The sequence below is a fragment of the Mastigoproctus giganteus genome, chromosome 6 (assembly GCF_048544385.1).
Source record: "Mastigoproctus giganteus isolate SK-2022 chromosome 6, ASM4854438v1, whole genome shotgun sequence".
Taxonomy (NCBI): domain Eukaryota; kingdom Metazoa; phylum Arthropoda; class Arachnida; order Uropygi; family Thelyphonidae; genus Mastigoproctus; species Mastigoproctus giganteus.
Window position 1 is genome coordinate 163,987,068 of NC_143580.1, and position 576,716 is coordinate 164,563,783.

At 38.7% G+C, this 576,716-nt stretch overlaps 1 protein-coding gene and 1 pseudogene across 3 annotated transcripts; one reads left to right on the plus strand and one right to left on the minus strand.

Annotated features, from left to right (window-relative positions):
* Positions 1-16,527: 16,527 nt before the first annotated feature.
* Positions 16,528-412,473, plus strand: dysf (neuronal PAS domain protein dysfusion). 3 transcript variants are annotated; one of them, XM_090375456.1, is made up of 11 exons: positions 16,528-16,563; positions 17,693-17,744; positions 244,167-244,348; positions 318,655-318,713; positions 326,068-326,157; positions 346,503-346,688; positions 350,806-350,990; positions 356,476-356,582; positions 378,370-378,523; positions 390,056-391,429; positions 412,009-412,473. In XM_090375456.1, coding segments are annotated over exons 3-11 (2,205 nt in total). In that variant the 5' UTR covers positions 16,528-16,563; positions 17,693-17,744; positions 244,167-244,299; the 3' UTR covers positions 412,010-412,473. The 3 variants fall into 3 exon arrangements, with proteins under 3 accessions (XP_090231582.1, XP_090231581.1, XP_090231583.1); XM_090375455.1 differs by lacking the exons at positions 16,528-16,563; positions 17,693-17,744 and adding an exon at positions 82,618-82,716; XM_090375457.1 differs by lacking the exons at positions 16,528-16,563; positions 17,693-17,744 and adding an exon at positions 168,444-168,530.
* LOC150084717 (fructose-bisphosphate aldolase pseudogene) lies at positions 157,483-159,608 on the minus strand (annotated as a pseudogene).
* Positions 412,474-576,716: the final 164,243 nt, after the last annotated feature.

The following is a 576,716-nucleotide window of genomic DNA, read 5'->3' on the forward strand; positions in this document are numbered from 1 at the left end:
GTCAGTTAAACACTCACCCCGCCCGGTTCTCGAAAACACGGTGGATTTCAAGCAGAGAATGACGTTGGCCTTCTGGGGTTCGGAAGTTAAATATGGGAACGTTGGATAGATATACAGCTTGCAGAACGTCAGCGATTTGTGATGAAAAGGGATTATGTGAAATAATGAATCGTAATTTGTTATTTAGTGTCAGTGATATGCACATCTAATATAATTTCCAACGCTCCATTATTGGTATATATGTGATTCCAGCAGATACCTTGTTTCTATGGTGTGTTGAGAGAGGGAGAGAAATATTTTGCCATTCACCTTTATTATTCTTTTTATTTACCGCTTGATGGCGCCAGTGGCTTATAAGTTATGCGGCTCTACAAACTTTTACAGCAGCCCCCAAATCGTGACCGCAGTTTCTGCATTATCTGCACATTCCAGAAATTGCAGATGAAGTTATGAGCAGGGTTATTGTGATCTGTTGGTGCTTGCTGCCGTGATAAGACGCGAGGAGAACGTGACAAGCTGGCGACCTTGACAACCCGGATGTCGCGGAACATGAGTGGACGACTACAATTCGCGTTCATACACAAGCCGAGATCCGGTCTGCTCCGCTCGCGTTAACGGTATACGGTGGATTTAACAAATAAAAGTAAATACTGCCAAAATGGTGCTTAAAACTAAAAGAAACAAGTTTACTTTGATTCTTCTGCCGTCAACTTTCTTGGCAGTGAGGAAGGTTTTCTGTTTTTTCAGTAGCAGCGAATCAACATTTGACTCAATTTCGTTAAGATGCCAACATTTGGTTATTTATGCTAGCACTAACTTATTTAATGTGTTTACAGACATATATCAACGTTCCTCCATGTTCTTATGGCTTATCCATCTTTCTTTCTTTCAAGGATGATCATTTTAAAATATACGGTGAGAAACACCAACGAAAAAGATCAACCTTATCAATAACGTTTAACAATAAATAAAGTCAAAATCACAGCGTTGCATAATGACTTTTATTTATAAAATTGTTCTAAGAATATTCCCACTTAACACAAATGTTCATACTGTGGATACTATTAATTATGTAAAAGGTGCTGACCATTGGTGTTTTGAAAGCAGCGAAGTCAGATCATATTGGCTGCTGAAGGAGCATGCTTGTTTCAAGTACAGTAATGGATGGTTGTATTACACATTTTTCCAAAAGGAAAGTTTTGCTTTACCTGGATAACTATTAGGACTAATAGAGGCTCGTGCTACGGAAGTATAATATAACGACTTTTACCTAGAAAATTATATGAATTATATTATTTAAAGACATTTTAAAAAATAAATAATTTTTATTGCATTATTTTGAATTGCAAGTTGCAATCCAGTGCATGACTGTTAACAGCCGAGTCAGGGCGTTTAATCGACATAAAGAAGAAGAAAATCCACAATTTACACTTACCTGATATTGGGTTCTCAAGCCATTTCCCTTGGAGCTTACCCACAATATTACTCCCGAGTTTAGCGTCCAAAAAGGCATGTCACACATTCGAATGGTCTTGTCAAGGATTCGAGCTTATAATATTCAGAATTGAATGTAGCAATTTTTATTTATGAAGTTACATAATGAGTTTCGTGCGTTGCCGTCTTTTTTGAGTATACGTGTTCAAAACCAATTGTGTGTGTTGGGTGTGTTTCGTTTCTTTTCTTTTTTTTCTGTGGTTCACAATCGACAGTTGTGTTTGGCAAACCTTGACGTAGCTGAGTGGTCAAATCCAGCTGAGTAGCACAGGTGTTGGAATCAACCATGGTTCGAGCCACGTGACACTAAATATGGTAATGTGTGTTCTTGTATTCTCTACCATATAAGCTCTTTTGACTCACTCTATGTGGCCCAGAGTAAAAACAGAAAATTCATATATTTATTTAACAGAAAATGAGCTTCGTTGGACATTACCATATTGGAAATCTGGTCTATCAACTGAAAAACTCCAATAAACTCCTTGCAGACAGTAGCCGAGTAGCGATGTCATTTGGACAGATTTCTTTGACGAGTTATACGTTATAGGAACAGAAGTATAAATCTTTCTTCATAATTCCCCTCAGAGACGTTTCAGTTATTCCATGTTCTGACGAATGTTTTCTGACCGATTTTTGCAGACTGATCTGTTTAAATCACTTTGGCGCAAAACTCAGTATTGCTTTCCTTTCTTGCAAATCTTTTGCTGTTCTTTGCCTACCATTCCACTTTCTCGAAATCTAGCTACATACAGACGGATAACATGTTCACAGAGGGTGGAACGCCCTCTGTGAACATGTTATAGTTTTCTACTTTCAAAATACGTTTCCACAATTTGAGAACGCTATTTGATTTTCCATTTCTGCTTGATAGAACTTTCTACCTTTTAATTTGAAAGAAAAAAAGAGAAATCATTTCATTAAGAAATATGGAAATTTAAAGTTGCTACACTAATTTTGGCCTGTAGTAACATTATTATTTATTTATTTTGCGTTATAATCTCAGAAAATTATGCGAATGTGATTAAATCTTCGTTGACGGTTCATTCTTATTACACCAAAATTTCCGTCAACTTTTTCACTTTGTTCATATTGTAAGAGTGTGGTTTTATTAGTGTATTGTTTACTGTTGTGTATTGTTAGGCTGTTGCTATTGAGTTTTTGGGTGCATCAGCGACTTAGGGCATATTGCGTCATTGTGTATTATGTCTATACAAATTTGTGTTCACGAGCCGATTTGCAATATTGTTAAAGATAATGAGGGAAAGAATGGAGAAAGGGACAATGTTGTAAATGAAGTGATTAAGACGCGACTGTTGCTGTTTGAAAACTTTTACCAATGTGAGAGTAACAATATAGGTTCCAGAAAGGGAGAGGAACGGGGATGAGAATAAGAACAATGAGAATGTTGATGGAAAGAAATATAGAGATCAGTAAGAATCTTTGTTTCTTTCTTTTACGGATTTGGAAAAAAATATTTCATAGAGTAAATTGGGTAAACTGGAAAAATTTGATGGAGCTACTGAGGGACATGGGAATTGTTTGGCGAGCTAGAAGATTAATAGAGGAACTATATCGGGCGAAAGGATTATGCCGAGAAGAGTAGTGCGTAATAAGACAAAATAAACAGGTAGGACAAGACTTATGTCTACTCTCTACCACTTTCTATTTCCTAAGACAGTAGTCTTGTCTCTCGCCAACATTTTTCAGTATTATGCATATCTCGATTAAATGTTAGGTGTGTATTAAGCGCAAAAGCAACTAAGGCTGTGGAGGCGTCAGTAAATTGTCTGTGACTGTGTGTTTCTTCGGTCGGTTTGCTCTTTTCCGGAAGGAAACGATGCAACCCTCTCTTTTGTTTGTTATTTGGTTTTTAGGAGCATTAGCAACTAAGGCCATATTGCTCTGGGATATGCGGTGGTCATTCCCTTACCTTTGCGCATCCTCCGTATTTGGTGGTGACGGGCTCGAACCCCGGTCTAATCAAGAAGCGTGTGCTACGCACTGCCGCTCCTTCCCACCTGGCTACGGAGAGGCCAACCCTCTCGTGAGACCAACTAACTCAGCGCACGTTGTGAAAAAAGCCCATAAAAATTTCTCGCGTCATTGATGATATTCGAACTCAGACCCTTTACATTCGGCGTAGGAGAATATTGATTATAATCACTGTGCTATCCGCGAAGGCATAAATAAGATATAATCAAAACATCCGGGAACCAACTTTGTATATTTAAATTGTGGAGTCGTTGCATGTTGCGATTTTTCGCAACTTTCATAATAATTAATGAATCACCCTATCTACAGTCAATCTGAATTAGCGCGTTCATATATGTATCGATTCGTACTCATTATTAATGTGTGTGGCGGTCCTTCTTTGAATCTCCTCCAGAAGTTCTGTATCTTTTTTTTTTTTTAGGTATGGTCTCCATTGCTGAATACAGCGTTCCAAATGCGGCATGACTATCGAGACGATAGTCATTTTATCCTTTTATACGGGACTTATAAAAGGATAAAATGACGTCCTTCTCCATACTAGTAAAGGTCTTATAAATCATGTACAGAATACTGTGCACATTCCTAGCCCCCCCCCCCCCCCCGTTTAGTTATAATAATAGTATTCCCCATATAGGGCAAGGAAGCCACAGGCTTTTGCTGCACTGGCAAAAAAAAAAAAAAAAAACCCAACCAAGTAGATAAGAAAACAAATTATATGCTTCCCTCCTCACACAGGTAAGTATCCTGTTGAGCTTTGAATTTATTAAAACTATCAGCCTCAATTACACTGCGAGGGCAACTTGTTCCAGTTATCGACAACTCGCTGGCTAAAAGAAAACTTCCTACAATTTAATCTAAACCTCAAGCCTTCTAATTTAAATTTATGATCCCTAGTTCTGGAATTCCTTAGAATAGTGAGAATTCCACTTTCATTCATTTTACTAATGCCTCTCAGAGCCTTATAAACCTCAGTCAGGTCACCTCTGAGGTGCCTGGTTTACACCACAAGGGAAATTTCATGTCAGGTTAAACCGTAACACCTAAGTGGTTTTCTTCTTTAACCACTTTTAGTGCATCTCCTTTCCCTGCCCATAGTTTATACACGACTCCAGAATTTCTGTTCCCCAGATGCATAACCAACCTTACATTAATAAACATTAAACTTCGGTTGCCATTTTTCGGACCGTTTGCATAATATGCAAACGGCCCCAATTGAAAACAAATTGAATCGTTTGCATATTATGCAGCCGATCCAAGTTGTTTTCAAGCAACATGGCCTGACTATATATTAACTTGTTTGTTTTTTGTTTGTTATTTGGTTTTTAGGAGCATTAGCAACTAAGGCCATATTGCTCCGGGAATATGCGGTGGTCATTCCCTTGACCTTTCCGCATCCTCCGTATTTGGTGGTGACGGGCTCGAACCCCGGTCTAATCAAGAAGCGTGTGCTACGCACTGCTGCCCCTTCCCACCTGGCTACGGAGGCGCCCAAATTAACTTGTATTCCCATCTTCAGATCATCAGCAAACGTTTATAGCTTCCTTTGGAAATCCTTGTCAATATCATTTATGAACATTAGAAATTGGAGTGATCCACTTGTTACTCTGGTCCATCCTGCATTTATATCAACCCTTTATCTCCTGTCTTTTAGCCAGCTTACGATTTAGTGTAGATCCATACCAGTAATCACAGTTTGTTCCAGTTTATATAGGAGTTTTTCATGCGGGATGGTATCAAAAGCTTTACTAAAGTCTAGATATCTTTTTATACATTAAAATAATTTTCCTCCTAGTGATATTTATTCAGCCAATGGGAGAAGAGAGATTACTTGGTAATACGTAACAAATACTAAAATACGTAACAGAAGTTTGTTTTACTGTTGTAAAACAAGCTTCTGTTTAAACGTGGTCACCACAATGTTTATCTAACATGACCACGCGGTACCATGCTTGATTTCCATATGTAACGTATTTATAGCAGAGGAAGAGGCACACACAGTGTTGAAAGCTACTGTAAGTATTTTATTTACTTTATCAAAAGAAGCGAGCGCAGCCCCCTAGTTGTTGTTATTTGGTTTTTAGGAGCATTAGCAACTAAGGCCATATTGCTCCGGGGATGCGGTGGTCATTCCTTGACTTTCCGCATCGTTCGTATTTGGTGGTCACGGGCTCGAACCTCGGTCTAATCAAGAAGCGTGTGCTACGCACTGCTGCTCCTGTCCACCTGGCTGCGGAGGCGCCCAGTCTCCATTGTTAAAATTATTACCTGCATCTAATTATATAATAATTATATCATTAATAATTATATGATTTACCATATTGGTCAGGCATGACCTACCCTTAATGAACCCATGGCGGGATCTATTCAAGATACTGTTCTTGTCGAAATGGTTATGAATTGCATCCTTAACGATAGGCCCCATGATCATTTCCTACCACAGCAGCCAAATTCATTAGCGTATGATTACTGAACTCCTCTTTAGCACCACCAGTTATGGAGCGGAGAGAAATTAACTTATCCAGTCCAGGAAGATCTTCCCAGAGTCTAATGAAGCTTTGCTTAGTATTCTCAATGATTTGATACACTCACAGCCAGCCAGCCTTTTAAATTAAAACTGAATATACTCCATTCTCCCCTGGTACTTTTCTATCCTCCAACCACAGTAGCATTTTCTAACTAATGCTTCTCTTAGATCATTATATGTTATTTTACAAGAATTTGACTCCTTAACATTCTCCAAAGATTCGAGCTTGATTTCGATTGTAGATATTGTGAGAAGTATCTGTTCAGCTCATCTGCCATTTCTACTGCGCATTCTTGTACTCTCTTACAACGAATTAAAGGATTAATTTACTCCCTTCTTTTTTGTATTGCATGTGAGAATTCCGGGTATATGAGGGACAAGCCTCGGTTCCATTGTTTGAAATTTTGCTCAGAATTCTGCATCAAATTTTGATTTTCTCTATTCTTCTCTCTTTTTATTTTCTCTATTTTTCGTCACGGATATGTGAGCACGAATAATAGTTATTCAGTGTATTTGCTCATTATTCCTAGAAGCATACAACAGATACGAGGTCTGGCTCACCATACCTATCTATGCATTAGTAATTCGTATACGTTGAATCTAAAAATTACATCCAGTTTTCTTTACGTTTAGATTTTTCAAAACGTTCTACTTTTTTATGTTTTTGAATAAAATATGCAAAAATGATATTGCAGTTTTTTTTTTTTTTTTTTTTGTATTATGTGGTTGGCGACCACTAATTACTGATTTTTCTAGTATAATCGCATACAAAGAAACTTTCAGAAGTGTTGAGAATGCATACCAAGATGTTATACAAGTGGAGAGCAGATCGTTTGGAAGCGTCGTTCCCTCTCTTGTTTTAGTTGGTACGGAACTATACAAATAAAATCTGTCTATTTCTGCGTTTTTTAGTTTTGTAGTGCAGTGTAGTAAAAAGGGATGCATTAATAAATCTGACACAAAACGGCATGATGATGCAAGAAAAAACTTAACTTATTCTGCATCTGCCAAAAAAACCTCATGTTATTCTCATCATCATAAAGTACTTATCCAGCAGTTCTTTCTTGAATTTTTCTAAACTTTCCATCTCGGCTACCCTTGCAGACAGCTTATTTCAACCTTCCACAACACGTTTTCCGAAGATAAACTTCATAAGGTCTAGTCCACTGTTCTTCTCTAAGACTTTATAGTTGTGCCCTCTCGCTCACAACTATAAAATGTTTTTGTGACAAGTGTTCTTGTCTCACTCACCATAGGAATATTCCTTCCTCGTTCATTTTAGTGATCTCCTCAGGGATCCCGCCTATTGTGTCTAGCTGTTAATCTTTGTAGTCCGCACTTCTAAGTTTCTCCTCATAGGGATAATGCTTAACGCTTTCACCAGTCTGGTCGCTCTTCTCTGCACCTTCTCTATAAACTTATTTACTGAAAATAATAACAATAAAAATTAAAAAGGGGCGCAATGGCCCAGTGATTACGACACCGGACTATCAGCTTAATGGAACGGATTCGAGTGTCACCTTGGCGGAAGCAAACCCATCTCGATCACGCTGGGTGACCGACATAATAATGATAGCAATAAATTAGAACAATAATAATAAATACATCGCGAAAGTCGCTTCAACGGACCTACCTCCTCAAGGTCGAAGTGACAGCTGAGGAAGATAGTAGCGCCACTTGGTGTTGCTCCCAAGAATTAACGCTGCCACTGGACGTAAGCTGATGCTAAATAGGTCCACCTCCATAGATGGAAGATGATATCGAATAGAAGTAATAATTATACTGCATCGAGTGTGGCGCAGGATTAAATCACTCGCGTTCAGGACTTGGGCAGAGGGATAGGTTCGAAAAGTGAGGGACACTCTGCCGAGGAAGACAGTGGCGCTGGTCCCCGTATGGCTACCAGAAGGGAAGGGCAACACCATCCAGCCTAACCAACTGGAAGTGTTTCCTGCCAAACTGCGCTAGTGACCAGCCAGGATAGAAGAAAACGCCAACATATGAAGTGAAGCATCAAAATGAGTACGTTCATCATGCGAACATACTACAAAATAACCAAGCTAGAGACCGATATGACAGGCTAAGACAATGTTACAGGCTTGGAACGATTTCTGGTCACAAAACAGGGAATAGCGGGTCAGAAAAGGAACATCGTCACGAAGATACTGATAGCTCCTGCAATCTTGAAAAAAATCAAGCAGGACGTGAGTGACCAACTACAAAAAAGAACAAAGCATATGGACAACATGGAACCAGAGAAGAAAGAACAAGAAGAAATGCAAGCCAGAGCAGCTAAAGTGGAAAGAGATGAGTGGAAGGCCCTAACAGAATTCGAGGGAATGGACCCCCACAAAGACCCATGTGATACCGAAGCAGAGACCTAATAGAATCGTGTAGAGATTCACAGACCACCTCAATCGGCAAATAATACATCACCCCGGCAACAATGGTGTAAAACCGGAGGCCATCCACACAGCCGTATACTTTGCTGCCACAGCAGCCACTAGAATTAATGGAAGAGAAACGAGAAACAAGCAGTAGAACAACCGAAAAAACGATGAACTGCCAGCTTGGGAAAGAAGACTTCAGCAGAAGATAGAAGAGTTAAGAGTCAAGATGGGCCAGTTGACCCCGTACCAACGGGGTAATAGGAGTAAGAAATTGATTGGAAAAGTGAAGAGCATCCTCAAGAGAGACAATGTCAACAGCAAATACACGAGACCAAAAATCAGAGAATAAGAGAACACTTAGACACACTGAAGCAGAACCTGCTTCAGTGTGTCTAAGTGTTCTACGCCGATACAAAGAGAGCTCGCAGAGGAAAATAAACAACTGAATCTTCGAGCCTTCTAGAGGAGTATCGTACAAGACGGGAAAGACGAAAACAGACCACCTGAGCAGAAGACGATCGAGGAGTTCTGAGGCAACATATAGAGCAATGAAATAAGATATAACAGCCAAGCCCTGGATAGAACTAGAACCGAAGAAAACGAAGGACGTACAAGAGATGAGACAATGGGAGATTCGTGAGGAAGAAGTATAACAGTCGATCAGGAAGTCCCATAACTGGAAAACCCTAGGAATAGATAACGCCCACAGCTGCTGGTACAAGAAGCTCATTTTTTTTTTTTTTTAATTTAAAATTCCCTTTCGTAAGTAAAAGGTTAAACCATAAAATGTAGAATAACATAATACTGCATAGAAGGAAATCATCAGATTTCGCGCTAGGTCATTCGGTGATGAACTCCCCAGCAGCTTACAGTACCTTGCAGTGCCCGCAATGCTAGTATTTTAAGGTCAGAAACAGTCAATCCAATACAAAGGAGCAAAGATGCAGAAGATTTACAGCAGACCCCTCTGTATGAGATTGTCACCGACGATACCATAGGATAATGATTATATTCCATTTCTATTAGTCTTTTAAGGCTGACATTGGAATTATAATAATCGGATTTGATACGATCAACATGCTCAAGGTCAAAGCTAGTACCAACGACTTGAACATCAAGAAGACAGACGAAGCGATCTCAAGCACACAGAAGGTCAGGTTTCCTTACCCCATCAGTTAGAAACCTAGGTTCCTTTTTTGACCTCCTATTCCTTCTGGCGCAATCGATTCTCAACCAGATTTACAATCGCATCATGTCTCTTCACTCTTACACCGTGTGTTCTATGACAACGTATTCCAGCCCTGCATTTCCTATCGATACTATGTCCTCTTGATGCCCTGGAGAGGGTAGGAAGGGCGTTGATCCAATTTTTAACTAGGTCAACAAAAGCGTGGCCGGATAGCAATTTGGTTCCGTCACCCACCTACCGGTGTTGTGAGCGAACCTGATTTGGAATTCATAAAACAGCAGCCGTCATAGGAGTCGTGCAAGAGATTCCTCCATCTCTTCCTAATGGATGTGCTGGTGTCAAAAATATTATTTCCTTCTTTCAATAAGTTCTTGGCCGAGCTTATGGATGGTCTATCAATTAAATAACGTATCGGGTCAGAGGCAGAGTCCAGTTGCTTCTGCAAATGTTGTTTTTTCAATAATGGGATGAACCATCGTAAAGATGGGATCCCTAATCCACCAGCAACGATATCCGCATAAAAATATGCATTTAATACATCTTTTGGAGGCAAAGCCATTTCTTTATAGCAAGTCTCCTGAGTGTCCCAGGCATTCAGCCTGGAAGCTGTTATCCTCCCTAACACTAAACAATGATGAAATCTAGGTAAAAGAGCGGAGGATAAACAGCCTCTGCTGGAGTTTTAAAGGGTTTTTTTTGAAGCCGCTCCAGCAGAACACCCAGGGAGACAGTAGGATACGACTTCCCAGAAACATCGAATGCGATTCCTAAGTATTTCCACGACCACGAAATGTCACCCAGAGGCAACTTGGTCTTTCCAATTAGGAAGTTCTTTGACTCAACCTTCATGTTCTTTTGTTTTCCTGAGGCCACCCAAGATAATGTCCAGCTTTTCTCTATATTTATTTGGAGACCTCGAGCATTAAAGAAGGTGCTTGCCCGATCTAGAAGTCACTGCAAAACTGATTATCTGGAAGCCGCTAGGATGAAGTCATCAGCGAATGCCAAAGTGGCGTTTACATGAAATTGTAAACGCCGTTTAAAAATCAAGGGTGACAAAGGGTCCCTCTGTCTTACCCCATTAGCGGACACAATTGGAGGCATTTACCTCTAAACCTCATCGAGGTTACACAGGAGTGGTGCGTCTTAAAGATATATTGTATAAAAGTCACAGGCAGTCTCTTTCTTCGGAGGGCCTCTGTGATGGCATGAAAAGAAACAGTGTCGAATGCTTTACACAGGTCTATAGAAGCAATATGAAGAGTCTTGAATTCTCTTCTTGCAGTATCAATTAACGATTGAAGAATTATTGTATTTTCAGCTGCTCCATCGATGGGCGCATTATGGCCATGTCCTTGCACCCTAAAGTCCCCAAACAAGCAACAACAACAGCTCCATCGATGGGAAGAAAAGCTTTCTGCCTATTATCCAAATGGACCATAGATGCTAATCTGTTCGCCAGGATTTTATGGAAAGTCCTCAAGATGACAGAGGAAACTAATAGGTCTAAACTCAGATGGTTGCGTAGATTCAACCTTTTTGGGTAAAAAGATAGTGTACGCATCATATGAAACATTGTGGAATATAATCGACCCATAAAAATATGTGCATCAGGTCGATCAGCAGTTTTTCCGGGATAGATCTTAATTGCCCGGAGTAGCACCATCCGAACCCGGACTAGACGATAATGCCGGGAATTGAGCTCTTAAAAATCAAGAGATTTTTAAGAGCTTAATTCCGAACTAGATATGGGTTTATAAAGATTTTTTCTGATAACATGAACCTCATCATTCCATCTGGAATATGCAGGTCCTCTTCCAAACTATCCTTGCAGAAGATATCTTTCCAGAATTCAAGAATGTATTTCTTGAATTGATTCAACCACCTCGTCAGAAGTCTTGACCGGATCCAAAATATTGTGAGGGCCATCTTTTACGATTCTTATGATAGAGACTTTGAGTGTTAGCATACTCTTTCTTCCTCAAACGACGTTTTTTTAAGTTCACAGGAGCAGAAAATGAAGACTTAATCACTTATCGAGATTGGAAGGCAGGCGATACACTAAGAATACTTGATTTTATTTGTACATATTAAACTCATCCGCGTCCAATCGTTTATCCAGAGCTTCGGCCATAAAACGTTTTAATTTCTGATAGTCTTACATTAAAACAGGGATCTCAGCAGAGGACAACATTTTATCATGTAGCAACTACTTGTTAATCACAGACGGGGGTGCTTTCCTACATCGATTATCGCTTTCCCCAGTATCCTCTTCACTATGAATCGCACTAGGACTATCACACGAATCGATGACTCTTCAGTAGGACTAGCACATGAATCGATGACTTATCAGAAAGACCATGAAATACTCCACCGGTGAAGCTGGGCCAGGCACCAACAAGGGATATCCTTGGGAAGTCAAAGTAATTAAGATTTTGGAGTAAGAAAAGAGTGGACGCTTACCTTTTATAGCTTCTAACATCCTTGACGAAAAAAGATGCTGCAAACGTTGGTTCTTGTTCTTAACACCCTCCGCTCATAGTTGTAATTGGAATGGGTGAGCATCTGAACATCTTCGTCGGACCATCTAGCTTTAATCTTTGATGTTATAATTTCAACACATTGGCTTCATTATGGTGGGCTCTCTTAATATGGAGGCCACATTTAGATTTGGTGGAGAAACAGCGATGACAAACAGAGCATTCGAAGGCACTGACGATCGTAGAAGATACTGGGGACTCATCAACCCTCCCAGAGGCAGCATCAGCATCCTGCAATGGCAGTCTCTGCTCCAGAGTTTGCGACGCCGGAACTTCATTTTGTTTTCTAGGCTCGAGAGATTCAGAACTCGGGCGGGGTTGGGAGTCCCTTCGGAGAGAAATAGCATGCACCACTTTAGCTAGGACTCGCCTGCCCAGCCCACAACACGAGGAGGTAGGGTGCTCCGCACTTGTGGTTGATGTTCGTCGCCACTTCGTGGGCCTTGAACACACAAGCACCTAGCAGAGCAGTTCACCCAAGGTAAGGCACTCAGAGACAATCCAGAAGTTTCTCACTCAAGGAATCACATATCTGAAACCTAAAGACCAAGATACAAGAAACCCGGCGAAATACAGACCATTTATCTATGTCTCAAGGATGTACAAGATCCTGACCACCTGCATCACCAAGAAGATATCAGACCACTTGGAGAGCCAGAATGTAAAGAGCGAACAGCAGAAAGAACGCAAGGAGAAATTAACCATTGATGCCACAGTTATGGAGTAAGCCTACAAGACGCGCCGCAACCTGTATACAGCTTACATCGACTATCGCAAGGCCCTCGTCTTCGTGCCTCATAGCTGGCTAATGAAGAAGCTGAAGATCTACAAAGTCAATCAGCCAGTGACAAACTTTGTAGAAACAACCATGGCGAAATGGAGTACCACCATCAAGGTCGAGAATATCGCAACCAGACCGATTCCCAGCAGGAGAGGAATCTTTCAGGAGATACCTTGAGCCTACAGTGGTTCTGTCTAACACTCAACCCGCTATCCATCATGCTCAACAACAGCAAGTATGAATATAACCTCAAAGAAGGAAGGAAAACCTGTACACTCTCTCACACCTAATATACATGGATGACATGAAGCTCTGAGAAGCAACTCCAGCAACTACTCTGGATCACGAAAGAATTCAGCAATGATATCAGGATGGAATTTGGGCTACACAAATGCAAGACCCAAGGATTGCGTCAAGAGAAATTTTTCGGCCGAAACCACCGGCTACAGAAGGGATGCTGCAGGCTCAGTAGTTAAAGCCCAAGGAGATCCAGGCTTGCCTGACCGAAAACTACCATAAGAGATTCAGAAGTCTGCTCAAAGCAAAGTTGAACGCAGGGAACACAGTTAAAGCCATAAAGACATATGCAATCTGAGTTCTAACCTATACTTTCGGCATCGCAGATTGGACAAACACCAAGCTGGAGGATATCATGAGAAAGACAAGGACAATGATGATCAAGAGCAGCCAACACACCACCCGAAGTCAGCCGTGGAGAGACTGATAATAGCTAGGAAAAGAGGAGGAAAGCGCCTGGTAGACCTTATCGAGGAACAGAAGCGATAGCTAACCTGAAGGATTACTTGCAGAAAAACAAAGCAGCACCCTACCAGGCCATTAGGAATATAGACAAGCGGCATACACCATTCCACCTAAGCGAGGAGTTCCCTTCTGCCCAGATGGAACAAATGAAGCTAGAAAGATGAGCAAAGAAGACACTCCATGGTAGACACTACAATGACCTTCATCAAGATTACATAGATAAAATGGCTTCCAACGCATGACTCACGAGCGGGACGCTCTTCCCCGAGACCGAAGGAGTCATGCCCGCCATCCAAGACAAGGTAATCAATATGAGGACCTATAGAAAATATATTACCAAGGAACCCGGAGTGTCAGATGACACATGTCGACGATGTTACCTGGCCTCAGAAACGATACAACACATCACCGCAGGATGCAACATGATCAACCAGACGGAGTACACTCGTACAAACTACCAGGTTGCCAGGATAATACATCAGAAGCTATCGAGGAAATACCAGTTGATCAAAGAAAATGTACCATATTACAAGTGTCTGCCCCAGGATGTAATAGGGACCCCAACCTAGAAGCTGTACTGGGCTGCACCATAACGGACAAGACAATCTTGCACAACAGACCGAGCATAACCCGTGTCAAAAAGCAGAAAAAGGCTACTTATCTGATTGACATAGAGGTGACCAACACTAGCAACCTGCAGAAAACCTACGAGGAAAAGATTAGGAAGTACACAGACAGGAAATCAAAGTAATGTGGCCTGTGCAACAAGTTACGACCATACCGATCATCGCGTTAACCACCGGTATGGTGCCAGTAATTTTACATAACAGCGTAGCAGCAACAGATAGTCAGAGAGTTCCTCGATCAACGGTAACGCCAGACATAACAACCACTCTGTGCACTTGGTACCAGTACCCGTCACGGGGTTGATCCCCATCAGGAAGAAATAATATGACAACAACAACAATAATAAGAATAATGTATCTCCTTTAAGTCGACCTGCAGACTAAGATATAATATTCTAAGGATGGTCGCACCCTTAGAATATAATCTAAAGGATGGTATAAAGAGGATAATCTAAAGGATGGTATAAAGAAGGATAATCACCTCCTTCTCCACTTGCAAAATTCAGAAAAAATATAGAACACCATCTGCCCTTCTTTCCGCCTTCTTACACTGCGGCATGCTGAAGTTATTTTTTTTCTCTATCGTAATCCCCCAGGTCTTTCTCATCCTGAACATCCTTTAATTTCTCTCTGCCTAATCCGTAAACCAATTCTGGGTTTCTCTTTCTCAAATGCAATACTTTGCATTTGTTTTAAATCTAGTTGCCATTTTTTTAGATTACACTGGCAGTTGGTCCAAATCCTTTTGAAGCAGCGTAGCCTGATTCTGGTGGTTAACCATCCTCCCAACCTTTAAGTCGTTGTCGGTGGTTCAGGGGACAGCTTTCCCCGTATTTCTTCATCAATATCATTTAAGAAAATAAGAAACTAAAGATGTTCGGACATTAATCTCTGAGAGATTCTACATGCCACTCTAACAAGGCATATTGTCGCTAGTAGGAGAGAAAAGAACTGGGGGTCGCAAATATAAAATCTTAGAAAGTAATAGAAGGATTTTATGAAATTTACCGTTGGCCAGTGTGTTATAGAGAGTGGAATAAATTACCTGCCAAGTGGCTGAGGTGGAGAGTTGGGTTAAATACAAAAAACGGAATGGATCGGATGCGTGATTGCATTTTTTTTTTTTTTTTTTTTTTGGCAAAAGATTCGGAAAAAGTTCGCTTTCTTTCATCATTTAGCTATTCGAATATTAAAAGTAATACAGAATTTCTGAGTAGTTATTCCTATAAAAGTAGTGGGTTTCTGTCTGAGTCGGTGAGTATAATCAAGAAGCGGAAGAATGTCATCTTGAAAAGCATGATGGTAAATTTTGTATCACGGTACATGTTTCTTTTTATGGATTTTTGAGAAACAGGAAAACTAGTCATAAAATGCGCGCGGTTTATAGACACGATATGCTCACCTCCTGCCCCGAGCTCTTATTCCAGCATCGCAGCTCAACCTAATATGAAATATATATATACTGCATATTCTCCAAATTTGTAATGCTCCATAACTGCTTGGGCATTTTTCTCTTAAACGGATTTTATTTATGCTCTGAGTCCCGCCCTTTTTCTCGTTCCCATTAATGTCTGGCACATTATTAATTTTTGTAGTTTCGTTAAGTTCCAGTTTTACCAGTTGGTTTATTTTATTTAAGGTTACCAGAATGTTATATTTGATTTCGTGCTATGGCACTTTGAAGAAAAAAATTGTTCACATATAGTAAAAATGGATTGGGTTTATAAAACCACATGTAGCGCTGCTCTGAAGACAAACATTTCTTGTAACGTGGAGATAAATGAAGTGACAAAGCATTTATTTACAATATTGGATGGAAATAACCAGTAATATAGCAACAGTTTCATCCACCTGTTAGTACACCTGAGACACTGGATGTCGCTCTCCTCCTTCGACGCAACTGACAGGTATGGAGGACTTGCAAGGGCATGTAGGGTTAGGCCGAGATGTGGGAATTTCCCGCGTTGTTTCTTGCACATAGAGCACGGCGAACGCTGCCGAGAATACAAATAACGGTTGGAGATGATATAACGCGTCTATCAAGTTTTCTTGCTGACGGTAACTTTGGCGATAGCATTTTCCGCTGTGGAGTCTGCTGTCACTTAACCAGCGGCCGAAGAACACCTATGATGCAAGAGTGTCAGGCCGTTGGGGTAAAACGTCACTCAGGACTACGTAAGGCACTAGGAAACTTGTGTTGCGTGTTTCTCTCATGCCGTGTGGCCGGATAAGCCGGGTTTTCTTCTATCAGTTAGTAATGCAGAGGTAAGTATCTCAATTGTTAAGCTATATGCGTGCTTGTGTGGATATATGTCTCTCTCTCTCTGTATGTATGTGCGTGCGTGAAGATTGCGTGTTGTCTTCAGGTCAAGCGACGACCAAGGAAAAGCAAGTGACATGTTGTGCAGTAGACTATAATGAATCCATGCATACTACTTACAGATATGGTTGCTGGAACATAACACCGCTTGTTATTAAGAGAATTAGAGTTACAGTGTTGTACCTATCTACTACCTGAGTTAGATGAAGAAACACCCCAGGAAAAGAGATGGATAAATGGCTGCAAGTGCCCAACTTGAAATGACGCAGCATTTTGAGTTTCAATTGTCGTCATTGACCACAGTTGTGACTCGTATTCACGAATCGGACAGATTACTATCTTTCCTGTATCTTATTTTAAAGCAATATTGCGGAGAGATAAAGGAGTAAGCGAGGAGGTTTGAAAACTTAATTATAAGAAAAAGTTTTAGCTGTTTTCTCTCACATCATAAACTTCCGTATAGGCTACTTCATGTGTGCCGAATAAGTTGCATTGTTGGTACCAGATTAACCTAAATCCATTCCTGTTTTTTAAAGTGATACTACTACTAAATCCATTCCTGTTTTTTAAAGTGATACTGCTACTTGTTTTCCTTATGGTTTGAGGACTCTGCAGGATGTAGTTATGGATTCAAATCACTATCTCTTTCAGTCTATAATGTATATTTTCTCGGAAATATAAATTGAATATTATGCCCTTGGGTACTAATAAGTTGATGTATTATCTAGTTGGAACAAGGGCGTTACATGGTTTAACCTCTTAAAGATTAAAATTAATATAAATAAAGACCCTTATTCAGTGGATAAGCGTATGGACCAGACTGTCTGGCCCAGTTTTCAGCGGATCACATGAAAAGGAAATTCTCCACTTTCACGAGGCATGATGGCGCGAAATAGCACTATCTTTAAACGTAGCCTAGTGATTAAGAGTATGTATTGAGGTTTCTCAACAAAGATTTTTAATCCTATTTTTCATAAGTGTTCATTAATATTAATTTTAATCTTTATGTTGATATATTATCATTTTAAGAAGAATATCTGATTCTTATTGCACTTTGTTATTCTTTCTATAAAGAACTCTCTATCTTATTGAATTGACTGAAATATCTCAAAAAGTTGCTGAATTGGTAAGCTCATTGCACTTATACCATAAGTTTTAAAAATTTTTCTGAAAAATTAACCAATTTGAATCTCCCTTACGATTGTGGTTGTGGAATGTAACATACCAAATAATATTTTTGAGAGAAGACCAAAAATATCCCAGTGCTAATTTCTGAAATTTTTTGTATGGAAAAGGTTATCAGCTTTTCCATACAAAAAAAAAAAAAATAAATAAAAAAAAAAAAATAAATAAATATTCTGGATCAGGAATTTAAAAACTTGTTTTTTTAACTGACTAATTATCTGATACAAATATTATCGGATTACAATTATTATGTGATAATTGCTATTATATCTAAGAATCATTACTGTATATTGTGGGCTTTTATGATGTTCTTTTTCGAAGATACTGAAATTATATAGCAATGGTCATTAAACACAATTGTTTAACAGATAATTTTGTAACGAAAATTGCATTTTGAGACCACCTTAATTGAGGAAAAAGATAACATTTAAGTCGACCAGATCGACGGAAGCAGTTTTTCATTCATTAATTTTGTTTTCTTCGGTGTTTGTATTTGTTTAAGAAGTATTCTACTAAGAAATGTTACAAATAATAAATTAAATTCTAATTGCATAATTAAGAAAACTGCAGCTATTGTAACGCTCAGAATTATAACAACAAAACAGGCATTAATCTCACTGATTTCTCGCTCACTGGAATGAGATGAAAGATTTATTTGTTGAAATAACTATACAGTAACGTTTCTTAAAGTAATTGTTTGTAAACACTCAAAAGATCCTCATGTAAGATGTAGATTTTCAAACTTCATAAATGAGCAATGGAGTTAAGAGGAGCGTGTGGTTCTCCTATGGTGAAATAGATACAGCTTGCTTTCTTTAAATTACTCTGTGTGCTACTGACTATAAGAATGACATAAATTCACTCTGTATTTCCTAATATTATTATTATTCATATAAATTGTAATAATATTAGGGATAATACGGGATGACATTATGTATTAAAAAGTGAAATTATATAATATAGAATATTATCCCTTACTTTTTGAGAGAAAATATTACTGTTTTCTCATTCCCCGTCTTTTTGAGTAATTTACAAACTCACACTTACTTGGTCCGTACACTATATGAGATAATGTCACATGCATTGGAACATATCTTGAATGTTCAGTGTAATTGAAACATTTCCCGAACTTTTATTGCCTAATCTCCTTTAAAATAGAGATGGCGTATTATACTCCCCTGTACTGTGAACTAGTATTTCTAAGCTTTTTTTTTTTCTTTTTTTTTTATAAATTTGTATTATTTATGACTGCAAATATTCTAATTTTTTATGTATATATCGACCGTGATTATGTCTTTGATATGAAATATATCATGAAAATAAAAATATAAAGAACCTGCAGTGGACGGATCTATGTTTCAAATGATGATGTTTAAGAAAAAAAATTTTCCTTATTTTATACGTATATTTCATTTGAAACTTTGACAACAAGGTAAACTCGTTTATTAAAAAACTCGAAATGTGGAGAAAGAGATTAGGGAAGTGTTGTGTTTAGACACTTTCAAGAGCTTATTCAATTATTTAAGTATCCATATAGTAGAGAGAAAGTGTAATTTATAATACAGAATTACTCTATATAAAAAGATTAAAAAACTTCAGTCAAAATTGGCAGGCAAACATTAGAAAATATAAAATCAATATTCAAATTAGACCAAATATTATAAATTACACTTGAAATATTTATACACTAAAACAATCATTTATATAGAAACTAGTCATTTATCTAGCAATCATTTATATAGCAGAAACCTAGTAAACTTTTATATTTTATAATATGTGATGTAAGATAATTTAAACAAAGTTTATTAAAATGCTTCCAATTTTAAGTAATCCCTTGGAACAGTCACGTATTTTAAATAAATATTTGGCATTTCGATGTTATTATTGAACTGTTATCAGAACTACATATCCCAACTAGCAACTATTCTTTCTTTCCCTATTAAACAAGGTTCTCATCCTTATCGTTACTCTTTTATGCTAACTAAGAAGCGTTATAAAAAATATCATTGATAAAAATGTCAATTAAATGTAATCAACTAATGGCGTAATATATATAGATATACTTTCCTACATACATACATACATACAGTGTATTTCATGACATGTGACCTGTACTTTCAGAACCGAATCAGACATGAAAGCAATGAAAAAAAAAGTTCATATAAACATGTAATCGATTTGGAATAGTGGCGGAGCTATAGCTGTTTGAATTTAAAGAAGAATGGCTATAGAATTTTCAATAATAAAAAATAATAAATAAACCTAAGCAGAAACCTAGTAAACGTTTATCCATACCAGGTACATGTTTGCTTATTCCTGTTTGTTATTATTTTTTATCATTGAAAACTCTATAACCATTCCTTAAGTTTAAACAGCCATAGCTCCTTAACCGTTCAGAATCGGAACACGTTTATAAATAAACTTTTTTCATTGTTTTGAAGTCCTGAACCTATCCTGAAAGTATAACCCACTTATGAAACATGCTGTACGTAATTGAAGATGTGTTATTCTATAAGAATAATACAACCTACGCCGACCGGGCTAGCCGGGTAGGTAAAGTGCCTGTCTGGCAACCCAAAGGTCGCGGGTTCGATTCCCGCCTCGGGCTGGATATCACGATGGTGCCGAACCAACCGGTTGGTTGGATATCCCGGCCACGATACACGAAGGAAGCAAGAAAAAACTGGTTCCTTCGTGTATTGATCGCATCATACGAAATAAATAAAATAAATACAACCTACCTTCTGTACTGATAACAGTGGTAAGACCTACTGAAACCTTGAAAACACTTCTGGAAGGCGCCTTTTCTAACCTGAAATGTATATTTATAATTTTCCGTCCGTCTACCTGTTCAGAATACGGCTCTTTGAGGATTTTAGTCCTCCCCTTATACACTGTTTCGCAGTAAGTAAGATTAACTTTGTAGTGCAACAAATGATAGGAGAATTAGGCACCGTTAATATTTGGGATTTCGTTGGGGTTCGACTAACCCGTTTGCGGAACCAAAGTTCACTTCGATCCTGAATAGATTGGTGAAATTTGATCACTGTGCTCCTTTCTCTGCAGCATAACTAATGAATAACCGTGATCTCTGTAACCCAACGGTCCCAAAACAAGGAACAGAGACGGATTCATTTAAAAAAAATTAAAAAGTAGCATTTTTCTTAAGTGAAAAGATCATTTGATAAAAATGCTATTGTGCTTTATGTAAACATAATAATTAACCATTTAAACCTTTAAGATTTGTTACCCTTTCCTGTTGTAAAGTTCTACTGTCTCTGTTCTGTAGTTGTTGTGGTGGTGTTTTCTGTCGCAAGGGCAACTTAGGCCGTATTGCGCCTCCCAAATCAATTAAATTTACACATAAGAACTGCTTGTACAGTAGTTAAAAACGGCCATACATTTGAATTTGTTTTAAATAGAAAAAGAATTCAGAGAGATTTGCTTCTTTACCTATGATGCTATCGAGAGACAGAGGTTGTTGTAGATATGAAATGGAACTAAAGGCCGTTCGTCGGGCGTTGTTAAACAAGCTGCATTCAAGGAGTATTTGCTTTACTGTAAGTGGTTGCGAGCATTGCGCATACTGAGGAGGATCATTCCCTGTAAGCAGATATAGATGTGTGAGGTGAGTGTGACCTATTCGGATTCTGGCTAAGATTATTTCTTCTTTTCTATTTTTACGAAAGCTAGAAGTCCATAATTGTGGTTCGGATTTTATTTGAAATAGCTTGTTAACTGTTCTGCAGTATCTTGTTTGATATTATGTACTCAACTTGGGATTAATCTTCTTTTTTCTCCTTATGGGTTTTTTTTTTTTTTTTTTTTTTTTTCAATCCTTGCGACTAGTACTGGTACCAGTTCCATGGAGTTGTTATGTCCAGCTGTTATTATTACTGGTTGAGAAACTGACTATCCTACAAATATTCAGCATTGCGGCTTTCTGGAGTTCCTTGTAGGTGTTCTCTGGGAGGCCTATTGCTGTTAGGTTCTTAGGTAGGCTCTTTGGCACGATGCTGGTGGTTTGTTGACACGGTGATCCGGATGGTCGTTACTCCATATGTCACACCTCTTTGACTTCCTGTATAAGGTCTGTGTACTTCCTAATCTTTTCCTCTCAGGTTTCCTGGAAGTTGCTGGTGCTGGGACCGCTATGTCGATCAGACAAGTAATCTTGTCCTTCTTGTCAGTGAGGATTATGGCTGCTCTGTTGTGCGGGATCGTCTTGTCCGTTTTTATGGCGCTGTCCCCGCACAGTTTTTGGGTAGGGATCTCTAGTATGGTCTGGAGTTCGTACTTGTAATACGGTATACTTTCTTTGATCAACTGATGTTTCGTCGCTAACCTCTAATGCAACGGATGATCACCCTGCATCCCATGGTTATATATGCTGAATTATATCCGGAGCCAGGTAGCATCGTCAACATCTTTAATCAGTCAATACGGGGTCCATACGGATGTATTTTCTGTAGTTCCTGGTGTTGATTACTTGGTCTTGGATAGCGAGCATGAATGCTTCCATCTCGGGGAAGAGCGTCCCGCTGGGGAGCCATGCGTTGGAAGACTTCTTGTCTATGTAGTCTTGAAGGAAGGCATTATAGTGTCTGCCATTGGAGTGCCTTCTTCGCTCATCTTCCTATCTTCTCTTTTCTGTCTCGTTAGGTGGGGGTCACCTCTTTGAGTTTGAGGAGGATGCACCAGCTCAGCATCAACGTCAATTGTTATTATTATTATTGTGCAGTATATGTGTCCATCAACTTCGTATATTTATTCTCACAATTCCACAAATCAAAGTCCAAACAAACTGTTGATTAATTTAATATCTGTTCGTGAAAAATCATTGTGAAATCTCTTTTTTTCTTGAAAATAGTAGGCACAATTTTGGCTTAACCCTTAGGCTTTTCATCGAGATTACCCAAAATAGAATCTGATATGATAGAAGAAATGTTAATTGTAGATTTTAACGCTGATAATACCCACACATCTCAAATATTCGTATTTTCAAGTTATCAGTTAAAACATTCTGTATTCGGGGTACTGAACTCCTCCCTTTAGATTTGCCCACTTTAACTCCCACTATTCAGCTCCGAAAACTGTTTATTCCTTCTGAATGAGTGGCCGAAACGTTAGCCGCATAAAGCCCTGCTAATCTGACAGAATTTAAAAAATATTTCCTCAAGACATCATTTCCCCTTTCTGATTTTAATGAGGTTAACATTTAAAAGCCAAACGGCCATCAGGATGGAATTTCGAGCTGTCAATTTTTAAAAGCTTTTGGTTTTTTTTTTTTTTTTGTTTTTTAGGAGCATTAGCAACTAAGGCCATATTGCTCCGGGATATGCGGTGGTCATTCCCTGACCTTTCCGCATCCTCCGTATTTGGTGGTGACGGGCTCGAACCCCGGTCTAATCAAGAAGCGTGTGCTACGCACTGCTGCTCCTTCCCACCTGGCTACTGAGGTGTCTTTTTTTAAAAGCTAAACAGTCTTCAAGTTGAAGTCCTAGCTTGAATGGACTGTTGTTTAAAGGAGAGTCTTTGATCCAACATTACTTCATGAATTTCATCGAAGAAACAGCTTTCAACTGAATTTGATTGGCATTAATTTCAAGCACTAGAAGCCAATTTGCAAAACTGAAGTTTATATACGATGATTTCCTTATGTTAATTTGCAGCCCAAAATCAATGAGGTAGTTATATGAATCATTAATATTTTGTTGAAAGCATGCCTGCATTAGTGAAACTTCTGGTTTCTTTGGCTAAATATAAATCATTGGCATAAGTACCAAACTTAATATTAATAACAAAGAATGGCTCAAGATTTCAGAAAAGAGAATGGCAGATAAGGATTCACCCTGAGGAACACCAACTCGAAAAAAAAAAAAAAAAGGACATGAGTACATTACAAATTTTCCGAGGATTAACTTGCTATAATGTTAACAAAGTTAAATACTCTCATACCTGGTATAGTAATTTCTGCGGACAACAACAAATAATGATAGAGGTGCTAATCTTATATACAAGTATGAAAGATCCAAATTAAACTGTGTAATGAAATAAAATGAATACCAAATCAGACATGCAAAAGCGTGTATTCATATAGGGAAGAGCACAACGGTACGGAATCTTGCAATATATTGGCGGCACTGCTGCCTTTTTAATTTTCTGGCTCAAAAGAAGACTGGTAATCTCATACCGTGCAGTGTTCCTACCTGTTACAACTTATGGAGCTGGTGCGTGGTTCATACGCTCGACCATAGTAAGAAACAGGAATAAACTAGAATCAATACAAAGGACAATACTTCTCACTATTACCAGAGCATCCTTCACTGTGAGCACACCAGCACTACCCTACTTCCAAAGGAATTACAGACTTAAAAAGGGCATACCCACAGAATTTCTGGGGATAGCCATTGACACAGCCAACACCCTCAAGCAGTGGCGCGTTATACCTTCATGGGGCCCAAGGCAAAATGGATTGTGGGGGCCCCATCTAAAGAAAAAATTAATAAAAAACATTTTCAATTTCATTTTATTGTGACAACAAAAACAAATTATATGACATAAGAACTAAATATAAAATTTCATCAAAATCAGTAAAACCATTTTTGAAAAAAACGTAATTTTCAAATTAATCTTCAAGTAAAGTTCATTGACCTTGGCAGGTAGAAACTTCAGTTCCCTATAAAAAAAAAAAAAATCACTTAAAAATATTAGTAAAAAACAGCAATGAGTTTTTGAAATGGTGATTTCGGGGCTCCTCTCTGATCGGGCCCTAGGCAGATATCTTTTTTGCCTATAGGATAACGCGCCACTGCCATCAAGGCTGAAAAGAAAGAAAATAGCCACGAAGCTTCATGAGCAATGGCAAACAAATTGGGAGCAGGAAACTAGAGGTTTGGTTACCAAACGGTTTCTGCCACATATGGCAATGGTTAGCCCAAAGCCACTAAAGTGGTATGCCCGTGGGCTCTTCATAACATTTATATTGACAGGTCACGGCTCCCTAAAGGCTAAATTGACTTCCTTGGGGGCTGACTGATGACCTGTACCTCTGGCGAAAGTGAAGACTGGGCACACATTCCTCTATGAATGTGTAATCATAAATTATACATTTATGATATACAAAGAACCCAATTAATGGCAGAAATTGACTCCTACCCAGGGGACAAGAATATTAATTTATAATAGAAGAAAATAACTACAAAACTTTCACAAGCTTTACACAAAAAGTATTTGAAATCCGTAGAAACATCCAGAGACGGGCTTTAAACCCCCACAGCAAAACAACATCCATAGCCAAAGTGCTCATGTCTCTCACCACGCCCAGATGATTACATTTTAAACTGACAGGGTAGTTGCATCAGCTCCCTGATTACATTTTAATGATGATTACATTTTAAACTGACAGGGTAGTTGCATCAGCTCCCTGATACCCAAATTTGGCTAAACCAGATTGACTAGCTCCCTCCCCCAGGTTTACTTTTCCCTAGTGCGGGACCTGGGGTCCCACACCAAATAAGTAAACACGTAGAGGAGAGAAATGTTGCGGCAGCTAGGGAAGCAGCTTAGCTGAAAAATATTAGTAAGCAAGTAACAAGGGGATGCAATGCAGAATGAAAGAATGTGCGAGACTGAGTGAATGCGGTAGGCACTGAATGATAGGGCGAAATAGAAGTTGGGATAGGAGGGAATAAACGTTAATTTTGGTGAGTGAGAGCGACCCAGTAAGGGAACAAGAGAGAGTGAATAGGTGCTATGGTAAATGGGAGCGATTGAAGGTATGAATGTAATGGAAAGTATGTAAACACTTTAATGTGTAAAATTAGAATATATATATACAGTATTAACAAATACGTCCTAGCTACTAACAACACCAACGTATCCACTGCTACCTCCCTGATATGCAAACTTGCAGCCAGACTGCACCTCAACTGAATAGTAATAGTAAGTTGAGGGGCCCGGGGTAGCAGTGAAGAGAGAATGCAGATGAATAAGTGAGCCGAATACCTGTAAGAATGAATGGAAGCATGGGTGTGAAAGAACGAAGTTAATTCCTGTTATTGCTGTAAATACTCTCACTTAGTTGTGCCTAGACTTTAATTATTTTATTCTGTAAACTGGCATATTTATAATAACACTATACACCATTGCATTGCTCCCTGGTGCGAGAAAGAAGATGAATACATTGAAAAAATATATATAACTTAAGAAAATGTAAGAAAAAGTATAAAAATAGTAGAAAATGTAAGAAAAAAATTAGAAAACAGAATGGAAGCAGTGCGAATGAGTATTAAGTGAATTAAATTGTGTCTCTCCCACTTCCCCCTCCCTGGATAGGACGATGGGCGGACTGCTATATAGCCATCCCATGCCCATCCAATCAGAAACCATGCCGTAGCTATTTAGCCGGTAAGTATGGGACGCAGGCACTGGTCAGCAAGACACCCCTGACCGGTGTGGGAATGAACAGCAAACAGGCGCTCCAACATAGGGATTCCTATCCCTATGTACTTTCACTCCTACTACCTGGGTTAGTTGTTCTCTCGTTCCCCAACCTGGATTGCACCCCTCCCCTTCGCCTGGTGGGTAACCCTACTGCCACCTGTAAACTGCCACCCCGGGGAAGGATGGGCATTCTATCCCGGGATCTCTTCTGTCCTCCATCTCAACTAGGAGGGCTCTATTACTACTGCTCCCGTCTTTCCCTCTAACACTTTAACCCCCCTCCCACTTTTTTTTTTCTTACCATTATCACCTTCAATCTTTCATATTTTTTTTTTTTTTTTTTTAGCTTGACTCTCCCTGCTTGGCTACCTCAGAGTTCGCCCCTCCAGTGCTTTGCACTCACTCTCTACTGCCCGTCCCGTCTCCTCGTGGCACTAGACGGTAAACTAGAGGTGTTTGTGTGAAAACTCAGGCCCCCTAAGCTAAGAGGCCGGATTAACAACACAACCCACACTAGTACTGCACGAACACTCACTAACCTACATAAATCTGGTCTTTACAGAGTTTTGTAGCCGACCGGGCTGGCTGGGTGGGTAAAGTGCCTGCCTGGCAACCCAAAGGTCGCGGGTTCGAATCCCGTCTCGGGCTTGGATCAAAGTACTGCAAAAACCTTGGGAGGTGCATTATGGCCACAGAAGCCGATGTGCCAACAACCAACTAAAAAAAAAAAAAAGAAGAAGTTTTGTATTCATCACATTGCCTGATGTGGAGTTGGGGGGAAACCCCGGAGCCGAATTACAATTAGCACTATACATTGTATACTATACCACAGAGGAGAGCGGCAGCTTGCCCCCTGAAGGTAATCAAGAACATTTTGGATGATCCTGGTAGCTATGTGTTGTCTTGATCTGATCGAGTGTACAAGGAAAGAATATGAAAAGAGCCGAAGGCAGAAATTAACTCCCACTGATGATGACCTACCCGAACCTGTCGCAACACATTTCTAGGATCTTACGAGTTCATGGGATAAAGTGTTTACAACTTCCAGGGAGAAAGTTGCGGTCCCTCGTGTCGAGAGTTAAAACACCAGTTCGCCCCCCCCAGAGTAGATTGGGGAAACCGGCAGAAGATTCAGTAATTGGGTCTCTGAGCATGAGAAAGCCATCCGTTCGGCGGAACGTGGATCATTCAGCGATTTCTGAGCACTTCTGTTCTACCCAGCACAACATCGATCCACGCCACGACGTCGAGAATATTGACAGATCCCGCAACTACAGTCGCCGTGTCTTGTTGGAATCGCTCCACATCTCTTATTGTAACGGTTCTTTTAACCGGAAGAGAGGATGTCGCATCAACCTCACAAATGAGGCAACCATCGTCCTAGCTAACAAACGTTGGCGCTTAGAGCATTCCCGAGTATTGCAACTACAACTACACGTCTCCACTTCAACCAGCTAATTTTTGCAAGCACCTGAAGCACGCGATTTTCGCCATGCATGACCACCATGGCACGCACATGATATTCTGTATTTTTTACAATAACGGTAACTGTCACAACTGAAGAAGCGTGCCTTCCGTCCAAAAGCATTGCGTCTATTAGTTTTGTTTTTTGTTCTAATCAGTTATTAAACGTGCGTTTATTACCTTTTGTTTTTATTCTAATCAGTTATTAAACGAGTTTTAACCCCAACCGTTAATATTTTATTTTATTTTTCTGGTTTCCCAGGGACGCAATATTATTGCTCTAGCAATTAACTGGATACAAGCACTGAGAGGTGTGTAAAATTCGGCTATTTTGGTCACAGAGATTTCCTTATTTCTAGCTGCAATAGCAGCATATGATGTGTCTGTTGAGCATTGGACTATCGTGAAGGAGTTGGGCAACCAACGACATTGCCCTTATATGTATGGTTCCTGTAGCAGAACTATGTCGATATTTTCTTCCTGCACCTTCAGCTTGATTTGATCAGCCACAGATCTGGCTCGCTGTGCATTTATTTTAAGAAATTTCAACTCTTGAGTATTAACTGGAAAAGGGTATCTACCATATCACCAGAAAGTTTTTCCCACATGTGGCAAAAGAAGGTAAGGGGATACCGACTTGGTTTAATCCACCTGGTCCCAACCTTTTTTGACTCGCGAACCCCTTTCAACGTAATATTTTTTTATCGCGAACCCCTTTCAACATAATATTTTTATTGCGAACCGCTAAGCGCATATTCTTTGAAATCGTATAATAGTTCTGAATTTTTATTATAAAATATTTCCAGTACTACGTTTTTATAAGCGATATTCCGTAATAATAAAAATTATTATTAAGTACGAGTAACTATACATAACAATGGTTTTTTAGAACGAAAACAAATTCAGTATGGAAAACATATTTATTTAACACGATGTACTGTAAGATAGTAAACTAATTACGGTATAAGGAATTGTGGGAGATGTGATTTCTTTCGTTGGCAATTCTTTATTTTATATTTAATTTAATTTTATTGTTTATTATTAGTTATATTTTGTAGTTTATAAAAATATACCTATGTAAATCTAAGCAGACGCCATTACAGAATTTTTAGTGCGAACCACCGGAACACTTTCGCGGACGCCCAGGGGTTCTAGAACCACTGGTTGGGAACTGCTGGGTTACTTTAGTTCAACCTTGCAGACTACATTTTTCATAACAGGCGGCGCCTCCGTATCCAGGTCGGAAAGTGCAGCAGTGCATAGCACACGCTTCTTGATTAGACCGGGGTCCGAGCCCGTCACCACCAAATATGGAGGATGCGGAAAGGTCAAGGGAACGACCACCGCATATTCCCGGAGCAATATGGCCTTAGTTGCTAATGCTCCTAAAAACCAAATAACAAACAAACAATCATAACAGGCCTTATGAATCTGTGAACATATGCTCTGCGTTTGTGGGAGTACGGAAACTTGGGAACATACACTGGTGTTCAAAGAAAGTGCATCACCCTTTAAAATTGTAATTGTCGTCCGAATAACGTAAGTATATGGCAATATGTCTTACAGATTGCATCAGATAAGATTAACACACGTAGGAGATGACGTAATATTGAATCAGCTGTTACTTTCAGCTAATAAGCACACTCTGCAAGAGTTGCAGTCATTCCTTGCTTGTGTCAGAATGGCGAGTTATGTGCAGTTGACGCCACGAAGAAAGAGTGCTATTGTTGTTTTACGTGAGGAAGGATGTTCTTTCCGTCATGCGCCTCCGTAGCCAGGTGGGCAGGAGCAGCAGTGCGTAGCACACGCTTCTTGATTAGACCGGGGTTCGAGCCCGTGAGCCACCAAATATGGAGGATGCGGAAAGGTCAGGGAATGACCACCGCATTTCCCGGAGCAATATGGCCTTAGTTGCTAATGCTCCTAAAAACCAAATAACAACAACAACAACAACATCTTTCCGTCATATTGCTCATAGAGTGGCTTGTAATCAGTCGACAGCGAGTAGATTTCTTTCCAAACTCAAGAATACCGGTTATGCTGATAGGGATAAAGGAACCGGACGCAAACGAGTCTCTACGCCAAAACAAGATCGCGTTTTGAAGCGCTAAAACCGTAAAGCCGCGTTTTGAAGCCTTAAAAACCGTAAAGCTTCTTCGTCTGATCTGAAAAGAGAATGGGAAGAACATACAGAAGTGGTAGCAAGTACAGTAACAGAGAGAAGACGCCTCTTCACAAATGGACTTATAGCCCGTCATCGTAAGAAGAAGCCCGTCCTCACACAAAAAATGAAAAAGGCCCGATTAATTTGGTGTAAGGAGCATGTCAAATGTAGACATGTAAGGCTGCTCCCAAACGTTGCGCCTCCGTAGCCAGGTGGGAAGGAGCAGCAGTGCGTATCACATGCTTCTTGATTAGACCGGGGTTCGAGCCCGTCACCACCAAATACGGAAGATGCGGAAAGGTCAGGGAATGACCACCTCATATCCCGGAGCAATATGGCCTTAGTTGCTAATGCTCCTAAAAAAAAAACCCAGCTCCCAAACGTTAGTTCAACTCCGCCGTGGTACACTGTGATGTTACATAAACTCTGCAGAAAGGCCAGAAATGTGTGTAATACCATGTTTGTGCCGTGTATGTGTTTGTTATGTTGTTTAGTTGTTTCTGGCTGCTTTGCTATCAGGAAGCAACAAGCACCAGGGTGGTGCATTCTGATACCCGTCTACGCCGCCAGGAGGCAGGCCACAACTGAGCGCGAACCGCAGCAAACCTCGAGTGTCACGTACTCAATGTCCAAATCATTCAAAATATGAACAAATAAAATTAAATTTAAACTGTAAATTAATATAAATTATAAAAATAAAAGTAATTAAAGTTAAAGGAATAAAAAATTTAAAGTAAAAATAAATTTTTGAAAAAAAAATAAATAACAATAATCAGAAAAATTAAAGATAAAAAGTAAATAAAATAAAATAAAAATATAATTCAGACAAAGTAAAATAAAAATAAAATAAAGATAAAAATAAGTTAATAAAATGGGGGGAGGAATCCCGCACCAGCGTAAGGTGATGCCAGCAGATGATCCTACCTCAAGACCAGCCTGAGGCCAGCAGGAGATAGAAGTCCAGAAGACACAGTGATATCATTCGGCGTCGTACAAGTTTGATAACCATTGTCCAAGTCGAAGGTGGTGGTGAAGATGGTACTTGATCTAAAAAATGGTGGTAGTGACGATGTTGATGATATCACGAGATGGCGACGATAGAGATGCTGGTCTGGACTGGAGGTAGAGCTGGAATAGGAGTAGTTCCTGAAATTGGGGCACTACTGATGAGTTGTCCATGTCTGACAAAGGCTTTATGTGCAAAATCTTGCAGAAGATAATTTTTCTTTGGAGTCCAAGAGAGACGACTCATTGCCTGGGAAGAATGGTTGACATAGAGCAGACAGAGGCTGACGAAGATCGAAGTAATATGGTCAGGTGAAAAGAACATGCTGCCAGTCTTCTGGGCTGCCATAGTTACAGAGGGGAAAATTAGACAGATTAAACATAGCAAGTTTAGCACGAAGGGAACCATGGCCAGTTAGAAGAAAATGAGTGTGGAGACTCGGACTGAACCATTTTAGAATAGACTTTTGTAAGGCAAAGGACACAGATGGAATAAACTTTCTTGTGACCATATGTTTAGAAGAAGAAGACCAACGAAGAAGAAGACCAACGAACAGCTGCGCCCCAGCTGTCAAGAGAGTGCGACAGGTACGACTCATCATTAAGAGCATACGTCTTTCGATAGAGGAGAGTTTCTCTTGGATAGCAATCTTCTTAGTATACAAAAACCAGGCGCCAGCGCCATAGGTACAAATCGGAACAAACACCACTTTGTACAAAAGACGAAGGGTACGATGGTTACTACCCCAGGATTGATGCGAAAGACGGACAAGCATAGATGTATATTTGGCTATTTTATCATGAAGTTGTAAGATATGTTTCTGGAAGTTTAACTTACGATCTAGAATAATACCCAAAAATTTATGTGAGTTAACCATGGAGAGAGAACGAGCAAAAAGTTTCACAGTCGGAGATCTGAAAATGTTAAGGTTGCCCTTAAGATAAAGAAGCTTAGTCTTGTTAGGAGAAATGGTAAGTTTATTAATAACTGGCCAAGAGCACAGATCATTCATAATGCTACTGGCAGTACTTTCCAAAGAAGCACGAGAATTACCAAGGACAAGAAGGGATAGATCATCGGCATATGCTATTTTAGAAGCATTGGGAGTTGAACGGAGAAGCCACTCATCTAGAACCAAATCCCAGACGAGTGGACCAAGCACTGAACCTTGTGGGCATCCTCAAAAGACAGAATGGCTAAGTTGCTGAGTTCCAGAAATGACTTTACAGAACGGTGGAGAAAGTAGTTGCCAATTAAGTTGTAGAGTTGTGAGGAGCATTCAGCAGCCCTGAGGCGAGCAAAGAAGTTGTCTCACCAAAGGGAGTCGAAGGCTCCAGAGAAATCTAAGAAAATAGCCATAGCATATTTAAAAATGCAGTTGTTTACTCTGGAGAGAAGTTCAACCAAGACCTCCTCAGTTCCACGGCCTGGATGAAAACCAAACTGGTCAGAGGATTTTAAGGAGCGTTCAGTAAATAGACAATCTAGACAGGCAGCAATAAGGCGCTCAAGAATTTTACCGAACTTGGACAATAACGCAATAGGACGATAGGCTTTACCAGAAATAGGAGAACGAGGTTTGGGAATTAATTATTTTAACAATTCCGTCTTCCAAAAGACAGGAAAAGTTCCCTCGTTCAAACACTTATTATACAGTGTGACAATGACAGATGGATAGAGTTTGTGTAGCCGCCTGATAAAAAATGCCCTCGTGGTTATGAAGTCCAGGACAGTTATTATTATTGATTTTGGAGATTGCCAAATCAACTTCCGCCTGGCTGAAGCAAGGAGTGGATTCAAAAGTATGATAGGTACTGTTGAGAGAGATCTAATTTGTTGGTGAATAGGAAGATCACATCAGGGTGGGGGGGTCATCTGAGGGAAGAAGTGCATCACGTATGGCATTGACAGTGCTAGTCCAAGTCAGAGTTTCAGCATTGTGAGGGTCAACAGACTGGTAAATTTCTGGAGGGTTAACCTTGTTTCTAGAGAGACCATGAACTAGACTCCAAAGGTCAGAATTACCTAAGATTAAAACAAATGTTCTCCAAATGGATCTTTTAGAAGAAGAAGAAGAACTCTTTATTGCATACAAAACGCAGATGCCGTACACAATACCCTTCACGGCTAAAAGCCAGGGGTTTACAGTAAAGGCTAATACAAGGTTACAAAGTCTAATATAAGGTTACAGAGGCTAATACAATATTACAGTAAAGGCTAATACACTGTGATAAACAAGGATGAGATAAGAGAAAAATATAATATTGCTAATTATACAAGTGTAGAAAACCGAATGAAAAATTGACGTATGAACATATATACACAACAGATGTTAAATTTACATATGAGCATATATACACAACAGCATGTCATCATGTTCAATTATTCTCCAGGGAGCAGTCCTTTTACAGTGCTGGATTCATCTGAGCAGGCGCAGAAAGTTGGAACATTTAGTGAGGGATCCACGGGAGTGATGGACAGGTCCTAGTGCCCTGTGACGTGGTCCTGAGAAAGAAGTGGATGGAGTAAGTTCTGCCTGTATTTTTTATCCAATGCGAACTTGTAGAGGTCGCCATTCAAGAAGTATATGTACTGCAGCATTTGCACGGGTAAGAAGCGATCGGATAACTTTAACCGGTTTGGGGTGGCCTGGAGGACTGGATTGGCCCGAAGGCTTGGGACTGGGATCCTCCAACCGCAGTTAGCCCAGAAGTCTGGTTCCGAAATAATGCCAACCATCATTTTTACAGAAAAGACGAGTCTTCTCTCATGGATAATGGCAGGAAGACGTCTGATGTTTAGAGCTGCTGCCATCTGGGTGGTCCTTTGTGCAGGGGGAATTTCCATGTGGCCCACTTCAACAGCCAAAATTCGCCTGCAAAAATCCGTCTTAGATGCGTTGCGGCAGTTGAGGTCCAGACTTCTGCTCCATAAAGAATGACCGGAAAGACACATGTCTTGATATATCTGCACCCAACGGCCTGGTCATGGACATGCATAAGTTGTTGCTTAAGAATCCACCGGAGTCGACAGAATTTTTTTTGCAGGTGGTCTGTGTGTGGCAGAAAGGAGAGCTTCTGGTCAAAAATAACGCCCAGGTCTGTGTGTTGCTGAACAGCAGAAATCGCGGATCCTCTTATATTGGGTTGCACCATCGTTGGGTTACGTTTGAGCGAGAAAGTCAACTGTTTCGACTTCCCAGGATTGATGTGAAGGCCGAAACCGGAGAGGAAGGCCTCGAGGTTCTGGATTTTATGCTCGATTAAGACATTTGTGTAGTCAGCAGTGTCTTCGGGGTTGATAGGTGTGAAGAGCTTTATATCATCAGCGAAGGTGATAATATCAGTTCGGCCCGTCACGAAAGGCAGAAGAACAGCTGTTTTACTGTTCTTTATGGCTTTGGCATATTGCCTTTTGATATTGCGATATTCATTTTTAAACTGCTCAACGTCTGCGGTTGGCCAGCTTGTACGATGTCGTTGGAAGGACCGGCGGGAAGCATGTCAAATTTTTATTATTATTTTTAAGGTCACCCGAATAATTAAATTCATTTGCCGTGCATTGTGTATTATGTCTGTAAACTGAGTGTTTTCTGGTCTATTTTCCTGTTTTGCTGGATGGAAAACCCGAGTTGCAAGGGGGGGAAAACCTTTCTATCTATGCCTGAGACGGACTAACTCAGCCACGGAGCCCATTAAAGTTCTTCATGTCATCGACGGGATTCGAACCCGGGCCTTTTCCACCCGGTATGGGGAGGACGGTGACGATACCATTGTGCTACGACCCCCGAGCAGTGCAAGTCAGTTATTTTCTTGGATGGGAAGAAATTTAACCTGTAAGGCTCTGATGGGAAACAAACGATTCGCCGTAGACATGGTGAAGAACACCATCCAGACTGTATGGTGTCTACAGTGAAATTCCCTACGAGCCAAATGATATGGGGGGTACATTTCGTATTCCGGAGTAGGTCACCTGCAGTTTATAAAAGGTTCCGTAATTGCCAATGGATACCTGGCTATATTGGAAGGCAAATTGCTGCCAACCAATAGAGACCATTTCAACCTGCTAAGTAGCTCCATCTTTCAGGACAACTCTGCTCCTTGTCATCGGGCGAAAAGTGTAAGTAGGCACTTCTGTAGTTACTTTAGGTTCATTTCTGCATTAGATGTTCGACAGTAATGTGTTTACATTTGTTACAGGTGAAAAAATGGTTGGAAGAACAGTCCACTACAACTGTTAGCTGGCCAGGAAACAGCCCGGACCTGAATCCTATAGAGAACTGTTGGCATCGTGTGGAATCTGAATTTGCCAGAAAGAAACCAAAGACCCTTCGTGAACTCCAGCAAGCCATAATTCGTGTTTGGAACCAAGAACTATCAGTTGATTATCTTCAGGAACTGATCTTGTCAATGACTCGACTCAACAGCATGCTGCTGGCTGTCATCAGGCCAGAGGCGGTTCAACTAAATATTAGTTTGCACCTGGTAAACTTTTCATTTTGTTTTCCATTTAAATGATAAACTGAAGCAGATCGAGGGCTTCTGATAACATTTCCATTTTACCAAAACTGTTGTATAAAGGTTGGAAATGCTCATTTTGGAATATTTTGAGAGCACCTGTCAAATATTACTTAGTTTTGCCTTAACTATTAATAAATATCTTTTGTTTATATTTCTATTTGTGATGCTAGTCATTAATGTTATACACCTTTTTATTTTAACCATCGCGAAAAACGGTTAGAATTGTGAAATTCCTAGGTGATGCACTTTCTTTGAACACCTGTGTATACTATACGTGTGTGAAGAATATGAGGACTTCAGGAAGGACTTTGTGGGGACCGTTTCAACTTTTCCAGCTTTAGAACCTGGATGTGAGGAACAGCTTATAGCCACTAAGGACACTTTCTAGGCTTTTTATGCGTTTTCTGTCCGGGTTTTTAATAGGCGGCGTGCGCTATTACATTTGGAGCAGCACTTACCGGAAAAAAATTTACCGGATTTACCGGAAAAAAATTATGACGAGTAGGACTAATCAGCAATGATTGATGTATACCTTGCATCTGTTCCTGTCTGATTGAGCTGGTGCTCTTATCTCGATGTTAAGCCAGCTCAATCAGATTTAACTCTCGTAAGGAGTTCTCTCCGTTGTATTATGATATGTTTTCTTTGTAAAATTATCTTTTTGTAAATAATTGTTCAATTTTCCCGGAAGTTTGGGAAACTGTAAGCCCCTGGCTTTATGGCCGTGAAGGGTAATAAAGATTATCTCTCTCTCTCTCTCACTTGTGAGAGTAGTATTATGGCACATTCACATAACAACTGTAATACTATGGAAATGGTGATTAGTGACTCTCAAGCAAAGCATCTAGTTGTATTGCAGTCTTTGCTCTTCTGGGATGTGGGCTAAATATCCGACTCCATGTCTTCATCTCTTGTAGACATGGAGTCGGATATTTACATCGACCAATTGTTTTACTTATATATAGGAGCTCTTTGCCTGACTGACATAAGTTAAAGCTAATGAGAGTAGAATGGCCATCATGGCTTCATCTCCTAGTGGTGCATATGACCTGAATTTTCCTACATGATCCACGGTTGCTGCCGCTGCGTCTCATTATGGCGCAATGGGATGCATTCCCTACTGGTGTATTACTTCTGTACTACTCAATGGTCATCCTTGTGGCGCATGTCACTCTTACTCCCGTGTCTCCTTGTGGCGCATTGGGCTTCTTTCTTCTCAATACTACTGGGACATTACATTATTATTATCAATTTATTTCTCTGTTATTTCCCAATGGCTGTCCCAGACACCCCTGGGACAGCCATTGGCTAGAAGGGTGTGGGTTACATTCTAAGGTATGAAGCGGACCCCGTGAGCAAAAAGTTACTAAGTCCATGGGGCGTTTCACCCTGAAAGATGGAATACAAAATTTTGAAATACAGTATATGTGTAATTATTATTTTATATTACAATATTTCAAATTTTGACATCTTAGGTTGACATTTAGAATAATGAGAAGATATAGTTAAAAGGGATCAAAATTAAATGCAGGTTTGAGCCGAGTGGCTGTGCACTAAAGTTGCACGAGACAATAGGAGTAGGCAAAGACCTGCAACCTGTAGGCGTTTTCGTTACAGAGATTTTCCGTTCAAATTTTGATTAATTGAAGAGTTCTATAGTGTTTTCTGGAAAAGAGCGACTTAGGCTTTTTAAGTTGCTTTGAAGAGGGTGTCTTGTTTCAGCATTCCTGGGAACTTCTCGATGAGAGCAAAATAAACCATCAATGCTGGGAGCGTCTAATCTTCCTTTTAGCAGTTGAGCTAATGTGAAAATGTTTCTTGTGTTGGAATACTGAGATTGGAAAGTAGAATGGGCGATTCGAGATCCTGTTCAGCCATCTCAAGAGCCAGTATTCAATACTGAGATAAACTTTTAGATTGCTCGGTGTGGCGAAGGCCCAAAATATGTGAAGCATACAGCGGGATGGGAAGTATACATTTCAAGATATACTTTTTAATATGATCTGGGTTTCTAATGCCGATTAACTCCTGTTTGGCAGCCTAGAGCGCTGCATATGATTTTGCTTTGATGTAATCAAAGTGTTCGGAGAATGTTAGTTAGAACTGATCCCATTTTAGGCTAACGTTTACGTGCGATTTAACCTTTCGAACATCGCATCCGCTTACCAGCATATATATATTGTTCCTGCTCTTTTTCTTTGTAATTGTCATCTGTGGAGATCTGCTTAGGTTTAATTCTAGTCCAATACAGTCGAGGTAATACTCCAGTTCATTTATTGTGTTATTGGATTGTTGATTTGTTTACTTAATTTGTCGTAGATCTTTAGAAATGGTGAAGAATTTAAGGTCATCAGCATATGTAATTAAGTTGTCTTTATGGAACGCAAAAAATGGTTCCAGAGTTGCAGCAAATAAAAGTGAGGAGAAAACGCCTCCTGTGGCACTCCCTGCAAAATTGAGTAATGGGTAATAAAATTGCCATGAGAAATTATAAGGCGTCTTTTCTTCAGAATGTTACGTAAAATCTTCAGGAGATTGCGTTGTATTTCCAAGTAGTAAGATAGAATTTGTTCCAAGAGCCATTATCGAAATATTGTCAAAAGCTGCGGATATATCAAGGAAGATAATATCGAGCTGTCCCTTACTGTTGAGGACTTTCTGCGTCCGGATAAGGGTCTCAAGGAGATTTGTGACAGCTGATTTTCCAGATAAAACGGAGTGCAGGTGCACGGGACGATGCCCGAAGCAGTGTTGGATGAGGGCTGAGAGAAGGGTCTTCTCAAAATTCTTCGAGTGTGCATCTCATGGCTATTGATCTGTAGTCTTTGGCGTTTTTTTTTTTTTTTTTTTTTGTTTCTTTATTTTGGGAATGGGCCTGACTATGTAGCTGTTCCATATACTGGGGAGAGTACCTTTTTGAATGATTTCATTGAAGGTGTGATGCAACACCTCAATAATGTAAGGGCTGCTGATTTTTGCCATGAAAAGAGGGAAGTTATCAGGACGAACAATTGCTTTATTAGGAAGTTCATTTATGGCTTTCATGACGTTTCTTTGGTAATTGTGATGCTTGTTAGAGGTGTCCTTAGTAAGTTTGAGATGGGTTCTTCATTTTTTGCGATTCGGTGAAGGAGGTCAGTTATTCTCTTTATGTTTGCTTCGGTTGCTAATTGGTTGGGCGCGGGAGGTTGTCCAAATGTCTTCTTAGACCATTCACTAAAGATCTCGGTGGTCATGAGACCCTTTGATTCGGATCATGAGAGAAGACAGATGTCTTCTCTCATGATCAGAATACTCTAAAGGATGAATTAGCGTTTTCTTAGTGTTTCTTTTGCATCTCCTTGTGGTGCATTGGACTGTCAATCTTTGATTTACACGTGAACATCAGCTGGATAGACAGGTTGTGTGAGTATTCTGTGATTCAGAAATGTATTCCGCGACTATGTGGGTGTAGAGTGTGACTCGGTCTTAGGCACGCAGATATGTCTGAAACTGTACAGTATTGAAAACAGGTGGCGAGGATGCTGGAAAAGCTGACTGGGACCGCCTGGTTTAATAAATAAAAAAATAAAATATCCATAGTTGATACGAGGCTGGTATGTACTCTTGGCTCTTTTGTATACGGCACAATCTCTAATTGAACGTTAGTGTGGCATTTCAGTAGCTTTATAGATAGCGTACGAGATGACTGCTCCTTTATATTCATGGCCACGCTGAGCACAGTGACCACAGGTTGATTCTCGCTGGTTACAGGTGTCCAGGGAACCGTGACACCTGTAACATTTGGGAACCGGGACATGTTCGCTAAAACGATGGCTTTCACCAGCTGATAAAGACTCTCTTCTGTTGGCTGATGACCTGTCAAACTCTATAGGATAACTCCACAACCCGATTTCTTTTTTTTTTTTTTTTTTTCTCTTTGCTGTTTCCGACTTGATCTTGGTACAGGTGGTGCCTCGCAATTCGACAGTCGGATTTCGCGGGCCAGCGAAAACGCTACATGATATTGCACGATAGAATTATTTGCTGGACTACGTAACTGCGTTTAACGTTACTAAATAGTACTAAATAGTGAAGGTTGCTTCATACATTTTAACCAATGGTATTAAAGAGCGAGAGTAACATTTAACCAATGATAGATAAAGCGGGAATAGATCCCTCAATCGTTCAGCTACGTTAGCCGCCCTCAAAGATAGCTACAGGTATGCCCTCAGTTCTTCCTCAGTTATGAGACAACATTATCTCGTTAATAATCGTAGTCTGAGTTCACGTTTGCTCTAGTTGTTTGTGCTAATTTATAATTCTGCATTTCTCATAAAGTAAAAAATTTTGTGCTTTGGCAGTTATTTATTTTTTGAGTGAAATTTGATAATGGATCAAAAGAGAAGTGAACAGCGGAATAATTCAGGAAAGAAACACACTTGGTTGAGCATAGAAAAGAAGAAAGAAATTATAGAAAAAGTGCAGAAAGGTAGAACAATTACAGATGTAGCTCAAGAGTGTGGCGTCCCTAGGTCAACCGTGGCAACTTTTTGGCAACAAAGAGACAAGATTATAGGTGCTAGGTTGTTCGCTGGAGCAATGAAAATTTCTGACAGAAACAGATCTTTAATCAATGAAGAAATGGAAAAGCTGCTTCTTACCTGGATTAGAGAAAGACAGATAAAAGGAGATCCAGTAACTCAGGCAATGATCTGTGAGAAGGCTAGGTTAATTTTTGAAGAATTGCAGAAGAAAATTCCAGGACGTATCTCAGATCAAACTGATGAATTCAAGGCAAGTCGTGGGTGGTTTCACAGATTCAAAGGTAGAACAGGTATCCATAGTGTTCTCAGACATGGGGAAGCAGCTAGTGTAGATAAAAAGGCTGCAGAAGAGTTTGTGAAAAAAATTGAAGATTTAATCATGAAGGAAGGCTACTTGCCGCAGCAAATTTTTAACGGGGATGAAACTGGGTTATTTTGGAAGCGCTTACCAAATCGAACATACATCACGCAAGAAGAAGTGACGCTCCCAGGACATAAGCCTTACCTTGTAAGATAGGCTTACCTTGTTATTGGCAGCAAATGCAAGCGGAGACTTTAAAGTAAAGCCACTTCTCGTTTACCACTCTAAAAATCCTCGCTGCTTTGGGAAGAAAATCATCAAGTCCAAACTGCCAGTGATGTGGAGATCCAGTGCAAAAGCCTGGGTAGACCAGAAAGTCTTCAAATATTGGATTTTTGAGGAGTTTGCCCCGAGCGTAAAAAAATTCCTCATTGACAACAATTTACCTTTGAAAGCACTGCTGATTCTTGACAATGCTAGTGCCCACCCCCCAAGACTTGGCAAACATTCTTGAAATTGACTTTGATTTCATCAAAGTCCAGTTTTTGCCTCCAAACACTACATCACTGATCCAACCGATGGATCAAGAAGTAATTGCCTGTTTTAAAAAACTTTACACCAAGGATTTGTTTTCACAGCTTTTTGACGTGACTCATTCTTCTGATAAGACACTGAAGGAGTTCTGGAAGACTGAGTTCAAATTCTTCACGCCATTTCCTTTATTAAAACTGCCTGGGAGGGAGTGACACAGAGGACCCTTCGTGCATCATGGAAGAAACTCGTTCCTTCCTTTTTTCGGGTTGACAACAATGCAGTCCAAGCCGCTAGAGAATCAGAAGCAACTGCGACCATGCGAGAAATCATTTCGACGGCAGAGAACCTCGACATAGGAGAAGTTGATGAGGCTGATGTGGAAGAGCTTGTGGAGGATCACGATGACGAACCAACCGTGGAAGAACTCAAAACACTCAGCGAACAGGAAGCAAAAGAGAGAGAAAAGGAAATTTCACTTGAAGAAGAAGAAGAAGACAGGGAAAAAGGGCCGATGCCAACAGCTGCCATTAAAGAAATTTTATTCCATTGGGAGAAGGTGCAGTCTGCTTGTTTAAAATGGCACCCCAACACTGCTGTTGTAACTAGAATGACAGACTTGTTTAACAACACTATTATGCATCACTTCAAGGCTATCTTGAAAAAGAGGGAGAGACAGTCCACCCTTGATCAATTCCTCATCCCCATTCAAGCCAAGAGGAGAAGAGAAAGGGTAGAACAAGATAAATAAAACATCCTTCCAACATCTAAGGCTCAATGAAACGTATGTACTCATTATGTATTTTGTAATTTCGTTTGTTATATGGTAGAATATAGTAAAGTCAATAATACTGTGTATTTCTCTCCGACAACGAATTAATCAATTTTCCATAAACTTATATGGAAAATATTGACCCGCAATTCGACAAATTCGCAATTCGGCGACGGATTATAGTCGAATTGCGAGGCACCACTGGTATTGTATTTGGGAAAGATCTGTATTAATGTTTTCCTCTGCGAGATGTAAGCTGAGATTTTTATGATATAGTACCTCTTTAAGTTCTGAGGGTGTGGTATTCTTCTTATCCAAGTCAAACATTAGAATACTGGAGCTGTGCGTCGGGCATCTCTGACCTCAATCCAGTGGAGGGGTTGTTAGGATTTTGCAGAATTGTAAGAGCTTCCTCCCTGGTGTCCGTCTCATTAACTAGGCTAGGTGTTCTTACCTTCTTGACACTTGATTTTTGACTTCTTTATTTGGTCCTTCAAGTTGGCGATGAGGACCTCCTTGACAGCATCACTGGTTTATAATTTCGCATCCTCAGTAGACTTGACAAGGATAACGTGTGTAAGTAGATTCCACAAAGCCTCAGCAAAAGAACGGGGTCGTTGTAATTTGTTTTCCCATTTTTGTAGGAATATATCCATCTTGGCTGTTAACCTTTCGTTGTCCTTATGGAGGTGTAGTACAGTGCCCTCCATTTTGTACCCAAACTTAGTATACTGTATAGTGTTTGGTGTTGGTCTGTGTTGTATAGTGTCTAACGGCCCAGGGATTTCCCCCATTTCTGCGTTGTGTGCTCTGTTTGTGTAACACAGAACTCTGTGAAGGTCAGAGATTTTAAAAAAAGGGTAAGTGTGTAGTTGTGTAGTGTAACGTCATGTTGTGTTGTTCCTCTGACCTTTTAACCGTCGGGTCCCTAGTGGGACCCGACGGCTAAAAGGTCTCAGAGGCACAGAGGGATTGCAGTAGACGAATACTCTGGCATACCCTGCTACCTAGTTTCCGAAGATTTCAGTGGCTAGGGCGTATTAAAAAAAAACAACCAGCCAAACAAGGTTAGGACGTTAGAATTTTGACTAAATTTTAAGTTTGGTTATGATAAAGGTTGAGTTAGACGTTAAGTTAAAGTTAAGTCGAAATTAGGTTAGATACGCGTGGCAGGTTGGGTATGAGTAGGGGCTGAGACTGAAGGCTGGGGGAAGGTATAAATATGGGACCAATAGGGAAAACGATCCCCAAGAAGGTCAGTGGGGACAACCCACCAGGAGAAAAGGAGGATGGGGAGGAGACAGAAAACCCGGCTCCTCCCCCCGCCAAGGAGAATGGGATCTGCATAGTGTAAAGTGTGCTTAGGGTCTAACGGCACAAGGGGTTCCCCCCATCCCCGCGTAGTATACATTGTCGTGTCTTACGGTACGCTGTAAAGGCCAGAGATTTAAAAATCTATGGATATTTTAAGTGTGTCATGTACCGCTATTCTTCTGACCTTTTAGCCGTTGGGCCCCTAATGGGAACCACCGTTGCCCACACTAAACCCCGTGGAGGCAAGTCAGGTACTACTCCAGTATTTTTATATAGTACTCTGGCAGGTCCTGCCATCTAATTTTCTGAGATTTCAGTGCCTAGGGCCTAAAAAAAAAATTGAAGAGACGCTGGAAATTGGAAAAGCTAAAACGTTAATGAGCGCAGTTCAGTTTTACTTAGTTAATTTTAGACGTGTGGGGCGTGCGCTGGTGTATAAGTAGAGAGAGGAGACTGAAGACTGGGGGAAAAGACAGAAATATGGGGTCGATAGAGAAGACAACCCCAAGTGATCAGTGGGGGCATGCCCATGGCCCACCAGGCAAAGAAAGAGGGAAGTGGCTGGGAGATAGGTCGTCCCCTCCCCCCCACCGGGGATAGGGGGATAGGATCACACAAGGGAGTGTGGTTTGAAGCCAATGGCCACCGCATAACTGTGCACGTCAAAGTCGTGATGTTCCTGCTGGAACGTCCATAATGGGGGAGAAGCACAAGGGGGGGGTCCCGTACAGTAGATAACGCTGTCATGAGAAGTCAGCTTCGTGTTGTCATACGTGGGACATTTGTTCTGTCAGGTCTTTTTTTCTGGTTGACTGAGTCGGGTTGTCAGTTTAGGTTGTCCTGCCCGGTAGATGACACTGTCGTGGGAATCCACACTCATACAGTTCGTACATGGGGCAGTTGTCCTGTCAGGTCTCTTCTCTGGTTGTCTTGGTTGGGTTTCCAGTTTAGTTTGTTTAGTCACTGATGAGATCAGAGTCTCTTTTGGTGGATGTTGTTAATCCTTCAGATTTCCAGTCGGGTCAGTGCAGTCATTTACGTTTGTCCCGTCAGGTCTCTTTCTGGTTGTCCGAGTCGGTTGTCAGTTTAGGTTGATCTAATCACTCGAGAGAACATGGGCATGTCCGGTCTTCAGAAGAGTGTCGTACTACTTCGGATTTCCAGGTACTGGCTGTTAAGGTCCCCGTCCTAGTTGCGGGTGTCTATTTGTGAGTATTAGTATTAGTATTAGTATTAGTATTAGTAACGGCCGCATGGTGCAAGAAAGCCTATGGCTTATGCTGCACCAGCCAAAAAAAAAAAAAAAAAATAAATAAATAAATAAATAAATAAAATAAAATAAAAAAAAAAATAAATAAAAAAAAAAATATACATCCGAACAAAACAATGATAAAAACAAAAAAAAAAAAAAAAATAAATAAATAAATAAAAAATAACTAAATAATAATAATTAATAAAATAAAAAATAAATAAAAAGGAAATTAAACCTATCATCCTATGTGCTTCCCTTACCCGAAAGTACTATCCAGATGACCTTTGAATTTCCCCAAACTGTCGGCCTCTACCACCCATGAAGGCAACTTATTCCAGTAATTTATAACTCGCTGGCTAAAATAGAACTTCCTGCAATCCAATCTAAACATTTCCCCCCGTAACTTGAATTTATGTCCCCTAGTTCTAGCATCATTTGTAATCTTGAAAATTTTGTCCTCATTCATTTTACTGATGCCTCTCAGAGCCTTAAACACCTCAATCAAATCTCCTCTAAGGTGTCTAGTTTCCAAACTCTGCAACCCACATATTCGAAGTCTTTCTTCATAAGGACGCCCTTTTGCCGATCTCACCAGGCGAGTTACCCTTCTTTGCACCCTTTCAAGAAGCTCGATGTCTTTCTTCAGGTGCGGTCTCCATACTTGAACACAGTATTCCAAGTGTGGTCTAACATAAGCCTTATATAATGGGATTATCACGTCCCTATCTCTACTTGCAAAAGTTCGATAGATCATTGATAGGACACCATGGGCCTTCCTTGCAACCTGTTTACAATGCTCAGAGAATTTCATGTCTGACCGTATCGTAACACCCAAGTCCCTTTCCTCCAGTACTGGCTTTAGTTGAACTCCACCAAGTGAATAAGTTATTTTGGGATTACTGTTTCCCAGGTGTAATACCTTACACTTTGTTGGATTAAAGCACAGCTGCCATTTTTCTGACCATTCCTGAAGTCTATCTAGGTCTCTCTGAAGAAGCTCAGCTTGGCAGTGATCATTAACTACTCTACCAATTTTAACATCATCTGCAAATTTAGACATCACGCCCTCTATCCCTTCATCAATGTCGTTTATGAAAATTAAAAACAACAGTGGTCCTAATACTGATCCTTGGGGAACCCCACTTCTTACATCAACCCAATCTGAGGAATAGCCATTTATCACAACCCTCTGCCTCCTGCCCTGAAGCCATCCTTCTATCCATCTAAGGATTTTCCCAGTGATTCCAACCTGTTCCAGCTTATAAAGCAACCGCTCATGTGGGACTGAGTCAAAAGCTTTGCTGAAATCTAAATAAACAATGTCGAAATTATTCCCTAAATCCAGCTCGTGAGTGACCCTTTCGAAATAGCGAACCAGATTTGTTAAACATGATTTTCCCTTTACGAAACCATGCTGAGTATCCTTGAGAATTTCAATTCGATCCAAATGATCCTGAATTCCACCCTTGATCATTGCCTCCATGATTTTCCCTACTACTGAAGTCAGACTGACAGGTCGATAATTTCCAACTTCACTTTTAGAGCCACCCTTATGTATGGGAGATACATTTGCACTTTTCCAATCCAAGGGAATCTCCCCAGAGTCTAATGATGCTCGCATAATTAGCCTCAATGGTTCAATGCACTCGCTTGCCGCCTCTCTTAAGATTATAGGGTATATTCCATCAACTCCAGGAGCCTTACTGGTCTGTAGGCTCGAAAGTTTTTTCATTAAATAATCTTGCGAAATTTCAATATCATTAATTACATATTTTTTAACTTCGCTCCCACAATTTCCCTTTGCCACAAAAGGCTTTTCATTTGTAAATATCGATGCAAAATAACTGTTGAGTTCATCTGCAACGGCAGCTGGTGTATTTATTACTATCCCCTTTCCCTTACATAAAGGTCCGATCTGGTTTGTCCTGCTCTTCTTGGCATTTATATATGTGAAGAATTCTTTATCCCCCCTCTTTGCTCTGTTTGCTAGTGATTTCTCATAAACTGCCTTTGCCTGTCGAACCTTTTCTGTGGCTCTATTACACATCACCTTGTAGCTGTTATAGGCTTCAGTACTTTTTATTGCTCTGTAACTTTTCCATGCCACCTTTTTCTGCTCAAGTAATGTGGCAACTTCACTATTCATCCAACTTGGAACCCTTCTCGTGGAGTATTTTTTTAATGGTATATACGCATTCAAGGCATCTGTGATTAATGTTTTAAAAGCGTACCACAGTTCAATTGTATTCATTCTCTGCGCGATATCTACCCAGTTAATAGAGGCCATGTAGTACCTTAAGGCATCGTAATTTCCTTTTCTGAAATTAAAACCCATTCCTTTGCCTTTTACTTCTGCTTCCTCTCTCGTCATCATCCACCGTAGAACTCCGTGATCACTTCCTGCTACAGGTTCCTCTACTGTCAGCCCTGTTATGTCATCTGATTCATGTGTGATGATGAGGTCTAGGATATTCTTTTCTCTAGTACTTTCCCTGACATGTTGATACAAATAACAGTCATCTAGTTGATTTAAAAATTTTGTTCCCCATGTCGAGTTTCCTTCCCATTTACTCCAATCAATTAGAGGCAGATTGAAATCACCCATAATAAGGCATTGACGCTTACTTGCCCATTCCATTTGCATGTAGAGGCTTTTGTCATAATCTTCACAATCACCTGGTCTGTAGATTACTCCTACTCGCATTATACCTTTGTTTCCAACTATCTCACACCATACAGACTCTGTACTAGCATGTGAAACGTCTGAATCCAGGAAAGCTATCGTCGCACTCAGGCTGCTTCTGATAAGAAGCATTACCCCACCACCCCTTCTATCTAACCTATCCTTCCTAAATACATTATACAAGCCGTACTGAAACTCATCATCGCCAATTTCCGGGTGGCACCACGTCTCTGTAAGCCCTATTATGTCCGCGTTACTTGTTTTAACCAGCAGTTCGAATTCGCTCATTTTATTGACGACACTTCTAACGTTACTGTATAAACAATTAAGATTTACTGTTCTTGTATATTTAACAACCCTAACACAACCCTTGAAGTTTTTTAGGCTCTCTTCCCTGGCATTAGCTACCCGCCCACGTGAAACGTTTGTGCCCCCAGAACTCTTACGTACTCTTACGGTGGTTGCGTATATGTTCTTCGGGTAAAGAGATCCTGTGCATATTGGGTCAGGGCTTTAGCTGTCCTCATTCTCTAGTAGACGTTCTTGGTTTTGTGGCAAGAAGCGCAATCTAGTTATTAGAAGACATCGAAGTTCTTCATAAAGTTGGTGGGGACAGCCCACCAACTCTATGAAGTGGGAACACCACAGTGGTGCATGAGGTGTTCTCACGATTCTGGTTGTCCACAGTGGCATAAGGGTGTGTCGCTCAGTCACAGGGTGGAGAGTTTTACTCTGATTGCTCCATGCCCCGTTAGCAAGTATGAAGTTAGAATGCCGGGAGAGAACCCGTTTGGACTTTTGGGAAAAACTCTGTGGATATCCGGAATGAAAAGCCTGGTGACGGCTCTTTTGGTCGAGTTCGCCCAGCGGGTCTTCCAGGTCAGTTGAAGGTATGTGAGGATTCGTTTCTTCTCCAGGTTGTGGTCGTTCACTGGATTAGTGGTGAAGTCTAAGAAGGTGGAAGGCGGAAGTCCTGCCCTTGTAGAGTTGGTAAAGTAGTCCACAGCGGATAATTTCCAGGTCGAGGGGAAGGACTCCATCGAGGACCTGAAGCGCTTGGGTACTTTGGAGACCGTCAGGAGGATTGATCATTGGATGGTTTCCAGCTTCCTGTTGTTGACAGGAGTCTGAGCTTTACGGAACCAGGCGCCTGATGCATACGTTATCACTGGTAGGAAGGCAGCTTTATAAAAGAGGGTGAGAGTCCTCTTCTTCAATCTGCGTAGTGTAGCGTTAGGTTGTGTTGGTCTGTTGCTCCTCCGGCATTTAGCCGCAGGGGCTCTTGGTTGATGGGGCCCTTGGTAGACCCCACCTTGCTCGTCCACCGCCACGAGGAGGCAGCCAGGTATACAGTGAGTGATCACTGGATTATGACCACCTACCTAATACTTCATAGGTCCTCCTTTTTACCCTCAGTACAGCAGCTATCCGACATGGCATTGATTGAACAAGATGTCGGAAGCATTCGGGAGGTATGGCCAACCAAACTGTGTGTAAGCAGCTAGCAGTGCAGATACGGAGGTGATTGGTGTATATCCAGATGCCTGATATGCCTTTCCATAGTGTCCCACAAGTGCTCTATGGGATTGATATCGGGGAGGTCGGAGGCCAATCGATATGCTGGAAGTCAGAACTGTGTTCCTCACACCATTCCTGCACATCAATCGCCCAATGGTTCGGCGCATTGTCATCTTGGAAGACACCATCGCCATTCGGGAAAAAGTGTAACATAGCTGGGTGTACACGTCAGCAAGCAGTTGACGATAGCGGAAATCAGTGATACATTGTTCCACGTGCACCAGGGGTTCACGTTCCTGCCAGTGAAACATGCCCCACACCATACACAAATCACAGGAGGCTTCCTGCACAAAAGTGCAGACCGCCTCCCAACTTGCATGCTCTTTGCACGAGGCAGGTCTTTTACGCCAATGAACCTTGGTTAAGAGAGGATGCCGTACGGGTCGTCTGCTGGTATAGCCCATACGTGGGACTCATGGTCATGCCAGATATTGTTCCGGGTTGGCCAATGTTGTATTGGGTAGTCAACTCTTCAACAGTGCTGGACCTGTTCGCCTGTACAAGTCGTCGGACCCGGCTCTCATCTCTAACATCAATCTTTCGCTGACCTTTGCAGTTTTGCCGTGGGTCGTTGTTTGATCATTTTGTCGCTAGTCCTGGCACACTTTAACTACGGCGGCTCTCGAACATCCCACCAGTTCAGCCGTTTGGGAAATCGAGGCACCAGCTCGTCGAGCACCCACAATCTGCCCTTCATCAAATTCCAATAAATCCTTCCTTTTACCCATCACGCTCGGAACTGAACCACGGTCAATGGGTCGCATTCAGTTTTCATAGGGGTGGTCATAATTCAGTGTTCACTCAGTGTAGTAAGGAATAGATATCGTCTCTAGCTTGGGCGAACCCAGGACTGCGCCTGAGCTTGCCAGCGATGGCCGTATCTATATATATAAAACGCTGGAAATTTTTTTTATTGGAAAGGGAGCGCTGGGGTGACAGTTCAAGCGTTGGGAAAAAGGGGGGGGGTGAAGATAAAGGAGGCGGACAGGAAGACTAGCTGGAAATTAGAAGCTAAAGGATTAGAGGGACACTCCTGCGGAGGGCGTCCACCCTCCTTGGGGGGGGGGGACTATCAAGAACCGTAAAAGGTTTTTGGTAGTGTGGTTCACCAGGCCAAAAGGTTGTAATGGGAGGTGGGTAAGGGAAGTAGAGATTGTAGGGGAGAAAAGTCATAGGGCCATAGATAGATTAGATTTATATACATTTCCATCATCCAGGGCTTGTGTGCTTGTATGTGTGTGTGTGTTCGTGTATCATGGTGGCTTCAAGGCAGTAGCCCATCTCCACCTTTGTTCTCTGTGTTGGTGTAGAAAGACTAGGCCACTTCGCCACCAAGGAGCAGCAAACACCTGGGCAGCTGCCGCCTGGTGCCCATCCCCAGGCAAGATGAAACCGGCCTGGGTCTACTGACCTATATGTGCTTATGTGCACAAATTCCCGCACCCACCGGAGGTAATGCAATACCGATGGGTGCCAGAAATCCCGCTCCCAGGTTGCCGAGACCTGGAAGCCGGCAAAAAAAAACATAAAAATTAATAAAATAAAATAAATAAATAATATTAATAATAATAAAAAAATAAAAAATAAATAAAAAAAATTAAAAAAAGATAATAAAAATAAAGTAGCATAGTTACCCATAATAGTACCACTACCTATTTTTAGGTAACAGTGCCGAGTCCAAACAAGGCCTGGAGTAGCACCAAAACAAGTATGGCTTTTAACATTACATCATCTACAATATTTACAATATAAACATTTAGTTGTTGCCAAGGCCCAACTCGGGCAAACACAACGGCAACCAACACAGCATCTTACGTTTTAAGTTTTCTCCCAAACTGAAAGATTCTTTACAAGTCCTCACCTCAGAGCCATGTACTTACACAAAATCATAGTTGTAGTTTAATTTTAATTAGTACATGCTCGCTTCATTCTCCAAAGCGGATCAGATATGTCCAATAGATAATATCCAACACAGAAAAAGCAGAAAGTTCTTTTTTCTCTAGTTTTGTCAAAAACAGCAATGTTGATAGTATACAGAGCCGTCGAACTCTTTCGCCTGAAATCCACGTCCAAGAAGTCCCTGAAACTCTAAAGTAATAATGGAAATCGGCTTTGGGGCACAGTTGTTTTATATTGTGGTTCTAGGTTAGGTGACTTGTCACAATATGGCAACTACATCTATTACTTTAGATTTTCAAGATCTATTAAGTGAATTGCCTAGCAGTTTGAGCTCTCAGCTCAATTCTCTTCTTGAAAGCCAAGGTGGAGAAAAGCTGTAGTGCCTCGAAATTAGTTTTATTTTCTACAAATATGTTTACAAATTGCCTCCGTGAGATCTCGAACTGCGGTTTGTAGGTCTAATCTGACCTGTGAGTATAATAGGCAGTGGAAAAGTACATGATCCCACGTCTCCAATCCTCCGCAGGTGCAATAAGAATCAGGTTCCAATCCTCTTTCGAAGAGCATTGAACGGAGGGAACCATGACCTGTAAGTAAATAATATGTGATAGGGACAGGGCGCCCTGTGTTGTAAGGATCGCATTGTAGATAGTGCTTCTCTTCTGGTTTATGATTTCACACCGGCCAGACCAGCTGCAGCCGGTGTCAGCTAATCCCGAATCATCGCACACAATTGGGGACATGAAGTCGGCCAAACGGGAGGGTTTCCTGCTAGGTTATTCTCGCTGCAGTATAATTTGGGGGAGGGGGGGACTGTTAGAACAACTCTTACTTACTTACACAAATACACTTTTTTTTCCCTTTTTTTTTAATATTTAGTGGCATGGACTGGGAAAAACACATAACACAGCTCCTACTCACACATTCGTCATCTTACATTCATCATCATCAAGCGACAGGACGCAGGTGCCTAAATATAATAACCACCTAGGCAGTCACATTATACAGGGTGTCCCAAAAAGGTGTAACCAATTTTAAATGTTTGTAACAAATATAATTTTAATGATAGAAACACAAAACCTGCGCTAAATGTGAGAAAAACAGTTGAAGTTTTTACTGACATTCAACATGTGCACCACTTGTCACACGAACAATATCTAATCGGTAATAAAGCTCATCCCATGTTTTTTCAAGGATGTCACGCTTAATCATGTTAATTGCATTTGTAATCCTGCGCTTTAAGTCTGCGATGTCTGCAACAGGGGTCTTGTAGACTGTGTCTTTGATGAATCCCCATAAGAAGAAATCACAAGGGAATAAATCTGGTGAATGTGGTGGCCATGCAATGGGGCCATCAAGCCCAATTCAACGGCGAGGGAACTTGTCATCAAGAGACCTCCTCACACTCAAAGCCCAATGTGGCGGTACTCGATCCTGTTGGAAAATAACCCCATTTGGCAGTTCATCCAATTGAGGATACATGTAAAACTCAAGCATGTCCTAGTAATTATCCGCTCTCTCACAGTCGCTTCTTGAAAGAAAAAGGGTCCAATAACCCGATCAACCATGATGACATACCACACATTCACCTTTGGGCTATCTCGCTGATACTCCTGCGCACAGTGTGGGTTTTCAATCCCCCAAATTCTGACATTTTGCTTATTCACCTTTCCCGAAACATGAAATGTGCAATCGTCCGTGAAACAAATCCGTGTAATTACACGTTCATCTTGTTCCATTTTCTCCAACATGTTTGTATTGCTCATTTAAAATTGGTTACACCTTTTTGTTCGTGTGACAAGTGGGGTACATGTTGAATGTCAGTAAAAACTACAACTGTTTTTCTCACATTTAGCGCAGGTTTTGTGTTTATATCATTAAAATTATATTTGTTACAAACATTTAAAATTGGTTACACCTTTTTGGGACACCCTGTATATATATACACTGGTATTCAAAGAAAGTGCATCACCCCATAAAATTGTAATTGTCGTCCGAATAACGTAAGTATATGGCAATATTTCTTACAGATTGCATCAGATAAGATTGACACGCGTAGGTCGTCACGTAATATTGAATCATCTGTTACTTTCAGCTATACAGGATGTTTCAAAAGTGATGGTCAAATCAATAATTTAAAGGTGAACTGTACAGACTACAATATGCAGAAAAAGCCTAGTAAACATGGGTCCTTAAGTGAATCGTTTTCGAGATATTGCACATTTCTAGTTGGGATTCACTGCTAACCAGGTGAACTGTAGAGAGTTGGGATCCGCCACTGACTTGTTTGTTTATGTTAGGTTATACTTATTCTCTCCCTTTTCCCATTCCCAATGCTCTGAGATGTAGCAGGCATACCAGTACTTGTCAAAGGATAGTCGACATGGAAAGAGGTTACATCAACGAAGAGTATGTGGACATGCACTTCACGTATGGTAAAGCGTAAAGCCAACGGCAGTTCACTCGAGGCTGCACGTTTCTACTATGAAGCATTTCCCCGCCGAAGGCAGTCAAACAGACGCACATTCATCAGGGTACATCGATGCCTTAGAGAACATGGGCGCATGGAGTACGAGCAGGTAGGCCCAGAAGCATAGCACCTGATGTTGAGGGAAGGATGTTAGAAAGAATAGAACATAATCCAGGAATTTTGACAAGGAGGGTTGCTCTGCAAAAGCGTGTACTGAGTCATAGCAGTGTGTGGTGAATTTTACATAGCCAATTACTGTACCCCTACCATATCCAGCGTGCACAATATCTCAACAATACAGACTAATCTCCCAGAGTGCTCCATAGTCAGTGGCGGATCTTAACAGAAAATGTGCATTATCTCGAAAACGGTTCATTTGCGGCCCGATGTTCATTGGGACGTTTTTGCATATTTTAGTTTGTACTTTCCACCTTTAAATTATTGACCATCATTTTTGAAACACCCTGAATAAGCACGCTCTGCAAGAGTTGCAGTAATTTCTTGCTGGTGTCAGGGTGGCGAGTTACGTGCAGTTGACGCCATGAAGAAAGAGTGCTAATGTTGCTTTACGTGAGGAAGGATGTTCTTCCCGTCGTATTGCTTATAGAGTGTCCTGTAATCAGTCGATAGTGAGTATATTTCTTTCCAAACTCAAGAATACTGGTTCTGCTGATAGGAAAAAGGAACCGGACGCAAACGACGCCAAATTCGGACCGCGTTTTGAAGCGCTTATGCCTTAAAAATCGTAAAGCTTTTTCGTCTGAGCTGAAAAGAGAATGGGAAAAAAAAACAGGAGTGGTAGCAAATGCATTAACAGTCAGAAGACGCCTCATCAAAAATGGACTTGTAGCCCGTCGTCCTAAGAAGAAGCACGTCCTCACAAAAAATGAAAAAGGCCCGATTAATTTGGTGTAAGGAGCATGTCAAATGGACCCCCTCCCCTAGCAGTGGAAGTCAGTTATTTTCTCGGATGAGAAGAAATTCAACCTGCATGGCTCTGATGGGAGACGAACGTTTCCTTGTAGACGTGGTAAAGAATACCATCCAGACAGTATGGTGTCTACAGTGAAATTCCCTACCAGCCAAATGATATGGGGGTGCATTTCGTATCGCGGAGTAGGTCACAGTTTATAAAAGGTTCCGTCTGGCTGCCAATGGATACCTGGCTATATTGAAAGGAAAATTGCTGCCAACCATTAGAGACCATTTCAACCTGCCAAGTAACTGCATCTTTCAGGACAACTCTGCTCCTTGTCATCGGGCGAAAAGCGCAACTAGGCACTTCTGTAGTTACTTTAGCTTCATTTCTGCACTAGAGGTTCGACAGCAATGTGTTTACATTTGTTACAAGTGAAAAAAATGGTTGGAAGAACGGTCCATTACAACTGTTAGCTGGCCAGGAAACAGCCCGGACCTGAATCCTATAGAGAACTGTTGGCATCGTGTGGAAACTGCAGTTGCCAGAAATAAACCAAAGACCCTTCGTGAACTTCAGGAAGCAGCCTTAATTATCTTCAGAAATTGATCTTGTCAATGCTTTGACGGTGTGCTGCTGTCATCATGGCCAGAAGGGGTTCAACTAAATAATAGTTTGCACCTGGTGAATTTTTCATTTTGTTTCCCATTTAAAATGATAAACTGAAGCAAACTGGGGGCTTCTCATAACATTTCAGCCATAATTGTCGTGCTTACCAAAACTGTTGTATAAAGGTTGCACATGCTCATTTTGAAATATTTTGAGAGCACCTGTCAAATATTGCTTAGCTTTGCCTTAATTATTAATAAATATCTTTTGTTTATATTTCTATTTGTGATGCCAGTCATTAATGTAACATACCATCGCGAAAAAAGGTTAGAAATGTGAAATTCCTAGGTGATGCACTTTCTTTGAACACCAGTGTATGCTAATCAGAACCATTCATTCAGTCACCGCATACACGGGTGACCTAAACCTTCTGGGTGCAACGTTTAACACTTATAGTACATTCTTAGTCATTCAAAGTTTACACACGCTTGTCTAGCTCCACACACTCAATACATTACCCTGAATAGGACGGCACTCACGTTTTATTTTATTATTATTTTTTTGTAGATTAAGTGGACTCATTTTTCTCCTACACACACCCGTTCCTACATATACAGATACACAATCACGCGTTTATAAGCGCGCGCGCGCGCGCGCGCACACACACACACACACACACACACTCGTATACATACATACACAGCCACTCCCCGACTTACGTAAGGGTTGCGTACAGCGGAACTCTACGTAAGTCGGCATTTTACTTAAGTCGGAATTTCCCTAAATGCTTATGCAGCACTCGCAAATTTGATTGAAGCAAAAAAGAAGTGTTCGACGAACATGTAAATTGTATTATTTATTAAATTTTTTATCTCATGCGCAGGAAAAATTACAAAAGTGTACAAAATTTCAAAAATTTAACAATTTATAAAATTACAAAAAGAGAGAGGAGACAGACAGCAAGTTTTGCCTTTCAAGCATCGTTGCCAGAATTAACTCTCCAGCTGATAAGCACTCCGCTGCGGAAGTTGAGGGCTGTGAAGATTTAGAAGGAGTTTTTCCAACACATCATAAAATTTCTCTGCCGCTGCAGAATCGGCACTATATATAATGTTTTGGAAACCAGCACGATGCGTGAACCTATTGAACCACCCGTTGCTTGCCACGAACTTGGCTTGGGGTTCGCCGTACTTATCCTTAATATCTTCATAAATACTTCTTGCTTTTGCTTGAATGGCCATTGGCCTCAGGGGCACTTGCTTCTGACTCTGATTTTCCATCCATATTATTAATAGCTTTTCCATCTTCGATATTGTACCCGAACGCTGTTTTGTGGTCACTGTTGATCTTGAATGCGTTGGATCCTCTAACATGTTCTTTTATACCCGCACTGTCCCTTAAAGTAGTATTCACTGTTGAAGCAGCGAGACTTAATTCCGTGCAAAAGATAACAAACTTTGTCCTGCTTCTTACCTCTTAATTAATCATCTTCATTTCTAAATCAATTTTGTTTCGTTTCCTAACACTGCCAGCATTTGTACTTTCCGTTGGTCCCTTTTCCTTGACTAATGTAATAAGTAAATAAGAATGAAGAAAAGATTTTGAAAATTTATTTATGTTTTTTATATGATTGAAGATTTCAGTGAAGGAGAACTCATTTCACTATAATACCGTAACGTAAAAACCCACAGAATTCCAATTATCGGTATTATCGCAAATGCAATGAGATCGAGTTTACTACCCATTTATAATAGATTACGCTAAAAGAAAAGCCCAATTAAACCGAAAGTGCAAATTGTTTTTATGTGTTTTAGAAAAATATCACAAAGTCGTTCAAAATTGATTCTTATAACCGAACATATGATAACGATGAAAGGGTAGTGCAATTTCCATTATAAAATTAACTTTTAGAGAGATAAATAGCTTAGTTATGCACTGGTGTGCAAAACTTAAGGACAAACACTATTTCTAAAGGTTACAACCACAAAATCAAACGAAACAGCCTGTGGCGATTTGCATAACTGTGACCGATCATTAGAAAGCTGGTGCATATGCAAAAATATGAATCATGATGAGAGGGCTCACATAAACAGATAAAGGCAGCAGTTATGTGAAAATTACCGAATGATGAGCATGATTGTTGCAGACGTTCGATTAGTTTCATACATTGCTACAGAAAACGAAATGGCCAGTAGACACCGTTTACAGTGGTGCATCGAACACAAGGACTGGACAGCAGCGCAATGGGGTAAGGTACTCTTTACTGATGAGAGTATATTGAGTCTCAGCAGCGATTCTGGACGTCAGCTAATCTGACGAGAGGTTGGCACACGGTAAAACACAAGGCAAAAAAAGGCACCTGGGGTGGATGGGATCTATCCAGTTATATTAAAAGAGGTAGCAAAGGAAGTAAGCAAACCCTTAGCCATAATTATGAAAGCTTCCTTGGACTCAGGGGAGGTCAACATGAACTGAAGATGTGGAAATGTGTCTCCAATTCGCAAAGGGGGATCAAATGGCGACACGAGTAATTAGAGACCTGTTAGTTTAACTTCTGTTTCGGAGAAAATAATGTAGTCACTGGTTAAAGAAGCATTGCAGGATCATCTAGAAAAGATTGCAGTAAGAATTCAGACACAGCATGAGTTTGTTGAGGGGAAGTCTTGTTTGACCAATTTCATTGGTTACTATACTGGTGTGCAAAACTAAGGAACAACACTATTTCTAAAGGTTACAACCACAAAATCTTTATTTAAGGTACTCTTTTCTAATGAGAGTAGATTCAGTCTCAGCAGCGATTCTTGACGTCAGCTAATCTGTCGAGAGGTTGGCACACGGTATCACCCCGCAAACATCACTGAAAAGGATCGATATGGCGGTCGAGGTGTTCTCGTCTGGGGGAGGCGTTTATCTTGGATGGACGTACACAGCTCCAGATACTGGAAGACGGTACTGTAACCGGTGCACGCTATTCCGAGGTGCCATTGGCCCCGAGTTCGTGTTTATGGATGATAACGCCACACCCCATCGCACTGCAGCTATTGATATGCTTTTGGAAAGTGAGGACATTGTTCGTATGGATTAGCCTGCCCGTTCCTAGCGATCTAAATCCCATCGAACACATATGAGACGCTCTGGGGAGACGCCTAACGGCACGTCCACACACACCAGAAAATGTTCACCAGCTGAAGATGGCGCTGACAGAGAAATGGACGATGTTACCGCAAGAACTTATCAACAACATTGTTCTAAATATTGACAGGCGGTGCAAAGCCTGCATTGACATTAGGGGTGGCCATATCTCCTACTGAGGACCACCTCTTCCCTTTGATCCATCTTCGGCAGTGATGCATCTGTATTATGGCAGCCAGTGCTATGTTGCCATTTTTTAATAAAATCCCTCTGTACCGTTTTGTTTCCGTTGTTGTGTCGGTGTTGTTTCGTTCATCATTTCTGTACCTCACCAGGTTCCTTTGGTATGATTTTCCCATATGCAGGCCACTCCTGTGAGAAGATACAGGTGAAAACTTGACTGGTCCTTAAGTTTTGTACACCAGTGTATAGCCAAAATTTCAACTTCCAAGGTCTTGGAACGAATTACCAAAAAAAAAAAAAAAAAAAAGTGTTATTGGGTTCACATTACGATATTTTCAGGATACCTCCATTTATTCCTACAGGATGCAAAATATGTGTTTCCACGATTTTTTTAAGTTTGCACCGCCCTGCAAAAACTTACATAAAGTCGAGTTTTCGTAAGTCAAGTATTACGTTAGCCGGGGAGTGGCTGTATTTATGTATTTACTCTCAGACGTATGCTCATTCGTACACACACACACACACACATGAACCCTCATGTACACATTCATATACAGTACTTGTATACACATTCATGAACACACAGTTATACCCTCACGTATACATATTCATACACATTCACACTCATAATTAATAATAGACATGTAAAAATTGAAACATATATGAGACATAATTATTCAAAATAAAAGTACATTAATTACATATAACATAAATTTAAGAATTAAATAAACATAATTCTTATTTACATAATATAAAAATACAGAAAATAAATCAATTTAACATAGAATCTCACTGGATGGGAAACTTATTCTAGCAAACCTGTCACGTTTGGTTTGTGTCACATTCAGGTGAGTATAATTGTCTAGGTAGGGAGTGAGGGATGTCAGAGGTTGAGTAGTCGTAGCATGATTGCTTCACCTAGTCGCAAAAATGTTCTGAGCAAAATCAGGGAAGGCCATGTAATGCGTCTCGTCGGAGATTGGTAGTTGCTCATCTCCATGGTTTATAGGTCCAGTCTTGGTCATGAGTCCACATCTGTGGGGATGGTAATTGGGGCAGTCATAAATGACATGAGCCTAATCCTCATCAGCCCCACAGCTACATTTAGGATTCTGAAGTAAGATCCAGTTGACACAACCTTTCGTTCAGAGGACCATGCCCTGTTAGCAAAAATGTGGCATAGACTCCTGGGGCAAACCATGGAGGTGGTTTTGGGGGGGACTAGGGTTACGTGAGGCAGGAACCTCCTAGTGATCTCCCCTTTTGGTGTCTCTCTTCCCATCTGTTCTGGCATTGCTGGTAAAGAATAGAGAGAGAGAATTCTCTTCCTTTCCTACTTTACATATGTTGCAAGGGTGAGTGTTATTCCTAAGTTGTTGGTTGAGATTTGCCTCTATTTTTTAGCTGAGGCCTTTTTATTATTTCCAGGTCTAGGGCAGTGTGCAGGTGTACTGACCGTGCGACATGTCGTGTTGATGGTTAATAGAATGATCTTTTGGATAGCATCTAGTTTATTTTTATCTAAGTTGGCTCTATAAAATCATATGCCTGAGTCGTAGGTAATGACTGGGAGAAAGATTGCCTTATAAATAAGAGCAAGTCCTCTGAAAGTCCCAGTCAGTGCGGCTGATCATAGCTATTATTTCAGCATAGTTTCTGATATTTTCGCTAAGTGCACCAGATATGGGTAAGAAGTTCACTTCTTATCGAAAATTATGCCAAGATTTCAGTTACGAGGGTTATTGTTTTTTCTGCAATTTTAATTTGTGGGCTATTGATGTTTAAATTATCTTTTAATGGAATTGATGATTTTGTTTTAGTACTGGATATGGTTAATTTGTGAATGTTTGCCCAATGCTGGAGGGTATTCACAGCTAGGTTGGCATGCCTTTCGAGAACAGCCAGGATGTTGCTTTAACCGTTAGGATAAGGTCGTCAGCCAAGGCGACCTGTCAGTCGGGCCAATATCCATCTCCAGGAATTCATCTAGTACGGTTCCAAAAACAGGGAACTAGCAATGAACCCTGGGGCATCCTTTTGTCACATTTCTGGTGATGCACTGGTCTCTGGGTTTGACTGAGGCCTGTCTATCCCTGAGGTAATCTTGTATTATTTGATACAGGTTCTATGGCATTCCAGAACATCGCAGTCTGCAAAGAATGCTGGGCTACCACATTGCTTCGAATGCTTCTGCAACGCCTATAGATATTGCCAAAACACACGTTTTTCTTCTGCTGTGTTAGCTGAATTAACTAGGTTGTTCATTGAATCTTCTGTAGAGCAAACCTGTTTAAATCCATATTGCTCTTCTTCTTCTGACTGTAAGTTGGCATTGAGATAGTGATTCTGTAATCTGTGTAGTATTAGTCTCTCCATTACCTTGCTAAAAATTGGCAACAAGGCAATGGGGCTATATGATTTAGGGGCTGTTGGCTGTTTTTTAGGTTTATTTAATATTAATCTTATACAGTATTTTCCTGCTTCTAAGGGGCTGGGAAGATTCCCTTTTGTAGACAATTATTATACATTTGCAACATATGGTGCGGATATCTTTTTAGCTAATTCTTTTATCATTTCAATTTCTATTAAATCATTACCTGAACATTTGTTATTTTATTATTTTTTTCCAGTGCTATGGATAATTCCTCCAGCATGAAGGGGTATCAGTCTCCAGACTTTGATAGTTATTGTTCTCAGTGCATATAACTTCCTGTTATTCTGTAAGAGGATTGTCGTTTACTTAAGCAGTGCGTTAACTGTTTCTTCTTAGGTGTTTGTAGTCTTGCGAGCCTCAGTGTAAACAATACGGTAATACAAACTCGGGGATCGGCATTACCGCTGTACCAATAAGCATTTGCCAGGAAAAGTCTCTATTTGCCTTATAAAGCTTTTATATATTGGTTCCTTAAAATCCGGTATGTTTCACTTTTGGCATTAAACTCTGCTGGTGGCCAATTTGCTCTGGAAATGTGTTCTTGCTTGGTGAACCCTTCGTCGGAGAAAATCCAGCTCAGGGAACTGCTTATGGTCATGGTTGTTTTTTTTTCTCAAGACCCGTCACCACCAAATACGGACGATGCGGAAAGGTCATGAAATGACCACCGCATATTCTCGGAGCAATATGGCCTTAGTTGCTAATGCTCCTAAAAAAAAAACCAAATAACAAAAAAATTCCTCAAGACCCGATAATGTCTTCGATTACTTTCTGAACCTGTTCGTATGGATACTTTTGATTATTCCGTTCTGGGATATCTCTGAAAGGAGGGATCCAAGAGTTTCTTTATATTTCTGCCAGGCTGCTTTTTTAAAAGTTATATCTGATAATATATGTTGAGGGGAAGGGTCTGATCCAATTGGCGCACGAGCTGGAAGATGATAACACTGCAGTTGGACGTAGTCCAGGCCTCCTGTATATGCCAGTTTATGAACATGTGTACTTTGGCTTGTATTGCCATAGTAACGTCTATCACACTCTCATACAACATACTACTGTACGTTGGCAGAGTATGGCTGGTTTAAGACTTGTAATGAGATAGAGGCTATGAAGTCTTCCAGTTCTTGTCCACCGAAAATTTCTGATCTGTCTGGAGTATGGCTATGCCATTGTAGAAATCTGCAGTTGAATCCATTGATATTAAGATTTTGTTGTCGGAAGCTGGCTCAGAGCTGTTTCAACATATTGGATAGAAGGAGCTGTACTTTGATTAGGTTTGCAGCACATAGATATGATATGGAGGGATCCCAGGGAGAAGTAATCTGCGCACGGCCAGCCAGTGGGGCACATAGGCAATTGATATTAGTAACTGTGATTACTATAGCAGCCCACATTGTATACGCCGAGGCGTCAGTTATTCTGTAGTTTATGGGATAACACTGAACCCTGACACCATGTATGGGTTCCTGGATACAAGCTATGTCTATTTGGTTTTCTTCCATGTCTATTTTTAGCTGGTCTACCACTGAGCGTGCACCCTGAGCATTAAGCTGTAATAACTTCAAGGCCTGGTCATTACTGTGATTATGGAGAGTATCCATAATCTATTTTAAGTTTGTAGTGCTTCACTGCCGGCGCCTCCGTAGCCAGGTGGGAAGGAGCAGCAGTGCGTAGCACACGCTTCTTGATTAAACCGGGGTTCGAGCCCATCACCACCAAATACGGAGGATGCGGAAAGGTCAGGGAATGACCACCGCATGACCCGGAGCAATATGGCCTTAGTTGCTAATGCTCCTTAAAAAAAAAAAAAAAAAAAAAGCTTCACTGCTTTCATATAGATCGGATACAGTCTTTAATTTCATAACGTTATTGCTTTACGAAGTTTCAGCCATAATCAACAAATTAAATTCCATTTCTTTCTTTGCCGACAGACCGAACTGGTTGTTAACGGTTTGACATGACATCGCTGATTGAGAGGTAAGTTTATCTCTCATTGTTGATCATTTTAAAAAACTGTGCAAGTAGCTTTTTATAATGGCAGACAGTAATAGACGAAAGGTTGCTTTACGTAGAGAAGGCAAAAGTATTTTGCAAAGCTTGTGATCTCTTCAACGGCCGTCTGTGGGTGGGGGACTCCACATTAAAGATAAGTAGCAGCATACTTCTCTGAGAGAAAATGCCACGTATTTGTAGCTTAACATTGAGGCACTTCATAGCGATAGTCTCAAAATTTGAGAGATCAAACACCAAAAGATATTTGTCTTTTCTATGTAGTAAGGCAGTAGTCATTACTATTATTATTTTTAAATTTATTTATTATATTAGGCAGTCTTTGCCAAAATTTGGCAACACCTCTGTCTAATATACAGTTAATTTACATAACTGTAATATACTCCTTCCTCTGTTTTTTCCCAATTACAGGGTGAAAGAACCCTCAAAAATGACACATTAAAGCAACACAAAAATACTGTAGATACATAAAAATGTCAAAATGTGTTTGTTTCATGGCGGCTCCAGGGTTTCCCTATTAGCCGCTGCAGCAGCTGTATGAGGCATGTGCCAATGCCGGCAGTGTGGGTGCGTAGGGTGGTGTGTTTGTTCTGTTGAGTGTTGTTTGCCGGCTCCTGGCTTCTTTGCAGGCATGGGGAATAGAACGAGTTTGTTCACTGCCTCCCATCCCTATCCAAATAGAGGCGCGCAATGGTCCACATTGCATTGAGGGTACGCCCAGGAAGAGATTCCTCCAGAGAGGAGCCTCCCTTGTCGCCCCCCCCACAAAAAAGAAAGTGAAAGAAAGGTTGTATATCAGTGGAAGAAGTCAGGTTTCAGGGAGAGGAGGAGTAAAGTTTTAGGCAGTATGGCATGGAAGGGAGAGGCATCCCTTGAGAAAAGTATACATACAGAAAACAGTCCAAAAACAGATTAGTGTCCAAGTCCAGGTTTAAAGTCCATTTCAAAGTCCACAGCGTCATCAGTTAAGATAGCCACGGCAAACCATACCAAACCACAAATCAAAAGAAAACCACAGTAGAAAACAGAATATTCAACCCCCCCCCCCCCCTCATGTGGCCCAATCCACACCTTTTTATCTCAGCAGCGCGAGAAACTGCTTTCACAAGACCCTGAATAAGGAAATTGTAACGACGTCAAGGAATTCTTCAAGAATTTACATCCCAAAGTCAGTAGGCACCAGGTGCTCCGCTGAGAAAAGCCTGTGCCACAAGTAACTGCTTGGCAGTGCTGTCTTTGGCCGCTACCTATACCACAAATAGCTGCCAAAGAAAGAACTGGCAGCACGATGAGCTGGTGCTTTTTAGTATCACGAACTAGCACACAGAGTGCAGCCAAAAGTAAGGAAGTTGTGGGTTCGAGTCCGTGCACTGCCACGACGAAACGTTCCAGGCATGTCGTTAACTGTGGCAGCCAAAAATCTGGTTTCCCTTAATAATTAATTCAACATGTATGCATCCAGAACGAGTATGTAACCTCTTCTGGCCGAGGCTAGAACAGTTTACATATTCATTGTAAAGAGAGAATTGTTAATAAACGGAAATTCGTTCACTTAACTAAACTGAGGTGGAAAACGTGATGGACTGGTTCGACATGATGCTTATAGTGACATAAATTGGATGCGATCCCTTCACACAGCGTAGTAAGTAAGTTCAGTGTGTAGGGAAATAACTGTATTTCCTTAAATCTGTTGTAAATCTCTCGGGAAATACTTATTCCATTGATTTACAATTTCAGTCTCTGTTCATTCTCTATATCAGTGGTTCCCAAACTACTGAGATCTACCTACCCTTTTGCGGACCCCTATATATATATACATGTGTGTGTGTGTGTGTGTGTGTGTGTGTGTGTGTGTGTGTGTGTGTGTGTGTGTGTGTTTTCTAAAAAGAAAATTCAAAGTTTTATGTTTAAAACAACTCAACTTTATTCTTATTTTTACATAAATATATAATAACTTTATTTATCATCAATTTGCTATACATAGAACGAATAATTTGAAGAGTTCCAGAGGATCCGTTTCGCGGACCCCCCTGGAACTGGTCTACGTACCCCAGTTTGGGAAACACTGCTCTATATGATCTGAATAGTGTTTGAAATTCTCTCTCTCTCGAAAGGAAACAAATAGGCATAAGATAAAAATGGAAGAGGATATAGATGATTATACATTTTGTAACAAACAGATATATTTATTACTCTCGTCCGTCCCTTGCGGATCAAATGATATAATGTAATACATTATTATTTTTGGCATATACTGCTTGGCCCGTGTATTAGGATCATGGTGGTTTAGACTATATGGAACAATCTATGCAAAAAATATTTAAATCAAAAAAAAAAGGAAAGATATCCGGAACGAATCTTATATTTTTGCCACATGAACTGATGCAACTGTGACCGTAAAGGAAGGTGACAGAGTGAGGTGATGTCTGGAATTATCAATTGTAATTGTCGCCAAACGACAAAACTGTTAACCTCTGCATTTAACTGAAGCATTTCAAGGCGTTAGTACCCATCGATCTCGGATACCAGTCGAAAACAACGGCTATGTTAGTAGTACCCGTACACGATGGACACAGGGTTAGGAGGACTGGCAGTGGAAGAATGTACATATGGAGAAAACCGCATGAGGGGTGGGAACCATCTTGTTATCAATATATTACAGCAGACTGTGATATACTGATATTACATTCTGCTGACAGAGGTGTAATAGGGAACCAAGGGACATGCCCTTGGTTTCGTGATCCCACTGGAGCACACCGTTAATGCCAGAGTCAATGGCGTATCATCACGAGCTGGGCCCCTGATGCAGCATTATTTTTTATGCAACTTTCTCTTTTTTTCCCTTTTCCTTTTGGGCCCCTCATGAACTGCGGCCTTGGTGAAACTGCGCCATAGGATGAACACCACTGACCAGAGCGTATCTGAACATCGTTGCGGATCAGGTGCATCTAGCAATATTGCATGTTTACCTCTATTATCAGGGGTGCTTTCCAGATGACAATGAGAAACACGAGCAATAGTTTAAGGCATCTCTTCTGGTCTGACGAATCCTACTGAGCATCTGTAGGATGAACTGGAATAGCGTTCCTCACGACAGTCCTTGCCCATGTCATCACTATAGGAATTCAGGGCAGTTTTGTTACATGATTGGTTCAGTATATCTCGTCATTTTTTGACTCTATGCCGTGTCGTGTCACTGCTCAACGCGACATGGCATAGAATCAACAAGGTGTGTCGTGGAAGTGATTCGAGCCAACGGTGGTCCAACACACTCATGGTCCTAATAAGGTCGCTACACAGTGTAAATTATTATTCAGTTTCTATTGTTTTGGCTAATATCCAAACCTATATAAATAAACACCAGTGTGTATTTTCCGCCCGGGTAAAATAGATACCTGGATCTTTCTGGACATAACTGTAAAGGCTATACCCATTAATTAAAATAAGAAAGGTTTACAGCAGTAAAGAATATGTGAACAGTTACAAGAAGTTAATTAATACACTGGTGTATTTTATGTAAATAAATTAAATAAGATATTGAGAAATATTCTTAAATATTTTCTGAAACATTCTTGACAAAGTTCCAACCAAGTCACTCTCTTACTTAGGCGGTGCAATATGTGTTTCAGCATTTGGGGAAAAGTTGTGCATTGATAGGCTGCGTCACACTGGCGATACTCAAGCGATCCGCTAGTACTTACAATCCCCAAACCCAATAAACTTAACGATCTTTCATACCTCTTTGATTTTATTGGTTGGTGTGTGAGGGTGATTAAACAGTGGCGTATCTGTGTCAGCATCGCGTGTGCGCACAGTTGGAATGATTGCTAGTATGGATTTGTTTCATAACGCTAATGATGTGTACCTGTGACTTGTTTTTGTTTTACTCCATCGTGCTTAAAAACTCACTGTCACTTTCTCTCATAGTGTGTAGAAAAACACTTGGATTTGATATTCGATTCCACCCCAGAAAAATTACGTTCAGGATGGGAGGAACTTTATATGGGATAACGAGTAATGTATACACAGTGTACAGTGAACTCCCATTATAGCGCACCCACTTTCAGCACTCTTTTCTTCTGGTCTCATGGTCAAACCTGTGAAGTGCCATGCATTTTTTTAACGGCTATAGCACTCCAGTTTAAACGCTTTCCCCTATATCGCTTTTTTTTTTAGATCCAAAGAAGGCATAACCATCCTTTAACTTGATACTGTATTTGGCTTTGTGAAAATAATAATAGACTTTGGAGTTTCCAAGAATTTAGAGTTTTATGTAATAAAATTCCAAATTCTAGGAATATTTATCGTGCAGCTTGTTTACTTAGCAGAAATCGTTCACGTTGCAGGTTACGTTTATTTCATATTTTAATTGGAACTGTTACAGGTAGATTGGTTGCTCTTTACAACTCAGTTTTTACCTAATTCGTCTTTACTAATAATGTCAAACTTAAAAAAAAAAAAAAAAAGCGGAGGAGAGTGTGCAAAAAGCAGTCTTTGGCAACACTCTTTGTTCAATATAGCATCAATAAAACGACAGTATTATAATTATGTTAATACTACATTTATCACGTTTATACATTAATACGCACAAAAAAAGTTTAAAAGTGCCAAAAAGCAAGTATAGTATTATATAGGTAGGTGAGTTTAAGTGTACGTGTTTTCAACTTACATATAAACCGTCTCTTCGTAAACGCTACAAAAAAGCTAAAAAATCAAAGTTAACCCCCGAAAGCCGAGTAGTCAGGGCAATAAGTACACGTGCTTATGTCACGGGTTTGAACCGGCATTTCTTGTATTATATCTATCTTTTGAACTCCTGTGACCCTATGGTGTTCCCGAAATTTTATTTAATTTAAAGCCTCCAAAAAGGGCGTCCCGCTTAATATTTTCCTGCCAGTTCATTCGAAAGCGCTATATAGCGGAGTTTACTGTATAGTATTGTTAATTTTTTTTTTTTTATTTAGAAAAAACATAACCGAAGTGTTGTGAAATAGAATGTGTTGTTGCAATCCCATATTTGTCACTCGTCAGCGTTTATTTATTTATTTTTAACTCACAACGTAAATATTGCAGAATACTAGGTAGTTGGCATATCGTTAAGTAGTAGAGCACTTCGTCCATTCTTTAGTTATATATTTTGAATTGAAAATCAGGTCAAAATGTTTCTTGGACTGGAAACGGCTAATACTAATAAAGTTAGTGTTAGCCGTATGATGCAAGGAAGCCGCAGGCTTTTTTCCTCACGCAGATTCCGTTCAGCTCACCTTCGAATTTCCCTAAGCCAGTGTTTCCCAAACTTTTTTTAGTCACGGAACACTTACACGAAATACAAATTTAGTGGGAGCCAAAGAACTGTTTGGTAATACAGTATTTTATTACATATGACTCACTGTGCATCAGGAGCATCTTTATTTCCATTACATGTAAAGCCGAAATTCAAATAACTGTCATAAGCCGCCGTAATCTAGTGGTCAGGCGCGCTGGTGCATAAGTGCACGTGCCTTGAGTGCCCGGGGTTCACGCCCGTGACTGCTGAATACGGTGCTGTTTCTTGTATTGTCTATCTTGTGAACTCCTTTGATCGTCCCGGAGTATACTTTCGTTTTGGTCTTTTATTAGTTGGTTCCTGTTTTCCACTTCTGATTTTTGGGGAACAAAAGGCTGCGATTGTTCATCCTCACTTTGAAGTTTGACAATATTGTGTTCATTTTCATCGACCACAGTTGCACTACTAGAAGTACTTTGCTTCTCGTTGTAAAGTTCCTTTTTTTCAACGACAAATCTATGGTCACATATTTAAGTAATAATATTTCGATATACTAATAATTATCAAAAAAAAATTATACAAGCAAGTGAGTTTAGTTATGATATCGGTTGGCTTCCTCCTCTCCTTCAACCCTTGTACTCCAGGCTAAATCGCATACGAATGGCATATTAGATCACTACATTGCTACTTTTTCGTAGATGGCATTATCTCTACGCGTGCTTCTCCATGCAAATGCCCGCCAAAATAGTGTTCCGCGGTCTATTTGATTATTAATCTTGCCAGTATGTTAATAACCGAAACAAAAAGTTATGTTAAATATTATAATGATACAAAAGTGGTGTACGCTACAAATATGCAAAATTTATTTATTTTGTTATTATCAATTACACGATTTTTCACGGAACGCTTATTCACATCTCACGAAACACTAGCTTAGAATTTACAGCTCACTGGCTATAAGAACCTCCTATGATCCATTCTATACCTCTTCTTATAATTCTAGTATCATTTATTATGATTTTACCTTCAATTATTTTGCTATTCATGTGTTTTTCAAAGCTTAAATAACGTCGGAGTAAGGAAAGAACAACATCGACCTTCAGCAACAACAAAATAAAATAAAATAAAAAGTGTTGTTTTCGTATGTAATAAATTGGGAAAAGAATCTCTGGATTTGTGATCCGGCAGACGAAGCTTTCTGCAGTATCTTCATCGTATTCTCGATCTATGCTGTTGTAATTCTACCAGACACGTTCTGCAATATTTTTTATTTCCTTTTCAATACACATACATAATCGGACCAAGAATACCATATTAGTTTAGTATGATCGTGTTACGTTAGCTGTTATAATAGTGGTTGATTATCACTGGTCGGCAAAAACATAAATAAAAATAATAAATAAAAAAAACATTTTCTTCGCTCCCTGTTAAAATTCACGGTGATTCTTGTATATTTCACTTTGCTGAATTCAAATATGGCAGCCATGTTACTGTAACACCTACAAGTTTTAAGGGAGGATGGATTAAAAATCAAAAACAGTTTCTAGGGAAAAAAAAAAAGGTTGCATATATTCTAAGAAAATATTACGTACAGTACTAAAAATTGAACTATTAGCCATATTCTATTTACAGAAATGTTTATCTGATAACAAAACACTTATTTTGTCGTTTTTTGCCTTTTATAATCGCCAATTGGTGTCTCTCGTACGAGATTCCAACGGTAGTCTGCCAACATATTTGGACTCCATTTTTCCTAGTATCTTTTTTCCATTTGGGAAATATCTTGACGAAACCTTTGACCGTATTCATCGGAGACCGCTCTCAAGTTTTCGGTAAAAGAGTCTAAATGAAGCTATAACGACCTGTTGCATTCCAAGTCTCTGTTTGCTAAAATTAGCTCATCCACAATTTCACTGTAATTTTGTGATTTCTCATTGCCTAAAAAGTTCTGGCAGACTTTTCGAATGCCTTCCAGGTTCTTATTTCTGTAGCATTTAATTTTTTAGTGAAGTCCTCTTCCTGGAATAGCAGTGTGATTGGAGGCATCACAAAAATTCCCTCTTTTATCTTCGCCTCACTAATTCGAGGAAACTTTTGCTGTTGTTGTTGTTATTTGGTTTTTAGGAGCATTAGCAACTAAGGCCATATTGCTCCGGGATATGCGGTGGTCATTCCCTGACCTTTCCGCATCCTCCGTATTTGGTGGTGAGGGGCTCGAACCCCGGTCTAATCAAGAAGCGTGTGCTAGGCACTGCTGCTCCTTCCCACCTGGCTATGGAGGCGCCGGAAACTTTTGCCTCAAACAGGAAAATCCTTCTCCTTTTTTTGTCCATCGCTTTCACATATTTTTTTATCAAACCTAGCTTGATATGCAATGGACATAAATAGATTTTTGACTTATCCACCAAAGGAGGAGGTTATATATATATTTGGCTTGGTGTAGTTTCTGAACGGTCTCGTCATTTTTTTAACCTGTAGTGGCAATCCTTCGTTCGGCTGTCCCACTCGCATAGAAAGCAGCAGTATTTGGTGTATCCACCTTGTAAAGCTACCACTTTTAGGTCGGCACAAATATTCCATTTGTATTCTTGATAGCATATTTTTTGCAAAAGAACCTGTGGGTTCTCGTACGTTTTCTTCATGTGAGCTGCACAGGTCAATGGTATAGATGGGTACTTATTTCTGTTATGGAATAAAACTGTTTTCAAACTGACCTTGGATGAATCAATGAAAAGCCTCCACTGCTCTGGGATGCTCCAGCTGTGACTCTTTCATTAATTTCTGGACATTGTTGCAATAAACCAAAGAACCATCCATGGAGTAATAGACCGTTATGTTAAATTTCATTTCCTATAAAAAGACACCTTGACTTCCTTTTCAAGATTTCACTGATGAAGCCGTGCTCTTAGTAATCGAGCCTAGGTTTTGACGAGGTCCAAATCTCTACCAAATCGTTCAATTCTGCCCAAATGATTAGATGCGGCTTTGCAGTATCAAGAGTTAAAAAGTCTAGATCTGTACTCGCCCTGGAACCCTCAGATCGGCAGAATTCCCTCACAGTCTCTATTGGTTAATCCGAAGCTACTTTTCAGAGCGATCGATCATCGTAAAATCTAAATACCAACAGATCCAGGCCTATTTAGCGGGGGTGTCCACAGGGGACGGTTCTGGGGCCCCTGGTCTGGAATATGGTGCTTCAAAACTGCTAAACAAATAATTTGAACATACTAAAGTCATTGCATTTGCCGATGATTTGACTGTCATCATCTCAGGTCATTCAAGATCTGTCCTTGAACTAAGAGTGCAGAAAGTACTTGATAGCCTCACCTCGTGGGTGGCAACCGACAAACTTCGGATTAATCCCACCAAAACAAAGATGGTGATTTTTAAAACAAATTTAACGTAAGAAAGCCCCCCCCCCAAAAAAAATTAATGGTATCCACCTCCCCCTGGTTGTGCAGGCCAGGGTCTTGGGCGTGATCATAGACCACAGGCTATCATTCCTACCTCACCCACAACACCTTCGTGAAAAAATCAGGAAGTTTACAGCCTCCATCAGTAGAATTTCAAGAAATGAGTTGGGCCTGTCCAGGCGGACCCTGCTCCTCTGCTATAAATCGATATTCCTTCCCATAGGCTAATTCGTGGCCGGAGCTTGGTTCCACAGAGTGGTAAACGTCAAAATGAAGGAAAAACTCAACTCGATCCAGAGGGAAATGCTACTAGCAACACATCGCATCTGCCTAACGGTCTCCACTGCAGCAATCCAGGTTATTGCAGGAACTCTCCCGTTAGACCTATATGTAATATTTAGAGGATTATGCTTCAGGCTCAAAAAAGGAATACTTACCTCCATGATGGATATAGACCTATCGCCGAATGATGATAATAAAAGGGAAAAAGCTCGATGTTTTAACGAGCTGATAAATGTCTGGAAAACAAGGTGAACAATTCTACTGTTGGTACTGTAACCAGAAATTTCCTATCGGATGTCTCCTTTGTGAAGTCGAAGAACGTTAGCTCATAGTTTACGATTGGTCTGGAAACATCATATCTTATTACTGGGCATGGGTCCCTTAACGAAAAACTCCACCAGCTAGGCCTGTTAAATACTGACCACTGTTTCTGTGGAGCAAAAGAAAATTGGCAACATCTTCTTCAACGAATGTGCCTGCTATGAAGATATTAGGAATGAGCTGCGAAATGAAGTCCCATCCTTCAGCATAAATCAAGTTGACCAACTTTTTCTGACACATCACTTGTCTGCACTCCAGGCTTTTGCAGCTACTGTCTTTGCCAGAAGGAAAAATATGCTTACGACTAATGCGGTAGCAGCATAACCTCAAGCACCATTCAAATATCAACCAGGTCAACCTATTGAGCTTTTCAGGTATATTATTATTATTTTTTTTCCTTTCCTCGTCTCTTTTTATTTTTTTCCCTCTTTTTATTTTTCTGTTTTTTTCTTCCATTTTTTTCCCTCTCAAAACCTGCACCACTGGTGGGTGTTTTTGTTGTTGTTGTCCCTCTGGAATGGGCCCCCAGAGGATCCCGGCCCACCTGCTGGCAACACCAGGTAGTGTCAGAGTCTCCTTTGAGACGGGTGCGTGCTATACTGGGAGACTGGCCCACTTTCCCATGGTGTGGACGAGTACCCAGAATCATCTGTCCAGGTGACTGATGTTTCTGGATAGCCAAGAGGCCAGAACAGAACAACAGAACACATATATAATACACACAAACCTACACCAACACATTTTTGGCCCTTTACAGTTGATTCTGTTCTTCACAGAGACACGGGGCGGAACTGAACAGATGTTCCAGGTGCCGCCCTTTACATACACACCTATCCACACACATGTCTTTACTCGTTCTGGGTTCTGCATCTTCTGGAGATTCCTTTTTTGATCCTGAATCAAAGTTAAGTGCATAGGTTTCTGCTGTCTTTGGCACTGGCATTGTATCATCGTGAGGAACCTCCCTTAGAGCAGAAGGTATGTTTAGGATACTCTAAGGCCTCCGTAGCCGAGTCGTCAGGCGCGCGGGTGCATAAGCACACGTGCCTTGAGTGACCCGGGTTCAAGCCCGTGACTGCTGAATACGGTGCTGTTTCTTGTGTTCCCTCTACCTTGTGAACTCCTCTGACTGTGTGGTCGTCCCGGAGTATAAACAGAAAATTTATTTACTTTATGCTTGGATTTTCCAGAAATACTAGAAATATTGGTCATGCAAAAGTAGCAATCGTTATTGTGGGAACAGCAAAAGCATTGATTATGACTACCTCTAAGCCAGCCTGTTAATGTCTTTGAGCATTAGCTACAGGAAATCTTTGGAGCCCATACTTTTTCTTGATCTCGACCTTACATCCAAAATGGAGTTCATACGCTTTTCTCACAAGTTGCGACAGTGACTTCCGCTTCGATTTTAATACCATTTCTCAAATGTAGGAAAAGCTATCAGGCTTATTTCGGCAAGTTGTTGGTTTAGGGATTTATTAGGCGCATCGGCAACTATGGCCATAGTTCGCCATTTCGGCAAGAACGCAACCTATTTCATGTACAGTTGAGATACGCGCATAAAGAACACATTAAGAAATTGTAGATTTTTATTTCTAATTTAAACACAGTTCACGATTTACACTAATGCACACAACACTCGTGTATAAACACTAATTCACTAAAACACTTGTTCACTTGGTTCACCACTCGCTCTCTGACACATACACTTTGGTGTGGAACCCACTCGTATATACATCGGTAGAGAATTTTCTAGAGAACTCCATCGAAAGTTCTAGAACCTTCCAGAAACATCCTGACTTTTCTTCCGCACGTAACACTATTTCAGAACCTTCTGGAACATATTTGAATGTTGTAGAAAGCTCCCTAATCCCCCCAAATGTTCTAGAAAAAAGAAAAATACTATAGATCTTGGTTTTCAGTCATTAACCTACGATATTTGAAAACTGAGGGTGATGAATGAGAACTTTTTAAGCGCAAATCTGAGTTTTTGAACATATTTCCTAAGAGAATCTGTCTAAATTATTTCAGAGAGGAAATTGATGGTGACCAGTGTTATTAATGTTTTCACAGGCAAACATTACAAATATCTGTTTAAAAAAAAAACAACATAATAATTATATTACAATATTTTATGTATTTAAGAAATCTAAACGAATTTTTAATATTATTATTAAAATCAGCAAAGGGACCCAGCTCATTAATGTCAATAGTTTTTAACAGATCCCCATAAGAAATGCGTTTAATAGAACGTAAATTTTTTCCAAGTTCTTAAAAACGAATTAGCGATATTCGTCTTAAACGAATTAGAATTGTTTTATTAGGTACGTTCAGAATTGAATAATCTTGTGTATAGGAGTCGTTCAAATAAAAGACTTTTGGAACAAATAGTCGGGACCAGTGGCTGTTTCAGTTAGGACCAAAGGAACTATAGTTCCTCCCCACGCGCTTATTATAAAAATTTGATTTTTTCTTTTTTATTGTTACAGGATGATTAATGTTCAGTGATTCCTCGGAACACTGTTTTAGCCGCCCCCCCCTCTTAAAGATCATGGTACAGTACAGTCATTATGTACATAATGACTGTACTGTATCCAAAAAATAGACAACGACACGTTTGGGACCGATTTGTATGTACGACGGTGGTTGGTTTGACTTTTTTTTTTTTTTTTTTTTTGACTAAAAAACATACACATACTCGAATCTCCAAACTTTTTACTCTCTTACGTTTCCCCTCTACACCAAAACACATTTTTCTGTTTCATCTCCATAAAGAAATAAGCTGACTGCGAAGCCAGTTCAGAACACTGCACGTAATGCTCATCATCTGTCTTGCCTTTTCACGTGCTCCTTGTACTGGCCCAAACAAGTGATATTCACTGGATACTAAATCTAGACTGTAAGGACGGTGGTTCATGATTTTCCACCCCAAGGTTGTCAGAGCGTCGTATATGGGTGTGCATTTTCGCGCAGCAGAATGATTCCCTTTGACATTTTCCTAAGCCGTCCTTGCAAATTGCTGTATGCACATCATTAAGAAGAAGGTTGCTGTAATGCTGAGCTGAACATTAACTGTTGCACTAGGTAGTAGAAAATCGACAAGGATAAACCCTTCTGAATACAAAAAGACATTTGCCATGATCTTGCCAGATAATGCTGTGTTTTTTGGTTGGTGAAATAACGTGTGTGCGTATTAAGCGCCAAATAAACTAAAGCTATGAAGCGTCAGTAGATTGTGTCCTTCAATCATTCTGCTGGACGAAAAAATTGTGTAACTCTCACCTGAGACCGATTAACTCAGCCACATTGCGAAAAAAAAGCTCATAAAGATTCCTTATCATTGACGTGATTCGAATTGAGGCCTTTTTTTTTTTTTTTTTTTTTTTTTTTCACCCAGTGTGAAAAGCAGATGATTACAACCACTCTACTAGGGAAGTAAGCGATTACGACCACTGTGCAAGCTGAGAGGTCTTTTTGGTTGGTGCGTGTTGTTTTTGGCAGCATTCCTTATTAGAGTTCTTTGATGATTATGGAGCGAAGTAGCATATCCATATCTCTTCGCAAATCATTGTTCGCTGCAGAAATGTGTTTTTCTCTTGTGGCTCCGTTCCATACTGGACTTCTTTCTTGGAGAGAAGTACTGTAACCGTGTATCGTCACAAGTCACTGTTGCATAATTATGTTTATCCCAGGTTCATTCGGATCCACATGTCCTGCAGAAAGAGTTTGCGCCTCCGTCCAACGTCAGCATCTTTGTAATCTATCGTGCGCGCACTTCCTTGAATAATAAAGTGTCCATGAATAATTGCTTCTACACATTCTTCCAACACTTATATGCACTTTCGCTACAATATCGTTTTCTCTAATTGTCTGTTTTTAAACTAACTCCTCGACGCAACTAATGTTCACATCTGTGACAGCTATCCGCTACACTTCGTTATGCGGTGATTAGTAACTTCTTCACTGCCTTTTGAAAAATGTTGCACCGATGATGCACACTGCAAGTGATCGAATCTATTCCCCATATTGTGCATTTAACCTACGGAGAAGTTCAGCAGGTTTCCCGTTTAACAGAAATTTGATGATATAATTTTGTTATACTTTCGGAATGGCAGAGTTTGACTTCATCTTGTGGTACTTCCAGTGCGCATGCACAGAGGGAAAGACCGGGTGTCAGAAACTGAATGCAGTGTATCTGCCACGAAGAGTGGCGTATCATTTTTATGTTCACTTTATGTTTAAAAAAAAAATAATAAGTACAGGTCATCATCGAACCACCTTCGTATAATTTTTACTCAACATGAGGCGAGAAGCTTAGGTTTGCGCGTTGTAAACATGGATTCTTCCAAATGTTCTCAGCGTGTTGTGATGTAATTTTTGAATGTAGAGGGTTGAAAAATGAGCGAAATTTAACACTGTAAGGTAGTTATGCGTACGGCAAACTATTTAAAACGTGCCAAAGTCTTCCAGTAATATAAAAAGTTCGCATAAGAACAACGGTCTATTCAGGTGTCATGTCCGGGTTAACCACACAATGCCATTACTGAAATAACTGTTTTTATTATTATTTATTCAATGAACAAATTACATGTTTCCCTACACAGTATTCGTATTCTAGGAGGGTTTAGAGCAAATTACAAAAAAAGCATATATAACATAGCATTGCTGAAACATTTTTAAAAACATACTCTACTTAAGTAAACATATCATCAGTGTTATTAAATTTCACGTGCACTTAATAATTTCACAGAATTTACAAATCCAGATGATTTTAAATTCACAGAGAAAATGTTTCGAAACTGCAAAGTAGCATACGTTGCAGGACAATGTTCTAAGGCCATTGTCCTGCAGAATATCATTATCCATTAAGGCCGTTATCCTCTGAATGTTCATTAATTGATAATTCTGCGTTAGGTGGAAACATATCCAAAAACTTAGCTCAGGGGATCACCAGTTGTTTGACTGCGGATTTCCGAACTCTGAATGAACCTAAGTCAATAATTTGTGTACAATAATTATCTTAGTTTGCAGTTTTGTAAGCTCGCGTTATTTGACTTGTGACATTTCAAAAATCGATCATCTTTAAATTTATTTTATATATAATTAAATATATTAAATAATATTTTTTTAACTTCCATAACACCATATTGAATTTGCTCTTACAATCAGTTACTCTCTGGCTAAAGGCAAATTTAGGTATAAATTTATCCTGAAACCACCTTTTCCAATAACATTTATGTCCCCTTGTGTGTTTCTTCTGAGAATGAGTTAAGGAGCCATCAGAGTTTACTTTACTCAACCAATTAAAACCTTAAACACTCACTTCAGTCAATTCTCTTCTCAGTGCCTAATTTCCTGCCGCAATTTAAAGAAATCAAATCTTAGTATTAGTAAGATCAAATGATGCAAGGAAGCAATATTCTAGGTGAACCTGCGTTACTTCTCTTACTACTGACTCCATTGTTTTTCAGGTACAGAAATCAGGTTTACAGGTCTGTAATAATTACTTTACCTTTGATCCCTCCTCCTTATGAATAGAAGAGACCGCACATCTCCAGTCTGTAGGGTCGTTTCCCGATTCCAAGGATGCTCTCATAATTATTACTGAAGGTTTGCTTACCTCTTCTGCTGATTCTTTTAATACAGTTAGATTCTATCAGGTGTCTTATTTACTTCTATCTTTAACAGTTTCTCTTTCAGCTTCCTTTCCTTATTATAACGTCGTTTAATTCTCAGTTAGAATTTGGTATACTTCTAGTATTCCCATCTCTAAAAACTTTGTGTGTGAATGCAGATGCAAAATATTTACGCAGTTTCTCAGCAAACTGAATAAATATTAATTTATTCATGCTTGTACAAGGTTATCAATAGTTACATTCATATCCGGTGGACAAATATAGTTCATCCCAGTGTTGATAGATTAGGCGAAAAGTCACAAATTGACCTGCAAATGAGATCTCCAATGAGATTTAATCAATCGATTGAACCATATGCCACTTTTTTCAGTTAGTTTAATTCAGTTTTAAGCTACTGTGCGATTTTTCCGTTGAAATAAAAAAAAAAAACAATAATAAATAAATAAATAAAAATAAAAAAAACATCCATCACTGTATACAAAGATATAACGCATACGGCTTATATTAAAATCCTATGTAATAACTTGTATACACCAATATTTATAATAAGGGGTTAAGATTAGGACTCGGAATCGGCTATTCCGGTAGCATCACTTTTTCTCTTCAAACCACGGCATTTTTGAATATCAGTTGCTTTTTCTTACAAGATCAACGAAACATATAAAAATATTGTAACTGAGAAACATTCAGTCATTAACTGCAAGAAATACTGCTGTTTCTAGCTTGAATGGATCACACACCTCTGTAAATCTTGAATAATTCATGTTAAAATTTCAGGGCGGGAGCAGTTTCATATTACTGCTGAAAAGTAATGTAGAAATTAAGTAATGGATTTATAGTCGACATCTGTGAACATTCAATATAGTTCATTAATCAATACTACTGATGTGGACTAATATCTTTTCTGGTTGTATCCCTTCCCTTTCAACTTCATTGCAGTTTTTTTCCCATTCGAAAGTATTCGGAAATCCTCTCAAAGGCTGGAACGAATAGAATGCAAAGCAGGGACAGATTTAAAGTTGCAGACTTAGCAATGATACAAATTATTTCTTTAATTTATTTTTATAAGTGACTAAAACGTAATTTTTAATGTGGTAAGTCACTTTTGACCTTGAATACCTAGCCTGAATGTAAACAAATTTTTGGAAAGATCGTTGAACACTTGGGTTCCCTACGCAAGAAACCTTTTAACTCAACTTGTAAAGGCGGTGTCCATGGTCGATTACGCACAGAACCTGTCCAATTCATTGCACAGATGCTGGTTCTTTGAAATTTTTGGCGGATCGACTACTAAGACAAGGGTGCGCTGGTTCTTGGCATTCCAATTGATACCGTTTGTTTTCTGTTCAAGCGTGCGTTCATCAGCAGATTTTTATGTTATGAAAATTAACATTCCAGAATTACACACGGGATAAACTCTACTCCCTTGCCTTGAGATAGGCTATCTATAGCCCTAAGTGAAATTTTGCGCCTCCGTAGCCAGGTGGGCAGTGCGTAGCACACGCTTCTTGATTAGACCGGGGTTCGAACCCGTGACCACCAAATACGGGGGATGCGGAAAGGTCAGAGAATGACCACCGCATATCCCCGGAGCAATATGGCCTTAGTTGCTAATGCTTCTAATAACAAAAACCCTAAGTGAAAAAACCTTTTAAGAATTTCACCAGTTTTGACAGAATTCGGACATGTTCCTCTCAAAACCATGATAACTCTACAACGTCCCAATACTTTTGATAACAGGGTGTATACATGAAATTGGGCCAGTGGAATTTTTTTTATATTTCTCGTAATTTGCTGTTTTCCTCATGAAATGATGCGACTTCATATGTAAACGTAAAGTCGGCGATTTTTTCTGGCAATCCTGATTCTTCCTTTTCATGCTAACATAAACAAAAAATTCTTTGCGATCTTAGGGTTAGGTGTGTATGTGTGTGTGTGTGTGTGTGTGTGTTAAGCACCAAAGCAACTAAGGCCACGAGGCGTAAGTGTTTTGTTTATAATTTCATTTATTTTTCGATAGGTTTGTTAGACGAAAAATCAAAGTTTCCAGGAGGAAATCGTGCAATCCCCGATTGAGACCAACTAACTTTGCCACGTTGTGAAAATAGCCCATAAAATGTCCTACATCATTGAAGGGATTCAAATCGTTTCTACCTGGTGTGAAAGGGCGGTGATTATAAGTGCCGTGCTATACGAGAGAGCTTTGCGTTCTTAACAAAAGACTTATTTTAATCTGTTTTAGCATGCATAAACCCCTTAGTATCATAAGTGCAGATTGGTTTGTATTTGGTATAGGCCTCTGTGTCTTCTATTAATTTATAATCATCCGGTGCATTTTTTTTCTTTTCCCCATCCACACTGTCGAGGATGAGTATTGCTTTAGTTTTCTTAATTTTATAATTTCATTTTTAGGTGCGTTCGCATATATACGAGGCATGAAACGCCTGTTGGCTTCACCTTGCCTGTCTGTTTGTTATAATTCGACTCTAGTGGACAGATTTTCATTAAATATAACTCGCACTGCATTATATTTCGATATATTTAATTCGCTATTTTTTGCTACGTGTTGCTGTTTGTTCAGTTTATTACAGTGCGTTTATTAAAATCCAGGGGGAAATAAGTAGAGTACACTGAAAGGACAGAATTCATGGGATACTTGATTACTGGGCAACGCGATGCTGTCACCCCCTCTCGCTATTGGACGAACCCACGCTTGGGAGATATATACACTGCATTCACGTAGACGGTAATTCGATTTCAGTATGGATAAACGTCGTGAGTTAAACGACTTTGATAGTAAGTGCCCGACGCATGGGTCACTCTATCGCGGAGGTGGTGCAGAAATTGCACTGTCCCCGTTCAACAGTATCAAGAGTGTATCGGGAATTCGCCGTTTCCCGAATAACATCTCATCTTGGATATCGCTGTGGGCGGAGAAAGGTGGTGGATGAATGTGGCCATTGACGTCTGTCTCGCATTGTTTCAGCCAAAAGGAGAGTGACAGTGGCACAAATCACCGCCGACTTCAACGAGGGAGGTGCCAGAAACGTCTCCACCAAGACCATCAGGCGATCATTAGCAACAATAGGTGGGAGCTGCCGACCCACCAGAGTCTCATTGCTAACACCAGGACACAGGACTCTACCCCTCAACTGGGCGAAAGAACAGCGGCACTAGACCTTGGATAATTGGAGACGGGTTTCCTGGTCCGAAGAGTCCCGTTTCTAGTTATTTCGAGCGGACAGGAGGGTGCGTATCTGAAAGAAACCGCACGAAGCTATGTACCCGTCATGTCAACAAGGAACTGTTCAGGCAGGTGGATGGTCGGACGTGTTCAACTGACACACGTTGGGACCTCTGGTACGTCTAGACGCATCTCTGAACGGTCCAGGTTACGTGTCCATCTTTTCAGACAATTTGCATCCATGGTCATCGTGCACCCACAGGGCAATGGATTCTTCCAGCAGGACTATGCGCGCCTCCCCACAGAGCCGTGGTGACTAGAATATGGTTCGAACAGCATTCCGCAGATTTTACCACCATGGAATGGCCTCCCCGTTCACCTGACATTAACCCTGTGGAGCATTTTTGTAATGCTATGTAAAAGTCCGTTCGAGCACCCAGGAATGCGACGGAATTATGGAGAGCGGTGCAGCAAGCATGGTGGAAAACCTGTGGATCGCTTTAGTGAACTAGTGGACTCAGTGCCTCGCCATGTGACTACCCTTATCCGGGCGAAAGGTGGGCCTACCCATTACTAGGTAGATATCCCATGATTTCTGTCCACTCAGTGTATTACAAATTGGTTAGGTGAACTTTGTAGCTGCTTAATTTTAACCGTGGTTACAGATTCGGTTTTCACCGCTAGAAGTGACTGACAGACCATAGAAAATTTGTTTTGAAATAAAACGTATGTTTGTTAATTATGTAAATTTATTTTCGAATAAAACTACCCGTAAACAGTTTATTGTATAAACTGGTTATGGGTGGCCGCATGCTGGTATATTTTCTTAAGCGTGCCAAGGACACGCCTACCACGTAACCTCGTGGTAGGCGTGTCCTTGGTTCCTCGTTTCTGACCTACGGCATATCGCGTTACAACTTTTGAGCAACAGGCGAGAAACCATTAAGTGGCCCCTCAAGACCGTCCGTTGGCATCTCCGTAGCCAGGTGGGCAGGAGCAGCAGTGCGTAGCACACGCTTCTTGATCAGACCGGGGTTCGAGCCCGTGACCACCAAATACGGAGGATGCGGAAAGGTCAGGAAATGACCACCGCATATCCCCGGATCAATATGGCCTTAGTTGCTAATGGTCTAAAAACCAAATAACAACAACAACAACAAGACCGTCCGCAGCAGTTTTAAAATAGTTTGGAAAAAAAAAGTTTAGAAACCACTGACATTGATTATGAAACGTTACAAAATACATTAGAAAGAGAGAGAAGGGAGAGACTATTACCATCCTTTTGCCGATTCAGTCCTGTGCCCGGACATACATCGAATTGCCCTTGCAACGGTTCTACGTGCCTCATTTGTTCTATTCAAAGAAATCAGACAAATAAAACTGTACTTGGAAAGGTTGTTATATTGTTCAGAATTTGTGTCAAGGCGACTAGTGTCATGAGGCATTAGTATATCATGCCTGTAAATTGCATATATAACTCGGACGCGATATGAAACAAAAGTCCACAAAATGATCCTCTCATCCCCATTAGAAACATTTTTTGAACTTCAACCAGCGATGGAATCGAGCCTTTTTCACACTGTTATAGATCGGCGACTGGTACACGGCACTGTTCGTGTTGGTAGTGCTTTTTTTTTTTTTTCATCGGCTTCTGTGGCCATAATGCACCTCCCAAAGTTTTTGCATTTTATTCTGATCCAACCCCGAGGCGGGATTCGAACCAGCGACCTTTGGGTTCCAGGCACTTTACCCACCTGGCTAGCCCGGTCGGCTTGGCAGGGTAGTGTCATTTTATTTTCATTACAAATAAACAGCATTTTATATTAATCTTTCTCTTCCTTTACCAACAGACCACATTCCGTTAGGTATACGACTGTATACAAGAACCTGGGCAAAGATTTATTCCGGCGGGTTATTTTGAAAATGCCCTTACGAGCTCTCAGTCCGTTATAGCGATATCATTCCATATATTGGTGAGTGAATTTAAAACATTTTAATCGATTCTCAATTTTAATTCCACTCCAACCAGTTTCTCTCTACCTTTGCGTCCTGAAGTGTCATTGGCAGCGCAAATAACAGCTATTCAGTTGTTAGCGTATAGGGAGGGACCACTGATGACATGACTTACCAGAGTTCTGATAAAATAAAAAATAAATTAAAAAAAAAAAAAACCGCCAGTCCCAAAGGAATCTGATGTGGAGCGCGCTCTCTCCAGCCACGTGAATCTGTACATCTCCGTTACTTGCTGCCTTGCGAGATTTAACGTCGTTATCCGCAGCCTTCAGAACGTCACCCTGCTTGCCGTCAGGTATTCGTCCACCAATCAGGCGTCAAGGAAATAGACGACCTCTCTGCGGTAAGCAGCTGAGTCGGGCACGGCGGAGCCAGGTGCAGCGCGCGCGCACTTCTGCAGACTCTGGCGGAGAGGCGGGCTTGTGTCTGTGTTACAACAAGTTTACAGTCGGATGTTTAGTGTGAAGCGAGTTCCTTACAATTGTGTGTTTACCAGGCGTGGTGCTGTCCATGCTGCGTGAATAGGAAGTACTACACTATCCACTGGACCCATGCTGGCGAGTACATCCAACATCCTCCAGATGTGCAGGTAAGAACACTACCGTTTCCATGGAAGTGTAGGCTAAATATTGTCGCTGTAGTGGGGGAGGTATCCCTTGGATCCGGGAAGAAATTGATAGATGTTCACTTCTAATTATTTGTAAAGTCTAAAACAACATTATCACCTTGTGCTTCTTTTGCATTTATTATTATTATTTTTTCTTAAGGGTTTTTATGAAAATTACAGTACTCGCAAATAATGTCTGAAGTTTATTCTGACTGTCTTTTCTTGACAGCGTCATTGATCACACACACACACACACACACACACACACACACACACACACACACACACACACACACACACACACACACACACACACACACCGACTTACAGATTTTAAAGCGAAATCAAATTTTTCAGATTTAGGGCATTTTCAGATTGGGCTTTTTCCCCTCCTTTTATGAAAAATTGTTACTGATTTCTTAAGCTTAATCTCTCTGGGGTGGAAGGTGAAATTGAAAGTAGAAAAATCAAATACCATGTGATGACCTGGTCTAAATACTTTTAATCTAATAAATTTTGTTATTGAATATTGACTCTCACTATTAAGTGGAGAATTATCATGTCATGGTTCTCCAGTGTCAAATTTTGGGAATCAGGGTTAGGCGCCTACGGGATATTAAATTAGATGGCTATCTGAAGCAAAATATTCCATGAAAGCATATTTATTTAAGAGATACTGTATCAAAAAGTTCGGAAAATTCAAGTTTAGTTTGTATTAATCAAGGAGAGCATCTGCCAATTTTAACGTTCCTTCTCTATTTACCATATCAACAAATACCTGTAGTTTGACAATTTTGATACAATTTTGACTTGTGTAATCATAGCTTAGGCTTTCACGGAATTAGCTGAGTTTGAGCTACAACTCATAGAATGATGATGACTATCAATTATAATACAGAAACGTTTATTCGGCTGTACCCAACTACAAGTGATTGTGCTTATTTATTTCAATAGGAGCTGACTTGTCCTTGATCTATGTAGATCATTATAACCGTAAAGATCACTGACGCTCCAAGTCACCTCTCATCTTAATTTCATTTCATAATTTTTTATGCACCTGTTCAATTAGAACACAATTTACGTATTTCATAAATCAGCTTAACTGATTAATTAATATTAATATACTTGTAAGGTGATAAATACTTTTCGGCTCATCCTTTGTTTAAACTTATTTCAAATATTTTTTAGCTTCCCTCAGAAAAGATCCATATTCAATGCAGCGGAAACATCATGTCTGATTTTTCATTTAATTTATTTATCGAATCTTTGTTAGATGATCTCGAATTTGCGAAGTCAGAAATAAGCTGTTAAATATGATGCGAGTAGCGTCGATGAAAATATTGTCCTATGGGTTTTGGAATCATCGTCAAAAAAAGTGTCTTGACACTAATACCGTATTTTGTACCTATCTATCTGTACATAGAAAGCGATAACTTTCTGTTTGTCGTTAAGCTCGTTAACTCTTGCCTTCCTTTAAATATCAAGCATATCCGAATTATATTTATTGATTTCTCTAGATTCTACATTATTGGATTTCCGATTTAGAATACTGTTTATGCAAAAACCAGTGTAATTCTCATTCTGTTATAATCAATGGTGGGTATATAAGCTAAAGGATGAAAATAAAAGAAAATAAGTTGTACTGAGTTGAATTTAATATGGTTCAGTCCAGTAGCGGATTAAGGTCGGTTGAGGCCCCGGGCGCAGAAGAAAATATTGGGTCCCTTAAAAAAAAGAGAGAGACAGGGAAAATAAAAATACATGTTAACCATTTTTTTAAATAAATAAAAAATATTATGTACTATTAATGTTTTATTTTCAATAAAATTTGAATATAATATATGTATAATATAATTAATAATAGCATAATAATAATCACAAAGTTTTGAACTAATAGTTGAACATATTAGTTCAACTAATTTGTTGGGGTTTTGCGTATAAAGTTGGGGTTTTGCGTGGGCCCTTCAGAAGTCGGGGCCCAGAGCGCGCGCCGGGTGCGCCCGCCGTTAAATCCGCCTCTGGTTAAGTCATATCCTTTTCACATTAGCTGATATAATAAAGATTGATAATAGATATATGTGCAACTAATAGAGTTCTCCGATACAAAGTATCCTTGGAATAGAGAACCTCAGCTCATCCATGAATGAGTTCAAGGAAGACAGCAAAATGGTTTGCATACATGAAAAGAAACAGCTATTTACACACAGCGTTTCAATTAAAAAGCGTTTATCTTGCTAAACTTTAAGTTGAGTCTGTTTGTCGTCTGGAACTTTTTTGTCGTATTTGTGCTTAATTTCCTTAATTTAACATTAAAATTGAACAGTGTTAGTTTTTTTAGATTTTAATTATAATTAAATCTAAAATTTGCCTAATTCACTGCTAAGTGTTAATTTTTGATAAACATTTCGAGGAATACTTGGTCATTGCTTGCGGAACACCGGTTGAAAAACAGTGGTCTACGTTATGGGTCGCTTATTTTGTGGATTTTGTACTCTGGAGCAGACTTGAACACACGGGCGTATGAACAACCACTTGGCTATTGTTTAGTACGTCCCCCAACTATAGAGATCTTCACAGTTGCATTTCGTGTAAGTATCGCTCACGATATCCTGTCACGGATGAGTGTTTTTATCACAGCCCGATTAGTGAGAGTTAACAACGATGCTCCCAAGATTTGTTCCTTTTTCTTTACAGCGCTAGGGCGCCATTGGTGCATTCAACAATTTCAATTTGCCAAAAATTGATCTTAAATAATATTTGAAGGTGCTACAGATAATTTTCTTCGGAAAAGCTATTCACGTAAAATATCAGGTTTGAATTTCTTTTAACCTGGTTCATTCAACTTTATCTGAAAAGACTGAAATACTTATTTCATTTTTATTCTAATTAATACGGTTTTTTTTTTTAATTTTTCAGTGAAGTATTTTTAGATATTTTAGTTCTGGTTTTTTTACTCAATGCATTATGTCAGAATGCAAGCCGTGCCACACAAAAGTGTGACTTTCTGAACAAACATTTTAATCTAAACAACATAGTTGTTACTTTTTTATGTTTAACTTACGCGTTTTTAACTTGCTATTTAATTTTTTTTTGCACTCAAAATTTCATCGACTCGGTCAGATACGATTTTAGTACCCAATATACCATGGAAGAAGGAATAATTTTATTATATTTTACTTTTATTTGTTTTGAAAAACAGCGTGTCAAAAATCCCAGAATACGCACATGATTTTATAAAAAAAATCAGTATCATTAATAATATTTAAAACAGAATGCGATTCGTGAATAAGGGTTTTATTTATTTTTCCTTCCTTCCTTGGCGAACTGACCAGTTTGTCATAGTGATCAAAGTTGCCTTCATAGATGGTTGAGGCTGACAGTTTGAAGAAAATTCAAAGGCCTACCAGATATCGATAGGAAGAGAGAAACGCATATGGTAGTGTGTGTGTTTTGATTGATGCAACGAAAGTTTCTGTTTTTTTTTTTTTTTTTTGTTTTTTTTTGCTATAGGGCCAATACTAATACTAGCGCACCAATTTACATAGGGGTTTATCTGGTGTGTATATAGCTGTATAGGTGAGTGTATTCGCCTGTCAGTTTTCACGTTGTGTGGACTAAAAAACCAGGAATGACTCATGAGTTATTCCCTGTTAAGCGATCTCTGGATGAGTTATTCCTCATCAGGGGTTCGCTTGACTACAGTCCCGATGGATTTCATGCACATAGTCTAACGTAAGAATCCTTCCCGCCTCCGACAAGATTTGAATCCAGACCCTCTCAAACGAGATAGGGAGCGCACCCACTCTAGCGTCCATGGAGGACATGAAATGCGTGCAAGGAATTTTCTGTGCATTTTTGTCTAGTAATTGAATGTATATATTCTGATAGCATGATTATCGAATATTGTATCCAACAGAAAGAATTGGATCGGTTAATGACACGGCCCGAAAAATGGCAACTAAAGTTTTATGCATCTAAATATAAAGTTATGCATTTTGGGGAACAGAAATCCTGGACTCCCATAGTAGTTAGAAGGGAAAGAAGCTAATAATGGTTCTGGACAAAAAAGACTAGGAGTTATGATTCATTCAGATGCAAAATTTTCCATGCAGTGTAAACAGACGGCTGGGATGGAATATGGGGTCCTTTCCACAATTTACAAGGCTTTTTCTAGTTATTTGGTTTTTTTTTTTTTTAGGAGCATTAGCAACTAAGGCCATATTGCTCCGGGATATGCGGTGGTCATTCCCTGACCTTTCCGCATCCTCTGTATTTGGTGGTGACGGGCTCGAACCCCGGTCTAATCAAGAAGCGTGTGCTACTCACTGCTGCTCCTTCCCACCTGGCTACGGAGGCGCCTACTTTTTCTAGTAAGGAGAAGGACATCATCCCTCTATACAAGATGATCGTTATACCGCACTTGGAATATTGTATTCACATCTGGAGACCGCACCACCCAAAAATGTACGGAACTTCTATAGATGGGTCAAAGAATGACTTTTCATGCTGAAATTTAGCTGTTAATTTAAGAGAAGCTGGTAGGAATTAAGTTTTATTTAGAGTAATCTTGGGCGCAGCGTGAGTAACTCTTTACTTTGAATTGATTACTCCCGTGCGGTCGTAGCTGGGCTTTTAAAACCTAATTATTAGTTTATACCTGTTATGATGCATCGATTATCATAGCAGGTATTAAATGAAAGCTGTTCATAATAAGATTTGAAAAATAGATATGAAAAATATTGCAGGGTTAAGCGATGATTTCAGCATTCAAAGTAACTGTGTGTGTTTTCACAGCAGTAGTGTTTAACATTTGCTTAAACTGCTAAAAAAATGTTAAACTGCTACTGCTGCGAAAGCAGCAGTAGCAGTTTAACATTTGACAGTTAACATTTTATTAAAGACCATTCATCTCGCTTTCAAATATGTTTACTTTTGCTTAAAGTAAAAAGATGACCTTCACTTAGACTGAAAACTGTTAGCTGCGAAACCTTAATGATTGATGATTATTTTGGGAAAAAGACAATAAACGAGACAGCTTAGAAATACCCTGAGCTGTATTAGAATTAATAGTGTTCATCTGCGTTTTATCAGATGTCTGCAAACGTTTAAGAATTTTGGAGAACTTAGCGAATATATGTCAGAAGGCAGTGCCAGAACATGAGTAGGACCATATTTACAAACAAGCATCTGTCTAACAAAAGCATTCCTAAAAGAACAATAAACTGATTTGAAAATATTATAAATTAAATGGTTATTGTGGAACAAGAAATTAACTTCTCACTTTGGGATGTAGATACACTTCCATCTGAGTAAACCCATTTGCACGTATCACTCGGGGATGCCGTCTTAGTTATCGAATAGTAACTTTGTATTATGTGCAAAAATTATTGAAATATCATTGAATGAATAAGGTGCATATTAGTATTTATCTAAATATTACACTAGATCATTTCGCGTGGAATTTTTAGCTATGACTTAAATTATTATTATTATTATTATTGTTAGTAGTAGTGTTAAAATAATTTTATTCACACAAGCCAAAACACTACTGGAGACAACCTCAGGGGTGTGTGAGTTACATTAATCACGTTCTACATTAATTTTCTATAATTGACCCATATAAATGAACCTATTAGGCTAACACTATTATTACACTGGACTTGAGTTCACATGGTGAAAGAATTGCTGTCCTAGAGGGATCCCAAATAGCTACATCTGAATGGCTACATCTGAATTATGGAATAGGTTTGAGAGAGATCTGAGAACAATAGGGCCTTATCCTCACAGAATCAGTTGGCATCAATCCTTAGGATATTGTAGACACAAAACCCAAGGTTACGAGAAGTTTAAGTTTACTTAGGAGGATAAGTATTAGGAAAATTTGGGATCTGCAGTTATTTCGGTGGGAATTATCTATTGTATTGATATCCGAGATGTCATTCTGATCACTAATAAGTCTAGCCACCTTTTTTATATTCCTTGCCATGATTACACCGTTGGATTCAGCACACAAAATACATATATACATATAAGAAACAGTTAAATACAAATATAAACTTCTCCAGAAGATTTTAGAGATATTCCATCTCTCTAAAACCTTCTGGAGAAAGTTTAGAGCGATTCCATCTAGGATGAATTGCGAGTCTGTGCCGGTTAGATGGCTAGTTGAAGATATCCACCACGGGAGATCAGCTTTGCTACAGTTGAGGATATTGGTCGGTCCTTACTAGTAGAATTTACAGGGATTCATTCTGTGGAAGTGTAGAGAACATTTCTGATTGATTTTCCATAAGTGATCGTATTCTCATAAAAAAAAAAGCATTGGAAAGAATTCTCCAAAAAAAAAATAAATAAATAAAACTTGATTTAGCAGCAGAAGTGCGACGAGTGGAGAAGGTACCTTACCTTATAATTTCTAAACTTAGAACTGCATCCTCCTGTACAGTAGAGAAGAAGACGTTGTGCAGGGGAGTGAAAAGACTTTTAATCGCATGAACACAAACAAGAAATTGCCACCCTCCACCCAAAATATGGAAAGGTTTTCTGTGTTCATTTTGTCACCTCTGAGTGCAGAGACGCACAGATGTGCGCATTGTCATGGAGAAGCAAAACCAGATTGATCCGCCTCTCCTTGTATTTTTCACCCGAATTGTAGCTTTTAACTTTGGCATAAGGCTTGCATAACACTTTTTTGAGGCTAACACTTTTCCAGCTGATGCCCGAGTTCGAAACTTTTTCGTGGTTGGAGATCCCGCGTGCTTCCACTGCATTATTTTTATTTTGTATTCAGGATCATAAAAATATAGGCATTGTTCATCATCAAACAAGATAAAAATTCATCTGAATTATCAATGATTTAAATTTTCTTTTGATAACTCTTAATTTCTAATGTTTATCATGAATGGAAAAGTTTCAGGGAATCCATCTTGCACAAACTTTGGTCATAGCCAAATGCTTATTTATTATTTAAATTTTTTTTTTTTTTTTTCATGGAAATGTTGATTACTTTTTCAGGTTCAGGCTTACTTCACTTGTTTTGTTTTCCTAAATTTTTTTCTTCAACGATTGCAGTTGTTTCAGAATTTATTGCTTCAAATGGCTGATCAGACTTTGGATCATCGTCGACTGACTCATGTCCTCTTTTGAACTCTGCCGGCTATCTTACGGCAGTAGCCTTATTTGGTACACTACTGCCGTGATACTTTCCAAACACACTGGTTATTCTTTCTTTCATGGATTTTTTTTAGTAATCAAATGTTTAGTAATCAAATTTTTGGCCAGAAAGGGCGAAATATTTGATCACTGAACGATTTGCTGGATATTCATTCGTCTTTTGCGGTTTCTAAATTGAATTATCAAAGTAATCTATTCCACAATTTATTAATACATTTTATATACCTTTTTCTTAGAACTTTTTTGACCACACATTGTAGAATTTGCCTCTTGAACCCGACATATCTCGTTTTTAATTAATATTTTGGTTCTATTTTTACACTGACATTAATTATAGCCCGATGGCTGCTGGTTATTGTATCTTAGAAATCTAATATTAAAAATAACAGGAGCATCTTTTTAAATAACTCGCCTCACTACTTTAGGTTAAATGATCGTGAAAGATATAAATTAAAGAATTTCAAAATTTATGAGATGTAGGTTTGTTTTAAAAGCCGACCTTATTCATCCTGAAATGCATTCCACAAGAAGTGTTCTTATTTTTTTAACCTAAAAATTATTATAAACTGAACTTAATTTACTTAATGATGAAACCTGGGAGGAGTTACTTCTTTGAAGTAATTCCTTATAGTTTTCTTTCATTCTTTTTTTAATACTTTTTTTTTCATTATTTTTTCAAGAAGAAGTATCATCAAAGAAGATTTCAAAAGGTACTGAGTGTTATGTTTGTTGCCGTTCCCTGACTGGAGGAATGAATGGGCAATATGTCAGATTCTCGGAAACGAATTAGTCTCGGTTCATTCACACTTAAAAGTCGTTGCTTTTGATAGTTTTACTCTATATACAATATATTATATATGAAAATCATGAATTATTACTATTTGCTAACGCGTCTGAAATGTAACGCACTGCGTACATTAACCAATTTGTTAAGCAAGTTACGTCTGGTAAGTTTTAAATTGGTTTCGTTATACCTTTTATGATCATTTAGCCCAACAGACAGTGAGGTGAGTTACTTAAAAAAAAAAGAAGAATTTTGCTATTTTTAACATTCGGTTGTATTTTTAAGAAATTTTCAGGATTGCTTTTGTATAGCTTGACGAAATCTAATTAAACAAACATTTTTGTCGGTAGTATGTTTGCTCACTGGTTCACGCCTAGGCGTCCTCCCCTCATTATTTGAATCTCAGAAAATTGAATTTTTATTTTCTAAATTTTGTTAACCCATCATCACTATAATAAAAACAAAACAAAATGCAGAAATAAATAAATATAGTATAACATGTCATATTATTTGCCACAATTACCATGTCATTAAAACGTCAATACTTCACACTCTCTCGACGTGATCTCAGCAAAGGCCCTAATCAAATGTCAAAGTGACACTCTTTTGTAATTGTGTGACTTTTAAATGCGAAAAATTTTTAGTGGTAGGAACCCACAAATCTCACAGCGCCTTAGCGCAATAACTGAGGTTAACCATTAACATTATTAGAATTTAAATAACATACCTAAAACTTTATCGTTGCTTTCGTTTCTTCTTCTTCTTCTTCTTCGTTTTCGTCATCTGTTGCTTCTGTGTTTAGAGTTTTTGTGTATAATCCAAAAGGGAAAATGGGAGATGGATTTCCGGATGCCTGAAATTAATATTAGTATTATGCTCGCTAAATGAAGCAAGGAAGCGAACTTTTTATTCTGCGTCTGCTAAAAAAAAAAAACAAAAATCTCAATCACTGATACCTTCCCCGGTGCCAAAAAGTGGCTATCCAGTTCAGCTTTGAATTTTGTAAAACTGCCTCCATCATTGTGACGGATAATTTATTCCAGTGATCTATAGCACGTTGCCCGAAAGGAAACTTCCTGAGATCCAGCCTGCTGTTATTTTCCGCAATTTTGCATTTGTGCCTCCTGGTTCTCTCATTTACCAGTCAAAATATACCTGCTTTGTTCTTTCTATCGATTCTCTTCAAGGCTTTATGTACTTCTATCAGGTCCCACTTTTCCTAAGATGTCAAGCTGCAAAACTTTGCAGCCCTCGCCTTCCAAGCTGCTCTTTAAATTTGTATTGATTAGTACCCACTCACCAATTTGGTTTCCCTTTTTTTTTTTTTTTTGAGCCTGTTCTAGAAGCTCTATGTCTTTCTTCAAGTGGCCTCCTGAACAACACAATATTCTAAATGCAGTCATATCACATTTAATATAAATGAGACAGTCACTCCCTTTTCCCTACTTCCGAAGGGCCTATATATCATAAACGGGACACTACTTGTTTCTGTGAGTTATTCCGTGTTTTTCATCCCACACATCGTGTAAATTGGCGCGTGAACACAAATTTTTGTAGACAAAACACGCAGCACTTAATTACGGGACCGATTATGGGTTACAGTATCCTTGTCATTTATCCCACTATCAACATTGTTATTATTATTATTATTATTTAAAAACTTTTCTACTTTTATGATATTTTTTCCGTCCGTACGGGGACGGCTACCAAGTGCATGGGGTGACTGGTTGTGTCCGGTTACTATTATTATTATTATTATTATTATTATTAACTGTTGGTCGAAGAAACTCTTACTATCCTACAGGTATTTAGGACCGCGGCTTTCTGGAGTTCCATCTAAGGGTTGTTATTATTATTATTGTTTTTGTTCTTATATTATTTCTCACTGATGTGGGTTCCACCCTGTGACCGGTACTGGTACCAAGTGCATAGAGTGGTTGTTATGTCTGGTGTTACTGTTGATCGAGAAACTCTCTGCCTATACTGCAGGTGTACTGGATTACGACTTTCTGGAATTCCTGGTATGTGTTCTCTGGGAGACTTGTTACTGCTAGGCAGTTATATTAGGTCTTTGGCACGATACCGGTGGTTGACATGATGATCGGGATGGTCGTAACTTGTTGCATAGGCTACATTTCTTTGACTTCCTGTCTTAAGTCAGTGTACTTCCTGATCTTTTACTCCTAGATTTTCTGGAGGAGGTTGCTGGTGTTGAACATCGCTATGTCAATCAGATAAGTAGTTTTGTCCTTCTTGCCGACAAGGGTTTTGCCCGGTCTGTTGCGCGAGATTGTCTTGTTCGTTATTATGGCGCAGTCTCAGTACAGCTTGTGGGTCGGGATCTCTCTTACGGCCTAGGATTCGCACTTTTAATACGGTACACTTTCTTTCATGAACTGGTATGTGTCCGCTGGCTTCTGATGTATTATCCTGGCTACCTGGTCGTGTCTATGAGTATACTCCGTCAGGATGATCACCTTGCCTCCTGTGATGATGTGTTGAATAGTTTCTGAGGCCAGGTGGCATCGTCGACATGTGTTACATGACACTCCGGGCTCCTTGTCGAGGTATTTTCTGTAGTTCCTATTGTTGATTGCCTGGTCTTGGATGGCGAGCATGAATTTTTCAGTCTCGGGGAAGAGCGTCCCGCTCGTGAGCCATGCATTGGAAGTCATCTTATCTCTGTGGTCTTGATGGAGGTCATTGTAGTTCCACCATGGAGTGTCTTCTTTGCCCATCTTTCTAGCTTCGTTTGTTCCGTCTGAGCGGAAGGGGACTTCTCGCTTTGGTTTAGTGAGGTATACCGCTTGTCTAACTTTCTTATGGCCTGGTAGAGTGCTGCTTTATTTTTCTGTAAGTAATCCTTCAGATTATCTATCGCTGTTTTCTGTTGCTCGATGAATTCTGTTAGGCCCCTTCCTCCTTCATTTCGAACTGTTGCCAATCTCTCCACAGCTGACTTCGAGTGGTGTTAGCGGCTCTTGGTCATCATTGTCCTTGGCTTCTCATGATATCCTCCAGCTCGGTGTTACTACAATCTATCATCCCGAAGGACTACATAGGTGTTTATGGCTTTAACTGTGTTCCCTTCATTCAACTTTGCTTTGAGCACGCTTCTGAGTCTCTGATGGTATTTTTCCGTCAGGCAGGCCTTGATCTTCTTGTGGTCTAACTGCTGAGCCTGAATCATCCCCAGGTATTTGTAGGTTTATTAATATTATTATAAACATAGCATCTGCTATATTTTAACAACAAATTTATAAATGTGAGCGAATTTATTTCGGACTTCAGTAATTTCGCTTCCTTTTTACTTAAGCCGCTTCTTTCGCCCCGACAAACTGTTATTTAATGGCTTGTTATTGTTATTTGTTTTTTTTTAGGAGCATTAGCAACTAAGGCCATATTGCTCCGGGGATATGCGGTGGTCATTCCCTGACCTTTCCGCATCCTACATATTTGGTGGTCACGGGCTCGAACCCCGGTCTAATCAAGAAGCGTGCCCACCTGGCTACGGAGGCGCCTTATTTAATGGCCCTACAAAATCTAGTTGACTGTGGACGGTTATTTTTCCAAGTGGTTTTTCGAATTTCGGTATCGTATTTATTTCGGATTAACGAAAAAAAATACCAGAATTATTTTTTGTGCTGTATTCAAACTTTTGTTTGTATTGCCTGTAGAGGAAAAAAGGGGTTACATATAAAAAACTAAAATTTTTACTGTTGGAAACTTTCTGCTCAAACATTTAACTAGTCTTCTAGAAGTGAGATAACAAACCTTGAAGTTCTGTTTTCGCGATTAAAGTGGATTATTTGGCGAGATACTACTCAGATTTAGCTTTCTGCACTTGCAATTAACCGGAATATATATTATTCCCAGATTACCTATCATTTTATTGTATTAAGTTGATAACTTCAGACGTTTTTTGGAAGTCGATTTCTGTGGAAGTAGGACTACAACTTTCTTTAGAACTATTAGTCTTACTTTGAAAAAAATGTCAATGAAAATAAAAGTTGGATCGTGATGGGCAAGATACTTTTATGTTTTTTAGCTTAATAGTTCTGCTGGGATCCCTATAATTGGATTATTAACACTTTTTGAAACGTTTATTTTGTTCATTTTCTCGATAATATGTGCAATTTCACCATCCTTTTTAAAATTAGGTGTTTTCTTCAAAAATACTAATAATATATATACTTCACAAGTCATAGTATCTGCATTGAAATGATATGTGGATTACTATTCACATATCATTTCAATGCATTTAAAAAAAAATTGAGATAAAATGCCCAACTTTACACCTCGAAAAAAATTTATAATCCTATAAAAATGTGTTGCGTAATTTGTATAATTCAGATGTCTAACAGTCATTATCAACGTTGATGTTCTTTTTTTTTATAAATTCCTGTTTTTGTATTTTTTTGCTCTTCTCTGATTTTATGGCAAAAGTTCTACTGTGAGACGTCAAATGCGGCTGTTGCCATATTAACACGGCCATAACGTATCTGAAACAAAGGATTTAAGTTTGTTTTTCTAATCTTAAAATGAACCACGTCTAGGAGGAGGGCAGCCAGTCATTGGAGCCTAATTTGCATTGCGAAATGATGTGGTAGTCCATCAGAACCATGTTTCTACCCCCCCTCTCTCTCCCTCCCTCCCTCCCTCCCTGCTGGGAGATTAAAAAACAAACAAACCATCGAACATTAATTTGATTGGAAAAACATTGTTGCCTTTTAAAGTTAAAAAATAACTACTGCGTTAGTTTTCTTTAGAAGACACTAACGCAATATGTGCTTCTCTCCTAAGCTCCAGTTGTGGGTCATTGATTTTCACGCAATGGGCCACAACCACTTTTAGCCAAGCAGACATCCAATTACAGATATTGGATTTTAGACAACGTAGAATACATTATTACTGAATTCATCCTTTCTTCAGACTTACTGAATTGGTCCACGAGAACAGTATGCATAACTACGTTGTAAGCACGACTCAACTTGGAGTTCAACTTCACTAAATAAAATTTAATTGATGTAATTAATAAATTCCCTGTGAAGTCTGTGTCCTGTCCTGACAAGTTAAAAAATAATAATAATAAATAAATCAATAAATATACAGGGTGATTCAGGAGGAACAGTAAATATTTTGGGAGGTTATAGAATCGATTATTCTGAGTAAAAATGTTCATATAAACATGTGTCCAATTCTCAATGGATACGAAGATACAGCTGTTTGAAACTGGCGCGCACAAGCCATTATGAGAGGTATTAAAGAACGATAAATGACTTATTGTGTATTTATTGACTTTTTGAATGATACAAAACACAAATAATTGACAATTTTTTTACAGTTCACAATAGATTTTCGAAAATCCCACCGCCAACCTCAACGCACGTTGCAACTCTTGTGGTAACATGACATATTGTTCTTCCGAGGTCGTCTTGGCGTTCCTTTATGAGGGCAGCAGTATCAAAAATGCGAGCGAGCAATTCGTCTCTTGTATTCACGTTTTCTTTGTGTACTGCGTTTTTCATCCAGCCCCACAAACAAAAATCGAACGGAGTGAGGTCTGGAGACCTTTGTGGCCAATGAACGGGACCACCGCCGCCAATCATCGTTCAGGGAAAGTTCAATTTTGATGTTGTATCACCATACGGGTATAATGTGCAGGAGCTCCGTCATGCTGAAAGTACATACCAATCCTTGTAGCCAAGGGAATATCCTCCAATAGTAGTGGAAGTTCGTTTTGCAGAAATTCTAGGTAAATGGGTTCTGTAAGATGATTTTGTAACTCAACAGGCCCAGTCAACTGATTGTCGATGAAACCGCACCACACGTTTGCAGAGAAGCGATGTTGAAAATTTTTTTCTGCATTGGCATGTGGATTTTCATCTGACCGCCTACGAGAGTTACGGGTGTTGTTGATACCGTCACGAGTGAAAGTAGCTTCATCGCTGAACAGTATTAATGGAATTAACGGCGATTAGCATTTACCCACCGACAAAATTCCAATCGCTGCGCGTCGTTTTCTAGTTGAAAGTGTTGCACCCGCTGTATGTGAAATGGATACAAGCCGTGCTCACGTAATGTTCGCCATACTCTTGTCTGTGGAACACCGATACGCGTAGAAATTCTTCGTGTGGTAATGGTAGGACTACGTTCTGAAGAATGTGTTCTATTTCATCCACATTTCGTTCATTTGCACGTTCAGAAGAAATATGAGTGCTGGGAACTGTACCACTCTCACGCGGTTTGGTGTAAACACTAGTACACGCTCTTGAATCTGGTATTCTGCTGTTAGGAAACCGTCGACGGCATTCTCTACAAGCAGCAGTAGCACTTCCACCACAAAAACCGCACAAAAATACCATATCGGCATATTCAGCATGTGTGAAGATGTGCAGCATTCTTAACAACACTTCTAACACCAAACAGCGTCAGGTTATAACTGCTTCTTGGTCACATCTGATTCAGGGAGCTATGCGCGCTAGTTTCAAACAGCTGTATCTCCCTATCCATTGAGAATTGGACACATGTTTATACGAACTTTTTTACTCAGAATAATCGATACTATAACCTCCCAAAATATTTATTATTCCTCCTGAATCACCTATATATAATAAATGACGATGATAACATTTATAGGAAACAAAAGACGAAATACAAAACGAAGGACGAACTTTGTGCTTAAACTGTTGCAAGAATCATAACTCGCTTACTTGTAAATCATTGTAATTTCTTGTAAATTTCTCATTGTGCATCAAGTATTGCTTATGTATGTACATAAACAAGCGTATATCTACGTTTGTCATGTACATATTGCTCATGGTAATATTTAAGAGTATGTTATTCTAAAATAACGTAAATTCCTACTCTCTAGCAGTGGTTCCCAACCGGTGGTTCGCACTAAAAAATCTGTAATGGCGTCTACTTAGATTTACATAGGAATTTGGGTAACAAGCTTTTGAAATGAAAAGGGCAGAATGATTAGGACAAATTGTAGGATAAGAATATACTTTAGATAGTGGAAAATAAGTAACTCAATGAGTAATAGATATAATTTTAGTTCTATGTTTCCTAGAGAAAGGAGTGCCCTTAACCGGAATGAATCAAAAAGAATGGCAATTGAAAGCTTTGTGAAGTGTTTCCAGTGAGAAAGGTAGGAGAGGAAAGGAGTTACTTAGCTCGAGGAGCTGACAAATAAATTTGTATAATATAAAAAGTATATTATTATATTATATTATATTATAATAAATTTAATATAATATATTTCTTCCGCACCAAAACTTCATATATTATATGGAATAAATTATAATTATTATATATAAATTATTAATAAAAATGTTATATAAATTATAAATAAATGGAATATATTATATTCCACATATTATATGGAATTTTTGCGCGAAGGAGAAAGTGGTGTGTGAAGAAGAGGTGGGAGAAGTTGTTCGCGAGTCAAACAAGGTTGGGAACTGCCTTTAGCTGATAGCTGTATGGGCGTAGCAATTAATGCCAGTAAGACTGATTATCATTCATTCGCAGAGATTACAAAGCTATTGGAGCCCACCTTGCATTGGAAAGCTATTTGGAGCCCACCTTGCATTGGAAAGCTATTGGAGAGCCTACTTTGACTTTTTTTTTTTATATATATAGAGATTCTGATTCTTAACATCGCGCTTAATTTAAAATAATTAAATAAAAATTAGTCCCTGTTATCGTGTTTTGGCATAAGCACATTACAGATATTGCTTCCTCTGCATCTAAAAAACTGGATTTTCTCTTTCGCTCTCGGCGTTACTTTTCTTTCAAACAGCAGTTCACTCTACAAATCGCAAATCCGCTCTACCATGGAATACAGTTCCCACATCTGGGACGGTGCCCCCAAAACCTCTCTCAGGCTTATAGATTCCATTCAAATGAGGGCAGTTAGGTTAATTAATGACTCATCTCTAACTGAGTCTCTCCACTTTCTATCTCATAGACGTTCTGTTTCTGTCTCATGCCTTTTCTGTAGATACTTCTATGGGCACTGTTCTTCCGAATTGGCTTGTATAATTCCTGCTCTCTCTTCCAAAGCAGTACGACGAACGGGTTCCGCAACCAGTCAACATCCTTTTACTGTTAAGCTTCAACTTCATAGAGCCAACTTTTCTTCTTCCTAATTTATTCATTCAACTTCCGTTATCTGCAACAAACTTCCTACATATGTATTTCCTGAAAATTACAATCTACAGAAGTTCCCCAGGCTAATTCGAGTTTTTCAGTCCGCGCTATATGCAGATCGGTCTGTGAACACATGCAATCTGCGTACATTATATGATATACTGCATCAGTGTCTTATCATAGCGTTCAATTAGGACACCTAATGCTTCTCTCCTAAGTTCCAATGAAAACTTCCAGCTCTTTCAGGATTACTTCCGCCAAGTCTTCTCTCGCCGGTGACGTGTTCTTGCTTCTCCAGTGACTGCTACCTTGCCTTCCTAACAATGATGTCATTGCTTACACTGTAGGGCAGGGTGGAATTAATCTCTCCAAATCACTTCCTTAATCTCTCCAAACTCGACTCTTCGCCCAGTTACGTATTGACGACTCCACCGAACTGTGCTATTTTTCCACCTTTCCTTTTTACTCACTTACAACCTCCCCTATATATAAAAATAAAAAATAAAATATTTTTTATTTTATATATTTATTTTATTTTATTTTTAAAATTTTATTCTCTTATTTTATTTTATTATTATTGTTTATTTTTTTGTTGTTGTTTCCTTTTGTCCTTCTCTTGAGGCCGGATTTTGTGGTTTCTGGGAATGGGATCGCTGGCATACACTGGTTCTGCACTCTGCACTCCATCAGTGAACGCGGGATTATTATTATTTATTTATTATATTATTTGTTTGAGTGATCCCAAACTGGCTTTGGACATTCAGCACGAATTAGTAGAGGTCCGCAAAGGCGCATGCGTAGCATAGCTGTGGCCCACCTCCTTGCGGTGTAGACAGGCACTGGACAGACTTTCCAGGTAATCCCCTTCCTGGTGGCAAAGTGTCCAGAAACAACACAACTACAACCACACATTCCACAAACATAACATTACAAACGTTTCTGGTCTTTTACGGAGTTCTATATTCATCACAGTGTACCAAGGCGGAGTTGAACTGACGTTCAGGTGCTGCGCCATACAAGATTCTACATGTCTAAGACATCTAATGCCTATTTCCGGTCTCTCGACCCCATGTGTGACTTCCTGAATCCTGGATGAGATTACCACAATAACAATGACTCAGTGCAGCTCTGCTGTCATCCATCTTGGCTCTCCGAACCATTCTCCCTTGTGGTCCTATCTTCCCTTCCCCCGGCGGCGGGGGGAAACGGTCCCCCATCTTATATCTCTTTCGGCCTGACCCAATTTCTAGCGTTTATCCCCCTTTTTTATTTATTTATTTTTTATTTTTAGGTCCTAGCCACTGAAATCTCAAGAAATTGGGTGGCATGGCAGGCCTGCAAATATCTAAAATACTGGTGTACCTGGTCTGCCTCCATGGGGCGTAGTGTGGGCAAAGGTGGGCCCATTAGGGGCCCATCGGCTAAAAGGCCAGATGAAAAACGGTACAAAACATTATACACCACAATATCCATACACTTTTAAACCTCTGGCCTCTGCAGTGTTCTGTATCATACCACAATGTATACTACACGGAGATGGGGGGAACCCCTGGTGCCGTTAGACCCTAAACACAGTGTACCAAGGCGGAGTTGAACTGACGTTCAGGTGCTGCGCCATACAAGATTCTACATGTCTAAGACATCTAATGCCTATTTCCGGTCTCTCGACCCCATGTGTGACTTCCTGAATCCTGGATGAGATTACCACAATAACAATGACTCAGTGCAGCTCTGCTGTCATCCATCTTGGCTCTCCGAACCATTCTCCCTTGTGGTCCTATCTTCCCTTCCCCCGGCGGCGGGGGGAAACGGTCCCCCATCTTATATCTCTTTCGGCCTGACCCAATTTCTAGCGTTTATCCCCCTTTTTTATTTATTTATTTTTTATTTTTAGGTCCTAGCCACTGAAATCTCAAGAAATTGGGTGGCATGGCAGGCCTGCAAATATCTAAAATACTGGTGTACCTGGTCTGCCTCCATGGGGCGTAGTGTGGGCAAAGGTGGGCCCATTAGGGGCCCATCGGCTAAAAGGCCAGATGAAAAACGGTACAAAACATTATACACCACAATATCCATACACTTTTAAACCTCTGGCCTCTGCAGTGTTCTGTATCATACCACAATGTATACTACACGGAGATGGGGGGAACCCCTGGTGCCGTTAGACCCTAAACACACTATACACTATCGCGACAAAAACATTCCATACGTATTTATTTATGTATTGTGCAAAATATTGAGAGAGTAACATTTGCTCATACAAACAGAAATACTATACAAAATATACGCAGTATATTTAATATCATAATATAACGGATTTACTACTAGTATTAGTAATTACAAATTAAAATAAAATTTAGTGACAAATGGGCCTGGAGTACTGGGGTCCATAGTTTAACAGATATTTATTTAAATATCTGTTAAAATAAAATTTGTTAAATATTGAAAAAAAAAAAAAATTTTTAGTAATCGCTTATCCCTGCCTTGTAAAATCTCGAAATTAAAAACCCACATGACACAAATTTTAAAACATACCCTTCATATGTATTAATGAAAAACTCCTTTTCTGTCGTGAAGGGAATTTGTCACCGATCTACTGCTATGTTTATATTTATATTTGGTAGGACAAATAAAGATTTATTTATTTAAACTGACAAGCATGAAAACAAGTCAAAACCTTCAAAATCCGGCTGCATAAAACATTATTACAGTTTTCTTGTTATTGTGTCCTTTTCGATGTGACTGTACTGTTTTTAGGGAAAGACTATTTCTGTGAAGCAATTTTAATATATTGGAGCATATTACTGTTTCAGTTGGGGTCACAACCTAACGAGATACCAAATGGTTTTATGGATAAACCAAAGTTTTCAAGAATGAAAAGGAGGGAAAAAATCGGACACAAAATAAAAGCAATTGGGATTCTGACTGAAAAGCATTCCTAGTCTTCTTATATTCAGATTATTTATTTATTTATTTTTAATTTTTTTCTCTGTCAGATTATTTCAAGAAACATACAAATAGCTTTTGTATCGTGTGAATTGTTTCCTTGTTCTCTGTCTCGTAGGCTCCGTTCTGTGAGGGATTCTCCATCTAATGGAATCGTGCCTCCTTTACAGGATAGTGACGCTGCTATTCTAGTAGGGATAAGTTAGCCGATATCACGTAGAGAAGTAGGACTCGCTCTACATTTTTTCCTAGGATTTTAGGTCCACAAAACAGATAAATTTGCGTGCATTCTCAAGCCAGAAGAACTGGCTTTAGAATGCACGCATCTTCAGATATGATACGCTGGTACTTTATGTCCCAGTTGTGTTGTAGCTAATCCCTAAACACCACATATTTTGACTACCTTTGTGTCGATAAATTGCACATTATTTTCAAATATGGATGGAAGGGTAAGAAATTCGTTTCATAGTTACGGAGTTTATCTGCTGTACCACGCTATTGTTTCTAAATTTTATAAGCTTGAAAAGGACTTACTTTATTCAATATACTGTACATACAACTAATATTTAAAAGAAGAAAACGTTTACAATTTTTGCGCCTGGGTCCTGCTTCAATATCTGAGCAGTTCAAAAGCCAGTCAGTGCAATTTATTGGAAATTAAAATTGTATCTCTAGTACAGTCTATGCTCTTATTAGCTAAAAATTATCAGAACAATTATCATATCTGAAGAGCAGTTAACTGGCTTATTGAAATGCATTTTTCAGCGCCTATGTTTCTCTAAATTTAATAAGACTCATTTTGTTCTTTATTTTTCAGTTTGTGGTCTGACTGACTCTGTCTTCTGAGCCGTCCATATATGTGCTGTGTCAGGATTACGTTTCTTAATTCTGTAGGTTTATTTTAATAGTTGAGGACATTCTAGTATGATCGTTTCCACGAACACCAGTAAAAAGAAGAAGCACGTGTCAAGTTCATATAAAGCAAAAAGCGGTACTGTAATTTAAATTCCGGTCAGGAAACGAATTGCGTCTATTTGCGCTGAGTCTGAAAAGTTATGAACTCTACAGCGGTTTTAAGGCACATTGTAGAGCTCGCGTGGAATCGTTTACGTTAGACGTGAGGACGTTTGCTGTAGTTCGGGCTGGTATCGTCTTTCGTCGTTCCCTACCTCTACAGCCTGAAAAACCTGGTCGACATAAACTGCTCATTAGCCTTTCCGATATTGAAGTATTTGACGAAATGGCGAACCAGGAATGAATCCATGAAACATGAAGGCACTATGAAAATGTTTGTGGTGTTTCAGCAGTGAATGACTTTATTTATTAGGTTATTAATTGATTAACAATTGAGTCACAATACAAAACATCTCATTGATAATGCGAAACGTATGAAATCTCATATACGATGTATCCCATGTCTAACGCGGTGGGGGCACGATGGACTCAAGCTTTTGCCTTTTTATATAAAGAGCTACGGATGAAATGGGAGGCAACTGTGGCCATGAGGAAAACTAAAGACGCAGCTAAAGCCATGAGTTATTAGTCTATCTTGCCTGTAATTTGCATGTATTTCGTAATCGGGTTATCTATTCTGCGAAATGATGAATAATGCAGGTCTTTCCCTATACCGACTTGCGATTCATCAGACATGGATTAAACATTATCTAATCTCAACGATGTCCATTTCCACTTGCAGTCTGCCAAACCCCATGTACTTTTTCTGACAGAATCTCAGTTTTCGGTTGATTCAACTACTGCTCATCTCAGATGCCCAAATTATTCGCTGTATGATTCCTTTCGCCTCAAAGGTGGTACTTGTGCATATGTCCGTTCTGATATTCCCTGTCAGAGACTTGGCAATTTGGAATCTCCTCTCTTTGATCTTCTCTGGCTTAAAATCTCTCTACCTCATTGTGTCAAATTCATCTGTTATCTCTACCGTTCTCCCAACTCCACTAATCACTTGGAGCTCTTTGACTTCCTCTCTTTGCAACTTGACTTTCTCCAGTCCAGCTTTCCTAACAGTGAGGTAATTTTCCTTGGTGATTTTAATGTTCACAACTCCAGCTGGCTTCCGTTTTCTAGTCACACCGACCCAGCAGGTCGAGATGCTGAGGCTTTTGCAATTACTAATGACCTAGCACAGATTGTTCATTTACCTACAAGAATACCGGACAATCCTAATCATACAGCCAGTACGCTTGATCTTTTTCTCACAAACAACCCTTCTAAGTACACGGTCGAAGTGAGAGCTCCTTTAGGCACTTCAGATCACAACTTGGTGATTGTCTCTTCTCCAATGGAACCTTTATCTCATGGCTGTTCCCAACCTCGTGTTGTTTGGCATTACAAGAATACAAAATGGGATGACCTGCGAGACTTCTTTTCTTCTTTTCCTTGGTCGGATTACTGTTTCAAAACTTTTGATGTCAACGTTTGCTCAGATCGTGTCAGTGAAACTATTCTTGCAGGAATGGAATCCTTTATCCCACACCCCACTTTAAAATCTCGTCCTTTATCTAAACCTTGGTTTTCCAATAAATGTGCTAAGGCTATTCAAGAGAAGAATGTTGCATATCGTAATTGGCTTGTTTCTAATTCTTCAGTTTCATTTTCTGCCTGCACCAAAGCTCGCAACAATTATAAAGCAGTTATTAATCAGTTCAAACTAGAGTTTGAACAGGCTAAGAGTAGAAAACTTGCTTCTTGCCCTAATGGTAGCCGAGCATTCTGGTCTCTTGCCAAAGCTATTGGCCGCAACTTTTGCCCATCACTGCTCCCACCTCTGTCCAAACCAGATGGTTCTGTTGTCACTACAGCCAAGGATAAAGCTGACCTCCAACATCTCATTTTTCTTCCAGCTCATGTATTAATGATCTTGGTAAAACACCTCTCATCATTCCCGACACGCTCCATTCAATGCCTTCTGTGGTCTTCCGTCAAAAGGATATCAGAAGGATTTTGATGAATCTTGATGCTAAGAAAGCTTCAGGTCCTGATGGTACTTCTCCACTTGTTCTCAAAACCTGTGCTCCTGAACTTACTCCTATTCTTTGTCGCCTTTTTTCACTTTCTTATTCCAAAGGTGTTTTTCCTTCTTCTTGGAAATTTGCTGATATCCAGCCAGTTCCTTAAAAGGATGACAAATCCCTCTCATCCAATTATCGTCCCATTGCAATTACTTCTACTCTTTCTAAAGTAATGGAGAAATCAATTAACCGCCAACTCTTAAACTACCTAGAAACCTTCTGTCTGATCAACGATCGCCAGTATGGATTCCGTCAGTGTCGATCCACTGGTGATATTCTGGCTTATGTTACCCATCTATGGACTAATTCAATGGAAAAGTTCGGTGAAACACAAGTAGTTGCTCTTGACATCTCAAAGGCTTTTGATGGTGTTTGGCATAAAGGTCTTCTAAACAAGCTTCCATCTTATGGTTTGCCAACTGTTTTTAGTAATTGGTTATCCAGTTTTCTCTCTGATCGCTCACTGAAGGTGATGGTAGATGGCTCTCTGTCTTCTAACTTCTCCACTAATGCCGGTGTCCCCCAAGGTTCAGTTCTTTCCCCCACTCTTTTCCTCTTGTATATTAATGACCTTCTTCCATTGACTGGCAGTCCTATCCATAGTTTTGCCGATGATAGCACATTGCATTCCACCTTCCATTTTGAAAAACCTTGTCCTGCTCAATCAGCTTCAACTTCTCGAAAATCTGCTACCAATTCCTTAAATGCCGATCTTCAGGTAATTCTCCAGTGGGGCAAAGACAACTTAGTTGATTTCAACCCTTCTAAAACTCAGTCTTGTCTGATATCTCACAAAAAAGGATTCTTCTGCTCCTATGCTTATCTTTAGGGACACTCCGATTTCTAGGCAAAATGATATATCTCTTTTGGGGATTACCCTGACTTCTAATCTCTCTTGGCACAAACACATTTCAAATATTGCTTCCTCTGTATCTAAAAAACTTGGTTTTCTCTTTCGCTCTCGGCGTTACTTTTCTTCCAAACAGCTGCTCGCTCTGTATAAATCGCAAATCCGCCCTGCCATGGAATATTGTTCCCACATCTGGGGTGGTGCCTCCAAAACTCTCTGAGGCATTTTAATTCCATTCAGAAGAGGGCAGTTAGGTTAATTAATGATTCATCTCTAACAGAGTCTATCCACTCGATTTCTCATAGACGTACTGTTTCTGCTGCATGCCTCTTCTACAGATACTTCCATGGGCACTGTTCTTCTGAATTGGCTTCTATAATTCCCGCTCTCTCTTTCAAAACAGTCCGAACACGTGCGGCGAACATCCATTTACTGTCCAACTTCAAACCCACAGAACCAACTTTTCATCTTCCTCATTTATTCATTCAACTGCCGTTTTCCGGAACAACCTTCCTTTATACGTATTTCCTGAAAATTACAATCTACAGAAGTTCAAGTCCAATGTCAACAAATATATTCTTTCGTCTTCTCAACCTCCAACCCAAGTACGGTACTAAGTACTGTAGGTTCTAATACCTCTCGTGTTTGGGGTACACATAAAAAAAAAAAAAAAAAAAACAACAATTGAGATGTTAATGTATTTTTTTTTAAAATTAAAATGCAAATCTGAAGAACAGGGTGAACCTCTACGTAATATAGACATGTGTTACAAGTAAAGCTAAAGCATCCTTTCTGCATGCGCTAAAAATTGGCCATCTGATAATGCCATTCATTATAAATAAATAACAGTATACTTTCTTTTGTGAGGAATAGTATATTTATAGTTTAAAACTGAGTAAACTCGTGGAGTTTGTTTTACAGTATGCAGTGTTTGATGCTATTGTAGAAAACCTACTACATACTTAGTTTTTTTTTTTTTTTTTCTTACAGAAACAATTCTTTAGTGCTGTAGAAAATTAGACACAAAACAAAGAACATGGACAATAAATAGAATCGTATTAAACGAGAATAGGAATGTTATTTTAACTAATTGCTATATGGTTTTAATAATAGAAGTAACCAAAGAAACCTGTTTAGAGTATAATTCTGTATTAGGGAGGATATCGTTTAATAATTTCATAGAGGGAAGATAGAAGTTGTCTATATGAGTCTTATTAAATATTTTGGAATTTTTTTTAAAACCATTTTTCAAAAAAGTCCTCATAAAATTTAATTTAAATTATAAATTACTAGTATTCGAAACTTTGGCTTTTGGATGGTTTTGGCAGTCTTCGGTAGCTCTGAATGTTCGCTTCCGACCGCTTTTCTGAAATTTAGAAATTAGATTTCCAAATTTTTGCTTAAAACTATGTGCGATTTAAGGACACCAATTCATCGTAGGTTTTCAAAGGCTGTTCAGATTTTAAACTAACTGAGAAGACCAGTTCGAAAGTCTGCCCGTCAGGCTGCTGGTTTCAAAACGCTTTTGAGTTATTCCAATTTTGTTAACCTTGACGAACAAGTGCGCAGAGTGTACACCTCTCCAAAAAAAACCTTGTCGAAACAGAAATTAAACTTGTCAGTTTAATTTCTGTTTCGTGTTAATTTAATGTTGTGAATTCATTAAATGAAATCGAATTCCAGAGGTGAGTTTAAGGAGGAGGAGGAGGAAAAAAGCGTAATACAGAACTAATACCCTTGAAATTGAGATTACTCTTAGTAGTGGCAAAATGGTACATGGAAGTAAAGCGCCAGCAAGTCAGCCAAAAAAAAAAAAAAAAAAAAACACTAGCCATTTCATTTGCATCCATTCCAATAAGTTATGTAATCCTTCTTAAAATTTGTCCAAACTACCACTTCCACACATATTCACTCACAGTGTATTATGCAGTTCATAAAAAAACTTCGGTTATGTTTTTTGGAAGTTGGCGTATGAAGGTCGTAGTACGCGATTAATTTAGGCACCAGCTGTAGTTTTTTTTTTTTTTTTTTTTTGAGTAGCGAATATAACTTTACATGTATTCTTACACCGAATGGACCCCAAAAAGGGTTCGACTTAGCGCCTCGAAAATTCCAAATTGTCACTACCTGTAATGTGTTATGTAAATAAATAAGCAGGGAGAGAGAGGAGAGAAACTTTATTACAACCTGAAATTAAGATGGCCACAGTACACTTAATGTTGCAATCTACTCGTCACGGCACGTAGGCTAGGAGTTAAACATGCTAAGAAACAATGAGAGAAAATTACATACAAAGTAAAGGGTTTTACAAATAAAAATATTTATAGTTACTCGGTTTGATCCTTGAGTGGCATGTTGCGCAGGTATATTCTACCTTAAATTTAAGAAATTAGCACTTCATCCTGCTTTAGAATAAATCTGTATTTTATTTCCTGAGAACGGTATACAAAAACATACTTTTCATGATATGATCCTCTGCCACTTCTTCAGTGTCTGTAAAAAACGTTATAATAAAAATCTACAAGTTTATATAATTTTATTTTATTTTATCCATTTATCCTAATTTTAATTTTTATATATTAAGGATTAGTAGATATAAGACAGGACGGCCTCCGTAACCAAGTTGTCAGGAGCGGGAGTGCTGTAGCACACGCTCTTTAAGTAGATTGGGGTTCAAGCCCCTGACTGCTAATAACAGTCGATCTGCCAACCCGCACTGGATCAGCGTGGCAGATTATGGTCCATTTCCCTCAACATATGAATCGTTGAGGAGGTTTCCATCCTGCAATGGATTGATAATGGCTGCAGTTTACCTCTTTAGATATAAGGATATTAGACAGTGAAATTCTTCTTCTTGAACTTAGTGGATTTTAGGCTTATGAAGCCTGTACCATTAACTTTCTTCAAAGATCTGTTCGATCCAACTATTTCTGGGACGCCCTCTATTTCTTTTTCCAATAGTTTGTAATTCATTACTAATTTTGGTAGTCTTTTCCTACTCATCTTCCTACTCTACATGTTCTTTCCATTTTAACTGATAATTTTATATTTCTTCTATTTCGTTGGTATTTAGGATTTCTCTTATATCTCTGTTTCTTTGGTGATCTAATTAATCTCAAGTTAATCTCTCATCTTGTTAATCTCAGTATGTCTGAGAAATTTCATCTGGGCTGATTCCAGACGTTGTTCATCCCGCTTCCCAAGTGTCCATACTTCACTACCATATTTAAGTGCTGCCTTTGACGTTATGTTATCTATTCGTAATTTCGTTTGTATTGTCATTTGTTTGCCAGAATTTCTTTTTATTATTCCATTTATTCTATTGTAAGTTTGTAATTTGTATTCCATATCTTTTTTAAATTCTGAAATCCTGTTTCCTAAATATTTAAATTCAGTTACTTGTTCAATGATGTTTCCATCTATTACTATATTTACTCATCTGATATCATTACCGCACATTGCCATTGATTTTGTTTTTAAAGCTGATATGTTTAAATTATAGATCTTTGCTATCGTATTTAAACGGTGTTAATATCCGTAATTCCTCATCTGATTTGGCCAAAAGTACCTGATCATTAGCATATATAATTGTGTTAATTTTTCTGTTCGATAACTGAATTCCACCTGTTATAAGTTTTGTCCGTTCCTACAATATTTTTTTAATATAAATAATTCTTAAAAAATTAAATTATAGAAACTTATAGATTTTGTTATAACTTTTTTTGCAGACACCGAAGGAGTGGTAGAGCATCATACCACGAAACGCATGTTTTTGTTTACATTTCTTATGGAATAAATACTAAAAATAGGAAAGAGTGCTCAAGTGACTTTTTTTTTCTGAAATTTAAAATACTAATTTTATTGCCTGGAAAGTCTTGCAAACTTTCCAGGCAATAAAATTATGGTTGGGGGAGGGGGCAAAAAATGACAAAATTAATAATGGGAGGAGATGTTATAAAAAGAAGAATTAAGGTGTTTTTTTTTTTTTTTTTTTTTTGCATTAATGTTTTCACATGCCAGAAAGGTGAATACCAGAAGAATGTTTATGGAAAGAATTAGTCCATTACTGGTTATTTTCTACAAACTCTTGCCATAACTCCTGAACCATTCAGAATCGAACATATGTTTGTGTGAACTTTTTTTCATTGTGTTCCGCTCCCAAATCGATCCTGAAGGTTCGGCCCATACGTTATGAAACAAACTGTATAAACACAATATACTGTCTCTTGGTGATAACTCCAACAGTGAAACAATCCACCTTGATTGTTTCACTCATGCAGGGTCGGATTAAGGATGAAATAGGGCTGAATAGGATGAAACTAAGGATGAAATAAGAATGACATATATCACTGCTTTAAATATTTACACTGAAAATGATGCCCCTCTTCGGGTAAGTCCCCCGGCTTCACACGAAGAGGAGTAACACTACGGCCTTCGGCCGTAGCGTTAACGCGGCCCTGCACTCATGCGATTTTATAATGTTGAATGTTAGGAATTCACCTAAACTTTTTTTTCCTTGTTTAATTAAATTAATGTGTTCTGTTATTTCCTGAACACTTATGACTTGAAAACGTTGAATATCTATTACTCGTATTAACAATGTTTCAGTCTCAAATATTCTGGTGTACCTTTTCCGCCTACCTGTGTGTTCAGACACGTGTGAATTCATCCTATACGACTGTAAACAGGTTTTCTTTCATTTGTCATATATTCCTTTATCACCTTGAGGATCGCTAAGTTGTCCGGTCTCAATTTTGTTTTTATAGGGTTATTCAGTGTTCATTATCCACAGACTTGGCAAAAACTGGGAGAAAACGTTATTTGAAGCCGTGAATGTTTGTATCAAATTGAACTATTTTCCTTATCATCAGTTTTATGTTGGTGAGAAATGACATTATGCTTTTTCTTATGAAAACGATTTCGTCAACATGAATCATATATTAAGTGCGCAGGTTGAATGAGTTTTACGAGGAGCGGTAATTTTTATCTTGGCAATCACTATGTATGCGTGATGCTATAGTTCAACTTTAATTTTAAAATTCAGCGAGATTCCAATATTACTTTATTTATTTTGCAGTTTAGTACAGTCCTCCAGATACAACATAATCACTGGATTATACTTTATATTTATCAAAAACATAATTTATTATTTTATTTTTACGTTATAGTGTTACAAGAATTTCTCGTTAACATTCCATTTAACAGCTTAATTGCCTTCTTTCATTTCATTTCTAGATTTTAAATTGCATTAACATATCACGCTCTAAATTATTATTTTAAAGGTTCACATATTATACAGGTTTCCTGGTACGTACAGGTTAACATCAGTTCTAAAGTATCATTTTTTAAAGGTAACGTGTAAAGTTCATCTCTCAATACATCTTCAGTCTTAAAATGATTATTTTATACACTTAGGACAACTGTCATCACAATTCCATACAGTTTGGTTTTACTTGTTTATTACTGTTTCATAATTGTTTGCCTTTATACATCTGCTATATATCCTATCTTGTATGTTTCGTTTAAAATCGTTGTTTGTGTCCCCGCTGGTAGCACAGTGGTTATGATCCTCCTCCTCACACACTGAATGGAAATTCGAATGACGGAGGAATTTTTTTTTTTTTGCAACGTGAACGACTTAGTCAGTATCAGGCGAGGATTGCATAGTTTTGTCTCCCGGGAATTCGTGATTTTCGTCCAGTGTTTTTATTTACGAAGAATATACGCAATATATTGACGATACATATCTTTAGTGCTTTGGCGATTTACGTTTATATAACCTAACTGCCTTTTATTTACTTTGTGTTCTACAAGTTTCGGCACCGATTGCCAAGCGATTTAGTGACTAAACTATTTTTGCTGCGATTTGTAGCGAACTTCATATAAAATATAGTACTATAATTTTAAAGAGACGTTCAAATTAAATCTAGCTTTAATAAGACCTAAAGTCTAAGAGAAAGTAACAAAAGACTTAGCAAGAAAATCACCTTCTGTAGGTGGCACCGCTTCTACCTCCCCGTGGGGGGGGAGACGATAACCCGGGAAGAAAGCACACTCCCGGAGCGAAAAAAGGAGCAATCATGGTTTGTTTGTTATTTGGTTTTTAGGAGCATTAGCAACTAAGGCCATATTGCTCCGGGATATGGAGTGGTCATTTCTTGACCTTTCCGCATCCTCCGTATTTGGTGGTGACGGGCTCGAACCCCGGTCTAATCAAGAAGCATGTACTACGTACTGCTGCTCCTTCCCACCTGGCTACGGAGGCGCCTGAGCAATCATGGAACACTTAAACCCAGTTCAAGCTGGTTTCTCTGATTCGGACTCGACAGACAGAAAACAAGATAACAATTGCACTGGCAGTGCAAAAAGAGCAAAGAACTGATACGACTCCACATCCTACTTTCTTTATCTTGCATTCCCTGATTCTCGCTTTTTATTACAACGATGCTTGGAGACTGTAGCATGAACACCTAAAATGGTTCGCAGATTGAAGTCAAGAGATCTGCTAGTTGAAACCTCCCATTACAAGCACTCAGAACTGTTGCTCAGTGGCACAGTATTTGCGAGAATCGCAGTCAAAGTCACAATACATGCGACTTTGAACGTCTAGATACTATTAAACATCCATAGATAAGTCAAACCATTCCTGGTTAGCATGCCTAAATAGAAAGAAACTAACAGGGAAACTATGTTGGATACTTGTACATGCAGTATCTTAAATAATGAACGAGCAGATAGTGCGGAAAAAAATCCAGCATCAGGGTCAGCATCACAGCATTAGGTCCCATATCACGATTCTGTCACAATTTCTGTCATTCAAAAAGCCAATAATGAAAGATGGGCACATTTCTGGAAATGGAAAATGAGTAAAAAAAATTATTTAAAATAAAACAAGCACCTCAACTCTGGAAATCAAGCTTCCGGAAACAGACACGAAGTTATTCTTACAAGACTGCGTATTAGGCATGCACATTGCACACATGCATATTTATTTAGAAAAGGAGAGTTACCGGTACGTTCGCGGGTGAAGTTTGCCTCACTGTACTGCATCTAAACACTGTGCCACCGTGCATCTAAAGCCGGTGCCACTTGACAGTAAACATATGTACAACATCTATTAATAGATATTCTTGGGAATGATGCAAGTCTTGATGGCATACGGTACTTAAAACTAATAAAATTCTATGGCCAAGTATAATACACCATTAAAGCTTAAACATTTGAACTAGTAGCACATAGTACAAATGTAAAAGGCACAGTATAGCTCAAGAAGCTCCTGCGCCAAAAAAAAAAACAAAAAAACAACAACATCTACAAACTTCTTAATTTCGTACATTTTAGCAAACTGGATGGTATTTGCAGGGACATGTGCTCCAACATTTTTACTCCAGTAATTTTGCTGATCAATAAATGTCGCTAATAGCAGGGGGCGTCGATTTATTTTGTGATCATTTCAGCAATTCTGATTAGTTTTATTACTTGCACTCTGTTTCCGCAGTTTAAGTCTGTATGCAGGATTGTCCTGGAGATGGTATGCAGTTGGCAACTTTGTTCAGCCACCTTAACAGTCGTTCTCTGTGACACTGTAGTAAACCAAACGCAAAGGTTTGGTTCGGGTTCCATCATAGACTGGAGAAATTTTTAAAGGTATTTTCAATTGGGGCAGCAGTTCGCCGATCTCAGGCGGAGGAGCAAGGTTTTCTCGCATAGCATGCACGTCTACAAACATAATACATAATGGTTCAATATGATTTAAGCACTGATGCGTTTAAAAGCTTACAACAAATCGTTCAACCCTAACAGTCAGCACGTAACCCTTCACCCCCTTAATTTGGTTTGAGGCCTGAGACCAGATATTGGGAGAATACATGACTATCGAATATAAACATTTGTAAGGTTTATATTTGTAAGCTGATAATTCCATACCTTACCAGGTAATTATCAACTGTGTGATTAAATTACTATAATTTCTGTCTGTTTTTTGAATGTTAACTTACTCTTCCGAATTAGATTTATATCCTTAATTTTATTATCATTAACAGTTTTTAGCTCTCACAAGGAATTGAACCACAGTCAATGCAAACATGTAGAGTACTATGTATAATCTCACACTGACAAATCGGCTGCTCTTGTATTAAATATAAATTTAAGTATGCAATAAAAAAATTACTTTACAGATCGAGTCATTTCAAAATCACGATTGATTGATTTAATAAATATATGATTATTAACATGCGGGACAGATATATATAAGTGGTTAACCGGACCATAGAAGGAAATTCTTCCTATAATCTCTTTAATATGCGAGGAGGGAAACTGAACTCTAGTCCGAGATGCACCATAAAAACACAGGCGCATTGGAGCCTAAGAGTATCGTTGTTTATTACGTATGTAAAACGCATTTGTTTTGTGCTTGTATGTATTAGTGTAGTAGTTTCCAACCTTTATAAGCAAAACCGCATTTCATAAATGTTGGTGTTTCGCGACCCTCTCCCCTCATTCATTTGCTGAAAAAAGCGTCTTAAATTAGCTAAAGTTGGTTATAGTATAGTCGATTGTTATTTGTCTGTGCTTCAAGAGTCCTGGACGTTTTGGAACTGATGCATCAATACCCTTTTCTCATATACTGAACACCTTCACCTAGATTGTGATCACTTCTAGCTATGAACTTGACACTCAGGTCGCTTGAATTGTTTCATCCGTGTCTTTCTTGATGCGTGATTGTCTTTCCACCCTCTGGAGGGCCCTCTTCTTCCACTTCCGCTTAGGTGGGAGAATTTTTTTTTTTTTTTTTTTTGGTAGTTATTGACGCATCGGCTTCTGTGGCCATAGTGCACCTCCCAAGGTTTCTTGCAGTACTTTGATCCAAGCCCGAGGCGGGATTCGAACCCGCGACCTTAGGGTTGCCAGGCAGGCGCTTTACCCACCCGGCTAGCCCGGTCGGCGGTGGGAGAATTACCACCCAACCTGCGGCGGAGGATGCCTTCCTTTACATCCTCCGTCGCTCTGTCTATACTTCCTTTCCTTTACCCTCTCCGGTACATCCTTTACTCCCTGTACCCTATATATATATATATATATTTTTTTTTTTTTTTGGTCTCTTTCCAGGAAGCTCAGGCGACCTGGTGGAGACTAGCCAGAGAATTATGGGCAGCCTGGCTACCTTCTAGTGGTGTGTGCGGGCAATGTCGGGTCCCACCAGGGGCCCTGCGGCCAAAAGCCAGGACACCCAACAGAACCCAGCACAATACTTCATTTACAACAGAAAAAAATTTTCTGGCTTTCACAGTGATACTGTTTGTCTCCACAGAGTTCATATGGAGCAGATATGGGGAAACCACCGGAGGCGCCTTTCCCCCCAACACTATGCACACTATGTGCTTCAAGAGTAACTCCTAATTTCTGTTGTCATATTAAACTGTCCTCTTCTACTGGAGAGGAAAGTGTTTCCTCAGTCATGGATATCTGTCCATAGTTACCTCCTTAAAAAAGTGGATAAATCTTTACTTTCTAAAATCCAGCGAAATACCTTCTAACTAAATCAGCCCAGATGACAATAAGTGGATTAAGAATGATAGAACTGTTCAACGGATTTTCTTCGGTGCTCCAATACAACGGAACACCGAAGAAAATCAGCTCCCACACAGACCTAGGTCACCTGTGATTTGAAGGACTGACGTTTATACGTTGCTACAACGAAAGCAAAACCCCATCTGTTATGCGAACAATAAAACAGGTGTTCGTTGGATTACAGAATCTAGATCTGTTAATGTAATACAAATTTGTATATCCTGAAATGTGTAAAGCCTTTCTCCGTTGCGTGTTTCAACAGTAATGTCTTTTCATTCTTCCCCCCCCCCCCCTCGCACTGCCATAACCTTACTAGGCTTAGAATACCTCTTTCCAGATGAGTGAATAGGGTTACATCGTCCTTCACCACGTCGAGTAATTGTACGTAGTGATCCACAAGTAAGGATACTATTTTGAATAACTGCGATGTAAATATGAATAAAAAACAATTTATAATATATTTTTATTGTTTCAGAATAATTTGAACATATAAAAATTCTAAAGAGGCATGCAAAATATGAAAATGCTGCAGAAGTTGCACGCCATTTCGATCAAATTTTTGGACATCAGTCATCCACAGTAAAAATCGTAAAGCAAATTATGAAGAAATTTGAAGAACTGGGAACAGTGCATAATCTAGCAAAATCTGGTGGATTTTGTATCTCAAAAACATCTGCCAGTTTGGAACTTGTAAGAGAAGATATCGAAAAAAAGTCCGATAAACTCTCAAATAAAGAGAAAATAAAAATTTAAAATACCCAAGACAAGCTTAAACAGAATGATAAAGGAACTTATATAAAAGGTTTTGTTGCTACCAAGTTTGAACGAGGAAGACCCAAATAAAAGACTGGAATTTGCTGAATGGGTTTGGCCGTGAATGTTACAAATCTAGATACCGTTAACAATGTTTGTGGACTCATGAAGCACATTTTAACTAAATGGAACTGTTAATCGACCTAACTGTGTTTAGTCCTCTCTTAACAACCCCCATTTATTTTTTAACAAGAATGTAAATGCTCTTGGCTTGATAGTTTGGGCTGGAATTTGAACAGTAAGTGTTCTCGGACCTCTTTTCTTTGAGGGAACAGTGACAGGAAAAGGCTATCTGAGACTGATAAAAGACAAAATCATTTCATTACTGCAGTCCAAAATCAATCTAAGCTTTCTATGCAAAAACTGTCTACGAATTCTTAGGCGAAAAGTTCCCACGTCGATGGATCCGATTCGGGGTTCCATTGAATGATAACCTCGCTCTCCTAATTTTACACCCTTTAATTACTTTTCTACGGTACTTAAAGATTGTTGTAGGATTTTAGGCGCACCAGCAACTTAGGCCGTATCGAGCCGTATATAATATGACTATAAATTGCATGTGTTCTGTCTTGGTTGGATTAGTATTTTAAATTTGATCCGAATGTTTTTTTTTTTTTTTTCGATTGTGTCAGTGACATTTTTCTGCGGGGGGGGACTTATTTTGTGTCACCTTTTTACACTTTCTTAGTCCACGGGTATTTTCCTTTTTGAAAAATCCCTCCCATCCAATTATTGCTCCATTGTCGTTACCTCGAATCGTTCCAAAGTAATGGAGAAATTCATCAACTGCCAACTCTTAAATTATCTTGAAACTTTCCATCTGATCATTGATTACCAATATGGATCCTTCAGTGTTAATCCACCGGTAATACATTAACTTATGTTAATCATCTTTGAACTAATTCAGTGGAAGAGTTTGGCGAAACTCTAGCAACTGCTCTTGACATTTCTAAAGCTATTTTTGTTGCATAAAGGCTTTCTGAATAAGAGCCCATATTATGGCCTGCCGACTGTCTTTGCAATTGAGTATCCAGTTTTTTCTTTGAATGCTCACTGTGGATAATGGTAGCGGCACTCTGTCGTCTAACTTCTTCACTAATGCTAGTGTTTTCCAAGGTTCGTTTCTTTCTTCAGCTCTTTTCCTCTTGTATATTAATGACTTCCTTCCACTGATTGGAAATCCTATCCATAGTTTTGCTGATAACAGCACATTGCATTCCGCTTCCCAGTTTGAGAAATCTTGCCCCTGGCAAACAGCTTCGCCTTCTCGAGTATCCACCACCAATTCCTGAAACGTTAACCTCCGGACAATACTCCAATGGGGCAAAGAAAACTTAAAACTTGGTCCTTCTAAAATTCAGTCCTTCTAAAACTCAGTCCTGTCTTATTTTTCGCAAAAAGGAAGACAGGGTCTTCCTTTTTGCTACTTCTAGTGTTATCATCTGTAACACTCAGATTTCTAAACGAAATTTAGAAATCTGAGTGAAATTTTCTGAATAAATCACCTGTTTCTACTACGGATTACCTTGACTTCTAATCTGTCTTCGCATAAGCACATCATAAATAATGCTGCTTTTGAATAAAAAAAAAAAAAAAAAAAAACTGTGTTTTATATTTTTCGCTCTCGGCGTTACTTTTCTTCTAAACAACTATTCACTCTGTATAAATCTGAAATACTGTCTGCCATGGAATATTATTTCCACATCTGGGCTGATGCCCCGAAAACCACTCAAGTTTCTTGTTTCCATTCAAAAGAGGGCAGTCTGGTTAATTACCGACATATCTCTTAAAACTTCTCGCCGCTCTCAGTATCATAGACATCTTTCCACTCTATCTCGGTTTATTCTACATGTTCTTAGATACTTTCATCGACACGTCTTCTGGATTATCATGTACAATTTTGCCACTCTATCTTACAAACCAGTCTGAACATGTTCTGCAACTAGTCAACATCGATTCGCTATCCAATTCAAACTCAAAGAATCAACTTTTCCTTCTCTTCATTTATTCTTTCGACTTCTGCTTTCTGGAACAACTTTCTTTTACATGTAATTCCATAAAATTACAACCTTCAGAAATTCTAGTCACTGGTAATAAGTACCACAGGTTATAATTACCTTTTTTGGGGGGTTTTCCATAAAAATTCAGGAAGAGAATGTTTTACTACCTTGAAAATTGATTGAGAGGAAAGAAAGGCACACAATCAATCTTCTGAGCCATAGGTGACTGTGAGATGGGCTGAATTAAGTACCCAGCGCATTATGCCGTGAAGCCAAAGGTAAATGGGATGATTATTTTTGCCTTACCCGATGTCGTTTAAATCAAAAATAAAGAATAATGTAATATCTGATATCAGTAGAATATACACTGCTCGACAAAATTAAAAGAACACGTACAAAACGTGGTGTAACTCGTACAGCTTGCAATGAAATACAGAAATTCTAGTCACAAAATTTGGTATGGTGGTATACCATAGAATAATGATGATATGAGGAGACCGAGAAACATAAGATAGGTATAAGGGATATTTAAAGGGGTTGTATAAGAATTACCAAAAAAGGGTCACATTATAGAAGTCGATACAAGATGTTCGAAAATATTGTCACTTGACATCAGTATGGCGTATGATCTCTTCCAAAGGCTAAACAGGCCTGACAGCGGTGAACCCTGCTCGATATAAGGGTGTTTATAAGATTCGGTGGCAACGCATCCCATTCTTCCACCAGTGCAGACCTTAGCTCACCAAATAACTGAGAAATTGGCTGTCGGCTGCAATGCAACGCCCAAGGGCGTCCCACACATGTTCGATCGGATTTAAGTCTGCTGATCGAGCTGGCCACCGCAGTCGTTGAATATCTTCAGTTTCAAGATGTTCCTTCACTTGAGCTCTATATGTAGTGGCGTTGTCGTGCATGAAAAGAAAATCCGGGCCAACCGCACACCTAAAAAGTCGCACACAGGGTTCGAGAGGATCTGTTCTCAGTACCTCTGTGCAATTATGGTACTCCTATCAAAAACATGAAGAGGATGCGGCCGTTGATTATTTTTCCGCTCCACACGAGAACACCACCTCCACTGTAAGTATTCCTTTCTCTAATGTTGGGAACAATACCATCAACATTAGAGAAAGTGTTCCTTTCTCTAATGTTGGTAGTATCGCATTCATCATTGTCTCCAGATGAAATAAGTCTAGAATCTGTTTATAGGCTAAAACGGGACTAATCGGAGAACAGAATAGAAATGTATCCCATTTGTCAGGGCTCCAAGTCACATGTTTATGGCACCAGTTTCAACGAGCTCTGTGGTGGTTTGGGATTTAAAGGTATTTGTGTTTGTATGGCGGGCTCCAGGATTCCGCTATACGCCGGGGATTAATGGAATTTTTATTTATTTATTATTATTTTTTTTGTACTTTTTTGCGGCCTCCAAGGTTTCCCCTGGGGATTAATGGGATACAAACCACTGGCTTCCTTGCGTAGAGACCTCTTGAATTGAGCCCTCTTAACATAGTCCGGTTGGAAATGTTTTCACCTGTGGTCGCAGCAACCTGAAAAGACTGTTGATGACAGGAATCTAGGGTTCCGTTTTGCTGTTAGAGCCAGTTAGCTGTCTGTTCTGGTTGACGTAGCCGTCAGGAGACCTTGGCCAGCTCTTTTTGTATGGTTCCTCTCTCCCGAAACTGCTTCCATAGTGCCAAGACGACAATACGTAATACACCAAGTGAACTTGCCATCTCCGCTTGCGACTGCCCGTTTTCAAGTAGTCCAACAGCTCATCATCTCAAAGAATCATATAAATGATGATGATGACCTGCCATCCCAAGTACCAGATATGTGGCCATCCCACTGAGCAGACCAAAAAACAGGAATGATGTGGTCGCAACCCGTATTTTTATAAGCATGAATAATTTGCATAATGTGCGGCTCTGTAAGATAGTAGATCGATTTCTATTGGATACTCGGAATTTGCATGCCACGATGCCTATTTTATCAAATGTTCCACGTTGGCGACACTGTTCACAATAAAATATTCATGAAAATATTCTTCTGTTTGCAGAGCAGTGTACATATTTGCGTTGTGAATCAGCTGTGTATTGGACACATTTCCTAAAAGAAGCATTAAGATTACTCCATTACGAGCTTTAACAATAGGACTGACTGCAGTTTACAGACAACTTTAACTTGCTCTTTATGGAACACTGTAAAAAGTAATTCACTCCCCCCCCCCAATGATAGTAAATTTATTATGTGTGAATGGCTCTTAAATTGTGCTGGCGGTTTGATTAATTAGTTAAGTTTTAATTTTAAAAAATATTTACTAGACAACAATCTATAAGCTAATTATCTGGAGAATTAAATTTCATTGAGTGTTAAAAAAAAAAAAAAAAACACCATAGTCAAATATATATACTGGATGCACATACACCGATAAGCCAAAACATTATGACCACCTACCTAATATGATGTTGGTCCTATACGTGCAGCCAAAACAGCTCGTACCTGGCGAGGCATGGACGCTACAAGATTTCTAAATGTGTCTTGTGGTATCTGGTACCACCACGTAACCAGCAGATCCTTTAACTCCTGTAAGGTCCGTGGTTGAGACGCCGCAGATCGGAGTTGCTGTTCCAATACAAACCACAGATGCTCGATTGATGTCTGGGGAATTTGGAGGCCAGGGCAATACCTGGAAGTCTTCCTCATGTTCCGTGAACCAGTCTCAAACAATCCGAGGGTGTGGCATGGCGCATTATTTTGCTGAAAGACGGCACTGCCAGAGGGGAAGACCATTGCCATGAAAGGGTCTGCCTGGTCAGCAGTGATGTGTGTGTGTGTGTGTGTGTGTGTGTGTGTGTGTGTGTGTTGCCTGAGCGGAGCCCGGAGTTTCCCCCATTAGCCGCTTCATGTCTTCTTGTTTATAAGACTTTCTTCTTTCTAACCGGTAAGGTACAGAGTATTTTCGGGTCTAACGGTACCAGGGATTTACCCCATCTCCGCGTATGTTCTTTGTATCGAGGACAGTACGCTGTCAAGGCCAGAGATTTAAATGTGTGTGGGTCATGTGTTGTGTAATATGTTGTGCCCCCCCCCCCCCTTGTTCATCTGGCTTGTTAGCCGCCAGGCCCCTGATGAGACCTGACGTTTACGTACTCCGCCACGTAGAAGCCCTCCAGGTGTTCCCTTAAAGTTTGCTCTGGCAAGTCCTGCCACCTACTTTCCTGAGATTTCAGTGGTTAGGACCTAAAAAAAAAAAAAATTCTTCTTTTCTTTTGAGTACAGATGGTATATTATACGCTGTTTAGAGGGCTATAAGGGATATGCGCTGGAAGTGATAAGATTTCCTAATAGGTCGGGCATGAATTTTTGTGTTTTAAATTTGGACGTGTGGGGCAGGCGCTGTGTAAGGGGAAAGAGATGGGAAGGGAGGCAGAAGACTGGGGGATTGGAAATTGGAAGTAGGGGGACAATAGGGAAGATGACCCATGTTGAAATAGTGGGGCATGCCCCACCAGAGGAGAAAGAGGGATGGCAGGAGTGTGTAGAGTGTAGAGTGTATTTAGTGTCAAGCGGCACCAGGGATTTCCCCCATCTCCGCGTTGCTTTCATTGTAGGTGTGCCAGTTCACTGGAAAGGCCAGAGATTTAAAAGTGTATGGATATTGTATGAGTGTAGTGTCGTGTACCGTTGTTCTTCTGGCCATTTAGCTGCTGGACCCCTGCTGAGGCCCGTGGAGGCAGGCCAGGTATATCAGCATTATAATTAATTACTCTGGCAGGTCCTGCCACCTAATTTCCTGAGATTTCAGTGGCTAGGACCTATAAAAAAAAAAAAAAAAAAACATTTTTGATCTTTCGCGTGGCGGGGGGTAAGAGTGCTAGGATTTGAAAGGCCGAAACTATTGGCAAACAGTAATTTGGACATGATTAAATTTGGACGTGTAGGGCAATCGCTTGTGTACAGTTAGAGTAGGGGAGGGAGACTGAAGACTGGGGGGGAGAGACAGAAATATGGAGTCAATAGGGAAGGCGATCCCATTAGGTGTCAGTGGGGCATGCCCATGCCCCACTGACACCTAATGCCCATGCCCCACCAGAAGGAAAATTGGGGGTGGCGAGGAAGGGAGGAGACAAGAGGACAGGCACCTTTCCCCCCCTGCCAGGGAAGTGGAGTGGAAAGAAAACCAGGAAAGAGTGCCCAGCTCGGTCGCCAATTGGCGCACTGGCAGCAAATCTGCTGTTCAAGCAGGGATGGCAGGAGGGGGGGAGACAGCAGGCCGTCCCCTCCTTCCTGCCAGGGAAAGAGGAGTAAAAAGCAGGCTAGGCAAGAGTGACTAGCCGGGGCGCCATATGGCTGTATGGCATCATAAGATGCAATCTTCATCTTTGTGTTAGTCCAGTGGAGGTCCGAGTCCAAGTTGCAATCTTCATCTTTGCGTTAGTCGGTGGAGGTCCAAGTCCAGAAGTCAGGTCCAGTTCGTATGTTGTTCATATGTTGTATCTACTTCAGGTGGTCACTAGTTCAAAGTTTTGCAGTCATTTCAGGTAATCACGTCTGTGTTTTCATAGGTTAATGATGATGTGGCAGGGATCTTTGTCTTTCAAAGAGTTCGCGGACAAAGACGGTGAAAGCCCGGTAATTGTCATCTTCTTGCAATATTATTCCTTCTTAGTTCCTTAGCAAGGAGTTGATGCGTGTGTATAGCTGACATCTGAGGTCCTCATAGTTGTCACAGTCGTGGATAAGGTGTTCCCAAGTTTCCTCCTGCCCGCAGTTACAGCTCGGGTTGTCGGAGATTCCCAGCTCGTGGAGTTTCCTTCTGAAGGAGCCGTGTGCCGTAAGAAGGAAGGTGGTGTGTAAGCCAGGGGAAAACCAGGACGGGGAGATAGGATATATCCTGCTGACATCGAGTATAAATTTTTTGGTGAGTTGCCCTTTTGTGGTAAGATTCCATCTATTTTGCCGGATAGATTGCAGATGTTTCGTTAACCTCTTATTGTCTGTCGGCTGCATACCAGCACCCGTCAACGTCATGAGGATGCGGGCCACAACTATTCACGTACTATTCTACCAAAAATATAGGACGAAAGAGATCCCGCACTCATACAACAGGCCAAACCTATGAGTGCCCGCAGTTCCGTTCCCCCTTCGGCAGCCTCCGCCATAGGCATGAGCAATCCTGTACCAAAGAACCGGAAAATAATTAAATAAAAATGAGAAAAAATAATAAAATAAACTACAAATAAAAATATTAAAATTAAAAAGGTTGAAAAAAATTTAAAATTTAAAATAAAAAGTTAAAATTAAAAGTAATAAAATAATTATGAGAAATCTCACTTTTATTTTTATAATTATTTTATTATTTTTACTTTTACATTAAAGTTTAAATTCTTTTTAATCTTTTATTTTAAATTTTACTTTAGAATGGTCGCTAGAAAGAACCGTGACGATAGGAAGGTAGGCTTTCCCATCGAGCGGTCAATTAACGGTGATTAGAAGATCCAGGACATGCCACGAAAACATTCCCCAAACCATAACACCATCTCCTCCATCCTGCTGAACACCAATAGTGCATCTAGGTGCCATGGCCTCATGTTGCTTTCTCCAATTGCGGATAAACCCATCAGAGTTGAAAACTATATACATCAAACCAGGTGACAGATTTTCACATGTCTCTAGGCCGTTGTTGCTGATGATGTGTCTATTCAAGGCGCAATTTCTTGTGTTTTTCAGTGAGAGGGTACCCATGGTGACGATTATACTAGCTATTGTTCAGCCTGTAATCTATGTGGATATTGGTCTTGCTAAACTTAGATTGTGCTGGTTGTAGCTGGGCCATTTTGCTGCGATCAGTCCATTTTTAGATAAGAAATGGACTGGTCTGTGTATAGAAATAGACCAATCCATTTCTACACGCGCACGATCGCCGCTATAAAGAAGGCTTTCAAAGTAAAGAGGTGGTAAACTGTTAACCGAAGTTAGCCAAAGCAGGCAGGCGCAAAAAAGGCCCATTTACAAGAACCGGCAGCGAATTTAGGCATCATGGTTTCGAAGCACTAAGCAAAGGAAGCATTGAGAATAGCATGCCTATAGACTTTGTGTTGAAAACATTTGAGTCTGCAGAATCTTAGAGGAAGGGCACCTTTATTAGTTTTGGGTATCAAGAAGGATATGATCTCAGACGACTCTAGAGGATTCTCCACAAACATGTATCCTATATGTAAGACTCTGTGACTGTTCGTGTCCACTTGCTGGTGGAGGTAAAAGTTCCATACCACTCACTTTAAAAGGAATTATTCAGCGGTGAAGATTCATTTTACAATGGTGGAGAGGGCAGAAGCCCATATTTCTGAACCATATAGAACTGATGGGAAGATGTGCGAGACAAAATACCTACTGGTAAGAGAAGAACATGTTATATGGAGAAATTGATTTTTCGCTCTCCAGCGGAAACGAGCACATCTTGTGGGAAATTTTTCGTAATGTTCATGGAAGTCGAAAATGGCTCTAAGGTCGGAATGAGATAAAACGTTCTACCTCTAATGGCACCATTTATTGAAGAGGTGATATTAGATGGAGTGTGTTTCTAAGAAAATATTATTTGTCAATATTTTGTCGGATTTATGGATAGATTGAAGGAACGACGATATTCTTCAAGATCAGCCAACTTCTGGTTAATAAGCTTTTAGCGATGAGAGGATAATCACCAGGATCAATTCTGGCTATTAACTTCACATCGTTCGCATAAATATTTGATTATATCATATCTGTTAACGACGAATGGAACAAGCGGTATGAAAACAACTGGAGACAGAGCACCACCTGGAGAGCTACAACAGTTATTGATCTCGATTTCCTTTATGGTTCTCTCATGCAGGATAACTTATAGTAGCCATGGAACGTATGCTAGGGCATGTGTCCGAATGGCATCAAAAGCGGCCTGCAGATTGAGGCACATGACAAAACCTCTGCACCATCTTGAAAAGCGCGTAAGATCCGTTTTCACGGTCTTGAAGAGTGCATAAGATCTGTGAAGTTGCATATGATGGATTCGTGACAGTCAAGTGTTAATAGCGTATTGGATTTGAGGTGGCTGATTCTGAAGGATTTGATGACCATACGTACAAGGATGGTTTCCGTAGTAGTAACTTGAGGAGACAGGATGGGAAGGAAGTTAGCCTAAAGTCTAACTTATGAGGAAGAATGATTTTTTATTTATTTTATTTACTATGGCAGTTGAGGGGAAAGGAGTGGGGGAGACTGCCTCCAATAAACTGGGCATCAACCCTGATAAGTTCTATGAGGACAAGCTCTACAGAAAGGAATGCCCGAAGAACTGCTACCAACTCTTTAACCTGTGGCGATCACCTACACCTGGTCTTCTTGCCTGCTGCATATTTTTTTCTCCTGATGTTTATTGCTATAAACTTTGTTTTTATTTTAAGCGTATGCAAGTTCAATTCTGTAAATATCTCGAGTCGAGCACACATGTACTCTTGTACATTGTACATGTGTTTCCTCACGTGAATCTCAGTATGTAAATCTCACACCCTCCTGGCACACTGCCATTCCGGGGTGACCCACAGTTTCTTGTGGTTAATAAACGGATTATAATAATAATAATAATTTTTAGGGAAAATTAGTCAACAATAATTTTTAGGGAAAATTAGTCAACCGAAACTACCAGCTGCAGAGCACTAAAGAGATCGAAGCCATGGCAGAGGGAGACGCCTACAAATACTTGGGGAAGATGCAGGCTCAGCAGTTAGAGCACAAGGAAATTAAGGCCTGCCTGACCGAAAAATACTATCAGAGACTCAGAAGCCTGCTGAAAGCAAAGCTGAATGGAGAGAACACAGTTAAAGCCATAAACACCTATGCAGTCCCAGTGCTAACATACTCCTTCGGGGTTATAGATTGGACTAACACCGAGCTGGAGGATTCCATGAGAAAGACAAGGACTATAATGACCAAGAGCCGCCAACACCATCCGAGATCTGCCGTGGAGAGACTGACAATTGCCCGGGCAGAAGGAGGAAGGGGCCTGATAGACCTCATTGAGCAACAGAAGACAGCGATAGTTAACCTGAAGGATTACTTCCAGAAACACACAGCAGCAGCACTCCACCAGGCCATAAGGAAGATAGACAAGCGGTATACCCCACTCAACCTAAGCGAGGAGTCCCCCCAATCTGGATGTACAAAAGAAGCTAGAAAAATGGGCAGAGAAGACACTCCATGGCAGACACTACAATGTTCTCCATCAAGATCACATAGATAAAATTGCTTCCAATGCGTGGCTCACTAAAGTGTAAAGTGTGTTTAGGGTCAAACGGCACCAGGGGTTTCCCCCATCTCCGCGTTGCTTTCATTGTGAGTGAACCAGTTCGCTGGGAAATGCCAGAGATTTAAAAGTGTATGGATATTGTGTATGTGTAGTGTCATGTACCGTTGTTCATCTGGTCGTTTAGCCGCTGGACCCCTACTGATGCCCAACGTTGCCCCACTTTAGCCCCGTGGAGGCAGACCAGGAAACACCAGTAGACTAAGATTTACTCTGGCAGGTCCTGCCGCTTAATTTCCTGAGATTTCGGCGGCTAGGACCTAAAAAAAAAAAAAAAAAAAAAAAAAAAGAAAGAAATATATATATATTTTTGGTAAATTCGATGAGGAATAACGCTAAATTTCTGAAAGGCCGAGTGTATGGGCGAAAAACGTAATTTGGAGATGATTAAATCAATTCCGACGTGTAGGGCATTCGCTTGCATATGTGCAGGTTAGAGTGGGTGGGGAGACTGAAGTCTGGGGGGGAAAAGACAGAGGTATGGAGTCGAGAGAGGAGGCAACCCCAAGTCACAGTGGGGCATGTCCATTCCCCACCAGAAGGGAAAGTGGGAATGACGAGGAGGGGAGGAGACAGTAAGACCGTCTCCCCCCCACCGGGAATAGAGATATTAAAGATGAAGGAGGCTAGGGTCCCCTCTTCAAGTCGCCAAATGGCGTTTGGCAGCTGTGCTGCGTTAAGTCTCTTTTCTTCAATGTCGAGTCGATTTCAGTCCAGTCGCTCATGGGGTAAGCCCCGTCCTTGTGTTTTTCTCTTACTTGTCTCAAGGTTTTTCTCTGTGGTAACTCCATTGGATGGTATTTTATGGTCTTGTATAGTTTAACTTGTGGTGGTCTTTCGTCAGACACGATTTATGGTAATTAGCAGTTTTCTCCTCTCGAAGAGGTCCTGGGCATATTGAGAAAATGCTCTATATTCCTCTTCTGTGTCAATGAAGTGGGATTCCAGTCCTTTCGGAAGATAGTGTATCTTTGTGATCAGGATGCCTCTGAGATCTTCATATTCTGGGCAGTCGTAGACCAAGTGATTCCAGTTCTCGACCTCCCCACACGTGCAGTTGGGGTCCTCAACAAGCGGGACGCTCTTCCCCGAGACTGAAGGATTCATGTTCGCCACCCAAGACCAGGTAATCAACACCAGGAACTACAGAAAATACATCGCCAAGGAACCCGGAGTGTCCGATGACACATGTCGACGATGCCACCTGGCCTCAGAAACGATCCAACACATCACCGCGGGGTGCAAGGTGATCACCCAGACTGAGTACACTAATAGACACGACCAGGTAGCCAGGATAATACATCAGAAGCTAGCAAGGAAATACCAGTTGGTCGTAAAAAGTGTACCGTACTACAAGTACGAACCCCAGGCAGTACTAGAGACCCCAACCCACAAGCAGTACTGGGACCGCGCCATAATAACGGATAGGACAATCCCGCACAACAGACTGGACATAACCCTTGTGGACAAGGAGGAAAAGGCTACCTATCTGATTGACATAGCGGTACCCAACACTGGCAACCTGCAGAAAACCCACGGGGAAAAAATCAGGAAGTACACGAACCTAAGACAGGAGATCAAAGAGATGTGGCATATGTAACAAATAACGACCATCCCGATCATCGTGTCAACCACAGGTATGGTGCCAAAGACCCTACATAACAGCATTTCTGGAGTTCTTTGTAGGTGTTCACCGGGAGACCTACAATAGGTCTCCCAGTGAACACCTACAAAGAACTCCAGAAAGTCGCAATCCTGAACACCTGTAGGATAGTCAGAGAGTTCCTCGACCAACAGTAACACCAGACATAACAACAACCATCCTGTGTACTTGGTAGCAATACCCGTCACGAGGTGGAACTCCCAATCAGGGAGAAATAATATAAGAGCATCAATAATAATAATAATAATAATAATAATAATAATAATAATTTTTAGGTAGAGGTCCAGTAGTACAACATTTCTGAGTTGGAGGAAAGTAACATTCATCTGGAATCTGGTTGTAGATATTAAGGAGAGGTTCAGAATGAATGCTCTTAACCTTTTCAGGAGAACTTGGGGTATTCCGTTATCATCCGCGGTTGCAAGAAGGCGGAAGCACATTTGTGGTTGGTTTGGTGAGGTGTTGTTTAGAAATGCGAACAGTATGAGTAGAGTGAAGTATTGGAGTATATTCGGAAGACATCCATCTTTATTGTTCGAAGAGAATCTAGGTATATGATCAAGTCACGGATTAATGTCAAGATAATTAATTAATAAGGCCCACCGTCTTTGAATTATAAAAGGGCCTAACTTTCATATGTTCCTTTATGGTCCGAGATTTTAATCGATTGAAGGTCTTACTTTATAGTATTGTGGTGCATCATGGGTTAAATAGCTTTGGTAGGCTACTGGTTTCATAATTTCTATGTGAAAATTCCGAACAACTGACTGAAGAACATCTATAATACCAACCGCTCATGGGAACTTCATGTATTAATGGGGTTGGGGTTGAGAGAATGAAGCTTTGTTTTATAATGGCAGGGAGCACGCCTCACCTGCATAGCGAAGTTGGCTTTGTTAAACATGATAAATTTGTTATTGTATTTATACTTCAATAGCATTGCCATCTAATAGTAGCTAGCTTTTGTGGTCCGACAAAGTCATAACATATAGTAATCCTATGCAATATCATAGCACAATAACGCTAATATTACTCATCGATCGTCATAGGTCTTGATACTTTCCTAAAATTGTGCGAAAGACATACAACAAAAGGCACGTAAAATGTGATGTATTGTACTTTGAAAAAAAAAAATCATCGCACCGTAAGTTTAATTTCATACCATACCGCACTGCTACCCTTGGTGGCGCCTCCGTAGCCAGGTGGGAAGGAGCAGCAGTGCCTAGCACACGCTTCTTGATTAGACCGGGGTTCGAGCCCGTCACCACCAAATACGGAGGATGCAGAAAGGTCAGGGAATGACCACTGCATATCCCGGAGTAATATGGCCTTAGTTGCTAATGCTCCTAAAAACCAAATAACAAAACAGAAAAGCTACCTTGGCTCCCCCTCAACTGCTGTAGTAAATAAAATAAATAAATTTTCTGTTTATACTCCGGACGACCACGCAGTCAGAAGACAGAGGAATTCACAAGATAAGACCATACGAGAAACAGCACCGTATTTAACAGTCATGAGCTTGAACCCCGGTCACTTAAAGCACGTGTAGTTATGTACCCTTTAGCTTGACCACTCGGCTACGGCGGCCGTCTACCTTAAGCCTAATTAGCATTCCTTGCACGGGGCGGCTCCATATCTTTTATGAGCTGAAACCGTATCATCGAGTAGCCCAATTACTAAACTGCAAGGAGAAACTCCTGCTAATGATTATGATTGTTTTACTTTTAACGCTGAGCGGGAAGAATGGTTCAGTGTAATGTAGTTTGCTGCTTTGTTTTTGTGACAAAGCAACTAAGGCTATAAGGCATCAGCGTAATGTCTCTATAAGTTTACCTGCTTTACTATAAGAAAAACCAGGGTTTTTTTTTTCCCCCTTTCTTTCTTTTTTCTTTTTGGTGGGGCTGGGGGCGTGTAACCATGCAACCTTTGTCCCAAGTCCATCTAAATAGGCCACACTGTGATTAAAAAAAAAAAAAAAAACTACAAAAATTCCTCTCGTCTCCATGCTACTCGTGTAGGCCTTTTCCTTCCAGTGTGGATCGTCAGCGATCGTAACTACCGTACCATCCGCAAGAGTGGTTGAAAGTGTTGCTAAATACCCAGTATAAAATGAGTTGGAGTGGGACAGTACTCTATAAATAACGCTGACGTCAGATGTATGATAACAACTTTTGAGTAGTAAAATGCTTACCTTTTGGTTGCTCTTCTTGCGTATATAATATAATTCAAAGCCTCCTCCAACCATCGAGGGCAAAATCACACAAAAGCAGTGACAGATATAAGCTAGTTTCTTAAAATAGACGCTTTGTATCTGTCAGTTTACAACTTCTGTGTCGTGTACAATGTCTTGTGTGTGTTTTTTTTTTTTTTTTACACTGGGTTTACCAGAAACTTTTACTTTGAAAAATGATAAGAAAGTAATATTGTGGGTCATCAGCATATACAGATATCATTTCTTACTGAAGACATATTTTTTCTTCTATTTTCTTTTATAGACAAGAACAACTCTCCTTGTCTTAGAAGTGATAAAGCGTATAGAGGTATCATTTCTTACTGTAGAAATATATTTTTTCTTCTAAGGAACAACTCTCCTTGTCTTAGAAGTCATAAAACTGCAAGTGAGAATAGAGAGGAAATCGTGTGATAACAATCTCGATTTGTATTGATCAAAATTGGCAAGCTATTGTAGATTATTTCCGGGGAAACAAAAGTACGGTTCTATTACACATTATGTAGTTGCGGAAGAACGAGTATTTCATCACTATGATACGTGCGTCAGGAAAGGTTTAGAAGAGTGATATGAAGGTCGGGTTGTTGTAGCGTGCGCGTGCGTGTGAACTGGGCAGTTCTTAGAAACTATAGAGGGTTGGCATCTATGTTGTGGGACTAGGGGATTGGCTACAGAGATTAATTAATGAAAACACACACACAACTTATATATATATAACAATTTCAATCATGCGGTCACTTGAACACCCTCACACAATAGACGTAACTGCTCCGGTAAAGGTTCATCGACCCCTAATGCCGATATTGTGGCTACAAAAGGTCTTGAGTAAGGTGACTCAACTTTTGTTTAGCCTTTATAAAATATTACCATGGTACTAAGTAGACTAAAGAAACGTCACCATAACGGCTCTTAAAAGTAAGTGGACAATATGGAAGACTGAGGGAGAGAGGCGCAGTGGGCTATTATGAGACTGTAGAGAGATTGGAATCTTTAATGCTCTGGACGGAAGAAAAAAAAGTAGCAGCTGGAAAGCTTCGTGAGATCCCGTACTCAGTTACACAGAATAATGCACAATGTAATTTGAGACGGTATGAAGAATGTAATGGAAACAATAATGCAGTATGATTTGATTGCGAAACCCGCGATTAAGTGGCGTAGATTACTTGGTTCCATACGAAATTTTTACCAAAGAACAAGCTCCTCCTTGGGTCTTTAGATGTGTGAACTAGCATGCAAAGTAAATGCCCTGCATCCTAGTCATTTTAATAGACAGGAGAACTTGATTACATGAAGTAGAGGAGGAGGAAGCCATCATCAGTTATTCCAGTGTGTTCTCATTACGTCCATTGTTAGCATTTTGCATTCTTCCTTGTGTTATTAGCCATTGTACTAAGAAACAGCCATCTCTCCGATATGACATTAAAACTCTATAGCCTATCTCTATGCAGTCTAGCAATAAAACGAGTTTTGGGTGTACAATTTCCTTGGCGTATATCTACTGAGGTGGAGCCGGAAAATTGAGGTCGAATGCTGGCCGAGAGCAGCCAGGTAACCACGACGTTCCTGTGCGTTTGTATGTCTTTGTGCGTGCTTGTCTATGTGCAGGTATGTGTGCGATATTAATTTGAAATTCGAGGCACAAGTCGAAGGCATTGTGTGCGCTGCTTGCAGTAGCGTCTACGCCTGTCTTGGTTCCGGCCGTGCGCGTGCCACTTGGCCTCCCTCTGCGAACTAGGTGTGTCATCTATTATCTGTAAGGCGGTGACCATTTTAGTGAGACGGAGGCTCCCTTCAGGATTCACACGTCGAAGCGAGTATCGGGATGCGGTGTCCCTGCTCGGTACGTGCGCACGTAGTACAACTTCTGCTGCGACCTCCCCTGCCCAAATCCGGAACTGAAACTCTTCCATTCCATTGCCTCTCATATGTCGTTCGTAGTTTCCACCCATTAATAATCTGAGATGGAACGCCATTTCATTTGGAGCTCGGCGCGTGTCCTTCACGAAGGAACTATTGCTGATCTAAGTAATTACGGTACCCCCGCAAGAGGGAGACCGGTCGCGTACAGCGAGAGAAATTACTGCGTTCTTGAAGCTTATGAGCCTTAGTGAATAGAGTGTGCTCAGTCCATACCTGTAATTTGGTGGCTGCGCAAGAGAAGAGCAATATCCACCCACACAACGTAAATGACTCAGTCAAGAATAAATAAAAAAAAAAATAATAATAAATAAAAAAAAAAATAAAAAACTCGTCAAGGTATCCGGCACATACTGGTACTCTACTTACTTAGGGCCACTAGTAGGAAGGGAGATTTCTCGACGTGCGGTATAATTTTCTTGGGCGGATGAGACCTCTGTTTCTTCATCATTTCTACTGTTTTTCAGCGGCTTGCAGCGAGTCCTTCCAGCACCTGAAGGAACAACACGACAAATCGTTTCTTCGGACTGGATGAGCTTTTATTTCAGCAGCTGTAGTGCGCTACCGTTCTATCCGACTGTATTGACGTGAGTTTATTGACACATAATACCTTTTAATGAAATCTTTTATCTACGTAAACCGACTCTCGAGAATAAAATGTGCATGATGCATATTCCAAGAGAATAGTCTGCAGAAACATCCTGTTCAATTTTCTAAATACTCCGCTTACTACAACTCACGTTTAGTGATCAAAAGATAAACCCACTTTTTAAAAGAATTATTTTCTGAATTGGTTCTACTATTGCTGTGCTGCTACTCTAGTGCAGATAATAATAATATTTTCGTCTCTCACTACAACTTTATTTCTCTACCTATCATCTCTTTGTATATTTGTATGCATAAGTTTATTAACGTAATAATATTATAAATGAAATCTTAAATTGTATAAACAGCATTAGAAAAACAAAAGGAATTCGACACAGAAGAAGATTTGAAAAATCACAGTTGGACGTGAGACTTGAATGGGTTGAGCACGCTGAATTCTGATGGGATCCTTCCACTTGTTCAGACTACGAACTTAAAGGGGCACAAATTCAAATTAAGAAAAGACAAATGTAGATAGATGTGCGGAAATTTGCTTTTAGCCAGCGGGTGGTTAATTGCTGGAACAAACTTCCATCTGTCGTTGTGGAAGTTGACAGGTTAAATAAATTTAAGAAGGAACTGGACAGGAATTGGAGGGAATGGTGTGATTTTTTTTTTTTTTTTTTTTTTTTGGCTGATGCTGCATAAGCTCATACACTTGCTTTCTTGCATCACATGCCACTACTACTTACTGTAATTTATTTAAAACGCTTACAATTAATGTTTTTGATATGATTATTTTCTCTATGTTTAAGGTTGGTCCGTTGGCTATTTAGAATAAGCGTCGAGAAAGCTAAGGTCATGAGGCTTTAGTATATATGTCTGTAAACGTTGTCTGTTTACTTGCTTTGAGGAATGAAAAATTCCAGTTTAATGAGAATAAACCGGGTGACTCTCATCTGAGGTTACGGTGCAATCTCACGCAACGGTGCAAAAAAAAAAAAAAAACTCCGTAAAGTCCTGACGAAAACCAAATACCCAAGCGTACCACAAGGTGTCGACCAGCGGTGGTAACGCTATGTTAGTCGCAAGATCCCGTCTGGACTCATGATGAAGAGTTGCCAAGAGGAATAGCGATGGGGAAGGGACGCCTGCTCCCACCGCGCAGCTGTTACAAAATTATAAAGTTACAAAATTATTACTTTCTGCTTTAGCACCTGCGAGAAGACTTGATTGAAATGTATAAAACTTTAATGGATTGGATAAACTAAATTTTGATGTCATTTTACTCTTTCTCAGATGACATTCATAAGGAGACATAAAATTAGATTGGAAATGGATGGTTGCAGTCAGGGGCGTATTCAGGGGTGGGCAGAAGGGGAATATGCTCCTTCCCTAACCAAAAATTTGAAATTAAAGAAAAGGAAGGCAGGAGGCGTCCTAAAAAAAACTCAAAACCTTGGTCACCATGCGTCCCCTTACGATTATACCTGAACCTGGTCGCCATGCCCTCTCCCCCTTACGATGACAACTAGATACGCCACTGGTTGCAGTATAGATGGGCGAAAATTTTCTTTCAGCCAGAGATTACTCGATTGTTGGAACAAACTTCCATCTGGTGTTGTGGAAGTGGGCGGTTTTGATAAATTTAAGGCAGGATTAGACAAATGAAGTGGATAGTGTATTATTTTTTATTTTTGTTGATGTTGTATAAGTTTGCTTACTTGCATCATTTTGCTACTAATACTGATTTCTGCTGAAAAAAACAGAACGCACATCTCGATTTCTAAGGATTTCTGTTCTTCGTTATCATTATAGTAATCATCAATTAACACGAACGCCACGTCATTGAACTGAATATTTCATTCTGTATTTTTTATTTTTTTATTTTTTCTGTATAAACAGAACTAGTTTGAAGCTTATTTCTGCTTCTTCATCACATCTAATAACTTGGCAGTGCAGTTTAGGATTTTAAATATCGCGCAGGTAAATTTAGAACACTTAAATTGTAAGAACAAACTTAAATTGTAAGAACGTTATCATTATAGTAATTATCAATTAACACGAACGCCACGTCATTGAACTGAATATTTCATTCTGTATTTTTTATTTTTTCTGTATATACAGAACTAAGCATTATGTTTGAAGCTTATTTCTGCTTCTTCATCACATCTAATAACTTGGCAGTGCAGTTTAGGATTTTAAATATCGCGCAGGTAAATTTAGAACACTTAAATTGTAAGAACAAACTTAAATTGTAAGAACGTTATCATTATAGTAATTATCAATTAACACGAACGCCACGTCATTGAACTGAATATTTCATTCTGTATTTTTTATTTTTTCTGTATATACAGAACTAAGCATTATGTTTGAAGCTTATTTCTGCTTCTTCATCACATCTAATAACTTGGCAGTGCAGTTTAGGATTTTAAATATCGCGCAGGTAAATTTAGAACACTTAAATTGTAAGAAACAGTTTAAGTGTTCTAAATACGGTACTATGCTATGTTCGTAGATTTCGATTCTTCTTTACAATTCAGATGCAATAATTTAATATAAAAGAAGTTGTTTTCGTTTTAATTTCGTCAGGTCCTGTAGTGGACCTGACGAAATTATGGAGATTTTCCGCGACGTAAGCATAGTTGTGGAGCTGCCCGGTGCGATGCCACGGTATTTTTGACAGGAAAGGTAGCGGCGACATCCTATGAAAAAGTCATTGGAGTTTTTGTCTTTCCACTGAAAAAGACTTCATCAATTACAGAGGTTTTTTGTGACAGTTTAGAACCTTTCTAAAGTTCTTAAAATTGACCAGGTCAGCCAAATTTTTTATTTTATTTATTTATTTATTATTATAATTATTTTTTTTTTTTTTGCCAGTTCTGAGTCGTCTTTCTATGTAATGACAACTCTAGTGTCATCGTTAAACGATCGCTTAGTTGCGTAAAAGTTTTAGAAGCACCTTCCATGGCAATCATCTTAAGCTCATTCTAATGAGAAAGAACATCTTAGAATCTTCGAATAGCATTCTTTGAGTTTGTTTACCACAATTTCTGTCTTGGTGAACTAAGGAAGACAAATATTTGATTTTTTGTGTTGCGTTTTTGTGCTTTTCGGGAATTGAACAAAAATACAAAACAAAAAACTACTTCCAATTCCGCTTTGAAGTTTATCAAACTCTCCCTCCTTGGCCACATTCGCAAGTAGTTTATTTAAGCTTGCCTGAAATTAAACTACATGAGATACAGCTTTCTGTTACTGCCTAAGATTTTATAATTGTGATTACTGGTTCTTATCTCTCTCAGTGAGATTATATCTCCTTTCATTTTACTGATTCTCTTCAGGGTCTTAGTTGCTAGGAGGAATAACGATAGGGGAACTTAGAGGGAAGTCTACTTAGCCTTCTCCGTCCCGCTGCGCAGCTGTATGTGGGCCCAAAATTATCCTTTTCGCATGAAATTTCCGCTGGAAAATCAGAGCAGACTTCTCAGATTTGAAGGATTATCAGTTAATGGGAAAGCTACCATATAGAAATAAAACTATTTCATTCTGCTATTTAAAAGCTCATCATCATGTTATCCACCCCCATGTTTAGTTACAGTGCCATCCGCGTCTACTAAGCCTTCTTCATATGGACAGCGATGTGCCCCCCCCACTAATCTGGTTAAGGGCGCTAATCGCCTTCCTTCTTTGAATTCTCTCTACAAGCTCTATACCTTTCTTCAGGATTGGTCTTCAGCAGAGAAGCCCTAGTTCCGTCTCACCATTGCGTTATTTCACACAGATGGACAATGACCTCGTTCTTTTTTTTATTTTGCTCAATTAAACCTTTAACCTCTCTTGTCACCTATTTGAGCATCTCTCTTTTGTGGAACTTCTCTCCAGAATTTGATAAATTCGTTAAACTTCCGGTAGTGCACTCGTATCTAACAACTTAGTTGTCTCTCCCGTTAACAGAGCCCAGTTAATCCACTATAGTCACCGCCCTGGATTGAACGCGTCACCTTTTTCTTTCGGGCACAGAAATCTTTTTAGACACTAATCCACTTTTATAACATTGTGGGTTATAAAATGGATAATTTTCTCCATTGTCTCCAGCATTATCAAGTTTTTGAAGCATTTAAAATAAATAAATTTTCTTTTTATACTCTGGGACGACGGTCAAGAAACAGAATACAAGAAACAGCACCGTATTTAGCACTCACGGGCTTGAACCCCGGTCACTCAAGGCACGTGTACTCACGCACCCGCGCGCATGACTACTCGGCTACGAATACACAAATAAAATTTTGTATTTTAATGCATTTTACAATCATAATACATCCATTGTACTTGTTTAAAGCATATTTTCCCCATGTGGGCTGCTGATGGCTTTTAGGTCTATTTCACTGTCTTTTTGTGTGCGTAAGGTAATTATAGGTTGCACAGAAGTACCTGCAAGTATTAGTTGGCCTGTGCTACTAATCCCTACTCACCGCCAGAATTCGCGAATTATCGCGAAGTTTTTAAGGGTACCTAAATCATTTGGTATACTTAAAAACTATCTGGTTAGTCACGTCGTCAAATTTAGCACCTGGCAGACACACTTTAGTTCATTTTTAATCTGTCTTTATTACAGCGTATATTCTCGTTTTTCTTTACAACTGAATTGACAGTAGGTACAGTGATGCTGGGGGTGTATGATATGATAGAAATATAGACGTCAGCTGCATTTTTTCCCCTGGGGTTTGTTTATTTCTCAGCTATAAAAGAGTAAAATTATATGCATTAAAATGTAGCGACATTTAATCATAAAACAAATAGAGATTAAACACAAGTAGAACCAAGTATTCGTCATTTATGAAACAAAAAGTGCCTGTCTGACTGTTAACGAAGTCGCACCCTTCTGTTACAACAAACAAATCGGGCTACCAAAGAGGAAAAAAAAAAAAAAAAAAAAAAGAAACCTATTTATTCCATTTTTATCGTTCGCGCTATTGATTTCAAGTTGGCTGTCATTGTAAAAATGTCACAAACATTGAAAGGGGTTTTATGATTCTTTGAAGGTGAAGACCAGTAAGTAGAATAGAGATTAAGTAAAGCCGAAGTAGATTGCAGCTCTTCAGTGTTTTATAATGGTGCGGGTACATGAAGCGCAGAACTTCAACATCTTGTAATGGAGCGGGAATTAGTGCTGTCTGTAATTATCTGTACAGTATTGTGATTAGTGGCGGGATGCCAAGAAAGCTGGCTGGGACAGCCTAGTACAATAAGTAAATAAATTTTAAAAAAGCCGAAGTGGTCGGGTAGCTGAATATCACTCGTAGCGTTGTAAGCAGACTGTGGAACCAATTCCAGAACATGCAGACCGTTTTTCTTGAAGACCTGACCAAAGTCGTATTCATATTAGGGCTGGATAATAGTCAAAATGCCTGTTATCTAGCCCTAACTGTAAGGCGTCTTAAAAACTTCACAATATGACAACTTGCTTCAGAACTACAAAGATTTGTGTAGTTCTGAATACAAATAGAATCAAAAGGGCTTATATTCAGGCATATTGTCTACATAAGGCTTTATGAGAGATTGAGTGTCATTGAGAGAGGTAAATTGTGAATAAGGGTAAAGGCAGCACAAACTGGCTGACTGCATTCCCTTTTTATCCTTTTACACAAAAAAGCCCATTTGAATTGCTGCCGACAACATGTTTACTTGATCCAGGAGCAATGGACCATGGTGCTCTTCACCGATGAGTCGAGATACAGCCTTCAATCGGATTCTTTACACACTTTAAGCTGTAGAGAAGCAACTTCTACCGGAAGGTGATATATTGCGGAAGGTGATATATTCGGAGGTGGTGGTTTAATTATGTGGTCTGAAATCGCTGTCACTGGCCGTTCAGGTTGCTCAGGTTCACGAAAGGAATTGTTAAGTCTGTATGATATCGAGATGAGATCCATTAAAAATTATCGAATGTCCTGCGAGGCATTTTGTTTAAAGGACAATAATGAATGTACTCGCGCGATTCCCTTAGTGAACAAATAAATAAAACAGATAGAGATTAAATATAAATAGAACCAGATGCCTTCAGAAGGAGGATTTCCAGTCACAAGCACTTTCCAGAAACATCACTGATTTTGCTAGATTCTTGCGCAAGAATGGGAATTTATGCAGCACTAATTATCAGTCTTAATTTCAGCATGAGGTGTCGATCTCACTCGTCCCCCCCCCCACGGAGATCACATGTCCAATTAGAGTATGTATCCACAGATTACTAACGCGCCATTTCATAACGCGCTCGTGAATTCATTTGCATAATTCTGTTATTTTCATATCGAATTTTTGTTCAATCCATGTGCATTGAAATGTTTGATTCGCTTTTGTCAAATCTAAAAAAAAAAAAGGTTTTTCTATTTATTTACATTTTGCGTATGTTCCATAGCTTTTGATCAACAATATATTTCCAAATTTGAATCACTCATTACTCTTACTCTTGTATAATAATAATTGTACAAATTATAATTTGTCCTATTTATTATAAGAAGATACTGAAAACAAAATTTCTAGATCTAGCTGGAGCATTAAAGTTCGATTCACAACAAAATTAGAATTATTAATAGTTCCGCTTAACAAATAAATTGTGAGTATTAATAGTTTTGCTAAACAATTTTTAAATAGTAATGTTAGCTTTATTTTTTCTCTTCCTAAATGTCTTTAATCCATACGTTTCACCATTGAAGGTATGATTTTTCATTATATTTTAAACCATTCATAAAATGAATGTAGCGTATTGCTCTGTTTTGGATATTTTCTATTTCTAAATTTTGACAAGCTGCGTGAGGAAAGAAAACCTGCAAGGCATATTTTAGAATGAACTTTTCATAAATTTTTATAAAGAAACGTCTTCTATGATGAAAATGTCTACTTAGCTCTAAGAAAGCCTAACTTTTTAAATATATACCCAAAGTCTTAAAAGCATTACTTTTTTTAAAACTATATTATTGTTAATACAATAAGAGAAACCAAGCTTAATTTTAATGTCTTAATTTTAAAAATTTAATTTTTAAAATTAAAATTTAAATTTCAATTTTATCTAGGGTCTGCGTGCCCTATGGGTGAGAAGTTTGTAAATAAATAAATGTGAATTGATAAAACCCATTATCTGAGACGAGTTTTGTCAATTCTGATAAGTACAACGAACAATTGTACAGAGAAATAGAGCGGGCCAGTAAATCAGAATCTCTTTTAATGGGGGGATTTTAACTTCTTAGATATTGACTGGAACTTGTGGTTTTATCATTGGCACACTAGCAAGACCTTTGTGGATTTATTGGATGATTGTTTTCTACAGCAGCACGTTCGAGACGCAAACAGGGGGAGTAACACGCTTGATCTGATTATCAGCAGTGATTATTCTTGCATTAAGAATTTTCAAATGAAGGAATCACCATGTGGCAGTGAGCACAGTGTACTGATGCGGGATTTCCTTAAAGACGTAACTACCATCAGAGGTAAAGGGAACAGATTTTGCTTTCATAAAGATGACTACCGCGGTCTCAGACAGGTTTTAAATTCTATACAATGGTACCAACTGATGATGTTACCAGTATTAGATTCTAAATGGGAAGGATTCAAGGAGTTAATCTTGGAAGTTACTAGGCTTTTCATTCCAACTAAGAAATGCTATTCTAAGAAATACATATATATTATCAGGCGACACAGAAGCTTATGTAAATCAGAATAGATATAAGTAGATATAAGGTAGTCTGTAATCAAGTCACAAAGGAGGTTAGGCAAGCGAAGGCAGATTATGAGAAATCTTTGGAAAAGGATGCAAAGGAAAAACAGCAAAGACTTCTTTACTTATATGTTAGATGAAAGGGAATGAATCAGTTTGATCCACTTGATATCGATGGTTCGACTGTTGATGATCCTCCTCAGATACCTGACAAACTGAGCGATTATTTTGCATCTACATTCAAACATGAGTAATTTTGAAGGACAGAAGCTTATTAAACTCTAACAGGGAGTTTAATGATTTTGTAATAACTGGGAGCAAAGTGGAGGAGAAATAATTAAAGTTAAACATAAGAAAGGCATCTGGGGTGGATGGGATCTACCCAGTTATATTAAAGGAGGCAGCAAAGGAAGTAAGCAAACCCTTAGCCATAATTATGAAAGCTTCCTTGGACTCAGGGGAGGTCCACGTGAACTGAAGATGTGCAAATGTGTCCCCAATTCACAAAGGGGGATCAAAGGGCGACACGAGTAATTAGAGACCTGTTAGTTTAACTTCTGTTCCGGAGAAAATAATGTACTCACTAGTTAAAGAAGCATTGCAGGATCATCTAGACAAGATTGCAGTAATAATTCAAACACAGCATGGGTTTGTTGAGGGGAAGTCTTGTTTGACCAATTTGATTGGATACTATAATGGTGTGCTATAATAAATACTATAACTTAAGGACCAACACTATTTGTAAAGGTTACAACCACAAAATCTTTACTTAAGGTACTCTTTTCTGATGGGAGTAGATTCAGTCTCAGCAGCGATTCTGGATGTCGGCTAATCTGGCGAGAGGTTGACACACGATGTCACCCCGCAAACATCACTTAAAGGTATCGATATGGCGGTCGAGGTGTTCTCGTCTGTGGAGGCGTTATCTTGGATGGACGTACACAACTCCAGATACTGGAAGGCGGTACTATAACCGGTGCACGCTACTGTACTGAGGTAAACCTTTCCCATGTGCGCTGTTCCGAGGTACCATTGGCCCTGAGTTCGTGTTTATGGGTTTATACATGATAACGCCACACCCAATCGCACTGCGGCTGTTGATATGCTCTATGAAAGTGGGGACATTGTTCGTATGGATTGGCCTGCCCGTTCCCATCGATCTAAATCCCATCGAACAGGTATGGGGACACTCTGGGGAGACACCTAGCGGCACGTCCACACCCACCAGAAAATTTTCACCAGCTGAAGATGGCGCTGACAGAGGAATGGACGATGTTACCGCAAGAACTTATCAACAACATTGTTCTAAGTATGGACTGGCAGTGCAAAGCCTGCATCGACATTAGGGGTGGACATATCTCCTATTGAGGACCATCTCTTCCCTTTGTTCCATCTTTGTCAGTGATGCATCTGTATCATGGCAGCCAGTGCTATGTTGCCATTTTTGAATAAAGTCCCTCTGTACCGTTTTGTTTCCGTTGTTGTGTCGGTGTTGTTTCATTCATCATTTCTGTACCTCACCAGGTTCCTTTGGTATGCTTTTCCCATATGCAGGCCACTCCTATGAGAAGCTAAAGGTGAAAACCTGTCTGGTCCTTAAATTTTGCACACACACCAGAGTATGATGTGTTCACAAAGGAATTGGATGCAAAAAAATAATTTTGATATCATGTAGTTTGATTTCAGGAAAGCTTTTGATGGTGTTGCACATGGAAGACTATTATACAAATTGGAGTAGTATGGCATTAAGGGCAAGTTGCTACAATGGCTAAAAGGGTGGTCGAGTGGGAAAAGACAGAGTGGTACTCAATGGAAACTGCTGATCGTAGACTAATGTTATTAGTGGAGTCCCGCAGTGTTCGGTGTTGGGCCCATTGTTGTTTTGTATATTGTGAATGATATTGATGAAGGTATATCAGGCTTAATGTCCAAGTTTTCAGATTATACAAAGGTTGACAAGGTTGTTAATGACATTAATAACAGTATTATACTGCAACAGGATTTGAAAAAAGTTGAGTAGATGGGCTGAGACGTGGCAACTGAAGTTTAACATTGATACATGCCAAGTACTGCATATGAGTAGAAGTAACCCCAGAGAAACGTACCACCTGTGTAGTACTACACTCAGGGTGGTAAAGAATGAAAAAGACCTGGGGGGTAATTGTGCAGTCAGATAGGAGTTTTCTGAGCAGTGGAGACAGGCTTCCAAAGCAAGTCATGGGGTATTGTCAGTGATATACAGGAATTTTTCTAGTAGGGATAAGGAGATAATTATCCCTTTGTATACGGCAATGGGCAGGTCCTTGATTACTGCGTACAGGTCTGGAGGCCTCATTTTAGGAAGGATGTAGAGTTGCTAGAACGAGTTCAGAGAAGAGCAACAAGACTGGTGAGGGGAACAAATTGGTGCTCTTATGAAGAAAGGCTTAATTTCTGCAAATTGCAGAGTCTGGAGACTAGGCACCTGCGAGGTGATCTGATTGAGGTGTATACCAACAGCAAATTCAAAACGGGAAGCATTCAAAGAATTTATCTTGGAAGCTACTAGGCTTTACATACCAACTAAGAAATATTGTTCAAGGTTTAGGCCTAAATGGATATCAGATGAACTAATGAGACATGGCAGAGAAGAAAAATTCATGGGATAGATATAAATTAATGGGTGACATGGAAGCCTATGATAGATATAAGCTGGTCTATAACCAAGTCACAAAGGAGATTAGGCAGGAAAGGCAGATTATGAGAAATCCTTGGCAAAGGATGCAAAGATTGTTTGGTTTTTGTTTTTTTTTTTTAAGAAGCATTAGCAACTAAGGCCATATTGCTCCGGGATATGTGGTGGTCATTCCCTGACATCCGCATCCTCCGTATTTGGTGGTGACAGGCTTTAACCCCGGTCTAATCAAGAAGCGTGTGCTACGCACTGCTGCTCCTTCCCACCTGGCTACGGAGGCGCTAGTTGATGCAAAGGAAAAGAGTTCTTTACCTATGTAAACTCTAGAAGGAAAGGGATGAATCAGATTGGTCAACCGGATATTGATGGTTCAACTGTTGATGATCCTGCTCAGGAGGTGGCTAACAAACAGAACGAGTATTTTGCATCTACATTCACACATGAGGAGTTATTCAGGAAGGGGAATGCCAGAGGTGAAGAAAACTCTGGCAGTGAGCTAGATGATTCTGTAATAACTGAGATGAAAGTGGAGGTGAAATTGTTGAGGATAAACATAAAAAAGGCACCCGGGGTGGATGGGATATATCCAGTTATATTGAAAGAGGCAGCAAAGGAAGTAAGCAAACCCTTAGCCATAATTATGAGAGCTTCTTTGGACTCAGGGGAGGTACCCATAGACTGGAGATGTGCAAATGTGACATCAATTCACAAAGGAGGATCAAAAGCTGACACAAGTAATTATAGACCTGTGAGTTTAACTTCTGTTCCAGGAAAATTAATGGATGCACTGGTTAAAGAAGCACTGCAGGATCATCTAAACAAGACTTCCGTTATAGCATGGTTTTGTTAAGGGAAAGTCGTGCCTGACCAACTTGATTGGATACTATGATGCAGTCACAAAAGAACTGGATGCAGGGAATAACTTTGATATTTTGATATTATATACAGGGTGTTTCAGTTAAACGTTTCAGAACTTCTAAGAGGGGTAGGGTACATCCTGACAACTCGAAATCATATAGCAATGTGGGGTCGGAAATGCTTTCCTGAAGCGGTGTTGTAGTGGGCCAGCCGCACAGCGTTTGTACGCGGAACGATATCCGACGAGGCGTATTCCCAGTCATAATTTCTTTGCAAGACTGCACCAGAGGTTAGCTGAGAGAGGTTCATTTGAAAGAGCTGACAGGGACAGGGTAAGAACAGCACGGACTCCAGCCGTCGAACAGAATGTGCTGCAGCATGTACAGGGGAATCCAAGAACGAGTACACGAAGTCTTGCAAACGCAGTCGGGGTTTCCCATTGCAGCGTCTGGAGGATTCTCCGAGAACAAGACATGCATCCGTTTCGCGTGCAGCGTGTCCAGACACAGCAACCGGAGGATTATGCACCGCGTATTGCTTTCGCACAGTGGTACCTTGGAAAATGTGCTACAAATCCCCTTTTTCCTGCTGAAGTGTTGTGTTCCGATGAGGCATCCTTCACAAGGGAAGGAATTTTCAACACGCATAACGACCATATCTGGGCGGTCGAGAACCCGCATGCAATACGACGTCGTGCAGCACAGATTCGATTTTCGGTCAATGTATGGGCCGGTATTATGGGAGATCACCTCATCGGACCTTACCTGTTACCGTGTCGTCTAACCGGACCTATCTACTTGATCTTTCTGCAGCAAGTATTGCCACAACTTTTGAGAGATCAACAGATTTCTGCATCGACGCAACAGACAATGTGGTTCCAACACGATGGAGCCCCTGCCCATTATAGCGAAGATGTTCGTAACTACCTGGATGTCACATTTGGTCAACAGTGGATCGGACGTGGTGGTCCTGTGCGTTGGCCTGCTCGGTCACTCGACCTATCATGTCTTGATTTTTATTTCTGGGGTCATATGAAATCGCTAGTTTATGACACCCCTGTTGACAATGCTGAGGAGCTGGTTGCAAGAATCGCAGTAGCTGCCGAAGAAATTCGAAATTCGCCTGGAGTATTCCAGAATGTTCGGATGTCCATGCGTCGGAGATGTGAGGCGTGCATTGTAGCCCGTGGAAGAAACTTCGAACACTTAATTTAATCCATGTACCTTTTGCTTCTTTTCATGTATTATTAAAACGATTTCTCACTTACGGTCTCTTTTCTTTATGGTGCTTCTGTGTACAACACCGCTTCAGGAAAGCATTTCCGACCCCACATTGCTATATGATTTCGAGTTGTCAGGATGTACCCTACCCCTCTTAGAAGTTCTGAAACGTTTAACTGAAACACCCTGTATTTGGATCTTAGAAAGGCTTTTGATACTGTTGCACATGGAAGACTGCTGCACAAATTGGAGCAGTGTGGCAAATTGCTGCTATGGATAAAGGGATGGTTGAGGGGGAGAAGACAGAGAGCGGTAATCAATGGACACTGCTCATCGTGAACTAATGTTATTAGTGGAGTCCCTCAGGGTTCAGTATTGGGTCCATTGTTGTTTTCTGTATTTATAAATGATATTGATGATGGTATATCAAGCTTAATGTCCAAGTTTACAGACGATACAAAGGTTGGCAGGGTTGTTAAGGACACTACTGACAGTATGTTGCTGCAACAGGATCTGGAAAGGTTGAGCAGATGGGCTGAGTGGTGGCAAATGAAGATTAACATTGACAAATGTAAAGTCCTACATATGGGAAACAGTAACCCCAGAGCAACGCATCAACTCTGTGGTACTACACTGACAGTGGTAGAGAATGAAAAGGACCTGGGAGTAATTGTGCAGGCAGATATGAAGTTTTCTGAGTAGTGCAGACGGGCTGCAAGAGTAGCTCATGGTGTCTTGTCAATGATATACAGAAATTTTCTAGCAGGGATAAGGAGGTGATTATTCCCTTGTACAAGGAAATGGTCAGACCACACCTTGAGAACAGGTCTGGAGGCCTCATTTCAAGAAGGATGTAGAGCTGCCGGAACGAGTACAGAGAAGGGCAACAAGATTAGTGAATGGAACAAAGGGTTTCTCTTACGAAGAAAGGTTTTAAGTTTTGCAAATTACAGTGTCTGGAGACTAGGCACCGGCGATGTGCTTTGAATGGTTTGAGCATGCTCAATGCTGATGGCATTCTTCCTCTTGCTCAAAATAATCACCTGAGAGGGCGTAAATTGAAATTGAGGAAAGACAGATGTAGGATTGATGTGCGGAAAAATGCCTTTAGCCAGCGGGTAGTTGGTTGGTGGAACAGACTTCCATCCCTTGTTGTGGAAGTTGATAAACTAAATAAATTTAAGGCTCAGCTGGACAGGTATTTCGAACGAACGAAGGTGTGAAATGGGAGTGGTTTTTTTTTTTTTTGGCTGATGCTGCATAAGCTTGCTTTCTTGCATCATATGTTCTACTAATGCTAATGTTAATATGTAAATTGCGTGTATTCTATGATCGATTTGCCCGTTTTGTTGGATGAAAAACCCGAGTTTCTGTGGTAAAAAACCGTGCAACCCTCGCCTGAGACCGACTAACTCAGCCACATCGTGAAAAAGGCCAGCAAAAATTCCTCGCATCATTGACGGATTGTAACTTAGGTCTTTGCCACCCGTTGTGTGGAAAATGGTGATTAATACCAACATGCTGCACGTCAGAGCAAAGTAATAAGAAACTTTAATCTTTAAACAAGTATAGACATATCTCACTCTTGCAGTTAATATACAATCCAGTTAAAGCCCAGCTCCGAAGTCAGTATTAATCCATTTTTCCATTAATCTCTGATGAACCACTCTATCAAGGTTTTTTTAAATCACAGAAGGCAGGCGGTTATTAAAGACAAAGAAGATTATGGTTATTAACGAATTTTATTATTATTATTATTGAGTCTATCTGCCATAATGCCTACATTTTCATTTTGGTCTGTCTTCGATCTGCCCCACCCTCCCCAGTTTACTTATTTTAAACTGAAACAGTTTATTATAAACTGAAACAATTTCTTTCACAATGAATTCAAGTCGATTATTTATGGAAAATGTACTCATAGGAAGGGAATGATCTCTGTGAGTAGCAAGCGTGATATTCATTATGTAGTGCTGGAGAATCAGTTCCCGTTCTTGTACCCTCGCGTGAATGGGAATTGATATTCACATTGGTTATGATCACCCTCCTTTCGTACCGGGTTGAAAAGGCCTGGTTTTGAATCCCATCAGTGACGCAAGGAGTTTTTATGGGCTTTCTTAGTGGCCGAGTTCGGAAGAGATTTGCGTCCAGCAGAGAAATCAAGCGAACACTTGAAATTACAGACTATATACTGACGACTCATAGTCTTAGTTGTTTTGGGCCTACTTATTTCCCCACCCGTTCTCGGGCCGACGTAAGCTTAACGAGATATCAGTAGAACAAGTCTGGACCAGAGGTGGGTATAAAGATGGCCAATAGCTTTGGCAAGAGACCAGAATTCTTGACTATCATTTGGATAAGAAGCAGGTTTGCTACTCATAGCCTGTTAAAGTGTAGTTTGGACTGATTAATAACTGCTTTACAATTTTTCCGAGCTTTGGTGTTAGGCAGGAAATGAACCTGAAGATTTGGGTGCAAGCCAATTGCGACATGCAACATTCTTATCTTGAACAGCCTTAGCACAATTATTGGAAATCCAAGATCTTGAACAGCCTTAGCACAATTATTGGAAATCCAAGATCTTGAACAGCCTTAGCACAATTATTGGAAATCCAAGATCTTGAACAGCCTTAGCACAATTGGACATGTGTTGTGTCTTACGCAAGGCCGCCCCTAAATGTCAGTTCATCTCCGCCATGGTTATCTGTGATAATATACAAGACTCTATACAATGTTGTTGTTGTTGTTGTTTGGTTTTTAGGAGCATTAGCAACTAAGGCCATATTGCTCCGGGATATGCGGTGGTCATTCCCTGACCTTTCCGCATCCTCCGTATTTGGTGGTGACGGGCTCGAACTCCGGTCTAATCAAGAAGCGTGTGCTACACACTGCTGCTCCTTCCCACCTGGCTACGGAGGCACCTCTATACAATGTAGTATTATGTTTGAGTAGCGTGTGTTGTTTAGCTGTTTCTAGCCGCTTTTCTACCAGGAAGCAGCGATCACCAGGAAGGCTGCTTCCCAGTACTCGTCCACGCCACGAGGAGGCAGGCCCAACTATACAAGTACTAAACTAAATGTAATATTTCAAGCATCCATAGGAATAAGCGCAAGTCATATGGGTGCAGCAGTCTCCTATAATCACGTACGGTGGTGAATACCAAAAGAATCCCGCATCCACTGCAGAAAGTGTAATAGCAATGGATGCCAGCAGTTCCCGTACTCATGAAGCCCAAATCTGGGTACAAGCAGTTTAAAATCCCTGCTCTAATAAACTGGAGACCAGCGAATCCTGCCCCCCAAGGGGTTAGCAGAAAATAAATAAAATAAATAATTAATGGACAAAATATTATTACGTTTCAAAAAATAAGAAATAAAAATAAATAAAATAAATAAAAAAAATAATAAAAAATAATAAATAAATAAAAAAAATAATAAAAAATAATAAATAAATAAAAATAATAAGAAATTAATTAGATAAAATTTTAAAATAAAATTATTATTAAAAAAAATGTAGCTTTGTTGAGTATAGAAGTGAGCTCAGCAATCCACGTCGTCTGTTGAAAACCTGTGGGGCAAATTCCTGTAGAGCTGAGAAGGCATTTTGATTTTCTATAAGATATGATTCATTTCCAGGAGAGAAATTAAGCATTGTACTAGATAATGCTTGTCTTAAATCTTGGTAAACTGGGCAGAAGAATAAGACATGACTCCAGTCTTCAGAGGCGTCGCAGAAACAGGTATCTGTCGTGGATAGATTGAATTGAAGAAGACGAGCGTTCAAAGAACCGTGACCAGTTAGAATGTATGATGTAAGAAGGCTTGGGTAGAACCAAAACTGATTACTTTTTGAGGTAGTGAATTTAATATCAGGTATAAAACATCTGGTCACTGCTCCTTTGGTCGAGGAATTCCATCTCACTTGCCATCTTTTATGAAGTTCAGTCCAACATTTCGCTTTTTCATTCTTTGGATTGGCAGTGGGATCATAGGTCAAATCGGAAAAAGTTGGAGGATATCCTTTACGAATATAGTAAACAAAGCCTTTGTACGTAAGATTCAGATCCAGAGGTAACAAGCCTGCGATGGCTTGCAAAGATGCCGTTGAACTGTTCTACAAGTTCTCAGGAGAGCCAACAAAAAGGTCCGTTGGACACTGTCTAGTTTGGTTTGAACTGTAATTATTTTGGTTCTCTGAAACCATAGTACAATTATTGGAAATCCAAGATTTAGATAAAGGACAAGATTTTAAGTTAGTGTGTGGAATAAAGATTTTCATCCCTTCAAGAATAATTTCGCTGATACAATCTGAGCAAACAAACCAAATTATGATATAAGGGTCACCCGTAAATGATTGCGTCTACCCATATATTTATTTTGTCTGTAAATTGCGTGTGTTCTCTGATCGATTTGCTGAACGAAAAAAAACCCAGTTTCTGGGGGTGGGGGACCTTGCCGTCTACGCCTGAGACCGACTAACTCAACCACGGAGTGAGAAAAGCCCATTAAAGTTCCTCGCGTCGTCGACTGGATTCGAACCAGGGCCTTTTCCACCCGGTGTGGGGAGGACGGGGACGATACCATTGTGATACCCGCGCAGACGATCTGAGCAAACAGTGACATCAGAAAATTTCTGATGTCACTGTTTGACCAAAGAAAAGAAGAAGAATCTCGCAGGTCGTCCCATTTTGCGTTCTTTTAATGCCAAACAACACGAGGTTGAGAATGGTCACGAGAGAAAGGCTCCATTGGAGAAGATACCATCCACAAATTGTGAAGAAGGTACTATCACCAAGTGGTCTTCTAGGTGCCATCTGAGGTGTCTAGAGGAATCTCGACCGTGTACTTAGAAAGATTGTGAGAAAAAGATCAAGGGTGTCTGCTGTGTGGTTAGTATTGTCTGATATCGTGTAGATAAATGAACAATCTGTGCGAGGTCATTAGTTGCAAAAGCCTAAGCATCTCGACCAGTTGGGTCCGTGTTATTAGAAACCGGAAGCCAGATGGAGTTATGAAACATTAAAATCACCAATGAAAATTACCTCACTGTTAGGAAAGTTGGACTGGAGAAAGCAAATTTTTTTATTACTTGAATGTTACTTTAAAATAATACTCACCTACACATGACTGACAGAGTAGTTCAAATGAAAAGTAATTCAAATTGAAATAAATAGTTCAGAAACGGATTTTGTTAAAAGTGAGCATCCGTGGGGTTGAGACATTAATCAGTCGTTTCATTAGGCAAGATCCATCCTCTGTGTTGAACTCCACTGGTGAACCAGTGTGTGACTGTCTCCTTGATTCCAGTGAAAGCGACCATCCTATCTTCAGGAGGTTGAAGGCTGTGGTGTCTAGAGTGATCAGACTTCCCGGTTTTCAATGTTTTGTTCCGTTGTTCCAAAACTTTCTTTTTGGGACACATAAATGGTCCCAGTTTTCTAAAATTTTAAACGTAATGGTTTATCCAATATTTTTTATCATTTCCGTTTGCAGGAATTCATGGTGATATAGAGGGGAGACAATGCTCCACGTGAGGGGCGGGTGGACGCCACACCTCGAGTCCTGCTTACTTTGGTTCGCACGATCACCTTCAGTATACTAGGTACCGTATTTCAGGACTTGCACATGGGGGTTATACTCAGGGTTACTAACAGTCCCGCCATCGTGAGGTGCAAGAAGAGAATTTGGTTGTCACAGAATGGCCGGACTTCGGCGAAATTCCGTTCACTTTACTTAAGTGTCTGTCACCTGAATATCGGTTCCATCGGCGTTTTAGATTACCTGGTAGCAAGCACAGCTTGGCATACCTGAGAAAATGCCTGTGACAGCCTTAAGGACCAATTTGAAGCTCTATCGAACGGTAAAAAATTTGGAGTTTTTAAAACTGAGAAAGGCAACGTACATTGCCTAAAGTACTAATGATACTTAGTGTATTGTAATACATCAGACCTTGCGGTATCATCTTGCTACATGTGGAACAATTGATTTTCGTTCTCTCTGGCTTTCAAGAACGTTTCTGCAATTCATGTTCCGACCGGGCTAGCTGGGTGGGTAAAGTGCTTGCCTGGCGACCCCAAGGTCGCGGGTTCGATTCCCGCCTCGGGCTTGGATCAAAGTACTGCAAAAACCTTGGGAGGTGCATTATGGCCACAGAAGCCTATGCGCCAACAACTACCAAAAAAAAAAAAAAAACATGTGTTGATATGCTTAAGCATTTCGTCAGATTTTTAAGAATTTTTACGCATATCAACTAAAAATACTACATACTCACCACATCAGTAAATGCTAGGTGCTATGTTTGTTTGTTTGTTATTTGGTTTTTAAGAGCATTAGCAACTAAGGCCATATTGCTCCGGGATATGCGGTGCTGATTCCCTGACCTTCCCGCATCCTCCGTATTTCGTGGTGACGGGCTCGAACCCCGGTCTAATCAAGAAGCGTGTGGTACGCACTGCTGCTCCTTCCCACCTGGCTACGGAGGCGCCCATAGGTGCTATGTACAATATATATGGAGCATAACTAGTAAACTCCATACACAACAATCTGATCTTCACTGCAGCGTATGAAATTATTTTATTAATGGAAACCTGGCTCAACCACAAGAGATCATTTATTCCCCCCCCCCTTTGAACCACTCTGCTGAATCAATTGGGTGTGCCATTCAGCGTGGAAGACAGTTAGTAGCAATCATCTGTGAAAGTGATACTGATAACTTTGAATCCATTTCAGTAATCCTTAATCTAGATGAAGTTAGAATTCAAATAAGCACAGTCTACCTTCCTCTAGACTGTATTCAAAATTACAGAATAGAATTAGGGACTACCAACCTTCAATTCAACATCCCTACCATTCTTGTGGGAGAACCAACTCGAACCCCCCATTAGGAATCCTCCAAAATTCGGAATCTCCCTCGTTCAGAACTGACTGAGCCACCCTTGAGATAGGATCACTATTAGATTTCCCAATCAACTTAGTGTAAATACTTCTGAGATTTAGACCTTCATGCTGAAAGACGCAGAGTTTTTTTTTAAGCATTATTACAAAAAAAAAAAAAAAAAAAAACCCTCTGATTTTTCCAAACTCTCCGCCTTGGCTACTTTTTTCAGGCCATTTATTCCTAAGTTACACAATATGGATGGATACCAACACATTCAAAACTTCACAATCAGGTCGCATTAATGAGACCTTTCCCTTCAAATACTGTACCAATCATTTGTATAAATGTCACAAAATAAATCCCCATAAAGTCTGTTCTGATAGCAATATCAAATACGTAGTAGTAGTATTTTAGGAGCATCGGCGACTAAGGCCATATTGCTCCATGTATTTGTATGTAAATTGCGTGTGTTCTGAGGTCGATTTTTTGTTTTTCTGGACGAAAAATCGGAGTTTCCGGTAGAAAAAATTGTGATACCTTCGCCTGACTAACTCAGCCACTTTGTGAAAAAGGCCCATAAGAATTCCTCACATAATTGACGGGATTCGAACTCAGGTCATTTCTACTCGGTGTGGGGAGGACGGCGATTCTACCAACTGTGCTACCCGCGAGGGCCCCAATATCATAAGAAAAGACGTAAGAAAGTTATCTCTAAGCTCACATATGGAGGATTAATCATTTCCGACATCTAGAAATTATATCTAAGAAAAACCTTGTTATCTTCCAATTTACCTTTGTATAAATGTTTATATTTGACTTTGCACGAGTATTAATATATTTGTTTTTTATTTATCTTTGTATATACGCTCACTGGCCAAAAGAATTAGAAACTCTTTTGCAACTGGCGGCAGCAGGTAATTAAAAGGGTAATATGCAGATATAGGTTGCTACATGATATGATCACAAGTTTCTTGTTATCAGATAAATATACGCTTTTCTGGAAGTAGACAGACGATCACGAAGTAGACAGACGATCTTTCCGATTTTTAAAGAATGAGACCGGAGAAATTTAAAGCGAATTGTGCAGCAGAATAGAAGGTAGTGTGCAGAAAATTACTGAAAACTTCAATTCAGGTAAAGAAAGGCCCATTTCCAATCGAACTATGCGGCAGGTTGAAGAAGCCGGGATTTGGTAGTCGTGTGCCTCTACGAAAGCCACTTCTTTCTGTAAAAAAAAATCGAAAGATTCGACTGTGGTGGTGTTGCTAATACCGAGACGGGACTATACAACAGTGGAAAAAGATTGTAATCTGATGAGTCTCGATTTACAATTTTTTGCACCAATGGTAGGGTATGAAAGTGTGGCGTGAACCTCATGAAACCATGCATGTAGGTGTCTTGGATCCATCATTCAAACAATTGGAGGTGGTTCTGTCGCAGTGCTTGATTTTACCCGAATTGCGATGGATGCTTTCAAGACGACAGCGCAATTATCTACCATGCAAAAATTGTATCTGAATGGTTGGAGGAATATTCCCAAGATCTCCGACATCTACCCTGGCTGCCTTGTTCACCAAACCTGAAACCAGTTGAGAATGTCTGGGATATGTTGGAAAAGGCAATTCAGCTTCAGTACTCTACCACCACAATACAACAACTGGCAAATATGCCGATGGAGAATGGCCGAATCTGCAGATAGACCCTCTCAAATGCCTACTAGGATCCGTGCTACGACGTGTAAGAGCTATAATTCGGGCAAAGGTGACCCTACTAGATATTGATTAATGATTTTTAATTTTTTTTGGGACAGTGTTTTTTTTTTTTTATAGTATAACTGTATAAATATTATACAGTTCAAAGCTGTCCTAGGTGGAGAAATTTGTAGTAAATTGATTAAATAAAATTTTACAGATTCCTTTGTTGCCATCGGAACTGATCTCAAACCATCAGTCTGTCGGGATGTCATCAGTTGCAATGTTTCATTTTGTGTAAAATAATTTTGTATGCAACGCACGAAAAAGGCCCCAAATTTTCAGTCCAGCATTTATATATGAGATATTAATGCATTTATTCGTGTTGGATAACTCCTTATATTTTCAACCCAGCATTTGTAAAAGAGGAATGAATTCCAGAAAACGCTCCAATTATCTGAGAATTGTATTTCAGTTAATATAAGAAGAACTCTTTATTGCATACAAAAGGTACACGCCGTACACAATACCCTTCACGGCCACAACCCAGAGGTTTACAATAAAGGCTAATACAATGTAATAAACAAGGTTGAAATAGGAAAAAAAAAAAACAATATTATTACTAATTACATAAGTGTAGCATGTTACACTTATATTACTAATTATATAAGTGTAACATTCCGTTGTGTATATAAAATATACACAACGGCATGTTATCAAGTTAAATTATTCTCCAGGGAGCAGTACTTTTACAGTTCTGGAGTCATCTGAGCAGGCGCAGAAAGTTGAAACAGTGTAGTGGTGGATCCATGGCAGTGATGGACGGGTCCTCGGGAGCAGGTTCTAGTGTCCTGAGAAGGAAGTCAATGGAGTAAGTTCTGCCTATATTTTTTATCGACTGCGAACTTGTAGAGGTCGCCGTCCAAGCAGTGTATGAACTGCAGCATTTGCACGAGCAAGAACTGATCTGATAACTTTAACCTGTGTGGCCTGAAGGACTGGATTGGCCCGAAGGCTTGGTAAAGTGTAAAGTGTGTTTAGGGTCAAGCGGCACAAGGGGTTTCCCCCATCTCCGCTTAGTTTACATTGTGGGTGAACCAGTTGACTGGAAAAGCCAGAGATTTAAAAGTGTATGGACTTGGTATATGTGTGATGCCTTGTACCGTTGTTCATCTGGTCATTTAGCCGCCAGACCCCTACTGAGGCCCGACGTTGTCCCACTTTCGCCCCGTGGAGGCAGACCAGGTACTCACTAGTATATAGTTCACTCTGGCAGGTCCTGCCACCTAATTTCCTGAGATTTCAGTGGCTAGGACCTAAAAAAAAAAAAAAAAAAATTCGCGTACGCGTCGCGGGAAGCGCTAGGAGAAGTCCAAAATGTTGGGCAAAATTAATTTCGATTGGTGATTTTAGATTGTGTGGGGCGTGTTCACGTTGCTGTCAGATAGAGTGGGATGAAGGCTGAAGACTGGGGGGAGATAGACAGAAATATGGAGCCGAAAGGGGATTCTGGGATATCTCTGGGATTCTATATTATAATAATTATTACTTTGATACTGATGTAAATACTTGAAATATCTCAAATAGCTATGGCTATCAGAAAGTAGAACACCTTTGGGATCATATTCTTATCTGTTGGAACAAAAACATACGAAAAATAATGCAAGGTTGACAAATGATTCATTGCTTTTTTATGTTAGGCAAAAAGTGGTGGGTAACTATTTTACATATCCGTGTCCATTTCATGATCTACTTACTGTGGCTAGCTGCTCAGGAAGATGCAATGCATCATTCATACATTATGTGTCGGAACTTAAAAACAATGGAAAGTTCCACTTTAGTTGTCAGCAAGCTTGAATAGTGATTTATCGATACGCTAAAATCGTGATCAGTTCCCCCCCCCCCATCTTTCACACGTTCTGCTTTTCCTTTTCAACTTTTCTAAATGTCAAATTCTTATTTATCTGTTTAACACTATTAATTTGTGACCTAGAACGTTAAAGTAAGTGAAACGCTTGACTAGTAACAAAACAAATATTAATATCAGTGAAGTATTTGATGTGTGAGAAAGGTATTTCTGACGTTCTCTTTATTCTCGTGTTAGTGACTAAAGTTAATCACCTCACCTGCGTGTAATAATTGCTGAAATACGTAGTTTTAGCAATACTGTGTATATGTATAGTGTTCGGTGTAATTATGTCTAATATATGTAAAGTCCTCATAGTCATATTAGCTATATTAGGACACATATTATTACTATTATTCTGCGTAAGTATTAATTAGTTACAAGTATCTTGGGATGTGAATGTGACAGCTTAATAGCTTAATAATCGACATAAACTTGATTTTCTGTTAAAACAGATTAAATTGTGGGAAAATCGTGAAAAAGTTTACTTTAAATTGGTTTACATCTGCTTTCCGCCATATCGTTTGTATAATTTTATCCACTGTAATTCTTCTTTTTCTTGAGTCCTCCTTTTGAAATATACACTTTTAATTTATATTAAATGAACAGATGCATATTTTTGTTATATAAGAAGGTGTCATTAAGGTCAGGGCATAATTGGAATAAATTTCCTTTATGGGGGACTGCTGGTTTAGAAATCAGCTGTGCCCATAAAGGAGTATGTAAATCTTCATATGTATGCACGTATGTATTCCATATGTAAATCCTCAATTTCCCTGTTAGCAAACAAACCATTCAACACTTATGCTACTTTTTCAATTTGAAGAAATGCAGTTAATCTGAAATTTTTTGTGTAAAGAATGTTTACTAGTTTCCCTATTACACTATTCGATAGTAGTACATTTCCTGAGTAATGAGCCGAAAAAGAAAATCGACCACAGAATACACGTAATTACAGACAATATATACGGAACAACATAGCCTCAGTCGCTGATGCTCCTAAAGCCCAACAACAATTTTATTGCTGCAAAAAATATCTAGTAAATAAACTTAATTTCCTTTATTTCTTGATGCACAGCCAGGATGTAGGCAATGGCTTGCAGTCAGTCAGATGCTACCTGTTTTTTTTTTTGGGGGGGGGATAGGATTTTATTTATGGCAAGTCCTGCAGAAATCTGGAGGAAATGATCTCTTTCAGCTGTTGTAGCCTGAGCTGTGTAGTTTTCAGCACATCAGTAATCCAGTGGTTCCTGATTCCATGTTAGTTAGCATACAGCCGATGGGCGATATATCACGGCTTTCTCGTTCGGTATCCGTGGGCTTCTGAAGTCTGTCATTCGCAGGGTTGTTTACAGCGTGGCTATGTCCTTGTTTAGATTCTCATAGGACCCTACCACATTTCAATTCCTTTTTTCATCTCTTGGTAGACTGATCACAGAACACGCAAGTCATGGACATAATACAAATGGGTGAACGAGGGTGTTCTCGGGTAACCCTAATATAACAATACGACCTGCTGACTCGTTTGGCTGCATCCTGAACAGTGTGAGATGGTGGGAGATAGTGCAAATAGCTTCTGAGGGGGTGGAAATCCAGAGGAATCTCAATGTAAATCTACAAGCAGCAGGGGCAAATAGAAACAATAGAATTGAGATTGCAAAGGAATTTGCAATCTCAATCTAGTTTTCAAAATGAAGATTATTGAACACATTTCACAGTAGTCATTAATGTTTATAGTGATAATACTGTACTATGCTTTAAACACATATTCAAGTAAATTCAGCATGGAAGGTTCCTGAATACAGAGTAATTTACAGGAGTTGCACAGTTAAGTTGTCCAGCCATTAAGCAGAAGACAACAATTAAACTTTCTACATATAGGTGAAATCTCTGTGTTATATTTTCAGTACCATGGTCCTTGATAAAGAGAGTTTCTTCCGCTGCAGCCCCAGTAACCGGAATACTTCCCAAGGGAGGCTTCCCCATTCGCCTAAACAGAAAAACAGTAAGTAATAGATAAAAAATGCAACTAGAATAAAGAAAGCATATGTATGACAGAAAGCAGCAGCAGAAAGTAGAAAGCAGTACAAAGCAACATGCAACAATCTAGATATCTTTAAAGTATAATATAAACATTCAGTGAATGTTCTGTTATATATCGTGTGAATATAGGTAGAAAGGGGAGGAGAGGAATGCAGGTAAAACCTTGCAGCTAATGAGATAGAGCAGAATGTTAATAAGAATAATTTCTAATAAGAATGGACGGGAACAAAATTGGACTTTTCTGCTGCTAAACTTTTGATTGCATGTAAGTACATTTGCGGCCCATGCATGTAAGTACATTTGCCTTTGCTCGCTTCAATAACTCATCTTGGCCAGCTTTCACACATTCAACCTTAGCAGACTAAGCCTTTGGAGCACTGGCCTGAAGTGCACTCCCATAACTGAATGTAAGAGCCCACGGTTTCTTCCCTGAATATTTGTTAGTGGCATCCAAATTCAATGAAACCTCTTCTTCAGACTGCCCACCAGACAGAAAGGTAATGCCTGAAACAGTTCTTTGGAGAGCAACTACAATAACTTTGGCATTATCTTCAAAACTATACTTCTTAGGACACTTCTGGCCAGCAGTCACCATATTAGGTTTCAAAAGGGTGCCTTCCAGAAAAATATGATGGTCATTCAATGCCTTATACACTGAACCCAATATTTCTTAGCTACTTTTTGGGTTATAGATTGTCATCACCATCAGGAAGAATTTCTGGTTCCACGATGGGGACAGTTCTCTTCTGCTAGCAGACAGATGCATAACGAGCCAGGACATTGGCATTTTCAAGAATGGATAATGGTGATGGATTCCTTTCACGGATCTTCAATACACAGCGCCATTTTGCAAATCTGCATCCCTCCTTATAATATTCCTAGCATCTCTTGGCTAGATCATCTAAGCCTTCTGTAGTTGATTCTTCTTCAGTAACCATAAGAGGAACAACACCTTTGTCCACTGATACCTGGAATAATATTACGACTTTGAAGAAATTTTACGAAAGGAGCACCATCATATGTTTCCTGGTATAGGGTCTCATGAAATAAAATAATACCACTGATGTACGAATCCATTTCCGTATCAGCAGTAAACGGCAACTGTCGATAGAGGCGGCAATTTTTTCTTTGTTTTCAACACCAATTCCAGTTAGACGACTACCCATGGTAGCAGTGCTTTCATCTGCAGCCAGAATTCCTTTTCTTGGAGCGACAATAACATAATATCGACTGTAGCTAGTAGCTCAGCCTAAATATTTGCAGGCAAGTAGTTGAAGTGGGCGATATCTTTTCTGAAAATCCGAGTTCAAAAGATAATCTATGCAGTCACGAATCTTGACTAACAAAATGACATCTTCACAAATATGCTTTACAGGCAATGCAAGTAATTGTGTATTCTGCAACGATTGGACACAGGGAAGAGGTCAGGTCTCTGACAGACTGCTTCTGTTTCTTCCCCTTCTCTCTAGCTTTGTAGTTTAGTTTGCTATTTGTTTGTCACAAGTAAGGAACGGCAGCATGATTTTGCCAAGTAGCTCACTGCGTACGTTCAGACTTAACTGGGTCGATATGGATGCTTCAGGATAAGATTTAGCATTGGCGTGGTCTCTCCGTCCAGCTGCGATTTTGTGCGCTCAAGGAACCTTGAGCAAGAGTTTAAGAATGTGGCAAACACGATATGGCTTTGCTTTTTCAATATATAAATAATAAGATGTTTTTACCTGACTTTTTGAGAATAACTCTTCAGAACTTTCAGGATAGATTCAGCTTTACGTAGGTCATTCGTTCGTAATAGGCGCAATGCAGAGATATCAGAAATACTACTTAAAAGCACCATGTTTTTGAGATTTCCAGTTGTGCATCAACTGCTGAGATTTTCAGCTGTGCATCATGTTTAATTGTAATTTCCGTAAATCTACTCTAACGTAAAATTCTCCTTTAAACGAGAAAATTAAATTTTTTATCGATTACTCCATGGAGTACTGGCTAGTTAACGAACTTTTCTCCATATAAATCTGGAATTGTCTTTATTTGTATCATTTGCAACTATATCAGTAACGCTATACCATAGAGGGATGAAACGCAATCCGAAAAATAAAATTTAAATATATATATATACAGTATTAGTTTTAGCGTAAACTTTAAAAAGTACATGGAATTTTTATACAATAATATCGTCCTTGGAATGCCTTCTCAGGAAAATAAGAAAGACACGTCAGTTTTCATAAATAACCTTTATCATTTCTAGATTTAATGAAAAACACAAGATATTAGAAAATGCTTAAAAAGTCTGTTATGTATACGAAAGTATCACTGATTATTACGGCATTGTTCAATTTCATTTTAAAAAAATCCAGAAAAATCTCTAAAACAGAAGTAAAAAAAAATAATAAGCAAAAAGCAACGACTTTTATGCGCGAACTGAGAAGATTTCGTTTCTGTGCAGCCGTTAGCATTGCCCATTCATTCCTCCAACCAACGCATAGCAACAAACATAATATCCTGTGCTTCCGCTATAATGTAAGCTATATGAATAGCTTACATGATATGTATGAAAAAAAAAACCCAGAAATAATAATTGCCGGATTTCTATTCGTTCGAATTTAATGAAACTTTGGTGAGCTCGATAAATCGTTCTAAGAGAGCGAAATATAAAATTTCATGAAAATCCATCCATTAAGAGCCGAGTTCCTGCGGACGAAGAACATGGTGAAGATAATAAGCGCATTTTTCATATATGCTAACGCACCTAAAAGGATAACTTTCTGCATCTTTATTTTTCTTTTTTTGTTCATCGATTATATTGTCTGAAGTTAATCCAAACAAGTCCTAATAAATATAATGGATCTTTAATGACCTGTGTATATGGGAAGGGATTGTGCAAAAAGATTTTATATAGTTTTTAAATGCAATAAGTGAAGGAAATAAATTCGTATCGGTCCCTAGAGTGGCTTCCAGATAGTCCGAGGTGAACGAGGTTAGTCCTTGGTTAACCGAGTTTTGGGATAACAGAAAATAAAAAGCACGTCCACCAGCGTAATTTTTAAATTCTTTTTATTAAACAAAAGATTGTGCAGCAATATATGTAATGTACATTATATGTACTGTGCACTAAATACAAATTTCTAAAGGTACTCGTTCATGTTCGGTTGTGATAATTTTACTTAGTTAAATTAAGAGCAAAGCATTCCGATTACACTTATAGTCCAAAAGTTCCAGAATGTCAGGATAGCCATGGTTGCTGATTTTATAATTTCAAGCACATTTGTAATTTATCATGGCATCTGAATGTTAAAACTATTGAGAGAGCTGGTATATGGATGTTTTCTTGCGTTGAGTAAATTTTGACAAATGTGTGTATATAATATATTTATTTTAACCTTGTGATTACTGATTAGTCGACACACACACGAGTAAACAATTCTGATGTTGGTGCTATTAACTGGCAAGAAATTTTCTTACTTCCAATTTATACATTGTTTTTAACAATGTATAAGTCGGAAGTAAGAAACTAATATTCTGTAAATCGGATTAAACACCCCATAAAAGAAGCTAAACAAAGTATTGTTTAGTAGGCAGATAGGACAATGCAGAACGTATGATCTGCTAACGCTGTATGTTATTTTTCTTTCGATGTGTTTCATTCGCATTATCTTTTTCACTTTTCCAGTTTTATATGATTATAATATCACCACCTGAAATCCAAAAAATTCCAAGATTTGGTGAGCATCGTTCCAAGAATCATTCCAAGATTGCCGAATTTACAATAGGAGAAGACTATGTACGACCACCCACCTCCTCATAGACAAATTAACGCGTTCACCGAATTCGCCATTCTTTTGCGAAAGTGCACTGTTCATGTCATTCATGTTTATTTCTTTTTTATCTTCCTCTTCCTATCCCGAACACTGTGCGATATGCCTCAAAAACTTTAGCAAATATAGTGTTCGAAAAGCTTAAAAAGGTTGGTGAATATCGAGCCATAGCATTTTAAGTTTTTACTGTTAATATTAGTATTAAAATGCCATAATGATACAAGGAAGCGAATTTATTTTGAATCTGACAAAAAAAAAAAAAAAAAAAAAAAATTACTCATATAATTCCGATCGCTGAAAAGAGCCTATTAATTATTTGAATTTTTCCAACCTCTCCGCGTCGATCACGCTTTGCCAGAAACTTTATTCCAACATTCCATAACACGCTGCCCGAAGGTAAACTTCATGAGATCAAGTCTGTTGTTACTATCTAAGGTTTTATATTTGTGCCCTCTCGTTCTCGTTTCGCTCACCAATGACAATATTCCTCCTTAGCTCATTTTAGCAATTTCCCTCAGTACATACATATTAATGAAATCCTTATCTCCAAAGTGGTTTAGTCAATCTCTTGACTAGACCCTTTTACTATTCTGTGCTCTGCAGAATAGTGAAGTTATTCAAAGCCATTCTTCATAGGAATGCCTTTGAATAATTACCAAGACCAAATGTTCAAAGCTTTTCCTATGAAGAACGGCTTTGAATATGTGGTCTTGGTGCTCTTCACCAGTCTGGTCGCTCTTCTTTGTTTCTCTCCATCTATTCTTATTTCAGATGCGGTCCGCAGATGTGAATACAATATTCCAAATGTAGTTGCCGCACCATCGTCATAGAGAGGGATAATCATCTCTCTCTTTTTCTATTCCTATAGTCGGGTATGTTCCTTTCTTGTCGCCTGTTTGTTAAACTTCGTATATTCCTCTCCATCTAATCTATAAACTACTCCTGGATTTTTCTTCCCCCCAAGTATATTGCATTTGGTAGTATTAAACTTGGGGGGAAGAAAAATCCAGGAGTAGTTTATAATTTTTTATTTTATTTTATTTTATTTTATTAATAACACGATACACAACAGGTAACCATTAACAGTGTATCTGAGATCAGATCAATAAACATAATAACAATAATATGAAATCCAACAGGACGATAAACATTGATATAGATTCAAACAATAAAAGCATATGTACAAAAGAGGATTGTATTAAGTTAAGTTACCGGTAAAACAAGTAATAATTAATCCGTTAGAGAATAGAAAAATAATATAACAAATAAAAAGCTACAATAATTAGATGTGAGCTAGTCACTTTGCAGTTTAAGTGAAGAGGCAAACTTGTGGATGGAGTTCATCAGTGATTGGGAGTTGTCAAAGAAGTCAATGTGAGAGTCATTTGCTGATTCTGTTCAGTGGACTGAACTTCATTAAGTCCGTGTTGGCAGAGTCAAGGCGAAACGGTGTAAGGTTCCTGACTTGTCTACAAGGAGCACTGAAGTTTATTTTACTTAGGATATCAGATGCTTCGTAAATTCCAGTGATTACTTTGGCTAGAAGGGCGATGTCAGCAGTAACTCTTCTAGTGCACAGAGGCCTCAGATGAAAGTAATCACACAGCGATTCATAATACACTGAGTGATAGAATAGAGGATTGCGGTACGTAAGGTAACGGACAAAGTTTTTTTGGACTGCTTCAATTTTGTTAGTTAAAGTCTTTGTGTGAGGATTCCAGATGGGTGAACTGAATTCAAGGATTGGCAGAACAACAGTTTTATAGAGGATAACCGCATATCTGTAGCTTTTGAACTTGTATGTGTTCCGTTTGATGAATCCCAGTGTTTTGAATGCTTTGCTGGTGATTTTAAGGACATGGGCATCGAATTTAGCACTGCTGGAAAAGAGAATCCCTAAGTCGTTAACTTGGTCACACCTTTCGATGATCACAGAGTTAATACTATACTCCGTATTCATTAGTTGTGGAGATCTGCAAGATGAGAAAGAGATTACTTTGCACTTCGAGGGGTTAGCAGATAAGCCGTTCAGAGATAGCCACAGAGAGAATTTATTGAGAGCACATTGAAGCTGTTGAGAATCGGTAGTCTCCTTCACTGCTGAGTAGATCTTAAGATCATCTGCATAGAGAGCAACTTGAACATTGGAGGTGTACATGAAGGAAGATCATTTACGAAAACAATGAAGAGAAGAGGACCTAAGGGAGAGCCTTGTGGTACTCCGCTTAGTGGTATAAAACAGTCTGAGTTCACTTGATCTATGATAACGCTCAAGGAACGATGCATAATATAGCTGCGTAGCCATGAGAGCAAAGGGTCACGGATACCATATAGCTTAAGTTTTTCCAGAAGTTGTTCGTGCGGGACTTTATCAAATGCCTTGGATATGTCTGTGTAGACTGCATCAACTTGTAGGTGGTTATCAAGAGCTTCCGAGGTGTATTGCCAGAAAGGAAGTAAATTTGTGACTACTGACTTGCCACTGCAGAAACCATGTTGATTCTGATCGATAAAAGGCTTGAAGAATTCAAGCAGTACAACCTTTTGAAGCAGTACAACCTGGTTCTCACTTGGATGAATTTATTTGACGCCTTTTTCAATATAACTGGATGTGCAGTCATGGCCCTTGGAGTTTTACGCTTTCTTAGCCTCAATAGCTTTTCAGATAGCACTTTTTTGATATCATTATTTTTGATTTGTTACTTATTTTACAACGGTTTAACTCAACTTAACTCAACTTGGTATAATGTGATTTCAATAGTAAAGATAGTTGCAAAATACTTGTTTAACTCGGCTGCCATTTCAGATGGGTTATACTACCACTTTTATCTCGCAAGGGACTCATTAAATCTACTCTTTACATTTTTCCATTTATATATATCAGTAGAATTGTTTTTCTCCATTCTTATCTCTGTTCGATTTTTTCATGCTCAAATTTTTGCTTATAGTTATCGTATGAAGCAGTGTCACACAATAGCCTGTGGCTGTCCCATGATTTTTTTTATTTCGACCAATTAGGTCTTTCGGTCCTTCTGGCATCCATCCATTTTTGGCGTCTTTCTCTTGTGCTTTTTTCCTCATCTGGAACGAATCAGCTTGTGGCCACCAGAATAAATCCATTAAATGCATTAATATCATATAGCATGTAGTAATATTAACTGTAGTTAATAGAGCTCAAGGAATAGCTGAGTCCGTTGTACACTCACTGGCCAAAAAATGCTTACCTTTATTCGGTATCGAATCGGGTCGCTCTTGTCTCTAATAACAGCAAGTGTGCGGTGCAACACGGATTCCTTAAGGTGCTTTTAGTGCGTTTTTATCTAATAGTAACCGTTCTTTCAGCGAAATATCGGTTAATATTTTGGGTATCTGCGACAAAGTTAAAGGAAGAGGACTTCGCTGCCGAATAGCTCTCTCTCCAGCATATCCCATACATTCTTAATAGAATTGTGGTCAGGTGAATGTGGAGGCTAGAGAAGATGGTGAAATCCATGTCATGTTCTCTGAACCATTCTAGTACGATGCGCTGTTGCTTTGTCATTCATGAAGTGGCCATCAGCTTCGGGATAAAATTGTAATATTGCATGGTGCAGTAGATATTGTTGTTTTTTGGTTTTTAGGAGCATTAGCAACTAAGGCCATATTGCTCGGGGAATATGCGGTGCTCATTCCCTTGACCTTTCCGCATCCTCCGTATTTAGTGGTGACGGGCTCGAACCCCGGTCTAATCAAGAAGCGTATGCTACGCACTGCTGCTCCTTCCCACCTGGCTACGGAGGCGCCTTGGTGCAATAGAGCTGATACAAAATTAAGGTACTCCCTGGGTGATATTCGACCTTCCACCGGTATCAGTGGACTCAGTCCGTGCCAACAAAACATTCCCCATACCAAGATACCATCTCCAGATGCTTGGGTTGTCTTAACAAGGCATCAGGATCCATCACTTCTTGAGGTTCTCTCCACATTCTTTGCCTGCAATTAGTGCAAACAAAGTGTATTGTGATTCGTCTGACCACTTGACTTTCTTCCATTGTTCCACTGTCCAATCACGACGTTCTCGGCACCACAGCAAGCGGATTTTCTCTGAAACAAGTCTCTTCCGAATAGGAAGGCGACTGCCAATACTCAATTTCTTCAATTTTCTGGGCTTGGTTGAATTCATTGGTTTTATTTTCTGTACGCTGGATGTCCTAGTTTTCCGCCAAGTCCTCCTTAGATTACGACGGCTGCGCTCTTGAAGTATAGTTTTTCTGCCACATTTACCCATTTGAGATGTGGGAGAACTGCTTGCTTTCCAGTTATTAAAAACCTTTGAGATAGATGCTTATTGAGAACCCAGTTATGTCTTTCGTATCTTGAATTGTGGTTCCTGCTAAATGTGCACCCACGATAAAAACTTTTTCAGTCTGTGAGATTTACGCATTTTCCCCATTCTGGATTCAGATTACTGCAGTTGAACAACCTGTGCAGTCTTTATACTCAACTAGGCAACACTTCATCACCCACGTCAATTTTCTTTGCTTATATTCGCATTTATTTGCATGTCTTCTATCTGTGACTGTCTTAATGCTATGATCCGGTGTTTTTTTTATTTGCTAGTGTGTGCAGTATCCCCTTCCAGTAAATAAAAGTTATGACCTTTCCCTTGTGATTTATTTGAATACCATCCATTTTGACACTATGATCCTCCCTGCTATCGGTTCCTGAGCTCCTGTATTTTCGATACCGCTTGGATCCTTAATGAGAACCCGGTCAAGGATATTTGGCACCCGTTGGACTTCCTCTAACATGTTGAAATGAATCGAATCATCTAGTTGATTCAAGGACCTATTCCCACTATATACTGTATGTACAAGTTTTCCAATCTATGAGAGGGAAATTAAAAGTCGCCCATAATAATGCTCTTACTTGCTCACTCATGTTGCCTGATTTTTATCGTACTTTTCGGAATCACTTGGCTTGTAACACACTCCAGTATCACCTTTCCTTTACTTCTAATTATATTACACCATACGGAATCAACATCTACCTGGACTAGATCAACCTCTGGGAACTTTGAAAGCATTTGCTTTCAACCAACACAACCCTCCCCATGCCTCTTCGCTCATTCCTGTCTATTCTGAACATACTGTACTCACCTCACCGAAATGAAATTCATTATCTCCTATCACGATATTGCACCATGCTTTAGTTATTCCTACAACGTCAGAGAACTTGAGATTCTCGTTGATTTAACGAGAAGCTCAAGTTCGCTCATTTTATTTACAACTCCTAGCAGAACTGTATAGACAGGTTGAATTTTGTATTTTTTCACTCTTTACTATCCTAATACATCCCTTTATAGCATATATTGCATTTAAAATCAGCCAGTGCATGTTTGTAACGGATATAGACGTGTGACTTGGCCTAAATGTTCTACTTCGGCAAAATTATTGAGCTCGAGATAAGTGACTTTATAATAATCATTTTCTTCACTGAGAGGAATGTTTAAATTATCTCTTGTAATTTCCATCAGAAATTAATGGCAACGCTCATTGTCAGAATTAATCCGGCTGGTTGAACAATAATTCTGTTCGGTGAAAGTAAAAAGAAAATGAGGATAAAAAAATTGGGATTTAAAATTGTAATTTGTAATGAACTGCGTCTTCGACATATACTGACTTCGTGTAGCTTCTAGTACGATACCAAGTCTGCCAAAAGTGTTATCTCTGATGGATCTTCCTCCTCGGGCTACTGTCCATCACAAAGACTAAGGGGAATAACCAGAAAAGAGACTAGTTCTTATCGCCTGCAGAAACGACCATTACTATCTGTGACTATGTAGTAGACTTGAACTATATACAAATTTGAAGTCCAGTAAGGATACTATGGTTCTTTCTCATATCACGTTTGACTAGCAAGACAAAAAGTTACCAATGACTATTTACCTGTATTTCGACCTTTTCCTGCTTTGCTATTAATATTGGCAAAGCAGGTCGAAGCGGCATTACTCGAGGAAGTTGCTGAAGGTGATGACAGTATAGCTAGATTAAAGCAAGATCGTTTGACAGACAAGACAATGGCAAGTATCTGTGCTCTATTATTTGAGTGAGACCACCTCTAGGGAATTGCCAGGAAGAAAAAGAAAGCATCGTGTTCAGTAGTACCTATATTGATTGTGTAAGGAGTTACATAAGAGTCTGAGATAATCAAAAACATAAAAAAAAAAACTTTATGATCACTCGTCTAATATACAACCGCAGGCAAGATACGGTATTCTATTTGTGTCCTTTTAATGTTCAGAAGTTCCGAATATCCCTTTTGAAAGTGAGTTTCTTAAAAAAAATTAGATAAAATAGAAATTTTAAAGCTAAAGTAACACTGTCTCATTTAAGGACGATATTTTCGGATTTTATAGATTTTGGTAACTAGCTTTTTCAAATCTCGAAACAGAAACTTAATAGAAGTAGGGTGAATAGATTTTGAAGTATAAACGTTGGAAACGCTTGCTTGTGGAGAGAAATTTTGACTTAAAACTGTAGTTCTGGAAAATAAGTTTTGAAGAAAAATTTATGAAAAGCTCTTCTGCTGCACACCTTTGTAAACATTTGTATCACAACTTTGAGCATTTGAAATGTCTCGTTCTCGTTACTGCTTGGCAGTAAACCCCCGGTATACCGTTTTCCAAGGGACAAGCCCCAAAGACTTATAAGTCTCCCCCCCCCCACTTCACAGGATTGATCATGGGAGCGGAAGAAAAGACTCTAAAAGTAGGGTTTGAGGGTTTGCTGTATTACATTGCATTTTTCTTTCTTTTGTGCCTGTACTTATGTGTGTGAAAACTTAGTGGTGGCTCTTGATTGTGTTAGACGTTGATTAGTTGGTTCCTGGATTTTCATTGTAATATTGTGTTTTCAGGCCACCCACCTAGTTCTAAATATGTCCTAGAAGACAGTAAACTTTGGGTGAGTTGACTGATACCTTTGGTTTTGCTGACAGTTGAGAGGTTGACATTATATAATTGATTCAATTTGGCGTTTATTTCGAATTCTGAAACTGTTGTGGCTTAATGGCTGCCATAGAGAAGTTTATTTCTTAACTGTCAGCAGCTTATGAATATTTTATTCTTATGTTTGTTCTTCCCAAAACTTGGGTTGGACAACAGATTTGACACTTATTGTGGACAGCAGGGTGGCTGATTGTGGTGGTGGGTTACTTTTTATGGCATTTTTTCCACCAATAGCCAGCCAATTTTATTTTATAATAATCGTCGGCTCTAGTTACACAAAAGGTATTCTTGTTATTCTTATTCTGCCATCTTGTCTTCTCCCTTCTTTCTGACAACATACCGTCGTCACGTGTCTTTTGTGGAGGGTAACCTGTAAAAGGAGGTCGCTGTTTGGGAACGTCACCTTTTACAATCGTTGACAAAATATTGTGACTCTAATGTTATTCCTTTGGTCTTTGGAAGTTGCCCAATTGTTTGATACTGCTGTGCTCTGATTGGATGTCTCTCAGTGATTACGTAATTAACTTTGTTCACAAGATGGATGCCAGTATGTATACCATAGTGTGTGTATAGTGGTGTTAAAAATATTAGGGTAACATAAATTGAGGTTTCTCTCTAGGTGACCCTAACTTTTGGAACTTGGTGTATATGTTTGCGGTAGGCCCTGAGGACCCCCACTACCAAGTTTTATGCAAATTAGATCATTAGATCAAAACTTAACATTCTGTACAAAAATGCCATTCAATTTATTTTGGGCCCTTTTGGGCTGATATTAGATACATGTTTAGCCCGTAATATCTCAACTATTATGTTGTGGAAGATAATTATAAGCAGTCAAAGTTAAGGTTATTTTGCTGCTTAAATTATATAGTTTTTGTGTTGTAAACGTTGCCATCTCATTGTTTGAAGTGTAAATATCTTCTCCGTTGCGTTGGCAGTCAGGACCTTTGAATTAGAACTGATTTGCTGACTGGCAAAGGTGGTATAATAACTCCACACTTTTTATTTTGTACATGTGGTGTTACTACTACGGAAGCTTGTCCACTGAGTTTGTGGTGAGGAGAATATTGTCTAGGTCAGAGTTGGCCAACGAGTCGATCGCGGATTTAATTTCGGTCGATCACGACGAATTTTAAATACTGTATACAGTAATCCCTCGATTTGTGCACCTTGTGCAATGAAATTTGTGAGATAGTAGATCACGGCACATTTTGAAGGAAAAAAGTAGATCGCATCACAAATTAAGTTGGCCACTCCTGGTCTAGGTCATCGTTTATATTGTGTCCACTGTGTTGCCCTTCAGGGTACTGTGTTTTCTATCTTCTTAAAATTGCATTTTGTTACATTGACTGATGACAGTGCTTCTACGGTTGAGATGCCTAAGGATCTTACTCTGGCTCCTGAATTGGAGGTTGGTGAGCCCCTGGCGGACGTTGTTAAGATGGTGGAGGACTTTCCACATCTGTGTTCGGATCATTCTTTTGTTGATGATCTTATGGTGATCTTCAAATGTATTGTCTGACTTGTCTGACTTGGACCAGACTAATTGCACTGCTGTATTAGAATTGATGTATGCATTAAAAATAATCTGCTCGACACTTTTAAGGCGGATGCTCAGGTCACGCCCTCTATAATCATTGATTCTTGTAAGATCTGGAACAACCTTGAGAGACTTGTCTTGAACTTGACAATTGAAAATGAAAAACTTAAAACCAAGGTTTTAGAGTGTGTAAGTGCCAGGACACAGTTAGAGATTAATGCGGTCAGTTATGCTTCTATGGTCGCTTCCGGCACGGGCATAAAATCAGCTGGTAATTTAATTCCTCAGGGATTAAAGAGTAAACAGTTGTAGTTGTAAGAGCTTTTGACTCTTGTGATTATAAAACTAGTGAGGAAGTTAAACTTGCGGTCTCACAAAATTTTATTTTGTGAGAGAATTAAAGTGTGTCAAAATAAAATCAGTAAGGAAGATTAGAGAAAAAGGAATTATTATCGAAACTGCCACTAGTGGTGATCCTGACAAATTAAAGAAATATAAAAAATTCTATGAACATAATCTAAATGTAGATTCTCCTAAGATGCTTAACCCTACCTTGACAGCCTTGATGTTGGTACAGACGTTAAAGATAATGAGTTTTTTTAGAGGATCTTTATGAGAAAAACTTAAAAGGATTTTGATATAGACCATGAGCAATTTAGTAAATTAGTTAAAATAAGATTTAAAATCAAGTCTAAAATAAGCAAAACTCTCATTGGATTTTTGAGGTTCCTCCTAGATTTAGGCAATTCCTTTTGAGGTCTAGTAGTAGAATTTATTTGGGCTGGTCTGCCCACAACATAAGGGATTTCGTGATAGCCTCTAGATGTTATAAATGTCTGGGCTATGGACATTCCGCCAAGAATTGCTTTCAGACTGAGTTTTCTTGTGCACACTGGGCAGCAGGGCCATCAGCTTGACGCTTTTCCAAACATTGATTCTCCTGTAGTTTGTGTAAATTGTCATTTAAGGAAACAAGGCAGACCATTCTTTCTGTGACCGGCATTGCCCGGAATTTATCCGTGCTCAAGAAGCTACAAGATCTCGTTACCAGCTTTGTTCTATAGTGTTCCTGGTAATGGCGTAAGTGATTCTACTGTATTAAAGTTTCTCGGCTTTACTGCCAACGGTCTATTTCGGTTCTAAATGATTTAGCTAAATATATTTCTGAGAAAAAAATTCCATATTCTTGTTCTACAGGAACTTTACGCCTACAAGGATAAAGTAAAAGGTCTCTCCTTCTGTTGTAGGGTTGTTCCAACACTCATGTTTCTGGTGTTGGAGATCGTTCTGTGGCCAGGGGTTGGGTAGCCCCAGTTGTGGTGGATCCTCTAATTATCATAACTAGAGTTAATAAATTATTTTCGACTCATGCGGTCTGTGCGTGTGTAGAGGGTTGCTTTGGGCAAATTTTCTTTGTTTCTATTTATTTCCAATGTTCTCAGTCTCGTCAATTAATAGATCCTTATATAAATTATGTTGAGATGGTTCTCAACATAATTTATATAAGGATCATATAAACTCAATAAACTTGCTGGTAAGAGAATTGTTTTTATGACTGACGCTAATGCCTCCTCTACTCTCTGGCATTTTTCTGCTTCGAATCCTAAAGGAGATATCCTGGAGGAATTCATTCTGGCCAAAAATCTTACTGTGTGCAACTCCCGTGACAATCCTACATTTGATTCTGCCTCAGATCAATCAAGTATTGACATTACTTTTTCTAATTGTGATTTTGGACAAAATATTGTAAAGTGAAAGGTTTTTGATGGGTGGACTGGCAATGACCTCAATCTTATTTCTTTTGAACTTAGTTTTGTTAAGAATCCTCGAGATGTTTTGCTGAAATATGATTTTCCTCGCTTTAAGACCAAAATGAAAACTAGCACGATTTTAATAAGAAGTTGTTGGAATGTTTTCCACCTAATGTTATTTCTCACCTTGCTGATTTGGATTTGTCTGTTCAGTTAAATCACATTATGAGTTTGGTCTCTGTTGCATGTCGCTGGATTTTTGTTAGAAGTAATAGACGTCCTAATTCGGTGCCCTGGTGGTCGGCTAATTATCTGTTTTGAAACGTAATATGAACAGTGCGCGGCGCTCATTTCAAAGAGCTAGAAGGTCTCATAGACCGGTTATTGAGGCTGAACGTCTCTATGAACTTTATAAGGAAGCTAGACGTACTTATTTTAATTCAATCTATAAAGAGAAGCGTGCCTCTTGGGAGCGTCTTCTGGAGAAATCTCTAAACCTGGATCCCTGGGGCCTTGTCTACAAGTTGGTTGCGGAGAAGGTAGAAATTTTCTCTACTATTCTTAATTCTGAAGGTCAGGAATCCCTGGCTTGGCCTGATTCCATGAATGTAATACTTGACGAGTTAATCAGGCAGGATTCCTCTGTTCCTGAAAGTGATGCTCAGATTGCAACATTTTACTTATGTTGGTAATTGTTCAAGATTAATTCTCCCCTGCTGAAATTGATCCAGCTACCTTTCCTGTGCGAGATGGAAAGTGTCCTGGCCTGGATTTAATGGGAGTGTCAGTTTTAAACCATTTCTGGAAGTGTTGTCCTCAGGTTCTTCTTGACCTTTTTAATAAATGTCTTGCGGTTGGTCGGTTTCTTCGTTCGTGGAAGCAGGCTAACCTTAAAATTTTGATCAAGCATCCTGAAAAGCCTGCGAACTTTGCCTCCTCTTACAGACCCATTGCGCTTCTTTTGGTACTTAGTAATGTGCTGAAGAAGCTTGTTGTCTCTAGATTTTTGACTTGTTATCTTGGTAAAGATCTACGGTCTTCTCACCAGTTCGGTTTTTGTAAAGGCCGCTCTACGGTTGATGCTATCAGGCATATGTGTGCAGTCTCCGACTGTCGTTCTAAATATGTCATCGGCCTGCTTGTGTACTTCAAAGGGGCCTTTGTCACAGTTTGATGGCAAAGTGTCCTGGCTAGGTTCCGGGAGGCTGAGGTTTCTATCCCTCTTTACCGGTTGATCACGGATTATTTTTCTGATAGGTGCCTTGTTGTCTTCTCTGGTTCGTGTGCTGTTCGGAGACCAGTTACTCGTGACTGTCCTCAGGGATCCGTTCTTGGGCCCGTGTGCTGAAATGTGGTCCTCCTGATGAGTGGCTCAATATGCCAACGATATGGTTGTTCTGGTTTCTGGTGATTCCATGCTCCAGTTGGAGGAACGTGCCAATGACATTTCATCGGACCTTCATAGTTGGTGTTAGATTCATAAATTGGAGATCTCTATCTCCAAAACTAAACAAATGCTGTTCAAGGGTTCCCTTACGTCAACTGTCCTCCCAATATTAGGCTTTTGGACCAGCACATAAAACTTGTTAAATATTTGGGTGTCCTCATTGAGACCGTTTTCAATTCGTTCAACACGCTAAATTTATTCACAAAAAGTAAAAACTTTAACTGGAAAGATAATCAGAATTACAAGGGCTTCTGTGGGACTCAAACCTTCTGTTCTTAGAATTTATTATAAAAGCATTTTTCTTCCTATAGTTTGTTATGCTGCTGGTGCTTGGGGTCCTAGTGTGTCCAAATTCTTAGTTAATAAATATTTGACTCGGGCCCAACGTTTCTTTCTGCTGGCTACTTCTTGTGCTTGTAGGACTATTACTTCCTCTGCCCTCCAAGTCATTACTGCCTATTAAATTTGAAGTGATTTTTTGTTACCTTCAGTACTGTAAAAGACAAGGTATTCCTTCTGTGCTGGATCGATATTATTAAAATTTAGATCTTTCCATAAAATTGGATATTCAACGTATAAGAGATCAATTTCTTTCTGAATGACAGCTTGACTGGATTAATGGATCTACAGGTCGTACCACTTTTCTATTCTTCCCAAAGGTCATTGAAATTAATAAGAAAAATTTAGCTTGGTTTTCTCATGGTTTTTATGCTACTTTTTGTTTTCCGGTCATAGAAATTTGAATGAAAAATTGTTCTCCTTGGATCTTGCTCCTTCCCAAAATTGTTGCAGTGGTGCGGTAGAGTCTCCCACTTACCTAATTTTTGATTGTATTCAGTACGTTGACTTTAGGTATGAATTTCAACTGATCACTAGGATTTTTCATGTTGATAATCTTCCAAAATTGGTGGAGACTTGAGAAAACTATAATGCTTTTTCCACTTTTGCGGAAAAAATCTTCAAACGTCTTAAGAGATTGGCTTCTCTTGATTTATAGTTTTGTCTTTTCTTTGCTTAGGACTTAAAGCTACTATTTTTCTGCGCTGTTGCTTGTTTGATAAAATTTTGGTTGCTCTGGTTTGATTGTTTGGGGTGCTGTTTTTCTTTTTTCATGTTTTGGTTGTCCCCCCATCTTGCTTTTTTTTTTTTTTTTTTTTTTATGAGTGGTTCTGGTTATTTGGTTATTGTCAACAGCTCTAGATCGAGTTTTTCTGTATATAATGATTTGAGTTAAATCTTGTTATTATTGTTAATGGGTTCCTAAACTAAGCTTCCCTGTAATTAATGTAAAAATGTTTTTGTATCTGTTGTCTACTGCAGGTAGCAGTAAACTTTTATCTTGTTGAATTATTGTTTAATGCTAAATTATCTTGTGCAATTATTTAAATGTATTTTGATAATTACTTGATGTTTTGTGTGGTAATTCTAGCTTATTATTAGTAGTACCTATGTAAGCTTCTTTTGCATACTTCAATTAGTGTTGTGAATTTTCTTTTATGAGGGTTTAAAATTATTGTGTTGTTATTATGTAAATTGGATTTTGCTGTCTCTGCGCCTTACACGGCTCCAACTGTATACTGCGATAATGTCGTGAACTGTCTTCTAAGGGTTATAAAATTAGAAGAAGAATTCTCTATTGCATACACAAGGCACACTGCCGTACACAATACCCTTCACGACTACAAGCCAGGGGTTTACAGTAAAGGCTAACACAATGTAATAAACAAGGATGAGATAGGAGAAAAAAAAACCAATATATTGCTAATTATACAAGTGTAAGATTTGGAGAAAAGGATTACAAATTAGAGAAAAAAAAATTACAAATTTACATATGAAAATATATACACAACAGCATGTAATTAAGTAGATTATTCTCCAGGGAGCAGTCCTTTACAGTGCTGGAGTCATCCGAGCAGGCGCAGAAAGTTGGAACAATGTAGTGATGGATCCATGGCAGTGATGGACAAGTCCTCGGGAGCAGGTTCTAATTTCTTGTGACGTAGTCCTGAGAAGGAAATCGATGGAGTTGGTTTTACCTATATTTTTTATCGACTGCGAACTTGTAGAGGTCGTCGTCCAAGGAGCGTATGTGCTGCAGCATTTTCACGGGTAAGAACCGATCGGATAACTTTAACCGGTTTGGGGTGGCCTGAAGGACTGTATTGCCCTAACGCTTGGTATTGGGATTCTCCATCCACAGTTAGCCCAGAAGTCTGGTTCCGAAATAATACCAACCATCATTTTTACAGCAAAGACGAGCCTTCTCTCATGGATAATGGTAGGAAGACGTATGATGTTTAGAGCTGCCGCCATCTGGTAGTCCTTGGTGCAGGGGGAAGCCGAAATTTCCATATGGCCCACTTCAGTAGCCAAAATTCGCCCGCGTTGTCTTTTCTTTGAGATGGACCTCAACTGCCACAACACATCTGAGACGGATCTTCGCCCGCGAAAATCCGTTTCAGATGCGTTGTGGCAGTTGAGGTCCATCTGCGCCATAGATTATGACCGGATAGACACATGTCTTAATATATCTGCACCCAACAGTCTGGTCATGGACATGCATAAGTACAAAAAAATACTTTGATACTTTGCACCCAACAGTCTGGTCATGGACATGCATAAGTTGTTGCTTAAGCATCCACCGGAGTCGACAGAACTTTATTTGCAGGTGGTCTATGTGCGGTATAAAGGAGAGCTTCTGGTCAAAATTAACGCCCAGATCGGTGTGTTGCTGAACAGCAGAAATCGCGGATCCTCTTAGATTGGGTTGCACCATTGTTGGGTTCCGTTTGAGCGAGAAAGTCAACTGTTTCGACTTCTCAGGATTGATATGAAGGCCGAAACCGGAGAGGAAGGCCTTCCTCGAGGTTCTGGATTTTCTGTTAGGATTAAGGCATTTGTGTAGTCAGCAGTTTCTCCAGGGTTGATAGCAGTGAACAGCTTTATATCATCAGCGAAGGTGATAATATCTGTTCGGCCCGTCACGAAAGGCAGAAATACAGATGAGAACAAGATACCAGAGAGGACCCCCCACCTTGTGTGACTCCAGCTGTAATAGTTCTGGTGTAGCGCCGATTGCCATCGCGCACAATGATAGTCCTGTTCTCAAGCATTGTCTGAACAAACCAAAGCACGTCTCCGCCAATGAGGTAATACAGTAGCCTTGCCAACGCGTGGACAGATACGGAATCAAATGCCGCCTGGACGTCGATATACGTAACGGTGATTTCCGAACCGTGTTCAAATGCCTCGAAGATCTTGGTAGTGGCGGTGGCTAGATTTGTAGCGGTGGATCTTGACTGGGTGGCATAGTAAATCTGCGGTGGCTGATGTGGCATTATTTGGGTGGTTAACGTTTTCAGAAGAGATTTCTCAAAGAGCTTTAATAGGCTTGATGCAGAAGAAATCGGAGGGACGTGACAGGGCTGAGAAGCAGAGCGCATTTTTGGCAGCGGTCTTACTAGATAGAGATGCCATATATGTTAAATAACGACAGAATGGAATCAACAATAAATGTACGCAGGCATTTCAGCATAAACTGAGGAATTCCGTCGGCGCTGGATGCGGCCGTAGGTGCTAAACTTATTTATTGCCTCGATCATCTGATATTTGGTGAGTTGAACTGAATTTAATGGGTCTGTTGAAATCGGATTGATTGGGAATTCCATTGGTGTTGTGGATTCTGGCTGGGCAGCGAACCTAATTATATGGTCGAGCCAACTGCTCAGATTGAGTGAGTCGATGGCGTCCCCTGATTTGCTTCTATGGAAGGGCTTCCCCTTATTTATGGTATCCTCTAGGTGAAGTTTTATCGCCTCCCTCTTGTTCCTAATAAAAAGCGCCCTAGCTCGGGAGAAGGCAGTTCTGTCCGAGAGTGAGCCGGAGTTTTTCCACCTCTTGTGCATATTCTGTTTGACGAGGAAGCTTTCAGAGACTTTTGGACTCCACCAGGCTTTGAATGTTCTGTAATGGATAGCTTCTTCGTTACAGCATAGAGAGAGACGGTGGCTATCCATCTTGTCATTAGGTCAATCCCGAGTTCAGGGTCGTATTCCTAAAGGTCATCCCATGGGATTGCTTGGGCTGCATAAACACACCTTTCAGGATTGAGATATTTGGGCGCTGTAATTGTTTTGGCTGTGACTTTCCTCCTGCCAGAAGTGATGGGCATTTCTATTTGCACAGAGAGAATGCTGGGGTTATGATTAGACTGTATGTTGCTTGTAGGTCCAATGTGTTTTCACCCCTCGTAGGTGGTGTGCTTACCAATTTAAGACCTAATATGTCTAGATGCTGACTCAGTCTTCTCTTCGTGCCCCCCAAAGTATTTGAGAGATTGAAATCTCCACACACGACGTGCTTCAGTGATGAATAGAGATGGTTAAGCAGCTAATTGAGAAGTTCATCAACTACTTGTGCGTCTGGAACTGGTGGGATATACACCGCGACAATGTCGAGAGAAACGTTCTGGCTCTCGTTGTTTTTAGGTTTTCGAGGCAGTTCTAGTCGAACTGCCTCGAAAGAATCAGACTGGCTCGATACTGAGTGGAGGATAGAAAATATCTGCTCATTGAAAAAAAATTTCAACTCCTTCTCCCCTGCGGTTTTCTCTGGATGTGCACATCATCTGATATCTTGCAGGCCAAGTAGAAGAAAGTGTTTCTTCACTGGGGTCAAGCCATGTTTCTGCGAAGCGAACCACTTCCATTGAATTGGACAGCAAGAACTCCTCAACTTAATTCAGTTTATTCTTCATATATCGCACATTTTGAAATAGGAGTTGGAATGAAGCTGTTCTCTTGACTGTGACGAGGGATGTACGCGGTCTGATTTGTCTGTGATGCGTCGCTGGTTTTCGATATGTTGAAACAATGACAGGGGTCGTAAAATTCGAAGATAGAGACGACGGAGATTTTGAGTAGTTTTCAATCTTATTATTTCCATCCACTGTTGGGAGCCCCCTTTCCGTAGGTATGTTAAGGACGAAATATGGAATTACCTTGTTTTTGCTACTGCCATTCCCATGTAGATCAGTTGGATTACTATGTTGTTAATAATGTAAATATTATTTTGTTGTTTCTGCGAGTTGTGGAGGGCCATTGCGTTTAGTTGGCTAACTGTATTTTGTTAATTCACCTTGTTCTCTTGATGAACAAGGTGAATAAAAAATTTTGTAATCTAATTGTTCATGCTAATTATTTTTAGCTGGTGATTCGGGGTTTTAGTGGGTCTTTCACCCATAGCTTTGGTCATATGTCTTTGGTAGCAGGGGTTCTGTTGTCTTAATAACCTTAATAGTTGTTTAAGCCTGAACTTATTTAAAATGATTTTATGCGAGTTGTTGCATAAAGGGTTTTAGATTTTATGACCTGTTTTAACTACTATTTTATTGTTCGTGCTGATAGTTTCAGCTGAACTTATATATTATAGAAGTTGTCGTGGTTGTTTAGTAATTTGCTATCAGTACTGGTTGAGGATTCTCAACATTTAATGTTTTCTTATTGTTTTGTTTGGATGTCTCTGTCTTGGCAGCCTGTATTTATGTTTGCTTGCTTGACCCTGATCCCAGTTTTCTGGTGTCTGGGTTGGGTTCGGGTTCACACTATCACTTGTTAAAGTGTAAAAATTGCTTGATTATTGTTAAGTTAAAATTTAAGTTGCCTATTTGGACTTGCTCTCTGATTGTGTCTTGCGTTTTGGAAGTGGTATTAGATTAATTACCTTGTTATGTGTTGTTATCTTGCATTAAGCGTGTTGTTGTGGATTTTGCTGATTGATTGGTTATTTTATGTGTAAGTTTTTCAAGGTTTTGCAGTCTTTCGATTGCTTATTGGTATGATTCTTGCCTTGTTGTTTTTGAAGTTTTAAATTTGAATTTAAGTTATTATCTGTCTTAATGGTTGATATTATGACTGGGTTTATTGTGATTACTGGGTAAAATTGATTGTATGTATATATGCATAACTGTTGATAATTAGTTTTTAATTACATGTTCCTTGTAGTCTTCTTACTTTTCTCTTTTATATTATTCTGCTTATATTTCTAGAGGATATCTGTATTCCTCTTCTGTTCCTATCATCTCTCCCCTTTTCCCTTCTTCCTTTCTAAATTATTTTGAGGTTCTCCTTGTGACAACCTCACTACGTATCTCTTGATAGTAGAATCTGGCTGCCTCCTCGTGGCTTGGGATGGGAGTCGGGGGGGAGTCTTTGTCCTTCTGCCCCCTGACTGCTAAATGCCAGGTGCTGGCTTACAACATACAACAAAACACACATTAATATACACATAAAGATACTAACATTTCATTAGATCTTTTTTTTTTTTTTTTTTTCCTTCAATGCCATCCTTGGAACTTTTCCGTTAGATGACTCGGCGGCGTATAGGGAAACCCTGGTTACCGTCTTTACATACAAGAATACTTGGAATACTTTGTACTCATGTGTGACTTTCATGATTTGTATGTACGTTTTTCTCCTGTCTGTAGAGTAGCCGTAACGAACCAATCGTATACGTACTACTCGTGGCACGCATAGAAAAATATACTGGAATGCGGTCATTCATAAATAAATTTATTCTCAGATAAAAATACTTTTTATTTCTTATTATTTAAAGACAACTTTGTTTTATGATTTGTCAGCTATATCTGTCGATGAAAACTATTAAGTGGAATTGTGCACAAAGTTCTCGTTATATTAAAAATTTTGAAGTACTGTTACCTTTTTATAATATTAATAAAGACTGTTTACTAATTTCAGTAAGTTTTTTTTTTTTTTTTTTTTTCAATGCCATGCGAAAGTTGTTATATATTTACTTTTGGTTATTTTTTGGCACACATTCCGGAAAAGGTTCGGCATCACTGCTAAAGAGAATAGTAGTTCTATACGCTGTACATTCTATTCTGTATTCATGTTAACTTTTCTATATGATCAAGATGTCTTTTTTGACATAAAGTACGATTAACTGTCTACTTTCCACCACCACACACAAAAGAGTGCAATGTTCGAATTCAAATTCGAACGAAAATACAAATTCTTGTGTACGATATACACGGTGAATCTTATACTCAAGAATTATAAAAGTAAATATTTTGCTCCTGTTAATCTATACTACACTGTCCCTTACCTGTTGGTCCTTTTAGGTGTATTAGCATATATACATAAAATGCCTGTTGTCTTCGCCATGTTCGTCCATCTGTATGTAATAACTCGACTCCTTGTGGATGGATTTCATAATATTTTATATTTGGCTCTTTTAGAACCACATGTCGAGCCCTCTCAAATTTCATTGAAATGGGACCAATAGAAATCTGCCTATTGTTATTTCTTTGTCCTTCCGTCCGCATGTAATAACTCTGGTCCTTGAGGTTGTCACAAACATTCTCTCAGATATGCCAGTCAAGCTGTACTTACTACCTGGGAGTCTAAAACGCTGATGGAACTGATATTCGGGTGACACTCAAGTCAAGTGGACCCAATTTCGGCGATGTTCGGACGGTCTATGACAGCCAAATCCTCTGCTTGCACCTTCACGATGGTGGGACTGTTAAAAATCCTGGGTATAACCTCCATGCACAAGTACATGGTGGATTACCACCCCCGGTGTGAACCAATGTAAGCAGGGATCGAGGTGTGGCGCCCACACCACATGTAGGAAAGCCAACCCTCTATGTTACCAGGCAGTACTAGGTGGTAGATGACTCTCATCAACCGGTGAAATACCACCACTTTGCTTATTGGAGGCTTGAAGTGGTGGAACCCATGTTTAGTCTCTAGAGCTAAGTTCCGGTCAAACCTTCCCTATCTGTTCCATCATGCAGTATGATTGATAGCTTTTGAGGTTATGATGAACGTCGTGGCGAGGTCCAATGTTCCTTACATTTCGAGGGTACAGCTCTAAAACGGTGTTCGCAGGCCGGCCGCTAGTTAGTACACCGGACCGAACCTATTCGTAACTCTCTAGGAGGCTTCTGGCTCAGCTAGTGTATAATTTTGCTACCTCTACTCTGCCAGATAGTGACTGGAGGGAGTCCGAGTAGTGTGTATGCGGGGAGCATTGTCGGTGCCACGTTATGTCAAGGATCTGGGTATATTCTTACCATGTGTACGCCATATCCAAAAATTTCATTACTTCCTACAGCATGTCCCACCCACTTTTTCTTACTATTGAATACACCATGAATTGTCAAACTAATAGAGCAACCTTATCTGCGAAAAGATCTAAACCTCCCAAGCACTTCCTAATTCATTTCACAAATATACGTGGTCTGAATTCTAATCTCAATGATGTCCATTTCCACTTGCAGTCTGCCAAACCCCATGTACTTTTTCTGACAGAATCTCAGTTATCGGTTGATTCAGGTACTGCTCATATCAGGTGCCCAAATTATTCACTGTATGATTCCTTTCGCCTCAAAGGTGGTACTTGTGCATATGTCCGTTCTGATATTCCCTGTCAGAGACTTGGCAATTTGGAATCACCTCTCTTTGATCTTCTCTGGCTTAAAATCTCTCTACCTCATTGTGTCAAATTCATCTGTTGTCTCTACCGTTCTCCCAAATCCACTAATCACTTGGAGCTCTTTGACTTCCTCTCTTTGCAACTTGACTTTCTCCAGTCCAACTTTGCTAACAGTGAGGTAACTTTTCTTGGTGATTTTAATGTTCACAACTCCAGCTGGCTTCCGTTTTCTAGTCACACCGACCCAGCAGGTCGAGATTCTGAGTCTTTTGCAATTACTAATGATCTAGCACAGATTGTTCATTTACCTACAAGAATACTGGACAATCCTAATCATACAGCCAATACGCTTGATCTTTTTCTCACAAACAACCCTTCTAAGTATACGGTAGAAGTGAGAGGTCCTTTAGGCACTTCAGATCACAACTTGGTGATTGTCTCTTCTCCAATGGAGCCTTTATCTCATGGCTATTCCCAACCTCGTGTTGTTTGGCATTACAAGAATGCAAAATGGGATGACCAGCGAGACTTCTTTTCCTTGGTCGGATTACTGTTTCAAAACTTCTGATGTCAACGTTTGCTCAGATCATGTCAGTGAAATTATTCTTGCAGGAATGGAATCCTTTATCCCACACTCCACTTTAAAATCTCGTCCTTTATCTAAACCTTGGTTTTCCAATAAATGTGCTAAGGCTGTTCAAGAGAAGAATGTTGCATATCGTAATTGGCTTGTTTCTAATTCTTCAGTTTCATTTTCTGCCTACACCAAAGCTCGCAACAATTATAAAGCAGTTATTAATCAGTCCAAACTAAAGTTTGAACAGGCTAAGAGTAGAAAACTTGCTTCTTGCCCTAATGGTAGCCGAGCATTCTGGTCTCTTGCCAAAACTATTGGCCGCAACTTTTGCCCATCTCTGCTCCCACCCCTGTCCAAATCAGATGGTTCTGTTGTCACTTCAGCCAAGGATAAAGCTGACCTGCTAGTATCCCATTTTTCTTCCAGCTCATGTATTAATGATCTTGGTAAAACACCTCCCACCATTCCCAACACGCTCCATTCAATGCCTCCTGTGGTCTTCCGTCAAAAGGATATCAGAAGGATTTTGATGCTAAGAAAGCTCCAGGTCCTGATGGTATTTCTCCACTTGTTCTCAAAACCTGTGCTCCTGAACTTACTCCTATTCATTGCCGCCTTTTTTCACTTTCTTATTCCATAGGTGTTTTTCCTTCTGCTTGGAAATTTGCTGATATCCAGCCAGTTCCTAAAAAGGGTGACAAATCCCTCTCATCCAATTATCGTCCCATTGCAATTACTTCTACTCTTTCTAAAGTAATGGAGAAATCAATTAACCGCCAACTCTTAAACTACCTTGAAACCTTCCGTCTGATCAACGATCGCCAGTATGGATTCCGTCAGTGTCGATCCACTGGTGATATTCTGGCTTATGTTACCCATTTATGCACTAATTCAATGGAAAGGTTCGGTGAAACACAAGTAGTTGCTCTTGACATCTCAAAGGCTTTTGATGGTGTTTGATAAAGGTCTTCTAAACAAGCTTCCATCTTATGGGTTGCCAACTGTTTTTAGTAATTGGTTATCCAGTTTTCTCTCTGATCACTTACTGAGGGTGATGGTAGATGGCTCTCTATCTTCTAACTTCTCCAGCTAATGCCGGTTTCCCCCAAGGTTCAGTTCTTTCCCCCACTCTTTTCCTCTTGTATATTAATGACCTTCTTCCATTGACTGGAAATCCTATCCATAGTTTTGCGTATGATAGCACATTGAATTCCACTTTCCATTTTGAGAAATCTTGTCCTGCTCAATCAGCTTCAATTTTTCGAAAATTTGCTACCAACTCCTTAAATGCCGATCTTCAGGTAATTCTCCAGTGGGGCAAAGACAACTTAGTTGATTTCAACCCTTCTAAAACTCAGTCTTGTCTTATATCTCTCAAGAAGGATTCTTCTGCTCCTATGCTTATCTTTAGTAACACTGCGATTTCTAGACAAAATGATATATCTCTTTTGGGGATTACCTTGAGTTCTAATCTCTCTTGGCACAAGCACATTACAAATATTGCTTCCTCTGCACCTAAAAAACTTGGTTTTCTCTTTCGCTCTCGGCGTTACTTTTCTTCCAAACAGCTGCTCACTCTGTATAAATCACAAATCCGCCCTGCCATGGAATATTGTTCCCACATCTGGGGTGGTGCCTCCAAAACCTCTCTCAGGCTTCTTGATTCCATTCAGAAGAGGGCAGTTAGGTTAATTAATGATTCATCTCTAACAGAGTCTCTCCACTCGATTTCTCATAGACGTACTGTTTCTGCTGCATGCCTCTTCTACAGATACTTCCATGGGCACTGTTCTTCTGAACTGGCTTCTATAATTCGCACTCTCTCTTTCAAAACAGTCCGAACATGTGCCGCCACCAGCCAGCATCCATTTACTGTCCAACTTCAAACCCACAGAATCAACTTTTCATCTTCCTCATTTATTCATTCAACTGCCGTTTTCTGGAACAATCTTCCTTCATACATATTTCCTGAAAATTACAATCTACAGAAGTTGAAGTCCAATGTCAACAAATATCTTCTTTCGTCTTCCCAACCTCCAACCCAAGCACGGTACTAAGTACTATAGGTTCTAATACCTCTCGTGTTTGGGGTTCACATAAAAAAAAAAAAAAAAAACTCAACTCCCAGTGGAATGATTTTCAAGAAATTTTATATTAAGTTTTTTAGAACGATTTGTAGGGAGAGCTATAGACTTAAAAAGTGCATGGTACTTTATATTATTGACAACGAGATCAGCAGAAAAGAGCATTAAAAACGGGAGAGTGCTATAATCGGGAGTGTTATAAAGGGAGCGCTTACAATAATGAAACGTAAGTTTAATGCTTATAACAATTATCTGAAATATTCTTTATATTCATTAAAATTTACATCTGATCGTACAATACTGTAATATAAAATAGAACTAATACTAACGCTAGGTGATAGATTACTCTCACCAACTGATGCAATACCACTTTGCTTATTGGAGGCTTGAAGTGGTGAAACCCATGTTTAGTTACCAGAGCAAACTTTCCGACACCCCCCCTCCTTCAACCCATGCACGGTACTATTAGTACTAATACTAACTAGTACCACTAATAATACCAGCTAGTACCACTACTCATACGAATATAAAATAGCACTTATAATATAATATAATACGTACCAGTACTAACAGTAGATGGTAGATGACTCCCAACTGGTGCAATGACTCTTCAACTGGTGCAATAGATGGAGCGTTAAAAGCGAGAGGGTGCTATAATCAGGAGTGTTATAAAGGGAGTTTACTATAATGAAATGTAAGTTTAATGCTTACTAGGGGGCTTCGTCCCCTGCTCGCTTTTCTACGTAAAATGTAGAGGTATACGGAGTAAGTCAAATATTTTCTACATAAAAGACACACCTGTCGAAATGGACTGGTCGATATCTAATTAGAAAATGACCTATGTAATTTTTTACCTGTGCATTTTTAGTGCGCGGCATTCTCAAGGTTGAATAAATATCACGGTAAAATTCAGGACGGTGTACACCTTCCAACATGGCGGCAATCAAAACAGTGAGAAAGCAGTGATTGGTAGAAGTCACTCTTTCCCCGCCCACTGTCCTCCTAGGCTGATATGCCTAGGGTGTTTTTCTCCAGATTTTCCACTGTTTTTAAATTGGGAACTTGTTTTCCCCTTTTAAAAAAGTGCGATGGAGGGATAAACACCCTATCTAAGCAAAACTGCCACTCCTTGACGACACAAAGCAATCAGAAAAAGGAGGTGCCTTCACCTGTCAATTATCACCGTCTTCCTCGCTTTCATCGAAGTATATGCCGGTGTATACTATACTGGACTTCAGCCAATATCACTATGTAATTATTTAGCTGCCTTTACATAGGTCACTTAGGAAAAGGCCTTTTGCTTCGGTTTCCATAATACATGAGGAATATTGTTGCATCTGAAAGAGCAGAACTAAAATATTTAACTGAAATATTTACAAACTATACAAATATTTAAAATATTTACAAAATACTAACCTACAATATTTACAAATATACAATATTCATTAATATACAAAAAAATGTTAGACAGTGAATCACGTGCACGAGGTTGGTGAATGTTATGGAGGCAGTTGTCAATAATTAATTGCATTTGTAGTGACGTAATTGCCTCACCCGCTTCTCCCATTGGCTCGAATAAATATCACTATGATGAAAACTTTTAATGTATAACAATTATCTGAAATATTCTTTATACTCATTAAATTTTACATATGATCGTATAATACTGTAATATACAGTAGACTGTCGAAACAACGGCACCCTGAATAACGGAACATTCGAGCTAACGGCACACAGATCGGAAGTTTACATACAGCGCAGATGTATTCAGTGCCGAAAAAAGAAAACGGAAAGTCACATGATTAGTGTATTTGTTTACGTTCGCCGTTTTAAAAGTTGTTGTTGTTATTTGGTTTTTAGGAGCATTAGCAACTAAGGCCATATTGCTCCGGGGATATGCGGTGGTCATTCCCTGACCTTTCCGCATCCTCCGTATTTGGTGGTCACGGGATCGAACCCCGGTCTAATCAAGAACCATGTGCTACGCACTGCTGCTCCTGCCCACCTGGCTACGGAGGCGCCGCCGTTTTAAAAGTAAATTCTGTACTGATATCACTGATTATACTGCTGTTTTACATTTACTTTAAATTAAAAATCCCTCACTATGGCTCCTAAAGTTAATAAATCTCATACAGAGAAGAAAAGAAGAACAGCATTAAAAGCTTAGTGACAAACTTGATATAATCCAAACTATTACATTAGGGTCACCTGAAAAGTTAATTCATATACCCATGTGTATTGCGTCTTTAAATGGCGTGTGTTCTCTGGTGAATTTGCCTGTTTTGCTGGACGAAAAACCCAGTTTCTGGATAAAAAAAACCCTTGCTATCTACGCCTGAGACCGACTAACTCAACCACGGAGTGAAAAAAGTCAATAAAGATTTCCTACATCCTCCCACCTCTCCTTCAACTCATGCACGGTACTATAAGTATTAATACTAACTAGTACCACTACTAATATAAAATAGCACTAATAATACAATACTGTAATCTAATACGTACCAGTACTAACACTACGTGGTTTTTAACTCTCATAAACTTGTGCAATACCACCACTTTGCTTATTGGAAGCGAGGCTTGAAGTGATGAAATGTTTAGTCACTAGAGCAAAATTTTTGGCGTCACCTCCCTCCCCATCTCCTTCAATCCCTACACGGTACTAAGTACTATAGGTTTAGATACCTTTCGCGTTTGGGGGTTTCATAAAAAAAAAAAAAAAAAAATCATGCAGCGTGAGAAATCACCATGCGAAAAAAAAAGTACATTTTTTAGTATCATGTTTTGGTAAGCTGCGGAAGGTGACTGAGCCCCTGACAAATATGTGCTCCTACAGAAAGAATGCAGGGGAAAATTTTCAAAAATAATATTGCTCAAAAACACTATTCTGAGGCGATTCCTGCATTCAAAAATGGTCTAATGGCAGTATATATTGTGTCCTAAAGCCACTGCTTACACACGCCGAATTTTAAATGATAATATGATTAATGCAATCTCGGCAGGAGTATGGGAATATGGCAGTTGTTACGAGCCCTGTCATATTACCGATCTACAATTGATTAATTTATCTAGACATATTTCGGCTGTGGGAATGGGCAAAGCTGGCACTAACATGAATGGCGCTCCCCGCAAAAAAGTTCTTTAAGTGTTGGTAGGGTCCCTAAGAAGGTTCGTATGCAGAATATTTTTTATTAGGAATAATTCAATAATAATTATTTAGGAATTACTGCATTAAAAATTATTTTCGCAGCGAAATGCGAGATCACCTAGACAGTTATTTTACAATTGCTTCTTTATCGTGTTCTGTTTTAACGACGATGCTTTGTTCAAAAGTATTTATTAATTTTTTGCACATTTATTTGTTTCACGTTGAGGTTTCAATCTCCCAATGAACCGAAATGATCTTATAGTACTGATATGGTAAGTAGAATTAATGTCTTTTCTTGTGTTTGCTGATTCTGAAATCTCGGAGCACATTTATGACTGCATTTTTTTCTAATTTTGTCATTTCCTCTTCGTCAGCTTTACGACTTCTAATGGATACTTGTAAACTGTTTTTGCTTCCGTTCCGTTTTCATTTTTCTTAATCCCTCTCTCTCTCTCTCTCTCTCTCTCTCTCTCTCTCTCTCTCTCTCTGTGAATTAAAAGATAATTGTGTTCTCTAGTGTTTGCTGTTATTTGATATTGTGTTATATTTCCTTCATTTAAAGTACCATTTATATTTTCTTATTTTTCTCAAACGCTTTATACATAATCTCAGATTCTGAGCCTCAGTTTCACTGTCTTCTTTCTAATTCTTATCGGTAGAAATGTGTTTTGTAAGCTAGATTAGATTACTTTATTTGCATAGTTGAGGTAGGCCTAAGAATCACAGATATAATTTATTCATTGACCATTGATGCGCTTCCCTGATTATGCCTGAAGTTATTGTTTAAATAATACGAATGAATGATGTCGAAGAGACTGCTCAGCATGGTGGGCTTATAAAATACAGGTTGTGGAACTGCATCTGTTCTGTTTCTGAAACACAGACGTAGCGTAGTTTCTTCAAATTGAAAATGCCTACATGTAAATAGCTATCGTTTTTTTCTGTTATTATAGAGATGTTATCTTCTTTCAACAACGGGTGAAATGTATAGTTAAATTATTGACTATATATTGTTGTCATGTATAGTCAAATTATTCTGACCTTGTAGAAAGGCGCAAGATGACAGAAGAGGTATGCATATGCGCGCGGGCGTAAATCCATATACCAAATCTTAGTACGTACCCAGTCCCAGTGATATTGGCCCAAATACTACACACTACTATGCTGCATGTTAGCTTTAGGAATGCGCGACAACGTGTGACGCAGCCAGTGTGTAGGCAATGCAGTCATCAGGTGGCTCACGGGTCACGGGGCTAATATAAACTCGCGGTCTCCAAAGTCATTATTATGTCACTGGTGCTAGCTTAGAGTAACGACCCACATGACCTCTCCCAGTACGCTGCGAACAGGGTAACTTCCCATATCACTCAGATTACCGTGAGGTTTGTTGAATACACCTATTGTAGGTCCGTTCTGCTTCGCTGCTCGTGCCATACGAGCAAGGGAACTTGTGAAGCGTGTACGTACCTTCACAGAGACAGTGTGGTGGTATCACTCATAGGTTCATTGTGTGTAGGTGCGACTAATATTAGAAAAGAGCGACCAGAAATACAAGAGGAAAAGAGTTTTTAATAGAACGCCGTTTAAATGTGCATTTGATATTGCACTGCTTGGGTTGTCACTGTTTGCTAGCTGCGCTGAACATGAACCAACCTCTCTTTTTCAGATTAGTTTTTTTGAGTACCCTTGTTTATAGATATTCGAAGACACAACCGTATAGATAAATAAATATGTCAGTCATGTCATGCTATAATTAATATTTAATACATTTCGTGACCGTATTGCACATTTGCGACTGCTATTAACCCACATACATCATCAGGTCAATAATTTTTATGCTCTGTTTATATATCGACAACATATTTTTATTGTTCTCCTCGTGCACGTCACAAATTTAAAGCATGTCTGTACGAAGTTTAATAAATTGACGATTCAATCAGAAATGTAATAAGTAATATTACCCACCTGATTAATTTAAATACGAGTTTATGATTCCCATAGTTAAGATGGAATAGGTCTGCGAGTGAGGGCGTACATTCTATGTCATTATTCTTTCTGTCTTTGAAGGGACTGAAAACTGATTACTTTTATAATAAGTAAGTAATGATTGTAACGGATCCTTGATCCTACGGTACGATACACTGTAAGCCTGTACAGTGGCCCTTATTATATATGTTTGTTTACTCTAATTATTATTATGTACTCCTTATTTTATGTTTAGTGTATTATTATATACTCCTTATTTTATAAGTTTACCCTATTTATTATTATATCTCCTTATTTTATAAGTTTACCCTATTTATTATTATGTACTTATTATATGCGTATACAGTACTCCTTAATAAAATAATAAATAAGAATGAGCAGACACATACCTGTCAAATGTTTATTTATACTAGATATGCATGTTTGCTTATTCTTATTTATTTTTTTTTATCTCTAAAAATTCTATTCTATAGCCAGTTTTTAAAATTCAAACAGCCATAGCTCCGTATCCGTTCAGAATCGTGTACATGTTTATGTGAACTTTTTTCATTGTTTTTCGGTATTCAATCGATCTTAAAAGTACTGTCCACATGTTATGAAACACCCTGTGTATATATATATATATATATATATATATATACACACAAGGTGTTTCATAACATGTAGACAGTACGAAACACCCTGTGTATATATATAAATTGAAAAATACTGATATGGTTTGAAACTTTATTTTAGGATTTTGAAGGGACTAAAAAGCGACGTAAACTTGATAGAAATGTAAAACTGAGAAAATGGCCAATTTTGTTCCAAAAAAAGAATGAAATCAACCGCATACTATAAGTGCATTAATTTCATAAATTCATATAATATGGGTAAGGAGGAAGGGGACACCCTTTAATGTAACTGCTTCATGCGCAGAAATTAGTTTCCTCGGGTGCTTGAATGCTCTTCCGGGCTCTGATTGATGCCCTCCCCCCAGCATATTACTAACAGAATGCTAGAAATATAGTGTCATAAAAACAAAATATAGTATCATAGTTTTCGAATGTGCCGTTGTTAATAAATTATGCATGTATACGAAAGATAATGCAAAACCAAATATAATGCAAGTCTTGCCATTTTTACTCCAGTGATGATAGCAGTGCTTCGTAAACTTTCGAGGGTCACACCTCCAAGGGCGCAATCGAATATTAGCAGATTCAGATATTTAATGTGAAGGGAGGGAGGGGGAATGAAAACGTTTGGCTAGAAGGGGACACTATTAGATAAAGCTTGAAAACCATTGCGATAAAGTATGCCAAAAAAAGTAATCTCAAATTTACCGAATTTAAAATTGAGATTACTGTAATCATAAATCTGGAATCTTAAAATCGAAGTTTTACCGCATTTACATCCGATGGATGAGAAGCATGCCTTCCGTCGTATGCGTCCACAAAACGAACAGTTTCCCCCACTTTTAAAACTTAAGGAATGCGATCATGGAGGGAGATTAGCTTTTCCATGTCAGTTTTTTAAATCTCAGGCTACACAATCTGAAAATTTCTGTTTGTATGTTGTGTCCGATGGTTGATTATAGGAAAAAAGGTACGAAGTTGTAATGGGCACAAAATAAATTTCATAGTAACTACTGGTAACAGACTAGCCTCAAATGCCGGTGATGGCCGCACCTGAATATACTGAATTACTAATCAATTAAGAAATTTTACGGTGCAGTCCAAAATCCCGACATACCAATTGTATTTAAAAAAAAACAAAGTTAAGAGTCCATATCTCAGAAGCTGTTTGCGATAAAAAATGTTTCTCATGTAATCAAAACGGTCGCTAAAAATAAAAATTTTATTTGAACACATGGAACATGTACGTTGCAGTTATGCAAACAGTATATGATAATGTTAAATTAATATTTTGTCATATTAATGAATAAACAAAACACACACACACTATATATATATATATATATATGTGCATGCATAAAATAACATAATATTTATAAAAATACATTGTGCGCAATACTGCGAAGGAATCCATCACAGATCTATTTTCACTATCGCTCAGAACCGTCATTATTCTCGTTTCTCTCTCGACTGGTCGCCTTCCTGCGTTTTGGACAGGATTCACCACGAAGTAAGCATTCAGCCTAGTTATCGGCCTGTTGCTTTTTTGCTGAAATTCCTCGATGATCCACAGGGGCGTTCCTAGGGTATTTGGTGCCCCTCTTTAAAATTTTCTTCATATGTATATGTAAGTTTCAAGTTTTCAGGCGCCCCTTGAACGTTAGCGCCTGGGTGCAGTGCACCCCTTCACCCTCGGAACGGCCGGCCCCTGATGGTCCATATGCGCCGATATGTGCTTATCCAGCTATACACTCCCATCTTCTATGCCAAGCCTCAACACTGTTTTGGGTGCGTGGAATTCCCAGTTGAATGGAATCTTATACAGATTTTAATGTTGGTGTAAATGGTGGAGCGCGAATTACCATTCCATTACGCATATACCGTCTAATTCTTGCATATATATAATTGTCTTCAAACCACTCTACCACATCGCTAGCTTCCCTCAGTAAATGTGGCTTCAGAACATTAAATGCTTGTGGTATCTCACCAGAAGGAATACATGCCAAGGCACGCAAATGTCGAAGCAGCAAACTAAATTCTTCATCGGTGCCGTACTGAGATGCCAATCCACTTGCTTGAAATTTTCTCCAAACACATTGACCCAGGTGAAAAAAGCAGATCTTTTAGACACGTTAGGGAACTCGCCTTTAGAGGCGTTTATTGCAGCTAATTCCAGGTCAGTTAATATGGCCTGTGGTTTCAATTCAGAGAGAGAGAGAGAGAGAGAGAGAGAGAGGGAGGGAGGAATGGTGGTTTCAATTCAGAGAGAGAGAGAGGGAGGGAGGAATGGTGGTTTCAATTCAGAGAGAGAGAGAGAGAGAGAGAGAGAGGAATGGTGGGAGGATACAACTAAATGGAGAAGACTAGTTTCCTTTCCTTTCCAGCAAGAAACTGAAACGATAATGGATAAGTTAGTAAGTTCATGAAAACAGTGAACGATTTGAATATAATAGTTGGTTTAATTGCATTATTACCTTTGAAATATCTGCAGGCAAAATTTGATGCATCATTAAAATCATAAAGTAGACTGGTCTAAATTAAATCGTGCTATTACAAGTTAAATGAGCTATTCTATATGTAATATATCAGAGAGGAAGTGTCATTGGAAGATTCTTTAAACTTGTTGAGAATGTTATCGATACTAATATTCCTTAGAAATAGCCACAAAAAAAAAATACCAATATGATTTACTGCAGAATTAAAACTCTTAAACTTAAGGAAACCTCACAGAATTTTCAAACTCTAACCAATTGCTTTTCGCCAGTTCAATATGCAAAGTAAAATAACTGATATACACTTCGCGTAATGGTTTTTCCTGTCTACTAATTGACAGCTAGTCAGAATATTCACTCATTCTAGAAATATGTAAAATCTAGTAGATATACAAGTTCATCTACGATACCTGAATTAATTAACGATCATCTGCTTCTATCCTTTTGCGGATTTAGGTGCAAAATATTTAGAAGAAATTAACTCCCATGTCACTAAGCAAATTGCTGTTACAGCTTTGAATATCACAACCAGTGTTCTCTCTGGCAGTTTGTGACTGCGGAAATTGACAGAGGGAATTGGTTTGATCAGCTGCATACACTGATCTGTCCGGGGATTTCGATTCAGTAGATCATATTCCTTTAAAACCCAAACTACAACTGTAGTTTGAGTTTTAAAGAACTAATCACGCCGTACAGTCGTGCGGCTTGACTGCTTTTTTACTCAGTTGGCTCCAAGATTAGGTTTATAATAGATTTTGACAGGTCAGTTTTAATGGATATTATTCCAGAGCATTGTCATTTCCAAGGCGTGCTCCAGGGTTTCGAACTGTGTCCTTTACCGTTTAATGTATATGTTAACGACTTGCCATTTATTCCATTCTCTAACGGTGTAAGATTACTCTTATATGCTGAGGACATTTTTCTTGTCATATACGAACTTAGACCAGTGTTATCGTCTACAGTTTCTCTCACACAATTTAATGACAGAGTCAATATGAATAACTTGGTAATAAATACGAATAAGTGTAAAATTGTAACATATTGAAATACTAAAAAATTACTACGTTAAGTTCAGTATTATCTGTGAGCAGAAATCTCTGTCTTAGGGTAACTCAGATTTTTTTTTTTTTTTTTTTTTTTTTGCCGGTACAGCAAAAGCCTTAGGCTTCCTTGCACCATATGGCTAATAATAATAATATACAAGATTCAAATATAATATAGGAGTTGAGTAATTCTTTCGTAAAATGATGTAGAAAGTATGAAAGATGGTCATTACTATGCGTAAAATTTGAAGCAAAATTAAATGGAGGTGAATATGTCCCGAATATGTCGTGCAGTGTTTTCCTTGACTAACCGCCCCCCCCCCCTAAAATCCGATGTTGAAGGCCACTGTAGCCATAACGCACGATAATCTTTCCTGTTCTTTTTTCCTGTTCTTTCCCTTGCTTTTTTTTTTTATTTTCTTTACTCTGTTTCAGTGTTGTGTATACGGTTTGTGTAGGTTATATTTGTTGCCCCATATGGAATCTACGCTGATCTAATGTAACAATTTCGACATTTTATATTACATAGAAAATGTCGAAAAGATACAAACTATGATATTAAAATACATTTTATGTCAAAACAATATATTTAATTACAACAGTAAAGCTTCATTATTCTTACTTAGCCAAATAGTTCAAATCGAACTTCATAATTAGTTCTGTTCCTACTGCTTTATTTTATAGTTGTGTTTATAGGTAAAAAGGTACAACCACAGACTTCAACTTCCAACAGTTAGTTGTTGCATCACGCAGTTCACTGTGCATGACTGCCTAAGTTCTACGTTCCCAAAACTTTCAATCCAACGGTTAACTGATGAAGGGCAACATACAGTCCGAAAGCTTTTGTATTACTGGTTGCTGTATGTATCTACATATTCTGTTTTAACTGTTTATCATATTTAACGTTTAAACCTAGTTTAACTACAACTCGTTATTTTACTTTCCATTCCGCTCTGTGCTACATAATAAAAATAGTATAGTTGTGTTTATTGCGAAACTATAAAATAGACCCTTTCGCTAACTATTCCCATTTTATAAAACAAGCCAAACGTATATCTGTGTTAATTATATTATTACTTTATATATTTATGAAGAATTTCGCCTTTTTATTGATATTGAGAATATTCAGAATAGTACGTCAAACATTGTTGCTCGATTTTAATTTTCTGATACATTCTTTTAACACAATTACTTTTATAGTGTCATTTTATAGCACTGCGAAAGGAAAAATAAGAGTAGGAGTGTGTTATAGGCCTAATGACTTGAATGAGTACAATGAACAATTGTACAGAGAAATAGAGTGGGCCAGTAAATCTGAATGTCTTATAATGGGGGATTTTAACTTCCCAGATATTGACTGGAACTTGTGGGTTGGTCACTCACACACTAGTCAGACTTTTGTGGATTTATTGGATGATTGTTTTCTGCAGCAGCATGTTCGAGAGGCAACCAGAGAAAGTAACACTCTTGATCTGGTTATCAGCAGTGATCATTCGTGTATTAAGAATTTGCAGATAAAGGAACCACTAGGTGGCAGGCAGTGATCACAGTGTGCTGAAGTGGGATTTACTCAAAGAGGTAACTACCGTCAGGGGTAAAGGAAAGGGTTTTTGCTTCCGTAAAGGGGAGTGCAGTGGTCTCAGACAGTTTTTAAGTTCTGTACAGTGGGATCAACTGACGATGTTACAAACAGTAAATTCTAAGTGGGAAGCATTCAAAGAATTAATCGTGGAAGCTACTAGACTTTATATACCGATTAAGAAATATCGTTCAAGGTTTAGGCCTAAATGGTTATCAAATGAACTAATGAGACTCGTGACAGAGAAGAAAAATGCATGGGATGCATATAAATTATCAGGTGACGCAGAAGCCTGTGGCAGATATAAGCTAGTCTGTAATCAGGTCACAAAGGAGGTTCGGCAGGCGAAGGCGGATTATGAGAAATCTTTGGCAAAAGATGCTAAGAAAAACAGCAAGGATTTCTTTACTTATATAAACTCTAAAAGGAAGGGGATGAATATGATTGGTCCACTTGACATCGATGGTTCGACTGTTGATGATCCTGCTCAGATAGCAAACAAACTGAATGAGTATTTTGCATCTACATTCACACGTGAGGAATTATTACAATTTGAAAATGGAAGAAGGTTATCAAATTGTAGAAGTGTGCTTAATGATTTTGTAATAACTGAGAGCAAAGTGGAGGAGAAATTGTTGAAGTTAAACACAAGAAAGGCACCTGGGGTGGATGGGATCTATCCAGTTATTTTAAAGGAGGCGGCAAAGCAACTAAGCAAACCCTTAGCCATAATTATGAGAGCATCCTTGGACTCAGGGGAGGTTCCCACGGACTGGAGATGTGCAAATGTGTCCCCAATTCACAAAGGTGGATCGAAGGGTGACACGAGTAATTACAGACCAGTTAGTTTAACTTCTGTTCCGGGTAAAATAATGGAGTCTCTGGTTAAAGATGCATTGCAGGATCATCTAGACAAGACTGCAGCAATAATTCAAACACAGCATGGGTTTGTTAAGGGAAAGTCTTGTCTGACAAATTTGATTGGTTATTATGATGTGGTCACAAAGGAACTGGATGCAAAAAATAATTTTGATATCATATACTTGGATTTCAGGAAAGCTTTTGACACTGTTGCGCATGAAAGACTACTGTACAAATTGGAGCAGAATGGTATTAAGGGTAAGTTGCTACAATGGATAAAAGGATGGTTAAGTGGGAGAAGACAGAGGGTGGTAATCAATGGGTGCTGCTCTTCGTGGACTAATGTTATTAGTGGAGTCCCACAGGGTTCGGTGTTGGGTCCACTGTTGTTTTTTTTTTTTTTTTTTTGATTTGGTAGTTGTTGGCGCATCGGCTTCTGTGGCCATATTGCACCTCCCAAGGTTTTTGCAGTACTTTGATCCAAGCCCGAGGCGGGAATCGAACCCGCGACCTTTGGGTTGCCGGGTAGGTACTTTACCCACTCGGCTAGCCCGGTCGGCCTCCACTGTTGTTTTGTGTATTTATCAATGATATTGATGAAGGTATATCAGGCTTAATGTCGAAGTTTGCAGATGACACAAAGGTTGGCAGGGTTGTTAATGACAGTAATGGCAGTGTGCTACTGCAACAGGATCTAGATAATTTGGGCAGATAGGCTAAGAAGTGGCAACTGAAGTTCAACCTTGACAAATGCAAAGTACTGCATATGGGTAGAAGTAACCCCAGAGAAACGTACCAACTGTGTGGTACTACACTTAAGGTGGTAGAAAATGAAAAAGACCTGGGAGTAATTGTGCAGTCAGATATGAAGTTTTCTGAGCAGTGCAGACAGGCTGCTAGGGCGGGTCATGGGGTTTTGTCAATGATATATAGGAATTTTGCTAGCAGGGAGAAGGAGGTGATTGTCCCTCTGTATAAGGCAATGGTCAGGCCACGCCTTGAGTACTGCGTACAGGTCTGGAGGCCTCATTTTAGGAAGGATGTAGATTTGCTTGAGCGTGTACAGAGAAGAGCAACACGATTGGTGAGGGGAATGAAGGGATTCTCTTACCAAGAGAGGCTTAAGTTCTGCAAATTGCAGTGGCTGGAGACTAGGCACCTGCGCGGTGATCTGATTGAGGTCTATAAGGCCTTGAATGGGTTGAGCACGCTGAATTCTGATGGGATCCTTCCACTTGTTCAGATTACCAACCTACGGGGACATAAGTTCAAATTAAGAAAGGACAGATGTAGAATAGATGTGCGGAAATTTGCCTTTAGCCAGCGGGTGGTTAATTGCTGGAACAAACTTCCATCTGTCGTTGTGGAAGTTGAGAGGTTAAATAAATTTAAGGAGGAACTGGACAGGCATTTGGAGGGAATGGTGTGATTTTTTTTTGGCTGATGCTGCATAAGCTCCTACACTTGCTTTCTTGCATCATGTGCCACTACTACTACTATTGTCTCATTGTATTTACTTTTACCTTTTTTTTTTTATTTATTTCAAATACTTTTATCATGCCATTTATTTACTGATATATTCTAAAGATACTTTTTTTGTCATGTAATAAACAACACATAGCATTGCATATCATTTTCGGGCAATTGCTGTTATGTGCTTGCTGTAAATTAATAAATAAATATGATGAAAAGAAAAAATATATGGAAATATTTAAAACGAAATGGAATACAAAGAATTAAAATTAAACTGAACATGGTAATGCGATTTTTTAAAAGAATCAACTTTAACTAATGCTTTATAAATATATATATATATATTTTTTTTTTAATTTTTTTTCCTTGCTTTAAACGAAATGGTTCTAAAACCATTCTAAAGAAATTCGGATTTTTATCATTAAATTCTAGTTTTTGGAAGATTTCCGTTCTACATGAAAAAAATATATGAAAAAAGAACGTAGTCCTAATTATAAAGGGACTGAATTAGATTTAATTGTAAATATGTGTCAACTTTATGTAGCACGATTGCGTCAAACATTCAAAGCGAAATATAAACGTATACGAATTTTGCTCTGTTCTGAAAAAAAAAAAAAAAAAAAAACCGATTAAATGTAAGAACAGTATGCCAGTTCTCTGACTTCCTTTTACATGGTAAAATATCCATATACATGAAAATATATATCTATAAATTGTCAACGCAAGAACATCTCATACAAATTCTGACACATGTATCTAGATGTAAACGTAGCTATAAATTTTCTTTTATCCGTAAAGTAGATACCATTTGGGAAAGGGGGTTATTACTGTGATGACGATTAAGATTGATTGATATTGGAAAGGTTTCAGAGGAGGTTCAAGTGGAAGTTGTCTGTTATATTACATCTGTTGACGAGGTCGTTTTCTCTTGATTCGTTTGTGGCTGATTCAGGGAAAAATATCTTCTGCACTAAACCTCATCTAGTTACCAAAAGAATGAGAAAGAGAATATGCAGCATTATAGCTCAGCATAAATTGTTACCGATTACCGAAATCGTTTATTTAATTAACTATTAAAGTGTAGTCTACATGTCTATGGTATTAAAAATGCAATCCAGTTTGCAATACAACAAAATTTTATATGCAGAATTTAATTAAAATTTATGGAATGTGCCAGAAGTGTCCATTTGTTCCTGTAGACATGGTTCACTCTTTTTAGTGTGTTTGACGTAACTCTGGAAAAAGAGTGAAGCATGACTACACGAAGGCAAGTGAGGCGTGTCTAAACGTCACAGATAAAGGTGACGATCTTTCTACCAATTGAAAACACCATGGTGTGTGCAACAATAACATGCTTTAAACGAGAATGAGAATTCACTTGGATTCCATGAAAATGTCATTGAAGTCTAGTATTTCAGGCTTTTACTGAACTAGCTCGTCTACTGGTTTTACTGTCTGCTCATTCTAGCTCATTAGTTATCACTGTATTCTCGATAGCGTGTTTGTTTCCTCGTGACCTGCTGGCGACTGAATGGAGGTCTTACCTTGAGTATATGAGCCATGCAGTATGGTCGACGACTGATATCTCTTCAGGGAATCGTAAATTCCTATAATTACATGACCTTAATCACTTCTGTAAAAGTGATTAACAAAGAAAAATCCAAAAAAAAAGTTTGAGCGATGCGCTCATGTTAGGAGTGCTCCTCTTACAAGAATTAACACACACACACCTGCGGAACGGAGTTAGTTCACTGGCATACTCGACGTTTCCATTTTACAACGATATGCACTCTTGATAATAGAAATCGGTAGTCCGTTCTGCAACGGTAACAGAAAATACAAATATAACTCTTGTTATATTTGTATTTTAAATTTTACATCGCTTGTTTTCCCTTGCGCCGTAAAGACCATAAATAAACAAACAAACTCTCTTATCTCGTGAACTCCTCTAACTTCATATGTTCCGTTTTATTTATTTATTAAGTGAACCCGTAACTAGGAATTGCCGACAACCATTATAGACATTTCAAAATAAGCTTCTATTTGGTGCAAAAATTTAGTGCCATCACAAAAACGGAACAGTACAAGTGTTCTGTTTTTGTGGTGGCACTAGTTTTGAAACAGAACAATTGTACGCAAACGAGTAAATCTTCATAGTTCGGTTTTAATTTTCAAGGTAAAAATAATCATAACGATCGTGCAGCAGTTCTCAAACTTTAGCGATATTTGAACCCCTTTTTGTCTGAAAAACTTTTCGCGGACCTCCACGCTTAACAATATTCTTTATATTCTCTAAATTTTTTCAGTTTTTGAATACTGATAACAAATTTCAGACATTATTCGCAGACCACATGAAGAGTCTCTGCAGACTCCCAGGGGTCCGCAGACCACAGTTTGAGAAATGCTTTTGTTAGGGTATTGATGTGATTCCATGGAATTTGTTATGAAAGGGAATTATGTTATAAACTTATGGGCAAAGCCTTTAATACTAAATTTCATTGACGTCTATCAATTATTTTTCAAACTATTATATTACACTTGGTCATCAATATCATAGAGTTTTTCTTTAGTTTTTTTTTTTTTTTTTTTTTGCATATCTGAAAATAAGTATCCACCAGAGGAGGTTGAAGACCGGTATAATTACTCCTAAAAGCCAGAAAATACTCACAATGGACTCTCATGCTGTTAAAAAGCGCGTTCAAAGGTCCAATGGTACTGAAGTCAACTCTTCTTGGAAAGCAGTTGCTAACTCAGTTTAGCCACTGAGTTATCCTCCCAGAACCTAAAAAAATTAGTTTTGGGGGATGGGTATGGCTCGAAATTTGTTTTTTCAGATTGTTCCACATATGCTCCATGGGATTCAGATCTGCAAACTCCATTCAGCAAATATTCTCACTCTAAAGAAAATTCTCCACAAGATTGCATCTATGTGTGGTGGAGGGGGAGAGGTAAGTCATTAGAAAGAATTAGAACTCGCTGCATCGCTAAAAGTTCTTACAAGATGTCGGGGATTTCATTTCTTTACCTCACAGCACACACACACAGTTTTTCTCTCTCTCTCTTGAAGAGATGGAGCTCCATTTGTATGCACTGGTTCCGGAACCATCCTCCTTCTCTACAGGCTTTACACAGCGAATATTTGCTGATTTCAGCAACAGTCACAAAACAGAGTATATCGAGAAGAATCGTGGAAATGATCGAATAGCCCTTGGCAAGTACATGATCGTTAACGAACACTATACATTAATTAGGGGGGGGGAGTTCAACAGGTATACATTTATAAATATGCAGGGCCTGGACAGATCATCCTTGTGCAGGTCACTGAATAGGGAACTTGACAAAAGTTTTCATTTAAGATGTTTGACACACTGATCAGAGGCTTTTTTTTTTTTTTTTTTTTATCTAAAATGATTTAATAGTGATTACATCTCTATAATAGTGATTAAAATGCAATCTCTTACATGCGCCTAATTGCAAAAGATTATGTAACAGAACCTGGGCTGCGAGTTGTCACGGGGGTCCTAGACAATTGTTTAACTTGTTTAAGCATAAATTCGGCCCTCCGGATAAACGAAAACACAAACCATGAATGTTATGCTATAGCTTGCAATCTTTATTTACCATTAAGTAAGCTACCAAGACTGCAATTACTGCTACGGTCAATTTTTTTTTTAGGCCAAGTAGTTGTTTCATTGCGTAGAGCTGCTAATATCCGCTAATATCAGCGTTCTTGAGTCAGAGTTATAAGTAGTAAGAGTAGTCCTTGCTTGTTGTCTTACTCTAGTCTAGTAACGCTTCCAATGCTCTAGCATTTAAATTGTACTCCATATGAAAAATAATTTCAAAAACCTTTTTCTGTTAATTTTGAAAATCTTTATCTTGTAATTAAAAAGTTTAAATGTATATCTCAGTGCACTTGAAACATACACACAGTACGGGTATAAGCTGTAAGTGCAGTGGATTCACGACCTATATTTATACATTGCATTAAGATGTGAGACGCGTAAGTGGTATTCTGTGATGTGTGCATATCAGCGATGATGCCGAAGTCATACTCAGAGGAAGTAAAAGACAGTTATTGTACAAATCATGCGATGTGTCATGTATTCGCTGGTATTAAATGCGGGAAACGTCTTGGCCTTCGTAACTGCATTAATCACGAGTGGTTAAAAACAGACCGCAGATAAGTTTTATGAACAAAAAACAGTAGGATTCGCAGTGGACTAGATGATAGATCACTGGCGAGGTCAGCATACTCCTGTTTACTTGTTAGTTTGCTGCAGTGCATAAATCAAGACACGATGAAATGATTTCAGGCTTTCGTGTGCAGAATGTAAAATAAAGTTTTTTACTCACATTTTTTTTTTTCTCTTTTCCTCACAGGTCGCATGTTCTAAGTGTAGCGATTCATTTTAATTAAATTATATATATTTTATATGTATATTTATTATAATCTTTATTGCATTAGCGAATAATAGAGGAATACAATAAATTCTGTCGTAGCTCGAGAAGCCGAGGACTGTTATATAAAGGCGATATTGAGTATAAGACTGGGATACTATTAAGACTGATTATGTCACATACGACCTAATCACATGAAATATATGCTACAAAAGATAGTTAAGGCTGCACTAGGAGGTATACACTATGAATCAAAAGTCGAGATTAACCGATGTCGGTCATAGTAATGTTGGAAAAGTTATTTAACTACATCGTATTATTTAACGGTGTGTGTACGACTAAAGCATATATTTTATATTATGGCTTTTTAAGTCGTCCTAACTTTTACTTCATTTTATATAGGTTGTTATTACTCTACCCTCTAAAAGTGAGGATGAATTGAAAGAATATTTATATTAGCTTAGCGTGACCAAATTGTGCAAAGGAGAAGACTTTTTCTGCATCTACAAAAAAAAAAAAAAAAAAAAAAAAGAAACCCTAATCACTCGTACTTCTTCTATCGCAAAATATGTGGCCATTCATTTCCAATTTGAACTGCACAAAAAAAATTTTCACCTCAGCCACCCTTGGATGGTAGCTTATTCGATTGATCTATAACAGGCTGCGCGAAGTTTAAACTTGAGATTCAGCCCTCCGTAGTTCCACGAGTTCATCTGAACTTTCTAAACTGTTTCTCATAAGGACAACATAATTAGTACTCCTTACAAGTTTAGTTATCCTTCTTTGAAAACCATCTGTAGACGTTCTACGCCTTTTGAAGTGAAACTTCTTTAGGCGCGCTCCAGGCAGTTTTCAGAAGGGGTAACTTGTGTTCGTGGTTTGACAAAAAAACGCAACGAAAATGCGACCGTTGCCATAAGTAAACGTTCATTACAGGCATTCTGAACAGCTAACTACCGTACTTGGTTAAATGTCCCAGTCGTTGTACGATCACCGAAGTTAAGTAGCATTAGGCCCGGTTAGTAATTGGGAGGGTGGTCCCCTGGGAATAGCGGGTGTAAGTTGACTTTTTGCCTTCCTTTTTTTTTTTCTTTTGTTAAATTAAATGATTTTCACGTAACATTTAATTTTGTTAATTGGTATAGTGTGTTCGTGTCTAACGGCACCAGGGGGTTCCCCCATCTCCGCGTTGCTTTTATTGTGGGTGTAACAGTTCACTGTAAAGGCCAGAGATTTAAAAGTGTATGGATATTGTATGAGTGTAGTGTTGTGTATCGTTGTTCTTCTGGTCATTTAGCCGCTAAACCCCTGCTAGAGCCCAACGTTGTCCACACTATGCCTCGTGGAGGCAGACCAGGTACACTAGTATTGACATATTTACTCTGGCAGGTCTGCCACCTAATTTCCTGAGATTTCAGTGGCTAGGACCTAAAAAAAAAAAAAAAAAAAAAATATATATATATATATAAAATAAATAAAATAAAAATTCTCTCTCGGTGGGGGTTAAGAAAATTGAGTAGAAAGGCCAAATGAGTTTAGTGTGAACGCAATTAAATTTAGTCATTAAATTTTTCAAGTGATGTGGGGTATACGCTAGCGTATTAGGTAGAATGGGGAGAGACAGAAGGTTGGGGGGAAAAGACAGAAATATGGGGACGATAGAGAAGGCGACCCCAGTTAATCAGTAGGGCAGGCCCATGCTCCACCAGGAGAAGAGAGGAGTGGCAAGGAGGTGAGGGGACGGAAAATACCGTCTCCACCTCCTGCCGGGGGAGAGGGAAAAAGATAGGACCATGGAAGGGAGCATGGTTTGAGAGCTAAGATGGCCAGCAGCAAACTGCAGTTGGTCTTCAGTGGTATTGGTGTTCCCATTTGGGATATCACTCATGGGACCAGGTCCCGTCCAGTTCAGTCAAGTCAGTTCTGGTCATTTATTAAGCAGGTTCAGTTGTTATTCCTGGGTGTCATGCGTAGGGTTCAGTTGTGCTCCATTGCAGCGAGCACTCGTCTTCTTGCGAAGAGCTCTTGGGCGTAGCAGGAGAAAGCCAGGTACTCTTGTTTTGTATCCAGTATGTTGTGCTCCCGTCCTCTAGGAAAATATAGGATCTTTGTTATTAGGATGTTGCGGAGGTCGTCATAAGCTGGCAGTCATACATTAGATGTTGCCAGCTCTCCAGACCACCGCAAACACAGGTAGGGTCCTCTTCAGTTGTTAATTGGTAAGGTAATAAAGTGTAAATCTGTGCTTTATATCTTTACTGTTATAGCCTGTGAATAATATTCCTTTTATTTTCGCTTATTAGAATCGCCATTGAATAGAATTAAAATTCAATTGACAGAATTAAAATTCAATGACCAGCGCTTACTACATATGGTATAGTGAACGGTATTTTGTTATGGAGTGTAGTGAGCGTTGTAAGGCGTATAGCGCACGTACATGTGCAGTGCGTCCGGTGATTGCCAAAAATCGCCAAGAAAATGCGACATGAAAAGATTCATCCCCCCCACCATTGTACCACTCTGTACCAGGCACGAGCGATGCATGACCCAATCAGTACCCCTACTGATTGCGTCATGCTATTTCTTTCGTCGTTCTCCACCGTATATGGCGCCTCCGTAGCCAGGTGGGCAAGAGCAGCAGTGCGTAGCACACGCTTCTTGATTATACCGGGGTTCGAGCCCGTCACCACCAAATACGGAGGATTGCGGAAAGGTCAGGGAATGACCACCGCATATCCCCGGAGCAATATGGACTTAGTTGCTAATGCTCCTAAAAAACCAAATAACAACATCTTCACCGTATTTAAAAAAATAAATAAATAAAAAAAAAGAAATATATATATATATATATATATATATAATTAAACATGTCGAAGACTAATATTGAGCTTTGCAAGGCGTATAGAGCACGTATACGTGCAATGCGCCCACCGAAACCACCTCCATTGAATACAAAGGAAAGATCTAAGCTATTCGATAGCGGAAGAAATTACGTGCGATGGAGTTGAACAAAGAAGCCCGAGAAGGTCCATCCACATCTTCAGAGTATTGCATCTCCCCAGAAATGTTAGAAGTAAATTTCGAAAAAGGAGTGATGAAAGTTGATAATGCAAATGAAAACGATGAAGAGTCCTCGAAGCCCAGTCGTAAACGAAAAGCAAAGAAGCCAAAACCGACTGCCAGAAGTAATCCATCAAATCATTCAACACGTAATGCACAGCCGGAGCATCAACAGAATTTTAAGAAACACCGAAGCATCCACGCACACTTTAAACGTACATTCCTGGATAATGATTTCGGTTCATTCTATTCCGTGTGTGATCGGCTTTGGTTCAAGAACGATTTAAAGATTGTAGCAGCTTGAGATCACGCTCTTTTTCAAACAGCATTTCCAAATGAGGATGTAAGTCAAATGTCGGCCTGTAAGAACTGCCGTGGCTCTCTCAAGAACAAAGTGACTCCGGCTCTATTGAAGCGAAATGGTTTTAAATATCATCCGATGCCACAGCACTTGCCAAAACTAGATTTGGTAACGGAACGTCTCATATCTCCGAGGCACCCGTTCATGTAGATTCGTCGCCTGCGGCATTCATACGGTCAATACGCGATCCTCGGTCAAGTGATAAATGTTCCTAAAGAAGTTTCACTTAACTTTCGCTATGTGTGCTCGGCACACAGTAGGTTTTTTTTTATATAGAGTAATAATGGCAACCCCCCCTCTCCCTCTCTCTATTGTAACTTTGGACTCTTTCTTGTCTTGAACCACTTCCCACCCCCAACAAAAAAAGTCTGTGAGTCACTCCAGAAACGAGAGGAGCCCCTAGAAACTATTTCAGAGGAACCCCACGTGCTACTTTGAAGTGTACCCATTTATGATTACCCACTGTCTCCTTCCCCATAATTCCGGGTCGCTCCAGTTTATACAATAACTTTTCATGCGGAACTACATAAAAAGCTTTACTAAAATCTAGTATATAATGTCAAAGTTGCCCCTTGTATGACCTCATCTAGTGATTAACCAGATTAGTCGGGTGAGACTCCCCCACCCCCAACGAATCCGTGCTGTGTTCTCGTTAGGATTTCATGTTATCGAGATGGTTCTTTCTTTTCTTTTTTTTTTTGAAACAATTTTTAGTAAATAGTAAACACCAAGATTATGAGACGATCTTGAGTGACATGCTGAAGAAGTTAAGAAAACTATAATGCAGTATGAGTGTTAAGGTACACTTCTTGCAATCTTATCTTATTTCCCAAAAATTTAGGTATTTTTGAGTGAATTGAAGAGGGAAAGTTTCCATCAGGATAGAAAAAGGTACCAAGAAGGAGAATGGGATGTCAATATGATGGACGACTATTTGCTGAATGCTAAAAAGAGGAACAGTCTTGAGAAAATCAAAAAGACGCAAGTTTTAACCACCAGTCTAGTGTCTAAGAAATCTAATTTGTGATCATCTAGGCCCATATTTCTGTTTTTACCAATTTTTAGTAAAAATGCAAAATAAAACAGAAGCACCACCAATATTTTCGCTTTTGATTTATATTTATTTTTTTTTATTTGAAAACAATTCTAACGTGACAGATAAATTTCAAGTAAAATTTGAAATTTCCACTAAAAATGTAGTTCAGATTTCTTTTAAGTAGTAAATTATCAGAGAACTTTACTTGAAATGCAGACAGGTATTATCAGTGTAGTGTAACCCCAATTCTTACGACTGTGTACGTATACTGGTATGCCATTATCATATTATTCTTCATTTTCCTTCTCCCTTGAGGGTGCTTTCGGCGCTAGTTGCCTATTGCCATCCGCGGTATGTAATGTATATATTTATGGACAATTCTAGTAATCACTCAATTTTAATCGATATATCCATTAAATTGTAACCGATTCCAACGAGCTTGCTTTCAGTGGTTGTTTGATTGTTTCTATTCGTTCTCCCTGGTCTGGTAAGTTCCAGAACGGTCCTATGAAATGCTTACTATCCAATACTTTTTTCCTGCCACGAAGATTCGCTAAAATCTGCCACTAAGTTTACCAAACAAGCCGTTATCATACAACGCTGTGCTAGATGCGTGTCTGCTCTCCGTTACTGAATCTGGAACGAGGCTTGTAGCATAAAGGTCACTTGCAACAGTGTTCCCTCTCATGTTTGCTAAATACTGTAGCCTTCCGCAAGCCTTATATTTATTCTACTCCTATTTAGGTGAATAAATATGATTGTTATGTCTGAAAATTAACTGAAATCACAATCATGTGTTGCAATTAAAAAAAAAAAAAAGCTGAATGGAGCTTCCAATCTCGCATAGGACACTCATTCTTTAAAGTTATGTGCAAAAAACGTTCAAAAAGTTAAAAGTAAATTTATTTTAAGATTGGTCGTTTTTATTTTTTTAAGGATTTTCTTTGTAAAACAGCTCTGGCTTGTGTTTATGGTGCTCATAGTTCTCTGTTATTTACATTGTTATCCTTTATTGCCTCTTTTTAATGTCATGCCCTGGTAAACCACCAGGGCATGTTTATTCTGTTCCATCTCAAGTGAACAAGAGACCTCTTAGCTCTCTTGTTCACTTTGTAATGAATACTATATTTATTACAGAGAGAGAGAGAGAGAGAATAACAACTTACTCTTCTGTAAGCTGAGGTAAAAATAAACAAAATTTATTAATTCATTTTCAGAATGTAAATGTTTCATTCCATATATTCCTTCCTAAGCCGTTCACACTGGTTCTGTGGAATAATAAACTGATACCGCTTTTTCCAACTTATAAAAAAGTTACACGATTTTTATGACGTTAGTTGCAAATGTCGCTAAAAGGGAAAATCGTATGGATTTCTATAAGATTGTAGGTTACAGAATAGATTAAAAATAATTCTTGAGAAATTTTGAGCAACAGTTCTACAAAAAATATAATGAGCAGGCCTATTTATCATAGTTTGATCAATGGGAATGGAGTCCACAAGCTGAACGGATCAAATATCAGTAGCTTATCGCTCATTAAATTACCTATATTAAAGCTAGATTGCTTTTAGAGTAACACTTCAAGAGCACTATTTCATTCTTAAAGATTAAAAATTGGATTTTCTTGTTCGGTTATCCTGCTCTCTTCGATGGCATATTTTTACCAATAATTAATGCTCATACTCAGTCTTTCTACCTTTCCTTACTACTCATTTGCTTTAAAATAATTTTAAAGAAACTGTCTTTAAATAGTTATTATCGTATTCATATCCAAAGTTCACAAAAATACTTGATGCATATGCAGGTTAGAGAACCGAGATAGCCTTTTGTGCTTCGACTAGAACACAACCACTGGAGAGCCTTTTAATCTTGTATCGGTGTCATATGGCCGTTCAGGCTCTGTGCATCGATAACAGAACCTGTTTTTGGACTTCTTCGTGACCTATTGCGTGATCATGTGCGCTGTCTTCAAGCAAATACAGTATATATTTTATAAAATATAGTTCCTTTGAAGTGCAAAGTTCCAGATCGTTTCTATTTTAAGTTTAACGTGTTAGCTAACATTTAAGTTTTATGATACCTACACTCATGAATGGACTTATAATGCGAGTAATCTATAGCTACAATTCAATTTATTTCGAGGAGAAGCTCTTGGTGGGGGGGGGGGATGACACGAAAATTAGTTTTCTCTAATTATCCTTCATGTATGCACAACGTTACACAATAAGTTAATACCAGATAATTCTCCATTAACCTTGCATATCACTTTCCTATTTTACAGCTGCTCGAGTTTAGTCAAGTGCGGTAGTTTACTACGTAATTCTGCTTATTGATTCATGACGGGAGGCATTTAAATTGCCGAAAGTCAAAATACTGACAACCAAAATGCTGAATGTATCAAAATGCCGATAACGTTAAAACGTCGTCACATCGAACGCCGAAATTGTTGAATCGTTTACACTTCATAAGGCGCCTCCGTAGCCAGGTGGGCAGGAGCAGCAGTGCGTAGCACACGCTTCTTGATTAGGGGTTCGAGCCCGTGACCACCAAATACGGAGGATGCGGAAAGGTCAGGGAATGACCACCACATATCCCCGGAACAATATGGCCTTAGTTGCTAATGCTCCTAAAAACCAAACAACAAACAAACAAACAATACACTTCATAATGCCCACATTCTCAAACTGCCGATCGACTAAAATGCTACTGGCCCAAAATAAAAAAATAAATAAATTTTCTGTTTATACTCCGGGACAACCAGATGGTCAGAGGAGTTCACAAGATAGAGAGAATACAATACAAGAAATAGCATTGTATTTAGTAGTCAGAGCCTTGAACCCCAGTCATTCAAAGCACGTGTACTTATACCCTCTCCCCCTCGCGTATGACAACTCGGCTACGGGCGGCATCATGCGAACTGATGAAAATGCTACTTGCCCAAATGCGAACTGATCAACTATGCGATAGAATTTTCGCCAGTATGTTGAATGACATTCATACTAATATTGAGGGTTTAGTTTGCTTCTGATCATTCCTCTACTCCTTTGGTCTTTAAGTGTACTTTCCGTTCTGAGTCCGAGTGGGTTCCTGCTATTTCCAATTACGTAGTTAAACGGGATTTCCATCCGAAATATATTGATTCAGTAAAGGCTAGTCTATATTTTGAAGTCTTTTCATGATCGTTCCTACCATCCCTTCTATTTAGTGATGCATGGTATTGGTTTACCATGTTTTATGTAATTTTGGTCAACTAGATGTTATGTGTTTGTGTGTTAACTGCTTAGTCGAAGCACTGGTGGTCTGAGCAATTAACCGCATTATTTACGTGCGAACAGAGCTTACTTAAACTGCGTAAGAAATGAAAAAGTGATAATAATAGAGTGCTGCTCGCAAGCAATAATAATATCGTGAAGCCCGTTCCAACTTTAATATGGCAAGGAAAAGGAAACAGACATTTGTTCATTCAAAGACTGTCACAGGTAAAAGTGTATTTGCTAATTAAACATCTAATGTCTCTCCTTTACATAAAGACGCCTGGATATCTCAACTTTTTAATGTGAATAATCGGGAGTCTAAGTTTTATCAGTTTGTTCCTCCCTGTGAATTATCTGATTTGCATAATATTGAAGTAATCAAGAAACTGTATGAAGATGGTTAATAGTCTGCCAAATGAAATCGCTCTTCCATATTGTGAAATTTCAAACTTGTATGACGGCCACTAGTTATAGGTTGCCGACCGGGCTGACCGGGTGGGTAAAGCGCCTGCCTGGCAACCCAAAGGTCGTGGGTTCGAATCCCGCCTCGGGCTTGGATCAAAGTATTGCAAAAACCTTGGGAGGTGCATTATGGCCACAGAAGCCGATGCGCCAATAACTATAAAAAAAAAAAAAAAAAAAAAGTTATAGGTTAGATATGTTAAGCACCAGAGCAAACACAAAATACTGTCCCTCATAGAGGGGGCAGTATTTTGTGTTCCTAATTGCATGTATCGTTTGGTTCGGTGTGCTGCTTGCTGGACGAAAAGCCCGAGTTTCGGGGAGAAAAAGCCATGCGACCCTCGCCTGAGACGGACTAACTCGACCATGGTTTGAAATAAACCCATAAATTCCTTGCTTCATTGACGGGATTCGAACTCTTGCCTTTTCTACCCGATGTGATAGGATGGCGGTTATATTCACTGGGCTACCTGCGTTGGTTCCTGTATTTACGTTTGTATTTTCTTGTGTCCTCGTACCAAGACGTCCCTTAGTGAGGGAATACTCCTAGTGGATTGGTTAGTTCATAAAGTTGTTTTTCTTAAAGGAGAAGAGAATATGGTTGTAGAGGACTTTAGACCGATTTCAGTTAATCTCTCATCTCCATTTTTGAAACCTTTCAGAAATTGAATTTTCCTTCCGTGTCTAGACAAATGAATCTGAACTGCGTCGAAACGTCTCACTTCGGGTGTGAACGTGGATCTACAGTTAACATGTTTGAATCAGTTAGTGTCAAAGATTTATAAATCCTAAGAAGAACGTAGGGAACTGCATATATATATATATATATATATATTTTTTTTTTTTTTTTTTGCTGCATTTTGAGTCTCTTCAGTTAAAACAGTTACTGTGTCTTTTAGGTAATTATTATTTAATCAGTGGATTCTTGTTATCACTTCTGATATCGATTTTGTCAAGTGGTAAATTGGCGTTTCATAATTCTCAGATTTGATCATTCGTTCCGTTTATGAGGGTTTGCCTAAAGGTGGAGCCCTTTCAGTGATTTCATTATTTCTGCCATTCTGATTCACTCCTTGATGGCTGATCCAAACTTTGCCGCTTGTGTTAATGATGTGTAATTATCTTGGTCAAGTGCGATAGTTCACTGCTAATCTAATATTGAATATAGAAAGAGCTACTTTTTAAGTAACCCACTTCTATAAAGAAGCTCTTGCTGTAGTTAATATTAGATAAGTAAGACACAGTAACTAGAAGTCTTCAGGCTGTAATTAATGTCGGTTCACGATGCAATTCTGCTTATTGATTTATGACGCGAAAATCATAAATACCGACAGTGTCGATGGCTGCCGTCAGGCGTTACATAGAATTTTCGAGTTTTTCAAAGGCATTTTTCATAATGCATGTACGGTATATTATTTATTACTTGGACAGGTTTGCTCTTAAAATAAATTTTGCGAAAACGAAATATAATTTTCTCTTGTATGCAATTCATTTCCAACTTTGATATTCATTGAGGAGCCGTGATTAGCAGATGTAATATATAGTCAAGTTTTTAGGTGTGTATTTTGAGTCCAAAATGCTATTTCGGGAACAAATTGCTGCAGTTAGGAAGTCTTTATTTGGTGTAATTTTTACGATTTGAAACTTGATCTCATCTATGTATCAAACAAGGATATTATGATAAAATAATTTAATTTATATGTGAGACCTTGCAAATTATGCCTCCAATGTTTTTCTATTAAACTTGTGTTAGGAGCTGAATACTAGCTCCTCTAATCACTTAATCAGAAAGTTCATGTTCTTAATGTTTCGTCAGTTATTGTTGCGCTGCGGAAACGCGATTTAATTGATCTTCGATTCTTTGGCTCATTACTACTTCAGCTTTTGATTTATGGGATCTGAATTCTGAATATCAGAGAATTATCAGATGATTGCGGATGAAGTGGAATAATATATAAGATGTTTGTGCCTATAAAAATTTATATACTACGGGCCCCAAAAAATTACGTTACATAGTCCTCTAGTTTTGTAAAGGGGTACCCTGCTTGTATTTTCTTGTGTATATTTCGTTTGCTTCATATTTTTCTCGAGAATTTCCAAAACATTTTTCCTTTTTGGCTGATTACAACAGATGATAACTCGAGATACACATAAAAAAAAAAAAAGAGCTTAATTTGTGGGATTTCTTTTGTCCAATTTTAACTTCCGTGCCTAATCGTTTGCCGAGGTTTGGGTTCGATTTCCGTTGATGACTGGTGGAATTTCTACAGTCCTCTCAATCGACGCTGTAGTTTTCCGATCTCAGGCGGATGGGGTAGAGTTCCCGCTAGATATTTTAATTTTTTGTCCATTTAATGCTAATTGGAATAGCTTAATAAAACTAAGGCGCCTCCGTAGCCAGGTGGGAAGGAGCAGTAGTGCGTAACACACGCTTCTTGATTAGACCGGGGTTCGAGCCCGTCACCACCAATTACGGAAAATGCGGAAAGGTCAGGGAATGACCACCGCATATCCCGGAGCAATATGGCCTTAGTTGCTAATGCTCCTAAAAACCAAATAACAACAATAACAACATCATAAAACTATCTTAAAGAGTCAAATACAGTATAAAATTTCACGAAAACCCGACCATGAGTTGATTTGTTTCGTATAGACGGACTAGTAGATATGCTGAAGCTAATATGCACTTTACGCATTTTCAAAAAAAAAAAAATAATAATATTAATAATATTAAAATAAAAAAAATGCTTAAAGGGAATTTTATGCGTTTTACTCATTTAAAAAAAAGTGAAAAGTAAAACTGCTTTACTGTAAAAATTATTTTCCCATCAGCTTTTAATATAATAAAAATTATAAGATATAGTAATATCGCAAATAACCCTTGCATATAGTAATATACTGTAACCCCTAAAAGTTTGGAATCACGTTTCATTTAGTTTAATTTTTAAGTTTTTATTGAAATAGAACTAACTTGTTTACCAATTTTTATTAAAATATTTTCTATAATGTATAAAATCAAACAAACTCAAATAATATTTAAGAAATATTTCAGGAATTTCCGGAATATTCGCAAATATTCCAGAAAGCGGTAGAAGACTCCAGAATGTGATAGAACATTGTAGAAGATTCTAGAGTGTTTTTCAGTAATATAAATCGAGGAGTAAGAGATATAACTTATAAAATCGAATTAATACCAGTCTTTCAGAAAGAGCGTTTGGTGTTTTAGGTGTTTCGTGATAAACATGGCAATAAATAAGGAACCGAGTGTTGAAAAAAAGTGCTATTACAGCTCTGTATAAATAAAGTTATTCCATGAGAAGTATTGGCAAAAAAAACTGGGTGTTTTATTTAAGGGAGTACAAACTACCATTCGATGAGTCAAGGAGACTGGCAGTTTAAACGACAAACCACGATCACGACAAATATGCGTAACGATGGAAGCACAGGATAAGACCATAATACTGATTTTTAAGCGCAGTCGACGACTTACTGCACCTGAAATCAGAGCTGAGTTCAGTGGCAACAAAGAAACTCTCGTGTCTACATCCATTAAAACTTCTTAAACAAGCAGTTCTTCATGTAGTCGGAAACCTTGTTAAAACCGGAAAATCGAAAGAAACGGTTGGCTTGGGCTGAGAGCCATCGACGTTGGACGATTGAAGAATGAAAAAAAGTACTGTGGACGGATAAATCCAAATCTGAAATTTTTTTGATCTAAGCATAGAGTTAATGTGAAAACGAGCAACTGAAAAAATGGTCCAGTATTATTTAATGCTTACAGTGAAGCACGGTGGGGCATCATGATCTGGAGTTGCTTCTGTTTTTCTGGAGCGGGTTACATCGTCAGAATTCAAGGAATTTTAAGAAAAGAAGGCTATAAAAACATTCTTGAACATTATGCAGTATCCTCTGGACTTAGACCGCATTTGGAATATTGTATTTAGGTCTGAAGACCGCACCCAAAAAAGGACAAAGAACTTCTGGAGAGGGTTCAAAGAATGGAGACCAGATTGGTGATGAGGGCAAATGAAGAACGCGCACATGAAGAATATTGGAGAATCTATAGCAGTAGTCGTATCACAGAAACTGCATTACGCCAACAACGAAAGAATCACTCTGCCTTCACTCACGATTCAGCTAGCCACCGGAACGCGCATCGGTTTTCCTGCCAATTTTCGTTGGGTACTTTATTTAAGTCAAAGACGTTTTGATTTAAGTGAAATGTAACATGTAATAAAAATGTGTGGTATGTTCTACACATTTTACATTGGGTTTAAAAAGCAATGGTATGTAGGCAAACGAAGAACTTTATGTCCGTGCTAAAGGACTGTGTTATCAATACGATACGAATCGGATCTGTTGCGAACTTCGGAAACGAGATAATTCGACCTTAAACATATCGGAATTCCACGGAATCTGCCTTTCTTTCAGCCAGGTTTGAATGTCTGATTTTTTGATAAACGTCGTTGGGATATTTTCCATACGAACGTTATGACATGGAGCATTATCTAAACGATAATGCTGTTTCGCTCAATTTTTGGTAATAGTTGGTTGATAAACCAATCTTCGTAATGTGGACCATTCATTTCTTCATGGTAATTACCTACAGATCTTTTTGTTCGAAAAATATAACATGCGTTTGAGGCAAACTCTTTACACCTACCAGCGTGTGTAATTATTATCCTTGAGCTTTCCCAGAAGGAGCTTTCAAATCAGTAGATAAGCCACTCAAAGACGCTTGTTTACCGGATTTTATGGTTGTGGTGTCTTGCCAAACATTTTAATTTGTATGTCCATAATTTATCCATGTTTCATCAGTATAACAAATTAGCCTACCTTCAGAATGTTAACGCCGAATATCTCTTAAATACCGCCGACGCCACTGAAGAATATCGTCTCGGTCGATCAACACTGATAGTCGTTTGCATTTGCAAATTTTGAATCCCAATTCTTTTAGTATATTTCATACTGTACGTTCATAGATATTTGGCAACTTGTCATCCTCATTTATAACCGTCATCAGCTCTTTCGCTGTCGGAATTTCATTCCGGAAGAAAAATTCATGCGCTTTTCTCCGAATATCTGTCAGTATAAAATCATCGTGCCGTTGCTTTCTTGTCTGGGGTTTCCTGTCTTTGGTTACTGCCTCTTTCCGTGCATTGAGAATGATTCGTACTGTTGAAGTTCAGTTCTTCTTCTATTTGATAATGCAATCCGAAACAGTGGTTAAATCTGCAGTCAGAGTGAATATCTCGTTATGTGATTTATCCGGATGTTTTTCTTTTAATTTGCAGAATACATTCCAAATGATAACCTTAGCAGAACTTCTTAAAGGCTGGCTAGCCGCATGCTTTCAAAAACAAGCCGACTGACCAGAACACTATATTGCTATAAATAGCAAGGAAGCCGCTAGATGATTGGGAAATCATCTAGCGGGAAAGCTATAAATATGGATAAGACGTTTACAAATGCAGTTATGCTCAGTACTCATAGCACAATTAATTTTAGATTAAACTATTAAAAACGGAATTTGGAATCAATGTTACAAACTTTTAGTGGAACTATATTATCTGCGGAATGCACATTTTCTTCAATAGATTCTACAATATAAGATTAGGTTTTCCGTAAGTATAGACATCTAAGGGGGTGATCTGATTCAGGCCGACCGGGCTAGCCGAGTGGGTAAAGTACCTGCCCGGCAACCCAAAGGTCGCGGGTTCGATTCCCGCCTCGGGCTTGGATCAAAGTACTGCAAAAACCTTGGGAGGTGCAATATGGCCACAGAAGCCGATGCGCCAACAACTACCAAATCAAAAAAAAAAAAAAAAAAAGATCTGATTCAGATGAATAAGGCCCTGAAAGAGATGGAGTAAAGTGAATGAGGAAGGTCTAATTCACATTTTGCTGTGCTGTGCTGCGCTGCGCTGCCCTAGTGAGAACATGATAGACTGAGATTTTATATTTGTGCCCAGAGGGCAGAAATATAAAATCTTAGGGAAAACGGAAGATCGGATCCCGGATCTGTACAATCTACTGTCCATAAGGGCAGCGCGTTGCGGAACGCTGAAATAAGTTGCCTCCCAAAGTGGCGGAGACAGTGAGTATGACTAAGTTAAAAACAGGATTGGATGGTTGCTCTGTAGGGATATTATGATTATTCTGTTTTATTTTATTTATTTATTTTTTTTTATTATTAATTTTTTTCTTGGTGCATAAAAAGTCAGCTTCCTTACATCATTTTGGCCTTACTAATACTAAATCCATTATGGGTAAATATTATTGTTCTTTGGCAGGAAACTTAATGAGCAACTAATTTCATGTTTAATGTAATTAATTTCAGGGGTTTATACTTTCATGTAAACCTCTGACGTAGCCGTGCAGGGTGTTGTGTAGAGCAATGTGCCTTCCTTCTGTATACAATAAAGAGTTCTTCTTCTTCTTCTTCTAAAATCCAAATACTGTACTGTATCGCGGAAAACACTTTGAGGGATGTTTCTCCTGCATAACAACTCTTAGGTAACCATGGAGATAGTCAACGATTTAGGTTTTGAATTGTTTTCACAGCTACCCTGTTCTTCATGTATTATCTTTTTGTATTACTGCCTGTTTTTTTGCGATGGAAAAAAAAAAAAAAAACATTTTAAAGGGCAATACGTTGGGACAAAATGATATTATTTATACAATCGAGGAGGGGTTTTATGGAAGAGGTATATAAAAGATGGGAGAACGCTGTATAGAGCTTTTGGTAGTTTTATTATGTTTAATAAAAGTTTTTATTCATTTCCACATTGATTCATCCCTTCTATTGTATTGTAGTCTAGGAACTTTTCAAATACCCTTAATGTGTGTAAATACAGGAATACGTTTTATTAACGCTGTTTCGTGCTGTGGTCTTGTTTAACATTATTTAAATGGTTTTTATTATAACATTGTTTAATTATATTTTAATAATCAAACGCTTTATTTAATATTTTTAATGTTAGTTTTATTTAAACGTGTAATAATTGACCATTCAAAACAGGATTGACTAATTAATTTAATTACTAAACAAAATTAAATTGTTTAGTAATTAAATGTTGTTTCATTATTATAACTTTTTTTTATAATAATGAAGCAACATTTAATAATTTTTCATTATCTTTCTTTCTATACATTAAAATAATGTTCCTCCTAATGATATTTATTCAGCCAATGGGAGAAAAGAGATGCGGGTTACGTGGTAATACGTAACAGAAGCTTGTTTTACTGTGATAAAACAAACTTCTGTTTAAGCGTGGTCACGCGCTATGTTTAATTAACATTACCACGCAGTGCCGTTCTTTATTTCAATGTGTAACGTATTTATTTAAATAAACTAAATGCAACAAGGCATAATATTTTAAAAGTTTAAGATTCTATATCTGTATAATATCGGTGTAGATACACCATAGACAACTCTTAAAGAAAAACTACGATCGTAGTGGAAATGCACCCGCCGATGAAAAGCCAACTAGCTTTGAAACGGTGCCGTCTGGGTGATGGTGCCCACCGAGAATAAGTGACAAGAGTCTTCTCTATTAGTGAAGCGTTACTTATTCCAGGTAGTGCAATATATGGTAACTCGTTGTGAAGGATGAGCACAATATGAGATACAGATGAAATGATGCTTTTCACACTACGATTGTATTTTTTCTTTGAGTTTGTCTATGGTGTGTATCTACACCGATATTATATGTATAGATATAGTAACGTATTTATGTATTCATAGCTGAGGAAGAGACACATACAGAGTCGAAATCTTCTGTAAGTATTTTATTTTACTTTATCAAAAGAAGCGAGTGCAGCGGGCAGGGGGCGAAGCACCCTAGTGTCCATTAAATATAATAACTTAATTATCACATTGTTTTAATTTAATTTATGCACATTACAGTCCTAGTTATTTACAAAGTGGCACAACCTAGTTTTATTACTTTCTTAATTTCTTAAGTTATTATTAAATTAATTCACGTTTTAATTTAATTATACTTTAATTTTATAATTAATTTTGGGTTAATTTCCTTGTGAACTAAATTAACCTTTTATACTGCCCTCGTGGGTAGTACAGTTGGTAGAATCGCCGTCCTCCACACACCGAGTGGAAAGGACTTGAGTTCGAGTTGCGTCGATGACGTGAGGAATTTTTATGGACCTTTTTCACAATGTGGATGAGTTAGTTGGTCTCAAGCGAGGGTATCATGGTTTTTTTTCCCCCGTGTTTTTCGTCCAGCAAACAGAAAATCGACCATAGACAGTATAGACAGAGCAATATGGCCTTAGTCGCTGATGCTCCTAAAACCCTACTACAATAATAACAACAAATTTGTATACTTCTTGCCTTTTTTGAGCCCACCGGTGTTCTCTTTTTTGGAATTACTCCAATAATTATATGTATAGTTGGCTTATAGTATCGTCATTTGCAAACTACAATATATCGTAACGTACACTGGGAAAAGGGGATGAGGTTCATTTGAGGAATGCTGGAGGAATCGTGCTCGCATCAAGGAGGTACCATCGCAGGCATATAATACTTTTACATTTAGTTAAATAGAACACTGGTCAGGTGATCAAGAATAAGGAGCATAAGAAGTTGTAATGTGGTGTGCTGTTTCGTCGAATAGTTTCAGATATTGATCGGCTTGAAAAACCTTTCTTTCCACAGTGATCTCAGTTTGTTACAAAACCAGAAGGATACAGAAACTTAATCTCCAAATAAGAAAATGATTGCTTGCTTGTTAAAATATCTTCTGTGGAGGAACAAAGTAAATATACATTAAATGGGATCCTATCTTTAGCTTTGCTAGATCAGTTTGGGGGACTACGTCTTAAAAATTTAGGTATACAGTAATTTCCTAACAAGTGTTTTTGTAAGATGCTTCTTAAGGATAAAAACAAACCGACCTTCACTGAGAGAGAAAAAGGTTCAAATAATTTAGCAAGTATTTCTATTTTTCTATTTTTTTTCTATATATTTTTTTTTCCTGAAAAGAATTCTCTCTCTCTCTCTCTCTCTCTCTCTCTCTCTCTCTCTCTCTCTCTCATGCATGCATAATTTCTGTGGTGTAGATCTCTACTCGTTATTCGCGAAGCTGAAATTCTGAGCTAGTCTCTTTGACCTTAACCTTTTTGAGCATGTATAGGACGTGGGACTGAGACTTCAACACAGTTTTATTACTCTTATGTCGTGTACAGACATTCTTGTCGGGCCTTTCGAACGACGTCGTGAGAAGAATAGGAATCAGTGAGCAACGCTTACACGGAAGGGAGTTAGTGTCCATATTATAATGCCTTGTGCATGCCTCTCTTCTACTTCTAACGATTTGTTCATGGCGATTTGTCACCAATTTTACGTCAGCAAGACAATCAGTTATAATATAACAATGATGCTATATTAGGATACTAGCCCTTGTCTTTAGGGATATCATTGAACTCAACTCACTCATCTCTGCTTTATTCATGTCCGTATTTGAAGCAGAACTTGTTTCTCCGTAAGAAGGAACTAAGAAAAAGCTGTTCTCTATATGTATAAAAGTGTTATATTAGGGCCAATAATTCATCTGCCCATGTGTAATATGTCCATAAATTGCGTGTGTTCTCTGGTCGATATGCCGGACGAAAAACCCGAAAAGTCGAGTTTTTCGTGTGACAGATCGACCAGACAGCAAGGTCACCGGGATGGAGGGGGGGGGGGATCTTGCTGTCCTCGTCGGATACCAAGTGAAAAAGCCCATAAAAGCTCCTCGCGTCATTGACGGGATTCGAATCTGGGACTTTTCCATCAGGGTGATTATAAACACTGTGCCACCCACGCGGACTCTGTACTTGTGTAACGACTTAAATGTGCAACTTATCTTGGTCTATAACATATGTTTGCAAAGTTGATTGTTACTTGCAGAACTTGAAAAATATTTTTCAGCAAACATCGTGCAGTAATATGTTAATAAATGAATGTTAATAAATGACAAAGTTTAGATCTTCCATTGTTGAGGGCGTTAATTACACTGACCAACAAAAAAAAAAAATTTTTTTTTCGTACTTCCGGAGAAAAAGCTGCAGATTCTAAAGGAATCTGATTTGCTGATTCAAAAAAATACAAAAATTATATATCTCAAGTCCCTATTGAAAGATGTATATAAATTTTAGTAAGTTAATGAATAACCAGTTTCAGATATCTTGCAATAATACATATGCTATATTAAAAATGAGTCATTCATTTTAATCAAACATATAATGTGCTACATGCATTCTGTTTGCTTAGAAACGTGTGCCACTCAGAATTTTTCTTATAGTCCATTTTTCTTTCTATCTTAAGAAGCCAGCAGTAATCTCCCTTCATGGTGGTATTCCAACAACCTTGGTATCGCTTTCCATCTTGGATATATCCTGATGAAAGCGTTCCTTCTGCTTATCACTTATATTTTCGAATTTTTCAGGAAGAAAAGTGAGATAAAAACGAAAATTTAAAAGACATTCGGCAGCCTAAGTAAAGTTGATACCTGAGATATATAATTACCTTCTTTCCTTCTTCGAAGAAATCCATGCACAACTGCTTTGAATGGTCACCTGGAAACTTTTCATTTTTGAAAAGTTTCTTTATTTGAGGAATCTGAAAAATTCCTCCTTTTCGTTTTGCATCTGATAAATTGGGAACACTTCCCTCAGGTAGCAAAATCCACTTTCATATGTTTCTTTCAAGACATGAAGTAGAGGAACTGATGGAATGTATTGAAATCTTTACTTTATCCAATGATTTTAGGGATCTTATATGAGCAAGTCTTAATTATGTGGAACATGCAACAGCAAAGGGCATGCTTTTTACAGCACATATGTGATGTATTACATGTCCAAGTATTGTTCTGATCACTAGTCTTGCAACCAAAGTACAAAGAATATTCACGTTAAGTATTTGTAATACTGTAGATTTTCTTCCTCTGAGTTTTTGTTATAATCCGTAGCAGTGCACAGAACGTTGGAAACACGCCAGAGAAATCTGTGGGACGATTCAGATACTCTCTTTGCATCTGCTTAAACTCGCAACAATACATTGCTAAGCAAAACACAGAAGAAACAAACAATATGCAATGGATACGCAGAAACATCATACACTTAACTATGACTTTCTTTTCGTTACCGAAAGAGAGAAATTGGAGGCAGACAGACAAGATTGAACACGCTATCCCTTCTTCAAGCACTTCCAAGAATTATTATTAGTACAACAAATCAGTCTTATCTGCTTCATTAAATTGTAGTAAGATATACACTCAGTCCATTACAGAGGATGTTCATATTCATTGAATTATGACCACTCCATCTGTAATGGACTATGCTGCTTTGTACGTTATAGCAGAGGTAATGTGCATCTGGTCGTACAAGTCAAAGTGATAAAGTAGCAGTGATGGGAATTAGGATCCCTGAAGTAAAGATAACATGGAGTTTCAAAAGGGCATGATCACGGGAGCTCGTGCGTCGGGTGCTTCCATATCAGAAACAGCACGCCTTGTCGGTTGCTCACGGTTCATAGTTGCATAGTGTTAGGCGCCACTGGTGGTGAGGCGCCACTGGTGGTTTCCACAACTGCGCGGTCAGTACTCTTCTGGAGTAACAGAATACGGTCAACTGTGGTGGACAAAGAATGGTGTCTAATGGGTCAAACCACTTCCCGCCAACAGAAATGTAAAGGGTTACGCAAGGTGGATGTTCATGGTGAGTGAAGGATGCAGAGCGTTGTACAGGCTCAACGGCAGGTCACTATGTGACAGTTGACATTGCAATAAAGTATGGAGAATGCAAGAAGAATATCCCAAATGATGACGCCGGCTACTCAAACGTATGTGGTTCCACAGCAGACGACCCAAAATACACCGTCTACTCACTGCTAATCATCGTCGACGAAGAATGGAATGCTGTGGTGCCAACAACGCGCTAGTTCGTTACCAGATGACTGGAAACCAGTGTGCTGATTGGATGAATCCAAATACCTGGTGCAACACGCCGACGTGCGTCTTCGTGTGTGATGTTTGTTTGTTTGTTTGTTATTTGGTTTTTAGGATCATTAGCAACTAAGGCCATATTGCTCCGGGAATATGCGGTGGTCATTCCCTGACCTTTCCGCATCCTCCATATTTGGTGGTGACGGGCTCGAACCCCGGTCTAATCAAGAAGCGTGTACTACGCACTGCTGCTCCTTCCCACCTGGCTACGGAGGCGCCCCGTGTGTGATATAAACCTGTATAGTGGGCAGTGGTTGTTTAATATGGGGGGATGTTTTGCTGGCAAGAACTAGAACCCCTGGTGCGTATGGACCAACGTTTCACTGCTGAGGTCTAAACTAAAAAAACTAATAATAGGGTCACCTGGAAAGTAACTTTAAACTTTGTGTTGTTCTCAGGTCAATTTACCTGCTTTGTCGGACGAAAAATCTTGCTATCTGCGCTTGAGACAGTCTGACTCAGCCACGGAGTACCACTGGTGAGATCTATCGGCATCTCTTAGGAGACCATGTGCACCCTTCTATGTTGCATTTTTTCCCCCGGACAGAAACGGGATCCTCCAAGACGCAGAGGCGCCATTTTAATCGACCCGCACTGTGCACGAATGGTTCCAGAAACATAATAAAGTTATCTCCCATCTTGATTGGCCTCCAAATTCGCCTGAATGTCAATCCAATCTATGACATCTCACAGGTGTCCATCCAGTTAACACCTATGAGATGTTTTGGAATAGGAAGTGAGGCATATGAACATGCACCTGTCGTCTGTTCCGACACTGTGGAAAGCCTTGCAAGCAGCATGGCTGCAGATTCCTACGGACGCTTCACATGTCTAATAGAGTCAATGCCAGCTAGACCAGCGTTTCCCAAACTGGGGTCTGCGGACCCCTGGGTTCCGGACACCAGTTCCAGCGGATCCGCGAAATGAACCCTCGAACTGGTCAAATTTTATTCGTTCTATGTATAGCAAATTGATGATAAATAAAGATATTATATATTTACGTAAAAATAAAAATAAAGTTCAGTTGTTTTAAACATAAAACTTTGAGAATTTTCTTTTCAGAAAACCCAGTTTACTCTCTCTCTCTCTCTCTCTTACACACACAGAGAGAGAGAGCGAGCATATGTATAAGGCCGCCGTAACCGAGTGGTCAGCGCGCGGGTGCATAAGTACACGTGCCTTGAGTGATCCTGGTTCAAGTCCGTGACTGCTGAATACGGTGCTGTTTCTTGTATCCTCTCTATCTTGTGAACTCCTCTGACCATGTGGTCGTCCCGGAGTATAAACAAAAAATTTATTTTATATATAGAGGGGTCCACAAACTTTTTTTGATTTTTGAAGGGGTCCGTAGATCAACCACTGGCCTAGGCGAATAGCGGCTGCTATCCGTGCGAGCGGTGGCCGAACACGGTATTAGGTAAGTAGTCATAATTCAGTGATCACTGAGTGTATGTATTATGGATATACACAAAACCTCTGTGTGTATAAATTATTACGTGATGTGAAATTTTAAGAATCATTTTCGAATTTCACGCGTGAAAACTGACTAAACAGCTGATATATTAGTGGAGGTTAAAATCATGTTGGCTAGTGTTATTAATGGTCACTTTGTACTGTTTGCTTGCTTCGCACGACCACGAATATGCATTCCCGTTATCTGTACAGGCTTAATTATTTCGTAAAAACATTGCGAATCAGAAGATATATATTTCATGTATAATCCCAAACGACAGCTCCCAAATTGTGGACAGCCTTCCAAAAAAATATTGATAACGCAAAATACAGATAATAATCATTGTTATGAAATTTCTTAGGCATTTTGTCGTCTTTAATTTTGTTCCTCATTTTCTACCCACTCATAAAGCTACTCCGAAGTCATGTAGGAAAAAAAAAAAAAAAAAAAAGAAAGGAAAATGCCCTGTACGAACAAATTACTGCAGGCTAATCACGTGGTGCCGTGTCTTTTAGGACCGGTGAAACGACTTTTTCCTTGCATGTAAGTTAAAGAACGTATAGCATTCACTGTCAAGTACTGTTATGTCTGCATGTGCCATAGATTAAATACGTGACGGTCGCTACAGAATGTGTCATCTTTAACATACGTGTATGGTAGCTTTCTAATTACTTTATTCACTACCAATCTTTTTCGCAGGAACGGTAGTCCTAGTATTAATTGTCTTACTTGATGTAAATACTAATAAACTGTTGTATGAGTATCTCTATGTAGTGTACGAGTGATCAGAATGAAACTTGGCTTACTCAGAAGGATATACAGAATGATCTGACTGTCACACTTTGTACAAGCCTAACAAACAGGTGTGGGCAGTATAATTAACGGGAAAGAGGATTATATAATAAAAAAAATAACTTCATGTCACCACTAACAGGCGTATTGTGCACGACATCAAAAAATTATATCTCTAACAGGAGAGTAGAATATCATCAGAATTTTGACAATTTCATAAATGATGCATTTTTTAGCTTTAGCTGAGCTTAGACTGTGGCGCTGTTCTCTTTATACCGGCTCATAAAGCTACTCCGAGTCATTGTAGGAGAAAATAAATAAATAAAGAAAAAAAAATGCCTTAACCTAGCCGAAACTTCCCAGAGTCAAAAGTCGCATGGTATAATTTCATTGAAGGTAGGTAGGTACCAAGGTTGGTGCAAATTCTCAAGACTCATTTTTCATTTTCTCCTGAATTAAAAACCCTGTCAGTAGCCTTGTCTTTTTTGTTGTGATCTTAGATTAACATGGTCGTGTTGAAGTTGACGCTGTGATCGTTTTTTCAGCAGCAGACCGAGACATCAGGACAATTTTATCTAAACTGGATAACAGTGTCTCGCCTTGATATTCCAGTAGTCTGTGTTTAAGGGGGGGGTGGGAGGTGTCTGACTAATAAACACAGTTACATTTTCCAGCACTGATACATCCGCAATACTGTGCCGCTCTTATTGCATCTTGTGAGGAATTCTTGTGCCGTGATGTAATCGCATATTAACCAATATGACTTTGTGAAGAATATTCTTACTTGGTATTTTATGTTAATTCGGGGAACTTTCTCTGAGAGAGATATTCTCGCGGATAGCATAATGGTTACGACTGCTGTCCTTCCAAACCATGCGGAAAAGGTGTGGGTCCGAATCCCGTCCAGACGGGACGAATTTTTATGGACTTTCCCACTGTAGCCAAATTGTTTGGGAGAATTGCATGATTTTCTCCTCTCCCCGAAACTTGGCTCCTAATAGCGTTAGTTGCTTTGAAACAAGTTTTTGCGGTAGCACAGTGCATGTAAGCACCGTTCTGCATGTATGTGCGTTCGAATCTCGTCAATTACGCGAGAAATTTTTATGGGCTTTTTTCACAACGTGGCTGAGTTAGTTGGTTTCAGGCTTGGGTTGCGTACTTCCTCCTCCTCCGGAAATTCGAGAGTTTCGTCCAACAAACAAGCAAATCGACCACAGAACACACACACACACACACACAGTTGACAGATATAATATACACCTCGCGATATGGTTTAAGTCTGTGAAGAGTCGTGCAACTAAAATTCTACGACGACAATAACAACAGCAACGGCTGTGGAACAAAACAAAACGACAGTATACAAAAAAAAAAAAAAAAAAACGAGAGGTTACTTGCATAAGTGATGTGCTTCACGGGAAGCTGGAGAGCTGCGTCTTTGATTACTGTTGTGGCATAACCAGTCCAGTAAAAACAATAATTATAATCAAAGCAGTATTGGCCTTCGCGCCATTTATCGTCTGTGTGGTGCAGTCATTTTTCGAAGCAGTGATGAGTTAGTGTAAATCTTGTTTTTCGAAATCTCGCGTGTAGTGCATATATAAATTATTGCTGCTCTCGCTCATACTTTGTGGGAAAGATTAAAGTGGAGGAATACTTTCAGTCTGGATGGAGACACTTTTATTAGCCTTTCATACCTTGGCCGAATTAGTTGGTCTTGGTTTATAGCTGCATGGTTTTCCGTCTCGAAAACTTGAGTCCCCCTCTCACAATTTAATCGCAGATTACAGACAACATATTGACGCCTGGTGGCCTTAGATGCATCCGTGAAAACTGTAAACAGTCTGGTTCTCTTATTCCAGAAATGTGATAATAACAGTTGATTTGATTAAAGTTGAGAATGTTATCTTTAACCTCTTCTGCTCTCTAGTTAAGAGATTGTTCAAGAACAGCACCTGATTGTCATATGGCTATCTTCACTAAAGCTCATACAGCGAATTTTGCAAGCATTGTAGATAATACAAGTCCAAAGCTATTCAACAAGGAAACAAATATAAAAAAAGCGGGGTTTTTTTTAAAGCTGTTCGACCAGCGTCGGTCGGCTGCTTAGCTAAGCGCAGAGACAGTTAAGACCATGGGGCATCAGTAAATCGGGAAGTAAATTCTTCAACGTTTTATTTTCGACATTTAGTGAAGTACAGGAAAGAAATTAAGAGCAGTTACATACAGATTTGCGTAGTACATTTCTCAGTATAATTTCCGTGAACATTCATATATTTATCCTAACGTTTGAGAAGATTTTGGAAATCATTTTGCACAAATGCATTCGTAACAATGAATGCCTGCTTACTTTGATTCAAGCGAATATTAATGGAATATTAATATCATTGCGTGGTCATATCAGAAAGGATGTCAGATTGCATTCATCTAATTTTTCATATAGCATTCTATAAATATTTAAAAATACATATTTCTGGGAATTTAAATTACAACATTGGAGACTTTACTTAACGACTTTTGTTTGATTTTTTTTGTAACGTGATTCGGCTGTCAATGGGAAGACCCTTTGATGGTTATGGAGGCATCTGCAATATATAATTAAACTAGTCCTCATTTTGTGTTGGCTCAGCATTGCATTACTCAGAAATAAGGAAAGTTGCATGAAAAATATGCAATAAGGAAGAGGAGGGTTGTTGTTGTTATATAGTGTTGAGAGGAGTTCAAAAAGTTCATCGGAATAAATTGCTTCTCCACTACGTCGGGAGGCAATTTATTAGCGATTCTTTGGTGTTAGTATAAGTTTGATGCAGAATTAGATGATTACCTTTGCGAATGGGAATACAGAATATTATGGGCGCCTCCGTAGCCAGGTGGGCAGGAGCAGCATTGCGTAACACGCTTCTTGATTAGACTGGGATTCGAGCACGTGACCACCGAATACAGAGGATGCGGAAAGGTCAGGGAATGACCACCGCATATACCCAGAGCAATATGGCCTTAGTTGCTAATGCTTCTAAAAACCAAATAACAACAACATGAATAGTATGTTTCATCTCTCTTTAAAATTAAAAAAAAATTTCCTCCTAGTGATATTTATTCGAGCCAATGGGAGAAGAGGGCTGGACAATTACGTCACTATAAATGCGCAGGTAAATAACTACATTGTTGTCTTCATTGAAAGACAACTGCCTTCAAAACGTTCACCAACATCGTGTACGTGCTGCATTGTCTAATATATGACCACGCTCGGCATCATTTGATGTTCCATTGTAATGTCAGTTGATGAAGGTACCCGATATAGTTTGTATATTTGTAAATAGTTTAGTGTTTTGTAAATATTTTAAATATTTGTATAGTTTGCAAATATTTTAGTTCTGCTCTTTCGGATATAACAATATTCCTCATGCTTTATGGAACCCGAAGCAAAAGGCCTTTTCCTAAGTGGCCTATGTAAACACAGGTAAATAATTACATAGTGATATTTATTCCTTGAGAATGCTGCGTGGTGGGGGTGGGGTAGCCAATGGGAGAAGAGGGATGCGGGTCACGTGGCACAAGTGGGCGGGGCAATTAGCTCCCGAGTATAAACATATCATTTATTTAAAGGCTTACCGATTAAAAGCTGTCACCTATTTGAATAAACTAGTAGTTAGGAGAAACCCTGGAATAGTCCTGTGACTGCCCTGAGGAATCTGCTTACTGTTTGGTCCGCTGAGGCTTGTTACAAACATTCCAGGTGTGACAGCTAGAGTTTGCTATCTGGAGTCTAAAACGCTGATGGAACCCGATGTTCCAATCCCATTTGTGAGTCGCGTGTGCAGAATTTCTGTTAAATCCAGTCGTTCTGCAACAACCAGATCCTCACATGCACCTACATGATTGTAGGACGATTAGTAACCCTGGGTATACACCCCCTCCCGTGTGCAAGTTCTAAAGTACTACACCTAGTAAAATGGAGATGACCGCTGAGTGTGAACCAACGTAAGCAGAGATCGAGGTGTGGGGTTCACATCACAAAGGAATGCCACCCCTCTGTGTCACTAGGCAATACTAGATAGCAGAGAATTATCATCGGTGCAACACCATCAGTTTTCTCATTGGAGCTTGAAGTGGTGAAACCCATGTTTATTCTCCAGAGCAAAGCTCCGGAAACCCCCCATCTCTTCCATCATGTGATATGAGTGATGCTTATGAGGCATCATGGCGAGATCCAATATTCCTTACATTTCCAGGGCACAGCTCTCAAACGGTATTCACAGGCCGGCCGCTAGATGTCCACCGGAGCGAACCTATTGGGAACTCTCTAGGAGGCAACTGGATCAGCTAGTGTATAATGTCGTTGCTTCTACTCCACTAGTTAGCGACTGGAGGGAGTCCGAGTAGTGTGTATGCGGGGGACATTGTCGAGGCCACATTATTCGAAGCCTCGTATCTAGGTGTATTCTTGTTGTGTGTACGCCATATCCAAAAATTTCATTAAATCCGACAACATGCCTCATCTCTACTTTTACTCTATCTACTGAATGCATCATGGAGAGTCAAACTAATAAAAAAAAAAAAAAAAACTTATCTGCAAAAAGACAAAACATCCCAAAAATGGCCTCTTTCGTTTCACAAACATACATGGTCTCAGTGATGTCCATTTTCACATACAGGCCTCCAAGCCCCACTTAATTATTCTGACAGAGTCTCAATTATCGGTCGCCTCCATCACTACTCATCTCAGTTGCTCTAATTATTCGCTATGTGATTCTTTTCGCATCAAAGGTGGAACTTGTGCATATGTCCTCTCTGATATTCCTTGTCAGGGACTCCCTAATTTGGAATCTCCGCTTTTTGGATCCTTTTGAATAAAAGTAGCTTAAAATTTCTTTACTTTATTCTGTCAGATTAATTTGTTGTATCTAGCATGGTCCCGACTCCACTTATTACTTGGAATTCGTTCACTTCCTTTATTCGAAATTTGACGAACTTCAATTTAGATGTATTAACAGTGAGGTAATTTTCCTCGTTGATTTAATGTTCACAACTCCAGTTGACTTCACACATAATACTGTTTGTCTGGCTACATGGACCCAGCTGGTCGATGTGCTGAGGCTTTTGCAATTATTAATATAATTTTACACATCTTGTTCATTTATCTACCAGAATAGCAAATAATCCTAACCACACACCCAACGCACTTGATCTTTTCCTCACCGACAGCATCCTCTAAGTACACGATCAATGATAGTTGCACCTCAGATTGAAACCTATTGATGGTCTCATTTTCAATCGAACGTTTCGCTCTCTCTCATCCATTATTAGCCTCCTGTCGTTTGACATTACAAAATGCGAAACAGAATTTTTGTGATTTTCATTTCTCTTTTCCTTGGTTGGATTACTGTTTAATCTTCCGATCGCAGCGTTTCCTCCGATCATGTCAGTGAAATTATTCTTGCAGGGATGGAATCCTTTATTCCACATTCTATCCTAAAATCTCGTCCGTTATCTAAACCTTGGTTTTTCTAAAAAAATGTTCTAAGGATATTCAGGATAAGAGTGCAACATGACGCAAATGGTTTGTATCCAAAACTCTATCTTCATTTTCTGTCTACACTAAAGCTCGCAACATTTGTGCAAATCAGTTATCAATCAATTCAAATTTGATTTTGAACAGGCTAAGAATGGAAAGCTGATCCAAATGGTAGTCTAGCATTCTGTTCTCTTGTTGTCCGCAACTTCTGCCCATCTATACTGTCCACCTCTGATAGAACCTATGGTTTTATTGCATACTCAGTTAAATATAAAGCCGACTTATTAACATTTTCTTCTAACTCTTGTATTGACGATCTTGCTGAATCACTAACTATCACGCACTTCACTCAATGCCTACCGTAGTCTTCAAACAGAAGGAGGCTGTTAGAAGAATTCTGAACAATGTTGATGCCATCCTAATGGCATTTTTGCACTTGTTCTCAAAACCTGTTCTCCTGAACTATCTGGAATAAAAACGTGTAAAAATATATTTATATTTTTACACTTTTTTTAATCCCAGATGTTTTTGCTTCTGTTTAGAAATTTTCTATTATCCAGCCAGTTTTTATAAAGGCTGCCAAATTCCTTCCTTCAAGTTATTCTCCTATTGCACTTACCTCTGTTCCTTCCAAAGCAGTGGAGAAATCCATAAACCACCAACTCCTAAATTATCTCGAAACCTTTTTTCTGATCAGTGATTGCCATAATTGCAATAATTATTTAAATGACTGTAAAAATGTCATTGTTAATTCACTGGTGATATATTGGCTTATGATAAATTTTTATCACATATTCTATGGAAAAACTTCATGAAACTCAAGAAGTTATTCTTGACATATTTTTGCTTTTTATCGTGTTTTCCTTAAAGATCTTTTAAACAAGCTCCCATGTTATAACATTTATAACATGGACTCCGCCTACTTTTTTTTGCAAATGGGCATCCAGTTTTCTCTCTGACTACCGTATGTTGGTGATGGTAGATGACCCTCTGTATCCTGACTTGTCGCTGATGCTCATATTTCCTAAGGTTCAGTTCTTTTTCCCACTCTTTTCCTCGATTAATGACCTTCTTCCACTGACTGGAAATGTTATCCATAGTTTTGCTGATGATAGACAACTACCTATCACCTTTCAGTTTGAGAAACAATGTCCTGCACTTAACAGCTTTAACTTCTCAAATATTCACTACCAATTGCCTTAAATGCCTATCTCTAGATCATTCTGGGAAACCTTTCCGTTTGGGCTTAACCTATTCTGCACAAACTTTAGACATTCCCAAAATGCTCATATATTATTGTTAAAATGATTCCTGAAAATGTACGTTTTCAAAAGAAAATTTCAAACACTAAATCCATTCACTATATTTTTTTCCTTCAATGATGGCAATTGTTTCAGAATTGATTACTTCAGTTGGCCGAAACCTTGGATCATCCTCAACTGAATCTCGTCTTCTTTCGAGCTCTGCCGATGGTCTTCCGACAGTAGCATAACTGGGTGATGCTTCTCCAAACTCTCTAGTCGTTCTTTAATATATTTCTTGGACATTTATGCCTTCCTTGGTCAAAAGTTTGCTTACCAAACGAAGCTCAATTTTCTAGCTATTCGTTCTTCTTCCACTTGCTAACATAAACAAGTTAGTTAATGTGTGCAGTGTGTTACATTTCAGGCGCGTTAGCAAATAGTAATAATTCATGATTTGTAACAAAATAAGTCAACTCATGGCGCCTCCGTAGCCAGGTGGGAAGGAGCAGCAGTGCGTAGCACACGCTTCTTGATTAAACCGGGGTTCGAGCCCGTCACCACCAAATACGGAGGATGCGGAAAGGTCAGGGAATGACCACCGCATGACCCGGAGCAATATGGCCTTAGTTGCTAATGCTCCTTAAAAAAAAAAACCAAACAACAAACAAGTCAACTCATCTGCAGGAAAATTTGTTATAAAGTTTCCTGAAATATTCTAAGCATTGAATTTTGAAATGGATTAGAATTCCTGTTCCAAATTTTTAGTAATATTTCTGTTGAGGAAACCGGGAAGGGAATGCTAATGAAATAGGAAACGAACCTAGTAGCAATTCAAGGAGCAACAGAATATATGTAGAAAATTTGGTAGCAGTCTGCATTTTTCTTGTAGATTAATGCGAAAACATTTATTTATACCCATTTTTGTATGGGAGAGGGAAAGAAAACGAGGGCTGTGAATTTGTAACTGGACCTGAAAATTTCCCAAGGACCAACAGAATATAGGTTGAAAATTTGGCCTCGATCCGTCTTTTGGTTCTACTACGCGAAATAGTAGCCGAGTGGTCGGGCACGAAAGTACAATAAGTATACGTGCTTTGAATGACCGTGGTTCAAACCTGCGTGACTACTAAATACGGTGGTTTCTTGTATTCCCTCTATCTTGTGAACTCCTCTGACTGTGTGATTGTCTAGGAGTATACACAGAAAATTCATTTATTTATTTATTGTACTTTCGTTTGTAAGACTAGATTTCTGTGATAGAGGAAGGCTATGGTCGGTCGTAAAAGCTATCCATGGACCAAAGAAACATACGCTTAGAATGTGATATCAATTGAACTTTTTCTTATTAGATAAAATCTAAACATCCGATAACATACTTCTTTACAATTATGTAATGTACGCACTGCTTACACCACCTAATCATAACACTAACCAGCATCAATGTACTGCCTTCTTCGAGAAAACCAAAAATATGCCTTTGGCATCTAAACCCACTGCCCATGATCGTGTTTGTTGAAGCCACGCTCTGAAATTTTTTTTCGATGTAGGTGAATTTGTGCGCATCTCCATTTCATACTGGAACATGCAGTTACGATGGTAATATGATGGGACTGTGTCTCATCACTGGTTACGATGCCATTCAAGAACTGATTCTCTTTCCTCGAAATCATTCATTCAGAACTGATGAAATGCGAACTCGATCTAGCTCTAGCTGTTTCTACACCTGTCCTTACTTGTGTGTACCTGAATTTACTGAATCCTACTTTGTTACAGATTATAGCACTAACACTAGCTTATAAACAGTAAGCACTATTTATGGTTTTCAAAATTATTATATTATCAGAAGATGAAAATTAAACTAAATCCAACCAGAGAGAGAGAGAGAGAGAGAGAGAGAGAATTTATCATAAATTAAGAAAAAAAAAAAAAAAAAAAAACTTAACTAGAAGAGCGAGTATTTTAATTCGTAAATAATATCAGCAGTTTATCTGAGCCCGAAACTTCGATTCTATGAATGCTATTAAAGTTGCTTATAGGCAGTGGTGTGATCCTCCTCCCCATCATTCTGTCCCTTTGAAACCGATGTTTGTTTTAAAAATAGCTTAGAAAATGTGAGAAAGGTGTTAATGGATATTTAAATACAGTACTTAAATGTTTGTTGTACAAATTACCAATATTTAAAAGGGCAATCGACCTCCCATTCTGAGACTTTAGTTGTGCCTATGCTATACGGCAGTCAAATATTTTGAGTTGGACGTAGATGTCCTTCATTTTAGCTAAATATTTGAATAAAATAACTGAAGAAAGTTCAAATTTACTACGTAGAAAGGACTGAGAAATTAAGTACTTGTAAGGAATAATATTTCCTCTTGTATTGTGCTGTATCAGAGCGACATTACTCTTGTATTGTGCTGTACAGGGGGCGATATTTTTAAATTACAGATTTGCATATTTCAGTTTGATTAAAAATAATAAAATTACAGAAAATTCAACGAACACATTATATTGTTTGCAAAGAAAAGTAAATATAAAAACGAAACAAAACATGAGAAACAGAGATAATACAGATAGATACAGTAGGGTTTAAGATAGTAGAATAAGACCGGAATAAGCTATGCTGAGGCCTAATCCATCATAAAATGAAGATGGAAAGAGTTAAGACTGGCCTGCGACTCTTCTTAATGCAGGTTGCGAAAAGCTCTTACTATGTAACCTTCAAACAAAAAAAAAAGATAGAAGAAACACTGGAGTTTTGTAGCCCTAGAGAAGTCAACCAAAAGGATAATAGCGATTTTTTTTTTTTTTTTTAGTTAAAATTTCTACTATATTCTGCTGTAGTGAGCCCGCAAATTAGTTTTGGATGTAGCAATAATGTGTGGGTCAGAAAAAAGTAAATGAAAAGATTTCTATCTTCTGTAGTGAAATCTTTAAATCGTAGGGCCCATTTTGTGATTACCTGATCCGTGTGGTGTTATCCACATGATCAATCTGCAGTATAAGTTTTATCAGTATGTGATCTTGGAAAACCAGCATGTGTATGTAGCAAAACCCGGATATCGTTACAGTTGCATGTAACTTAAGTTTACAAGGATTGTACTTGTAAGGTGATTAGCCTCTTGGTCTTTAATGTGCCAGGTAACTAATAATAATAAAAGAAGAAGCTTGTCTTGGTGTCAGAACATTAGCGCAATATGAAGCAGAATGCAGATATTTATCAATAGTATTTAGAATTCAACTGGTATTTCCACCTCATGCAGTAAAATCATAATGTAGCTGGTATCTATACGTTACAATCTGCCATTATTCTTAACTAGTCCGATTAATGCATTTATGGACAGAGTTTAAACTCATGATATAATGAAGATATTGAAGTACCAGAAAGTCCTGCTTGAGCATACTTAATTTTTTTTTTAAACATTTCCACCGTTTCAGATAATTTTTAGCCAATAGTTAGGGAATGTATTATTATTATTTTTTTAGTACATTTAATATATTTTTAATAGACGTGATTTACTTTAGTTCGGCCATGTTACGATATGGTCTTTGTGAGATAATGGAATTTTCCTGATCACGAGAAGTCAACTAGTTATACGATAGCTAAATAAGATGCTTTCGTTACGTATTTTTTCTGCATGTGTTTATTTTACATTTAGGAAATAAGAATTACTGTATTCTGTTTAATTTCTTATATAGATACTCGTACATAATATAATAGACTGCCCTGTTAGAAAATCTAGCTTTGCGATATACCCTCTTCCTGTTGTTGGCAAATGAAACCTATAGCCGGTACGGGCATAGTACGATAGACTTATAATAAAACCTGCAGCGCCTCGGTGGAGTAGATGGGAACGGCGGGTGACATTAATCCTCACGAGAGGCAAGATAATCGTGGATCGCAGCGGGAGTTGGTTTTTGTGGTGCAAAATAAAAGTAGTGAGAAATCCAAGTCCGAACGGACAAAGATACTCACTACCAGTACCACAGACATTTGAGCTGTCATTGCTAAAAACTAAAAAAAATATTAAAATCACCAAAACTTTCAAAATCGGATGCCAAATACCCGTGTGTCGGAAATGACGGCAGTGGTTGATGGAGCACTGGAATATGTAATGTGCTAAACAAAACAAAGTGAATATTTTAGTAAAATTGCGTATGATTAAAAAATAAATAAATACCAAACAGAACGGGTAAACTATAATTAAAAACAGAATATATCAAATCAGGCATGCCAAACTGGCGGCTTTCAAACGTTTGTTGTGCGGCCCCCAAGTGTTATCACTTTTATTATTATTATTTCTCCCTGATTGGGGTGTTCCACCCTGTGACGGGTATTGCTGCCAAGTGCACAGGTGCTCTAACCCTATTCACTTTTAATTACCTAACGCTGGAAGGGGGAGAGACGTTTTTTTCCTCCCTCCCCTGACGTCCCCCTTTCTTTGCCTGGTGAGGAATGGGCCTGCCTCACTGATCTTCTGAGATCGTCTTCTCTATCGTCCTCATACTTCTGCCTTTCCCCAGTCTTCAGTCTCCCTCACTACTCTACCTAACCCGCCAGCGTAAGCCCCAGACAACTTATAAAAATTTTAAAAAATATCTACATTTAAATCGCACTTACATAAACCTTTTGGCGCGCTCTATTTCCTAGTGTTTACTCCATTTTTTTTTTTTTTTTTTATAGGCCCTAGCCACTGAAATATCAGGAAACTAGGTGGCAGGGCCTGCCAGAGTAAAACTTTCAATTACTGGATACCTGGTCTGCCTCCACGGGGCCAAATGTAGGTAACGTTGGGCCCCAGCAGGGGTACAGCAGCTAAATGGCCAAAAGAACAACGATACATAATACTGCACTTACAAAATCCATACACTTTTAAATCTCTGGCCTTTCCAGTGAACTTTTACACCCACAATGAAAGCAACGCGGAGATGGAGGAAACCCTGGTGCTATTAGATATGAATACACTTTTACACTTACCAAGTGCACAGAGTGGTTATGTCTGCTGTTACGGTTGGTCGAGAAACTCTCTTGACTATCCTACAGGTGTTCAGGATTACGACTTCTGGAGTCCCTTGTAGGTGTTCTCTGGGAGGTCACCCCGATCATCATGTCAAGCACTGGGATGGTGCCATTACTTGTTGCATATGCCAAATCTATTTGATCTCCAGTCTTAGGTTCGTGTACTTCCTGATTTTCTCCTCATGGGTTTTCTGGAGGTTGCCAGTGTTGGGCACCGCTATGTCAATCAGATAGGTAGCATTTTCCTTCTTGTCGACAAGGGTTATGTCTGGTCTGTTGTGTGCGATTGTCTTGGCCGTTATTATGGCGTGGTCCCAGTACAGCTTGTAGGTTGGGGTCTCTAGTGCTGCCTGGGGTTCGTACTTGTAATATGGTACACTATAGCTTGTCTGTCTTCCTTTCTTTGATCAGTTGGTATTTCCTTGCTAGCTTCTGGTGTATTTCCTTGCTAGCTTCTGGTGTATTATCCTAGCTACCTGGTCGTGTCTACGAGTGTACTCAGTCTGGGCGATCACCTTGCATCCCGCGGTGATATGTTGGATCGTTTCTGTGGCGAGGTGGCATCGTCAACATGCAGGACTATACTTACACTTCTCGAGGCGCTAAGCTCTTACTCTTAAGCTTTTTTTTTTTTTTTTTTTGGCGGTTTTGTTTGTTTAAAATTGTAACTATCTCAAAATTTCTCTTGTTTTGGATATTCTATTTCCTAGCTATCTTTTCTATCAGGCCCACTTTACAGATTTTCTGTATTAAAAGCGAGTTAGGTGGAGATGGCATATGCCTGGGAAACACCCCGACACACACACACACACACACACACACACACACACACACACACACACACACACACACACACACACACACACACACACACGAGCTCTTGCGGGGCCCCCTTTAAAGATACCGGAGACATAAATATAATCAGAAAAAAACAATTATTTTTACCGATCTGTTTAAACACAAACGTTGCAATACAAAGATCGCTTTAAAAATTTGAGATTACAGAGGCCATGCGAGGTCCCCCCCCCCCTCTATGGTGAGGCCTGATGCCAGCGCCTGTTTATAAGTACGGCTCTGTTGACATGTGCCATCTGACCTACCGGGCTCCTTGGCGATATATTTTCTATAGTTTCTGGCGTTGATTTACTGGTCTTGGATGCCGAGCATGAATCCTTCCATCTCGGGGAAGATGGTCCCGCTCGTGAGCCATGCATTGGAAGCCATTTCATCTATGTGATCTTGATGGAGGTCATTGTAGTGTCTGCCATGAACTGTCTTTTTTGTCCATCTTTCTAGCTTTGTTTGTGTCGTCTGGGCGGGAGGGGACTCCTCGCTTAGGTTGAGTGGGGTATGTTGCTTGTGTGCCTGTCTTCCTTATGGCCTTGTAGAGTGCTGCTGTGTTCTTTTTCTGGAAGTAATCCCTGAGGTTAGCTATCGCTGTTTTCTGTTGCTCGATGAAGTATACCCCAACAGCTCTTTCCGAGCTGTTGTCAGTCTCTCTACGGCTGACTTCGGGTGGTTTTGCCGACTCTTGGTCATCATTGTCCTTGTCTTTCTCATGATATCTTCCATTTCGGTCCAATCTGTGATCCCGAAGGACTATGTTAGCACTAGGACCGCATAGGTGTTTATGGCTTTATTATTATTATCATTATTAGGTGTTATTTAAAGGTGATATTTGATAAAGGCGATTAAATGGTGAGATATATATATATAACAAGTGGTTGTAGTGGCTTGAAAATAATGATAATTAAAAAATTGGGATGGTTTATGGACAAGGAGCACTGCTAGTAATACCAGAAAAACCCAACAACCATAATGGAATATGGAATATAGATACGTAGATTAGAGAATGAATGGAGAAATGTTGACCACATCAGATACCTAAAATAAAAATAATACATATAGTACTTAATGCTGTAGATCCAATGATTTTAACTTCGTCATCAAGGGTCAGCAGCCAAAACCAAAGGAAATACTGCAAGAAGCAAGGCCTCTGTTTCTGATATGAAATATACGTAGGAAGAGGTAAAAAAGCAGGCTGATGTATCGACCCAACAGAGACCAAAATGGAAAGGAATAAAAACTAACATTATTTTATTTTACAGGTATCTATTTAATTTTTTCCATTGTTACTACATCTGATGTGATCAGCATTTCTCCATTTATACTCTAATCTACTTTATATATATATATTAATACTTTTGCATTAAATGAATACTGCAACTAAATGCTAAAATTATAATCTGCAGAAAAGGGTTGATCAAGCATCAGGATGAAAAATATGGTACCGCTCAGTTTAAAATAAGATGAAATAAATAATTACGTTTAAGGGTTGATAAAAGGGTTCAGATCGAGAAAGAGATCCAAGATTTAAGGCGTTTATTACATTTAAAATTCTGTTTAGAAGGCTCAACCTGCCATATTCTATTCTAAAGTTTGTGAAAAAAAAAAAATATTTATTTCTAGTTTGTCTATGGGGAGCTTGTATAGATAGCATAAATAATTGTAGATTCACAACCGTACGTGAAAGTCTATGAATGAAACGCAGCCAACGATAACTCGATGTTCTCTTAAGAAACTATGGATGAAATCCGTATTATCACCACAGAGATAATTATAATTTAATGTTATGATTAATTATAATATAAGGCAGCAAATAAAGTATTCTACACGAGATATTTATATATTAAATATTAAAAAATATTTAATATTTTTAAGCGATCCTATTTAATTCTGAATTTATCCCTTCTCACTATAAAGTTGGAACCTCTGCAATAAGTGCTGATAAAAACTTTTACAAGTAAAATCGAGTATATATTTAGATTATCTAGTATGTTTTTTATGGAGTAAAATTTTATATAAATATAAAAAAAAAACTTAAAATTCAAAAAATCAGTAATATTAACTGGCAAATAGTTTTCAACGTGGCGCCAGTAGATGCCTCGTCTTTGGAATTTATGAAAATGATTATGTATACTTGCAGTTCGTCTAATAATTCTGAATATCCGCGTTCAGAGCAGCTTAGCGAGTTTGAACTGGCTGAGTTGCTTGCCCAATACTTTTTTGATAATTAGTGTCTATATGCAAGGATAGGCTTCATTTATTTCTTCTTTAATAACGAGTATTTCTAAAAATAATAACATCAGACCTTAGTGTTAATTTTTAAATCAACTTCTCTCAGCTGCTTAAACTACGGGTATAATGGTATTTTTTCATTTACTTCTCGTAAAACTGTAAAATGCTCCGCAATCCAATATTTTGAATCTTTCAGTTCTTGCCCTTTTACAAAAGGCCTAAATGTGGATCTGGTTATATATTTCTAAACATGACTTACGCAAAAATTTGAAAGATAGATCACGAATTTGAATTAAAAACTTACAGAATGGTATTTTCCGCTCTTTGAAGTACAGGCCGATTAATAATACATATTACCGTTATTACATATTACCGATATTACCGTTGTTAAAGCCGAATTGTTACGCACGGTCTTGAACATCGGAGTTTGGGGCTTTTAGTCTAGAGATGGGGGTGGGAGGACTACACGGGACATTGTATTTCCTAGACTAAAACCCTTAAGATCTATTGAAGGCCCTAACACTTCGTCTATAACATACGGTATCTCTCCCTCCCTACTTCCCTGCTTATTTTATTAAATTTCTTTTTTACTTAATTATTCTAATTTTACTCCAAATTTATACAAAATTATGTTTCACTTTTCATACTTCTTGTGTTATGTTACCTGCGTGTGGAAGATTGCCCTTAAACTCGTATGTTATAATGGCTTTATCAAAATTAATAATCCAGACTTACAATCAGGGTTGTCCAGAGCGGCCGGACTTTCAGCCAGAGGCGTTGAGGCCCCGCTGCAAAGTGCATGATTTCTCCAAATTTATATTATTTCAAAACACTAGAACCATCTACAATCTTCTATAATATTGAAACAATACTCTCTCACTTTCTAGAATATTCTAGAGTCATCTAGACCTTTCTGAAATATTCTCGAGTATTCTAGAAATTTCTTAAATATTATTTAAGTTTTTTGATTTTTATACAGAATAGAAAATATTTTAATAAAAAATTGCTAAACAAATTGGTCCTGTTTTAATAAAAACTGAAAATTAAGGAAAATGTAACGTGATTCCAAACTATTAGTGTATGTTTTATTTCAATAAATTTGCATTTAATAACCTCTGAGTTTTAATGTATGTTATTTACCATCACAGCGTATTATATTAATAAAAATAAGTTTGAAAGTGGATAATTTATAGCTTTTATGGTACCTATCCCTGACCGTTATATGAAAATAAGCGTGCTATAGCGCGCACTTCTACATTTCTACTACACGTCGTTTTTTGGAACGCATGTAGCACGTTATAGCAGGATCTGCCGTATATATATATATGCGAGCCATAGGAACGTATTGATATGCGTACTGAAGTGGCCAAATCTCACCTCCGTGGATGCGTCCCCAGCTGTGGCATTGATTTTTGTATTTGTTTCGTGTTAATGAACTGACCCTCATGCCCAACGTTTGCTCACTACTGTTTTACAGGATATACTACGAACAAATTTGCAATACAATTTTGTTAATTAAAGAGCTATTCGTCCAGTCCCTCACAGTGAAGATGTATAAATTCTAGCTAAACGTTAGAACTTTGATATTTCCAGCACAGACTCTGATTCTGATTTCTCCAAGAAGACAGAACAGTTTGCTAAAGATGAACTGAAGGATTTGGTACAGGACTTGGATTTACTAAATAATTCAACACAGCTCTTAGGTTATAGATTTAGTGAAAAGAATCTGTTGGTACTTGGCACGTCATATGCTTAACAGAGGTGATTCTACCCTTGGCTCCAAGGATGGATCTTTCGTGTTCATTACTGGAGCAACTGGCTTAATCAATAAAGCAGGTCAGCCTTTTTCATTATGCGTGTCAGAAATAAGCTGACACAGAAATATAACAATTTTTGCGTGCCATATATAAAAAAAAGAAACTGACTAAAATTAATAAGTAATCTTTGTTGTTATTATAAAAGGCAAACCATACATGAAAGCTTTTAATGAGAACTTTGCTTCCGTATAATTCTACTATAATTTCCCTTACGGTTTTCGTGCCAGATGTAGATAATAAAAATATATGGGTGGCTGCGTGCCCGTATATTTTCCTGTGAGCGCCGTTCGTGGCAAGCGTGCCATTGATTCGCCATCCTTGCACTATGTGTTGTATTTGGTCTACTGAAATGGAGATTCTTCATTGATAACAAGATGACCAGCTTAAATGGAGTTCTGTTACAGTGCTAGTGTGTAGCATAGTGGATATAATCACTTCCTTACCACATCTGGTGAAAAAGACCCGAGTTCGAATTCCGTCAATAACGCGAAGAATGTTTATGTGATTTTTCAAAATGTGGCTGAACTGGTTGGTCTTAGGTGAGGATTGCCTGGTTTTATTTCCCTGCAACTCAGATTTTTCATCCAGCAAAAAGGCAGATCGACCACAGAATACAATCAATTTATAGAAAAGATATACGGACGCTTCATAGTCTTAGTTTGCTTTGACGCTTAACACGCATATACAACGACAACTGTGAGTTCTGCTGCACATGGGAAGCACGTTACCCTTAAATTCGGTCTCCCCTTCCATACACTTAAAGAAAACTTAAGACAATCAAATTCTCATTGAACAATTAGACTTTACACCAGCCGGTTTTCAAATAAACCAATTCCAATCTTGCAACTAAAACACTTTATTTACAATAAAATAAAATAAAATACGAGCGTATAAAATGAAATGAAATTCAGACCACAATGCACGAGTAATTCGGGGGTGCCAGATACGCTGTGTGCAACTCCCGGGACGGAGGTTGTACACAGTGATATCTTGTGTCAAAGATCCCATAACGAAAGAAGCCAACAGTGGGGTGCTATACGAAATTAAATGCCCGGATTGTGGGGTGTGTTATGTAGGTGAGACGGGGCGACGACTGAAAGACCGTCTGGGGGAGCATATGGATGCAATAAAGTCCGCAAATTATGGGAAGTCTGCCGTGGCAGAACATTTTTGGGAGAAGCAACATCAAATCTCCCCGGAGGATGCTGTCATCACAGATCATGCACAGGGGTTCTGGGACCGTAAATGGCTTGAGAGTTTACGTATTGGGGCAGCTAGCAATTCCATTAATAGAGACAAGGGTGTACGTTTACATCCCCTCTTGGAAACCGTGGTTCTTGGGCGAGATGAACGGTTTCAGCTAGCCTGCTCCCGAGCCATTTCCGGTTCCGGTGCATAAATGGGAAATTCCGCCTTACTCCCGAGGAACCATGTGATGAGTGCCTTGGATCTGCTACTTAAGGATGTTTGGTTTGGTTTGATTTGGTTTTTTATGGCGCATTGGCAGCTAAGGCACTTAAGGATGTGCCACACAGCAGAAATATGCTGTTGAGAAAGGGGATTGCTATCTCCGAAAGCTACAGTTGTTACGGTATTTTATTTTATTAATCGATTTTATCGCTTTTATCATCATATTTTATATTTTTGTATTTTATTGTAAATTAAATCACATCAGTTTTAGAATACTATATATTTTATTTCATTTCATATTATACGCTCGTATTTTATTTTATTTTATTGTAAATAAAGTGTTTTAGTTGCAAGATTGGAATTTGTTTATTTGAAAACCGGCTGGTGTAAAGTCTAATTGTTCAATATGAATTGTCCCAGCCTTGTAGGCCTATTTAGAGAAATCAAATTCTCGTTAGAAAAGGTAAAATATTGTGATCACGAGGGGATAGTTTTGCAGTGATTTCAGCAACAGTCGAATTACAAAAAATTCCCTTGCTTTCTGTACAAATAGGACAAGAATGTTCAAGCCGAAATTGGATTAGAAAGACGTTCTTTCTGATCCAATTTAACCCCACTACTTTCACACCAGGAAGCAAAAATGTCGTCAGAGCACTGTTCTCCGAAAACATTTCTTCTGCACCGCTACATATTTAAACTGGGGCTAACAGTTTAACATGCTGCGATGCAGAAGTGAACGGTGAAGACTTTCACTTGACTAGAGCCGTTGATAGATAGGGAAACTGTTTTCGGTATATTGTTTTAATAGTTCTTGAGATAAGTGATGCTCAATGATAAGTGAAGCTCTTTCTGATTCGATAGACACGAATCAGAGAGAGCTTCTGCAAGATGCTGATTTCACAATTTCCGTCTGTCAGAAAGAAGTGGAAGTTTTGGTTAGCTTCAAGAGTATTGTAAAAATAATAATAATAAAAAAATAAATATATGTATATATATAAGATCATTTAAAAAATATTTATCAAAAAAAATTGAAGTCAGAACATGAGTGCGAAAATTAATTTTCTGCACAGCGGCCATGGGTGCTTTCCAGAGAACCTAGGTGCTGTGAGAAAAAAGAAAGTGAAAGGATTTACCACGTTATCAGTTTGTGGTAAAAGCTTCCAGGGTAAATGGAATGAAGCAGTCGGGGTAGACTAATTCTGTTGGTGTTTTATTCGAAGAGGAATTCATATGATGGACACAAAAGAGTTTCAAAAAAGAACAAGTTCATCCCTGTGCATAGAGAAAAAAAAAAAAAAAAATAGGAAGTGCTGGGTTGATTTAGTGTGTAACTGAGTATCTGCGTGCATTACCATTTGTTCTTATTATTTTTTACTGAAAACCTGTGTGGATATATATATATATAAAATAGAAAGTACATTTTTTTTTTTTAATTTTTGCAAAAATTTACGTGGTGGAGTAAAGAATCAGCCTGAAAAATTGTACAAGTGCATCTAATTGTGTATAAGTGTATCACTAAAAAGTAATTTTTTTTTTTAAATATTGTGTTGAAGTGTAATCTGAAAATCACGTTTCAAACAATCCAGATTTGTTTCTTGGAATCTATTTTATGTGCGTCTTAAATACAGTTTTTGTTTCTTGCAGTTTTGACGCGAATAAATCGACCAAAGGCGCGTCTAAGCTGCGGCGAGATCTCATCAACGCCGAAATAGCCAATTTACGGGATTTATTACCATTACCATCGTCTACTCGCCAAAGGTTGTCCCAGCTCCAGCTAATGGCCCTCGTGTGTGTGTACGTAAGAAAAGCCAACTACTTCCAGCACGGTAAGTTGGCCTGTACTGATTTCATTATGTATATACTTACTCTGCTTTCTTCACTGCTGGAAAATAGTGAGAATTTCAGAGCTGAAAGGTGTGTTTTTTTTTTTTTTTTTTTTTTTTAAGTACAGCCATAGTGAATTCTCTGATGTTCTTAACGCCGAACTTTTCATTAGAGCAGAGGTTCTCGGATAATTTTCGATATTAAGGCAGATATTATTATAGATGAGCACGGTGGATAGTACTGTAATGGTTATTTGTTTTATGTATCATTCTTGCTTATTAGTTTTATGTATAATTGATGATTATAAAGCCGAGGCCACACAGAACGCTACGCTATGTATGCTACGTATGCTTTGTACGCTATGTTTTTTCAACGTTCGCTACAAGTGGCCACACTGGCTACGATTCGTACGAGACTTCAGCAGAGAAAAAGAACTAAATTTCTTTTTCTATCGTCATCAGTCCTGTACAAGGCTGCATGCGGGTCTACTGCGCATGCCCGTCGTCAGCGACGCTTAAAAATATAACCACAAATTAAACAACACGGCGACATAGCTAGACAGCGAACATAGCGTATGCAGTTCTGTGTGGCCCCTTACGTTGTCTATAAAGGGAACTGTTTTTCCCACGCATAGCGTACGTAGCGCTCTGTGTGGCCTCAGCTTAATTCTTGCTGCTTATTAGTTTTATGTATTTTTTTATGCATTGTAAACTAAAGCGGGCACTAGGGGCCCGCCCTCGTCAGTTTCTCCCTCTCCCAAAGAGACTTGATTGTGTGATTTTCTTTAGATCAAAGCAGTGAGTCTGGTCCTTTCCTCCCAAAGAAAAGTCCTCGGTGCTAACAATTAACACTTAATCAATCAGAGTTTTTAGTTTGCTTTCCATTTATCAAATTACTTTTCATTCTGTTCTTTATTGAAATGGCTGCCTCTCTCTTGGTTTTTTTTTTTTTTTTTTTTTGCCTTAGCATTTCTTATATAGGCATTCTGCGTGCTTACCAAGGTCAATCGCAGTTATAACAATACATGTAATGGATGATATACACTGATAAAATATTGAAATAGGACCGCACCGCGCACCATAACGAATAAACGGATTTTTGTTATTATCATTAGTGCCATTTACTATTGAACAGTGTACTAACATTTGATCCACTCCAAAAGCAATTTGGTTTACGTGTACCTTCATATGCTTTTTTTGTTCAAAAAAACCTAACACAATATGCCTTCCATTCTGAAAAGTCATATTTGTTATTTTTATTTATCAACAAGAAGATTTGTTTTACAACAGATCTTGTTGATAATTTACTATCGATTTAATAGATGGTTTGTATAAACCAAAGTGAAGGTTTAAATAATCATTGACCATTTCTGTTTTGTTTCAAATACACTGTATGCCAATGAAAAGTGTCAAATGCCGTTTCATAATTATTGTAAACATAAAAATTACGTTAAAAACAGTCTTAACTTTCCTGGTATTTTAAAATCATAGAATTAATTAATATTTCACTCATTTATTTAATTTTTAGGCGCTTTAACATAAACGCGAAAATTGCCTATTAAGCCAATAGGTTCAACATGTCTCTTCGTCCGTCCGCACGTAATAATTCGACTCCCAGTGGATGGATGAAATTTTATATTTGGCTCTTCTAGAAAGATTTTTCGAGTCATTCCATATTTTATTAAAATTAGACCAATAGAAATTTGCCCGTTATTTCATTTTCCATACATATCACATAGGCTGACCGTATATTGCAACCGAAGCACTAGATAGTATATCTGTTGCCGTGCACTGATTGGAGCAATGAATGAGCAATACAGTGGATGCGCATAAAAGAAATGACTTTTACGCAAGAACCGAGAACAATCTTGTCTTTTTTATTATCAATTTACTAAATACATAAATCGTGAATTATTACTATTTACTTATTATATTAATCACAGCAGAAACATTAAATACATTAAATAATTGTCATTGAAATCCGGGAAGAATTAAGTAAGTAAACTTCATTGGGAAATAGTTGAGAGACTACAACTGTGAAAAAGAAAAGAAAAAGAAAAGAAAAATTCTAAAAGCAGAAATAAATGTTGCATTTCACGCGCTGTTAATTGCAAGTATTACAAAACGTGGAGTGAATATTATGTTGGGAGGTATGTGCAGTAAAATGAAAATAATTATTTAAATATTTATTTAGTTAATCAGTTAGTAATTAATTGGTAACAAGATAATTATTTACCTTTCACTTCTGTTAATCACAGAAAAAATCAATTAATTTAAGAAATAAGAAGTCAACGCACCTGAAATGGAAAGCACTTTGTACATTTACTATTTTTTTATTTATTTATTTATTTTTATAGTAGTAACTATTGTATGTAACAGATTGCACTAGTCTTTTTATATCTTACTTTATTCCTTGGGCACGAGTAGAAGAAAATTTAAGTGCATTTGGAAAGAAACATATATCGGACTGAAATCAATTAATTATTGCTATATAAACTGGAAGAAGTTAGCTCTATTGGTAGGATAGTATGCTAGATTACAGGCTGGCTAAGAGATAGATAGGAGGGGGTTGCCATAAATGATCAGTCTTAGGGTGGACCAACGTAACAAGTGGAGTTCCTCAGGGATCGGTGTTCGGTCTCGCTTGTTTCTAATTTTCATAAATGATATTCACGAGGGTATCCAAGGTAATATTTCAAAGTTTGCTGGTGATTTTAAGGTGAGAAGGTTGGTTAACAATCCGAGCAAGGCCACCTTGCTTCATTGGATCAGTTGTGTATATTGTCCGACAAATGGAAACTAAAGTTTAATGCTTTTAAACGTATATTCATGCATTTGGAGAAGAGAAACCCTGAGTCATATATAAACTAGGGGGAAAGAAAATAAAGGTGGTTCAGAAACGAAAGAGACTTAGGTGTTATGGCACATCATATCCTATCTGTGATTTATAGTGCTTTTTTTTTTTTTTTTTTTTTAGTAGCGAGGAAATCATTATACCTCTTTATTAGGCGATGGTTAGACCGGATTTGTAACACTATATTCAGGTCTGGAGACTGATAAAAAAAAAAAAAAAGACAGATCTTCTGGAGAAGGGCGATCAGGTTGATGACGAAAACAAAATGATTAACATTATCAAGAACGGCTTAGAATATGTGGACGGCAGAGTTTGACAACTAGACATCTAAGGGTTGATCTAATTGTGGTGTATAAGGCACTGAAGGGATTGAGTAAAATAAATGAGGAAGTTCTATTCTCCCTCGTGGGTGAGACACGAACCAGGGGACAGGAGAATAACAGAAGAATGAATCTCATGAATTGAATCTTCATGAGATTCAATCATGATATGGGCAGTGGGTTGTCGAACACTGGAATAAATGGGTGGGCGTGGTGAATCTGACTACGACTACCTTGTGGTAATGGAACCAGTACGAATATTCTGTTTTGTTTGATTTTAATTTTTTTGATGAAAAAGTTCGCTACTTTGAGTCATTCTGATACAGATTCACTAAAAGCTAAGGTTTCTAAAAACATTGTTTTGGCACTCAATGACAGTAGGGAAATTGGTGGACTTTTTATCACATTAGGTTTAAAAAGCAAGGCAGAGATGTTTATATTAGTAACGCAGAACTGATTACTCATACTCCTATACCTAAATTTCAAGTTATAATTTATTTTTAACAGTTAATCGTTTTAATTTGTAAATATGAAATAATATAGTAAGCCTATATTTCTAGATAATTCCATGACAAATTGATTTTTTCAGTTATCAGTATTTACTTCCGTTAATTCATAATAATAGTGTGTTTAATTTTATAGAGGATTTAATTTTCGCAGGTCAGCCACTAGTATCCCATTGGACTAACTAGCGGTTAGCTTGTGAAAACCGTTTTTAGCGCTGCATCCTCGAAATGTAAAGAACAATGGATCTCGACATGATGCCCACTATAACCTCCCTCAAAAGACATTACTCATACTACAGAATAGAACAATGAGGGTTGCAGGAGCTTTGCTCCCGAGCCTAAATCTGAGTTTCAACACTTTAAGCCTCCAAAAGTTTTTAAAAATATTTAAAACTGCAGCAATTCACAGCATAGAAATAATTTTGTTAAGCTTGGGAGCTAATTAAAGATTTTTCAAGCAAAAACAGGAGTCTGTAGGGGGGGGGGGGGGGTCTAACTAAATTTTGAAAACCACTGCCTTGTTAGAGTGCATGGACTAACGTGAATTTGCTCATCAGCGTAATGTGCTGAATACTTCGCTGTCTTAAAATTTGGAAAGCCATTTACCAGCTCCAGTAATAACAAATTTTAATGGAATATTTAGCTGGATCCCAAGCCATTTACACATCACAATAACAAACACCTCAACGTTGGCAAAACTTTTCACATCTCGGATCGATTCTCCTTATGCCTACACCAGAATCGTACTTTCGCGCAGCAGAAGCGGATAACAAATATCTCGGTACACTCCCCTTTGCTACAAACTAGACAGGATGAACAGCACTCGAAGAATGTTGAATGTTTCCAGCAAATATAACTAACCTTTGTAACAAACTAAATTTAGAATGTGAGAAGCTACTTGTATAAACAAAAGTATTTGGACATCCCTCCACGAATATTGTGTTTTGTGTTAAAAGCCTACTGCGCATGTGTATCAGCCCAGCGTTATCTGTATCAGTCTCTTGGGTTTGCCTGTGCAGTAGCAGTAGCTGTACGTTAGAAATCAGTGCGAGTCGTCTAAGGGAATGCTTACTTTCAATGCGGTAGCTGGATACCACATCAGTGACCTTTCTACGTGCGCAACTGCGATTGGAATGAACCTCGCACAATCCACTATCGCTGCTGTTATTCGAAGATGGAAACAGTGTGAATTCAGGTAATACCTCAACGAAAATAAAAAAGATCTGGACTGCTTAACAAACTGCCTGAACATGTTCGATGGATCTATAAAGAAGGTAGTTCGTTCCTTACGCATATCATCTGCAGAGCAAGTCCAAGAAGCGACAGGAATACCCATTAGTACGTCAACCATCCTTCGGGAGCTGCATGGCCTTGTGTTCAATGGTAGGTTACCAGTTCATAAGTCTAATATCTGTCACCAGTGGAAAAGCCGTTTACATTGGTGACCGTGATTACATTGGTTTAGAGTGTTGTTCCGATGTAAAGGGATTCTAGAACAGTGGCAGAAGGTGCCACTCTTCATAGAGTGGCGAATCTCACTAGACAATGTTAAGTTCCGGTGGAGGTGTTTGGATTGGAGTTTGGACGTTTCTACCACGAAGTCTGGTGGATGGGGTCTGACGGTATAGGACTATTTTAGGTGGTTCACATATGGTCCTTTGGTGGTAAGTGTCTCAAACCACAAAGTCCAATTTGGATATTCTAGATAATTGAGCTGCTTACACTGTACTATGGAAACGGGCTCCGAAAGTATTAGCACAAACACTCCTTGTCTGAACCGCAAACGCCACTGGAATACCCTTGGGTTAAATTACAGTGCCAGATTAGGCTGTGGTAGAACAGTCGAGGCTACCATTAAGGCGAAAGATGGCCTGCTCTACTCTGTATTATTATTATTTTGAATGAAAAGCCCTTTTTGCAACTATCCAAATGCATGCTTTTGGTCATAGTCTTATATATGTTAATTGTACATAACGATCTGACATTTTTCATCAGTGCTGCCAGTTAATAACATTCTGATTTACTGTAAACGTGGATGGATGGATAAACAGTGGGCAAGGGCAGTTCGTTTTTAAGCCAAACCAGTTCATCTAGAACTTAGTGATATGTTTCTGACTAAATTATTACAAATAACTGTGAATCATATTGATGAAATTGACTTTACAGCCTTGTTTTCAATGGTAGGTTACCTGTTCATAAGTCTAATATCTGTCGCCAGTGGAAACTTTTAACTCTGTAACCAAACAGTCTTTGTAACAAAACGATCAGCTATTTCACACGGAAATTGTAATCTTGTTGCCCATTATTACACTATGTAACGAAAAAATTTTGTCTGTATTTTAACTGTTTCTTATACGTATTTTTGTTTTCTGAATATAGTGGTGGAATTGATTTATCTCCAGTGTCAATATTTTGGCGAAAATTTAAGGTTATGTTTTTGCAACATTTATCAATTAAGTATAGCAATGTGCGAGTTTTGTTGCTTTTTTAAAAATCAAAAAGTTAATCCTTATTCTACGCCAAGTATCATTGCGCAACCTAGCCTAATTGGCTTTGTGCTAGGCTATTCGTTTGGTATGGGCTGGAATCCTTTCACTAATTAGAAAACTTTTTAAAGACTTTTTCATTCGGGGCTGTAGTTAACCGGTCTCACACAGAAGTGTAGGGTTTTAGGGTGTTTAATCCTTCTCCGTGAATTATTCCGGTTTTTCCTCACCGCAAGACATGCAAACTAGTCCAGGAATATACACAGTTTACGCAAACACATCACACTGGGCGCATCTCTGGCAAGAGCTTGTTTTGGGGCCGAACACCGATGCTCCCCATCCCCCATGTATTTGTGATCAGTATTCCATACATATTATTATTGTTGCTGTGTATTATGGCTCGTGCATTTTTTGGGTTGGAGACGCGTTCCATTTTACCAGTAAGTTACCAGCTATTTGCTATTGAAGTAGAGGCACGCGACCTTCTGGAGCGATGATGTGATAGCCTGAGGTAGCGAAATCTCCTTAGATGAATATATCCTATATCTACCTTTGCACACGAAATCCCGCCCACGCAATCCCATCACGTCCTCTCGTGCTACTTGATAGTTGACCGCCGGATTGCAGTGGAGGGGAGTTATCAGAGACGGATACGCTTTGCGAATTAGATTCGTATTGCTAATGATTTGTTTTATATCTTCTCTATAAAATTATGTTAAATAGACAAATTTTAGTATTTTATGAAACAGAACTCGAAAATTGAGCACACAGCTAAGTTTTTTCATTATATTTAATATTAAGTTGTCATAACAACTGATATAATTGCTTGACTCTTTCTGAACGTCTACCGCATCTTTGATGAACCGGTTTTCATTTCTTTCAGCCCTCACAAATGACCTAAATTTAGGATCATTATGCATACACATATGTATGTCAATTCCTCGAACATTTCCTATTTCTTTGTTCTTTTATTATTCGCTGAAAGGGATGGAAGAATATGGAAGTATAATCCTTATAACTAAATTGTGGTTTGACTTGTAAAAGAAATGATGTACCTTCTGCAGATGGAATTATTATACACAAAGACAGGTCCGACATTATCTACAATGACTTAGTATACCACTGTATCTGTGGTTTTGAGTGTAATATTTTGTTTCCGAAACAAAATTAGGTATTAAGAAATTAAAATTTTCTATACTCTGATTGAAAGCGTGGTAGAGAAATTTATACTAAATTTTCATGTTTAATGCGTTTACTGTTAGTCTTCACTTAGCAGCTGTAACCATACCACTTAAAGGAGCACTTGTACAGCCTTTTCATCCAACAATTTAAGTATGGAACTTGTAACGCAACAGTTTTTTTATACAAATAGTCTCCGATTTATGTCGGGTAAGTGTTCCTGTGAACGACGACGTATACTGAAACCACGTAAATCGGGCATAATTTTTTACATATGTACATTTATGTTATAAAGGGGGGATGTGTTCCAAATCGTGGTGAAATTTCTGGACTCGCCAACTTAATATAAGCTTTATTTAATTACTCATTAAAACAAATGAATATTAAAACAGGAAAGCAGTAAATTAATCATCCACACATATATTGAACTGTACGTGTAAACATTTATTACTTACATACTGTATTAATATACTGTTCTAAACTAGTCTAACTGTTGGCATTTTAAGAAGCCGAGAATAGAAGTCTGAAAAAAATTTGCCACTTCTCTTTCATTATAGTAGCACAAAAAATCATTGAATTCCACGACCGAACTGGTCGCTCCAATCAACGTTTAGGACGTGTTCATCCCTTTCTCAAAAAAATAAAAATAAAAATAAAAAAATGTTTTTTGTAGTGAACTGTTTCACTTGCAATGTTTGCTGCATTTCCTACTCTCGCTGCACTCTTACCATTTGCTGCTGCATTTCAAGTAGATCCTTATTAATCAGATCAGCATCGTCCAATTCCAGCATTTCTGCCACTTTACTTATGTTCACTTGGTAAAATTTAATCACATTTATCATTTCCACAATCTGTAACTATTATATCAAATATTCGCTTTCAGCGACACTGTTCGCAGTAAAATATCCATGAAAAACATTTTGTTCTTTAATTTTGTTGAACAGTAAAAAAAAGTATAAACGGCTATAGAATTCCTCTCGGGATTTTCGTAATCAGATAAGGGTGCGGTTTGTCTCTCTCTCTCTCTCTCTTTTTCTCCCCTCCATCTCACCCGCACTCTCAAGACACGTTACTCTGCTTTCTCTACCGGTCAGGGAGAACGGAGTCTGAAAGATCCGTCATCAAATGGGCGGCGTGCTTTGAAGATCAATACACGAAATTAGAACCGCAGCGCCTTGACCTTACACTTATACTGCCGGGCACAGCAATGGACCACTCTTTGATGCTTCAGAATTCCGTTAATAAGTTATAGATTACCTGTAGGTTAATAAATCATGACTACACGTCATGCAACCACCTTTAGGTACGCACTTCACTTAAAAGATCGGTGAGATTATAATAACGAAGTACGGCAGATTTTCAGGTGTCGATATATGGCTGTCTTTCGTTTTTATTTATATCGCATCGCTGTATTCCGGATGTAGTTCTAGTTAATGCGTGTATTTATTTATTGTTTTAAAGAGGTATCATAGCAATTACTGAATGAAATCCTTGTAATCTAGAGAACACTAAAATAAGTTCGGAAAATGACTCCATGCTGTCTTTTGAATAGGAAAATATTACATTTTAAAACACATTTAAGATGATCCAAGTAAGTGCCGAAGTAATTTAGCCCTCGCTTCCTATCATGAAAGGCACGATCTTTCTCAACATCTTTCATTTGTAGTTATTTAGTTTTATGGGACATTAAATAAAGATCATTTATTTATTTATCTAAAAAGGTTAATAAGGTAATTTGGATGTTTTTTAAGGTTCGCACTTAAGGATAGTCGTCTGATATTTAGGAACATGATGTGGTAGGCATCTGATTTTAAACATTTGTAATATCTGATTAGTGATACATCTTTTAGTGATTATGGAATTCTCTCAAAATATCATTTACAATAATAACTTTTCTTACTGATTTTGTCTCTTAGTACGAGAGAGGGCTAGGCTCGAGCCAGTGAAAGTATCAAACTTATCTACATTTAAACATAAATATTCACAGTTTTACAGGTGCATTAAAATATGTGTATTGCTTGTCACGAGTAGGAAGATGACAACGGCATTTCAGTGCAATCGCACTGAAATGCCATAGCAGGTAAAAATTAACCGTTTTTCAAAATTAATTCTTTGAAGGTTGCAGTAAATACTAGTAAGCTGATTCTTATTGTCTCGTATTTTTCTTTGTGACAGCTTAGTCGGCACGATATATACTACAAAAAGGCCTTTTCGTCAGGGCTGTAGTTAGCTTTTCTCAGGTGGAGGGAACAGAGTTTTCCTACGTGAGTTATTCTAGTTTTTTCAGCCCGCACGGCATGCCAGTCGACCTGTAAACACAATACAAATGAGCGACATGCTCCGGTTTCATTAAATAATATGTAATTTGAATTTTTCCTGTGTTTCTAGCTCTTTGCAGAAGCACAGTGGTTTAATCTTAAGCTCCTACCTGATGGAAATGTTCTGGATTCGAATCCTCTTAATCACATGAGGAAATTTTAGGTTTTTTCTTCCCCCTTCCCCACTGCAGCCGAATTTCTCTGGACACGAAAGGACAGCATGGTATATCTCCGTGTGTGTGTGTGTGTGTGTGTGTGTGTGTGTGTGTGTGTGTGTGTGAACGCCCGAAATTTGCAGATATAATATACCATGCGTATATGACTTAAAAGGCTATTTTCTAGAATGCATAGAACAGGTTAGGCAAAAACTTATTTCCTGCTGAACAGATGTTCCTAATGGAACAGTGTATAAGAAGAAGAATTTTGTGATCCACTTTCGGGACTATATATTTTTTTTAAATATGCATTCAGTAAAAGACTGAATGCACATTTCAGATTATGTACACATTTCTTACTTAATTTTCAAATTTGAACTATTAAATTCTCTTGGCCTGTCTGTAAATAGTAATTATTTATGCTGAAATAATTAATATTTATAAGACTTGTGATGGATGGATCAACAACGCGTTCTTTTAATTTGATTTTTATTGCTAGGTCTTTGCTTAGATTTCAGAAATTATTTGAAGCCTGCAAATCTGAAGCTTACAATGTTTGTTCAGGTGTTTACAAATTTCAGTGGTAATAGTTTGAAAAGAGCTAACGCTAACTTAGACAGGTGAAGGAGGTTCGCTTGCTGTGAAGCGGAGGATCTTGAACGTTAGTACTTCCTCTAATTTTACGGGAACAGTTGACTATCGTATTGACCTCAGGAATGTCCTACCAACGGAATAGGATTAGGTAGGATATGGATGTTCTCCAGACTTGCATCCATATTGTAAAAATTAGACTTGTGTAGGGTCTCAGAAACAGTCAACATGAAACGTAGATATTTCGCTCCATTCCCTGTTTAAGGGATGGAGCGAAAAAACCAACACTGATGGCCTTCACTTGTTTGGGAGAAGGGAGTAATGACGAATGAGAACAGCGAACTCGTTCGTCATAGCTCTTTACAGTCCATCCCGAGCCATGTTCCGATCATAAAATGCAGTACGATTTTTGTGCTTTCTTATCATTTAAAATTTTTTTTGGGTTTATTTTATATTTTGACAGGAAAATGAAATTGCCTAATTGCTTGTTCATAATATGCTCATAGTGAGTTGAACCAAATTTTCACATAAAACGCAGAGAAAGAGCGTACATTTCTTAAAGATATTTTTCTCAGCTTCAAAGTCCTCAAAATGAGTGAAATAAATACAAGATTTTTTTTGAATATTAGTAAATATTAATTCACAAGTTAATCAGTAAATGGCCTTCCTGACATGGATTGGCCAATTGTTCAAATCCAATTAATGCCACAAAATATATTAAAATTATTATAAATTGCTGTAATTAATATCCGTGATCCTATATGTTGTCACAGGGTATAAACTGAAAATTTATTTTTATTTATTTCCCTCTAGTCCTAGTGAAATGATAATGATTCCTGATTGTTCTAATTTATAACATTCAGATCCGTTTTATCAGAAGTAAAATAAATATTGAAAATAAATTTTGTTAATGCTCTGGACGACTACAATTTTTTTTAAATTTTTTTATTATTTTTTTTAGGAGAACATTACTGTATTTTGTGTATTCAAACACGCTGTTGATGGAGTTTTAAGTGCAATGGCTACTTAGGCCATATTGCACTTATGGAAGTGGTGCATACTGCCCCTGCGTTTGTTGATTTAGAAGCAGTTAAAAACGGTCATACAATCCTATTCGTTTTAGGAAGGAGAAGAATTTTGCGAGATTTGATTTTTCGCCTATTATATGGCTAAGTGACAAAGGTTCCTTTAAATTTGACAGAGAACTGAAAGACACTAGTCGAGCATTATTATATAGAGTACAGTCCAGACGTATGAGTTTGACTGTGAGTGGTGTATGACAATGACTACACTGAGGAGGATCATTTCCTGACAAAAGAAACAGATGGGTTAAATGAGTATGGCCGATTCTGGCTCTTGCTAGAATTACTTGCTAGAAGCCCATAATTTTGGTAAAGGTTTTATTTGGAGTAGTTTATTATGAAATTGCGTTTGCCACTGAAGAGTCCATTGATTTTTACATATTCTTTGTATATTCATTTTATAATCTGTGACCGGTACTAGGGAATTCGTTGGGGCTGAGCTGGATGGATTTTGGCAGCACCATCTGCAATTTCATTTCTTGGTATTCCGGTAAGGCTTGGGATCCAGGAGAAGATAACCTTTTGTTGATGCTGTGTAAGACGTATCAGCTGTGTTTTTATGAGCTTTAATAACGGGTGAGTAGGTGGGGAATGGTTTTGCAATGCTAATACGGAACCTTGCGAGTCTGAGTTCAAACACGCGGCGTGCTCTGTAATCACTATGGGTATATGCAAATTCTATACCTAGTGACTAGATCTGGTATAGAATCTGCATCAAATTTTAATATTGGTAGTTCGCTTCCTTCTTCATTTCATTTTCGGAAAAACACTCTTTTCCTCGAATCATAGTTTTGATATACCCAGCGTAACACATTAGAAGTGCCGTTATATTTTTATAGATAAAATTGGGCAGACCTTTTTCATCACCAAATGACTTGATTCGCTGTTTCCCAATTAATCCTATAGTTCATTCACCCCCCCCCCCTCACTCCTTTAACCTTCTTTCTCATCTGTGTGTTCTTATTTATGCAATATCTTTGATTTTTGAATACTTTTGTAATAAGTACTTTTAATACAGTATTTTTATGTTAAAAACATCAATTCCTACAGAGTACCCAGACTGACAGCATTATAAAGTTTATTTACATAAATATTAGTTACTGGTGATTCGCTTACTAACTGAATAAATATGGCGTTTTTTTTTTAGCGCATTGGATAACAAATATAAGTAAAGTACACATCGTATAGTTTATGAGAAACTGCTTACTGCATTGAATAGCACAACTTTAGTTTTTGCCTCATAACTAGCTTTCGTTTCTTAATTCAACCCCCAACTTTTTCACCCACCCTTTCCTTTTGTCTTGTGTAAAGGTTGGCAGGTGGCTTCACATTACGTGACATGAGACTCCTCATGGGATTCGAGGTGATCTATGGTGTGGTCTTGTGGGGGAAGGGGGGGGTCAAGGTTGAAAGATACCTTGTTACTTGCAGCAGTAGGAAGCCCTGCTCCTCATTCAGGCAGATGTGCGATGTGCAGCCATCAGAACTTTGTCTAGTACAAGGAAGTAATTAATTTGTGTTTAGTTTGGAAAAGAATTTTTTTAAAAAAATTGAAGTGGCAAAATAAATAAGTTTTACATATATTTTATTGGTAGTGTGTGTATTAAAAAATGCGATCATTTGAACAAGAACCTGAGAAGACAAATTTTCCTATATACTTAGAAGTATTATATAATCTTATTATAACTGTTTTATTGCAGCCGATGTATCAGCGCAACAGTTAACAATAGATGATGCTTTTTTGTGGGAATGTTCGGACTAAATCTCGCAAAGTTTATATCCACGTATGCTACTCCAGCCAGATAAAACATGTAATCATATATGAAAGGAACCTTTGGCCATGTATGCCTTCGGTAACAGTTGTGAGAACGGTGATTTTGATACAGACTTGTGATACAGACTTGTTATTATTATTTTTTTGTTTTTATTATTATTTATTTTTTGTATTTGTAGGAAAAGTAGCTTTCGAGAACAGTCGACTTATTTGAGCGCCTGTATGATTTATTGGTATAATGTACACATGCCGTTTTGATAAGTCAAAATTTAAACCAATGACTGTAGGAACATTTTTCTGGTAGTTTCTTCGAGTTTAAAAAAAATTAAATTTCCTTTCCCTTAATTAAAACAGCATCTCTCAATCAGCGGTACGCGTACCCTTAGAGGTACGCGAGAGAAGTAGGGGGAACACAACTGATAAAAAAATAAATAAAAACAATTTATGATTGTACGTATCAAATTGTAGGTACTGGGCTACTTATAATATTTATTTTATTTTTATTTTTTCATTTTTTAAAAAAAAGGAGTACTTCGCAAAGAAAGGTTCCAAACTTTCCCTTGAAGATATAGAAAAATAGCGAGCTGACTGCATTTATCCCAAAATTGCTACTGTCATAGGAATCTCCCCAGTGAGTATCTTGTCGAAAAATGTATGCCACGATTTTACTATTCCCTTGACGTATAGAAATTGGATTATATTTTATTATTTTGGGGAATATGGTATTTATATTATGGGCATCGTGGCAGGACCCAATATCTTGCATTTCAAGGGTACGGTTTTCGCACGCCGTCCGCAAGATAGTCCCCGGGAATGTACCTATTGGTAACTCTTTAAGAAGCACCTGGATCAGCTAAGTGTACAATCTCCCTTCCTCTAAGTGACCACTATAATGACCACTCTTATGCCACTTGAATATTAAGAAGTTTATTTAGCTTATAACTAAATCCCTATACTTTAATATAGCGATTTAGTGATAAGCTAAATAAACTATCTTAATATTCACGTGTTATAAGAGTGATCATTATTGCCAGGGAATTGGGAATTTTCTTTCCTTGTGTACACCATATTCAAAAATTGCATTGCTTCATACAAGGTGTCCTCTTGTATACTTTTACTCTGTCTACTGAATGCATCATAAATAGTCAAACAAAAATAAAAATAGGGCAAACTTAACTGCGAAAAGATTTAAACTTTCCAAAAATTTCCTCATCTCATTGGTGTCACAAATATACTTAGTTCCAAACGCAGTGATGTCCATTTTCCACCTGCAGTCTGCCAAGCCCCACTTACTTTTTCCGACAGAATCCCAATTATCGGTTGCCCCAACCACTGTTCATCACAGCTTCCTTAATTACTTTCTGTGCGATTCATTTCGCTTCAAAGGTGGTGCTTGTACCTATGTCCGCACTGATATTCCCTATCAAAGACTTAGAATTTTGGAATCTCCTCTTTTTGATCTTCTCTAGCTTAAAATTCTCTCTACCCAACTCTGCCAAATTCATCTGTTGCCTTTATCATTCTCCCAGTTTCACTAATCAATCACATGGATCTCTTTGACTTCCTTTATTTGAAGCTCAACTTTCTCTAGTCCAACTTTCGTAACAGTAAGGTAACTTTCCTTGCTGATTTTCATGTTCAAAACTCCAGTTGGTTTCAGTTTTCCAGGTACACGGACCCATTTGGTCAAAATAATAAAGCTTTTGCAATTACTAATGACTTCACATGATTATTCATTTACCTACCAGCATACCAGACAATCATAACCACACACCCAGCACTCTTAACCTTTTTCTCACTAGGCCATGGTCTCTTCTCTAACGGAGGTCCTTTCTCTCCAGTCCTTCTCAGCCATGCGTTGTTTTATACGAATACGAAATGCTCTGCGAGATTTTTATTCTTCTTTTCTTTGGTTATTACTGTTTTAAATCTTCTGATGTCAGTGTTGTGTTTGTTCAGATCGTGTCAGTAATATATTTCTTGCAGGGATGAAAAATTTATTCCACATTCTACCTTAAAATCTCGTATTTTATTTAAACCCTTGGTTTCCAATAAATGGGTTAAGGCTATTCAAGACAAGAATATCATAATTGGCTTGCACTGAAATCTCCAGATTCATTTTATGCTTCAACTAAAGCTGGCAACAATTATAAAGCAGTCGTTAATCAATTCGAATTTAATTTTGAACAGACAAAGATAAAGAAAACTTACTATCATCCTACTTCTAATTCTTGTATTGATATTAACGATCTTGGTAAATCACCTGCTGCCATTCCCAGAACATTCCACCGAATGCCTCCTATGAAAAGGATGTCAATAATGAACATTCTTGATTCCAAGAAAATTCCAGGTCCTAATGACACATCTTCACTTGTTCTGGCAGCGTGTGCTTCTGAGATTTGCTCCTGTTATTTTTTCCCCTTTTACATTTTCTTATTCCACTGATGTTTTTCCTTCAGCTTGGAAATTTGCTTGTTCATTTCTGGCCAATTATTAAAAAAGATGACAGATCCCTCCCATTCAGTTATCGTTCCCATTGCATTTACCTCTACGCTTTCCATAATAATGAAAAAATCCGTTAATTGTCAACTCCTAAACTATCTCGAAACCTTCCATCTGACTAACGATCTCAGTATGGATTCCGTATACTAGCGATCTATTGGCTTATGTTTTCTATCTGGACAGATTCATTGGATACGTGTGGGGAAACTCAAGCAATTGCTCTTTATATTTCTAAGGCTTTTGGTCCGTTTTTGGCATAAAGATCTAAACCTGCTCCTATCTTATGGATTTCCAACTGCTTTTTTTTTTGTAATTGGGTATCCAGTTTCTCTTTGACCGCTCACTGTAGGTGATAGGCTGTCTGCCTTCTAATTCCTCCTCCTCTAATGCTGGTGTTACCCAGCATTAGATGAGTTCTTTCTTCCACTCTTTATCTATTTATATATATATATATATATATATATATATAAATAATTCAAATGAAATCCAATTGAATCAAAGAATGGACAGCAAAATTGAGTACAAAATTAAATGTAAAATAAAAAGAAAATAGTAGAGCAAACATCAGTGGCAACAAACATGAAAAAAACCACAACATGATAAAATGTAAGGTAAAAATATAATGAAATGTATGCCAGAAGAGTGGCTGACTAGTGAAGAAAAAAAGATTGTAATAAATAAAACAGCAATGAACACAAGAATAATGAGGGATAGCGTACTGTTAGAGAAACAATCCTAATTAATTTAGAAAAAAGGTTCAAATTAAAAGAAATTTAGGTCCTCCGACCATCTCGGACATAATTGTCAGTCTTTTCTGTCCAATTCGATAATATTTTCAGTTTTTCCTGCTTATCTGTTTGTAATATTGGTAGTTTACGATTGCATATAGTGCTATTTCACGTAATTCGGAAACTGGTGCTTTGCAGTATGAGGGCTAAATTTCTTTTAATTTGAACCTTTTTTCTAAATTAATTAGGATTGTTTCTCCAACAGTACTCTATCCCTCATTATTCTTGTGTTTATTGCTGTTTTATTTGTTAAAATATCTTTTTCTCTTCACTGGTCGGCCACTCTTCTGGCATACATTTCATTATATTTTTACCTTACATTTTATATATATATATATATATATATAAAAAGAATGAAAGAAAAAGAGTAGACCACCACGAACATAAGTGGCTGCGTAAAGCAATATCCAACAACACGCCGTGTAACCTATATATATAATATAATTACTTTAGAATATAGTAATTTTGTATAGTTTATATTTAATAGTTATTTACAGCTATTTGTAGTTATTCAGTTTATTGTATATATCAGCGGTTCTCAACCTTTTTTAATACTTGTACCACCAAAACCAAAATTGAAAAATTTCGGTATCATTCATTAAAATATGTATTTGTATTAAGAGGAAAAGTCAAGGCTATGTTATAAATTATACATATTTTTATTTCATTTTTAATACAAAATTGAAGAAACTAAATAAATATTAAACAACACAATACAAAATAAACTATAAAATACTTGATTAACGTAGTGATTTAATTGTAATCAATAACAATTAAATACAATAAATCGGGATAACATGAACAAATATTTGACAAAACAATTGACTTAATGTGACACTTGAGTTTATTTGACAGTAATTAGTTTCTTTATATCTGTTTCTATTTTACTTAATTTAAAACGTAAGTTTGGTTCCAAAGTGAGTCTTGTTCTACGTTTGTCTTTTAAATACAGCATAAAAGCAAATCCTGTTTCTCATAAATGTGTCGAACAAAATGGCATTAAAATTTTTATTGCTCTTTCTGAAATTTCTTTAAAACCTTTTTTATGCTTAATCCAAAAGTTGATTAAAGTGTTGTTTTTGAAATGATCCATTAAGTTTCTGTCACTACAATTTCTAAAAGTTGCCCTTTTTCTTTAGAAGAAAGATATTCTGGTACATAATCTGAAGAAAATAGATTACTGATCCAGTTTTATATTTCTTAATCTTCTGGGAAATACAATTTAAAATTATGTATTAACTTGAAAACAATGTCTTTTTATATTTGATACTAATTCATGTTTCAATGTTAAATTATTTTCTCCAAGAAAATTTTCTAAAGTTGGTAGGAAACTTAAGACCTGTTTATCCAAGTCTTTGATGATTAACTCAAGTTTTTTTATTGTTCCATTTACTTTGTCACTAACATAATGGAATAGTGTTTGGGTAAGGCGCCACCTGTGGTTTCCCACATCTGCGCCATCAGTATTCTTGTGATGTATACAGAACTCTGTAAAAGCCAGAAAAACTGTAGTGTGGTGTAAGGTGAATTTAGTGTCAGACGGCACCAGGGGTTTCCCCCATCTCCGCGTTGCTTTCATTGTGGGTGTACCAGTTTGCTGGAAATGCCAGAGGTTTAAAAGAGTATGGATATTGTATATGTGTAGTGTCATGTACCGTTGTTCATCTGGTCGTTTAGCCGCTGGACCCCTGCTGAGGCCCAACGTTGCCCCACCTTCGCCCCGTGGAGGCAGACCAGGAACCCAGTAGTTTTAGTTTCACTCTGGCAGGTCCTGCCACCTAATTTCCTGAGATTTCAGTGGTAGGACCTATAAAAAAAAAAAAAAAAAAAACGCGTGCGCTCTTTTATATGCACATACGTACAGACAGATCCATATATATGCGATACATATATCCATCATCGTCGGTTTTGATGATCGTTAGGTGAGGGAGATAATGCTTGCATAATAAAGGCCGAAAAAATGGGCGAACGGTAATTTTGCCATAATTAAGTTTTTGTGTGGGGGGGGGGATATTCGCTGGCAAAAAGATAGAGTGGGTGGGAGACTGAAGGCTGGGGGGGTTAAGGTAGAAATATGGGGATGATAGTCATATTTTGTCCTTGTTAAATTCAGATCAATTAAATCTTCCAAAAATATCAGCTAAATATGCTAATCTAGCCAACCATAATTCATCAAAGAAATAGTAAAGAAATAGTCTTTTAATTCACATTTTGAATCGCAAAGGAAAACTCGCACTTCCGATCGAAGTTCAAAAAGACGATTTAAAACGTTATCTCTGGACAACCATCTAACTTCGCTATGGAGTAGTAGTTTTTCGTGGTCACTCTCCATCTGATAGCATAAAATTTTGAGCATGCGCAAATTTAGTACACGGGATTTAATAAAATTAACCATCTTAACCGACTGATCTAAAACAGTTTTCAGTTCTTTTGCAACCAAGGCTTCGCGGTGAATACTGCAGTGAGCGAACTTAGCTTCAGGAGCGACTTTCTTTATTTTAGCTAGAACACTGCTATGCTTTCCTGTTAAAGCCCGAGCTCAATCAGTACACACGCCAAAGCAATTCTTCCAAAGAATATTGTGTTCCGTCATAAAATTGTCCAATTTTTGAAATATTTCATTTGCAGTTGTTTTGCTAAATCCTTACGCAGCCTTTAATAAATCCTCAACACTGCTATGTAAGAGAGTTTTCCAGGATGGCATAGAAAACAACACGAGATAAGACTCTGTCGCGATTTTTTGCTTTCCGAGAAATATATAGCTATTCGCTCGGAGGTTGAACAAACAAAATACATTATTTGAAAATCAACACATGATTTGTGAACTCCTGTTAGATTGAAAAAAGATAGGGAACACATGTAATTATTTACCTTTAGAGGGGGAAATTTTTAACGTTTTAGTTTTCATAATTTCATGAATTTAAAAAATGCAACCGTCTGTTATTCAAGTACCACCGGTTGAGAAACGTTGGCATATAGTTAATATCAGGAAAGTGAATTGGTCTCAAAGTAAAATACAATTAAACAGACGAACGTCACTTACTACCATTATTACATGATATTCATGTGCCGTCGATATTTAAAGCACATTTTTTTACAAAAAAAATGTTTTAAATTGCTTATTTATTAAATAAATAAGCAATTAAAAGACATTCCTCAAAAAACTAATAAATAAATTATATAATTATGAATAAATAAATTACATGCAAAATGGCAAACCGTGCAATTCACAGTCTGAGATCGGCTGTGAAAGTTTATTTTTCACGGATCAGTTTTCAGTTTCGGTCGGTGACTTCAAATCGAATGTATTTATTTTATTTATTTATTATTATTATTATTATTATTATTATGTTACGTGATGTTAACTAGCTGTGACAGCGGCTACTATGCTGCCGCAGTGGCGATATGCATGCCCAGAACGATTTCATTTCAAACGACATTAGAATACTCGATTTTTATGATTAATAACGAATGTCACTCTAAGTTAATTTTTTTTATGTTAAATGACATTAAATCAGCATATACGAGTATACGTTACTTTTCTAAAACATCTAGAAACTGTCACGTTTCGTCCGAATACTTTTGATAGGTAGAGCAGATCAGGGAAGTTTTAGAATAAAAATCCACAGGTAGCGAAGTTAGTTTTGACAATTTTGACAAGAATAAAAAAAAAAAAAAAATTAAAACTGACATTATCCTCTGCCGTATGACCTACGTATACATAGCTATCCCACCTGAAATTTAGATTTTGAGCAAGATGATAACGATGTCAGTCTTCCTCACCGCACTTCAGTTCCATCCTCTACGTTAACAAATCCTGTTAATGAAACCTCTCGAGCGATTTTGTGTATGCCAAATGATGTTACACCATCAAGCATATCATTGATAGTCTCGCTAGTGACTGAAGCAATGTCTCCCTCGTCATCTATTGATTTTTAAAGAAAAATTTAAGCGAATTAACAGTTGACAAGTTGTAGGTTTGACTTCGCTTCAAGCCATAGAGACTATTTGAATAGTATAAAGGAGATGAATTGTTTGTTATGTAGACTGTTCTCTAAATCTGTGAAGCTGAAAAATCAGGCGGTGGTGATAATTGCATTTAAGTAAGAAAATGGTTCCGTAATTCTAATGGCTAAAGTTTCAGGTTGTGTTACGAGGGTGGAACATTATGATTGGTGTCTCTAGGTTTTTTTCCCTAATAAATATTGTGATTTATTAGAAATTAACAGGGACAGCCGTCAGCTAGTGGGTGCGTTTTTCAGGTATAAAGTATGTAACAACCAATAAACAAGAAAAAAAAAATAGCTTACATGGTAAGGTCACTTAGAGACTTATATATGAGCGTATAGATATAATTCTTGAATTTTCTTCACCTTCTATCCCTTGTCTTTGCAGAAATTGTCCGGATTAATCCGTAAAGTTTATAGATGCCAAGAGTATTCGCGGAAAATAGTCTCATGAGTGCAAACCAGTTTTCGAGGACTGGGTCAAATGGCATCCACCCATTTATCTGAAAGTTTCTGGTATTTATTGTTTGTCGAGCGATATTAGTCAGGCCAGACCATCAAATTTCCTTGTAACAAGTTTGCAGAGAATAATGAGGTTATTCTCTAAACATAATTGGGTCCATGAAACAGGGAAACTACGAATTCTTGGTATTCCGCGAGAATCGCGAATGCTCTTCCCTTTGCTCCTTAACAGTTTATGCTAAGCCAACTCTCAGATAGCTCCTGATTCTTCCCCTCCCGTGGTAGCGGTATGGTAGTTTCGCCTCTAGAACTATGTAATGGTTTCAAGATTGGATTGGAATGGCACCTTCGATGTGTAGTCTGAGTATAACCAACGTTGCCCCTCATGATCTAGACAATCGAGGCACCTCATGATCTAGTACTCCATGTGTAAATGATTCGTGACACGATATTTAGTACTGAACAGATATAGGTACTAAAAATGTTTGGATTTGACCAGAAGATTTTTATTTATTGTTTCTATCAGCTGTTATCTTTAAGCGCACAGATTATCATAATCACCGTGTTGTCCGCAAGAGCAGTTGTAGCTGGCAGCTTGGGAAAATTCAAAGTCCTGTTAGATCGATCGGGTCTTTTTTTTATTTTATTTGGATGGTGTAACAAAAGCCTGGCTTCCTTATATGTGGCTAGTACTATTACTAGCCCAGGTTGCTGCCGTGATCTTTACTTTTTTACATTAGAGAAATGCTACTAAAGGGATCTCCATCATCCCATGTCATCCCTAAGTGATTAGGATGTTTTACGTTTGGGATTCGTGTACCTCGGATTCAATGTCTAATGTCATAACGGCTGATTAAGGAGGATTTAATAATCAGCCTTATTTCATTAATGATGCGTTCATAGATTCTGTGTTTGATGAGTTCAATTTGAAGAGGAATACGATGATTAGAGGCGAAGTAAAACTTAATATCTTCTGCATATACTGAGGCATTACAAGTAATTGAAAATTAGGTCCCGTACCGTAACATGCAGAATTAAGGCAAACTTCGCCCTCAGGTATTCCACGTTAGCAAGTCTGCACTCGAATATGTGTGTAGGGGGATTTTAATACAGAGAATTATGATTGAGCAACTGTATCTGTGTGTTTTGGTACATGTCAAAAGGCTTACAAATTGAGATAAATTTTACAAAATGTAATAGATTTAACAAACAATAAACGCGAAAAACAAACAAACAAACAAAAAAAAATACTCGCATGATAATCTTTATAATAAGATCGCTTAGAGGCTGTTCGGAATATTTCTTGTAATGTTAAAGTACTGTTTAAGTATTAGCTTACCTGCAATCTGTGAAAAATCCAATTTTTAAAATAATGTTTCAGAAATAGGACCGTAGTAAATAAAAATTTTATGTTGTTAAAAGCGAAATGGACAAAAATCAATGCCGTCAAATGAAAGTAATTTTAGATTGAAGATCGTTATAGGATTTTTGTTGCTAAAAAGAAAATGTCGTTAAAAGTGGAACTGCTGTTGAATTTCAATATTTCTCTCGTTTTTGCATCGTGTCTGTTTTCGAATTTCATTATACTGTATATATACAGCCGGCCCCGTTATAACGCGGTTCGCTTTACGCTGATTCGCTATAACGCTGTTTATATATTATAAACTTGGTTTTCTCTTTCGCTCTCAGCGTTACTTTTCTTCCAAACAGCTGCTCACTCTGTATAAATCGCAAATCTGCCCTGCCATGGAATATTGTTCCCACATCTGGGTGGAGCCCCCAAAACCTCTCTCAAGGCTTCTTGATTCCATTCAGAAGAGGGCAGTTAGGTTAATTAATGATTCATCTCTAACAGAGTCTCTCCACTCGCTTTCTCATAGACGCACTGTTTCTGCTGCATGCCACTTATACAGATACTTCCATGGGCACTGTTCTTCTGAATTGGCTTCTATAATTTCTGCTCTCTCTTTCAAAACAGTCCGAACACGTGCCGCCACTAGCCAACATCCATTTACTGTCCAACTTCAAACCCACAGAACCAACTTTTCATCTTCCTCATTTATTCATTCAACTGCCGTTTTCTGGAACAACCTTCCTTCATACGTATTTCCTGAAAATTACAATCTACAGAAGTTCAAGTCCAATGTCAACAAATACCTTCTTTCGTCTTCTTAACCTCAAACCCAAGCACGGTACTAAGTACTATAGGTTCTAATACCTCTCGTGTTTGGGGTTCACATAAAATTCAACTGCCGTTTTCTGGAACAACCTTCCTTCATACGTATTTCCTGAAAATTACAATCTACAGAAGTTCAAGTCCAATGTCAACAAATACCTTCTTTCGTCTTCTTAACCTCAAACCCAAGCACGGTACTAAGTACTATAGGTTCTAATACCTCTCGTGTTTGGGGTTCACATAAAATTCAACTGCCGTTTTCTGGAACAACCTTCCTTCATACGTATTTCCTGAAAATTACAATCTACAGAAGTTCAAGTCCAATGTCAACAAATACCTTCTTTCGTCTTCTTAACCTCAAACCCAAGCACGGTACTAAGTACTATAGGTTCTAATACCTCTCGTGTTTGGGGTTCACATAAAAAAAATAATAAAAAAAATAACCCGTATCTGACTATAACACTGTCACAGATCACTTAACGCTCTTTTACAGATTGCATTTTTGGCATATTAAACGAAATCGTTTCATTTGATGGAGTCGATAGCTTGAAAATGAATAGCAAAACAGCATTAAAACGTTTCCCACGCCGACTTGAGAAATTTTCCGACGCTCAGTGAAATTTTCTCGCACGCTAATTTAATTACAGTACAGTGACTTGTTACGTAGTTCCGAGATCAACATTTTAAAAAATGATCACGTATATTGCTTGTAATATTTGCGTTATATGCATTTATCCGAAGTCTAGTCATCACTCAGTACAGTATTAGCCATCGTGCGTAACGGACAGTTTACTTGAACATTGTATCATAATTAATGCAACAAACGCAGTTACATTTTCGAAGAGTTAATAATGGCCGATAAGAATGAAAAAGCAACAACGTCTGGGCACAGTAGGAAGACTATAAATGTAAGAAAAAGACTGAATTTGAAAATTAAATTAGACATTTTGAAGCGAATCGATTCCGGTCAAAGACAAGCGGATGTGTGCCATAATTTAGGACTTGCAAGTTTAACTGTAAGAACAATTATAAAAAAAAAAAATAAAGAATTAATTTTAGCAGCGGGAAAGATAACTGTTCCACTGCAAGCAACTAGGGCTAGGCCGGCTATTATGATTGAAATGGAAAGAGTTGAACTAATTTTATTGAAGATAATATCCAATGCAGAATTCAGTTAAGTTAAATATTATAAGAGAGAGAGAGAGAGAGAGAGAGAGAGAGAGAGAGAGAGAGAGAGAGATTAGCCAATATAATGATCTGAAGAAAACTCACCTAAAAAAAAAAAAAACGTGGAACCATTTAAAACTAGTAAGAGCTGGTTGAATAGATTTAAAATCCAGGGAGAAGCCGCAAGTGCAAATCAAGGAGCCGAAACTTTCAAAAAAGAACTTGTTAAAATTATTGAAGAGGGGTATTATGTGTTATAATTTCTCAACAAGTTTATAACATAGATGAAGCAGGACTTTTGTGGAAACGAATGCCTAAAAGAAGTTTCATATTGAAAGAATAAAAAAACATGCCAGGTTTCAAAGCGGCGATGGATCGGTTGACTTTATTGTTGGGTGGTAACGCTGCGGGGAATTTAAAATTAATACCCCTTTTAGTTTATTTGGAAGAGGGCCAAAGTTCAACCCAAATCGACACATTTCTCATGATTAAATTTATCAATTAAATTAAATCAATTTAGATCAATTAAATTCATGATTTTAATTGGAATTTTAAGTTTAATTTTGATACGTAAGTAGTTACCACATAATTATATACGTATGTAATGCAGAATATTTTATATGTACAAATATTTTGACGGACATTTGTGCATCTTTTCACTACCGTTTATTATTGATTAGGAAATATCCTATGGCACCGACCGCAACTCACAAATACATATGTTACCTTATAGGAATGTTGCGCTCGCTTACGATTCACTTAGCGCTCTGTTTTTCCGGAACGAATTATCAGCGTTAAGCGGGGGTCACCTGTATATATATATATATTTATTTTTATTTATTTATTTATTTTTTGTTAGTTGTTGGCGCATCGGCTTCTGTGGCCATAATGCAACTCCCAAAGTTTTTGTGCTACTCTGATCCAGATCCAAGCCCGAGGCAGAATTCGATCCCGCGACCTTTGGGTTGCCAGGCAGGTACTTTTACCCACCTGGCTAGCCCAGTCGGCATATACTGTATATTGCAGATCTCCAAGGATTTTTAATGACTGGCTATGATGACAAATATCTAAGGGCATGTAAACCAAACTAATTTTGTAATAGACCCATTTTCATTTTATATTAAAAGAAATGGAAAGTGAACTTATGAAATCTTTCTCCCTACAATAACTTTTGTTTTGTTTTTTCCACGATGCAGAAAAAATAGTATTTTTTATAATTCTGTATCTTTACTGGTGTATTTTTTTTTTTATAATGCCGCATCACAAAACAAATTATAAACAACACGTATTTCGAACTTTTGCGTTTACAGTACAGTTATATAGTATACGGGGTGAGCACAAAATATTTCACATGATGAATTTAAATTTTATAAATAGGCATTTATTTATTACCTTAAGGGAATATGAAATATTAGTAAAGCTGTTTTAGCCATATGGTGCAAAGAACGGTACGCTTTTGCTGCGCCACCCAAAAAATAAAAATAAATAAATATTAAATTAAATGAATTATAACTTATATTAATAATCCAAATGCGTGGCTATGCTTGATTTCTAATATTTAGAAATTATAAGTTACGAGGTTTATATGGTCACAATATTTTATTTAATAAAATAAATATATAACTAATAAAAAGTATAATAAATGGAAATAAAAAGAAAAAAATTTAAATAACACCCATTTATTACTAAAATGTACGTAAATAGCTGTGCAGATGTTCATTTTATAAGTAGACTGAAAATAAATTAAAGGAAAATATAATTTATTAGCAATGGAAGTGTACTGTTTTTAGCCATACATAAATTCACTTTTTATCATGTTGTGAGCGAGGCGTCAAAATTTTCCTTGATACATTCCTGATTGTATTTATAATATTCGCTTTGAACTGAGCTGCTGAATGTTTCGTGGATTGCTCTGCTTTTTGCTTTAATAACCCTCATAAAAAGAAGTCTGGTGATCTTAAATCAGCAGAGTTCTTGGTTTAATGACTGTTGACGACTGGAGAGATTTCTCTTCAGCAGGCTATAGTTGCCGATCTGAGGAGCAGGGATTGTATTTTACAAAACACCAATTTTACACAGGCAAAAAAAAAAAAAAAAAAAAACACCTGAAGGGATATGACAACAAGCTCTGGTGGTCTTAAAAAATCTTAAAAAATATTAATTTGGAATTTTTTACCTATTTTATTCTAAATACCAACTCAGTTATTCAGTTGAGTTGATTTATTTAGAATTTAGTCCGAAGCGTCAGCGTATCTCGTTTCATAAATTGCGTATTGTCTGTGATCGGTTCATCTGATTTACGAGATGAAAATCAAGAGTTCCGCGATCTGAAACCTTTGCTTAGTGACAACTATGGAAATACTTCAAAAATACTCCAGTTGATCAATTACTGTATATATATTTACAAACATTATTTTCAAGAATATTGTGTTAGAACAAAAGGGAAATTCTCTTTACTTGTGGAAGATGTGTAGATGCAGAAACAAAGGAAATTTTAAAACTTTTTCCTTACATTGGATTTGAAATATTTCAAATGGTAATAATGATAATAATAATATACGCTAATAGCGAGTCTCTTCTTCATGGTCTTCTGTATATGCGTCTTTGTACATAAATAACCCAATCGATCCATTTCGGCTAAACCTCACCAAAGTCAAGTTGCTCAATAACGGCATCGTGTAAAATGATATAATTCTTTGACGTATGTAATTTTTTTAGTTTTCTTTTACGCAAACTGATATCCATTTATTATTATTATTATTATTATTATTATCTTGAGCTGCCATCTGGCGCTCAAGACAAGAATTGGATGGGTTTCAAAATGCTCAACTGGTGAAGGAATACATTGTTAGGTATGTTTCCCTGGTTGTCCTATACGCTTCGGTCATCTGGTCCTCAGTTCCTGAAACATACGTTAAAACCTTCCTAAACATAGAATATTGGATACTTAGGTGGCTAAGCAAGATTTTCCAATTCCCTTTCACTGTCTCCAGAGGCATTTTGTATGCAAATATGGAATGGACACCTTGGATGTTTATTGTCATTTGGACAAATATTCATATCCTGGCCAAGCTATTGACAGGTAGATACGATGCGCCAGTACTTACAGGTATCATCTCGCACCCACGAAGTCAGAGACAGTCATGCAATCTTCAAATTGGCCACTTCGCTCCAATCTAATCTCTAAAACTTTAAACAGGATGTTCCCACTAAATACCATAGAAACCCTAAACCGGTTTCAGGTTAACTGTGACAAACTATGCTTCAATAAGGCCTACAGAAAGACTACCTACCAACAAACAACTGAGTCACAACGCTACTAGCTGGAACCCATCATCTTAGTTACTCTGAGTTATGCTGTCATCACGGCGTTCGGGTGTGAAGTGTTGCGAATGCTCCTCTACGAAGAACAAATTTTTTATATTATATCTATTTCCTTTATTTCTAAACTGTAAATATTTTTGTAAATTTATTTTATGTATTGTAAATATACCCCTCTGGCTTGCACGCCATATAAGGGGCGATTGTAACTTGCAATCAACTGAATGAATAAATAAATAAATAATCTAACCTTTCCCAAGGGTCTAAGATAATCAAAAGTATCGTCGTAAAATATGTGCTGTTCCAAGTAGTACTGCTTTTTGAAATTGGTGAATTGAAATTTTATCTTCACCTATGATGTTCAGGTGATGTTCTAGGCCTTTTGGAATAGCCTCAAGAACCCCAACAACTATGGGCACTGCGGTTGTTTTACTTTCCCAGAGTCGTTCCATTTCGATCTATAGGTATTTAAATTTTATCTTTTACAGCTGTTTGTCTTCGACTCTGCTGTCTCCGGGTCTTGCGATGTCGATTATCCACGCCTGTCTCTTTTAAACCACTGTCAAGTTGGGTGCATTATGGGGAAGGTGTTTGCCTGTTTGTAATCGAAAATCCCATAACACTTTGGCCTCATTATTCTCCACAAGTTTTTCTCGATTGTGGTCCCACCAGTTTTTGCTAAATGATAAATTATATTTTTTGCAAATGTTCAAATGTATCATGGTGGCCACTCTGCTGTGCCTCTCTCAATAATCCGACTGTGCGATCTTTTTGCAGCCACATACGAGATATTCAACCGTTTCATCGGATTCCTTGCAAAGTTTGCGCTTGCTGTCCTTCTAGATCTTGTCAATATTAGCCTTTATTGCGTTAGTGCATAGTGCTTGTTCTTGAGCTGCTAATATGAAGCTTTCAGTTTGTTTCTTTTTTTTTTTTTTTTTTTTTTTAATATACCTTTTCCGCCACTGCCATGTCTTCGCGCTCTCAACTTTTCCTTCGGTGACACTAATACATTGGCCATGCAATGGTTTGTCTAATGATCGCTTCTCTTCATCTAAAAATTGTTGAACTTGCAAAATTCCTCGTCCATGTTCACAGCGTGCAGCCTATCTACATCACTACGTGGGTGAAGAGCTTGATTGATAGTCATTATATTCCAGACCTTTCGGTTGACGCTTTCCAGTTCTGTCTCTGTCCAATCTACAATTACGGCAGTACATCGGGATAGCCGAGGTGGCTATGGCTTTGATGGTATTCCCACCATTGAGTTTCGATTACAGGATCTTCTCTACCCTTCTCAAGTTTTCCTTGCTAATTCGGCTCTTAACTTCTGCATACTTGTTATCCGCTTGAAGAATGACGGGTACTTGTAGGCTTTGTCTGGTGTGAGGCTCTTAATATCATTATGATCAGGCATTTTGATTCCCTCTGTGCACGTGCATTTTCCTCGATTGATTGCCAAAGTTGCACATTAACCAACCCAAACTCCATTGCAATATTTATTTATTTCGTTTCGGAACGTACATGGAAGCATACATGAAAACATTGAAATATTAGGTAGCATACTGTACATAGTCTTTGTTTAAAAATAAAAATTCCAATAGATAAATAGCATAAACATATATGGCAACACATAAAATAAAATATCTGGATGTAATTCTTTGCACTATTTCTGCTTAGAAACGGGCCACTTCAACCCCTATAAATATCCGTTATACCTGCCCGAAGTTTCTCGCTGTCTCCTCATTTCATCGTTATTCTATGGTACGCCACCATACCATTTTGTCCTGCTTCATCTGGATGAAGTACACGAGACACCACTCCATTTGCTATGTGTTCTGTTAATTTTGTGGAGCAGTATAGTAGCCATTGGGTTATAATTAAAAGCACTGTTATCATAACATTAATGTTTAAGATTATTGTTCTTAGGAATAATTTTATGATATTCCAATCAGTTACCATAAGTATTATTCTGGCTGGAATTGTATTAATGTGCCTCTGATAATCTTCAGATGATCACAGTTTCATTATTTGCAAACTTCTAATTAGTCTATACACAAAGCTGCCGATTCCAGTTATGGTTACTCCTCTATTTTTCGTTTGTTTAGCATTCATAATGTATTTTTTTGTTCCTCACATTCTTGCTCCATGCAATAGTTTTGTTGTTCTGTTCATACTCAGAGGTATCCGGATTTGAGCTATTAAGTGCCTTAGCTGGTCTGTGTACCGAAACGGCCGCCTGTAGGGCGTCACCACAATGCGAATACGCATCAATACTAATTCCATAAATAGTGAAAATGCATCATTCTGTATATAGTTACAATAATAAGCCAAAGGTGACAAATAAAACCATTATACGGTAGTGTTATAGTTTCCTTTTTAAAAGTGCTACTTTTTCGTAATGTAGGCAGCATTTAGGCAACTTGTAACCTTCGGAAAGGACAGTTACGATCGCTGTACTTTCACAACGTATAGAAAAGGTCTAGGTTCGAATTCCGTCAAGAAGGGAGGAATTTTTTTGAGCTTTTTTACATCGCGACCCAGTCGGTGGATTTGTACTAGTACTATCGCCTCATGGCCAGAATTGCTTTGGTACAAAAAGAAACAAACAGGCAACTTCTGGTGGCAGCCTTAACGTTTCAGAGAACAGAGCCTTTGAACATACTTTTGCGCTTTTATTCGTTTGCCTGTTATATGATAACGGAATGTTATATGAAAGTCCTATTACAGAAATAAAGGTGAGTATGCACTGAACACTGCAGCACTGGAAGTTGTACCTTAAAAGATTTTGCTGATATTTGTTCCTTGAATTCCTTAATAAATTTTCGTAATCCAGCTTCAACTTGGGTGTATATAGGACAGTTTTCAGTATACAGTTTCCTTCAATTAAGAGCTGGCTTACTAACCTACGTTGACATCATTCAACAATAGACATATGGCCGAATGAGCCACTCGTGATCGTCGTGCGTGAGAGGCCTGGTATTCAACTCCACGATGATCACGTTAGAGGCCGTTTGGTGTGTTACCTGTTAGTATTTGTCTTCAGTTGTTCTAGGTTTCTTTGTCTGTGAACAAGAGGCCATCCCAGTTGGTGATAGAAACTTTACTCCTTCTGTATAGTTTTCCTGATTTGTCGGAAGCATATCTGTTCAGCTACAAAATGCACAGTTTTCCATTTAATTCTAAAAGTGAAAGCTACCAAGTCATTGCGGATGATGGCAGCCTATACGATACAATAGTTAATTGATGAGAACTTAGAGTTAATTGCTGTGACTGTTTATAGTTTCTGCTCATAACAATACAAAGTAACTTGTTTATAACAAGATACTTTGTTGTTTACAAGTTTTCATTCAGTAATTCTAAAGTTGTGTTTAAATTTTTTACGTACCATATCTTTAATACCGTCATCAGAGAGATTTATGTGGCTGTTTTAACAACAGTTTTGTTAGTTTATTTTTTTATTTGAAGCGTTTATTAATTCATGTTATTGAGTAAATATTTACATTAATAAAATTTCAGAGTTGCACTCTTTCTCTTTTTATATAATTTTTGCAATTTCATTACATTATATGACACACCTCGTCTTTTCTTTATTGATACTAAGCACCTTTAAAATAGCTCACTTCTTTGTCTATTTACCAATACAGCAGTAAGTAAGTAAGTAAGTGAGTGAGGTTTTCCTTTGCTTAACGTTATCGTCGAAGACGGCTCGATGGTGGCTGTATAAAAAAAAAATACCTTCTTCCCTTTTCCAGCTCACTGTAGGATCAGAAACGTCCTTTACGAGCAGGGTTCTAAGTGACAGAGGATATCTTGAAGTTTTTATTCATCACGAGTAAATTGGGCGCGCTGCAGTAGATGGCAGCATAATCGCAAAACTAATCATGGCGGAATTTGGACTTTTGCGCGATGAGTTGTCGCAAGGTGTACAGACCTTTCTTTGGAGAAGTGATAGCCACAGGCAGCGTATCTGGACAGTTAGAGAATTTCCTTATGCTCCAACTGCAGAATGACAATGATGGCGACTTGAATTTCCAACAAGATGGAGCTGCTACCACTTTACCACAAAGAAGTCCGTGCATACCTGAACATAGCACTCCTTGGGAAGTGGATTGGACGAGGAGGACAGATTTGTGGTCCCACATGACTTCCCCTATCTCATTTACTCTCCAGGGATTTTTGAAAAACTAGGTGTATATTTCACCAATGCCAGGAGCCATTATAGAACTTAATACTTCGGCCGCGTTATTCAAATATATGTGCCAAATACAAATTTGCATCTTGTGCAGGTGGTTCAGAATAACCTCATGGTGGAGTCAGGGAGAACCCTATCTCTCAGCTCGAGGTAAGACTCATCTCCGATTAAGCGACCTTCAAAAATTTCGCCAAAGACGGAATTCGAATCTAGATATCTCCACACGAGTGATACGTAATGAAGCCGCAGTGCCATTACGAAGGATATACCTAGCATGGCTGAATAATAATTTTTTTTGTGACGTAGCGTTAATTGCAATGATGGAATCCATTATTCCGACAGCAACAGAAACTGTTTTCTGATTGTAGTTAGGATAAAGGGACTTTCCACATTTAAATATATTAACAAATATATTTATAATTATCAAATTATTGCGAAAATATAGAAACTAGTTTTTTTTTTTTTTTTTGTTTATTCCATAGTGATGCCACAACCATGTGGTTGTTGTAGGGTTTTAAGCGCATCAGCACTTTAGGCCATATTGTGCCGTATATAATTATGCTGTAAATTGCGTGTGATCTCTAGTTTTCAGAGGAGTAAAACTGTTTCCGGGAGAAAAAGCCATGCTCACTTTTATTTATTTATTTTTTTTTATGAAAACCCCAAACACGAGAGGTATTAGAACCTATAGTACTTAGTACCGTGCTTGGGTTGGAGGCTGAGAAGACGAAAGAAGATATTTGTTGACACTGGACTTTGTTGACACTGGACACTGTAGACTAATTTTCAGGAAATACGTATGAAGGAAGGTTTTTCCAGAAAACGGCAGTTGAATGAATAAACGAAGAAGATGAAAAGTAGGTTCTGTGAGTTTGTAGTTGGACAGTAAACGGATGTTAGCTGGTGGCGGCACGTGTTCGGACTGTTTTAAAAGAGAGAGCGGGAATTACAGAAGCCAGTGCCCATGGAAGTATCTGTAAAAATGGCATGCAGCGGAAACAGTCCGTCTATGAGAGAGAGACTCTGTTAGATATGAGTAATTAATTAACCTAACTGCCCTCTTCTGAATGGAATCTAGAAGCCTGAGAGAGGTTTTTGAGGCACTGCCCTAGATGTAGGAGCAATATTCCGCGGTAGAGCGGATTTGCGATTTGTACAGAGTTAACAGCTGTTTGGAAGAAAAGTAACGTCTAGAGCAAAAGAGAAAACGAAGTTTTTTAGATGAACAGGAAGTAATATTTGTAATGTGTTTGTGCCAAGACATATTAGAAATCAAGGGTAATCCCCAAAAGAGATATATCATCTTGCCTAAAAATCGGAGTGACAACAAAGGTAAGCATAGGAACAGAAGAATCCTTTTTGCGAGATATAAGGCAGGACTGAGTTTTAGAAGGATTAAAGTCAGCAAAGTCGCCTTTGCCCCACTAAAGAATTACCTGGAGATCGGAATTTAAGGAATTGGTAGCAGATATTCGAGAAGTTAAAGCTAATTGAGCAGGGCAAGGTTTCTCAAACTGGAAAGTGGAATGCAATGGGCTATCATCGGCAAAACTATATATAGGATTTCCGGTAAATGGAAGAAGGTCATTAATATACAAGAGGAAAAGAGTGGTGAGAAATAACTGAACCTTGGAGGACACCAGCATTAGTAGAGTAGTTAGAAAACAGAGAGCTATCTACCATCACTCTCAGTGAACGGTCAGAGAGAAAACTGGATAACAAATTACAAAAAACAGTTCGCAAACCAAAGGTCTTCTAAACAGATGGAAGCTTATGCCAAACATGATCAAAAGCCTGTGAGATGTCAAGAGCAACTCCTTGTGTTTCACCGAACTTTTCAATTGAATTTATCCATAAATGGGTAACATAAGCCAGAATATCACCAGTGGATCGACACTGACGGAATCCATACTGGCGATCGTTGATCAGACCGAAGGTTTCTAGGTAGGTTAAGAGTTGGCTGTTAATTGATTTCTCCAATACTTTAGAAAGGGTAGAAGTAATTGCAACGAGACGATAATTGGATGGGTGGGATTGTCACCCTTTTTAGGAACTGGCTGGATATGAGCAAATTTCCAAGCAAAACACCTTCGGAATAAGAAATTGAAAAATGGTGGCGAATAACAGGTGTTAGTTCAGGGACACAGGTTTCGAGAACAAGTGGAGAAGTACCATCAGGACCTGGAGCTTTCTTAGCATCGAGATTCGTAAAAATCCTTCTGACATCTTTTTGACGGAGTACCACAGGAGGCATTGAATGGAGCGTGTTGGGAAGTCTTTTACCAAGATCATTAATACATGAGTCAGAAGAAAAATGGGATGCTAGCAGGTCAGCTTTATCCTTGGCTGAAGATAGAACCATCTAGTTTTGACTGACGTGGGAGGAGAGATGAGAAAAACTTTCGGCCAATAGCTTTGGTAAGAGACCAGAATGCTCGGCTACCATTAGGCCAAGAAGCAAGTTTTCTACTCTTAGCCTGTTCAAAATCTAGTTTGGACTAATTAATAACTGCTTTACAATTGTTGCGAGCTTTGGTTTAGGCAGAAAATGAAACTGAAGAATTGGAAACAAGCCAATTACGATATGCAACATTCTTCTCTTGAACAGCCTTAGCCCATTTATTGGAAAACCAAAGTTCAGATAAAGAACGAGATTTTAAAGTGGAGTGTGGAATAAAGGACTGCATTCCTGCAAGAATAATTTCACTGAAACGACCTTAGCAAACGTTAAAATCAGAAGTTTTGAAAGAGTAATCCAACCAAGGAAAAGAAATCTCTCAGGTCATCCCATTTTGCATTCTTGTAATACCAAACAACACGAGGATGGGAATAGCCATGAGATAAAGGCTCCATTCGAAAAGAGACAATCACCAATTTGTGATCTGAGGTGCCTAAAAGACCACTCACTTCGACCGCGTACTTAGAAGGGTTGTTTGTGAGAAAAAGATCAAGCGTGTTGGCTGTATGGTTAGGACTGTCCGGTATTATGGTAGGTAAATGAACAATCATTAGTAATTGCAAAAGCCTCAGCATCTCGACCAGCTGGGTCTGTGTGACTAGAGAACGGAAGCCAGCTGGAGTTGCGAACATTAAAATCACCAAGGAAAATTACCTCACTGTTAGGAAAGTTGGACTGGAGAAAGTCAAGTTGCAAAGAGAGGAAGTCAAAGAACTCCAATTGATTAGTGGAGTTGGGAGAACGGTAGAGACAACAGATGAATTTGACAGAATGAGGTAGAGAGATTTTAAGCCAGAGAAGGTTGAAAAGAGGAGATTCCAAATTAGCAAGACTCTGACAGGGAATATCGGAACGGACATATGCACAAGTACCACCTGCGAAAGGAATTACGCAGCGAATAATTTGGGCAACTGAGATGAGCAGTGGTTGAATCAACAGAGATTCTGTCAGAAAAAGTACATAGGTTTGGCAGACTGTAAGTGGAAATGGACATCGTTGAGATTAGAACTGAGACCACGTATATTTGTGAAAGAACTAAGAAGTGTTTGGGAGGTTTAGATATTTTCGCACATAAGCTTGCTCTGTTAGTTGGCAATTCATGGTGTATTCAACAGTAAGAAAAAGTAAAGTGGGGGGGGGACATGCTGTGTGAAGTAATGAAATTTTTGGACAGAATGAGGTAGTACACATGGTAAGAATATACCCAGGTCCTTAACATAACGTGGCCTCGACAGTGCCCCCCGCATTCACACTACTCGGACTCCCTCCAGTCACTATCTGGCAGAATAGAGTTAGCAAGATTATACACTAGCTGATCTGCAAGCCTCCTAGAGAGTTACCAATAGGTGTGGTCTCGTGTACTGACTAGTGGCCGGCCTGCGAACACCGTTTTAGAGCTGTACCCTCGAAATGTATGGAAGTTTGGATTGCGCCATGATGTTCATCATAACCTCAAAAGACATCAGTCATACTGCATGATGGAAGAGATGGGGAAGGGTTGACCAGAACTTATCTCTAGAGACTAAACATGGCTTCCACCACTTCAAGCCTCCAATAAGCAAAGTCGTGGTATTGCACCGGTTGATGAGTCATCTACACTTCTTCTGAGACCGACTAACTTAGCCACATTGTGAAAAGACCCATAAAAATTTCCTCGTGTTATTGACGGGATTCGAACACAGGGTTTTCCAGGCGTTGTGAGACGGAAATTTTACTAACTGTGCTACCCAGGAGGGCCATGCTACATCTAATCCTGACAATTAGTTTGATCCTTCAGTTACATTCATTTACCTCTTTCTGATTTAGAGCATTGATTACTAAAGTAATATGACTACAAGTATTATCGATGACTTTGCCAATTAACAACTCCATAGTCTAATGCATTAAGAATACGGTAAACTCTATAGGGTTGTTTTTTTTTTTTTATTTTTTATGAAACCAGAATAAAAATTTGGTATTTTAATGCTTATTTGAGTTGACATTTAGCTATACACGTAGCTTCTCCGCCGAAATGTACAGAATGATGACTAGCCAGCAGGATCGTATAATGGTATCTTGGGTGCATGGTTCCTTTTCTATTTTTCCTACTTCTTGTTATTATTGTTTAAGTGTTATTGCCTTTATTTAATAATAATTGCATAATTGTAGCGCAAAAGTCGGGGGCGGGGGCCCTAATATAATAATTTGAATTTGAATCTGTAATTCAGAACGATGACCAGTTTCAAAACTCATAAGATGTAACGACAAAGTATTTCGTACATAGATATGAATGCCATGCGCAGAAGTAGCCGAAATGAAATCTTCATTCTTACAGTAGTATGGATGTTCTCCTGCATCTTTAAACAATAAGAAACTTCTTTTTTGCTGGAGGATTTCTAGGGAAATAAAGGTGCATTATTAAGTAAATTAAGCATTTAAGGCTAGATATCTTCAGTAACAACTAAAATGTGAATTATTCTTTCCTTCTGGAATTAAATGATAATGGAATGAAGGAACTTCTATCTGCGCTTAGCTAACGCCATCTCAACTAGCATTATACTGTACTTTCAAGCGAAAATTTCTTCTGCAAGAACATATCAGGACTTCTCATAGTAAAAAATCTTTTTAGTTTCCGTTTTTTTCTCAAATATAACGACCCTTTTCGCGATGCGCAGAAATTTCCCATAACTCATACTGTAGGTCGGTTTGTCAATCTCACTATATGATATTCATGACTGTCAACTGTTGTTCATCAAATTGTCATTAGTGACTACCACAAATCAAACATTACATAACCAACTTCCAAAGTTTTTGACCAATTTTAGGTAACTTAAACTTATTTAATATCATTACGTTTTTAAACGCTTAATTAAAAACTAACCACTAATTTAGAAACATAATGTCATATGCATATCGCTATGAAGTGAATTTCATATGGAACATTCTATCTATTTAATAAGGTTAGATATTTAACCCGTGTTAGGTTAGCTAACATTATTAAATAAGGTAAGGTTAACTGAAAATAGGAAAATTACTGTAAAGTCTGGGAGGAGGAAAAAACAGAATAATTCATGGGGGGGGGTGAACCTCACTGCTTGCGACCGGTTAATTAAGACTCGCCAAAAATTCCTCCAGTCTAAGGCGGGACTTGAACCTGGACCTTTTCAAATGGGTACCAAGTGGCTAAACCATTGTATTAATAGGGATCGACCCATTCACATGAAATTCGGAAATAAGCAAAGTCGTTAAAGACTGTTTTAAATATTCTTAAGAACCCTTCCATCGAATTTCGTGTTAATGGTTTCAGTTCCTATCTTCATGTTAGTACAGTAGTTTAAGTCCTAAAAGTCTATAAAGGACTGAAGCCATTGTTTCAAATCTATAGCAAAGTTGCTGTGGGGTGGGGTACTCATGGAATCGTATTTGGGTCTAAAATCTTCCTTAGGATAATATACATAGGCTGAAAATTACTGTTGGCATTGATCATAAAAGCACCAAATGCCAATTATAAAAGAAAAATATGAACAAACATATATTGTGTTTAATGTATTATTATAATTAATTACATAAAATTATATTAATATATAAATCTCTTGCGTTTCTTGTCCCTTTAAATAAATGTTAGGTGATACAAAATTTTCAACTAGATTTAAATCCTGATTCACTTATTTATTTACACATTCACATTTATTAGAATCATCACCCATTTCTTTTTAAAGGAGGAAAAAACTTAACGTTTTGTGTTGTTGAGCGTAATCGACGCAGGATAATGCGAAGAGAAGTTGTGACACGGCGTGATGCCCCACTTTTACAGGTGTATTTGGATATGAATCACTCTCCATAGACGTATCGATCTATACTAATTTCATAGAGGATCTATCAATTACAAAGGGTTCCAGGAGGAGACACTCGATATATGTTTGATTATTTCAAGATGCTGTCACGGAAAGGTTCCTTTTAAGGAACAACACGCCACTCTTGACCGAATGATACTTTGGGAATAACGGAATCTAGCTAATGGACTAGCTCCATTAGCTAGATTCCCATAATTTTCATTAATTAATTCTACATTCGTGAATTCGATAGAGGTTGCTTTAGAACGACGTCATCCAGAAAAGACACATTATTTGGGCAACTATGACAATATGTACAGAACATGTTTTTATTGTTTTTTATTTTTGTTTAGTAGGCCTTTAACGAACATTTACGTATTATCAGGGTGGTCTTCATGCCTTCCGTGCATGTGCGCCTTGTTCTTTTGATGAATACCCTGTTTTTACATATTTGGCCCACCCGACAGCTCTTCTCATATTTATTTCGTGTGTTATTATCCTATAAATAAACCTTTTACCATTAACCCTTGAAGTGCTCGCATACATGTTAAATTTTCTTAATTTTGATGTCTCATTTTTTTTTTTTTTTTTTTTTAATTTTTTATTAAATCTCTAGCTTTGCTGTTGTGGCGAATATAAGTTTACGAAATGGTCCTTTATTAGATCGGCTACTTGGTCGCTTCAAGTATCGATATTTCATTATGTAACTTATTCTGTGTAATTCTAAAATTATCATATTTGTTCCTTGTGGTTTGTTTATTTCTTATTCACATTGTGTATCTGTCATGCTTATGTTTTAAAAACTTTACAAGGTTTACTTATAATAGTTTTGTTTTTGGCAAATACCTGTGTCCTACTAGTGTCCCAGAATTTCTACATATTAGCATTGACTCTTGGCTGGTATAGTGAACATGATCGTTATTTTTCTACACTGTGAAAAAAAAAAAAAAAAAAAAAAAAAAGGCCTAGTTTCGAATTCCGTCTCGAGTAGAGGAACTTTATGGAGACTTTTTACAAATTGGGCGAGTGTTGGTTTTCCCCCCACCCAGAAACTCGAGTTTTTTATCCCGAAAAGAGATAACCGACCATTGAATACGCGCAATTTACTGACACGATATACCTCACCCCTCATGTCCTTTGTTGCCTCAGCACAAATTCTAAACACTTGAAGGTCTGACATAACCAGTTGGATGGTCTACACGGGGAACGGGGAAGGAGTAAACTGAGTTCATTGCTTAAACCACAATTAACTCAAACGAGTGTTTGAGTTGACCGTGGTTTCAGCGCACGTAATCGCTAAATACAGTAATATTCTTGTGTTCTCTATCTTATAAACGACTCTAACTCTGTTGTGGCTGTCTGGAGTATAAACATAAAATTTATTTATTTATTTATTTATTGTCATTATGCTTGTCTCGCAAAGCAAAGATTAAACCTATTATATAACAGTAATAATTCGTTGAGGGCCGTGTCCACAATTTTCATTAATAAGTAAAGGACACTAACAATGCGATTCGTCCTGGTGATCCCGTATCCATTATTCATGAAATAATAGATTGCATTAATAATGAATGAATATCTTTATTATGCATTAACAAGTATATAACACTCGTCACGGTGAGGTGCCAGAGGCATAAGTTGGGGACAGAGTATATAAAAGAGCTCTCAGGTATCTTAATTATAATGTAGATACATTCAGGAAATCTAATACAAGTGTTTCACATAAGGATTAAATGAAACTCCAAGTTATCTGTCTATCCTATTTATCCATCATAATACTGCTCATAAATGCCGTTTATGAAATGGAATGTGAACAAGTGCAATCAGAATCAGTATATTGATAACAACTTGCATATAAGATGAAAGGATAAATTATAATATAGATAGAATGCTGTACAAATAATACAGTAAATACCCTGGGAATGATACCTATAAAAAGAGAAATCTTTGGTTTCATCTGGTCGAGAGGCTAATATTTAAAAACGTATCATTGTAAAATTGATGATAACGCGCACTTTTGCATATTATAATTCTAAGGTTTGCTTAACGTATTTTTACTTTGCGCGGCACTTGTCAGGAATGCAGCTGAAGAATTCACTTATTGCCAGAATGATGCAAAGAAACAAGATTGATTTAGCATCAGTTTCAAAATATGCTTATTCTGCATAATTGTGCGTCATCAGCACTTTCTAATACTCTTGCCTACTTCATATGAGATTTTTCTAATCTTGCTTTAAATTTTCATAAGCTTCCAATTCTGAAAGATAAGATTGTGTTTGAGTGACTAATTATTCTCTTGGCTAGAAACAAATTTTCTTACATGTGTATTACACATATCCTTTCTCAGTTTAAATCTGTATTTCCTAATTTGTATCACCTGAAAAGAGAAAAGTGGTCTTTTAAATCCTTAACCAAATGATCGCATCCCTGTTTGTTGAAAATGGGGATCACGAGCACTTGACAGATATAAAATTTGTTCTTTGTTTATGGTTTTGTTTATGTACATTATAAACGAAAGTGCGCAGCCATTTTTAGAAATGGCTGCGCACTTTCGTACTCTACTGAGATCAGAATAATATCCTGTAACGAGTAATGCAAATGGTTTCTCGAATAGTTCCAGGAAGCCGTATTGATTCTGTTCCATCTGTATATTTTACAATTTGTTTCTAGCTTCTCTAACGGGGTGCCGTCCAGTATCACAATCTCCTTTCGTGTAATCACTTCACTTGTTTTGTGTTCTTACTTGTTTGTTTTATACATCAGCATCTTATTGAACAGATATCCATTGTTTTATTGTATCAGTTCAAATGTGTGCCAAGGGTCGATTGTCGGAATGAAAAATCAAGAATAACTCGCGGGATAAACTCTGCTCCTTCCTTCTGTAACTTCTCATTTCAAAAAGAATTAGGAGAAATCCCTTTGTGATTCTTCTAACTACCAGTTACTTTGTACCGTAGAACTCTTACATCTGAATGCTTCATCTCATCTAGAAATACTAAATTTTCACCATTTTAATTTCATTTCCTCATTCTCCTTTAGTTTAGGACATGAAAAAAGTGTTTTTTGACCACCTCAACTCTACTATAACCAGTCGAACACGTTTTAGTCCACATTCCACCAACGCAATCCCCCCCCCCCCCCTTTGGCTTATACCGGTGTTCGTTACTTCTTCGCAGTTTTCATTTTCTGCAACGCCAGAAGATTAAACGTTATAAAACTTTACCGTACATTTGTATTGTTTATAGTTGCGAATATAACTAGGACGGAGACAAGTTTGCTCTATATGACAGTTATTATAATACCAGAAAACCCAGTCTGCTACGCAGACGAATTTGCTTATACAGTATCTAACTTAATTGTTCTTAAGAGTTTAAATCTTAAGGCTCTGTCTTGGGGGGAAAAACACACCCATTAATTTGACCAGTGAGTAAATATCGGAAAAGCATTTTACTCATAAATGTTCGTGGAGCTGTTAAGTTAGAGCAATTTTGCATTTGATTGCGCATACAATTGTTGGTTGGTTGGTTGTTATAATGTTGGGTTTCAGACACATCAACGGCTTAGACCATATTGCGCCATTGCGTTTTGTATATAAAAGTGTGTGTTCACGGGTCGATTTTCATATTGTACAGGGAGAAAACCCTAATATAAATCGCGGGAAACCCCTATTCCTGAGATCGCCTAACTGCAGAAGAAGAATTTAGAAATTCGTCCAGTATACGATATGATTCGAATCCAGACTTCTCCAAACGACTGACAAGTGGTGATTATTATTATACTGTTAGGGAGGGCACATACAATTATTATTATTATTATTATTATTATCAATTTATTTCTCTGTTGAGGAGACACCCCTGGGACAACCATTGGCTAGAAGGGTGTGGGTTACATTCTAAGTTACAGAGATAGTAAATGGGTGATTTGGGTGGTTACAAAGTCCATAGGACGCTCATCATGAAAGGTTGAATACAAAATTTTGAAATACATGTGTAATTATTATTTTATATTAGAATATTTCAAATTTTGACATCTTAGGTTGACATTTGGAATAATGAGAAGATATAGTTAAAAGGGATCAAAATTAAATGCAGTTTTGAGCCGATGGCTGTGTACTAAAGTTGCATGAAACGATAGGAGTCGGCAAAGATCTTCAACCCGTAGGTATTGTCTTTACAGAGCTTTTCCGGTTCAATTCTTAGTTAATTGAGGAGTTCTATCGTGTTTTCTGGAAAAAAGCGATTTAGGTTGTCCAGGTTTTTTAAGTTTCTTTGAAGAGGATGTCTTGTTTCAGCATTCCTTGGGGGCAATTCGATGAGAGTGAAATAAACCATCCATGCTGGGAGCCTCTAATGTTCCTGTTAGCAGTTGGGCTAATGTGAAAATGTTTCTTATGTTAATTGTCTGTTTCCAGGGAGGAATACTGAGATTGGAAAGTAGGATGACTCTAGAGATAGTAAATGGGTGATTCGAGATCCTGTTCAGTCATCTCAAGCGCCAGTATTCAATACTGAATACTAGCGCTTGAGAAAAGCTATCAGATTGCTCGGTGGGGCAGAGGACCAAATATGTGAAGTATACAGTGAGATGGGAGGTATACATTTCAAAATATACTTTTTAACAACATCTGGGTTTCTAATGCCGGTTAACTTCTATTTGGCAAAGTCCAGGGCGCTGTATATGTTTTTGCTTTGATGTAATCAAAGTGTTCGGAGAATGTTAGTTCCTGATCCCATTTTAGGCTAACGTCTACGTGCGATTTAACCTTTCGAACTTAGCATCCGCTTATCAGCATAGAGATATTGTTCCTACTTTTTTTTTTTTTGTAATTGTCATCTGGGCACATTTGCTTGGTTTAAATGTCGAGGTAATACTCCAGTTCATTTATTACGTTATTAGCTTGTTGATTTGTTTGCTTAACTTGTAGATCTTTAGATTTGACGAAGAATTTCAGGTCATTCAGGATTTTTTGCATCCCATAAAGACAATTTTATTGTCTTTATGGGATGCAAAAAATCCCATTGAGGTGCCATTGGCCCCGAGTTCGCGTTTATGGATGATAACGCTACACCCCATCGCACTGCAGCTGTTGATATGCTTTTCGAAAGTGAGGACATTGTTCGTATGGATTGGCCTGCCCGTTCCCGTCGATCTAAATCCCATCGAACACATATGGGACGCTCTGGAGAGACACACAGTGGCACGTCCACACCCACCAGAAAATGTTCACCAGCTGAAGATGGACGATGTTACCGCAAGAACTTATCAACAACATTGTTCTAAGTATGGCCATATCACCTACTGAGGACCACCTCTTCCCTTTGTTCCATCTTTGGCAGTGATGCATCTGTATCATGGCAGCCAGTGCTATGTTGCCATTTTTGAATAAAGTCTCTCTGTATCGTTTTGTTTCCGTTGTTGTGTCGGTGTTGTTTCCTTCATTTCTGTACCTCACGAGGTTCCTTTGGTATGCTTTTCCCATATCCAGACCACTCCTATGAGAAGCTACAGGGGAAAACCTGACTGGTCCTTAAATTTTGCACACCAGTGTATTACTCCCTGATTGGGGGGGGGGGGGGGGGAAGTTCCACCCCGTGACGGGCATTGCTACCAAGTACACAGTGTGGTATTATAATAACACGGGTTATTATTATTATTATTATTATTATTATTGTTAACAATAGTTAAAAACTACTACGTGTTAACCTAGTCGAGATTATGAATTTTTTTGGTTGTTTGTTTCGGGAATTCTTGTCACACCCCTCAGTTTTGGTCATACGCTGGTTCTCACCGTTTATCGTGTTTGATATCTAAGTGCATGTTCACAAACGGATTTGCATGTTTTGAGGACTATAAAGAAATTAAAAAAAAAAAAAAAAAACAATAAACAACGGTCAATCACAGAATTATTTAAGCCTATTCCTATTTTATGCGTTTGCCTCCTGTATATTTATCTCTTCCATCGTCACCCTGTCTGAGGCGAGTGTACCATGGTTTTTCTCCTGGAAACTCCGGTTTTTCATCCAGCAAACATACAATCGACCAGGGAACACACGCAATTTACAGACAGTATATAGGGAGCAATATGGCCTTAGTCGCTGATGCTCCTAAAACTCTACTACGACAACAACAATCATTGTCATCCTTTCCCACAGTGTCAAGCGTCATATATATTTTTTGTCTTTGTCTTACCAGTAAAGTTAGAGACTTAGTTATTTTTAGGTTTAGTCTATTTGTCGTCAGGAGCTTTTTTTTTTTTTTTTTTTGTCATATTCGGGCTGAAATCTGTTAAAATTGGACTAGGTATTATCTTTTGCGATTCCTAAATTTAAATTTTGCCTAATCGACTGCTTTTTTCTCAATAGAAACTTATTCTCCGTCCTAGGTTTAGTCTATAAACATGGTCGGTGTACTTCTGAAAGGAATGTGTCCGATTATTTGAATAAAAAAACAAATGCAACTGTTGTATGTGATGGTCGATTTTCGATAGCAGAGTTTAAATGTGTCGAACAGATAACTATACAAGAGCAATTTTGTCATATGTCCTCTTAAAAAATAATGAGAAAAGAAATAACACTCCAAAGAATTATTTTTAAAAAAGTAATGAGTAGAAAGGGTTTTTTCCCCTACGTTAAACTTCTATTTCAGTTTTACGCAATAAAAGTTTAAGGGTTAAAAAAAAAAAAAAAAAAAAAAATCGAAATAATGAATTCATTATCAAGAAATAAAGAAAGAGATAAATGAAACTGGAATGGATATTTCGGTGCTTAACTAACTAGACGATTTTGGCCGGCATTGTATGTCTGCTGGTATTATTTTCACAAATTATAGGTAACAATATAACTAATAACACAAACGGCAGATTAAATAATTTTAATCGCATAGCAAAACAACAGATACACACTACACAAATAATTTACAACATTCTACATTGCACGAGAGACTGTAGGCGGCATAGTTTCGAAAGAGAGCCAACATATGCTATAAATGTTATTCATAAACTCAATGTAGCCTCCCTCTGTCACAATACAAGCTTGTAACCTACGTAATAAATAAGAATAAACATTCTTTAGAATAATGCTTTAGCTTCAGCACATGCATTACGTATTTTATTTTTTGAGATCGTCTGAATTATTAATGGGTGTTTCGTACACTTTTGCTTTAACGAAACCCCGAAAGAAAAAAATTGTGAACAGGCTATATCGGAAGAATTGGTGGCCAAGACACACACACACCAATATACACTGGCCTTTAAATAAGCGTTGTACCCAGTTTTATACTGCTACAGTTTTGTGCGATGGGGCGCCATCATGCTGGAACCGGAGATGCTGTCGCAGTTCGATGTTTACGGTACTTTTTAATCAGTAAAATACATTAATGCGAAGTAAGTCATAACATATCGCTTTAGTCAGCGTGCCGTCAAGTTAAACTGGACCAACAGCTTCATTTCCTCATATGCTACACCATCTCGCCTGATGGCGAGTGTTTTTGAAGTAGTATGGGTTTCGACCGATATGAGCCCTGTAGCGGGAATTGTGCCTGTTGGCGAAGCAATCTCGAGTGAAGGTGGCCTCGTCAGTCCACAGGATATTGCTGAGAAAACAGATTTTCTTTTACCTTGGTTAACAGAAAATTAAAAAAAACTCCAAGAGTTTTTGTAACATCGCTTTCATACAAACCTTGTTGTAAAAATAAAGTAGGGAGTTTGTGTTTTTTGGACAGGATCCTCCAAATCTGCGTGTGCTTGATTTGACGTGCGGATAGAAGCCTCTCCCGAATTTTTTTTTCTCTGAGAATAGTTTTTGTGTGTGTGTGTGTGTGTGTGTGTGTGTGTGTGTGTGTGTGTGTGTGTGTGTGTGTGTGTGTGTGTGTGTTTCTTGTCCTTTTTTGCGGTCTCCAGGGTTCCCCCATACGCCGTGGTATTGTCTGTACTAGGCAAATTCCAAAGCCGGCTGTGTAAATGTAATGTAGGTTTGCAAGTGTTATGTTTGTTGTGTACTGGCACCTGGCGACTTCGCAGCCATGTGGAGGCACGCCAGAAACTATCCAGGACGGATCTCGCACCGAAATTTCCAGAAAATTCTAGAGAAGTCCAAAAGAAACATTGAATAGAAGAGGAAATAGTTGGTGAAGAGTGGGATAAAATTGAGCGGGGAAGAGTAGACAGAAAGGTAGAGGAAGAAAGAAGGAGACATCCCCAAGAAAAGTAGAAGTTACAAGATCAATGTGGGAACAGCTTTAGAGAACGGACATTGAAAAGCTAAAGTAAAGGACACATCACCGAGTTAACTGTCGACATTCCCCGGAACAAGCTTCAGTGTATCGCCGAAAACATGTCATCGGGTTCTAGCGAGTTTAGCACATGATGCCGGGGTATAACGAATTGTGATCTCACGCAAGAGATCCACAGGTCAACCAAATCATATGTTGCTCTCTCAAGTGTGATCGAAGGTATGTGTATGGGTTCGGCGACTTAAAAAACTACCCTGTGTATCATTAATAGTAACACATGTATTATTCTACAGTCTTACTGTACTACTCAGATAACTTCACGTTGAACTGTTACTACGTCCACATCTTTTTTCGGTTTTAATAGTGTTGAGTGTAATATTCCCCATTTCATAATTTAATTTGAGACAACGGCGACTGAGTTGAAAAATGCTACTCATTTCTAATGCGGTACCACCCTTCAGACGGACCGTTCTGGTATTTATTTGTTGCCTTATCGGTTGGAGTTCGGTTATTTTATCAATGCGGCATCTGAATACTTAGTTATGATGATATAACTCACTGATATATGAAGAGAATTTAGATAATTTAGGCTTTAGGGCATTATTATTTATAAATAAATAAATTTTCTGTTTATACTCCGGCACGACAACCAAGTCAGTAGAGTTTACAATAAATCGTCAATACAAATATTTATCGTATTTAGTAGTCACGGGCTTGAACCCTGGTCCACTCAAGGAACGCGTGCTATGCACTCTCGCTCCTGACCACTGGGCTACGTCAGGCCTATATCTATCTCGTAAAGCGAACACAGGTCATTACGGCTACATTTGCGTGCATTTTATTTAGGATTAGACTACACTGAGGTAAAAGTTTCTCTGAATGAAAACAAGTTTTTATGCATGAATTTATTGATCAGATTGAGACTACCACAGTGAGTTGCTTCAGTGGTGGCGGAGGAAACTGCCAAGTTCTGCACTGGTTGAATGGTCTGGCCTCCCACCAGTATGGTGATAGTAATCGCCAAAATGATTGGTTCATTAGGTGGCTTCATCTGGCAGATATATAACATAAGTTCTGCTTAGAGAAGTACTATATACTTGTAGTTTAACACTGAGACAACTGGCGCCTCCGTAGCCAGGAGCAGCAGTGCGTAGCACACGCTTCTTGATTAGACCGGGGTTCCAGCCAGTGACCACCAAATACGGAGGATGCGGAAAGGTCAGGGAATGACCTCCGTAGCCGAGTGGGCAGGAGCGGGAGTGCAGTAGCACACGCTCCTTGAGTAGGCCGGGGTTCAAGCCCCTGACGGTCGATCTGCCAACCCGCACTGGACCAGCGTGGCAGATTATGGTCCATTTCCCTCAGCATGAATTGTTGAGGAGGCTTCCATCCTGCAGTGGGTTGATAATGGCTGCACTTTACTTTTTTACAGGGAATGACCACCGCATATCCCCGGAGCAATATGGCCTTAGTTGCTAATGCTCCTAAAAACCAAACAACAACACTGAGACAACTCGTTATTTCCTAAGTTCAACAGGTAAATGGCATGTATAATTTTTGCATGTAATTTTGGCTTATAATGAATTTATTTATTTTACTTTATTTATTTTTTTAGACAAAGCTTTTAGTTTGTTCTAGTCCAGTATTTCGTAACTCGTGGTTGGAGAAATTCTGAGGCGTTCACAAGAAAATTTAGTAATGGTGTCTTATTCACTTTCCAGGTTCTACCACTCTTACTATTTTAGTAAGAGAGAAAATATTGAGGAAGGGAAATTAGGAACTTTCTTTTCGTTTGTTATGAACAAATAAGGATGTACGTTTCTTAATCATTATCTCTTCCGCTCCCCTGTCAAATAACGATGATTAGTATAACCAGTCGAGCAAATCACCTTCCGTTGTAAGTGTTGAGCGTGAGGATGGAGAATGCTTGCATTCTTCATCCTCGGCATGTTTATAATAGCAACAGTTGCTCGATCTGTTATAAACATGCAGAACAGTGCATGCAGTCTACAGTTATACACTGCCAACTTTAGAAGAGGTCTAAGGATTTGAACAAAACTCAATTCCCCCACCCACCCACATCAAAGAGGCCTGTGAAGAGCGAGTTTTCAAAAATTAATTTTTACATTTTAGTACAATTCCTGATTGTGCTAATGACAGATCGATTGTTAGCTTCTATGAAAAAAATTGTCGAATAAAGAAAATACCTTAGTAATTAAGGCCAAAAGGTGCAAGGAAGCGAACATTTTCTGCATCAGCCAAAAATAAATAAAATAATAACTTCATGACATCCAATCTTGTTATTCCTCCAGTTTGTATATTTGTGATCCTCGTGTTTCGCCCAGGAGAGTAAATAGACTTTCTCATTTATTTTGGCCAATTCCTTCAGTTACACCTCAATTAGATTACTTCTCGTAGAGTCCAGTTGTATTACACAGATTAGCAAAGTAAAGTTTAATCTTAATATAATAATAGTAAAGTATACGTACCCTTAACGGGTGCTTATAAAGAATTAATTAGTGGAGTAAGCGCGTGGCGCATTTTATGCCCCTTTTAAATATAAACATGCAAAATTTTACGTTTTGTAAAGCGTTTTTTTCTTTAAAATTATAATAGACACAACTAGTTAATAGTAAACGATTTTTCATATAAAAACAGGTTTTAAATAGATGCCGTCGCACTTTGTGGAAGCCACATACCCGCTCGTAATTATAATTATTTTATGTTGAGTATGTTCTTGATTCTTATATAAAAGGTATTTAATTAATTTTATTAATGAATTAAATAATTCTATTAATTTTAATTGTTTTAAATATTACAGGATAATATAAATTATTGCTTGTATGCACTAAGTGAGACTGTCATAATACTGTCGTATATACGTATTGATATTGGGTTTACCGCCTAGAAAGAGAGATAGATCCGCTATTAGCTATTCGAACTAGGCTCCATCCATCCATCTTAAGGCTGGTGTCTCAGTTACATCGTTATTCATTAACCACTAACATGTGCATTACCAACAGTAGCGCACCGCTGGGAGTTGGGGTGCATTCTGAAATCTTGCAAGGAGGAACAGAATTTGTCGTTTCGGTACTGCAAATAGACACTAAGTTATTATTACAGATTCGTTATAGTATTATCCTAATCAAGCATGTGAATTGCAGTGGCCCATTCTTAACTCAAAAATTGTTTGTTTTTCTGCTCTTTGAGCCAAAGCAACAAGGCTATGAGGCTTAACATATATTTTGTTGTTGGTTTACTTGTTTCACTGAATAAAAACCCGATTTTCAGGGGGTGGGGAGACATACAACCGTCTCCCGAGACAGATTCAAATAGAGTGCTAGGCTCTCAAAAATAAATATCAAGAGAAGAAAATATGATGATTATATCAAGTTTGGTTTTTCATTTACTGGGAATAGAGAGAACTATTCTCAACTGCAGTGTACTCGAATTATTTCCGAGTAATTAATATTATTTGAGAAGTTCTTAAAATTGCATTTTGAAGCCTTTTCTTCTGTCTTGTAATTTGCGGAGGGGGAGGTTGTATTTTCATAGCATATCGACTGAGTAACGTAGAAAGAAAACTCAATATATGCTTCAGCTGATTATGGGTTGAAAACTTTGTCGAAGATAAAGAAAGTTTTCAACTAATGGGCTGTTGGGTGGAATTAAAGCAAGCCCATTCATTCTTTCGTTAGAAAGTAGCTAAATTCTTTATCTCTTTTGCAACCTTTATCTCTTTTACAACCGCACTTTCTCATCCTTATATGGAAAAAACAGTCTCAGCCTGCGCAGGAAAAAAAATGGCAGTTTCAGGATTTTCTGAAGGGGAAAAGACTGAAGCGTTGTGTGATATTTTGGGGTTTTTCTTTTTTATGATGTACATTTTCTTCCAGAAAAATCCTTTTCTTTCTTCACATTTTGGGGAATCATTGAGCTTAAACCTTCATATAGTAGGGGAAAAAATCCACATTACTGTTATCATGAGGTACCCGTATCCCTTTTAGCCCCTACCTGGGACCACTACTGCTGCATCAAGATTTATGTAGAACCAGAGTTAAGACTTATAATCTCTCTCTCCTGTTAAGGTGCAATTTATAAGCACAGTTTTCTTCACAGCAAGTTCAAACGTATATTAATTTTACTTAAATGGTTTCGTTTTATTATTACATACCAGTATTAAAATATAATTTTGTTTCAAGAATTACTTCAGGGTTACAGAACTATTGGAATTAGCAGCAGCCTGGAAAGCAAAGTACTGGGGATTTGAAGTACTGCTGGGAGTCATCGTGGAACAAGTAAATACATTGGCTGTGTTACAGTAACTAAGAGTAAGAACAGGTTCATGTATACTTGCATGTATCAATGCAAGGATTACAGTAAATAAATTTTATGAATTTGAGATGCTGGTCAAGACATCAAAGGCAGATATTGTTGGGATATCAGAGACGTGGTATGTCACGCAGATATAAGGAATGCAGAATTGGAATTTGGGAGGTACAGTGTGTGCAGAAAGGGGGGAGGGGTTATGCTGTTAGTTAAGAAACACATAAAATGTAAGGAAGTGCATCCAGTTGACATGGGTGGACAGTGCAATGTTCAGTCAGATTGGTGTGACATAGCTGTTGTTTGGTTTTTAGAAGCATTAGCAACTAAGGCCATATTGCACCGAGGATATGCGGTGGTCATTCCCTGACCTTTCCGCATCCTCCGTATTTGGTGGTCACGGGCTCAAACCCCGGTCTAATCAAGAAGCGTGTGCTACGCACTGCTGCTCCTGCCCACCTGGCTGCGGAGGCGCCATTGTGACATAAGCACTGGGAAAGCAAAATTGAGAGCAGGAGTGTGTTATAGGCCTAATGATTCTCGATGAGTACAGTGAACAACTATACAGAGAAATAGTGGGTTAGAAAATCAGGCCCTCGTGGGTAGCACAGCCCTCGTCGTCCTCCCTACACCGGTTGGAAAAGACCTGAGTTTGAATCCTGTCGATGATGAGAGGAATTTTTATGGGTCTTTTTCACAAAGTGGCTGAGTTAGTCTGTCTCAGGCAAGGGTAGCATGGTTTTTTCTCCCAGAAACTCGGGTTTTTCGACCAGCAAACAGAAAATCGACCTTAGAACACACAATTTACAGACAGTATACACAGAGCAACATGACCTTAGTTGCCGATGCTCCTAAAATCCAATAAAAACAACAACAACAGTAAATCAGGTTATCTTATAATGGGAGATTTTAACTTCCCAGATATTGACTGGAACTTGTGGGGTGATCAGTCGCACACTATTAAGACTTTTTTGTTATTATTTAATGATTGTTTTCTAGAGCAGCATGTTCGAGAGGCAACCAGAGGGAGTACTGCTCTTGATCTGATTGTCAGCGGTGATTATTCATGCATTAAAAATCTGCAGTTAAAGGAACCGCTAGGTGGCAGCGATCACAGTGTACTGATGTGGGATTTACTCAAAGATGTAACTACCATCAAGGATAAAGGGAAGGGTTTTTGTTTTCGTAAAGGTGACGATGGTGGTCTCAGACAGTTTTTAAATTCTATACAGTGGGACAAACTGATGATGTTACCAACAGAAAATTCTCAATGGGAAGAATTCAAGGAATTAATCTAGGAAACTACTAGTCTTTTCATACCAACTGAGAAATACTGTTCAAGATTTAGGCCTAAATAGATGTCAGATGAACTAATGAGACCGTAGCAGGGAAAAAAATGCATGTGATACTTATAAATTATCAGGCAACACAAAAGCCTATAATGGATATAAGCTAGTCTATAATCAAGTCATAAAGGAGGTTAGGCAAGCGAATGCAGATTAAGAGAAATCTTTGGCAAAGGATGCAAAGAAAAACAGCAACCACTTCTTTACTTATGGAAGCTAGAAGATAGGGGATGAATCAGATTGGTCCACTTGATATCGATGATTCTAATGTCGATGATTTTGCTCAGGTAGCTGACAAACAATGAGTGTTTTGCATCTAATTCACACATGAGGCATTGTGTAGGGAATTCACACATGAGGCATTGTGTAGGGAAGTAGAGGCCAGAAGCTTATCAAATTCTAACCGGGAGCTAAATGATTTTGTAATAACTGAGAGAAAAGTGGAGGAGAAATTTCTGAAATTCACCAAAAGAAAGTGACCTGGGGTGTATGGGGGAATCTATCCATTTATATTAAAGGTTCTAAGGCTATTGCGCGCCAATATATTAAAGGAAGTAAGCAAACTCTTAGCCAGGATTATGAGAGCATCCTCGTACACAGAACGAAGTGCACACAATACAGCTTGAAAGGATCTTTGATTTAAGTAATAAACTGTAGGTATAGTTGTAATTACCAATGCAGTAGCGAAACTGTAAATTCCCCGCCTCGCCTCGCTCTGTTCAACCTGTAGTTTCGCCACTGGCATTATAAACTGGTGATTTTTAGTTTATTATCAAAGTTGACTAGTTATTTAATTTTAGGAGGAAAACCTAATCCATGTATTTCTCTGCAATTACTTATTAAGTAAGGTTATAACTCTTAAGTAGTAAGAATAAATCGAATCTCGGACAAAAATATCCCATTTTCTTCTTATTATTATAATACCTAAGATTGTTTAAGTATTATTATTAAGATTATTTAAGTATGTTTAGAATATTATAATACTTAACCGTTTGATTATAATTTGTATTATTTGATTTTGATATTAAACTGTGATTATTGTCAGTAATGTGATTTTTGTGAACTGATTGTATACTGTTAGCATTTAAGTGTTGGTGAACAATTTGTAAATGAATTGATTTATACAGATATCTAATAACAACAAAAAAGTCAACTGTAATTATATATTTATTCAAGTAAGAAAAAAAAAAAAAAAAAAAGCTACAAATGGACAAAAAGAGACATTTAGGTTGGCATTAGTTGGATAACTCCGAATCACTTGTTGGGCAATTTTTTGTGTTTATCTAGGGATATAACTAATTCAACATTGTGGTCGTATATTCCAAACTTATTAGCTAATACAACGTAAAACTAGATAGCGTAATACGTATCACTATGACGTTGTAGAGCAGATATCATCATTAAAGGGCACTAAGGATGATATTATTGTACACGTTGGCACTAATGACATTAAGAGTACGAGATCTGCAGTTTTACTTAACAAGTACTGGTCAATGTTGAAAAAAAAAAGTCACGAATCAGGGTTAAATTTTAAATTGTTTGCAATTTTGCCCAGACACGATAATAGGGAGAATGTGATGAGAACCTTGTCAATCAATTCAGGCCTGGAGAGATTGTGCAAGGCTCATGGGGTAGAATTGTACTATGGGGGCAGTGTTAGGTGGGTTGGAAAACTGCTAGCTTTGGGGGGGGGTACAGAGACTAAGAGAACAACAGCCGCAGGCAGATGTGAAAGTGATTCTTGCACTTCTTCTATTAGAATGAGCAGCAGCCTAGAAAGAAAGGCGCTGGGGATTTCAGGGATTGGTGGGAGTCATCAAGGAACAGCTAAATACCTGAGATGTGTTAGGGTAACTAAGAGTAAGAATAGGTGCATGTATACTTGCATGTACACCAATGCTAGGAGTGTAGTAAATAAATTAGAAGTGCTGGTCAAGACATAAAGGCGGATATTGTTGAGATAACAGAGACGTGTCACACAGATATAAGCAGTGCAGAATTGGAATATGGTGAGCACAATGTGTATACAGGATAGGAAGGGAGGAGGGGTTATGCTGTTAATTAAGAAAGACATAAAACCAAATAAAGTGTATCCAGTTGTTGACATAGATGGACAGTGTAATGTTGAGTCAGTTTGGTATAATATAAGCGCTGGGAAAGCAAAAATGAGAGTAGGAATGTGTTATAGGCCTAATGATTCTGATGAGTACACCGAACAATTGTACAGAGAAACAGTGGGCCAGTAAATCAGAATGTCTTATAATAGGGGATTCTGACTTCCCAGATATTGACTGCAACTTGTGGATTGGTCACTCACACACTAGCAAGACTTGTGGATTTATTGGATGATTGCTTTCTACAGCACCATGTTCGACAGGCAACCAGAGGGAGTAATGTTCTTGATCTGATTATCAGCAGAGATTCTTCATGCATTAAGAATCTGCAGATAAAGGAACCACTAGGTTTACAGTGATCACAGTGTATTGATGTGCGATTTACTTAAAGACTGAACTACCATCAGGGGTAAAGGGAAGGGCTTTTGCTTTCGTAAAGGTGACTATAATGGTCGCAGACAGTTTTTCAATTCTATACCGTGTGACCAACTGATGATGTTACCAACAGCAAATTCAAAATGGGAAGAATTCAAGGAATTAATCTGGGAAGCTACTAGGCTTTTCATACCAACTAAAAAATGCTGTTCAAGGTTTAGGCCTAAATGGATGTCAGATGAACTAATGAGACTCGTCGCAGAGAAGAAAAATGCATGGGATGCATATAAATTATCAGGCGACACAGTAGCCTATGATAGATATAAGATAGTCTTTAATCAAGTCATTCACAAAGGAGGTTAGGCAAGCGAAGGCTGAGTACAAGAAATCTTTGGCAAAGACTCCTTTACTTGTATAAACTCTAGAAGGAAGGGGATGAATCAAGTTAGTCCACTTGATATCGATGGTTCGATTGTTGATGAGCCTGCTCAGATAGGTGACAAACTGAACGAGTATTTTGCAATCCTAAAAATCGTGGAAAGCTAAAAAAAATTTGGTCCGCGTGTACCCCACAGACATTTTATTTGGCCCGCCATTTATAAAGGTTGTCCACCCCTGGTTTAGAGGGTCGTTCAGATGCTAGTATCGTGTCACCCAACAGGCCCTGCGAGAAAATCGTGGTGACTAGTTGCGTATTACTTTTTACTCTTTGTACCGTCTTAACAGTGCCTTTGTTTTGTTGTTCACTTGGGATGAACCCTTCCTGGCATTGAGTGGTGTCTAGCGATGTTCAGGTGAAAGATTATCAAGAGACAAGTAGTTTACAGAAATATCGGTCAATGCAATTGCATTATTTTTATACGTAATAGACTGCGCATACAATGAACATCTACCAAGGTAGATGAATTGGCATTGCTTTAATTATATCTCATATTTTGAATAATTTCACAACGAGTTGCCATGATATTGCACTATCCTACCTCGAATAAGTAACGCGTCACCAATGGAGAATAGCCGACCGGGCTAGCCGAGTGGGTAAAGTACCTGCCCGGCAACCCAAAGGTCGCGGGTTCGATTCCCGCCTCGGGCTTGGATCAAAGTACTGCAAAAACCTTGGGAGGTGCAATATGGCCACAGAAGCCGATGCGCCAATAACTACCAAATCAAAAAAAAAAAAAAAAAAAACCAATGGAGAAGAAGAATATAAAATGGCTCAAGAGCCATTTTATATGCCAACTTGGATGTTACGCCTTGGTCTCACATAATTGTCACCAAGAACATTCTCACGCTTGCAAAACTGCTGACCGGGAGACTCGACTCGTCGAAAACTGACTACCTGCTCTCTCGGCCCCGTATGATGCAAAGGTGGGCGAATAGGACACCATCCCCTCCACTCAGTAGCGCGCTCACACAGCTGAGAAGCCTTCGGCGATTTTTTCCTTTTAACACCATTAAGATCTACAACGATCTTCAAGCAGACCCAGAAAAGCTTTGCACAGAGAAGAGGTACAGGACTGAAACGTTTCAAAATGCATTACTCCGCCTATTAATGTTGAGTGAAGCCCACAGATGAAAACAAAACAAAATGCAGGAAATGAAGAATGAACTGGTCGGGACTGTTTATGCTCCTGTTATGTTTACATTATACGTCTTATCTTTCTGTGAACTCGCTGTAAATAGTGGCGTAGATGTGAACATTCTCCAATTCCTTGTAAAATTGCAAACTATGCTTGTGCTCTCTTTCTATCAGCAATCAGGTAAAATTGCAAACTATGCTTGTGCTCTCTTTCTATCAGCAATCAGGTAAAATTGCAAACTATGCTTGTGCTCTCTTTCTATCTGCCCGTCATGTAAAATAAGGCAATAATATGTATAATATAATTAATTAGACAATGTATATTTTGTATAATTACGATATGTATAAATTATAAATGGATAATTATGTATATAACTTATATTTGTATATATGAATGTGCACCCCCTGGTTAATAGCCGTAAGCGGGTGTCTCTTAGGAGAAAATAAAGATAATAATAATTGTTACTTATTCGCCGCAGATGCCACCACTCAGACGGCACCGTTTCACGACTTTTTGAAAATGTGTGGAATAATAAGCCTATTATCCACTTGTTCCTATTGGACGTAGAAAGAAAAAATTTTAATTTTAAAAACTTTAATTATATCTCGTATTGTGAATGCCTTCACAACGAGTTTCCATGGTATTGCACTACCTCCAATAAATAACGCTTCACCAATGGAGAAGAATATAATGTTAGTATTAGTACGTTTGTGCAGTGGCATGATGTCTGTACGTAGCCAGCTACTAAGTAGTTATAAACATTTTTGATAATATTTTTATTCCATAAAAGCTCGTATGCCAGTTGAAGACGCTGCAAAGCGGACAATTCGTAATCAAAGGTCGAAGAGGTTCCCCCTCGAACTTCATAAGTTTGTACGATTCGGCTTTTCGTGATGATTGGTATTCTACTGGTGCTCCCCTTTCGTCGATTTCTCCTTTGTGATAATGGACCTCACTCCAAAGAACGAATTGCGATTTTTGCAACTGACGGCAGTCTATCTTATTTATCTGAATCTGACAAATGGTTTATGGATGGCAATTTCACTGTGGCTTATCGTCATTTTCAACAGCTTTACATAATCAGAATTTTGGTTAGAAAAGTTTTCATTACTGCAGTGTACTGTGTATTGCAGCGAAAAACGCGATGGTCGTATAAATATAAATGGATAATTATGTATATAACTTATATTTGTATATATGAATGTGCACCCCCTGGTTAATAGCCGTAAGCGGGTGTCTCTTAGGAGAAAATAAAGATAATAATAATTGTTACTTATTCGCCGCAGATGCCACCACCCAGACGCCACAGTGAAATCATACTCCGTACGATTAGAGATTAGTGTCTTGTCCGCGATATGCATCCTGTTCACACGGCAATTCACGCTGAATTTGAACAGTCCGTCATTAACGCTATTAAAAGTGTTTTAGGTGATCATGTTGCCGTTCGTGGATGTTTTTACCATTTATGCCAGAATATCCATCGTAAAATCCAGTCTCTGGATTTAGAAAGTATGTACAGAGAAGACTCTGAGTTTAGTTTGTTTTGCCGATGAGCCAAAACAAACTAAACTCTGAGTTTAGTTTGTTTTGGCCATGTTAGACAGTCTTGCTTTCTTGATTTTTTTAAGAATAATTATGCCTGCTGCCACTGCTGTTGATCTAGTGAATTACTATATTTTGATTGCAAGTACGTTAGTGGCGGTTTCAGACGAGTAGGTACAGGTTTTTAAAAATTCGTAAAATTTTTGCTCTTTTTCCTCCAATGCTTTGAAATATACACGATTCTACTCTTGCTGATCAAGAAAGAACGAACAACCAATGCGAAGGTTGGAATCATCGTTTATCCAATTTAGTGTCTCTCTCTGTTACCATTTGGTCCCTCATCTAGAAGATGCGACTGGAGGCGGCTCAGCGTGATTCAGGTTCTTTGATTTTAAAGAAGCGAGGCACGTATTACGTAATGCAATATAAACTAAAAAAATAATAATATTATTATTATTAAAATCAGTTTATTACCACAAGAAACCTTGGGTCATCCCGAGACGGCATTGTGCCAGAACGGGCGTGAATATTGAGACTAAGGGGCGAGGAACACATGTACAATATACAAGAGTACATGCATGCTCGACCCGAGAAGTTTACAGGATTAAACATACAATTGCATGGAGACAAAACAGAGTCTTTGTCTCCTTTATATAAATAGGCTGCGCTTAAAAAAAAGCAAAAAAAAAAAGCCAGGAATATGATGATCGCCTTTTACCAGATAGAGTAGTACACTGTATAACGTTGCATATAATTTCTGAATTCTGATGCTTTCGTTTATTTAAATGTCTCTTTTTGTCCAAATGTAGCTTTGTTCTTTTTCTAATTTGAATAAATATATAATTCCAATTGTCTTTTTTTTTGTTGTTATACACCGATGAGCCAAAACATTATGACCACCTATCCAATATGATGTTAGTCTTCCACGTCCAGCCAAAACAGCTCGTACCCGGTGAGGCATGGACGCTACAAGATTTCTAAATGTGTCTTGTGGTATTTGGTACAAACACGTAACCAGCAGATCCTTAACTCCTGTAAGTTCCGTGGTTGAGACGCCATAGATCGGAGTTGCTGTTCCAACACAAACCACAGATGCTGCCTGTAGCCTTTCCCCCCATCTCCGCGTAGTTTACATTGTGTGGTGTTACAGTTCACTGTAAAGGCCAGAGATTTAAAAGTGTACGGATCTTGAGGTGTGCAGTGTCGTGTACCGTTGTTCTTCTGGCCATTTAGTCGCCAGACCTCAGCTGAGGCCCGACGTTGCCCCACTTTTGCCCCGTGGAGGCAGACCAGTATTTTTAAATAAGTACTCTGGCAGGTCTTGCCACCTAATTTCCTGAGATTTCAGTGGCTAGGACCTATAAAAAATGTATATAGCGTGCCCGTTGGTATGTTGAACACGTACATATTGTATTTTCTTGGTTATATGGGGGTGCACTGGAGATTTAGTGGCCGAGGAGTTGGCGAAAATAATTTAGAGAAGTTAAAATTTTGGTGTAGGTTGTGCGCTGGCGTGCAGATAGAGAAGGGTGGGAAGACTGAAGACTGGAGGAAAAAGGTAGGAAGAACTGGGATTAATAGAGAAAACAACCCAGGAAAATGTCAGTGGGGCATGCCTATGCCCCACCAGAAGGAAAAGAGGGGGTGGCGAGGGGAAACGTGAAGGCCGTCGCCCCCCGCCAGGTAAGGGAGTACAGTGAGCTCAGCAAGGGAGCCAGCTCAGATCGCCTGTAAGGCTCTGCAGCAGTTTATCTTGTCATTGGTGTTGCTGTCCCCACAGGTTCTGGCACTAAAATTGTTGTCTCGGTACGTATGCCATTTGCGGGATGATGTCTCCCAGTGGTGACTTGCTCGACTGCATTGACAGCAGCGTCTAGTTTCTGCTCTTTGTCTGGTGAGCTGTTACACGCGGTTTCTGTGGGACAGCGATTTCTACCTAGCAGCGCCGTCTTGGGTAGTTATCGCTTCCAGGTCCATATGGAGTGTCTTTGTGTGTTGCACTCGATGGATTTGTCTAGTTCAGGTGAGAGGTTTCTCCCTCGGAGTTTGAGTAATGAGGTGGGATTTCTTCCAGGTAGTTATGTTTTTTGTCTGAAAGTCTATATAGGCAAGAGCGTTCTTTGGGCTGGTGAGTCAGCAGGGTTTCACTGATTATGGTTGTGGCTCAGGGAAGGTTCTTCTTCAGCCGAAAAGGTCCTGTGCATATTTAGTTAGCGCCTTGTAGCTATACTCCTCACTCCTCCTCTAGTACATGATGCTCCTGGTTTTGTAATACGTATTGCGACATCGTAGGTCTTCGTATATTATTCACTGTGGTGCATAAGATGCCCCCACGTTTCTGTCTGTCCGCAATGGCAAAGAGGTGTGTTACTGAGTCTAAAGGCAGTCAGTTTTTATCGGATGGCACCGCGGCCGGTCAGCAGATAGGTGGTTACTAATCCTGGTGATAGCCAGTGTGGGTATTTTGGATAGACGGCGAGCACCTGAGGTATGAATTTCCGAGTTACTGTGCCCTTCTGAGAATTTTCCTAACGTGTTTGCCAGGTTTGCTATAGGTGTAGGGTAAGCCTCTTCTTCTCTGCTTTGATGTCATTTCTCGGATCCGTTATAAAACCTTGGCAGGTGACAGTTTTGCCTTTGGAAGGGTGGTGGAGGAGACCACAGCGAACTATTTCCAAGTCCAGGGGGAGGGCACCTATGAGAACTTGGAGTGCATGGGTGCAGACTGTATTGCATGCTCTGGAGATGGTGAGCAGAATGTGGCGCTGGGTTGTGTCGAGCCTTCGTCTGTTAGTTGCAATAGTTGTTTTTTGGTACCATACTCTAGCCGCATACAGAATGAGTGGTAGAGGGCGAGGGTTTTCTTTCTTAGGCCCCAGTCTTTGCGAGTAACTGTGGCAATAAGGGAGGAGTACCTTCTAATGTTTAAGTGGACATGTGTTTTTGTAAAGGGCGGCTCCTAGAACGTCTGTTCAACTCCGCCTCGTATCTCTGTGAAGAACAGTATCACTACAAATGGGCCAGATATGTGTGACGTAGGTTTGTGTGTATTATGTGTGTGCGTTCTGTTGTTCTGTTCTGGCCTCTTGGCTACCTAGAAGCATCAGTCACCTGGACAGATGATTTTGGGTACTCGTCCACACCACGGGAAAGTGGGCCAATGCCAGTAAAACACGTACCGTCTCAAAAGGGACTCTGACTCACTTGATGTTGTCAAAAGGTGGGCCAGGTTCCTCTGGGGGCCCCCATTCCAGAGGAAGAGAAAAAATCCCGTGGTGTAATAAAAAAATAAGAAAGAGAGAAGCTACACTAGTGGAGAGTGGGGGGGGAGGAATGAGGGAAAAAAGTACGTAGTGCAGAGCTCGAAGAGAAATGAGAATTTTTTTTAAATAATAATAAATAAAATAAACTAAAATTAAACAATAAAATAAAAATTATAAAATAAAAACAAATATAGATAATTAAAAATTTTAGATTAGTAAAATAAAATTTTTAACCTGCTGTCTGGGGATCTCCATTCGTAGCCTGCGTTATTCTGCAGGAGGCTTTCCTGCGCATGAATACTTGCGTCGAGAAGTTCTGGAAGGCAGCCAGGTTCTGTGGTGTCTGTAACAGAATGTCCAGTTGATTTTCAGTGAGAGGGATGGCATTTGCTAGGTCTTGTCGGGTTCTCGTAGAAAGCGCACTCGAATAAAAGGTGAAACCAATTCACCTTGGCCCCACAGTAGTAAACGTCTACAGGTATTAGGCCTAGTTGGAAGAGCTTCTCGTTCAATGAGCCATGCCCAATGACTAGGAATGATGTCTCAAGAGTTAAGAGAGAGCCGCTTCTGCGGCGACTTAGAGGATGGGAAAGTCACATCTGGCAGGAATCTCCTTGTAACTGCTCTCTTGGTGGAAGTGTCCCATCTTGTCTGCCAGATGTTTAGGTAGAGTGTAGAGGGTGTTTAGTGTCAAATGGCACCAGGGGTTTCCCCATCTCCACGTAGTATACATTGTGGGTGTGAAACAGAACACTGTCAATGCCAGAGGTTTAAAAGTATATGGATTTTGTACATGTTTGTTTGTACCGTTGTTTCTCTGGTCATTTACCACTGGGCCCCTAATGGAACCCAACATTGTCCACACTCCGCCTTGTGGAGGCAGACCAGGTACACTACTATTATAGTTATTTTACTCTGGCAGGTCCTGCCACCTAATTTTCTGAGATTTTAGTAGCTAGAACCTAAAAAAAAACCTTTATAGATAGGGGAAGGAGTACTATTTATGCAAATAGATGTTATTAAGTTTTTGGTGTAGAGCTCAAGCAATTTAACAATGGTTCAGACACTTAATTGTAAGTTAGAGAGAGGGGTAGGAAGACTGAAGGCTGGGGGGGGGAAAGACAGAGACGTCAAAGTGCCCGGCACATGGATCACTAGATCCATGGTATCCCAGCAGAACATCACCCAAAGCATGACACTGCCGCCATCGGCTTGTTTTCGTCCCACAGTTCATCCAGGTGCCATCGCTTCCCCAGGTAAACAACGCAATACCCGGCTATCCACATGGTGCAAAAGGGAACGTGATTCATCGGACCAGACGACCTTCTTCCAATCGCTCAAGGTCCAGTTTCGATGCTGGCATGCCCATTGCAGGCGCTGTCGCCGCTGAACCGTGGTTAGCACAGACACTCGGAGAGGCCTGCGGCTATGCAACGCCATTTTCAGCAGGGTTCGATGTACTGTGTGTTGGAGGCGCCTCTGTAGCCAGGTGGGAAGGAGCAGCAGTGCGTAGCATACGCTTCTTGATCAGACCGGGGTTCGAGCCCGTCACCACCAAATACGGAGGATGCGGAAAGGTTAGAGAATGACCACCACATATCCCCGGAGCAATATGGCCTTAGTTGCTAATGCTCCTAAAAGCCAAATAACAAACAAACAAACATGAAAAATGCAATAACATTTTTCACTTCGTAAGAATTAGCAAAATTGCACTTGCCCCATCTGTGAGACAAAAGATGTCGCAAGGATGCAGAATAAAATAAAAAATGCAAAATCGTGATTCATGATATAAGTATGGAAACTACATGTCCAATCCGGGATATTTTCCGGGACAGACGACTTAAATCCGGGACTGTCTCGCATAACATGAGACTTCTGGTCACTAAAGGCTACAAATTTAGGAAGAAATGTATTTAGAATTCAAAAGGCTTATTAGTCATTCCAAAGATTACTAAGTCTGATTTCTTAAAATAAACATAGTTTATTCGATATTCAATTATAATAACTACTCATTATTCTAAATTGGGACTTTAGAGTTTAATGAATACACTTTTACATAACACTTTTTTGCCAAACGTTTTTTTATTATCTAAATATGAATAAATGTAAAAATTTGAATTATTTCCTTTCACAGTCTTCTTTTTAATTTCAAATTTTCGTCATGCAGCGCTTTCGGAGACAGGAGAAGGACGAGCTTTCCTTAGACCAGTGCTGCAGGTTGAAAATTTGAAACATAAAAGAAATCTGTGCCGAGAAGGTAAGGAAAAAACATTTTTATAATATTATTATTATTGTATTGTTGTTTTTGTTGTTATTATTATTGATTGTTTTTCAAATAATTCTGTTATCGTAAGTTTATAAAGTATTATTCAACGGTCGCGGGTTCGAATCCCGCCTCGGGCTTGGATCAATGTACTGCAAAAAACTTGGGAGGTGCACTATGGCCACAGAAGCCGATGCGCCAACAACTACCAAAAAAAAAAAAAAATAAATAAAATAAAATAAAGTATTATTGAGTTTAAATAAGATTCCAGTTATCAATCTTGATTCTGTTGCATATGATTAACAATAGATCAATCATACGTAATACAGTCGGTTACTGAATATTTGCAAATTCATTCCTTAAATGTTTGAAGTTTTCTTCAGCTAATATGAATCTAATATATATTTTTAAATTATTACTGCCATTATTTTAATGTGTTTTGTCGGTCTTATGCAGCCTTTATATAGCCCTCGCGGCAGCATAGTGGTTATAATCACCATCCTCCCACACCAGTCGACTTGGCGGATGGTAGTGTTGATTGTTGGAAAAAACTTCCATCTGTTGTTGTGGAAGTAGGTAGTTTTAATAAATTCAAAAAAGAACTAGACACACTTTTAGAAGGGATAGACAGCTGATATAGATGTGTTCAATTTTTTTTTTTTTTTTTTTTTTGCTGATGCTGTATAAGCTCACTTTCTTGCATCAGTTGCCACTACTAATACTATCGACATTGCAGTACATTGTATACTCCACAAATCTATATAAATAGTTCATCAGATATTAACTTAACAGCATGCTTTTTCATTCAAAGTATTTTGTTCATTTAAAAGCAATACAAGTTATATACATATTTTAATGGAATTAGATTTGGATATGGAATAAATGGATATTCCCTGGTACCGAGAGTGTACAGCTAAAGGAACTGGGTGTCAAACATGCAGTCGGCGTGCGACCGATCCTGAAATATTTGTTCTTCTGCCAAAGAATGTTGTCAGCTTTTAAAGGCTATTGAATGTTTTTTGTTTCTTTTATGAGTCTGCGTTATTGTTTTCTAAAAAGTTTTTAAGTAAATTGTATTTACTAGAAGTAAATGTTCTGATAATTAGTTAAAGTCAAAAATAATGTGTATAAGTTCAAAACTTGGATAACACCTTATTTTGCAAGGAGAACACTAAAGTGACTGAACACATGCCTATTGCCAAATCTGCCCACTATTATTTAACCAGAGCAATATAGACAATTTTTGCAGGAGAGCTGAAACCGGGGTATTATATGTGAAACCAGGAGTGTTATCTTTGTATTTTATTATTTTTTTAGCTTCCTGGGATTTCTGATATAAGACAGAACAAGAGCGATTTCTTCGAAAAATGTTTGGTCCAGTCCCAGTATTAAATGAAAAATGCAATAGCATTTTTCACGTAATACCATGTTCGACTTTCACGAACAAATCGGCTGGTTTACAAAAGAATTCTTGTTGTTGTTCTTTAATTTTATACAACAATCTTGAAGTGTTTTAATATTTTCATATGATTAACATCATTATAGCAATAAAAGAGTTAGTCCCGTTTTCCACTGCTGGAATTACCAAGAGGAAAACACCATTATGGTAGATCTGGTTGGAAATGTTTTTTTCTGACAAGAATTTTATAGGTTCAACCTGTTGAAGAATAGCTCCTCCGGCATCGGTTGCCTAAGGGGTCTACGTGAATACCATGATGCAGATTCATTTCCACCGATATCCCGTCGCTAGCTAGACAAGACAACAATTTTTTCTTCTTTTCTCATTTTGCTTTTTGCAACTCATTTGACATGGTCGTCCTCTAAAGAAAATTCATTTGTTTGATGGCTTACAATCTTTCATTCTACTAGCTTGAAACTGAATACAATGCTTCGTCCACAATAAAAGTACTAATAGTTACAGATTATTACAACTTAAAATCGGTTCTACTAACAGACCATGAGTATAGTTACGGTACACTGCTCCATACAAGAAACGATTTAAACAGATGGCAAGATACACATGGTTCAGACTATCTACTTCGAAACAAGTGGTATTAAAAATAGCCTCTTGTTCGTTCTCGTTCCTATGGCGTAACACGCCAGACAAGGTCAAGCGCCAAATTATAGCCATCTGCAAACATTCCATGGTCAAAAGAAGAGAATTAATGACACTTTCCTCGAATCTCATTGGCTTGACAACATATTTCAAACAAAGAGAATGAGGCGGTCAGTAATCTTAGAAAATATAGAAAGTCGGTGCAGAATAATTTAGCATTTGATTAATCTTCTCATTAATAATTTGCTGGTCTAAAATATGACTATTGTATACCGATGTTCAGATATATTACTTCACTCTGTTATATATATACTTCACTCTGTTCGTGGGTATTACAATGTTTAATGAAAATCTGAATAATGTGAGATTGAGTGAATGTATAACAATCCTTGAGATAGCGCCATATTATACTTCTACAGAATAGCACAATTCATCGAGATACCCACATCTTATTAGTTAAAACCCGATATAAAACTCGGAAATGTTTGCGCGCTAACTATCACGAACTAATAAAAATCACTGAATGCTTTCCCGGTGATTAAAAAAAAAAAAAAAAAAAAAAAAAAACACCTTTAATTATACCCAAGTTGTTTGATTATTAAATCCCGGGATACTTTTGTTAATCCTCCTTTACTATTTACATTTTCGCTGTAAAAAGTACACGAGGCAGAAAACAAACAATAAGTGGAAAATTCAGTCATACTTATCAAGCCGAAATCAGAGCCAGGCCACCTAATTTGTCGGTCTTGGGCGGACATGTAGTATTCGTCCATCCCCTTCCCCCCGCCGCAAGCTCAGATTTCAAATGTGAGAAAAGGCAAACGCACTAAAAATACACACAATTGACAAATTGTGTGTATTCGCAGCACATGATCTCGTGTCATCAATGCTTATTCCTCCAGACCAGCAGTCCCCAAACACTTTTTTTTTTTTTTTTGCGAAGTCGTGCTTATCGAACACGGTTTTCATCTGAAAAAGAGAACTAAAAAATAAAACCATCAAGCAGTAACGTAGTTTGTAATAGCCACAAAATTGTTTGCGAAATGATTTGTGCATAAGAAGATAAGTAACAGATAGCAACTTGTCGCTCTCCGGGTAGAGATGTTTTAATTAGTTTCGTATAATGATGATACAAAAATTTTAAAAATAAGTAAGGATTTCACATGAACGTGGAAAAAATGTTTGCATTTCAACATGACAAAGTATATAGTGTATACAGAAAAACCTGCCTAAGGTGAGAGCACCACGTGTTCGCTAAAAAGTGAGCAGTTTACGCAGGTCACTATATGCAGTTTTTCATGCATAATCTGATTTTAAGATTATCATATGATCATGGAAGAATAATTCAGTGGAGTATCCAGCTATCATCGTAAGGTGGGGGGGCATGGCGACCAAGTTTTTTTTTTTTTTTTTCTTTTAGAACGCCTCCTGCATTCTTTTTCTTTAATTTCAAAATTTTGGTTAAGGAGGGGCATATTATGCCCCTTCTGCCCAATCCTGAATACGCCCATGGAAGAATTAAAATATAGTTTACTTGACATACAGGTAATTGGCAAAAATATAATTTATTTGACACAAAAGTAATTGACAGAAATAGATAATACAAAATTATATTCAAAAGCAATATAAAAAACCTCATGCGTTACATTTGTACATGAATAATAAAAAAAAAGTACTGTAATTGCCTCAGTTCTTCCTTTATTTCATTAGAAATTTTTGTATGGACATAATTTTATATTCTTTTGTAAATTATATTATCTATTATGCTTTTTGTTTCGTATTCTTGCTATATATGACACTATATCCAGAACATCTGATTCTGCCTCCAGGATTAATTAAAAGGAAGTTATTTTTGTTTCTTATGGCAGTGAATCTTTCTCGCTGTCAGCATCTTGAATGTTTTGATTACATCCTTTCATTACAATTTCTAATTTACATTTTAATTACAATTTCTTACATTTTCGTCAGGATTTTTGTGTTTTTTGAAATGCATCGAGGGGGGGAGGATGATGGAAACATTCATCAGGAGTTAATCTTTTGGAAGAATGTAGCATCATAGGCATATTCTTTAAAAAAATACTTTAAAAAAAATTATTACCACATGTCACATGTGGTAATAATTTTTTTTAAAGTATTTTCTGTCAAACTCGGCAATCTTGTCGTTCAAACACCCAGATTTATGAAAACATATAGTATAAGAAGTGATTTGAAAATTTCCGAATGTTGTACTAGCTGCAGGGTAAACTGTGAGAAGTGTTGTGTGCGTGTGACTCGTGTGAAAGTGTTCTCACTTTCATTCGATCCATACACACACCAATATTAAAACATTTTTGTAAACTCTTTGCAAATTTTGGATAGCAGGTGTATAAATCTTCACCAGCAGATAAATTAACCTCAACTGCATCACTTGATATTACTTTTTCTTGGAAAATATTCCATATAAAAAATGACATTGCAAGCCTGGTAAGAAGAGACATTACGAATTTAAGAACATTGCTTTTCCTATGCAAATGGTAATTGTAGAGATCAAAGAGAGAGAGATTTTATGTTCGCTGTATCGATTGATATGACATCTGTGATAGGCATGTTGGTTTTCTTTTGAAGGTGGAAAACAAATCTTGTAGTAGGTGCAAGTAGATTGGATGCAACACTTCGCTTGAGTTTGTATTAGATTTGCTGGAGGGAGTGTTTCATGAATGATTAGATCGCCAGAAATTTTGAAATATAGAGAAATGAGAAGATTTCAAAACTAATTACTCTTACAGAGTGAGAAGATTTCATGGGGTACGATCTGTACTAAAGCCTGTTGTCGCGTCTCTTTTGCTCTACAATATAATAAAAGTCAACGACATGTCCAGGGCCGTTACTAAAACGGACGGGAAATTACGCTCCCGGATAACCTGAGCACCAACTTTATATTCTTCAATCATATAACTTTCCTACAACTAAAATTCTTCCACATTCTGGGCTATTAGTGTAATACGAGGGCAGGGGTGTCTATTTCTATCGTAATTGCCTTCCTAATTTCGCTTCCCGTTAGCTAAACAACCAGACAATGACTTTTAACTATAATACACATTTAAATTTAAAAAAAAACAAAAAAAAAAAAAAAAAAAATATATATATATATATATATATATATATATATATATATATATATATACTGTATATATATTTTAAGAGCATTGCTTTTCCTATGCAAATGGTAATTGTAGAGATTAAAGAGAGAGATTTTACGTTCGCTGTATCGATTGATATGACGTCTCTGATAGGCACATTGGCTTTCCCTTTGAAGGTGGAAAACAAATCTTGTGGTAGTTACAAGTAGATTAAATGCAACACTTCGCTTGAGTTTGCATTAGATTTGCTGGAAGGAATGTTTCATGAATGATTAGTATCGCCAGAAAATTTGTGAAATATATATAATGCTATAAACAAGCATTAAGAAATGGCGGTTACACAATTAAATGAGTCGTTGCTCTTATATGTTTGTATGTTTCAGTTTTTATTTCCATGAATTTTGTAAGGAGGTAAAATGACCTTTTTTGCACTTGCCGCTTTATTTACAGTAAAACCTTAACATATTTAGTGTTGTCGTTGCACTGTGTGCGTGTGCATGCGCATTAAGCGCCGAGATAGCTAAGGCCATGTGGTGCTAGTATTTGCGTGTAAGTTTGCCTGTTTTCTGGGCGGAAAATTCGCGCTTCGGGAGACAAAAGCCGTCAATTCTCGCCTGAGACAGACGAATTCGACCACAGTGTTAAAAGGCTCCCATAACAATTCCTTCCGTCTCGACAGCTTTGGTAATAAAAGATTTTAAGATTGCTTCCACGAAATGCTGATAGAGATCAATTATAAATCTAACTACGTAATTAAACACGAGCTCAGGTAAACTACAGAATATAAATTCATAAGTGATAAGTATACATTCATGAGAACCTTCATCACTAAGAAAGGAATACTTTTGTTCAACGGTAACTCAGAAAACCCAGAGAAGGCTCTCGTACAAATATCAAGATCTGATGGATGTAAACAAAGTGAACTTGAAAAGTGTTCTATTAGTATTTTTTATCTGGGCGAGTTTATTTACTTGTATCACTGAGTGGATTCACAGCGATGTGATATAATATGCAAGGACCTATATTTTCTCATTTGAGTGATGAAGAATGCCTATAGGATGACAAAGGAGGCAGCTCAATAACTTTCATTCAAGCAAATAAAAAAAAAAAAATAGTAAGAAACAGAACATGTGCTTGCTGGGTTAATAAAAATCTAAGAACTTTGTTTACTGTTTCCCAAGTCGATTATTTTCAGTATAACCCTCCATTGTGTTACAAGTTTGTTGCGACAGGAAATAGTGTAAGGACGCAGTGTTAGCAGGACGTGAAAATGCAGAGTCCATATGGAATCCATGTCAGACTTGTTTGATTTATTATTATCCGTTTATTTCCATAAGGAAACCACCCCGGGACGGCAAAGTGCCAGGAGGGTGCTAAGTACATATCAGGGTACGAGATACTACGTGCAGTGGGTTACATATACTGAACACGTAGTCTCGTCCCGAAATATTATATACACATTTTATGTTTAATATATACAGTATTTACACATTGATGATTCTGTACATACATTATACAACTGATATATTTACAATTCACTAATAATTCCATCTATAAATTACATATTAACATAACTGTTACAGAAGGTATATTTTTATAGTCAACAAATTATTATTGTTCTTAAAGCAGAAAGTTTCTCTTTTACTCTAAATTCTTTGGTACTTTGCAGCCGATTCATATTTCGGTAAGTCTGTACGAATTCTGAAAGATCTCTTTCCGGTATGTTGCATCCTCACACAGTTTTTCGGCATCTATGTGTAGTGAGTTAAATATTTTCGCTGCATTTGATGGGAAGAATCTTTGCAGGCTACTAAGATTGTTCAGGACTGAACGCAGTGGATTATTTACTTCTCCGCAACGTCTAGCAGTGGCACGCGGTTTGACTAGAATATTATCCAGGACTGGAGCATCCACTCTGCCTGTGAGCATTTGTGCGAGAGTGTGTATGTTCCTGTTAATTGTCCGCTGCATCCAGGGTGTGATGTTAAGGTTTGAGTAGAGAATGGCCCTTGAGATAGTAAAAGGGTGGCCAGCAACTCTGTTAAGCCATCGCAAGAACCAGTACTCGATCCCAAGGACGGACTTATAATGTGAATCTGGAGCTGAAGACCAGATTTGCGAGGCATACATTGCAATTGGCAGGACACACATTAAAATGTACTTGGTCGCTAGCTGAGGATCCCTAATTCCTACCAGTTCCTGTCTGGTAGCCCATAAAGCGGCGAATATTTTTGTCTTCATATGGGCGAAGTGTTGAGCAAAGGTGAGTCTGTCATCCCACTTAAGACCCAGGTCCAGGTGAGAGTGCACTTTTACCACATTAGACCCGTTTACAGAGATTGAGATGTCATTTTTATTCTGCTTGCAAGTTATGGTCATTTGGGCAGACTTCTGCGCATTAATACGGAGCCCGATGCAATCCAGGTAGCTCTCAAATTCTCTGATTGTGCTATTTGCCATCTGACAAATACCTTCTGCTGATTCGTGGTCTTTGGAAGTGATGAAGAATTTTACATCGTCAGCATATGTTATAAAATTGTAGTACCGTGCAAGAAACGGCTCCAGGGCGGCCGCGAAGAGAGTAGCCGATAGAACTCCCCCTTGTGGCACTCCTCGCGAGATGGTAAAGCAAGATTGTAGCTTTTGGTGCTTAACAATAAGTTTTCTATGTTCTAGCAGGCTGGTTATTATAGTTAACATCGAGTTTTGTAAGGAAAAGCAATCAATCATTAAAATCGGTTACGTTAAAGAAGAATAAGGGAGAAAAAAAAAAAGGAAAAAGACAAGATTTTCTGGAAAGAGTGATGAATATTACGCAAATTTGGCATCATATACCTTGTTTAGATGCCAAACTTACGTCCTTGGATGTAGTTTTAAATTCAGCAAATTTTATATATTTAGTGAAACTAATTTCTAAATGTTTCTGAATTTTAAAGCTGCATCTAAAAGTTATTATGCAAAAATTGCGTAATTCTCATCAGTCTTCCCAGTAAATCTTGTTATTTTATTTTATTATTATAATTATTTTACTTTAATGAGTAATTGTGGCTTGTTCCAATATGTAATGACAGTTTGTTCCAAATCAAGCCGCTATTTCAGTTTCAAGGAAAGCTGAGAAAGATATTTTTAGAGTGAATAAAAATTTTAAATTTCTTAAATGTAATTCTCCCTGTTAAAGCGAGGGGGGAATCCTTACGCCGTCTATTCCAAGGCCTTGCGATTTCCTCCACCGCCCCTAGTACAGTACACCTAAAGCCATTTAATTGCAGGCCGAGAATTGATACGTTCCAAAAACGATAAGATTAGAAAGATAACGATATTCCAAACGTTTTATTTACAGAAGGACACTGCTTAACGTATAACAACTTTATTTCTTTCTTACACTTGAAATTAGTTCACATATAAGAAATTTTGGAGGAATAGACAAATCTTCAATGAATTTCAAAGAGTAAAAGAATAGTCTTCCTAACGTATATGATTTTTTTTCTATCGGATTGGAAATATAATCGATCAAACACAGATACAGCATGTATGGATTGATATTATAGACACTGACGAATTTTTAGGCGCACTGTGTATAACACCAATTTTGTCTTCACATGTCCGTCATTTGTCTAAATGCAATTTTCTTAATATTTTATGAGTCTTATTAAAAGATTTTCCAATCCGAGCTGTCCCAAAGCAGATTTTCTGTTAGTCGTCGAAAAACGTTTTAAGATAATTTGCGATTCGAGATCCCCCCCTCCCCCTCCCCCAATGTTTCTAGCGTACTGAAATCTATAAATTTGGATGTTTGGGGAGGAAAAATCGAATTGACACCAAATTTTCAGTGTTTCGCTGATCCTTGAGAAGCTTTTAAGACTAATTAAAATACCATAGTTTTCCTCCCCCCAACAAAAGCTTTTATATATAAGTGAAAGTATGTTTTCACTCTACTGGAGAAGGAAAAGTCGGATTTACATCAATTTTCAAAATATACGTTTTGTTCATCTCTGGAGAGATTTTAGGTCCAATTACGATTTTACGACCTGGCTCCCGATTCCTTTCAAAATTTCTGTATTTTTTAGAATATTTTCCTTGATCAATGTAAATAAGTTAACCAATCTCTTGTACCCCCCCACACCCCCCGCAAAAAAAAAAATAATAAATAAAATAATAATGGAGAGCTCACGGCTAACCAACACGTCGTTGAACATCACGTGGTGGGGTTTTGGTAAACACTTCTTCAGTAAAGTAGTTTTGGACATGCTATCTGATAATCAACATGCGTAAGGCAATGCACATATTACTTGTGTTATCTATATTAGCAGGCTCGAGGAAGATTATGTAACTTTAGCGGATTAGAAGCTTGGTTTTTTTTTCGATTAATAATAAAAGGCTTATCTTTTTAATACCATAAAGCAATATTACACGTACTGTATTTTTATACTATGCCTACCTCTAATAAGAAGCATCTGTTTTCTCGGATTGCTGCACTATTTTTTCAAGAAAGGCCTACTGATTGACAAATACATAAGTAATATAAGAAATACATTTTCTTATATCTTCCTTTTTTATTATTATTATTTTGTTTTCTCTTAAGAGTCATTAGTGGTCCAAAGATTAAACAGTTAAAATGACTGAATGGACAAGGCTTGATTCAGGGGGTAACCAGGTAGGCATGCGTACGCACATCGCGAGTCGAGCCCGTACGCTTCCATAATTTTTTTTTAAAAAAATTCAATTTTCTGTTTATACTCCGCGAAAACCACATTAGGTCAGAGGGGTTCACGTAGGGAGAACCCAGCAATTTATTTATTTATGAATAACATGATATCAGAAGGCGATAATTAATTTAACTCCTCTACAGTAGCGACCGATAAAAATCAAGTTAGGTAATGCACCCAGTTTTTTGAATTAATTTTTTTTCTGTGAATAATACCAGTGACGATTAAATTAATAAACTTGTTACCAGTTAATTACTAACTAATAATATATAAAAATAATTGTTTTCACTTCATTGCACTTACTTCAAGGTAATATTCACTAAAGCTTTTTAATACTTTACTTATTTCCTTCTGGATTTTAATAAAAATTAAAATGCAGTACGTATTTCATATTTCTGCTCTAATTAATATAATCAGTAAATGTAATAATTCATTATCTATATATTTAATAAATTGATAACATAAAAAACGTGCCCTTCTCTTTGTTCCTTTCTGATTTTCTAAATTCAAAAAGCAACAATTTTTATGTACGCAGTGTGTAGACCGAGAACTTATCCGTTGTACTCTTCCGCTGTATTGCCCATTCATTCTGCAATCAGACAACAGTCATAACATCCAGAGTATGTTATACAGTATACGAGTATGGATAATCTTGTGTGATATGTATGAAAAAAAAAAAAAAGAAAAAAAAAAAAAAAAAGAGAAATAATAATCGCCGGATTTCTGTTTCTCAGAGAGTTCATTGAAATTTGGGATAGCTTGATGAAAAGACCCAACTATAATATTTCCGCGAAATCCGTCCACTGGAATTCCAATTGTTACACGCGGATGGATAGACGGACAAATACAATACGCATATGCGAACGGACCTAAAAAAAAAAAAAAAAAAAAAAAAGATAGCATACTGATCGGGGGGGGGGGCAGTAAAGAAGCTATTAGAAGTGTGTTAGAAGAAAATATAAATGTGTAAGAACAAATCGAATTTGTTTATATGAAATTGAGCAACGTTTCATCCAGGTAACGTTGGTGGATGAAATTGCTATAATGTTACAAACGATAGTTTTTTTATATCTGATATTTAAAGTTATTGAGTTATAGGTTTTTTTAAGTTATAAGAAGACTGAACTGAAAATGCATAGCTGAGAATAAATGCATGTTCTCTTTTTTTTAAATAGACCTTATTACTCACAAAATAAAAAGAAATTATATCCATAAAAATCTCACTGTTCCCAATTTTTAGTTTTCAGGAAACACGATTTACCACAGGAAAATCCACTTCCTCACGTTGGATTCTCAAAGGTAATTGAATTTGAATTAATTTTGGTATTTTTTTTACTTCTTCTCTTGTTCTTATTAACTGGTCGTTTATACCTTTTTTATACAAGGAATAAATCGTAATACTTATATAATTTTAAATCAGTGAAATCAATGATAGAATAAGAACCCATATCAAAATGCAATCTCAGCAATCTGATGGAAGAAACCTAATGCTGTATATCAGTCCGCCAGTAATTGTGGCTAACTGTACAAAAGATCATGCTCTGCGTGAGTTCATGTGAAAAACAGAGGCGGCAAAAAACCAAGTGACTATTTATTTTTTAACTGTTTCTTTTTCATTAGAGAGAAAACTTTTGAGTACCAGCCGCCACCCCCAGATGCGGATTTGGAGTTTGTTGGACAAAATGGAAAATACAAAATTTTTGCTGCGATTTCTGAACACTTGAAAATCACACTGCTCGCCAAAAATGAATGTCAGAAATAGACAAGCATGAATAACTCAAACAGAAATATGAGTTGAGTTAATTAGATTAAACAAATTTTCAAACTGGCTAACGAACACATTTTTATGACAAGTTAGGTAATATACGCAGTGGTAAAGTGTCTATATTTTAGGCGCGTCCGATTTTTTCCTTAAAATAATATATATATATATATATATATATATATTTTTTTTTTTTTTTTTTTTTTTTTCTGAGTAGGTTTAGTAAAGAGACTTTACCACGTAAATTGAAATGAGGGGACAGTTATTACAACAGAACCAAACAATCCCAACAACCAAATAAATTGGGAGTGTTTCGGATTTCTGTGTTGAAATCTGTCTTCGGGCCCGGATTTTTGGTCTTGTACTATACACAAAGAGAAGTTAACTATATAGTAATAAATAAAATTTCTGTCTATACTCCGGGAAGATCACACGGTCAGAGGAGTTCACAAGATAGAGAAAATACAAGAAACAGCACCGTATCTAGCAGTCACGAGCTTGGACCCCCCGGTCACTCAAGGCATGTGTACTTTGCACCCTCACGCCCGACCATACAAAGATAGCATGTTAAGAGTTTTTTTTTTTACAAAGAGATACCAAAGTTAGTTATACAAAGGAAGGTCAACATAGGTTTTTGAAACATGAATACAATAAGATTGATTTGGGTGAACCAAATTTTAAATCATTAAATCAGAATTAAAATTTTATCCTAAATTAATTTCCAAAGTAAAACACTTGCTTAAATTAATATATTTTAAATAATGAAGATTTATATCTAATTCTGGTTACTAACATGAAAATCCAAATGTTTCTAAGTGCCACGGAACTAAGCATAAATCAAGTAAATGCTTGTACTTACTAGGGTGTTTATAATTCTACAATGGAAGACTAAACTGTGCTGAAGAAGAAGATACCAAGCTATATCACCAGAGGGACCTTCGTGTACCACACAAGCCTACCGCTGCCTACATACACGTAATCTTAGAGGAGTTTCTATACCTTGGTCTCACATTGCAATGTGCAGTCAACTTATTCCTCTGGATTCAGTAAATTTGAAATGCAATACGTATTTCACGTTTCTGATATGATTAATATATAAGCAAATAGTAATAACTTATTATTTATATATTTAGTAAACTGATAATAATAAAATGAGGTCTTCAAAAAGCAACGACTTTCATAATGCACAGTGTTAAAGGCAGAAAGTGTCTTTTCTGTGCATCGACTATATTGCCCATTCGAACAGCAACAGTCATATTATCCATTGCTTTCGCTAAAATATGGAATATATGGAAAAGAGAAATAATCACTGGCGACCCTGGCAGAGACAAGCCAGAGAATAATGAGCAGCCTGGCTACCTCCTAGTGGTGTGTGCGGGCAACGTGGGGTCCCACCAGGGGCCCTGCGGCCAAATGCCAGGACACACAACAGAACCTAACGCAATATGTCATATACAACACACAACAGAACCTAATGCAATATGTCATATACAACACACAACGCTTTTCTGGCATTTACAGTAGTACTGTATTTCTTCACAGCGTACATATGGCGCAGATGTGGGAAACCACAGGTTTCCCACATCTGCGCCAATTTTAATGAAAATCTTTTCACTAGGAGTCGAATTATTACATACAGACGTGGTGAAAACAAGGTATTTTATGTATATGCCAAGACGCCTAAAAATAAATATCATGGAAGCAAAGTTAAGGAACTTCTTCGCGCATTATACTAAATTCCTATTTTATTTTCATGGAAATGTATACAAAAACATGTTTAGTGGCATAATCCCTCAACTCTTTCTTCGTTGTCTGTAAAAACAGCAAAAATTACAATGGAACAAGACAAAATGATTTAATTGAATTAATTTTATATTACTACGGATTATGTTACTGCGCAATATGCCTTAAATACTATCACTATTTACGGCGTACTATCATATTAGAAAAGATTTTCATTTACCCCGTTGCTACCACTGCTTTCACTTACAAACTCACAAGACTGAAGAAAGGATTTCCCTTGACTTGATGGTCTTAAGTACTTGATCTTATACTCTCGATCAGGTGACGACCCTTGGATACTGACGTCTTTTAAAGTCGCCATTTTAAGTCACTTTACATTTTGCTGATTAAATTTCTTCAATTGCGATTTTCTCATCAGTGAAGTGGATCATTCTATTACTTATTTTCGCCTACTGTTAACTGTTGCAGTAACAGTTGGGATCCCAACCTCTCGATTTCCTTTAGAGCAGAGGTTAGCTTCTGCTTTTTCTTCCTACGAAAAGCTCGCAACCGTAGACCTATCTAGTGTAATTAATTTTAATGTAATTCTTGGTGGATTAACAATTTCTTTCTGGTCTAATATTTACCCTGGCCATTATCTTTGTTTGGTGGTGGAACGTTTATGAATTCGGTTGCCAATAGCTTTGACTACGTTGGAGTTCAGGCTCCAGTCATTTAAGAATTATATGAGGGAGCATCCAACTCTGACTCAAATTCTCTCTCAATCATTCTTAAATGACTCCCTCCAGTCATTTAAGAATTATTTCAGTTGTTGTTGTTTGGTTTTTAGGAGCATTAGCAACTAAGGTCATATTGCTCCGGGGATATGCGGTGGTCATTCCCTGACCTATCCGCATCCTCCATATTTGGTGGTCACGGGCTCGAACCCCGGTCTAATCAAGAAGCGTGTGCTACGCACTGCTGCTCCTGCCCACCTGGCTACGGAGGCGCCTTATTTCGGTCCACTGAAGGGAAAAAAAAAAAAAAAAAAAAAAAGAAGTGTTAAAAGGACTTAAACAGAATATGACTTCCAGAAATGTTCTGTGCTCGAAAGAAACGGAACATGTGTGCAAGCCCAAGGCAATTATTTTGAAATGGGGATGGGTAACTTTTAAGGTACGAAATATTTCATTATTTTATTGCAGCAATCTCGTTATTTAATAGCCACACCTATTCAATTCAAAGACGAATTCAGATTTGCATGTTGTGCGAATTTTTCCGTCCGTACAATATGCAAATCTCACACGGACAAAAAAGAAACTCACATGGAAACGGCACTGTGTACGTAAACGCGCGCGCGCACGCACACACACACACACACACACACACACACACACACACACAGGGAGTAACTCGGGATTTTTTTTTTTTTTTTTTTTGGCTGGTGCATCATAAGCCTCAGGCTTCCTTGTACCATATGGATAATAATAATAACAATATCAGTATTCTCAATTGATACAGTGATAAGCAGTAAAAGCACAGCATATACGAAAAATGTGAATTTTATTTCAATCATTGTTTAACACAAATTTTAGTTTATAAAAAGTGTGTCTGGGATACTGCGTCAATGCAACCATTTACTTAATGGCGGACGTTAAAGTTACTAAACTCGAAAATGACCACAATGCCTATTACTTATTCGGCAAACCAAAATGCAAACTCTTCCCCTTCCATATGAAAAAAAATCACGTTTTTCCACCTCAAATGTGTTTTATTGAATGTAGTTTTTTTTTTTTTTTTTTTTTACTTGAAAGACATTTTTCCATTTTACGTACAAATATTGGCACTGTACTTATTTAGTGACACGACACACAACACTGTTGATTCATCTGTATTATTTCAGGTATCGCAAAATTATTCAAGCTAATTTTGTATGATACTCTGTTTCATAGTTTTCTGCTTTTCACATGTTCTGAACAGCTAGAATTCGTACTTCGAGATTCCACTTATCGCTGTTCTGACAATACTCCTTTATATACATGTACTTTGGCAAAGGTCTTCCGTCAGTTGCAGTGTCCTGCATCGAGACCTTTTTTTGTGATCAATTGCTATCCGTTATTCAAAGGCTACACATCAAGATAGCGGACAACACCTGCTTCTCGACTGGATCAAGAATTATCTGTCTGATAGATGGTTTACAGCGATCGTAATAACTACTGAAACTACCGAATCCATATATAGAGGTGTGATCAGAATGCTTCCTGATAATAAAAAAAAGTAATATTATGCCGTCATCATCGAAGTAGCCCCTCCACCCCACTTAAGACTTAATAAAGGATTCCAGCGATTCTGCTACAAAACTATTTTGTGACTCCTCTCAAGACGTCGTGAGAATTTTTCGACATCTCTAAACTGTTATGAAATCTCGCCTTTGAGTGCAAATGTTTAGTTTTAGTAACGAATATAGAAAGTGACAATTTCTTGCCTAGAAATGCTCTAAATATGTATATATATTCTAACTTATGAACTCCTGTGATCTTGTGTAGCGGAGTATAAACAGAAAAATTATTTATTTTTAAATTGCAACTTATTTTGAAATATTCCACCGTTTACCTGTAAATACTTCCCGATTCGAAGCTTGAATTCATAATAACACGCTTTATTGATCCCTGCACATTCAGATGCTTTTATGATTGTCCGCTTTAGTTCTGCAGTTAGTCAGGATAAATTATATTTATTCTAACTATCCCGAATATCTGTAGGATAGTCAGAGAGTTCTTCGATAAAAAGTAATAATAATAATAATAGTAACTGGACACAACTACTCCCCCCCCCCCCATGCACTTGGTACCAGTAGCCGTCACGGGATGGAAAAAATCCCATAAGTAGGAAAAGTGATAATAATAATTTAAAATTTCCTAGCTTAGAGGAAGAAATCGAGTGGCGTTCAGTTCCGGCGATCGCCAGACGTCAAGGGTAAAATGTGTCGGTGCACCGCGCCGCCGCCCTGTTTGAAGAACATCGTCATCTGTTTTCGATAATACAATATAGTCGAAAAATAGGATGAGCAATTCCTGCATTGCGGCCGGCTATGTTTCGCCTGTTGCAATATTCTCGGAAAAAGTTGAGTCACACCATCTGTTTGTTCCATATCCCTGCCCACAGTATTACTGGTTGATCATGTTGAATATGTGTTGCTTTGGTCCACACTGGTTGTTGTTCATCGGCCAGTTATCTAAAGTTAGTCTGTTGATATGGCTATTAGGATAAAACAAGGCATTGTCACTAAACAATATTGAACGATGTTTATCTTGCATTACAGAATTGTGTCCATCACAGAATTGTTGAACTATTCACAATCGTGTCCTAAAATCCATGTCATCACCACGAAGTTTTTGCACGAGGTGAATGTTATACGGATGGAATTTGTTATTGTGAGGAATTACTGGACATTTCTGTGACGCATTCCGCATTGTTGACAGCTTCGTTGCAACTTCTTTGGATTCGATACAGTTGTCCAACACAGCTGTTGCATTTTTCTCATTACTAGCATTTCTTGGTTATTATGAAGGACTGTTATGAACACTTTTCTTGAAATGGTCATCTCTCATCTAGTGAGAGCATGTGACTAATGTCTCCTCCGGGTGTAGCCAATTAAATTTCCCTGCAACAAATCTATGCGATACTCGGATCTCGATGAACGTAAATATTAGTCTCTTTTCTCTGTGTTAGCTACTTTAACAAGACAGAATGGCAATTAGAAATACTTTATTATTTTCCCCTTACGGTGCGCTACTTTTGAGACACCTTGGATATTATTCTGTGTCTATTATTCCATTTCGCATCTTGATGATGATGGACCTTTTACCATTTTGTGTGCTGCTGGCTATTAATAAATAAACTACCTAATAGAACACACGATTACTCTTCGTTTTCTCCTAAATGAAGGTTCAGTCTCCTAGTATATTAGAAGCCAGGAACTCTCTCTCTCTCTCTCTCTCTCTCTCTCTCTCAACTAAAATACATTTTCGTTTATATATCTTTCCTTCTTTTCCCCATGAGTAAGGGGCAGTGTGTGACTTCCTTACCTTACACAACTTTACTGTTGTATGTAATGTATACGTTTATGGCCCTTGTGTTATATGGCTGTAACTTTTCATACTTGTTATTGCAATATAAAGAAATTTATTTTATTCCATGGTATTCTTTTTTTTTTTTTTAAGGATGTAATATTTCGCCGGAGTAATTGTGGCAAACCTAGTTTTCTTTTCTGGCTATGTACAGATGTGATAGTAAACCACTGTACTAGTACGTAATTATTTTAATATTTCTCCCAATACTCCAGGATGGCCATATACGAGTTAAAAGCGACTAAACAAATAAATAAACATCACTATATTTAGCATTCTCGTGGGCCCGAACAACGGTCAACTCAAATTCTTGTATGTCACCACTTGGCTAAGAAATAAAACAAAATTTTCGTTTTCAATCCGGGAGGGTTATGTAGGGCTCTATAAACCTTCGTGACCTATAAATTCTAATTGTCTATAAACCCTAGTAGATTACACTGTATATACTACAATAGTATTATCATATTTTGTTGCATCACGTGGGTTCAAACACGCAGCGAATGTACCGAAACACTATATGTTAGTTATTTAGTGTCACCCTGCGTAACTTTGTATTTTTGTTCTAACTACTGGGCTGCGGTTCAGTTTCAATCAAAATGTCGTCATAGTGTTAAAAACGACCGTTTGTGGACACTACCTTTGAACAAGTTGCGTCATGGTAACAAATTTATCTCTTCTCTGATAGATAATAGAGCTAGAAATCCATTTATATATCTAAATTCCTCGCTCTCTGAATCTACACATTTTTTCTATCATCCTTCTTTATAATGGACAGAAGAGCAACGATATTTCGCATGTCTATATTTTAAATGCGTATGAAAATAATTATATCACAAAATGGCAGTCCAATTCCAGGCAGTCTTCATTATGTTACTACGTTGTCTTCTTAGAATTTTAACTGTTGTTGGTTTCATACATATTTCAAAATAATGCATATTACTATTTGCATCAATAACTTCCATAGTATATTGCTATTTGCATCAATAACGTCCACAGTCATTTGCTTCTTTACCTAGTTAATATGTTTATTTCTTTGCAGGCTCTCAGTGGGTTTCTCATGATGATGACACAAAATGGCAAACTGTTGTACATCTCAGACAACGCTGCTGAATACCTGGGTCATTCCATGGTAAGTATCTCTTCAGCGTTTCACTGTCTAGTAGGAAAGCAGTCAGTTGCTCTAACTGACTGCTTTAGTAGATTCCTCATTACATCTATCATAAAATCCCGTTACAGCTTCTCAGGAATGCTTGAATCATTTCGTCTTATCGAAATTTTGTCGTAATGAATATCGCTCAAAATTATTTTCAATGAATCATTTTTGTTCTAACTACTGTGCTGCGGTTCAGTTTCAATCAAAATGTCGTCATAGTGTTAAAAACATGCTAAAATAAATTCTGCTGCACTTTGTCTTTCACTTAATTACTTAATCTCACTCTTCTAATTTTAATAAACTGCACATTTAGAAATATAGCAGAGTAGACAATTATTAATCTTTATGATTCACGTATTAATAAGCTAACTTTTATTGTTAATGTATAACTGTATTTTTTCACGCATTAATACGAAAATTGAGTAGAGGGTGTAATACTGAGTTATTCTGCTAAATATAGCTCAAAAATACTTTAATTTTTTTAAAGCAGTGCTGTTCGCGTTTCTTGATTGCTTCCTTAGCTTATTTACAATATGGAATGCATTCGATATAGCATTCTAGAGCAGCGATGTTCAACTTTTATAAAGAAGCGTCGCATTGGTGAGATTCTCCAAACCGTATAAGGAAGGGTTGATTAACGTCGGACTTTTCTTGTTTCATAATTGCTAACGTAGACGTTTATTTATTATTTTTTTTAGGTTATATCCTTTTAGCACTAAAACCGCCGGGATGGTCAATTTGACCGTTTGCCTGCTTTAAATTGTTGCAGTTTTGTAGCCCATTTAACTACAGAAGTGTGAGTCCATTACGTTTCCTTACTTTTCATTAACTTACAGAATGCACAATTTCAAATAATTTTGCACACATTTTTCTTTTAAATTTTACCTGTATATCTAAAGCAGTCAATTTGACTGTTTGTAAAATTTCGATAAAATTAGCTAATTTTTATACAGTTAAGTTTTATATTTATTTACCGTGTGAGAAACATTTCTGATTCGAATCACTCTATAGTTTGTGCAATGACATGCCCAGCTGTGTATGTCTGCACGTCTGAGATGCCATTCAGGTTCTGAGCGTGTTTAGGAGTCACTATTATATATTGCTGCGCCGTGCCATTTTAATTTACTAAATTATTATATTAGGGCCACCTAGAAAATCACTTTGAACTACCCATGTGTGTTGTGTCTGTAAATTGCCTGTGTTCTCTGGTCAATTTTCTTGCTTTGCTGGACGAAAAACTCCAGTTTTTTCCGGAGGAAAAACCTTGCTATCTACGCCTGAGACCGGCTAACTCAGCCACAGAGTGAAAAAAAGCTCATAAAAGTTCCTCTCGTCATCGACGGGAACCTAGGCCTTCTTCACCCGGTGTGGGAAGAACGGTGATGATACAACTGCGCTACTCGCGCAGACCCATTTTAGTTTCGTCTGGGTGAAACTTTGAAATTTCGATTGCGTTATTAAAGTATGGCAATCTCGTGGTCTAACCCAAGAGCAGATTCAAAAATGTCAAGAGGAATTAGAAAAGCTATCTGAAAATGAATCTGGAGAGAAGAATGGAGATGAATTTAGAGAAGAAGAAAGTGACGAATGGATTCTTAATGAAAGAGGTGAAGAATCTAGTAGTGAAAATAATACTTCTGATCCTTGAACATCAAGTGATACTGCAGATGATAATACAAGGCATCATAATCATAAAAACTATATGTGTCTGTCTGTGAGCAGCAAACATACCTCAAAATCTGGGCGCGTATGGGAAGTTTTAAAATTTGGTGGTTTTTCAGTTGGACTTGCACTACAAAGGAACAATTCACGATAACCCTGGGCCTATTCCTTATGCAAGATGAAATCTGTGTATGGATTCTGTGATAAGTGCGTTTCGTTTATTTGTGGACACTTCAATGATAAAACACATACAGAGTTGATTGAAATCGGAGCGCGAAGACAACTGAAGGATAATAACACTGGTCGAAATCAAATCGTCCATTGGTGTCTCACGTACGAGTCTGCCTATTGGAGTCTATTTGGACTCCATTTTTCCATTTGAGAAATACCTTGGTGAAACCTTTCACCGTGTTCATCGGAGTCCGCTCCCAGTTTTCAGGAAAAAAGTCTAAATGGGAACGTAAGAAATGAAGCTTTAACGACAAGTTGCATCCAACTGTCTCTACGCCAAAATTAGCTCATTCACAATTTCATTGTAATTTTGTGATTTATCATTGTCTAAAGAAGTCCCAGAAAACTTTTCGAATTCTTTCCAAGCTTTTATTTCTGTAGCATTTAACTTTTTATTGAATTACCCATCTTGGAATAGCAGTTTTATTTAAGGACCCACAAAAATTCCCTCTTTTTATCTTGGTCTCATTGATTCGAGGAAACTTTTGCCTCAATCAGGAAGATCTTTCTCCTTTTTTGTCCATCGCTTTCAGAAATATTTTTATCAAACCTAGCTTGATGTACAATGGAGGTAAGTAGATTTTTGACTTATCCACCAAAGGAGGATGTTCTACATTTTTCTGTCCTGTAGTGGCGATCTTTCGCTCGGCTGTCCCACTCGCATAAAAAAAAAACAGCAGTATTTAGTGTATCCACATTGCAACCCAGTCAGAAAGCCACCACTTTTAGGTCCATTTGTATTCTTTATAGCATATTTTTCTGTCGGTGCTCGTACGTTTCCTTCATTTGAACTGCCAATGGTATGGAATGGATACTTATATCCGTTACGGAGTAAAACTTCTTTCAAACTGACCTTGGATGAATCAATGAAAAGCCTCCGCTACTCGGGTACGTGCTCCAGATGTAACTCTTTCATTAATTCCTGGACAATGTTACAATAAACCAATGTTGTTGGTATAGAGCTTAATGACACAAGGGCTACTGAGGCCAAATTGTGTCTGTTCCTATTTATTTACAGGCACACAATAAACCAAAGCACCATCCATGCAGTATATAGGTCGTTATGTTAGATTCCACTGCTGCAATCGTGATCCTATTAATTGAGCCATGGTTTTGGAGCGGTCCAAATCTCTGACCGTTCCATTCTGCCTGAGTGATTATATGCAGCTTTGCAGTACAAAGAGTTGAAAAGCCTGGATCTCTACTCCTCCTGGGTTCTGCATCTTTTGGAGACTCCTTTTCCGATCCTGAATCAGAGCCAAGTTCATAAGTTTCTAGTGACTTTGGCACTGGCATTGTATCATCGTGAGGAACCGAACTTAGAGCAGAAGGTATGTGGGGTACTAAAAAACCAAACTATTATATTTAGTCCACCCGAGTAATTAAATTCATCTGCTGTGCTGTGTCTTATGTCTGTTAATTGCGTGTGTTCTATGGTCGATTTGTCTGTTTGCTGGACGAAAAACCTTGCTATCTACGCCTGAGACCAACTAACTCAGCCACGGAGTGAAAAAACCCATTAAAGTTCCTCGCGTCATCGACGGGATTCGAACCCGGGCCTTTTCCACCCGGTGTGGAGAGGACGGTGACGATACCACTGTATTCCCCGCGCAGACTATGTTGGGATACTCTACTTTATCCCTTGATTTTCCAGAAAAAACAGAAATATTGGTCATGTGTAAAAGTAACAATCGTTTATGTGGTCTCGACGTTCCGTCATATCACCGGAATAGCAAAAGGTACCAATTTATGACTACCTCTAAGCTAGCCTGTTAATGTCCTTGAACATGAACTACAGGAAATCTTTGTGGAACCCATACTTTTCTTGATCTCTGACCTTACATCCAAAATAGAGTTCAGAGGCTTTCCGCTGCGATTTTAATACCACTTCTCCGCAAATGCAGCAAAAGCTATCAGGCTTATTTCGGCAAGAACGCGACATATTTCTGTGCGGTTGAGATACGCGCACATAAGAACACAATTAAGAAATTCTAGATTTTTATTTCTAATTCAAACGCAGTTCAGAATTTACACTTATGCACACAACAGTTGTTTATAAACAATAAAACTTTATTCACCATTCACTCTCTGAAACACATACACTTTGGTGCGGAACCCGAGAGCTAAAATTTTGTGCTAGAAATTTTGAACTAGATAATTTTGTGGTCAACTGATGGGAGCCTCAATTTTTTTCATGGATACAATGTCACGTAACAACTTTCGTGAAATTAAGCGGTTCATACGATTCGACATACGTTCTTAAAGGAAGGAGCAAATTTATCATTTCCTCGACGGAAATGATAAATTTCAGTCTAGGAAATGATAAATTTGCTTTAGCTTCAAAAATATGGTGCACATTTATTTCTAACTGTAAAGACAGTGAAAGTTATGAAAACTACAGAAATGTGCACTGTGTGTAAAAAGTATATATGCGAAAAGTGTACAGGAACTGTTGAAAAAACTGTCATGTGTTTAAATTGTGCAAATTAATTTTTAAACTTCAGTGTTTATTTTCTAGGAAAAAAAGTTGTCTTCAAATTTTTGCTATCAGAAATATTACTTTTTTTACACTATGCACAGTTGCCAGTTACTTTATATCAGTGGTTATAATAAAATGTTAAAAAGACAACTTAAAATTCTATTTTAAGCACAGCGGTCAAAATGACCGGCAGTGGCGTTCCAGGTATTTTTGCTAGACCACGTTTCTAGTGTTAACACAACTACAGTTTCTTTGCAAGCACGCACTCCTTGCCTATTTATTCTCTTACTGTTCGTTAAATACACAATACTGGAAGTTATTTAACTCTTCTTTTCGTTGATATATTTTCAAGTCAAAAGATATTAGGGTGAACCGCAGAATGAAATAATCTCGGGGAAAAAAAAACTAACTTAATAAGATTAAAAGCATTTAAACTTAATAAGAAAATATTTATTAATTTAATTTTTATTATGAATATCAACAGAAGGAAAAATTAACTTTTTATATTTAAGCTTCTAATGATCTCAACGCACGCACTTGCAGTAGTGTCATGTGTACATACTATATACTATAATATATATACTATAGTGTCATGTGTACATACTACATACTATAATATCATGTGTACAACGGCCTTGAAGCTAACTTATGTGAGAAGTATAGTTCCATATTTTACCTCGAATATCTAATTTGACCTAGTGATAACTTTCCAAATCCTTTCGCGGGTGACGAGAATGAGTTTCAAATACGACTGACGAAACCAAACTAGAGTTAAGTACACGTGCCTTGAGTGACCGGGGTTCAAGCCCGTGACTGCTGAATACGGTACTGTTTCATGTATTCTGTCTATCTTGTGAACTCCTCTGACCGTTTGGTCGTCCCGGAGTATAAACAGAAAAAATAATAATACTTTTCTGGACAAATGTCGTTTCGAAAAAGCCTAAGTCCCAGCGCTGTCATCGTCACTGGAGGGATAACAGTGTTCCCAGAAAGTCGATGGCAAAATCTAACGCAGAGTATTGTTATTTTTTAGAACTACGAGGGGGTATCAAAAAGTTCGCACCCTTACCTATAAATAATAGCCCTAGAAAGTGGAAACTTCACAGGAACTTTAATCCTTTTCTATGTACTCTCCATGTATAGTAACACATTTCTCCCATCTGTGGATCAATTGTTTAATGCCTTGATCATAGAAGTCCGCAGTTTTTGCCTGAAACCACGATTCCACTTCATTGATGACTTCCTAGTCTCCAGATCATACTGGTACACCCAGCATTCGTCATTTGTCACCAACCGATCAAAAAAGTTCTCAACATCTGCATTACACAAATCCAACAGTTGGCGAGAACACTGCATTCGACATTGCTTCTGAAAAAGCATTAGCAATCTTGGAACCCATCGTGCGGAGACATTAGACATGTGCAGATGGTCATGTAAAATGCGTCTCCGTCGGTAGCTCGGTTAGCAGAGCGGTGGACTGTAGATCCATAGGTCATGTAAAATGCTGTGGGCAGACCCACAACTAATTCCCACTGCATTTGCGATGAAATGAATTGTCACACATCTCTCACTCAGCACCAGCTGCTCAACCTTTGAAACCGTATTACTGTCTGTGGATGTTGATGGCCTTCCTTCTCTTGGCTCGTCAAAGACACTTGTACGACCGCACTGGAACTCCCGTTTCCACTTTTTTACAGTGTAATAGGATGGACAATTTTGCGCATACACAGCTTTCATTTCTTCTTCAATTTCCTGAGCTTTCTTTCTCTGCAAATGCAGAATTTGATCACTGCTCGATACTCCACTTTGTCAACCACACTCTTCCTCAGATTCCGGGCTTCACCTCTGGCGAAGCGATCACCTACGGCAGCGTTTCCGAAAGTTCCGTTAGATGTGAACGTTCCGTGAAAAATCGTAATTAACAATTAAAGAAATAAAATAAAATAAATTTTGCATGTTTGTAGCCGTACACCACTTTTGTATCATTATAATTTTTAACTTTTTTTTTTTTTTTTAGTTATTAATATACTGGCATAGATTAATAATCAAATAGACCGCGGAACACTTTATTTTGGCGGGCTTTTGAATAAAGAAGTATGCATAGATGTAATAACATCTATAAAAAAGTAGCAGTGTAGTGATCTAATATGCCATTCGTATGCGATTTAGTCTGGAGTACACGGTACAGTTTGAAGGAAAGGAGGGTATGAACCGATATCATAACTAAACTTGTATATATAAACATAACCGATATCCTTGTATAATTTTTTTTTTGATAGTTATCAGTATTTCGAAATATTATTATTAAAATAAATGACCATGGATTTGTGGTTGAATAAATGAACATTAAAACGAGAAGCAAGTACTTCTAGTATTGCAACTGTGGTCGATGAAAACGAACGCATTATCGTCACACTTCAAAGTGAGGATGAACGATCGCAGCCTTTTGTTCCCCAAAAATCCGAAGTGAAAAAACAGGAACGAACTAATAAAATACCAAAACGAAAGTATGATGACAGTTATTTGAATTTCGACTACATGTGTTGGAAATAAAGATGCTCCTGATGCACAGTGCGTCGAATGGAATAAAATATTAGGAAACAGTTCTTTGGCTCCCGCTAAACTTGTGTGTCGTAAGTGTTCCGTAAATATATTGTGAGATAAAAAGTGTTCCGTGATTGAAAAAGTTCGGGAAACGCTAACCTACGGGAATGAAATTTCACATGTTAGTTATTGAATATGTAGACAACTTATATTAAAAATGGCATCTTCCTACTGATGTTTTATCTAGGTCGTCAGAGTACGAACTTTTTGACACCCCCTCGTATTTGAATTTATTAATATAGTCTGCACTGAAATAGCATTCCGCTTCTTAAGTACATTGTGATATTGGACTCATGCAGCCTTCTTAATAGGGATTTAATATACACGTGACGTAACTTACGTTTCCAATTGGAAGTTTTCTTCCGATCTACCGCTTGGTTACTCGTTTAGATTCCATACATCCTTTCACCCCTCGACACAAGGTCCAGCTTACCTGCTATCTGATGACAGCCAAGAAGTTCCGAATCCGGTCATAGCAATGCCTTGTGTTTTTAAAAATAAAAATAAAATTTCTGGTTAAACTCCGGAACGATCACACGGTTAGAGGAGTTCTGTATTTAGGAGTCACGGGCTTGAATCCTGATCACTCAAAGCATGTGTACTTATGCACCCTCGCTCCTGACCACTAGTCTGCGCCGTCCTTAATGGATAACGGATTCGTCTACTAGGTGATGTTATCGATTAAAAACGGTATTAGTTTCCCCCCCCCCTCATTACATGGACAAATTTAGTCGTTTCTAACGAGTTTCTAAAAAATCCACGTTCTGTCACTGGAGGGACAATAGCGTCCTCGGACGGTCGACCATAAAATCTAACGTAGAGTAGCGTTTTTCTACAGAAATATTTCAACACAAGGTTTATTATACGATTTTCACTTAAATTTTTCATTCTTTTTAAACCAGTAAAAAATGCATATGTGAACTTCGAAAATAATTCATTTTACTGAGTTTTCGTCAGAACTATTCCGTTCAAACGCGACTTACAAAGTATTACTATTAAACATAGTTGGCAGCGACCTGGAGATATTTTAGTTACTGAAATTTCCGTTATAACGAAATTTTATTGTATTAACGGAATGTATTTTGATCGGCGCTTACGGCGGAAATGTATTTAATTCATTTACCTCTTAAATGTGGCATCAGTTGTTATTAAGTTTCTTTAAAATTAGGTTGAATGTAATACATTGTAATGCCACTAGGTTTTTTTCATTTTTATGTCATGGGAATCACACTAACACGGATACCGGTGTGCCTAGAAGCTGTTAGTGCGTGTAAACTCTTGTTTCATGTCGCTCTCGTTTAGATTCCATAAATATGTCATCGTCCTCCCAGGATTCTTTTCTTCCATGCAGGTTTAATTAACTTTGAGACATTAAAGCTCTACTTGTTTTAACTGCAATTAATCATAAGGGCGCACGTTGCTCACGATATAGTCGATGAATTATTTTACAGTTATTTCTACATTACGTCAAGTTTCTCAATTTCTGAGTTCCGTCAGCTATTTAAACACGTCTTTGGAATAGATTTTAAGATAAATTGAATAATTAGTGATTTTTTTCATTAATTTATTCTCTGTGATGTGCTCTACGGATTGTCATGATGGCCGTTCTAACGGTGAACACACGTCTTTAATACAGTAAAAGGCTACTTTATCCATTGCGACGTCCCCGTAAATTCTGAGATAATGGCAGTTTGTAAGTAATTTAGCAGGTGATCGCAGATCTCAAGGGGGCAGACATCTTTTACCTCTCTTTCTCTCTGCGGTTACACACGACGCTAGCCAGGCCAGATGCCGAAAATTAGGGGTTCTGTCAAAAAATCCTTAGAGCCATCTGCCATCTCGTCTCTGGCTCGTTCTACCCCTGACGAGTAGCCGGATTACTACATCTTCAGACAATTCCATTCGCCCTGTTCTGCCTCCTCCTTCTCTTCGTCCATCGCCAACATCCGCATCGTGCCGCCTTCAAATCGCCTCCGGTAGGTTACTTTACGTATCCTAGTTCCAAGGACATGCTGTGGTCAATCACACGCAGTCTATTTCCCGTAGGCACGCTCGAATCGCCGGGAGGTACTCTTTTTTCGCGCTTGGAACGCTTGCCGATGCCCGATAGTATATTCCGGAGGATCTCCCGCTTTGCGTGTGCTGCCGCAATTTTTTGGTGTCTGGTATGGTGTGATTAGCGCGTTTCGGTAGAGTCCAGCTCCGTACAGCCACATGAGCCGCTAATCCCACATCTACGCTGTATCCGGCATCCCTGACTCCTTCCACCTGGTGGGGCTCACCTAATTATTCCGCATAACTTAGCCAGCCGTATAACGATTGGAGCTCGGCGACAACAAGGAACGATCTGTAAGCAGCTCCGACTATCAACCTTTTGACCTCTTTCGTGAAAGAAGTGCGTATTAACGTTGTTGATAGATAAAGTGCGTGTAACGTCTGTCCATTTAGAGGAGAAATTTCTGGTCGAACTATGACGATTTGATTAGTGGTTCAGCTGCCTGAAACAATTGCTGTGCCCACTGCTAGTAGAGGCGATAATTGACAATTCCGGGTTTTGTATCCTTTTAGAAAAATAATTAAAATAGTATCGGTTAGGAGAGCAAAAATGAAAAACTTAATGGATTATCTGGCTGACTTAAAATTTGCCTTTTCTCTTAGATTTTAGCGCATGATTGCATGAAAACTGCCAATTATAAGCTGAACAATCGCTGGAATGAGTGAATTGATCGTGCATGTTTTAAAATCTAACTTACAGGAATGTGTATCTCTCCTTGACAGGCATAACTACTTAATCGAATATGATTAGCAGCGTCCGACGATACCACTCACTGTTTTACACACACACCCTAATGTTTGGAGGCAACTGTTTTTTATCCCTCGGGCAGTTATATTGGCATGCTGGAATGTCCATTACTAACAAAGTTCCTAATGTGGTAAATACCTGAAAATCTGAAACGGTTCTTAGGGGAGTGCAGCGATACATCGCACCAGGCCCACGATTAAAAAGGGTCCAAATTCAAAGAGAGGGGGGGGGGAGCACCCATTCCCAGAAAGGGTGGACTGAGTATTCCCAACATTAATTCTAGTATCTGGGATCCTGAACTGTAGGATTGACCATGCTCAGAAAGTTGGTATTTCTTTTCGGCATGTGGAAATGCAATATTAAACATGATGACGTCATGTGATCTAACACAGACGCCAAATAACACGATTTCTTATGTTTAATGTGCATGAAAGCCTGTAAAACAGTGAGACAAGATGCTGACGTCCACAACCGAGACAAAGGATCACGTCAATTGCTTTGCAAGACAACTCGTTGGACGACAGTGTATGCGAAAGTTCGGTGCATGACAGTTCAGTATATGAGACAATTTGGTGAATGATATTTCGCTGTATGTGACAATTTGGTGAAAGACAACTGATGGCTACAGGTGAATTCGGTATATGGCAAAGCAAGACAGAAAATGCAAACTTTAAATATTGCCGTGCTGTAAATGGTGAATTTAGTGATCACGATACTGATCCTGATATTTTATATTTTTGATGGAGCATACTATCCACCTTCATTTTTTAATTCACATTCTACTTTTTTTAGATCCTATTAAAATTAATTACTATATTTAATACCATTCATATACCACGTGAAATTAAATAATAGAAAATAGAAAGGGTTTACAACCCTTTATATATTCTACCCCTAACAGCATGTTCTGATGACGAGTATCGGTAAGATACCTGAAACGTCACATTAAATGTATAGTGGTTGTGACTATAAGCTTAATAAACTATATTATTAATTTCACGTGGTATATGGAGTGGTAATAATTGTAGTAATTAATTTTCGTGGAAAACGACCACGTAAAGTCCTTCCCTAATTATATTAGATCCTATTAAAACGTGTCACGGACAGGTTAAAGATGCGAACAAGGTTCTCTTGTACCTGTCCGTGAATCGGACAGGTACAAGAGAACCTTGTTCGCATTTTACTTTCACTTTTGTAAGTTGCGTTTATTAGGAAATACACATGAGGAAGGGGAGTTGTTCCAGAGACCAAAAGTAGAGATGATTATTAATGGATACCGGCTGGGTAATGCGCATCTTCTGACATTCGGTTTGTAACCTGCGCTATAGTTTTCATTGAAAGAAGTTAGTACACTGTGTGTGTTATGGGGGTTTAACGGCGCATAAGCTGCTGTGGCTATAATGCGCCTAGTACACTGAGTGGACAAAAATCATGGGATACTTACCTAGTAACGAGTAGGCCCACCTTTCGCCCAAATAAGGGCAGTCACACGGCGAGGCACCGAGTCCACTAGTTCACGAAAGCGTTTTACAGATATTTCCATCCATGCTTGATGCACCGCTGTCGATAATTCCGTCGCATTCCTGGGTGGAGGATCCAAAGCTCGAACGGAACTTTCCACAGCATCCCAAAGATGCTCCAGATGCTCCACAGGGTTCACGTCCAGTGAACGGGAAGGCCATTCCATGGTGGTAAAATCTGAGGAATGCTATTCGAACCATGTTCTACTCACCACGGCTCTGTGGGGAAGGCGCATTGTCCTGCTGGAAGAGTACATTGCCCTGTGGGTGCACCATGACCATGAGGGGATGCAGACGGTTTGCAAGGATGGACACGTAACCTGGACAGTTCAGAGATGCGTCTAGACGTACCAGAGGTCCCAACGTGTACCAGTTGAACACGCCTCAGACCATTACCGACCGTCCTGAACGACCTGCCTGAACAGTTCCTTGTTTACATGATGGGTGCATAAAACTATAGTTCTCCCAATCCTGGAATTTAGCTCACCCATCTGGAATCCTCACACGAAAACTCTAATTAACAAAACTGAAGGTCCAAAAAAAACTTTGTCCGTTACCTTACCTTCCGTGATCCTCTGTTTTATCACACGGTATAATATGAATCGTTGTGTGATTATTTTCTTCTAGGCCTTTGTACACTAGAAGAGTTACTGCTGACATCACCCTTCTAGACAAAGTAATCACTGGAACTTATGAAGCATTTGATATCCTCACTAAAATAAACTTCAACGCTCCTTGTAGACAATTCAGGAACCTTACACCGTTTCGCCTTGACTCTGCTACCACGGACTTTATGAAGTTCAGTCCACTGAACGGTATCTGCAAATCAGCAAATGACTCTCTCATTGACTTCTTTGACAATTCCCAATCACTGATGAACTCCATCCACAAGTTTGCCTCTTCTCTTAAACTGCAAAGTGACTAGCTCTTATCTAATTATTGTAGTCTATTATTATTATTATTGTGTGCTTTATTATTTTTCTATTCTCTAACTAATTAATTTATTATTTGTTTTACCGGAAACTTAACTTAATGCAATCCTCTTTTGTACATACGATTTTAATTTTAAATCTATATCAATGTTTATCTTCCTGTTGGATTTCATATTTTTGTTATAAATTGTGTTCATTGTTCTTCTCTCAGATACACTGTTAATGGTTACCTGTTGTGTATCTTGTTGTTAATAAAATAAAATAAAATACAATACCTTCGTGCGGTTTCCGCCAGATACGCACCCTCCCGTCCGCTCGAAATAACTGGAAACGGGACTCATCGGACTAGAATACCCGTCTCCAATCATCCAAGGTCCAGTACAAATGTTCTTTCGCCCAGTTCAGGCGTAGAGTCTTGTGTTGTGGTGTTAGCAATGGGACTCTGGTGGGTCGGCGGCTCCCATCTATTGTGGTTAATGATCGCCTGATGGTCTTGGTGGAGACGTTTCTGGCACCTCCCTCGTTGAAGTCGGCGGTGATTTGTGCCACTGTCGCTCTACGGTTGGCTGAAACAATGCGAGACAGACGTCGATGGCCACGTTCATCCATCACCTTTCTCGGCTCACAGCGCTGTCCACGATGAGATGTTATTCCAGAAGTGGCGTATTCCCGATACACTCTTGATACTGTCGAACGGGGATAGTGCAATTTCTGTACCACCTGCGCGATAGAGTAAACTATGCGTCGGGCACCCACTATCATCCCTCTTGCAAAGTCGGTTAACTCACGACGTTTATCCATACTGATATCGAATTACCGTCTACGTGATTGCAGTGTACCTATATACCTGCCAAGCGGTGGGTTCGTCCACTAGCGAGAGGGGTGACAGCATCGCGTTGCCCAGGAACCAGGTATCCCATGAATTCTATCCTTTCAGTGTAGTGGGCTAGTACCGTGGATGGGTTAAGGGTAGGAAGTTGATCTTCCCTGGAGATTATGTAGGGGTCTTAATTGCAGTTCGAATCCCCTACATGGAAAAGCGCTCTGGTCCAGTGAGATAATTTCACCAGGGCGGTGACGGTTCTTGATGCTCCTGACTAAGGGATGGTACGCCAAAAGAATTTAGTTAGCATGGAGGACGGTAGTTAAAGGGCGTTTATTGTTGCATTACAAAACTAAGGTCGTAAGGCGTTTGTATATAATGCCTATGAATTGTATATATTGTATTGTCTGTTTGCTTCACATAAAACCCGAATTACCAAGTGGGGGAGAGGGAACCAAGCACCCGCCCATAAAAATTTCTCGTTTGTGATGGATTCGAACCACTTCATTTCTCGCATGGTATGGATCTTAACCATAATGCTGCCTGAAAGGCTGTTAGTATGGAGGTTAGGCGTGAATCCTTTTACACAAAATAAATGTATAAAAAATATATTATTTTCTTTTTCAAAATTTCTGCATTCCTCCTTTCTAAGTGTCGCCAAAATTTCTCTTGTTTCCTAAATCCTTTACTTCATTGATTTTGTTCTCTGTGTGATACATCAAATTGTTGTTGCCACCAATTATTGTCTTTCACCAAATTGTCACATATCGCAATATGGCGTTCATCAATGTATCTCGTACAACGAATTATCTTTCAACGAATTGATTTGGACCCCCTGGGCAAAATCAGTTTAAAGCCTAAAATCCGTGGAAGTAGGGGCAAAAGAAAAAGAACCTACACAACAGACAGTGAGAAATTCATCATGTTTCAATAATATGTGCTCTTAAAATTAAACAAAACTATGAACGAGAAAATACAGTTTAATATATCGTAAAATAATTGCATTAATATATTCCGGGAATAATTAAGCAGTATTGCAACAAAATAAATCAAGAGCTGAAATCTTTACAGGTTAAATTTATGTTCAGTTTACATAACATAACGGCATTAACAGTTTTTACAACAAGAACGAGATAGAATTCTAAGCGCACACACACACACACCATAATTAATGTGGAGTGTTAGAGAAATACCACCACTTTGCTTATTGGAGGCTTGAAGTGGTGAAACCCATGTTTAGTCTCTAGAGCAAAGTTTCCGGCATCCCCCTCGCCCCATACTTCTCCATCAACCCATGCACGGTACTAAGTACTATAGGTTTTGATACCTTTCGTGTTGGGGTTTTCATAAAAAAAAAAAAAAAAAAAAAAAAAAAAAAAACTATGTTCCAGGAAAATAAATTTTCCAGAAAAATATAAAATACTGTTTAATATGATTGATAATAGGTCATAAATTACAAAATCATTTGAAAAGATTACATTTCAACTACAATTTGCGAACTCGATACGGGTTTTGCAACGTGGAGGTGTGATTATTTATAATAATTTTCAGTAATGATTCATGAATTTCCGAAAATATTCTCTAAAAATTTCCATTATGTGTCACAATGATAAACAAAAAGCCAAATAATTTTTCAGTTCCTAAGGTCTGTTCTTGAAATACAAAAACTTCGGAAAAAAAACAATGGACTGTAACAAGATTTCTTAAGTCATACCTTTCATTTGGAAGAACTGAAAGAGTTCTAATGAACTCTTATAAATTAAGCCATTATTATTTAAAAATTGTTTACTTATTATTCTCTAAAAGTGTAATTTATTTTACTACCCCCTGTCAGCGCTGGTCGCTGACAGGGGGTAGTAAAATGCAGGTCCCATACGTTCTACGTTTTTGCCATAGTTTCATAACCGTTCCACTTTTGTTTTCACCATAAAAAATTTCGTAGAAAAGCCCTCCTAGGCCTTTGCCCAACCCTACCCCACGGTTCTTTACACTGAGGCGGGTGCGCTGGTGTCTCGTTTTGAACCCATAAATTCTTGTATGACTACAACAGCAAAAGCGTTTCTTGTGGTTTCTTGAGGTAATTTTCACACACTCAACGTGCAGATCGTCCCGTGAACACACTTGTACTGCCATCACACACATTTTTACTTTTTTTTTTTTTTTTTTATTAACAAGCAGCCCCAGAAACAAAAAAAAAAAAAAAAAAAAAACTCCCCTCAAACTATAAGGGCCACCCATAATTTCTTATATATGATGACTGTATATGTGTTATGTCTGTGAATTGCGTGTGTTCTCTGGTCGATTTGCCTGTTTTACTGGACGAAAAAAACCCCAGTTTCTGGGGGGGGGGGACCTTGCTATCTACGCCTGAGACCGACTAACTAATTGATCCACGGGGTGAAAAAAGCCCATTAAAATTCCTCGCGTCATCGACGGGATTCGAACGCAGGCCTTTTCCACCCGGTGGGGGGGGACGATGACGATACCACTGTGCTACCGCCCGACACCCCATAACACACATGTATCTTATGTAGGACGGCACCTGAACGTCAGTTCATCTCCGCCTTTGTACACTGTAATGATTACAGAAAGCACTGTAAAAGGCCAGAAATGTGTGTAATATTATTCTTGTGCAGTGTGTGTGTGTGTGTGTGTGTTGTTTCTGGCCGTTTTGTCACCAGGCAGGCGATCACGTGGAAGGCCTGCGCACGTGAAGGCCGTCTACACTACGGGGAGGTAGGCCACAACTACGCATGTATCGCAGCCGCCCTCCGAACCCTCTGGTTTACCAGCTCTTACTGCCTAAATCAGAGCGCAAAAAAAAAAAAAAAAAAAAAAAATATATGTGTGTGTGTGTGTGTGTGTGTGTGTGTGTGTGTGTGTGTGTGTGTGTGTGTGTGTGTGTAAATAATAAAAATCTGTTTCTCGGGCAGCCCAAACCCAGGGTACCAGCAAAAATAAATAACTAAATAAATACAAATAAAAAGTGAAAAATAAATAAATACAAATGATAAATAAAATATATAAAAAAAGAGAAGGAGAAAAAAAGAGAGGGGGAAAAAAAAAAATATATATATATATGTATATATCTGATCCCACACTGGCCAAAGGCCAGTACAGTACCAGCAGGAGTCTCCACTAGGAAGGCTAGGAGGTATTCCGTAGTTGAGTGAGAAGGCGTCTTCTGCTATCAAAAGCATGACGAGCAAATTCTTGCAGGGACTGGAAATTTTTTCTGGTGCTCAGGAAGTCCGGCTCATTTCCGGGGACAGTGATACTAGTGGAAGGAAGAAGGTTCTGTCGAAGATCTAGGTATTGATGGCAGTGGAACAAAATATGTTCCCAGTCTTCTGGATCGCCACAAGAACAGAGAGGTGATTCAGCAAGGTTGAAAGTTGTAAGTTTGGCATTAAGGGAGCCATGACCAGAGATTAAGTAGATTGTACAGACCAGGGTGGAACCATTTTAGAGTGGACTCTAAAGTGGCAAAGGTGACGTTAGGAATGAACTTTAAAGTAACAAGACCCTTAGAGGTAGCGGACTATGTCTTGCCAGGTCTGCATCAATATATTCCAACAGCGTCTTTTCTCTGCCTTGGGATCCACAGTGACATCGATAGTAATACCAAGGAAGGTAACAGGGACAGTGTGCCTAATGTAGGAGCACAGGCCTCGGTACATAAGAAAGAGATCGAGTCGTAAAGGACCTGCAAAGCAAGACTAGACACAGTCCTACAGGCCCTGCACATTGCTAAAAGCATTTTACGTTTGAATGCTATGAAGTTTAGTCTGTACTGAAACCTTCTTAACATGCCATAACACGCATAGTGTTAGGGTCAGACGCCACCTGTGATTTCTCACATCTGCGCCATATGTACGCTGTGAAGAAATACAGAACTACTGTAAATGCCAGAAAAGTGTTGTCTGTTGTATATGACATATTGCGTTAGGTTCTGTTGGATGTCCTGGCATTTGGCCGCAGGGCCCCTGGTGGGACCTCACGTTGCCCGCACACACCGCTAGAAGGTAGCCAGGCTGCCCTTTATTCTCTGGCATGACACACAGTAGCGATATGTTCTACGTTTCCGGGATGCCTAAATAGTAATAGTATTCGCCATATAGTGCAAGGAAGCCACAGGCTTTTGCTGCGCTGGCAAAAAAAAAAAAAAAAATAGATAAGAAAATACAAATTATATGCTTCCTCCTCACACAGGTAACTGTCCAATTGAACTCTGAATTTATTCAAACTATCAGCCTCAACTACCTGCGATAGCTACTTGTTCCACCAATCAATGACTCGCTGGCTACAAGTGATCTAATACAATCTAATCGAAACCTCAACCCCTGTAATTTGAATTTATGAACTCTAGTTCTGGAATTCTTTATAACAGTGAGAATCCCACCTTCATTCATTTTACTAAACCCTTTCAGAGCCCTATAATCCTCAATCAGATCACCTCTGTGGTACCTAGTTGCCAAGCTCTGTAGCCCACATAATCGGAATCTTTCCTCATACTGTCGTCATTTTGCCTATCTCACCATTCGAGCTGCCCGTCTTTGGATCCCCTTTCAAGACGCTCAATGTCTTTTTTTCAGATGAGGTTTCCATACTTGAACAGTATTCCAAATTTTACCTCCTTATCTCTACAGGATAATGTTCGATAAATCATTGCTAGCACACCATGGGCTTTCGTGGCTGTCTGTTTACACTGTTCAGAAAATTTCATATCTGCCCGTATTTTAACTTCCAGATCCCTTTCCTCCTCCACTCTTTTTAATTCCGCCCCATCAAGTGTATAATGTATTTGTGGGTTGCTATTCTCCAAGTGTAAGACTTTGCATTTAGCAGCGTTAAAACATTGCTGCCACTTTTCTGACCATCTTTGAACTGTTCAAGTCATCCTGAAGGAGCGCTGCTTGGCACTGATCATTAACGACTCTATCAATCTCTACATCGTTTGCAAATTTTGATATAACGCCCTCTTTCTCTTCGCCGATTTCATTTATGAAAATGAGAACCAGCAGTGGTCCAAGGACCGATCCTTGAGGGACCGCACTCCTGACGTTACACCGATCTGAAGAATATCCATTGATCACAAGCCTCTGCCTTCTGCCCTGCAGCCACCTAGCAATCTATCTTTGAATCCTAGCAGTAATCCCAACTGTTCAAGCTTATTCAAATTATCATTCTAATGGTACCGAAGAGTGTCGTTCATTTTCGTATATGTGTACTTTGTTGTGGAAGTATATGTATATGTTCACGGGCCGATTTATATTTGTGGGTTGCTATTCTCTAAGTGTAAGACTTTGCATTTAGCAGCGTTAAATGTAGACCCGAAAGCCCAATAAAGCTCACGAGGGGGGGGGGGATCCTACTCCCATCGCCAGAGATTAGTTCTGCAACCTCGATTAAAGAGCATTTTATAAATCTCTCCAGTCATCGATGAAAATCGAATCTAGACATCCCATTTGAATCTAAACGAGTGGGCGATGTATCGTGATACAGTAGCTTTCGCCACTTATGTAGTTAGCCGAAGTTAGGAGTTAAGGAGAGGAAGAGAAATGTGTATAGGCAAGCGTATAGGCCCTTGGACACACACTTATACACAATTGCATGGGGTGGGGTAGGTGATTTTGTGCGGTTATGATTATTACAAGGAACTCTCTGGCTATCGTACAGGTGTTCAAGATCTCTGGCTATCGTACAAGTATTCAAGATCTCGGCTTTCTGGAGTTTCATGTCAAGTATTCTCTAGCAGGTCTATTACTCCTAGGTTCTTATGGAGGCTCTTTGGCACCGTGAGGATGGTTGACACGGTGCCGAAGAGAGGGTCAGCCTGTCCTCCAAGGTTTTTCTTGGTGTATTCAGTGTAACATTTTGGTATACAGGCAAGAGGAAAGTTTTCTACTTAAATCCGTACTTTCAGGCCGTTAGAGTCATTTCAGTTGAGTTTTACTTTGGTTGGTTTATGAATGCTATGAAGTTTAGTCTGTACTGAAACCTTCTTAACATGCCATAACACACATAGTGTGCATAATGTTATAACAAAATATGTAACTATTAATCCTTAGTGCATGGGAGCTACGTGACACACTAAGCATTAATGCTTATTTAATTTTTTTCCCCTGAGATAGGATTATGGTCAAGAAGTTTAGTAAGGCATTATTGTACCTGATAACTAAAGAAGTTCAACTACTTATGGTTAAAATATTGCATGTGGAAAAAAAAAAAAATCTGGTTAGAAATCCAGTTTTCTCTCCCGATATTGACTTTATAAACTTTCAATAAAATCACATGTGCAAATATTTGAATATTATACATGTGTGCAACAGTCTTACAACGTTATAATATATCAAAAAAGTTGACTATAATTTTGTGTGTTGTTGATGCCGCTGGCGAGGTTTGCTCATTTGTCACTTCCTTTATCGGAAATGGCAAGCATATTCGGCATATTTACATGGAAATATTTGTTACAATTCTAGTAATAAAGAATGGCGAAACCATAGTGTTATTTTTTTTGTCTCTTTGCTTGTTATTTTTTTTTTTATTTTTTTTTTTTTGCCAGTTCATTTAATAGGCCAGCATAGTATTTGAAAATGGCTTGAACCGATCGGATATCCTTCATGCCATGACGTTAATTGCAGATCAGCTGGGAATTCCCGTCTTATTACTGAATATTTTCTACTGAATTTTGTGTTTCCTTTGGACAACTCGTTTCTTTCTTTGTGTGTGTGTGTGTGTGTGTGTGTGTGTGTGTGTGTGTGTGTGTGTGTGTGTGTGTGTGTGTGTGTGTGTGTGTGTGAGCATGAGCGAGCGCAGAGGAGTAAGAGAAGTAGTCCGAGTCCAGAAGTCAGTTTTTGTCAGCCTTTATGGTAAAAGTCCAGAGTAGATTATCCCATTTGAAGACTAAATATAATGTCAAAACGACTGTATTTTTGCTGTATTATTTAAAAAGCGAATAGAAAGAACATTTTCCTGCAAGTAAACTATAATTTTATTTGCAGGAAATTAAGAAAATGTCCTTAAAGCATTTTCTTAAAATTTAAAGTATATTTCTGGTGTTCGGAACTTCTGGAAAGAAAGTCGATTTTTATTACAAAACACCTACAAATTAAACAAATTCTTTGAATGAACGAATTGCATGATGAATTGATTCTTATCTTGTCGTTTCTAAAAGTGTTCGCATTATAAAAAGCAATGTTTTAATCTGAAAAACAATATAAATAAATCTCTAAAATTATTAGTATAAGACATTTTTTGTTGAAAGGAGGACCTTTTGATCCATGGAGACAGTGTATACGATATAATCGAAAAACAAGATCACCAAGCCATCCAGACAGAGCTGATGCGGAGCCCAAATCCTCTTAGCCTTGTTCACGACACCAGAATGTTCCTTTGTCGTATGAATGTCTCGCGAAACGCAAGGAGGCAGATGCGTTTCGGAGATCAAAAAGTAAGAGATTTTAAATATTATATATATATTTTTTTTTTCATAATTTAAGTATGTTTTACTAGTAATGCTATTTACTTGTGCAAGTTTAACACATATTTTAACATATGTTTAACATATATTCTACAGTGAAGTATGTTTGCTTAGGAAGGAACAGGATGACCACGGAGAAGAAATCCAGTTCTAAAATACCTAATCAATAAGGGAGGAAGACATCGTTTTTGCGTTGATGGCCCCGCCAACCGGGCTAGCCAGGCTGGTAAAATGCCTGCCTGGCAACCCAAAGGTCGCGGGTTTGAATCCCGCCTCGGGCTTGGATCACAGTAAATGCAAAAACTTTGGGAGGTGCATTATGGCCACAGAAACCGATGCACCAACAACTAACAAAAAAAAAAAAAAAAAAAAAAAAGCGTTGATGGCCCCAAGTGGGTACATATAGGCGCGATGCACTGTCAGTGTCTTTCATCTTTCCTGGCTTAGTTACACCTTTCACGTTTCCCGATTAATTATGCCTTTGCTGTTGCATGGATCTAAGGGTAAACTAATCGCTGCCGCGATTATATCTCGAAGAGTGACTGTATATGTGTATATATACGAAGAATGAGGCTTGGATTAACCCATAGGCTTATATGGCTTTAGATTTTCATATTTTTGTTCCATCCATTCCATATTGAAGTATGCTAGTTCTTGCCAATATGCATATAAACACATGCGTTTCTCCAAAGTGTATTGGGATACCTCAACCCTGGGAAATGGCCAATTCCATGGTCACATGACAGATATATGCCAATTAAAAGTAGGACATAAATAACCTTTTGGAAACATCAAATGCCAGTGGAAGACAGAAGGTGACACGGCTATTCATTCCAAGCCAGATAGACCCTCATCAATGACACTCAGCGCGTGTCGACAGTTGAAATGGATAGCAAGAGGAATTCATAAGGCACCCTTAATAATCCAACCCGAGAGATAGCTGACAGAACCAACACCCAAAAAAAAACAAAAAAAAAAACTTTAAATAATAGGTTATCATGATTGCGCAGCTGCTCATAAAAAAAAAAAAAAGATATATATATGAAATATGAAAACGAAAAAGTGGAAGGAAAAAATGAAGTGAAAAAAAAAAATATATATATAGGAAAAACAGTACGTGTACCTGAATGCGCCAAGCAACAAAACAGGATACATGTATATAAATAAGTGTCACAAATGAAAGTAAATTAAAATAAAAATAAATATAGATGGAGAAGTTATTAAACACAAAATGCCGAGCCTAGTTGAAGAAAAAAGAGAAAAAGAATGTTAAGAACCTATAAAAAAAAAAATCATTAAGTAGAATTAAATCTGAATTAATGCCGAATTAACAGGCTAATCATATGTACAAAAGCTGAAAGAAAAAGAGGGGAGGGTAATAGAGATAAAAATTATAAAAATATTAAAAATTAAAAATTGGTACATAGATCAGGTATTTCATCAGGGGGCTACACCTGATCATGTACCAAACACTGTTTCTATGCAAACTCATGCTGATGGAGAAGCTATTGAAATGAAATAGATAAAACAAAAAAATATATATTTTTTTTAATTTTATTAATCTCCAGAAACATGAGCGAGGTAGCCCCAACGCAGTGTATTTAGATTAATAAATTAAGTAACGTAGTGTATTTAGAAATAAATTGAATCGATATTATGTAAGAACGCAAACGCAGTGTGTTTAGTTTAATAAATTGAGTCGAAAGTATGTAAGTTAAATAATAATAAATAACAAGGTAGCGGTATAGAAAAAGGAAGCAATGCAAGGTAGGGGAGGGAAAAGAAGTTAAAAATATAGAGGCGAAGATAGTGAGAATAAGAAAAGTAAGAATGTCCGAATCACCCTCGTATTACACTAATAGTTCAACGGACGGAAAAACGAAGAGTAGAAAGATGTAAAGAGAAGGAAAAGAGTTTAAAGGATACTAGGCAAGCCGGGTGTGTAAGTACCCAACCTCATAGAGAGGGCCTTGGCTGTGAGAGTGTTAGTAGAAGTCTACTAACACTCCGTCCGTTGAACTATTAGTGTAATACGAGTGTAATAATACTAGGCTCGGCATTTTGTGTTTAATAACTTCTCCATCTATATTTATTTTTATTTTGTTTTACTTTCATTTGTGACACTTGTGTGTGTGTGTGTGTGTGTATATATATATATATATATATATATCTTTTTTTTTTTTTAAATATATCCATACAAAAAATGGCGTGTGCTCCTTCTCAGTTTGCCTGTTCTGCTGAGTGGAAAACCCGAATTCTCTTGCTATCCTCGCTTGAGACCGACCGATTAACTCAGTCATTACTGGAAAAAAAAAAATCCATAAAACTTCCTCGCATCGTTGACGGGTTTCGAATCCGACAGTGATGCGAGGATTCTCCACCTGGTGTGGGGAGACAGTGTTTATAACCACTGTGCTACTAGCGAGGGGCCGCGTAGCCGCTCATAAGTCGAAGCTGTCTCCCCACATACTGTTTTCGTAAGGAGGACCCTTCTCAATAATTTTACAGGGAAATAAATTTTCCGCTGGGTTATTGACTAAATATTTATATTGTAAAAGTTTTTGTTTCCTGTACTTCCGTCTGAAATCGATATCTTGTCCAGTCCCTTCTCAGATTCCCCAAAACATGGAAGTCCTACAGCGACGTGTGGACCGTACACTTGTTTTCAGATTCCGGATGGTCATGCATTTCCCATGGGAGTCGCTCAATGGTTTTCACTGTACTTTGTACCTTGTATGGTCGCGTATTGTCCTGTAACAAAATGGCGCATTCAGCCAAAAGTGAAGGTCTCTTATTTTCGGTGGCATATCTCGTTGGAGAATGTTTGACTGTCGAATGGACTTACTGTTTCACCATAACAAGAAAGGGTGTATCTATGATCCTACGAGTAGAATAAGTTGAGCATAATCTTCCCAGAATTTTCGAAATTCTTGATTTTTGTGGGCCCGTTTTCGTGTCTGTACTGTCTTTTAATATTATTCTTAAAAGGTCAATGTAATTGCCCTTTTGAAGGACCCATCGCTGTTGGAGAACAACAGGAATGCTGACGGTGTACTTGATCTACAACAATGTTCTGACAGTGCAAATATTTCGCGTATATCAGAGAACCCACAGACTCGCAAAAAGATTTTCCCAGCCCAAACCTGCAATCTAAACAATGTTTACATAATATACAAGTTGTCAGACGTTGCCCGTATATTAGAGAAGCTACACACGAAACAAAAAATTTCTCTAGACCGTAACATCACGGCTATCAACCATAATTACCGAATACGCTGTCTCGTGTTCGCTTTAGATACCCAGTGTTGGTCGTTATTATTGCTTAGAAGCAGATTATTCGTCTGACCCAATAATCGATTTGTCCAACAGTACACAGGGATCAGTCGAAGAGTGGAGGGGATGGTGTCGACTTAATGTTTGCTGTTATACCCCAACCAGTGGAGGTTGTTGTTGTTGTTATTTGGTTTTTAGGAGCATTAGCAACTAAGGCCATATTGCTCCGGGGTTATGCGGTGGTTATTCCCTGACCTTTCCACATCCTCCATATTTGGTGGCTCACGGGCTCGAACCCCGGTCTAATCAAGAAGCGTGTGCTACGCACTGCTGCTCCTGCTCACCTGGCTACGGAGGCACCTACCAGTGGAGGGTGTGCCGCACTATTCTGAAAGCAATAAGTTTTTACTGAACACGCTAAAAATTACATCCTTTTCCTACCCTCTACATTCACTTTGTCCCCCCCCATTCCCTACAAATCTCGTTTACTCATTCTTGTTACAATTACCGCTTCACCAGTGCTACACACAACATGTGCCCTTCTAGCTTGTCGCTGTATATATATTTTTCATTTCACTGTAACTGTTCATTCTCTATCACTGTGGGAGATGGCTATACTTCAATGATCGCTGGGTGTACAGTATTTTGAAAGGAATATAATGTATGTTACTGAATTTTAATAAATGATAGCAGAATACATGTAGAAGAATAATTCGAGGATAGTTCTAACAGTTTATTATTTATGGCTTTTGTATCTGTACTACCATTATTTACAAGTTTATTTTTTCTTATTCGCTGTTTTTTTTTTTAATAGGTAGTTCTCGTTGAGGGTCACTTCGTCAGTTTTCTTCCCCTGTGCAGCCGTAATGAGCCTGTGTTTTTGGCCACTTGTACCCCAGTTGCTATGCCAGAGACAAGGGAATGTGTCGTCCAAGGTAGCACAAACGTTTTCACGTCCATCCATTCTATGGATATGAAATTTCTTCACATCGACCGCAAGTACGCTCTTCTTTTATGTTAATCAGTTTAAATCAACTTACGAGTATATAATGACGCTAGATACTAATTTGTTATTTCTTGTAATAGTTAATTATTCCTTTAATTTGGAAGTTAGATAGACATTATTCCTTTTGTACTAAGATGTGCAGTATTAATTGCGTGCATTCATTGTGACTAACTACTTCGCAAAATGGGATCTATGTATTTTTTAACAAACTTAGTTTGCTCTTTGCTACGTACACAATTGAGATTTTATAAACCTATGTAATAATACTTTATAGCCTTCATATGTCTGAAACTTTTGCTCTAAATTGACTTGATAAGTCATCGTGATCGACTGTCTCGAAACCTTGAGAATTAAGTAAGTTAAATTTTCAGCTTAGGTAAGGCATTAAAGTAGTGCATTATTTATTTACTTAATTTTGTAGTCTTGCGAATATAATTTCTGTCCTCGACTCATATATGACCCATATATCATTGACTCATTTATATGGGTCAGCGATAATCAATGCATACTATGCATACAATTTTATAATATATAGGGGTGGACAAAATAATGGAAGTACCTGATATGAAAGTAGCAGTTTTTTGAAATGATTGCATTACGTATTTATGAACATACAATGATGATTTTTTTAAAATTTCTTGCAGATAATACTGTGATTTAAAAACTATGAAAGCTTACGTTTATTTAGAGGTGATGTAAAAATGTACATGAGGAAAATGACTGACCTGAATTCCAGAGAGATCAAATTGTTGGTACAAGTTTAGCAGGGGCATCGGTGACTAAACCTGCTGATTTGTTTAATGTATCCAGAGCAACTGTATCGAAATGTAGACACGTATAGTATCTTCTGTAGCACGGCTCTCAAATTCTAGTTCATCTCCGCCGTGGTACACTGTAATGACACAAAAAAAAAAAAAAAAACCTCTGCAGAAAGGCCAGAAATGTATGTAGTGCAACATGGAGGAGAATTACCCTGATGGGTAGCATAGTTGGTATATCACCGTCCTCTCCACACCGGATGGAAAAGACCCGAGTTCGAAATTTCATCAATGACTCGAGGAATTTATATGGGTCTTTTTTACCACGTGGATGAATTAGTCGGTCTACGGCGAGGGTAGCATGGTTCTTTCCTCTCGGAAACTGTTTTTTCGTTCAGGAAGAAGCAGATCGACCACAGAATACACGCAATTTACAGACATTATATACGGCGCAATGTGGCCAAAGTTGCTGATGTGCTTAAAATCCTACAACATGGAGAACGATCAACAATAGTTTGGGCAGGAATATCTTGATATTCTCTGGGTCCTATCCTCATCATGAACGGGCAAATTACTACCACTGTAGTAGTAATCTGAGTGACGAGGTTCAGATCATGGTGCAACATTGTTTCAAGATAAGGATGCTCCAATACACACAGCCAGATGTTTTAAGTCTTGGTCTGAGGAGCATGAAACTAAGTAAGCATGTCTGGCCTGCACAGGCACTAGATAATCGTTATAGATCCATTGTGGTCATATTCGGAGAGGAAGAGTGAAAGCAGATTTCCTCCATCTTCATCACCAAGGAGCTTGAAACGTTCCTCCATGAAGAATGGCCAAGATTTATTTGAATCTATTCCACGAAGAATGCAAGCTGTTTTAAAAGCACAGGGTGGCCCATCACCGTATTAGTACATACCTGTAACTCTTATCACAGATGTTTCCATTATTTTGTCCCGTATAAATTTATGATATACTGGGGTGACCCGTTTATCATAAATTTTTATAAAATGAAAACCTTATAACTATTACTTAACCTTTAGGCCCTCTTGATATATTGGTAACGCCATGTGCATATTGATTATCACAGAAATATAGGACCCTTTATCGTTGTTTTTGATTTCAATCTGGATGATTAACCTTCCCCGCACGAAAAAAAAGTCACCCATATTGTAGGATGCAACAATAGGGTTTTGTTTACTCCACTAGATGTTTGAAGACGTCCGTAGGAATCTGCAGCCATGCTGTCTGCAAGGATTTCCATAGTGTCGGAATAGATGATGATTGCGTTTCCACACTCCTCACTTCCTGTTCCAAAACACCCCCCAGTGTTCAATTGGATTGAAGTGAGGCGAATTTCGAGGCAATGAAGATGGGTGATTTCTTCATTGTGTTCTATGAACTGCTCATGCAGAGTGCGGGTACGATGACACGGCGCATTATCATACTGGAAAATCACGTTTCTGTCCAGGAAAAAAAATGACACATACCAGGGCGCTCATGGTCTCCTAAGAGCTACCGGTAGACATCACCAGTGAAATGTTGGTTAGTTCTTGCCAGTAAAATATGCCCCATATTAAGCAACCACCGTCACCTGTCTGGATAGTGGGCACCATGTGTGATGGGTCCATAGACTCATCGGCAAGTACATTCGTTTCCAGTCCTCCAGTGTCCAACCAGTGTGTCGTTGACACAATAGCATTCGCCGTCGACGATAAAGAGCAGTGAGGAGAGGGTGTCTCTTGGCACGTCTGCTATAGAACCTCATACGTATGAGTGTGCGGCGCCTCGTCATTTGGGATATTCTTGCATTTCCCATATTGTACTGCGATGCGACTGTCGCACAGTGACCTGCCGTTGGTCTGCAAACTGCGCTACACCCATTGTTCACCATCAACGTCCACCTTGCGTAGTCCTTTACAATTCTGTCAGCGGGAGGTGCCGCCAAAGTTCGATACTATTCTTTGTATACCTTAAGTACACTTAAATACACTGATGGGGCCGTAAGTAACCGAAACGAAGGTTTATTTAGTCCTATTACTGCTACTTTATCACTTTGACTTGCACAACCTGATGTAAATTACCACTTCTCTAGCGTACGAAATTGTTCGGCTTTTTATGCTACGAGCTATGCGGCATAGTCCATTACGGATTGGGTGTTTATAATTCAGTGATCATTGAGAGTTTATTCTTTATCAATCTGACTAATTTAACTGGGTATGTCTATAAGTTATTCACTGCTCTTCTCAAATACTAATATTTGTAGTCTAACATAGTATGCTGTATATATACAATGGTGTTCAAATAAAGTGCATCATCCCGTAAAATTGTAATTGTCGTCCGAATAAGGTAAGTATATGGCAATATTTCTTAAAGATTGCATCAGACAAGATTGACACGCGTAGGTGATGACGTAATATTGCATCAGCTGTTACTTTCAGCTATATAAGCACGCTCTGTAAGAGTTGCAGTCATTCCTTGCTTGTATCAGGATGGCGAGTTACGTGCAGTTGACGCCACGAAGAAAGACTGCTATTGTTGCTTTGTGTGAGGAAGGATGTTCTTCCCTTCATATTGTTTATAGAGTGTTTTGTGATCAGTCGACAGTGAGTAGATTTCTTTCCAAACTCAAGATTACTGGTTCTGCGGATAGAAAAAAGAAAAAAAAAAGGAACCGGACGCCAACGAGCCTCCGTTTTTAAGCGCTTATGCCTTAAAAACCGTAAAGCCTCTTCGTCTGAGCTGAAAAGAGAATGAGAAGAAAATACAAGAGTGGTAGCAAGTGCAGTAACAGAAGATGCCTCTTCAAAAATGAACTTGTAGCCCGTCGTCCTAAGAAGAAGCTCCTTCTCACACAAAAAAAAAAAAAAAAAAAAAAAAATGACAAAGGCCCGATTAATTTGGTGTAAGGAGCATGTCAAATGGACCCCCGAACAGAACTTCAACCTGCATGGCTCTCTGATGGAGGACAAAAGATTCGCCGTAGACGTGGTAAAGAATACCATCCAGACTGTATGGTGTCTACAGTGAAATTCCCTACCAGCCAAATGATATGAGGGCGCATTTCGCATCACGGAGTAGGTCACCTGCAGTTTATAAAAGGTTCTGTAAATGCCAATGGATACCTGGCGATATTGGAAGGCAAATTGCTGCCAACCATTAGAGACCATTTCAACCTGCCAAGTAACCGCATCTTTCAGGACGACTCTGCTCCTTGTCATCGGGCGAAAAGTGCAACTAGGCACTTCTGTAGTTACTTTAGCTTCATTTCTGCATTAGAGGTTCAACAGTAATGTCTTTACATTTGTTACTAGCGAAAAAATTGTTGGAAGAACGGTCCATTACAACTGTTAGCTGGCCAGGAAACAGCTCGGACCTGAATCCTATAGAGAACTGTTACCGTCGTGTGGAAAGAAACCACAGACCCTTCGTGAACTTTAGGAAGCAGCCCTAATTCGTGTTTGGAACCACGAACTATCAGTTGATTATCTTCAGAAATTGATTTTGTCAATCTCTGAAGATAATTTCTGAAGAAAATAATTGGGAATATTTTCAGAGCACCTTCAAATATTACTTATCTTTGCCTAACTATTAATAAATATCTTTTGTTTGTATTTCTGTTTGTGATGATAGTCATTAATGTAACATACCATCGCGAAAGATGGTTAGAAATGTGAAATTGCTAGGTGACGCACTTTCTTTGAACACCAGTGTATATTCCGGAGGATCATAAGAATTATTTGTGACAGCTTTTCAACTCGAGACTTAGCCAGCTTCAGACAAGAAGTAGTGGGTAGCCGAGCTTAATAACCCTGAGAGCTGCACAAGATATTCTTCGAAGTCGAAAGCCTTTGAAGTGTGTACGTGAATTTTATTAAATAAAATATAAAAACATTAAATAAAAAAATAGAAGTACTCGTACATAAAAAAAAAAATACACAATGAAAATTTACTTTTCAGATGGAGCCATTTCAAAATCATGATTATTTAACATTCTCATTAATAAAGTAGCATATTGTGAAAATGCTATCGCATAATCCTGAGTAAAATTACAGGTAGAAATACTATTAATAAAAAAAGCAAGAGTTGAATTTTTGCGAATATTTTCATTATGATTCTTATTTTTTGGAACGAAACCGTTCATTTTCCAGTAATGAAACGTCGCAAAGGCACTAAATTGTTTCTGGATATATTTGATACTTTTCGAAAGGGCAAGACACAGTTGTCTGTATATTTCTGTATGAATGAAAGTTATTTGAATCTGTTGAAAAAATATTGAGTTTTATTTTAATTAATATATTCCGCTGATATTGGCGAGGTTTTTTTTTTTCTCCCCCATTTTCTGTTAATGTAATTGTATTATTTTGAGGCATTAAATTTTTCCGTATCTGAAAACCGCAGTTCAAGTGTCAAAAGAGCCGCGGTTTGGGCCTCGTCTGGTATTCGTTCGCCCACATATATGCAGACTGGTTTATATTACGTGGAGTTCTTACAGACACGGTATGTTTAGCACCACAGTTTCTTCTGTTTACCTTAAAATCTCAGTCCAATTTAGTTTGTTGCAGAGATTCAAATTTATCTTAGTTGGTTTTACGTCAGTATCTGGTACTATGAAATGTAAATATATATTTATGTATAACTTAAAGTAGAAGTTTTTTCATTGTGAAGATAATTCATTGAAAGCGCTTTGGTAATTTTATGTTTTTGATAATTTTCATAGTGGCGAATTCCATTTGGGCTACACTAAGTCGAGCCTTCAAGGAATATCATGGTATGAAATGGTTCACTGGGAAAACTTACGTGAAGCCCAATCAAAACATCGCTTAAGTAAGTTGCTGTCTTTTCTTTTAATTAATTTAATCTTCATTCATTTTCATTTTATTTTGCTCTAGAGTAATTACCTATAAAGCATGACAGATTTCAAGAACTTCTCGAATGCTTGCAGACACTGGTAGAATCTATGGATGGATTTTACATTTTTGTTACAGCGCGTGTGCCAACGTAAGTTCTGTAGCCACAGGTTTCGGTATCGGAACCGAAACCTGTGGATACACGTTTTCTTAAACGTGGTACAATAGACTTTCGAAATAACAGCACTTTCGGGGATTCAAGGTGTCATTATTTATTTCGATTTTTCCGTTATCTAGAAAGTTTTATTTTTAATGTATTTAATTCTGCCCCTCTGCTCCCAACTATGTCCAAACCAGATGGTTCTGTTGTCACTTCAGCCAAGGATAAAGCTGACCTGCTAGCATCCCATTTTCCCTCCAACTCGTATATTAATGATCTTGGTAAAACACCTCCCACAATTCCCAACACGCTCCATTCAATGCCTCCTGTGGTCTTCCGTCAAAAGGACGTCAGAAGGATTTTGACGAATCTTGATGCTAAGAGAGGTCCAGGTCCAGATGGTATTTCTCCACTTGTTCTCAAAACCTGTGCTCCTGAACTTACTCCTGTTCTTTGCCGCCTTTTTTCACTTTCTTATTCCAAAGGTGTTTTTCCTTCTTCTTGGAAATTTGCTCATATCCAGCCAGTTCCTAAAAAGGGTGACAAATCCCTCCCATCCAATTATCGGCCCATTGCAATTACTTCTACTCTTTCTAAAGTAATGGAGAGATCAATTAACCGCCAACTCTTAAACTACCTAGAAACTTTCCGTCTGTTCAACGATCGCCAATATGGATTCCGTCAGTGTCGATCCACTGGTGATCTTCCGGCTTATGTTACCCATTTATGGACTAATTCAATGGAAAAGGTCGGTGAAACACAAGCAGTTGCTCTTGACATTTCAAAGGCTTTCGATCGTGTTTGGCATAAAGGTCTTCTAAACAAGCTTCCATCTTATGGTTTGCCAACTGTTTTTTGTAATTGGTTATCCAGTTTTCTCTCTGATCGCTCACTGAGGCTGATGGTAGATGGCTCTCTGTCTTCTAACTTCTCCACTAATGCCGGTGTCTCCCAAGGTTCAGTTCTTTCCCCCACTCTTTTCTTCTTGTATATTAATGACCTTCTTCCATCGACTGCAAATCCTATCCATAGTTTTGCCGATGACAGCACATTGCATTCCACTTTCCATTTTGAGAAACCTCGTCCTGCTCAATCAGCTTCTACTTCTCGAAAATCTGCTACCAATTCCTTAAATGCCGATCTTCAGGTAATTCTCCAGTGGGGCAAAGACAACTTAGTTAATTTCAATCCTTCTAAAACTCAGTCTTGTCTTATATCTCGCAAAAAAGGATTCTTCTGCTCCTATGCTTATCTTTGGTGACACTCCGATTTCTAGGCAAAATGATATATATCTCTTTTGGGGATTACCCTGACTTCTAATCTCTCTTTGCACAAGCACATTACAAATATTGCTTCCTCTGCATCTAAAAAACTTGGTTTCCTCTTTGCTCTCGGCGTTACTTTTCTTCCAAACAGCTGTTCACTCTGTACAAATTGCAAATCCGCCCTACCATGGAATATTGTTCCCACATCTGGGGTTGTGCTCCCAAAACCTCTCTCAGGCTTCTTGATTGCGTTCAGAAGAAGGCGGTTAGGTTAATTAATGATCCTCTCTAACAGAGTCTCTCCACTCACTGTCTCATAGACGTACTGTTTGTGCTGCATGCCTCTTCTACAGATACTTTCATGTGCACTGTTCTGCTGAATTGGCTTCTATAATTCGCACTCTCTCTTTCAAAACAGTCCGAACATGTGCCGCCACCAGCCGACATCTATTTACTGCAACTCACAGAACCGACTTTTCGTCTTCCTCGTTTATTCATTCAACTGCTGTTTTCTGGAACAACCTTCCTTCATATGTATTTCCTGAAAATTACAGTCTACAGAAGTTGAATTCCAGTGTCAACAAATATCTTCTTTCGTCTTCTCAACCTCCAACCCAAGCACGGTACTAAGTACTATAGGTTGTAATACCTCTCGTGTTTGGGGTTTACATAAAAAAAAAAAAAAAAAACAGACATAATGAGGTTAATAAGAAATAGACAGATTAAAAATGCAATTTTATTAACTGCACATTAAAAAAAAAAAAAAGAACATGTCGACGATCAAATGTTATATTCTGCTATTAATACACTTTTGCTTACTCGCCGTTCTATTTTCTTCATTATATCAAGTTTAAGTCTGCGCACCTAACACAGTGTTATCGTCACTGTCTTCCCCACACCGGATGGAAAGGCCTGGGTTCGAATCCCGTCGATGACGCGAGGAACTTTTATAGGCTTTTTTCACTCCGTGGCTGAGTTATTGGGCCGTAGGCGTAGATAGCAAGGTTTTTTTCTCCAAGAAACTTGGGATTTTTCGTCCAGCGAAACAGGCAAATCGAGCAGAGAACACGCAATTTACAGACACAATACACGTGGATATATTAATTAACATTCTGGGTGAACCTAATGTAATAGTTTGGATTATATCAAGTTTGTCACTAAGCTTTAATGTTGTTCTTCTCTGTATGAGATTTATTAACTTTAAGAGCCAAAGTGACTGGTTTTTAATTTAAAATGAATGTAAAACAGCGGTATAATGCGCGATCAGTACAGAATTCACTTTCAAAATGGCGACCGTAAACAAATACAGTAATCACGTGACCTGCCGTTTTCTTTTCTTTTCTTTCGGCACTGCAAGACATCTGCACTGTATGTATACATCCGATCTCAGTGTGCCGTTATTTCGACAGTCTACTATATTCCGATAGCGAAACTTTATGAATTCTCAAATGGACCTGAGATGTAGAGACCGAATCAGTCACGAACGTGCCGCACTTAGCTAGAATGTTTCGGAAATCAGTTCTGAACACATTCGGCGCAAGGAGTAATGGCATTATCGGTTAAGATGGTTCCATCGAATACTTCCCCGTCCATGCGTATAAAGTTGGTGGGGGAGAAGCTCGGATTGTAAATAAATAGCATTATAGTTTTGTAGTCATTCTAAAACCTTCTCCCCATCGAGGTTGCAATAATTGCATAGAAAACTGTAAATCTCAGATTTCTGGTCCAACAACACATTTTCCAGTTCTCAGAAGCCACTACCGGCGTCTTACTCTATAGAACATTTTTGTCCGTGTATCGTCATGATATGAGAGGTTTACCGATGGAGATCTGGCTCTGAAACTAGTATCGCATATGCGTAGTTTTTGCATTTCTCTCTTCTTAATTGACTCGATCTGTAAATGTTCCTAGAAAGACGGAAGATGGTAATGAGTCGAAAATCTACACTTTACATTATCAGTATGCAGCCAAAAAGCCATGCAGCATTTCTGGTATCATAGGATATCAACGAGAAATGTAGTCATTTATAGCTTATCTCTTACAGTACCATTGCTGAAGCAGATGGTGCTTCCCAAAGTTTCTTCTCCTGAATGTCTATTCTTCGTTGGTTTTCCAGGCGTTTTCTCTTTGAGATGACGACCTTGAATACCTGTAGGCTGTGAAATCGTTGCACAAAATAGCCGTGCACCAGGGTTAACTTTCTTCCTTCGCAGCTTGGGATCATACTTATTCTGCTGTCTCTCTTTTATTAACCTTTGTCTGAATTAAGAATTGCTTCACTTATGACTTTACTCAAGTCAAAATGTTTCTAATTGGTCAGCGTATGTTTATATAAATCTTTGGATATAATAAATAGAGAGTGTTACAATGTTCATACTAAATTACTTTGAATATGAAAGTGCTTTTAATTCTGAACAAATGTTCTGCTTTTGATCAGCAGCAAAGAATACATAAATTGAAAAGTACGAAGAGAAATAAAAATTGTGGATATTTATAAATATAAGGTAATTTGCGGAAGAGATGACGGTGAGGAAGAGAGAAAATTGTAAAATTCAGTACAAGACTACTGAATTTTAAAATTTGGCAACTAAATATCATAGACCAATCTGTAGCATTGTTCAAACCTAAAAATTACCACATGGCACAGTGGTTTTCTACAAAGTTCTATATTTTTGACGAATTGGCTTGCTTAGGCAGTTATCAGCACATTTTGGCATACAGTTGCTTTTAAATGTCGTGGTATGTGCTCATAAGGAGCAATTAGCAGGTAATTTATAGTTTCTTCACTGAAATGTGAACTTCATACTTCTCCGTAAATGAATGTCCATCATGTAGTAGTGGCAGATAATGCAAGGAATCAAGCTTATATAGCACCAACCGAAGAAAGACCCACATCTGCCCATCCCCTCTAATAATATTTCTAATTCCTAAATATAAATTCTTAAATAATATTTCTAATTCTATTTTTTAAATTTATTCAAATTACCCACTTTCACAACGCCAAATGGTAATTTGTTCCAACTATCAATTACCCTCTGACCGAAAGGAAATTTTCGCGCATCTATCCTGCAGCCATCCTTCAAAATGTCATTTTATGTCCCTTTGTGTGAGAAACAGAATACTATCACTAAGCTTACTGAATCCACTTAAAGCCTTAACACTTCAATCAGGTCTCTTCGAAGTGTTAAGTTTTCAAGCACTGCAATTTGCAGAATAGAAGACCAAAATTCCTCACAACTATATTGGGGCTTATCAACCAGTTTGGAATGAGCAGGCATCTTAAAAGGAGATATGGCTTATTGTTTTGTGGAAAAGAAGCAATTTTAAATTATGATTCTTTTCGCTATTTTAACTATAAGTTGCGCTCTCACTCACAGACACATTACAAGGAGCAGGTCGACGCCTGAAAAGCGCAAAAAGTAAAGAGAGGGAGATGAACAAGACAATGTCGTTGACTTACTTTCCTCCGTGAAAAATATTGTATTTGACGATGACCCTTGAAGAAGAGAACGAAGAAACAAAAAAGAGGTGGACAATGACTGTCGTGTCAAGTGTTTTAAAAAACTATTATATTAATAAAGAAAAATCTGATTGGATTCAGTGTCTGGTCTTCAAAAAAGAGAGAGATACACGATACGATTTTCATACATCTTTTTCATTTCTTTGCCTTTACTTTTTTATATGGTTCCTTTGTCTTTGTTCTCTCCTCAATAAAGTCTGTGGAATAGAGGAAAAGACAAAAGTGAAGAAAACAGAACCTGTCAAGTTTCTGTTAGGTTTACTTGGTAATTTCTACGATAATTTTGAATGGGTATCTTTCCTCTCAAAACAGGTCATCCTCCCATGCTGTGAGGTGGTCTTATCAAAATACATTTCTCAAGATATTCATTTTTTTTTTTCAATAAAACATCTATATTTAAAAAATATGTGCACCATCATTTTTCCCCCTAGGTGTAGCTTCTCTCCCAAAATCACTACAGCATACGAGTATTTTTAATCATATACCGTAAATATACCGCTTGAATCGGTAAATTGATTTAAAAAAAAGCGATAACAAATTATGAGATTAAAATTAACTAATGATATTTTTATATCGTTAATTAATTTGAGTGTAACTCTGACGATAACTGTATATCCTATGTTATTCAAAAGCAGTGCTGTTATGTAAACCATCTTAAATAAGAGACCTTTTCCAGTAGTTAACACTCAGACATTAACAACGTAACAGTATTCTGTCGAAGTTCTGATCTTTACAACTACCATCCAAAAACAAAGCCGGATAACTCAGCAAACAAAAGAATCTCTGGACCTATTGTTAGAATGATATCATAGTTTTGTGTTGTGGCATTACAAACAATATACCCGCAAGTATCTTTTATATACATTAGATAGTATCAATACAAACCATTAATAATATTTTAGAATGATTTTTGTTTTATTAATGGGTTTTGCGTGACACAAAAGGCCTTTGTAACTCTTCAGTAACTTTATAAAGAAAGAACTTGTAATTAACACGAAGAAAATCTGAAGCAACATTCACGTTTTGCGTGACATGCATTTCAAGACAAATGAACATTACAATACAGAATTAGGTGATACTCCCAACGGTTTTGACTTACTGTTTTGATCGTTAATTTCCATTTTAATGGCTGTGACGTGGTATACGCAAATCCATTTATGTAAGAATTGCTTATTTCTTGAAGCCAAATTGTATTAGAATTTTCGTATTAACTTGTATACGTGCAGCCTTCTGCGATAAGCGGGAGTAATCTCAATCTTAAGGCAGAAGGCTGCGAGACGATTCTAGTTGATAAACAGACCTTCTTGGCTTTCCAAGCCTTTGTAACTGCTATATTCCTTAGGCGGAAGACTTCGGTTGGTAATGCATAGTATGGTGTAGTTCCGGATTACCTAAAGTTCTGTGGAATCGTTCTGAAAGGCTTTGCTTTGACGGAGGCATGAGCCTGCTATATCCACTGCAACTCCAGCTCCTTGTGCTGGCATTTATGTTCTCTGCAGCTTCTTGTGCCGCTCGCTTTCCAACAGATTATGAACAGATGTAGTTCTTTGCGATGAAGTTTGCACTTTGTCTGAAATTTAATTATATGTATATTTATTTTTTTATGTAATTTGATTATTCTATTTTTTTATTTATTTATTATTATTTTTTTCTATATGTTTTGGCCGTGGCAGTTTTTCCCTCTCTGTATTTGGACAAACAGGAGAGGGAGTATATTAGAATACCGTACTGCTAAATTATGTGTAATTGACAGCTGGGTTGGCTGGGACCGTTTTAATTAATAAATGTAAAATGTATGTGTATATGTCTTGAAGTTAGAGCCACTTGGGTAAACAGTATCTAATAACAAACAGAATTGTTTTTCTCCAGCAAAGACAAAAAGATGACAAGGTAGTTGGTTATACGATTCGTAGATATCAGTCAGCTTCTGCAGATTTACTAGAAACGGCTTTCGATGCCCTCCTGTTGAACAACGATTTCTTATTCCTTGTAAATTAGCGGGTACCGTACTTTGAGGTGTCTACGTACAGAAACGTAGAAGTTTGAATATCTGAGCTTTTCACTACAAGTTTGACCCCATGTAATTCGAACCTAGGCCTGTGATCATAACTACTCTTCTAGGCAGGAGGACGAAAATCAAATATCGTATCATGAATAAAGGGTTTTACAGAGGTTAATAGATGCGATCAGCTCTCACTGCTGTACAACTCTCACACCAAGCCCTCATGATGCAAATAAGATTATTCTGGAGGTTTAATTGTCAATAAACCGCATTTCTCTTTGAGATCAGATTTTAATTCATCTAGGGTTCTTGGGTAAGGGTGATGACTTGCAGTTCTCCAGAAACATCCCAGGCATTCTGTATATAGTCTATATATGGGAGATCTGGCGGGTCAGTCGGTTCTCTGCATTTCTTCGTTTTATAGCATTATAACAATTCATCAACCAACTGAGCCCTCTGGGAAAGTACTAATTGCATCCCTGAAAAGCCTCGTATGGTGCTCTAAGACTTGATCCGTATATCGTCGAGATGTCACGGTTCCGTCCTCGAAAACGTGGTGAGGCTTCCACGTTCCATACCACCAAAAATCGTCCTCTTCCCATAAGTTGGATGACTGATGTGGCTCACTACGTTTGTCCAGATGTAACACCATCGAGAGCCACTGCTGAAGCTGAATTTTGACTCGTCAGAAAACAGAAATTGCCTCCGCTTACAGTAGTGTGTACTCATAATAAACGGGTTCCCTTGTGGGATTCGTTTTAAAAAGGAGTCCTCAAACTGTGGTTTCAATTTATTTATTTATTTTATTATTTTTTTTTTGCTTCTGGTTTTAAATTTTGATTTTTTCAGTTGTTTATTTCCAATGAAGTGGCTTTATTTTATAAACTTGTAAGGTTCTATCACTATTTTATTTGATATATACTTGTAGATTAACATTAAATAAGAGCATGTCCTTACCTGCTGGTATTGGAACCGAGATACTAGAACCGAAGAAGGGGAAGAAATTAAAATAACTGAAAAATACAGAGCCAACCGTGGTAACGACAAATGAGATAAAGCTAAAAATATACAGCATAGCAGAACAGAACAAAAATGGAAAAATAATGGAGTATATTACGAGCATGAAGCAGTTTTTAAAAGAAAGTAGTATATTTATTTCTTTGTGCACCTTTAACCCAAATAAAATCATTAGTTTTATTCATGGAGGTGGGAGGATCGATGTATTGCAAAATGTGATAACCCTGGATCAAAAACACATTACCAAATTTCGTAAGACGAAATTTGGTAATGGTGTCTTTTTCACTTTCCTAGTTCGTTTCCTTCTATATTAATTAAGAATATTTACGAAAAGAAATAGGAACTTTTCGCATTTTGTGAAGAAAATAAGATATTACTTAACTCATTCCTCCCATCCCGATTCAAATCGGGATGCATAATTAAAATCAGATCGGGATGCACAGTTAATCACTCCTAACGCCAAACCTGTATAGGGTTGGCGTTAGGAGTGTTCAGAGGGGATAAGCCGAGTCATGGCCCGCACCTAAGAGCTCCTTCCCTGCAGGGAGAGTTTTAAAAATTTTAATTTTTTATATATATTTTAATATTCATGTTATAACTAATTGATAGCTCTCCCCTTCCCCACTCTCTCTCTCTCTCTTTGCAGAAACTGTCAAATAAGGAAAATGTTTTTATCCATTTTTATTGCATGCGAATATTAAAATACAGTATAATGGCACTTAACACTATGAGGGTTTTTGTTGTTTGGTTTTTAGGAACATAAGCAACTAAGACCATATTGCTCCTGGGATATGTGGTGGTCATTCCCTGACCTTTCCGTATTTGGTGGTCACGGGCTCGAATCCCGGTCTAATCAAGAAGCGTGTGCTACGCACTGCTGCTCCTGCCCACCTGGCTATGGAGGAGCCCCATTATGAGGGGCACGCTAAATATTTACTCAAGTATTCAAGTGGAGCGTTTTGTACACCATGAAGTTAGGCATCCATGCCTTTTACATCAATTAATCCTCAATCATTAATAAACACTTATTTTTCCACAAAGTCACCATCATTTTTTATGATGACTCAGAGATGGCGGAAGTGCCATCTCTGAGTAAGACGCTGTATTCCAATCCTGTAAAAGTCCTTACTCTTGCTTGAGGTGGTCATCGTCCGCAAAATGGGTTCCACGGAGTGAATACTTCAGCGGGCCGAAGAGGTGATAGTCGGAAGGTGCAAGATCCGGACAATGAGAGAGATAAGGAAGAAAATTTCCCCCCAGTTTTGCAATGGCCTCTATTGTGCGAAGGCTGGTGTGGGGTCGTGCGTTGTCATGGAGAAGAACCTCAATAAGGTTTTTGTTCGGTCGAACTCTACGGATGGGGGCTTTCAACTTTTTCAACGTTTCCACATATCGATCTGAGTTGAGTGTGGTGCCACGCTCCAAGAAGTCCACAAGCAAGACTCCTTCTTTGTCCCAAAACACTGTGGCTTATCACTTTCCCCACTCTTAAAGTGTCTTACCCAACATCTAACTGTACTCACATCTACAGTATTGTCACCATAAACATTTTTGAGATGCGTATAGGCTTCGATAGGCGTCACTTCTTCCTTGTTAAGAAATTCAATCACCACTTTTTTGCTTGATACGTATATCCATAACTTCCACCGTTTTGAACTATCAGTGTGCTGCATTCACGAGACCCATCACAGCGCCACTCGGTATGGTGAAACTAGAGGTTTCTAGTGACCACTCAGTGACACGCAACATGATCTACGGCGCCACATTTGAAAGCAAAAAATTAGGAGGCATTACTTTCGTACTGGTCCTCGTATATACATTCATCAGCCAAAATATCATGACCACTCTTGTCTCCACGAATGGATGCATCCCGCAGCCCCGAGGAGTGACGTCACAGACCTGTGCGGCATATATAGTAACGGCACTGGTATTTTATATATATATATAACCCGTGCCGTTACTATAAGAAACCAAAGAAACTCCGCTGTATATTGTGTGTTGTCACTGCACAAGTAAAGGCCAATCAATGTAGTAAAGGAGTGTACTATAGTGTTAGTGTTGAATTATGTTGTGAGTGTTGTATTGACTGGCCACTTAGCCCAGCCAGAGGTAGAAACTGCCCCTGGTTGGTTATCATCCCTGGCACGGCTCTCTGTAGTTCAGATACTATGTACTCATAAGATGCAGATACCCTCCAGAACGAGGATAGTGATGTATTCCATAACTTGTGATGTACAAGTAAATTAACTTGGATACATTCAGCATTAGAGTTCAGCTATAAGTCACAGTAAGTAACAAAGCCAATAAGTATGAGAGGATCACCTATAATATAGGCAGTTCTCGTTCATGAAAGTAAAAGCCTCAATAAGTATCAAAGTCATTAAGTAGAAGCGGATCAGTGAAACATGTAGGCAGTTTCGTGAAATGGGGAAAGGGAAAGACCTGATAGTGTTTGAAAGGGGAATGACATGCAGCGCTAGGAAGGCGGGGACCAGTATCTCAGCAACCGCTGGCATTGTTGGCTGTTCAAGGGCCACCGCAGTGAAGGTGTGGCGGGAATGGTTTCAAGAGGGACACACAACCACCCAACGTGCTGGGACGGGGAGACCATCACTCGCTGACAGTCGAGATGAACGGCAGTTGGCACGTGCTGTCCAGAACAACAGATGGATCACGATCCCTCAATTAACGGCAGACTACAACCAGGGCGCATAAAGACACTTATGATGCGTCCACACATGGACGCATCTTACGTGTCTTTCATTAGCATCTTGCCGTAACGATTAAGAGTTACATCGCATTCTTTGTAAAGCCTTAGAGTAATTAATAGAGTTCTTCTTGAACAAGGAGGCCTCGAGACATTTTCTGTCTTTGATGCGTCCTGATGGCTGCAATAATACTATCGTAATTCTTGTAATAAAGTTTAAAAGTGCTTTACGTTTAGAAAGCATTTTAAAATGAACTTAACTAGACTTAAGGAACCAAGTCCAGTTAAGGAAATAATGGGCTTCAGCTTTAAACTGCTTTTTTTTTTTTAAATCTTGACTGTGTATAAGACCACGACCCGCAAAAACTGGAACTCTCCGATCCCAGACTTATTCCTTTTTTATAAAAAAGAATGACTTTTTAAAAAACTCAAAAGCTAATTTGTTTATTGTTGTGAATAATATGCTTAGCCCTGGTTGAATTTGATATCAGTGCAGCTTTGATTTTAATTCAGCATATTTTAAAGAAAAAAAAATTAAAGCGTGTGTACCCTGTACAACGAAAGGTGTTTTACATGAAAACATCCTTGGCTTGGAAGAGGTTAGCGAAATCCATTTGTAGAATAGTATGATTGTGACACTGAGGATTACATCGGCACAATCATAAGGAAGCATAATTGTGACTTCACAATCATACTTCCTGCAGTAGTAACTGCAGGAAGTATGGTTGCAACAACACAAATATTTGACCACAATATTTGCATTTCCGTTACATTCCATTGTTCGATGCCGCAATAGATGTTTTCACATCAAAAATAAATAAAAGCAAGCATACATGCCTTAACAATGCAATTAACTACCCGATTTGTATGATATGGTCCCGTTTTTAAGAACGTTAGCATATATGCATAATGCGCCTATTGCCTTCGCCACGTCATCGCTAGCATGTAACAGTACGGATTTTCATGAGATTTATATTTGGACCTTTTAGAAAGATTTGTTGAGCATTCCAGATATCATTAAAATTATAGTAAAAACTCATAAAAATGCTACGATTATTATTTCTTTGTCCATCCGTCTGCATGTAATAACTCTTCTCAGTGGACGGATTTTGAGGAAATTTTATATTTCGCTCTAGAAAGATTTGTCTACCCTTCCTATGTCTCATTAAAATCACACCAATTATTATTTCCTTTTTTGGAATATACTATATATCACATGGGATATCCATATACTGTAACTGAAGCACTGGATATTATGCTTGCTGATATGCGCAGGAACGAAATTTTCGCTGTTCGCACATAAATGGTGGTTTTTGCTGTAAATCGTGAGTTACTGTTTGCTAACGCGCCTGAAATGAAATTCTCTGTGCACATTAACTACCTTTTTTTTTTTTTAATTTTATTTGTAATGAAACTATATTTTGCAGCAGGTGCAAACTCCAGCAATTGATTTTTGCTGAACAGCATAATTATTCGCATTTTAATCGATGGATTTTAGCTGCGGCTGAAATCCACTGCCTTAGTGCGTGAGATGCATTCTTTTAAGGAGCAGAACAAATCTGTGAAATTGACTAACCGCAACCCACCTTGTAATGGTGATGCGGCTGCCTCACCTCAATAGTAAAGTCCGCAGCGAACACGCTGCGGAGGTTAGTCAATGCGCGTCCCTAGCCCTATCAAATTTTCTTGTACCCCTCGTCGCGAAGGGCGGTTTGTCTGTTGTGAGGGGAAAACCGGAGTCAATCCCGGCGAAAAAGCTCACGACCACGATTTGAGACCACCAAACTCAATGCTGAATGCCCCTGGGAAAATTCCCATAAGGGTAGCGGCTGGAACCTTGATCAGCTATTCAGCAAGCCGGCAACGTTGCCACAAGCTAACCGTGGCCGCGTATGCTACCGCTTTAATTTCACATCACATTTCTCACCAGTGGCGTGGATAGTGTGACATGAATGCTAAACTTCCGCTACTTTCCATTGTTAGGGGCTGCTATAGATGTTTTCACATATAAAAAAAAAAGAGATGTGAACAAAATGACGTTGGTGGCAAAGGGAAGATTTTAGGCACAGCACATATTAACAACATTAATGAACATTTTAAGAATTTCATTCTTATGTCATCGACAGATCTCAGTTCATGTGTATTTGAACCAAAAATTGTGAAGAAAAATTTTACATTTAGGGATGCCACTCTATTTGAACTATTTACTATTTATAGTTAAAAGATTTTAAAAATGTATAAAGGAAAAGGACTGCCGACCACTCTTGAAAGAGTACGACTAAATCTTGTAAATGTTGTCCACACTACACCACCTGGTGTGACGTAACATCATTTGATGTTTCGTTGAAAAACCAAGAATAGTGTGGCTAGAGCGCACCGCGATCTATCCTCAATAACACTGTCCGCATTGATTATTTGTGTTACTTTATATTTAAGAATGGAAGTGGGTGTCCGTTTCATCACAAGAAGTGGATAAAAAAAAAAAATGATGAGTGCAACAATGTGAGGTACTGAACGTTCCATGGGAAATATTGAAGGCAGCTGTGGAGAACGCAAATCCCGTATTAATTGCTTATTAGAAGTAATGGCGGACGTAATAAAGACTGACGAAAATAATTTACGTTTATATTATTTTTTTTTTAATTGATCGTGCTGAAAGCCCTCTAACGGCCAAATCTGAAACAAATTTTATTGTTTAAAAATTTCCACATGTATTGATTACAATACAAAAAACTACGTTTCAATACGAGCTATATAATTTTTAAATTATAGTTTGGGTGTCTCTGGCTTTCACGCACCAGTGGAAAATGCCATTGCTTGCTCGACCTGCCCTCGTGAGTAGCGCAATTTGTATAATCACCATCCTCCCCACACCAATGAAAAGTCTTGACTTTGAATCCCGTCCCGGCAATGACGCAAGGAATTTTTATGGAACTTTGTCACAACGTGGCAAGCATGATTTTTTTCTCCTGAAAAATCAGGTTTTTCGTCCAGCAAACCAACCACATAATACACAATTTACAAACGTGTTATCTACGTTTGTTTGTTAGTTGTACGATATTTTTTTATGAAAACCCCAAACACGAGAAGTATTAGAACCTATAGTACTTAGTACCGTGCATGAGTAGGTTGAGAAGACGAAGAAGATATTTGTTGATATTAGACTTCAACTTCTGTGGACTGTAATTTTCAGGATATACGTGTGAAGGAAGGAAGGTTGTTCCAGAAAACGACAGTTGAATGAATAAACGAGGAAGATGAAGATGGTTCTGTGAGTTTGAAGTTGGACAGTAAATGGATGATGGCGGTTCGTGTTCTGACTGCTTTGAAAGAGAGAGTGGTAATTATAGAAGCCTAGTCAGAAGAACATGGAAGTATCTGTAGAAAAGGCATGCAGCAGGTACAGAACGTCTATGAGACAGAGAGTGGAGAGACTGTTAGAAATAAGTCATTAATTAACCTAACTACCCTCTTCTGAATGGAATCTAGAAGCCTGAGAGAGGTTTTGGGGACACCGCCCCAGATGTGGGAACAATATTCCATGGTAGGGCGGATTTGCGATTTGTACAAAGTGAACAGCTGTTTGGAAGAAAAGTAACGCCGAGAGCAAAGAGGAAACCAAGTTTTTTAGATGCAGAGGAAGCAATATTTAAATTGCTTGTGCCAAGAGAGATTAGAAGTCAGGGTAATTTCCAAAAGAGATATATCATCTTGCCTAGAAATTGGAGTGTCACCAAAGATAAGCATAGGAACAGAAGAATCCTTTTTGCGAGATATGACAGGACTGAGTTTTAGAAGGATTGAAATCAACTAAGTTATCTTTGCCCCACTGGAGAATTACCTGGAGATCGCCATTTAAGGAATTGGTAGCGGATATTCGAGAAGTAGAAGCTGATTGTGCAAGGCGAGGTTTCTCAAACTGGAAAGTGAAATGCAATGTGCTATCATCGGCAAAACTATGGATAGGATTTCCGGTCAATGGAAGAAGGTCATTAATATACAAGAAGAAAAGAGTGGGGAAAAGTACTGAACCTTGGGAGACACCAGCATTAGTGGAGAAGTTATAAGACAGAGAGCCATCTACCATCACCCTCAGTTAACGGTGAGAGAGAAAACCGAATAACCAATTGCAAAAAACAGTTGGCAAACCATAAGATGGAAGCTTGTTTAGAAGACCTTTATGCCAAACTCGATCGAAAGCCTTTGAGATATCAAGAGCAACTGCTTGTGTTTCACCGAACTTTTCCATTCAATTTGTCCAAAAATGGGTAACATAAGCCAGAATATCTCCAGTGGATCAACACGGATGGAATCCATACTGGCATTCATTGGTCAGACGAAAGGTTTCTAGGTAGTTTAGGAGTTGGCGGTTAATTGATTTCTACATTACTTTAGAAAGAGTAGAAGTAATTGCAATGGGACGACAATTGGAGGGGATGGATTTGTCACCCTTTTTAGAAACTGGCTGGATATGAACAAATTTTCAACCAGAATGAAAAACACCTTTGGAATAAGAAAGTGAAAAAAAAAAAAAAGGCGGCAAAGAACAGAAGTTCAGGAGCACAGGTGGAGAAATACCATCAGGATCTGCAGCTTTCTTAGTATCAAGATTCGTTAAAATCCTTCTGACATCCTTTTTAACGGAGACCACTGGAGGCATTGAATGGAGCATGTTGGGAATGGTGGGAGGTGTTTTACCAAGATCACTAATACATGAGTTAGAAGAAAAATGGGACGCTAGCAGGTCAGCTTTATCCGTGGCTAAAGTGACAATAGAACAAATCTGGTTTTGACATTGGTGGGAGCAGAGATGGACAAAAGTTGCTGCCAATAGCTTGGGGTAAAAGACCAGAATGCTCGGCTACCATTAGGGCAAGAAGCAAGTTTTCTACTCTTAGCTTGTTCAAAATCTAGTTTGCACTGATTAATAACTGCTTTACAATTGTTGCGAGCTTTGGTTTAGGCATAAAATGAAACTGAAGAATTGGAAAAAAGCCAATTACGATATGCAACATTCTTCTCTTGAACCGCCTTAGCACATTTATTGGAAAACCAAGGTTTAGATAAAGGACGAGATTTTAAAGTGGAGTTTGTAATAAAATAATTTCGCTGACCCGATCTGAGCAAACGTTAACATCAGAAGTTTTGAAACAGTAATCCGACCAAGGGAAAGAAATCTCTCAGGTCATCCCATTTTGCATTCTTATAATGCCAAACAGCACGAGGTTGGGAAGAGCCTTGAGATAAAGGCTCCATTGGAGAAGAGACTATCACCAAGTTGTGATCTGAGGTGCCTAAAGGACTACTTTAACCGTGTACTTAGAAGGGTTGTTTATGAGAAAAAGATCAAGTGTATTGGCTGTATGGTTAGGATTGTCCAGAATTCTGGTAGGTAAATGAACAATCTGTGCGAGGGCTTTAATAATTGCAAAAGCCTCAGCATCCCGACCAGCTGGGTCTGTGTGACTAGAAAACGGAAACCAGCCGGAGTTGTGACCATTAAAATCACTAAGGAAAATTACCTCACTGTTAGGAAAGTTGGAATGGAGAAAGTCAAGTTGCAAAGAGAGGAAATCAAAGAGTTTCCAAGTGATTAGTCGAGTTGGGAGAACGATAGAGACAACATATGAATTTGACAGAATGAGGTAGAGATATTTTAAGCCAGAGTAGATCGAAAAGAGGAGATTCCAAATTACCAAGTCTCTGACAGAGAATATCGAAACGGACATAGTACAAGTACCACCTTTTAGGCGAAAGAATCATTCAGCGCATAATTTGGGCAACTTCGATGAGCAGTGGTTGAATCCGCCGATAACTGAAATTCTGTCAGAAAAAGTACATGGGGTTTGGCAGACTGTAAGTGGAAATGGACGTTATTGAGATTAGAACTGAGACCATGTATATTTGTGAAATGAACTATGAAGGCGCATAAGCAACTTAGGACGAATTGCACCATTTATATTATGTTTTTAAATTGCTTGTGTACTGGGGTGGTTTTTTTTTTTTTTTTTTTGTAATGAAAACCCCAAACACGAAAGGTATCAAAAGCAGTAGTACTTAAGGCCCGTGCATGGGATGAAAGGAGAATGTGGTGGGAGGGGATTCCGGAAACCTTGCTCTGGAAACTAAACATGGGTTTCACCACTTCAAGAAAAGTGCAATATGCAAAGTGATGATATTGAAACGGTTGATACGAGTCATTTACTACCTAGTGTTAACATTAGTAAGTATTATTAGTATTGTATTATACTGTAGTATTTCATTATTAGAGTTATATTATATTATTAGTGGTAGTGGTACTGGTTAGTATTAGTACCGTGCATGGGTTGAGATGGGGGATCCCAGAATACTGTGAGAAATTCAAATCCCTGGAGTGTAGTATATAAAATTATTTGTAACACACTCCCAGAGGGAGAGATAACTAACACCACAATTGAAATTGACAGCAACGGAAATCAGACCTACAGCTGCGATGAAACAGTGGAAAACATTCTAAATGCACTGTTCCTAGTGGATAATAGGTCCTGAGATTTACTATTTGCTGGACGAAAACCCCGAGGAGGAAGGGAAAACCATGCTGCACTCGCCTGAGACTGACTAATTCAGTCACGTTGTGAAAAAAGGCCCATAAAAATTCCTCACGTAATCGATGGGATTCGAACTGGGGTCTTTTCCACCCGTTGTGGGGAGAACAGCGATTCTACAAACTGTCACACGAGAGAGCATTAGATACGGCGTAATATGGCCTAAGTTGCTGATAGGCCTCAAACCTTACAACGTCCAACCTTGCTCCACCTTAGTTACCCTAGCAATTAATTGTATTAATTTTAATTCTTTTTAAAAATTAAACTAGACAGAAAATTTTAAGCTTTTGATTTTGTGCTACTGAAATATTGCATATCTCATGGAGTTGGTAAATAAATGGCATAAAAATATAGTCAGTTATTTTTTTATTATTTTTTCGTTTACTTTTTCTTCTGTAATGATCAGAAGCCTCTCTGGTCAATGTCTAGCAATAGTTACTAATGAAAGTGGAAGCCAAGTATACTGGGATTCCAGCTTTCTTAGTAACATTTCTCCGTGGTACCAATATCTTAATGAAATTCAACGCATCTATCACTAATCTGTCCAGAGTTTACCTGGGAAATTTTCTGAATGTAAACATGGAGGAAGTGTATTTTTAAAGACATGTTGCAACCGAGATTTTGGTAGGCCTGTAATAAATTCTCAATCAAGATTTTATAGTTGTCATTACTCTGTCGTTGTCCAAAAATGTTCATAAACTTTACTGAAGGATTTCCAATCTTCCAGTTTCACAGGATTTAACACTCTTTCAAAATGTTCGTCTTTCAGTAACTCTCTGACTTATGAACCTTTGTTAATTCTGGAATCACTGATGCGTGGAAACTTCAGTTTTAAATATTGAAAGCCATCGCCATTCCTGCCTATAGCTTTTACGAAATTCATTATACCTAACTTTACATGAGCGGCGGTGAAAATGTTTATTCGATCAACTAGTGGCTTATAATTTTCTTTCCAGGTACAAGATTCATGAGAGAGAGATTCAAGAGAGAGCCAAATCTTAGTTTCATAATGAATGGTTTTAGTCTTACTGTCCCCCTCTTACAAAAACAACAGTATTTTGTATAGCCAGATTATAGACCTAATAGGTTCCCTATAATTTTGAAATCTTCGTAGATCTGCCACTTGTATTTATCGTACTGCACTTTTCTTAAGAGGCGTTCCATCTTCTCATAATATTCTTTCATGTGGACGGTATGACCGATTGGTATAGATGGATGCATGTTTCCATACTGGAGTAGCGCAGTTTTTAGACTTAGTTTCGAAGAGTCGACGAAAAGCCACTATTCTTTTGGTTAATGCTCCCTTCCAAGGGCATCATCGAGTAGTCCATTAGCATCATTAAAGTAGCTAGCAAAGTGAATTTTCCGTAGTAAAATATGAAGAAAGCTTTTTTGTCGTTTTTGTGAAGTGTATCTTTTGCAGTAAATTACATTATTCCTTCAGCTTAGATCCCAAACGTTTTACCAATGCCTTAGATAGATTTCAATCACACACACACACACACACACACACACACACACACACACACACACACACACACACACACACACACACACACACACACACACATTTAATACACTTTGAGTTATAAAATGATGCATGGTCTGGGTATTCGTACTTCCGATTCAGAGCTCAATTCCATTGGATCATCTGTGTTAGATTTTCCGAGGTTTAATTGTGTAATTAGCGCATTGATATAATATTTTAAAGGCATGCTTAACTATAATTAACACCAAAAATCATAAAAAGAACACGCGTTTACTAATATGTAACAACATTAACTAACACATAACTCTGACTGATTGCCTTGTCTTGGAGGTTTTCTTTTATATATCCGTCTGACGTTCAGGAAGCAGATGGGATAGAGAAGTCCAGAAACCGCCAGATACTGCCCACTAAAGCAAGACTTAGAAAACACCTGATTCCGCAGTTCTCAATCTGCATTCCAACTAATATGAACAGAAAGACCAAAACATAAGTACTTAAGTTAAAACTAAAATATCTTTCGAGCTGAGGATGCTAAAGGGGGGGGGGCGGAAACGGGCTGCACATTCGAAATCAGCAATAAAAATACACCAAGTCCGCCATGTTAAATTTTGTTTTCATTGTTATTCAGTGTTATTGTATGAAATTAAACATGAAAATGAACCAAAACACTGAGGTGCACACACTCCGGTTTTTGGGGTGTTTTTATTCTTAATCTCAGTTTAGTCTTTTTCTCTTCTTGCTATTCGTATTATGCGCTGAAGAATACATCACTGAAGCAGTCCCACGCAGTTTACTCAAGTGAGTGTTGTACAAAGGAACGGTTAATGCCACGTTTTTAGATATATTATAGTTTAAAATAAATTAACACATACATGCCCTGATAGAGGCTGTCATAACACTGTGATGAAGACGTTATTGATATTGGTTTTCACTTCCTAGAAAGTTGGACCTCATGACTGGCTATTTCAACCAGGTTCTTCTTTAGTTTAAGACCGCCCCAAAGCTATATCGTTAACTTCAAACAAGAGTTCAGTTATATGACTGATACTGGACGTGCTCGTTTTTGTATTTGCTATGGACCGCTTGTTGAACACTGTAAGCGTTAGGAGAACTGATATTGAAACACAATAAGAATTGTGCGTCCAGACCTTGTGTGATTGTTACTAATTCGACATAACGTGAACTGCAGCGACCTACCATACTATGATCAAGAAAGTGCTGGGCCCTCAAAAGCAAATATCAAGGCAAAAAAAATAAAATATTGAATAATAAAGTTTTTTTTTATTAAAAATAAATAAATTTCTCTTTTATTTATAGATAAAGAACATCCTCAACTACAATGTTATTATTTGCGGAGAAGTACTTACAAAGAGCATAATGAAATTTTTTTTTAAATTCTATCTCGTTGTTTAGGAAAAAATATTTATACAGAAAATCAGCTGACTTCTTCTAAAAAGAAAACCCGATAGATATTTCAGCTAATTTTGGGACTTCTTTGAAAACTAAGTAGCTAATGAGGTATTGGTTGTGATTGAAGCAAAGACAACTTGTGAAAAAAATAGTTAAATTTCTTATTTAAAAAGTAGTTAAATTTCTTATTTAAAAAGTAGTTAAGTTTTCTATTCCATGTGGTTTCAATAGTTTTTATTGAATTCCCACAGCTTTAAAGGAAAAGTGAACCACGGCAGGGATTATATACAGTCTCTATTCCCGTAGCGCAGCTTCATCACTGCGCCCGTGCGTGTACTGTGATTTACTAATACACCATGTTGCACCTTTGTCATTGTCTTTAAATTATTGTTTTGCCCTTTGTGAATGTTAATAAGTAGTCATCCTATTTCTGTTTGTGCATACTTAATATAGGAATGTCGCAGATTTTCAACTCCTCCAGCAAGTACTTTATGGATATAAAGTTCTTAAACCTCGAAGTCATTTTATAATCTCTCTCTCTCTCTCTCTCTCTCTCTCTCTCTCTCTCTCTCTCTCTCTCTCTCTCTCTCTCTCTGAATTTTGAGGTTTGCAAAATGAAATACCCAGACTTTCCAAAAGTCCCGCCAGCGCGGAAGTAAAAACGGAAGTTTTGGCTGCCAAAGAACGATTTAAGTTGCCAAAATTCGCTGCACTCGACCCACAGGTGTGACCGGAACCTGCTGACCTGAACTTTTTTGCGACCGAAACCTGAACACGGGGTTTAGTAGAACCTTGAAACGTTGCCAATATCTTAAGTATAGTCTGATTTAGTTTAAAAAAAAAAAAAGGTAAACTGCAGCCATTATCAACCCAATGCAGGGTGGAAGCCTCCTCAATAATTCATGTTGAGGGAAATGGACCATAATCTGCCACGCTGGTCCAGTGCGGGTTGGCAGATCGACCGTATTTAGCAGTCACGAGCTTGAACCCCGGTCTACTCAAAGGAGTCTGATGTAGTACACTTAATTAAATAATTTTAAAATACTGTACGTTCACGTAGTATTACAATGTACTTAGTTGTCGTTCATTCTATACGTATGACTAACCACATAGTTTCCTTTCCACACAATTCGGTTTATTTCATTTTTTATTTTGTTTATATGAAAATTAGTCATATTAATTCGAAATGTTGGACTAAAGGACATAATTATACATGTGTATCCTATTATCAAATCTGTATTTAATTGTATTTAAACAGATTGAACTTTGTTTAAAATTTTCATTCATTAGCTTCACGACACAGCTAAATAAAATTAAGATTTTTCCCCCCTCATCGATTGCATGTATGTTTTTCTGTTTTCACCCCACACTGCGTAATATACCAATACCATTTTTAAGGTTCCCCGTTTTTATGTGAATTTTAGATATTTAATCTGATGAATATATTTTCTTAGAACCTGCTTATTGTATGGAATTAATAGTACTGTATTTATAATAAATACGAGTACTCCTATTAACAATGTTCATAATTGTTTATTGCCTTGAATTATATTGGAAATAGTTATAATATAAATGGGTGTGTGTTTGTTTGTTTGTTTTTTTTTTTACAGTAACCCAGTCCGACCAGGAACGATCCTGTATTATTCTTCTTCGGCTGCAAGCTAGCTCAGGATCTTGGCTTTGGGTCCATGCTGTTCTTCAGATTAAAGATGCAACGGACAGTTCTCAGCAATCCGTAATTGTGTGTACCAATCAAGTACTCAGGTAGGATACGGTATTACACAATGATTATAATACTCGTGCTACAGGATTATGGGGGTATTTAAACGTAATAGTTGAAATAAAATCAAACTACATGTTACATGCGTTTGAGTTTGATCATGGGGACTTTCTGCTTGCTCTGAAGATCGAATGCCGAATACTCGAGACTAAAGCTCGGGTTTATGATCGATTTGGAGGCAAATAGTTGCTAATATCTTTTTTAAAAATTGTATAACGATTTAAAAAAGATTCACCTGAATAGGTGAATCGGCTATACATTTAAAAATTTCAGATTCCAGTATTGCTATTTCCAAGCTTACTGACTTCTCATCAGCGTAAGAGTTTTGATTTTATTTACAACTTGAAGACATATGGCGTTATCCACGTTTTTGCGTAAGTTGCTAATAGACCTTTTGGCGCCTCCGTAGCCAGGTGGGAAGGAGCAGCAGTGCGTAACACACGCTTCTTGATTAGACCGGGGTTCGATCCAGTCACCACCAAATACGAAGGATGCGGAAAGGTCAGGGAATGACCACCGCATATTCCCGGAGAAATATGGCCTTAGTTGCTAATGCTCCTAAAAACCAAATAACAAACAAACAATAGCCTTTTAAATTGTATACCATCAACTACATATATGAATCGTATATACATTTAAACATTTTAAACACCGTCAGGACTGCTGTTTCGAAGCTTGTCATCAGCATACGAATTTTGATTTTATTTCAACTACTGCATTGAAATACCCTTACAGTTCTACAGTATTGCACTGCGTAGGGCAAACGCTGCCCACTTCTCTGGGTTAGAGCTAAACATAGTTTGTTTAGCTCTGGGTTAGAGCTAAACATAGTTTGTTTAGCTCTGGGTTAGAGCTAAACAAACATACACCGCTTGACTGAACTTCGACAAAATACATTATTCACAGTTCGGCACACATTCACTAATAGATGCCAAACGCCAGCTGATGGGCGCCTCCGTAGCCAGGTGGGCAGGAGCGGCAGTGCGTACCACACGTTTCTTGATTAGACCGGGGTTCGAGCCCGTGACCACCAAATACGGAGGATGCGGAAAGGTCAGGGAATGACCACCGCATATCCCCCGGAGCAATATGGCCTTAGTTGCTAATACTCCTAAAAACCAAATAAATAACCAGCTGATGACAAGGTACTGTCCTGGCAGCGTCTCAGATTTTTAAATGTATAGCGGATTCACCAATTCTTTAGAGATGCTATACACATATATATATATAAATTATTATATTAACAGCACCCAAACGTAACTTATATCCATATAAGTATATTATGCTTGTAGAATTGTGTGTTCACAGGCCAATTTGCATGTTGTGTATGCTGAAAAAATCCGGAATAGCTCGCGGAAGAAAGCCGCGAGCTCTCTCTCTCTCTCTCTCTCTCTCTCTGCCTGCCTGAAATTCGCCTATGGCGCCTCGGTTGAAGAGTACATAGAAATTTATACAGTCGTTCTACGGGCACGCAGACTTCTACAAACGAGTGTCACGTGGCGAAACCACCACTGTATTATAATGGAGGGCATTCGGGAAATAGAATTCAAAAAGCTTCTAGCAACTTAAACAGAACCTTAGATAATAGTATTTACCTCTAAGTCGAATATAAGCCCCTAGCGCTGAGTATTCAGTAAGAGTAGAAAGTCTCTCCTTGATCGAAATCGAACGTAGATAACGCGTACGAAGTTTTTAAGTATATGCATTTAACAAAGTATACAAATGCATATACTTTAACAAAATGCATATACTTTAACAAAGTATATGCATTTTTGTTTTATTTTATTTTAATTCTTCTCTTCTTTTATCATGGCAGTATGAGGTCAAGCTTTTTGAGTTTATGACGAACATCATAGCAAGGTCCAATATTCCGAACATTTCGAGGGTGAAATGTAAGGAATATTGGAAGCTTTAAAAAACGGTTTCCGGAGGTCTGCCGCTAGATAACCCACCACCATCCAGATCATCTATAATATTTCTGCCTCTATTCCACTGACTGACTGGAGAGAGTATGAATAGTGTGTATGCAGGGCACACTGCCGGGGCCACGTTATTTGAAGGAGCTGGGTATATCTTGCTGTGTGTATGCCATATCTAACAGTTCGATACTTCATACGTGCTCCCCCTTCCCACAACTTTTATCTCGTCTGCATCAATGCGTCTTGAAGAGTCCAACAACTGAAACAAACTTATCTGCGAAAATAACTAAACCTTCCAAATTCTTTTCACCAGTATATCTCGTCTCAGTTCTAATCTAAGTGATATCCATTTCCATCTGCAATGTGCTAAGCCACTTACTTTTCTAACAAAATTTCAATTATTAGTTACCTCCGCTACCATTCGTCTAGTTCCTAGTTATTTAAAATGTGATTCGTTCGTTTTAAAGGTCATACTTCCGCTCTGATATTCCATGTTACAGACTTCTTAATCTAGCGTCCCCCTCTTTTGATTTCCGTTGGCTCAATCTTTTTACCTCATATTTTCAACTTTATTTGTTGCCTTTATCGTTGAATTTCTCACATCTTTCTTTGAAGCTTTCTTTTAAAACTTCTTTCATTCTTTTAAAACATTATTTCTTTCATTCTTTTAAAACTTATCCTGATATCTTCTCGGACTTTGTAAACGAATTCTTGTAGCAATGGTACCCTTTATTTTTAATTCCACCCTAAACTGTAAAACTTTATCGTAAACCATGGGGTTTCCAAAAATGTGCATAGACTATTCAAGGTAAGTTACAGTATATCGCAAGTGTTTCGTAATCTAAATTTCCAGCTTCTTCTGTCCACACTAAGTTCACAACTTTTGTTAATAAGTTATTCACACTCGATTTTGAAAAGTCTTTATAAGAAGCAAGTAGGAAACTTGCTTCTTATAAAATTTCTTTTTTGTTCAAATGGTAGAATCTCTTTTGCCAAAACTGTTCGTCGAAACTTTTTTCAATCCTTACCTCTACTTCTGTCGCAACCTAATGGATTCACTGCACCTTCACAAGCTAACTTATTAGCATCTTACGTTTCCTTTAATTCTTGCATCGGTGATCAAGAGAAATTTACTATACCGACATATTTCACTGAATTCCACCCTTACTTTTCTGACAGAAGAACATTAAAAAAAATCGTGAACGGTCGTGATGCCCAGATGTCTCCACGGCTCGATAGCATTTCTCCACTTCTGTGTCGCCTTTTCATTTTCCATTCCATTGGCGTTTCTTCCTCTGCGTGGAAATTTGCTCATATCCAGCCAATTCCTAAAGAGAGTGGAAAATACCTCTCTTTCAATTATATCATATTGCTCTTGCCTAAACTCTTTCCACAGTAATAAAGAAATCCATCTCATGTCTTACTGTTACTCATCTTTGGACAAATTCCATGGAAAATGTTTAGAGAAACGCAAGCATTTTCTTTCAACATTTCTAAAGCTTTCGATGGTATTTGGCATAAAGGATTTTTGAGCAGGCTTTTATCTTATGGACTGCCTTCCGGTTTCCGAAAGTTCGTAGCTAATCTCCCCTCTCTCTCGCTCTTTGACCGCTCACTGCGTGTGATGTTAGACAGCTCTTTGTCTTTTAACATTGCAAGTAATGTTGGAATCCCATAAGTTTCTGTTTTTTCACCTACTTTTTGTTTCTCGTATATTAATACCTTCCACGTGACTGGAAATCCTATCCATACATTTGCTGACAGTACAATTCGCTTTTCAGTTCGACAAATTCTGTACAATGGCTTCTGCACAATGGGGAGAAGAAAAGTTATTTAACTTCGATCCTCCAAAATCCCAGTTTGTCCTTATTTCTTGCAACAAAGGGTTTTCTTCCCATTATCATGTTCATCTTTTAACAATTCTCAGCTTTCGAATTAGGATCACACCTCTTTACTGGACAACCGTGACCTTCTTTGGCGGCGCCTCTGTAGCCAGGTGGGAAGGAGCAGCAGTGTGTAGCACACGCTTCTTGATTAGAGAAACGCAGACCAGGGTTCGAGCCCGTAACCACCAAATACGGAGGAGGCGGAAAGGTCAGGGAATGACCACCGCATATCCCGGAGCAATATGTCCTTGCTAATGCTCCTAAAAACCAAATAACAAACCTTCTTTGGCATAAGCATATACAAATTATCGTGAATAGGACAGTAGTTATAAACTCCTGTATAATAGATAGCAAGTGTGTCACGATAATCACTGCGCTTGGTAAAATTCCGTTAATGCTGCAGACCTTTTCTACAGATATTCTTCTGAATTGGCAACTGTAATTCCATCTTGTTCTTCTAAACCATTATGAACACGCGTCTCAACCAGTTGATATCCATTCTCAGTTGAACTCACACTTATCAACTAACTTTTCTTGCTCATTTATCGCTTCTCTTTGGAGCAAGTGTCTATTCTATCGAACAACCAGGTATCTTCTGTCGTCTCAACTGCAATCTGCTACAATACTAAAGTATAGGTTCTAATACGTTTCGTGTTTATTCTTTTTTTTTTTTTCTCTCTCTCTCTCTTTCATATTCATATTGCGTTTCGAATTTCGGGAATAGTGATTTTTTTGGCTCAGGAAAATTTTCTATTAGATCGAAGGATAATGATTAAAGGTTCATTATTCCTTCCTCATAATTCTTCAAATCTTCCAAACTAAAAAATTACACCTTGCAGCCTAGAATGAGAATGGCTGTGTTTGATCATCAGTTCAGAATCTGACATTTTCTCTTTGTGAGAAATTGCTACAACCTTCACTTTTCATGAACGATTCCGTAACGCAACCTACAGGTCTCCCGATGACCTGGCTATGCAAATCTTGACCTCATTCTGCCTCTCAGAAATGATGTTTAAAATGTTGCTCTGACACTGTGAGAAACAAGAAAATAGTTTGTGAAATTAAACCGGCACCTTTTCCGATTTATATTCTCCGAATGCTATGTTTCGGTGAAATCGATATCTTAGCCAGAGACAAATGTTCCTTCGAAGAATTTCACAGTACTTCGTTATAGAAAAGCCAGTATTTCTTCTAAATTAGAGTTATTACATCATTGTTAGACGTATCCAGGTGTATTACAATGAGTAATGGATGCAAGAGAGTTGTTACTACTTTCCTTTTCATTTAAATAACTCACATAATAATAATTTCCAATTTCTGTAATTAGTGATTCAAATACCAATGCAAGTAGAAAATCCGGATAAAGAAAAGCCAACATATGAGGACGTGCCTCATTCCTTTAAACTTATAATGTAGGAGTAGTAAAAGTCTTTTGTGTTTTGTTAGTCTTCTGTAATGTACAGGGTTGTTAAAATTAAAGTATCCCAATGTAGGGCTCTGCAGCGAGTTCTAAAAGAGAAATTTGGACAACAGGTACAATAAAGAATGCGCTCGCCATTTATTGGGGGGAAAAATTAGTTACAAAATTTGTCCCTATATGGCGCTGTGAAAATACAAATCACTTGAACAGCGCCGCAATTGTTCAATGTGTCCTCCATTTTGGTCGACAACAGTTTCCATTCGAAGAACAGCATTTTCTACAGCAGAACGTAACATGTCAACTGGAATAGCCAGCACATGACGTTTAATGCTGTCCTTCAGATCTTCCAGAGTTTGACATCCTTCCCGATACACCTGGTCCTTCAAAAAATCCCACAACTAGAAGTCGCATGGGGTGAGGTCCGGTGATCGGAGTGGCCAAGATGTCTGGAAACAACGGCTGATGACCCCTTCGTCTGTAAAGTGTTGCCTTTGCAATCTTTGGACACAACGGTGGACGTGGGGTGGCGCAACATCTTGCATGAATATGGTATCCTGAAGGCACCCATGTTGTTGCAACTCTGGTATTGCGAAATTTGCCAATATTTCATAATATCGCTGTCCAGTGACGGAACAGGTGCGGGGTCCAGTCGGTGTTACCTGTTCAAAAAAATATGGCCCAATTATGAATGTGGCCGTAAATCCACACCACACTGTCACTTTTGGAGAATGCAACGGGATCTCTTGGATAATTCGTGGGTTTTCTGTTGCCCAAATGCGACAGTTGTGCGTATTCACTTGTCCATTTAAGCAGAAGTGGGCTTCATCATTCCAAAGGATGTTCCATGGCCAAGTGATATCCACTGTCATTTGCGCCAGAAACTGAAGTGCGTATGTGAAACAAACAATCACCATACTTTAGCTGCTTGTGCATCTTGTAAGGATAGTACTGCAACACCTGACGAATTACTAGCCTTACAGTGAAATACAGCATGTCCACTTGACGAGACACAGCTGGCACACTTGCACTACCACATGGAGATTGACTTGATAAATCCACGACAGCCATAGCCACATCTTCAACACGAGAGAGGTCCACTCGATTTCGACCTCTACCTGGTTGAACACCAAGATGTCCTGTTGCTTCAAATTTCGCAATCATTTTGCGGATAGCACAAACAGTCATAGGTCCACGTGGGCCTTATGTGCTTACGACGCCGGAATTCTGTGATAGCCGCAGCTGCATTGTTGCTGTTCTGATAGTACAGCTTCACTAATGGCGCCTTTCCTGCAACGTTGTTGGCATTGCTGCTGTAGTGCAGGCAAACATCTACTGTATGATTTTGAAGAGACTGCTTTGCTTTTATACAGTACAGTAGAGTGGCGCTGTGGCAATAACTTATGATTATGCAAATGACGTAAGTTATTTGCATAATCGTAACTAAGATAGTTACGCGCCATATAGTGACAGATTTTGTAACTAATCCCCCCCCAATAAATGGAGAGCGCATTCTTTATTGTACCTGTTGCCCAAATTTCTCTTCAGTACGAGCCTTAGAACTCGCTCCAGAGCCCTCTACATAGGGATACTTTTAATTTTAACAACACTGTATATTAAAGTTGGAAATCATTAACTCTTAACCAAAGTCATCAATAATTTTTGAACAATGAGTATGAGTTAGAATAAAGCTAATACAGAGTATGAGTTCGTAAACAATTCTCATACAGTCTCGTTTACGAACGCCTTATTCTGAGAATGAGGATACCCGCAAATAATAAAGGTAGTTTTTCGTGGAGATAAGGCACAATTTTTGTGCTACAATTAGTGGCTTTTCCTAGTTAATAGTAGAAATATTTTGGCAAAGATTTAATTCATTTGAACAAGAAAGGCGCAAGAGTTTTTGCAAGTATCATTTAGCACTGCTAAAGCAGTGCTAAATGATACTAGCAAAAACTCTTGCGGTTTAAGGTTCAAGAAAACTGCTATTTTGGAGCGACATATGAGCCATCGGAGTGATGCAGATTAGTAACATGGTTCGAAAATAACATTTGCGCCCTCTTTTTGTGTAACTTGTGTGCGACTTATTATTACCTTTTGCACAGAAAAAATAAGTTTTTAAATAAGTTCAAAAACCGCTAGTCACATTACCATGAGGAAAATGAACCGGGATGCATCAGGTTATACACAGGCAAAATATACAAAATTTACTTCGCCTATATAGTCGTGCCAGGAATACTGTAAATAAATAAAACGAATTTTAACTTCCGATTAGGTCAACCAATGCTGATATAATAGGAACAACAGAGACATGGTATCATACAGAGATAAAAAAGGGATGAAGAATCTTATTATGGCGAATATATGGTGTTCAATAGCAACAGGAAGAGATTGTAGGAGAGAGAGCGAGTCATGCTCCTTATATCAAAGCTCTCTGAAAGCAATTGGACTATCCAGAGTCAGATCAATTTAGAGGAACGCTGAGTCTGTGTGGTGCAGCATGACATGGGTAAAGGGAAGATGACAGTCGCGGTATGTTACAGACCAAACTATTCTGAAGAGTATAAAAGAAAATTTCTATAAGCAACTTTGAACAGTCAGCCACGCATGATTGATTCATTATGGGCAACTTCAACCTGTCCCTTATAGATTGGACAGCCTTATGCCATAGGAAAACAAAGTTTTGAGCCATCTGGATGATTGTTATTTATTTCAACATATGAGAAACTAGAAGGGACTGTAATATCCTCGACTCGGTTCTTACCAAGAATCCAAACTGAATCCAAAATTTAACAGTTCAAAAAACCAGTAGCCGGTAGTGATCACAATGTATAAAATGGGTAGTGTCAAAAAGAATTTCTGTGGTCAAGGGGAAATGGGAACGCATCAATCTAAAGAGAGGGGAATATAATTGGATTGAAGTATTTCTTGGGTTCTAACTAGAAAGACAACTATAAGCTGGTGGATTCTGTAAAATAAAGTTCCCTTATGGTTGATAAAAGAGGTTAAGGGTTTAATTGAGACAAAATAAACAAGCATGGGACAGTTACAGACCATCGCGAAATACTGATTTATATGATTATTATAAGTACGATATGCACAAAACCATTCATGCGATAAGACAGGCGAAAACGAATACGAGAAATAACTATCAAAGAGAGTTCAAATGGAGCAAAGAGTTCTTTTCGTAGGTGAATACAAAAAAGAAGAGTAAATCACACATGCCATTACTTGATAGAATCATAGAAAGCCCAGCAGAAGTGGCAGGCGAGTTAAATAGGTGCTTTGAAACGATCTTTTCAAACGATCTCGAACCATCAGGGATCAGTTACAAGTAACCGGACTGCTGTATATTAAGTTGGTTTTTTTTTTGGGAGGGTTTTTTTTTTTTTTTTCCCTGGCTCCTGAGTTTGGGCAGACTAGAAGTGGGAGACACTGGCACCCATCAGACTTGCACTACTGCTGGTAGGTGCGGGATTTTTGTGTTATTTACACACAGCATAGTAGACCCACGTGCTGGAGACGGACACCGGGATGCGGTTGCCCTGGTGAAGAAATGGTCTTACTATTTTATTTTATTTTTTGGATACACGAATATAGGTGGAGATGGACATCAGTCTGGGTACCATCAGAGACAGTTATACATAAACTGAACTGAACTGTATCTGCGCAGTAGCACAGTGCTAGCGTCACCGTCCTCCCCACACCGGGTGGAAAAAGCCCGGGTTCGAATCCCGTCGATGATGCGAGGTACTTTAGTGTCTTAACTGACATAAGACACACAGCACGGCAGATGAATTTAATTATTCTGGTGGCCTAAAAATAATAGCTTGTATATTAAGTGATACAGTATATCAATTTCGCAGAATATGTGGAAAAAACTACCGAAGTTGAGCGAAGATAAGGCTCCAAGAATACATGCTTGTTAAAAGACGCTGCATGTATGTATATCATCAGAAAAAAAAAAAAAAAGGATGTTTAAAATGTTAATGATTAGATTCCAGGATAATCCCAGTACGCGGGAGAAGCGATGTCTTCCCAGTCCACAAAGGAGGCGCGAAAGACGTGAAGGGAAACTATAGACTAACGAGTTTGACGTCAGTAGTAAGTAGGATAGTGAAATCTCTGATTGCGGATACAATAAATATACAGTATCATCTTGATGGGAATGGTACCTTTAATGGATGGATCCGTGAAGGGAAAAATCTTGCCTAACAAATTAGTTAATTAATATAGCGAAGTCAAAAAACAGTTGGATTCAAGAAACAACATTGATTTCAGTAAAGAGCTTTTGATACGGTTTCCCATGAAAGACTAATGTATAAACTGGAGAAATTTTCTGTTTTGTTGTGGTTGTTAGGAGCATCGCCGACTAAGGCCATATTGCTCCGTGTGTATTGTCTATAAATTGCGTAAGTTCTGTTGTCCGTTTGCTGGACGAAAAATCCGAGTTTCCGGTAGAAAAACCATGCTAGCCCCGCCTCAGACCGACAAACTCAAAAAAATTCCTCGCGTCATTGACGGGATTCGAACTCAGACCTTTTCCGGCTGGTGTGGGGAGGATGGTTATTATACCAACTGTGCTACCCACGAGGGCCAATAAAAGATAGGAGACAGAGTAGTCATAAACGGACATAACTCAGAGATCAGTGTTGGGGTCACTTCTGTTTATCTTTCTTAAATGGCATTGATAAGTAATTGAAGGGGAAGTTGTTAATGTTCGCTGATGAGATAAAAGGTAGGAAGTGTGGTTAGCGATCAGAACCAGGCCATTTTGCTTCATAATGATCAGTTGCAAAATGGTCTGAAAAACAGCAACTGAAGTTTAATGATTCTAAATGTAATATTTTGCACTTAGAGAAAAGAAATTCAAGATTTACAAGACAAAGGAATGTGGTCCAGAATGAAAAAAAAATTAAGGACTGCGATTCAGTCAGACGTGAAAAATTTCATGCAGCGTAAACTGGCGGCTACGAAGGCGCATGGTGAGACCGCATTTAAAATACTGTATCCAGGTCTAGAGGCTACACTTGAAGAGAGATATAGAACTTCTAGAAAAGGTTGAAAGATGGCGACCAGATTGGGTGCTAATCGATACACATATATGAAGAACGGCTTAGAAAGTAGTAGTAGAGGCATGTGATGCAAGAAAGCAAGCGTATGAGCTTATGTAACATCAGTCAAAAAAAGAAAAAAAAAATTCACACATCCATTCCGTCTAAAAGTTTGTCCATTCCTCCTTGAATTTATTTAACCTATCAACTTCCACAACGACAGATGGAAGTTTGTTCCAGCAATCAACTACTAAGCATTGTCGCTGTTGTGGGTATTATTGCATCAGGCAATCATGTATCCAATCACTGCCTGCAATAAAGATATTAACTACCGTATGCTAAAGGCAAATTTCCGCACATCTATTCTATTAAGTGCGGACTCCAGTCGCAGACTTGATCAGGAAATAAAATCAGAATTTTTCATATAGGCATTTTTACTTCAGGACGAAGTTATTTTAGTTCCCTTTCTAAAGAAAAACTAAACATCTTAACCTAATAAGTTTTTTCAATGATGTTAGGACCATTAACCCACCAGGTTCACTAATTTCTCTCATCCCATAGCTTATCTGCATTTTTAAATTTTACATCAAATTCACTGTTAATGCCTGAACTCTTGGAGAAAGACATAAATACGTCGTATCAAATAGAACTGGAATATATTTCGGAAATCGAGAGAATCATAGGAAATATTCTTTAAACCACAAATATTAATTTTCATACTTGACAACCTATCATTTTTGTAATTCTGAGGGATAAGTTTTTTTATTGAAAACCCTTCTCTTGTTTGTAAATAGTTTGGTAGACTGGAGAAAGTTTTTTTTTTTTTTTTTAATGAAAACCCCAAACACGAAAGGTATCAAAACCTATAGTACTTAGTACCGTGCATGGGTTGAAGGAGAAGTATGGGGGGAGGGGAATGCCGGAAACTTTGCTATAGAGACTAAACATGGGTTTCACCACTTCAAGCCTCCAATAAGCAAAGTGGTGGTATTTCACCGGTTGATGAAAGTCATCTACCACCTACTAAATGGTCTGTGTGTGGCCGATTAGGACATTCAGTACATTTTTGGATACCTCATTCAAACTGGAAAATAAGTTTAATACAAAACGAATATGGTAGATATTTTTGTTTTTGCTTATTTCGATTAGCGTAAAGTTTTGCGATGTATTAAAGAGATAAGTCAGTAAAATATATTAACGTTAAATGTTCTAAAAATAATGTTCCCCCTTCTTTTTTCAGCGAACGCGAAGCTGCAGTGATGAGAGCTAACAGTTGGCTGTACCAGTACTACTCTTTGCATTCCAAGATGCATTACGGACTTGCTTACGAGTCGCAGGCGACTAGACTTCCTACCTATTACTCTGCAGTGATGCCTTATCATCATCATTCTACAGTTGCGGACTCTGCTGGTTCTCACTCTCCATATCATTTGCACTATCCAAGTGTCGTTCCTCTGAACGGCTCCTCCCAACAACCCACAGTATTGCAGTATGGAGGTCAGAGTAGTCTTCCTGTTCATTATTCATCTGACCAAGAGGGATCCCGGTGGCATTCAGTCAAACAGCCAGTTTCTTGTGAATCAACAGAGAAAAAGGCATCGGTGCAGAAACCAAACTACTCAGGTTTACCTCTGGGCTCCCTTCTCACGCCGTCCATTCCTGTGGGAGAGTCAACGAGCGTAATCTCTCCAACTCCAACTTATTACGGCAATACTCAGGTCTTCGCGGCCGTGTCCTATTCCCACCTGTTAACTCTTCGGAACCAGAAACAAACAACAACAGAAGAAGAGTCAGCTGACGTTGAGCAGTCACTAACGCCTACTAATACTGAAGATGTGTCTAATATGATTTCTTTAACCACCCACCCTCGATTTCGCAGAACTCCATCTTATTTATCTTCTACTCTGTCATCTGTTCTCACTGAGAGTACCCGTGTACTTACCGAGTGTGCGGATGACATACGGAGGACGGCAGACTTTAGTGGTGTTTCTGAAATACGTGACAACAGCTTCCTTCCAGGAAACACAGATTTAAAGAGGGACCACCGGATATCCGATCTTGATATCCCATACATACGCTACAGTCCCAGGATTCCACAACTCTCTTTACTGGACCTTAGTAATAGCACAAGCACAGATTTTAGGAAAAAGTTCCTTTTGTCTCCCACCAGGTCACCTAAACCCGAAGTTCGTAGCAGCTTATGGGGACTGATACCGTCTGATCAGTTCTTTGGTTGCCACAATGGATTAACAACGAACGAAGGATTTTTTGCCTTAGAAAGCGCACAACTAACAAAATCGACGACCGCTTCGGACCAACAACATGCTGGACATTTTAATAATTCTCAGGACTTAAGGGACGCTTTTAGAGCTACACCTTATGACTACCAGAATCGAGATATGGATTCACACAGTCCGTCTGTTGGAAGTGCAAACAATGATTCTGTATGCGAAGGAAGCAACTCCGGAATCTGGGCTAAGAGGTCATCGGAAAACAGATATTATCCTACAGATTCCATGAATCTAGTCAGCAGGAGGCGTCGACATCGTTCTCCGTCCAATTCTCCTGAAGATCACCAAACCTCCTTGAGTCCCGCCAACCAAGCCGATTGTTGGTAAGCCGACTTTTAAATAGCTTTCACATTTATCAAATAAAAAGAATATATAAATGCATAGATTTTCTTAATTTTATTTACTTCTGTTATGTAAAATCAAAAATTTGTGGTTTTTTTTTTTTTTTTTTTTTTTGAGCCTGATATAAAAAGAATTCTGGTCTACCGACTTTTAAATAATACAGCTTTCTTAAAATGATATGGTCCGTGGATGCACATCCTAGTTTTTGTTTTTTCGTTTTTCTTCCTCCACGTAATGATGGTGGGTGGTCCTGAAATGATTCTTCTAACACCAGTGTCGCACGCGAATCACTAGGTCACAGCCCTAGTGATCCGCGTGCCCTCACTACGCAGCACTGTTGGTGTCAAGTGAGGATATGCTGCATTGATCGAATGAGCATAATTTACGAATGGTTATACAGTGTATATAAGTTTTTGTATTAATATATTGAATAAAGTATGTATAAATGGATGTGAAAATTACACAAAGTGTCAGTAACTAGAAAGGTGACGATAGTAGAAAAGGAAGTGTAATAGATATGTGAAAGAATGTTAATATCCTAAAAGTTATGATGAATTAAGAAAATTCATGAATTTTCTTAATGAATTCATGAAAATTCCTGAATTTTCTTAATTCATCATAACTTTTAGGATATTAACATTCTTTCACATATCTATTACACTTCCTTTTCTACTATCGTCACCCTTCTAGTTACTGACACTTTGTGTAATTTTCACATCCATTTATGCATACTTTATTCACTATATTAATACAAACTTATATATACTCTTGCATCCTTTAATGCTGCTTTGCGCTTTTAGGTGCATCTGTCATACCCGACTTATTACCTTTTCATCCACTGTAACTTTCTAAAAAAATACATTTAATATATATATATATATATATATATAGAATTATGAATTATAAAAAATTAACTTTCTACAGAAGCTTAGATATTGAAAATAACAGACCATCGTTGCTATTATGAGAAACTCAAGTAAAAATTTGGCACAATATCAAATGAATTGCCTGACATTCCTTTGATTAAGTGTAAGCCACAGTTTAGATTCACTTCGAATTCAAATATACGATCTACTGTAAGAATTTGGTTGAGCCAGTTGGTTTTTGCATGCAGGGACGGTCTTTCAATCGGTTGTTCGTTTGCTGGTTGTAATTCAATTGCATTTTCGTTCTAAACGGCTATGCCATAGATTCCAGAGTATTTCGATTTGCTCCTCCTCAAATTCATGAATTTGACACCATGGGTACAAGGAGTTTCAGTTCACCTGTGAGTTGTGTTATCTAGCAAGCGAAATATTAAGATAGTAACATAACTACTATTGTAGACTACTACAGATACATCGTAACAGTACATCGGGTGCATGAATAGTAATATAGTTCTTTCTGAACGTTTATTAACCATAATTTTTAGGATAGGGATGTGCTGCAAATATAATAACATGCCTCAATATAGTCTGTAGAACACTTCCGTATGATGCTCTCCAGAAATTAAAACGAAAAACTTACATTAGAGTAACAAATACTTTAAAAAATAAACTATATTGAGGTAAATTTCTCTTATTATATTACAAATGTTGATATCAACGTAGAACGTATTGAGCATTACAGCTATGGTTCATACTATATAATAATATGCCGAATTCAACTACTTCATTTTACTAAATCTATACAATTGTCAAAATGCAAGAGATGACTTGCGTGCTAGGATTTAACCATGTCAAGGCTGAATGGCAGCCCTCACCATCAGAATCTCAGGTACACCAAAGCCGTTACAAAGCATTTTTATGTTTCCAATAAAACTACACATTCATGACATCCTAGCGAAACCCAGTCTAAACTATGGTCTAAGTGGCATTATATGGAACAGGTGCCCCAAACAGGTGTTTCGAACGGCCTTTCCCTAATGAACGTGAAGGCTGACTGTCTCACGATCAGTTAGGTGACCCTTTCCACCGTGGCGTGTTTCCTCACGCAGCTGCTTCTCTTTAATTTTTTCTGTAAACGCCTTCGACCCTCCCTCCTCCACACACGTCTATTACATCCCAGATTTGTTTCACACGATCTGTCCTAATGGTGTTTTACACCAGCTGGAAACTCACCTCGCTTTGACTCGTATACCACGTCTTGAGGAGTAGCAAATGTAGCTTCCGGGTCGCCTTCTGTTGACTTCCTAAAGCGAAAGGCTGAGACGGCTTAAGAAGCATAGAACACCCCTAAATTTGTTGGATGTTATTAAGATCTCTTCCGGACCTGTATCAAACTTGAACACCATGATAACTCTTTCCTTGCTTAAATTTTTGTTTTTCCTTCTTTTCAGTCCGTTGTTTAAATAAATAAGCCGCTACGCACCATCACATTCACTTTTTTTTTTCTTTTTTTTTTTACTAATAATGATTGGTGAAATGTAGAGTTGGTGCGCTCTGTCTCTTTCTCTCACTCAGTAGTTGCTCATTCAAGTTAAGCCATCCATGATACTACTGTTTCATATATTCTTCTGTCTGTTACGAGTAATAGACAGAAGAATATATGAAACAGATTGTTTTAAAGAAAATAAAAACCACGTTCCTACGTGTATCTGAATCATTCTCATTTTACGACAAAGGTCCATACAGTTGGCTTGAATTTGCAAGTTTCTCTAGATGTTTATAGATAATTAAAATTTGCCCAATGAAATGCGCTCTGATGAGGCAATTTAAGACGATGGAACATGTTAACCGACGAAGTGCTTATTGGGCCACTGTTTATTGACAAGCCCAATACACAGATTTAACAGGAATTAAACTCTCCGGGTTGTTTTTATTGTTGTTTAAGCCGGAATTTGCTCTAAGATATCGGCTTTGTTTCGAATTAGATCATTTTTAGGCGCCTTAGCGTCCATAATATTGCGGACGGATGTGATACATGAAGTTTTTTATACATTGTATTTGGCTTTTTTTTTATAAAAGGCCAAATGTAAAGAGTCCGTCCGCAAGTAATAAACTCGATTGTCAGTGAGTAGATTATGATGAAATTTCATATTTGCCTCTTTCAGAATGATCTGTTGGACCTTGCCAAATTTCATTAAGTTCGTATCAATAGAAATCCGGCAATTATTATTCCTTTGTTTTAGTACATAACACATACCGTACACTGTAGCTGAAGGCAGAGACATTCTTTGTTGCCGTATGCTGATTGGAGGAAAGAATAAATTTTCTGTTTATACTCCGGCACGACAACCAAGTCAGTAGAGTTTACAATAAATCGTCAATACAAATATTTATCGTAATTAGTAGTCACGGGCTTGAACGCCGGTCCACTCAAGTAACGCGTGCTATGCACTCTCGCCCCTGACCACTCGGCTACGTCAGGCCTGGACGGGCAGAAGCGAAATGTTCTTGGTTCACGCATAAAAGTTATTTTTGCTTGATTTTTATTATTTGTTATTATTCGGTTTTTTTTTAGGAGCATTAGCAACTAAGGCCATATTGCTCCGGGATATGCGGTGGTCATTCCCTGACCTTCCCGCACCCCCCGTATTTGGTGGTGACGGGCTCGAACCCCGGTCTAATCAAGAAGCGTGTGCTGCGCACTGTTGCTCCTTCCCACCTGGCTACGGAGGCGCCTGATTTTTATTATAAATTACGAATTATTACAACTTGCTAACACGCCTGAAAGGGAATAAATGCACTGCATACATTGAACAAGTTAATGAAGATCAATGAAAATAGAAGTCAGTGAAGATCTTCTCTTCAGACAGCTATTTACGTTTATTACAAGATTTTGCTTATCCTAGAATTGAAGGAAGAGATCTCTTATTCAGGATGATGCTTCTGCACATCATTCTCTCAAATTTATGGAAATTCCTAAATGAAAAATAACCAGACAATTGGATCAGGTGTCGTGTTCCTATCGAGTGGTAGCCCAGATACCAGATTTAACCTCGCAGATTTTTTTTTTTTCTTTTTTCGTGGAGATAGTTAAGGGGGGGGGGGATCACCTTCCGCAAAAAAGGACTGTTTTCATGAGCTAAAGCTTATAGATCACCATTTTAAAGGTTAAGTTAATATCTTTCTATTATGGGTATAAAATTTTTGGATTTATTAAATAATAAAAGTATGTCCTGATTTTTGGCTCATCTTGCTATTAGCCCAGCCCGACTGATGTACCAGTGTGGTGTACCTAGAATTTTACTCTGGAGGGAGGCTAGGGACACTGATATATCATCACGATCTTGGGCCCTAGTGTAACGTAACTAATTTTTTACTTAACTTTCTCATTTTTCTCTTTTCTTTTTTGGGTCCCTTTCATCTCAGAGCACTAGTGAAGCTGCACCTAGAATGATACACCACTGGGCAGGAATCTTTGAAATTTGATTACTCCTTGCCTGAATACTATTGGATAACTTCGGGTATAACACCACAAACTCACTGTTTAAACTATAGCTTCGACAATTTTAACATGTGTACTCAGTTTGAATTCTTTAGATGGTGACAATACGCCTTATGAGTGCCAGTAATATTCTGTACCAAAATCATTTGAAGTTAGTGATTTACTTAATATTTTAAGTGATATTTGCATATGGCGTTATTATCCTACTATTTGGGAAATAAAGCCACATCAAATTTATAGTTGTTAAAAGAGAAGATAATTATACTAGAATTTTCAATTGGTGTTTATGAAGTTCTATACTAACTTGACAAACATCAACCTGTGCACATTCTGGACTGTCGTCATTTCTCCATTGTGTCGAAAAGGCCTGAGTTTGAACCTGTCATCGGCTAACTTGAGAAATACTTCCGGTCAGGACCAAGGCCGCTGCGACCCTATGTGTCGCCAGTAAGCGAAATAAAATTTTCCGCCCCAAAATATTTCGATTGAAAACTAAAATAACGCGTAAATATTTATTATTAATTTATTGAAAAAGAAAAGAATCACAATATATCTCACATATAATGTAGTGAAAGAACAAACAAAAATAACAAAATCATTCTGAAATTCTGGAAATAAACTTTAAATTCTAAATCACAGTAATCGTACTCTATCTCAATAAAAAAAAAAAAAAAAAAAATTGTACAAATTTATATTACCTTTTTTTGTGATGCGAATTTGTTAATCATTTTGTTTATATTTATTTGTTCGAAATGATAATTTTATATTGAAATTATTGCCAAATTAGAGAGTCATTGTTGAGACATTGTCAATCGTAAATAATTTAATTAATTTTAAAAAACTCTGTTCACTTGAGGCAGCGAAAACTGATAAAGTTAGAGAAATTGGCATTACATTAGTAGCGGCATATGATGTAAGAAAGCAAGGTTATACAGCATCAGCCAAAAAAAAAAAAAGGGGGGGGGGGGTAAGGGAACTCATTTCCCATTCACCTCTCCACCCTGTCCAAAAGTTTGTCGAGTTCTTCCTTGAATTTATTTAAGCTGTCAGCTTCCACAACGACAGGTGGAAGTTTGTTACAGCATGTAGCAACTCGCTAGCTAAATGCAAATTTCCGAACATGTATTCTGAAAGTCTCTTTCCTCAATTTGAATGTATGTCCCTTCAGGCGATTAATCTGGGAACAGGAAGAATCCCATCAAAATTAAGCCCACTCAACCCATTCAAGGCCTTATACACCTCAATCAGATCACTTCGCAGGAGTCTAGTCTCTAGACGCTGAAATTTGCAGAACTTTCTTGGTAAGACCACCCCTTTGTTCTCCTCATTTGCATAAATTCTTAATGCGACTGCTACATTTGGAAAAATAACTGTAAAATCGTTTTTAAAAATATATTGTAACGCTTCAAATGGAGTAATATTGTCTTAAATATAAATTTGAAGTACTCAAGGTTCATCAAATAATGCTAAAACATCAGTATCAGATTCATTGAGATCAATATCACTTAATTTAACATATAAATCTCTGCAATGATTTAATAAATCGTCATATGACCATTTTTTTTTTTTTAATTCAGAACTATTATAAAATATTTTCAATATTTCTACATGTTCTTTCATATTTCTAAACCTTTCATTTAACGAGAAAATTTGTTGTGTCCGTAATTTGAAAACAAAAGTAATTTTGAAATTTCGTTGCTGATCCTGAATAGCTTTCTCTACTTTCATAATCGAAATGACGTTTTTTCAATCTTTTCCTTACAGTGCTTACTTCTGGAAATGAAGCGTCAATGCCAATGATAGTAGCCATATCAGTAACGGAATCGAGAAATTTTTGGAATGCTTCCTCTGTTCTCTTTTCTTTAAAATAATCTGTAATCTTCCATTGATAGGGGTGTAAGGCAAAGATGTTCCATGTCCACCATACTATTTGATTCATACGCAGAAGCACTGTTTCATCAGTGCTTCTGCGTATGAATCAGAGACGAGCAGAAAGGAGGTGTAAAAGTAGGAGGGGAGAAGATAAAGGCAATACGATTTGCAGATGACTAGATATTGATTGCTAATAATAAAGAATTACAGAGCTCCTTGGACACCTTGAACAGCACAATAAAGGAGTAAAATATGAAGCTTAACAGCAATAAAATCAAGGTAATGTTAATTTCAAAGAGGCCAGGAGAAGGATCAATATAACATTATATGGAATAATACTGGAACAGTTCAACAGATACAAATACTTGGGAAGCATAATGACTGGAAAAGGCCTAGAAGAAATAAAAACAAGAATTGCAATGGGCAAATAGGCATTTAGTAATAGAAAAGAACTATTGAGAAGAAAATTCAAGAAGGAATTAAGAAAGCAAATGGTGAAAACATTAATATGGACTGTTGTACTATATGGCTCCAAGATATGAACACTGGGAAAGAGGAGATTAGTTGGCTAGAAGCTTTCGAGATGTGGAGTAGAACGGAAAGGGTGAAATGAGTGAACAGAGTGAGTAATGAGGAAGTTTAGAGTAAAGTAGAAGAGAGAACGTTAGTAAAGAATTAAAGAGGAGACAAAATAAATTTATAGGACATGTATTGTGAAAAGAAAGCATGTAGAGGAAAGGGTTTGAGGGGCAGATGAGTGGGAAGAGAAACTATTAGGAGAAGAATTGGAATGATCGACTGGAGAGTAAATTTTGCAGGAATTAAAAGAATATCACAAGATAGAGCTCTAAACATGGCGTCAATGGAACCCTGAACCTGCCTGAGGGCAGAGAACTTGGAAAAAAAAAAAAAAAAAAAAGATTTTGTGACTGCAAAATATAGATATGAAACATAGATCCAGATAAGCAAATTAACGTGTCTGCAATTTCATGTACTGTATTTAGTTCAAATGAATTTATTTGCCTGCCGTGTTGAATACTGGGAAATGATGGAAGTCGCGTTGATCATCTGATTGGTTAAAACCAATCAGATGACCAGGGCGACTTCGGGGCATGTGGAACAGGCGGTTGGATAGTTTTAAGAGTAATACTAAGTTGCAGAATGGTACCCAAGGCCTCCGTAGCCGAGTGGTCAGGAGCTGGAGTACAGTAGCACACGCTCCTTGAGTAGACCAGGGTTCAAGCCCCTGACTGCTAAATACGGTCGATCTGCCAACCCGCACTGTACCAGCCTGGCAGATTATGGTTCATTTCCCTCAACATATATTGTTGAGGAGGCTTCCATCCTGCAGATTGATAACGGCTGCAGTTTTAATCCCTTTGGCTCTTAATTCGTACTTAGCAGCAGCACTAAAGGCCAGAGGTGCTAACAGTGCGTTCCCAGTAAAGTCTCTTTCGTAATCCGTTTTTTATATGGAAATTTTATTCGTTCTATTGAAACTATTATAAATACAATTACCCGGGGGATTTAAAAAAAAAAAAAAAAAAGTCGCTAAATACAATATTTCTCTATAAAGAAGTTCGCTAAACAGAGGTCAGACTTGTATACGTCAATTTGTTTTGGCGCCCTCCTGAACTGCCGCCCGTAAGCGAAGCTTACTTCGACTACCCACTTGCGGCAGCCCTGGTCAGGACGAAAGAAAAAGTTTTAAGGGCTTTCTACGTGCTCCGTACACAAGTGAGTCGATCTGTGGCGAGGATTGCATGTCCCCCCCCCCCTCCCTCGGAGCTTAATTCTTGTTCATTTTCCAGGAAATACATGAACTAACCATTGAATACAATGCAATTCATAACACGATACACTGATGCTACATGGCGTTACCACTTTTGTGTTTAGAATTGTTTAGAATCACGACATAGGTTAAAACCATCACAAAATGGATGTTGTGGATGAAGTGCAAGACACTTATTATTTTAAATTGCAGACAATTTCGTTATTATTGTGTAGTAACTGGAGCCGGCCCGTATGATTCATACCGACAAGGGTTTGAACTGACAATGTGACGAAGTCATTGACTTTTTTTTTTTTTGGTAGTTGTTGGCGCATAGGCTTCTGTGGCCATAATGCACCTCCCAAGGTTTTTGCAGTACTTTGATCCAAGCCCGAGTCGGGAATCGAACCCGCGACCTTTGGGTTGCCAGGCAAGCACTTTACCCACCCAGCTAGCCCATTCGGCAAGTCATTGACTATTTCTTCATTAAATGCCAAGAGTAAAATTTTGTGATTTTTCTTAAATCCATATTAGGGCTTCATCTTACCTGAACAAACTGAATAATAAATCTTTATTTGCTGCGTTACGATATTAGTGACATACGAGTATTTCTTTTTTCATGAGGAGTAAACGAGTGACCAACTTGCTACCTTGTCAATCCAAATCCTACTTGCTGAAAACGAATTAGTCTTTCCTTTAGTTCCCTCTCTAAAGCTTTATTTGGGCGCCTCCGTAGCCAAGTGGGCAGGAGCAGCAGTGCGTAGCACACGCTTCTTGATTAGACCGGGGTTTGAGCCCGTGACCACCAAATACGGAGGAAATGCGGAAAGGTCAGGGAATGACCACTGCATATCCCGGAGCAATATGGCCTTAGTTGCTAATGCTCCTAAAAACCAAATAACAAACAAACACAAAGCTTTATTTAAGACAGCACTCCAGAGAAGCTTCCATTCAGGAATTTTGTCACCTCTTGACATCTGGTTCCTTTAATATTCTCCTAGGAATATTTTTCTGTCTAGTAACAGGAGCCAGTAATAATCGTAATATTGTCCCTCAAAGCCTTCAGCAGTTCCGTTTCCCATTTCGTCCTTATATTCAAGCTTTGATGCACCTCGCTGAACGTCAAAAATTAAAAATACAGCCGTACATTAGCCGAGTTTCGAGAGAGAAGTAAAAAAAAAAACAATCTTACGCTAGAGACCGACTAACTTGGCTATGCTTAAAAAATATATATATAATTTTATATATATATATATATATATATATATATATATATATATATATATATATATATATTAGAATAAGGATTAAAATAAAAATAAAATAATGCCAGCAGTATAGCAAGACCAGAGCGAAAAAGGAAATTAAACCTAAATTAATTGAAATCAAACAGGGAGGGAAGAGAGGGGTAATAAGAGTAAAAATATTGCAGCAGAAACTCTAAATTAATTTAGAAAATCTAAATGCACGAATAATAATTCTTTGAAATTTAAAAGCCAATTAAATAGAAATTTAACGGTACCCCCACTGACGGGCACCAGGTCCAAATTTATGTGAAATATCACCAAACAGAGATATAAACCACTATATAAAGATATATAAACCACTATCTCTGTTTAGTGATATTTCACATAAATTTGGACCTGGTGCCCGTCAGAGGGGGCTCCGTTAAATTTCCACTTCATTGGCTTTTAAATTTCAAAGAATCGTACATTTAGATTTTCTAAATTAATTTGGAGTTTCTGCTGCAATATTTTACTCTTGTTACCCCCTCTCTTCCCTCCCTCTTTGATTTCAATTAATTTAGGTTTAATTTCCTTTTTCGCTCTGGTCTTGCCGTACTGTTGGCATTATTTTATTTTAATCCTTATTCTAATTTATATAGTTATATTTCAAGCATCATGTAGAGGAATTTGCTTTTTGCTGCCTCTGATGTATGCTGTACCCTCCTTTTATGATATATTCCGTTTCCAATTATTTCAACATTATTTAAATATGTGTGTGTGTGTGTGTGTGTGTGTGTGTATATATATATATATATATATATATATATATATATATATATATATATATATAGGTTATATATATATATATATAACCTAACACTGGAGTTAGTTGTAACATTCAAATTTAAATTTCTCGCTTATTCTGGCTACTATATAGTTCGGAACAATAATTGTTCACCAAAAAAATTATTATTGCACCGAATAATTATCATTCAAATAATTATGTAATATTCAAAACAGTTCAAATAATTATGTAATATTCAAAACAGTTCAAATAATTAATGTAATAATTATTTGAACCTTGAGACTGTCGCAGATATTCTCTCAGATAGGCCAGACCTGGGAGTCTAAAACGCCGATGGAACTAATATTCGGGTGACACAGGCAAGTCAAGTGGACCCAATTTCGGCGAAGTCGGGACGGTCTGTGATAGCCCCGATTTAAAAGCACACTGTGGGTGGCCGCCTAGGTGTGAACCAACGTAAGCAGGAATCGAGGTGTGGTGCCCACACCACACAGAGGAATGCGGCCCCTCTGTGTTACCAGGCAATACTAGGTGGTACATGACTCTCATCAACCGGTGCAATACCACCACTTTGCTTATTGGAGGCTTGAAGTGGTGGAACCAAATGTTTAGTCTCTACAGCTAAGTTCCGGTCAACCCTTCCCCATCTCTTCTATCATGCAGTATGATCGATGTCTTTTGAGGTTATGATGAACACCATGGCGAAATCTAAATTCCCTTACATTTCGAATGTACAGCTCAAAAACGGTATTCGCAGGCCGGCTGCTAGTTAGTACATCGGACCGAACCTATTCGTAACTCTATAGGAGGCTTCCGCATCAGCTAGTTTATAATCTTGCTACCTCTACTCTGCCAGATAGTGACTGGAGGTAGTCCGAGCAGTGTGTATGTGGGGGCATTGTCGAGGCCACGTTATTTCAGGGATCTGGGCATATTCTCACCATGTATACGCCATATCCAAATCTTTCATTACTTCACACATGTCTCACCCCCCCACACACTTTTTCTTCTATTGAATACACTACAAATTGTCAAACTAATAAAGCAAACTTATCTGCGAAAAGATCTAAACCTCCCAAACACTTCCTTGTTCATTTCACAAATATACATGATCTCAGTTCTAATCTCAATGATGTCCACTTCCAGTCTCCCAAAACCCCATGTACGTTTTCTGACAGAATCTCAGATATCGGTTGATTCCACCATTGCTCATCTCAGTTGCTCAAATTATTCCTGTATGATTCCTTTCGCCTCAAAGGTGGTACTTGTGCATATGTCCGTTCCGATATTCCCTGTCAGCGTCTTGGTAATTTGGAATCTCCTCTTTTCAATCTTCTCTGGCTTAAAATCTCTCTACCCATTCTGTCAAATTCACCTGTTGTCTCTCCCATACTCCATTAATCACTTGGAACTCTTAGACTTCCTCTTTTTGCAACTTGACTTTCTCCAGTCTAACTTTCCTAACAGTGAGGTAATTTTCCTAGGTGATTTCAATGTTCACAACTTCAGCTGGCTTCCGTTTACTAGTCACACGGTCATAGCTGGTCGAGATGCTGAAGCTTTTGCAATTACTAATTACCTCGCACAAATTGTTCACATACTTAACAGAATACCGGACAATCCTAACCATACAGCCAACATGTTTGTTCTTATTCTCACAAACAACCCTTATAAGTACACAGTCGAAGTGAGTGGGCCTTTAAGCACCTCAGATCACAACTTGTGAATTTGTCTCTTCTCCAATGCAGCCTTTATCTTATGGCTAGACCGTACCTCGTGTTTGGCATTACAGGAATGCAAAATGGGATGACCTGTGAGATTTCTTTTCTTCTTTCCCTTGGTCGGATTACTGTTTCAAAACTTCTGACGTTAACGGTTGCTCAGATCGTGTCGGTGAAATTATTCTGGTAGGAATGGAACCCTTTATTCCTCACTCCACTTTAAAATCTTGTCCTTTATCTAAACCTTGGTTTTCCAATAAATGTGCTAAGGCTGTTGAAGAGAAGAATGTTGCATATCGTAATTGGCTTGTTTCCAATTCTTCAGTTTCATTTTCTGCCTACACCAAAGCTCGCAACAATTGTAAAGCAGTTATTAATCAATCCAAACTAGATTTCGAACAGGCTAAGAGTAGAAAACTTGCTTCTTGCCCTAATGGTAGCCGAGCATTCTGGTCTCTAGCCAAAGCAAGAGACCAGATGGTTTTATTGTTACTTCAGCCAAGGATAAAGCTGACCTGCTAGCATCCCATTTTTCTTCCAACTCATGTATTAATCTTGGTAAAACACCTCCCACCATTCCCAACACGCTCCATTCAATGCCTCCTGTGGTCTTCCATCAGAAGGATGTCAGAAGGATTTTGACGAATCTTAATGCTAAGAAAGCTCCAGGTCTTGATGGTATTTCTCCACTTGTTCTCAAAACCTTTTCTGCTGAACTTTGTTCTTGAACTTACTCCTATTCTTTGCCGCCTTTTTTCACTTTCTTATTACAAAGGTGTTTTCCTTCTGCTTGGAAATTTGTTCATATCCAGCCAGTTCCTAAAAAGAGTGACAGATCCCTCCCATCCAATTATCATCCCATTGCAATTACTTCTACTCTTTCTAAAGTAATGGGGAAATCAATTAACTGCTAACTCAAACTATCTAAAAACATTCTGGCTTATGTTACCCATTTATGGACAAATTCAATGGAAAGATGCGGTGAAACACAAGCAGTTGCTCTTGACATCTCAAAGGCTTTCGATCGTGTTTGGCATAAAGGTCTTCTAAACAATCTTCCGTCTTATGGTTTTCCAACTGTTTTTTGTAATTGGTTATCCAGTTTTCTCTCTGACCGCTCACTGAGGGTGATGGTAGATGGCTATCTTCTAACTTCTCCACCATTGCTGGTTTACCACAAGGTTCAGTTCTTTCCCCCACTCTTTTCCTCTTGTATATTAATGACCTTCTTCGATTGACCGGAAATCCTATCCAAGTTTTGCTGATGATAGCACATTGCATTCCGCTTTCCAGTTTGAGAAACCTCGCCCTGCTTAATCAGCTTCAACTTCTCGAATATCTGCTACCAATTTGCTAAAATGCCGATCTCCAGGTAATTCTCCAGTGGGGCAGGCACCTTAGTTGATTTCAATCCTTCTAAAACTCAATCCTGCCTTATATCTCGCAAAAAGGATTCTTCTGCTCCTAAGCTTATCTGTGGTGACACTGTGATTTCTAGGCAAGATGATATATCTCTTTTGGGGATTATCCTGACTTCTAATCTCTCTTGGCACAAGAACATTACAAATATTGCCTCCTCTGCTTCTAAAAAACTTGGTTTTCTCTTTCGCTCTGTAAGTTACTTTTCTTCCAAACACTGTGCAAATCAGCCCTACCATGGAATACTGTTCCCATATCTGGGGCAGTGCCCTCAGAACCTCTCTCAGGCTTCTAGATTCCAATCAGAAGATGGCAATTAGGTTAATTAATGACTCATCTCTAACAGTCTCTCTCTCTCTCTCTGTGAGAGAGAGAGAGAGAGAGAGAGAGAGAGAGAGAGAGAGAGAGAGAGAGAGAGAGAGAGAGAGAGACTCTACCGATCTTTTCTACCGATACTTCCATGGGCACTGTTCTTCTGAATTGGCTTCTATAATTCCTGCTTTCTCTTTTAAAACAGTCAGAACACGTGCCGCCACCAGTCAACATCCATTTACTGCCCAACTTCAAACTCACAGAATCAACTTTTCATCATCCTCATTTATTCATTCAACTGCTGTTTTCTGGAACAACCTTCGTTCACACATATTTCCTGAAAATTACAGTCTACAGAAGTTCAAGTCTAATGTCAACAAATAACTTCTTTCGTCTTCTCAACCTCCAACCCATTCACGGTACTAAGTACTATAGGTTCTAATACCTCTCATGTTTGGGGTTTCATAAAAAAAATAATAATTAATTAATTAATTGTTCAAATGGCCATAAATATAACTCTCTGAACAATGTATCGTGTGAATTGTAGAACGGAAGGATTCAGCTCTAATTCTAGAGTTGTGTGCGCCATTGGTAATAACATTTTATTATTATTATATATATTTTTTTCACAACAAAGTAAAACTTTAGTTAGGGAAAGACGCTACGCGGTTGTTTTTCATTAAGATTATTATAAATTAAAACCACTCTTACACCACGTGAAAATTAATACTATAGTTTTTTTATGCTGTTCGCCTACGTAACTATACATTAAGATTACTTTCCGGAAACGAACCGCCTAATAAACTATTATTAATTTTTGCGTGGTATTAAGAGTGGTTTTAATTTAATAACCTTAAAGTAAATTTTGAGCTTTTTTTATTATTGCTGTGCAAGAAAAGTTTATATTACCATTATATTATAATTTTAAAATTATTCCTCTTTTAATACTTCACGGCTTAAATTTGTTTTATTTTGTAGTTATAACAGGACCAATTTTGTCAGAATTGCGTATGGGCACAGTTATAACATTTCAAATGGGATGCTTTTGAAACTGTAATAAGGCTAGCATGTTTACAGATTTTTATCTTAATTTAAGAGAAAATTTTGAAGGATTTAGAATCATGTTGTTCTTAGTGTTATTTAACGAGAGAGAGAGAGAGAGAGAGAGAGAGAGAGAGAGAGAGAGAGAGAGATCCTGTGCTGTCAGAGGATCATCCGCGAACAGTTGCAACTATGCTGACAGACTTCAACACGGAAGATAAATCGTTTAGATATAGTATAAACAGACATGAGCCTAAAGGAGAGAACCTTAAGTTAAGCATTTAATGCAGTAAAAAGAATTAAAGTCCGACTTTCAATACTATACGAGATAAATGACGATTACTGAGAAAATAACTGCCTAATCTTGTAGATAAATGATGATTACTGGGCAGCTGCCAACATGTTTCAGTAGAGAAACATACCACAACTAGAAAGTTTAGATGAGAATCGGGGTGAATAGAATAAAATGCATGAGATACATTTGAGAATCTTTACTTTTATCGAGATTGGAGTTTATGAAAAAGCCTTACTGGTGATTACTGATAAAAGGTGGAAGCTAAACACTGAGATATTCGATATCTGTTGCTACCCCACACATGGGAAGTTGTAGCAGTACGTTTTGTGAAAATGTTTGAAAATACAACTGTAAGATAAACCGTAGAGTTCATTTAAAGATAGATCTACAGAACAGTCTTTCTTGAAATAAATGTTAAAATTAACATTAGTATATGTGAATACTGTACAGAAGTGATGCCTTGAAAGCTCCTCTTTTTATTTAAAAAAAAGTTGAACTATAAAAGGCATAATTGTAGATATCCAGTTAATTATAGCTAAAAAAGATAGACATTTAGGACGATAAAATGGTGAACGAAATGTTTTCGATCGTTCAGACTATTGATGGAAATCAGAATGTCAGCTGAGAATCAGAATGTCAGCTTATTAAAGACAGCAAAAGAAATATTAATATCGAGTTTAAGATGCAGTGCAGGCTCGACTAAGAAGGAAGTTATCAAATCACTTGCACCTATCTATATTTAGCGATAAAATTTTAATTACACCTATTTATAGCACCCTGTAACAGATAAAAGTAAATGAATACTAAATGAACATAATACGAAAGTAATAGATAATTTTAACCAACTGACTGAGTGAACCGCGTTAGAAAATAACATTATTGCAGTTCAGGAGCATTCAAGTGGAGCGTGCTACACAATTTTGAACAGACACGGCTGTCTGCAGTTGAGAGTTTAACAAATTAGGGGGCGAGGTGGAAGGCCGCGCTATGTAATTACCAGTTCCGGGTGCCCCAAAGGAACGACTATGTACTCTCATCCCGCTACTGGATTACGGTTAGCAGTTGTACAACACTACAGGCAATACGTGTTTTGTATTTTTTTATTTTTTCCCCCTTATCGTTGCAATCCCTTACTGGATCCCTAATGATAAGTCTGATATCCAAACTCAATCTGCATATCTGACTATTAATTACATTTGCCTAAAGGCAGTTGAAGGTATCAAAACAGCACCTGTAATTTCAATGTTTTATATTGCTATTTTCTGTTTATTGTATTTTTTGTATCCTGAATTCAAAGCAACCGTTTGTTACTTTAATGATTCGTGATACTTAAGAAATTAATCATCTGTATTTTTTCAATAATTTCGTTATGAATAACAGATTAGTATTACTCACAAAACCTTCAGGATGTTATGAGATGTTAAAGTTGTTGCAAAAGCAATTTCATGCACGATTTCGGGATTCTGAAGAACTATCCAAAGACATGCGCTTGTTACAGAACCTTTTCACCCTTGAAATAGAAGCGTCTCAATTTATCATCGAGGCCTTCCATTCAAATACTCAAGCGCAATTTTACAAATGTTTCTCAGATTCAGAATTTCCTGATTTCAAAAGACTTGCAGCAAAAATGTTGACGGTTTTTGGAAATACTTACATATGTGAGCAAACATTTTCAATTAGTTGTAAATTAAAATTTTCGCTCAGGAATAACTGACTTGCATCACAGTTTTACGCATAATCTGTCACTAAATTTCAACAGATATCGATTTTCTTGCTGCCTAAATTCAACCATAGCCTTCTCATCAAAGTAAAAAATTTTAATCCATAAGCTGTATACATTATACAATTCATAGGTTGTATATATTTTATACTATTTATGTTGTTAGTGTGCAGTTAGAATTAAAGTTAGAGGAAAACATCTTCTATTTAAAAGATCTCACGTCAGCTATATCCGTCTTACATTATTCGATTGTTGTAGTACTGATTGGGTTTTTTTCGAAAGCTTTTGCAGAGTTCTTAATAAAAAAAAAGAAAACGAGCAACTGGAACCATAATATGGTTATGCTGACGAAATCTGATGATCAAAGAGGGGCACTGTTATAGTGCGACCACATTAACACGAATTGTCCCGCTTTTGTAATTATAAAACCGAGACGCCTGTAAAAAAGCGGAAGTTATTACTTTTTATCTCTTTCCTTCGATTTCTGAGGAATTTCTACCTGAACATTTCCCGGCTGTAATAGCATCATGACTTTTCCCTTTGATGATTACGTCAACCTCCGTTTATACCGTATATAAACACTTCAACTGCATGGTTTCAGTAGTGCAAATCTCATTCTCCATTTAAATTTTTTAAAGTCTGTTTTAAATTTTTACGAGGCACTTTATTTATTAAAAAATAAATAATAAATAAATAAATACTCCCACCCATCACATATCAGTCGATGTTATTGGTGGATCCATTTTGAAATCTACAATATTTAAATATGTTTTAAAAAATGTTTTATTATCGAAAAAACAGAAGAATAAATAAGCAACGTCTAAAACATTATACCAACTACACCACGCAGCAAGGCGACCGGGTAGCCAAACCATAGATAAAGTAAAATGCTCATAACACAGGAAACAGTTTTACCATACAAGAAACAATAGTGTCAAATGGAAATAATGATGAACTCCAGTACAAAGCGCCAAATTCACTTAATTCTGCTTTCGTGTCTTCGTAATACTTGAGGTTGTTAAATATGAAAGCAGGACAGAATTTCAAAAGTGGGACTTGTGAAAGTTTGAGCAGGCAGCCGGACGAATGGTACAAATGGTCATTTATGGCCCACTTCTACTTCAGTTCTCAACAGTGCAATCCACACTTACAAGGTTGACGACGCTTGATTTAAACAGTCATCATTGGCTATAAGTCAAAATGTTATATGAACTTTGTTTCAATTTTTGTACCTAGAATCCACGCTGAAATTTATAAACGATCTTTTACAAATTCTGTACTTTGTACACTATATTGCCAAACACCTGCATGTTTCAATGAACCTCTTATTGGTGCAATATTTAATAACGTTTGTTATTTGGTTTTTAGGAGCATTAGCAACTAAGGCCATATTGTTCTGGGGATGCGGTGGTCATTCCCTGACCTTTCCGCATCCTCCGTATTTGGTGGTCACGGGCTCGAACCCCGGTCTAATCAAGAAGCGTGTGCTACGCACTGCTGCTCCTGCCCCTGGCTGCGGAGGCGCCATTTAATAACGTGTCGGCCCGTCCCCAACAATAATTACACACTATATCCTCGTCGGAAGATTCCAAATTAATTTTATCTATTTTGGTCCATCCGTCCTTCAGCACAGTGGCAGTTCAGCTGTGATTGTGGGTGTGTTAGCTGGAGTTCGACTTGATCAACTGAACACAAAAGGTGTTCAGTTGATCAAGTCAAGCTATGCTTGTGTGCCATGATGGTTGATGCTGCAGTTCCTCCGTAAAATACGGTGCTGTGCATCGTCCTTATATTAAAATTCCTGTGGCCTCTAACTCCTGGTTGACAGTATTCGATGAGAATTTACATGATCTATGTGCCAATTCTGAGCGTGCTCCAATCTCTTTCCTTCGATTTCTGAGGAAAGAGAACTCTCTATCCGAACATTTCTCGGCTGTAATAGCACTATGACTTTTCCCTTTGGTGATTACGTCAGCCTCCGTTTATATAGGGTGTTGCAGTTTTGCTTCAATGGTACGAACAGATTGATTGATTGATTCGGCATCCTATGATGAATCCCAACTGAAAGTCGCTAAGCTCAACGCCTTATTTCTTTGATCTTCTTACTTCTGGGGTGAACGTAGTTGCTTTAAAACCTGTTCCTAACACGCAGAGGACGAGTTATTGTTTATTTTTCCGTAATCCCAGGGATGGCCGCATTCTTTTAGCAATATAATGCATATCCATAGTATGTTAAAATAGGGTATTTTAAATTGGGTAATCGAACACTAACGAATAATGCCTTTCATGAAAATTACTTGTTATTCAGATGTAGTACCACTATGAAGTGTCATCTACAATATTTGAATCATTTATACACCATGCGAATTCAAAGAATTTGAATTTTGATGGTGGGCAGGATGACATAGGGTAAAACTTAATGTCCAATGGATTTTCAAGCACCTCAGCATTCCGAAGATATCCGTCTGGAATATCGTATTTAAGTGGAAGATGTTAGCCATGCTAAAGTTTATATCGACCAAGGAAAGCGCTTATTCTGACAAAAGAGTTTGAACGGTGTCTTTACAAAGATGGCCAAATACCCTTGTAAGTTATATTATTACAAGAACTATAGGGCGACCAAGAGAGAGAGAGAAAAAAAAAACTGTTTACAGACCACACCTGCATATGATACAGCACAGAGGTTCCCAAAATTTATATCTTCTGCCCCCTTCAAATATTTCATAAATTTCAACCTCCTCATCTTTCAGAACAAGTGCAAATAAACAGATTTGACATAAACTAGATATTAGTATACATAATTTTATAAATTATATACTTCAATACATTTAATCTCAATGAATGAAATAAAATACGCTTCATACTTGGATTAGTGGGGGCGTTCGTATTTCGTTAAACTGGCTTCATAAAAACAACAGCCCCCCCCCCCCCCCCAAAAAAGTGCTCACCCTAAGGAAAACGCGTCCAACACTTTGAAAACCCCTGCAGGTCAAAGAAGGCATAGGGCAGTGGTTTTCAACCGGGGTGCCGCAACAACATTCCAGGGGTACACGTAATTTGGGTTTAAGTTACTTAAACTTATTATTTTTTAAAATTTATATGTTTATTTCATTATAATAAAGGTGTACAGTATCTTTTTAAATTTGTGGTGATCTATAATTGATGCTTACTTAGTACCTCTATAAAAAGAATAAAATTATTATATATTGTATATATATATAATTTGTATTATTAAATGTAATTTTTATAATTATATTATTGTAATAACTATCATATAACATATTTTTTAATATTATATATATACAAATATATATATATATAGAGAGAGAGAGAGAGAGAGAGAGAATCGGATCTAACAGACAGAAAATTGAGTATTGAGTAGGGGTGCCGCAATTAAAAAAAAGGTTGAAAACCACTGGCATAGGGCCTTCTTTCACCTGCAGTGAAGCACGTATTCTAGTGAAAGACTTGCTCTTGTTCGTGGGACTGCGCAGGTGGACCAGTGCAATATTTTCAAAACATTCTGAGTTGGAGTGGCATCCAGATTCTTCCATCTGATGAAAACAACGTATTTCGATAATCTTCACTCCAGAAGCCCATTCTCTCGACATGACGTCATTGCTACACTACACTGATTATTGTAATGAAAACTTGTGTGCGACAGTTTGGAACTCCTGTTGATAAAATTCTCTAGTGTACACTATGTGCGCTGACAACTGCACTTGTACATTCCCTTACTTCATTCATTGATTCTTCGGAAACTTTAGGCGCAGTTTTCTGAATAGCAAGATCAATTTTTTTGGGTACTTTTGTATGCAAACAAGTTTCCATAAAATGTGTTATTATTCATTAGTGTTGAAATAATACTTTTGATAAAAGTGTGTGTGTGTGTGTGTATGTGTGTGCGTGTGTTCAGGTAATTTTTACTTCATATATTACTACTGATAAAATATTTATATTCCTGAGTGTGTGAGAGAGATACTTATTAAGTCTTTTAATTTTATCCACAGATTTTCCATTCGCTATCTGAGTATGTTCTTTAGGACACTGAAAGTATGGCATATTGTCAAAGGCGTCTGTTTGGACTCAAGCCATTGTATTTATCCGTTCCTGAATACATCAAGGATCATCATTTCGTTCACCGCAAGGAAGATATTTTTCTCTGCATCCCATCACCATCGTTAAAAAGATCAAATGCCAAAACTACGGAAGTAATGTCAAATTATATTTCCTATCTATTAGCTAGACTTTTAATAGTGGGGGGAGGCTACATAGCCAGTTAGATTTCCCAGAGGACCTGGATGCTGAAAAGGCAACTGCACCAGTATTTTCTGAATAGCTGTAACAGTACAGGAATGGACCATGTTTCCTTACAGATGGATGTTCATTACTTGACTTCCAGAACTATTTTCCGTGTGATTTATTCCACGTTTACCAGAATGTGCCTAATTCTTTTAAACCTGCAATACAACAAATAAGTACGTGCCTTTACCAGCTGTTCTACTGCTAATGTAAATTTGGTTTAAACTCCATGTGTACACACACACACACACACACACACACACACACACAAAACACACGCATTTCCAATAAATTATGGACTTCGGGATTTTAACAAATAGCTTCAAAATTCAGCGGATTTTAGATTACTTCAAGTACACTTCATATGGTGCCAACACACATACACATGCAAACAGTACAGTGCAGTACGGTAGTAACAGATCCCGTCCTGTAGGAAACTGTCTGATAGACATGTGATATATATATTTTCTGAGTTAAATATTTTCTAGATGTTTTACTTGTTTTTTTGTATTATTATTATTATTATACAGATTGTCATTATAAGTTCGTTATATAACACAATAAATGTTTTACAGCCATTTATGTTTTTTTTTACTTCATGAAGATAAACTCACGAATTCTCTGATGGATATAAAATGAACTATAATACAAAAATCACTTTACAAAAACCAGCTGTCAACGCTCCATTTATTATTATTATTTATTTATTTTTTTATTTTGCTTATGCTTTGGTGTTCAGTTGTACGTTCTCTAAACTGCCTGATGCGCTTCATTAACCCGCGCTTGTTTTGTGACCTATAGTCCCCAGTTCACTATCAGTGGCACCATGAAAAAGCAACACCACATAGAAGAAGGGCAAAAAATGTACAACTTAGAGAGCTTGTTACGTTTATGTTACCAGAAACAATCAAAATCAGACATTATAATTAGTGCTCAAATTGGGCTGGAACTTCGTTCTGGTTCATTACTTGACTTTTTAAAGTTAACTCTGAACATTCGAATTGTGCCCGGATAAAATTACATAATGTTAAGACAGTCACTGTCAATTACGAATACTGTATGCCGGTTCAGAACTTTAGTAAATAATCTTGGCATTCTGATGTCAGGACCAATGGTAACTGGTGTATGTTTGTGCGTTTTGAACAAAAGTTTGCCAAAAAAAATCAAGTACTTATACGTACAAATTTCATAAAACAGTGGAGTATATTTTGTATGCAAATTAGGAGACCAAAACAAATATATATCGTGATGAATTTTCTATCTTGGGAACACTGCTTAAGTTTAATCAGTAGTGGTAAAATTATGAGGAATGCAGTCGGTAAAAGTGGCTGATACTAATGTTTTCTATCATTTGAAGAGTCAGAAAACAATATACGAGGACAGTTATTGTGAATAGAGAACCCAAATTAATAACACAATGTGAATATAGTAAATTTTACACCTTAAAAGGAATCTAGGAAATACTAAAGATTCTAAACAATTCCTGAAATACAGACCGAAAGAAAGGATTTGTCTAATATTGTCAACTTGAAAAATGTTTCATGGATTATTTTCAGTAAAAAAAAAAAAAAAAAAAAAAAATTAAGAATGGCTTACTTTTATAGACTTATTAGTTCATCAAAAACTAAAATTCTGTATTGCTTGCTTCAAATTTGGCATAAATGAAGGATGCCAATGACAATTTAAAAATTCTGCTGATTGCTTAATTACAAAACAAACAAATTGGCCATTTGTAGAGATCTTAAAATAACCGTTATAAAACAATTTTTAGAACTTATAAGGAAAAGAGATTATTAAGATATGTCCCCGAGTGTTCAAAATAAACAAGATGTTAGAACGCAAGCAAATTTAGGGCAAAAGCCTTAGGCGCGCGAACTATAGAGCATCATTATACACTGGGCTGTAACTAGGTATTCTTGCGGCAGAGGAAAACTAAACATTTTGTGTCCCTCAATCCCCGATATATGAATATTACAAATTACCAATGAACTGATAAAATATTCTCAATCTCAAGATACAATATTCGGAAAAAATGAACGAGTAAATTCAAATCATTATGATAAAAAAAAAAAAAAACTTAATTCTTTAATGGATTTTTTCTATTTTCTGTGAGTAATATAAGTGAAAAGTAAATTATAGTTATCTCCTTATCAATTAATTACTAAGATAACTGTCTAGAACACGTAATAAAACCCTATAGTTATTACGTGCTCTAAACCTAGTCGTTCAGTTTAATTACAACTGTATAATACTTATTACTCTCCTCCGTATACTATTTTTCTTCTATCTTCCCTCCCTATATATATCCCGATTTCAATGAAATTTGGTTTGGCTCGACAGATATTTTTAACAGGTCCAAATACAAAATGAACGTGCTTAAAAAGGAAGAAACAGGATTGATAATGTTGATATTTATTACATAATTACTTTACCGACTTTTATTATAGCAAATTCGTGAGTTACATCCTTGAAATTAACTGCTTGAGATATTTCGTGCTTGTCAGGAAAGATTCCTGATAACCTTCCTGCTCAATGTTAGAGCAAATCATTTTTAATAAATTTTAGCTTACTGGAACTGTATTCGCTATATGACCTACTAAATGACAAAGTAAGTTGTAATTGTTAAATTTGATCCAGAAGCGAGTACATACAAGTCATACTATAATTAAAGAGCATACAATTAATGAATCCACTTTAGCGAATGCACCTTGACTAACAGCAAGTAGTAGGGCGCTGGGGTGTTTCAAAGTCGAAAATGTAATATATATATATATATATATATATATATATATATATATATATACACAAATTTTTGTATATATTACATTTTTACACATACAGTATATATAAATTATTTTCAAATCCTGAAACGCCGGGAGCGACTTCCTTGCTTGCCCCGCCATAGTTATAGCTCTGCTTTTACAGACAGAGCCCTCAAGTAAAAAAGCACAAGCACTTCAAAAAAAATACTGCTCCATGACAAATTAAATCATAACGAGTTGCTTTTGTTTTTTTAAATTGCGGGCACAATACCATGAAACTCGTGATGATTTGCTTCACTACAAATAAGATCGACGCATTTAGTAAGAAACTAAGCATTAGCAGTGGCAAATGATGCAAGAAAGCAAGCTTATACAGCATCAGCCAAAAAGAAAGAAAAACACGACACCTCCCATTTCAATAATTCATTCCTTCCAATAGTTTGTCTACTTCTTCCTTTAATTTATTTAAGCTATCAACTTTCACAACAACAGATGGAAATTTGTTCCAGGAATCAACCGCCCACTGGCTAAAGGCAAACTTTCGCACACTATTCTGCAACCATCCTTCTTCAATTTGAATTTGTGTCCCCTCATGTGTGTGGTCTGAGGAAGAGGAAGAATCCTACATCGGGCTTGTTCAATCCATTCAAAGCCTTAAACACCTCAATCAGATCAACTTGCAAGTGCCCAGTTTCCAAATGATGCAATTTGCAGAACTGAAGCCTTTCTTGGTAAGAGCATCCCTTTGTTCCACACACCAATCTCGCTCCTTCTCTGTATTCGTTCCAGCAGCTCCGCATGCTTAGTTTGCTTACAGCTGTATACACTGCTCTGTCTATACAAAAATGCAAAATTTTGGTTGTGTGAGATTATACATTTTTAAACGATAGAATCATTAGAATTCGCCTATTTAAACATCTGAGTTTTAAAAATTTTAGACTTATCTTGATAATGGGCATTGTGACAGACAGCAATCAGTTTGGCAGCACGAGCACGGTTAAAGTTAAAAGCTAATAAATATTCAGTGATGGAGCATGTACTTGAAAACAGCTGTCATAATAGGGTTCATGTGAAAATATACTGAATGGCCACATTATTAGGTACACATTCCTAATAGTGTGTACATATCCTTCCCTTTAGCCCTCATAACAGCCCTGGATTCGTCGTAGCATGGACTGAACGAGAAGTCGAAAGCGTGCAACGGGAATGCTGGTCCGTGCCGACTAAACTGCAGAATCCACCACAGCAGGTTGAACTCACTCCCATGTTTCTGGAACCAGTTCTGTACAACTCTGGCTTTGTGACATGGCGCATTAACTTCTTTGAAGAACCCACTGGCAGATGGATATAATGCAGTCACGAAGGGATAAACCTGGTCGGATGCACTTTCCAGATAACCTGTGGCATCCACTGGTATCAACGGGCCCAATGTGTACCACAAAAAAACACCATTACACCGCCGCCACCAGCTTGCATTGCTGACATTTGGGAGGATTGGTCCATAGACTCGTGGTTTTCGCCACATTCTAGTCTTCTCATCAGTATGAGAGCAAAAATTGGGATTCGTCACACAAAGCAACGTTTTTCCCATCCTGCGCCGTCCACTGTTTGTGTTTCTGAGCCAACTCTAACCGTACCTTCTTGTTTTTTGCTGACAGGAATGGAACCCGGTTACTGAAATGTTTATTATTTTATTTTCTGAATAACACAGGCTGTAGAAGAAACTTGGTGTTAACAAGCAGAAAGCAAATTGTCGAAAGTCACAGTGTTAACAACTAAAATGCTGAGTCAAAACACGGAATGGATCGAAATACCAAAATGTTCGAAATGCCAACACGGTCAAATTGCCAACAGATCAACATACCAACAGATGAGAATGCCACCGTATATGCCGACAGCCTATAATAATTTAAAATTCAAGCCAATCGGTCCTCACTGATCTTTAGTTTGTCCCAAATTATGGATAAATAGAATGGTGTATTATCCTATGGTGCAGGTGGTGCTTCCTGAGTTCAGAGAGGAGTACAAAAGGAAATGAAAAAAATAGATAGATAGGTGAAATATCACCTTCCACCGCGCCCCAAGTTCGTTATACACCACTGGATAATTCCCTTCCAAAGTCCAGAAACCCTCATCTTCTGTAGAAAGGGGGTTGTTTGGAATCATGATGATGTTACATAATTATGGCAACACACTTGAATGCTTTTATTATATTTGCATGGCGTAGTCGTTTTCTCTGCAGTGTAACTCTTAATTACCTCTTCAAGACATTAAATAGTTTCTTAAAATCCATTTAGATTTCCTGGTAACTAGTAAGGCGCAGTGCTGGGGGTAGAATACAGAAATCTGCGTAGTGATTAGGAATGAGCAGAACGGGAATAAAAGTTGGCTGACCAGAAATAAGTTCATCCCGAATGTCTAAGATGTCCCAGCTCTTTGACGAACCTGTCTATGAAATAGAGGAAATGATTATATTGTTATTGAAACGGGGTGGAAATCTTTGTTTGGCAGAAGTATTCCGACAATGGGGATTTCATGGATACGAGGAGCCAAAGCTATAATAATGACAGCGATAAGTCAGCCAGTTACTACTTTCCTAGGGTTTCTTATAATGATGATCTGGCTTACATTTTTCAAGAACATTTATAAGTGACATTACATAATTGTTTTAAGTATTTTCAGGATAGGGCTCAATTTTAAAGAATACAAAATCGTTATATATCTACCATAAATAAAACGATACAAAAATAAATTTAGGGAGGGAGAGAAAAAAAAAGAGCAAAATACTTGTAAATATAATTCACTAAATACTATAGCAGAAATTAATTTTTTTGGGATCAATATAATAATAATAATTTGGTAATGCATACAACTTTTCGTCAGAATTAGTACCTCGTTCTAACTCTTGAAACTTGTCAAAAATTAATAACAGATACGTGCTGCTATTAACAACAGTTCAATCGGTTCGTATTATAATTTGTCAGCAGCCTTTGAAAGGCTGGTGTTTTGAATGGTCACTGTTTCAAAAACCGTAATAAACAACTTCCAGTGTTGTTAGAAAACTGATTATATTCTCATCGCGTTCTGGTAAGACACACACATACACATTCCTGGAAGGTGTTCCGTTCAGTAGTTCCAGCATGATGGTGAAACAGCCCAATTTCAGCGCAAGCATTTGATGTTGTTGTTATTTGGTTTTTAGGAGCATTAGCAACTAAGGCCATATTGCTCCGGGGATATGCGGTGGTCATTCCCTGACCTTTCCGCATCCTCCGTATTTGGTGGCTCACGGGCTCGAACCCCGGTCTAATCAAGAAGCGTGTGCTACGCACTGCTGCTCCTGCTCACCTGGCTACGGAGGAGCCGATTGTGGTGTACTAGGAGACATGGATTGTGAGAGAAAGACCCTCTTGCTATGGCTGCATCCTTTAACCTGTACCCAGTGGTTCCATTTTATGGGGTACGTTAAGACCATGGTGTACGATAATTCTGTAGAAATACGAGGAAGACTTCGCCCCTCACCATATTCAGGACGTCTAATTCAATTCGAAATACGCCTGCTATGTTTAAACAGTCCATCAATGTTGCAGTGATGCAAGTTGCACTGCCAAGTTTGAGCCACGACTTCGGACAGATTCTTTGATTGTTAAACACGATGAAAGGCCACTTGAAAACCTTTTAAAGGTTTTCAAGTGGCCTTTCATCGTGTTCAAAAGTGCTTTTGTACATCACTTTTCAAATACAGAAAAAGGACTATAACTTGAAAAGGAAGCTTTTCTGGAAGTATGTTTACACGAACTTTTTGCCAACTAAATTACACCGACCAAATGTCGGTGTAATTTAGATGGCAATGCTTACTAAAATTTCACACTACAGCATATAATATGCCTTTGGAACCTATATGGGAATTATATCAGACGAAATAGTGTTTTTTCTTATAGCATTATATGAATTCCATGAGCTGAACTTTTCTAGCACCCTGTCCGCACAGCTTCATATACTGTGTAATTGTTCTTTTTTTTTTTCTCTCTCGATCGTTTTAAGTGTGTTGCTCTCCAAGTAGTATGTTTACCTAAGATGCTGCTATCCAAAAGCAAAACCTTGCATATACCAATGTTATACGGTTACTGCCATTTTAACGACCATCTGAATAATTTACCTATCGTGTTGAGATAACATACCCTGATCATCGTTAAGAGCCAATCCCACTTTCGTATCAGTAAATTTCAGACTTGAAATACATTCATCGATACTGTTAGTATTAATGAATGTGGGAAAATGTGGGCCTTTTTCTGCCTCTACAAAAAAAAAAAAAAAAAAAAACACACACTGCATTCATACCCATTGCCAAAAAGTGCCTACCCAATTCTGCTGCGAATTTCACCAAAGCATCAAACGACCACTGGCAAGCAGTTCATTCCCATGATCTACAATGTACCTCCCGAAAATAAACTTCATGAGATCCGGCCTTCATTACTGCCCTCGTGGGCAAATCAGTGGATATGATCACTGTCCTCCCACACTTGGTGGAAAAAGGCCTAAGTTCGAATCGCGTCAATGACGCGAGGAATTTTTATGGGCTTTTTCACAGGTAAGGGTCACATGGTTTTTGATCCCGGTAATTTCTGCTTCATGTCCAGCAAAACAGCAACCCGACCGAAGAACGTACGCAATTACACATTATATACTGACTCCTCATAGCCTCAGATGCTTTGGCTCACGTACACATGCTTTCTATTGCTTCCCAAAAATTTGTATTTGTGCCCCATGGTTATTCTCTCAATGAAAATTGAGAGAAGGAAATATATAAGCTGCCAATGGAAATATACATCATTCGTTTCATTTTACTGGTTCCCTTCAGGGCCTTTTATATTTCTATCAGGGTATTCCTAAGACCGCACTTTTTAAGCTATTCTTCATATGGACATCCATTAACACTCCTTACCAATCTGGTTCCCTTCTCTGAACCTTCCTAAAAGTTTTTTTTTTTTTTTTTTTTCGGGTGTGGCCTGCAGACCTGAAAAATGCGTTTTAACCATTGTCTTGTACAAAGGGATTATGACATATTTCTTTCCCTATTTGCGAAGGTCCTATACATCATGGACAGTCACCATGTGCCTTCCAAGTCGACTATTTACACTGCGTGGGAAATTTCACGGCTGGCTAAATCGTATCTCCTGTCTTTGTCATCCTGGACCACTTTTAACCCCATTACCCTAGCTTGTAACTCCTGGATTTCTATTCCCTGGGTGCCAAACCTGACGCAAAGAATGCAAAATTAAACTTACAACTTAATGAGACGATCGGACTTGCTTTCGTTGAAAATATCAAATGGCAAAATCCATATATGATGCGCTATATTCTCTTTTGAAAATAGTGAGAGAAGCGAACTTGAAATACTACACAATAAATCTTGTTTGCATTATACACTGTTAGAATAATTTTTACTAAGTGGGAAAAGTATTACTTATGCTGTTCGGGATTCCGTTTGCATAATACTAGCATCTATGACAAGAAATTTTACTGTCGTAGTAAACTGACTTACAATAATGCATTCAGTTTTATGAACCAGAATAGCCACGTTTATGTTTTATTTCTGTTCGTTTTAAAGTCTTTAAAAATATAAAGTGAGACAACATTAAGCAATACCTCTTTTTACTAGTTGTTCGGTTTTGGTGCATCGCTTACTTTGGTCTGCGCGAACTCCTTGTATTAAAATGAGCATTACATCGTCCATTGTGCTGCAAAAAGGGTCTACGTCACTGCGCATGGAGATAAAATATGACTGATAAAACTTATACGCCGAAAAACTGAAGTAATTAAAAGTTTTAGTTTGGGGGGGCCAAGTAAGGAAAGTTTTAAAATAATCAAATATCCCCAGTTATTCCGAATCTAACCTCCAACAAACCAGCCACTTACTTTACGCGACAAGTTTATATTCCAAGTATGAACAAACATTTCATTCTATACTGCTTTCTCTCCCACTCCCTCGTCGTAGCACAGTGCATATAAGGACCGTCCTCTTCACAAAGGATGTAAATTACCCGGGTTCGAATCCTGCCAATAACGCGAGGAAGTGTTATAGCATTTTTCCCAACATTGCTTAATAATTCGGTCTTAGGCGAGGGATGCATGGTATTTCCTACCGGGAAACAGAACTTGGTTTTTCGTCCAACAAACAGACCACAGAATGCGCACTATTTACAACGCTATATACTGACTCATTGCCATAGTTGCTTTTCTGCTTAATACATCACGTTCTTCCCCCCCTTCGCCTGTATTATTGGTTATAAAACTATCCTAAGTTAATTGAGTTCATTTTCAAGTGATATTTATAGTAAAACCAATCCTTATAATACCAAATATGATTCACTTTGCGTATACAGGGTTCCTCTGTTTGAAAATAATGAGAAAGAACTTAGAAACCACGAGGCACTTGGGAAATCTGTCGTTTTGCTTTTTAAATCTAAGTGCCCACTCACAGATAAGACTGTGGTTACGATCGCCGTGTCACATCAGAAACAGAGAAGAAATAGTTCTTTTTTTCACACCTTTTTGGACTTTTTTTCACACCGTAGCCGAGATAGTCGGTCTCGAGAGGTGGTTGTATGGTAAACCAACATTAGAATAACTGCATAACTGCAATTTTATGCACATTTACGAATTCCTCTTTGCTCATACTGTACATTTGAAATAGCAGGCGCAAACATTTTTAAACTCTTACGTTTATGGCAGTAAGTTTCTGGAGAAACATTTTCCTTTCATTGTTTTCTATTATGCACATTCGACACCTGTGATTGTGAGAGCTCTTCCCGAAACTAAGTGGTGGCCTAACTAATTAGGTCACTGAATGCTTAATTTTTATATATAACCTGGTTTTGGCGCATTACAGCCTTAGTTGCTAATGCGCCAATAAAATCCAAACCGAACCCGAAACTAAGTAAAGTAGCAGCCAGCAGTGCAGCCAGTTGATACCTCTGTCATACCCTAGAATAGTATTGTATTTTGTAGAAGTGTGTTTTCATAGGAATGATCAATAATTTTGCAGACTAAAAAATCTGGAATATTTCAGGGGGGAAATCCCTCTACATTCGAGACTATTTAATTTACAGTCCCAAGTGAGACGTGTCACAGAATTTCTTCCAGGTATAACAGCTATGGTTGCTACTTGTGAATCTAAAATGCTGATGGGACTGATATTCAGGTCTTCTTTGTCAGTGAAGTGACAATTAAATCCTCTTCACCTTCGGCGCCTCCGTAGCCAGGTGGGGAGGGGCAGTAGTGCGTAGCACACTCTTTTTGATTAGACTGGGGTTCGAGCCTGTGACCACCAAATACGGAGGATGCGGAAAGGTCAGGGAATGACCACCGCATATCCCCGGAGCAATATGGCCTTAGTTGCTAATGTTCCTAAAAACCAAATAACAACAATAACAACTCTTCACCTTCAAGATGATGTCAGTTTAGTAACCCCCCCCCCCAACATACCCACAGGAACACTGCCTCTAGTATACTGGAGGGCACACCTAGGTGCAGCATCCACACCACACAGAAGGATGACTGAACCTGTCACCAGACAATACCAGGTGGTAGATGAATCTCATCGTCCAGTGTAACACCACCGCTTTGCTTATTGAAAGCTTGAATTGGTGGAACCCATATTCAGCCTCCAGAGAAAAGCGTCGGCGGCCCCCCAACCCTTCTTTCGCGCAGTATAAGTGGACTTTGGATCTATCTTGCCGTGATGCAGAAATGTACGATGGTAAGATCCATTATGTCATTCATGTCGAAGATATAGCTTTTAAAACAGTTTTCGCAAGCGACTATCCAATAGTCCGCCGAACCAGACGTGTATTGGTATACGATTGGTAAGGAGAGGTCAAGCTTGACCAAGCTAATAAATTATCATGACATAGTAATTAAACAGTTAGAGGCAGATAAATTTTGAAACTGCATACCTAGATTTTAGCAGAACTTTTGATACCGTCCGTCACAGAAAGCTGCTATAAAAACTGAAAGAAGGAGTTACTGGTAAGATCTCACGATCGATCTGCCTAAAATATAACAGAGAGTTGTCATAAATGATAAGTCTTCAGGGTAAACCAGTGGGGACTGGAATACCACAGTGCTTGGCATTAAGTCCCCTCCTATTCCTAATTTACATAAATGATACTGACGAGGGAATCTAAGGGAAGCTGTCAAAGTTTGCTGCTGATCTGGTGGGAAGGGTAGATAACAATTTAAGCTGGGCCATGATGCTTCTAAAAGACTAGGATCGGTGGCATATGAGGTCCGACAAATGGCAACTTAAGTTTAATACTTCTAAGTGTATGGTTAAGCATTTGAGGAACAAAACTTCAAGAATCAAATATAAGATGAGGGAGATAAATTAAAAGTGATTCAAAACGAAAAAGACATGTTACGATACAATCTAACATGAAATTTTCCTAGCAGGCTAAAACACGTAGCTGGGAAAACGAAGAGTGTACTGTCCTTGATTTATAGGACCTTTGCTAGTTGTGAAAAAGACGTCATTATCTCTCTATACAGGACAATGGTTATATTGCATTTGGAACTATTTAGGTTTAGAGATCAAAAGAACTTCTGGAGAGGGTTCAAAGAAGGGAGACTAGATTGGTGATGAGGACAAATCGATGCACACATGAAGAAAGGCTTAGAATGTGTGGACTGCAAACTATGACAACTATCCCGAAAACATGGAAGAGATATTACGTAAAACCAGTTCCGAAAATAAACAATCCTAAAACCAGTAAATCGGACTATTACAAATTTAATGGAGACTCTACTCCGAATACAGCTAGCTTTAAATAATAAACAACAGTTGGACATCATTTTCCTGGATGTAGCAGCAGCCTTCGACAACGTCTCAATCTCAGCTATAACAGTAATCCTCAAGGAGTATTTCCTCATTTCAGGAAGCACTTTAAGCATTCTGACTAACACCCTTCAAGAAAGACAAATTATCGCAATAAACGGGAAACAAACAGCAACTTACTGTATCTCCAGGGGGAGTACCTCAAGGGAGCGTATTGTCCGCCACCTTCTTCGCAATAGCACTAGCCCCACTTTTAGCTCAAAACTGTGAACAATTTATTACATACAATGTATGCTGACGATTTGAAATTTTTTGTAACCTATAAAGAACAAGAAACTGCACCCCATCTTTCAGAGGAAGCAAACAAGGCAATCAGGAAGCTAGAAGAATATCTGCACTACATTGGCCTGAAACTTAATGAAAAGAAAACTGCCCAAATGACCTTCACCAACAAAAAGAAGAAAAATGAAATTACGATTTTTGTGAAAAATACCAGAGTCCAAAAATCCCCCGCACATGTTGACCTTGGCCTTAAGTGGGATGAAGGATTAAACTTCATACCTCACTTCGAACACATTAGGAAAAAGACATACGCAGCACTCTGGAGCACTAGACAAGAACTCACCGGTCTCCGAAGCCCTCATCTTATGATTCAATACATCCTTAAATACGTTACACCGATTCCGTTGTACGCATCGACTATCTGGTCATCGGCCCCCGAGAACATCAAGGCCTTCTTAGGAGTAGAATATTGGCTCCTGAGATGGCTAAACAAGATCGCCGGGAAACCGTTTACCATCTCAAGAGCGGTCTTGTCTGCAAATCTGGACATCACACCCTGGAAGTATATCATCATAACCAGAAACAGCTTAACTCTGACAAAGCTACGGAGAAAATAGATGCGCCGAAAGTGGGAAACGTGATCACTCGCCCTCGGATGATACGACCGAGAATAAACAGGGAAGAACCAAGTCTCAAGTGCCAACTGACTCAATTGGATTCTCTAGGGAGAGTTTTTCCCAGCAAATACTGTGAATTATTTTAATAATTTAAATATAGATCCAGAGAAACTAAGTCAGACAAAATGTATAGGACAGAAATCTTTGGTAATGTGTACGGGCAGGTACAAATATAATAAGAAGACTAATTTAATAATTTATATAATAATATTTAGCATTTAACAACCATTCGCAATTAATTAAACCAACTTAACAATTAATTCATTAACCACATAGTCTGTGTTTTTTCATCTCCAAATTTTGTAAATAAGTTCATGTAAATATGCTTGTAAATACTGATATAATGTAACCACACCCTCTAGCCATGTGCTGTCTATGAGTGTCTCGAAAGAGAAATAAACAGATAATAATAATAACTAGACATATAAAAGAGATCTGATTAAGGCGCTGAAGGAGTTGAATAAAATGAATGAGGGTCTGTTCTCTCTCGTCATTGGTGAAACAAGAAATAGACTACAAACATAACAGGAATAACAGTAACTGGATCCCATGAAGTGTACCTGTAGGCAGCAAGTTGTAGAACACTGGGAAAAAAATTATATATATATATATATACGTATATATATAATTTTTAAGTTATAATTTTTATTTAAGAAAATCGAACTATTGTAAACGTATATACGTATATATATATACACTTTTATTTTTTTTTTGACTGATGCAGAAAAAGTCCGCTTCATTTATTTTACGAATATGTGGTCTCAGTTCCAATCTCAGTGATGTTCGTTTCCACTTACAATCTGCCAAGCTTCACTTCCTTTTACTGACAGAATCTCAAATATCCATTATCTCAGCGCACTCATCTTAGTTGCCCTAATTATTCGCGCTATTATTCCTTTAGTTTTAAATGTGGAGTACTTCTGCATACCTCATACGGTCAGCGCGAAGATCCGGAAAATCCCTAGTGCTGTTACTTACACACACACACACACACACACACAGGGGAAACCCTGGAAACCGCCAGTAACGTACAAATTACTTTGCAGTGCCGTTACACATGAACACACTTTACAGTCAGCACCAGGGGGAGGCCAGGGTGCCAATAAATCTATTCACCACCATGGCAGATTACCAGTCACAGAAAATGTCGATATCAATGCCCCGTACAAGAAAATAGTAAAACAGATCTACAGAGGCTGGACCCATTGCTCTGGAACTTTGTCTTCGATGAGTTCTTGGGAATGGACCTGGGAGAAGTCAAATCTCAGGCGTTTGCAGACGACCTCATCCTTACAGTGGAAGCAATCTGAAGAGCTGAGGTTTAGACCCTAGCCGGTGATATCGTGAGGAAATTCTTTACTGCCCAGGTTTGAAAACCTCATCCATTCTCCTTAAAGGCTCTCTCGACCTGCGGCGTAGACCGCCCCAAATTAAAACTGATAAAATTGTCAACAAAGCTCAAATATTTAGCTATTCTCCTAGACAGCAAACTATTCTTTCAGCCACACCTTAAATACATCAGAACGAAGATCAGAAACTACTCGGCCCTGGTGGGCAGAGTCTCACGTAGAGACTTGGGCCTCAACAAGAGAACGCTGGCACTCTATTATAAGACAGTTTTCATCCCGGCAATCTCATATGCTTCGGCCATATGGTATGATAAGACCACGCTAGCACACTGGTCTACAAAATTTAAGAACCAGTGAAGTATTCACCTGTAGGTAACTACAGGTGAATTCTCATACGAGTGGCCTGGATATTTGAAAAAGCATACCAAAGGAACCTCGTAAGGTACAGAAATGATGAAGGAAACAACACCGACACAACAACGGAAACAAAACGGTACAGAAGGACTTAAATCAAAAATGGCAACATAGCACTGGTTGCCATGATATAGATGCATCACTGCCAAAGATGGAACAAACGGAAGAGGTGGTCCTCAGAAGGAGATATGGCCATCCCTAATGTCGATGCAGGCTTTGAACCGTCTGCCCATACTTAGAACAATGTTGTTGATAAGTTCTTGCGGTAACATCGTCCATTTCTCTGTCAGCGCCATCTTCAGCTGGTGAACATTTCTGGTGGGTGTGGACATGCCACTAGGTGTCTCCCCAGAGCGTCCCATATGTGTTCGATGGGAACTAGCAGGCCAATCCATACGAACAATGCTCTCACTTTCCAAAAGCATATCAACAGCTGCAGTGCGATAGGGTGTGGGGTTATCATCCATAAACAAGAACTCCGGGCCAATGGCACCTCGGAACAGACGCACATGAGGAAGGATTACCTCAGTACACCGGTTACAGTGCCGCGTTCCAGTATCTGGAGTTGTGTATGAGGTATATTGAGGGTCTAGCGGCTCCTGGGATTTCTCCCATCTCCGCGAATGTTCTATGTATCGGTGACAGTACCCTGTCAAAGCCAGAGATTTAGAAGTGTGTGGGTCATGAGTAGTGTTATATGTTGTGCCCATTGTTTATCCGGCTTATTGGCCGCCAGGCCCCTAATGGGACCCGACGTTGCCCATACCTCGCCACGTGGAGGCTAGCCGGGTGTTACCATTGAGTCAATTGTACTCTGGCAGGTCCTGCCACTTACTTTCCTGGGATTTTAGTGGCTAGGACCTAAAATAAAATTGGAACGACAGCGGTTGATTTTAGTTCACTTACATTAAAGCGCTAATATGGGGTTTGACGCTGAAGGCCTGTTTCTGAAGTGCCTAAAAGGTTGGGCGAAATTTTTTTTGGTGTATTTTAAATTTGGATGTGTAGGGCTATACACTGTGCAAGAGAAAGTGCTGGGAAGGGAGAGTGAAGGCTGGGGGGTGAAATAGGAAGAAGAGGGTCGATAGGGTACGTGACCCCCAATTATTCAGTGAGGCATGCCCATGCCCCACCAGAGGGAAGGAATGGTGTGGCAGGGAAGAGAGGAGACAGCAAGCCCTTACATCATGGGAAGATCCGCATCTCCATGGGGTTATTCTTGCGATCGCTGGTTTTAGATGATTAGTAGTGAGCAGGTTCCTGACGGAGGTTCTCCTTCAGTCCTCTCCACGCGTGTTCTGTGTCTCTTTTTATTTATTTATTTATTTTATTATTTTTTATTTTTATCTTCTTCTGTAGATGGCTATCAGTGTTTTACGCCTACCAAATAGTTTTTGGGCATATTCCTTTAGCTCCCTTTATTCCTCTAGTGAGTCCAATAGATGGGATTCCAAGTTCTTGGGGAGGTAATGTATTGCAGTGATCAGTCTGCACCTGAGGTCCTCATAATGGGTGCAATCATACATAATGTGCTCCCAACACTCAAGCTCCCCACAGGCACAGCTCGGATCCACCTCAATCCCCAGCGCTGCCAGCTTGGCTTTAAAGGCCCCGTGACCAGTCAATAAATAGGTGGTGTATAAGCCAGGTTGAAACCAAGTTGGGGGACTGGGGTACATCCTGTCGATGTTCGGAATGAATTTCCTGGTGATATTTCCCTTATTTGAGTTGGCCCAGCGCTCCTGCCAAACTTGCATCAGGTGTCCATCCAAGATAACGCCTCCCCAGACGAGAATACCTCGACCGCCATATCGATCCCTTTCAGTGGTTTGCGGGGTAATACTGTGTGCCAACCTCTCGCCAGATTAGCTGACGTGCAGAATCGCTGCTGAGACGGAATCTAATCTCATCAGTAAAGAGCACCTTAAGTAAAGATTTTGTGATTGTAACCTTTAGAAATAGTGTTGGTCCTTAAGTTTTGCACACCAGTGTGTAGTAATAGAATAACGCTGGATTCTATCTAGCGATCCATCCTCCATGCCATAACCCGCGCCTGCAGTACAGTGACTCCAACGTTACAAGTAATATCAGGAACGAGAACTGGAATGCTTTATTACCTTTCCAAAGGAGTCCCAGTTACCTGCCTGAATTTTACAACTGATCCCACTAATAATAGGAAGGCAGAAAAAGTACGCCTACAGAACCACCTGCTGTAGGAGTGGAAAAACAGATGGACTGGTACCACCAAAGGAGAGATCACCCGCAATTTTTTCCACAGACAAATAGCGTATACTCGAAATCACCATCATGGTTCTTCCCAGGATTCCATACAACGTACTTAATAACAGGGCATGGCCGCTTCAACACAAAGCACGCCGGCTTCAGACGCACAGAAAAACCCACATTGCACTTGAGGAGAGACAGAAGATTGGAACCATCTTAATGTTTAACTGTTCCATCTAGGAGGACCTAAGATGTATTCTGATTACAAAAGTGAGATATCGTCCATTCTTATTATTACAACTCCACATAATGATCTGATCAGATTTTCCCTACGAAATATAATTTGGGAAAACTTTGATAAATCAATCTTTAAAGATCTTCCGTCTGATTCCACAGATTCTGTGGACCATCTTGACGATAATCAATTGGCAAATTTGTTAAAAACACTATCTTTACAGCTATCACAAAATCTACCAAAAGGAAAGCTTTCCGTACAAAATTTACCCCGTGGTGGACAATTGAGCTGTACTTCAACATCGCAAGGTTCATTACGCTAGGCGCTTTTATCAAGGAGCAAAACGAAATAGACAGCCTTTACTTGGAGTCAATAGGTTACATTTAAATTATAAAAATGAGAAGAGGATATATGCTAAAGCAATATATAATAGTAAGGTCAAATCTTGGCAGGATTTCGTACATACAACTGGAAACCAAGAACCGTGGAGTCTTATATATAAAATCAGTAGAAATAAATTAATTCATGGTGATATCGTTAATACAATCTCAAATACTTGAGACTTTTTACCAATAATGATAGAACTGCCTACCACTCTGGAGTTAGGAAAGAAAATGAGCAATATGATTCTCCCATTTCTACTCCTTTTTTCTATGGAAGAGCTTAAAAATGCAGTTTCTTCTATGAGTAATAACAAATGCCCAGGAACTGATCTACTGGAAACAATTTTCATAAAAAGATTCTTCTCTATTAAGCCAAACCATCTTTTCAAACTCTTCAACAAGTGAATTGAAGCTGGGAATTTCCCTGTTATTTGGAAGTCTACTCTCATTAAAATAATCCCAAAACCAGGTAAACCACCAAGTGATTCTAAATCATGCAGGTCTATCGCTTTATTATTCCACTTAGGCAAGTTACTAGAAAAATTCATGGCATACAGATGTAATCAACTTCTTTTGGAAAGTAATCTATCTTCCTCTATTCAGTATGGATTTAAGCCTGGCTGTAGTTGTGAAGATGCGCTTTTTGAATTGAAAAAGTTAATTGATAGCTCTACTTACAAACATACACTGGCAGTTTTTACTGATTTTGAATGAGCCTTCGACAATGTTTGGTGGGAGAGTGTCTTACGGCGCCTTAGAATCGCTCGTTGTTCTAGACATCTCTTCCTTTTGTTCAAAAGTTAATTTGCTGAACATACTGTCTACATCCAAAGCAAACATCAGTCAGTATTTAAAGCTGTTTCTCGAGGGTGACCCCAAGGTTCCATTCTTGGTCCCCTTGTGTGGAACCTCGTTAATGGAGTATCTCTGCCACTTGTGACCACTCATAAGCATCTTGGAATCATTTTTGATGAAAAATTATCATTCTTACCGCACATCCAGAATCTTTCCAAAAAAGTTAAAACTTTTACAGCCATGTTATTCAAAATCTCTCGGCAGGCCTGGGGTTTAAAAAAAGGGAACCCTCAGAATTCTATACTACACATATGGTTTCACAGAACCAAACTTATTACAGTTCAAACCAAACTAGACAGTGTCCAACGGACCTTTTTGATAGCTCTCCTGAGAACTTATAGAACGGTTTCAACCTCATCTTTGCAAGCCATCGCAGGCTTATTACCTCTGGATCTGTATTTTACGTACAAAGGTTTTGTTTATTATATTCGTAAAGGATATCCTCTAACTTTTTCCGATTTGACCTATGATCCCACTGCCAATCCAAAGAGTGAAAAAGCGAAATGTTGGACTGAGCTTCATAAAAGATGGCAAGTGAGATGGAATTCCTGGACCAAAGGAGCAGTGACCAGATGTTTTATACCTGATATTAAATTCACTACCTCAAAAAGTAATCAGTTTTGGTTCTACCCAAGCCTTGTTACATCATACATTCTAACTGGCCGCGGTTCTTTGAACGCTCGTCTTCTGCAATGCAATCTAGCAACGTAAGATACCTGTTTCTGCGGCGCCTCCGAAGACTGCAGTCATGTCTTATTCTTCTGCCCAGTTTACCAAGATTTAAGACAAACATTATCTAGTACAGTGCATAATTTCTCTCCTGGAAATGAAAGATATCTTATTGCAAATCAAAATGCCTTCTCAGCTCTACAAGAATTTGCTACACAGGTTTTCAGCAGACGACGCGGATTACTGAGCTGACTTCTATAGTGAACAATGCCTTTTTTTTTTTTTCATTATTTTATTTATTTTTCTTTAATAATAATTATTATTTTAGCTAATTAAGTTTATTATTATTTTATATTTAATTTTTTATATATATATATATATTTTTGAAACGTAATAATATTTTGTCCATTAAATTTTTATTGTTTCCCCTAAAATTGTTAATTATGCTAGTCTCTTGGGAACAGTGTTTTTTTTTGTTGTTGTTTTATGCTAGTCCCTTAGGGGCAGAATTTGCTGCTCTCCAGTTTATTAGAGACGGGATTTTAAACTGCCTGTACCCAGATTTGGGCTTTCTGGGTATGGGAACTACTGGCATCCATTGCTATTACACTTTCTCCAGTAGATGCGGGATTCTTTGTGGTATTCACCGCCGTACGTGATTATAGGAGACTGCTGCACCCATAGGACTTGAGCTTATTCCTATGGGTTCTGGAAATATTACATTAGTTTAGTACGTGTATACTTGGGCCCGCCTCCGCGTGGCGTGGACGGGTACTGGGAAGCAACCTTCCTGGTAGCAAAGCGGCCAGAAACAGCTAAACAACACACACAATACGCAAACATAGCACTATACTCATTTCTAGCCATTGTACAGAGTTTTGTATATCATCACAGAGAACCATGGCAGAGATGAACTAACGTTTAGGAACAGCCTTGCATAAGACAACGCATGTCCACACGTCCAAGAGGACAAGCATTTCTCCTCCTTAAAACGGAAGGAGATTATAAAGCTTTGTCGCGATTTGTCCAGGACGTCTTCGCGGGAAGGGCTAAAATTACCATATACTTAGGAAAACAGGAAATGTCATCCGACTATGACAAAGTGCGTTAGTTGTCTGGGTTTCCCCCCATATCCGCGTTGTGTACTCTCTTTGTGTAGCACAGAACTCTGTGAAGGCCAGAGTTTTAAAAAGTGTGGGGAGTGGACGGATGTGTAGTGTTGTGTTGTTGTTATTTGGTTTTTAGGAGCATTAGCAACTAAGGCCATATTGCTCCGGGGATATACAGTGGTCATTCCCTGACCTTTCCGCATCCTCCGTATTTGGTGGGCACGGGCTCGAACCCCGGTCTAATCAAGAAGCGCATTGCACTGTTGCTCCTGTCCACCTAGCTACGGAGGCGCCTAGTGTTGTGTACTGTTGTTCTTCTGACCATTTAGCTGTTGGGACCCACCGTTACAGCACTGGTCCCAGGGAGGCAGGTCAGGTACCCAGTCGATTTTTGTACTCTGGCTGCCACCTAGTTTCCAAAGATTTCAGTGGCAAGGGCTTATGTAAAAAAAAAAATAATAATAATAAATAAATAAAATAAAAAACATAAAAAAGGGGGTTAACGCTAGAATATAAAAAGGCCAAGAGTAATGTAAGCATGGTTTAAATTTAGACGTTATTAATTAATAAGTTGTGTGGGGTGTACTCTGTCAGATAGACAGAGTAGGGGGGAAGCTGAAGGCTGGGGGAAAAGACAGAGGTATGTGGACGATAGAGAAGGCGACCCCTCAAAGTTCAGTGAGGCAGGCCCAGGCGGAAGAAGGGGGTGGAAGGGAGAGGAGACAGGAACCAATCTCCTCCCCCCGGCTGGCGAAGAGAGTAAAAGAAAACCAGGCTAGACTGCTCGGTTTCATCACCAATGTGGCTTGAGGCAGAAAAGCTGCTGGTGTCTCCAGTGTCTGGGTTTTGGAGTCTTCAGTGGGATCAGGTACTGGTTGATCTTGCCCAAAGATCAGTTGCAGATATCATCCCGATGGAACTTGGATGAAGGAAGTGAATTTCAGTTCAACTGAGCTTCGATGAGGTCGGCGGTTGATGCTACTGGAGAGGGGTGCCCAGAATCTGTCTCAAGTTATTGCTCTTGGTGGTTTAGGCTCCTTAATGTTCTTCGTCTGTTGAAGACATCCTGTGCAACAGTGGTGAAGTATTTATAATTGTCATGGGATTGAATTAGTATTGGTCCGTTGCCACTATTGGTCCGTTCTTGGTCCTTTGGCAAATTAATAATCTTTGTGATCAGAATAGATCTCAAGTCTTCATAGTCAGGACAGTCATACATTATATGGTGCCAAGATTCGTTAGTGCCACAGTGGCAGCGTGGATCATCTGTGATGCTCAGAAACCTTAATTTTTCTTGTATTGACCCGTGGCCTGTGAGGAGGTACATTATGTACAGGCCAGGGGAGAACCAGCTTGGAGCTTTTGGGAATGTGAACGTTATTTCAGGAATGAATTTCTTTGTAATTGCTCCCTTAGTGGATGTCATCCATCTGTCCTGCCAGCCTTGCTGCAGGTAAGCGAGAAAACGCCTTTTCTCTGTCTTGCGATTGATTGCTGGGTTGGTGGTGAATCTTTCGACAGATAAAACAACATGCCCCATCTAATCATTTCAAGATCTAGAAGGACTCCAGCGAGGACTTGGAGAGGAGGAGTGCTCACCGTGCAGCAGGCTCTGGTGGTAAGAAGTAAAAAGTAAAGTGCAGCCATTATCAACCCACTGCAGGATGGAAGCCTCCTCAACAATTCATGCTGAGGGAAATGGACCATAATCTGCCACGCTGGTCCAGTGCGGGTTGGCAGATCGACCGTATTTAGCAGTCAGGGGCTTGAACCCCGGTCTACTCAAAGAGCGTGTGCTACTGCACTCCCGCTCCTGACCACTCGGCTACGGAGGCCGTGATAAGCAGTACTGCTCTTTGAACAGTGGCTAATTTCTTCTCATTTGTGACAATAGTTGGCCGATGATACTAGACCCCTGCAGCATATGAGATGGCTGGAATAAAGACTGTTTTGTAAAACAGGGCGAGGGTACATCAGTTTAGACCCCAGTCCCTGCGGGTAATCCTTGCCACCAATGATGTGTAATTTCTTATCTTCTTTTGGATATACTGTAGCAGGAAGGACAGTTTTGAGTCCATGATTACACCAAGGTGCTTAGCTGGGTGCAGTGCTTGATGGTTGTGACATTGATCTTAATCTGCGGTGGTCTGGTTGAGCTTAGGTTCCCTTTCAGGATGCTGGAGGTTTTCTCAGCCGAGATTGTCAGGTTGTGCTGGGTAGCCCACTCCTGGAGGAGCCAGAGTGCTCGGCTAGCAGAAATTTCGAGCTGGTCTCTTGAGTTGGCAGGCACGAAAATGATCAAATCGTCTGCATAGGCTTGGGACTTAACATGCCCAAGATCTTGATTTAGGAACTCATCCAGGACCATGTTCCAGAAAGTTGGTCCTAGGACCGAGCCCTGTGGATCTTTCTGATCACCCTGGAGTAGGGAGTCGCTATACTGACAGATCTGTCACATAGACAGCTTTTAATGCAGGAGTAGAGATTTTGAGGAATTTGTGCTTGCCTGAGCCTGCTAAGGGCGCTCGGCCACCAAAGTGAGTCGAACGCCCCAACGAAGTCGACTGCAATTACAAGGAAGTATTTTTCAGGTGTGGGTTGAGCAGATGTTATAAGGTTATTTATTGCGTCAACTATCGAGCGCCACTGACGGAATCCATACTGGTTGTTGGCCTGTAGATTTCTGTTTGTATAATACTTGTGAATTCTGAAGAAGATTATTCTCTCAAGGAGTTTTCTGAGAACAGTTAGGGGGGCGATTGGTCTGTATGATGTTAGCTGTTGTGGCAGTTTATTCGGATTCTTGAAAAGAAGTCGAAGATTAACTGTCTTCCAATCAAGTGGAAAGGATCCTTTTGCCTGACAGTTGTTGAAAAGGTTCAGCAGTAAGTATGGCTTGTAGTCTGCTACACTTTTGACAATCTCGGGCTCCAGAAGGTCAGGACCTGGGCATTTTCTGTCCTTGAGTTTCAATACTGCTCGATGAAGTTCCATGGTGTAGCACTCATTGGAGGTACACAGTTGGGTTTGTATTCGTGTGAGGTCAGAAATTGGTGGCTGGAAAATGGTATTGAGTATATTATTGACTGCTCCCAGGTAGTAGTTATTGTGCCTTGTGGTGTGAGAGTGGTTGTCAGAACTTGGGCAGTTTATTGGTGGTAATTTTATATACCACCCCCCAAGGGTCGGCATTCCCAGTCGATGCCACCAGATGCTCCCGAGATGTCCTTTTCCTCTGGCAGATTAGAGCTGTATAGGTGTTCCTGGCTATTCTATATTGTTGTCTCAAGACCTCCACCTCTGGCTGTGGCCGTGATCTCCTTGCTCTTTGAAAAGCTTTCCTTTTACTATTGACCTCTCTGCGGAGGCGCTGCAGCTCTGGGGACCACCAGGGAGCGGAATTTTTCGTTTAAAAGTTGTGGTACAGGTGTTTGTAATGACCCTGGTAACAGTTCTCTGGTGCACTTCTGGATCCAGCAAGTTACAGTCCACCCCCGCCGGGAGATGCATAACAGAGATGTCCAGAGCTGCTATGAAGTTGTCCCAGTTAGAATTTTCTATTTTAAATCTGTTCAGTGTGAGTTTAGGATTCAATGGTTGCTGTTGGATTCTAAACATTTGGAAGGTTATGGCCCGGTGGTCCGAGTGGTCCAGGCCTCCTGGACACACCAGCCAGAGATGTAGCCAGCTATCTGTCTGCTAGCCAGGGTGATATCAATATTTGATTCCCAGAGAGTATATGAAAATGTTGGCATATTGTGTGGCCTGGACATGTGTTTATGTAAGGGGCGGCTCCTAGAACGTCAGTTCAACTCCGCCTCGTCTCTCTGTGAAGAACAGTATCACCACAAATGGGCCAGATATGTGTGTGTGACGTCGGTTTGTGTATTCTGTGTGTGTTCTGACCGCTTGGCTACCCAGAAGCATCAGTCACCTGGACAGATGATTCTGGGTACTCGTCCACACCACGGGAAGGTGGGCCAGTTTCAGTAGATGGGACACCTATGGTCTCAGAGTATGAGACAAAAAAAAAAAAAAAAAAAATTTTTTTTTCCTTCTCTGGGGCCCACTCCAGAGGGGGGAAAAAAAAAACCCGAAAGGAAGAGAAAGAAATGAATAAAAATAATTAACTAAGATAACAAAAAAATAATAGTGACAAATGGGCCTGGAGTACTGGGGTCCATAGTTTAACAAATAGATATTTATTGTATACCCAGTATAAAATGAAATATAAGTACAATTTCAGTTCAGTAGCTTTCGGAACTCGAGTTCCGAAAGCTACTGAACTGAAATTGTACTTATATTTCATTTTATACTGGGTATACAATAAATATCTATTTGTTAAAAAAATAATAATAAAAAAAAAAGAAAGTAAATAAATAAAAAAAAAAAAAAATATATATATATATATATATTGGTTTTTAGCATATATACGCAAACATACATATTTAATACGGTAAGCTAGGAATTGGAGATAAACTCTTCCACCAATCGCTGTCCATTGCGGGTGCCACTATGGTCATCAGACCACGCAAACCAAGCAGAAGAGCGGCAGTTTACATCCGTCCCCACGATAATTTTGTCATTGGGAAAAAGGGTCGCTATGTTTTCCAGATAGTTTATTTTTGATAGAATATCCTCCCCAGGTGTGTTATATATAGAAACGACATAAAAGGTTCCAAGGGGACCTATGACATGCAGGCACACTGCCCAGGATGTGCAGAGACTTCATATTTTGGTGGTGGTGAGTTCTGAGTTCCTGACTACAATTGCCACCCAAGGAGTTTCATTATCTGCTTGGATTATTTTGTATGCAAGTGGGTAACCACACACCTGCTTGGCATGGGTATAAGGTTCTTGGAGGATCATGAACTTTTAGAATTACTCTTAGCTGGTCTGGAACTACCTTGGCCCACTGCGCATTAAGTTGGATAAATTTGATCTGTTGGGGGTTGAACTGTTTAAGGCGTAGGCCCATAATCAGTTATACTTTGTTGTGCTCGCTTTGCGGTTAGACAAACTGTATACCCTTCTAGCCCACTTGCTGTACATGGGGTGAACCTTGTGTTAATAAACTGACAGTAAATATAAAAAAAAATAAAAAACTGGAAAACTGTTATGACAAACCAAAGACAAAACATATCACCAAACAGGACTTCTCCTTGAAACGGAAGATTATAATCTAAAACTTGATGACAGACTGTTAGCTGCAACCTCAACGCCGACCGGGCTAGCCGGGTGGGTAAAGTGCTTGCCTAGTAACTCAAAGGTCGCGGGTTCGAATCCCGCCTTGGGCTTGGATCAAAGTACTGCAAAAACCTTGGGAGGTGCATTATGGCCACAGAAGCCAATGTGCCAACAACTACCAAAAAAAAAAAAAAAAAAAAAAAAAGCAACCTCAACAGCAAGGACGGAACTTATCCCAGGAGTGATCCATAACAACCCTAGCCGTCAAAAACCATCGCCGACGACCAACCTATAAATTGAAGAACTATCACGGACTTTACTCTACCGGACTTGACCTCGCCGCAGCTCTGCTGCCAATGCCATTGGTGATCCTATACCTGTGCTCTTTTCCACGGTACTTTCTTTCCACTTCCCCAGGGGGGGGAGATCTTTCACCGTCTCCTCCCCTCTTTGTCCCCTTTTCCTCCTGGTGGGACATGGGCCTACCCCACTGAACACAGGAGTCACCACCTCTATCGACCCCTTACTTCCTGTTTCCTCCACCCAGCTTTCAGTCTCCCTCCTACTCTGTTCATTTTCACAGCATAAGTCCCACGCAGTCTAAATTTAAAACTTTCAAATTCCATTGTACAGGTATTTCTCTCGGCCTCTAACCCTTTCAGCGCTCAATCCTACCGCGTTTTTTTTTTTTTTTTTGTTTTTTTTAGGTCTTAGCACTGAAATCTCAGGAAGCTAGGTGGCAGGACCTGCCTGAGTACTTACTTAAAATACTGGCATATCTGGTCTACCCCAAGGGGTAAAATGTGGGCCCAACAGCTAAATGGCCAGATGAACAACGGTACACGACACTACACTTAACAATATCCATACACTTTTAAATCTTTGGCCTTAACAGTGTACTGTAAAACACGACAATGCTTTCTCGGCGTAGTATACATTGTCGTGTATACTACGACGATGGGGGAAACCTCTGGTGCCATCAGACCCTAAACGCACTTTACACAGTCAGTACCTCTGCACTACAGGTTCTTACTGGGTGTCTGCCGCTGTACTGAAAGTGGTTAAGTGGGGACTATTTTATCAGCTTAAGAAGGGAGTTCCAACCAAACTACTGAACCTCCAAACTTGACATTGCAAATAATCCTAAGACAGAGAAAAGACGAATCCATCAACACCTCCAGGCAGTCTGGAAACAATCTTGGGAAACCTCTACGAAAGTGAACATCATCCAGAGTTTCCTTCCAACAGTAACCATAACACGTCCAAAGCCCTCAACCCCCGGCTTTCGCCTGGGCTACAGGTAACCTTTATCACCACTGGCCATGGCTCATTTCGTCAGAAGCTGGCAGCCATGGGAATTGAGGGAGATCCACACTATCACTGCAGAGACCTTGAGTCCTGGGGACACCTCATGTACGAGTGCCCCACCTACGACAACAGCAGCGAGTTCCTGACAGACATTCAAGGAAACCCAGGAAGTCAGGAGTCCACACTACTATGTGATAAAAACGCATACGAAGCGTTAACCACCTACCCACAGGAAATATTTGCGCTCAGGATCGCTGAACTTACAGGTACACAGGGCATTATGCCACAGGACCAAAGCAAACTGGCGTTAGATAACTCCACTTCTACAAGTCATTCCGTATGAAATGTCCATGCTGAACTACGAAGGGCAGAACTACTGCTGGCACCATCCCTGTGCAGGATGCTAATCCATAGGCAGTGGTGCCACGTAATTTGGGTTAAGTTACTTAAACTTATTATTTTTTTATTTATATATTTATTTCATTATAAAAAGGTGTACGGTAATTTTGTGGTGATCTATAATTGATATTTATTTAGTACCACAATATAAAGAATAAAATTATTATATAATTATAATTTGTTTATAGTTATATTATTGTAATAACTATCATATAATATATTTTTAATATTATATATATAAATAAATTTTCTGTTTATACTCCGGGACGACCAAACGGTCAGAGGAGTTCACAAGATAGACAGAATACAAGAAAGAGCACCGTATTCAGCAGTCACCGGTTTGAACCCCGGTCACTCAAGGCATGTGTACTTATGCACCCGCGCGCGCACGCACGCACACACACATACATACATACACACACACACAGAATCGGATCTAACAGGCAGAAACTTGAGTAGGGTGCCACAAAATAAAATAGTGTTGTTACAGTAATGATGCCAATGCATAAACTTCGTTTTGTCTAAAATATTCAACTATGTAGTAATGATGCAAATGCACCAACTAATGTCACAGTAGAATGAAGTATTATTTTTGAAATTTTAATTTATCAATTAAAAGCGCTGTTAATTTTTCACATGTAATAAAGTAAAGATGCATTTCATTGACAATTGGCAGAGTGAATCACTGAACTAATAATGAATTTCTAGCGATCGCAGTTTCAACTTTCATTAATGAGATATTTTAAAAACTGATCTATAAATAAAAATCAGTACACAAGGAAAAATACGCCAATGCTTATAAATGCATACACCTAATTATTCTGACACTTTTTAATATACTTAATACTTGTCAATGCAATTAAAAACCACGGGCCTGAAGTAGTCGAGTGGATCATCGCAGAGTGCAGTTATTGTTATTAGGTTTTTAGGAGCATTAGCAACTAAGGCCATATTGCTCCGGGATATGCGGTGGTCATTCCCTGACCTTTCCGCATCCTCCGTATTTGGTGGTCACGGGCTCGAACCCCGGTCTAATCAAGAAGCGTGTGCTACACACTGCTGCTCCTTTCCACCTGGCTACGGAGGCGCGCAGAGTGCAGTAACACAGCTGAATCAGTTCACCGTAAGAAGCCACATAACTGTTGAATACTTATTATTTCAAATATTATTATAATTATTATTAGCTATATGGTGCATATTATATTAGCTATATATACACTTATGCTGCACCAGCCAAAAAAAAAAAAAAAAATTCCCGAATTACCCATATTATTATTAGATCATCATCTGTTTGTTCATTCCCCCCCCCCCCCATGAACAGCCACTGGGCTAGGAGGGTGTACAAATATTTGGTTATATGTAGGGTATACAATTTTATATAATAAATGGTTATATAATTTATATAAACGGTTATATTTTTGTGAAAATCGAATACAAATTTTCGATATTTAAAATAATGACATTAATTTGCAAGTATATTTACTTAATAGAAAGTTACAATTCACTTTAAAATAAAATTGATATTAAATTAATACTGTAATTATATATACGGGTTGACCTACGTATCATTTCTTCTGTAACTCTCATTACAATTTGCTAAGCTTTTACATTATATTATTGCATGAATTATTTACTTACTATACATTTCTGATATAAATAAAGCTCAGATTTTAAAGTAGTTCTGGTGATTTGGTCCATAATTTGGCTTCTGTATGTTTTATTTTCTCCGAACTTATTTGGATTTATAGAGAAGGTGTTGAAATGTTGGATCATGTTACATGGGGACATTCCTTTTAAGGAGTCAGGTTAGTAGGCTTCATCCTAAGTGGGGAGTGCTGGTTGGTTGTGCTGGAGTATAAAGAGAACATATAATTACTTTCAAAAATTGTAAAAGAATAAGAAGTTTACCTCAATATGACACGTAGAACACTTCCGTATGATACTCTAAAGAAATTAAAACGAAAACAGTTAAAAAATCGAAAATCTTACATTACAGTAAGAAATAATTAACAATAATTAAAAATGAAATTAACACAATTAAATATCAATTTAACGCCATTAAAAATTAAGAAAAAAATTAATTTAACGAAAAAATTGCAAAACGATTTTCCTTCAATTTTTTTTGTTAAATTAATTTTTTACTTAAGTAAAAATTATTTGTTAATTATTTCTTACTGTAATGCAAGATTTTCGATTTTTTAATTGTTTTCGTTTTAATTTCTGGAGAGTATCATACGGAAGTGTTCTACGTATCATATTGAGGTGAACTCTTATTCTTTTACAAATATTGATATCAACATAGAACGTACTAAGCATTATAGCTCTGGTTCATACTATAAAATTACTTTCAAAGAAAGTGGCAAGGATAAAGTACTTCATAAACAAGACATTTTTAAAATGCTCCAAACATACTTAAAGTATAGGTCAGTATACGTTCAGCTATGGGCAGTGTAGTATGCATAAAACGCTTCAGTCGCATGATTTGTTTTATGCATGCGACTGACAAAAGTTTAATGCATTAAATTTTTATCAATCACAAATAGCTAGTAGAGATGTCATTGTCTTAAAGGTCGGTAAAAGTTTTACGCATGCAACGCGATTATTGGCAATGTCGAAGCAAACACCTGACACTTATAACCTAAAAGACAAGTTTAATCAAGTAATGATTTTATAACGATACTTATGTACATTTCAAACTCCCTTTCATCCCTCACGAGTATATGGGCTATTTTCACAACGTGGCTGAGTTAGTCAGTCTCAAGCGAAGGTTGGGAATTTTTTCTCCTTGAAACGTAGGTTTTTCGTCCAGCAAAGAAAGAAAACGATCAAAAAATATATGCAATTATAGACACAACGTACTGACGCTTCGTAGTTTCTTTGGCACTTAGCACATACCTAACTTAACAGTCCATTTGACGATTTTTTTTTTTTTTTTTTCATTTGGCGTTCTTTTCGATGGTAAAGTCAGAGCAACGTCGCTCTGACTTTACCATCGAAAAGAAGGCAGGCTTTACAACAGAAGTCCCAAATTAAACAGTTATGTACTACATGAGATTTTGCATAGTGTTTTGGCTCGTCGATGCCTTCAGATCGACGATTAAATTTACATTTCGTCTAACAGTTTGCTTGAGTTTTTTCCCTGGTCATAAGGCAATAACTATTTTATTTGGCCACGTTGAATCTGTCTTTATCAATCGCATCCAGGATCAGCAGGTCATGACAGAAATGTGAGCATTCTGGAATTTTCACAACGGCAGACGCTTCCATGATGAACCTATCACTGCTGTTCCCCAAAAAGTTTTTCTTTTGTGTCATTTTCCTTCTATTAGTAGGTTTCGGTATTAGTTTATGGGTGGGTGAATGGGCCAAGTTTCCTAGCATTGTTTCGCACAGCAGTTGCGCCTTATCTTTGTAGGATTCCATGCCGCTGGGTGCTTCTTCCCTGGGTGAGTGCCTGGCTCTTGCTTGTTAATTTATTTTTGTTATTATTTTGTAGTTTCACTGGCTTTTATAGTTTGATTTGATTTAATTTCTTGGTTAGTACTTCTCAAGTAAAACTCGTATTTTTCAGAAATTTTCATATGTAGTACAAAAAATATTTAATTTGACACTTCATTGAAAGTATTCTCACCTAAAACTAAAAACCGCATTTCGATTTGCCTTTTTATTCATATAAATGTTATAATTTTATTTATTTCTGTTTAACTAAAGCATTTATGTCTCGCTCAGAAATTCCCAAACACCACCAGTGATATAATAGGCACTTTCAGAAATGCTGCCATATCAGCCACAGTAATCTTGAAGTAACCTCTGCACAGCATGAAAGTTGGTTTACATAACCCCTACTTGTTTTCGAAATCCTTTTGATAAATTTATGATGGTCAGAAGAAGCTCCCAATCTTTTTGTTTCTTCTGGGCGTCATAGTGGCTACGATCCCTGTTCTTCCACGTTGTGTAGAAAAAGGCGTGGGTTCGATTCCGGTCTGAATGGGAAGAACCTTTTGCACTTTTCGCACATGGTGGTCTCGGGTGAATCATACATTGTATGTGTGTGTAAAACTCGATTTTTTATCGGGAAAACCGATCATACAATACGCGCAATCGTGTATTCTATGATCGGTTGGGACTGGTCAAAACAGTCTTCCTTCTTTCCATAAATTTAGTTTTAAAAATAGAACTAAATTTAACACGTTGCAGTGGGCAGAGATAGTGAGTGATAAAAAAAAAAACTGTTTATACTCCGGCACGACAACCAAGTCAGTAGAGTTTACAATAAATCGTCAATACAAATATTTATCGTATTTAGCAGTCACGGGCTTGAACCCCGGTCCACTCAAGGATCGCGTACAATGCACTCTCGCTCCTGACCACTCGACTACGTCACTGATTGTTTTCTCTAAATCAACTTTTCTGGAGAAAAAAAAAAAAAAAAAAAACTCTCCTTCAATGTATGAGTTAAGAAAATATACAACAAACATTTATTAGCTGGGAACTTGTCAGAATTCCTTAGCATTCTGGCGACGATAAGTATACATGCACAGGGGTCTAGTGGTGAAAGTGTATTCATCCTTAACCAAGTCTATGTATTCCCAGACCAGATGGGGGAGGCGCAGCAATGTAATTGGGTGGTTTCACGGGTCATGCCCAATCGAAGTCGTTTCATGCCATTCCAGTTTTTACTAGAAAAGTGTGCTCTTCCCTCTCGCCCTCCGTCTTGATGCGTAAGTGATAAAGTGCTATTACTGAAGTTCATTAACAACCAACCAGACGGCGGTGGTCGATATTCCTCCACGTTCTCCTCACATCCGTAAAGCTATCACGGTTCTCACACATAAACGAACATTTAGTCGAGGCCGTAGAAAGAGAGCGATGCTGTGACCAGTGCATTCAACTTCGAAACGTTGCTCATATCATTAAAGCTTAGCGTATTCCTTGCAGCAGTTCTTATCGGGCAAAGGTCAGCGACACATCCTGGTTTAGAAGATGGGTATATGGCGATGCCTGGAGACTCGCCTGACCTCAGGGCAGTCTAGCCTTGGGCGGACACTTGTACACAATTAGTGTTTAGGAATGTGGCTGCAGCACATAGGCTCTGGAATTCCGGGTTTGTGGGCCACTCTTTGTCTTCACTAGTTCCGAGAAAAAAAAAGTGGCGGTAAGAAGGCGAAAGCTAGCGTGCAGTAAGTAGCAGCTTATGTGACCGCAACGAAAGTTTTCACTCTCGCAGCGAAAACACCAGCGGCTGCTACGTCAAGTGTAACCAGCCCTGGTGAAGAATGTAAACAAAGTAACAGGCACAACTATATGAGTAGCGGTATAATAAGTGATACACGGTCCTCATTACGCCCGCTACACCAAGTTTGTTTAATAAGAGACCTTTTATGGAGTCGTATAACCAACTTCTTATTTAATTAGTAAGAAAGCAGGACCCATTAAATGCTGCCAGGTGTGGCACCCACTCAAAGTTACCGCGTTCACTGTGTTGCCATTTGACCACAACACTACCGTTGTTGTATTCCAGTTTTCGTCGTCTTTGCCTCTTTTCTACGTTCGCAGTTCATATGGTATATCGGATTCTACCACTGACATACGAATTTTAAACAGAAAATATACCAATTGTCTTTAAAAATAAATAAATACATGCACAAATCCAAGGCCGCTGTAGTTCCGTATAGAAAAGTTTGTGCTGTGCTTTAATCTATAATAAATTTCTATGCGAAGTGACTGTTAACCTGCTGCTGTTCTACAAAGTGCACATTAATTTTATTTATAAATTTTGACTTGGAATATCTATTACTTATAATTCTTTGAATGAAAGAAGTACATTTTAGAGAATTCAGAAATGCAAAATCACAGGTTTAAAATCACTTACGTTGAATGAAATAAATTTTAATTTTTAATAATTTATTTAAACTACTCTCCATTAACAGAACCTTTCTAAGTATAATTTAAATTTTTTGTGTCATTCAATAAAAAAAAAATACAACTAAGTTTTAATTCCACCGCATATACAGCCCCGGAACCCGCCCATGTTGACTCGGAAGTATAGAGAATAATTTGTTGAACAGTCCCTTATTCTTCATAATTTTTTATGGAGAATAATGGAACATCCAATGTTTGGTCTATACAATTTTTCATTGGATAGACCAAAGCATATAAAGCTCGGTAGTAAATTAGGACAATCGTTTGTCATTAAATCCCTTACGTCTAATCAAGCTTTATAAGGACATACTGACCGACTCAGAATTGAGAGAACATTCGATTTATCATCATTAGAAATTATATTTTGACAAGACTAAAAAAAAAAAATCAATATTAGAAAGGAAGCCCTTTCCCATCATTTAAGTTAGTATTAGTATTCACCAAACTCTCCGCTTCAGCCACCTTCGCAGATAATTTATTCATATAATTTACACTTTCGAAGGTAAACCTCATAAGATCCAGTCTTCTGTTAATCCCTAATAAAAGTTTATATTTCTTGACTAATTCTTGTTTCTCCTAACCTTGTCCTAGCAAGTAGCACAGTGGTTATAATCACCGTCTTCCCACAACCCGTGGAAAAGACCCGAGTTCGAATCCCGACGTGAATGTCAATGCCTTAACGAATTTTTATGGGTCTTTTTCACAACGTGGCTGAGTTGGTATTAGTATTAATAGTGACAAATAATGCAAGCAAATAAGCTTATATTGCATCTGTAAAAACAAAACAACAAAAAAAAAAACATTTCACCTATCCATCATCTCCAATAATTTGTCTAGTATTTCCTTCAAGTCATTCAATTTACCCACAATGGATGAAAGCCTGTTTTCTAGCAATCATCCGCCCGTTGCCTTAAGGCAACTTCCACACATCTATTCTGCAATCATCTTCCCTCAATTTGAATTTCTGCTCCTTCGTGTACATAGACTGAGGAAGAGAAAGAATTCCATCAGCACTGAGTTAGTCCAAGCCATTGAAACCAATAAATGCACTCAATCAAATCATCTCGCATGTGCATAGTCTCCAGACGCTGCAATTTGCAGAACTGGAGACTTTTTTTTGGTAAGAGCCGCTAGGTTCCCCTCACTAATCTCGCTGCCATTTCTCTACTCGTTTCAGTAGCTCTATATCCTTCCTAAAATGTGACCTCCAGACCTGTATGCAGTACTCAAGGTGTGGCCTGAGCATTGCCGTATACAATGGGATAATCACCTACTCATCCCTGCTAGCAAAATTCCTATATATCATTGACAAAACTCCATGAGCTGTCCTGGCAGCCATCCGCACTGCTCAGACAACTTCATATCGGACTACACAATTACCCTCAGGTCCTTTTCATTTTCTCTATCCTGAGTGTAGTACCACACAGTTGATACGTTACTCTGGGATTACTGGAACCCCTATGCAGTACCTTGCATTTGCCAACATATACTTCAATTGCCATTTCTCAGCCCATATGCCTGATTTTTGTAGATCTTGTTACAGCAGCATATCTTCATTAGTGTTATTTACTACTTTGTTGAACTTTGTATCATCTGCAAACTTAGTCATTAAGCCTGATATACCCTCAACAATATTAATAAATACAGAAAACAACAATGGGCCGAGCACCGAACCCTGTGGGACTCCACATTAGTCCATTGATAACCATTCTCTGTCTTCTCCCACTCAACTATCCCTTTATCTATAGCAGAAATCTTCTCTCAATGCCAGATTGCTCCAATTTATGTCTTTTATGTGCAAAAAATTTCCTGAATTCCAAGCATATGCTATCAAAATTATTTCTTACATCCAGTTCTTTTGTCAATGCATCAAAGTACCCAATCAAACGGGTCAGACAAGATCACCCCTTAAAAACCCATTCTGTAACAGAAGTAAAACAGCACTCCTGTCTAGATGGTCTTGCATTACTTCTTTAACTAGTGACTCCATTATTTTCCCTGGAACAGAAGTTAAGCTAACAGGTATGTGATTACTCATGTCACCCTTTGATCCCGATTTGTACATTTGCACATCTAATCCACAGGGATATGAATGTATCTCCCTGAATCCAAAGATGCTCTAATAATTATGGCTAAGGGTTTGCTTACCTCCTTTGTTGCCTTCCTTAATATAATTAGATAGGTCCCATTCACCCCAAGTGCCTTTCTTTTATGTTTAGCTTCAACAATTTCTCATCCACTTTCCTCTCAGTTATCACAAAATCGTTAAGTTCCCTGTTAGTTTGATAAACTTCTGGCATCCCCCCCCCCACCTAAAGAATTCTTCATGTGTGATTATAAATGCAAAATACATATTCAGCTGTCAGTAACCTGAGCAGGATCATCCCCAGTTAAACCGTCAACATAAAGTGGACTAATGTGATTCAGTTCTTTCCTTGTACTCAATATAAATAAAAAAAAGTCTTTGCTGCTTTTCTTGGCATTCTTTGCCAGAGATTTCTCGTAATCTGCCTTGGCTTGCCTAACCTCCTTTGTGACTTGATTTCAGACTAGTTTATATCTACCACAGGCTTCTGTACCACCTGATAATTTATATGCATCGCACGCATTTTTCTTTTGTGCCACGTGCCTCAATAGTTTATGACATCCATTTAGGTCTAAGCCTTGAACTACATTTCTCAGTTGGTATGATAAGTCTAGTAGCTTCTATGATTATTTCCCTGAATGCTTTCCATTTAGAATTTGTTGTTGGTAACAGTATTCGATGGTCCCACTGTATAGCATTTAAAACTGTCTGATACAACTGTAGTCTCCTTTACGAAAGCAAAGGCCCTTTAACTTACCCTTGATGATAGTTACATCTTTAAGTAAACCCCACATCAATACACTGTGATCACTACCACCTAGTGGTTCTTTTATCTGCAGATTCTTAATACATGAAGAATCACTGTTGATAATCAGATCAAGAGTACTGCTTTCTCTCTTGTTGCCTGTTGCTTTCTACAACATGCTGTTGCAGAAAACAGCATCCAATAATTCCACAAAAGTCTTGCTAGTGTGTGTCTAACCCACAAGTTCCAGTCAACATCTGGAAAGTAAAAATCCATATTATAAGACGTGGATTAACGTATAGGTTTGTGCTATATATCCATATTATAAGACATGTGGATTAACGTATAGGTTTGTGCTATAGCATCATGTTTATACGTAGCCAACTATGATGCCAATTTTGTAACTACTAAGTAGTTACAAAATTGGCATCATTTAAGTATATCTCATATTGTGAATGCCTTCCGCAACAAGTTTCCATGGCATTGCACTACCTCGAATAAGTAACGCTTCTCTAATAGAGAAAACTACTGTTACTTATTCTCGGCGGATACCACCACCCAGACGGCACCGGTTCAGAGCTTATTGGCTCTTCATCGGTGGGTGGGAAGGTACCCTGGTGTTGCAATCATGACAAGCTAGTTGTGTGCCGCCGTAGCCTAGTGGTCAGGCGCGCGGGTGCATAAGTACACGTGCCTTTAGTGACCGGGGTTCAAGCCCGTGACTGCTGAATACGGTGCTGTTTCTTGTATTCTGTCTATCTTGTGAACTCCTCTGACCGTTTGGTCGTCCCGGAGTATAAACAGAAGATTTATTATTATTATTAAGTATAACTCCACAATATGAGAGATGCCTGGTGTACAGTAACTGAAAATTACATAATTTGTTTAGGGCAATAGCCTAAAGTTATGAAAAGTTAACGTTAGTTAACTTCTTTGTAAGTTAGCTTCTAATACGTAGTTACCTTCTTCGTAACCTGAGGATATTTCCCTAAACAAATTATGTAATTTTCAAAGACATATAGGTTTAATGGCCCACTCTATTCCTCTGTATAGTTGTTCGTTATATTCATTACAGTCATTCGGCCTATAAAACACTCCTACTCTCATTTCTGTTTTCAAAGTGTTTATATCACACCAAACTGAATCAACATTGAACTGCCCAGCCATATCAACTGGATACTCTGCCTTACATTTTATTTGCTTCTTAACTAAGAGCATAACCCCTCCCCCATTCTGTCCTGTCTGCATACATTGTACGCCCTACATTCAAACATTCAAATTCTGCATCCCTTATATCTCATACAAGGCTCTCATCATTAGCATTAGTTGGGGCACATAATGCCAAAAAAAAAAAATCCCTTTCTATTTCACCCATCCAGTCACTCCAAATGTTTGTCTAGTTCAGCCTTAAATTTATTTAAGCTATTAACTTCCACAACAACAGATGGAAGTCTGTTCTAGCAGACTTCCATCTGTTGTTGTGGAAGTTGATAGCTTAAATGTACTCCTTAAATATAACAATGTACTTAAAAGTACTACTCATGTACTCCTTCCTATCGTATCTGGGCAGAATTGCAGACACTTTTAAATTTATCCCTAACTCGCGACTTCTTTTTCAACATTGCTCTGTAATTGTTAACTAAGTCCTTAGATATCCTATTCTTAATATCATCAGTGACACAGTGTACAACATCACCGGTCACCGTGGCACTAATGGTGATATTGTTGTACACTGTGGCACTAATGTACAACAATATCACCCTTTGTGTCTTTAATGGACGATATTTGCTCTACAACGTCATCAAATTTTTCCCCCTAACAGATATACCGTTTCCCTGACAATAGTCACCGACAATAGCTACCTACTGTGGAACCAGTGCATTCTGCCTTGGGGGTTGCCGCTGTGTTGGCTGATGCGCAAGTGCAAGCTCTGGCGTTGAGGTGCGAAACTGAGAGCTTGATGGGTCCCCCCAACTTAATTCCTTCCAGGGCATCAGCTCTGTTCATTAAGCTCTCACAAACGCCCATCAGAACTATGAGTTGACGCCTAATATCCTCAGACACTACATCGAACACACACACAAAGACGTCCCCCTTGGCTCTACCACATCCCGTATTATTAACGCCAGCGTAGGTGATTCGAACTTTTGATATACCTATTTACCCCAATTAAGACACTAGAACTCCCATACAATTCACTACAGTACAAAGTTACGAGATGCGATATTCGCGCCAAATCACAGACACAAAGCTTCTGCGTATACAAAATAGTTATTTAAGCTAAATTCGGAACACCCCTCAAGGAAAATCAAGTTAACAGTGAAGATAGCATTAACAAAATGCAGGATGTAATCGAGAAAATTAAAGACATTATCAACACTAACCAAATTGTGACTAACAACGAAGAATTGAAGGAAATCAGTATCAGCAGAGACAACTTAAAAAGAGCAATCAACAGTCTCCCAAATAAAGCTACAATCGGGCCAGACAAATTCCCACTTTTTATGATTAAAATCTGTAGCTGTTTCATCATCGATATATTATTACATCTATTTCAGAGAATAATGGTGGAAGAGGATTTCCCGAAGCTGTGGAAAAGCTATTACGTAAAACCTATCCCCAAAATAAAAAACCCTAAATCTGTAAAAGACTTCAGACCAATCGCTGTTGGATGCTCTTTGCAAAAAATATTCGAAAAAACAATCCTGGACATCATCATCCAACATTGCTTCAAACACAGACCTGAATACCTGCACTCAGTACTTCCTCAGAGATCGACCATCACCAACCTCATGGGAACACTACTAAGGATCCAGCAAGCGCTAAATAACAAGCAGCAACTGGATGTTGTTTTTCTAGATGTGGCAGCCGCCTTCGACAACATATCCATCCCAGCTCTAATAGTTATTCTGAGGGACTACTTCCTCATTACGGGAAATGTCCTCCATTTTTTAACGAACACTCTTCTGCGCAGACAAATCACAATAACAAACGGGAATGTGTGCGCTACGTACCAAGTCGATAAAGGAGTCCCACAAGGCAGCGTATTGTCCGCCACAATCTTTGCCATAGCCCTCGAACCCTTCTTAGCTCAAAACAGGAAGCAATTCATCACATATGCGGACAATAAAAAATTTTTTATTACCTCAGAAAACCAAAAATCTGCCAGCTACTGCAACCAAGTAGCCAACGCCAAAATAAAAGAACTACAAAAATACCTCGACTCTATCGGACTACACCTAAATGAAGACAAGACTGCGCAAATGACCTTCACAAATAAAATAAATCCAAACAAAATAAGAATATACGTGAACGACATCCTTGTCCAAAAGGTTCAGTCACATGTTGATCTTGGACTCAAGTGGGACGAAGGACTGAACTTCCTTCCGCACTATGCTTACATCCGTAGGAAAACATACGCGGCGCTCTGGACAACCAGGCAGGAGCTAACCGGTATTAGAAACCCCAATTTAATGATTCAGTATATTAATAGATGTGTTATCCCTATTCCTCTATACGCGTCACAAATCTGGTCTTCAGCTCCCGAAAGTACTATCAAGGCTTTTCTAGGAATAGAATACTGGCTCTTGAGAGGGGAACAGAATTTCAGCTAAGCCTTTTACCATCTCAAGAGGTATACTATACTCCAATTTAGAAGTCACTCCTTGGAGACAAACGATCACTATAAAGAATATAATGACACTTGCTCAGATCTTAACGGGACGGCTGGATTCACCGAAAGCCCAAGAGTGGATAGTAACACCCAGAGAAAAACAAAGACGAGTTGCAGGTAATGAACAGCAACTCAAGCCCGCATTTACGCAGTTGGATAGTCTGGGAAGATTCTTTCCAGCAAACACTCTAAAGCTGTTTAATACCCTAAAAATCAACCCTGAAAAACTCTGCACAAGCAAAACATACAGAAAATAAGTTCTCGAAAGATGCTACCTGGAGATACAGATGTAAGAAAAAATAAACAGCACTTAAGAACCTCCATACTGTAGCTGACAGGAATGCTCATCTGGAAACACTCTCCTGGATATGCCTCACCTACTCCACTCTACTCCCACAGAAGAACAGCCTGCTGAAAACAGTAAAAATTAACATTTTACTCTGTATTATATTGTATTCTGTATACTGTTCTGTTGCGAATATCCGTGCTAATGTAAATATGGTGATGTTATGCTTTAAACGCAGTAGTATAAAATTTTTCTCGTTTATTTATTAAGTCTTAAGCAGATTACAAGTTATTAATGTATCGTATAATTCTGATAAGTGCTACATGTATTAGTAACGAGTGTTACATATAATGTAAAATTGTATATAATATTATTCTCTGTTGCATAACAGAATATGTATCTACACCCCCCCCCCCCTCTAGTCAATGGTTGTAACCGGGTGTCTCCTAGGAGAAATAAAGATAATAATAATTTACAAAATCTCTACCTAAATTTAAAAATAAACTAGGATTATAAAGCTATTTAATTAGAATACGATTTAAAATGCTAAATAGGTCAATAAAAACAGCGAAATTAGTCTCAGGCGTGGGCAGCATGGCTCTTCTCTCGGAAACTCAGTTTTCAGTCCAACGAACAGCAAAACGACCACTGAACACATGCAATTTTCAGATATTATATATACGGTGCAATAAGGTCTAAGCTTCTGTTACACCTAAAACCCAACAACAACTGCCCAGATCCTTGTTGCGAATCAGATCAAGAATATCTGATTCCTTTATACCCTTTCCGACATGTTGGAATAAATACCAGTTTTCCATTTGAGTCAAAAAATCCCACGCTATGTATAGTCGGTCTACGATTTCCAGTTTATAAGCGGGAAATCGTAGACCGACCGAAAGGCAATTTTAAGTACGGCATAATGGGATAATCACACTTGCTTGCCCATTTTCATGTTGCCTAAAGAATTTTTTTTTTATTCTTTTCACTCCCCTACTTTCACCTCTCCTTTACCACTAGTGATCGCGCACCATACAGACCCAACTGCCATCTGGGCTTATAACCTAAAAATGGTCTGATATACGTCGTCTCCAGATCCGAAATAGCGAAATCATAGACAATCCAAAGGGAAACAATTGTAGACGAGTTGAACAGGTGTTTTGCATCCATTGAACAGGTGTTTTGCATCCATTTTTAAATTGAATTGAAACGTATTGTAACGTGGAGGAAACAAAGATTACGACTGCAGTATGATTAGTGATATAATGATCTATGAGAAGCACCTATCAGAAAAATTGAGGCTGAAAGGCTCCTGAAATAACATAGCAAGGGAATGCATCATACCATTAGGATTATTGGTGAAATCACCACTAGGTTCTAGGGCAAATTCTTTGGACTAGAGTAGTGAAAATGTCTCATTCATTCATTCTTAAGGGAGGAGCTAATTTATAAATGAATAACTATAGATCGGAGAGTTTGACTTCTGTTGCAATAAAATAAAGTAATGGGTGATTCAGGATGCCGTGTAGGACATCATGATAAGAATGAGGTCCTAAACCTTAGTGGCATCGCGTAGCCTGACAGGCCCTACATAAAAATATTTATCGCTCATCAGTCACTGACTTGGAACTAGTGGCTGCTGTTATTTCTACCTTATTAATAATGTCTTTAGTCATTATTTTCTACCTTATTAATAATGTCTTTTTTTTTTTTTTTGTCAGTTTATGCTGTTGTTCACTCTGTGTAAATTGAGGTGGATCCTGTGAGGCCAGTCTATACTATTTAAGTAACTAGTGAAAAAACGTCACTGCTTTTCATTACAATGGTGTTAGTATCAGTATTAACACTGTAAATTGATGCAATGAAGCAAGCTTATAACAACATCAACCAAAAATGAAAAGGGGGGGGGGACACATCTGTACATCCTCTCTAACAATTTGTCTAATCCTTCCTTTAATTTATTTAAATTATCCACTTCCGCAACACCAGATGCAAGTTTGCTCCAACAATCAATTATTCTCTGGTTGAAAGCAAATTTTCGCACACCTAGTTTGCAATCATTCTTTTTCAATTTTAATTTATATTTCCTTATGAGTGTTGTCTGAGAAAAAGTAAGTTGTTGTTTGGTTTTTAGGAGCATTAGCAACTAAGGCCATATTGCTCCGGGGATATGCGGTGGTCGACCAGAAAGATTAAGGGTCCCAATACAACTTAGTTTATTCAATCTATTTTTTAAAGCCTTAAACACTTCAGTCATGTCTTCCCGCAGGTACTCAGTTTATAGGCGCTGCACTTTTCAGAACTGGTCTTTCTTGGTAAGGGTACTCTTGAATCTTGAACTAATCTGGATAGGGATCTTTTGGAATGGGTCTGCACCCATTCCAAGAGATCCCTATCGTTCTTAAAATGAATCTTCCGACCTGTATGCAATATTTATGGTGCCCCCAACGTTGCCTTATTCAACAGGATATTCATCTCCTTCTGCCTGCAGGCAAAATTCCTATATACTTGAACTATCCACCCATTAATCCAGCTCATGCATTATGAGCTGTCCTAGCAGCCTGTCCGTGCTGCTTAGAGAACTTCATATCGGGCTGTACAATTATCCCCACATTTTTTTTCGTTCTCCACCACCTTGAGTGTTTTTTTTTTTTTTTTTTTTTGTTTTATGAGAACCCCAAACACGAGAGGTATTATAACCTATAGTACTTAGCACCGTGCTTGGGTTGGAGGTTGAGAACACGAAAGAAGATATTTGTTGATATTGGACTTGAACTTCTGTAGATTGTAATTTTCAGGAAATACGTATGAAGGAAGGTTGTTCCAGAAAACGGCAGTTGAATGAATAGATGAGGAAGATGAAAAGTTGGTTCTGTGGGTTTGAAGTTGGACAGTAAATGGATGTTGGCTGGTGGCGGCACGTGTTCGGACTGTTTTGAAAGAGAGAGAGGGAATTATAGAAGCCAATTCAGAAGAACAGTGCCTATGGAAGTATCTGTAGAAGAGGCATGCAGCAGAAACAGTGGGTCTATGAGAAAGCGAGTGGAGAGACTGTTAGAGATGAATCATTAATTAACCTAACTGCCCTCTTCTGAATGGAATCAAGAAGCCTGAGAGAGGTTTTGGGGGCACCACCCCAGATGTGGGAACAATATTCCATGGCAGGGCGGATTTGCGATTTATACAGAGTGAGCAGCTGTTTGGGAGAAAAGTAACGCCGAGAGCGAAAGAGAAAACCAAGTTTTTTAGATGCAGAGGAAGCAATATTTGTAATGTGCTTGTGCCAAGAGAGATTAGAAGTCAGGGTAATCCCCAAAAGAGATATATCATTTTGCCTAGAAATCGGAGTGTCACTAAAGATAAGCATAGGAGCAGAAGAATCCTTATTGCGAGATATAAGACAAGATTGAGTTTTAGAAGGGTTGAAATCAACTAAGTTGTCTTTGCCCCACTGGAGAATTACCTGAAGATCGGCATTTAAGGAATTGGCAGCAGATTTTCGAGAACTTGCAGCTGATTGAGCTAGACAAGGTTTCTCAAAATGGAAAGTTGAATGCAATGTGCTATCATCGGCAAAACTATGGATAGGATTTCCAGTCAATGGAAGAAGGTCATTGATATACAAGAGGAAAAGAGTGGGGGGAAGAACTGAACCTTGGGGGACACCGGCATTAGTGGAGAAGTTAGAAGACAGAGAGCCATCTACCATCACCCTCAGTGACCGATCAGAGAGAAAACTGGATAACCAACTACTAAAAACAGTTGGCAAACCATAAGATGGAAGCTGGTTTAGAAGACCTTTATGCCAAACACGATCAAAAGCCTTTGAGATGTCAAGAGCAACTACTTGTGTTTCACCGAACCTTTCCATTGAATTAGTCCATAAATGGGTAACATAAGCCAGAATATCACCAGTGGATCGACACTGACGGAATCTATACTGGCGATCGTTGATCAGACGGAAGGTTTCTAAGTAGTTTAAGAGTTGGCAGTTAATTGATTTCTCCATTACTTTAGAAAGAGTAGAAGTAATTGCAATGGGACGATAATTGGATGGGAGGGATTTGTCACCCTTTTTAGGAACTGGCTGGATATGAGCAAATTTCCAAGCAGAAGGAAAAACACCTTTGGAATAAGAAAGTGAAAAAAGGTGGCAAAGAATAGGAGTAAGTTCAGGAGCACAGGTTTTGAGAACAAGTGGAGAAATACCATCAGGACCTGGAGCTTTCCTAGCATCAAGATTCATCAAAATCCTTCTGATATCCTTTTGACGGAAGACCACAGGAGGCATTGAATGGAGCGTGTTAGGAATGGTGGGAGGTGTTTTACCAAGATCATTAATACATGAGCTCCAAGAAAAATGGGATGCTAGCAGGTCAGCTTTATCCTTGGCTGAAGTGACAACAGAACCATCTGGTTTGGACAGAGGTGGGAGCAAAGATGGGCAAAAGTTGCGGCCAATAGCTTTGGCAAGAGACCAGAATGCTCGGTTACCATTAGGGCAAGAAGCAAGTTTTCTACTCTTAGCCTGTTCAAACTCTAGTTTGGACTGATTAATAACTGCTTTACAATTGTTGCGAGCTTTGGTGTAGGCAGAAAATGAAACTGAAGAATTAGAAACAAGCCAATTACCATATGCAACGTTCTTCTCTTGGACAGCCTTAGCACATTTATTGGAAAACCAAGGTTTAGATAAAGGACGAGATTTTAAAGTGGAGTGTGGGATAAAGGATTCCATTCCTGCAAGAATAATTTCACTGACACGATCTGAGCAAACGTTCACATCAGAAGTTTTGAAACAGTAATCAGACCAAGGAAAAGAAGAAAAGAAGTCTCGCAGGTCATCCCATTTTGCATTCTTGTAATGCCAAACAATACGAGGTTGGGAATAGCCATGAGATAAAGGTTCCATTGGAGAAGAGGCAATCACCAAGTTGTGATCTGAAGTGCCTAAAGGACCTCTCACTTCAACCTTGTACTTAGAAGGGTTGTTTGTGAGAAAAAGATCAAGCGTATTGGCTGTATGATTAGGATTGTCCGGTATTCTTGTAGGTAAATGAACAATCTGTGCTAGGTCATTAGTAATTGCAAAAGCCTCAGCATCTCGACCTGCTGGGTCGGTGTGACTAGAAAAGGGAAGCCAGCTGGAGTTGTGAACGTTAAAATCACCAAGGAAAATTACCTCACTGTTAGGAAAGTTGGACTGGAGAAAGTCAAGTTGCAAAGAGAGGAAGTCAAAGAGCTCCAAGTGATTAGTGGAGTTGGGAGAACGGTAGAGACAACAGATGAATTTTACACAATGAGGTAGAGAGATTTTAAGCCAGAGAAGATCAAAGAGAGGAGATTCCAAATTGCCAAGTCTCTGACAGGGAATATCAGAACGGACATATGCACAAGTACCACCTTTGAGGCGAAAGGAATCATACAGCAAATAATTTGGACATCTGAGATGAGCAGTAGTTGAATCAACTGATAACTGAGATTCAGTCAGAAAAAGTACATGGGGTTTGGAAGACTGCAAGTGGAAATGGACATCGTTGAGATTAGAATTGAGACCACGTATATTAGTGAAATGAATTAGGAAGTCCTTGGGAGGTTTAGATCTTTTCGCAGATAAGCTTGCTCTATTATTTTGACAATTCATGGTGTATTGAATAGTAAGAAAAAGTGGGTGGGACATGCTGTATGAAGTAATGAAATTTTTGGATATGGCGTACATGTGGTAAGAATATACCCAGATCCTTGACATAACGTGGCCTCGACAATGCTCCCCGCATACACACTACTCGGACTCCCTCCAGTCACTATCTGGCAGAGTAGAGGTAGCAAGATTATACACTAGCTGATCCGGAAGCTTCCTAGAGAGTTACCAATAGGTTCAGTCCGGTGTACTAACTAGCGGCCGGCCTGCGAACACCGTTTTAGAGCTGTACCCTCGAAATTTAAGGAATATTGGATCTCGCCACGACATTCATCATAACCTCAAAAATCATCAATCATACTGCATGATGGAAGAGATAGGGAAGGGTTGGCCGGAACTTATCTCTAGAGACTAAACATGGGTTCCACCACTTCAAGCCTCCAATAAGCAAAGTGGTGGTATTTCACCGGTTGATGAGAGTCATCTACCACCTAGTACTGCCTGGTAACATAGAGGGGCGGCGTTCCTCCATGTGGTGTGGGCGCCACACCTCGACCCCTGCTTACGTTGGTTCACACCTGGGTGGTCACCCACCATGTACTTGTGCATGAAGGTTATACCCAGGATTACTAACAGTCCCACCATCGTGAAGGTGCAAGCAGAGGATTTGGCTGTCATAGACCGTACGGACTTCGCCGAAATTGGGTCCACTTTGACTTGAGTGTCACCCGAATATCAGTTCCATCAGCGTTTTAGACTCCCAGGTAGCAAGAACAGCTTGTCTGGCATATCTGAGAGAATGTCTATGACAACCTCAAGGAGTGTGGTGACACTCAACGGGTATATTATTCGGGGGTTACCCTGCATTTATCAATGTTAAATATACATATAATTTATAGTCTTCCATTATCCAAAAGCTTCTCAAAGATCGCCACTCACCTACTGGGTATTATGGGAAAATGTAAGAGAAAATCAGGTAGAGTTTTTGTGGACAAAATTAGCTAACCCGTGTATTTGCATTCCAAAAAGGTGTCACCATAGTATCCCACATTGCGCAAAAAAAAAAAAAAGCGGCACAAAGTCATTCTGACATCTACTGTGCATCATGGCGGTAAAAGTAATGCTTCAACAGGAGAAAAAAAAATCCAGAAAGCCCCATGGTTTACAATTATAGTAGGCCCTCGATTTAACGGACAAAATATTTCTGTCCTAAAGGAAAAATTTAGAACCTATTTATATCTGAAAGTGTCACACATCAGACAGAAAAGATTCCTTCTAGTGAAATAAAGGCTGTTTTACTGCTATATAATGCACCTGCTCGCCGGTGACTAATGCTGAGAGGCTAGTTAGCTGGGTTAGGAGAATTAAGCGTTTTTCTGCCTCCTAACACTACTTCGCTGATACAGCCGATGGATCAGGGTGTAATCGTTGCATGTAAGAGGTTGCGTAAGGAGAAGTTTTAGGAAGAGGTGGTGATTGTTTTAGAAGAAACAGAAGACACAGAAGAAGATAAAAGAGGCACTATGACACTGCAAAATTTACATGCATACAACATCAGATCTGCTATCTTCAACTTAGCAGCTGCGTGGAGGATATGAAGGTTACTACTTTGGCCAATGCTTGGAAGTTGTATGACGTAGAACCTGAAATGGACTTTAAAGGAGTTGAGGCCTCTAATTTTCGGGACACTCTTCTGAGGGCCGGCAACAAAAATGCAAATGAGAATGATGTGGAAGAGTGGCTCCAAAATGATGAAGGTGATCCGGGTTATCAAATTTTTTTCTGAGGGGGAGATTGCGGAAAATGTCTTCATGGAGAACAAGAGGACAATGATGATGACAAAGGCGAAGAATCAGTTGCACCTCATCCTAAATTGTCTGTTATAAGGCAACATATGGATGACACCATACATTATATTGAATCATCATTAGACCCTGATGTGCTACCTTATTATGAACATTTTAGAAAATTTCGATCTACAGTAATAAGGAAGCAGCACCAAGGTAAGGCTTGTTTTCATCCCATGGTGCATCCAGGCGCCATCACTTCCCCAGGTAAACAACGCACACATACCCAGTCGTCCGCATGGTGCAACAGGACACGTGATTCATCGGACCAGACGACCTTCTTCCAATCACTTAATGTCCAGTTTCGATGCTCGCGTGCCCATTGTAGGTGCTGCGCCGGTGAGCCGTGGTTAGCATGGGCACTCGGAGCGGTCTGCGGCTACGCAGCCCCATTTTCAGCAGGGTTCAATGTACTGTGTATTGTGACACATTACTCCAATCACCAGCATTCCAATTACCTGCAAGTTGCTCCACAGTCGCCCTTCTGTTGCCACGTACCATCCGGGAGAACCTTTACTCACCTTGAGCGTCGATGAGCCGTGGTCGTCCAACACCTCGCCGGCGGTTCGTGGGTTTTCTCTCCTCGGACCAGTTTCTGTAGGTACTAACCACAGTGGACCATGAGCATCCCACATGCAGTGCCGTTTTGGATATGCTCTGACCCAATCGTCTGGCCATTACAATTTGGCCTTTGTTAAACTCGCTTAAGTCTGCTGCCTTTCCCATCTGAAGAACAAGAGTAACACTGATTAACGGAGCTCAGTATCAGGTGTTTTTTATACCGCGTTCGGACCCGCGCACGCGCCGTAATTCACGTGCAGTTGCTTCGATTTGCATAACGACTCGCTGGTCATAATGTTTTGGCTCATCGGTGTATATAGATGACAGAAAAAATTTCCATATCATATATTTTGATTTTAGTAAAGTTTTGATTCAGTTCCCTATGAGAGGCTAATGTACAAACTGGATAGTGCTGGGATTACTAGGAAGATCCTGAAGTGGATCAGTGGCTGCCTACACGAAAGGATCCAGAGAGAGAAGCACTTGGACATTTTTCAGAGGACTAATGTAGCCAGAGGAATCTGTCAAGGTTATTGTTGAGGACCGTCTTGTTTTGATTTTCCTCAATGATACTGGTGGAGGTTACAGGGAAAGCTATTAAAAGCTAATATTTAAAGATAGGTAGAACGTTTAATAATCGAGACTAGGAGAGTCTGTGTATGCGTTAAGCGCCAGAGCAACTAACGCTCTGCAGCATCAATATACTGTTTCTGTGAATTTCATGTCTGTGGTCGATTTAACCGTTTTCTGAACGAAAAATCCGAGTTTCCGGAGAAAAGGAAAAGAAATCCCTAGTCTGTATATCAATATACAGACTAGGGATTTCGTTCCCTGTCCCCTAGTCTGTATATCAATACAGACTAGGGGACAGGGAACTAAAAGTGATTCAGGAAGGAAAAGATTTAGAGGTTATAATACAAACAGATATGGCATTTTTCTTGCAGGAAGCCAAGAAGGCTGAGGGTGTACTATAAATGATCAGTAGGACCTTTACCATCAGAGAAAAGACTTATTATTCCTTTTTATAACACAACGGCAAGACTTCATTTAGAATATTATCTGGAGATCTCACCTAAAAAAAAAACACACAGAATTTCTCGGGCGTGTCCAAAGAAGGGCAAATGAATTGATTGTGCTAAGGGTTTTTCCTCTGAAGAACGTCTTAAGAGTATGCAGACTGCAAAGCCTGAAGGTTACACACTTCAGGGTTGATCTGATAGATGGATTTAAGATCCTTAACGAAACAAGCAGAATGAATTTGGAAGTTATTTTTACATTTTCAGGTGAAGAACAATGGAAACATACAAATATGAAATTTTGGGAAGCAGGTTAGATCTCATGAAGTTCTCCTTTGGGCAGTATATTGTTGATCACTACAGAACTATCAGTGATATTTCACAATACTTTGTTCGTAATAGTGAACTACAACAGCAGTATTAGTCGTATCGAATTAATTGTATCTCATATTGTGACTACCTTCACAAAGAGTTACCATGATATTGCACTACCTCGAATAAGTAACGATTCGTCAATGGAGAAGATTATTGTTACTTATTCTCGGCGGAAACCACAACCCAGTTAGCACCGTTTCAAGGCTTATTTGTATGTGGGATAATGGCTCTATTTTCCACTTGTCCCTATTAGACTTGGTAAAGCAAAAAGTAGAGGGAAAGTAACAGCAGGAGCGGAAGAAGAAAAAAAAACGGTGTAGAAGAATGAAATGGACAGTAAATCCAACAACTCACACCACTCACGAACTCCTCGAATAGGCAACGCTTCCCGAGTAGAGAACACTGTTGGTACCCATTCAGGATAAGCCTACAAAGTAGGTCACCTGTTCATGTGGCGATGTTGAAACGTTGAATCTCATATGAGGAACATCAAGGTCAAGTTGTTAGGAAAATTAGAAACATAGTGGTAATAACTGAAACTGCCTAAGCACAGGATGCAAAACTATCAAGAATAACCCAGAAATAGTAAAACTGGGATTGAAGGCAAGGTCCCCAAAACAGAGGATCCCCAATCGTCCTCTTTGACGTAGGGCAGGGCACTCCTCTCAGAACCCTGATGGAGGATATCTATTAAAATATTTTGAAAGTCACCTCACTCAATACTTTGAATTGAGTGAGTTTGAATTGATATTTGTAGTCTTGAAACAAATGATATTCGATTTGTAGTTTTGAACATCATAAAATGATATTCGGTATAACATAAAATGACATTAGCATACTAGGATGGGGCACCTGCACACCATTACATACAGTAAGATAGACCACGATGCCATCACCTTTTTTCACTCAACCACGGAGTGAAAAAAGCCCATTAAATTTCCTCGTGTCATCGACGGGATTTGAACCCCGGCCTTTCCCACCGGGTGCGGGGAGGACGGTGATGATACCACTGTGCTACTCCGCGCAGACTGCCCAAAGTCACATTTGGGAAATGTCTAATAAAACTCTGTGACCTCTTGAGCCTAAGGAGGAGGCACTGCGGAAATGTCTTCCCGGTAAACGCCAATCAATCGTATTCCAGATGTTCATGTGACCATGCTTAGATGAACACAGATTAAGGAATGCCTTTATTTTCCGCACATGGGCTCTGTGGACTGTGGGCGTGTATTGCAAGTAGAAGCAGATTGCAGAATTGGATGTTGTGTAGATCTGGCGAGACCAAAAGTTGGTCCACTTCAGCACCCACAATTCTAGACCCCCATAGTTTCTTGACGCTGGTGGGAGGTGCGGTATAACAAACTTCCAAGATACAGAAGAGCACGCTACTGAAGTTGGTTGCGGGGTATTGCCTGATTATTTGTTTATTGTGAGTTTTGCACAAATCTATTTACATTCTCCAAAAGGCTCTGAACTACTGGGCTTGGATTTGTTGTTTATAGGTGAAGTTCGCATCAAGGATTACGCCTAGGAATTTTACAGTCAGTGGGAGCCAGAATCTTTCCTGCCACTTCCGAAATTAAGGTATCAGTGGACGTCATCCGACTTGGAGAAAAAGGTGTCATAGCTTGACTTCTCTGGATAACCCACCAGACCAAAAAATTTGGCATACTCACAGAATGTATTAAAGTAGTTGTTTAGTTTCTGAGGAGCTCTTGCTTGTGGATAAACAACATGGAGTTTGTATGGCAATTAACACACAATATCATCAGCACACGACAAGAACGCTGAAACTTGATCCATAAGTGGAACGAATATTGCAGCGAATAGCAGGGCTGAGAGAGAACCACCTTGTGGGATTCCTACATTTGCGCTTTTACAGACTGTACTATTATTGTATGTGAAGTGAAGCATTCTCCTAGATAGAAGATTTTTGAGGAGTTCAAGTATATTGCCGGATATCCTGTAGAATCTATTAAGTAAGGCACGAAAGGGTGTGATTGGACTGAGTCGAATGCAGATTTCATGTACAGAAATATGGTGTGGAGATCTTCATTGTCATTCCAGGCGTGAAGTACGGGGTTGTTAAAATTAAAGTATCCCTATGTAGAGGGGTCTGGAGTGAGTTCTAAGGCTCGTACTGAAGAGAAATTTGGACAAGAGGTACAATAAAGAATGCGCTCGCCATTTATTGGAGAAAAAAAAAAAAAGAGTTACAAAATTTGTCACTGTATGGTGCGTAACTATCTTAGTTACGATTATGCAAATAACTTACATTATTTGCATAATCGTAAGTTATTGCCACAGCGCCACTACTCAGCTCTACTGTACTGTATAAAAGCAAAGCACTCTTCAAAATCATACAGTAGATGTTTGCCTGCACTACAGCAGCAATGCAAACAACGCTGCAGGAAAAGGCGCTATTAGTGAAGCTGTACTATAAGAACAGTAACAATGCAGCTGTGGCTATCACAGAATTCCGGCGTCAGAAGCGCATAAGGCGTGGACCTATGACCGTTTGTGCTGTATGCAAAATGATTGCGAAATTTGAAGCGCAGGACATCTTGGTGTTCAATCGGGTAGAGGTCGAAAACGAGTGGACTCCTCTCGTGTTGAAGATGTGGCTAGGGCTGTCGTGGATTTATCAAGTCAATCTTCATGTAGTAGCGCAAGTGTGCCAGCTGTTTCTCGTGAAGTGGGCATGCGGTATTTCACTGTAAGGCTAGTAATGCATCAGGTGTTGTGGTACTATCCTTGTAAGATGCACATGCTACAGCAGCTAAAGCATGGTGATGCAGATATTCGTTTCACATACGCACTTCAGTTTCTGGCGCGAATGACAGTGGATACCACTTGGCCATGAAACATCCTTTGGAGTGATGAAGCCCACTTCTGCTTAAATGGACAAGTGAATATGCACAACTGTCGCATTTGGGCAACAGAAAACCCTCGAGTTATCCAAGAGGTCCCGTTGAATTCTACAAAAGTGACAGTGTGGTGTGGATTCACGGCCACATTTTTTTGAACAGGTAACCGACTGAACCCCGCACCTGTTCCGTCAATGGACAGCGATATTATGAAATGTTGGCCAATTTCGCAATACCAGAACTGCAACAACGTGGGTGCCTTCAGGATACCATATTCATGCAAGATTGTGCGCCACCTCACATCCGCCGTTGTGTCCAAAGATTGCTAAGGCAACACTTTACAGACGAACGGCTCATCAACTATTGTTTCCAGACATCTTGGCCACGCCGATCACCGGGCCTCACCACATGCAACTTCTGGTTGTGGGTTTTTTTTGAAGAACCAGGCGTCCTCCCTACCCCTGTTTCGCATAAATCCATGGTGGACTGTCTTCACTATCATCAGTCCAACTTTCTTTCACCCCACAGTCTGACCTCCTCCTCTCTTATTCCCTGTGAACTTTTTTTTTTTTTGTGGCCTCTGTCAGGAAGCTCAAGCGACCCTGGCAGAGGCCAGCCAGAGTATGATGGGCAGCCTGGCTCACCTCCCAGTGGTGGTGGCGAGCAACGTAGGGTTCCATTAGGGGTCTTGCGGCCAAGAAGCCAGAGAAACAACAGAACCCAACACAATACTAAATACATACAACATGCCACACACATTTCTGGCATTTACAGAGTCCTGTATACTTCACAAGAGTACAGATGGTGCCTTGCCCTAAACACTATGCATCGAGAAGGATGTCAAACTCGGGCAAATCTGAAGGACAGCATTAGACGTAAAGTGCTGTCTATTCCAGTTGACATGTTCTGCCATAGAAAATGCTGTTCTTCGAAAGGAAACTGTTGTTGACCAACAATGGAGGACACATTGAACTATTGTAGCTCTATTCAAGTGATTTCTACTGCCACAGCGCCATATAGTGAAAAATTTTGTAACAGTTTTTTATCCAATAAATGGCGAGCGCATTTTTATTGTACATGTTAACCAAATTTTTCTTCAGTACGAGCCTTAGAACTCGCACCAGAGCCCTCTACATAGGGATAGATTAATTTTAACAACACTATTTTCTTCGATAAGGACTGTAGACAGGTTATAACAGATCCATTTGGCATGGCATAATGGATATGTTCGGGCCCATGCACAAATATTGCGAGTGCAGCATCAGTATAGATGCACTTCTCGAGGTATTTCATTGGTCTGAAGTCAGCAGGTGTTTTCGTATGAGTTTTTTTGGAATTACCATGATTTGTAAGTCAACCAGCTTGCAGGCACCTGTTTTGATTATTTTGTTGTAGGGTGGGAGAGCTCTCTGCTGATGAAATAGGAAGCAAATTTGAAACTGAAAAAAGGTATTGCGTAAATTCCTATAGTGGACTTGTCAGGTAATGAGTTTATTATTTTTATTATCTGTTCTTCGGAAATTTCGATATTACTGGTAGTTGAAGAAACGTAAAGCGCTTCATTCCAAGGATATATTTCGGACACGCTGTGCTCTCGCTCTCTCTCTCTCTCTCTCTTAAAACGTAGCACATGCTCACACCATTTCTGGACATCAAAAGCTATGGAGGTCGCAAGAATGACGTGTACCACACACTTTTGCTTCTGGACAGCCGGCAGTTCATGAAACTGTACAATAGCCGATTGTTTCCTATTCTGAAAATCCGTCCTTGCTTTGGAGAATTTGGCATGACTCTTCTGAAGGCGACTTCTTGTAGGGAGTGTAGGCTACCTGTGTTTCCTTGAAGGCCTTAGTTAGGTCATTCTATCATGGCTTCGAGTGGGGACTAAGGATGAAAGTTTTGAACATTGCAGACCTTGCAATGAATTCCATACATTTCGAAAGCCAATTAAGGTCTGCAAGTTTGTTCCATGGTTTTTTAAAGTTCGAAAAGTGTAGTAACTTTTTCAATGCTGGTATATTTTGGATTGTGTACTCTCATGACAATGTTTATAGCTTGTACTAGCGAACGTTCGTCCTTAGGTGCCTGCAGTGATATTATGGCAGCGATCGGATCGTGATCGGACGGACGGAAGGAAGTTATCAGTTATGGTTGGGGTTTCTTTTACAGAACAGTTTGAGAAGATGCGCTGGAGGGTGGCGTCTCCATGTGAGGGAAAAACATCAATAAGACCAATGCCCATTTCCGACAGGTTCAATGACAGTGTACCTAGAAGCTTCTTTGTGGCTGGCAGTGGATGGTTAGTCTACGAGGATGATGAGCTTTTGACGATGATTGATTGTGGATGACAGCCGTGCAGTCAGATTGAGGACAAAATCCTCAGAAACCAGTGGAGAGAAAAAAACGGCACACACACAGAGAGAGAGATCGACAATCCAGCAAATTGGTAGATTCCAAGGACTGCTTCTACGTCTCCTCCTGGGTAAGTGTATGCCTTAATCAGAGGAGGAAGTGCGCTCCTTTGACAGATTGCTACACGCTGCCTCGTCTCCCTATTCTGTTAGCAACCAGAGTGTGATAACCATGATTTGAGGTGAAAGTAGCAATTTCCAACTCATCTCTGAGCCAGGTTTCGATCACAATAACAAAGTCGTTATTGTGATCGAAACGAATGAAGGTAAATCGAGCAGGCCACCTAGTTTGTTTTTGACACTCCTGATGTTTTGTAGGAAAAATTGTATATTTACCTCCACAGAGGGTTGTACCAGGATGAGATCTCTCTGAACAGTATCTGCTGGTCCTCTACAATGATCAGAAGTCTAGTCTGGACCGTGTGGTATTCAGTGGGCCCTATTGCTGGACATTCTTGTTGGAATTAGACTAGTCTGATGTTCGATCATCATCACCCTGCGAGACATTCACGAATTGCATCTGCTTCCAGATATACTTTGAGAGACTCCGCTAGAGAAGTTAGGTAGCTATGCTGTTGCAATTGTGCAATGTTGTGGAATAGGATTCGGGCTTGCTGAGTTCTGATCCTTGACTCTTCCATAATATGACATCGCCAACAGGCCTCTGGGCCAGTATTCAGCATTGAGGTAGTGTTGGTAATTGGGCCCATCAATCTGAATCCTGAAGCAGGTATAAGAGGTATGCTTGGTATTGATTTTAAAGGGCTTACCAGGTATGCCTAGTTCCTTCAATAGTACTTCAATTTGTTCAACGTTTGTCAACGGATCCAGCCTGCTAATGAAAATATTCGAGTGAATATTGCTGGATATTTGTGATTTCATATTCTGAGGCTCATGTTAACTATTGTTGTGCCAATCAAGGTGGTCTTACTGTTTCTGTAATGCAGTTGCCGTGGAGATGCTTGCATCGCAGTCAGTTCGGGCGTCTGGCCTCCATTTGTGTCTGCAATCTTTGAGTCATGTTTTGTCGATTTTAGCATATCTCTATAGGTGTTGTCTATAGAGAGTGTAACTATTTCGGCTTCTGGGCATATAGATGACTCATGTGAGGGGGAATGGGCATTCTTGTGAGACTGGACCGGGGGGGGACTGATGTACAGGGGCAAGAGACCTTGGAGCAGGCTCCAGAACTTTCGTTGGTAGTCTTCAATCTGGCTGAAACGTTCTCTTAGAGAGCTATTTAACGAGTAGAGCTTTCTTAGAATGCCTTCAATGGTATCCAGTTTCTTGGTGTTACAACTGCAAAAGGAGCAGCTGACTGAAGCTCGTGATTCCGTTTGAATATAGTTATCAGTAACCCCAGGCAAAAGCTTGCCGTTCATAGCCAGTTCACTGAGAGTGGAATCTTTATGTGTGTGCTGACGTAATTAACATCTTTCAGCATTCCAAAGGGAGAGGCTATGGAGGAGGGAGAGAAATGAGCCAAGGGAGCAGCTGGCATGTCACCTATCTTTTATGCCACTACAAAAAATTACAAAAAAGAAGCTGGCATGATCCTGTACATTTAATCAGGCAGTTGGAAAGTTTTTTGTAACTCAAGCAGGATTGCATATTTTTTGATGGTATCAGAAATGCACTATACAATACAACACTGGAAGAAATATGGCAAGTTGCAGACTACATAAAAACAAGAGTACTTACTCACCAAGGGAAGTTCCTCCAGGCTAGGATTAAGTCAGGTGGCAAGAAGCTGACTGTGTACTTAGCACTCTTAAATTGTGTTTTTTGAAGTCTCCCTCCCACCATCCCAGATATGGAAGTTACTGCAAAACCAAGAGCGGATAAAACCACCCGGAATATATATCTGCTTCTTTTATGTGGTAGCTTTTTCCTCCGCATAAAAGAATAATATGCTTTTCTTAAATGTTTCAACCACCAAAGGTTCAGGCACACATCCCACACTTGCTCTCAAAAGGGGAGTTCGTGTGGGCACTGTACAATTGTAGGACATACCTATGCCAACTGTGAAATAAGGAACACTACCAAAATGTTCTAATTGCAAGACTGCACGCCTCAATTTCAACCACTCTGTAAGAGGCTCTAACTACCCTGTTTACCAGTGTGCTATTAAACAGTATCAGCTTAGGATAAACTATGTAGAGTCATAATCACATGCACTGAAGTTCCTCCAGCTGAATGTACAATGAGCCCTTGCTGTAGTTGACTAAAAATGGAAGAGCATAACATTTATATTCTTAACCATCTAGGAGCTATACGCTCATGGGAGTATATGTTGATATGCAACACCACACTTACAGTGACAAAAGTTAATCTACTTTGGACCAGCTTTGCAGTATGTGCACAAATTACTAGTCACCTTGGCTCTCTTCATGTCATCTCAGTCTACTTCAAGCCAGACAAAAACATCTCTCCCACCACTCACTATCTACAAACAGCTCTTACAATATTACCAGGTCAGAGAATACTGGTGGCAATAAATGCCAACTGCCAATCCAGGCTCTGACACAACCTGACTGAGGACTGCGCTGGGATTCACAACAGCTAGGAATTGGAGGACTTCCTTGCAACAATAACTTTCAGGATTCTAAACAGGCCTCATAACCTGTCCACCTTTAATTCAATTCTATGGGAATCAAATATTGACATCACTCTGGCCACAGTTTCCATAAAATAAGCCTTATTTTATGGAAACTGTGGCCTTAAAATAACAAACTGGCATGTCCAAGAAACCTGGACAATATCTGATCACAGAGCTACTACATTTAACTTTGATTGGAGGCTCCCCTCCATTCTTTGACATTACAAGATTTAACATAAAAAAAAAAACGAACTGGGATTTATTCCAGGAAACAATAAGACAATTAATGCAGAGAATTCATCCAGATTCACTTAACCAGTTAACCCCCAGGATCATTCTGAAAAAATTATGCAGCAATATTAAAAGCATGCAGTATATCTATGTACACAAAGAAACTGTGAAAAAATGGAATCTCCTGAGTTGGAATCCCTCTGGCAAAGGGTCCACAGGACAAGGAAAAGAGCTACCTGGCCTGAAAATGTAGTACATGCCCTTAGGGATATCAACTGGGACCTTAGGGACAACCCTCACTTGGGAGGGTACTGTGAATAACACTATTCCCTGAAGACAACAACTCTGACCCCAGAACAACTGGAAATATACAATGATAATCAAGCTTATCACACCACTGAGATAGAGCCTCCTTCCTTTTCCAGGATGAATGAAAGGCTGCATTAGACTGGACAAAAAATAACAAATGCCTCAAACTTGACTTATTAGAAGGAGGATTTTAAAAATTTTTTTACAGCCTACCCAAACAATCTCAACTATAGCTTTTCCAAAGAGTGTTCCCCACTCCAGGGAAATAGGCACTTCTGAGGCTTATCTTAAAAAATTCTGAAAAGCAACTCACCAAGCCCAGATCTCACCAGCCCATAGCACTGCTTCCTGTTCTGGGTAAGCTCTTGGCAAGACTATTGCTAAGCCAGCTACTAGACCATTACAAAAGAGTAGCTCTGCAATCAGTTTGGCTTTGAGATAAAACAGTTTGGCTTTGAGCTAGGTGCCACACTACCGAAGATGCTGTACAACAACTCCTAAACGCAGCTAATAATACAGAACAGAAATATATTCTAGTCATATCTGTTGACTTTGCTGGTAACTTTAACACTCTGTGGTGGCCCAACATTCTCAGAAGGCCATGGCAGTCCGATGTACCCCAGAATCTTTACATAATCATCTGTAGCTACTTGAACAGAAAAATAATAGTCCAAAACAGATTCCATGAAACAAATAGAACAGTAAAGAAAGAATGCCCAGAGAGCTCAATGTTGGGTCCATTCTTTTGAACCATAGTACCAGATGAGCTCCTAAACATGAATCTTATCCCTGCAGATAATCTTGTTATCACTGTGAGAGTGGACTCCTGAGCAGGCCTGGAAACCCAGTCAAATTTCACCTTGTAAAAACTTCAGCAGTGGACATTTCTCCACAACAAAGATCTCCCCAGAAAATTCAAAACAATCCTGTTGAAAGGCTATCTAAATTCACAAAGAGCACTCATCTTTAAAATTTTGGGTACTTCTATCAACATGGTTCAAGAATTATAATATCTTGGTGTAATTTTTGATAGAAAGCTATCTTTTTATCACCACATTGAGAATTTAGCAAATAAAATAAGCCACTGTGCATGCAGGTATGATCTCCAGAATCCGTAGATCCAACTATGGTCTTAAAAAGAAAACACTCACTTTAACCTATAAAGCAGTTTTCATTCCAGTCATATCCTATGGTGCTAAAATTTGGTTTAACAGAGCCAACAATAGTCAGGAACAAAACGAAATTGCATTCAAAGAAATATCTTATTGGCCATAACCAGAGCTTGCTGTACAGTGAGTTCCGTCCTGCCCTGCAAATCTAAGCAGGTATTCTCCCCCTGGATTTGGAAATAGTATGCCCAGAACAATATTACAGAGTTAGGAAAGTCATGCCCTCTGAACTTCTGGACTTGACTCTTGATTTGACAGCAGACACCAAGAGAGAAAAAAAAAAGAATTATCACAGAGTTGACACAGTGATAGTAAGAAAACTGGGAAGAATCCACAAAGAGGTGAGGTGAGGTGATGAGCCATTTCATTCTCAATGTGGCAATGGTTTACCCCTGACTTGTACATGGCATTCATTTTATCAGGACATGGGTTGTTCACAGCCAAACTAACTGATCTTGGTTCGTCTGAAGGCCCACACTGCTCATTCAGTGCACCCAAAGATTGGAAATGCTTATTATACAAGTGCACAATCTATGATGATCTCCAGAACCTACTTATTGACATTTACTGGCATCCCCTAGCATTTACTGCTATGAAGAATTTGTCACACCAATGTAATACTTTATTTAGTTTGGTAGAACAAATAAAGATTTATTTATATCAAGGATTGGCCACTACCTGTAGAATATGAAAACCTCTTCATTACCAAAGAGGAATACTACAAAGCCCTCATACAAAAATAATCAAACAATTTTTGAAACCAGAAGACAAAACCAAAGTAAAATCATAAATTAAACTCCCATAGGCACCTTGAACCAAAACAGAAGAAGGGCACTGTAATATACATACCTAAAATGACACCAAGCTGATCTGCACCCAGCCCAACCAAATACCAACTTAGACTGCAAAACTTACTTGACCTATGGGTCCCTGTCTGGTGTGAATGAAGCATGCTACCCAAGTGTGACTAAGTTAAGCTGATAACTGCTTAAGCCTGAACATGTGTGTGAGATGGGCGAGTGTGAGTTAATTATAAGATGTGAAACAGATGGACGAGTGTGTCATTTTATGTGTGCGTGTACTGCATGTCCAGAAGATGAAACTTGTGTAAAAACACTGAGTACAAAGAAGTATGAATGTTGGTGATATCCATAAATATATGGGTACATGCCTGAAACGTCCTGGTAAGTAGCGCATGATGGGTGGTGAATGTTCATGTAAAAGATGTCCCTGTAAAAGTGGATATGTAGGACATAAGAAGAGTGTAAGCTAAATGTGCCATTCCTTGCCATGAGTGAAACAGGACAATTAAAACCAAGCACAAAATTCCCATGTAATAATAAAGTGAGATGATTTGTATCCCCCCCCCCCACACACACACCATGTTAAATCTATGGAATTTTTCCAAATGTACCTGCACCCATAACTTCTCACCATATTTTTAGACAGTAAAAACACATCAACAGATTCATCTTCTCCCTCCCCAATTCCCCTTTCTAGTCCCTTTAATTTAACTTTTTTGTCTTATTTTAATTGTTACATCCTATAACAGGCCTGGGCAAACGTTTTGGCTGAAGGGCCACATTAGGAATTCGAAAAGAAGGTGGACCGCACGTAAAATACTATTTTTAGATATATATTATTTGTTATCATGAAGGAAAACTATAACATAAAAAAAAATTATTCTCTAACAACCAAGAATTTAATGAGATGAATGGAACTGTTTTACATCTTTTAACATTTTTTTAATTTCGGGTGTTAATTTTGTAGTTGAGATTCTTAAAACTGCTTGTAAATGTTCATCGGTGATGCTTGATCATAAAGAATTTTTATTTAGATTGATGCTGGAAAATGTTTGTTCACATATGTAGGTTGATCCAAAAATAAACAACATTTTTTGGGCAAAATCTAAGTTCGTCAAATTTGTCCGAATTAAGCGTATTGTAAAATTTACAGATTTCCTCAAGACGGTGCAATTCCCTTAAATCGGTATCACACTGCAGATTTATAATCTGAAGTTGTAGTTTACTCGGTGAACTATCAATTTCTATTGAAAATGGGTCGCGCACTATTTCCAAACATGTCTCAAATTTTCGGAAGTCGCCAAATCTTTGTGAAAAGTTGTCATTCAAAGCGTTGATAATTTCACAATATTTTTCAAATTTATTTTCTGGAATCTTCAGCAACTTCATGGTTGGAAAGTTGTCTATCTTGTTAATCAATAAATGTCGAAGGAACAACTGGAGTTTAATTGAAATCCATTCAAACTTTTTACCATATCCTTAAGGAGTATAAATTTTTCCCTTGTAACACTGTGTTGAAAGTATTTAAGTGTGTCACGATGTCCAGGGTAAACGCAAAATCACAAATCCAGTTATAATCAGTTAATTCGGGAAAGTCCATAATATTTTTCAGTTTTAAAAATAGAATGATGTCATCTTTAAGATCCTATACTCGCGGAAGAACTTTTCCTAAGCTAAGCCATCAAATTTGGCTATGATAAGGAATATCTGTGTACCCGGATTCAATATCTTCAAGAAAATTAATGAATTGTCTGTGTTTCAGGCCCCTCGATCGTATTAAATTTACTAGTTTAATAATACAAAATGTGACATGTTCAATTTTTAACACATTTTTACATAATACTTGTTGATGTATAATACAATGAATTGTAATTAAATTATAATCAGGATAATTTTCACAAATTTTATATGCTAACCATTTAGTTCCATTGTAAATTATATCTTGTTAAGCATTTTTCAACTTTTTCAAATATATCAGCTTCCATTGTTTGGTCTTTTAGAGATTCCATTGAAAGAAGCTCTTCAATAATTTCCAAATTAGAGGTACATCCACATATGAAAATTAATAACTGTGCAGTATTCTTTTGGTCGTTACTTTCGTTGAGAGCTATCGAGTACCATATTATGGACTCTAATACTGATAATAACTGCTCATTCAAATTTGTATCGATACATTCAATTCTTCTTACTACGGTTCGCTGAGATAAACTTATATTCTCAAATTTGTGTTTAATGTCAGGACATATAATTCCACAAGCTTCAGTCATACATTCTTTAATATAGTCTCCATCAGAAAAAGGCTCTTTGCTTTTTGCAATTATATGAGAAATAACAAAACTTGCCTCTACAGCAGCTTCTTGTTCCTTAGTTAGCCACGTAAACACATTTTGTTGTCTAGATAAATTTTGAATCAATCCATCAGCAGTTTTCTTTCTCGTTTCCGGAGTTAAATTGGCACCATATTCGGAATGTTTAGTAAGGTGTATTTAGTGTCAGACGGCACCAGGGGTTCCCCCCATCTCCGGATTGCTTTCATTGTGGGTGTACCAGTTTCCTGGAAATGCCAGAGGTTTAAAAGTGTATAGATATTGTATATGTGTAGTGTCATGTACTGTTGTTCATCTGGTCGTTTAGCTGCTGGACCCCTGCTGAGGCCAAACGTTTCCCCACCTTCGCCCCATGGAGGCAGACCAGGAACCGAGTAGTTTTAGTTTCACTCTGGCAGGTCCTGTCACCTAATTTCCTGAGATTTCAGTGGCTAGGATCTAAGAAAAAAAAAATGTGCGCGCTCTTTTATATGCACGTATGTACAGACAGATCCATATATATGCGATACATATATCCATCATCGTCGGTTTTGATGATCTTTAGGTGAGGGGGATAATTCTTGCATAATAAAGGCCGAAAAAATGGGCGAACGGTAATTTTGACATAATTAAGTTTTTGTGTGTGTGTGTGTGGGGCATTCGCTGGCATAAAGATAGAGTGGGTGGGAGACTGAAGGCTGGGGTTGGGTTAAGGTATAAATATGAGGATGATAGTGTAGGCGACCCCAGAAGTCTGAGGCAGGCCCATGCCTCATCAGGAGAAAGTAGGAGGTGCCGGGGGGACCGTCCTACCACCGGTGCAGGGGGAGGGGTGGAAAGGCACCAGGCAAGGGAGCCCGGTGCAATTGCCAACAAGCGTCTGCAGGAAAACTATACAATGACCCTGTTGGCAGTGTCCAATCTGATGTCATGTCCAATTGGGACCTGGGTCTCGTCCATGTTAGTCCTTTACCTTAGTGTGGTTTATTTCCTAAGCCTTCGTTCTCAGGAGTGTCTTGTTCACATAGAACCAGCTGGTGGGGGTGTCTAAGTTTGGTAGTTATCTCCATTTGTCTTTCATGGGACATGGGACTGGTCCATGTTAGTCTATTTTGGTATAGTTTGTTTCCTGAGTTTTCTAATTCTTGGGGGTGGGTCATTTCTGGTGTCCCAGTCCAAGCGAGCTGAAGAACAGATGTTCTTTGGTTATAATGGTAGTGGGTTGTGGCCATTTGGCTTCTCCTCCTCGCGAACAGTGCCTATGTGTAATCCGAGAAGGCTTGATACTCCTCCTTCATGTCTAGGAGGTGATGTTCTTGTCCCCGTAGTGGATTCTGGTGAGTAAAACATCACGTAGGCCTTCATAGAGCCTGCAGTCATAAATGAGGTACTGTCAGCTCTCCAGTCCCCCGCAAGTGCAAGTTGGATCATCCTGGATCCCAAGTAGAGACAGTTTAGCATTAATCGCTCTGTGTCCAGTTAAGAGGTACATTACTTTTAGACCTGGGGAGAACCAGTTGGGTGAGGTTGGGTAGTTTTATTCAATATTGGGTAGAAACTTCTTTGTGATCTCTCCCTTCTGAAAATTCCTCCACCTTTCCTGCCATGCCTGTTGCAGGTGAGTTTGTATCCTCTTCTTTTCCACATTTCTGTTGCTGGTTAGGTCAATAGTGAACCCCAGAAAAGTCTGTGGGTTACCTTTGTCTAGGTAGTACAGTAGGCCGCATTGTATGATTTCTAAGTCCAGCGGGAGAGTGCTGGACTTAGAAATCATACAACTCACCATGCGGCAAGTGCGAGTGATGGTTAGGAGGATGAATCTGTGAATTTGGTCTGTGATACGTCTGTTTACTGCTGTTCTAATTTTTTGAAACCATGCACCGGATGCGTAGGTGGCGTTCGTTTTGTAGAACAGTTGGAGGACTCGCTTTTTCAAGCTCCATTCTTTACAACTGATACTGGCAACCATGGCTGCGTAGCATCTTATTTTTTCGTGGAGATATTTTAGATGGTCCTGAAATGACAGGTTTTGGTCCAATATCACGCCTAGGTATTTCAGTTGGTTGGAGAAGTTGATTGTTTCCTGCCCAATTTTTATTTGCGGAGGCAACCTAAGATCAAGGCGTCCCTTTAGTAGGATGGAGGTTGTTTCTGTGGGGGGTATTTTGAGTTGATTTCGGTTTGCCCATTCTTGGAGAGTGGTCAGGGCCTGATTTGAGAGGACTGCTAACGCGGCTCTTGAGTTTGCCTATATCGTCAGAATGAGATCATCCGCAAATGCCCGAGATTGTACTTCATGGAGATCGATGTTAAGAAAGGTGTCCAAGACAATATTCCACTGTAGTGGACCAAGGACCGAATCTTCAGGGCAGCCCTGATGGACATGCCTGGAGAGTGTGCCATAGGGGGTGGTGACTTTGATTGTTCTGTTGCTTAGGGAACTTTTGATGGTGTTATAGAGGTTTTCCGGCATGTTGGCTCCGCACAACCTTGCCAGGACGCTCGGCCACCAAAGTGAGTCGAAAACCCCAGCGAAGTCCACGGCTATCACTAGGAAGTACTTTGTATTACATCTGTTTACCTTGGTCAGGAGGTGAGTTAAGGCTCCAACGGCGGAGGTTCTTCCCCCTGAAGCCGAATTGGTTTGCTTAGGCCAGGCCTGCCTCATCATAGTAATGTTGGATCCGTGTGTAGAGTAGTCGTTTAAATAGCTTACTGATAACTGGCAAAAGTGCAATGGGCCGGTAGGAGTCCGGAAGGTGTGGTGGCTTTGTTGGATTCTTTAGGATGAGTTTAACATTCACCATCTTTCAGGAAGTCGGGGAAGTACCTTCTGAGACAGAGGTTATATAGGTTTAATAATAAGTTCGGAGTGTACTCTACCATTTTTTTGATAATTTCGGATTCCAGAAGGTCCGGTCCAGGGCATCTATTTCCCTTTATTAGGTCCGCTGCATTGATGATCTCTTCCATGGTGAAAGGGTGCTCTTTTGTTGCTGTTTGATGAGTCTCGTTGGCCTGGCAAACTCGGCTCTGTTCTGTTGTTATTGTTTGTACCTCTGGATGAAAGACAACGTCAAGGATGTTGTTGTTGTTGTTGGTGTGTTCCCAAGTGATAGTCAAGTATCCTTCAGGCGTTTTAGTGGCTTCAACTACTTCCGCTCTGGGGAGTTGGTTGGTGACGAGCTTGTATAAAAGTCCCCAAGAGTCCTTGTTTCCAGTGGTGGAGACCAGGCACTCCCAGGATTGGTTTTTGATTTCTCTAATTTGTGCTGTATAGGCGTTTCTCGCCTCTTTGTAGCTCTGTTGTAGGGTTTGAAAGGCCTTCCAGCGTGGCTCGCTGGAAGGCCTTTCTTCCCTGCGCCTCCTTCCTGAGTCGCTGGAGGTTTTGATTCCACCAGGGCACATCCCCTGGTGTTGGATTTTTCTCCCTGATGGGCTGTGTCGCTGGCTTGTTTTATGATTTCAGTCGTTTTAATTTGGAGGATTCTTGGGTCCTCGATACATTGGAATTCATTCTGTCATTGTATGCTATTCCGTAGGGTGGTCTGGAAGAATTCCCAGTCTGCCTTTGCTATGGCATATCTATGGGCGGTTTGTCTGTTCACAGGTACTGTGGCCAGTGATTTGTTTAGACTGAACGTAATGGTGCGATGATCAGACATTGTCCGGGGCTCACGGACGGTCCAATTGGAAATGTTGGCAGCATTCCTTGTTGCCGTGGTGACGTCTATAGTGGCCTCCCATAAAGTGCTGCAGAATGTAGGCAGATTGTTGGGTAAGTTTAGTACAGTTAATGTTGAGGTTGCGAGTAACTCTTCCAGCCTAGTCCTGTTTCTGGTACCCTGTCTGTCTGGGGTATGGCTGTGCCACATTGGCGACCGGCAGTTAACATCTGCTCCCACAATGATTTTTGCATTTGGGAGCATAACACTAGCCAGACTTAGGTACCTTACTGTGAAGTCGATGTCCTCACCTGGACGGCAGTAAAGGGCTATGACATAAAACGCTCCCAAGACCGTGGTGAGCTGGGTACATGCGGCCCACGATGTGCATAGCTCAGTGATTTTGGTCACCATTATATCTGGGTTTCTTACCAAGATCACTGCCCATGGGGTGTAATCCTCCCCCCCCCCCGTTTGGACTACTTTGTATGTTATGGGATAGCCCCTGATAGCCTTCATATGTACATATGGTTCTTGTAGTATTACTACATCAATGTTTTCTTCTTCCACCTTCTTGCGGATTTGGTCGGCGACCGCCTTGACTCTACATGCATTTATCTGCATAAATTTAACCTCTGTGATGTTATATTTTAGGACGTGTTCCCATTGTTAAGTCTTGATTGGAATAAACTCTTTGCTTTGAGGCAGTTAGGACATTGACCATCTCTGATTGAATGTGCGCTATCTAACTTTAAACTCTTGCAGTTTGCACAGGTTGGGTTGGTGTTTTTGTTTGGGCAGTCACGGAAGGCATGATCTTTTGCCGAACAATGCCCGCACGTGGAAATTGTCTGGGTGCATGTGTGGGTTGTATGCCCAAATTTGTAGCACCTGTAACATTTGGGCACAGTCACATGCTCCCGAAAGCGGTAACTGCCCCAGTTAACATAGATTGTTCTGGATGCTTAAAGCCCTCCATGCCATGGGTGCGAGCTCAACAACCCAGTTCTGGCGGCTTCCGTCCCTTGACTTGGTTATGTACTTGGGCGTCACTATGTCTTCCTTATTCCTGTCCGGAAATATGGCCTATGATTTCTTTGGAATAGCTCCTCTGATAGTTGGTCTGGGATAAGGTCTTTGGCCAGGTCATATATTACGATTGAAGGGCCTTGTCTTTTTGGTGCAGCAGCGGTTAGTCCTAGTTCAGGTATTTTTCGGATTTTCTATTATTCTTTGTGCTTCCTCTCTTGTTTCCATTTCCATCAGTAGTCCGACATTCCTTGTTTTCCTTACAGCCTTTATTCTTGTTGTCTTAAATTCTTCGTTTAGGTTAGTCATTATTTGGGATTTGAGTTGTTCACTGGACTGGTTGTCGTTGGACCACTAAGTGTGGTTGTTTAGGTAGGGTCTTTCTTTTGGGTTAAGGTGCTTTAACGGCCACTATCGAGTCACTTGCTGGTGTCCTCAGCGCTTGTGCATACGATGGAGCGGGCTGTAGCATTTGTTTGTCTCCATCCATGTTTCGTGCTTCCAATATTGCCTCTGCCTTCTGTAGTTGGCCGAATGTGTTCATTAAGATGGCTCTGAGTTTATTCCATTGGTGTACGATTTCTGCTCGTAGTACGCATGTTATTCTGCTGCTGTTTTCCTTCATCAGATTTTCTAAGGCCATTCGCAGCAGTAATGTTTGCTCTGGAACGGTTCCCTTTGGTAGTGTTGGATCGAGTTTAGCATTTTCTGAAAGCTTGGGTTGGTCATCTGTCCCTTTATTTCGCTGGTACTCCAGGTTTTCCAGTCAGATTTTGGTACTGTTCCATTTTTGTTTTTTCTTTTGGCAATTGGTCTATGATCCTCGGCCTCTTCCTGTCTCTCTTCAGTTTGGCTCATGGTACCAATCTCAATGACTTCCATGTCGTTTTCATGCATTTTATTTGTTTTTCCGGATAATCGGAATTCTCTGGTTTATCGAGGTGCTGCTGTTTTCCTACACAGGTCTCTTTGGGCGTCGCTGAAAGGTGCCTCACACGAGTCCGTACGTTAATTTGGAGAGGTACACTACTGTCTATGTGTTTTTCCTTCCCTCACCGAAACACATGGGGGGAACAGCCGAGGGTAAAAATTCCCCTAGAACGATGGGAAAATTTTCCTTAGCAGTTTCTGAGGATGCTAAAGATGGTCAGATCAAAAAAGTTGGGAAATGCAAGAGAGAGAAGTTCCACTTCACCATGAAAGTTTATGGCAAAGAGGGGGGTGAAGGGCGGTCACTAAATGCATAGTTTGCAATTAAAGGTTAACTCAGTCACAAGAAAGTTGGGGCTCTCGTTCAGCCCATGGTACAAACTAGTGGGGGGGGGGGGATCCTTCCAGCATGCTATAGCTCCAGTATAACACGGCAGCCGCGTTATACTGGAGCACTTCTCTATTTTCCTTTCGCGAACCGCATGGTGCCCATAATCTCGCAAACAAAAGAAAACAGAGAATAACGCTAGTATCTGGCGTAAATCCCAATAGAATAGCAAAAGTTTCTCACCAAGGCACTCCAATAAAGCTAGTCTTCTTGTGGGAATACATTGTAGCACTTACACTGATGATAAACGCATTTTTTTTTTTCTCCCTAATTTCCAATGTTCAGTTTCTTAGCAGGAATGTCATGAAATCTCTCCTCAGGCACTGTAATCGGCTGATACGTATTTTCCTTAAGTAAACAATATTCCCTGTGGGAACGGGGTTATTCTTCAAAGGGATAGTGAAATAAAGGTCAATCTCTGTTGCAGGTGCACGAACGTAGTGTCTTCATTCGCACGTTAACCCTTCAGGCAATTATTCCAACTGCTATTGTACGTTGCAGGGTTATCATGTGGAAGGAATGCCAGCTTCCGTATAGAGAATTTAGAAACAAATATGGATATAAAAAATTACCTGATCATACTAGACATCAGAAGGCACTCGAATTGGATCATGCATGACATCTTGATTCTATCAGTATAAAAATTCCATACTATGGAGTAAGAGATCACCACTTAAAAACACAATAATGTGGAGCAATGATTTAACCAGCCGCATGCATGAGTGAGAACTCGCTAATCCAGAATGTTTAGTAGTGAAATGTCTTTTAATATTGTACTCTTTCAGCACTGAGACACATTATTTTATTTTTTTATTTATTTTTCTCTTTATACTCCGGCACAACAACCAAGTCAGTAGAATTTACAATAAATCATCAATACAAAATATTTATTGTATTTAGTAGTCACGGGTTTGAACCCCGGTCCACGGAATGCATGCTATGCACTCTCGCCCCTGACCACTCGGCTACGTCAGACATCTCCCAGCAGATGAGACAAATAGTCTCGTTATTTATGTTAGCCAAAAAATATTTTGTGTTCCACTCTTCATTGAAGACACGATGCTCTTGTTGAATTTTTCGTTTTTTATTCATTTTTAAAAGGGCGTAAATATTATTTTTATCGCTACCGGAACCAAGATGATAACCGAAGATAATCCAAAAAAACTAACTTCGGGATGACCATCAGAGAAAACAGATTGGAACTGCAGCCGATCAACAGTCCTATCCTATTACTCCGCCACCGCAGCAAAGCCGTTGTCGTCATCACTGGTTGTCTGTTACCGTAGTTTCGCGCGGTTGGTTTATAATTGCAAAGTATACCATTATAAAAGCACCCGTTGACTCGCTCCGGTTTGTGCACAATTTCAAATTCTATCTCAATTTGAACAATACAGAGATGATAAAACAATTTACAAGTCGACAAATTCTATAATGTATTACATATACAAAGTTATTTTTCAAAAAGGCGTCGCAAAAGGCATAAAATAAGTAAACTTTTTTTGAAAATACAATTAAAGCTCGCGGGCCGCACATTTTTGTGCAGCCTGTAGGCCATAGTTTGCCCGGGCCTGCCCTATAACATAGGATATAACAACTAATCTAGACAAGACTGCAGTTACAGTTAAGACACAGCATGGGTTTGTTAAAGGGAAGTCTTGTTTGACCAATTTGATTGGATACTACGATGTGGTCACAAAGGAAATGGATGCAAAAAATAATTTTCATATCATATATTGGATTTCACATCATACTGGATTTTAGGAAAGCTTTTGATACTGTTGCACATGGAAGACTACTTTACAAATTGGAGAAGAATGGCATTAATGGCAAGTTGTTGCTATGGGACAGTTGAGTGGGAGAAGACAGAGTGGAAATCAACAGACACTTCTCTTCATGGACTAATGTTATTAGTGGAGCCTCCCAGGGTTTAGTGTTGGGCCCACTGTTGTTTTCTGTATTTATCAATGATCTAGATGAGGTTTTATTTGTTATTTGGTTTTTAGGAGCATTAGCAACTAAGGCCACATTGCTCTGAGTATATGCGGTGGTCATTCCCTGACCTTTCCGCATCATCCGTATTTGGTGGTCACGGGCTCGAACCACGGTCAAATCAAGAAGCGTGTGCTGATCTAGATGAGGTATATCAGGCTTAATGTCCAGGTTCATAGACAATATGAAGGTTAGCAGAGTTGTTAATGACAGTACACTACTGCAACAGGATCTAGAAAAGTTCAGCACACAGGCTGAGAGGTGGCAACTAATGTTTAACATTGACAAATGCAAAGTACTACATATGTGTAGCAGTAACCCCAGAGTAATGTCCTAACTAGGCGGTACTACGCTCGGGGTAGTGGAGAATGAAAAAGACCTGGGGATAATTGTGCAGTCATACGAAGTTTTCTGAGAAGTGCAGACAGGCTGCCAGAGCAGGTCATGTCAATGATATACAAGAATTTTGCTAGCAGGCATAAGGAGGTGATTATCCCCGTGTATAAGGCAATGGTCAGCACCTTGAGTACTGCATACAAGTCTGGATTCCTTATTTTAGGAAGGATGTAGTGCTGCTGGAACAAGTACAGAAAATGGCAACGAGATTGGAGAGTGGTACAATGGGTTGCTCTTACCAAGAAAGGCTTAAGTTCTACAAATTGTAGCATTTGGAGACAATGCACCTGCAAGGTGAATAATGATTGAGGTGTATGAGGCCTTGAATGGTTTGAGAAGCTCAATGCTGATGGGATACTTCCTCTTGTTCAGCTGATGCACCTGAGGGGGCATAAATTCAAATTGAGAAGGCAGTTGTAGAATAGATGTGCAGAAATTTGTCATTAGCCAGCGGGTGGCCGATTGCTAGAACAAACTTCCATCTGTCATGGAAGTTGACAGCTTAAATAAATTCAAGGGAGAACTAGACAAACTTTAGGAGTGAATGGATGGGTGAAATGACAAGGAATTTTTTTTTTTTTTTTGCCTGATGCTATATAAGCTTGCTTTCTTGCTTCAAATCCTTCTACTAATGCTAACATCATCCACCTCTCCCCCACCTTTGCAAATCTCAGTCACTGTGGTGTTTTTTTCTGAAAAATCTCACTTTTGAAGTATTTCTGGATGGAAACACTCATTTTCATAATCAACACTCTCTGAAACTACTAAATTCACCCAACATCATCACTAAGTCCTATATTTCTAACTTAATAAATTAAAAGACTGATCACCTTCCCAGTAAAACCTATAGTAACTATCCACACTATTTTGAACATAACCTTTTCCCAATTCCTCAGATATAAACAATAAACCCACCATTAGATTCCTGACCCTCTAAACCTTCTTTTAGGACCTGTTTCACCCCTTAAATCTTAATATTTTTAAAGTACATCCCTCCTCAAAATGTCTCATCATGCTAATTTTCCCAATCATTTTGAGGTCTAGCCCCCCAAGAGGTACTGAACGACTGTTTCACCCTCCCAACTAGAACTCCTGATTCATCCCAAAATGGTCTTTTATCCTTCTTTTCCCAAAATGTATCTTATTTCTTATCCCTTAACAATTCCACCCCATTAGCTACACTACAACCTCTCACAAAATATTCCCATTGGCATATTTCTGGTACCAACAGGCAGACAACATTACATGGAATGCAATTAAAGACCTAAGGATATTACTAGCCCTAATATACATACAGTATCCACACAAAATTCCTAATGACACATACACCAAGTGCTGTAGTCATAAAAATAGCAGAAGTCATAAAAATATACTCTATGAATGTTATGAAAAGCAGAGAATATATTGTGCATATCAGACTTATTAATCGAATTCCAGAGGATATACAGCATATACCCATATACACGTATAAATATATACACGACATATTTACTTACTTAAATAAAGAAATACGTATGTCTAGTAAAGAATTTTTAATACACATTTGATTACAAATGGTTTGTAGCTTTCAAGGCTAAACAGGCCTCTTCGTCAGCAAATACTAACAGAATGGAGACATTAGAGACAAATTTTAAAGGATACAGTTGTGCATGCAATGAGGCATGCATGGGCATGAAGTTAACCATTCAACCACTAGATTGGTGGTTGAACCGATAACCTGCAAAGATTGTAACACCGCCTTGCAGAACACTACAGATCGAGTCACCTTGCTGAGACTGACCAATCTGCAATCGTAGAACACTTCTGGTCGACTCACCATGACCTTAATCCCAAGTGCGACTATGAAGTGACTGACCAGTCCCGACACTTCCGTCACCAACTCTGGCTAGAGTCACTTAATATATCATGTAATTTAAGAACTATGAACCGCAGCAAGGGAATGAGACTACACCCCATCTTGGAGGCAACTGTTTTGAGACTAGATAAGCACTGGAAGCATAACCACACACGTCCATGCAGCAACAATTAGCATTAGCAAGAGTACATGATGCAAGAAAGCAAGCTTCTATAGCATCAGCCAAAAAAAAAAAAAAAAAAAAACCACACACACACACACACCCCCTTCTCATTTCACTCATCCACCTGCTCCAAATGTTTGTCTAGTTCTGCCTTGAATTTGTTTAAGCTATCAACTTCTACAACGACAGATGGAAGTTTGTTCCAGCAATCAACCACCCACTGGCTAAAGGCAAACTTCTGCACATCTACTGACAGAACACTTCAGGTCAACAATGAACAACGATCTAGTGATTGAATGGTCAACCTCGTGCCCATACACAACTGTATCCTTTAAAATTTGTCTCTAATGTCTCCATTCTGTTAGTATTTGCTAACGAAGAGGCCCATTTAACCTCGAAAGCTACAAACCATTTGTAATTAAATGTGTATTAAAATTTTTTTATTGGACATATGCATTTATTTAAGAAATAGATCCCAGTACTACAGGCCCATTTACTCTCATATTTATTTACTTACTTACATATATATATATATGTGTGTGTGTGTGTGTGTGTGTGTGTGTGTGTGTGTGTGTGTGTGTGTGTGTGTGATCAAATTAATCCAAAAATTAAATAGAGAAAAATTATATATTAAAATAAATAAGAAAAATAACAGGAAAAGCTAACATCAGTGACAGCAGAAAAGCACAATCCACTACATGTTGCATATAATAAGTTAAATTAAAATAAAATATTGCCAGTAGCATGGCAAACCAGTAGAGTAAAAATGAACTGATTTAGTGCCGCTAAATTTCTCTTAATTGGTTTAATTTCTAAATTATTTTAGGAACGTTGCTTCAACACTACCCTTTTCTTCTTTAACCCCCCCCCCCATATTTTTCTGTTATTGTTATTTTATTTGGTTCAGTTCACTTTCACTCTACTGATTTGCCATGCTACTGGCAATATTTTATTTTAATTTAGCTTATATATATATATGGCATACCCCAATAAAATTATAAGTATAAATTATTAAGAATATCAACTCCAACAAATATCAACTACTAAGAATCAAATTCAAATAAATTTATTTTTTAATTTTCAGTAAATATTTTAATGATTTGTTTTTTCAAGTCTTTCAAAAACCAGAATATATGCTATTCACCTAAAAAAACCTGGATGGTATAAGGCATATACCCTCCACTACACTAAATATGGCAGCCAGAATACACATAAATTACAAATATAAATTCAAACATCCTAATACAAATGTCTTATAGGGCTAGGAACCATCCTGAGATATGTCTTAGAAATTACCCCCCCCACTATGATTAACCCCAAATTCAAAAAAAAAGGGGGGGCCAATCCTCCTGCCTTCAGCTCCTGGCATCAACCTACTGGTCCTCATAAAAACATTACCATCCCAGGCTGGCTGGTAGAGAAATTGTTGGGCAAATGCACATGTGGTTAGCTTGTATGTGTGGGATTTGCTGGGTTGTGGGAGGGCCTCACCTAAGATTCAAATTCTTATGTGAAGACAAACCCCAATATATGGCTGTAATTTGTTCATCTTAGCCTACACAAAAAAAATTTTAGAAATGTGTGTGCATTGTCATATCAGAGTGCTGTCATGAGTGTAAGTGAATGATAAATGAATGCAAATGAATTAAAAGTCCAACTGAATGTTAATGTATTAATGTGCGCCTCTGAATATATGTCCCTTCATATAAAAAAAATAAAATTACCATTTGCAGGCTAAAATCTGTAGAATGAGTGAGCTGGCCACGTTTGTAAACTTTTCAGTGGCCAGGTAAATGCTATCTGATACATTAAAAAAAAAAAGTTTCATAAAAAGTGGTGTTCTTTTCAAGAGGTATGTCTGGTCTGAGTGTAAGAGGGAATGAGTGATAAATGATAGGTGCATGTCAGATGTGTGTGTTTTTTTTTCTAAATTTGTGCACCTGAATGTATACATTTAATAAAAAAAAATCCTTTCATCTGAATGTAGACTTGACAGGCTGGAGTGGAAGCATTGGGTTCTTGGGGTAAACAGGTTAGGACTACTGTTAGGTAAACAGGTGGAGAGGCAACCTATTTTGGATTACATCCCCACTGCCTTGCTGATGCCTACTGTTCCTTTTCCTGGCAGTGTGGTGTGGGATGCTGACACTAGTTTCAGCTGGTCTGACAAGTGTGGTATATTACATATGACTAAGTGCCCAAGGTCCACCACTTACGGCACCCCAGTCCTAAGGTTTTTAACTCCCTCCAATCTCCAGGGAACTGCCCACCTTGACCCCCAGTTTTTTCTCCTAGTGGACTCTACCACCTTAAACACTTTCTCTGCTCTTAACAGTTCCCGTGCGGAGGATGGTTTGTTTCTATGGGGAGTCTTCTGTCCCTTTAACTTCTAATTCCCGGTGGAAACCTTCCTACAATCCACCCTCCTTGCTTTCACCTATTATCCACAACTCCAACTGTCTTCTCCACACTCCCTTTCAAATAAAAACTCTTATTTTTAGGCACCCTCCCTAGTAAGCTCAGGCAAAGCCAGGGTTCACTCAGCAAGAGAACTTATCCTTACTACCTAGCCTGGCTCCCTGCCCCTGATAGAGTAACTAGGGGTTGGTAGTGTTCCACAGGCCCCTAGCTAAGAGGCCAGATGAATATCATAACTACATAACACTATATAATCTACATATCACCCACACTATGTAGCCTTTATAGGGTTCTATATTCAACATAAGAGAACTAATCATGGAATTTTGGGAAACCACTGGTGCCGCTTGACCCTAAACACTATGAACTATGTTAAATGACAATCATTGACACCTCCAGCTGCATTGAGCACAGGAACACCATTCTTGGACATTGGATGACTGGAAATGAGTTGCCTGGTCTGATGAATTAAGGTTTCAGCTCCATCACACCAATGGGCAGATGCATATTTCACAATAAGAGGTAAACAGCTGTAACTAACCAGACTGCATGGTTGGATAAAAACAGACCAGCTACAGTGGTACCATGATTTGGGGATGTTTTCATGGACATGCAACCTTGAAGAGCTCAGCACCTTAAGAATTCTAATATCTAGTGCATGGAGACAAATCTTCTGGATTTCAGTTCTATCTGCCATCTAAACTTTCTAAGTTAAAAAGAGCCTCTGTCTCCAGGATTCATTCTAAGATAAATATATTCGGTAGTACCAAAGAGATGGATAAAAACAACAGGTTTAAGCAAAAAATTCTTTAATAAGTTAAGTAAAAAACAAATAAATACACCAAAAGCTTTCGGACTTTTTTGGTCCTTCCTCAGTTGGAGAATAAGTGTTATTATAATGAGCTTTTGGTGTATTTATTTATTTGTTTGTTTTTACTTAACTTATTAAAGAATTTTTTGCTTAAACCAGTTTTATCCATCTTTCCAGTACTACTGAATCTATTTATCTAATCTTTCTCGTTTTGCATTTGGTCTTCATTATTATTTTTTACTTTATTCATTTTTATACTGATTTTACTTTTATTTTTTAAAATCTTTTTATTAATTTTTTAAAATCTTATGTTAATTTTTTTTAATCTTCTTATTTTTATTTTTAATTATTATTTTAATTCTTTTTCCAGCCCTTTAGGGTATGATTGCTGATGCCTCTGGCATGGGCTGCTGGGAGTGCAAAATTGTGTGCACTCATAAGTTTGGCTTCTTGTCCACCTATGGGTTCAGGATCGCTTTTGTCCTATATTATTGGTAGGACAATAAGTGTATAGTTGTGGTCCACCTCCTCATGGCATGGATGGGTACTGGGAAGCAGCCTTCCTAGTGATCATTGCTTCCCAGTAGCAAAGTGACCAGAAACAACTAAACAACACACAAACTGCATAAACATAGCACTACACTAATTTCTGGCCATTTTTACAGATTTATGTATCATCACAGTATAGCATGGCAGAATTGAACTAACAACACATGTCCTCTTGTCCACATGGACATCACTGGGTCCTCTCATCTCCCACTGAACCCACCTCTGACCACTAAATCTTACTTTGGCATTGTTCTGGACCAAGTTTTGCCCTACATGGTGACTGTGTATCCAGATGCCACTGGACTCTTTTAACAAGACAATGCCCTGTGTCACAAGGCTTGCACTGTGCAGGAATGGTCGGGGATTAGTCCCAAGCATTTGTCTGCTCCACTGGCCACCAAATTTCCCCAAAATCAAACATTTATAAGATGCAGTGGAATGCAGCATTCGCCAGTTCACGGCTTGCTCCATTGCCAAACTCTGGGATGTCCTTCTGTCCAGGATACCTTCCAAGGTCTTGTAGAGTCGATATCACACTAGGTGCAAGTGGTTATCAAGTGAAAGGTGGCCCAACACACTATTAGGTAGGTGGTATTTCATTAGTATAGTGTATACTAACAAAATATGCAGTTTAGGTGTACTATTTCAGTTGATTACCTAATAATGTAGTATAAATTCAACAAGTATATAGAAAACTTGGATTCGTAAAATGTTTTTCAAATAATTGGGGAAAAAAAAAAAAAAAAAGTTCTAAACTAACACTCAAAGAATTTATTCCTGACATTAGATTTACCTCTACTGGAATTGCCTATTTACCGCTACTAGAATTGGCTAGTATGGTGATGTGACTAATACAAACAATGTCTCGAAATTAGAAAATATACAAACAAAATTACTAAAATATACAAACAAAATTACTAAAATATTTAATGAAATTAGATAATCAGATGCCTATAACAAATCAAATAATGGTTTAAGTTTCTCAAAATATAATTTACAACAAACCAAATAAAAAGAAGACATAACTAGATTGATATTCTTACATAGATTATAAAAGGCTACTGCTAACAAATTACTTTGTTAGATTTCATTAAAAACTTCACACTTTCATACCAGAAACAAGAAAACATTTCAGAGAAAATAAGAACCATAGTAAATACAATCCACTATTTATATCTATCTTGGTTAGTCTTCAGTACAAAGCTCTTACCCCTGGATCTTTGCAAAATGAGTGATCAGCAGACTGATTGATAAGTGACTAGCTCCTCCCTCTGTTTCACAGTGATAGACTGCTTATCACTATGATCTTGCATTGGAGCGAATGGCATTTTGCAAGCGAGACAACCGACAGGAATACAATGTACAGGCCTAGAAACCTAACATTTTACTAGTTAAAATAGTTTAGGTTAGTTTACACCACAAATTCTGGCCAGATCTGTGCATAAAATGGTTTTCATAACCTCTACCAACAAGATTATGGACACATCATTTTTTGCTTGAATCCGTCACGAATTGTGGCATAAACTAACAACCTTTTTTAAATAATTCAAAATGAAAGTTACTAAAAAAAAAAAAAACACTACACTTCTATAATCTTTAATAATAACCTATAAAACGGATTCTAATAAAAATGAACAATAAATTAATTACAGGACTACATCTTCCAATCAATTCGAAGCAGTTAGTGGAGCTATACCTGTCAATCACAAGGTGTCACAAGGATCCATGGATAAGAGGCTCTATCAGAAGCTAACCATTATCTGTATTAGATTACCAACACGGAGAAAGAAAGGGCTCAGACAAAACGTGAAGCCTACCTAGTGAGTGGGGCAAATCAAATGCAACAGTGTGCCCCCACTTACGCCCAAGCGCTGAGGACCCACAGGCAGGAACCACAAGTGACCGCCAACACCAACAAGATCAGATCACTCCTGCCAAAGCCACACCTAGTGGTACTCAAGCCTTCTACATCAGACGATCACAAGAGTAGTAAAGAGGTCAAAAAGACAGTAATCGACTCACTGAAGGCAGACTTCAGACATACCAAAATTAAGTCTATCAGGAAAACACGTAATATCGGCATTATCACTGAAACCAAAACATAGGAGGAAATTGACAAAATAATCCAAAATCCAAAAATCCCGACTCTGGGGCTCCTAGCTGAACACCCCTAGGAAAAAAGGGCCGTGTATCTTGGTAAATAACACTGGAAATGGCATTTCCCTGGAGGAGCTATGGGACGAGATATACAGTAAAAATTTCCAGAGAGAACTCCCAGACAATGAACTAGACAGACACAACTTCGAAGTACAAAGCAAAAGCCAGAGTCAGCAGCACCATTAACTGGGTCTTTAAGCTGTCTACAACCGCATGGAAAATAATAAGCCAACAATCCAGAATCAACATAAACTGGGGCAGCCACCATTATAAAGAACACGTGGCCATAACCAAATGCTACAGGTGTTGCCACTTCGGCCATACAACACACACCTGTAAGCAAACCCAAGTAACTTGTGGCCATTGTGCCAATACAGAGCACAATTTTAATTACTGCCCAACTAAAGCTGAGCCATCAAAACGTGCAAACTGCAAAGCTCTGAAGCTGCCCTCAGATCATTCCATCCAGGAAAACAAATGCCCAGTCTACCTCAAAGCCAACAACAAAAACTGACTATGGGGAGCAACTGGAAACAATTCAACACAACAATAGTAAAGTTTGTGCAACATAATGCACAAAGAACCAAATCTGTTAAAGCACAACTAGTTAAGAAAGCAAATGAAGAGAATCTTGACCTACTCCTTTTATAAGAACCATACACCCACAACAGAGAAGTCAGAGATACCCCCTACAGTATAAGATTATCCAAGTGAATGGAGACACCCCATGGGCCGCCATCATTGTCCAAAACCCAGACCTCACAGTGACAAAGGTTTCAGACCTCTGCACAAACTGGGCTGTGTGTGCACACAATCTCACCACTGGGGGAATTCTATGCAATCTCCCTGTACTGCAGGCCAGGTGAGGACATCTTCCCAGCCATCAGGTACCTGCAGAACATCCGGCTTCATCTCCCCAATGCCAGACTGATGCGAACTGCAGGTCCCCAGCCTGGCACAGCAATGCACTACAAACGGCCAGCGACTTGAGGACAACATTTCCAGCAGCGACCTTGTGATTTTAAACAGACCTAACCATCTCCAGCACCACGTGGGAGTCAACCATTGATGTCAACCTTGCCAGCCACTCCATCGCTTGGCACCTCTCTTCTTGGACAGTTCAAGACCATTGGACTACTTCAGATTGTAGGGTGCCGATCCAGCTTCACCGCTCCGCAGTCACTCAACCAATTGCAAGGCACATGCCCCATAGATATGTCATCCAAAAGGCTGACTGGAATCTCTTCAAAGAGGTACTGGCCAGATCAGCTGATAACTTCAATTCCAATGGCCTTAGCCCAGATCAACACCAGCAACAGATAGTGAAAATTATAACGAAAGCCGCAAATGCAGCCACTGAAAAGAAAAAGTCTGCTTATAAAGCTGTCCCGTGGTGGTCATCTGAACTTTAAGCACTAAGGCACCAAGTTATTACCAGCCACAAACATTTTCAGTGTGCTAGAAGATCCTGGCCTCAGGCTAAAGTTGATGTCCTGAGACAGCACTACCATAAGGTCAGGAATGAGTACACAGCCAAAATCAAGCTCTGCAAAAGGCGCTCCTGGGAAACTCATCTCCACAGAAGGACACACTGACCCTCGGGGAGTGGTGTACAAAATCACCACCAACAAACTTCCCAAGGGAGAAGTGGTCTCAGCCACTAAACTACCACAAGGATCCTATACAAGAACATTGAAAGAGTCGATCAGTAATATCCTGGACACTGTCTTTCTTCCACCGGTTGACCCCCACACACCAGAACAGCTAAAATCTGTGAAGAGAATGAAACTTACCAAACCATAGAAGATCCCTTTACCCTGGAGGACCTCAACACTGCAGCATCCAAATTGCGAACACAAGAAAACACCAGGTGAAGGTCAAATCGAACCTTCGACAATTAGTCGACAAATCTGTTGAAATCACACCACATAAAATCCTTGCTCTCTTCAATCACTGCCTCAGAGAGAGAACTGTATTGGGAAACTGCCAATATCTGACTCATACCAAAAAACCATCCCAGGGTCCTACCAGCCCATTGCCCTGCTGTCAATGCTGAGTAAACTACTTGTGCAACTTCACCAAAAAATAGCAACACACTATCAGGAAGCTGGACTCCCATCACCGAACTAATATGGATTCCAGAATGGGCACTCCACTATGGATGCATTCAAAAATATCATAAATATCAAAAATATCACTCAAGCTGCTAAAAATTGTGACGGCAAATAATTCCTAGTTATATCCGCTGACTTCGCTAGAGCCTTTGACTCCCTGTGGTGGCCCAGCATCCTGGGAAGGCTCTGAAGAGCTCACATAGCTGGTAACTTCTATCGATGCATCAAATCCTATCTTAAGGATAGAGAAATCACTATTAGTGCCCCATACTTCCTCTTGCTCAGAATAATCGCCTGAGAGGGCATAAATTCAAACTGAGGAAAGACAGTTGTAGGATAGATGTGTGGAAGCTTGCCTTTAGCCAGTGGGTGGTTGATTGCTGGTTGATAGCTTACACAGATTCAAGGCAGAACTAGACAATCATTTCGAGTGAGTGGAAGGGCGAAATGAGAACGTCTGTGTGTTTTTTTTTTGGCTGATGCTATATAAGCTTGCTTTCTTGCATCATGTGCCCTTGCTATTGCTAATACTGCAGTCTTTCCAGGCTGGTCTCCAGGGGTTGCCCTCAAGGGTCTATCCTCCTGTCCTCGGGCCTCTCCTCTGGAACCTGGTCCTGGACTATTTTCTTAACCTTGACCTTCAGGGCGTCAGGACCCAGGCCTACGCAGATGACCTGGTCCTGATGCTTGCATCTGACAGCGGGGCCCAAATGGAAACCAAGGCAAACCAAGGTATTTTCACCCTACAAGAATGGGCCAGCCAAAATTTCCTCAACTTCTCACCAGAGAAGACAAGCTCAGCTCAATTCTCCTAAAAGGCTCTCTAGACCTAAGAAGGCTCCCACAAATCAAAGTCGGTTGGAGGGGCAACCATAAAGCTCAAAACTGAACTTAAATATCTTGGTTTGGTTCTGGACAAGAATCTCTCCTACACGGCAATCCTCTGCTATCTATGAACCAAGATAAGAAAAGTTTTCTGCACTCATTGCTAGGGTTACCAGGAGGGACTGGGGCCTGAAAAGGAAAATGCTCTCTCTCTTTTACAAGGCTGCCTTTGTCCTGGTACAGGTGTACACAGCTGGTGTATGGTATATATGGGAAAAAAAGGTGACTACGGTAGTGAATAGACACAAGCTTGAAACAATTCACCACTCAATTCTGCTAACGATCACTAGAGCGTGTTGTACAGTCAGCACCCACATGCTCCAGATCCTCTTCCCCAGGACTTGGAAATTGTCTGCTGTGGGCTGCTTTTTTAACTGTCAAAAGGGAGAACCACTTGCATTGGCTTCACTACAGACCGAACAAGCAACAAGACTATGGAAAAGGCATGACTCATGACATTCATGAAACAAATCTGGCAGGACAGATGGTCAGCCTCGACAAAAGGCAGAGTTACCAAAAAATACATCCCTGAGATTAATCTGGTATATCTGCATCCTCCAGCCTGGTTTTCACCTGGACCACACACTACGTATCTCCTGATTGGAGATGGCTCTTTCAGGGAAAAACTCTAATTTTGGAATCTCAGAAACACTGCAATGCTAATGCAGGCAAGAGGAATCTTGAGAACACCTCATACATGATTGTGATCTCTATGAAGACCTGCGATGCCAGCTAGTCACGAGGATCCACTACCTACTCTAAAACCAGGCACACCTAATAATACAAGAAGAATACTATAGGGCATTCACCCAATTTTCTCAGAACCTCTTTTCATGACAAAGATTCCTGCCACCTCCATAACAATTAGTGATCTCCCGACTGTGACTGACACCCTAACACTAAATGAAGATGGAATTGCACAGCCGTGTGACAACAGTAGCCTACAAAGACAATATCAGGAACGGATAACCATGACGCGGCAAGCCCAAGGATTCCAAACTCAAAACTCCTGGAAGACTGTCCCATGATTCACAAACAGAACTGGACAAGACAACTGCAGCATTCCACCTGATTGCCAGTCCCCATACCAGACACTCACTAACTGCAAACTCAACCACCAAACATCGACGTGCAAACTGGAACTGTCAATGGACTCCAAAAAACTCAACAGAACAAGGACTCCCAAAGGAGTGGATCCCTGTCTTCAACACGACACTGAACTGAAACCTAACCAATAAGGCAGAGACATGACCATACACTGACTGGACCTGGGTGCCACAAGTATGACACCAGAACAGTACAGTCAAGCGATACACTGGATTAGACTGATAAAATCAACTCACCAGATCGAACTTACACTGGATTGGACTACCTTCCAACCCACCAGATCGGACTAAAAGAATATGGACTATCTAACATGACTTCCTCTTGCAGCTATGCTGCCAAGGCGCCCACTGGCAATCCAATACCAATGCTCCCTTGCATGGTACTTTCTTTCAACCACCTGGGGGGAGGGAACCGACCCGACTCTGTCTCCTCCCCCTCACCCCTATTTTCTTCCTCCTGGTGAGGCATGGTCCTGCCCCACTGATCTACCCAGGGGTAACCTTCCCTATCGACTTCCTACTCTGACTTTCACCCCCCAGTTTTCAGTCTCCCCCCTATTCTGTCTAAATCAACAGCGAATATCCCACACAACCAAAATTTAAAGCATCTAAATTAATGCGAAAACTCTCTTGATGGTGCCTCCGTAGCCAGGTGGGCAGGAGCAGCAGTGCATAGCACACGCTTCTTGATTAGACAGGGGTTTGAGCCCGTGCCCACCAAATACGGAGAGTGCAGAAAGGTCAGGGAATGACCACCGCATATCCCCGGAGCAATATGGCCTTAGTTGCTAATGCTCCTAAAAACCAAATAACCAACAAACTCTCGGCCTCACAACCCTAACAGCATCTTATCCCTTGTTTTTTTTTACAAGCAGATCCTAGCCACTGAAATCTCGGGAAACTAGGTGGCAGGACCCGCCAGAATACTTATCTAAAAATAATCGGTGTACCTGGTCTGCCTCCATGTCGGCAACGTTGGACCTCAGCAGAGGTTCAGCAACTAAATGGACACATGAACAACAGTACACAACACTGTACCCCACAATATCCATACACTTTTAAATCTCTGGCCTTTACAACGTACTGTAACACATGACAATGTATACTACGTGGAGATGGGGGAAACCTCTAGTGCCGTTAGACCCTAAACACACTTACCAAGATCTATTCATTCTAATTTAAGAAATTTATGCAACAAAGTAAATAATATAATATCTTGTAGTTTTTAATATCATTATTTTTGTATTTTTAAGAAAATTTTGTTAATATTTCATTTAAACTTTATTATTGTTATTATTATTATTATTAATTTTTAATGTTTTCATGATATTCTTCTCACATTGGAAGTGAGTTATCCTTGTTGCCTGTACCTATATAATGTGCGAATAAAAAAAAAAAAAATTGAACCTGTCAGCTTTGATAGTCGTATTGTAACCGCTATCTTTCATATATGCTGTACACTTCGAAATTTGTAATAGTCAGTAAATTTTTTCACATGTTTACCTACTTTTCAAATAATCGTAAAGTTATTTAACTAAATCTCACAAATCACAAAATTATATACCTTAGCAAGAGTCAAATAGACAAAATATGGTTAGGCCTAACGTAATAAAATCAATAAAATTGAGAAGAAATACTTACCGTAGGTGAAAGACCAGATTTCCTAGGAATTTGGCGTAATTAAACTGCGATTTGTGAACATTAATTGAAAATAAAAACTCCACTCCTAATAAAAATGGAACAAATAAAAAAATTGCACACCAAAACCCAAAGCAAACGAAATATAACACCAACCATAGCGCCATCTCTTCTATTGTTAATTTCTTTTCAAGTAGACAAAATCGCATAAACGATGCTGGGTTTCCAGATTGACATAGTGTATCTCGAACCTTAAAATGATAAATCTGTTATTCATTTAAGACAGACTGTAATGCTATTATCGTTGCAATGGCGTAAAATGTTTGCATTAGGAATGCATCTTAAAAATCCACTACAAAAATTATAAAAAATAATAATTGTATTATGCCAAATAACAGCAATTATTGCACTTATCATTATTATTATAAAAACTTTTTCTTTTTTATGACATCCTACAAACAAACAATAATAAAATACACATATCTAAACAGTATCATTCACAAATTTCTCTGTTTAAAATTCTTAAGGAACGTGTCTTTCCATGTATTTGACAGCCTTTTCTTCTGTGCCTCAGCACCACTCCACCTTCTTCCCTGAACTATCTTGTTTAAAGCCTTGCGCAAGACAATGCCGATATTGAATAAATACTCCATGTGGTCCGAAGAGGGATTACAAAACAGAACTAAAATTTCAATCACGTGAGAAAATGCCATTCATAATTAATTAATTAATAAATTTACTGAGAATGAATTAACGAGAAACATGCATATGCAAAAACATTATAAGCTACTAAAGTGGGACATATAAAAAGTTGTGGATGTTATGAAATATAATTTTATTTATTTATTTTTGTTAACTTATAGTGCTACAGTACAGTGTTCTTTTTTTTTTTTCTTTTTTTTTTTTTGGGACGGTACGCAACGGTACAGCGAACCGGAACCTTTATTAACAGTGACGTGTGACATTGGGATGCTGTACACTTCGAAATTTGTAATAGTCAGTAAATTTTTTCACATGTTTACCTACTTTTTCAAATAAGCGTAAAGTTATTTAACTAAATTTGCAATTTTCACTGTCTATTGTTAAGATATTTTCTATATAAAACTTTATAACCATTTTTAGAATTCTAAATTACTCATTCGGACCTCTGTTTAACGAACTCCCTTTATAGCAATTTTTTTTTTTAATTCCTCTTGGAAATTACATTTAAAATTCAGTTGAGCGAAAAAAATTTTCATATAACAAACGGCTTAGAAGAGACCACAGAGACCTGTGGGAGAGACTTAACTGGGTACACACTGTTCGCACTTCAGGCCTGCAGGCAATTTAGGAAATTAGTGCTGCTGCTAAGCAAGAATTGAGTGAGCTAAAGGGATTACCATTCTACAACTAATTGTTAAGATATTTTACCTGGTAATGGTGGTACCTGGTAAAACCTATCCGACCATCTGTCCCACATATGGAGAACTTGCGCTAGTTAACACTGCGCAAATCAAGGGGTCTTCCCAATGGGTTCTGGTTCACCTTCTGCTGCAGTGGTGTCCAATCTTTTCCCGTACAGGGGCCATATTCAAAGTTAGATTTCTTTCGGGACTACACTGAGTGAGTCAAGAAACATTAGTGGGTTACATTTTCCATATCTTGTTACATGTAAAAGGAAGTTTTTGTTTTCATGTTACCGGTATTTCATTTTCAGGATATATATAAAAAATGAAAATTCTCAATACTTCTATGTGTAACAAATCTATGTCACTAATTTATTTTTTAAATTTTATTAAAATTATAAAAATATGACTTTCTTTTGTTTTTCAAAAAAATACCTTACTTTTGCCTTTAAATGCTCACTTTAGAAAATTTACACCCTGAAAGGATCACTGCTTAAGATGAATATAAAGTGAATATTAAGGTGAATAAATAAAAATAATGATATACCTGAAATTCAAAAAATTCGCAAATTTTATTAAGTACAATATACGATTACATTTACTAAACAAAACATTTAATGAGAAAATTTTTTTTGATAATTAGCAAATTTTAAAATGCTGTTTAATTCACTTCCGCGCGGGCCGTAGGTTGGACACGGCTGTGAATTAACTGTAAGTGCCCCGTTCGAGAATTAGGAGGGAGTTATTTTCTTTTACCCCGACAAATATGTAATCATCTGTTGTTTCGCGGAAGTGCGTTAATCACATTTTTCCGTAAATTTTCCCTATCTCTGTTTACGTGGTCACAGTAGTTGAATATCCGAAGGGCACCGACATTTTGGACAGTTTCAAAAAAAAAAAAAAAAAAAAAGAAAAGAAAAGAAAATAAAAAAATTCAAATTTAAGAACTAATGACAACATCGATGACGAGAGAAGGAAAATGAGGGCAACGAAGGTATTAAACCTTCTAAACATGAAATGTTGGCATTTGGTGAGAATGAAGTTAGAAAATTGTCAATTAGGCTTCAGATGAAAGAGATACAACTCGTGCATTTAAATTAAATTTTCTGTTTATACTCCGGCACGACAATCAAGTTAGTAGAATTTACAATAAATCGTCAATACAAATATTTATTGTATTTAGTAGTCACGGGCTTGAACTCGGGTCCACTTAGGCGTGCTATGCATCCTCGTCCCTGACCACTCGGCTACCTTCGGGAATACCTAATCGAAAAGACGGTTTCGGAAATATTGAAGAGCATTTGATGAACGCGCTGAGTACGATACCAATTTCATCAAGTGAATGTGAACGAGGATTTTCACAAATGAATGTGATCGTCAGTTTAACCAGAGCTTCGTTGATGACAAAAACAATTTATTCATTACTATTTCTTGATTAAAATTTTAGACCCTCCGCTGGCACACTTCGACCAGCAAATATGACGTTTCGTGGCTGCTTGGGAAACGTCATTCAGCAACAGGCACAAACAGTAAGAAGTCGGCATAGTGTGTTGGATGAGAACTCAATAAAAATTTGGAATATTCTATAAAAACTTTATTATGAAATATTATTTTTTTACCAATTTTTACTTATTACTTATTTTTTAAACATTTACTTATTTTTCTTATATATATTTGAATAATAAATATTTGCTTGATAAACTGTGTTAATATACACAATTTGTTGTTCTTATTCCAAAAAGATTACTGCTAAGTAACAATATCAGGAAATAATTTTTTTTAGAGTACTGTACTTTTCACGTCCTTTTAATTTTCAATTTTTCCTGTTAGCAAAGAATGAGTAACGGTACATATTTTTTTTACAAAAAAAGCACTGGTGCTACTAATCCAGCACAAACATATACACTCAGTCGTTATTTAAATATGACACCAGCTTCAGTGATGTAGAATACACTGTTCCACTATAATAAAAGGCGAGTTGAACTACTCGATTCGGTTCAGTACGTGTGTTAAGCGCCAAAACAACTAAGGCTATAAAGCGTCAGTATATATTTGTAATTGCGTGCTTTCTTTGGTCGGTCTTCTGTATGGTGGACGAAAAACTTGAGTTTTTAGGATCAAAAACGGTAAAACTGTGTGCGTGTGAAAAAGACAAGTTAATAAATATGTCAATGCCTGGATTCGAACGCAGCCCTTTTCCACGGGTGTGGGGAAGACGAAGAATATAACCACTACCTGCGAGCACATTTAGCTAAATAATAACGTGTATAGAATTTGTGAACTCGAAATTGTACAAACTGTGCAATACCCCTGGTTAGCGCACTGTGGACGAGTTAATGTGTTTCGACAGAAAGTTGTATGGTTTCCTTTTCTTTTATTTGTATTATTTTTTTTATCTCTCTCCCCCCACCTCTCCCCCCTCTCTTGAAACTATCGGGTTTTTCATCTTGTAAACCAAAGAACCGAATTTTTCATGGAATTCACATAATTTATAGACATGATATCTTGACACATCATGACCTTAGCTGCCTTGGAACTTATTTTAAACAAACAAAAAAGTATCGGGAAAGGCCATGATGTATTGGAATTTGAAAGGGAGGTGCCAAAGGGTCAAATTGGAAGGTATAGTAGTATAGTAGCTGTTTTTCACTAGCTATTATATTATATTATATTGTTAAGCTATTAATATTTCAGTGACCCTATGGTATTGTCTCAGATCATGTCACTGCTAAATGCGATAATGTTTCTATGTTTTCATTATCTTATAAATTTCAGTGACCCTATGTTACTGTCTCAGATTATGAACAGAAAATAAAATTCATTTATTTATGATTATTGATGATAAGAGAGTAAGTGCCCCACTCCCTCTCCTCTTTTTCTACTACTTAGTGAACAGGTTGGACGTTGTGTATGCCTTCATAACAACAGAAATATGAGGACAAAACGGAAAGGAGTCATATTATAAAGAGACAATAGTGCAATGTTCACTGTGTACCAATAAGCCATCTTGAAACACGAGTTAGCGATCCAAACAGGAAAATTAACCATAAAACAATACACTGGTATGCGAAACTTAAGGACGAACACTTTCTCAAGGTTACAACCACAAAATCAATCGAAACAGTCTGTGGCGATTTGCATAACTGTGGCCGTTCAGTAGAAAGCCGGTGCACATGCAAAAATTTGAATCGTGATGAGAGGCCTCACATAAACAGATAAAAGCAGCAGTTATGTGCAAATTACCGAATGGTGAGCAAGATTGTTACAGACGTTCGATTGGTTTCATAGAGTGCTACAGACAACGAAATGGCCAGTAGACAACATCAGGATGACTTTACCAGGGTCGAATAATTGGGAAGCACGAGGAAGGTCGAAGTGCGAGGAGTGTGGCTGCAGAGTTCGGTATCGCCCATAGCATTGTCTCACGTGCGTGGTCGTCCTTCAGAACGACAGGTACAGCTGTCCGAAGGACCAGCGGGGTCGTCCACGAAAAACAATGCCCAATGATGACCGCTATATACTCCTACAGGCCAAGAGGGACCGACACCAAACAGCGGAATCCATTGCAAACCAGCTGAACAAGAAAACAGGATGCAGGATATCGCGGTTTACTGTGGGCGACTGCACAAAGGTGGACTGTTTCCTCGATGGCCAGTACACTGTGTCCCTTTAACACCTCTCCATCGGAGACACCGTGTACAGTGGTGCATCCAACACAAGGACTGGACAGCAGCGCAATGGGGTAAGGTACTCTTTACTGATGAGAGTATATTCAGTCTCAGCAGCGATTCTGGACGTCAGCTAATCTGGCGAGAGGTTGGCACACGGTATCACCCTGCAAACATCACTGAAAGGGATCGATATGGCGGTCGAGGTGTTCTCGTCTGGGGAGGCGTTAACTTGGATGGACGTACACAACTCCAGATACAGGAAGACGATACTGTACTGTACTGATGTAATCCTTCCCCATGTGCGTCTGTTCCGAGGTGCCATTGGCCCCGAGTTCGTGTTTAGTGATGATAACGCCACACCCCATCGCACTGCAGCTGTTGATATGCTTTTGGAAAGTGAGGACATTGTTCGTATGGATTGGCCTGCCCGTTCTCATCGATCTAAATCCCATCGAACACATATGGGACGTTCTGGGGAGACGCCTAGCGGCATGTCCACACCCACCAGAAAATGTTCACCAGCTGAAGATGGCGCTGAAAGAGAAATGGACGCTGTTACCACAAGAACTTATCAACAACATTGTTCTAAGTATGGACAGGCGGTGCAATGCCTGCATCGACATTAGGAGTGGCTATATCTCCTATTGAGGACCACCTCTTACCTTTGTTCCATCTTTGGCAGTGATGCATCTGTATCATGGCAGCCAGTGCTATGTTGCCATTTTTGAATAAAGTCCCTCTGTACCGTTTTGTTTCCGTTGTTGTGTCGGTGTTGTTTCCTTCATCATTTCTGTACCTCACGAGGTTCCTTTGGTATGATATTCTCATATCCAGGCCACTCCTGTGAGAAGTTACAGGCGAAAACCTGACTGGTCCTTAAGTTTTGCACACCAGTGTAGGATACATGCAGTTTACAGACATAATACACACGAATATATGAGGTAATTCTCAGATGGCCTTAATATGATAAATTTTTTTTGTTCATAAGAGTCCCAAAACGCCAAATGGCGTCAAAAGATGGTTCGGTGCGTATGTTCTCTATGACCAGATGTTGTCCCATGATGAAAGCATTGCGGAGGATGTGGGATTCATCTTTTAGAGTACATAAAGATTATAACTGTTTTTGTGAAATCCATTTCAGGAACTCTTTCCTGGGTTTTATATCGCAAAAATCAAGGAATGTCGCCCACAGAAAGCATACGTGCTTTCTGAAAAAATTCTGTAATAGAAAATCAATAAGATGTATTGGTCGAGCAGATCAGAGAGCGCACATGCACACTCATGGACATAATAAACTTGGGTAGAAGCAGTTGTTTTCGTGTAACAGTAATAGCAATAGTAATAGTTTCGGATAATACTAACCCTAATATGTCATTTTTTTTTTCAAGTCAGCTATCGGAATGCTCTATCAACATCTCACTTTCAGAAGTAAGGTGTCTCACACACAGTTTTATACTCAGCGTAACCCCATTGGCAATCCGAATTAATAGCCTGACGAGATATTCCAAAAAAACCCATTTAAATGAACAATTTCCTGTAAGTTACATAGTATGAACATCGGCTTCAACTCACGATAACTAAAATATCCAAAGTAGGACCTTAAATAATGGGCACCGCCTGGCTGAACAGAAATCCACCACTACTCACATTTACAAAAGATGTGGACTTCACCCTGATCCTGAGCTTTGAATTAATAATATTCCAATTGCTCTTATTAACAACGATTCAATTTTAAATTCCTGGATATTAGTTAGAGGTTGATGTAGTTTCTCTACTGTCACTTAATCCTAAGGTCAATCATTCTTTGGTTTAGTAACTTATTCTGTTGGTAATGTTATGATTATTGTTGCCTTATGCCTTTTGTATAAGGTTTGAGTGTGGTATATGCATATGTAAACTAATTAATTATGTTGTTTTGATACTGTATTTGGCGGTTATGTTTAATTAGCTTTGATGTTCTGATGTCTAATTACACTGAGCGTGTTGTGATAAAGTTGTTATTGAGATCTGAGTAATATACTCTATTTTTAACTTCTTGGTCTACTTTGTGTTCAACCTGAAGATGTATTTAAATATATTTTAGCCATTCTACTGGCAGTCTGGCTAGTTAAGTTGTTTACTTAAGATGATCCTTCTTGTATTTTATGAGTGTTAATCTGTTAGAAATTGTATATAGGACTACAGACATTGTTGATTGTTCTGTAGATAATTTTGTGTAGTTTCATAGTTACTCTGCTCTCTGATGGTGGTGATGATGATCTCTCCACATGATGTTAAACTGCGGCTAATGGGATAAACCCTGGGGTTCGCCAATCAACAAATGAATAAAATGAAAATAAATGAATGCTCTTATTAACATTGTTTGGCCGTACTTATTCGATCTCAGGCGGAGGGAGTAGGAGTTCTCCGAATGAGATATTCCAGAGTTTTCATCCCGCACAACTTGAAAATTAACTCGAGAATACGTCTAGAGATAATTACAGATATAGAAAAAAAGTGAGGGTGCTATTAAAATAATATTTGAATTTTTTCTTGGCCTACTTTATCTTTATCAGGATCCATGTTCTCAACTCCATCTGTGAGAAGACGTTATATTGGTTGTTTAAAGAGTAATCACTGGGCCTCGGATTATATGCAATTCCACTAGCGGATCCAGAAAAAAATGACAGGAGGGGCACCATTTGTGACAGGGGGACACAATTTTGTGTCTTGTTTGTGCACAAACAAGGCACAAAATGGTCTCCCTCTCTCATCTTTCCTCCCCCCACAAAATTCAGATTCCAATTACTATATATCAGCACCACTATAATTTTTTCCCACTAATTTTCTGGTGTATAAACAGAAAATATATTTATAAATATCACATAAATCATAGTCGATCTACACCCTTCTAGCTATTATGGCTATCTCAGGGTTAATATATTAAACCTGATCAAATGAATAAATATTTAATATGTATTTTATAATTTATTAAAGTAATGTATATTAAAACGAATATACATTTTGAAGATGCTGTGACCAGAGGTGTATTGCTAAAAAAAAAATAGTACCGGAACGCTCGTCGTAAAAAAAAAATATAGTACCGGAACGCTCGTCTTAAAAAAGAATATAGTACCAGAACCCTCGTTCTCTAGAAGACTATATGATAACGCCACATCGACTGTACAGTAACTGAATTAGACTTCAAACTCACGGTTCACAGAACAACCAGTTCTAGCGTTCAGCTCATGGCGAATTAAAATGCAGCGTTCGCACGCATCACAGTATATCTCATTCGTTGGATTTCTCTATCTAACACATTGTACTTTAGTAAGAAACGTTCAAGTTTCATTGCGAAATTTATATTTTTGTTTTTAAATAAATTTTTAAAGAAGTCTAATAATTTAAAAAATTACTATTAATATATATTTTTAGTAGCAATGGGTAAAATAGATATTTCTCCCTTCCCTTTGATTATGCCATTATTTAATAATATTAGGTGTGTAATTTTAATTATTTTTTATTATGACATTTAGAAAAAAATACCGGAACGTCGTTCCGGTGCGTTCCAGCCAGAATACACCACTGTCTTTAAATATGTCACAGCCTGTGACATATTTAAAGACACTGATTTAAACATTTATTCGTTGTTGTCTTACTGCAATTTCTCAAAGACAACATAATTTTATATTTTTATGCATACATATTTTGATATGTAACAGTTTTATTTTGTTTTGCCTATGTGGCGCTTGATACGCAAGTTAGAAGCGTCTGATATGTTTTCAACAGCTTTCATAGATTGTTTGGTGTGCTGATATAATGTTGTATAGCTAGTTCTCAACTGTAACATTTGTTTGTGCGGTATATTATCGAGTGAATTATGAATTTATGTTACTAAATACGAGATGCTAGTTAACAATTCCGGATAGTTTAATTTTTCATCCTTTGTCAAAGTATAACGGAACTTTTTTATGAAGCTTTTTTTAAATTTTATTTCTACGCTGAGCTTTTGGTCAAGTCGATGCCTTAATCAAGTGTATACAGAAGCGTTCAAGATTATTACAGCAACTGCTTTAGGTAGGTTTGAATTTTATCAGTTTCCAATAAATAGTTTTACCGTTATAATTTTGCTTTTATAGTTATGTTTTTGCTTCTGCATTATCAAATACGAGATGACACTTTACATTTCTTTTAATTTTTCTTTATATGAGAGGATATAAAGAACAAATCCTGACAAATATAAGGTGATTTGTTTAAATATATTTTTATATTCATAATAATTAAAAATGTAATCTTAGTAAAAAATGAAAAGTCATAAATAAATTATGGTTAGTGGATATCGTTTTAAAATCTGATATTGTTTGCAAAAAGAGCTTTTTATTTTATTTTTAAAAAGGTATATGTACATGCGAAATTTAATTTTTATTCTTTCTAATTTCATATTGAATTTCTACTAATCGTCATGAAAAACACATCAGAATTTCTTTCTTGTTTTTGGAGTTTTAAAACAGATATTAAAATTTTCCATATTTTCTGTTTAATTTCCATTTTCAATTTATCAAACTTTTTTTTTTTTTTTTTTATAAATTAGTATTACAGGCTCCAACCAATTCTGTTATGTAAATATTACTTTTTTGCACTGTTCATGAAAAAATAAATATAATTTAAAGAAGATAATTTTAACAATTACAATCATGAGGAAGTTTGAATTGCCAATTTAATGAAGAAATTTTAGAAACATAAAATAAAATAATTAAGGAGTGCATTGTAGCTTATCCATACCTTGGCACATTAATCTTGATAACTGCAGGGTCCAGTCATTATTATGACCACCTACCTAGTATCCAGAATATGCGCCTTTCGCAGCATGCACCGCTACCAGACGCCTTGGGAAGGACGGAATAAGTCCGCGGAAGGTTTATCTGTGACCATGCAGACTGCAGTGCATCCCGGAGTTCCTGTAGGTTCCTTGTTGGAATATCCATCCGTCTGATGTGTCGATCGAGGTGGTCCCATAGATTTTCAATTGGGTTAAGATCCGAGGAATTCAGTGACCAAGGGAGTAGCTTGAAGTCTTGGTCGTGCTCCTCAAACCACTCACGGACAATTCTGGCGACATGGCATGGCGCATTATCTTGCTGATAGATACCATCGCCCCCAGGGAACACGGTCAACATGTACGGGTGTACCTGAGCAAGCTTATTCAGCATCAGCCAAAAAAAAAAAAAAAAAACACACACCACTCCCATTTCACCCCTCCGTTCGTTCGAAATACCTGTCCAGTTGAGCTTTAAATTTGTTTAGGCTATCAACTTCAACAACAAGTGATGGAAGTCAGTTCCACCAACCAACCACCCGCTGGCCAAAGGCAAATTTCCGCACATCTATCCGACATCCGTCCTTCCTCAATTTGAATTTATGCCCTCTGAGGTGATTATTCTAAGCAAGATGAAGAATCCCATTGGCATTGAGCATGCTCAAACCATTCAAAGCCTTATACACCTCTATCAGATCACCTCGCCGGTGCCTAGTCTCCAGACTCTGTAATTTGCAAAACTTAAGCCTTTCTTCGTAAGAGCAACCCTTTGTTCCATTCACTAATCTTGTTGCCCTTCTCTGTACCCGTCCAGTAGCTCTACATCCTTCTTGAAATGAGGCCTCCAGACCTGTATACAGTACTCAAGATGTGGCCTAACCATTGCCTTATACAAGGGAATAATCACCTCCTTATCCCTGCTAGAAAAATTCCTGTATATCATTGACAAGACACCATGAGCTACTCTTGCAGCTCGTCTGCACTGCTCAGAGAACTTCATATCTGCCTGCACAATTACCCCCAGGTCCTTTTCATTCTCCATCACTGTCAGTGTAGTACCGCAGAGTTGATACGTTGCTCTGGGGTTACTGTTTCCCATATGTAGTACTTTACATTTGTCAATGTTAAACTTCATTTGCCACCTCTCAGCCCATCTGTTCAATCATCTGATAGGTAACCATTTGCGTTCAGGGTCCCTTCAGAGGCATCAGAAGACCCAAGCCATGCCATGAAAACATTCCCCAAACCATAACGCCGCCCCCACCAGCCTGCCTTCTGCAACAATCGTGTTCTTGTGTCTGTTCTCGGAGTCTGCGGGGGTAGCACAATGCTATAGTCACCGTCCTCCCCACACTGCGCGGTATGGGGTGGAAAAGACCCGGATTCGAATCCCGCCGATGACGCGAGGAATTTAATGGGCTTTTTTTCACTCCATGGCCGAGTTAGTCGGTCTCAGGCGTAGATAGCAAGGTTTCCCCTCCCCCAGAAACTGGGGTTTTTTCGTCCATCAAAACAGGCAAATGGACCACAGAATACAAGCAATTTACAGACACAAATACGGGTTAATGTATTCAATTACGGCCAACCCTAAAATAATAATTTCTTTTTTTTTTTTTTTTTTGTCTGTTCTCGGACTCCGTGGCTGAGTTAGTCGGTCTCAGGCGTAGATAGCAAGGTTTTACCCCCAGAACTGGGGTTTTTCGTCCAGATTAAACAGACAAATCGATTATAGAACACACGCAATTAACAGACATAATACACAGCACGGCAGATGAATTTAATTATTCAGGTGGCCTAAATATAATAGTTTGGTTTTTTTTCACGCCTAATACGCCACCGTCCATCCACTCTGTGGAGCAGAAACCGTGACTCATCGGAGATGGCTACCCGTTGCCAATTGGCCGGGGACCAGTGTCGGTATTGCTCTGCAAACTGAAGGCGTTATTTGCGTTATTTGCGATGAACGGCCGTCAGCATTGGTGCTGTCACCAAGCATCTGCTCCGAAGCCCAATGCGCAACAGGGTTCACTGCATTGTTCTGTTGGAGACCTTTCTTGTGGCTCCACGGTTCATTTGGACATCCAATTGAGCAACTGTAGCGCGCCGATCGGTCCTGACTAACCGTTTCAGCCGACATACACCTCTGGGATCAATGGCGCATGAGGCTCCACAATTGGCACTTTGGGTCGTCAAAACTGTCCCATTCGTCCACTCTTGATACACTTCCACCACTGCAGCACGTGAGCATTTCACAAATCCGCTGTTTCGGAAATGCTGGCATCCTTGGCCCGATAGCCAATGATCATGCCTTTTTCCAGGTCTGAGAGGTCGTGTGCTTTGCCCATGACAGAGGCTGTTACAGTGTTCATGGATGCCGAACATTAAGCCTTATATGCTTGCGGTGTGTGAACTTGACACGTGCGCTGTATGATTTGCTAGACGTGTGTGATGTCTGCATTGTGGGGGGGGGGTTATAATATTGTAACTGGACTCTGTACATATCCATAGTATTTTGTAGCGTACTTCTTAAGTTTTCTGTACTAAAATTGTGTGCTCAAATTTCATTACCTACTATGGAGTTCTAAATCGACTTTTTTTTTTTTTTTTTGAGAAAGCTTAAATTCAATGTAGCGGGTAGGTGACGCCCCGGAAAGCAACCCTATGGCTGTTCTTCGATATCTCATAATAATATGCAACAAGTAACGACCATCTCGATCATGGTGACAATCATCGTGGCAAATAGACCCTGCATGATAGCCTAGCAGCAATAGGTTTTCCAGAGAACACGTACAAGGAACTCCAGAAAGTTACAATTGTAGAATAGTCAGAGAGTTCCTCGACAAACAGAACCACTACACTCTTTCTACTAGACTCCATCAGGGAGAAATAATATAATTATTTTATTATATGAAATTATATTATAATAAAAAGTGTTCAGTATTGCGACTTTCTGAAATTGTTTGTATTTGTTCTCTGGGAGACCTATTGCTGCTAGACTGTTATATAGGGTCTTTGGCACCATACCGGCGGCTGACACGGTGATCGGGATGGTCGTAACTCGTTGCATATGCCATCTCTCTTTGATCTTCTGTCTTATATCCGTGTACATCCTGATCTTTTCCTCGTATGTTTTCTAGAAGTTGCCAGTGTTGGGCACCGCTATGTCAATCAGATAGGTAGCCCTTTCCTTCTTGCCGACAAGAGTTATGTTCGATCTGTTATGCGAGATTGCCTTGTCCGTTATTATGGCACGTTCCCAGTACAGCTTCTGTGTTGGGGTGTCTAGTACGGCCTGCAGTTCGTACTTGTAATATGGTCCACTTTCCTCGCTACCTTCTGATGTATTATCCTAACTACCTGGTCACGTCTAGGAGTGTGCTCTGTCTGCGTGATCACCTTGCATCCTGCGGTGATGTGTTGGATCGTTTCTGAGACCAGGTGGCATCGTCGACATGAGTCATCTTCCACCCCGGTTTACTTTGCCACGTATTTTATATAATTCCTCGTGTTGATTACCTGGTCTTGAATGGCGAGCATGAATCCTTCAGTCTCGGGGAAGAGCGTTCCTCTCGTGAGCCATGAATTGGAAGCAGTTTTATCTATGTCATCTTGATGGAGATCATGTAGTGTCTTCTCTGCCCATCTTTCTAGCTTCGTTTGTGCCTTTTAGTTGGTAGGGGACTCTTCGCTTAGGTTAAGCGGGTTATAGCGCTTGTCTATCTTCCTTATGGCCTGGTGGAATGCTGCTGTGTGTTTCTGGAAGTAATCCTTTAGGTTAGCAATCGCTGTCTTCTGTTGCTCAATGAGGTCTATCAGGTCCCTTCCTTCTTCTTTCCGACAATTGTTAGTCTCTCTATGGCTGATTTCGGGTGGTGTTGGCGGCTCTTGGTCATCATTGTCCTTGTCTTTCTCATTGTATCCTCCAGCTTGGTGTTAGTCCAATCTATGACCCCGAAGGAGTATGTTAGAACGGGGACTGCATAGATGTTTATGGCCTTAACTGTGTTCCCTCCGTTCAGCTTTGCTTTCAGCAGTCTTCTGATTCTCCGATGGTAGTTTTCGGTCAGGCAGGCCTTAATTTCCTTGTGCTGTAACTGCTGAGCCTGCATTATCCCCAAGTATTTGCAGAATCTCAAGGACTGTCAGTAATGAACACTTTTTTTTCAAGAAAAGGATGAACAGAAAGTGGACATGGAAGAGTCCAAATGGATTAACTACTAATGAAATCGACTTCATCCTCACTAACAGAAGATATATTGTGAATGATGTTACCGTCCTGAATAAGGTAAATGTTGGAAGTGATCACAGAATGGTAAGATGTACACTTGATATAGATGTAGGAAAGGAAATGAAAAAACTGACTCGAGTAAATAATACAAAGGTCTTTGAGATAACAGAAGAGGAGAAAAAGCAGTATGAACTGGAACTTAAGAACAAGTTTGAGCTTCTGCAGACTGCTCAGGACCAAGATATCGACGAGGAATATTACAACTTTTTGAAAGTGATAAAGCCAAAGAAACCTATAGAGAAAAAGAAATCCAAAGAAGAAAAAATTAGTCAAGAAACACTTGTCATGATGAACCGAAGAAGACAAATGAAAAGCAAGAAAAACACTGACAGGGAGAAAATTGAGTATACTGAGTTATGCAAAGCCATTAGAAAGAGACTCAGAGAGGACATAAGAAGATTTAAAACAAGAAAAGTAGAACAAGCATTAAGGGAAAACAAAGGATTTAAATCAGCAGCCATGAGCAGTAATACAGAAAGACAAATGATACTGAAACTGAAGAATAGCGATGGTGTACTTATAAACAGCAGAGAAGGCATAATTCAAATAGCAGAAGACTACTATAGAGAATTATACAAGAAGCAGGGGAATGATGCCAGCAGTGGGGAAGATGGATTGCAAAGTAGCAACACATACGACATACCCGATATTCTTCCTGATGAGGTACAACATGCATCGAAGAAAATGAAGAATCAGAAAGCCCCGGGGGAAGTTGAAGTTACTGTAGAGTTGTTAAAATTGGGAGGAAGAGACATAACACAAAAACTGGCAAGGCTCTTCACAAAGTGCATTAGAAAAGGTGTGACGCCTAAGCAGTGGAATAATGCGATCATAGTTTTGCTGCATAAGAAAGGAGATAAATCAGAAATTGGAAATTATAGACCAATTAGCTTGTTATCCCACATCTATAAGTTGTTCACAAGGGCCATTACTAACAGATTAGAAAGAATACTTGATGAGAATCAACCGAAAGAGCAAGCGGGTTTTAGGACAGGAATCTCAACTATGGTTCACCTTCACATAATATCACAGCTAATGGAGAAAGCAAATGAATATAAAACACCATTATGCCTGGCATTTGACTCCATACAGCATAAGGCAATGTTCCGGGCACTGGAAAGACAAGGCATAGATACTCCATATATTATGGTTTTGAAGAAAATATATGAGAGTGCTACATCCTTTATTAGACTAGACAAAGACAGTAGCAAATTTAAAATCGAGAAAGGAGTTCGACAAGGAGACACAATATCTCCGAAGCTGTTTACTGCTGCCCTTGAGGAAGCTTTCAGAAGATTAGGCTGGTCGCAGAAAGGAGTCAATGTGAACGGAGAGTACCTAAACCATTTACGATTTGCAGATGACATTGTGGTCATAAGCCACGATTCCAAAGAATCAGAGGAAAATCTTAATCAGTTATGCACAGTTAGTAAGGATTTTGGACTAAAGATGAATATGGCTAAAACAAAAGTAATGATGAACAAGTATGCCACGGAAAGGGAAATAATGATTGAAGGAGCAGTAATTGAAAAGGTGGAGTGATATACTTATCTGGGACAAGTTATTAGCTGTAATAATGATAAATGGCTGGAAGTCAAGAGAAGAATAAATTTTGGATGGATAACATTCAGGAAATATAGTCACATACTGAAGAGCAATATCCCAGTTTGTCTGAAACGTAAAATAATGAACCAATGTATACTCCCCACCGTGACTTATGGAAGTGAAACTTGGGCACTCACCAAAAGAATGGAAGAGAAGCTGAGAACTACACAGCGAAGAATGGAACGAATCATATTGGGGATCAGACTGTTAGATAAGAAGAGAAACACATGGATTAGGCAGCAAACTCAAGTAAAGGACATTCTTATCAAAACTAAAGAACTAAAATGGTCTTTGGCAGGACACATAGCTCGAAGACATGATGACAGATTGACTAAGAAAATAACAGAATGGTATCCAAGAGGAGCTAGAAGAAATCCTGGAAGACAAAGGCGGAGATGGATAGATGAAATTCGTGAGTGTATGGGTAGTAAATGGATGGCCAGTGCTCAACACAAGGAACTGGAAAGTTGCTGGAGAGGCCTTCATCCTGCAGCGGATTGAAAATGGCTGATGATGATGATGATTTGTAGGCCTCTCCCTCTATCATGGCTTCGATCTATTTACCAGTCTGCAGCTGGTAGTTTCGGTTGACTAATTTTCCCTGGTGCAATCCGTGTGTCTTGCATTTGTCTAGACCAAATTTCATTCTAATATCATTGCTGCATTCTTCAGTGATCTGGAGTAGTTGCTTCAGGTGCTTCTCGGTTCCCGCGTACAGCTTGATGTCATCCATGAACATCAGGTAGGTGAGGGTGTACAGGTTCTTCCTTCCTTCTTTGAGGTTACATCCGTACTTGCTACTTTTGATCATGGTGGATAGCAGGTTACGTGCTAGACAGAACCACAGAGGGCTCAGAGCATCTCCCTGAAAGATTCATCTTCTGATGGGAATTGGCCTGATTGTGATCTTTTCGACCTTAATGGTGGTACTCCATTTCGCCATCGTTTCTCCTAAGAAGTTTGTCACTATCAGATTGACTTTGTAGATGTTCAGCGCCTCTATTAGCCAGTTATGAGGCAGGGAGTCGAAGGCCTTGCGGTAATCGATGTAGGCTGTGTACATGTTGCGGCGCTTCTTGTAGGCTTGCTCCATAACCGCGGCATCAATGGTTAATTGCTCCTTGCATCCTCTGCTCAGCCGCTTGTATCATTTCTGCTGTTCGGCCATTATGTTCAGGCTCTCCAAGTGGTCTGATTTCTTCCTGGTTATGCAGCTGGTCAGGATCTTGTACATAGTTTGGAGTCAGGTGATTGGCCTATATTTTGCGGGGTTTCTTGTATCTTTGTCTTTAGGCTTCAGATATGTGATTCCTTGAGTGAGAAACTTCGGGATTGTCTCTGGGTGCCTTATCATTCGGGTGAACTGCTCTGCCAGGTGCTTGTGTTTGCAAGTGAGCTTCTTGTACCCGTAGTTGTGGACGTTATCTATTCTTGGAGTTCGCCAGTTGAGAGTTCTTGATCGTCTGTTTTACTTCTTCTTCCCAAATCTCCCACTCTCTCATTTCTTGTACTTCCTTGGTTTTCTTGCATTCCAGTTCTATCCAAGTGGTTCGGGTGTTATGTCTTACTTCCCTGCTCCATATGTTTCCCCAAAACTCCTCACTCGTCTTCTGCTGGGGTGGTCCGTTCTCTTCTTTCCCGTCTTCTCCGAGACTCCTGTAGAAGCCTATTTGCTCTTCATCGAAGATACGGTTGTTTATTTTACTCTGGGAGCTCTCTTTGTATCGGCATAGTCTCTTGCTGAGTGTAAGGAGGTTCTGCTTCAATGTGTCCAAGTACTCTCCTATTCTCTGAATTTTTGTCTCATATTTGCTGTGGACGCTGGCTCTCTTGAGGATGCTCTGCACTTTTCCAATTAATTTCTTACTCCTATTGCCCCGTTGGTACTGGGGGTCAATTGGCCTATCTTGACTCTTAATTCTTCTGTCTTCTGCTAAAGTCTTCTTTCTCAAGCTGGCGGTTCCTTCTGTTTTCGGCTCTTCTTCTGCTTGTCTCTCGTTTCTCTTCCATTAACCCTAGAGGCTGCTACGGTGTGTGGATGGCCTCCAGTGTTGCATTATTGTTGTCGAGGTAATGAGGTATTATTTGCAGATTTAGGTGGTTCGTGTCTCTCCACAAAGTTCTATTCGGCCTCTGCTTCGGTATCAATTATTATTATACCGAATAATAATAATAATAATAATAATAATAATAATATTATTATTATTAGTAGTAGTAGTAGTAGTAGTAGAAATATTAACTAACACTCTCGCCTGCTTGGCCTATGCCTGGCCTAATGCATTCAATCAATTTTTGATGTTCTGCAACGAATTCATTAGAGTACGAAGTACAATGTGCGGTACAGTACTAGTCATATCCCATGCGAACATGTTGTTGAGGATGGGCAACTCACAGACGCGCACATGCACACACAAAGATGCAATGAGGGCAAAAAACGTAAGGACCATTGGTCTATAATTTTTCGACTCGTATGACTATCTTACACGCCGCTGTCACAGTTTGTAAATATCCCTAGAGGCCGCTGCTCCGGCGACTTTCAGTTCCCATATACTTTAGGTGATTTGGGTTAAATCAGTAGTTGAACACACTACCAAACTGTACGGTGACCTTATCCAGGCGGAGATGGTGCTCAGTCAGATGAGTGAGAGGCCTGGCCGTAGGGCTCGAGGTAGCCTTGATAAATGAAGCCGGACTAGTGTGCCGAATGTAACACGGTAGTTAATTTATTTAGGCTCCGCTATTATCGCCTGTAAATGACCTGTCATTGCGTGGGCCCGAAGCACTGTCTTAACTCAGGGAAAGAAAGTCATGGGAAACCGTCTGCATCACGGTCATCTCAAACAGACACATAGCTACGGCCTCAGGGGTCACTCAGCCACGTCGCAGAATGGTCAGCTTATAACCAACTATGTTTCTGGATTTTCGATGGGGTGATAACGCTCGGTAACAAGCACCACCTGTTGACGAAGTAAATAAGTATCTTCGGCACCCTGACATATGTAAAATGGGTACAGACGTGCTTTATTACTATTGTGAGGCGGCTGTAATGGCAATATATAAAAAACTTGCATCGCTGCTCTGACCTGTTCATAATGGCTTCGTGTAAAAAATTGATATGGGTTTGTTTTATTGTTCCCTTGACCTTCTTCGTAATAACGTCTCGCACAACATAGAAATTACATATTGTACTTGTAAAATCTCCTCCAGCGACACACACACACACACACACACACACACACACACACACACACACACACACACACGTTCAGATGGCTATTTTAAAGCAGGAGTTGTTTTTAGTGGGCGCAGGGGAATGCGATGGTCATCTATGTTTTATTTTTGGCATTTTTCGTTCTTTTATTCAAGCAGAATTATATTATGATATGATTAGGATTAGAAATTATAACTTATAATTTTATAGTATTTCTTTTATAGGCCAGCAGCGTTCCCTTAGTTTTGTATAAGTGCTGAGCAGATGGTTATGTCATTTTGTATTAGGAACAGAACGAAAGGGCCGAGCAGATTTTTTTTTTTTTCCTTTTTTGTCGTATATTAGCTCTTCAGCATGACATAGCATAGTAGGGTACACTTTTCTACTTGATGTTTTATCACCTAGGAAAGATAGTTGGTAAAGAGAGCAAGCACATGAAATCAACAAAAACAATGCGGTCCCTTATTACTATGTTCGGTTTCTTTATTGCTGATAAGTACAGAACATGTACTAGAGACAATAATACTCATCACGGCGACATGGCCAGGAGTTTTACATTATAATATTGAGATTAATTGGCAAAACATTTTTTTTTTTTTTTTTTTTTTTACCATTACATGGAAATTATTAGTTACACAAATTAAACATGTAAAAAATGAAATGATAATAATGAAAATATGAGGACTGAACGTCATATGGAGGAAGTTATCCCAGTTCCACCGATGTAATCCACTCGAGGAGCATGTGACGTTTATTAGTTCAGCTTGCATGCAGCTTGCATCTTTGGCTTGAAGGTAGGAATCCTTGCAGTTAGCACACCAATTGGAAAAGACCTGGAATCCATTTCCTTCCGAACGTTGTATTCTTTTATTTTTATTTTCTTTCCTGGAAATTCAGGGTTTCGCTTTACAATTAAAGAAACCGAATATCGAATGCACTCAATCTACAGACACCAAAAATATCAACTGTAGCAGCCTTTTTAAAAGTATGGGCCACGACTCGGTACCAGTCCTTGGGGTGAGGGGGAGAAATCGGTCCCTAGAAACTGCATAAATAATCACATGATACTATTAATTCCGCTCAACATTTATGGAGACAAGTCACGACTTATAAGTGTGAAAACAGTTTCTTTTATTTCATTTTCTTCAAAAACAAGTAGAGCAACAAAAAAATGTCGATCTAGAATTGAGAATAAAATTATTTTTTCTCTTACTGTGCATAAATTTGTTGTATTAGTATTAGTATTAGTAACGGCCGTATGGTGCAAGAAAGCCTATGGCTTATGCTGCACCAGCCAAAAAAAAAAAAAAATCCGAACAAAACAATGATATAAACAAAAATTAAATAAATAAATAAATAATAATAATTAACAAATAAATAAAAATAATAAAATGAAATAAAAAATAAATAAAAAGGAAATTAATCCTATCATCCTATGCGCTTCCCTTACCCGAAAGTACTATCCAGATGACCTTTGAATTTCCCCAAACTGTCGGCCTCTACCACCCATGAAGGCAACTTATTCCAATAATTTATAACTCGCTGGCTAAAATAAAACTTCCTGCAGTCCAATCTAAACATTTCCCCCCGTAACTTGAATTTATGTCCCCTAATTCTAGCATCATTTATAATCTTGAAAATTTTGTCCTCATTCATTTTACTGATGCCTCTCAGAGCCTTAAACACCTCAATCAAATCTCCTCTAAGGTGTCTAGTTTCCAAACTCTGCAACCCACATATTCGAAGTCTTTCTTCATAAGGACGCCCTTTTGCCGATCTCACCAGGCGAGTTACCCTTCTTTGCACCCTTTCAAGAAGCTCGATGTCTTTCTTTAGGTGCGGTCTCCATACTTGAACACAGTATTCCAAGTGTGGTCTAACATAGGCCTTATATAATGGGATTATCACGTCCCTATCTCTACTTGCAAAAGTTCGATAGATCATCGATAGGACACCATGGGCCTTCCTTGCAACCTGTTTACAATGCTCAGAGAATTTCATGTCTGACCGTATCGTAACACCCAAGTCCCTTTCCTCCAGTACTGGGTTTAGTTGAACTCCACCAAGTGAATAAGTTATTTTGGGATTACTGTTTCCCAGGTGTAATACCTTACACTTTGTTGGATTAAAGCACAGCTGCCATTTTTCTGACCATTCTTGAAGTCTATCTAGGTCTCTCTGAAGAAGCTCAGCTTGACAGTGATCATTAACTACTCTACCAATTTTAACATCATCTGCAAATTTAGACATCACGCCCTCTATCCCTTCATCAATGTCGTTTATGAAAATTAAAAACAACAGTGGTCCTAATACTGATCCTTGGGGAACCCCACTTCTTACATCAACCCAATCTGAGGAATAGCCATTTATCACAACCCTCTGCCTCCTACCCTGAAGCCATCCTTCTATCCATCTAAGGATTTTCCCAGTGATTCCAACCTGTTCTAGCTTATAAAGCAACCGCTCATGTGGGACTGAGTCAAAAGCTTTGCTGAAATCTAAATAAACAATGTCGAAATTATTCCCTAAATCCAGCTCGTGAGTGACCCTTTCGAAATAGTGAACCAGATTTGTTAAACATGATTTTTCCCTTTACAAAACCATGCTGAGTATCCTTGAGAATTTCAATTCGATCCAAATGATCCTGAATTCCACCCTTGATCATTGCCTCCATGATTTTCCCTACTACTGAAGTCAGACTGACAGGTCGATAATTTCCCACTTCACTTTTAGAGCCACCCTTATGTATGGGTGATACATTTGCACTTTTCCAATCCAAGGGAATCTCCCCAGAGTCTAGTGATGCTCGCATAACCAGCCTCAGTGGTTCAATGCACTCGCTTGCTGCCTCTCTCAAGATTATAGGGTATATTCCATCAACTCCAGGAACCTTACTGGTCTGTAGGCTTGAAAGTTTTTTCATTAAATAATCTTGCGAAATTTCAATATCATTAATTACATATTTTTTAACTTCGCTCCCACAATTTCCCATTGCCACAAAAGGCTTTTCATTTGTAAATATCGATGCAAAATAACTGTTGAGTTCATCTGCAACGGCAGCTGGTGTATTTATTACTGTCCCCTTTCCCTTACGTAAAGGTCCGATCTGGTTTGTCCTGCTCTTCTTGGCATTTATATATGTGAAGAATTCTTTATCCCCCCCTCTTTGCTCTGTTTGCTAGTGATTTCTCATAAACTGCCTTTGCCTGTCGAACCTTTTCTGTGGCTCTATTACACATCATCTTGTAGCTGTTATAGGCTTCAGTACTTTTTATTGCTCTGTAACTTTTCCATGCCACCTTTTTCTGCTCAAGTAATGTGGCAACTTCACTATTCATCCAACTTGGAACCCTTCTCGTGGAGTATTTTTTTAATGGTATATACGCATTCAAGGCATCTGTGATTAATGTTTTAAAAGCGTACCACAGTTCAATTGTATTCATTCTCTGCGCGATATCTACCCAGTTAATAGAGGCCATGTAGTACCTTAAGGCATCATAATTTCCTTTTCTGAAATTAAAACCCATTCCTTTGCCTTTTACTTCTGCTACCTCTCTCGTCATCATCCACCGTAGAACTCCATGATCACTTCCTGCTACTGGTTCCTCTACTGTCAGCCCTGTTATGTCATCTGATTCATGTGTGATGATGAGGTCTAGGATATTCTTTTCTCTAGTACTTTCCCTGACATGTTGATACAAATAACAGTCATCTAGTTGATTTAAAAATTTTGTTCCCCATGTCGAGTTTCCTTCCCATTTACTCCAATCAATTAGAGGCAAATTGAAATCACCCATAATAAGACATTGACGCTTACTTGCCCATTCCATTTGCATGTAGAGGCTTTTGTCATAGTCTTCACAATCACCTGGTCTATAGATTACTCCTACTCGCATTGTACCTTTGTTTCCAACTATCTCACACCATACAGACTCTATACTAGCATGTGAAATGTCTGAATCCGGGAAAGCTATCGTCGCACTCAGGCTGCTTCTGATAAGAAGCATTACCCCACCACCCCTTCTATCCACTCTATCCTTCCTAAATACATTATACAAGCCGTACTGAAACTCATCATCCCCAATTTCCGGGTGGCACCACGTCTCTGTAAGCCCTATTATGTCCGCGTTACTTGTTTTAACCAGCAGTTCGAATTCGCTCATTTTATTGACGACACTTCTAACGTTACTGTATAAACAATTAAGATTTACTGTTCTTGTATATTTAACAACCCTAACACAACCCTTGAAGTTTTTTAGGCTCTCTTCCCTGATATTAGCTACCCGCTCACGTGAAACGTCTTTGCCCCCAGAACATCTAGATAATACGTCGAGTTGGGGTAACAGATAAGAACTCTTAAGGTATGTGCAACAGTTACATTGACCAATATTATCAGATAAACGCGTGTCAGTATTACCCACATCCCCCCTAACTAGCAGTTTCCCTGAACCTTTAAGGTATCCTCAATAATACTGGCAAAAACTTTTGCACCACCTTTGTTTAAGTGTATCCCGTCTCTACAAAACAAATTCCTTCTACCTACAAGTGTGGGCCATGCTGATAGAAATTTACCCCCTAAAGCCTTGCAGATTCCTTCAAGTCTTGAGTTAATCCACAAGGCTCTTAACATATACTCCCTCCTATCGTGTCTGGGCAGAATTGCAGACACATAGACATTATGGCCTAGCTCGCGACATTTCCTCAGCATGGTCCTGTATTTTTCCAACAAATCGTCAGATCGTGTACGTTTAATATCGTTTGTCCCCACATGAATAATAATATTTTCTTTACCCCCTTTAAAATCTGACAGTCTGTTGGTGACATCATCAATAGTTGCTCCCGGCAGACATACCCTGGTTCTGCTCCACCTATCTTTATTACAAAAAATATTCCCCGTTTCCCTGACAATGGAGTCTCCTAATAAAACAGTCTTTTTTAACCAGGGTAGTTTGCACTTGGTTTTTCTGTTTTGAGGCTCGAATCGGGTGTGCATCACTTGGTAGATTGCTGGAGTTTTGAGTCCCTGACGAGCTCCCAGAAGCATTATTTTCGAGGGCAAGCACTCGTTTTTTCAGGGATTCAAATTGTTCCATCAGTGCACCAAATTGTAATTTAAGATCGGTGCACTCCTTACATCGATCACAAAGAAAAGAATCCCCAGGTGAGGTAGGATTAGTCACCAGGTCGACCTTGGAAAACATTCCACAGGTTCCACAACGGATTAAATCATGACTCACCCGTAAATCGCCATCTGCTATTTCCGTGTGAGTCACGATACCCTGTGACGTGTTTAAGGCAGATCTCGTAACTACCATTATAAAATTAAATAATTATCAATGAAAGTAACTTTAAAAAATTATATCTATAATATTATTAAAATCAAACAGTTACAGGAAAACCTATAACAAAATAATCCAACAATATCTAAATAAATATTTAAAAGCACTATCCAAAAGTAAACCACTTAACTGAGGAGCCCTGTCTAAGCGCGTCCGCTCACCTCGAATGCCAACGTACGAATGTGTGATGGTAAACATCATCGTTCACACTAGTTCTCTTCACACATAATAAATGACTTATTGTTATAGGATTAAATAAAGTATGCAAATTTATTCCTTTTTCTTCATTGTTTTTTATATGCGTTTATAATTTTGGGTCCACAAAAAAGTACTGAAACAAACTGGTCCCCAGCTATATAAAGCTTGAAAATTCCTGAACTGGAGTATATAACTTAACCAGGTATAAAGCAACCTGGTTACAGAGATCTTTTCCCACCTCTGCCACTTAGACCCTTTCGTCCAACTTAATCAGGTGAAAAAAGCACCTTGGAGATATCTCGAGCACAGTTATTTCGTGACCGCACTGACAATTGATAACGAGCAGATTAATTTGTTACTTAGTTCTGATGAAGTCGAAGTTGCACTTGACAACAGACTAATTTTTGAAGCTCTTGTAAATAACGCAACAATTTAAATTTGTTGATGCTTTTTAACTTACAGTAGTTATGTGGCAAAAATCTTAATCCATGTTTTTGACCCTCTCGTGATAATCAGATATTAACTTACATAGTCTACCTTTTGCTTTATGAAGACGTTATTTTCTGTGAAACGAAGTGTCATATATACAGGGCTGGTTTTAGCAGTAGCGTAGCGAGGTTACATGACACGAGAGCCGGCCGTCTCCAGCGGCGACTGTTTGTGACGTCATGAATCTTAATGCTTTTTATATAATGAAATTGTCATATATAATAAGAATATGTCGAAATATATTATTCCTTCTATATTATTGGTCTGCGTGTGTAGCACAGTGGTATCGACACCGGGTGGAAAAGGCCCGGGTTCGAATCCCGTCGATGACGCGAGGAACTTTAGTGGGCTTTTTTCGCTCCGTGGCTGAGTTAGTCGGTCTCAGGCGTAAATAGCAAGGTTCCCCCCCCCAGAAACTGGAGGTTTTCGTCCAGCAAAACAGACAAATCGACCATAGAACACACGCAATTTACAGACATAATACACAGTGCACGGCAGATGAATTTAATTATTCGGGTGGCCTAAATATAATAGTGTGGATTTTTTTTTTTTTGTTTTTTCTTTATTATTGCCGTTCCAAAACTGTACGCTGCTATTTTACACATGCAAGTCAAATGGTTTTGATAAGAACTATATTGCTGGTATCTGTGAAAGTTATGCTGTCTTGTTTTGCAGTTTCTGAGCACCAATATTTTCCCTTCTTTATCCTATCCGTCTTCCTATAAAATTGCCACTGAATAGCCTTGGCAAATTCTCACTGAATGTCAATTTTTTCTCACTCATTCCGCACAAGTTAATGGAGAGAGTGACTCGCCCTGGGCGCTACTTACCCTTCGGCCGCCGCTATATATACACTGCGTTATCAAAATTATTGGAGCACCAAGAAAACATTCACATAAATGACTGTTTTAACAAAGTGTGGGTTCATCTTTGCCTTCAATACAGCAAATAGCCTACGCAGCCACTGTGGAGAGGAAGAATCATGGAGTCGCCTAGTCTATGAGTGCCCTTCCTATGACACTTCCAGGCTAAAATTCCTCACGGCGATCCAATGCAACCTTCGGAACCAAGAATTTCTCCTCCTCCAAAGCGAGGACACATATAAATGTCTGACAATATTTGAACAAGAAATCTTTGCCATAAGGAAAGCTAAGATCGCTGAGCACAGAGCGACTCAAGGACTGTAGCAGACATATACTGATGTGGGAGAATATTACCCGAAAATAAACAGATAAAGACAAGCCTATGCCAAACCTAGACAGGGTATGATCCATTATTGCGCGAAATTGCGCAGAAATTGCTGGCACTAGAGTGGGGGATAAATTGCGAACCCATAAAGGTAGAATTTCTGGCACCATTGGTGCCGTATTGCTGGCACCCTCCAGAGTGCGGGATCAACTTGCAAATCCTCTGGGATAGGATTCAGTTGCTACCATCTGGTGCGGGATTGTTGGTGTTCTCGTGTCAGCGCGGGCGCCCAGATTGCCTTCGGCTTCTGGCGATCACGCGGGGACATCTGTCTCCGTGACTTTTATTCCCTTTCCCCCATCCTTTTTTCGCCTTCTTTGGGTGGCCTAACTTCTCTATCAAGCCATCTGAAGCTTCACTGTCATTCGGACCTACCTTCGTTATCTCCCATGCAAGCTTCACACTTTTTTTTTTTTAAATGGGCCTCTGTCTGGAAGCTCAGGTGACCCTGGCAGAGACCAGCCAGAGAACTAAGGGACTGCCTGACTCACCTCCCAGTGGTGGTGGTGGTGGCGGGCAACGTAGGGCTCCACTAGGAGCCTGCAGGGCTAAGCATCCAGAGACATAACAACAGAACAAAACAAAATACTACATAAACCAGACACAACCCTTTTTCCTGGGTTTTACAGTTGTTATGCACACCATCACAGAATACATACGGCGCAGATGTGGGCTACCACCGGTGGCGCATGACCCTAAATACTATGCCACTATATATCCTCACTGTGACTGGGAACTCCAGAATATCCCTTGAGACCTAGGCCATTCAAGCCCTGCAGATCCTCCAAGACTGGGCTGCTCTCCACAACCTCCATATCTCATCAGAGAAAACAAAATCAATCCTCCTAAAGGGTATATTACAGACTAGAAGACCGTCTGCGCGGTAACACAGTGGTATTGTCCTCCCCACACCTAGTGGAAAAAGCCCGGGTTCGAATCCCGTCGAAGACGCGAAGAACGTTAGTGGACTTTTTTCACTCCGTGGCTGAGTTAGTCGGTCTCAGGCATAGATAGCAAGGTCCCCTTCCCTCATCGGCAACTCGGATTTTTCGTCAAGCAAAACAGACAAATCGACCATTAAACACACGCAATTTACAAGATATAATACATTATGCACGACAGATGAATTTAAATATTCGGGTGGCCTAAAATAGTTTGGTTTTAGACTTGAAGACCTCTTCTTATCAAGATCAATGGCCAAACCATCAAACTCTTCACTGAATTGAGATACCTGGGTATCATCTAAGATTCAAAACTATCCTTCTATCCGCACGTGAAATACTTATAGAACAAAATAAAGAACCACACAGCACTGATGGTTCTCATCAGTAGGACTGACTGGGGCCTCGAGAGATGGCCTCAACTCCCTTACCTTGCTTTATAATGCCATATTTCTCCCGGCCGACACTTATGGAGCTGAAGTTTGGTTCAATAGAGTGACCATTCACCGCAACCAAATGAAATTAGCAACAAATCAATGCACCAACCTTCTTGCAACAACCATGGCATGTTGCACGGTGAGAACCCCAGCCCTCCAGGTTCTTGCAGGATTCCTTCCTCTCGACCTGGAGGTCATCCGTCGGGGGCTTTATTACTGCTTATTCAGTGGCCTGGCCACCAGCATACTGAATCACACCATTAATCTGGCGAGCGATATTAAAGACGAAAGGAAACTTCTCGCTTCCAAGCTGTTGCAGGTCTGGCAATCCAGATGGACTGAAACAGAGAAGAATGCCATTACAAGACAATTCATACCGGATGAGTTGGTGTCCACCCAAAAGCACCATCACGGTTCCTCCCTGGCTTCTACGTCACTTTTTTAATCACGAGACATGGTCCATCAAACAAAAGCTAACTTCCGTGGGCATAATTGATGACCCATACTGCTTATGTGGACAACAGGAGGACTGGAGCCATCTGATGTACTTCTGCCCACTGTGTCAAGACCTGCACTGTGTCCTCATCACTGAAGTCCATGAGCTACCCCGTGGTCAAGAGCACCAGTTCTCCAACGAGGAGACCTACTACTTAGCCTTGACCAAATTTGCAAAAGACCTTTTCACCAGACGGAGATCCATTCTCACACAAAGGACAGCACATCCTTCTTGACTACCTCGTGCCATGAACAACAGCCTTCACTCTCTTACTAGTTTTGATTGTCTTCTGGCCTGCTCCTCAGCACTCGTATACTCTGCTGACCCTAGCCTGACTAGCGTGGGATGCTGACCCTGATACTCAGGGTGGGATTTCTGCTACTAACCCAGTTGGTTGGGTAGGACTCCATTTCGCCATATGGCGATCTCACGCGCCTCCCTTGACGTGTGACTTTTTTTCCACCCTCCCATGCCTCCCTTGGCGTGTGACTTTTCTTCCACCCTCTCGAGGGTCCCCTCCCATGCCCACCCCACTTTACCCTATTCTCCACTGTACACTCTATCTCTGTACCTCCCCACATTCTTCTTCTTTTTTCTTGGTCTCTGTTCAGGAAGCTCAGGCGACCCTGACGGAGACCAGCCAGAGAACAATGGGCAGCCTGGCTACCTCCTAGCGGTGTGTGCGGGCAACGTGGGGTCTCACTATAAGCCCTGCGGCAAAATTTCAGAACACAACTACAGAACCCAATACAATACTACACATTCAACATAGAACGCTTTTCTGGCATTTACAGTAGTACCAGTGGCACAGCTATCATGTAGGCAGGCAAGGAAATTGCCTCTGGGCCCGAAAAAGGATAGCTACGCTACTGAGTAGTACTGTATTTCTTCACAGCGAACACATGGCGCAGATGTGGAAAACTACAGGTGACGCCTGACCCTAACACTAGACACATTATGTATGGAACATCATGCAACGGTCCTATGATAATTTTAGAGCCTCAGAAATCTACCTAGCGAATTCATATCGTTGGATTATGTTTATTTTAGTTTCAAGCGAAATGCCTCCTCAATTCAATTTATACATTTGTGTTCCTGTAACACCCTGTACATCATTAGCATGGTAGATATTTTATATATCGTGTTTATTATTTTATGGCATCCCAATATTTTAATAACATGTTCTTGTTTATTTTTTATTTTATTTTTTTTTTTATGTAAACCCCAAACACGAGAGGTATAAGAACCTATAGTACTTAGTACCGTGCTTCGGTTGGAGGTTGAGAAGACGAAAGAAGATATTTGTTGACATTGGACTTGAACTTCTGTAGACTGTAATTTTCAGAAAATACGTATAAAGGAAGGTTGTTCCAGAAAACGGCAGTCGAATGAATAAACGAGGAAGATGAAAAGTTGGTTCTATGAGTTTGAAGTTGGACAGTAAATGAATGTTGGCTGGTGGCGGCACGTGTTCGGACTGTTTTGAAAGAGAGAGCGGGAATTATAGAAGCCAATTCAGAAGAACAGTGCCCATGGAAGTATCTGTAGAAGAGACATGCAGCAGAAACAGTACATCCATGCGACAGCGAGTGGAGAGACTCTGTTAGAGATGAATCATTAATTAACCTAATTGCCCTCTTCTGAATGGAATCAAGAAGCCTGAGAGAGGTTTTGGGGGCACCACCCCAGATGTGGGAACAATATTCCATGGCAGGGCGGATTTGCGATTTATACAGAGTGAGCAGCTGTTTGGAAGAAAAGTAACGCCGAGAGCGAAAGAGAAAACCAAGTTTTTTAGATGCAGAGGAAGCAATATTTGTAATGTGCTTGTGCCAAGAGAAATTAGAAGTCAGGGTAATCCCCAAAAGAGATATATCATTTTGCCTAGAAATCGGAGTGTCACTAAAGATAAGCATAGGAGCAGAAGAATCCTTTTTGCGAGATATAAGACAAGACCACCAACTAAGTTGTCTTTGCCCCACTGGAGAATTACCTGAAGATCGGCATTTAAGGAATTGGTAGCAGATTTTCGAGAAGTTGAAGCTGATTGAGCAGGGCGAGGTTTCTCAAAATGGAAAGTAGAATACAATGTGCTATCGTCGGCAAAACTATGGACAGGATTTCCGGTCAGTGGAAGAAAGTCATTAATATACAAGAGTAAAAGAGTGGGGGAAAGAATTTGGGTGTCCCTTGGGGGACACTAGCATTAGTGGAGAAGTTAGAAGACAGAGAGCCATCTATCATCATATTCAGTGAGTTGTCAGAGAGAAAACTGGATAACCAATTACTAAAAACAGTTGGCAAACCATAAGATGGAAGCTTGTTTAGAAGACCTTTATGCCAAACACGATCGAAAGCCTTTGAGATGCCAAGAGCAACTACTTGTGTTTCACCGAACCTTTTCATTGAATTAGTCCATAAATGGGTAACAAAAGCCAGAATATCACCAGTGGATCGACACTGACGGAATCTATTCTGGCGATCGTTGATCAGACGGAGGGTTTCTATGTAGTTTAAGAGTTGGCGGTTAATTGATTTCTCCATTACTTTAGAAAGAGTAGAAGTAAATGAATTTTCTGTTTATTCTCCGGCACGACAACCAACTCAGTAGAGTTTACAATAAATCGTCAATACAAGTATTTAACGTATTCTGTAGTGACAGGCTTGAACCCCGGTCCACTCAAGGAACGCGTGCTATGCACCTTGCTCCTGACCACTCGGCTACGTCAGGCCTAAATATTAATTGCAATGGGACGATAATTGGATGGGAGGGATTTGTCACCCTTTTTAGGAACTGGCTGGATATGAGCAAATTTCCAAGCAGAAGGAAAAACAACTTTGGAATAAGAAAGTGAAAAATGGCGGCAAAGAATAGGAGTAAGTTCAGGAGCACAAGTTTTGAGAACAAGTGGAGAAATACCATCGGGACCTGGAGCTTTCTTAGCATCAAGATTCGTCAAAATCCTTCTGACATTCTTTTGGCGGAAGACCACACTAGGCATTGAATGGAGCGTGTTGGGAATGGTGGGAGATGTTTTACCAAGATCATTAATACATTAGTTGGAAGAAAAATGGATGCTAGCAGTCAGCTTTATCCTTGGCTGAAGTGACAACCGAACCATCTGGTTTGAACAGAAGTGGGAGCAGAGATGGGCAAAAGTTGCGGCCAATAGCTTTGGCAAGAGACCAGAATGCTCGGCTACCATTAGGGCAAGAAGCAAGTTTTCTACTCTTAGCCTGTTCAAACTCTAGTTTGGACTGATTAATAACTGCTTTACAATTTTTGCGAGCTTTGGTGTAGGCAGAAAATGAAACTGAAGAATTAGAAACAAGCCAATTACGATATGCAACATTCTTCTCTTGAACAGCCTTACATTTATTGGAAAACCAAGGTTTAGATAAAGGACGAGATTTTAAAGTGGAGTGTGGGATAAAGGATTCCATTCCTGCAAGAATAATTTCACTGACACGATCTGAGCAAACGTTGACATCAGAAGTTTTAAAACAGTAATCCGACCAAGGAAAAGAAGAAAAGAAATCTCGCAGGTCATCCCATTTTGCATTCCTGTAATGCCAAACAGCACAAGGCTGGGAACAGCCATGAGATAAAGTCTCCATTGGAGAAGAGACAATCACCAAGTTGTGATCTGAAGTGCCTAAAGGACCTCTCACTTCGACCGTGTACTTAGAAGGTTTTTTTCTGAGAAAAAGATCAAGCGTGTTGACTGCATAATTAAGATTGTCCGGTATTCTTGTAGGTAAATGAAAACATCTGTGCAAGGTCATTAGTAATTGCAAAAGTCTCAGCATCTCGACCAGCTGGGTCGGTGTGACTAGAAAACGGAAGCCAGCTAGAGTTGTGAACATTAAAATTACCAAGGAAAATGTTTATTATTATTTTATGGCATCCCAATATTTTAATAACATGTTCTTGTTTGTACTCCGGCACGGCCACCAGGTCAGTGGAGTTTACAATAAATCATCGATACAAATGTTAATCGTATTTAGCAGTCACAGGCAAACTTTGAGTCCCCGGTCCACTCAAAGAGGGCGTGCTACTGCACTCACGCTCCTGACCACTCGATTACGTCATAGTGCATGCCAATCAGAAATATTGTTTAACAAATGGTATAGAGAAAGGGTGGCTTTCGCAAGACAGGATCAAAAATAAAACAAACCGAAAGAATATGCCATTGGAGTTAAGAACAAAATTCCTCCACAAGCAGCAAAATTTCTCCATGAAAATTGAACTTCCAAAGTATTATTGACTTTAGAATAGGAAAATTAACGTTAAAGTTCGACAGAATGAACCACCTCTACCTACTCTAATTGCATCACCAAATTTCACTGCTTTATAGAAATTTTCCAGGCTGATCCTAAACTACATGCATCTGTTGGATGCAATTAGTACGTATTGAATTCTATCATTTCACGCGATTCCTTTTCAATGTTTCAGTTACCAAAATCGACGTTCCAAGGTCATCTGTATGAAACATTTATTATTTGATGTTGTAATTAATGACCACAAGCCATTGATTACGCCATAGAATTTCAAGGAACTTCGAGGAATTTCAAAGAATCAGAATGTGCATTCCGATTCTTTACAGTACATTTCTTACTCTTATGGGTGATTGTTTAATGTCTGACGTGCGATGGTCCATGCTATATGTGTTGTGGTCCTCTTGCAGCATTCGTTTGCATACCATTCAGTGTATAAAGGCATGTGCCACCTATACCGATACTTAATAGATATGTTAGGAGGTAGATGATTTTATACACTGAATGATGTGCAAACGAATGTTGCAAGAGGACCACGAAATACTCTTTTAGGCATAGGCCCAAATGAGTGTCAGATGAACTGATGAAACTCGTGGCAGCGAAGAAATTTGCATGGAATGCATATAAATTATCGGGCGACACGGAAGCCCAGTGTAGATATAAACTAGCTGTAATCAAGTCACAAAGGTCAGGCAAGCGTAGACAGACTACTAGAAATCTTTGGCGAAGAATGCAAATAAAAACAGCAAAGACTTTTTTTACTTATGTAAACACTAGAAGGAAGGGGATGAATCAGATTGGTCCACTCGATATCGTTGGTTTAACCGTTGATGATCCTGCTCAGTTTGCTAACAAAGTGAATGAGTATTTTGCATCTACATTCACACATGAGGAATTCTTTAGGGAAGGGGATGCCGGGGGATTTATCAAGCTCTAACAGGGAGCTAAATGATTTTGTAATAACTGTGAGGAAAGTGGAAGAGAAATTTTTGAAATTAAACATAAGAAAGGCACCTGGGGTGAATGGGATCTATCCAGTTATATTAAGGGAGGCAGCGAATGAAGTAAGCAAAACATTAGTCATAATTAAGGGCATCCTTGCATTCAGGTTGGTCCTCGCAAACTGGAGATGTGCGAATATATCCTCAATTCACAGTCTGCGCGTGTAACACAGTGGTATCATCACCATCCTCCCCACACCGAGTGGAAAAGGCCCGGGTTCGAATCCTGTCGATGACGCGAGGGGCTTTAATGTACTTTTTTCACTCCTTGGCTGAGTTAGTCGGTCTCAGGAGTAGTTAGCAAGGTTTTTCCCTCCAGAATTTGGGTTTTTTTCGTCTAGCAAAACAGGCAAATCGACCAGAGAACAGACGCAATTTACATAAATAAATACGGGTTTATGTAATGAATTACGGGCGACCATAATATGATAATAATAATAATAATAATAATAATCCCCAATTCACAAAGGGGGATGGAATTGTGACATGAGTAAACACAGACTTGTTAGTTTTACTTCTGTTGCAGGGAAAATAAAGGAGTCACTAGTAAAAGAAGACATGCAGGATCATCTAAACAAGGCCGCAGTTATACTTCAAACACAGCATGGGTTTGTTATGAGGAAATCTTGTTTGACCAATCTGATTGGTTACTTCGATGTGGTCACAACGGAACTGGATGCAAAAATAACTTTGATATTATTTACTTGAATTTCAGGAAAGCTTTTGATACTGTTGGACATAAAAGACTGCTGTACAAATTGGAGCAGTGTGGCATTAAGAGCAAGCTGCTTCTAAGGCTAAAGGAATGGTTGGATGGGAGAAGACAGAGAGTGGTAATCAAATAAACTGATAATAATAATAATAATAATAATAATAATAATAATAAATAATGGACATTGCTCTTCATGGACTAACGTTATTAGTGGAGTCCTCCAAGGTTCGGTGCTGGGCCTACTGTTATTTTCTATTTTTATCAGTAATATTGATGAAGGCATATCAGGCTTAAACTCCAAGTTTGCAGATGATACAAATGTTGGCAGAGTGGTTAATGACATTAATAACAGTATGCTACTGCAACAGGATCTAGAAAAGTTGGGCAGATGGGCTGAGATATGGCAATTGAAGTTTAACATTGATAAATGCAGTGTACTGCATATGGGTAGCAGTAACCCCAGAGTAACGTACTGACTGGGTGGTACTACACTCAGGGTACAAGAAAATGAGAAAGACCTGAGGGTAATTGTGCAGTCAGATATGAAGTTCTCTGACAATGTACACAGGCTGCCAAGACAGTTCATGGGGTTTTGCCAATTATATACAAGAATTTTGCTAGCAGGGATAAGGTGATTAGCCCATTATATAAGGCAATGGCCAGCACAGATCTTGAGTAATGCAGCAGGTCTGGAGGCCTCATTTTAAGAAGAATGTGGACTTGCTGGAACGAGTACAGAGAAGGTCAACGAGATTTGTGAAGGATACAACGGGTACGCTTACCAAGAAAGTCTTCAGTTCTGCAAATTGTACCGTCTGGAGACTAGGCATCTGCAAGGAGGTCTGATTGAGGTGTTTAAGGCTTGGAATGGATTGAGCAAACTCAGTGCTGATGGGATTCTTCCTCTTTCTGAGACCACACATATGAGGGAGGGGGACACAAATTGAAATTGAGGAAGGACGGTTGCAGAATACATGTGCGGAAGCTGGAACAAACTTCCGCCTTTTGTTGTGGAAGTTGACAATTTAAAGAAATTTAAGGAAGAACGGAAGAACTAGACAAACTATTAGAGGGAACGAATAGGTGAAATGAGAGGTGGTTTGGTTTTTTTTTTTTTTGGCTCTTGCTGTATAAGCTTGATTTTTTGTATCATTGCCACTACTAATGCTAATGCTAATATATTGCGCCTACACACACACAAGTCTGCGAATGGTGCTGCTGACTTCCCCCCCCCCGATGGTAAGGCAGTGTTAAGTTGGTGTAAAATGGCTATTTTAAGATTTAAAAACAAATTAACAAATAAGGAGAAATAAATAAATAAAATACAAAACTACCATAATTTTTACATTGTGCCACATGGAACAGTGTGACGTGCCGAGAGTGACACGCTTAGTGTTTTAATTATGGATATTCTAAATGGTGGAGAGAAATTGCTGCCTGTAAACCTTGTCACACGTAGACTGTTGCTGGAGCTGACAGTAAAGAAAACTTATGCTTGTGTTTTCTTCTAAAACACAAGCCTAAGCACAAAGCATTTTACAATGATTCCAATCTATTTTAAAATAGAGTGGAATGAGGAGGATTTCGGTTGCTGCAAAATTGTGCCACTGTAAAAGAGTATTACTCTTTCAGCAGTATTAAAGAACAGCAAATTCAGTAACTATTCAAGAGCATGCAATGTGCATACACCCTGCATTCATGAAATATGCGTCTCTGCGTTTGAACATTTTATCCCCATTTTTATAGAACACTGCATCTTCATTCTTCATCATGATGTCACAGTCACCCTCTAACTTCGTCCCTGATAGATCATTTGCCATATTTTGTGTATTCTAATAAATAAAAGTGGATTAAAGCACTAATTGTAATCAGCTGTTTAATTGTAACCAGCACTAATTGTAACCAGCCCTCTGAAATGTTTATATTTTAACACTCTTATTACAGCGTCATCAATATGCTTACTTTCAGTCGGAAATGCTCTCTTATTTAGAAATAAACCGATATGAGGACAGTCCTGTTATAAGAAAGTTTTCATTTTTTAACAAGATTATGCTTCCACTTCAGCCGCAGTCGACACTTAAGACAAGGTCACAAGATTAATTGCGGGGTCTCCCCTCTACTTTTCTCCTCCTCCTCTTTTTCCAACTTCCGTGTGGCTCTTGGGCAACCCAGTTTTTCCAGAATCTACTCTTCCCTGCTTCTAAAGATACTACTTTCCTACTGTATGAGTAGAATTATGAGTTTCCATTAATGACATACGACATTTATACCTCTTTACTAAATAAATATAATCTAATGGAAAAAAATTTCTTTTATTTTATCCCTGAGATTAACTATGTAACCCTCTGGGAGTTAATCAGTGTACAATGAACTGATTAGCGGTAAATTTTATTGTTATTTAACTTTATTATTATTATTTAAGCAGTTGTAACGGGGGAAGAGGAGTTATTCACGTTTACTAATTACTTCCATGTTTTGTTCCCAATTATTTAATACATATATGAGTGCGCAATCTATAAAATTATTCTTAACTTTCTTCCTCTTGTTCCCATTGGTTCTGCCTGCTATTAAATCATTCCGCTTTACAATAATTCATTTATTGCAAGTCAATTAAGTCGTAGTGAAAGAGTAAAAAAATAGTCAGCAGTTTTGAGGATAATAACTTTATTAAATGCATGTCCTGATGAAATAAAATAAACTGCAGCTTCCAAATAAATCGACGCAGAAATTTTCTTTGAAATCCCGTTCTCTTTAGTTTAATGATTAAACGATCTTGGCGCTTCAAGCATTCACAATACTGAACGCTTGAAGATCGAAGTTGCAATATACACTGAAGCTCTTTTTTTTTTTGCTTCAAAGCCACTAAGGCTAGGGTCAGTGTATTGTGTGTGTGTGTGTGTGTGTGTGTGTGTGTGTGTGTGTGTGTGTGTGTGTGTGTGTGTGTGTGTGTGTGTGTGGTCATTTAATGAATTAAAACCGTGATCATGGCCCGAGACGGCTTGGCCAAGATATGAAAAAAGTCCATAAAGATTGCACCCCCACCCCCATGATCTAATTCAACTCAGGTATTTTCCACAAGATGCCGAAGGATCGCAACCACCTATTACCCATGAGGGTTACACTCCACTTCCAAAAATATGTGGACAGCACCTTGAAAATAGAAATGGAGCATTCATTGTTACATTTCGCTGTTGAAAACGATGTTCAAAACAGCAGCTGCTTTTTAATGGGGCGTGGAAGATTCATACAATGAAACAGATTGAAAATGCTAAGGCAAAGAACTGAAGGACCTTCAACCTGTACTCAGTGACCGCTCTATTTTTTTCCTGCCCGAAGTACACCTGAATTTTTCCGTCCTTTAAAAACGCTATTTACTAGAATTCTCTCTCTCTCTCTTAGGGACTCAGAAGCCTGCTCAAAGCAGAGCCGAACGGAGAGAGCACAGTTGCAGCCATAAACACCTATGCAGTAACAGTGCTAACATACTCCTTCAGGATCATAGATTGGATTAACACTGAGCTGGAGGATATCATGAGAAAGCCAAGGACAATGATGACCAAGAGCCGCCAACACTACTCGAAGTCAGCTGTGGAGAGATTGACAATAGCTCGGAAAGAGGGAGGAAGAGTCCTGGTAGACATCATCGAGCAATAGAAAACAGCGATAGCTAACCTGAAGGATTATGTCCAGAAAAACACCGCAGCACTCTACCAGGCCATAAGGAAGACAGACAAGCAGCATACCCCACTCCCTAGGCGAGGAGTGTCCCTCCCGCCCACACGGCACAAATGAAGCTAGAAAGATGGGCAAAGGAGACACGCCACGGTAGACACTACAATGATTTCCATCAAGATCACATAGATATAATGGCTTTCAATGCATGGCTCATGAGTGGGACGCTCTTCCCCGAGACTGATGGGTTCATGCTCGCCATTCGAGACCAGATAATCAACACCAGAAACTATACTACTATTACTATTATATTACGGTCACCCGGTAAGTTATTACATATACCCATGTGTATTGTGTCTGTAAATTGCGTGTTCTCTGGTCGATTTGCTTGTTTTTCTGGACGAAAAATCCAAGTTTCTGGGGGGAAAAACTTTGCTGTCTACGCCTGACACGCACTAATTCAGCCAAGGAATGAAAAAAGTCCATTAAAGTTCCTCGCGTCATCGACGGGATTCGAACACGGGCCTTTTCCACCCGGTGTGGGGAGGAAGGTGATGATACCACTGTACTACACACGTAGACAGAGAACATCTACAAGGAACGCCAGAAAGGCGCAATCCTGAACACCTGTAGGACAGTCAGAAAGTTCCTTGAACAACAGTAGCACCAGACATAACAATCGCCCTATTTGAGGGTTCTACCCCCTCACGGGGTGGAAACCCTCAATCAGGGAGAAATAATATAAAAGCAACAGTAATAATAATAATAATAATAATAACAAGCATAAGAAAATGAAGAGTACAGGTGGTGCTTAGGAAGTAACTGGACAGAAAATTATAATCAAAGCTTGGTCTATGACAGATGACAATTAGATTCTTCTGGGTGATGTGCCAAAAAAATATAAAACATCTACAACATGCAGAATTTATTCAATGGCACAACGCTTTCCCCGCCCTCACACACACACACACACACACACACACACACACATTCATCCCCCCCTCCAAAAAAAAAGGTTAAAATGAAAATCTAATCCAAGTGTGGGCTTTATATGACGATTTGTATTTAGAGTACTAGGAAGCATAAAGAATTGTTTTGAACTGAAGCATCCATTTGATGAATGGTTGGCTGCCAACTACAAACTAATTCCAACAACTTGAGGCTGAACAGTGACTCTGTGTCACTCGTCAGAACGAAATCTACGAGGATGTAATCAAAATTTCAAGAAATAGGACATTCAAAATTTAGATGGCACAGAAGGCGATCTCTCGTTTGAAACAGCCATGTTAAACGCATACGATAACCTTTATGCGGTGCCTGTAAGATCTTGAGGCATAACTTTGGGCTTTATTTTAGGCTTTAAGCTGCTCCAGATACTAAAAGCTATATTGCAAAACAGAAAGATAAGTATCCAACATAAGAATTATCAAGCTCATTCCATTATCTCGAGGGGAGTGTTACAAAGAATGGATGCTTTTTTCATTTCTTTTTGCATCTGCTCTGATACAACATAAACAAATTTTGATGTTATGCTGATGACATCGAATTTTTCATAACCTCTGTCAGTCATGAGCATCCGTACAAATTCACTGGCCAATGAACAAATATAAGAAATGGAAACGTATCTGAAGGCACTACTGCTCAGAATAAATCCCACCAAGACGGCATAGATGACAATAACATAGCTGCCAATTCTCCTTATTTATGACGGAGAATCTGTCTTTTTCGCTCGATTTGACCCTTTCTCTCTGTTTCAAAAAAACCGTTTTACTCCGCCTTTTTCCTTTCTCAAAAAATAGTAAAAGTGCGTTAAAATCTAAATTTTTTTTATTTCGTTATTAATGAATATGTCTTCGATAAACCCCTGTGAATAGTTTGCGGCAATTGTTCAGTAGCCACAAAAAAAGAAAAACTTTATTCCGCAGGTTTCTATTTCCAAATGCAAAAACGCATACAATACTGCTCAAGAATAAGTCCCTCTCTCAATTTAGAAAGCAATACAGATTAATAAAAGAAGTTAAACTTTATTAAAAACTAATATAATTAAAGATTCATAATTAAATCATTTTCAAAGACAATAAATTATGTTTTCAATTCATAACTTGCGTTGTTGATGGAGTCTAGAAATACGAGCAAAAATTCAACCGTAAAGGATCATATGAGAGACCAATGCAAAAGCAATACGTGTTAATGTCAAAACAGAAGGACGTGCTAAAACATACCATGAGGTTTTTTATTCATACTATAAAAATACAAAACAACAAAGGTGTTACAGCAAGTTTACAATGTACCGTTGAGATGATCCAATTAAATGCTACAACTTCATATATTTACTACACTTATATCAGAAGATGTGACTTATAAATAAATTTGGTAAACTGCCAACTTAATTTGGCTACCAGTGACTGTATATCGTGAATTCCTAAGACTAAAGCGTGTCTCTTTACAGCAGTCGAAAGTTTGCTGGCTCCAAGCAGAATTCATAGATAGCAACTTGCCCAACTGTATCATCAGAAACATTAAGCTACATATAATTTAATTGTATTTGAAGAACCAATTCGTTATTCAATAACGCTATTCAGGGAACAAGTTTTTGAATCAAATTGAAACAAATCGATTTCGAAAAAAAAATAAAAAATTACAGCACTTCTTAATATCATTGAAGGTAAAGAAATAGATACTTTTTGCAGATTAGTTCCTGTGAGAACCTATTAGAAGCCGTTATGAAAGAAGAAAGAATCGATGAACAGTCATTGGTCTGAGAACTAAGAAGTCCACACGGAAACAAGAAATATAGCAAGTAATCCTAAGTCATTCTTGGTATTTTAATAGACCCTCATAGCAATGCTGAGGATCAGAAAATCTTCAACCAGTTGGAGGGCGGGGGAACGCTGTTCAGTTTTCTTTCTGGTGCAGCTTTGGGAATGCTCTTGACAGCGATATTTGAATAGCAGTGTTCATAAACAAAAATTGAACTCAACATTCTTGACGATGTGCACAGTCTATTTATTATACAGTACGATATTTCTTGAAGCAATCGGTAATCAGTTAATGCATACCAGACAATCCAAGCAGAAACTTCGAAAAAACACCTCCTCCCCTTTTTCCGAAAAATCCCTGTTCCTTCTTTTTACAAAATATCTTCTTTTTTGCTGTTTCGGCCAAAAAACCTTCTCTGCTTTCCCATCTGCCCACAAATACCTAATCGTCAGCTTTTCGAAAGTCACAAGTTGGTATCTGTGTTCAATAACACACAGGAAAATTAAAAATGATAGAGAAATTCATAATAATGGGAAGAGAAAGAGTTAAACAGATAAGTACGCATACAGATTTGGGACTGACACGGAATGGAGGCCTCATATTTCAACCCCACTTTTGTCAAATGGCTACAAAAAAATCTGTCCTAATGTGGGCTATCAGGCAGGAACGAATAAAGATTAGATGTTCTAGATTGGTAACCCGCTGCATCCAGAGATGTAGACATCCGACAGTCCTGTACGCCTCTTTAATCTGGTCTGCTGCGCCTCACGCCTACAAAGATTGGGCTGGTTTAAATCTCTGGTTGTGTAGAGCATTTCTTCCTTAGAAGAAGAGGTGAAATATCAGTGCTTCTATTTTACAGGAATAAAAATCTGTCTTACTTCTCACCTGTAATTGGATTACCGGTTAAAAAACACGTATGATAGAATTTGTTGAAATTAAATAGCTTAAAATTGAAACTGAAATATAGGTGTAAACTTTATAAAAAGGATTGTCGAATCTCAATTGCCTCCCCTCCTGCTTCCGACTCTCAAGTTATGTAACCAGAAGTAGGCGGTTCAAGGAGCCTTCTGATTACTCCCTTTGCTATATAACGTAACTAACGGTATGCTTCAATGGCTCCGAATATTCTGATCTACTTGTCCTAAAACACAGGCTCTGTAATCGCTAGGTAGTTGATTTCATAAATCCGTCACTTTACTGTCACTCAGCATTTTTATGCCATGTCAACTACCTTACTTTGGGAAGATTTTCAATTGTCAGTTCTCCAAGAAACATGATGTTTCTACCTGCCCATTCAGCGAGCGAAATTATCGTTTTCATATATTTTTTTTTCTCTAGTGTGGATCTATGTGGTTGACTCCGGCTATGCTGCACTGTGCTCGCGGGCATCACAAATAACAGGTAGTTTAAACATTACAACACACGGTCAGCCCAGCAGCTCTTATGCCTACAGCGAGGGACTGGAACCCTACCAGATATTATTCTCATCCACTGGCCGTCAGATTATCTGGGGCGGCATGGTGGCAGAGGTCGCAGTGCCGAGGGAACCATTGTTTCCAACATAATTATTACCGGGACAGAGCAAGTGCAAAGGGCACCATACTCCCCGAAGTTTGTGGTCACCTGGGAACGAGGGGCCGACCTAACTCTCCACACGTAAGCTAGTTAAAGTGTGGGAAAGTGCCTCAAAAACTGACCTCTCCCATCCCAACCGGAACGAGTGGTCACGGAGCGTGCTCAAACGGGGCCGCCACTACAACAAACCAAGGCTGATACTTACAGACTTACCTCCCCCCCTCCCTCCCGCCTTATATTCTACCGCCGGAGGGGCGATCGCTGAGTAGATCCTGCTCCCAGTGTGTCCGATTGACAGTGGTCTGATCAGGTGGCCTGCAAAGGGCAGCCCAATCAACATGCTACACAGGCAGCTATGACCTCGTAGGAAAAGCAGCCGGAATGTCCGTCCAGTAGCCTATATGGACCAAGTTGTAAGACAAAAGGGCACTCTCCGCCCTGAACATCACTTTACAAAACGCGGATCCATGAGTCAGACGTGCGTAATTTACTGTAATATGTGAACACCGAATGATTACCTAACTTGTTTACTAGGCTCAGTTAAGTAAGATAAGAAAGGGGAAACGACAGATGTATACAGAGAGAGAGAGACAGAGAGAGAGAGAGAGAGAGAGAGAGAGAGAGAGGGGGGGGGAGAATAATTACTCGTTACCATTAGACATGGAATGGAAATTAGTTGTACTGCACTGTATTAGATCTTACATTACGTCATCTGATTACATCATAAGGAAATTCTCTTTACTATCGTACTGAAAGCTTTTATTTTCTTCTTACTGTAATGATCATAAAAGAAAAGGGGACAAAAGTAATCGCCTTTGATTCTTGAACTTCTGTGCGAAGCGTAATAACTAGTCTGAAACGCAAGCAGTTTCTCTTAAGAGATAATAATGACACTTTGTGGAAATTTTAATGTCGTAAACCACCACCCCTACTCCTTTGAACATTAGAGAGCTAAATAGCCCTTTTTCCTCTAATGTATATTTGTCTTAGTATCATTCTAACTTGCATAATGATGTTGGGTCAACATGATCACTTTTCTGTCATCAGAACGCGTCAAGGTAACTTTCTTCCGATGACAACGAGATATAAAGCTGATAAGAGACTTCAACACAGATAACTTTTACAAATAAAAGCAACTACCCTCTCCGGATGTCCTGAAGATCAGATTATTATTATTAATTTAAATTTATTGTCAAAGCATGATTACTTTGGAAGAAGAATTTGGGTTAGTCTTCGAAGAAGATTACCTTATGGTACGGCAGCGGTTTTCAGCCAATATGTCGCCGAAAATTCGTAATATACTGTTGGTATTGTTATTTTTGGGCACAAGGGCAACTAGGGCCAAGATGTGCATATATACTATTGATAGTATTTTAATATGCCGCCTTTGTAGCATGTCACGTACATGGGAAGGGTGAGTTGTGTGAGTCGTGATAGAGAACAGATTGAGAACTGCTGTGGTACAGAGCTAACCAAAAACAACAAAATATCGCGTAAGAAAAGGGGAATCTTAGGAATGATATTCTCCATCAAAGACGTGCTTCAAGTTCCACAACTGCTTCCAATCTGTTTGCATGCTAATGGCGAGGCATCATTAAAATTAGTGTGTCCATCTTTTGTCAGAACATTGATGTAACCTGAAATTAACCGTTTTCTTATTTTTCACGTTCTTCTCCCCATTTTTTTTTTTTTTTTTTTTTTTTTTTTGAAATCACTCCTCCCTCTGTAACGACTAAACGTAGCCCACACAAATGTTCCAAAAATTCGAATTATCGTGTTAATTCTTGGAACCAATCATGTTCGTTACCATCTACACACCGGTTCTATGTAGCTTTCTAAAACTTTTTTTTTTTTTTAATAATTTGCTTCGTGAAGTCACGTTCTTGTTGATACTCACTTCATACCACAGCTTCTTGATTGGTGAGAGATCACTTAGTTATGTCAGGCTGTACATTAATTTAAGCATGATCCCTACCATAGTTGTTAAGACACCTGCCGAACAATGGATATCACGCGGAGGTCAATATTCTTCGGTGGCAGGGAGAATGGGGGAATATGGCTGCCTGGGCGTCACAGCATATCAAAGCACCTACCTCCTATTTTCTTAACAATTCTAAGCTGGCCGCAGTTAGAATCAACCCCCCCCCCTCCTTACTTCAACACACGCAAACCCACATACATTTACAGTAATTAGTCTTTTTCTGGACGATTTAATTATTATCAATTCCGGATCACTGGACATTATGGAAATAATAATAATAATAATAGTAGTAGATTCAGTACGATTTGTGCCCGTCATTCGAATAATCCTATTTTGATAATATTTATCCTCCATATCAAATATACATATACTGAAAGAGAAAAATATGCAGTCTGAAATTAATCAAAATTATTATTTTGATTTATTTCACAGCCTGAACTTACGAGTAGTACAAAGCATAATAAATAAATTTTCGCATGATTTTCGAGGCAGGCACTGTTGAGGCTCGAATTAGAAAATCAATTTAATAATCAAGTGTCCACCAGTGTGTAATATTTAAAGAAACGAGAGTATAATATTTAAATCACAAGCAGGTGAAACGAAGTTTAGTAAATTGAAATCTCTCTTTCGCTCCTCAATGACGAAATTCACTTTGTAGTATCATTCTGTTGCAGATTTTTGTGACTTTTTCGAGAGAATACAGATTTTGAGTGGCTTGTTTTTATTAATAATGACTATTGCATAGCCGCCGTAAGTAAGCACCACCTCCTATGTACAAATTGCAGTAACACCTGAAAATGAGAAATGTCATCATCATTTGATTAATTAATCATTTATTTGTTAATAAACATAACAAATAAATATTTTTTATTTGTTACATTTATTTACATAGTGTTATTTGTCTTGCGGCACCGGTGCCTGTGCCCGAACTCCGCGTATATTTATTTACATAACACCAAATTAAAAATAATTTTAGTATTAATATTGGCTTATTAGTATCGGCTTCAGAGTGCAAGGAAATCAGAGGCTTTTTCTGCGCCGTCCAAAAAAAAAAAAAAAAACCCTGACCATATGTGTTTCCCTCTTTCTGTAGGTATTGATCCAACAGACCTTTGAATTACTTCAAGCAGTCTGCTCTACAACTGTCCATGGAAGCAACTCATTACAATCATTAACAATTCACCGGGTAAAGGAAGACTTCCAACAATCTGTTCCTTCTTCTTAGTTTGAAATTATGTCCCCTATTGCCGCGTCATTTCATACGGTGAAAATTTCACCTTTTCACGATCCCCTCCAATGATTAAACCGTAATCATATAAATCCTCTTTACGGTACTTAGTTATATTCGAAGTCTGTTCTCCGTCTTTATTAAGCCTTTCAAGAAGCTCAGTGTCTTCTTTTTTTTTTTTTTTTTTTCTTTTTTAAGCGCGAGGCCTTCAACTGTATTCCAAGTGCGCTCTCACAATTGTCTTCTATAGCGGAATTATAACTCCCCTAGCAAGCAGTTGTTCGATAGATCATCGAAAGTACACTACGAACCATACTTGTTCCCACCATTCTGCACAGAGAACATATTTCATGAATGCCTGTATCGCAACCCTAAATCCCTCGCCATCGTTTATAATTCATCCCCTCGAAGTGTATAAGTTATTTTGTGTTTGTCATTTCTCAGGTGTCAAACCTTGAATTTTGCAGCATTAAAACGTAGTTGCACTTATCTGATCATTCCTAAAGCCTATAAAAATCATCTCGAAGGAGCAGGGCTTTTCTCTGTTCGTTAATTACTCTCTTCACATTATTTGTAAATTTTGTCATAATGTCACCTGTCACTAGTCAAGGTCATCTTAACAAAATCAAAATCAAGAGTGGTCCAAGCACCGATCTCCGCTGGGGATTCCTCCCACTCTTCTAACTGTAGCCCATTCGGAAGAGTTAATTACAATCCTTTGCCTCCTGTCATTTAGCCATTGCGTTATCTGTGATCCACCATATGCTCAAGCTTATATAACAACTGAGCTAAATGCTTTGCTGAAGTCCAAATAGACAACATTAAAATTATTTCCTGAATCCAACATACATGAGTGATACTGTCGATAATTTATCGAGTTAACTAAATGTTTTCCCTTTGCAAACTCATAATGTATTTATTCCCTGGAGAATGACATTTTTATCTAGACGACTCTGTGTTGAATTATTCTTAATCATTGGTCATAGGAAATTAAGGACATAATATATTCAATGCATTACTAAGTGTACAGACTGTTTCTAGGTTGTTATAGGTAATTTACAAGATACTGGAAAATATTCTAAAGATCAGTCGGTATTGAACTTTATACGAAAGACTAAATTTATTTTTTTAGACTTAACTATTTTCTTCTAAATTGTTGACATAGTTGTGTGAACTATGCTGTGTCGAATTCAACTAGTTTGCTTTAATTTTTATGTAAACCAGTTGCTTCGTTTCAGCTGCTTGTGAGACAATTGGCTCACAAGCAGCTGAAACGAAGTTTAGTAAATAGAAATGATAATCATGTTATGCTAGGTGTGTCTTAAGAGCCAAAGCACACTAATGCTATGCGGTGCGGTGTCAGTGTATTGTTTGTAACTGCGTATATTCTTCGATATTCGAGGGATGAATAATGTATTTTTTATCCCTCGAATGCGATTATTGCTTTCAAGTTAATAATATGACTGTTTATTGCTGTAGATCTGTTCGTGTGTGGTTCGAGCAACATGATAGTGAATTCAATCACCTTCACTTTCTATCCCTTCAGTCTCCTGATTCGAACCTCATCAAAATTCTTTGGAACGCATTAAAAAGTGGTCTATGGGCATGGGTTCCTCTACCGCTGAAGGAACTAGAGGAATTAAAATTAGCTAGATGCCTGTTGGACATTAGTTGAATCCATTCCACATTGAATCAACTTGCAATTTAGGCATGCGGAGGTCCTATAACGTACTGTAATTCGGCTTCTAATATTTCTGCTGGAGTGTACATGCAAATATTCTACAATAATCATAATCACCCTAAAACAAGAGCCTATTCCGGGCACTTTTATTAAATTCTCGCCTAGGAATCCATCAGACCTGCAAACGAAATTTGGAAACTAATTACAATCTCTGAGCACGAAGAAATTATAATTGGTCTGGGTTTTATAAGATGAAAACCTATCAATTTACTAATGACTGAAATATACGTAGTTTATTTCTTGCAGGAAAAATTCAAAATCACATACAGAACTGTTTCAAGGTGACATCTCGTCTGCTGACAGGTAAAAATTAATCTCTCTTTACTTTCTGTAGATCCGGTATGAACCCCAACATTAATTATAATTCTGAAAGGTGCTCCAAATTGATTACAGATATCTGGCACCAAGCCGGTCAAAGGCTATCCGCTAAAGGTAGCAATTGATGTTGAAATACTCGTTGTAAATGACCAGTCCATTTGTCGGAGCAGAGAGTTGAAATGGCCTCATTTCCACCCTTTTATTGTCAAAATGGCATTAGGAACACAATGTTAATGAAAGATAGGCGCTTTGTGATGGTTTATAAATAAGGGAAACCTCTTTTCTTGTTATAAAATATAAAAGAGGAAAACAATTCTTCGTGTTTAAAAAAATTATAACAAACTATCTCCTCATTTAACAACTTGCATGCTGAAAGTTACTTCGATCTGAAACGCAGGACTACTTTAATCTTGTGCGGTCAATAAAAGTCATAACGTAAGTGTTGTGTATTGCTTACGTTTAAATATTCATTATTGATATAAAAAGTCCGTATTAAGCACGTAAAAGTATAAGATAATTTCTTGACCATTTAAAATACCATAATAGGTTATTTATCATTACAAAAAAAAAAACAAACTGGGAACTGAAGCGACTGACAGAAAACTTGGCAACAAAACAGAAGCTGTGGTCAGTATAAAGGGAAATATTAATTTTGGAGGAATGGTAAGGAAAAGAGTTACATTGAAACGGTTTAGAAGGTGCTTAGAAACCCACAAAAGGGAATCTTTCTCTTTCTGTAGGAATGTTTCTTTATATTGATAATTAACCTTATTCCACTCTTCCGCACCTCCTCCTCCAGTAGATCAACGTCTTTCTTGAAATAGGGATTGTAAACCTTTATACAGTACTCGGGCATGGCCTAGGTCTTTATACAATGGAATAATTACATGATTCCAATATTTTGACACTTTATATCTTTATCCATCCTAAAAAAAGTTCAAGAGCATCACAAATAAAATGCCATGCTCTATTATAGTGTCTACACCGTCGAAAGAACGTCATATTGGATTGTGCAGTTACTCCTGTCTTACTATTAACTGCCTAATGTACGTATATTGCTTCCCAAGGAACAAGAAAATCTTGGATTACTGGTAACAAATGAAGAACCTTACATTTTCCATTATTGTACTTCATCTACTACTTATTTTTCAGACCAAGTGAATAGTTTATCTGGGTCTGCCTGAAGCAGCGTCCTTGATTAGTATTGTTCATAAACCTCCCAACCTTTGTGTCATTAGAAAACTTTGACATCAAGCGTGTTATGCCTTCATCAGTGCAATCAGAATGTTGTGGAACTTCACTCGACACTCTAGGTCAGTCAGAACAATAGGCAGTATCGAAAGCTTTGCTGTCAGTGATAATTAAATTATTGCCTTTTTTGGCAGTGTAGTGTAATTTGTGTTAATTAACTGTTAATGATGTGGTTGCAGTAAGTGTTGCTATCTTCCAGGAGATTTCAACAGGAATGCTTCGGCATCCCTTTCGGAATCTCTTCGAAGTTGTTGCTCGTCTCAGGCGTTTCCTGTATTCACCTATGGCATCATGGATTTCTAAGATCTCTCCCTGTGTAGAGACTTTGCCCTATCCATAGAGATATAGTTTAGCTTAATCATAATGGAGTTAAAATTAAAACAAATTGCAGCTTCCCATTTCATGAGTTGAAAATAGCAAAATTCCTTTTGTGAAGCTTTTCGTTTAAATATACTTTTGTGAAGATAATTATTTTTAAGGGGTTATATCGTCTAGGTAAAATTTGTAGATGCTACATTCATCATTATATTCATCTGACATATTTAATAATCTGTAAATAAAACGGGATTGTTCTCATTTGAAATGCATATTGGGTCTGAGGGTTATTTCTAAAGTGGAATGAGGGTACAAATTTTTAAGTTATTTTTATATTATCTTGAAGAGTACTACAGAGAATTTGGGAGAGGATACAAATGTGACTTCTTATTGTAAACGGTTAGAATATAACTTTCAAACTGAAGTTCTGCTATTAGTTTTGAGTAACCATGGTCTCATATTGATTGGGACACATAAATACAGTATGCAGAAGATGATCGGAGATGTCCATTTTTGCGCCTACTGTTATTTTCTCTAGGAGGGTATTAATTTTTCAACTCAAATCTATTTACAGTATATGGGAAATCTACTGATACAAATATAGGCAAAAGTAGGGAAAAATCAAACAGTACAGTAATGTTAAACAAAAAATATTTCTATAATTAAAATTAATATCTCAAATAGATTTTCTTTTTTCTTCTTTTTTATTAAACATGTTTTGTTTTGTTTTTTTTTAACTCAAAGGCTATAATATAGGAATGCTCGGTTATTAACACGATTTGTGTAACTTTAAATATATTTTAATGATCATGACGATATGATTTGCTATCTGACAAACAGTCATTAGCTCTCACAAAATTAATATTAGTGGCCGCATCGGGAAACTGGAATTTAAATTTAAAATCCCTAAATATATAGAGGAAGACAAAAAATATATAGTTATGCTGTAAAATAAAAGATTTTGCTAATATAACTTTAAATATTTGGCAGCGGATACAGAAAGAACTTATCGTACACAGTTGTAATATAACTTTGAAACTGCAGTTCGGCTGGTTAGTTTTGGGTATTCATGGTGTGGCATTAAATAGGGCACAAAAATATACAACCATCTTATCAAGATATCATGAAGAACTTACATTTTTATGTATTTTACACTACACTGCTGATTTTGAAAGCTCAGTGGTTACCTACTTTGTTCTAGGCCTGGGACGATAAAAAAAAAATAATAATAAATTAATATTAGGGTTACTCGAGAACAACTTCATCTACCAATGTGTTTTACGCCCATAAATTGCATGAGTTCTCGTCGTTTGCCCGTTTTGATGGACGAAATATACGAGATTCCGGTAAGGAAGGGGGGGGGGAACCTCTTCCGAGACTGCCTAGCTCAACCAGGGAGTGAAAAAAAGCCTATAAAAGTTCCTCGCTTTATTGAAGAGATCGAATCCGGGCCTTTTCTATCCGGTATGGGGAGAAAGTATACGTCAGTAAATAGTTCTTATTTCGTATTTGATTCACTAACTGTTCTCGTTGAATTGAATTCAAATGTATAAGACCATTAATTTCTCTTGGAAAAATTAAAATCTTTCCCTTTACCTTTGACAGGTTATCTCTTTAAATGTTTTTTAACCGTCATTAATGCATTATGATAACCTGCTAATGGTTACTTAATGCAGAAGGTCTCAATATTAGTTGAATACTTGCTAAAGATGAGACCAAGAGTATTGGTCTTTCTTCTGGTATCTCTGGCGTGTTAATTTGAGAAGCAGTCATCTAATCGATCAGAAATATACTAATGCACGAATGCTGTACGAATGCTTTGCCAACATGTAATATCTATGAAAAACTGAATTCTTATAAGAATTGAATGCTTTTTCTTATCTCTGGAAACCTGAATTGATTGGACAAGAAGATATGATAAATCATATCATCATGCCCTCTCCAACTGCTGCATAAATTGTAATCATATTCATCACACCCAATTGGCCTTGAATCTACATGCTTCGCAATTAAAAGCGCAATACTGCCTCCCTGCCTTTCCTGTGCATATTGTATTTACCATATTCAAATTCTTCATCCAATACATCAGGATGACACAATGTTTTTTGATATTCCTATTATGTTGACATTTATTATTTTAACCAGTCCTTCTAATTCATCAAATTCATTAACTATATTTCTAGCATCAACAGAGAAACATGTGATAGTCTGCTTTTTCATATTATTTTTAACCGTAACACATCCCATGTATTTGTCTATGGACTGACAGTTGTTTAGGAATTTTACAGTTGGATATTAAGCCAATTGGATATTAAGCCAGTTGTACACCCTTTGTACTACTGTTGGCAGCTCTCCGATATGATAAAGATGATTTTCAATAATTCTCTGTTATTTTGGGGCCAGCTATACTTTTTCTTTAATAACCAGCTTCTTTTCTAAGAATCATAGTGTTATAAAAATCCCAAGCAGGTCCTGTATTTCCTCTACTTGCAAATTCTTGTATATCCGTTAGGATAGTTCAAAGTAGTACAATTATTGAATCTATTTATGCTTTTAACCGCGATAAGTTCAGTGGTGTATGATGATGATGGGAAGATATATTTTAGCCTGAAGAAATGCACTAAAACACCGTTTCACAAATTGGGATGCAAGTGCTCAAAGAGTCCGTAGTTTATACTCGACTTTTTTTTTTTTTTTTTTAAGTAAATTTAAAGCATTAACGCAGTTTTCGTATGATGTATGATTGTGACTTTTGTACAGTATGCTACTTCTATTTAATTTCCAGTAGGTTCATTGTCACTGTTTGTGCTCTAAACTATTTATATAAACAATGTAAACTTATAATTGTAATTCTGATTGTAAATTTATATTTTTTTTTAATAAAGTGTTTCAAATGAATGCGGGGGGGGGGGTTATTACTAAAGTTGAGCACCGCAGCACTAGAATAATAATACATACTAAGGTTGTGAAAAATTATGGAAATGTTATTAATAGTTGTCGATGACAAAATCATTATCTACAACTTTCCGAGCTGCAGATGACAATGGCATTCAAGAACTGGAAGCTCACAAATATCTGAGAATAAATGAATTTGTAGCGCGAATCACTGAGGGATAACTAACTTAACGGAACAGGTCTGTTTCTCGCTTGTGATATTTCGGATGTTTTCACTCATCACCCATATACTGTTCTCGCCCTTCTGTACATGCTATCCATATCAGATGAGGATTTACTTTCCTTGTCGATTGTACTAGTGTACGTAAGATGGTAGTAAATTCACCACAAACATTGCTGAAATTAACGCACCCTATTAGTAATTATTGGAATTTTATGAAAAATGAAAAACTAAATGGGTAGAAATTTTGTTTTGTTTATGTGCAGGATTAGATGTTTCATGCTGCTATTTTACTCTCAGCTTGTGGGAAGACCGGATGTTTCAAAGTTTTTGAAAATCACGATGGAATCGTTTCCATTTCCAATACAAACATGAAGATGTTTTCAATTTCGGCGCGTTAGTTAATACTATACATTCAAGTTTGAATTTCAAAGTTTATAAAATTAAGCTACATTTATTTTATCTAAGATCACTGAATTCGGTGAGAAGAAACAAACTTCAAGCCAAAATAAAAATTGTAAAATAATGAGCAGCGTAAGTAGCAGAACTGCTGTTGTTATTTGGTTTTTAGGAGTATTAGCAACTAAGGCCATATTGCTCCAGGATATGCGGTGGTCATTCCCTGACCTCTCCGCATCCTTCGTATTTGGTGGTGACGGGCTCGAACCCGGTCTAATCAAAAAGCGTGTGCTACGCATTGCTGCTCCTTCCCACCTGGCTACAGAGGCGCCACAGCAGAACTGCAGTATTCACTAGTAAGGAAAAGAAAAAATTAGAAATGGAAATCCTTATAAACGAGCATAAATTAGTGTAGCAATGTGATTTAAAAGTTTAACACGCAATGAAAATGTTTTCATCTTTGACATACATCTGTGACAGATTGGATTGTTTATCGTAGGCATAATTTTGGGGTCAGTAGAAGCAGTTGTTCTCAAATTGTTTCGCCAACGCCCAAGTGACTTTGAAGCTTTTTGACATAAGTAAAATAGTTAAAAATTAGACATCTAGGCAAGAAACCTATTGTTATGCAAATTAAAGTAATGTTAATTCCATATGCAAAACTATGTAGCGTAAAACATTTCACGGCTCTGGGCTGTTGCATAGTGGGTACTATTTTCTCATCTTACAAAATAAAGATAATTGCCCTACTTAAATGTGACTCCAAAAAGTGTGTCAGAATAAAAAAAAAAAAAAAATGGCATGAAAATTCCGCTTCTTAAATTAGAGTGAAGAGTGTGCTGAAGAACTGTTTTTTTTATGGCTTATTCTTCGCGGTGGATTGCATTGACCAAGATTTACTTTATACTTAGGCGCGTCTCACACCTGTAATCTCCCTGTTCTCATTTCTGACATATCTTTCCATTTGGGAGTAGAACACCTGGAACGGGTATGGCCACGTATTTTGAATATGAACGCCATTGCGCCCCACCTATCATTGTTATCACCAGTGTTGCTCCCCTACGATTTTAATGAAAAAAGAAAGATAAAGTGGGGCCACCCTTCGCTTCAGCTCTGAAGACGAGAAGAGCCTTTTAAATATCATTGAAGGTGTTTCCTACTTTTTTGCCTGTACTCTGTAGCTAAGGGAATGTCTTTCACGGATAGGTCAATCACAATGTGTTAGTCATTGTATAGGACAGTCAATGTCCTCCGTTTCATAAAACCAATAAACAAACCAAAATGTAAAAAGCAACAAAACAAAGAATTTCTTTTATATAACAGAAAATGAAAAAAAAATAATAATAATAATACAATAATCAAAACTTACTGCAAAAACCATATCTTTAAAAGTTACATAAGTTTCGTATATATGGTGTCCAAAAGTCACGTATATAAGGTGACGCATTTAGAAATATGTGATTCCTAGACAGAATAAGCATTTACAGGCCGTCCACAAATATCTTTATAAGTCCATCTAGAGAGGAAAGCTTGGGAGGAGGGGGAAACTTTCAAATGTTGCTATTTGAAACACTGATTTGAAGCTATTTTTATTTAAAGTTGGTATGATGGCATGTAGTGTTATGATGTGTCTTCTTACATGCGCCTAATTGAAAAAGATACTATAATTAATGCAACCAGAAATAGGTTAGGAGTTGTCCCAGGACTTGCCAAATTACGGCCCTCGGCCCTCGGCTAATTTGTTCTGGCATAAATTCAGCCCTGAAAGTCAGAACATACTTGAAATTTTTGTGTAATTTTGTTTTATTTAGTTTAATTATTAATTTATTTACTGTATTTGTTATTATATGAACTTTTTTATTTCTGTCGTTGTCTGCTATAATCGGTGAAGTGGATTCCATGTTTATCTTGTAATATCTTGTAATAAAATACCATAATAAAATTTTTCGCATTTTTTTTATTTTTCCTGCACCCTGTATACTCTGCGTATTTAGCATCACATCTGCACATCTTTGGACACTTTCAAATCCATATGTCCAAAAGTTTTCATTAAATATAGAAACACATCAAAGAAAACAAATCATTGAAACTCAGCTTTCATCGTTATGCAAAGCACAAATTGGAGGTAGTAGACTTACAGAAAAGATCTTAATATTGGGAGGAGGGGTTTTCATAACTTTATTTGGACTTGACAAATCAGAGTCAGCGGATGAAGGAGAGGCGTTAATTGAGGCTGTCTTCAGCAATATAGTATGGTTACAATAAGAACTGATGCCATTGCATTTCAATAAAATTGCAGTTGGCGTGTAATCAATATTAGATAATAATTCAATCATTGCTGTTTACCAAAGCAGAAATCGAAGAAGCGATAAATCAATAGAAATATGTAGAATAATGTAATCATTATTAGATAATAATTCAATCATTGCTATTTCGATAAATCAATAGAAATATGTGGAATAATGCTACATATTTCTGTACTGGTACGCAGAGGCGGATTTAACGGCGGGCGCACCGGGCGCGCGCCCTGGGCCCCGACTTCTGAAGGGCCCACCCAAAACCCCAACAAATTAGTTGAACATATTAGTTCAAAACTTTGTGATTATTATTATGCTATTATTAATTATATTATACATATATTAAATTTTATTGGAAATAAAACATTAATAGTACATAATATTTTTTATTTATTTAAAAAATTGATTAATATGTATTTTTATTTTCCTTGTCTCTCCCTTTTTTTTAAGGGGCCCAATATTTTCTTCTGCGCCCGGGGCCTCAACCGACCTTAATCCGCTCCTGACTGGTAGAAAATCAGTGAAACACCTGATTTCAACAGGATAAAAACACTGTCTAAGCCAACGCGATCGAATGTGAAGAGTTTCCTTTGGTAAACGAGTCATATCCAATGGATTTTGGCCGCGATTATTTGCAGATGTGACAGCCTCCAGATTTTTTCTTCCCCATTGGGAATATTTTAAACAGAAAGTGCACAAAACACAGTCCCCTCATCATGAACAAGCATAAAATGTTCGAAACTGATTTTCTGGTTCACATTGCTCCATTCTTGGCAACACTGAAGTAACGAATGTTACCATGAAAGTGGTGGATATTACCATTACCTATACGATATATCACTGAAAATAAATTACCGTAGATACTTGAGAAATTTTAGATGTTTTCAAAATCAAAAAGTGCGGTGTCACTTTATACACGGGTCATGTCTGGTTTCTGCATACGGAGAAAAATTTATGTTAATAACCTAAAATAATATTCAATGTTTCCGAAAAAAATTAACTATTTGAAATTGTTTTTCAAACATATGCTTAATCATTGAATATTAAGGTAAGTGTTATTTTATATTAACAGTACCTTTAATTTTATAAAATATAATAAGTAAAAATGCTCAATTCATGTGCTTATGAAAAAAAAAAAAACGTTTTGGATCAAATAGTTTTGCACACTTCACCCATTTCGTAATGGCGAAATACACAAAATCGAGCATCTTCGACTATGCAAACGAACACATTTTCTAATATCAATTTATATACGGGTCAATACATTTTCTGACTTCCCAAAGCTCAAAACTACACTGCCCGAAAAAATTAACGGAACACTTAGAAAACGTTGTATAACTCGTGCAGCTTGCCATGAAGCTGGACCAAATTTGTTATGGTGGTATACCATAGAATAAAATGAAATGAGGGGACAGCAAGAAACTTCAGACAGGTATAAGGGACATTTATAGGAATTGTATAAAAATTACCAAAAAAGGTCACATTACAGAAGTCGATACAAAATGTTCGAAAATGTAATCACATGCCATCAGTACGGCGTATGATCCCCTCCAACGGCTAAACAGGCCTGACAGCTGCGAACCATCCTCAATATAAGTGTCTATAAGATGCTGTCGTAACAAATCCCATTTTTCCACCAGGCGTAGACCTCAGCTCATCAAGTGACCGAGAAGTTGGCTGTCGGTGTGTAATGCGATGCCCAATGGCGTCCCACACATGTTCGATCGGATTTAAGTATGGTGATTGAACTGTTCACGATAGTCGTTGAATATCTTCAGTTTCAAGATATTCCTCCAGCACTTGAGCTCTATGTGGAGTGGCGTTGTCGTGCATGAAAAGAAAATTTCGGCCTAAAAAGTCGCACATAGGGTTCGAGGATCTGTTCTCGGTACCTCTGCGTAGTTACGGTACCCCTATCAAAACCACGAAGAGCGATGCGGCCGTTGATAATTATTCCGACCCACACGAGAGCACCTCCTCCACCGTAAGTGTCCATTTCCCTGGTGTTGGAGGAATGGTACCGAATTCCTCATTGTCTTCAGATGAAATAACATCTATAATCTGCTCGCAGGCTAAAACGGGACTCATCAGAGGACTCATTTGTCAGAGCTCCAAGTCACATTTTCATGGCAGCAGTTTCGACGAGCTCTGCGGTGGTTTGGAGTTAGTGTAAAGTGTAAAGTGTGTTTAGGGTCAAGCGGCACCAGGGGTTCCCCCCCCCATCTCCGCATAGTTTACATTGTGGGTGAACCAGTTGACTGGAAAAGCCAGAGATTTAAAAGTGTATGGACTTTGTATATGTGTGATGCCTTGTACCGTTGTTCATCTGGTCATTTAGCCGCTGGGCCCCTAATGAGGCCCAACGTTGCCCCACTTACGCCCCGTGGAGGCAGACCAGGAACCCAGTAGTCTGTTTCACTCTGGCAGGTCCTGGCACCTAATTTTCCTGAGATTTCGGTGGCTAGAACCTTAAAAAAAAAAAAAAAAAAAAAAAGAAACGCGTCGACATAGGGGTAGAATCGCTTAGTTTTGCTAGGCCAAGTTATGGGCGTAAGGTAATTTAGACATGTGTAGGGCTTTCGCTAGCGTATAGATAGAGAGGGGGGGAAGCAGAAGGCTGGGGGAGAAAGACAGAAATATGGGGCCAATAGAGTAGGTAGCCCCAGTTTTCAGTGGGACATGCCCATGTCCCACTGAAAACTGGGGCTACCTACTCTATTGGCCCCATATTTCTGTCTATCCTTTTGGTAGGTATCCTATTTTTGTTATAAGTACCCCTCTGAGGTCTTCATATTGTGGCCACTCGTACACTATGTGATTCCAGCTTTCTGTCTCCCCGCACGTACAGTTGGGGTCCTCAGTGAGTCCGAATCCGTGCAGCTTCTCATTGTAGGGTCCATGTCCTGTTATTAGAGATGTCAAATGGTACCCTGGGAAGTACCAGGTCGGTGTTTTGGGTAGATTTTCTGGAGGTCTGGTAGATATCTTCTGGTTATCTCGTCCTTGGTGGTCTCCGTCCATCTTCTCTGCCATAATTTTAGCAGGTGGTTCTGTAATCTAGTTTTTTCCGTTTTTAGGGTGTTTGCTGGGTCAGAAAATTAATTAATTTTCAAACTTCTTCTGACATCCTTTTGGCGCAAAACCACATGAGTTAATGAATAAAGTATACTGGGCGGTAGGAGGCGGTTTTCCAAGATCGTCAATACAAGAGTTGTTAGAAGAAAAGGAGGATGCTAGTAAGTCCGTTTTACCTTTAGCTGATGTGTCAATAGAACCATTGGGTTTTTAAAGAGACGGGAGTACAAATGGGAAAAAGTTGTAGCCCATAGCTTTGGCACGAGACCCGAAGGCTCAAATAAACTTTCTTTGAACTTGCTTCTTTGGACAAGAAGTGAGTTCAAAATCTAGTTTGGACTGATTAATAACTGCTTTACAATTGTTGCGAGCTTTGGCGTAGGCAGAAATTGAACCTTCAGATTTGGGTGCAAGCCAATTGTGATGTGATATAGTCTTATCTTTAACAGTCTTAGCATATTTATTGGAAAACCAAGGTTAGATAAATGATGAGATTTTAAGTAGAGTGTTTAATAAAGGATTTCATCCCTACAAGAATAATTTCACTGACACGACCTGAGCAAACATTGACAACATAAGAAGATTTGGAAGAAAAAGAAGGAAAAAGAAGAATATAAATCTCGAAGATCATCCCATTTTGCATTATTATAATACCAAACAACACGAGGCTGATAATGCCAGGAGAGAAAGGCTCCATTGGAGAAGAGACCATCACCAAGTTTTCATCGTTCTGATGTGTCTGGAGGACCACTCATCTCGATCGTGCACTTGGACGGTTGTTCGTTTGAAGGAAATCAAGTGCTGGGTGTGTGGTTAGGATGGTTAGGTAAATAAATAAATAAATAATTTTTCTGTTTATACTCCGGACGACCACACGCTGAGAGGAGTTCACAAGATAGAGAGAATACAAGAAAGAACACCATATTTAGCCGTCGTGGGTTTGAATCCCGGTCACTTAAGGCACGTGTGCTTATGCACCCTCGCGCCTGATCTGTGTTCAAAATCTGTGCGCGGTCATTAGTAATTACAAAAGCTTCAGCATCTCGACTAGCTGGGTCCGTGTGAGTAAAAAACTGAAGCCAACCAGAGTTGTTAAAATTAAAATCTCTAAGGAAAATTGCCTCACTATCGGAAAAGTTGGACTGTAGAGAGTTGAGCTTCAAAGAAAGGAAGTCAAAGAGATCCAAGTGATTAGTTAGGCACCTCATATTTGGTCCCGCTTGAGACCATATATAAGGAGCGTGACCATATGATGTTTTATTTCTTTCTTGGTTTTGCGAACAAGTGGAGAAATACCATCTGGGCTTGAAGTTTTCTTGGCATCAAGATTAGGCTTGACGTAGCCGAGTGGTCAGGAGCGAGAGTGCATAGCACGCGTTCCTTGAGTGACCGGCGTTCAAGCCCGTGACTACTAAATACGATAAATATTTGTATTGATGATTTATTTGCAGATGGTGGAATTTGCAGATGGATAGAGGCATTAGATGAATTTGACAGAATGGGGTAGAGAGATTTTAAGCCGAGAAGATCGAAAAGAGTTGATTCCAAATTACAGTCGGGTCTCCATAATCGAGGGGGGTTACGTGTCAACACCTCCCACAAAAATGTGAAATTCCGCGAAAATCTGTACTTTCGGCCAAATAGCCCCAGATGTGTTCTACCTATGTCTAAACACTTATGCAACCATTTACAATTAACCGAAAAATGTTTAAATGTGTTTCAAAGGTTTTGTGTTTTACAGTAATGAGCAATGTTTTAGACCCATATTTCGAAAATACTGTATCACAATTTTATTACATAGTTAAGAACAAGGCATGCACAGGATTCCGTACTCGTCAGTAGCAGGAGTCTCAGAGGTTGGAGAAGAAGCAGGGTTGGCTGGAGTCGAGACATCCGGTTCGGGGGTACGAGGAGTTTTAGGCGTCGATGTAGAAGTTGTCCTTTTCAGGAACATTGTGATGGGAAGCTACTTCTTCTTTTTGAATTCGTTGAACGTGGCTGTGTAGGTTAAAATATGCTCGAGGCTTTCCTTGAACTTCATTGCACAAATCATGTTGTCATCGTATTCGCAGAAGTCCGCCAGGCGTTTGACGTCACGCATTGCCTGCGCTAGGTTTTCCAAGTCGAACTTCTCTTGGCGTGGTTCTTCCTCAACCTCGTCCTGAGAGTTGGACAAACAAGATCCTCAAGTTCATCATCCCTTAGTGTTGTTGCGTGTCCATCAATTAAATCGTTGATGTCCTCCTCTAAGTCCTCGAAACCTACGCGCCCTATTCTCCTGACCATCGCCTTTATTTCTGCGATGGTTTTCTTGTGTTGTTCGTCTGGACTGAAGATCACCCCAGGGGCTCACATCTGGTAAGTATGAGCTTGGCACACCTAGTAGGGTCCTGAGCTGGATATCACAATTCTCTCTCTCTCTCTCTCTCTCTCTCTCTCTCTCTCTCTCTCTCTCTCTCTCTCAGGGTATCTCGGGAATTTTTTTGGCTGGTGCAGCATAAGCCTCAGGCTTCCTTGCGTCATATGGCTAATAATAATGATAACATGGGGTCACAAGTTCTTCGAACAGGCGTTTAGAGACTTGTCCTTGCTGTCTTCCAGTGCTTGTTTTATTAGGAAGAGACTGTCAGCTATGGTGAAGTCCTTCCAAAACTAAATAACGTTGAGGTTGTCGTCGTTGTTCATGGCCTCAACGAATCGGTTTTTACACCTCTCCGTGTAGTTGGCCTTAAAGGCCTTGATTACTCCCTGGTCGAGCGGCTGGATAAGGAAGGTAGTGTTAAGGTAGTGTTAGGGGATAGAAAGACCACCTCTACGTCTTCATTTGCATAGTCTTGTGCATTACTTAGGTGGCCTTGAGAATTCTCCTGCATGAGGAGGACTTTAAATGGAAGCCCCGTTTCCTCCAGGTATTCCTTGACTTCGGGGATGAAGCAGTGGTGGAATCAATTCAGGAGGAGGTTCGTTTTCCAGGCTTTTGCGTTCCACATCCAGTACACAGGCAGTATATTCTCGTTATGTCCTCTAAGAGCTCTTGGGCTCTGCGCGTGGAAAATTAAGCTACGCTTTGTCATATGGCATGCTGCATTGCTGCAAACTACCAATGTAATCCGATCTCGTGCCGCCTTGAATCCTGGGGCCTCTTTTCTTCGACAGCTATATAGGTGCGCTGAGGTATCTTCCAGAACAATGCTGTCTCATCGGCATTGAAAACCTGTTAAGCTTTATATCCCTTCTCGATGAGCTTATTGAATTGCGTAGGGTAGGCCTTAGCAGCCTCGTGATCAGCTGAAGCAGACTCACCCGTAATCTTTACATTACGGAGTGAATAACGCCTCTTGAATTTCTGAAACCGGCCTTTGCTGGCAATAGAAGTGGTTTCCGCGGTGCTGCTGGTGCAGGGGGTAGGGTTTCCTGCTTAAATCTGTTATAAAGGACAGCGCCTTAGCGCAAATCATACCAATGTTCACAGGCAAGATTTTCTTCAGCTGGTCTTCGATCCAAATGAACCGTGCATTCTATATTTTTTACATTACTTTATCATGTACATAAGCCTGTATTTAGCAGTAAAAATTCCACCACTTTGCACTGCTTCTCTCAGTTTCTTGTTTCTTTATGTATCGTACAGTACTTTCGTTGATACCAAACTAGGGCCGCGTATTTGAGCCCTTCTCGACATTTATCTAGAATCCGCACTTTCTCGTTCAAAGTCATAACTTTCTTGGCCCTTTAGGCTTTTGTCTGTCACTAGATGCACTTCGTTTTGAACTCATGGGTAGTGAATAAGCGCAGATAATATTTTAAGCACAAGTAGCCTAATGCAGACACACACAACACAATGGTCACAAGCATTACTACTCGGATGACTCTCACGGCGAGACTGAAACCAAAACTATTACATTCGGATCACCCGGTAATTTCTTACCTATACCCATGTGTATTGTGTCTGTAAATTGTGTTCTCTGGTCGATTTTCCTGTTTTTCTGGACGAAAAAAACCTCAGTTTCTGGGGGGGGGAGAAACCCTGCTATCTGCGCCTGAGACCGACTAACTCAGCCACGGAGTGAACAAAGCCCATAAAAGTTACTCGCGGCATCGACGGGATTCGAACCCGAGCTTTTCTCATTCGGTGTGTGTAGGACGGTGACGATACTACTGTGCTACACGCGCACACACTGCGAGACTGAAGACGCGCGTGCCCCACCATCACTCAGGGTGAATGCAGCGCAGCAGCCAAATTTTTAGTATGATAAATTTCGCAACCGCCAACACGAAAACATGAATCCGTGAATACAGATCCCGCGAATATGGAGACCCGACTGCACTGTCTCTGACAAGGAATATCAGAGCGGGCGTATGCACAAGTACCACCTTTGAAGCAAAAGGAATCGCACTGTATTAGGACAACTGAGATGAGGAGTGATTGAATCAACCTATAATTCGGAATCTGTCAGGAAAAAGTAAGTGGGGTTTGGCAGACTGCAGGTGGAAATGAGCATCATTGAGATTGGAACTGAAATCACTTTTAATTGTGAAATAAAGAAGTCTTTGGGGGTTTAGATATTTTCGCAGTTTAGTTTTTTATATTAGTCTGACTATTCATGACGCATTCAGTAGATTAGAAGTAATGAAATTTTTGTATATGGTGTATACTACAGCAAGAACATACCCAGCCCCTTGACATAACGTGACCCTGACACGCCATCCTTCTCGAACTCTCTTTACAGTCACTGTATGGCAGTGCAGAGGCAGCAAGATTATACACTAGTTCAGTGGTTTTCAGGGGTGCCTCAACAACATTCCAGGGGTGCCATGTAATTTGGGTTTAAGTTATTTAAACTTAATTTTTTTTTTGAAATTTATACTGTATATTTATTTCATTATAAAAAGGTGTATTCATTGTACCGTATCTCTTTAATTTTGTGGTGATCTATAATTGATGTTTATTTAGTACCTCTACATAAAGAATAAAATTTTATAAGTACAGTATATATATAATTTGTATTATGAATTGTTATTTTGTTTATAATTATATTATTATAATAACTATCATATAACATATTTTTTTAATATTATATATATACACAGAGAGAATCGGATTATTAAAAGGTCGAAAACCACTGCGTTAGATATTTCTTTTGGCCTAGGGGTGCCGTGAAAAAATTATTGGGACATTAAGGACGCCGTGAATCGAGAAAATTTGGGAACCTCTGCACTGGTTGAGGTAGACGTCTCCTAGAAGCAATAGGTTCGGTTCGGTGGATTATCTAGCGGCCAGACTGTGACCACCGTTTTAGAGTTAAAGCATTAATTTACAATTATTTAAGCATTAATTTACAATTATTTAAGCATTAATTTGCAGTTATAATTAGCAAAAGATGTTTGAAACATTCAAGAACTATACTGTATTTTGTTTTAAGTATATCAATACAGCAATGATAAAAAGATATTTAAACGAATTAAAAGTTGTACCTATTGTTAGGTTTTTTTTTATTTTTTTATTTTTATTTGTTCGTCGTGATTAGTTAAGTTAACCTGGTACCTGTTGGTCGGTTGCTTCGGCTACTGTTTCACAGTTTAACTTAAGAATTTTTTTTTTTTTTTTTTTTTGTTATGGTGGTTTGTGGGCGTTATTGTAATCGATCATGTTTCCTCACGATCTTAATTTCGTTTCTAGTGAATAGAAGAGAATAACTTTTTTTCTGTCGTCTTTATCCTTCTTTTCTGGAAATTTTTTTCTTTAGCTGCGTCTTTTGGAATATGCCAGCAGTCCAAAATTCCATTAGTATCAGTACCTTCTAGAACTGATGTAATTAAGCTAAGAAAATTTTACAAATTGCGATAGGTCTGATAACCGACTCCCGTTCAAAAATTTGTTTGGAAGATGATTATATGCACATTTACTCATTTGTATGGCGATCTAGTAATAGATCATTCTCTACCCCCTTCACCTTACCAATTTTTAGGCGTGTTCGCATACATATCTATATACAGTATGGATATATACCTCTTGTCTTCACTATGTCCATCCGTCTGTCTATCTGCCTGCTTCTACGCATGTAACAGATGAAATCACAGTGGAGAGATTTTAATGAAAATTTTCATTTAGGTCTTTTAGAAATGTTTGCCGAGCCATTCCAAATTTCATTAAAATCGTATGTATAGAAATCAAACAATTGTATTTCATTTTCCATATTACTAGGTGGATTTTTGTTAACCGATGCAGTACCACCACTTTGCTTGTTGGAGGCTTGAAGTGGTGGACCCATGTTTAGTCTCCAGAGCTAAGTTCCGTCAGCCTCCCCCCATCTTTTCCATCATGCAGTATGACTGATGACTTTTGAGGTTATGATGAACATCATGGCGAGATCCAATTTTCCCTACATTTCGAGGGTACAACTCTAAAACGGTGTTCGCAGGCCGGCCGCTAGTTAGTACACCGGACCCGAACCTATTGGTAACTCTCTAGGAGACTTCTGGATCAGCTAGTGTATAATCTTACTCCCTCTACTCTGCCAGATAGTGACTGGAGAGAGTCCGAGTAGTGTATATATGGAGGGGGGGGGATATTGTCGAGGCCACGTTTTGTCAAGGATCTGGGTATATTCTTACCATGTGTACACCATATCCAAAAATTTCATTACTTCATACAGCATGTACCCTCCCCCCACTTTTTCTTACTATTGAATACACCATGAATTGTGAAACTAATAGAGTAAGCTTATCTGCGAAAAGATCTAAACCTCCCAAAACACTTCCTAGTTCATTTCACAAATATACGTGGTCTCAGTTCTAATCTCAACGATGTCCATTTCCACTTGCAGTGAAAGTGTATTTAGGGTCAAACGGCACCAGGGTTTCCCCCCATCTCCGTGTAGTTTACACTGTGGGTGAACCAGTTGACTGGAAAAGCCAGAGATTTAAAAGTGTGTGGGAATTGTATTGGTGTGGTGTCGTATACTGTTGTTCATCTGATCATTTAGCCGCTGGACCCCAGCTGAGGCCCAACGTTGCCCCACTTTCACCCCGTGTAGGCAGACCAGGAACCCACTTGACTTAAATTACTTTGGCAGGTCCTGCCGCTTAATTTCCTGAGATTTCGGTGGCTAGTATCTAAAAAAAAAAATTGAAGATATACATATATAAGTATATATATATATATATATATATATTTATATATCCATGTAGTTGTAATTACTTTGAATGTTTGCGTACAGTGCATAGCGTCCATGCATTCAAACGACAGGAGCAGGGTGATAGATAGGCCGAGACTGGGCGAAAATTATTTTGGATTTGATTAAATTTAATATGTAGGACGTTCATGTCGTGTATAGGTAGGGTGGGGGAGGAGAGGCAGAAGGCTTAGGGATAAAGAAAGAAGTATGGGGGCGACAGAGTAGATGTCCCCAGGTGGTCAGTGTGGCATGTCCATGCCTCACCAGAAGGAAAAGGAAGGTCGGCGGGGAGTGGGGGGACAGGGTGTCTCCCCTTCTCTCGCCTGGGTTTGGGTTTAAAGTAATCGAGTCAGGTGCTCGATTTTGTTCGCCAATATAGCTTGGTGGCAGCGAAGTGCACGGTCCAGGTCGGTGTGTTCCTTTGACAAGTCTAGGGTTGAGGTCACTCATACGGTTGTAAGCCGTGTACTTTATTCTTAGTAGTATTGGTTTCCTTGTAGGTTCCACGATGTAGAAGTCATGACACCTAGTCGTTATCAGTTCTCAGCTTGAATTTGTTTTATTGCTGTTGGTCACGGTTTGGTTGTTGTACGATGAGGGTGCGTCTCCTCTTGTAGAGGTCTTCTGCGAATTTGGAGAATGCAGTGTTTTGCCCTTTACTGTCGAGTAGGTGCTTTTCCCTGTCTCTGGGCAAGAAGGTGATCCTGGAGATGAGCTGGCAGCGAAGGTCATCGTAGAGTCGGCAATCGTGCATGAGGTGCTGCCAGCTCTCAGACTCTCCACAGCAGCACGCAGGGTCCTCTGTGATGCCCAGGACTGTGAGTTTTGCCTTGAATGCTACGTGTCCGGTAAGTAAAAATGTTGTATAGAGGCCCAGTGAGAACCACAGCGGGGCCTTCGGATGTAATTTCTCCACGTTGGGGAGGAATTTCCTAGTGATCTCTCCCTTGGAAGAGTTGTCCCATCTAGATTGCCATATTTGCGTGAGGAGGGCAGTGAGTCTTTTCTTCCGGGTCGCTCGGTTAGCAGTGGGATCTGCATTGAAGCCCATGAAGGTGCAGGCGTTCCCCTTAGATAAATCATAGAGGATTCCGATTCTGGCCACTTCTAGGCCGAGTGGAAGGGTTCCAGCCAGCACCTGCAGCGCATGTGTGCTCACTGTGCTGCAGGTGCTGGTTAACTAGTAACCTGTGGTTAACTGCCATGGTGACTTTAGAGTACCATGCTCCCGATGCATAAGTTGCTATCGGTATAAAGGCTGTTTTGTATATGAGCTTGAGAGTTTTGCTGTTTAGCCCCCAGTCCCTTTTTGTGAGCCTGGTGACGAGGGCCGTGTAGCCCTTAATTTTCTTCCTGGTGTAGTTGAGATGCGCTTTAAAGGAGAGGGTGGCGTCAAGTATCACACCCAGGTACTTGTGCTCTTTTGATAGTCTCAGAGTGGTAGTACCAATCTTGATCTGAGGGGGGGGTCTCCTCGGGTCAAGGGAGTCCCCTCAGGAGGATAGAATTAGTTTTTTCTTTGGAGATCCTGAGATTGTGCATTTCGGTCCATTTCAGAAGAATTTGTAGGGCATGGTTTGCCTTTGTTTCAAGTTGTAGTCTGCTGTTTCCGGCGACCATAAGGTGAGGTAATCTGCGAAGGCTTGCGAGGATGCTTCACCGATTCACCGATGTCCGTATTTAGGAATTCATCCATTGTAATGTTCAACAGTATTGGTCCAGTACAGAGCCCTGTGGGAGCCTCTGTGTATTCGTCTCGTAAGCGTTCTATATGGGGTGTTTATCGTGATGCGTCTGTCAGACAGGTTGCTTTTTATTACGTTATGTAAATTTTCCGGCATACTGGTCTCCCGGAGCCGGGCCAGGACGCTTGGCCACCAGAGGGTGTCAAACGCCCCGGCAAAGTCTACAGAGATAGCTAGGAAGTACTTTTGATAGGTGGCTGCTGCTTGCGCCAAGAGATTTTTCAGGGCATCCACCGTTGACAGCCCCTGTTGGAAGCCATACTATTTTGGCGATGCCAGGTTTGCTTGCAGGTAGTGGTTTTGGATCCTGGTCAGGAGGAGTCTCTCAAGGAGTTTGCTACAGAGAGCAGGGCTATTGGTCTGTAAGAGTTTGGTTGTTCCGGCGGCTTGTTAGGATTTTTGATAATTAGTTTTACGTTGGCCCTCTTCCACTCTTTGGGGAAAGTTCCAGTCCTGAGGCATAGATTATAGAGGTTTAGGAGTATGTCTGGGGCTATCTCAACAACTTTCAACACGATCTCCGGCTCCACGAGATCCGGACCCGTGAATTTTTTTCCTTTGATACGGTATGCGGCTGCTTGGAGTTCTTCCAGGGCAAAAGCCCGTTCCCTTTCATCCGGTACTGGTCGTTCTCCTGGTACATCCGGAACTGTTCTGGCGTTTGCGGGTCACCATTTGGGTGAAAGCTTATGTCTAAGATGTTAACTGACGCCGCCCATGAGTTTGTGACTCTGCCTGGTGGAGTCGAAGCTGCCAACACCTCTCATTTGGGGAGTTTGTTTGTGGTCACCTTGTAGACCAACTCCCCAGGGGTCAGAGTTCCCTGTAGTTGTGACTAGATTCTCCCAAGGTTGCTGGTTACTACAGCAGATAAGTGAGGTGTATAGGTTCCTTGCCTCTTTTTAACTTTCGCGTAGTGCATTTACTTCTGGGGCGCCATGAGCGTCTGGCCCTCTGGAAGGCCTTCCTTTTATTTTGAACATCCTTTCGAAGGCTCTGGAGCTGAGGATTCCACCATGGCACTGTACCAGGGGTGGGGTTTTTTCTTTTGATTGCAGCATTTGCCGCTTTTGTAATAACTCCACTTGCAGTCTGCCAAATCCCATGTACATTTTCTGACAGAATCTCAGTTATCGGTTGATTCAACTACTGCTCATTTCGGTTACCCAAATTATTCGCTGTATGAGTCTTTTTGCCTCCAAATTGGGTTCTTGTGCATATGTCCGTTCTGATATTCCCTGTCAGAGACTTGGTAATTTGTAATCTCCTCTTTTGACCTTCTGTGGCTTAAAATCTCTCTGCCTCATTCTGTTGTCGCTACCGTTCTCCCAACTCCACTAATCATTTGGAGCAGTTTTGACTTCCTCTCTTTGCAACACGACATTCTCCAGTCCAACTTTCCTAACAGTGAGGTAATTTTCCTTGGTGATTTTAATGTCCATCTGGCTTCCGTTTTTTAGTCACACCGACCCAGTTGGTCGAGATGCTGAGGCTTTTGCAATTACTAATGACCTTGCACAGATTGTTCATTTACCTACAAGAATACCGAACAATCCTAATCATACAGCCAACACGCTTGATCTTTTTCTCACAAACAACCATTCTAAGTACACGGTCGAAGTGAGAGGCCCTTTAGGCACTTCAGATCACAACTTGGTGATTGTCTCTTCTCCAATGGAGACTTTATCTCATGGCTATTCCCAGCCTTGTGCTGTTTGGCATTACAGGAATGCAAAATGGGATGACCTGCGAGATTTCTTTTCTTCTTTTCCTTGGTCGGATTACTGTTTCAAAATTTCTGATGTGAACGTTTCTCAGATCGTGTCAGTGAAATTGTTCTTGTACGAACGTCTGCGCCGGTAGCATAGTGGTATCGTCATCGTCCTCCCCACACCGGGTGGAAAAGGCCCAGGTTCGAAACCCGTCGTTGACGCGATCAACTTTAGTGGGCTTTTTTCCCCCTCCGTGGCTGAGTGAGTCAGTCTCAGGCGTAGTTAGTAAGGTTTTTTCCCCCCCAGAAACTGGGGTTTTTTCGTCCAGCAAAACAGGCAAATCGACCAGAGAACACACGCAATTTTCTGACACGAATACGGGTTAATGTAATCATTTACAGGTAACATTAATATAATAATAATATTCTTGTACGAATGGAATCCTTTATTCCACTTCTACTTTAAAATCTCATCCTTTACCTAAACCTTGGTTTTCCAATGAATGTGCTAAGGCTGTTCAAGAGAAGAATGTTGTATATCGTAATTGGCTTGTTTCCAATTTTTCAGTTTCATTTTCTGCCTACACCAAAGCTCGCAAAAATTGTAAATCAGATATTAATCATTCCAAATTAGATTTTGAATGGGCTAAGAGTAGAAAACTTGCTTCTTGCCCTAATGGTAGCCGAGCATTCTGGTCTCTTGCGAAAGCTTTTGGCCGCGACATTTGCTCACATTTCTGCTCACACCTCTGACAAAACTAGATGGTTCTGTTGTCACTTCAGTCAAGGATAAAGCTGACTTGTTAGCATCCTATTTTTCTTTCAACTAATGTATTAATGATCTTGGTAAACCACCTCACACTATTCCCAACACGCTCCATTCAGTGCTTCCTGTGGTCTTCCATCAAAAGGATATCAGAAGGATTTTGACGAAACTCGATGCTCAGAAGGCTCCAGGTCCTGATGGTATTTCTCCACTTGTTCTCAAAACCTGTGCTCCTGAACTTACTCCTGCTGTTCTTTGCCGCTTTTTTTTCCACTTTCTTATTCCAAAGGTGTTTTTCCTTCTGCTTGCAAATTTGCTCATATCCATCTGTAACATATCCCTCCCATCCAATTATCGTCCCATTGCAATTACTTCTACTCTACTCTTTCTAAAGTAATGGAGAAATCAATTAACCGATAACTCTTAAATTACCTAGAAACCTTTCGTCTGATCAACGATCGGCAGTATGGATTCCGTCCGTGTCGATCCACTGGTGATATTCTGGCTTATGCTACTCATTTATGGACAAATTCAATGGAAAAGTTCGGTGAAAGACAAGTAGTTGCTCTTGACATCTCAAAGGCTTTCGATCGTGTTTAGCATAAAGGTCTTCTAAACAAGCTTCCATCTTATGGTTTCTCAACTGTTTTTTTGTAATTGGTTTTCCAGTTTTCTCTCTGATCGCTCACTGAGGATGATGATAGATGGCTCTCTGTCTTCTAACTTCTCCACTAATGCCGGTCTCCCCCAAGGTTCAGTTCTTTCCCCCACCCTTTTTCTCTTGTATATTAATGACCTTCTCCATTGACTGGAAATCCTATCCATAGTTTTGCCAATGATAGCACATTGCATTTCACTTTCCAGTTTGAGAAACATTGCCCTGCTCAATCAGCTTCAACTTCTCGAATATCCACTACCAATTCCTTAAATTCCGATCTCCAGGTAATTCTCCAGTGGGGCATAGACAACTTAGTTGATTTCAATCCATCTAAAACTCAGTCTTGTCTTATATCTCGCAAAAAGAATTTTTCTGCTCCTATGCTTATCTTTGGTAACACTCCAATTTCTAAGCAAAATGATATATCTCTTTTGGGGATTACTCTGACTTCTAATCTCTCTTGGCACAAGCACATTAGCATTAGCATTAGTAGAGGCATATGATGCAAGAAAGCAAGCTTATTCAGCATCAGCCAAAAAAAAAAAGAAAAAAAAAAAAAAACAACCACTACTCCCATTTCACCCCTCAATTCGTTCGAAATACCTGTCCAGCTGAGCCTTAAATTTGTTTAGGCTATCAACTTCAACAACAAGCGATGGAAGTCTATTCCACAAACCAACTGCCCGCTGGCTAAAGGCGAATTTCCGCACATCTATCCGACATCCGTCCTTCCTCAATTTGAATTTATGCCCTCTCAGGTGATTATTCTGAGCAAGAGGAAGAATTCCATCGGCATTGAGCATGCTCAAGCCATTCAAAGCCTTGTACACCTCTATCAGATCACCTCGGCGATGCCTAGTCTCCAGGCTCTGTAATTTGCAAAACTTAAGCCTTTCTTCGTAAGAGCAACCCTTTGTTCCATTCACTAATCTTGTTGCCCTTCTCTGTACTCGTTCCAGCAGCTCTACATCCTTCTTGAAATGAGGCCTCCAGACCTGTATACAGTACTCAAGGTGTGGCCTGACCAATGCCTTATACAAGGGAATAATCACATCCCTGTCCCTGCTAGAAAAATTCCTGTATATCATTGACAAGACACCATGAGCTACTCTTGCAGCTCGTCTGCACTGCTCAGAGAACTTCATATCTGCCTGCACAATTACTCCCAGGTCCTTTTCATTCTCTACCACTGTCAGCGTAGTACCACAGAGTTGATACGTTGATCTGGGGTTACTGTTTCCCATATGTAGTACTTTACATTTGTCAATGTTAAACTTCATTTGCCACCTCTCAGCCCATCTGCTCAACCTTTCCAGATCCTGTTGCAGCAGCATAGTATCAGTAGTGTCCTTAACAACCCTGCCAACCTTTGTATCGTCTGCAAACTTGGACATTAAGCCTGATACACCATCATCAATATCATTTATAAATACAGAAAACAACAATGGACCCAACACTGAACCCTGAGGAACTCCACTAATAACATTAGTCCACGTTGAGCAGTGTCCATTGATTACCACTCTCTGTCTTCTGCCACTCAACCATCCCTTTATCCATAGCAGCAATTTGCCTCGAATGCCACACTTCTCCAATTTGTGCAGCAGTCTTCCATGCGCAACAGTATCATCCATGCGCAACAGTATCATCCAACAGTCTTCCATGCGCAACATTTCAAATATTGCTTCTTCTGCATCTAAAAAACTTGGTTTTCTCTTTCGCTCCCGGCGTTACTTTTCTTCAAAACAGCTGTTCACTCTGTATAAATCCCAAATCCGCCCTACCATTGAATATTGTTCCCACATCTGGGGTGGTGCCCCTAAAACCTCTCTCAGGCTTCTTGATTCCATTCAGAAGAGAGCAATTAGGTTAATTAATGATTCATCTCTAACAGAGTCTCTCCACTCGCTTTCTCATAGACGTACTGTTTCTGCTGCATGCCTCTTCTACAGATACTTCCATGGGCACTGTTCTTCTGAATTGGCTTCTATAATTCCCGCTCTCTCTTTCAAAACAGTCCGAACACGTGCCGCCACCAGCCAACATCCATTTAATGTCCAACTTCAAACTCGCAGAGGGGCGCCTCCGTAGCCAGGTGGACAGGAACAGCAGTGCGTAACACGCTTCTTGATTAGACCGGGGTTCGAGCCGGTAACCACCAAATACCGATGAGGCAGAAAGGTCAGGGAATGACCACCGCATATCCCAGGAGCAATATGGCCTTAGTTGCTAATGATCCCAAATAACAAACAAACTCACAGAACCAACTTTTCATCTTCCTCGTTTATTCATTCCACTGCCGTTTTCTGGAACAACCTTCGTTCACACATATTTCCTGAAAATTACAGTCTACAGAAGTTCAAGCCTAATATCAACAAATAACTTCTTTCGTCTTCTCAACCTCCAACCAAAGCACGGTGCTAAGTACTATAGGTTCTAATACCTCTCGTGTTTGAGGTTTTCATAAAAAAAAAAAAAAAAAATGCAATTTGGATGTAAAAATGAAATTCATAGATTTAAAGTAGTTTTAATGCAGTATTGTTAGCTTTAGACAGCCCTTGCATACTTCGCGTGTACTGTTATGAAAGTCTCGTGAATATGGTGGCGCTTGTGAAGAAATACGTATGTACTGAGAGAGAGAGAGAGAGAGAGAGAGACTAAAAAATTATACAGGAGAAGAGAAACTCTACTTATTTTTCACTCTTATTAATCACAGAAAAGAAAAATTGAATAAATTTCAGCAGAAAAAATCAAACTCTACTGAAATGTAATGTACTGCGTACATTAACTTTTTGTTTTTCTTGTCGAGTGTTATCAAGCAGCTCAAATAGTTAGACATTATAAGAAACGTTCTGTGACAATTACTACACTGGTGTGTAAAATTTTAAGCACCAGTGTCATGTTTTCACTTGTAGTTTCTTATAGGAGTGGCCTGGATATGGGAAAAGCATACGAAAGGAACCTCATGAGGTACAGAACTGATGAAGGAAACATCACCGACACAACAACGGAAACAAAACGGTACAGAGGGACTTGATTCAAAAATGACAGCATAGCACTGATTGCCATGTTATACATGTTTGTATCACTGCCAAAGAGGGAACAAAGGGAAGAGGTGGTCCTCAGTAGGCGATATGGCTATACTTAGAACAATATTGTTGATAAGTTCTTGCGGTAGCTTCGTCCAATTCTCTGTCAGCGCCATTTTCAGCTGGTAAACATTTTCTGGTCAGTGCGGACGTGCCGCTAGGCGTCTCCCCAGAGCGTCCCGTATGTGTTCGATTTCATTTAGAACGGGAGAAAGGGGCAGGCCAATCCATACGAACAATGTCCTCATTTTCCAAAAGCATATCACCAGCTGCAGTGCGATGGGGTGTGGCGTTATCATCCATAAACATGAACTCGGGGCCAGTGGCACCTCGGAACAGACACATGGGGAAGGATTACCTCAGTTGAGTAGCGTGCACCGCCTTCCAGTATGTGGAGTTGTGTACGTCCATCCAAGATAACGCCTCCCCAGACCAGAATACCTCGACCGCCATATCGATCGCTTTCAGTGATGTTTGCGGGGTGATACCGTGTGCCGACATCTCGCGAGATTAGCTGACGTCCAGAATCGCTGCTGAGACTGAATCTACTCTCATCAGTAAAGAGTACTTTAAGTAAATATTTTGTTGTTGTAACCTTTGGAAATAATGTATAATGTTGCTTTTGTTTCAACAAGTATACATTGTTCTTAGTTGGAATTATTATTATTATTATTATTATTATTATTTATTTTTTATTTTTTCGCTGGCCTCCAAGTTTGGGCAGCCTTGGGGGCGGGATTGCTGGCACCTACAAGTATAGCACTACTTCCGGTAGGTGCAGGATTTGTGCATTACAGCACACATAGAGAATGGTTGATCCAGGTGTTGGTTAATCCCTGGTGGCGAAATGGCCTGACATAACGCTCTTTTTTCAGGCCTGTTTTGCAGACGTTCTGAGCTTTCACAGGAGTAAAAGGTGGAGATGGGCTTATGTCTAGGAGCCACCCTTCATATCAGGACACACACAATCAATGTACAGGAAGACTACAGTATATATAAGAGTATGTATATAAAATCTGTATATAAATATTGTATATAAATTGATTAATATATCTTGAGAATGTATATACAGTTGTGTGTTAATAAATAAAAAAAAAATAAATAAAAAAAAATAACCTTTGGAAATAGTGTTGGTCCTTAAGTTTTGCACACCAGTGTACTAGAGATAATCCTACTCACCATTTACTTATAATGAGTGATCATGACGTTCGTATACTACAGATTTTGGGAAAAGAACAGATGCTCCCTCTTCTTACTCTTACTAAACTGCATACTGGTACGTGTCATATTGATAGATTATTGTGAATAGTGCAAAAAATAAAAAATAATAAAAATAATAAAATAAAATAAAATACATTATCTGTAACATTTAATTCCTAGTTAATTAAATTAAAGTTAATTAGGTTTAATTAAAGGTTTAATTAAAATTAACGAAATTAATTAATTTAATTAACGAAAGGTTAAATTAAAAACAGGGTTAAACAGGGTTTTATTAACAGGGTTAAAACTGAATAAATAAATAAAGGCATTTTTTCCCAAAAAGTAAATATCCACAACCTTACCTTTTGTTATATGAGTGTTTTTTTTTCTCTCCTTTTTCGGCCTATCAGCGACTTACACCCTATATATATTATTATCTCAGTAAATTGCTTCATGTTCTTTGATTGACTTTCCTGTTTACTGGAAAAAAAAAAAAGCCGGAGTTTCTGAGAAAAACCAAATCCGTATCCTTGCCCGAGATCGACTGACAGCCGCGTTTTACTTAGGTCTTTTCAGAGGCGGTATGGGAAGGACAGTAATTATACCAACTTTACTTCCAGCTAGAGCGTTCTAAATCCTTAAATAAAGTAACAATTCCTCTGACATTTTTATCGCCATTTGATTTTTATAAAATTTCTAAGTTACTATGAATTTCTGTGAATCATATGCCTTTACTTTTCATTAAATATTCAAAAAATTTTCGCTTTCCAGCTCTCACATAAAAGTTTTTAGTGATTACAATTTGCTTTTGAGATGTATAATACACTGTTTATATATTCCATATATTCCATATGAAACCGGACGCTCATTGGTTTTCACATTTATGTCACTGCCACTCACTTCAATAGAGTGTCAGCACCTTTGGCCGCTGTGACAGTCCATTCTTCTGGGGTTTTTCTACAACGTACGACAAACTGCAGCAGATGTAGCCCTCCATTCCTCCTACAGAACAGTGACCAATTGAGCTACAGATGCTTGACGTGCTAGCGTTGTCCTCGCCGTCATTTAGCTCACCCCGAAAGAACTGCCATATTACAGGGAGCATGGAACGCTTCAAAATCTAGATTTCTATAATGACCACTCTTATACCACGTGAATATTAAGATAATTTATTTAGCTATTAACTAAATAATTATACATTAACGTAATATTTCGGGAACCTTGTCATACCTCATCCTCAGACAAGACTGATTGCCAGCCTTCTGTTTGCTGAATGTCTCAATTCCGATTGCACTTTCTCTCGAGAACGTGGAGTTGGAATTGAGACATTCGTCAGAACGTGCAGTCGGAATTGAGACATTCAGCCAGCAGGAGGCTGGCAACAGCCTATAATGGTCTGAGGATGGGTTCCGGCAAGGTTCCCGAAACGTTATCTTAAAGATTTAGTTAATAGCTAAAAACTATCTTAATATTCATGAATAAGAGTGGTTATTATAGAAATCTATATTCCATGGAAAACCACCACGTAACGTCCTTCTCCACGTTATGCGGTCCAAAATGTTAAGGTCGACATGGATGTTTGTGGTTCTCCGCTCGACCACCAAAGATCCTAAACAGTACCATGAGAAATAGTCCCACACCATAACTACAACTCCTCCAAACTTCATTTTCCAATGCACTCCGGCAACAAACTTCCTCCAGGTGTCCTCCACACTCACACCCACCCATCTGATTGGAACAGGGTGTGGCGAGATTCGTTATTCCATCGAATCGGTTTCCGATGCTCTATGGACCAATTATTACGGCGTTCCTTGCACCATGCAAGGGAAGACCGCTGATTTCGGTTTTTGAAGTTTAGCCTTTAAGCCGCCGCTTTCCCATGAAAATCAAGCCTGTGAAGCTCCTTACGTAATGTGTTCATGCCCTTTGACGCCTTAAACTCCTGGTTGTTTGTTTTGCAGGGATGTCCGACAAGGTTTTCATTCCATCCTTCTGAGTAGTTTGTGGTCACGTGGAGTGAGCATCTCTAGTTTTTCTGTGCCTTGCCGGATAATGTGGTACCATCACCGATGGTGGATTTTGAATGTCGTAGGCTGCCAGCAATGTGACGTTCTACAATAACACCATGAAAAACATGATTTAATATAAGACATGGGGAAAAAAATAAAAACAAGAAAAAAAAAACATATACAGTATTTAAGAGAATACTCTAGGAGAGGGGTCGCCAATTAGTGGACCGCCAATTTGTAACAGTTTTGGGGCAAATATGTGCAACGTGAAAAGTGTCCTAAAATAAGGAAACTGTGCATTTATTATATACAATGTCTTCTTCTTCCTTTTCAAAAATGAACCATATTAAGAACAAGTTTCGATCTCAGCTAATGATCATCTACGAAATTTGCTTCAAAGGTTTGTTCCAGATTTTACAAAAATTGTTTTATATATATAAAAAAAGTAATTTTTCTCATTACATAAATAAATACAATAAATGTAATAAGTTTAACAGGTATTCTTTGTATAGACGTTGGCCCTTTGGCATAGTGGGTGTATTCTAAGGAAGAGCTACTTATTGGAGTGACCTCGTAGCTAGCATTTTTATGGGCGATTTTTATGCTGAATCAGTTGTTTTTGGGCAAGAGTTGCAGGTTTTTATTTCCTGGAAACTGTTTTCGCACACAGAAAACAGGCAAATCGACAAAAGAAAATGCGCAAATGCCGCACAATGCACTGTTTCTTGGCTTCTGACTTCTTGCTATTTAACACAAAAGAACCTAATCATTACTTTAATATATATATATATATATATATATATATATATATATAGAATATCATTAGAAAAAGTAAATCAATCCAATAATAAGAATACCATCAAGGACTTAAGAAAACGCAAAAAAAAAAAAAAAAAAAAAAAAAAAAATTATTATTATCGCTTTTTACCGACAATCTAGATGACTTCAACTGGGGCCAACCACCCAGAATGAAGGCAAAAAACGACAAGAAGTTCTCTGTTTCTGTGATGATCAATATATGCTAAGTAATTTAAATCTAAACCAAATATAAACCAGTATAGACCGAACATAAATCGAATATAAATAAATCGAATGAAGATAATTAATTAAGAAAAATTTTGAAATATTAGAATCAAAGGTAAGAAATATAAGTAAAATATAAATGTAAGCATATATTAATCATCGTTGACCCGACAGAGAACGTAATTTAAGGATTAAAACAAGATTAAATATATAATACATACTACATTTGACCGTATCTAGGACATAATGTAATAGTCGTCAAAATAATATGTGGTGCCCCCTATGTGATGGATACGGTAAAAATAAATAATTAAATTAAATTAACGCAAAGAGAAACATGCAGATAGTAAGAAGAAAAACTAAAGGAGTAGGAAAAATAGAACCTGAACTCCACAAAGGCGAAAAATAGTGGTATAGATAAGAAATAGTTTCTCCTACGTCCTCGGATTGCCCTAATAATTTCGGAGAAATAAAAATAAAGAGTGTAGGACAGCTTAAAGGCATTACAAGATATAAGTTGTGGCTCGGGTATGCCCGGGATCGCAAACCCGTTCCTATAGTAGGACCCTGAGCTGAATTTGCATGTTATCTCAGCGTGAATTTAAGTAAATTTAAATGAATTTAACTATATGTATTAAAAAAAAAAAAAAAAAAAAAATGATACACTGTAATTTGCAAGCCGGTGGGTACAAGTTTTCTACGCCGTAAGACACCAAGAATGCAAAGTGTATCCTATTTACATATATACATGGCACTAAATATAACGATTTTATTGAAAATTATATTGAAACGATAGGTTCAGAAAACAAATTTTTGAAATTAATTATGCTAATTGCTTTCCTGAAGTGATATTTCAGGTAAGCAATAGGGAAATTATTATTAATAAACTTGCCGTACAACGCTGTTAAGCCTGTTGAACAATTTTTATTACTATTGCAGATATAAGCAATCCTTAAACATTGCGATAAAATTATATTAGCATGCACTGATTTTGATACATTTGATTTCCAGTTTGTAAGGCTGACTACGTTAAAATTAAATGCATTTCTTTTATTATATACGTTTACGTCTATTTTATTATTATGTAATATTTCTATATGAAGATCCAAGTAATTTGCTATAGTATCGGAACTATTAGTTTTTTCCAACACAAGCTCCCCTGGATATAATCCACTGTAATCCTGGACAAAATGTGGACAATTAAAAACACATATATCATCTACGTATCTGTATATAAGTAGGTTATCTTGAAATTCTCTTTCTGTATAATACAGATAAAGGTTTGCGATTATGCTTGATGCTGGACTTCCCATAGGGGTGCCAGTGACTTGCAAATATAACGATGTTCCGTCATATACATAGTTATTAAAGATGCATAATTTTATTAGAGAATTCCAATAGGTTAAATCAACCTTTATAGCATTTTTATTTTCTAAATATAGTTTCTGGAGGACGACTTCTAAGTTATTAAGGTTAATGCTCGTAAATAGACTGTTAAAGTCAAAAGTTTGTATTTGATGAATATTATTATTTTTTAGAGCATTTATAATAGGTAAGTTATTATTTATTATAATAGTTTTATTTAAGTTATTTAATATACTTTTAAGTAACTTTTCTAACGTTTTTTCGGGAAATTTAGCATAACTATCTCTACATGATGTTATGAATCTAAAAGCAATTGGTGTTTTGTGAAATTTGGGTATGCAATATATAAATGGATATTTTAGGTTATTATACTTTAACTTTAATTTTTTATGCAATGCAATTAATTTTTTGATTATTATATTAGAAGAAGATGTTATCTGTTTATATGTACGGCTAGACTGTAGTTCATTTTTTATAATATCTATATAATATGATTTACATATGATTGCATAATTGCAAGCAGCTTTGTCAACGGGAGTTATTATAAAATGTTCATGTATATCTTTGAGCTGCCTATTTATTAATTTGGTATTATATAGATTATCCTGTACGAATTTCAATTGATTATATTTATTAGATATGATATTAAGCATTGTAAATAACCACATGTGATAAGCTTCAACCGGTATATTATGTTTGTATGCTGATCTTATGCAGTATTTTAGTAAATCTAGATATAACAATTTTTTAAAATTAGATTTATTAATAGGTGGATTAGGTCGAAATTTAAAACCCAGTGATAAAATATCTCTAAGTTCGGGATATGGGATTATATCTAAATTGCCGGTTATAATGTGATTATGGTTAGGATCCACGTATCTATGAAATGAAGGTTTGTGACAAACACATGTATCCTGTCCGATGTTAATATTGTGAAGGTTTGTAGCTATTGTTTTATAGTTACACGCTTTAAGACCAAATGGTTTAGAATATCTAAATCTGATATTAATATGTAAGTTATTAATAGGCAGCAAGTCATTACGTAAATTAATAGTTTTATGTATATCTAAATCATCCATCATTTTATTTTGAAAGTATAAGATGAGGACAGAGTTTTCAGGCTGCTTGCTAACATTCAAAATATTAATTCTGAATTTAAAAATATCCAATATAATGTGCATAAGGTGGGAGGATGCAAAGACGTAATCATTGGTTTTTCTATATAGTGCTTTGAGTACACTAAGTTTAATACTGAAAAGTGTGTTGTGAATTTTACTAATATTTATAGGATCCGTATCCCACATTTTGAATAAATCTATAAAGTCTCCTAGAATTTCTTTCTTAATTTTACCTTCATGGATTTATGATTGCGCATCTTGATTTTATTTTATATTTTATATTAACTTTGCTTTTATTTTATTTTATATTAACTTTGCGCTTATTATGTCACTTAAATATAATAATAATAATATACTACATCGGCAGAGTAGGATAAAAGTGACCGAGGATACTATTGTTGCCCTGGATAGTAATCCTAACCATGTTAATACATTTACACATACGCAAATATCACACACTTTACAGAGCAGTTTAGCATATAATGCTTCTGGCACTAATATCCGATCTCTTAAATTTCAACCTTGTAATAACAAATTATGTCTTACTTGCCCCTATATGCATCCAAATCATGCTACAATGAATACGAATTCACATATATTCTGTAAAATGAATAATGTTATATATATGATCACTTGTCGTACATGCAATGTTAAATATATTGGTCAAACTAGCAATAAACTAAATATCAGAATGAACCTTCATCGTTCTGATATTAAAACTTATAATAACAAATCCAGTAAGAAAACAGGTAATCTGGAACATGATATTGAATTCAGACATTTCCAAAAACATACTTTTGGTAATATTTTCATTTCAATACTTAACGTAATTAACAACGCAAATGAAAGATTATTGCAAGAAGAAATTAGCATGTTACAATATAAAACACTATATCCATACGGTCTAAATAATAAATTTAATCAAAAATATATGACGAATAATTTAAAAGATATTTGTGTTTATAATATGTTTCAAATTGCCAAACTTCGTAAAGATAATCGCAATAGGAATTATAGTAAATCCAACACGTATAAAAGCAACCGAGAACATCTAGGAGACTTTATAGATTTATTCAAAATGTGGGATACGGATCCTATAAATATTAGTAAAATT

Coding starts and splice junctions, on each gene's coding strand:
- dysf (XM_090375455.1), top strand. CDS start 82,679: ATGCTGGCGAGTACATCCAACATCCTCCAGATGTGCAG. Junction 244,349..318,654: donor AGCCAACTACTTCCAGCACG/GTAAGTTGGCCT, acceptor CCCAATTTTTAG/TTTTCAGGAAACACGATTTA. Junction 318,714..326,067: donor CTCACGTTGGATTCTCAAAG/GTAATTGAATTT, acceptor ATTTCTTTGCAG/GCTCTCAGTGGGTTTCTCAT.